Raw genomic sequence first — 576,716 nt, 5'->3', positions numbered from 1 at the left:
TTAGGTTTCTTTACATATTTATTTTTTATTATGGAAAAATATGCATAACTTACCATTTTAGCCACTTTAAAGTGGCATTAAGTACCTTCATGATGTCACACAACCATCATTATCCAGTTCCAGAACTTTTTCATTATCTCAAATGGAAACCCCAAACTACAAATTTTATTTTCAAAGTGACAGACTTGTTTTGTGTGTGAAGATTTGTGAAAGGTAATTGGTATATAAGATCTATTAAATGGTGACAATTTTCCTATTAGGAAAGGACAAAGGATAAAAAAAAAACCCAAACCTAAAATATGAGTCTATCTATAGACACAGTAAAATATAAAGTTACAGAGAATTAACCCACACATTGTCGTTAATTCAAACACAGGACCTGGATACATAAGGAAGTAAGTTCTGGTTGGTCATCTTGATGATCAAATTGGCCAGGAAGTAGAAATCAATCTGTTTTTCACTTCAGTTTGACTCCATAGATGTTAATGTCCCGATAGCACACCCTTCTTCGTTCTCCAATGAGAAAACAGCCACTTTCAACTACCAAACTTTGCCAATGAAGCCAAGATAAATTCCCGAAGAGTTTTTTTTTTTTTTAATTGAAGTACAGTTGATTTACAATGTGAGTTTCAGGTGTACAGCAAAGTGATTCAGTTACACATATACATACATATATATTTTTCTTTCTGATTCTTTTCTATTATGTTATTATAAGAAATCGAATATAGTCCCCTGTGCTATACAGTATGTCCTTGTCATTTATTTCATATATAGTAATGTGTGTCTGTTAATCCCCAATCCCTAATTTCTCCCTCTCCGCCCTTTCCCCTTTGGTAACCATAGCTTGTTTTCTATGTCCACAAGTCTGTTTTTCGTTTGTAAATAGAATTTATATCATTTTTTTTTAGATTCCACATATAAGTGATTTCATATGATATTTGTCCCAAAGAGTTTTGAGTGAGCACTATCTCACAGTCACATTCGGCCTGTTGGCGCCAGGTGGAAGGTCCAGTCCTGGGTCTGTGGTTCGCTAGCTGTGGGGGTGCAGAGCCCGCCAACCTGGCCTCCCTTATCTGTAAAACAGCGTGGCTGGACTTTGAGCCCTAAAGCCCCTCGTGACTCCAGCCTCTGCGCAAAAACCTCCAAAGCTTTCACCGCAAAGCTCTCAGTCTGAGGACATCAAATATCTAAACATGCAGTATTTACCCTTCTGATGAAATGGCCGCTGTGGAATTTGACCCTTTTGACAAATCATGGGTGTAAAAGCCAACATCCTGCGCATGTAAAGCCAGTGGGGACAGGTTAGCACGTGGAGAAACAAGCAAGCCAGAGTCACTGACTAACATGGGTTTGAACGGGTGTTTCAATGACATGGAGAAGCTGGTCCTGACCTTTATCTGCAGCACGGTCCTCCCGATGTTGCTGGCAGACTGGCACCGATCCATCCCCACCTGGTCTCCTTGGTAACCAAGGGCACACATCTGTGAAACGTTTGCAGGACATCTGGCCAGGATTAAGTTGTAGACTACCTCAATCAGAGATCAAGCCTATAGCCTTGGACTTTGAAGACTCCCTGCTTATTGAAGAACTGGCAGCCCTGGGGCGGGGATGTGGAGCGCCCGGCACTGCTGGCAGTCAGGTTGGCACAGTGGTTGAGAATGTAGGCTCTGGAACATTTAGTCTTGGGACTAAACACCTGTCTCTCGCTAAAGGTAGAAACTTGAGCAAGTTTTAGTTTGCATCTCTGGGCTTCAATTTCCTTGCTTGTAAAATGTGTCTACAAAAAGTACCTTCCTTATGTGGTTGCTATCAGGATTAAAGGCATTTAAATACTGAAAGTACCTAGAGTCATATACAGCAAGCACTCAGAGTGAATTAGCCAGCAGCAGTAATAATGTGATGATTATGTAACACCGATAAGAAAGCTCGAGCATTTTTGAGAAGACCATATGCAGCATCACTTTAGGGGACATTCGTAGAAAAGGTGATGGGAAAAGCCTCTGATCTGTTCCTTAACAAGCATGCCAGGCTAGACTAGCAGCGCAGGGATCTGAACAGCAGGAAAAGATTGTGAAGGTTGAGATGGATAGCTTTGGCATCAGAGAGATCTGAGTTGGGATCCTAGCTCTGCAGATCAATAGCTGTTTGAACTCCAGTTACAATCTGTCTGAGCCTTACCTTCCTCAAATGCACAGCAGGGATAACAGGAGGACCTATCCCACAGGGTTGTGTTAATGGTTAATGGATAATGTATAAAAGTGCTCAGCCCACTGCCCGGAACATAGCAAGTGGTCAGTGAGTATCAATGATTATTACTAAGTCCTTTCCTGCCCTCTTTGGCCCAGTGTTCTCCCGTATCCCTGAGTTTATACACTTATTTATTTATTTCATCAGTCAAACATTTGCCAGTATTAGCTTTGTGTCTTTTACGAAATCGGACACCAAGAATTCAAAAAAGATTATGAGATGAGGTTCATGCTCCTAAATATCTAAATAGCACAAATATCCCCCTACGTATCCTGATGTCATAGTCGAGCCTGGAAATGAGCCACGGACCCCACAGAGAACCACCTCGGAGCACCCCAGCCACAGGTTTGAGATTAGAGAAGGGTCAGTGAGACAGGGAGTGGCCAGGGGGCTGGTCAGGACTAAAGGAGGTGCCTGGAAGATGGTCTTTCTGGCTGAGGAGAGGCAGGATGGTCTAGTGGTGAGGGGTTCAGGCCCTCGTCTCAGACGGCCTACGTTCACAATCCCAGATCTGCCACCATGAGCTCATATGACCTTGGTTAAGTCACTTAACTTAAGGCTGGAACCTGGGACCTTTTACTGCAGCGATTGTACCTGGACAAATATCTCCTCAAACAACAGAATATAAAGAAACTACAAGGGACTAAAAATAACTGCATACATGTACAGCTGGGGCAAGTTATGAACAACAAGCTACAAAAAGGCCACAAACCAACGGCCCCTTCTGCAGTGCTGAGAGGAAAGACAGGGTCCTGTACGTGATCCCTGCACACAGCACCACCAAGGGGGTGGGCAGACCACCTAAGCCACCCCTCCGGCCCCACCCACTCATCTGCCCCCACCCTCATTCCATTTAAAGAACCAGCTTGCTGATTCAGCAATTCCACTGCTGGGCATATATCCAGGAGAAATTCTAATTCAAAAAGATACATGCACCCCAATGTTCATAGTAGCACTAGTTATACTAGCCAAGACACGGAAGCAACCTAAATATCCATTGAGAGATAACTAGATAAAGAAGATGTGGTATATATATATACAAGGGACTACTACTCAGACATAAAAAATAATAAACTAATGCCATTTGCAGCAACATGGATGGACCTGGAGATTATCATAGGAAAGTAAGCCAGAAAGAGAAAGAAAAATAACATATGATATCACTCATTTGTGGAACCTTAAAAAAGGACACAAATGAACTTATTTACAAAACAGAAACAGACTCACAGACATAGAAAACAAACTTACGGTTACCAGAGGGGAAACGGGATGGGGAGGGAAAAATTGAGAGTTTGGGAGAGTTTGAAGATACACACTACTATATATAAAATAGATAAACAACAAGGTCCCACTATATAACACAGGGAACTATATTCAATACCTTGCAATGGCCTATAATGAAAAATACTATGGAAAGGAAGTCAAACCAACAAAGCAGATGTAGAAATTCCTTCCCAGGTCTGAGCCAGGCACATGGCATTTTTTGTTGCCGGGCCCTGAAGTGGCCTTAGAATCCTTCTCAATCCCGCACTCCAGGATCTGCACTGTGGATCAGATGAGAAACCTATTTGCCACATAGAAGAACAGAATAGATCTGGAAGAGCCACTGAAGTTCTAAAAGAACCTCACAGAGCCAGAGAGGTTCAGGAAGCATGACCTGAATTTTCTCAAGTCCTCAGTTGTCTTAGGGGGAAAAGTTATTCACCTGAAAATTCCACTGCTAAAAAGTTGAGGCTAATGTTTACTCAAGGAAAAGGACCCGAGTTCAAGGTCGGATGGCTTTTTTGTTTGTTTTTAATCTGAGGCTGAAATTTCACCATTACTACTCGTAAACCCTTGTTGGCTACCCCAAATTCAGACTCCAGAATGGTGCTGAAAGCTTAGTAAGAAATGCCCAGAATTGGGTCTTGGCATTGAACATTTAACAGCTGAACAGAATCACACCAGCTGCTTGCTTAGCTTTCTCTAATGAAAGCACACTTTAGTTAAGGAGAAATGTTAAAGGGTACCCAACTTTGGTTGAAATATACATGAACTAGCCTGGAACATCATTCTGATCCAGCCAGAACTTTGATTAAAACCTGAAACATTTTCTGTCTCAAATTTTTGAGCACTTGGCTGATGTGTAATGCCCAAATGGGGTTAATCTCCACATTCCGTTAAAGAGGAACAACTATTTCTCAGGTAGGTTTTTTCTTTTCTGGCTGCAATATCTTTGTAATATCCTTCCGGGGGCTCCTGTGGGCTTAAATATATGATGTTCAAAAAATAATATGTAAATGAATTTCTATCTATTTCACCAAGGGAGTTTTTTTCTCCATTTGTAATCTTTTTTGATGATTTTATTCTTCTTGCAGGAAACAGAAGTAGAGGTGCATTCAGACCATATGCGTAACTCTGGGATCAGCTCTCTGTGATGAAACTGGAAGCAAATCCCAGATGAGCCCCAGCTGTTTCAGAAGAACACTGCAAAGCCCGGCGTTCCTGACCGAGTTGTCACACACAGAGCAGAACTATGGATGAGGACCGTACAACACCTGTTGCCTGGGTAACCACCCATCCACTGAGCCAGCCTTGAGTCATAAATGGCGTGGGAGAAGGTCTGCCAGGAGAGAGGGCAGTGTAAACTCTTCCCATCCTTCCTCACCTCCACATATAGCCTAAGGCTGCCATACGAGGTTAAGAGAAATCTCCTAGATACCTAAATTCCTAAAAGACCCATCTTTCCCCAACCTCTATTCAAAGATTCTTGGATGCCCATTAGTCTCATTACAAAAGCTCCCCAGATTCTTATCCGTGTTTAGCACATTACCAATGCTAAGCAACACTGCTCAACATGTAAGTCTCTGACTGGTACTACATTGTTCACACACCAGCACCTGGCTCCCAGCTCGCATTTCGAGTAGCACTAGACCACAGCACTAACTCCTTAGGACCACTGTGGCAGCCAACCAGGGCTCACACACTTACCTGCAGGAGTGGGAAAACCTACTACTGGTTCTTCTTTCATGTATTCCATCATCTGAGATGCTGCCTACAAATTTAGAGAGAAAAATGAATAAAATATGCCTTCACTAAGTAACTCATTCCAGTTCTCTAAAAACACTCCTAGGTATATTTCCTAAAGAATTAAAAACAGGTATTCAAATAAAAACTTGTACACAAATGTTTAAAACAGCACTAGTCACCATAGTCAAAAGGTGGAAACAACCCAAATGTCCATTGATGGATGAATGGATATACCAAATGTGGTATATCCACACAGTGGAATATTATTCATCCATGAAAAGGAATGAGGTACTGACATATATTATGACATCAATAAATCTTGAAAACTTTATACTGAGTGAAAATCCAGGCACAAAAAGTCACATAGTATATTATTTCATTTACATGAAATACCCAGAAAGGTAAATACATAAAGATACAAAGAGGATTAATAGTTTCCAGGGACTGGGAAGGAGGGAGAAGTGTGAGGAGGCTGCTTCCTGGGTACAGGGTTTCCTCTGAGGATGATAAAATGTTCTGGAACTGCATAGAAGTGATGGTTGTACAACATTGTAAATCTATTTAAGGCCACTGAACTTAAAAATGGTTAATTCTAAGCTATGGGACTTTTACCTCAACAAAAAAAGAATAGTATAAGAAAATATATAAAAAAGAAAAGCAGAAAGAAAAAATATTCCCCAGAGTTGCACCACCCCAAACCAAATGCTCTTCACATTTTGTTCCAGTTTATGTTCCATAGTAAAAATTTATTCTGCACTTACAGTTTATATTTTGTTCTCAAACTCAATGCTATTTCCAAAGTATTACCTATGGTCCATATGTTTCATGAACTTAAACTGGTGGGTAGTTTTTTGATGCTTATTTTTTTTAATTGCTTCTTAATACTGTTATACTAATTTATAGTGATGCCTGCAATATGTGAAAATATTGATTCCCATACATCCTTGCCAATATTAACTAGTCTCCTAAAAAAAAAAAGAAGAAGAAGAGACTAGTGCACGGCTGTTTTAATACTATTTCATTTGATTGTTATAAAGGTTGTCACCTGAAACTTCTTTTTTTCTGTTTTGAAATGATAAGTGTTTAGTAGAGACTTCTCTACACTTTGTCTTTGTTAGAGTAGATAGTAGCTATTTATTATTGTTTAGGGGAGAATCCAATGGTAAATGCTTTAATAGACTAGATAAGACTAGACCCAGTTGTCCCTGAAGGAGGAAGTAAAGAGTTGGAAGGCTGATAAGATCAAATTACCTGGAACACAGCACTCAGCAGAGATAGAAAGTATGAAAGATAAGAATATAGAAGATAAAAATGTCCAATCCTGACAAAAACCAGATAGGCTGTATCCGAGAAGGATTTGACCTTGCCCAGTTGAAGGAGGTAAGGCTGTTGTCTTCCGGAATGATGCTGGAATGGCCACTATTCCAGCCCCGGTAGCTGCCAACAGAGCAGCAGAAAGAGCACAGCCTGGTGTTGGGCTAGAACCTAAGATACAGGTGCTCAGTCTTATACAGGGTTACCTTGTTACACCTGCAGGTGTGGAGTAGGGGACTGTGACCACAGGAGCTTTAGAGGTCACTTAGTCTTCCTTCTCCAGGAATTCATAGATATTAAAGTCCAAACCCAAAACATAATAGCAAAATAAGTGTTTTTTAAATTTAATCTGTAACATTATCATGTTGAGATGCTGCTCATATGGCCATAGGGCAGAAAGCCACCAAGGTCACACTAAACAATGGAACCTTGTTAAGGAGTCAGAGGGGATGAGACATAGGACCATGGTATCGCTGACTGGCTTCAGATCCTCGCCCTTAGCCTTCCTGCTCCTCCACTCTGCCTTCTTGCTAAGCACTCCTTTCCTCTGGAAGGCAAAGAATGACTGAAGAAACAGGGAAATTTTAGGATCACAGTCAATATTGCCTGAGATGAATCTGGTCTCTGCTGCTCTTTAGTAAATCCAGGGGAGACTCTCAGAAATTAACAAAGGCTACTGAGGGTGGTAGTCTGTCAACATGCAGGGTGTCCCCCTCTCTTTCCCATTTTAGAGTAAAATAACAGGGAGAATGTGTTCAACTTCAGCGTGCACAAGGGGAAACTGACTGAACTGTGACAAAATTTGTTGAAATGATGAATGCCTGACCTTCTGGTGAGAAGCAGCTACATTCTCTGCAGTCACGTGTCAGTCCTTCAGAATCTAATCGTGCTGCGTGGCTGTGGTTTTCACCCTCTATCACTCAGAGCGTCATGTCCTACAAACCAACCCTGTACTTCAACCAAAGCAACTCTGCTCATATTCATTTATATATTGTTGTATTCAGATATGGCTCGAAAACAAGAGTCCTAATTTTAAAGTTAGCTTGTAATTCCACTTAAGTGCTGCAAAAGTGATAGAAAATGATCTGGGACCACAGATAGAGCAATGAACACTGCTTCACGGAGGAGGCACTGGGCTTGAAGAATATGTCGTAATTTCTCAGGTGGGAAAGGCACTTAGGCTTGGGAACAGCATGCCCCCAGCCACAGAGCTATGAAAAGGTATTTAGAAAATGAAGTACAAAGCATATCTACTATGCCACCTCACACACACACACATGCACACACATGCTTGTATATATATGTACATGTGTACCATAATTCAAAGGTAAGTTTATTTCCTACTGGTAGACTGAAATTTACAAATGACCTAAACTTACACAAAACTCTGTATCAAGAAGGGATAGAAAATATTTGAAGATAGGTTCTTATTGAGGAGAAATTTCAGGAGTAAAAATTGCTTTAAAAAATTGTTTATATTTCAACTTATATATAGGGGTTTTAATATACAAAATTGTGCCAGGTAGAAACAGTCACTAAATCAATAAAGCCTACCAGAATATAACAGTTTGTGTTCAGCCTAGACTGGTTTGGGTTTCTTCTCAGGTATTTGTTCCCTCCCTAGCTTTCCAGTCTCACTTCTGGCCAATCTCCCTCTGCCCCGCACACCACCTTGTAACTTTATTCCTTGACAGTAGAACACTGAACAGATTCACCTCCACACTTCCTGCTTATGTGCCTTTGCTCACGCCACACTCCTTGCCCAGAAGATCTCACTCTTTGCCCCCACCCCACTCTGAGTAACTCCTACTCATCCTTTACTCTTCGACTCAGATAGCACCTCTTCCAGGAAGACTTCCCTGAAGGTGAGTGCTTGGTTTAGGTCTTGAAGGTCCTTTAAAATCCTTGTTTGTAAATTCACGACTTTGCATTTTTCTGCATTATCTTTCGATGTGCAGTGAAGTTTTATAATTTTCTTCTTTCTTAATTTTGACACAGGGGTAAGAATGAGATTCAAAAAGTTTGTATCATTTCTGAGACTCAGTGGAGCAGCTGGAATTCTCTGTTGTCATTATTTTGCCTGAAGCAGATTTGAAAGAGTGTAGCAAATGGGCATTTGTTTTTCTTGGGTATTCCAGGAAACACTGAGGCGGGCTTTGGAAAACAAAACTCTAACTGTGGCAGGTGGTGTTATTTCAGAGAAGAAATTAGGCATTAATAAGGTTGGTAACACTAGACCCAGATGAGTATCTCCTCTCTGTGTTGGGAAGCAGCTGGAAGGATGCCAGGGTGTTGCATGGACACATTCTAAACTCTCCAAGAAACACAGAATTGCATCCCAGGAGGCCCTTTAAGGTAAGTTGAGGTTTGTCAGCCATAAAGCTTCTAACTGAAAGTAAAAACCCCACATAAACATTGTTTCTCTCTAAGGAAGGGGCCAGAAAGAGGGAGCACCACAGTCTTAACAGAGTAAGGAAATTAACCTGGCAGTGGGGCTGCCATAGGTGATGAGAGTTTTTTGAGGCACTGCGACTATGATTTGGGACAGGAACTTTTCAACTGCCAACTGCCCTGCTTAAATGACATGAATGTGTAGGATCAAGGCTCTGCTGGATAGGATATTAATGTGAGAATAAAAGTAAGCTACAGAAAACTGTATGTAATGTCATCCTAACTCTATTTAAAAATAGGAACACACGCAGTTTACAAAAAACAGTTGTGAGGTATGTCACCAACCTTTCAACAGTGATTATTGATGGGTATTGAGACTACAGGTAATTGGTTTTGCTTGCTTGCATTTTTGGGTTTGTTTTTTTGTTTGTTTGTTTTGTATTTTACTCAGTTTCTATACTAAGCACATACTACTTTTTCTTTCTTTTTTCTTTTTTTCTTTTTCAGTTTTATTACGTAGAATTGTTAGAATTTGACAGCACATATAGAATCTATTGCATATAAATACATATACATAATATACTGCATGTATTTTTTAAATTCACATATATGGACTGTTCATTGTTTCTAAGAATGTTTAGAGCTTTAGCTTTTTAAACTTACATACTTAGTCAAAGGAAGAATGCCAACCACAAAATAAGAATTAATTCAAAAAGATACATACACCCTGCTATTAACAGCAACATTACTTATAACTGCCAAGATATGGAAGCATCCTAAGTGCACATCAATAGATGAGTGGATAAAGCAGATGCAGCGTACACATGTAATGGAATACAACTCACCCATAATAAAGAAGGTTATTTTGCCATTTGTGGCCCTTCATTCACTTTTTTTTTTTCACTTCAAAAACCAGAATTTTATAACTGGCATATAAGCATTTCCATTGCATCAAAAACAACAAAATATCTAGAAATAAACTTGGCCAAGGTGGTTACCTATGCTCTGAAAACTGTAAAACATTGGTGAAGGAAATTCAAGATGATACAAAGAAATGGAAAGATATCTTAGAGCACATATTACTTTTATAATAGGAAAGCAGTAAACTTCATTAAGTAATAGTAAATAAATAATAGTAAATTAAAATATGAGGCTGTGTGTGGAGAAAGAGGGCACTGGCTGGACCTGAGAACCAGACCAGTAGAGCCGTGAACTTGCAGAGTGAAGGTGTGGCTAAGGTCATTTCTTATTTCTTGCCAATTTGACAAATAAAAGAGATAATAATTCAGCGTTGTTAATTTTTATTACTTTGATAGCAGTGTGGTCGAACACTTCTCTTTTGGAAAAAAACACTGAGAAAGCACTCAGCATCTACCGTACAGTATGGGACCATCTAAGGGGACACCCACAGTGTTCTCTGTACACACAAAATTTGCATTTCTACCCTCAGTGAACTTTCCTTCAAAACTGTGGATGAGTTTCCAATGAATGCATAAATAAGGTTTTTGGAATTCTGCGTTCCCCCAGGGCATCATCAGCCTGACCCAGGACCTCTGAACTCAGAGTGAGTGGTAGGTGAGGTGGGTGGGCTTTGGAGAAAAACTGACAATCCAAAGGGGGAAGCGGTCCACTGGCTACACTTTCCATATACGACTGGCATCCTGCGAACCTCCATGCCAGCCTTCATGTTCCACCACTGGGCTAGGGCTGACCATCTGCCATCCGGAGCCACCTGGTGACAACAGTGCCCAATTATCAGAAGCAGGATCAGCCACTGACGAAGAGTCAGGGCTTGATTAGAAAGTGGTAAGCAAGAAGGAGATGAATCAGGCCTCAACAGCTGTTTCAGTGGCTTCCACTCTCCGTGCAAACCCACTGAGGGTTTTTTCAGGAAGCCAAAAGAGTATTTCAGTTCTTTAAAGACACACTGATGTGTCAACTCTGGGGATTCCCCCAGGAAGTCCTCACTGCACTCTGAGCCATGACTTGCTGACTTCCATGCCAATGGGAAGAGTTAATGTTAATATCTGTTAGGCTCTTCCTACACTTACAGACCATTGAGAAAATGCTCCAGGGCTTCAGAGCGCCGTTGTCATAATCAGCGTTGTCAGCATATCCCTGTCATCATGACTCAGTTCAAGTAAATTGACTGTGCAGTCTTCACAGAATTTTACAGCTATCCTTAGCTGAACCAATCCTGAACAAAATCTTCCTAGTCAGACCATGGGATTGAATGAGGTTTTAGGACACAGAAAGGAATTGGCATGAGCCTGGTGGGAGGCTTAGCAGAGGGCAGGAAGTGAAAACTGTGAACACTTATAAACAATTAGACAACAATCAATGGCAACTATTATATATATATAAAACAGACAATGATATCAACATAATTTTATTAATGACTAATTTTTAAATTAATTTTATTTTAAAAATGATCATGTAGTGAAATCAGCATGTGTGTGTATAGGGCTGTGCATTTTAGATATATGCAGGGATTCACGTAACCACCACCAGCACAGTCAGGATACAGAACAAATCTATCACTTCAGCAAACTCCTTCCTGCTGCCCCTTTGCAGTCACACCCTCCCTGACCCCATTCCCTGGACACTGGTCAGTTCTGTATCACTATAGTTTTGTCTTTTAGACTGTCATATAAATGGAATCATATGGTACCTAACATCCTGAGATTTTCTTTCACTCACATAATGCCTCTGAGATTCATCCAAGTCACATATTAATAGTTGGCTCCTTTTTATGGCTGACAAGTTTTCCATCGCACACATATACCACAGTTTGGGCATCATTTGTTAAAAGACATTTGGGTTGTTTCCAGGTTTTGGTAATTAACAATAGAGCTTATCTAAATATTGTGAATAGATTTTTGTATGAACACAAATTTTCATTTTTCTAAGGTAAGTGCCCAGGAGTGAGATTTCTGGGTCATTTGGTAAGTCTATATTTAGATTTACAGGAAATTCCCAGAGTGGCTGGGACTATTCTGCATTCCTGTCGACTATGAATGAGAGTTCCAGTTGCTCTGCATCCTTATCATCACTTGGTACTGTCAGTACTTTTTATTTTAACCATTCTACTGGGCATGTAGTGATAATGCACTGTGACCTCAACTTGCATTCTCCTGATGGTTATTGATGTTGAACATCTTTTCTTACGCTTCTTTTCCATCCTTGTATCCTCTCTGGTGAAGTGTCTGTTCATCTTTGGCCTGTGTTTTAATTGGTTGGTTTGTTTCTTACTGTTGAATTTTGAGGATTCTTACATATTCTGGAGATAAGTTATTTGTAGAATATTTAATTTGTCAATGTTTTCTCTCATTTTTAGCTCCTCTTTTCATTCTCTTAACAGTATATTTCATAGACAGAAAGTTCTTAATTTTGATGAATGCTAACTTGTGATTGTATTCTTTCATGGATCATGCTTTTGTGTCATGCCCAAGAACTAACTCTAAGTTATAAATATTTTCCCCTGTGTTTTTTTCTAAAAGTTTACAGCTTCAGCTCTATGATCCCTTTTGAATTAGGTTCTGTATAAGGTGTGAAATTAGTTCAAGTTTCTTTCCTTTTTTTTTTTTTTTTTTTTGCCTATGGGTGTCCAGTTGTTCCAACACAATTTGTTAAAAAGACAATCCTTTCTCCATTGAAGTGCTTTTGCACCTTTGTTAGAAATCAGTTGGCTAAGAAAGAGAAAGAAAAATACCATATGATATCACTTATATGTCAAATCTAAAAAAAAGACAAATGAACTTATTTGCAAAACAGAAACAGACTCACAGACATAGAGAACAAACTTATGGTTACCAGAAGGGGGAGAGGGGTGGGAGAGGATAAACTGGGAGTTTGAGATTTGCAGATACTAATATATATAAAATAAACAACAGGTTCTTACTGTATAGTACAGGGAACTATATTCAATATCTTGTAGTAACTTATGGTGAAAAAGAATATAAAAATGAATATATGTATGTTCATGTATGACTGAAGCATTGTGCTGTACATTTGAAATAGACACAACATTGTAAGCTGCCTATACTTCAATTATATATACATATATGTATATATATATGTATATATATATGTATATATATATATATATATATATATGAAAAAAAGGAAAAAAAATCAATTGGTTATATTTGTGTGGGTCTATTTCTGGGTTCTCTGTTCTGTTCCAATGACCTATGTGTCTGTATCCCTTCAGCAGTACCTCCACTGTCTTGATATCTGTAACCTTATGGTAAGTCTTAAAATTGAGTAGGTATGAAGACCTAAATACCATTTAGGTTTAGACTTACTCCAAAGAAGACATACAGATGGCCAACAGGCACGTGAAAAGATGCTCAGCATCACTAAGTGTTAGAGAAATAAAAATCAAACTACAATAAGGTATCACCTGACATCACTCAGAATGGACATTATTAAAACTTCCGCAAATAATAAATGTTGGAGAGGATGTGGAGAAAAAGGAACCCTCTTACACTGTTGGTAGGAATGTAGTTTGGTGCAGCTACTATTGAGAACAGTATGGAGGTGCCTTAAAAAACTAAAAATAGAGTTACCATATGATCCAGCAAATCTCACTTCTGGGCATATATCCAGATAAAACTATAATTCAAAAACATACATTCATCCCCAATATTCATAGCAGCACTATTTACAATAGCCAAGACACGGAAGCAACCTAAATGTCCACTGACAGATGAATGGATAAAGAAGATGTGATACACACACACACACACACACTGACACACACAGAGGAATATTACTCAGCCATAAAAAGGAATAAAATAATGCCATTTGCAGCAACATGGATGGACCTAGAGATTATCATATTAAGTGAAGTCAGACAGAGAAAGACAAATATCATATGATACCACTTTTATATGGAATCTTAAAAAAAAAGGATACAAATGAACTTACTTACAAACTGGAAATAGACTCACAGACATACAAAACAAACTATGGTTACCAGAGGGGAAAAGAGGAGGGGGGAGAGGAATAAATTAGGAGTTTGGGATTAACTTATATACACTACTATATATAAAATAGATAAACAACAAGGTCCTACTGTATAGCATAGGGAACTATATTTAATACCATGTAACAACCTATAATGGAAAAGAATCTGAAAAAGAATATATATACATATACATACATATAATTGAATCACTTTGCTGTATACCTGAAACTAACACAACATTGTAAATCAACTATACTTCACTAAAAAACATCAAGTAGGTGTAATTCCTCCAACTTTTATTCTTCTTTCTCAAAATTTCAACAATCAGTTTTCAGTGAGCTGTTGCTGTGAATCCAATGCCATGCCAAGTACCTTATGTGAATTATCTCATTTAATCTTCACAAAAAACCTTTGAGGATCATCTGTGTCAGTTCAAGTCTGCCAAGAAACAGATGTCAAGGTGGATTTAAAAGTAAGAAAGATTTATTGGGGGAAATTTCTATAGACGATGAAGAGGAAAGGAAGCAGGCATAACAGGGAAAGCCTTCAGATCATGATGCTGTGAAAGGTCTGGCACAGTGAAAGGAGGGGATAAGGAAGGAGGCTTAAGCAGGAAGAGACTCAGACTGTAGCACAGCTTTGAGAGAATCTCAGCCAGGCTTACGGGGGAAAATCTAGAACCAAACTTTCCCACTAGACAAACCCTGTGTTAGGCAGGAATCACCAGGGCTTTTGTACGTCACTGTGCTCATGTAATAGGGAAGAACAAATCTGACTCTATATTGGACCTGTTTCTTTTACTTTAACCTTTGTATTCTAGTGCTTTTCCTACAAGTCAAAAATATTGCCTATAGGCTGAAATATACAGGATAACCCATTCTCAAGGCTCTGACCTTTAAAGGTATAATACTTTTCCATTCATATGGAGTTAAAAAGTTGCAGAACAGAAGGTAACATGTCTTGTTGCAGGTTTACAGGAACCGGCCTATTCACAGCTGCAGAACAAAGGATTCCAGCAACAAGAACTTTGCAACAACCAACCCCCCCCTTCCCCTTTTAGTATAAAAGAAAGCTGAATTCTAACTCAGCTAAGATGGGACACCAGTCTTCTTGGTCTGTTGGCTTTCTGAATAAAGTTGCTATTCTTTGCCTCAACAACTTGTTTCTCGATTTATTGGCCTGTGGTCAGTAGGAGCTTGGACTTGGTTAACACTCAGCTATTGGCTGGAAGCAGCTTGGGGAAGGGTTGGTCTCTCTGTGAGTGCTGTAGAGGAATTAAATCCAGAATGATCTGATTCTCACTCTTATTTTCCAACTGCAAGTTTCATCTCATGGTTAAATTTAATTGTAATATTATAAAAATGTATAATAATTTGAGTCCCCCTCCCCTTGCTCAAAAATAAAGATCTCAAGATTGAAATTTTATAGCATTTTCTGCTCTGGCAAGACCCAAATATTAATAGACCTTAATACAGTGCATTTCTGATGGTATTTAGATCCGTTTCCCTGGACACAGACAGGGAACTGGACTTGGAATCTATTTCTTGCCCTGGCTCCTTATTAACTGCTGTTTCTTTCCTTAATATTGTTGTTCCTTCCTCTTTTTCCTTCTTATCCCTCTGTATATGTTTCTTCAAAGATCACAGGCATCATCCATCACATTCTCCTCTCTGGTCAAGAGGCCAGCTGCCTTCTGCTTTAGTAAAAACCACATTAAAAATCTCTTTAATCACTGTTCTCATTTAACATTTGTAATAAAGTGCTAAAAATGACGAGGCCTCTATACAATGCCTATGACTGGTGAAACTGTCACTGCAGTTTGATACCTTAGGGCACGGCACCCCTTTTGAACATTCTAGAGCATCTCCATTTGTACAAGATATTTTTAGTGTGACTTAAACATGGATATTAACCAGAAGCTGGCATATCAAGACCTTTTCTCCACAGATTTTTCCACCCATCTTTCTATTCTTTAAGGAAAGAAACAGTTACAAATGTAAAAGGTACTCTTTTTAGGAACAGCAACGATAACATCAGGGATATCCCTCCCATTTTACAGATGAGAAAAGCGTGGTCCAGAAAGGTAAAGTGACAGCCAAAGCAGAAGTGTGATGAAAATCTCATTTTATGACTCAAATCACATGCTTTCTTCACTATACACGAAAGTCTTTATATAGCATCAAAGTTTGTAAACATGAAAGACATACAAACCTTTAAAAAGTAAATAGTTGACAGAAGATTTTGAGTGTTTGTGAACACGGAACATGCTATGCATCACGTGTTTACGTAGGAGCCCAACCACTCACGCTAATGAGAGATTGACCTCAAAGAGTTTCAGAGACAGTTGGAATGAATGAATGAATGAGTGAGAGCCTGCCCCAATTCCAGGCAAAGCAGCCACTGCCAGCATCAGGGTCTGGGGGTAACCATGGAGCTCCACCTGCTCCAGAGTGTGTCTTCCTGTGTCATGATGTCACATTTCCCTCCCACTTGCCCTGAAAGCCTTCCTAGGCAGCCTCTGCTAAGAGTCAGGCAGTGGAGGCGGTGTTTTCCCCAGCCCTGGACAAAGTGCACTTTCATGATCTGGGAGGAAATGGAAATGATGGGCCAGCCTTTCCAGGTTGCACATCTATGCCCATCCAAGTCATCCAGACAATCCCCCTTCTATCCTCCTTCCTGCCACCAGCATCCCTATCACTTAACTCACCACGCTGTCTACATGTTTGTCTCCTTCATCACTGAGCAATATACTTTCAGAAGCACACTTGTTCATCTTTATATCCTACAGTGCCCACCGCATTTCCTGGTATAGTTGATGCTCCTTAAGCAATTGTCCAAACGAAGGAATGAGAAGGATATGCTCAGCATTAGGACTAAGTTTTCTAGCATTTTGGTGAGGAGGAAGAGGATGAAGATAATGATACCAGTTAACAGTTATCAGCACTGATTACATGCTAGGCACTCTGCTACATTTTCTATACACACCATCTTACTTAATTCTCACTTTGACCCATAAAGTAGGAATTTCTATTAGTCACATACCCATCCTAGGGAATTGGGGCTTACGGGGATAAAGTAATTTGCCTAGGACCACACAATGAGTATGGGGCAGAATTATGTCTGTTGGACTCCAGGGAGCATAGTCTTAACTTCTGTGTTAATCTGCTGGCCATACTTTCTAATCCAGAAAATGAATGCATGGTCCAGAGCATGGTCTTTCAAAGAGGACAGGAAAGATACCTTGAAAAATCTGGGAATCAAGCCATCTTAGGTGTGGGGGAAAAAATTTAAGTAGAAGGCAGGATCCTATCATCAAGGAGCTTACAGCTAGAATGAGAAGAAATCAACATACATAATTAATGAGAGAGTGACCCAGACACATGAAACTGATTGTCCAGATGTCCACTCACTTATTATGTGTATCCTATATGCCCCATACTATGTTAAGTGTTTTACATCTATTTTTAAAATAATCCTTCCAATGACTTTTAGAGAGTACATATTATCCTCAATCACAGATGAAGAAATTTTAATTAGGGGAAGTTTGTGCTAGACCACAGAGCTAAGGATAAGTGTTGGATTTGGGTTTCCAAGCCAGGTCACAGGACTGCAGAACCAAGAGGACAAACCCCATCCTCCAGGCGCTCTGAAGAGCCGGAGTGGTAGAGATCTGGCAGTGATGCCAGACAAGTAGAGTGTTTCAAAACATACGGTAACAGAGGAGAACAAATCTGACTCTATATTGGATCTCTTCCTTTAGTTTTGACCACTGTGCCTTGTTTTCTAGGCTCAGTCTTGCTAGCTCTGCACCTTTTGTAAGACAATGTTGCCTTTAGCCTGAAATATACAGGAGAGCCTATTTTTGGGGCTCTGACCTTTAAGGATGTTAGCTCTTCTGCACTTATGTACAGATGGCGAGTTGCAAAATAGAGAGTAACTTGTTTTGTTGGAGGTTTACAGGGACACCATGGCCTGACCCACATGGTCAGCTGCAAGAACAAAGAATTCCTGCAACAAGAAGTTTGCAACAACCAACCACACCCCGTCCCCTATTTTGTTTGGGTTTGTTTGTTTGTTTTTAAAAGCAGCCTGTATTCTCACTGGAGTAGGATGGTTCTCCAAGACACTAGTCTGCCATTCTCTCGGTCTGCTGGCTTTCCGAATAAAGTTGCTATTCTTTACCCCAACACCTCGTCTCCTGATTTACTGGCCTGTTGTGTGGCGAACAGAACGAGTTTGGACTCGGTAAAAATACTGCTAAATGGAGACATCCTTATGGAAATAATGAGGATTCTTAGCAAATAACTGGTAGATACACTATAAACCAATTCTTTCAGATTAGTTAATAACTCAGTCAGAAACTTATGCGCATGGGACACAGAACAGGTAGATGTTATCTTCTGCCTGAAGATGGTAGGTCTGCAGGAGGACCACGTGATGCATCCTGAATAGAGGGGGTGATGGGACACGAAGGGATGGACGTACCAGAGCCAAGGACGCTGTCTGAAGAGAAGCAGGTCTGCAAGGCGGGTAAGGGAATGATGAAGAGCAAGCCCACAATCTCACCAGGGGCTGGCCGTGTTTAAGGAAGTGGAAGAATTATGTCTTAGAGACATTCTTGGAGGTTATTCTGCTTCTTGTGTTATTCTGCTTATATAAGCAGAATATTTTCTAGTAAAATTACTAACATTTTGGAGCACTTAATATATGTGCTAGTGTTCTAAGGAAGTTTTACATGATTTTTAATTAAGTTTTGCATGAGTTATATCATTAAATACTCACAACTAGCTATTAGGCCATTGGGTCTCAAAAAATATAGTTTGGATAAATGAGTACTCTATATATTAAACTGTGGCTTGCTTTTATTTAACTTAACAATATGTTTGGAGCTCTTTCCAGGTGAAGATATTGTGATCTGCTATATTCTTTTAAATGGACCCACATCACTCTGTAGTATTGATGTGCCATGATTTATGTAAACATTCCCCTATTCTGGGTGTTTAGGACATTTCTGCTCTCTTTACACAAACAATAATCCAATGAATATCTTTGTTCATACAACCTTGTATACATTTGCCAATGTTTCTGAAGGGTGGATACCAAAAGTAAAGTTGCCAGAGTTCTTTTATAAAAATGAAAAAGCCAAGCTTTATTAACTGTTAAGTTGATGAAACAACTCTAATTTCCGACTTAAACTGGCTTTTGAAACATTTTTTCCTGTTTTAATATAAAGTTGAAAAACATCTCTCTTTTTAAAGATAGGAGGTATAAATTATAGGTCTTCTATTTTAGATAATAGGCCAAAAAGCTCTGTGTAATGAAAAAAGAGCTATAAAATTCTATTCTGTTCTTCAGTATGAGGCAAATAAAACATTTTCAGAGTAATGAATATAATTTTGGGTGTTTTGATGTCAAGTTCAGGCTTTACATCCTATAGTAATGCCCTCCATTACTCAGATTTTCAAGTGTTTTTTTTAAATGACTTTTTTTTATTGAATTATAGTCAGTTTCCAATGTTGTGTCAATTTCTGTGTACAGCACAATTCTTCAGTCATACATGAATATACACATATTCATTTTTATATTCTTTTTCACCGTGATCAAGTGTTTTTTGTATATTTGTTTTTTTATACACGGAACACCAAAATATAGGGAGAAATGTACTAGTGAATATTCAAGTACTTTTTTAAACCTTATTTTGCATCTGTATGTACTTTGATTCCCGAATGCCTGAATTTGTCATTCGGGATTAAAATGCAGTTGGTAGGGGTGGGAGAGTGGGAGGTACAAACTACTGGGTGTAAAACAGGATCAAGGATGTATTGTACAAAATGTGGAATATAGCTAATAATTTGTAATAACTACAAATGGAACGTAACCTTTAAAAATTATATAAAAATTTTTTAAAAACACAGATGAGGGGAAAAAAAAAGAATGCAGTTGGTGGCAAGAGTCTGTAGGAGGTGAAAAAAAAAAAAAAAGCCAAACTAAAATGTTATCTGTGGGGTCCTCCTCTTGTAAAGATGGCTCTTAGACCCTGAAAGAATTACAGATAAGCAACTCAAATGTGCACTGACAGATGAATGGATAAACAAAATACAGTATATACACATACAATGGAATATTATTCAAGGAGGGGAAATTCTGACACATGATACAACATGGATAAACGTGGGAGACATTACATGAAGTGAAATAAGCCAGTCACAAAAAGATAAATTCTGTATTCCACTTACATGAGGTATCCAGAGTCGTCTGATCATAGATTCAGAATATAGACTGGGGGTTGCTGGTGGGGAGGGGGAAATGGAGAGCTGTTGTTGAATGGGTATAGAATTTCAGTTCTGCAAGATGAAAAAGTTCTGGAGATCTCTTTCACAGCAATGTGAATATACTCAACACTACTGAACTGTGTGCATACTTAAAAATTGTTATGATGGCAAATTTTATGTTGTGTGTGTTTTATCACAGCTCAAAAATATTACAGATGATCTAACCCAAATAGCAAAGAATCCGCTAGACTTTGAGGAACCTACCCTCTAGTGCTCACATTTAAAGCTGCATTTTCAAACTTAGTTGTATTGTTTGGAGTAGCTTAGACCACCAACAAGTTGATGTCGAAATGTAAAATGGCTATAACATAATAGAAGATCGTCTCTCTAACAGTGCATGGCAGGTGGTAAATAAATATTTGTTAAATGAATGAATGAATAATTGTGGCTTATAAGATGTGTATACAAGCCACAGATAGTATGAATCTTAGTTTAGATCTGAAAGAAATGTGACTTTATTCTTCCACAGTTAAAATTAAAATATATTAAATCTTCCTTCTGCTGGGTGAGGTGGCTGGAACTAAATCTGAGACAGCTCCTCACCACCCCATAGTGGGCAGAATAATGGCCCCCAAAGAAGTCCACTTCCTAATCCCCAGAACCTATGAATATGGGACCTTAGCAAAAGGGACTTTGTGGATATGATTAAATTAAAGATCTTGAGATGGGAAGATTATCCTGGATTATCTGGGTGGCCCAACATAATCACCAAGGATTCTCATAATTGAAAGAGGGAGGCTGGAGATTCAGAGTGAGACAGAGACTTGTGGATGCTCCTCTGATAGCTTTGAAGAAATAGGAAGGGCCATGAACCAGGGAATGTAGGAGGCTTCTAGAAGTTGGAGAAGGCAAGGAAGCATCCTCACCCCTAGAGCCTCCAGAAGGAACCCTGCCAAGATGGCATCTTGATTTTAGCCCAATGAAACCCATTTCAGACTCTGATCTCCCAAACTGTAAAATCATAAATGCGTGTTGTTTTAAGCCACTATGCTTGTGGTCATTTGTTAAGGAGCCATAGGAAACTAATACACACTGTCACCATTTTGCTGGTAGTGGGAGCTAAATTCTGGATGAAGGAGGCAGCAGTGATACAGACAGGTCATCACAGAGCACAAAGATTCTGAGTAGAAGCCAACTGGATTCAAAACAGCTCAGTCACCTGTTTGTTTTGTAACCTTAGTGAAGTTCTGTAACCTCTCATGAGTGGCTACTTCCTCATCTGTAAATTAATGTTCTCATCTCTAAACTGGGAGTAAGATCAGCACCTACCTCACTGGGTTATTGTGAGGAATACGTGTGTTTATTTAAGTAAAGGGCCTAGAACAGGACCTAGCACGCAGTGAACACTGTATCACTATTAGCTGTTGTTGTGCTTCCTTACTGCTATCATCTGGTCTTAGACTTTGATTAGTCCCCACTGGTTCCTGCCAGTGAGTCCTCACCCTAGACCCAGGTCTGCCTGTATTTCAGTTAATTCTGCTCCAGGACGCTCCCTACATTCTGGAAGCATGACGCTGATTCCCATACCATTTTTTTAAAATTGAAGTGTAGTCAGTTACAAGAAATAGATATTGAGCCCTCACCCAGACTCCCTGGAATCCTTTTTACCTGCCAGTTGGTGTGCTCGTTCCCCTAGCTTCTGTCTGGGTTTTGGCTGAAGGCTCACCTCTGCAACTTTGTCCAGAAGATCGCCCTTGGGCAATGGGAGCCACTGTGCCCAAGGTTAGGATGCCCTCATCCAAGGTCAGGAACCCAGGGGAAGGGTGCAAAAGTCTTGCTCTCTTGTCTCCAGTCAGGACAGACTCTGCAGTACGACTATTCTCCAAAGCTTGAGAGGGTCTGAGGGAAGCCACATCCTTCCCCTCCCCTATCCTGCCCTCGCCACCCTACAGACGCCTCCTGAGAGAACGCCTGGGATAATCATGCACGTGGAGCTCCATCTTTGACTCTTCTCCTAAGGAACTTAACCTAAAATAATTTCTCAAGACACTTAGTTGGGGTTGTTCAGGGCAGATGATAGGTGACCTGGGAGATGATAAGAAGAAGCTATGGGATCTCAGAGGAAGGAGAGATTTGGGCCAGGGAAGTAGGGAAGGCTTCATAAATGGCCTGGGCCAACATTCATGCTGCACGCACCTAGTCAAAAAAGCATTCTTTCATGAAGTAAGCCAGCAAGAGAAAGAAAAATACCACATGATATCACTCATTTACATGTGGAATCTAAAAACAAAACAAAACAAAACAAAAAACCCCAAACAACAACAAAAAGGGACACAAACTTATTTACATAACAGAGACAGACTCATAGACATAGAAAGCAAATTTATGGTTACTAGAGGGGAAAGAGGGGTGGCGGAGGGATAAATTGAGAGTTCAGGATTTGCAGATACTAACTACTGTAAGTAAAATAGATAAACAACAGCAAATACTAACTACTATAAGTAAAATAGGTAAATAACAAGGTCCTACTGTATAGCACAGGGAACTATATTCAGTACCTCGTAATGGCTTATAATGAAAAAGGATATGAAAAATAATGAAAAAGGATATGAAAAGAAATATATGCATATATAAATGAATCACTATGCTGTACACTAGCAATTAACACAACATTGTAAATCAACTATACTTCCATTTAAAAAAAAGACACAAAAGCATACTTTTAGACTAGGCTTTGTTCTATCAGCCACCTTCAGATGTCATTGTGTCCCATGCACACAGAATGTGTAATGCTATTTTCAACTCAACCTTAGTTGTCACAAAGTCATTTTTTTTTCTCAAAGGCAATAACGCTTCTACCCCTTAAGGCCTCCTTATGTCCTCAACATTCAATGTAAAACTTAGAAGCTCAAATCTTTGTTGCACCTAGAAACCAAATAAAAAATTTCTGAGACAGGTAAAATTATGTTTGTAGTTTCTCCTGAACAGATTTTTTTTTAAAAAAGGAAAACTAAAAGACTAAATAAAACACTGAATTTTGAGATATCTCAGCAGTTCATACTATGATCTTTTTGTTTTAGGTGATATACTGCTTAATACATGAGCATTTATTGCCAGAGTGTCTCAGTACTTCATGAGTTTCCTTCATTACAGTTTCTGTGCTTCATATGTTTATGTTCCTCCCTGACTTCCCCCACCATCCAAGACAACTCCTGCCCCCATTTAAACTTCTCTCCCACATCATCCATACGAATGCTTCCCCTACACATTTAAAAAAAATTTTTTTAAACAAAAGAATGATAGCAATTGGCAAGCTATTCTGAGAATTATAAGAATAGCATATGGATTCACTGCAAAGGACCCTGACTATGTGTTCCATTGGAGGTGCAGATAGCAGATCTAAAGGACCGTGTCTTCCCCAGCACATAGAAATGTTCAGTAAAAGGGACAACCAACAAGGACCAGTCATTGGCCACTGAATAGGACAAGAAAAATGGTAATTAGTGACTCTCCACCACCCATTGGCTTCTTCATCCCCTTCCTTCTTATCCGTTGCCTTCTCTTTTCTGGACAGTTTCCAGGAACCAAACGTGAACCAAACTGAACTGTGGGAACTGCCCCTAAGCTGATTCACTTTGGAAACACAGCCCCTCCAGCCCTGCTGGGTGACCAGCCTGGAGAGACTGGCCTGCCAGGGCAGCTGAAAGAGAGCAAGGCCCCCTGGACCAGAGGTGCTTATGTATGAAAGGGGGACCTGGAAGGGACTCCTTACCTGCCCCTCTCTGTCCATTTCTCACTTGGAATCACACTGGCTTGGATGTTTTGACACTTCCACGTGGAGAGTCTGCAATATAATTCTTTGATTTTTGCTTTCTGAGGATATAAAGTTGAAACTTGGAAAGATGCTTTTACTCCTTCCTCTCATTTCTCTCTTAAAAATATACATTAATGTATGCTTTTGTATGGTCTCTTTTATAATTCTCTGCTTTACCCTTTTTAGTTCTAAACCAAGCAGGGAGATAGACCAGAATCCAGATGCCTTCTAAATGATTTCCAGGACAAATGAGGAATCATGCTAATAAACATGGCATGCAGTAGTTAATCATACTGAAGCGTTTTTATTTCTAACAAAAGCCTTGTAAAATGTGTTGGTCATTTCCATCTAATAGAGTAACCAAAACAGCCAAAAAATAGAGAGATTTGTTCAAAATGCATCCCATTAGGGCAGAGGCAAAGCAAGAAACCAAGAGCTCTTTGATCAGAACCCAAAAAGGCTTGTATAGCTTCTAATTTAATGGCAGGGGGTGGCGGGGGGCTGTTGTGAGTTCATGTCTTTGAACACAAAATGAAAACAGAAATATAATTTCTAGCTCATTTACTAATCCTCAGAGAATGCAGCCTTCAGTTTTCGAGTTTTAAAGTCTGCTTCAGCGTTTGAATGGTTTAAGCACCAGCCTCAATCAAGGCTTCATATAGACTGCTATTAACAGCATGACTCTATGAGATTTTTCTAACCAAAAAGATATTAAATGTTTATATATCTTCCCCCTTTCCCCACCCTAAATGTGCATTACTGTTTCCTATTGGCCATAAAAGCAATAAAGCCATCATCAACATTTTCCGTCTAAAACTGATACGTGCCTTTATGACTCACTTCTTGGGTACCTATCTGGAGAGCACTAAAGATGTATAGGAGAACCATAACTCAAACCCTGCCCTTAAAAAAAGTATCCTCCAGCCTATGACAAAGGATCCGCAGTGGGAATGTTAAAGGCAAGCAAACTGAGAGGCACCAAGAAGAAAATTTCACCAGGGAGGAAGAGCATCAGGATATAGTAGAAAGAAATGAAATAATGTATGGCCTTTCTCAGAATGATCAGGTTAGGGTAGGTTTCCTGGCTTACTTTCATCTTAATTCTTCACAAATATGAAGCCACTCATCACTTTTATTACTAGATAAGGTATCTATCCAAGAGTGTGATCTTCTGTTTGAATTGTAAGAAGGGCTTTCTTACTGTTCTCTTTTAAGCATGTAATTGGCGGAAATGGAACCACAGCCTATTTAATTATTTCCACTCCTTGTTTCCGTTATTTAAAGAAGTTCAAAAACCTGAGAATTAGATTTAAGTTCATTTTGCAATTCATTTTCTGGTTTTTGTTGCTGTTGTTATTGTTTAAAACAATTACAGTTTCTAACTCCATTCATACATTTACTCCCTCCCCTAGAAGGGCAAAAATAGAGTTTGACTTAAATAAAATCAAATGAATGCGCACATACACATAGAAAACAAACCATGGTTACCAGGGGTGGAAGGGGGTGGGAAGGGATAAATTGGGAGTTTGAGACATGCAGATACCAACTACTATATATAAAATAGATACAGAACAAGTTTATACTGTATAGCACCAAGAATTATATTCAGTATCTTGTAGTCACCTATAATGAAAAAGAATATGAAAAGGAATATATGTATGTATATGGATGACTGAAACATTATGCTGTACACCAGAAATTGACATAAGATTGTGAACTGACTATACTTCAATAAAAAAAATCAAACGAATGCAATATTTTTCAATTAAAAGAAAGAACCACCAATATCTTCTATGCTATTAATGACCCCTGCCATCACCACATCAATGCTCTGATATGGTCCAAGAGAGAGGCAAATGTTTTATATAGGCCAGTAAAAGTTTTTATGGACAAGAATTCAAAACCTTTATCTGCAATGCTAATTTAAACTAATTTGAATTTATGATCTTTGGAGACATTTGTGATCTGTACAAATTATCATTACAATAAGTTATTTTCCGGTAGGGGTCAATATAAAGAAAATGAACATGATTCTATGACGAAGCAGAGGAGAAACTTTCTGACAAAACCAGTCAAGGGCTGGAGTGAGAAATCTTTTCCCAGAGATGTCTTAAAATGAGTCAGATACTAATTTGTCCTGAGTGATTTAGTTGAAGCGTCTCTGGAGGCTGAGTGATGAATTATATAACTCTGAAGGCTTTTCCCATTCCTGCAATCTGATGAGAAATCTGGGCACTACATTAGATTTGTGTTCTTTCAAATGGGTGACATGGCCCTCTCCCCTTTGTCTCCAGTGAGAAGGATATCCATTGAGAGATTTTCTTCTTAGGCTTTCTGTCACTTTTCCCAATGAAGACCGATAAAATGATCTTTTAAAGGGAAAAAAAAACCAGTGAAATTGGATCCCTACTTCATACCAAGCTTAAAAATCAATTCTATATGGATTAAAGATTTACATGTCAAATACAAGACATTGAAAACTTTCAGAGTTCTACAGGTGATTATCTTTCTGACCACAGATCTTTTAAATACATCCGAATGTGCTGGCCTGAATATAAAAGTTTGAGAAATTCAACTACCTGAAAACAAAGAACTGTTCAACAGAAGAGATCTTTCAAAAGTGAAAAGATAAGCCTCAGACAAGGAGAAGGTGTCTGGAACACATATAATAGACAATATTGTTACTCAGGTATAGACAGGACTTTTGCAAGTTAATAAGAAAAAGACAAATAATTCAATAGAAAAACAGGCAAAAGAAATGAAGAGGCATTTCACAGAAGAGGTAACATACACAGCCAGTGCAAATCAAGACTATAAGATACCATTTTATACCCATCCAATTGGCAAAACTTAAGAAATCTGACAATACCAAATATTGAAAAGGGTATGAATCAACAGGATCACTTGTACGTTGTAAACAGGCATGTAGATTGCTACATCCATTTTGGAAAACAGTTTGGCATTATCTTGTAAAGTCATGTCTCATGACTCAGCAATTCTGCTACTAGGCTTAAACTTGTATATTACCCAAACACTCATATTTTGGGGAATAGAAAAAAAAGGGGTGTTTACACTAGAGAATAGGTCAATGATTCGTGGCACATTCACTCAATAGAATGAGTGAACTCTTAACTACCCACAACAGCATGGATGAATTTTAGTGACATAATATTGAGTGAGAAAAGCAAGTCTGAGATGTAAAATAAGCAAAATTAAACATCATTATTATTTAACCGTATATTTAAAAATGATAACATTTAGGATAATAGTTGTTTTTGGAGTTGAGGAAGATAGTACATGGGTAAGTTTAATTTAGGGATAGTTGTAGATCTTAGCTTGGACGGCAGGTTCTTAGGTTTTCATTAAATAATTAAATAAATAACTGAAAAGAAAAGATTGGTATGCCCAGACCAAAGACAGCAGTGTTTGTGAATCAAGGAATATGATTAACCAGATTTTGTATATATAAGGTCTCCATAAGCTTCCAAAAGACAGAAAAATAAAACTAGTGTTTGTGCTTTTATATTTCAACTATTATGAAGACTCTTACAAAGCTCAATTCATAGATTCTGTACTATGTAACAGTATTTTTACCCATCTCTCCTGACTAGCTCTTCTTGGTGTTTCCTTTCTGAGTTACAGATGAAGAAATGGGCAAAATAGAAAATGCTTAAATATTTTTCTCAAAAATCAGCAGGGAGCTTAGAAAAATAACTTCCTAGGCTTTGATCTCTATACCCAACAACATACCAGTTCAGTTCCCCTAACTAGCAGCAATGACTTCACAGTTCTTTGAGTTTTTCAGTTTTGCCTATGGGGTTACTTTTTCTTCTTAATCAATCTTGTAAGGGGTTAATACTTTCATTAATCTTTTCAAAGAACTGATTTTTTTCCTTGTTAGTTTTCTTTATGGTTTGTCTATTTTCTATATTGTTAATCCTGACTTTGCTATTTTTCTTTTTTCTACCCATTTGAATTTATTTTTCTTTTAATTTCTCATTTTAAGAAATTCAGGGAGTTGATTTGACATTGTTCCTTGTTTCTAATTTAAGTATTTAAAGTTACACATTTCTCTTGAAACATGGCTTTAGTTATATTTTACAGACTTTAATATAATATTTTCTTTCAGTTAAAGACATGTTTCTAATAAACCTTATGATTTCTTCCTTGATCCATTGGTTATTTAAAATTATGTGGTTTAATTTCCAAATATTTGAGCCCTTTCTGAGTATCTTATTGTTATTACTTTTTAATTTGTTATCAGCTTCTACTGTAGCCAGAGAACATATTCTGCCTGATTTAAATTACTTCTGAACTTTATGGAAGACTTATTTTGTGTCATAGGTTATGGTGCACCTTGGTGAATGTTCCATGTGTACTTGAAAAGAATGTGTATTCTGCAGTTGGATACAGTGTTCTGTAAAAGTCGATAAGGTTAAGTTGACTGGTAGTTTTGTTCATATCTTCTACATTCTTACTGATTGTTTAAAATCTATTTATTTTATCCATTACTGATTAAAGAGTGTTAAAATACAAAGCTACGTTGTCTCCCTTTACTTCTGTCAGTTTCCCTTCACATCTTTTGAAGCCCTGGTACTACCGCATACATATTCAGGATTAGATTATTATATTTTCCTGATGAATTGACAGTTTAACATTATGAAAAGTCTCTCTCTTTTTTTTAAACCTTTTCTAGTATTTTTTGTCTTGAAGTCCACTTTGTCTGATATTAATTTGGTTTCTTAGGTTTACTGTCTACCGGGTATATTTTTTTCTATTCTCTTCATTACAACCTATTCAAGTCTTTATATATAAAAGTGCATTTCTTATAAACTGCCTAGAGTTCAGTCTTACTTTTTTATCCAGGCTGATTTCAGCTTTTAATGATATGTGTAGTCCATCTGAATTTAATAAATAAGTATTGCTATAATTGGTTTAAGTCTACCATCTTGCCGATTTTATTTTATCGGCCTTATGTGAAATAAAATGACCAAACATCCTGGTAAATACCTTAGCCCCAGGTACACCATCAAAGGTGGCTACCCTCAGATCACAATATGGACCTTCACCTTACCAATATCTAATTCTAATTAATATTCTACCACTTTATATAAAAAGTAAGAACCTTACTATAATTCTAGTTACTACTCCCCTCCACTCTTTTTTGCTGTTTCTCTCATGGATTTTCCTAACACTAACACATTATAAACTCTAAACTAAAACTGTAATTACTTTTACTCTAAACAATCGAGTATCTTTTAAATAAATTAAAAGAAAAAAGATTTTTAAAATGTGTACAATTGACCCTTGAAAAACATGGATTTGAACAGTGTGGGTCCACTTCTACATGTATTTTTTTCAGTAAGTGCTGTACATGATCCATGGTTAGTTGAATCCCTGGATGCAGAACCACAGCTAAAGAGGTCTGAGTATGGACTTGAGCATCCAGATTTTGGTATATTTTCCTGGGTCCTGAAACCAATGCCCCAGGGATACTGAGGGATGACTGTCCATATCTTTACCATCCCTGGTGTTCTTTCATTCCTGCCTGTAGATTTAGTTTCTGTTTGCTATCATTCCTTTCAACATGAAGAATTTCCCTTAATATTTCTTATAGTGCATATCTGCTGGCAATAAATCCCATCAGCTTTTGCTTATCCGATAATGTCTATTTCATCTTCATTTTTCAAAGATATTTTTACTAGATAAGGAATTCTGGGTTGACAGTTATTTTTTCCCCTTCTAGCACTTTAAAGATAATTTTTTACTGTCTTCTAGTCACCAAAGTTGCAGAACTCAGTCAAAATTCCTATTGTTATTCCCCTGTGCCTACTGTGTCTTTTATTTTTGACTTTTCAAAGACTTTCTCTTTATCTTTGTTTTCCATCAGCTTGGCTATGATGTGTCTAGGTGTGGTTTTCTCTGTATTTATCTCACACACTATTTGTTGAGCTTCTTGAATACAATTTTGGAAAAAATCCAGCCACTGTTTCTTCCTATGTTTTTTTCTGCCCAATTCTGTCTCTGTCTCTGTCTCTCTTCCTCTCCCTCCCTCTTCTCTCCCCCACTTTTCTACCCTCCCCTCCTGTCTTCTCTCATCTCTTCTCCTTTTCTATCCTTTTCTCTTCTCAGACACTAATATATATGTTAGATCACTTGCTGAAGCTCTGTCTAATTTTCACTTTTCTGTTATCTTACTTTTCCATTCTAGAATTTTCATTTGACTCTTTTTTATAATTTCCATTTATGTACTAATAGTCCTTATTTGTTTATTCTTTATGTCTATCTTTTCCTTCAAGTCCCTGAAATATTTATAGTAGTTATTTTGAAGTCCTTATTGGCTAAATCTAACATCTTGGCCACTTCAGGGTCAATTTTTATTGACTGCCTTTTTTTTTTTTTTTAAGTACTGGTCACATTTTTCTATTTCTTTCCATGTCTAGTAATTATTGAAGGTGTTCTGGATATTGTGAGTGATCCACTGTTGGGAGCCTGGAATGTCCTGCCTTCCTTCAGAGAATGTTGAGTTTTGTTCTGGTGGGGAGTTACAATACTTGTAGATCATTTTAATGTCAGGATTCATTTTATGCTCTTGGAGTGGGTCTATTTTGATTTTTACCTTTAGTCCTTGGGAATGGCTAGAACTAACTCTTAAGATGGTCTTTCTCTTGTTTTAACTGAATGCAGTGATGCTTCTGTATTCTGACTGGTTCAGGACTTCACATCTACCAGCACTGTGCAATCTCTGGTATCACTATTCTGCTCTTAGCTTCACAACAGCTGTCTTCTGCTAGGCTGCTAGCCCTCTCCCAGAAGCCAAGATGAATCTCCATACAGAGCTCTGAGGTCACCCTTTGCTTAGCTACTTCCTTTCCAGAACGCTGCTCACAAATGTCAGCCTTCTGCAACCCCAATCTCTCATCTCTCTTCCTCGGCTCAGCAAGATTGCTACTTGGGCTTTCCATTCCTGAGCTATAGTCCAGAAATTTTCCCCAGGCAGAAAACTAGGGTAGCCATGGGGTGTCCTTTTGTGTATTTCCCTTTCTCAAGAATCAGAGTCCCACAGTTCCTGTTACACAATGCTTTAAAACAGCTACCTCATATATTTCATCCAATTTTACAGTTGTTTATGAAAACAGGGAGCAAACTCTGTAACAGTTACTCCATGCTGGCCAGAAGAAGAGAATTATTTGATTCTTATAAGTTTTCATTTTGTTTTTATAAAATCTTTGAATTTTTTACAGCATTGCAAAGGAAATTGAATTATGACTTATGTTCACAGTTCAGAGATCTAATTTCTCATGTTTTGCAAAGCTGTCACATCCCAACTGTTATAAATTTTTTCCTCTCAGATGTCGGAATATTTCTCTGGGACACTTGTTACCTGTCCTTCCATCTCACTCCCAGTGTTTCCCTTTTCATGTCAAACTTTTGCTCACCACCCCAAAGTTTCTTATCATTGACATCTTCTGGAATATTCACCTGAAAACTGAAATTCCAAAACTCCTTAATGCCTTTAAAAATTCAACATTCAGTCATCATTTATGCTTTATAAAAATGATTCTTGAATCTGTTTATATTTTCTTTTAAGCTATATTTGGGGAAAAGATCTCCAATATGTAATTTTGCTCACATTTATGCACATTTAAAAATTTTTTTAAAACAAAATGTTATAGCAAAAACAAAAAGAAAATTCCAAGAGTTCACAGTAAGTTCTCTCTCATTTGTCCTAAAACTATTTCTTCCAAGAACTAGGTGATGCTTTTAATTTTAAATCCAGGATTTGATGAACAAGTTTAACCACTCTCCAAGATAACTCTCCTTACTGTATAAGCATCAGTCACTTTCCTGTTCTTCTTAATCTTGTCTGAACTCGACTATTTCATTTAGTCTCTCCTCATTAGCCAGCTCCTAAATCTGTAGGCATTTTTTCTCTAGGACCTTCCAGTGTCCTTTTATGTCTCTTTCTGAAGCACGGTAGCCCCAGCTGCATCTGGTACTCCGGGAGAGCATCCACAATGAATCTGGACAAGTTAAAAACAAACATCACCCAGCAAGGAGGTGCTGGGTTCACATTTTGTGTCCCCTTTTGCTTGATACACATAAGAATATCCAAATTGTGTTCTCTGATGACAATACAAGTCATTTGGCACTTGGTATTAAAAAGATACATTACAAAATCTATAAATAGGAAAACTAAAAAATACATTAAAAAACAAAACTGAAGACTCCACCAGTGAAATATTTATAAATTTTGCCTAAGCTGTTAAAAATCTAGCAGGTAACTAATGTGTCCAATTCCTGACCAAGAAGAATTTATGGAAGAAATTTCAGAAGACAAAAAAATTCCAGACATATCCTGCCTCCAGAACGCACTAGCTGGGTCAATTTGAGCAAATGATGGAAACTCCCTGAGCCACAGTTTGTAATCTGTAATATGCAGACATTCTCTGGTTTATATGAGGTTTTCCTTGAAATGTTCACCTTGCAAAGAACTCTCGCTTTTTAAACCTTCTCTGTTCTTACTAAACGGGCTTCAAAACCTAGGTCTGTGTGACTCCATAACCCATTCTAGCCACTCTGTCATAATTTCAGTGTATTTCATTTTAGAAAATGTATTAGTAGAGTATTAGTAGTGTATTTCATCTTAGAAAATATAAAATGAAAGATAGCTTAGAAGAATCCACCGAAGTGCTAGTCGTGAATGCCTCCCCCCCACCATGGGTACCTTTGATTCTCCTAAGGGTAATCCTGAAGAGAAATGAATGGGTCGTGGAGTATTTATAGGGGGGAAGACATTGTCCGCTCCATGTCAGTATGTAAGTCTTTCTGATCTCCTCTACAAAGGCCACTGGGGCAAATCTTCCAGCCTCTGAGGCTGTTACAGGGAAGAGAGAGGCTTCCTCCAGGTGCCCTGGCACGGAGGTGAGGAAACTGACAGCAGCCTGCCCATCAGGGCAGGGACACCTGAGCAGGACGGCTTTGCCTTCCCCCACCTATGGGTCCCCATCAGAAGGATACTCTCAGATCAACTTGAACTGAGACCAAACCAGGCAACAGAGAAACATAACACCTGCACCTAAAGGTACGCAGCAGCCTGAGAGAGGAAAAATCATTAGATCACACACCCGAGGAAATAAAACTGCTAGAAGAGACATGAAAAGGAAGTTTCAAAATGCACTTAAAGTACCTAAATGCATCTACAAATACTAATATTAATTAATTAATACTAAAACGTATAATTTCCTAATAAAAAATTCAGAAGGTGAATTAAAGGAGAAAAATGGTCACTGCCATTAAGATCTAAATTAATGGTCTTGGAATTCATGAACAAGAGCAAGCAAAAAGTCAAGAAAATGGAAATTACGTCAGAAAAGCTAAGAGGTTTGGCGAATATATTCAGGACATTTAACAGACAAATTATGGGAGCGACAGACAAATAACAGTAGTTCCAGAAAGAGGAGAAAAATAGAAAGAAATAAAATAATGAAATAAATAATACTAAAACCAAACTAAAACAAACCAAAAAACTCCCACAAGCAAACAAACAGGAAGCTTTTTACTTGAGTAGGAAGACCTGAGTTGGAAACTAAAAGGTACACTGAAGAGACATCACAAGGAAGTAGTCATATCCTGGTAGATCTCCTCAGCTGTGAGGCTAATTGGGAAATCACACAAGCACCGAAACAGAGGGAACAAATAACCTACAGGGGAAAATTCATAGCCTTAAGTGCTTTTACTATTAAAGAAAGACATGCATAAAAGAATTTAGGATTCCATTTAAGAAATTATACACAGATCAAGTTTACAAACAAAAGAAAGGAATAAGAGAAAATTAACAAAGATAAAAGGGAAAGCAAACAAACACACAAAAAAGTAAGGCTAAATCAACGTAAAAGCTGCTTTAAAAAAAAAAAAAGATTGATCATAGAACAGATAAATGTCTGGAGCCTAAGGAGAGAGAAGAGATAAGGTAAGGAATGAGGCAAGAATGCAGGAGAAATGTTAAGAATCATAAGGGAATGGTTATCTCCCTAAAAGCAAATACATGGCAACAAATTTGAAACTCTAGAGGATAACAGTGACTTTCTGGCAAAATACTAATGTCTGAAAATGACCCTAGAATGAACAGTAAACTTGAATAGATCAGAAATAGTGGTAAGAAAGCTGCCATTTAAATAGGCACCCAGACCAAGTGGGTTCCTAGAGTGGGTACTAGTAATCTCTAAAGAACTGATCCTTTCAGCGTCACCCAGATTAGTCCAGGCCAGAGAGGAAATACAGAAAGTGCCCCAATTCATTATATGTAGTCTGTATAACTTTGATGCCACAGCTGATCTAGTAGGAAAAAATGAAAAAATGATACATCTATACCAGTTTCAAATAAGATGCCAAAAATTCTGAACAAAATACAGATGGTTCCCAACTTCCGATGGTTCAACTTAATGATTTTTCGACTTCATAATGGTGCGAAAGCTGTACACATTCAGTAAAAATCGTACTTTGAATTTTGATTTTTTCCCAGGCTAGTGATATGTGACATGACTCTTCCATGGTGCTGGGCAGGGGCAGTGAGCTGCAGCTCCCAGTCCATCACTCCATCAGGAGGGTAAACAACCGACACACTTAAAACCATTCAGCACTCAGACAACCATTATGTTTTCCACTTTCAGTACAGCACTCAACAGGTGACATGAGACACTCAACACTTTATATAAAATATGCTCTGTGTTAGATGATTCTGCCTAACTGCGGGCTAATGTTAAGTGTCTGAGCACATTGAAGGTAGACTAGGCTAAACTGTGATGTCCAATAGGTTAAGTGGATGAAATACATCTGTGACATAGGATATTTTCAATTTACGCTGGTTTTATCGGCACATAACCCCATCATAAGTTAAGGAAGATCTGTATTAGCAAATATTAGTGAGTTCTCAAAAACTGCTGGGCTAAGATCAAACAAGATTTGTTAAAGGAATGTGGAAGTGGCTTCCTAATAAAAAATCACTCTCAGGGAACATCAGCACAATCTAGTACATCCACCAACTAAGAGACAAAACTCAAAGAATCAAATCAATAAATCTTAGAAGGGCTTTCATAAAATTCAACAACCACTTCTAATAAAAACTCAAAATAAGTAATAAAACTTTTTGATCTACTAAAGACCACCCCAAACCAACCACAACTGTCATTCTAAATGATAAAACAAAATACACTAAATTGTTTTCATTAAAATCAGGAGTTAGATTGGGATGCCTTGTTATCACCATTATTGTTTATAACACTTCTGTTGTTAAATAACCAGCATAGACATTAGAAATTAAAACCACATTTTCGCTGACTATATAATTGTATACTTAGAAATCCAAGGGACTCTAGTAAAAAAAAAATGTACTAGGTTAGTTAAAGAATTTTATAAGATGGTAGTATATAAAATAAATATTAAAAGGTAAGGCAGTTTCCCTCTAGCAATAGCTCTCCAGATGAAAATGGGTGAAATCCTATTTATAATAGTGACAAAATAGAGGTAAGTATCGGGACTATATATAAAAAGAAGTTCACAGGAGCTATAGGAAGCTATAAAACCTTCTAAAACACATTTAAAAATCTGAACAAAGTTGAATATAACATTCTCTGGTTTGAGATTACTTAATATCATAAAAAATGTTAATTGTCCCTAAACCAATATACATAAATCTAGTTCAATTCCAAATGAAATTCTAAACTGGTTTGTTTTAATTGCCTAAAATATTCTTAGAATTTATATGGATGAAAGAAATACCCAAAGATATCCAAGGAAAGTATTTAAGAAAAACAACAACAGTGTGTGATTAGGGAAAGTTGGGAGATTGGCTTTGGAAATATGACAGGGTACTATCTCATCAAGGAAATCAAATGCATATGGTATGACATAGAAATAGACAAATAGATCAGTGGATAGACTAAAGAATTGGATATAGATTGTAGTATATATAAAACTATATGCAAGATGGATTGATACCATAGTTGTAGATGGATATATTAAGAGCAATCATACAAGAGCTCTTATAAGAAAAAAACATGTTACCATGTAGGGAAATGGGAAAAGGATATGAACAGATAATTCACAGAAGACCAACTCCAAATAACAAATACATTAAAAGATGCTCTAAAGCACTGGTACTCAGGAAAATGCACATACCACTAGCAATGAGCTGTCACTTCATACTTATCAAACCAGCCAAGCAGAAAGCTAACACCTATTCCTGGCTGCAGCATGGAGAAAGGAAAAGGGTGCTCTCAAACAGCACTGGTGGAAGTGTGAGAACTTTTCATTGTTGTAAAACTGTCAAACATCTCATAAAATTAAAAATATTTGTACTCTTCAATTCAGCAATCCCACTCTTGGGAATCTAGCCTACAGAAAGAGAAGCACGATGAATTAAGGAAATATATAAAAGGTATTGCCTGTAAGATTGTAGGCAACAACTGGAAACAGAATGAATGCCTATTACAGGGAAACAGCTGGATGGAGTATGAAATACTCACACCAAAGGGAAATATGCAGCCATTCAAAAGGAATGAAAGTTCTGTCGAGTGACTTGGAAGAATTTCTACAAGATGAAGATAGTGTTTAATTGGATCCTGTTTTGTAAAACAAATTAGAACAAAATAAACAAAAAAAACCCTCACGTGTGTGTATTGTATGTGTGTGCATTGATATAAGTGTGATATGAGTAGAGATGGAAAAGGAGACATTCAGACTTGTGCTATTCACATAGATCACCTTGGGGTGTTGGGGTGTGGCTGAGGTGAGTGGGTGGTGGGCACAGCGGCTTTTACTGGTTGCAACACTGGAATGAAATCTGCAGAGAACTTCCCTTTGTTACTGATAGCTACACAACAAAGAGCAAGAAGTAGACATACTGAGTTCTGAATCTGTGATAAATTGTATTTTTTCCTTCCCAGAAGCATTTTCCTTATTTCTATCTGAATTCAAGAGAGTGATTTTGTTTGCTCAATTCAATTCTCTTTCCTTCTACTTCATACTGGATTTTTATATTCTTTCTCCAGGTCTTTATTAGGGTTTAGACTTGTTATGGTGCATATTTTTTAAAGGCAGCATGATGGGTACTCTTGTTTCCTATGCCCTTCCTGATGCTATTCAGTGTTTTGTTTGTACTTTTAACTGCAACAGAACATGTTTCCATGAGCAAATTTTACTAATACTCAAATATTCTATCCCAGGTTATAATTCATAGGTGAGAATTAATTGTCTTAATGGCTTCTTATTCAGTTGAGGAGGATCAGGAAAGGCTACCTGGAGGAGGTGTGCGACACACAGTAGGCATTCAAATATTTGCCAGTGAGGACACTTCTAAACTGACCCTGAAGGGGCAAGTAGGAAATAGTCAGAAAAATGGGAGAACAGATAAGTTATTCCAAGCAGAGGAAATTTTAATAATGACAACTGGCATTTATTGGAAATTCACTATGTATAAAGTAACCTGATAACTACTTTGATGTATTAGCTCAAAGATTCCACACTATAGCCCTAGTGTTTCCAATTTACAGACAAGGAAACTGAGGCTTAGATTCAGTGGCCTGCTAAGGTGTCAAGGCCTCTTAAAACATAGTAAGTGGTGGAACTGGGATTCAAACCCCAGTCTGTCTGTTGCCAAAGCCTGAGCGACACTGTATAGCCTCCCCTAATAGCAAGTGTAAGAGGCTGCATTCTGTCTCCTTAATGTATTGGGTTACTTAACAACTCACCCCAGCATGACCATACTACCTGCCTCACATTTCACTACCTCAAGAATTTAGTAACATTTCACACCTGGATGTTTGTGCCTTTTAGATCTTTTCGAAAAACGTTCAATGAAGCAATTTCTTAGCATTAACCTGCAGGTAGTCCCAGTCTTAATGCTATTCTATTTAGAGAAACATCTATGTATTCTATTCTGGTTTTAGAATTTTAAAGATCTCTAACTGTACTGAGAGTGGAAAATAGTTTTCCCAAGAGAATTCAATAATTTAAATATCTTTTTTCAATTATTTTTCTGAAAAACTAAATTATAGTAGTTTATCTTCATTAAAACTGTTCTTTTTGAGGGGGGGGGAATTAGACTTATTTATTTATTTTTAGAGGAGGTGCTGGGGATTGAACCCAGGACCTCGTAGCTTGCTAAGCATATGCCCTACCACTGAGCTATATCTACGTCCTAAGCCTATTCTTTGCTCATGTAAGCCTGTCAAGCACTGAATGGCAAGGTAGTCAAAACCCTGCCTCGTTTTCAGCTCTGTCTTTGTCTGGGATCATTTGTTTACTAGGAACAGCAAGCCTCTTGAACTAGCAAGGAAAAGATGAGGAATTTACCTTAAGAATACCAGAGTATCTCATAGATCCTAAAGGAATCAAGTTGATTTGGGTCTCCAAAGGGGCCAGGAAAGGAACCGGGAAAAAAAAAAAAGTCTACAGAAAGTAGTAACAAGAGTAGTACCACCTTACATAAAATCAGCCAAGATTAGATATTCCTGTCCAGCTGGACATATACAAATGCAATGCAAATAATTTGAAGATGCCTTTATGGAGCCTTCCTAGAGTCACATATCCAAGTATGACTCTTAGGAAAATGTTTGATGCCCAAGAATGATGTACTCTATAAATAATGTTTTCTTCTAAGTTTTCATATCTGATTTTAGGGTGGAATCTGACATGGACCTTAGTCACAGACTTGTGACTTCAGGACACCTCTTAGTTTGGAATGCATTAACTCTAACACATTTTAGGAAAATTCATGTGCCTACCCCATGAGTACCTGGTATGTGGCAGGTGATGGATGTATGTTTATCAAATGAATCAGTGTCCAGTTTTGCCAGTCCTTCAAAAACCATACCACTCTGAATGGACAACCAAAAGAGTGTTTTGCCTCCTATTTTATTCAGAGGATAATTTATGTATTATACAACTTTGACTTTCCTGCCTGTGTCCTGCTGCCCAAAATGTGATAATTTTGTTCAACATTACTACTAAGGCAAATTATGAAACTCAAATCAGCCAACTTCCCTGGCACAGGGCTGACGGAGGGGAACAGAGAGAACAGTGGAAAGACTGAGGCTAAGAACAGATTTTTTTGGATTGCCTGTAGTTTTTCACCATGGTCTCCGCTCACTCGCCATTATTAGCACGGGTATTTAATAGCTGCCTGGCAGGATCGCCTTTTATTCTCAGGTTCTATCATCTTACAAGTGAGATTAGTCAGGGCTGATCCTACTAAATGGATGTTTAGCCTAGACCCCTGGGAACATTCCAGGGGATGGTGAGTGGAAAAGCAACCAAGAACAACCAAGTGGCATCTTTCTCCCTCTGCAGGTTCCTGCTCTGACAGCTCACCCTGGAACATAGCACCTGCTTGTCCACAGTTATAATATGATATCATTAGATACCGTAGTGACAGAGTCCAATGTGTCAGCTTAGGTTAAAAAGTATGTCTCTAGTAGCTTTCATGTCTATTATTTCATTTTGTCTGGTTCTCATTATCTCCTATTTTTTACATTTCTGGATCTACAGTCTGTGCATTTGTTATATTGTCTTCCAAAATTCTCGAGGTAGGGTGTTGTTTTTTTTTTTCCCCAGCAATTAGTGAAGCTGTTTGGAAAGCAATTGGTTCTGCTGTTTGCTATGACCCTCAAAGCACCGTCCTCAAATGAAGGACCTGAAAACATATATCGCAGAGAAGCTTTTGGCTCTACTCACAAGCTACACTTAGTGTATGAGATACATTCCACAAAATTCTACCAAATTCTGGTCCTCATCAGTTAAAAAAATGTAATTAGCAGAACACACAAATAGGCAGCTATAGATTAAGTATTTGTGTCCCCCTCAAAATGCCTATGCTGAAATCCTAGTCTCCAAGGTGACAGTGTTTGGTGACAGGGTCTTCTGGAAGGTGCTTATGTCATGAGAGCACAGCCCTCCTGGATAGGACTAACCCCCTTACAAGAGGCACCAGAGAACCTTCTCACTCCTTCTGCCACACAAGGACATGGTGAAAAGACAGCCTTCTGTGAACCAGGAAGCCTGCTCTCACCAGACCCTGAATCTGCTGGTGCCTTGATTTTGGACTTCTCAGCCTCCAGAACTGTGAGAAATAAATTTTTGTTGTTTATAAGCCACCCAGTCTATATTTTTCTTATAGCAGCCCAAACAGACTAAGACCCAGGTCTTGGTCATTTCCAAGTTTAGACACGTTTCCAGCCCTGGGGGACATCCCCTACTCGCACTTGACGTGGGTAACTTTTTTGTAGTTGGCTCTGGTGTAAGTGCTTTCACTATTTGTGATTTTCACCATCAGATTATCCTTTTGGCCACACCTGTTCATACATTCGAGCTCAAGATCTTGAATATTTATTTGTTATCATATGCCTGCTATTGTGTGACTCTCAAAATAGTACGATCGCCTTGTTACATATACTCTCAATGCTACATGACCATTTATAAAAAATAATACCAAGTCACAGAGAGTCCCATAAACGGCAAGAGTTTTAGGGTATGTCTTCAGGTGCACTGGGAGATTCCTTCAACAGATGCATCTGTTAATTCATTTTTATCACTGCCTTCCCAAGCTGAATCAAAGAGCAACCGCCATGCTTGTCAGTTGGATGTCCCAGTAAACAGCAGCAACCGTGAGAGCCATCGGAGAAGTGCATTTTCCTCTTTCATTGGAATTCTAATTTATCTGATAGGTTCTCAATTGTTGGGGAAAAAAGGGGTGTGGCCTTGTCCAAAGCCTGGAGAGCAGACTAGGTTTCTTTTCTGGGTAGAGTGACTTTTTATGGCTCGGTGCATTTCTCTTGTATTGCTCTCTGTCCTTTGGGTACTCCTTTCAGAAGTCTCCCCATCTCAAGAAATTCTCCAACCCACAAATAGATCCTTCTGAACTCACAGGTTGGGGAACCCATAGACCCAGGTTCAAGTCTCAGTCCTTAAAAGCTGGGAACTTAGAGTGTGTGGTTGGACCCTCTTCTGCACCAGGGGTCTGCTAAGGATAACTTCATCCAGGTTATAGGATGACAGTGGCCCTTGGACTGGCAGCCTTGCAGAAGTAGGAATGGCCATGTTCAGCCATATTCAACCCACAAAGAATCCATCTTTAAAATACTGTCAGTTCATTCTCCCCAAAACCAAGCCCGACCCACATTGACCCCCAGGTGCCAGCTCAGTTTCTCTGGAGTCAGAAGCATCCGCTGTTACAACTTCCAGCCTCCTGATCTTTTTCTTCTTTTCTTTCTTTTTTGCCCACTCTTTCAGCTTTCCATATTACCTTTTGGCTGCCAACACCTTAGATTTGCCTGTTGGGAGCTTGGTAGTTGGGACTGAAAACCAAAGAGCTGGATGTCTCAGGCTTTGTGTTCCCTAAAGTTCTCTCCAGTTATCTAAATCTTTTTCTCTGAGATTTCTTGCAGTGAAAGGTTATTAAGAGACTGTAATTTTCACCTAGTGTATGGCTATATTGTAGTCTAATACTAAGTTCAAAAATTTTCATAGTTTAGTATCTATATCTACATCTATGTTTCATAAAAGCTCACAACTCTTCTGCAGCATAGATTGAGTTTTAGATAAAAATTTATCCGAGAAATATTTATGTGTACTTTTATGTACCAGGAATGATAATACAGCAGTGAACGAGACAGAAAATGTCTCTGGTCTCCTGGAGTGGGCATTCTAGGAGCAGACTGGCTCCGTAACTCATTTAGTCTGTAAGTCAGAGAGAAAAATAGTGCTAGAAACCGGAAGGGAGTATGCATTTGCCATGTCCTGTAGCATACTCTAGACACGGAATTGAAAAAAAGGATTTCACAACAAAATATTTCAGATCAATTACTTCCATTCAGGAAATACAGGCTCATTATTTTCTTCAAACTAGAAATTACTTTATCCCTCTTTTCTTTGAAGTTCTCTTAAATCTCTTGTTATTCAGGGTCTCTATCCAATTTCTCACCAAATTGCCCTATTTGTAGCTTCCAAACGTTAACACCGTGTGCTGAAATAGAGCCTATAAAATGCCTTAGGGGCTTAAACTGTGTGTGAGGCAGAAATGGTATTTAAGCCCTTAATGAAATTATGAGCTTTGAAAGTGTTGCATTTTGGGTTTATGGGAATCTTTCTCCACGTCTTTTTTTTTTAAGGGGGAGGGGTAGGGAGGGTGGGAAATACTCAACATACGTTAATTATATTTATTGTCTTCTCTTTTAAAATATAATTTTCATGAACTAGCGATTTACGAACATTGCACACTGCCCAAAAGCATCTGGAAACTTCGCGTGTGTTTTCCAACTCTCAAAGCAGTTTCTGGCTACTGGTCTAATTCTCTCAGGCAGAAAAGCTAAATATGTCTCTCGTTATCTCACCAATCTTTTTCCAGAAAAGTTAAACTGAAGGGAAGAGAAAATACAGAAGAAAAGAGCACGGAGGAGGAGAAAGGGAAAGGGGAGAAAGAGGAGGGGAAAAGGGAGCCAGAAAACGAAGGAGCACCGGAGCGGAGCACAGACTGCGGACCAGCAGACCCAGAGCAGCCACCGCGCGGAGCCGCCGGCGGCCACTGGTCCCCGCAGCTGCCAATCGGGGCGTAATCCTGTAGGAATTTCTACTGGGTTTAGCTGGGAGTCACACTGCCGCCTCCTCTCCCCGAGACGCGCGGAGGAGCCCGAAGGAGCAGGCTCGGGAGGGAGGGGGGAGGGAGCAGGAGGAGAAGAGGGGGAGGGGGAGGAGGAGGAGGAGGACCCTGGGAGGGAGGCGGCGGCGCTGGAGGAGGAGGGGCGCAGCCGCGGAGCCACTAGCCCCGCTCCGACGCGCTCCTCTCCAGATACTCCGGGAGCTCCAGCCGCGCGGATCGCGCGCCCCCACTGCTCTGCCCCCAAACTTCAGCTGCAGCTACATTCAAGCCATCTAATTTATTCCTCAGAAATCAGAAACTGAGCCGCGACACGGGGAACGAGTCCGCGGAGGAGTAAAACAACAGCAGAGCACGAACTGCTCCAGAGAGCTGCCTCCCCGGAGCAAGAACTCGGCGGCGGGAGTGTAAGAACCAACAAGTGAGAAGGCGCCGCGTACCGGGGCGCAGCGGTGGGCGGCGGGAGCAGACGCAGGTGGAGGAAGCGAGCGCGCCCGAGCGCCGAGCCCAAGCCCCCAAGCCCGAGCCGCGGTCGCTGCGGCTGCTCTGCTCCGGATCTTTCTGCGCGGGCTGCGCGGGGTGCTGGGCAAGAGGCTTCGTTTCTCCTTCACTGCAAGCGGCGGCTGGGAACAGCCGGTCCCCGGGGAATATGCGGCGCGCTTGGATCCTGCTCACCTTGGGCTTGGTGGCCTGCGTGTCGGCGGAGTCGGTGAGTGGGTCAGGCGGGGGACGCGCGCGCCGTTTACGGTGTCGAGGCCGAGCCGAGTCTGCAGAGCCCGGGGGAAATCGGGGAGCGCCACCTTGGGGATGCCCCCCACCCCTAGACGTGGCGCTCGGCTTCCGAGGACCTGCTGGGACAAATGAGCTCGCTCCTCCACCCCTCTCCCCTTACCTTCCCTCAGAAAAGAGCCGCTCGCCAGAGTTGCCCCGCGGTCTCCCGGGATGAGAGCGGGAGTATCTCAGTTTTGTCGAACCGCAGAGGCCCCTGAAGTCATTCCCAACTTCTTCACCCTCGGAGGGTCTTGCTGCGTGGCCGGGAAGGACCAATGGCAAACGGTGGCTGGGGAGAGGAAGTCCGGATAGGGCTGCGAGGGAACTGGTCCCCTCCGCGCCCTCCCCCAGACCCAGGCACGACCTGGAAACTTTGGGGTCCTTCCTCCGCACACCATCCCCCTGCGCCAGCTTTCCTACTCTATTGAATGCATAGTCTGGGGAGATGGGGTCCACCTTTAAGAAACCCGCGAGTGTTGGGAGAGGAAAGTTAGCAGAAGTTCTTTTGTTTGATGGTCCCGGTGGCTGGGGCGAGGGAGCAGGCACTACGTGGAAACGCTACCCGCGGAGGCTCAGTCCTTGGTCCCGCGGCGGTTGCGCGGTACGCGCCCCAAAATGCCAGGGTGTGGGCCGCTGGGATCCAGGTCTTGCGGCGACCCGTCCTCCTGGGGCCGGGGGCGGCTTGCGAGCCCTTAGGGGCAGGAGGACATTTCAGCGTGGACTGCACTCGAGTTTAGCAGCAGTAGCAGGGTGAGGCGGGGTGCCTGTGACACTGTGCTCGGCCTCGGGTCGCCAGGCTGCTCGGAGACAGAGGCTTCCAGCCCGCCACGCTCGCCCTCGCGGGCCTTAGCGGGGGTGCATCGAGGCCCGGAGGAGTCTCTTCTCCGGCTCGGCCGGCTGCGGACACCCAGCCTCCCTCCGTGGCCTCGGCGGTGGGAACTTGGTTTCTCGTCCTTTGAGTCGCGTTTCGGGAGTTGGAGCTTGTTTCCCTATGACGCCCAATGAGCGCCCTCTAAAGGGAACTGCCTCCTGCGCTTCCACTTGTCCGTGGCGGCCCCTACCCGGGGCGCCCGGAGCTGGAAGCCCCAGCACCCCAATTCCATCTGCAGCCTCAGTGCGGTCTGGGGCCTCGGTCAGAGAGTGCAGCTGTTTCTGTTCCTTCTAGTGCCTCTTACATCCTCCCTATGCCACCTAATATAATTTGTCCATTTCTAATAAACTGAACTATCTCTTCGAAGACAAATAATGTCATCTTTGGAAGTGGCTTTGTGAGTTTTTTCCCTTTCGCCTTTGGTGTGCTATTTCTCTCTTCTCCCCCCCGCCCCCCTTTTTTGAGTTGATGCGATTTGGGATTGGGAAACCTCTTCGGCACTGAGCAGCAGATGGGCATTTTTCATCGGCATCGAAGCCCCTGTGTGGGCTAGCAGGTCCCCAAACGTTTACACGAGATAGGAGAGCATGTAGGATTGCAGACTGAACAGAGTAGATGAAAATTTGGGTGCTCTGGCTGTAAAATAGAACTCTGAGCCTTATCGGCATTTCTCTTTGGCAAACGGTCATTCTGTCTGTTGGGACTGGTAATCTTCCAGCCAGTTATGAACTTTGGCTCTTTGGACATAAAAGGGAGAGATTCTCTGTTTGTTTCCGAAAAACATTATTGCTCATCTTGTTGCAAAACAGGGCAAAGGGAGAATTCTATCTAAAGATTTACAGGAGAAACCTGCCAAAAAATATGTACAGGGCTAAGGAGGTCCCTTTTTGCTGAGTCCCGTTCAGGGATTTGCTAGGAAGTGTTACTGTTTGCAGATTCTAGAGAAAAACTGTCTCCTTGGGTTTTTTTTCTTAAATCTGACAGTACTTAAGGAAGCTTTTTGGCTGAACTATACCTGTCGTCCCTACTGACATCTTTCTTCCCAGCTCTGTGTCTTTGGGGTTGTAATATCTCTTATTTCCAATCAGAATTGGAGTGAGCTGTTTCACTGTGGTAGATACGGTTTTCAGTAATTGGAATATCATTCAAAAGAGTGATTAGCTATTTTTAAAAAGTCAACTTGAGACTGTAGCAGAGTCTTTGTTAGGCACTGAGTCAGTTTTCCTCAATAGAAGCTGTTTCAAAGCCCGGGATGGCCAATAATAGTCCATTTAAATTACATTTCAGCCTCTGTTTCATATATAGCAGCATAAATGTTGGCAAAGTTGAAAGACTTACTTTTTCAACATTTAGCCATTATAGTCCATTATTTCCAGTACTCCACATTTTAATTTGAAAACTGCAACTGTTTCCTGGGAATTAGAAGTAGTGAGCATCTGAGCTTAAAGCCTCTCTTTTTTAAAAGGGAAAAAGGAAAAAGGAAAAATGTCCACAGTTAGTGAGTTCTTAAATTTTATACTAGGCTCAAGGGGGAAAAAGAGGTTCTCAGCAACTAAGGCTTAGAGCTGTCTGTAAAAAGGGACTGGTGGCCCTTCCTTTATGGACGCTGGAGACAGCAGGGAGAGCCTGGTCATGGCGATGCGTTCAGGCTTCCCACCAGCCCTGCGAAGGGAGAGACTGACCGAGTGTGGCAGTAGTGATATGCTGCTGTTTTTCTATCAATTTTTTACATGACTGTTTATCTTTAGAAGTAATACATTGCAGACTGCTATAAACACGTAATTTGAACTGGAAATATGTTTAAGGAAAGGAAGCTTTTTGAACTAGTGGAATTTTATACACTTGCCTAGATGCACGTAAATCAAAAGGAACTGTCAAATCATTTGGACCCACGCATTACCTCTCAGTGTATTATGAAAGGCAGGCATTGGAAAGTTTGCATTCGAGGGAAAGATAAAATGGGAACCATATAACCTCTTGCAGTTCTTCAAAATATATATGTATTTTGGCTGTTCTAGTAATGAAGTTAAATTACGTTTGCTAGGGCATCTTACAGAAACGAGGGCTCTTTCTCTGTTAGTTGCTGTTAGTTGGATATTAGAGTAGGTAGCTGTCATTTAAGAAGGAAAGATCTTATTAAGATTAAGCTTGCAGAAGATGGGTGTCCAGAAGGAATTTGAGTACACCGTCTGACTCCTACTTCTGGGATCTGGAACATATAGCTTTGAGGGTGCTTGTCGTTTGAAGGACTGTGTAATACAATTATACACATGGCACCTTGAATAATCATTAGTTTGGGAAGGATTTCAAAAGATTATCTAGTTTTTTTTTCCCCCTGGGCAGAACTAGTTCTCAAGTTTCCAGAAGACCTGACTGCCAGGCTTCAGGGGGCCTGGAGTCTTCCAGGTTGGCAAAGCCCCAGGCTGACCCAGCCACACAGAGCCTGGCCAGCTCTGTCATTAAGGTTTATAGGGAGTCCGGTTAAGCCACTGTGCTGTAGGCATGTCAACTGGCGGTGATCTTAGATCATGTGAGGAATGTCATCTGAGTTTAGATTCTCATGAGATTGTCTCTCCTCCATTTGCCAAAAATCAAACTAAAAGATCTTGCCCATCATTTTCTTCCCAAGACAGAAGACCTGCTATTCATGCCACTGTTGATGGTACATTCCTGTATTTCAAAAATCACCTAATTCTTTCATGCACCAGAAGCCAAAGTAAAGTTGTAGAGAAAAAAGCAAGTCATGAAGAAGAGCTTTTGCTGAAAACAAGCCACTCTTTGTCAGTCACCTCTGCTGGTGCCATCATCCTAATTCTAGACTTTTGGATTTGAATCTTGAAGAAGGCCTTGGCCCATTTGTCTTTGTTGACTTCTTGGACCAGTTGGCCTCTAAGTGCACCCGCATGTTGTTCATTTCACGATCTTTATTTAGCATGGACAAAGTGCTCAGGATAAAGGCGTGAGCAAACCCGGCAGCCCCTCTGTCTTCTTGGAGCTCACATTCTGGCCATCCAGGCAGCATTCCCTTTCAGATTTTTCTTTATTGGGGCCTTGCCAGCTTGTGGTCCATGTCGACAGCCTTGTTGTCTTTCCTGGCCCAGGTGCTCACGTGCTGTTTGATTTAGCCTGTACCACTTTGTGTTTCCTTGTTATCATAGTGTGGAGTCTAAATACCTTTGTCGGATTGATCTGATGCCCCATAATATTGCATAATATCCCCCACCCACGCCCCCCTGTCACTCTCCATCATGTCTCTCTGCCCTCGCCCACTGGTCTCACTGTTCTGAATGCTCCCCGGACATAGCCACCTCTTCAGTGTTTCTCCTTTTAAATATTCCCTTTAAATTCAGTGGATCTAGCCGTTGTTTCTCTCTTCCTGTGAATACTAAGGGTATCAGAATCACTGGAAGTATGTAAAAATACAGATTTCAGGGCCTCCTACACAATCAGAAGCCAGAAAGGGGCAGAGTGATCTGTGTTTTTATGAAGCATCTCAGATGATGCTAATGAATTAGCCACATTCGGGAACCACTGGTTTAATTACATACTTTATTACATGCTATTTTGTTTTAGTCCTGGGGCTCCTGACATTAAGAAGCTATGTGACCCTGGGGACCAGAGTAGAGACGAAGGGCGTGGGCCAGGGGAGTGGACAAGTCTGAGTTCAGATGCTGGTCCTCTGCCACTAACTCCATGTAAGGACTTAGACAAGATACTAAAACTTTGAGTAACTTGAAAAAACACTTAACGTGTGTATACAAATTGCACCCTTAGAATATGGTGCCTTTATAACATGACCGTTCGAGGATTAAATGAGGGAGCATAGGAATGGTACTTGAGGCAAAGAAAATACTAAGTGTTTTTTTTTTCCTTTTTCTTTCTTTGGCTTTGTTTTCTTGAATGTGAAGTGAGAGGGTCATATATGATGTTCCTAAGACCTCTTTGCCCTCTGACATTCTAGAGTTTGGCACTGCTGAGGGCAGGGCCCTTGTTTCCACACCTTTGATCTCTGCGGTAAACACCTGTTGATGCCCCATATTCAAGGACAGGTGCATGTATTTAAGTGCAGGTGCTCATGGCCTGGGCAGTCGGGGTCAGTCTGTCCTGCTGAAGCTTGGCGTTGCTCTGGCCACTGAAGGCAGTGTGGTCTGGGGTCAAATGAATCCACCAGCCTGGGGGTGGACCTGGGGCTAGTTTGCAAGTTTTGACTCTCTAGACCTCAGTTTCTCCAACATTGTAGGGTTGGCCTGAGGAATAAACAAGACACTGAAGTCCAGCACCTCACATCACTGTACATTCCTGCTTCCTCCCATGTCCTTCGGCTGGGTTGAGATTCTAGCCCGTCGGAAGGAGAGCGTTCCCGCGGCACGGCATGCTTGAGGGCCCCTGGGCATCTAGAATGAGGGGCATGGGAGGTGAGGGATTGTTGGGGAGCTGTGGGCAGCGGTAGGAAGTATTTTTATTTTTTAAGGGTAGAAGTGCATGGGATTTCTCCTTTTAGCAATTTGAGCTGTGGGTCCCACTATTAAAAATCTCCATTGTGTTTGACATGTGTGTTTCTAGGGCAGCACTAGTTTTAGCAAGAAGGCTGGAGGGATGACTGCCTCCGAATGGAAAAGGACACTGTTGAAATAGACTGTGTGCATCTGTTTTTCTCAGATATCTCAAAGAATTGGTAGAACTGGGAGAAGGGGAGAAGCCTTAAGTTCATTGGAGGTTTCCCATTTGAATCAGCAGAGTGAGGCCAACTGGTATACCAATCAGTGGTGTGCGAGCCAGTTCATGGTTTTGGACCCCAAGCTATAGGAAAATGTTATTAAAGACATGTTTTCACATTTCTTTCCTCTGCTGTTGAATCTCTTTTGTGAAAAATGTCACAAAGATGCAGTAAATGTGCCCTTTACACAGCATTTTGATGTTTACTTTCTTAGAGTTACACAGGTATATTAAATACAAACAGTACTGATGTTTGAGGAGTATGTGCAATTACAAGACTTTGGTCTCATGGTAAGAATGACATATGGAACAAGATACTCATTTATTAAAGGGAAGTTATTTTTTTTTCAGGTTCTTCCCCCTAAAGGAGTAAAAGTTAAGTATGTATTTTTATATGATTTATTGTTAAACATAAAGATGATAAGAATAAATATACCACATTGACGGCAAAAGTGAGGTTTTGCAGACATGTAATTAACAATCTTAATCCCCGTGGGACCTCAGATTCCCAAACTAAAATGATTAAGTGAACTGGAAGACCTGTCTTGAATATTTATTTATTTTTAATATGCTTCAGGGTATGATTGGAGCAATGTTAAGATTAACCTAATCAATAAGTGATTATTAAGTTCCTGCCAAATACTTAACTATTTTATTGCTGGAGCAAGGAATGTATTCGCATTACACAAGGGTAAGTCACTTCCACTAGCTGATGGTAATCAGTTAACATTGCTCTGAATATTCGTGATCTAATGTCTAGTGTTTTTCCATGTTTTTCTGGTACAAGCCAATTAGCATCAAGAGCAGTCGATGTGACGGAACTCACTTTCATTCTAGATAGAAGACAGCGTGACTTGTTGATGTAATATGGAGGGCTTTTCGAGGCATAAGTCACTGAGGTCTCAGGCTCCTCGTTGGGTTTCTGGCCTTGACCTCTGTTTCCAGAGAGGGGCCTTTAGCTGGTGCCTTCCCTTGGGTGCCTTTCTACAGCGCTGGAGCCCAGGGTCAGTGCTGTGGGGAACACGGCAGAATCTAAATGAGCAGGCAGTGTGGTGGAGTGGCTCAGAGCCTGGGCACTGGTGGTAGGACTTGTCTGGGTTAGAGTCCACTGACTGTGTAATCTTGGGCAAGTTTCTTAACCTCTCTGTGCTCAGTTTTCTCATCTGTTAAATGGAATATCCTAAACTGGATTCTTAGGATTATGTGAGACAGAAGAGGTAGGTGCTTTTAACACAGCAGCACATCCACACTCTATGTCACATGTTACTGTTACTCTCATTCCTGGTTTCCTGTCTCCCTTAAAGGTGGGGGGGGGGGTTGGGACGGGGGCTTGGCACACTACTTGGGCTCATCTGATAAGCTCCAGCCCAGAGGGTGGCCCAGAACATACATGTTTGAGCCTGCTTTTTCATAGCGGGGTTCTTTCTTTGACTCAAAGTCATCCCTTCAAAGGGTTGGAATCAGCTTCTTCCAAACTCCTGTGAATGTTGGTATTTTGACCTCTTCCTGTGAGTCACAAATGTTCTTAATGACATCTGGAATGGTGAATCCTTTCCGGAAAGTTTTCAATTTACTTTGCCCAAATTCATCAGAGGAATCACTATCAATGGCAGGCAGAGCCTTACAGAATGTATTTCTTAAATAGTTAAGAATTGAAATTTGAAATGCCTCCTTGATCCAGGGCTGCAGAATGGATGTTGTGTTGGCAGGCGTGAACACAGCATTACTCTCACTGTGCATCTTCACCAGAGTTCTTTGGTAGCCAGGTTCATGGTTAATGAGCAGTAATATTTTGGAAGGAGTCTTTTTTTCTGAGCAGTTGGTGTCAACAGTGGACTTAGGATGCTCAGTAAACCATGTTATAAACAGATGTGCTGTAATCCAGGCCTTATTGTTCCATTTTTAGAGCACAGTGTAGACTTGGCATAAGTGGTCATTTAAACTTCATCCAACCTCAAGTCACCAACTACATTAGCCCCTAACGAGAGAGGTAGCCTATCCTTTGAAGCCTTGAAGCCAGGCACGGACTTCTCTTGTCTAGCTACGCAAGTCCTAGATGACTTCTTCTTCCAAGGAAAGGCTGTTTCATCTGCACTGATGTTCAGCACAGCCACCTTCATGAATGACCTGAGCCGGATCTTCTGGATGACTTGCTGCAGCTTCTCCATCAGCGCTTGCTGCTTCACCTTGTATTTTATGTCATGGAGACGGCTTCTTTCCTTAAACCTTATGAACCAGCCTCTGCCAGCTTCAGCCTTTTCTTCTACAGCTTCCTCACCTCCCTCAGCCGTCATAGGATTGAAGGGAGTCAGTGCCTTGCTCTGGATTAACTTTTGGCTTAAGCGAATATTGTCTGGTTTGATCTTCTATCCAGACCGCTAAACTTTCCCCGTATCAGTGATGAGGCTGTTTTGCTTTCCTATCATTCTAGTGTTCATCTGAGTAGCACTTTAATTTCCTTTAAGAACTTTTCCTTTGCATTCATTCACAACTTGGGCAATTGGCACAAGAGGCCTAGTTTTTAACCTACCTCAGCTTTTGACATGCCTTCCTCACTAAGCTTAATAAGCATTTCTAGCTTATGATTTCAAGTCAGAGAAGGGCAACAGTTCCTTTCACTTGAATACTCAGAGGCTGAGGGGGGGTTATTAATTGGCCTGATTCCAATCTTGTATCTCAGGGAGAAGGAAAGAGACAGGAAATGGCTGGTCAGCGGAGCAGTAAGAATACACACGACGCTTATTAAGTTCCTTGTCTTATATGGGTGATGTTCATCCCCAGAACACTTAGAATAGTAACGTCAAAGATCACAGATCACCAAAACACATATAATAATGATGAAAAAGTTTTAAATATTTTGCAAATTACCAAAGTAGAACACAGAGACAGGAAGTGAGCAAATGTTGGTGGTAAAATGGTGCTGATAGACTTGTGTGATGCAGGGTTGCCCCAAACCTTCAATTTGTAAAATATGCTGTATCTTTGAGGCATGATAAAATGAGGTCTGCCTGTACTCAGCCATTTCTGTAAATGTGGGTGATGTGAGAGAATACATCATTGATTATTTCTGGCCCAGGAAAGTTTTCTTCAGGAGTTTTATCTTTATAAATCTTTCCAAAGGAAATAATCATAGCTGGGTAAATGCATTTATAGAAGCCAACTTACAATAGTTTTTAAAAAAGTAGAAATAAGTGTACAATTGTAGAAGAAAGGTTAAATAAAATATTTTAATTATACATTAAATATGTTACAGCCATTAAAATGTATTTGAAGAATGTTTATAACTTGGACACTGTTTATAATAGACAAAAAAGTCAGATTTAAAACAATGTATAATAAAACCTTGGTTATGTTAAATAAGTATATATATCTACACACACATATATATATTTATACTATGTATGTATGTATCCACAAACCTCTACATGTGATGAAATTTGCAGAGAACTAAACACACACACACACACACACACACACACACAAATACAAATGAGTACAGGTAAAAGTGAGGAACTCTGAATAAGACTGGTGGTTTGTATCAATGTCAGTATCCTTGTTGTGATATTTACTGTAGTTTTATAAAGTGTTACCATTGGGGAAAACTGGGTAAAAGTTTCCAAGACATGTCTCTGTATTATTTCTTAACAACTGCATGTGAATCTACAGTTAACTCAATAAAAAAGTCAATTAAAAAAATGGTGCCAACCTAGATCGTTTTGCAAACAGGTTCTGCTGCTCCTTCAAGGAACAGAAAATGTATCCTATGTCAAAACCAGACAAGGAAGAGCACAGGAAAACAAATCGATAGTCCAGTTTCACTTGTGATCACAGATGCCGAAATTTTGAGTAGAATATTGTCAAACTGAATATGGCAGCCTATTAAAAGAAATAATGGTAAGTCCAAGTAGGGTTTATCCAAGGAATGCTTCAACATCAGAAAAGCAATGCAGTCAGTAACAGTTTAAGGGAGATAACACTATGATCATCTCAACAGATGCAGAAAAGCATCTGATAAAAGTTTATCAAAATGTTAACATAAATGTCTGATACTGGTTAACTGAAGGCTTACTGTTCGGGTTAGTCCATCTGTGCTGAAGGCTCAATTTGTTTGACATGTTTAGGAACCAAAAGGCCACTGTTTACTGGGTTGTTAGGCAACTGTCTCTGCTGGCATGGATGACAGGTGTGTGACAGCACAGTCAAGTGTGGGCCATAACATACATAGATCCTAGTTTGTGTGAAGTTGTGCTTCTAGCATCATCAGGTTTCACTTGTGTGCTCTCCCAGATCAAGATAACACAGCAAAACGACATCCTATGGAATGGGAGAAAACTTTTGCAAACAATGAAACAGACAAAGGCTTGATCTCCAGAATATATAAGCAGCTCATAAGACATAATAAGAAAAAAACAAACAACCCAATCTAGAAATGGGCAGAAGACCTAAACAAGCAATTCTCCAAGGAAGAAATACAAATGGCCAACAGGCACATGAAAAAATGCTCAATATCACTATCAGAGAAATGCAAATCAAAACTACAATGAGGTATCACCTCACACCAGCCAGAATGGCCATCATTCAAAAGTCCACAAATGACAAATGCTGGAGAGGCTGTGGAGGAAAGGGAACCCTCTTACACTGCTGGTGGGAATGTAGTTTGGTGCAGCCACTGTGGAAAAAAGTATGGAGATTCCTCAAAAGACTAGGAATAGACTTACCGTATGACCCAGGAATCCCACTCCTGGGCATATATCCAGAAGGAACCCTACTTCAAAATGACTCCTGCACCCCAACGTTATTAGCAGCACTATTTACAATAGCCAAGACATGGAAACAGCCTAAATGTCCCATCAACAGATGACTGGATAAAGATATGGTCTATTTATACAGTGGAATACTATTCAGCCATAAAACAACAACATAACGCCATTTGCAGCAACATGGATGTCCCTGGAGAATGTCATTCTAAGTAAAGTAAGCCAGAAAGAAAAAGAAAAATGCCATATGAGATCACTCATATGTGGAATCTAAAAATAAATAAATTAATTTAAAAAGAACATAAATACAAAACAGAAACAGACTCATAGACATAGAATACACACTTGTGGTTGCCAGAGGGGCGGGGGTGGGAAGGGACAGACTGGGAGTTCAAAATTTGTAGATACTGACAGGCATATGCAGAATAGATAAACAAAATTATACTGTATAGCACAGGGAAATATATACAAGATCTTGTGGTAGCTCACAGCGAAAAAAAAAATGTGACAGTGAATATATGTATGTTCATGTATAACTGAAAAATTGTGGTATACACTGGAATTTGACACATGGTAAAATGACTATAACTCAATAAAAATGTTTTTAAAAAAGTAAACATAAAAAAAAGATAACACAGCAGATGATTTCGAAGGTTTTAGAATCAGATATGTTGTGCTTCAGTTTCTGCTATTACCATCTAAAATCACATCACCTTGGGGAAGTTTCCTATCATCCCTGAGCTTGTTTCTTAAGTGTAAAATTGGGAATTACAATATTTTGCTTTTGGGTTAATTTTGAAGATTAGCCTCAATAATGACTGAAAACTTCAAACAAAAACCCTGACCCGTAGTAGGTGTTAAAACACATTTGATTCTCTTTCCTTCCAGCTTTAAGTTTTATGTTTCTGGAATATATTATATATGCATAAATATATATGTTTCTTGTTTCTCGCTTGCCTTCTGACCTTTGGCACCAATGGACATTTATTTTCACACGTTTATGACCAGGTGCTTTTTCACCAGGCAGAACATGATGCTGAATTATGTTTTTTCTTTCCTGCATCATCTGTTTGCTGGATTACATTCAGGTAAAGCTCAAAATAGACTTGCATACAGGTTGGAAATTTAGTTAAGGCTTGAAAATCTAACATCGTACTTGGGATTATGATTGTAAAATGCTTAAAGGAGGTCAACGTTGGAATCTTACGTTGTAAACGCTGATTTATCTGTTAGGTTTACTGATGAATTAAAGACTTCATTTGTATCTCACTTCTGAACTCGTTTAGATGAGAGTGGTATTTTGATTATGTTTGAGTTGATTAGATTTTGTAATTGTCCTGATCAGTTAGTGAATGAAATTTTATATTTGGTCAGTCAGTCAGTTAATAGTTAAGTTACTGCACATCAACTCTTTGCTTGTCTTGCAAGTTAATAAGAAATGACATGATACCTACCTTTCAAGCAACTGTTACCTGCCTTTTGATTATTTAGGGTAATTGCAGATGGGTTGGGCCCACATTCCACATATGCATTGTATGGAGAATATGCATCGGTTTGCTTTTATCTGACTCTAGCTAGACATGTCTAGCAGTCAGAACTGCCTGTGAACTACAGCTGAGAAGGACAAGAAGACCCTCTTACAGAAGTCACTGCTTTCCCAGAAAAACAAAAAACCTTCCCTGGAGAGGCACAGTGTGTTAGAGAGAAACCAGAATCAGACCCTGGGTTTTCATACTTTAATCCTTTCCCTCACCAAGGAGCGACTTCTGAATATTAAAATGTACAAAAGACAAAAAGAGCGAGAAATTATTTTGAACCCAAGTAATCTATTGATATTTCTGTCGGGGGAGAAAGAAATCTTACATTTCATCCAGTTTCATTGGATATAAGCTTTGGACTCTTAAAGGTGAGAGCTGGACTTTGTGTTTTGTGTTCAGTTAAGATCAAAGAGTATTAGCTGAAGAATGAAAGAGATATAAAAGTACTGGGATGATTTTCATTGTGCTCTTTTGGATTCTGCTTTTTCAGTATGTAACAGTGGACTTTTGAGCTGGAGTTGACTCGTCCCAGATCACATAGTTAGTTAGAGGTAGAAGTTGGGCCCAGGCCATCTGATTTGTTACTGTTTTTTCCTTACCATAAAACATTTCCTTTCTGGCTCCTTCTCCCTCATTCCCTACATTAACAATTAGCACCACTTCTGGCACATGCTTGATGAATAAATGAAGTTCCAAATGGAATATATATTATATGTTACAATACTCTGCATCAGTGTGGTTTGTGTGTTTTGGGCAAAATGAATGATTTAAAGTGATGTTTCAATCATTTCTCAATTTTCAGCAAAAAACAAGTGTTCCTGCTAACTCTTTCATTGTCTGTGAATCTTTTGGCTAATTAGGAGAGGCAGGGCTGAAAGCACTGGGATTTGGAAGACCCAGAGAGATCAGGGGCTGAAGGCAAGTTGATTTGTAAATCTTAGGGAGATTGTGGAAACTTGTAGGAAGAAGAGGAGATAAGAATCAAAACCAGAAGCAAAATCCTCACAAATTAATACCACATTTTATGTGGGGAGCAAACTGCTGTTGTAGGTTGAGGGAGGAAGAGCATTCCTTGGATTTTTATACTAAAATTATATCAGTGCCTTCAGGGAAAAGAGTCTGTGGCATTTAGGGCCCAGGGAGAAGTGCTTTTTGCCAGTGTTGGATGTAGGTTTATCTTTTCTCCTAACATTTTTCTCTTGAGTCCTAATTTTATAAATCTTTGTGTAATAACGTGTATCTGACTTACAGTTTTTCAGAAAAGTCTGGGGGATGATATTTTTGAGAAACGGATTTGATTAAAAGACCATAACGTGAGAAATTACTACACTGATCACCTCCTCTGTACTTAGAACGATGTTGGGTTCTTCCCATTCCTGACCTATAATTGTCTCACAACCCCTCGGTGGTATCACTTGCCACGGCTGTCTTAGGTGACCGAGCAGAAGTCAGATCTTGAGTTTTTCTAGCTTTCTATAGCCCTGGCTTGATACTGTAATCTTTCAAGAGAGCAGTGACTGTTTAAATGTATAATTCACCTTTTAATGCAGTCTGCTGGATGTGGCCCCCCCAGCAGTGACAGTCAGACCCTTCATTTGCCTTGGTTGACCTAACATTCGAGGTCACCCATGGCCTGATTTCTTTATCAACATTTAGCATCTTACCTTGAAGTCTTCTCTCCGCGGGCTTCGGTCTGGTGATGGGAGGACTGAGGAGTAGAGTGAACGGGAATCTCTGCTGGTATCTGGCTGTGTGGCTTTGTGCAGTTTGCTTAGTCTCTCTGTGCCTCAGTGTCTCCTCTGAGAACATGAGTCACCATGGCCAGCTCATCGAGTTGCCCTGAGGATGAATGAGTTACAGCACGTCAAGCATTTAGGAGAATGCGGGGCGTGGGGCCGGAGCTAGTCTCAATATTGACGCTGATTGAAATGGATGGCTAATTAGATATGCTCATCAAAGAAGAAAGGATCCTCTTTTGAGGTTTTAAACCTGAGAGAGAAGAATGATGGTGCCCCTGACCAGATAGGAAAGACTGAAAGAGAGGCTGGAGTTTTTTCTTTTCTTATTTTTTTTGTGACTCGTGTTTCGGTGAAAAGAAGAGGCGTTTTCCTTTCCTAGCTCTTAGTTCTCATCTGGATAGGGACGAGGATGTTCTAGATCAGTGGTTCTCAGCCTTTCCCGCACATTAAATTCACCCAGGGAGCTTTTACAAGCTCTCTGTGCCTGGGCCCCACCCAGGACCAATTAAATCTGAATCCATGGGAGTGGAGCTCAGCCAACTGTGAAGGCTCCCCAGGTGATTCTCACGTCCAGAAGATTTGGGAACCACTGCTCGGGTGATGCTTCTTCTGGGTCTCCTCCAGCTTGCAAGTCTGGCAGGTTAGGTTTTGTCTTCTCAAACCATGCTCTCTACTGCACGTGTGACCAAATTGCAGGGAACGCAGTGGCTTCCCGGGTCGGGTCTGTTCCCCTCACGGTCTTAGCTGCGGAGAATCAGGAAATGCTCTCTCCCTGCAGCTTTTCCTTTTCCTACTCTTCTCGTCAGCATCTTTTGCTGCTGTTTCCTACTCTTCGGATACTTACGTTGGTGGATTAGGACACGTTTGAGGGCTCTTCAGATGAGAGATTATACATGACTAAATTGAGTTTATCTGAGGATGTCGTAAAAAATTTGAAATATCTCCCTTTCCTTTTGAAAACTTTCCTTAATGGAACAAAGGATGCTTGTCCTCTGGGCCTGGTTGCAGAAAAGCATGTTTGGTCAGCTTATTAGATTTGCCTGAGTTCATGCTTTGAATGGGGAGATGGTGTGTTTTACTGATTGGAAATGTATTCTCGGACTTGTCTGAATGTGCTGGTCGTGTATAAGCCGTGCACACGTGTCTTAATGATGGCCCTAATTGTAACTGCACTTCAGTTCAGTTGCTTGGGCCTGGTTCAAGTCGCATTAATTTCACGGAACTCTACTGTTTCCGGTTGAAGTCGGGAAGAGCGAGTGCTTTAGGCTAGTCCTGTGAATAAGACATCTGAGTTGTCTTTAGTTCTTGCTCAAGTGAAAAAGCAGCAGCCCATTATCTAATCTATTCATGGTTTACTTTGTTCAGATATCTAATTTGGGAGCATGTTTGCCCTCAGTCAACTCTGAGACACAATTTTCCATCCCCTGAATAAAAGGGGATATCTTTAATTGACTCGGGAAAAAAACCTTTTTTCAGAATTCTAGAGTTCTCAAAGCTTTTAAAAATGGCTCTGCAGGATAGCATTAAAATGCTGACCCTTTAGAAACTGCCACTCAAAGTGTATCTGTCCTACAATAGAGTTGGAGAAAGTATCATTCTGAGTGAGCTGTTAAAGTGAGCTGTTGGTAGGATTCATAGGCTTTTAACTCCAGGGCGCCTGTAATAGCCAGAAGGAAATTCAACATTCAACATTATTCTTTTGGTGACAGTAGGGTTAAATGTGTCTTTACAAAGTATTAAGCATGCACTGAGACTCATCTTAGAAATTAAGGAAGTGGAAATGTGAATTTTGCTCCCCTCCCCCAGTGTATTTATGATAGATGTTCCAGAGCATTGATAGAATAAAACTGGCAAATAAAGCTGTTTGTTCTCAGTGGAAATTGAGGTCTGTGCAGGAGTCATTATGTCTAGTATTTGGTCAGTGCTTCTCAGAGCGTGGACAGATGAGCAGCATCTGTGTCACCTAGGAACTTGTTAGAGATGTGAGTCTGGGGGCTGGGTGTAGCTCCGTGGTGGATGGGTGCTAAGCATGCAGGAGGTCGGGTTCAATCCCCAGTACCTCCATTAAAAAAAAAGAAAAAAAAAGAAATGCAGGTTTTGGACGTAACTCCAGACCAACAAACTGATCAGAAATCTGGGGGTGGGACCCGGCAATCAGAGTGTTTGGAAGCCTGCCAGGTGGATCCTGTGGTATGCTGGTGTTTGAGAACTACTGAGAAGTGGTCCTCACCCCTGAGGGTCCATGTACCATGGAAGGAGGGCCCCTGGCTGTGGGGCGCAGGTATCAGTGCTTTTTTTAAGCTGCCTTGGTGATTCTGCCGTGCTGCCGCCGGGCTTGCAGACCGCTGCCTGGGGGCATTCCTGCTCCAGATGTGCGCCCTGGATCACCTGGGAGGGAGCTCATAGAAATGCAGAATCCCAAACCCCACCTGAGACTGCTGACTTCTGATTTGCATTTTAACAAGACTGCTGGTTACTCAGAAGTTGGCAAAACCCTATAGAAACAGTGAGTTTTCTTTTTTAGAAGTCAGTCCCTAGAATGCCCTTAATTTACAGTTTTGTGAGGCAGCAGTGTAGCTGTTCTGGCTTGTGCCTGGTGTTGACTCAGGGAAGCAGGCATTGATTGGGAACAAAAGGATGGCTCAGTAGCTTCTGCTTTGATCCTAGGATCAGCAGATGTAACCATAGCCCATGAGCCCTCATCATTTGATAGCCATTAAGACAGTTCCAGGTGCAAGTAGCAGAAGTCCCCCCAACTCAGACTGGCACAAGCAATGAAAAGGAACTTTTGGGCCAAGATAATGGAGAAATCCAGGAGGAGTTCTGTCATCAGGCTGGGCTATCTCAACAGGCATAAGTATCGGCCTCAGGTTTTACATCTCTCAGTGCAACTTTCCTTTCTTAGATTTACTCCCAGGACTTACACTAATTAAGGTAACAGATCAGCTGTTGCTAAAAGGAGATTCCTCAAATATAGTGGCTTAAAATAGATGTTTTATTTCCCTTTGACATAATAGTCCAAAGACAGAACTAGTGGGATGGCTCTACCGTGCTCACATGCAGCTCTTATCTGTGGCTCAAAGGGGGCTGCTCCATCTTTACTGTCCCCCAGCCAGGGGAAGAGTCAAGGGGAGAACAAGCCCGTTCCTGTTAATGCCCCGGCCAGGAAATGCACACTTCGCTTCCACTTAACATCCCCTTGGGCAGAATGGAGTCATATGATTGCACAGGGTGCAGTGCAGGCTGGGAAGTGTACTTTCTACATATGCCTAGTAAAAATCTGGGGAGGTCGTATTACTAAAGAAGGGAAGATTCTAGATAATGGTGACAACCGGGAGAGACCTCCCCTTGTGGCGGCAAGATGTGGTCTGGCAACTCCAGGCTCACAAACAGCCTGTCTTCTCAGCAGTTATGGTAGAAAGAGCTGCTTTTTCCAAATTATTCTAGTAAGAATCTGAGAATAGCTGGTCATTGACTCTTGATTGGCTTGACCTGAGTGCCTCTGGTCAGTCCCTTCACCTATGCTCCGGCTCTTAATGCAGTAACTTCTCTCTCTTTCAAGCCTGATCTTCACCTTGCCTGATTTTGCTAGGGTAAGTTGTTACACTTACACTCTTGAGGATGTATCTTGGAAGTGGGTACATATCTTAGAAGTAGATTTGTATTTTGGAAGTGGGTGCGTATCTTAGAAGGGAGGCCATATATTGGAAGGAGAGGTCATATGTTGGAAGAGGAGGGGGTCATATCTTGGAAATGGATTCAGGCATTGCCCTTTATCCAGGTGAAAACTTCTGTGTACACCTGTTTAGTGACAAATTAATTAGCAGGCTTAGTAGAGAGTGAGCACTCTTTTAACCGGCTTTTGTTCCTAAACAAGACTGGGAAGTGGAGAACTTGAGGATGCTAAAGCCAGGGATGGGGGAGTAATTACTGTCAACTTAGTTGAATATGAAGTATTTGAATATTACTGGCATATTAGATAAAAGGCATTTAAGAACAGACTTACTTGATGAGTTTATAAACATAGGCGACTGTAGCAGTGTACCTTTTGATGTCTTATTTTAATGGTTGGTAAATGTACATAAAGGAAAAGGTGTATTTGTTTATCTGTGGCCGATCAGTAAATGCTTTGTTTTTAAACACTCTAAATGAAATGGTTTGCATCTTTAACTGCTGAAGATTGTATAGAGGCCGTTAGTACATCAAACAGTGATGAGTGTTATAAACTGCGCTTGTGTTTACCTCATTCTCAAGGTTTTGTTTCCTTACACATACATGTTTTTATACCTTACTCACTGCACAGAAGCTTTCAGGTAATTTCCAAAACCGCATACTTTTCCACAAACTTTAGAAGAAATGATATAAATGGTTGAATTATATGCAGCCGGAGCATTCTAAAAGCATGCTATGTGATGCGTAAAGAACACCTTTTAACAGAGTTAAATGATAGGAAAAAATGCATCATATTCAAAATAACATGCTATTTACAAGCCTCTCAACTGAATACTTACTGTCTTTTTTAATAAAAATGTGGATTGCAGGCACAGCTGATGTAAATGAATTAAAATTTCATTTGCCCAGAACTTTGTGTATTACGTTAATAAGATTTACCCAAAACACTGTTGTCGGTTTAATAAATATTAAGAGCGTTTGTGAGACGCCTCCTTGTGCTTGCTGTTCCTCTCCTTGGGCATTAACTACATGAGCCTTTGTTGTTTTGTGCCTTGAGGTGTAAATAGAGACAGGAAACCCAGAAGATTCAGTCAAATTCCATACCATAAACTATTTGCAGATGTGTTTAGTATACACTCAGGAGAGCCTTTTAGTCTATTTAATATAAAACTACTTTCTTTTAGCATCTCCATGTGCAAGAGGTTGTATTTACTTTGCTGGAAATTTTAAAAAACAATAATAAAAACATTTTCCGAAAGTACCATCATCTAACAAGCATCAGGAAGATACGATGTAATGACTTTCATCTGACCCTTTGCCTCCTTGGATCTTTTGGGCAATTAGGAATGAAAGAATTGGTAGCTTCCAAGGAGACAGATTCTGATTGAACAGAATGAAGCCCTTTCTTAAAAGGCAGGCAGAGATGGACTAGACCACTTCAGAAGTAGTGAGGGCCCCAGCCTGGAGGTAAGTAAGTGCGTGTTTGGATGGCCATTGGTTTGGGATCTTTAGAGGAGATTCCACCTTTATAGCTTCCATCTAACCTTAGATTCTACTGTGCTTATAATATTTTGAAGTTAAATGCTGAGCCAAGCAACTTGAAATATATTTTATTTCCTTTCCTGATAACTTGGTCTTAGACTGGGTACCATTTGTTGCCCATATTGAAAGATTATGGAGTTCTAGAACCAACTTTGTTAAACTTGATGGAAAGACCTCTATTTGCCAAATTTGGGGACAGTGTAACTATTGAAATTTGACATTGCCTCAGACTTCAAGTGACTCTGACAGGTCCTTAAATCAGGTAGAATAGCCAGCTTGACTGTGATGTGAGCCAGAGAGGTGTGCACCCGGGAGACAAGGACAACTCAAATCACAGCAAGGGGCCTTGAAGGGGAAGGACTTGAGGGGAAAGGAAGAGGCTTCAAAGGAGGAGAGGCAGTCTCCCAGCCAGCATGGAGAGAATCAGGGAGAGGGGCCACTGTCTCCATCTGTCAAGCATTTGGGAGCTCATCTTAGCCTCCCAAGCCTTCACTCCTCCATCCCTTGGTGACATGCACCAAGGACCTCTCAGACTGGATGAGATAGTCATGGGGTATCACCATCACTTTGACCTGTGGGTCATAGCACAAAGCTTTCCTTATGAGGCTTAAGCAACCACTATGAAAACATCACTGAAACTAATGAGGTTGGGAGCCATTTCTCTACCTCTTTACTATTGTCCAAATAACACTCCCTTTGTGTTTCCTTCTTTATTCTGCATGAAGCAAGAGAATGCTGGACAGGTAGCCAGAAGACTTGGGTTCTTACCAGCTGGCCTTCCTCTGCTGGTAACCAGCAGTGGCCACTGGCAAATCCTTCAACTTCTTTTGTCTCATTTTCTTCATTTGTAAAACCCATTGATCTCTGCTATGGTTCTATAATGGCTGTACTTTTTTTTTTTTAAGGAAATAATTTTTTTTTCCTCCTTTCTATCTACTGCCTTGGAATAAAGTTTTAAAAATTTCAGTTTTAACACTGTGTTCTATTCTCTTCTCCTTTCTCGGCCAAGTAAGTTGGTTACAGTTGTCATTTAGAATGCCATAATCTTTCATGACTAACCATTTCCTCCTAGAGATGCCACTCCAACTAGCTGCTGTAGCTCAGATTTCTTCCTCCCAGAGAGGAGGATGGAGGTTGTGAGTATGGGAAGTAGAGGTTGGAGTAGGGGGTGAAGTTCTCACAGTAGGGAGAAGGCTGTCCACCTGTTAGAGACAGGAAACAACTGGGGTGTGCAAGCCAGCTGTCCTTGTTCTATGGATGACAATTCCCAGCAGATTTTCCCCCTCATTTTAGTCTGCGACTATTACACACTAGATATATAGTTTTCTTGTCCTGGAATCTAATACTTCTATTAAAAGCTGTGCACTCCAGAAAGATCAGATGGCTCAAGTACTGTATTCTGGGGGTCTCCAGGATTTGATGAACTTCCTCTTCCAGAGGTGAACATTTCACCCAGAGTGATCTATCTACAAACTTTCAGATTTGAATATCTCCCAAATGCTTGTGAAATTGATGGCCAGAATTATCCCAAGGCAGGTGAAAAATGCTGCCCAACTGTGATCATGACACGCCCACTGACTTACAGCTCATTAGCCTCAGGACCACCCGAAGGAGCCTTTCCAGATGGATGGGTCTCCTTGCCCAAAGTGCTGTCCTCACACTGCCTGTGTTAGAATCATCTTGGGAGACGGAAGGGGTGGTTTGTCAAAAATGCACTTTCTTGGTTCCCACCCTCGACTCTGCATGTTAATGTCTAAACACAATGAAGTTATGGAATAATTGCTTTAGGCTGAAAAACTGGAAAAGTTGGAATGACCTTCTGTGGACCCCACCTCTATGCTAATAACCTTCTTGGTGTTTTTAGTTCTGGTCTAAAATGTAAAATTTGACACAGCTCAGGATCAAAACATACCATGTGTTATCTGGAAATTATTTCTTTATTAAAAAATAGTTTATTTCGGCACGCAGTAGGAAAACTGGCAAAGTCTTTCTTTTATGCTCTTTTATGCCATTGATGTACATATATACATAAAATTTAACAGCCTAAGAAATAACTCACATACCACAAAGAGTCACCCATTTAATGTATAGAGTTTAATGGTTTTTAGTATTTTCTCAGTTGTGCATCAGTCACCACAACTGAGATTTGATTTTAGAAAACAATTTGATTCTAGAACATTTTCATGACCCCCAAAGGAAGCCCTCTGCCCATCAGCAGTCATTTCTCATTCTGTCCAAATTCTGTGTAACTGCTAATCTACCTTCTGTCTTTATAGATTGTCTCTATAGATTTATTTTTTCTAGACATTTTGTGTAAGTGAAATCATTTAATACATGGTCTTTTGTGGCCAATTTCTTTCACTTGGCATGATGTTTTCAAGGTTCATCCATACTGGTGCAGGTTTCCATTGTATGGATGTGCCAAATTTTCTTCATCCATTGGTCAATTGGCTGTATACCTAGGAGTGGAATTGCTGGATCAAATGGTAACTTTGTGTTTAACATTTTGGGGAACTGCCAAGCTGGTTTTCAAAGTGCCTGAAATAGTTTACATTCCCACCAGCAGTGCACAGGGGCTCTCTCCCTCCTTGCAAACACTTGTTATTTTCTGTTGTTTTGATCATAGTCATTCTGGTGGGTGTGAAATGGTACCTCATTGTGGTTTTGCATCTACCTAATGACTAATGATGCTGAGCATCCTTTTGTGTTCCTGTTAGCCATTTGTATTTCCTCTTTGGAGTAAAGTCTATTTAAGTCCTTTGCCCATTTGAAAATTGTTATTTGTCTTATTATTATTGAGTTTTGAGAGTTCTTTAAATGTTCTTAATGCAAGTCCCTTGTCAGATATTCAGTTTGTCAGTATATTTTTCCCATTCTGTGGACTGTCTTTTCTTTCTCTTGGTAGTGACCTTAGAAGCACAGTTTTTAATTTTTATGAAATCCTATTTATCTAATTTTTCTCTTGGTGTCATATGTAAGAAACCATTTCCTAAGTGAAGGTTGGAGGGCTTTATTCCTATGTGTTCTAATGTTCTTTGTTTTTAACACCTACATTTAGGTTTGTGATTCATTTTGAGTTAAATATTAATTTTTGCATGTGTTATGGAGTAGGGGTACAACTTTTTAAATTTTTCTGTATGTGGTTTCTTGTTGTTCCAACACATTTTGTTAAAAAGACTGTTCTTTTCCCCCACTGAATTCTCTTGGCACCCATGTTGAAAATCAGGTGGCCATAAATGTAAGGATTTTATTTCTGAACTCTTGATTTTACTGCATTTATTGTATGATCTATATACAGTACTACATGTACATAAATATGTGTGTGTGTAGAAGGGAGTCTTCAAACAAACTTAGTTGTGATTGATGTCTTTCCTTTGGCATTAATTTAGATGGTTAGGAAGTGGGATGAATTAAAAAGTCAGAATTTAAGACATTAACTGTATCAGAAGACTTGGCCATGCCGGGGGTAAGGAGGGTGGGTGGGTAACAGAGAAGCAGCGTTGTTGGATTGTTGTTAGATTTTTATTCTTGTTTTTCTTCCTCCTAACATGGAATGCATTTCTGAATGTTTGGAGTGGAACACATTTTAGCTCTCTGGTCCTTGGCTTAGCCCTGCCAGTAGAAAACTTGGTTAAGTGACCTTCATGGACTCTGACTGCCCTCCACACTGCACACAGATTCTCTGGGCCTGGGTTTCTTTAGCTGTGAAATAAAGGAGTTGGCTAGATTCTAATGCTTACCCTGTCTGCCCCCCCAGTCAGCTTAAAATTCTGTGATTTGTGTACCTGGCCACCCCTAAAGAGATGGTATGATTTATCTTAGTTGTCTCTGCATATAACTGAAAGAATAAAAACATAGCCTACTAATTTTCTCACATTATGTTGGTGGTTCTGGTGAGAAGAGGCAGGGCAGCAAATAAATGGTGGGATGGAAGCGACCCAGTCTCTTAGTTTAATGGTATAAAAAGCCTAGTCCTGTGTTCTTTGTGATGTTTCTTGGTTATTTTAATTTTTAATGATAAAATGCATGACAAAAAAGATTTTGTTGTGACACTGTGTGCTTCTGCTTTGTGGATATAGAGAGACTGCCTTACCTTGAGAGCAGTTAACTTACAGATAAATAGCTGGAACTTCTTTCAGAAATGTCTTATTTTTATTCTTGGGTTAGTGGGAATTTTAGAAATATAGGCTTTTAATTGTTCACAGCTGGTGCGTGAATATAGCGGTAATAATAATTAGGAATAAAATGGTTCACCTCTGAAGTTGTTAGTTTTAATCCACTAATTGTTTTTGATCTGAAGTCTGGCAGAGTCTAAGAGTGGAGCACTTGGAAGAGGTCCATGCTAGTTTTCGGTCAGGGAGTGTGCGTGTCCGCCTTGTCTTGCTAATTTGTTACAGTGACTTCAGTGGTTTGATTTTAATGTCTTCCACCTAAAAGCACACACACAAAACCAGCCCACCCTCAACAAAAATCCATCCAGACATTCTCACTGCAGAGCCCTGAAGTAGAGGGAGCCATGAGCCTGTATCAGGCGTATCTGGGGAGCTTGCTGCCCCTCTGCAGTGGGACCCCGCCCGATGGAGATGACAGCCTTGTTAGGAGAGGAGGTGAGCTGGACTTAAGCTCCTGTGAATGGAGGCTGAACGCCAGTGCGGCACTTCTTCCTTACTTCCCTGGGATAAAAAGAACTCTTCCAGTTCCCTAGGTGGTAGACCCAGATCATAAAGCTGAGTTTATACATTCTTTATCCCTCTCACTTTGCTTTTTGTAAAGTCTTCAGAGTCCAAAGTATTAAGACAATTTATTGGTGGAATTTACTCTCCATGGTTTCCTAATGGTCCATCATAGAGAAATTTTTCTAAATGATAAATATTTATTAGAGAATAAGTATTTTAAAACGTGTATTTTGGAATAGTGATTTGGATGGAATGAGTAGTCCAGGAAACTTTAAAGCAACAACAAAATAGATTTCATATGAGAACATGTAGTTACATCAATTTGTCAAAAGATAACCCTTTTACCTTGGATAACTTGGGGAGAAAAAAACCTTTAAATTTACACTTCATATGGGAAAGGAATGTAAATGCTAATTTATGTTATTTTTAGAAGTGGTAATGTCACATTAATTATATGAGCAAATTGATAGCTTCTCATAATTTATGCTGGCCACTAATTTGGCTGAGGCAGTCAACAGTTGTTATCTGGAACTATCCTTTTTTTTTCTTAATTAAAAAAATTTTTTTTTAGTTGAAGTATAGTCAGTTTACAATGTGTCAATTTCTGATGTACAGCATAATGTTTCAGTCATACATATACATACATATATTCCTTTTCATATTCTTTTTCATTACAGGTCACTAGAAAATACTGAATATAGTTCCCTGTGCTGTACAGTAGGACCTGTTGCTTACTTACTTTATATAGTGTTGGAACTGACTCTCATAACACATCCTCTTCACTTTTCTCACAGGACTTCCTGGAACAAGACGACTTTTGCCAGGTAGAGTTGATAAAAGAATCTTGCCAAGAAAACTTGGTAATGACAACTTTTTTACTTTTGAATGAGTACACATTGTTAAAAAAAAAAAAAAACCTCTTGAAACTACAAATAGGACTTTTTACAAACTTAAGATGTGAGTCACATTGTATTTCCAGGAAAACAAGGTGGAATTGTTTTTACTTTTGAGGGCTGTGAAAGTGATGTAGAGAGAGGTTGTGACTTGGTGGAAACGCTAGATCAGTGTTAGGAATTAGTGTGAGATCCATCAGTGCAGCGTTTTTCTAAGTGGATGATTTTAGTTCTGCTCACTTTTGCTATTTCATGAAATCTGGTCTGTCGTAGTGTATAGAGGGACAGCAGTAGTCCCTTCAGTAAGGAGGCCCACGTCCCTGCCCCTCGAAGACTCTTCCCACCCCAAGCTGTTTATATGGGATCAGCATGTGGACGCTGTGCATGCTTATGTTTTTTAAGTGTTTGCTTCTGGAGAGCCAGCTTGAAAAAGGAAAACAGGAAAATCCATTGGCATTTTGAGAGTTGAATCCACAGAAGATGTTGTTTGCAATGTGCCGAAAACATAAGGTCCAAACAGCCGGAACAGGCTTGGTGCCAGGCAATTTCACTGTGAGAGAAAGAGGAGGTCTGAAGCCGTCCTTTTAGGATTATCTCCAACCCAGCAGCTGCTGTCTGAGTTTGATTATGCACATCCTGCTCTGGGAGACCTGCATTAACCCGCCGGCCCCTGGGGAATGTCAGGGCTCCCTTTTAAACAAAAGACTCTTCCCCTGGACACCCAAGGGCAAAAGCCAAAACAATATGGAGGTTAAAAGAAGGTGGAGCTTTTTGAAGATTGGATTGGAGAGAACAATCCAGGAAGGAAACTGATGGCAGAATTTCGGAACTGCAAGAGCCTTCTAAGACCCTTTAATTTTGCAGATGAAGGAGCGGAGGCCTGGGGAAGTTATGTGACTCGCCCGAGGAGAACCAGTCAGAACTGAACTCCGGGTCTCCTGGTCCCCAGGTTACAGCTGTTTTGTACGGTACCACATTCTTAATGACATGAATCTCACGTTAGTGTGAATGATCCATTTTGTATTTTTGAAAATTGAGCTGAAAGAGAAGAAACTTTTAAAAAGCATTTGGAATGAGGAGTTAACCAGGCATATGCAGAGTTTCCTTTAAGGCAGTAGCGTTTCACCAGTGGGGAAATCTTCATAAGTGCACCAGGAAATAGATTATTCCAGCAAATTCTGTGTGTTACTCCTTTTTTAAAAAAAAAATCACCCTTTTTAATTTTTTGGGGAGGAAGTAATTAGGTTATTTATGTATTTATTGGTGGCACTGGGGATTGAACCCACAACCTTGTGCATGCTGGTGTGCACTCTACCACTGAGCTGTGCCCTGCCTCCGTATATGATTCTTAAAGGCAAAACAGGCAGATTGGAGAGGTGTTGGGAGGCACAGCTTGAGTCTAGGAAGACTGCTCTGCAAACTAGCAAGCGTGTTTATGTAATGAACTCTTTTGTTCAGCGATGGTGGTGCTGGAGCAGGGCTGCAGCCTCTGAGGATTTATGGCCTCCAGTCTGGAGAAGGTAGGTGGGCTCACATTATCTGTATTGAAGAATGTGTGTGGGGTCCTTGAGCCCAAGGCAGTCCAGGTAACAAAGGGCTTTGTCAAAGAGGATGGCTGTCTAGAGTTCTTGGAAAGTAATGTCTTGTGGTTTGTTTCACATCTGTGTTGGGAAGTGAGAATTTGCCCTGCGCTGTGGTTGTAACAAGGTCCCCAGTTTTCTTCCTTTTAAAGATTGGGAAGCTAATTTCTGGTAGAAAATAATACATTAAATCCAGGGATATCGCTAAAACGTGGATGGATGCTTTCTCTTCTTGCCCAATGAAAGGACTGAGCTGTTAAGAGTTCTGACTGGTAGAATGGAATTATGTTTGATTCAGCAAGAGAGAAAAACCAGGATGACTTTATTCACTCACGTGCCAAGTGGATTTGGAATCTTTATACTTTTTTTTAATAGTGGGCTTTTTCATAAACTATTCAATTTTCAAGGTTATGTTGACTGTGAGCTGAGTATCCTTTTCTGCATCCCACCATCCTTTCTGCAAAACTTAGAAAATACCACAGTTAAGATACTCACTTGAGATACAGTTGGAATGTCTTTGTTTGCATTTATTCTCTTTCTAGGATTTTGGTGACGTCTGTAGCTGAAAATTAAGAGGTGACGGGAGGTCTGGAGCACGTCCTAAACAGGCAAACGTGAGAACCTTCTTTTAAAGCTAAGCCTTGGGAATATCTCTTATTTAGTGGCCTAATTAGGACATGCCTGTGTCTGTTTATTGACTGACCAGCTTTTGAAGTACAACTGTTGCATGAAAGTGAAATTTTCAAGTAGTTACCTGATTTTTTTTTCCCCCTCTGCCTGGAGAAAAGTTGGGGCACAGGGTGAAGCTATGTATTATTTTCGTTGTTCTTCACCAAAGACACCGTTTTGGGTCCTTTGGAAAGAGAAGGTTATCAAAAGGTCATTAATCTTCCCTCTGTTGTTTCCCTTAATTGATAGCAGCAGCTCTTTGTCCCTTTGGGAAACACTCTCTTAATGCTATTTTTATGCTGTAATGATATCAAAGGAGGAAACTAAAGTGATTTTCTCTGTAGGCAGTTATTCCAGTGTATGATATGTTATGAAACTTTTTGGAGAGCTGTTTAGATGACTAAGATAGGGAAAGTAACTTAAGGATCTCTGATCTCTGATTTGAGATAGTTATTAAGCTAATTGGATATTTAGAGCAAAATGAGCAGTTTCAGGATGTGGAGGGTAAGATAAGTCCTGTGTATGTACGGCTTTTGAATTGTCACCTCGACCAGAAGTAACGTCCCCCTGGTGGCAGCTTTCTCTGGGAAGGGGAGATACATATGTCAGTTTCTGGATTAGTTTCACACAAATGAAGTGAATTTCCCACCTGCTGCTCTTTGCCTGGGGTTAGAATTTTTCCCTTTCACTGCTTGTCACTCGGCCTTTGAATGGAAATGTGTCCTCCCTTTCAGAGCCAGGAGAGTCTGTGTAATTCATCAGGAAAAATTTCTCCAGGGACTTATTAATTCAGTTGGACCGTAGTCAGTGGCTCACCCTACAGTGATAAACCTCTGAATTTGAAATCTCTTTAAAAATTGTATTTTTCTATTCTTCAAAAAATGTATACAATGGATTTCTCAGCAGCTAAAAATCCCACATTGTATAGCACTGTCATTCTCTGTAATCTCTTTCATAGAAGATTTGATGGTGTTTTGCTGCTGAAGCTGAACCGCATTAACATGAAGTTCAGGCTTTGGAAGTGTGGAAGTCGTTCAGGAATAATGACTGGGAGAGCCTTTAGATCTCCTTGAAGAAGGAAGATGAATGTATGGTGAATACACATGAATACCCCGTGTTTGAAAATGTTACTTATTAATTTGGGTTGGGGGTTAAGCCAGCCCCTGGTGCATTGGGCCTCTTCCAGGAGTGGCGCTTGGAGTCCTGGGTGCTATTAGAGAGGAGCCTTTCATTCTCAGCATTCTAGGGGAGATTTACATCTGTAAGCTGGATAAAAATATAGGTGGCAAGGTGATTAGTTTAATTGGCCCACTCTTATAATTATTCTGTAGGAGGTGTCGGTGGGATGGCTATTATAGCCCAAAATGCCTGGTAGGAAGGGGAGGAGGCTCATTGAGAGCAGCAGCAACACTATAAAACATTGGTTTATATGTGCATTTAATAACCAGTGACGCTGGCACTGTAAGAAGGATGGAGGAATTCAGAATCCACCCTAAAAAAGAGGTGGGCTTTTTTTTCAAGGCTAACTGTGGGGAAGTCTGCTAATGATTTCTCTTCCCTTAAAATAGCCCACAGGGAAACAGGATTTGATGAATGTTGCCTTGCTCCAAGTGTTTGTAACTTTCAGCTGGTCATTTATTCTGAAGGTGTTGCAACAGACAGGGTGGCCACAAGGGTGGTGGTTTAGCTTCTTTCAGAAAAAGCCCAGTCGAGGGTCATGTTGTAAAGTGGAGCGTTTTTCTTTCACATAAAAGGGCAGGGACTGTTAGACAGATAGCCAGCCAAGAAGTAGGGAGCAGGCTTTTCAGAACGTGCTGCGTTGGGAAAGTATGTGTGGAATGTCGTGGTTCAGGAACCAGGGGCCCCGATGTGAATCCAGGTACCCGCCTCGTGCTGTTTTCCCGGAGGCAGAAACTGTAGCCAGATGAACCAAAAATAAAATTGACGGCTTTATTGGGTATTCTTTTCATGAAATTCAGCTTTCTGATGTGCACATATATCACTCTGGGGATGTCATTATACACGGCTGACCTTTTGTTTGGGGGAGCTGCTGCAGCTGGCTGGCTGTGCCGCTCCGCTCTGCTCGGCTTTGATTACGGCCCACATCTGTTGAGCATGTGAGAGATATATATATATATATATATTTTTTTTTTTTTTCTTCTGAAGCACAACTGGCTAAAAAGATTTAATGGAAACCAGTCAGAACTTATTTCAGTTAGACATTCCAGTTTGGGATCTCAGCTCTTTCGGTATCAGATGTAGAAGATAAAGCTTCCTCGAAGTTGCTGTTGGAGGCAGCATCAGCAAGTCTCCTTGGAGGAAACTAATTTGAAAGGACAGCTACACCCCAGTGTTCACAGCAGCACTATTTACAATAGCCAAGACATGGAAACAACCTCAGTGTCCATCAACAGATGACTGGATAAAGAAGTTGCGGTATATTTATACAATGGAATACTACTCAGCCATAAAAAGAATCAAATAATGCCATCTGCAGCAACATAGGTGGACCTGGATATCATCATTCTAAGTGAAGTAAACCAGAAAGAGAAAGAAAAATGCCATGTGATATCACTCATATGTGAAATCTAAAAAAAAGACACAAATGAACTTATTTACAAACACCTCACCCCCATCAAGGGGAGAGGATTAAACAGTGAGCAAAAAATGAAAAAGGCCTTTCCCTTTTCATTTTGAGAATTAAGGGCCATCATAAATACTTGGGATCCATTGCAAAGACAAAGGGCCAATCCACGGAACCCCAGATTGGGTTTTGTACTGACCATGTATGTGGCCATGGTCAGGGCACCTGATTTCTCTTGTCTCTGTTGGACCATCCATAAAATAGAAACAGTGGTACTGCTTCAAGGAAGGCTTGAAAGGCACTCCCAGGGCTCCTGGATCTGCAGGGAGCTGGGTCTGGCCACTGGCCTGGAGGGGCAGAGGTAGGTTTCCTCTGGAAAGTGATGGTGCCATACAACAGTCTTCCTGGTGACTGGGTGACTCCAGTTCCTAATTCTTGGCTCTGTTTTGGGATGTCAGAGTCCTGTTCTTCATTCTGTACAACTCCTGCTGATTTTTAGCACTGACCTATCCAGGGTTTATTTCAACAGCTGACTTGGTGTCTGATCCATAGTAGGTGCTCAGTTAACACTGGTTGAGCAAATGCACCCCATGGGGAAGAGGGACTTCGTGCCTGTTGACAGGTGGGGAGAGATCATGCCTGGGGACAGGTTTACGAGCTTCACTGTATCTGTCCCTGGAGTGTTTGTACCCTCTGTAGCAATAGAGGCACTGCTGCCATGTCATAAATATCGTGAAGAATCATTCTTTGTTTTCCACTGCCCTTGTCCTTGTCACTGCTTGTCTAGGCACTCCAGGAGATTCCCAGCTGTTCTCCTGCCTCTGTTGGACACTTTGATGCTAATCTAGCCGTCCACTCTTACTGTTCTCTTTATCCTTCTAAAACCGAAATCTGATCACGGCAGTCTCCTTGCTACTTAAAGACCTTCAGTGGCTCCCTGTTGCCTCCAGTAGAGTGCACACTCCTTGCTCCTGGGGCACAAAGCCCTCTGGCCTGGCCCTGGTGCCTCTGCTTTGTCAGATCTCGGGCCTCCTTGGGCAGACCTAAAGCCTACTGGGGGAGAGGGGTGGGGCTCTGATCTACTGTCTGGGGTTAGATCTGCTGGGTTTTAAAACTCCCTGGTTTTAAAACCTGTTGTGAATTGTGTCTCCAAATGAGCTGAGAATCATCATATTTGGGACACATCAGTAGGCTATACGTTAAAAAAAAAGGTATTGAATGTTTGGAACAGGAGTATAATAATTCATGTTCAGTGACTGGAGAAAATTGAGATGTTAAGGGAGCATTGCATATAGTCTTCAGAAATCAATTCAATAAGAAGTGTTTTTCACCGATCCTTTAGTTTTCCTGGAAGAATAATGTATATGTATAGGAACATACATATACATAGGTATTTTAATTTGGAAAAGGAATGAGACAGAGACTTGTACTAATGGAGATTACAACTTATTAGAAAGCTATAATAATAAAAGAGGATAACATGGGTGCAAAAATATACAAATACTCAAAATAGCACCCCTCAAAATTTTCCAGGGTGTACAATAACAATTCTATGATAAGTCCTTGGGGGAAGATACAGATTATCTGGTTAAAGGAGGTTGTAAAATTGGATACTTAAAAACAAACAAACAAACAAACCCCACACACAGTCTGTTTAGATTCTTGCCTCAGGTCATCACCAAAATATCATTCATGTGGACTCGGTTATATATTTTTAAAACACTAAACCGAAAAAAAAAAAATTGGAGGATACTTGATCTCTGAATGAGGATGTCTTTTTAAGCCTGAAAGCAAGAAACTTAGTGATTGCCCAACTCGAGTACATAAAATAATTCCTTTTAGCAAGGAATTATAAATGACTAATAATGAATCACTAGTGTCGAAAATGTAAACCAAAACAAGTGTTCATTGTTCTATCATCATATTAGGAAAGATTTAGAAAGTACGAATATGCATAGACACCCTTTCTAGAAAGAAATGTGATTTAAAATAAATTCTAAATAAAATATTTTTAAATTGTTTGCATTTACATACACTGGGGGACTATTTCTATCTAAAAAGCTAGTGTAAGTTATTTAAAAATGAAAATCTCGAAGTTTTATAACTTTGGTTTTTCATCTTAGTTTTGTTGTTACTGTTGTTTTAAACATCCTTTAGCCTTTGGGTTGTCCAAAAGAGAGGCACCTATAATTTGCTACTTTTAATCATGTACTTCTCCATATAAAATGTGCAGAGAGATAAACCAATTCAGAAAACGTGCCTTATAAAGGAGATTTATGGTCCTTGGTATCCTAGAAGACCATGATGAGGCATCCTGTGTGAAAGACAAGTCGTCTTAGACGCCAGTTTCTGAAATGTTCAAATTGTAATTCATAGGGTGACTTTGAACAAGCTGCTTGACCTCTCTGGGTCTCAATATCCTCATCTGTAAAATGGGAGAGTTGGGTTAGCTCACCATTTCCCAACTAGGATGCCGTGGCACAGCTGTGCCAAGATTCTCATGTCCCTGAGCCCTCGGGGCAGCTGGACAGAGCCCGCAGTGAAGCCACAGATCCGTCATCTCCAGCCAAGAGCAGCCATTTCTCCCAGTAAGTTATGCAGATACCACCCTAAGTCATAGTGAGTTGTTCTACTTTTAAATTCAACAGGTGAAAGCTAGGTGGAGGGGAGCATTTCAGGTATCATAATGAACCACTCATCCTTTCCAGTCAGTATTCAATAGCATGTTAAAAAATGAATGGAGGAAAATGTTATCAGTAATTATTTGTGGTGGCAGACTTAGGGCTAATTTTTGTTCTCTTATTTATAATATTCTCTATCTTTCAAATCTGCTGTTAGGAATGGGTTAAGTTTAAAATAAGAATGGTAATTAAAAACAAATTCTCCCTGTAGCCGTCCTTATATTCCAAAGCTCCGTCAGTATAGGTGGCCGCCGTGGCTGTCGGTGTTTCTGATGAAAATAAAACACCGAACCTGGAACGGTTTTCTCTTTATGTAAATATCCTGGGGCACTTGTATCCCAGGATTTCTTGCTCAGTGCTTATTTGCAAGGCTGGTTTAAAGTGTTTGAAGTAACCTTTGAGCAGAAGGCTTGTCTGCTGAGGGAGTTCGAAGCCTTTTCCTTACTCAAGGGTAGCTTACCCCGAAAGTCTTCTTCCTCCCCCAGATGCTTTCTTTCCTCCCTTTTCCCTTCCCTGTGATCCTGGAATTACGGAATAATTCTTTCTTTGTTCTTCTTGATCGCCGGCTTGTATAGGTTGGATGTCCCTTGTGTCCGCTTAGCTGAGCGATGGAGATTCTGTTTTTAACTTGTCCTTTATTTGGCAGCCCTGTAGCTCCTTACTCATAATTGTCTTTCCTCTCCCACCTCCCTCCGGCTTATTTACCTTTTTCTGGTAATGCGTTGCCTGGAACTTTCCAACGTGTTAGTTTAAACTAGTTTGGGGAAGGTGGGCTTTTTTTTTTCCCCCTTTGTTGATTTTGCTTTACTTTGAGGATAAACACTGTAGACATCAAAGGTGTTTAAACCTTGTTTTCTCTTGATTTAAGTAGGTATTTTGATTGGCTCCAAACATTTTAATTCTATGAAAAGTGTGATTGTTTTGTCTAAAGAATGGAGGTGATGGGCACATGGGTAATTCAAAGTGCCATGATAATTCTTCAGTAGAATTTTAGAATGATCAGTAGTGAGGCTACCATGGTGTATAGTAATTACTTATAAAAGTTAGAATATACTATACTATTGTTGGTATTGAAGCTATGCTGACTGTAGATTACTTTCTTTTATGTGATGCTTTGGGGTCTTACAGTGTGCCTTGACATTCTGAGCAGAGATAATCAACTAAGATATTACATAATAGAAATTTCTAATTGGTAGAATGCTAGTAAAGAACACTGTAATTACCTGTATAATTTTTACAGTACTGTTGATTTCTTACAGTGATGCCATTGCAGTGTGAGCCATTGTAACAGATTTGTTAAATACTTCCTCTTAATACAGCTCCATGCTCGGCACTGCAGGTGACAGAATCACGTGGTAGTTGGCCACGGGCAGTAGCTCAGACTTAAAATTATAGTTACAAGATGTCAGAGCTAATGGGGACCCCGAGGCCATCTAGTCCAGTGCTTCCCAGCCGTTTTCACATCATGGCACACATCGAAAAGGTTTGCACAGCTCACTGCAGGGAAACAAATGGCTGCTTTTGGCTGGAGGTGATGGTTTTGGAGCCTCCATTGTGGGCGCTGTCCAGCTACCCTGAGGGCCAAGGGGCATCAGAATCTTGGCACTGCTGTGCCGGTGAATCTTAGTTGGGAAATTAACCCAACCCTCGCATTTTACAAATGGACATCTGTGATTACACATCGACACCCGGAGAGGTCTGGTGGCTTGTTCAAGGTCACACAATGAATTAGTGATGTCATAGTAGACAGAACTTGAGCATTTCAATCACTGGAGTCTGAGTCGACTTCTTTTATGTAGAATGCCTCTTTATGGTCTTTCCGAGGTTGTTAAAGACCATGAAGACCTTTTGTAAGCTTGTTTCCCCCAAGTTTACTATCTCTTTGCCGTATTTTATATGGCAAAGTATATGATTAAGAGTAGTAAATTATACATTTGTTTCTTTTGGACAATCCAAAGAATAAAAGATTGTTTTTAAAAAAACCAACAAAATTAAGGTTATGAAACGAAAAAAAGTCCAGTATATGTAAAAACCACCAAACCATTGTATGTATGTATGTGTGTATTTGTTTATTGGCAGCACTTGGGACTGAACCCAGGACTTCGTGCATGCTAAGCAAGCATGCGCTCTACCACTGAGCTATACCCTCCCCCGGCCAAATCATTTTAAAATATTTTATTTGTACAAATCAAAAATGTACTCGATGTATAAAACTTGTAAGTTTGGGAGTTACCTTGCTTTTGAAATTCAAGAGATAAAAGTAAGATGGAAAAGAAAATTTAAAATGTAAGTTTCATCATGAACCACCATCCCTTACATTTACCAGCTGCTGACTATTTAAGCTCCATACTAGGTAACTGTGGTTGTCTGTTGTAGTTTTATGATTCACTTCTGGTGACTTCTGAGTTCTCCTTCCACCGCATGGTATGACTCAGTGATTCTAGGGTAACTGGCTCAGTTCAGCCTCACATACATTCATGTGTGTGCCAGTCAGGTGAGTCCTGGAACGTGGCGTCTCATGTTCAGTTCCTTGACTGAACTGCAAACTCTGTGCCAATTTAGGACAGTTTATGGTGTGCTAGGGTTGTGCCATCAGATTGAGTTGTTCCATCAGTATCTCAACATGTATAGTCTAGACTCGCATCACCTACCATTAACAGCTGTATGACCTTGAAGTTCCTTCCTTAATCTCTCTCTGTGTCTCCTTTTTCTCATCTGTACAGCGGGGGGATCATAGTCCCTGCCTGCTGGGCTTGTTGCACAGATTAAATACGTTTATAAATGCAAAGACTTAAGAAAAACACCTGGCACGTAGTAAACCCACAATAAATGTTAGCTGTTTTTATTACTATTATTTGCCACCATGTATTGTCATTGAGTAGAGGGCAGGCAGGACCTTCAGATGGAGCTAAGAGTGCCCCTACTTCTGTCAGTCTCAGACTTACACCTTTTATAAAAATAGTAGTCACCTAACTGAGTGCTTGGGGCACCAGCAGTGAGACTCTCGCCAGGTACCCCCAGCTGCCTGCTCTTTGAGGGGTCTTTTTGTTGGGCATTCTTCTTTGTGGAAAAATAAAAAGGAAGCCTACCTCCCGAGACGTGAGTGAAGTATATTTTTCCCTGTAGTTAACATTAAATTCTGGTCATTCTTTTGCAGAATGTTGTGTAATAAGAAGGAGGGATAAAGACTCCAAGTTTTGGTTTTCCTAAGGCTGCAAGTAACTGATATCTGGATGGAATCGGGGCTTTTTCGGTCATGCGCTCCTCCAGAGAGTGTAAGGGAAGGAGCTGGAGCTTTGAATTCCGACAGGCTGGTGTTGGCTTTTGGCCCACGTATGGCAGTGAATCCTGGGCTGGGGTTTTCTGTCTTGAACAGTCCTCCAGTGGGGAGCCACCTCCTACAGGTGTTGCCAGCCACTGGGATGTGGTATAAGAGACTTAGCGAGGCGCCTGGAACATAGACTGTTTGCATGAACGTGACCTCTCTTTTCTGATTTTATTGTTGCCCAAGTGTGGTGCTTTTTTTTAAACTGCATCTTTGGGCAGGCTTGTGTGGTAGCCCATATGAGGCTGTTCATGCCAGTGGCCTTTTCATGGTGAGTTTCAATGAGTGGTTCTCAAGCTCCTTGTCCTCGCCCATCTTCCCCCACGGACTTTTTTAGCATCATTCTTAGTTATTCCAACTCCTTAGTTTTGTCACCCGGGTTTTCAGTTCTCTCATCACAACCTCTAGCCTCACGATGCTCCTTGCTGTCTCAGTGTAAGTGTTCAGTATCCCCTCACTCATAGGATTCCCAGATAAAATACAGGGTGCTCAGTTAAAATGTCATTTTAGATAAACAGCCAAGTTTCTTTTTTTTTTTTTTTTTAGCATAAGTATGTCCCATGCACTACTTGGGGTATAATTATACTGAAAAGTATTCATTATTTGAAATTCACATTTAACTGAGCATCCCTTATTTTTAAGTCTGGCAACTCTGAGTATCTGTACCAGTCATGCTGTTGTAACTCACTCCCAGAGTGGTGTATTTTGGCCTTAAGGATACCAAGAGGAATAAGAGAGGCTTCCCAGGGACTTCCTGAGGCCTTGTATTGACTGCCTTGAGAAGAAAATGCCTGCAAGTTAATAGGAGAGGCTGATAGTCAGTAGGGAATTCCGTGATGTCAGGACATGAGATTTATATCTACTTTGATTTGGGAGATTGACACGATATAAAAAGATGGTCATTCAGCAGTTAAGTGTTACATTCGGCAGTTTTATGAAACGTAGAAGTGGCTTTTTCATGCTGCTTAAAGGCGTGATATTGACCGGGAAAACCCAAGCAGGAATAATTTGTGTTTGTCAACTAGGAACATTTACGGAAATGTCCAGGGGGAATACCGAAGTAATTGGATGACATGGGCTTGCCCAGCAAGGAATATAATTTATGGGTGAGAAATGTGAAGATAGAATGGCTTATCCCAACTTCTCTTTCTCTTCTTTTTGTTTCTTTTAATTTCCCTCCTTAGAGACAGTACTAAGACTGCCACTGTGGACAGGAATCATCACATGAGGGTTGGTTGTGGCCCGAATGCTCCCAAGGACAGGTTCCACAGATGCTCCCAGATATTTCTTTTCTGGCTGGGGGTGGTCATCCTCTTTACTGAGTGTCTTGTGTGTGCCTGGCAGGGCTGTAGGTGCTGGGGTACCAGCAGTGAGTGACAGGGGCACAGTCCCAGTTCCGTGGAGCTTGTGTTCCATCATTGTGGGCGCTTTGAGAAATACAAAGATGTCCCAGGTCTGGAGGAAATCCCGGACTCCAGGCGCCTAGTTAGGATTGGTTCCTGTGCACTTTCCCTCTGTTCAATTAGAGAAGGAGTCTGCTGTTGGCCAGAACACTGGAAACCTGTCTGCCTTGTCGTCTGGAAAGTTCATCAAACCTCAAGTCCCTCACTGAGGGCTTTTACACCAGAATCTCCAGTAGCCCACCCAAGCTGACAGTGGCAGGCTGTAATACAATGGCTGGTCAACAGTCGATCAATTTATCTTCATAAAATGATGAAGGAACCCTTCGCCTTATGTCCAATAGCAGGCCTCCTAATACTGGTGTGTTATCAGTGCCTCTGTAGGAGTCTACTGCTATGAAAAATGGTGGAGCTTGGTTAATTCTAAGACATTTTGATACATTTTAGGGGAGTTAAAAAGACTGCACTGTGATAACAAGATTTTTCTTCCTCACCAGAAGAATTTACAAATGGTACAGAGTAAGAAAGAAGGCTCATGGTTCTGGAAGTTCAAAAAAAATTTTTTTTTTTTGGATAAGAGAGGAAATAAGCCTGATTTTAAACCTCTTGGAATTTAACTCTTGTTTGTATTCTTGGGCTTTCTTGGGCTGCTTGAGGTTCCCCAGCCTGAAGTTTATGGGCCTTCTAGTGTCCAATGTCACAAAATTCTCAGAAAATTCTGAAAACAATATACTTACGGAATAAATGCCTACAGTGGAGTACTCTGCAGGGCTAGCTGGGTTCTCTGTTGGGGAAATAACAAATCAAGTGGTAAGGGGGTGGTTATCATGTCAAAAAAACTGCACAGAAATCAGTAGTTTTAGATGTTCAGGGAAGTTACATTAATAACATTTTTTCTGAAAGATTTTTGCTTTGGGATATTTTGTTTATTTTGTACTAGTTTCAAATGCTGTTTTAATGAGCCCCATATTTTGTAGTGGGCCTATAACCTAGCCGTGAATTTTAAGGATAACGTGGGGAGGAAAAGTTCATCCTCCCACTCTTAAGGGGTTAATGAACTTAAAAATATCTGTCAGTTTTGTCTTAAAAATCTTTTTATTTACAAGTGACCCCTGACTTCAGGCCTAGTTGGTTCCCAAGAGTTCAGTCTTGAGGCAAGACCATAATACTAGCTCTCAGTTCCAGGAGGCTGTGTTAAATGTAAAGCTTATCTTGTATATTGGGCTTCCATCCCTGGAAGTCTGTTTTATAAGATTAAAAATAGCAAAATGGATATGAACATACATCAGAAATACAAATCCATTACAAAAAATCATATATTAAAAATTTCAAGTGAAAGATACTAAAGATAATAAAAAGGTTTTCTGTAAATAGATGTTACTCTGGGGGAATTTTTCTGCTTAGGTTGAATTGATTGAAACTTGTTAGTTGAATTTCCCTTAAGCAGATATAGATATTTTTTCCGTTGCTTCAAGGACCTGAAAATTGTGTTCTATAATAGGCTTCTGTTGGGCATGAAAATTGTAGAAATGCCGCTAAGTTTCTTAATTGATGAGAGTTGAAGGGGGGGGGGCGGTTGCCATGGCAACTTCTGCAGCCACTCATGCTGAGATAGAACGAAATATTAAGAATTCATTCATGTCTTTAGAATGTGAGAGCAATTGCTAAAGGAATTCATTCGCCCTGGGTACAGCTAGAACCGACAGCTAGCTGGATGTGTGCTGACCTGAGCCATACTGGTTCACTGACCAAGGCATTGACTTTGAACATCGTCCTTCGTGGGTCTGACTGCCATCAGATTTGTGATCCCTATGAGCATCTTATAAGGGGAGAGGCAGTTTCAAGTTGGACTCTCTTTGAGGTTTGCTCCCCAAACATCATTAAGGTGTTCTCCTTTAATCTGTGTGTGTTTGTGTCTCAAGAAAGTAAGCAAAATATAAATTTTGGCTACGAGAACAAATTTCTGCTGGAGTCATTTTCTGGTTTTCCTTTTAAATAAGAAAACAAAGCAGGGCCTGGCATGACTTGTAATAACCAGCACTGACCATAGAATTTCAGGTTGGAGTACCTGCAGAAACAACGTTAAAGGAAGATCTTTTATCTCCCATGTTTTCAAAGATGAAACACATCTGCATGTGAATGAGATGATACAAAAGTGTTTTCCTCGGATGTCTTGGGGTGCTTCTTTTTTCTGACTGATCATCTCATCTAGGTTTTGTGCTTTGTAGGGTTGCGTGTGTGGTAAATAACTTAAGGATCCATGTGAGTTCAACGCTCACTTTCTGGTTGAATTTGTATTTTTAAAAAATTACTGAATTATGTTAAGAAAGGAAGAGAAACAACAGTCTTGCATTGGTACTCACAGTCAGGTAAACACCAGTCTATAAATGAACAAGTGTTAAGTGTGGTAGATAATGGCCTCGCGCTCTACCACAGGGGTCAAAGGGACACATGAGGAATGGTCTCTACTCCCTTTAAGTTGCCTGACCATTTGTTAATGATTAAGAAGCATATCTTCACAATTATAAATAATTGCTGTTGCTGTTAATTGCAGGATGTGTGTATCTTTTTGAATTAATTCTTATGTGGTTGGCTTTATTTTTTGGGTAACTATGAAAATTTAAAAAGCTAAAGCTCTAAACGTTCTTAGAAACAATGAACAGTACGTATATGTAAATTAAAAAATACGTGTGCATTAAAAAAAAAAGAAATGAGCTATCAAGCCTGAAAGACATGGAAGAAACTTAAAAGACATATTATTAAATGAAAGAAGCCAGTCTGAAAAGGCTGCAAACTGCACGATTCCAACCAAATGACATTCTGCAAAAGGCACAGCTACAGAAACAATAAAAAGATCGTGGTTTCCAGGGGTTTGGGGAGAGGGAGGGAGGGAGGAATGAATAGATGAGGCACAGGGGATTTTTAGGGCAGTGAAATTATTCTGTATGATACTATAGTGGTGGCTGCATGCCATTATGCATTTGTCAAAACCCATAGAATGTACAACGACAGGAGTGAACCCTCATGTGAACTGTGGACTTTGGTTGATGATCATGTGTCCATGTTGGTTCATCGATTGTACCAAACATGCCACACTGATGAGGGATGTTGAGGGTAGGGGAGTATCTTTGTGTGGGGAGGGCTCTGTGCAAACTCTCCGTATTTTCTGCTCAATTCTGCTGTGAACCTGCTTTAAAAAAATAAAGTCTATTAATAAAAAAAGAAACAACAACAAAACAAAAAAAGAAAGCTCAAAGATAAGACTTTTGCCACAATTAATTTTTCTTTGACTATGTGTTGAGAAGGGCAGAACAAAGTTACAAGAAATACGAACATCTATGGCTCTTTGAAATCAAGTGGTTAAAAATTGTTTAATGTAATTTGCACAGCATATGGAATATGGTAAATACATGAGATTTTTGTTTGCTTTTCATTTTTATAATGAATAAAATGTAAGTTCAGAAGATAAAATTAAATTAAATTAAAAAAAAAATGACATGAGTTTAGATTTTCGCCACCAGTGCATTCTACTCCCATTTCTTCATTCATCCAGTTTGCTTGTGTTAGATAATCATTTCTGGATCGAGAGACAGTTTAACCGTTTCCTACCCTTTAGGACATCATATGAGAGGGGTGAGCCAGAAGCAGTTCTTACCAGTTAATGTGGTTGGGAGAATGGGGCCATACTGACAGGAAGAATTGGCAGAAGAGATGCTTTTAAAACAAGTCATTACAGTTAGCTTCACTGAGATAATTAGATCAACTTTCCAAGAAGTTCCAAGGAGTAGGAAGAAAAAGTGTCACATTCATCATGAGGAGCATCTGTGATGATGCATTTCTGCTGTCTGTTCAGAATCTCAGGGTGGCGGAAGGAGGGAGAAGGGAGGCCCCTACAGGAGCAGCAGTAAAGGCCTTGAAGACTCAGCACCATGTGCACAGTAGCTTTCAGCCGGTCTCTCATGCTCACCTGCCCTCTGTGGGAGGTCACCCTTATGGAGACAGTGGCTTCCCCGAGGCCCCTCCCTGCACACTGATTTTTTGAAACTTATGTGGTTTGTGGAAGTCAGGATTTGAAAAGATTTAGCAATTATTTATTCATGCTATAGTGGCTTTTTCTTCCCAGATGAAGAGGTTACTCTCTTGGCCTTCAGGAAAATAGGTTTTACTCTTGCCTTGAAACAGAGGCGTTAGAATACAAGCTGATAAAAGCAAGGCGGTTTACCAGAAGAACCTCAGTTCACACAGGCCAAGTGAGTTCTCGGGTCCCTCGTGCTCCTGGAGTGGGAGGAAACAGAAGGGTGCTTTGGGGAAGCATTTTCTTATCTGTTTTTTTTTTTAAATTGCCAGATTATCTCTATTTCTCTAAGAAATTTTGAATAGTCCAGTCTAAGAGAGACTTGAAACTTCACATTTGAGGAGGCTGAGTTCCAGTCTCTCAGGTATAGCTCCTTCAACTCAAAAGGTTAATTTAGTATAGAAAAACAGTATGTGTTATATACATACATTGAGTTATTATTCAGCCCTAAAAAGAGAGGCAATTCTAACACCTGCTACGTGGATGAACCTTGAGGATATTATACTGAGTGAAATAAACCATTCACAAAAGACAAGTATGGTATGATTCCACTTTTTTGAGGGAGGTAGTTTTTAATTAATTAATTAATTTTAATGGTGGTCCTGGGGATTGAACCCAGGACCTCATGCATGTTAAGCAAGTGCTCCACCACTGAGCCATACCCTCCCGCCTTGATTCCACTTTTATATGAGGCTTTGAGAGCAGTCAAATTCATAGAGACAGAGAGTTGAAGGGTGGTTGCTAGGGACTGAGGGAAGGAGGACTGGGGAGTTCAATGGATTCAGGGTTTCAGTTTTGCAAGATGTAGAGAGTTCTGGAGGGGATAGTGGTGATGATTGTAGAACATGTTGAACTATACACTTGAAAATGGTGAAGATGATGAATTTTATGTTCTGAATATTTTACTATGATTAAAAAAAAGGCATTATTGAATATGTTTTTGGATGCCAGATATACCCCAGTGACTGATACAAAGCCCCCATGTTTGGGGGAGCTCACAGGTCAGTGAGAGGTGAGGGTGTGATGCTGCTGGGCTGGGAAGCGCAAGATCACGTCTCGATTAGGGATGCTCTAGTCCTCAACTCAGGGTACCTGAACCAAGCCATGAAAAGAGGCCAGACGTGGTTCTCTGTAATTCCCACTTCTGCGCGGCTTCCCCTCAACACATGTCCTGCTGCCTCGTTGCTACATCCCCAAAGCCAGTGCCTTGGTTTCCTCTCACTGATTTGCTTTCTGCCCTGCTCCCAAGTCCAGCTCTGTTCTTCCTCCTCCGCCTGCATTTTCAGGTCCCCTATTTGATGTGTGAGTGTCTCCTATTTTATAGCCCTTGTCATTGTCCTTCTTGGACTATAGATTCAGGGAGGATGTGGGCTATGCACTTTGACCTTTGCAGCACCCAGCACAGTAAACTACACTTAATGAATGTTTTGGATGAGGATGAGCCTCTGAAGTTGGAAGCTGACATTGCTAGTGCCAATTTAATTGAAGGTTATTAATGCCTCTGTAGCAGTGAAGGATAGTCTTCTGTTTATACCGGCGAACAAACAAGCCCTCCAGCTTTTTCCAGTGGTTCCCAAAGAATTTGCAGTCAGGTGCACAGTGACCTGGACTTTGCATCGCAGAGGGAGAGAGAGAAGGGTCAGCAGGGCAGCTTCTCTTTCTTGTGCATGGTTCAAAGATGGAACTCAGCACTGGGATAGCTCCTAATATTTACATACTAGTTCAGCCTATTAAACATGAGATTTTCCTTCTCTTCCCCTTCCTGAGGGGACTTTTCCTTCTATCTAGAATAATAGCTGTAGATGGGGTTACCCTATGTCCACCCAGGGTGTTTCATACCTGTTTCTCTGGCTTAATTATTAATAGTTCCCCCTTTCACTCTCCAGAATGCTCTGGTTGGCTGATAAATTTTATTGCTTCTGTGGCTAAAAGGAGGAACATGTAGAATCAGTTATTAGGGAAAGGTGGGGAGAAAAAGGAAGGGAAATTGAGGCTGCAAGAGATTCAGGAGGAGAGGGATTTGAGAGATAACTGTGTAGTTTGACGTGTGACATATTCTTTGGATGGAAAAAATTATTTGGCTCTTAAATTAGCTAGTGTAATATGTTAGAATATGAAAGTCTTGCGGGCTGCATGGGATCAAAGGGAGATTTATTTTAATTAGTCGCACTATAGAATCCTTTAGTGCAGGTTAATAGGTTAATTTGTTTACTTCGAGCTTCAAACATTTTTTTTCTGGCTGATGACAAAAGAATTCACTGTAATGTACAAATGTGTGTATGTATCTTGCATTTGTGTCTTTAACTATGAAAATTAATTCCAGTCTGTTAAAATTCTGTTTTACATGTGTATATATTTAAACTTTATAATTGTGTAGTGGATATTCATTATTGATTGACCTTAGCTATTTTAAAAAGCCATGATTTTTTTTAATAGCCAATCTTTTTTTAATAGCTAATGGAGGAATTTAGGTAGGACTGTATTAATGTCTTTATATTTATTAAGAGAATGTCATCTAATCTGAACAAAATAATTTTTTTTTTTAAACTCAAGTATCGTTTAGGAATTTTTTTAGGTTGCAAGTTTCAATTTAAATAAGTTTGAGCTGGTTTTCTGTTTAAGGAAATGTCTCTGTTTAAGTAAACAGGCAGTCTAGTCCTAGGGTGCTTCCAGGGTTGGTTTTCCAGCAGCCCAGCAATTTCAACACCATCCTGTTTATTTCCATTTCTCTGCTCTGGCATCCCTGGCATCTGCTTCAGCCTGAGCTGAGCGCTCCCCTTGCTGTGGGCAGTTGGCATGTTGTGAGAGGTATTTTTTTTTAAAAAAATCATGTCAATGTATACTTAAAAATAAAGTTTAAACATTTTCAAAACTTATCCAGTAGTATTGCCTTATACTTTGAAAGAGCTTTATAATTTGACAGAGGATCTTCACATCCATCTTGTTGGACCAGCAGCCTTAAACAGGGTGGAGAAATTATCATTTGTATTTTGCATGTGAAGAAACTGAATGTGAGCGACACACTCAAGGTGTCGTAGCTGACAGAATGAACTTGGACTCAAACCTTAGTCTTCTGACCTCACGTCCGTTGCTCCAGCCATGATGCGCCCTCTTCCTTCTTGCCCACTTCATGGCAGAACATAGCTTTTCCTCCAATTTCTTTTCCATTTAGGCTTCATTTGAGGTTGTGCCACACTATTGTGCCACACTATTGTTAGGAAAGAAATAACCTGGAAGCCTTTGGGCTAATTGAACAAGGTGTACCCATCAGCAGAGTGACTTTACTAAATGCTATTTGCAGCAACATGAATGGACCTGGAGATGATCATGCTAAGTGAAGTAAGCTGGAAAGAGAAAGAAAAATACCATATGATATCACTCATACGTGGAATAATGAAGTGATCTACAAAACAGAAACAGACTCACAGACATAGTAAACAAACTTATGGCTACCAGGGAGAAAGGATAAATTGGGAGTTTGAGATTTATAAATATTAACTACTATATGTAAAATAGATAAAAACAAATTTCTTCTTTTATAGCACAGGGAACTATATTCAACATCATGTCGTAACCTATAATGAAAAAGAATATGAAAAGGAATATATGTATGTATGTGTATGACTAAAACATTATGCTGTACGCCAGAAATTGACACGTTGCAACTGACTATACTTTAATAAAAAATAAATAAAATAAAATAAAGTAATCTTCAACCTACAGGTGTGTCCAAGAGAGGCCAAGGAGCCTCCGTTCAGTTTTCCTCTTGACAGCTCGGCCTCAGTTGCCATCGCATCCCATCCCATCCTGAGCGTAAGGCATTTCCCATCTTTGTCCTTTCCCTCTTGCTCTTCCTGCTTTCAGTCCTCTCAATTCTGTCCTCAGCAGCCAAGTGATGCGCTGCCTTCTCAGTGCTGTTTGCTCTCCTTGTTCCAGTAATCGCTCCTTCTCTCCAGAGCTCCTGAGGTCCCTTGAATTCCTCAGACAGCACTCATCACACCCTGCTTCGCACTGCAGCTGTTTGTCTTTATTATATTCCTTCCTGCAAGACTGTGTGGAGCTCCTCAAGGACAGTAACCATTTCTCATTCAGCTGGGCGTCCCCGCAGCACAGAACACAGCGCCACATCCCTCGGAAGCTTTGCAGTTAATTTTTTTGAATAAGTGAATGAGTTTAGAGATGGTCATGCCCGCTCCTAAGCTTTCAGGATTGAAGGTTTTTTAAAACGTGTGCGTATTCTAGGGAACCTTATTATCGGTGTAATTATCACCTGGTCTGTGCATAATTTCACAAAGCGATTGTCTGTTTGTATGCAGCAGGTTGTCATGGACAGTTTTAAGGCTGCACGATTCTTTATGGGCCTATCATTTAATTAAATTGCATAGGGGTTTTTGAGAATGCTCCTTGAGGAAGGGGCAGAGGAGGCGGGGCGGAGCTGAGGTCTTTTTCAGAAGCTGGGTGAGCCGGCTCTTCGCGCCATCGGTAGATCCTGTTAGGCTAAGCCCTGGCACAGCTGTCGCCACTCTACCCCAGCTTTTCCCTGGTAGCTGGCCCTCCCTGCATTAGCTGAGAGAACAGGTTTAAAGACTTTAACTCTTCGCTGCCTGGTCGTCAGGTCCAGAAGTATTTTAGAGGCGTTTTGAAAAAGAGAAATTCAATAAAAAGGATTTGGGTGGTTTTGAGAGTTCTCCCTGTTTTATGTCAATTTTTTTTTTTTAATGTTCACACATTTCCATTTCACCCCATGTTTTTCCAATTCTTCAGCCCTGGGACTGGCCTAGTAACTGGCAGTTTTAAGAACTAGGTAATTCTGATGTGTGATGTCAGAGAAAAACCCACCTTGCGAGAGAGAACAGAATAGATGAGTGTGGGGGAAGGAGGGGCTTTGAGACAGACCTTTTAAGACGCGTAAGATTTAGGTAGGTGGAGAATATTTCCATGTAGAGGTAAAAAATAGAACAACGTCTAAGGTGAGAATGAGCACGTAGTATTAGGAGGGTCTTAACCAGGCTTCAAATAGATTATTTCTGAGCGGAAGTTCACAGACTAGGGGTGTTGAGTGAGCTTTGTAAATACGCACGTTCCTGCATCCTGCTCTGAAATTCTGTCAGTTTGGGGGTGTCCTGAGGTTCAGGGAGTGGCCTGGGCCTCTGCATTTCTGACAAGCATTCACCTGACCTTGGACTCCCTGGAGTGATGGGACCCCTGCTTTTTGAAGGATAAGCTGACAGGGTAGCCGGGACTATGTTTTGGCAGCCCTTCCGTTTTTGGATGAAGTTTTGGGATGTAAGGTGGGGAGACTAGAGCTCTGGCTGGGGGACCGGTTGTAGGGCTGCTGAGTAATCCTGGTGAGGTGACATGAGCAGTGAGGGGACCGGGAGAGGGGGGACTGGGAATTACAGGGCAGAACTTTTCCTCGGAAGAAGGTTATTCGCTGAAAAAGGAGTTTGCTCCTCTGTAGACTGCTCAGAAATTGGAAAGAAATTTTCCATTTACATTATCTGTTGACATTTTTTTAGAAAGGTAAGCCTTTTAATCCATCTGTTGACGGGCCTGGTGTTGGTCCCTCACAGATGTCCAGAATAGCCTGAGATCCGAGATTGGTCCAGTCTTGGGGTTTGACTTGGAATCCATGAATCCTGCACGCGCCTCAGGACTTCGTGAATCAACTTCCAGAAACTGTAGAGTTTTGTGGGGACACATGGTTTTGGGTGGGAGGGTCCACAGTCTCCCGCAGGGCCTCCCAGGACCCCTTCCTGGGATTCCAGGTGAGATAATTTAGTCCTTGGCTGATTGGCTGGCTTGCTCTCTCTCTCTTCTCTCCTCTAAAATCAGAAACAAATTCCTGTCCCTGACACAAATGAGCCAGAAGAACGCAGGCAGCTCCGGTCCACAGGATGGAGGAGGCACGGGCTTTCCCACGGAAGGCCCCCCTGCGCTGCTGTGTGGTGGGGACGCGGTGGTAATAAGCCGAAGCAGGGAGTGGGGAGCTGTTTGAAGAATGTGAGAGATGAATTTTCCCGTTCCTCGCGGAGCAATTTCACTGGTCTCAGCCGAGGTACCAAGAAAGGGCTATTTTAACGGCAAGGAGGTGAATCACTAGTTAACTGCTGTCAGGTTTGGCGTCGAGGAAGAAAGCTGATGTGTGAAGGAGGCCCACGTGTGAATGGCTTTCTCAAGTGTTTCATTAAAAGATTCGTCAGCATGGTTAGGCCTCTAAGGGTCTAGACTCTCTCGCCTCTGATTCCTTTGTGGAATTAAAAAAATGCTTTTGGGAAGAGAGTTTCAACAAGCCTTTTGTTTGTATTTCCATATATTGATTAATGGGCCCGGGAGAACATCCCGCTGTGCGGTCCCTCCGCTGATGGTAACCCGCACAATGAGCAAAGCTTTTCCCAACTGGCACTTGCCACGCAGCCTGCAGGCTGCTATATTGGGTGTGACCATTTTTTAAAAAGCCACAGCGCTAGAATGAAAACAGAGCCATTTCTAAATGGCCTATTGATTTGCAAAACCTTTTTGTGTCAGATTGAATGGCCTCATATCTGGGTTGAGGGGAAAATGCAAGCTATTTTCAGTTTATTATTGTGTCTCAAAAGTTTGAGTTGACGTTCAGGCAGGGCAGCTCCCCTCCTCTTGAAAGGTCCACTCACATCCATGCCTTGGATGTACATGCAAAAATGTGGTTCATCAGCTTATCCTGTAAAGGACTTCTACAGCTCCACTTACAGAATGAGTCACAGTCAGTAAATATGGATCAAGAAGGCCTAATCATGGCTCAGGCTCACCCATAAACTTGGGGACCACCTCCCCACCAATGCTCTCCACCCGCTATCTATAGAAGAAGCCACCAGCAGTTGTTAGGGTTGGTGTTCATTTGCCTCATCACAGTCTTCAATCTTGAGGTGAGTCTGGGCTCTTCCTAAGAGTTGCACATGGTCATAAATGGTGTCACAGGTGAACCTGGGTTTTTCTTTCTTTCTTTTTTTTTTTGCCTGCTGATACAGGATATCAAAGTGGCTCTTATGCAAAAGTGTGGGGTCGGGATTTAAAGGATGCTTTCTTTGTCTTGATATCTGGCCTGACTTGGGTGGGTCCTGGTTTTTATGCAAACTTTTAATGCAGCTTTTGTAGTTGTTTATTACTAACAACAAAACAACAATAATAATCAGACAGGGAGTTGAGACGTCTACTATTTGTCTTTCTCCGAACATGGAGGGTCAAGGAGGAAGAAAGTTCTAAGGGTCACAGAGGCTTTCTGCTGCAGACAGACCTGTGATGTGATCTGCCTTGTTAGAGGGATTCTTCTCGCCTCCAGGCAGCTTTCCTGCAGGGAGCGAGCTGCCCTCCCTCCTTTCACTGGTTTTTAACCTGTATTTCCCCCCATCATTTCAGTGCTTCCTTTTTTCCCCTTCTAGAAGTGACAGGAAAATTCATGAAAGGTGAGGAGCTCTTGCACGTAGCTGTGACCAGAAACGGACTGATGAAATTCCTGGGTGAGGCTTCTGTTTAAACTGCTGATTTTAACGTGTAGGATCTGCTTTGTAATGACCATGAAACAAGGAATTTGCAGCTTTGAGCGCACTCACTTCACTGCCTTGATGTCTATATTGGTGGCAGGTAGGACCAAAAGCTCTAACCCCCAACACTGGAGCATCCTAGACAACAGTGTGTACATGGGGTAGGTTTTTGTGGAATATTTTGTGTTGTGTAAAATTCCTTATCACTGTTCTAGCAAATTGAACTCAGATGTGCCTGTGCACCTTTTATCTCTTGGATCACAAATTTTATCTGTCAGAAACATCTTGGGTAGTCTGAGGATAGGAATCCAAAAATTGAGTGTTTACCAGAACATTCTTGTACTGAAATTGAGATCCTTAGTTCTTCTGAAAAACTTAGGAAAGTGTGTTATTTAAAAACAATTTGGTGTATTTGTAAACTTGCCTTCTGTTTTCCTCCTTTGCATTCATTTGCCTCCCAACCAGAGAGGGGCTTTGACAGGGGGGAGAAAACAATCTTTTTTCCCTCCAGTGTTTACCTGTTTTTCCTGCTCTGGAATCACCACCTCCCTGAACAGCTCGGTGGCTTGAGGTGCTCCTGCAGGGTGCGGGGCAAGTCCTTGTGAATGGCAAACATCTGTACAAAACCCTGAAAATGGGACTGAAGTCTTTATCTCTGAGAGCTGTCCAGCAGCTGCTGTGCACTGAGCAGCCTTCTTAGAAATGCGTGGCTTATGAGCTACTGGGAATGAGGAAGTTCATTCTTAAGAACAGTAAGGCTGGGAAGCGGTAATACAGCTGGTAGGTGGGACCAGTGGCCCACTGAGTCGGCCCATGGGAGCCAGTAACTTGGAGGATGTTTATTAATCGGCCCGTTATTTCTCCTCTTTTGGAGAGTGTCTCCATCAGGCTGTTACCTTGATGCCTCCCATCGGGGAGGATATGATTTTAAAAGCTCTCCTATCAATAGGAGAATTTTTTCTCTTCTGAGGGCTGTAGTAATAGCTCCCGTGTGCGCACCCTGAAATGCCTTTGTGTAGGGATTCAGTAAGTACTTATTATTGTGTTTGATTTTTTTAAAATTTAATGAGGATTGCTTAAAACCAATAAAACCTATTTCCTTAGGTTGAATGAACCAAGAGCCTAGAAATGGCTGTGGTGTAGTGAATGTGAGTATTAGGCCTTGAGCTAGAAGAATAGAGTTAGAAGAACCTTTCTGATTCATTGGTCTTGATATCCAGCTCACTCTTGAGACTTAGCTCTCTTTTAGGTTTGAAATTTTGCACTTGGGCTTTTGGAGTTTCCCTGGGAGAGGGTAGTACTTCCAAATACAGGCAGCAGAGATAGGCTGGGACCTCTGTGCTCACATGAAAATTTGAACCCCCAAAGCTTGTCAAAGCGCTCATTTACAAGTGTGCATAATATGAAATATAAAAATTAAAATAAAAGTGGAAGGTCGGATGGTTGCCCCCGCCTCACTCTAGGATTTTGGATAGAATATAGTGGTAATTTAAGCACTTGATGGAGAATGCCAACGGTCATTCCCAGAGATAGACAAATTCTACTGGGAAAGAAAGCTTAATGGCCGACAGTACTATCGTTATTAACACAGTGCTTGTGTCTACAGTGCTTGTGAGGAAGGCGTTTTTGATACTCCCCATTAAGTATGTATGACACCTCCACTGACTTGGGCTGGTACCCACCCAACACGCAGACCCCCAGAACGCTGACCCCCTCTTCTCTAGGCACGTTTTATTAAAAAAATTTTTAAATGTTCTGTTTGAGTATATTACAGCGATTCTTAATTAAACTGGCCAAACGTAACAGACCAGTGTCCTGTGATTATTCCTCGTCAGTGTCTGCAGCCCCCAGGAGCCTCCTGTGTAGGTCTCACCCCTGGGGTGACTGGAATCAAATCCCTTCCATTGATGGGTGCCCTGATCATGTTTCTAGTCCTAATACTGTCAGCTCTTAGTTCCTACCCACGGTGTCTGTGATCATCTGTCTGGCGAGGTCCCCAGGGGCGCACAGACCATAAGGTACCACTGAGGAGGACTTGGAACTTGCCTCCGGTTCAGCCAGTGATCAGCATGCTCGCCCAAGTCCCCACCGGTGAGCAGGGCTGCTGGAATAGTAGGTGACTGTCCCTGGGGAGCTCCTGCTTAGTGCTAACCTGTCCCCCAGGTGAGGGTTTCTTTGGCCCACGCCTAGCGCAGGCAGGTGGTGTGGATGCAGGGAAGACACCTGTCGTCCTTGCTGTGGGCTGCATCACACATCCTCCTACAAGCCCCAGGAAATGCACGTCTCACACACTCAATGGCATTAAGAGAAAAACCTGCCTGTGGTTATAATTTTCCTAATCAAACCCATCTCTTCTTCATGGGACAGCAGAAAACCAACCACTTCGTCAATAAATAACTTCTAGTAACTAATGCTGTGCATTGCTTACTTACTTGCCAAGCAGCTGTCGTAAGTGGTCTGTGTGTGTCGGGTCATGGAATCTTCACTGCCATCTTGTGAGACAGGTATGCTGTTATCCGTTCCAGTTTACAGGTGAGTTAACCAGAGAGACTCGGGCAGTTAAGTCCCTTGCCCAATGTCACTGGGCTGGTGGAACCAGGAATTAATCCCACCTATCTAGCTCCAAGGCTCTGCCCTTAACCTTTTGTACCGCTCATCGCCAAGTGCAAGCTAGTTTCAGGGTGGTTGATTGGGATTCTGATGGACTTTTTAGGTGATTGAGTTTGACTGTTCATGAGAGCAGGCAGGTTGTTTTTGGACTCTATGGAGGACAGATACCAAGAAAGAGACCAGGAACAGAAAGAGTTCTTGATGAGCTCAGGGCTCTGGGACGCCTCTCCTTCCTCTCTGATTCCACCTCCCACACACTTGGATGCCAGTTCCTCTTGTATCGTTTCCTTTTTCTTGGAATAGGTTCTCCAAGAATCTCCATCTTCCTTCCAATCTTTTCTTCTCTTCCTCCTTCCTTTTTCTTGAACAAGCTCAGCCTGTGCTCACTCTTGGGGGGCAGGGCGCGAGCCCCATGAGTTACAGACCTGACTGGCAGTGCGAGGTGCCAGTTCTCACTGCCTCCCAGGAGGGCTTGCTGTCTCCTGACTGGGGGAAAGCAGCAAACGACAGCATCCTTCAACAGAAGCTGCGGCCCATTGGTGTGTATCTGGCTTGCTGCTGATCTGACGGTGGTCTCCTGCCAGACCTGGCCAGAACCCCTGCTTCACCCAGACCTTGTTCAAGTTAGTGTCTCAGCCTCCAGGTGAAATGAGGAATGAAATACAGATTCTAGTATCTAATATAAAACTCGAACTTGTTTTCACTCTGAGTTCCACCTTGGGACTCTGTTCTATCCAGAGGCCTCAAGGAACTTTCCCTCTTTTGTTTTGATATATTAAAGTTCTTGAATTGTATTTCATGTTATTGATCTTGGCAAATGTGGGTTTCAGAAGTGAGAGAGAAGTAAATGCTACCCAGTCGTTACCGTGCATTTGTTTGAATTCTGTCCAACATCTAAAAGAAGAGAATTCTATCCAGCCTCAGATTTTGGACATACAAGCAGCTTGCACTTTGCCTTTTAAAAAACGGGTTGATTCATTCAGTACATTTGGTGTTTGCTGTACCTAAGAGTATACCCTGGTTCAGTGTCATTGTAAAGTCCCACATTTTACGAGGACAAAATTGTCTCATAGCCCCACTTACAGGCCATCTTCCTTTGCTTTCAAGACTGAAAAGGACAAAGGAGTTTTTAGGTTTTTGTCACTAACTGTTAACGTATAATTAAAAGTATTTTTATACTGTTTTGAAGCCTCTCTGTTTTGTTTTGTGGTTCTTTTGTTCTTCAGAAGGGATACTTTACAATCGTTCAGTGTATTCAGTCGACTTTTCCTGGCTTGTGGTCTCCCCTCCCCCACCCCACGTGGGCAGACTCTGAATGATGAGATTCCCATGGAGTCCTGAAGCTTCTTGCCTTTGTGAGGGGGCAGTGCTGCTCCAGTCCATGAAGCCTGGAAGAGCGTTCTGGCGCTGAGTGAACAGGACCTGTAGGTATTTCAGGAATTCCGGAGTAGCTGCTTTATAATCAGGCCGATGAAAAGAAAGCAGTTTTAGGCTTGGGGTTAATGTGTAATACAAGTTTCAAATGTTAAAAATGACGCAAAAATCTGACACTCTTAAAAAATGCTCTTTTTTCATTGAAGGAGAGATTGCTGCTAAAAGACATAAAATAAATTTCATTTGATAAATATTTGTAAGAAAAACGTATCTTGTGAGGCATACTTTTAAATAGACTCAACCCTTGTGACCAATATTAATTTCAGAAAACACTGATTACAGGCATTCAGTCCTGATACCGAGTCTGTAAGTTTTCTGTCCACATAGGTTATATGAGAATGGGTTTTTATTGTTTTATTCTTTTTACTTTTAAAAATAATTTTTTGACCATCCCTACAGCAGTTGTAACTGTAAATGACCTCGAAGTTACGCTATTTAATATGTAAATAGTCTAAAGAGTTTGTGTGTGTGTGTGTGTGTGTCTGCTGAGTCATTACTCTTGCTGAAGTGTGAAAGCTTTAATACCTTCCTTTTAGGAAGAGTTAAGGATAATAGAAAGTTGTAGCGATAACCTTATACCAACATCGGTTTTAGAGCATCTTACTTTTTTTTTTCTTGCTTGCTTGCTTTTTGGCAGCAAGAACTTCATGCACTAAAAATGGAGTAGATGACAGAGCCATTTATCCATCGTAAAGAACCACATGTGTGTTCTTTTCTTTATACTTTAATTACTCTACTGTAGAATCTTGCCTTCAGACCATGAGAGACACTTGCATTTCAACTTCTTTTTGTTTGATTGTATATAAAGATTGGTTAGCTCTCTGTCTAGTTTGGCTTCAAGCTCTCTATGTAATAAGATAATTGATTGATGACATACAATTTTGGATTTATACCAAAGATTTTTTTTCTAAGGAGTGGTGATTATTTAAGATATGTTTCTGGGATGTGGAAATGTAATAGATGAATATCCAGACATCCAGCTTTCCATCCCTGAGGGGTCATAGTGCAGGTTAACGTCTGAATTTTCATAGGATCTTGTGTTTTGTGAATATCATTCCCTTTAGAGAAGCCCGAATCTGAGAGTATTACTCTTAAAGTAATTATATCTTTGTGCACACGTTTCCTAATTTGTGATTTTTCAAAGGAGAAGGTAGGTTTTATGAAAATCATGGTTCATATTCCAGCATTTAATTAAAATAATCTATAATCTTATAATGCTGTCAATTTGCCACACACTTCACAAAGCAGTTTCACATCCTCCACCTAATTCATTCCTTACATGGTCTCTGAGATGGGTCTTAGTATCTCGGGCTGACACACTGGGTAGGACAGAGGTCAGTGCCGACCTGTTTTTTGGTTGTTTGGTTTTTTTTCCCCCAGTTTTTTAATTGAAGTATAGTTGATTTACAGTGTTGTGTTAGTTTCTGGTGTACAGCAAAACATGGTCCTACTGTATAGCGCAGGGCGCCCAGCTGTTTCTTCTGATCTGGAACTTGCGACTGGGAGCCACTTGTCTGATTTGGGATCCAGTCCACTTTCTACTCTGCCAAATGCAGCTTTTTTTGTGTGTTTTCGCTTGCCTCTTATTTTATGTTAAAATAAAGACACGTCCTTAACTGGATGCTGCAGGTCTGGCCTCTGCCTACCTCTCTGCCCCGTCTTGCCTGTGCCGCCATCACTCAGCAGTGTGGGCAGCTTTCTGCGTCTCCTGTGGGCCCACCTCCTCCCTCCGGGGGCTTTTGCATAAGCTGCTACTTCTGCGTGGAATGGTCCCCCTTCCTTTCCTTCCTGATTCCCTTAGTGAAGGCCGAACCTCCTTCAGGCTTCCGGGCAAGTCTTTTTAGACATCCCTCTCCCCCAGAAGAAACCCCACGCTCTCACAGCTCTCCTCACCTCTCCTTGGAAGCACTTACTTCTACAGTTTATCTTCATGGCTCTTGATTGTCTCTAAATGGACCAAGCTCCTGGGGGTGGGGACTTGGCCCCTTGTCCACCCTGTGTTATAAATGAGGGAGGAAGCCCTCCACTAGGTGGTGGCGTTTTTAAGGATCATCACAAACGGCTGCAGAAGTGTCCCCTGGAGAGGCATGTAACATTAAAGGAGTTACTGCACTCACAGGTCCTAGAAGAGGGGGGCACGGCGTGCGGTGCAGGGGCCGCGTCTCACGGGGACCTGCAGGCAGGCAGCATACTCAGCCGGGCAGGTGGGGCTGGGGAGAGGACCCTCGGGCTAGTGCCTTTACTGGGCTCAGGGTGGAGTCCACAAGCACGGGATGTGAGTTCACTGGTGTGACTGAATGACACTAGCTCACGGTTGGTGGAGGGCAAGAGGGGAACTTGCAGGACCAGCTTTATTGCACTGGTGCCACTGGTCGCCTGGACGAAGTGTTGATTTCCTGTTGGTGGGAATGTTGAGGCATAAGGAAAATGAGAATTTTGAAAAATTTACTACACACACATATTCTCAGTTCTTAGCATGGGGCTCAGCGTGTAAGAGGTTTCACATACCTGGATGGGTGGACGGGTGGATGATACAGGCTTTGTTTTGTCTTCTTTCTTAGAATCATGGGGAGCTCACGGGATTCAGTCAGCATCCATTCAGAGTAGCTGGTATGGCCCTTGGCCAGATTTGAACAAATTAGGAATCCTTTGTTTTGTTTAGTTCCAACTCCAATCAGTTACCTAATATTTACTGAGTATGAGACAGGGTGTGAAGTACTGTGGCCCTGTTGTCTTCTTTATGTCTCCATCTTAGCATTTTTTCACGTTTACAGAGCAGTGAGAATGATTCAAGCAGCTGATGGAAGCCTCCAGGTAAAAGTACGCAGATGATAAATACTAGTATTTATTGGAGGAAGCTGCGTAAGCATTTAAACACAAATGTATATCACATTTAATAAATATAACTTATTAAATTTTTATTTAATAAGGTAGGCTAGATTAAAATTGTTCCCCTTTAGTATGACATACTTCACCGTCTTGGAAGTTTTCAGAAAATGAGGCCACTTCTCAGTTACTCCTGACAAAACTTAACTCTTCAAATTTAATAGCATTTTCTACACTAACATCCTTCCTTTGTCCATCTCTCAGACTCACTTTATGGACCCTACAAGTTGAGGCAAACATGCAGATCCACATGCTTAGCTTCTTTGCCTGCTGCAGAGGTTTTGAGAGAGTGTAAATTTTCTCTTGGTTTAAGAATAGTATATTTCCAGCTTGAGCTATAATAAATTGTGAAACTTCATGAAAACTCGACCTCTCCACTTCCTCTTGAGCTTGATTGTTAAAATGTAGTCCATTTGGAGTGAATTCTCAGAATATCACATGTACACATTTATTCAAATGTGATTAAGTGACATACTTGGAAGTCAAACTTGAATTAGAAAATTTATGGCTTGGCTGATTTTTGTCATGTAAGTTCAGATTTCCCACCCTTATGTTCCCCTCTTTGGGGCTGATCATTTGAGAAGTGAACTACATATAAACCAGCTTTAAGAAATGTTACTACTTTTAAAAGAAAAAGAAACTAAACATGGAAATTACTCCTCCTCTTTGGCTACACTGCTGCTCCCACCCTGTGCACACACACTTCTAACCAATTTTAGGATTGTATCCATTGAATGTTTTGTCATGTGCCGGTCACTTGCTGTCTTTATATAAAGATGGTGCCGTTTCTTGCTAAACAGTATTTCTGTCTCTGATACTTGCCCCAGACCCAAGCACACAATAGCTGTGTTGTGTAGTAAGAAGGTTCTAGAATGCCAGGCTGGGATTTCTGTTTTAAGGAGACACGTAAGTACAAGAGAAACGTACGTACGTTAAACTTATCCTGAAGATAGATGTCAGGGCGTGTCTAAACCATGTCTACACTCAGTGTACTTTGTAAATAAAGCCCATAATTGGAGCACATGAGCAGTTAGAGCAGTTCTAATTGCATGAAACCCGTCTGAGAGAAGGATCCATTCTGTTCTTGGCGGTTGAGGAGATTTTAAGTGTAGGGTAGAGCTGTGTGTCATTTAGAAACGGTTTGCGAGGGTTCAGACAGGCCGCTTTTCTGGTGGGTGAGGTGGGGTGAGAGGGAAATAGCTGGAGTCCCCCTGGTTCTTGGGAAGGAGGAGGATTTGTGATTCAGGCTCACGGTTTGGGTAACTGGGAATGATGCTCAAGCAGAAGAGATGGCTGGTGGTGGCTTTGTGGCAGGAAACTGACGGACCTTCCTTGGTAAGGGCGTTGCCTGTGTTGGTTGTTGTCTTCAGTTACATCCTTGACATGTAATGGAGAAAACCTTTTCAAAGCAAGTATAAAAATAACAATGTCGAATTTCTGAATTTTACCACTCGAGATGGGCTTAGGGTTCTAATGCTGACTTGGGTTCTGACACCGAGTGGGTGCTCTGAAATATTTATTGAATGAGGGAATGAATGTGATTTTTTTTTTAAATGGGAAAAGTCCATATAAATCAAATATCCACTTTTGAAGCCCTCCCATAAATGACGTGAAATTCAATTCTTACTGTGTAATAAACTAAGGGATGCATATTAGTAAAGCACCTCAACAGGAAACTCTTGAGTCATACATTATCTTAAAAGTCACGTGTAAAAGTAATTTCCAGATGATTTCACGGACTGCTAGTGGAGGAACTGGTTTGTTTGTAGACTGTTTTTGCATGACTTCACTGGAATTGGGGAGTAAATGTACTCACAGTAAATTAATGACTAGGTCATCTGCCTCATGCTCGGTTCTGGCCCAGGTGCTTGTGGTGCGAGGTCTCCCCAGAGAATAACGGTGGAGACAAGGTTGTCGTGTTTGGCACAAGGGCCAGTGGGGACTAGGTGGGATGCAGTGCCCTGAGAGAGGAGAGTCAAGGCTGAATGGCCGAGAAGGACGTGAAGTTTCAGGTGGGGCTTGGAAGATTTAGGAGTCTGAAGGCTAGAGGGGAGAAAGGAAGGGACTGCTGGAGAAGCTCCACTCACCTGGAGATGCAGTTGAGTGTGAGACAGTGAGGGGGATGACCAACCTTGAGGCTGTTGTAAAAGGCGGGAAATGAGGTGTGGTGTGGGGCCAAGCAGAGGATTTGGGATTTAATAAGACAGGTGACATTAAGAGACCATTGAAAATTTCTGGAAAGAGGAGTGGAAGAGTGAAACTGTGGTTTAAAGATAGATTTGCTGTATTCATGAGCACTTCTTTTGACATTAGTATAATTTGCTGTTTCTGTACCCCTTATGGCCAATAATGATTTAGTGATTAAAGCTTTCTGCGTATTAGCTTTTTGTCCCAATTTTCATACCTCTCTCAGTCAGAATGCACATAAGTAGTTCAGTCCTCACTCTACAGGAGGGGAGATGGATGAAACTCGAGTTCTTCAGCCAAATACTAACCGAGTTGGAATTAATCCAGGAACAACAGTAAGCCAACTTTCCTTTTCCAGTTACCACTGAACTTCCTAATGTGAAATGAATTGTAAATTCTTGGGGAAACAAAACCCTTTGTGAGTTTTTGAGTTGTATCAATTTTGATCTTAAAGACGAGAAAATATTGAAAATTGATTCCCTGTGTTAGTTTTCAATTGATTTTTTTAACAGCTTTGTTGAGATATGTTTCCCATACTGTATAGTTCATCCATCTAAAAAGGGCACAACTCAGTGGCTTTTAGTATATTCGGAGTTGTGCAACCATCCCAACATGCTAATTTTAGAACTTTTTCATCAGGCCCCTGAAAAAAAACCCTGTATCAATCAGCAGTCACTTCCCTGCCCCCCCTGCAGTTCTCACCTCTTCTCCCCCGGCTCACATCTAGACAACCACTAATCAAGTTTCTGTCTCTATAGTTCAGTTTATTTTTTAAAATGAGTATTCTGTAGAATGTTACCGCGAATTTTGACATCAGACTACCTAGGTTCAAACCCCAGCTTAGTAGTACTGTGACCTTGAGAAAATTTTTTAACCTTGTCTGTTTCCATACTTTGAAAACATGAATAATATCCCCATCACAGCTTTTCGTGAAGATTAAAGGATGTTTATATATAAGTGTTATAACAGTGATGTATGAGTCCATTGTCCCACAGCAGGTGTGTAACTGAATTACTAAAGAGTCTCAAATATCGATCCTTTAAAATAGTTTGTGGAACATAATAGGAGGCGTAATAAATGTTTGGGTATGAAAGGACAGAGTTTATGTTTTTAAGGCTATGGGTTTGTTGTGTATGTGACTTTAGGGTTTGACTTTTAAAATGGAAGAAGTTTTTCTGGATTTTCCTTGCAGAACCTAGTAGAGTGGTACTTATCCTATTTTTGGATCACAAACTCCTTTGAGAATTTGATGAAAGCTATACACATATACTTGATTTTATTTTTTGAAAAATCAGGAGGTTGATGGATCCCTTTAAACAACCCATTTACTCCCTACAGACTAGATTAAGAACCTGCAGTCTTTTAAAAGAGAGAGAAAATAGCTCTTCAAAGCTGGTGTGAACAGCCTCGCACATGGGCAGGAAAACACAGCCATCAGCTTGCAGTGTGTTTAGCCTCCAGTTTTAATATCTGTGTAAAAGTGCTCCCAGTGTATGTTGAACCAAGCAAGGTGGATTTTCTTCTGGGTACAGAAACGCACATACATCTCACATAGAGAAGAAATGAAGAGAAGTGTCCCTGAAAGACAGAGCTGGTGAGGGGAGATAAAAAAACAATGAGAGCTTCTGTCAGATTGTAAACAGTACCCCCGCATGCCCCGTCCCCTTCCCCGGCCTGCACATTTTAGAACCCTTGTATAAACAAGCAAGCATTAGATTCCCGAAGGACCACAGGGAGGTGGGAGTTTACAGCAGCCCTACGGTGCAGGTGAGCAGGATGGCCTTGACTGACTTTATTCTCCAGATAGTTGCTATTCACGGGCAGCTTGATACCTCGCCTCTGTTGTTTATTTCATTGTGGTTCACTGGCCCCATGGTGCGACATCCTTCAATCGATTTAACAAAGGTCTTACTGTATGGAAAAAGTAAATTTCTTCCTTATCATATCTATGTTCCCAGTTCCTCCCCTTGATTTGGCATGTTTATTATTGTGGGAAAATATCTGGGTACCAGTGGTAAAAGGGTCCAACTAAGAACAAAGTCCAGAGGGGTGGGACAGGGTAAAAAGATCAATTTAACTCCTAAGGCGGCCGTCAGTGGCTCATCTGTGCATTGGAGTTCACATACAACAGTTCTAGAATTGAGTTTTGAACTTTTAAAAAAAGTGCACTTTAAGCTCTTACTCTGTGCCAGCTGACAGGCCCTTTGCCTTTAAAAACACTGTTGAATTGACGGTTAGACTTCTGTTTCCTCTCTACATATTGGATGAGGACACTTGTCATCTTTACTCATGGGCCGCCGATGGCCACACTCTGTCATTACAGACCAGCAGGCTTTGCAACCAGTCAACTGCCAATTACCAAACTACAGGCCTGTGCTCGGAAAGCTCACCCCACATCTTGGTTGTTCCTTCTGTTGCCGGGCGTAGACATGGGTCTTGTAGCTTGGTGGCTTGGTAATTACACCCTTTTGAAGACTCAGGTGTCCCCATCTGTCCTGGTGAGGTTTTACATCTTAGTCTTATTTTTAAATGTAGGAATCTATCCTTGTCCCGTTCAGCATGGGAGTGCAAGCCACCCGTACTGCCAGAGGGCAGGAAAAAGACGGATTGGAAGGCATCGTGGCCTACAGACTATTAGAGGCACTTCTGTGCCTTTTTAAAATTACTTGTTTCATTTATTCACTTTTTAAAATTGAAGTATAGTCAGGTTACAATATGTCAGTTTCTGGTGTACAGCATAATGTTTCAGTCATACATATGCATATAGATTCCTTTTTAGATTCTTTTTCATTATAGGTTACTACAAGATATTGAATACAGTTCCCTGTGCTGTACAGAAGAAACTTGTTGTTTATCTATTTTATATATATTAGTTAGTATCTGCAAATCTTGAACTCCTACTTTATCCCTTCCCACCTGCTTTTTCCCCTGGTAACTATAAGTGTGTTTTCTGTCTGTGAGTCTGTTTCTGTTTTGTAAATAAGCTTATTTGTCTTTTTTTTTTTTTTTTTTTTTAGATACCACATGTAAGTGATATCATACGGTATTTTCTTTCTCTTTCTTGTTTACTTCACTTAGAATGACAATCTCCAGTTCCATCCATGTTGCAGCAAATGGCATTTTATTCTTTTTTATGGCTGAGTAGTATTCCATTGCATACATACATACATTCTTTATCCAGTCATCTGTTGATGGGCATTTAGGTTGCTTCCATGTCTTGGCTATTGTAAATAATGCTGCTATGAACATTGGGGTGTGGTGTCTTTTTGAATTAGAATCCCTCTGGATATATGTCCAGGAGTGGGATTGCTGGATCATAGGAATCTCCATACTATTTTTTCATCATGGTTGTACCAAACTCACTTTGATGCTTTTAATTTCACAAGGGCAGGTCCAAGGGTGAATGCAGTTTGCAGGGGTCATTTGGAGCTCCTGAGAAGCTCGTCAGTATCTAATAGACTTTTCACTGCTCTTCTCAGTATAGTTGCATCTGCTGCTCTAGCCTATAGTCCTGTGAATGTAGCTGTTGACGTCGGTTGCCTGTGGCCTGGCCTCACACTGAGAGGTAAAGGACCTCTCATTTAATGGGGCTTCTTGTGTGAAGGGTTCTAAAGGGAAAGCTGAAAGAGTGCTCTCTGATGTGTGAATGTACCTAAGATGTTTCCCTTGCATACCTCTGGACTTCTGATAACCCAACCTGAAATAAAACTTCCCAAAGAAATGCCTAAAAGTTCTAGATTTTTTTTTGGCAGTTCAGCTTACAAGTTTTATTATTTCTCCGTAGGTAAGTGATGAGGTCAGCCCTGCTGGTGCTCTGGGAAAGCTCCTTGCCCATCGTTTTGGGAGCTGAACTTGGTGATCCTTTAGAAAACTGACTTGTCTTCTGTTGCATCTTGGTCATTCTCTGTACATTTTCCACTCTCCTTCATAAACTTTGATAAGTTAGCAAGCAATAGGGTATTTTTTTCTGCTCGAGTGCATTTGTTTATCCTTTTAAAATTGTATACTGAGGGAAGGAAAGTAGTTTTTTAGGAAAACTATGGTGCATTAAACATGTACGTTAAAGGCATAAAATATATCAAGTATTTTAGTTACAGTTTATTATGAATGAATGTTATATGAATGAATTATTATATGAATGAATAGTACACATTAATATGCTAAGCTCTTATTTGTGAAGTTTGTTTTAGAAATGAGATTTCTGTTTTGTATTAGTGTGATTAAGTGAGTATGTTTGCTGTTCGTAAATGATCAATTTTCTAAAAATTCTCAGAATTTTTTTCCTAGAGGTGAAAGTTTTATTAGAGATGTTCTTTTTTATTTTACAGGTGAGTGCAGTAAGGTCCTAATAAATCACACTGACCACTGAAACCACCCTGGTCTGATTTAATCTTTTATTCAGAAGATACCTCAGGGTCCTATGGGATCATCGTACTGAAAAGAATCTTTCTTGTTCTCTGTGCTGAAGAAGTGAATTTAGCTTGAGTCTTAGTTTAATAGGGTTTTGCATTAACAGAGTTTAACATACATAAATCCTAATACTGCATTTACGTTGTCTATTAGGGCAGGGACAAGGTGGGCCCTGGGGGCGGTGGGGGGACAGAACCGAGCATCTGTGACACCTGCAGCAGCTGCTAATACATGTGCAGGGTTGAGTGTCGCCGTGTGGCTGTGTCTCCATTTTCCCTGATGCAGTCATCTCCACATCACACAAAGACTGGGGAAAACTGCATCCCCTTCCACAAGCCCTAGGCCTCATAGCTAACTGCTGGGGAGAAATTGGAGACATTTGGAATGTGATGGTGTTTCCCCTGCTGGTGGGAGGTGACGGGCGTGGGGTGGATAATTGAGGACTCAGTGGCCCAGAAGTTGTGGAGTTGAAGTTCTGCAACCAGTTGAAGCACCTGAATTGTTACCCCATGGACAACTCGTACAGTGAGTGAAGAATGCCGTGGCCCTGCCACCCCAAAGACCTGGGCTTAAGTCTTCCTTCTTCCCTGTCCCCTTTGTCACTTAGTAGCTGTGTAATCTTGGGTAGGACCCTACACTTGCATCCTTTTTTCCCCCCAAATTAAAGGTCTCACATATTTATTACCAAGCCAGTCCACTAGTGCAGAAACATTGAAACAAAGAGAAAAATCATTCTTCCAATAAAACACAGCCAGCTGTCCAGATAGTAGCCATGTTTTCATAGTGATACGGTAAGATGAAAATGACCTCAACAGAGCATAAATATCTGCTTACTCCTGTATGACTCCTTAGAGACCCAGCATAGTTCTTCTCCAGTGTCTCCTCTTGGAGCTGGACCTGATTTTATCAGGACTTTTCATCCAAATCCACTGGGGAATTGGGACAATTCTGCTTTTGTTTCTTGGTCAGGAATGGCTTGATCCTGAAAGTCTGTGAGAAAACATGGTGAGGAACGAGCCTACCGTACACGCAAGGATGGCAGAGAAGAAGAGAGAGCATCCTTTGATGACGGTGATGCCCGCTGCCTGGCCCACCTCATTTGGACGTAGGGGGCATCTCACTGTAGGATGTGAGAACGTGGCATAGATAGAAAGCAGCGAAATGAAATGTCTGGTGTGTTAACATGATCATTATCATGGTTATACTGTTTATTATATTGGCCAACTTTGTCATGGGTTTTTTATTTAGATGATTCCCTTAAATACGGAATTTTAGTTTAAAAAGTACATCTCACATAAGAACGTTAGAGTTGACTTGGGTAAATTAATGAACTTAAACACTTATACTCTCTCACGGCCTTTCATTATTTCTTGATTATTTAAGCGTGTCTAACTCGTCCTAGTGCTGTGGAGTCATAAAACCGTTAATGCTATTACAGGTTTGGAAGCAAAGGCTACAGCTAAGTTATATTAGAATGATAAGGAATGTTGTGAAAGGGTTTTCAGTCATTCTACTCACAGCATTTCTGGGCAAGTAATGAAATGTAAGCCAGCAGAGATTTTAATTGGGCATATTTTTCTTGTCTAAAGAAGCTTTTATAATAACTATTGTCCTTACTAGTTTATGTGAAGGATAACTAATGAGTATATATACTATATTAGAAAATATTTTTCCTGACCTTGCTTTCTCTGAGATGTTAGTGTCTTTTTTTTTTTTTTTAAGTCACTCTGACCTCACAGTTTGCCAAGCATGGGCATTATTTCTGTACTTTAATCCCACTGTAAGCATTTCTGTTTGGGGAGGGGGGGCACGTGTGTATGTCCAAGTCTATCTTTTTATTTCCTAAAGCTTACACAGTGAAAAATTTTCAGTGAGATCTCATGGCTATGACAGTTTCTATCAAATGTCATCAAAGTCTGCCTCAAGAATCCGGGTAGCAAAAAGATAGGGAAGAATTTCTCATTTCTCAATTGCAGTTTGAAGAGAAAATGGTGTCTTCTTCTGAAAGCCTGACGTTCTGGCATGTTCTGCCATCTTTAATCTGATTGAGTGTTCCCAAGGATAATTTAGTTGTCATAGATCTTTTTTTCCTAAACTTATTTTTGCCATAAAAGCCTCATTACCCAACTATATTCTGAGAAGTAGAGTGGGACTAACATCTCTTGAGTACCTACTGCGTGCCAGGCACTGTTAGATACTTTCTGTCATTCTCCTGTAGTAGCAGTATAATCTTCACTTTCTAGAAGCAAAAACTCCTATAAATGGTTGCTGTCACTCATTCCTAGGTCCACTACACACTGAATGTCCATATTTTTCCCACTGTTTCCTTTTAAAGGCATAATTGCCAACTCTTTAAGATGCCAGTAAAGCTTATTCTGAACTTAAAGGGGACTTGTCTCAGTTTCCTTTGCTTTGTCTTAAAGTTATACGAGGTAGGGGCCAGGTAAACCCTCTGTCTGCAGCAAAGCCTGTGGATTTTAACTCTCCTCTTAAGTTCTTAATTACTTTTGGCATATGTTTTGGTGAAGGAATACGTCTTGTGGGGGTGGAAAATGAAATGGTAACTATAATGAATAAAATTGTTGGCTAGTGCAATGAGTTGGTTTAAACAGAAGGGGAAAGTAACTAGAATGAATTTGATTTTCATAATATACCCTTAAAACATAATCAAAACTTGTCGAAGATACTAAACAATTGTCCAGTTGCTAAAATGGTTGGATTAGTACTTGGTGATAAGAGTCCTGAAGCTCTGTCTGTATCAGCTAGACAGGCAAGGTGGCTGGAGGGGCAATGTCTGAGGGTCAGAGAGGTTCAATGACTTGCCTGAGGGAAAACCTGGAGGTGGAACCCTTACTTGGTGTTCTTGATTCGTAGGTGGGAAATAAATAACACAGAGATTGAGTTAGAGCCATCTTTTCTTGTAGCTGCAAGTTTGTGGAATGTTAACTGGTTTGATACTGTAAATTGAGCATGGGTCTGCTGAAGCCAAGAGCTGGTTGGTGTAGCCCTGGTCGAGGACCAGATCTCAGGTCGCCATTTTGGAACATTGGGTCTTGACTCGTAAGGGAAAGTAGGGGAAAAGTGCATTCATTCAATAAGCATTTACTAAACGTTTTCTGTGTTTAGAAGGGAAGCAGGTGACAAGGGAAACTCTTCATTTGTTGGGGTAGGCAGGCATAAGTCAGAGTGTAATAAAAGTAAGAGTCATGAGGAATAATGAAAAGTCGTTATATGACCAGGGAAGGGTGAGACGTTACGTGTAGCTGATGCTTGGGTAGGAATGATAGAATGTTCTTTCATCCTCACTTCCCTTTCTTCCTTCTAATTATCTCAGCCTTGATATCCTTTCTTCCATGAAGCCCTTTGCCTGACCCCCATCCCAGGACTGGGTTAGATTCCCTTGCTGTGGGGTCCTAGAGTACAGTGTACTGCCCATAGCAGTACCCCTAGCTCATAACTGACTCTTACCCATCTCTCTTCCTTGACTGCAAGCTCCCATGAGAGAAAGGGCCATGTAGGTACAGTGCCCTGCACTTAGTAGGTGCTTTAATATTTGCTAAATGAAACTATAAAGATTGGAATCCAATTGTGGATGGCTCTGTGATAATAATAATTATAGATATTAATCAAATGCTTATTATGGGCCAGGCACTGTTAAAAGGGCTTGAGATGTATTAACTCATTTAATTGTTCGACATCCCACAAAGTAGGTACTGTTATGATTCCATTTTATAGATGAGACACAGAAAGTTGAATCTGTTTTCAAAGATTGCTCGGCTTATAAGTACAGAGCCTGGCTTAACCCTAGTCATTTGGATCTGGAGCCTCGGTCTCACCTACTCGGCTCCCTGCCTGCCTGCCCTGCTGGGGAGTTTAGACCAGCTCTTGGAGGCAGAGGGGGCTGTCAGTGCTGTAAGCAAGGGAGTGTGTGAGCATGTGTGCCCTGTGTAAAGTAGTCCTGGCACTGCTGTGGAAATGGGCTGTACAATGAAGAGGGATGCCTGGAGCAGGGTGGTCACCCCTGACACGGCACTGGCAAGACATAGCAGTGTGATGTACTGACTTAACAAATACACAGAGCACTTACTATATGCCAGGCACTATTCAAAGGGCTTTACAAATATTAACTGCTTTAATGTTCATGGCAACCCTGTGAGGTAGGCACTACTATTATCCCCACTTTATAGATGAGAAACCTGAGGTTCAGAGAGGCCCCACAGCTGGTAAGTGGCAGTCAGGCAAGACTGGGTCCAGGCTCTTAACCACTATCCATGCTGCCTCTGAGTCTTCCTATAAACGAGAACATTCAGTTACTGGTAGTCTCCACTGACACCTCCATTCCAGATAGTAGAAGATCTTGGTAATTTTGGAGACAGGTGCTTCCATTTGTAAAAGCATCTGCTCTAAAGACGTTTGTCTAGAAATATTTATATGATTATATTCTGTTTAATATACGCTTGGCTTAGAGCAGAAAACAAAACAAAAAAACAGAAGGCACAGGCACTGCCTCGAGGAACTTATATTCTGCTGAAGGGAGACAAGTTATCCACTAAGGTAGCCACTCGCCACGTGTCCACTGAGCACTTGAAACTTGTCCTCTCCGCACTGAAGTGCTGTAAGTGTGAAATACACACAGCAGTTCAGCAACTCAGTATGAAAAGAAAGTGACAGAGATATCTTAGTTTTTACATTGATTATATCTTAAAAATAAATGGTTTATATATTGGATTAAATAAAATAGATTTAACAAATGACAAGTGAAATAAGCTAGGCAGAAAAGGACAAATATTTTGTGTTCCATTTATATGAGGGATAATCCAATTCCTAGAAACAGAAAGTAAAATGGTGGTTACCAGGGGCTGGAAGGGGCAGGAAATGGGGAATTACTGTTCGGTGGGTACAGAGTTTCAGTTTGGGGTGATGAAACAGGCCTGGAGATGGATGGTAGTGATAGTTACTCAACAGTATGAATGTACTTAATGCCACCGAACTTTACACCCTAAAATGGTTACAGTGGTGAAATTTATGTCATATCTGTTTTAACCACAGTTTAAAAAAATGCAAACAAAGGAGTTTACCTTGGAAAATTTGACTACTAAAAATTTAAAATTACATGTGTGCTTCATATTGTATTCTTATTGGACCGTGCTGGGATAAAGAGTGATGGGTAAGGCAGTCAGGAAAGGCATTTTTTGGGGAGATCTTCAAAAAGAGAAATGAGTTCTGCAATGGGAAGGAAGTGACCACACAGAAGCACAAGGGAAGACAAGGAGCTGGTGCAAAGGTCCTGGGGTGGGAATAAACCTGAATTACTGGGGAGGTGGGGTGAGGTGAGGACGGAAGTGGGGGTTCCAGATCATACAGCATCTTATAGGCCACGGTAAAGAGTTCAGACACTACTTCTGTTCAACCCGAGAACAGAAACAAAGCAGTAAGAAATGCAAATTCTGTCGAGACAAAACCGTACAAAACTGACAAAACTGCTGATGCTTCTGATGTACAAAATGGCAGTTTCGTCTCATTGGACCTAACATGGGGATTTGTTTCACCAGTGATACGCCCTTTCTGCTGTAAAGAACACACTTCTTTGTTTCTGATTCCTTGCTCTTTGGTGGGCGCCTCAGGACAGCACCCGTCCTCTTGGCTTGCGGAGCATGACGCCTGACAGAAGATCTGTGTTGAAATGAAGAAAACCTAGCCGGTCGCACACTGACACTGTCACCAATAATGAAATCCTGAAGGCACTGTCTCGAACGTTTCCTGTTTTATAAACCTTTGTCTTTGTCAGCTGGGTGGCTTTTGGAAGCTGGAGGGAGAAATAATAGTGTCATTAGCGCCTTTGGATCTCTTGTCTGTATCGAGTGACCAGGGGCTTTTATTATTATCGCACAGGTAGACTTTTCCTTCTGGAGAGGTCTTGGCTCAGGACAAGTAAATTGAAGGGTTGGCTTTCCCCGTCAGGGAGAGTGGTTAGGAAGACAAGCTGGGATGGTTTATCCTTATATTAAAGCCCATCGGTGCCGGCTCAGGTCGGCTTGTGGCCGTGCTCTGCTTCCCGAGTCACCTTGGTGGCCTTGTGTGCTATTACCCCTCTCCCGGGGCCGGGGGCCTGGGACAGTGAGAGGCCACCCCACAGGAGGTGCTGCGGAGCAAACCTTTTTCTTAATAGTCTTTGATTCCAGAGCCCCTGGTGGAAAATGTTTGTTCTTATTAAAGGGGAAGATGGTTAATACCTAAAATCTTCCATTTCATGAAAACATTTTCTGGGCTTTGAAACATCTCTGGCCACCTGCTGGGGCCCAGGGAGTCCAGCCAGCGATAATGATTACCGCCTTGTGCTCCCGTCTTTTGTGGAGGCGGGCTGCGTCCTATTTGAAGTCCCCGACGAAACGGTTGTAGTGGCCCCTCAGGTGTGAGGGGAAGAGGTGAGTGCGGTGTCCTGAGGCTGTGCTGGGCTCCCCAGGGATGACTAGACATCACTTCTGGTGGCCTAGGTGCTGTGCAAGCTAATTTTCTAAAAACCATAGAGGCGTGTTATGTCATTGATACCTGAGCCACAAAACAGAAACCAGTCTCACAGTTTCTAGCAGATCTCTGGGTTCTGCACACACTGTGATCTCCGTGGGGTCACCACTGTGGCATCCTTGTTTACTGTCAAATGGTCAGTAGAAGTCATTAACCACATTCATTCACCACTTTCTCACCACATAAGGAACTATATTTTGATGTGAAGTGGAGTTGGGTTTAGGTTAGTTATAGGGACTTGAATTTATTTTTCAGTCCTGATCAGCTGCATTTGATTTGTTTTATATCAAGGTTAACCAGACCACTGTGAGCCCCTGGCTTCAATATGACACAGAGTAGGAAAGCTGTGTGACTTCTCCAGAGGTGGTGTGAGTTTGAGGATCAGTCACGTGACCTGCCTAAAAGCACAAATGCATCCCCACCATCTACACCAATATAATTGATCGTGCACTGGGTTTTTATTTTACAGTTTACATTAGCTGTTTCACACGTTGCCTCTCTTCTTAATCTCCCTGTGGAGCCCGGGAGCCTGGCATTATTATTTTCTCATCTTACAGGTAAGGAACCTCAGTCTCCGGGTTTCCGTCCAGGTGCACAGACTTCAGGTCGGATTCTCTTCTGCACCTTCTAACTCCCACGTGGCCTGACTTTCTGGCAAGTGGCCAGACTGTAAGAATCCAGTCATTCAACATAAGGGGAGGAAACGACCATGTATCAAGCATCATTTCTGATTCTGTCTCTAGTAACTCCCACGGGCATGTCCTGCTTGCTCCTTCTCCAGACTCATCGTATCTCAAACACAGCTTACTGTCTGAGCTGCATGCCTGCTTCTTCCTGTATTTCCGAGTCGGTGAAGGACTCTACCCCTCATTCAAGGGCCCAAATCAGGACCCTGGGTGTTAGGATTGATATGTGGGTGATGGTGGACACATCATGTGATCGCTAAGGCTCAAGGCTCTGCTGTAAAATGGCGATCATACCTGCCTTACTGAGTGTTGGGAGTATTTTGGAGTCTCATGCATTTAAATTTGGCACACAAATGCTCTGTAAGGACAGCGGCTACAGCTGTCATTAAAAAAAAAATCATTATATCCTCTTACCCCTCAGTCAGTTGGCAGGTTCTGCCCACACCAGTGCCATTGACTGGGGAGGAGGGTGTAGCTCAAGTGGTAGAGCGCATGCTTGGCATGCACAAGGTCCCGCGTTCAATCCCCAGTACCTCCTCTAAAAATAAGTAAATAAACCTAATTACCTCCCTCCCCCTGCCAAAAACCAAAACAAAACAAAACAGAAAAACCCTAAAAACACCATTGACTTGTCCTCTCTAGTTTCTCCACCTTAGACTTCTTACATAATTACTGCCATAACCTGACTCATCCCCGGGACTCCAGTCCAGCCCCTCTTATCTACCATCTACACTACATCCAGCCTGATAGTTCCAAAAATACAAATTTAAACTTTGGAAGTGCCTCATTTGCTTACAGAACAGCTATTAATTCCTTAGTTTTTCCCCAAAGGCCCTTCATGATCACAGCCTCATCTCACACTATCATCCCAGTTCCTGGATACTGATGGTTCCCTCCATCGTGCAGAACTGGGGCTCCTCTGAATAATTCCCCATCCTGTCTTGGTCCCATAAATGCTAACATTCTGTGTCCTCAGTTTCCCCTGCTGTCTCCCTGCCCCTCACACCTTCTTCCCTCCCTCCCTCTGCCTGGCTGGTGTCAATTCACTTTTTGCTTCGTGGTCTAAGCACCCTGCATGTAGTAGGTGCTCAAGAAGTGAATGGATGAACTCTTGGCTTCAGTGGATGCGGTGGGCCATTTTGGCCCAGGGTCCTCTCAAGTCTCTGGCATCTCGCTGGGGGTTTGGCAAGGCCGGACATAGACTGGGTCTTTGGAGGGAAGACCCTGGGTTGGTAGCTGAGCCGCCAGGAGACCTGGAGTCTGCACGCGGGAACTTGGGGTGAAGAGAAATGAGGTCATTGGGTCACTGTCGCCAGAATTCGTCCACTTCATCACAGCAAGAAGCCTGCCTGCGGTTCGCCTACATACAGCAGTAGCTGTCCCATCAGGTATTTAGATATAAACTCTGGATGGAGTTGCCATTTGACTCTTCAGAATTTAAACCGTAATTGTTCCTAAATATTCCCTGCAGAAGCAGCCGTCTGCCCCCAGCCCTCCCCAGCCACAACCAGCTGAGAGTGATTATCCGTGGTTACCAGGTGCACAGTCTCCATTAGCCGAGAAGTCACAGCCAGGCCTGCTATCCCTGCAGGCGGTGGGGTCCTGGCTTTTGTGGTCGGAATCACACCTGTCCAGTGTCATCTAACAGCTTTCTGTGGAGGGTTGGGTGCACTCATCCCGTTTTACTGTTTTGTGAGAAAGACATTTAACACTTCCCTTCATATGTTATGCTCTGGAAAACTCAGGAAGCATGGAAAAACTTACTACATTACATGCATGTTCGAAACAACTAGAAATCTAAGCCTCTGTCCTTCATGAGAACTGGGGGGTGTGCTTTGCCCCCAAAGATGCAAAGCCTGCTAAGTATGTTCCCTGAGCGAGAGTGGATGTCTCTTTGAGTTTTGTGCCTGAAAAAGAACCACACGATCCATGTGCTGTGGACCTTGGACATGCAGCCCTGTCTGAGAGAGAAGGCTGTGACCAGGGAGGAGGCTTTGTTCTCTGGGATGCAGGTCGCTCTCTTTGTGTTGGTTTGGTTTAGCCAACTTTTTACTGACGTGTAACACTATCAGAAAAGGACACAGATCAGAAGCAGACAGCTTGAATTTTCAAGTTGCCCTTTTAATGTATTACACATAATATGAATAGCTTAGGATTTGGTGCCCACCACTTTCTTGTTTAATTAAATGAAGGGGTCTGTGAGGATGGAGGTGGGAGTCAAGTTCTGAGTGCTGGTCTCTTGGCACAGCTGTTGAATAACCGTCCCGTTAGTCATGGGCTCAGGGAGGCAAAGTTCTGTTTTCCCGCTGGTGATATCTGAACCACTCACAGCCTGTAATTCTTGCCTCCGATCCTGTTTCTTTAAGCACTTTGAATACACGAATGAACTCCGCTAAAGCCCCCAGATATAAAAATGGCCCCTTCCTGTCTCCACGTGTCTGATACTTGTTTGTCCAAGAAAAGGACACCAAAGAGTGTATCTGCACGTGTTGTTCGGATAAGGAGTTCCTTACCTAGATTGAATTTCTCCCCCTTACGAAGATGCTTCTCTTACCCCTATGTCTCCCCTTTTTCTGCCTTTAGAAGTGACAATTCTTTAGGGCTTTAGTCATCTCTCAAGTTCATGGCCTTCTCTTCTTCTAGAAGATTGTCTAATCACCTCCTTTCGTCCCATGCAGTCTCTTGTGGGTCCATTTAGTTGAAGCCAACTTGACACGGGCTCGTACCATTTTCCGTGAAGTTCAGTTTTCTCTTCCACCTGCTGATGAAAACACTTTCTTGTCCCATTAGTGATGAACTGTTCCCTGTGATCAGCCTTGGTGTCACTTGAAATGTTTTCAACTGGAATTATTTACCCCCTCACCCTGAAACTTTTTAATTATGAAAATTCTCATATACAGAAAAGGTGAATCTCCTCTACCTAAATTCAATAATTGGTAGTATTTTACCGTATTTCCTTTATTCTCTTTATGTGCAGATTTTAGGGGGTTGTACTACTGATAGTAAAATTTGGCCATCAGGCTACTTCACCCCTGAATTCTTCAGCATTCACCACTTATGAGGAAGGGCAGTATTTTATATAAACGCAGTCTTACCCAAGAGAATTAATTATAACTTATAATATTTTCTTGTATCCACATTCAGATTTCCCCAGTTGTCCTGAGACATTGTCCTAAGAATGTCTTTTATAGTTGTTGTTTTTGTTTTTGAAAACCAGGGTATTACAAGAGTTTTTATCACTTGTAGTTTATTAACGCATCAGAGAACATCCAGATGATTGTGACAGTTAAGTGGATGGAACAATGTTGCAACTCATCAGTTAATCATGTAGGAAGTTCCCCAGGAGAAGACTGCGTGTGCTTGTTGGCTGTTGGCAGCTTCCTCACTTATTTGGTTCAGCGGTATAGACAAAAAGGAATGAATAAACATGGGTGCAGGATACCCAGCACCACGGGAAAAGGCCCCTTGCCACTTCTAGCAGTCCAGGACGTCTCATTTATTTCAGGAAGCTAATTGAGTCTGCCACTGTGTGAGGCAGCCACATACAGACGTTGTTAACACCCAGAACGCATCTCCCTTGTGCTGGTTTGCCAAAAACATGTGTTGTTGCTCTAGAAGGGAGCGTAGCTCAGGACAGAAGGCCTCAGGAATTCTCCAGAGATTTGGACTTCATGATAATGAAGAGACTTTGTTTCAGGGAGGTACACTTTAAGATTTACGGAATAACTGAACAGATAGTATATAGTTTTATATATCCCCGAGGCCCCTGTTTTCCTTATTATTGCATACTGACTACAATGAATGAACCAATATTGGCACATTATAAGTAGCTCTAGCCCACAGTTTACCATAGGTTCACAATTTGTGTTGTACATTCTGTGAGTTTTGACAAACGCATAATGTCCTGTATCCACCATTACTGTTTTGCACAGAATAGTTTGATTGCTCTGAAAATCCCCTGTGTTCCACCTGTTCATCCCGCCTTACCCCTCAACACGTGATCTTTTAACTGTCTCCACGGTTTGGCTCTTCCAGAATGTCATATAGTTGACATCATACAGTGTGTAGCCTTTTCAGACTGGCTTCTTTCACGTAGTGGAGTAGGCATTTAAGTTTCCTCCATGTCTTTTCATGGCTTGATAGCTCATTTTATCTTATCGCTGAATAATATTTGGCTGTACTATACTTTGTTTATCCATTCACAAAGCTCACTGTTTTATTTTTAAACAGATCGTAGAACATTCCGGCACATAGTAGGTTTTTGGTAAATAAGTAGTTATGAAGTGACCTAGGTTGAGGGAACCCTTACTCTTTGTGACAGGTGTGTAGTGCCGTGGGAGTGTTGTGATGGAAAAGGCAATAATGTTGTTAGGCACTGATCTCTGCTAATAGGCAGTTATTGTTTAAGGAAAGGGCATTTAACACCAGAGCGGCTTTGACCAGAAGCTACAGCTAGCTTTGATATTCCCAGCCTTCCCAGCTTAAAAATGCCCCTTAGCGCTGCGCTGTCCAGTACAGTAGCCACTGGCCACATGTGGCTATTTTTGTTTAAATTGATTAAAAGTAAATAAAATAAAAACTTCTCTGTTGCACTAGCCACGATTCAACTGCTCACTAGCTGTCTGTGGCTAGTGGCTACCAATTTGGACAAGGCACAGATGGAGCATTTTCCTCATCTCAGAGAATTTTCTCAGACAGCCCTGACCTAGAGCATCCAAATAGAAGGATGGGTGGAACTGAGCCGACCAAGCTGATTCTCGTCTCTCTTCAACGCTTTGCTGTTTTGTGCTGCAGTGATTTACAATGGGAGAGAGGAAGGCCAGAGATTTGTTTGCTGGAGAAAAGTTGCTTAAAATAACTTACTGGGGATAAAGAGGCTGCCCGGGCCGGTGAAGCTGTGAAATCTTCCTTGTGTGACCGCCCCAGGAGGCCGAGCTCCACAAAGGTTTCGGCCCTTGATCAACTAGTGTTAAGGAGTTTTACAGAACTCCGAGTGCTTGCTTATTTAGTTTGCTGAAAAAGCAGGGGGCCTCCTCTAATTTGAGGGGTTGGGGTGGGTGTGGAGAGGGAGTTAAACTTCTCAACTAATAAATTTGCAAATTGTACACCAGTCCCTTAGGAAACTCCTGTGGTCGTTGGGTGCCAGGAATGTGAAACCTGAACGAATATCAGATATTTTGAGACAGAAATTGGAGCTCGCCCCCCTTGAAGTTGAAATTACTCTTATTTGGGAGCAAAGCACGTTAAGTTTTCTTAGTTTTTTGCTTTTTTTTTTTTGCCAGCTTTTTGGATTTGATCAGATCTAATTTCACTCACGTGGTAAGTGCCATGCTGACACAAAGGATTATGGGCTGTCAGCCTACCTGGATCTCAGTTCTGTGTTCCTTTTATGTGGGGGGCATTTTAATCAAGTCTTCATGTTTTTCCCTTCAAAATAGAAGTACAGATAACAGACATTACATAAAATTATGCTTTTCCTTAATGTCTCATCTGGAAATTGGCTGTTGGTGCTGGTGAGGGTTTTTAGTGTAATTTTTAACTGAAAACACCAAATTGTTCCGTTTGCACATTGTAACTTTAAATACTGACTTTTCATCTTTTGACGTGCTCGAACTTCTGAGAGGCCTAATGTGGAAAGGCGAATTTGACAGAGTAATGTGTCTACCATGTTGCCTGTGAAAAGACTTAAAATATTCTGGCATTTGGAAGTCCAGTCGGGATGTGACCACTTGGAATCATGACCATCTATAAACACAGGCTTAGTATTGAGATAGTTTTCTCTAAGAATAGGCACAGAGAAAATAGTATATTATCTCGCAAATGAAGAATGGGGAAATGCCAGACCTCAAATGAGGACAGATTTCCCTTTCATCTTTCAGCTAGTGTCACCTGCTAAACCGCTCTTAGGAGAGTTGCTGAGATTCAGTCAGTATTTAATAATTATTGCATTTGTTCAACTGACGTTTCTTTAAAAGCAGACGTGTTGGCCCTTGAATAAAAGGCGGGGTCATGGATGGATTTCTTATATTTACTGTGGTTTTCATTTAACTTTAAAACGTATATTTTAATTTAGACACTGTTCCATGTTAGCGGAGTCTCAAGAAATTGATTATGGTTTCTTTGCATGGGATTGTGTTCTGAAAAGCCATGCAAGGGAAAAGAATCAATATTGGGGCTTTCTGAGTGGCAGCATTTTCCGGAGGCCCCCCAAGCACAATTGATTACAGCTGTTTTTGTAAAGGATTTGAAAAGGACAGTCTGTATGAAAAACCTCTTTTGGTATGAGCTTGAACAGTTCCAGGCGGGTTTCCATGGGGGCTGCGCCGCAGTGTGACCACTTGACGGCCTTGTGGCCTCATCGGCGGGCCAGGGCAGCCTGGCAGGGAAAGGCTATTAGGTGAGGGGTGTTGGCTTGCATGCCAAAGAGGTTACCCTGGTAGCTGCAGTCATTCAGCTGAAATTCCTCAGCCTTCAAAGAAGGAGGGGCCGGCGGGGAGAGGCAAGTGATTTTTCTGCCAGCGGTACGTAAGGATAAGCATCCGAAAGAGAGGTGAAAGTACCTCTGTGTTCCAGAGCATCAGCCAAAGGCAGGTATGTCCCATCCAAGTTAGGAATGATAGAAACTGACAGCCCCCCCACCTTCCGCATCCTCAGCTGTTGCCTCGAAGCCCGTGAGGCGTGGACGTGTCTTCCTCCAGCCTCTTAACCCATGAGCACCGGAGCAAGTTCTTCTCTGGCTGCTCGCTGATCTGGTACCAATTAAATAAACTCCACGCCGTGGGCAGAGGCACCGGAGGGCGGCGTGGGTGCCTAGGTAGCTGAATCTATTCGAAACCGGTCCCATCTCAAAAGGTGTGTGACAGGACCGAAGTGAGAAACCATGAATGTGGGCTGGGCTCCCAGAGCTTGAATTCTCAGTAGGACCCTGCACTCCCTAGGAAATAAACATGCAATAGGTAGGTAGCCCAGATGGCTGTCATCTGAAAAGGCGAGGCTTTTTACATAGATCTTGCCTTTGGTTGCTTTACAGAAGGTATTTGCAGGCATGGAGTGGTCCATTAATTTAGAAAGAAGTAAAGATCCTGGGGAATGTGGAAATTTTACGGAAAAAGTGTTAGATTTAGTATCATCAATTTTTACTTAGCATCCTTGGGTGCCAAATCACCACAGAGACCTTTGGTATGACTTGCTTCGAAACTGATGGAATCAGCTGGTAAGCTGCTTTTATTACTAGATTTGCTTGGAGAAAAAAAAATGCTTTGAGATGATTTCTGATATGTTTTTGACTCCTAACTATTTGCTTTTCATTATCTCCCATATTTTTAGAAAACTAAATGCTATGTCTCTTATGAAATGATGCTTATGAATATGTGTTCCAACTGAGACTTTTAATTATCACCCATGAATTACCACGAATTAGCCTCGTCTGAGAGCAAAAAAAACACAAATAATGATAGGCTCTTTTAAAATATATTCTCAAAAGTGCTTAAATATTATTTTTAATTGAGCATGTAATTTTACCATTTTGCAGGCTTCTTTCCCCCTTCATCTTCCACACCCTCGTGTCACAAGACCAAGAGCATACGATTCCATCAGCAGTGTCAGAATGTCTTTGTATACAGATTGTGGTGTAGGTAGATCAGAAAGACAGAAGGCGGCGTTGGGGTGGAATAGGTTACCTTTCGCGTTTTTGAAGGCTTTGCCCTCTTGTTAGTTTGAACAGCCAATAGTGTTTTATCGTTGTTGGAAAAAAAATATGACTATCCACACATCTCCTTTCCTCTTCCTTTGGCAAGACTTGTAAATGTTACCTTCAGATATATAACTCGTAAACAACACCTGAGCGCACCAGTGGGAGTGCTTTGTAAAAGGTGTTCGCTTTAGAGGTGGCCGGGTCCCGTGACTATAAACACACTCCTCGTGAAGCAGGTGCTTCTGTCTAGGAGCTCGTGCCCCCACCTTCAGTGCTGTGGTGCAGCCTGGGGGAGGCTCTGTTTCCTGGGGAACTGTATACAGGGTCCACGGTGGATTTCATGATGGACTCTTATGCCTTTACATCTTTTCCTGGTTCCCCTATCAAAGAAATAATTTCTTTTTCTAAAGTATTTCTTATTTATTTTATTTTATTTTTTAACAGAGGTACTGAGGATGGAACCCAGGACTCGTGCATGCTAAATAAGCATGTGCTCTACCACTAAGCTATTCCCTCCTACACCAAGGAAATAATTTTTTTAAAAGCTGCTTGGCCCTCTTTGTTTACTTGGTTGAAAAGTTTGTTCAGGAACAGTTCCTTTATATAATAGAAAGAAATACGGGGCCAGGGGCGATGAGCCTTAGGCAGAATCAGGGTGTTTTTCTGGCAGATAGCAAGAATGTGAATAATCCTTTGACACACAGTGCAGCCGCCACTGTGACTTGGCACTTGGTATTAAAAGCCCACCATTCAGAACAGCTTGACTCCAGTTTTGAAATCCATGGTCTCATCACCTTTGGGTGTATTCCTTTCTACTGTCTAGCTTTATTACTTTTATTTAGATAAGTGCTGACACGTTTTCAATCTTCCAGTGTTAGGAACTAGCTGCAAATGTCATTTTCTTCATTGAAAAAGTCTCCTAGATCAGGTAGTCACTGTGTCAACCCGAAGGCTTTCTGGAATCAGCAAAAAGAGAGGCAGAACACAAGATTACAGACAGACGAAATACGTGTAACAGAATGGATCCTGCAAACCAGGAGAGGCTCGCTGGCACATCAGTCCTGGGGAGTGTCCAGGGCCCAGCGCTCCCGGGTCAGGTACTGGCCACAGGTGAGGACTAAGCTGGAACGGAGCTTGCTGACTGGGGAACCAGCAAGCTCACCATGACATGGAGTGTCTTCCCTGTTTTAAATAACCCAGGTGTAGAGTAGCTAATGAGATGGGTAATTAGACCCAGGAAATTTTAGAACCTAGAATCTTGTTATTAAATATCCATTTTACTACGCCTTTTGCCTTTGTGCCCTTAGATAAGATGGATCAGGAGTGGCCCAAGCACTGTAGTGTGATTCAGTGGCACTTTTCTGAAGTGTGAAGATTTTTTAATGTTTGTTGCATACATACCCATGTACTTCCCTAATGCTTCCTTTAGATTCTTTACACACACACAGACACACATACACATGTATGTAACTGTCTGTTTGAATGCATTAATTGTTAAATAATTAATGTTTGTTTGCAGGAGTTCATTTGTACTTTTGATGTTTGAAAGCTGGTCCCTGGTCATTTCCATTGGTCTCGTGCTTTCTGGGCCTTTAGCAGCATATATATGTTGGAAAAATAGAACAGTAATATCAATTACGAACGAAAATTGTTTATGCACCACCACCCTCACCGATTAACTCTCTTCGTTTATCCATTGCCCTTTCAATGATTGGCCAAAGGATTTGAAATGTTAAGTTATAGTTATAATATTAGAAAATGTTAAAACAATATATGCTTTTTAAATACAGTATATTGTCTAAACATTTTTCCTTGTTCTGTGGTATATGACTTTTAATGGCTATGTTGAGAAAATTAATGTATCATGTGTCATTGGCATCGCTGCTCCTCTATAGCTGGCATTTAGGTTGATTGTCTCAGTGATTTTGCCTTAATACAGTAGTAAGCACCCCACCTTCTCCTTTTTAGGATATTTCCTGAAGATACTTCCTGAGAGTAGAAATACTTGATCAAGTGGTATGGAAGCTTTCATACCTTCTTAAAGCACATTACTCATGTGCTTCCCAGAGGGTTTGTGCCCATTTCTGTTAGTTGGCATCTTTTAAATATTCAGAGCGTCTCTTTACAGGCCAGTAGTAAAGGGTCCCCTGTTCCTAGGAACATTCAGGCTCAGCTACAGGCTTGGTGGGGAAATCCACCCACCAAGTGCTGCTCACCGCAGAGAGCAGGTTCACTCTGGGGCACCAGCGAGCTGGAAGGGCGTGGCCTGCCCCTTGGACACAAGGTCTTTCCCATCTTCCCGCCCCGCAGACTTCCTGTGGCACTCCGTCAGCCCCCGAACAGGGTGGAGAATGTATGTGGTTGTGCCTTGGGGCCTAAAATTGTAGCAGTTGAAAAACCCTTAGAGTGAATTATTAAATCTAAACCAGAGCTTGTTGGCTTCCTGTGCTTGAGTTGGAGTCTGTTCCATTATGGTAGTTTTCACAAAACACTTCTGAATGAGAAGTAAATTCCAAATCTCCTTCTTCTCCCCCTCTCCTGCCAAACTCCACCAGGAAACAGAAACTCGTTATTTCAGTTAGAGTGTATTAATACTGACCCTCTCCAGCACTTGGGACTTTTCAGGTTAGGCCCACCCAGCTTCTATTTTTACTCTAGTCTAAACTGTGGTCATATGGATGGCAAAATAAATACTGGAATATTCTGGTTTGGGAGGGGGAGAGGCAGCAGAGCTTGTAATAACACGGCTGCAAACCTCTTGCTTCCTTCTGTTTGATATTCCAAAAAAGGAAGAAAGCACATCTTGGAGCACATCTGTAAGTCATGAACGCTTTCCTTGTGCGTCTCACACATCCTCGACGTAATCCCGCTCCCCGTCCCAGGCGTTGCTTTGATAAGCGCAGTGCTTCATGGAGCCCTGTTTTTGGGGTCAACAAATTTACTTCAAAACAAAGGTGGCTTCCCTTGTCTTCCCGGATCAAGACTCCAAACCCTTTACCACACGCAGGAGTAAGAATTTTTGGTGTGTTCTGCATTGATCCCCCACAATTTCTGCCCCTCACCCCCTACCTCCCGGTTGACTTCCTTGTCGCTAAGGAGGAAGACTGGTTTTTGTTTAGTATTAGCAGTAAACCAGTCTCAGGAAGAGTGTTTCTTTCTTTTTTTTTTTTAAATATTGATTGAATTTTATAATACAAAGGTTTTGAAATTCAAAAGTGACAAAAGGGCCTAAACGGGAAATTCTCTCCAGATGAGACATTTTGCATTTAATTAATTATCCGTAATTTCTCTAGGTTACAAAGCACCAAGTATGTCAAGAATTTAGGTGCAAGGTTTAGATTTCTTTCTGCTTGGTTTATTTAGTTAAGGGTTCTTCTTCATGAAATGATGGATTATAGAAACTGAGGGCTTTGGAACAGGGAGAGTTTGTAGAGTGGTATGTCAGTGATGTGATCATTGGTGGGTGGGCATATTCTCAGTGAATCTGTGTGATGAGGGCTATTCCCTGTACCAAGTTCTCGATTAAAGAGAAATGTGACCGGGGACCTGTATCCTATCTGTTCTGTGTGTCATAATGTTTGGGGGCAGAGGAGGGGCCCATCATTCTGCTAAATAAGCTTCTCGGTCATCATATCTGAGATGCTGGTTTAAATTTACCCAGCAAACCCCTTACTGAGCCAGGTACCGGTCTTGTAGACTCATGGTAGGAAGAAAAATAATTTTGAAACACTGGCTACACCTACAGTGAAGCACCTTCTCTGAAAATGCTGTTGAATCTGTTGAATCATAAATGTAAATTCAGATGAGCCAAGTAATTCTTTGGCAAGATTTTTTTGCTGTTTTTCTTAACAGGCTGATTATTGTGCTGAGCATTTTATTAGCAAAAGATTTTATTTGAGCTTTGTTGGCTAGGAAATCTAACTGCTTTGAACCACATTCAGTTCTTTTTTTAAACAAAGGGGAGAATTTCTACTGTTAAGTACACTAACTCAGTGTTACTTTTTAAAACGCTTTCCAGCCATTTAAATGTTCCCCAGAGACTTAGTGTCGTGCCCGGCTCATGGGAGGCCTTCTCAGTGAGCTGGCAGCTTCTTCTAAGGTCATCCTTATCTTTCTGGTAGTCCTCCTCACGGCGTACGGCTGAATTCCAGACTGCCTTTTTTAAAAAGAGACCTAGTGAGAGTACCTTCATTTAATTTTCCCTGATGTGAAGTAACCAGGTAATTTATTTAAAATACATGGTTATTTGCTTTCACCAAATGGCTTAAAGCTTGGGTTCAGCCTTTCAGAAAAAACGGGTCCTCTCCTGCTCTTTGTTGAACCTTTACCACATGAGCAGTAGGGGAGGCAGAAAATACCAGGCCTGGTCCCGGTTCTGGGACCTTTTCAAGGAATCCACATCCTCAGTGGTGAGGTAAGAGTCCCGCCCTGTGTGTAGCGTCCAGCGGGCAAACCCACCGTGACCAGCAGGTTCCAAATGAGGGGTTCAGACGTGAAGGATTGTAAACTGATACTGTAGGAACTCTGTCGTCCACTGTGCCTTGGTTTGTTTCGTAGAACTAGTTGAATTTTTCCAGTTGCCCATGATTTGACTTTTTAAAAATTTGTTTTTTAATACGTCATTTTTATGGGCAGCCTAGTCATCTTTTTGCCTCACTTCGCACCAAAATGTGATTCTGCCTTCCTAGAACCTGATTTTTTTTCTTTTCAGGATTGGATTTTTTTTCCAAATACGCACCAGTAAATAATTTAAACTAATTCCCCACTTTATGGAAGGTATGCTGAAGTGTTTCTTAAAGTTAGAGACTTAAGATTTTTATGTAATTAAGGACTAGTCTAGGTGTTTGAAGCAGGGCTGAGCTAAAGATCTTAAGGATTTCTTAAGTAGGGATTTAAGAATTTGCTTGACCTCGCCTTTGACCTCAGCTTTGTAGGTATTATCTACAGGATAGTAGAGTAGGCCTAGGACATAGGGCATTGTTTAGGGACCAGGTAATTTTCTGTAAACAAACCCTTAAAATAAGTGCTTGGTAAATACAGTTCTGTTTGCTTGTAAACATATAGTGCAGCCACGTCTCATATGTTCAAGGACAACAGTATCTTTTCCCAGCAATAAACATAAGTTTCTTACCTTTTATTGTATCTTTGGCTTGGATGGGACGCCTGATAGAGATGAAGGTATTACTAAAAATGAATGATTGACACTTGATGTACATGGCCCCGGACAGCCTTCCTATGGACAATTTACAGGACGTTAGACAGAGAAGAAGTTGCTAAGCTAGACCTCTAATTCTTGACACAGATTTTTCCCCCCATCTATGATGCCAAGAAGGCTAGTTCTGAAAGATGTTAAAGTGATTTTCTAGGGGGAGAATTTCCATGGCCAAAGTTTGAAAGTGCTGGATGAAGCAGAGTTCAACATAACTGTTTATTACAGTTCTTCTAGGGGCCTTTATTATGATGACATGTGAATCACAAGGAGGGGAGGGAGAGGGGGGCACAGCACGGCCAACACTCTCAATGCGCACAGACTTCGCAGCCTGGACTTGGACGTGAATCCCTGCTCCCCACTTCTGAGCTGTAGGTCTTTGGACAAGCCTCAGTTCCTTGGTCTGCACTGGAGATTGTTGAGGTGATTAAATGGGCCAGTGCTTATAAAACCCTTAGCACAAAATGCCTAGCACGTAATAAACACTTAACAGTTAGCGGCAGCTAATCCTTCTGAACCCCAGGCTGACCGGCTCCGATCGCATCATGTCGTGGGGCATTGCAGTGCAATAGAGCGAGCCCAGAACCAGGTGCCAGATGTTCTGGGCTCCAGTTTGGCCACCAGTTAGACTGAATGGTTTTAAGTGACTTGGCCACTATGGTGTTGTGTGTCTCCCGTTTGAAACAAATAGGTGGTCTTGATGCTTATAACATCCAGTCAAGCTCTAAGACACGTTCCTTTGGGCTCTACCTAAGTCAGAATTGGCAAGTTCATCTTAAGGGCAAGTAAGTCATCCTCTGTGAGACCTTGTGGGAGAAAATTTTAACTATTATTTCATTTACCATGGTGTGTTAGCTAGTCATAAAATACTTTATAGTTATTATTAAGTCACCTCTGGAAAGATAAGCTGAAGTTACAACCAGCTTGGTGTTTCATAGTCACCATAGAAGTTAATATGCGTCTGAATCGAAATCAGGATGAGACTTTATCCTAAAACTAAGAGGCATCTTGTAGGTGTTGGTTTTCTATGATGTGATACAGAATGTCATATCAGGCCACATGCATCTTTAATTTTTATGTCCAAAGGCTAATTTTCTGACAGCTGGGACCGAGGGTGTGTGGTGTCCATAAATAGCTTGTTATCAACCTAAGCTTAAACTGTAACTTTAACACCTACTGCTTTGCGCTTTAATTATCTGGACCACTGTCTATCGGTCTCACTGGTTTAAGGCATTTAGAGGACATTCATATAGTAGATAAGGCAGTGTACCTTTCAAAGAAGACCTTGAGTTTCTAAATAACAGATTTCCAGCCTGGCAGTTTGAAACATGGTATTTGTCGGATGTTGGGGTTACCTCCACAAGAAAAATCCGACAAGTAGGTTTGTTCAGTGGCTCTCCCACAAATCTTCTCTGTGGAGAAAATAGGCAGGTTTGTGATATTTCTTACTAAAACCGAGGTTAGTGCACTTACGGTCCTCCAGGCACTGAATCAGCATTTTCTCTGTTCATGCTTATTAAAAACACCATAAAAGTTTGGGCTGAATCATTTTGTCAGAATACTAGTTTTCATCATCCTCAATATGCGAGGCCTCGATCACCACTGCTTTTCTCAGTTTTCTCTCCTTAGAGGAGTTTATTTCCCCCTTAAGGGTTCTGCATAAAGGAAATTGGTGTCACCAGGTCTCTTGGTGGAGTTTTTCTGTCACGGAGCCTGTGATTTGTAGAGGAAGTGGCAGCAGCTGACACTGGAAATGCAGGTGAGGCCATGTGGGTAAAAAGGTGTCTTTCAAGACACAGGAGTTTTTCTTCCATCCTATAGGTGATAGGGAGCCAATAAAGGGTTTTTAGGAGGGGAGTGATGTGGTCATATTTAAGAATGGTCCCTCTGGGATGGGGAGGGTATCACGCAGTGGTGGAGCGCGTGCTTCGCATGCATGAGGTCCTGGGCTCAATCCCCTGTACCTCTATTAAAATAAATAAGTAAATAAATAAACCAAATTACCTCCCCCCAAGAGAAAAACAAAACAAACAAAAAATAAACAGTAAAGAAAAAAAAAAAAAAAGAATAGTCCCTCTGCAAACAGTGGATTCAAAGACAGAGGCTTGCAGGGTGGCCAAGGGAAGGGGCCTCTGTACTGGCCCAGGCCCCAGATGACCAGGTGGCTGCTGTTTGGGGGATACGGAGGAAGGGGTGGAGTTGAGGAGGTGAGCACGTGTCCTGCCTGCCCTCTCGGCATTGTGGGAGTGCAAGCCTCGGTCAGGGTGCCTTCTCCCCCGGGAAGAGCTGCCCCCTCTCTGGAGGCAGTTCCGTGCTCCGCTTCTGTGGCCGAGCGTGGCATAAAGCAGGAAGCTCCATTTGGGTCTGCAGTACGTTCTCCCCGACGTGGTACCGAGTTGCTCTCCTCAGCTTCCCTTTGCTCTCCTGTACGCACATCTTGCATTAGCCAAGGGGGAAGAGGTCTGAAAGATCAGCTTTGTTTTTCTTCCAGCTTGTACTCTGAGCCCTGTTAGCCAACAGCATTGGCACTGCCTCACAGAAATGGCCAGTCCCAAATTAAACAGCCTCGTTAGGAAACCCTGCCATCGGGCTGCAGCTCTGCCCTCCTGGGCTGTGCCTCTGCCCACCGCCCACCCTCGTCCACCCCCGGGTGACTTTAGTCCAGTGTCTCTGTCCGTCCCATCGAGCGTGAGAGTGCTCAGTGTGTCTGGGGGGCTTCTGCGTAGTGAGGCCAGTCACAGTTAGCTAGGTGAGAGGCAGTGCTCTTGAGTCACCCCTTTTCTTGGCTTTGGAGAGATGCACGTCTCGCCTCGAGGGAGGTTAGTGCATAATTCATTTCCCTCTCCAGGCAATCTTTTCAGCACAGAGTGCGGAGTCTTCACAAAAGGAACTGTCATGTTTGCAAGGGTGTTTTTTTGTTTAAAAGGAGAGACAAATGGAGGTGTTCTTTGCACATTATCTGCTGCAGAGTGACAAGGAGCCTGCATGTATTAAATTGGACTCTATGGAAGGATATTGGTCATTCCTCTTAGGTGCCTGTTGCCCCTGACGTCAGCACAGGAGATAACTTCTAGTGTGATGTCAAAATTATTTGCACCACACTGGAGGGTGGAGGGACAAACACTTTTAGCTGCCCTTGAGCGCATTAAACATCCCATCAGCCTCAGGACCACCCTGAGGCCCTGCAGAGCCCAAGTGGTCCAGACCAAGCCAGCTTTTCTAGACGCATCCTAACCCTCCACCCCAAGTCTTGTAGTAATTCAGGCCTGACAGCTTCTTTCCTCCTCAGGAGCTGGTTGTCCTGGAGAAGTCAGTTGCTTATCGAGCTACCTGATGCGGTTGAACTACGAGGTGGGCAGAATTCTTTGGGAGACAATTTTGGCCCATCTGCCTTTTAGTGTGACAGATGTGTCAGTCACCTAATGAACAGAAATTCAGTTTACAAATAGGGATTAAGTATGTTCGTGTGGCCCATGCCACCAAATACTTCTTTGACAGAGCCAAAAGGACAATGACAGTCATTCATTGTTGAGAAAAGGCAAACAGGTTTCAGCTTTGAAGACTCGAGGTTGCTTAAGAAGGTGCAATGCAAGTGTATGGAGGTTTGGGGCCAGTGATCTCCTGGGCTTTGTCTCAAGGTATTTTTAAATCTCCTCTTTGATTTCATCGTCAACCCATTGGTTTTTTAGTAGCGTGTTGTTTAGTCTCCATGCAGTCATTTTTTCCCCTAGTTTTTCTTTCTGTGGTTGATTTCTAGTTTCATGCCACTGTGGTTCGGAAAGATGTTTGAAATAATTTCTATCTTCTTAACTTTGTTGAGGCTTGTTTTGTGTCTGAGTATGTTGTCTATCCTAGAGAATGTTCCATGAGCACTTGAAAAGAATGTATGTTCTGTTTTTTTGGGTATGTAATGTCCTAAAAATACCAACCTAGTCTAACTGTTCAATTGAGTCATTTAGTATCTCCGGTGCCTTACTGATTTTCTGTCTGGAAGAACTGTCCAGTGACGTTAGTGGGGTGTGACAAGTCTCCTACTATTATTGCGGTCCCATCAATTTCTCCCTTTATGTCTGTTAGCATTTGTTTTATGTATTGAGGTGCTCCTCTATTGGGTGCATGTATGTTAGTGAGTGTACCATCCTCTGCTTATATTGCTCCTTTCCTCGGCTTTGGATTGAAAGATTGTAACTGTAGGAATCCTGGAGATCTTGTGCAATGTGTTAACTCTGAAACCTGAGTCAAAGGCCAGTTTGTTTTCTGTAATCTCAATCGGCAAATATTTATTGAGTACCCATGTACTCAGAGGGGCAGGGAGCACACACAGGTCACTGAAGACCTGCCTTCTCCAAGTATACTCTGTTGAGGGGCAAGCGAAAATACACAAAGCCATGAAAAATCACAGTGAGAGTTTGTCCTAAACTGTTCATAGGCTGCAAAATCCAAAATAGTAGTTTGTAACAAAGGGACAGGACTAGAAAAATCAGATCATGTTTTGTAGACAGGATTTGAGAGGGTCCCCCAGGTGAAGTTCACAGGACAAAGTTTAAATTACTAACAGAACAGCAAACAAACAACCCAAGCAGTGTTTACTGAGCACCTGCTATATGCCAGATGCGGTGACTGCGGGGAGTTGGGGGTGCATGAAAGATGGATGAGGCACAGTCCTTGCCCTCAGAGGAGCTGAGAGTCTACTAGGGGTCAGTTGAGTTGATGGGTGGACCGTGGAACGCAGGGCTCCTGAAACAGTCAGTACACAAGCTTTGGGAATTACAGCCTGGAACGGTGAGAGCCTTGGAAACCCGGATCATGCAGGATGGCCTCAGATTGAAGAAGAGTTAAGCCCTGAGTGTTCTAGCAGAAACATTCCAGCACGCTCTTGGCTCAGGGTAGTCCCTCAGTGCCTGCAGGCCAGACCACCGGGAAACCAGTCCCTAAGGTTTCAGTTCTCAGAATGGGCTGATGTGGTCACTCAGACAAAGTGGGCTCCCCTACTTTTCCGTTGTTTGGCCCTGAAGCCTGGAGAATAAAGGCTGAGGTTCGGGCTGGCCCCATTGTCCTTTAAGGAAGGTAACAGCCCCCATGACAGCTGGAACAGAAGGCTTTAAGAGGAAATCTAATAAGAGCCATTGTAGTAAGGGAAACTTTTTTTTTTTTATGATTCCTATTAGGAACAAAAATTTAATTTGATTTTAAAAAAAGTAGGGCAATGATGAGTGTTGCCTGTTTCCAAACACAAATGTTTTCAAGCTGCTGTATTTGTTTCTGGGCTTTCGTGAGATGCTGATGGTAAAATATCAATTTACTAAAACCATTTAAGAAGAACTGTACATGTTCTCTGCCTCCAGTTCATGCGTGCTGCTCTCTTGGCAGGATTAGGTTGAATTTTAACACCGAAACTCTTACTGAAGCGCTAAGAAGCTGTAGAGCTGTTAATTTAGTAGACGATCCCTCTCCATATTCAGCGTGTGAGTTGCTGTCGTTACCAAGTGCCAGGAGTGTAAAAAGAATGTGCCCCTGTGGGTTTATCTGCATTTGTCATTAAAGCTCTGCTGAGCCAGTGAGCCCTAGACGCACGGCTTGTGGTGGGCTGTCACCCTGGTCCCTGAGCCTCGTAGGCACTGCTCCCCACGGGTGTCATCTGGGCTGTGGTGGGGAGCCCTGGATAGCCTGCCTGTCCTCCCCGGGAGCTGCCAGTGGGGGCCAGGTAGCGGCGATGCTCTGAGCGTGGCCAGGCCTGCAGCCATCCAGGGGGCCTTGGAGGATCCCTGGTGGTGCTTTTGCCTAAGCACACTAACACATCTCCAAGAATGTCTTAAATACTTAGAGCGTTTTGTAGCTTTTCTAGTAAGGGAGCCTCTCAGCGACTGTGACAACAAGAATGCGTGAGATGGTCACTGGGGAACTCAGACAGGTTTAGTGGAGCGCAGTGAAAGGAGTCTGGGAGAGACACTGCGGTCCCTGAGCCATCTTCACACCACTGAGTTAGGCTACACAGGCCCCCCTTGGAGGCCTTCGTCTGTGGTCAGCCCTTGACATGATGCAGTTTGTCAGGGGGTCCTGAGGAAGGGAAGGGCCAGAAATGTGGGTTGAGGGGGAAGGTAGTCACCGAGGTGTAAACCTGAAGAGTAAGTTCAATAAGCTCATTTCCTAATCGCACACCATCCTGAACCCCTTCTCTTTCCTTTCTCAGCGGGCAGAGCTGACATCCGATAAAGACATGTACCTTGACAACAGCTCCATTGAAGAAGCTTCCGGAGTGTATCCTATTGATGACGACGACTATGCGTCTGCGTCAGGCTCGGGTAAGGCTGGCTACATCCACGCTCACCTCTGTTTTCATGCTTGTACATGCTCGTGCGCGCACACACACACACACACACACTACTGGAACTTACTTCTTAGAAACAGCAGGTAGGATGCGCAGTGGTTAAGAGCATGCTCTGTGGAGTCCAGGAGCCTGGCTGTGAAATCTAGCTCTCCACCACTTAAGCTGTGAGATCTTGGGAGCATGTTTAACTTGGCTGAACCTCAGTTTCCTCATTTATAAGATGGACAGTAATGACAGTGCCTACCACACGGGCTTGTCAGGAGGATAAAAGGGGTTGATGCATATGTAGCTCTCAGAGTTTGCTGCTTGGCATGTAGTCAGTTGTCCCATCAACATTAGCTTTTATTTTATTATTAAGGCTTTCAGAGTGATGTCATGGAAACCACCCTTAGTGAAATCCCTCAAACACTAGTTTCATAAAACCGTCAACCCTGCATTAAAGATGATAAGTGAGACTAAGGAGAGTGATACTTTCTTGTTCCTAGTGTATTGCTCTAAAGTAGGAGGGAGAAAGTAGCAGCCAAGTAAAATGATTGCTCAGTGATATACTCAGCTCCCATGGTGTATCAGTTATCTGTTGCCTCAGTGGTGCCTCGTAACAAATCACCCCACAAGATAGTGGCTAAAAGCAACGATTGTTTATTTAGCTCATTATTCTGCATGGTGGCAGTTAGGCTGGGCTAACTGGGCTCCATCACGTGTCAGTGGTCAGCTGCAGGTTGGATTTGCCACTTTGTTGTTCTTGTTGACTCTCTCATAACCTTGGGGCAACTGGGCAGACCTGGCTCTGGTCCCTTCAGTCTCTCATCCTCCAAAAGGTCAGCTGTTTATCTTCAGGGAAGAAGCAGAGATCCCAAGAGAGCAAGCAGGAGTGTGCAAAGCCTCTTAATGCCTAGGCAATTTCACTCCCACATTTGATTGGTCAAAGCCAGTCAGAAGGCCAGCCCAGACTCCACCTCTTAGGAGCTGCAGGGTCACATGGCAGAGGAAGTGGAGACTGGGGGGAATAAAGGACTTGTCCATTTTTGTGGTCTACCATGCCTGGTAAATATCTCACCTGTGCCAGGATTGGCCCCCAAGGAGCTGAAAGAGGGAGAGTTTGTGCATGTGCTAATGGTCAGGGCAGGAACTCAAGGCCAACAGCATGCTGGGAAAGTCTCATCCAGGGTTCTTCCTTGACTTGAGTTTTCATTGTCCGTTGAATAGACATTAGAAGTGATGCTGAATGGAGATGTCTCACCATCAGATTGGCCTGGGCTTCAGAATGACCCAGAACCAAGTAAAATTAGTTGTGTCCCTGGTGGAGATAAAGCTATCTGAGTGAGTGTTTTAGGTTGGAAAACAGCAAGTCTGAGAAAGAAAGAGAGGTGGTGGCTGACCTAGTAACAGTGAGCTTACAGTGCAGTCCTAGTGTAAAAATAGCCCTGGTTATTCTGGGGAGGGCGATAGATATCACACACACAGGATGAGTGTGAAAAGTTGTTCTCTGTAGCCCACAACTCTATTAATATCGTTCACTCCTGGCACCTCAATTTTTTTTCTTCAGCACCTCCAAAGTGATTTGTAACTGTCTTCTTCAGCATGTCCCAGGAAATAATACATGTGGACACTTTTGGGTCCCCATCTCACAGATCTTAGGATCTACGAGGTGTTAGAGATTTATAGAGTTTGTCATTTTGCTGGTGTCTGCCAAGATTGTCCTTAAGCTTAATATAAAGAATGTAGGTTCAGTCTCGCTCCTCTGGCAGCCCCCACACCCCACACCCAGGTGAAAGGGGTTTGAAGTGGCTCATCTGAAATCCTGAACCACTCATCAGACAGATCGAGCTGAGACCACATTGCTTTTGCCTTGGCTTCAGCCTTGGGCAGGTCATTGCGGCAAAGAAGTGGATCATCCTAAATTTTGGAAACCTCCTGGCACTGCACTGGGGATGTGGATTTTCAGCTTAAAGGTAGTAGAAGTTGTAACTAAAAATGGAAAGAGAGGTGGGGGATGGATAAATTAGGAGTTTGGGATTAGCAGATACAAACTACTATATATAAAATGGATAAGCAACAAGGGTCCTACTGTACAGCACAGAGAACTATATTCAATATCCTGTAATAAACCATAATTGAAAAGACTATGAAAGAATACATATATATTTATAAGTGAATCACTTTACCGTGTACCAGAAGCTAACGCAAAGTTGTACATCAACTATACTTCAATAAAAATTTTTAAAAGAAGAAACTCAGGATTATAACAACAAAAAAATTGTAAAGCCCTGGCTGTGTGTCAGGCACTGTTCCCAGCCTTTTAACGTCTCTGTGAGGATAGATTCTATTGTCTCCATGTTCCACGTGGGAAAACCTGAGGCTCAGGGAGATCCAGTAACTTGCCTTAGATCTCACGGTTGGAAAGTAATGGAGCTGGGCCAGGGGCCGGGGAGCTGGGCTTGAGAGTGTGTTCTTTTTCAGTTCTCTGCTCTACTGCCTCCTCGTGTCAAAAAAAGCTCCAGCCTAGAATGAGGAGACCTGACTAGTTGATGCCCAGCCCCAGCTGGTACCAGGGATCCTCCCGGGCTTTGGCCAGTGTTCCCCCTGTACCGTGCTATATTCATGGACTCAGGGTGGGCACTGGTGGATGTGAAAACTTCAGCCATTCACTTAAGCACTTCATGGGCATTCACTATGTACCAGACCCTATGGCATATTCTTGGAACATAGAGATGAAAGATTAGGTCCCTGTCCTCAAGGAACCAATAGTCTGATGGGAAAAATGTAGAAATGAGAAAAAAAAAAATCATTGTTACACCATGTCGTGGCCAATATAACAGAGGAAGATGTGTACAACAGAAACTTAAGAGTTAAGTGTAGAGTTCTGGTTAAAGATGGCAGATTGAACACACATGCCTTCCAATGCTCAGCTAAACTGACAGGAGAGAAATTGGGCCTACACTCACAAGGACACACAAGACAGTACAGGAGGCAAAGGGCACAATGTTTTGAAAGCTGGGAAGCAGATGGGCTGGTAGTAACAGACTTGGCAGATGTGAGAAAGCTGAGTTAGCCAGTGGTGGGGGTGGGGAGAGCCAGGAAGCATCCCTGTGGGGCCCCAGAATTGATGGCATTAGATGGAGGCTGAGAGTGATACTAAACTCAGGATGATTGGTTGAAAGTCCGCTTAAGAAACAAGGAGATTCTCTTAATTCCTTCCCACCATAATGCAGCAAAGGGACGGATGCTCCGACCTCAGAAGGAAACTGGAGGCTTATTACCTGGGAAGGTAGAACAGAGGGTCTTTGGACTAGGCATGTACCAGCACAGATGGGGCTGGGGGTACCACCTGGAAAACAGGGAGAAAAAGTTCTTAGATGAAAAGCTGCTTAATGCAGAGATATTCCCACCTGTCTCCTCCCAGCCAGTTCCCGGAACACCGACAGTCTGGCCTTCACCCTCTCTAGGGAATTGGATCAACTCGGAGGAAACAGCTCCGAGGCACTGGCACCGGCAGCTCTCCAACAAAACGCACAACTCTGACTGGTGGTGCCCATGTTTGACAAGCCTCTCCCATGTGCCCAGAGCTTCTAGTAGCTTCTCAGCCTTTGCTTCTTAAGTGTGAGAAGACAACCAAGGCTCTCCAGACATTTATGGGTAGTAACTCCTGAAAGACAGAGACCTCCCCACACCCCGAAATTGGAAGAGAACAGAAACTCACAGGGGGAGAACTTAGAGAAAAACTTAATACATTTGGAGAGATAAGAAGATGCTTTAGTAGTGAAACAACAAGAGGATCCTATAAAAAAGGAACATTCTGAGAGTTTCAAGAGTCCCTGGAGAGTTGGACCTGCCATGTTAGAAATGAAAAACTCGTTAGGACTTGAGATAATTCAGGAATAGTTATTCATTCATTCAACAGGTGTTTAATACTGACCCCCTGCATGGGGCACAGACACCGTTCTAGGTGCTAGGAACACTTCAGGAAATAAAATCTAATGATGATTTCTCTGATGGTGGAATAATCTTATTTATTCCTCACTGTATTTCTGTTTCCCAGTTTCACTTGTGAAAGTGTATTTTTTTTAACATGTTCTTTTTATAAGTAAGAGAAAAAAAATTTTTTTTAAAGGAGAAACTCAGTGAACTGTGGTAACAGAGAAAGAAACAGTTGGACAATGGACAGAGAGGGGATGACGTTGATTCTGGCAGGAGAGAGTGTAAGCGGGAGTTTCCCAGGTGGAAACGGGCTCTGGGCTGAGGCATCTCAGGCAGAGAGGATGGTGAGAGGTAGAAATCAGGGATGAGGGAGATGTGATCAGGAGGGCTCCCAGGTTTCTGGCTGGGACAAGAGCATCAATCTTTTTCATAAAGAGAATATATAGAGTACATGAGCCACCTGAGGTGGGTCACTCATCTGTCTCCAGTGTAAGAAGTGCCAGCTTGACATCAAGCAACCTAAGTGTCCATCGATAGATAATTGAATAAAGAAGATGTGGTGTATATGTGTGTGTGTGTGTGTGTATATATACACACACACACACACACACAATGGTATATTACTCAGTCATAAGAGAGGATAAAATAATGCCACTTGCAGCAACATAGATGGACTTGGAGATTATCATTCTAAGTAAAGTAAGTCAGACAGAGAAAGACAAATAACATATGATATCACTTACATGTGGAACCTAAAAAATGGTACAAATGAACTTATTTGCAAAACAGAAATAGACTCACAGACATAGAAAACAAACTTACCAAAGGGGAAAGGATAAATTGGGAATTTGGGATTTGCAGATCCAAATAGATAAACAAATAGATAAACAACAAGGTCCTACTGTGTATAGCACAGGGGACTATATTCAACAGCTTATAATAAACTATAATGGAAAAGAATATGAAAAAGAAAATATGTCTGTATCTGTAACTGAATCACTATGCTGAACACCAGAAACTAACACAACATTGTAAATCAACTATACTTCAATAAAAAAAAAAATTTTAAAGCGTCAGCTTGAGGGAATTTTCTACTTTACAAAATCTCTTCTCTCACAACAAATTCTCTACACCTAGTTTGATGATTCGTATTTGGAACTATTGTGAACCAAGAGAGTCTTGAAAGCCCTTAATTGAAAATTTTTCATTTATCCTTGAATTTTTTTTGTAAGAAGCAAAACAAGCATATTAAGTATAAAAACATTGACGGAAAATCAGGCAGGCTGATAGAAAAGAACAGTGCATTTCTGGAGCCATCATTATTAATGACTTATATTCATGTAACATTTTATGTGCACAGAATGCTTTCAAATATGTTATCTTGTTTGCACCCCTGAAAGTTAGTTGTTATCCCCATTTTAACAGGTGAAGAAACTAAGACTCAAGTATTATTTGCCCCACGTCACAGAGATAATAAATGCCAGAATCAGTGCTAAGTTTGTTTAGTGCCAGACCCAACATTGATTTCAAACGTCCCTTACCATTTTTTCGCTATATAATGAGAGTACAAACCAGAGACAGTCAGTATACTAAAATATTTTAAAATGAGCCACAGTTAGTCTTTGCACTGTTCCCAGTGTGTGACCTCTGACTCTCTGAACTGCTTGTTACAGCGACACGATTCTGGGCGGATTTTGAGGGTATTCATCATTTGTTCCTGTCTGAGGAAGCAGGTTAGCTGGAGTTACAGACTTTGAGGGCTTTTTCTTTTTTTTTTTTTAAGTTGTTACAAATTTGACAGATGATCAACTTAAAAAGAATGCTATATTTGAATATAATTGTAAGAAATTTTCAAATATTATTCTGGCCCAAAGACAAAAAAAGAAAAAGTATAGTGCCCCAGCTGGCAGTCAGTGGTCAGTCCTGTGGGCGTTGGGACTCTGTGAGACACTCAGGGTGCAAACCAGATGCAGACCCTTGGCCACATGGAGCTTCAGTCCCATAGGGGAAACTTCAGTCAACAGTTTCACAAATGAGTCGTTACAACTGATGATAAATGCAATTAGGGTAAGAAAGGTGGCGCTTAAAAAAAAAAAACATTTAACCGAGACTAATAGGAAGGGAGACCTTCTCTAAGGAATGACATTTGTGCTGAAGTCTGGAGACGAGTTAGGAATTCACTAGGTAAGGGCTTCTGGCCGAAGAACAGGGGACCACGGCTGGAGGTCAGGGGACAGCAGGGAGAATGATGCTGGAGGAAGCTGGCAGGGTCGGCCAGGGCTGGACCACATGGGGCTAGGCTGAGGCATTTTATGTTCATCTTGAGAGCAGCGGTGTGTCATTGTAATGGTTTTAAACAGGAGGGTGATGGGGTCACAGCCAGTTTGTGGACAGTGGACTGAAAGGGAGCTACTACAAAGAAGGTGGATACAGAGCTTTGTGGGAAGATGACAGTGGCTTGGATGAGGGTGGTCGCCCTGGAACTATAGAAAGGTGTTAGAGTGAGGACATAATAAGAAGGTGAAATCCACAGACCTGGGTGATGGGTTTGCTGTAGTCGTTGGAAGAGGGAGTGAGGGTGTGATTTAGAGGAATAGAGGGTTCCATCCACTGCAAGACAACCTGGGGAGAAGACAGGTTTGTAGCGGGATGGGGAGGGAGAGGATGAGTTCTGTTTGAACAGGATAGAGATGTACCTTTGAATCATTCAAGTGAAAATGTCAAGTAGGCCAGCGGATATGTGGGTCTGATTTCAGAGGAGTGGCATAAGCTAGTGATGTCAACTTGGGTTTCGTTTGTATTTCGTTGGTGGTTGAAGCTGTGGGTAAGGGAGAAGCTGTAGAGTAAGAAGCAGCCTAGGGCTCAGCCTTAAGGAACTCTTCATGTTTCGTGCCCAGGTAGAAAAGAATGAGCCTGCAGAGGAGACTTACGAATAGCCGGAGAGGTGAGAGGAAAGCCAGAAAGTCAAAGTTATAGAAACCCAAAGAGAGTGTATTAAGAAGGAGGTGAGAGTTGACAGGTGTCCAGTGGTGCGAGGAGGTTCGATTCAGATGAGGACCACTCTGGAAAATGCCACTGGATATGGAATTGGAGAACAGGGATATTAACAAGACAGTACCAGTAGTGTGATGACAGGGGACATCTGACCAGAGCGGGGAGAGCAGGGAGTGGAGTAGATGGTGGGGAAAGGAGCTGGGGAGTACGTACACTGCCAGCCATCAGAAAAGTCTGGCTCTAAAAGGGGGAGAGAGGGCAGCAGCTTGCTCAGATCAAGGGTCAGCGTGTGAGAGTCTTCCTTTTTTGTTATGTTCTAAAATGTAAAATGTAGCATATTTCAGCATAAAAAGGAAGACACCTCAAGAGTATGAGAGATTGAACATGCCAGTAAAAGGCTACTTGAGAATGTTCGAGATAATAATAGTATAGAAAAAAGGCCAGGCTACCCACAGATCCACTTTGAAATCACTTGTTCGTTTCTGTGAGGACGGCAGGAAGATTTGTGCTGAGTTATTGAGGAGCAGGTGTTTGGAAAGAGCGTGGCTGTCTGTCATTGTCAACCTCAGACAACATTGTCTAACCATGTAGAAGTCTGTGTCGTCATTCACATGCTCAGCTCACCTTTGCTCATTTTCCCAGGAGCTGATGAGGATGGAGAGAGTCCAGAGCTGACCACATTGCGACCACTTCCAAAGATACCGTTCACTAGTGCTGCTCCGAGAGTGGAAACCACGACGCTGAACAAGCTCCAGAACAAGATCCCTGCTCAGACGAAGGTGTGTTTTGTTTTGCCTTGTGTTGTCAGGTTATTGTAAAGTGCCTTTTTTAAAATTGTACAGCATGTTCCTTTTAAGAGGCACCATTCTAAATTGTGTAAGGACAAATGGTCTTTTCATCATTGGCCCAGTCACCCATGTGGCAGCTGGTTTACCACATGGTTCTTTTGTTTGTTTGTTTGCGGAGAAGGTAATTTGATTGATTGATTGACTGTTTATTTATTTATTTTTTAATGGAGGTACTGGGGATTGAACCCAGGACCTCGTGCATTCTAAGCATGCACTCTGCAACTGAGCTCTACCCGCCACCCCTTACCACATGTTTATTTGACCACTTGTCATGACTGAGTCTCTTGATGTTAGCAACCATTAGGACTCTGTAGCTTGAGACAAAAAACTCAGTTTTGGCATTTCGTGGTAGAGTTTCTCCTAGGCAAAACCTAATTTGACATAGAGCTCTCTTGTCAGTTGATAACAGTGGATTGGAAATTGATTTAAGATTTTAAAAGTTGGCTTTAAGGAAGTAATTATGTCAGATTGAAATAAAGAAGGTAGACTTTTGGCAGATAAGCTCAGAAATTGAAGACCCCAAAACATTTTGATGTACTCTTGGTATCATTTGTGTTCGATGTAGTAATAATAAAAATGCATCCATTTGTGGGAGATCTGTTGCGTGCTACTCATTGTGTCAAGCACTATTCTAGGTACTTCTGATAATATTAATAATGAATAATATTAATGGTGATTAAATTGTCTACTTTTAGTTACATGCCTAAATTAAACATTGCCTCTAGGATACCGTTAATGTAGACTCTGCTTTTGAATAGGTCTCACAGTGGCATTAATGTCACTGTTACAGATATTCTGTCTAGTTTGTTAATTTATGTGACAAAAATAAAAGCACAGTTGTTTGTTCAAGCAGAGCATCACTTATAATCTTTCACGTCCTTTCCATTTCCATGACATCCAAACAACCAGCCATGGATGTGACAGGTCTTGAATGGGCTTCACTGCATCCCTGTGCAGCCTTTCCTTGTGCCTTTCACTTGGCAGGTGTGTACAGGAGTTAAGGTATCAGATTAGTTCTTTGCTGTAGCAGTGGTTCTTATTAGTGAAACCCCTGCTTTCGTACAATAATAGAACTTTTCTGTTTAAAGAGTGAGTGTTCCATCCAGAGCGCCCAGAAGCTTGTGCACTGACGGGCCATTCCTGTGAGTACGTGGTGGCCCTAGTTCTGGGGCGACCTCCTGTCCCCACAGCTACAGACCCCTGAAGTAGAAGCTCCTTCCTGGCTGCTGGGCATCAGAAGCTGATCAGAGGCCGTGGAAATGTCACCTCTCGGGTGATTTTAGGGACTTGGAACACCTGAGGGGGAATCATGGGATTTGTCATAATAATGGGACACAGGTGCTGGAGGTGACCTCAGCTCAGTCTCTGATATGACAGTGGCTACTTCCATTCGCCTCATTCACCACCAGAACTCGCTTATCTTTTCCCTCTGGTCACAAACCTGGGTCTCAACCTACCTGAGTTTCCTCTTCCTTTTCTTAACCCTTCCCTAACTGCTAACAAGCAGGGAAAAAGTTCCTAGGTTTGAACCCGGATAGTTCATTCTCTGACCTGTTGAGTTGTCTGTCCGAAATGCCGCCAGGCACCCAGTTAGTGAAGGGCTTTCCGTGAGGAGAGTGGCGGGAACTTGGGCAGAATGCTGCCAGTGGGCTCTTCTCTGCTTTGCCGTGGTACCTGAAAGCCAGGGAGACCTTTCCTGTTTTCTCCTCCTGCAGCCATGGGGAGAAGAGTGAAACCTGGGCTGCACATTGTACAGCAGTGGAATGATCATTTCCCTGCAGCCTCTGCTTTTTGTAAGTCATGGTGGGTTGAGGTTTAAGGCACTGCAGGGTTTCCTGCCACCTGGGAAAGTAAGACAGACATTCTTCATCACGCTTTCCTATGTGCCGTCTTCAGTGGGAGCCTCCCGCTCTGTCCACTGACCTCACATACTCTGGAGTTCGGATGGAGCCCAGCTAGTGATCCTTCTTTAGAAATACTGATGACCTTAAGGCATCCCAAGAAGGTGAGGTCTTTTGTGTTATTTAACCTTCTGAACTTAAGTGGCAGGTGGTCATTTTGGATGAATCCTGGCCTTCAGAAGCAGTCTGTCACTTCACTGGGCCACAGCTTACTGTCCTCATGAAGATGTTTGCCTCTTCTCAGGGAGAGAGGTAGCGCTAAGGAGGGTTTTGTCTGCAGTGATAGGCCAGTGGAGTTGGCAGTGTTTCTCATCAGTAGTATTGGCCAGCAAGAACTTCCTCCTGATAGAGAATAGCCACCACATTTGAACTGAGCGTCTCTAATTCAGTGGTTCTCAAACCATAGAATTGTCTGGAAAGCTTTAAATAAGTAGCAATAAAAATCAATGCCAGTTTCTCCACCCCAGAACAACTGAAATAGAATATCTAGTGGTGGACCTGTACACACACACACACACACACACATCTTAACTTTTCAAGTGATTTCAGATTTCACTGTAATCTTAGGTCATTCATACAAGATGCCCGGCGTTGGTGCTGAAGGTTAGAAAGCCAACAGATGATACATGTGTTACACTATGACTCAGAGATGATTTATGGTAGACGATAAAGTGTTCGGGGGTTTTAGAGAGGTGAAAGATAGAGAGGGCTTCATTAGGACAAATGAACAATGAAAGAAGTGAAAATTCTGGACTGGAGTTGGGAGAACGGCAGGAACCAAGGCATAGATTTTCAGAACCAGTTCTGGTAAATAAGTAGCGGTAGAGATGGCTTTGCAGGGCTTCCTGCTGAAGATTAAGCAGTGACCTGGGGGGATCACCCAGGAAGCCACCTGGCACTTGCAGTTATGGGGTTGCTGCAAGAACTTGGGCATGATGTGATAAGGACCTTGACAAGGCTGTGGAGATGAGAATCTACGAAGACACTGAATTTGAGAGAATGGTGAAAGGAAGATTGTCGGTACCATTAATGGAAATGGAAAAAAGGGTCGATCTGATTTGATGGTACAGCTAAGGGTGAGGGTCCTGCAGGCTGCTGGGTAGGTGGGGATGATGCTGCCTGGAGGTGAGGTGGTGTGAATTACCATCTTAGATTTGTGCTTTATTTACAATTGCAGAATACTCAAGAATCTGAGCGTGCCCTTCATTGGATAGATACAGAAAGTGAGGTCCAGGAAAGTGATATGGCTTGATCAGGATCACACAGGAGCTACTTGCAAAACCCAGGCCCCCCGAAGCTCTAATCCAGGGTTTACTGGAGGTGTAAGAGTGAATAAATAGAGGGGAACATCACAGATGGAGCCTGGGGACTGCTCCCCACAGCGTGGCAGCAGGAGGAGCCCTGGGAGAACACATGGAGAGAACGCCTACAGAGAGGGTGTCATCCCAGTGCCCTGTGTAGCAGAGACGTGATGAAGGAGGGAGAACTGTGGCCATGCTGTTGGGTTGGAGTAGCCAGAGTGGGTTGTCAGAAGGATGATGATAAAGTTAGAGATGTTTTGAAATGTCAGCTGAACCAACCTAACCATGTCATTAGGATTATTATGAACTCACTAACTATCCGTCTTGCCTATACACGTGACGGGTGTTATCTAAAACCATGAACAACGTGGGTCCGTCGTAGGACTCACCCATTGGTATATACGTCACCCAAAGAGATGATTCCAGTTATTTCCTGAACTTGGTGTTTGAAAAAAGCAAACTTTCGAGTGTGCTTATCTATTATTTCTTCTTTCCAGTACATTAAAAAAATTTTTTTGGTTATCTTTCTTTTTTTTCCCCATACCAGTCACCTGAAGAGATTGATAAGGAAAAAGTTCACCTCTCTGACTCAGAAAGGAAAATGGAGCCCGCTGAAGAGGATACAAACGTGTACACTGAGAAGCACTCAGACAATCTGTTTAAACGAACAGAAGTCCTGGCAGGTGAGGAGGCCAGTGGGGGTCAGATGGGAGGGTCCTTAACTAGGCCTGTGTTTGTCCAAGTGATATTCAGAGGTGTAGGTGAAGCTCGCTGAATGCTGCCTACCTACTGACAGCGGTCTTGAGGGCCTGTCTCCTTCCAGAACAAGAGATAAGAGTTAGGCAATGTTGTCTTTATTTTCCACCAGCTCCCTCAGCCTCCCCCTTGGCCAGCCACGTGGGTGGGGTTGGGGGAGGCAGGAAGAAGTTAAGGTCTGATCTGAATTGGTCCAGAACAGCTGGGCCTGGGGGCAGAGGGTGGCAGAATGTGAAGATCAGTCAGTCTTGAGCCAAGTCATCCTGTTTTCAAAATAACCATCAGAGAAGGAAAAGTTCTTTACTGGGCGGATAGTAGATACAGTGCCCAAGGCATTAAGAATGTTGTCTCTAATTTTAATTTATCTGGTGAAAGTATGAACATTTGATTTTAAAGGGGAAGATTTGCAAGATTTAAGAATACTTAATCCCGAAAACCATAGTCCCAAATCCTAAACTAGAAAGGAAATTTGCATGCTTTCATATTTACCTTTACAGAATTTAAGTCAGTTGTATCATGTCTTGAGCTTTCATTGGAAAAGCAATTAGAAGATGAGCCTACAACATGTGAATACTGAATTTCAGACTCAAGAATTTCAAAGTATGGAATTAGTTAGGTCACAGCCAGGTTTTTCGTACTGAGGCTTTTGAGTGATATTATTAATACTAATCAAAGAAAATATTGGGTCTCCTGAGGAATGTCAGATTTGCATAATCACCTGGTTGCTTCACTGAGTCCAGTTTTTCAGAGCTTGGGGGTTTTCAAATTAAGCTTTTTGTGAAAGCTTAAATTGGTTGGACTGGACAAAAGCTAGTTTCTGCCACCCTTGAATCTCTTCAGAAAGTGACCTTCCTTTCGGTGTGTTTCAGCTGTCATTGCTGGTGGAGTTATTGGCTTTCTCTTTGCCATCTTCCTCATCCTGCTGCTGGTGTATCGCATGAGAAAGAAGGATGAAGGAAGTTATGACCTCGGAGAACGCAAGCCATCCAGTGCTGCTTATCAGAAGGCGCCTACTAAGGAGTTTTATGCGTGAAAACTCGTCTTAGTGTCTCTATTTATGAGATCACTGAACTTTCAAAAATAAAGCTTTTGCATAGAATAATGAAGATCTCTGTTTTTTGGTTCTTTTTTTTTTTTCATTAAAGGGCCAGAATGGCCTTTTTATGATAAAAGCCCATTGTATTTAAAACTTTTCATGTATTTCTTTAGAACAACATAAAATTAAAACTTAACATCTGCAGTGTTCTGTGAATAGCAGTGGCAAAATATAAATGTTACAAAAACCCTTAATGTTCATGGAATCGGTTTAAACTTTCATGCGCAAATATGAAGATTGTTTTTATCCTATGGTTCGAAGATGAAAGCTGTTTAATTTGTGTTAGCATGTCTCCGATTGACCTTACCAAGTTGGTCTTACTTTGTTAATTTATCTGTTTCCCTCTCCTCTGCTCTTCCCTCTTGTCCTCTTGAAAACAAAACAAAACTCTATGCCTTTTGTAGCTGTTACGGTGCAATTTGTCTTTGGATAATTCAGATTATGGTAATTTAGTGTATATGTGATTTTCAAATATGTAAACTTTAACCTCCACTTTGTATAAATTTTTAAGTGTCAGACTATCCATTTTACACTTGCTTTGTTTTTCGTCACCTGTAGCTTCAGGCAGATTTGCAATAGCAAATTAACGTGTAAAATTGGATTATCACCACAAAACTGTTTAGTCCTATCTATCTAATCAGGTCTTCTTTTGGGAGGATTTGATGTGAGTTACTGACAAGCCTCAGCAAACCCAAAGATGCTAACAGTATTTTGAGAAGTTGCTGCAGATTCCTTTGGCCACTGTATTTGTTAATTTCTTGCAATTTGAAGGTACGAGTAGGGGTTTAAGGAAAAAAATCAGTTTTTGTTCTTAAAAATGCATTTAAGTTGTAAACGTCTTTTTAAGCCTTTGAAGTGCCTATGATTCTATGTAACTCGTCGCAGACTGGTGTTAATGAGTATATATAACAGTTAAAAAAAGTTGGTATTTTATAAGCACAGACAATTCTAATGGTAACTTTTGTAGTCTTACGAATAGACGTAAATTGTAATTTGGGAACATAAAAACTACTGAATAAATCATGTGGCCTAATGTTGAAAATGTCACTGTTATAAATTTTGTACATTTTCGATCAAATGTATCTCTCCCCTCTGCTAACGACTGTCTGTGCTCAAGGATGATGTGGGTTTGATTTCTGAGTGTTCCACGGTGTCTGTAAATCGAAACCAAAGAGCTCGTTGACGAGGCTGTTTATTACCAGATCGGCTTCTGAACTGGCCAGAGGAAATCTGAATGTATCATCCTGTGTGTGTTTGGATGTAGATGTTGGAAGGCTGCCAGGGAGGGGATTGTGGATTTTGCAACCTTTATAGGATAGCTGATGGCAATATTGAGATGGAGGCCTGCTTTTGCAAATAACTTTTAGGAATATAAATTCCAAAGAACGAAAGGGGGCTTTCCTGACATCAGTACCTATGGCTTAGTCCTCCAGATTGTTTTACTTTTCAGACTGTGCTCTCAGTCTCTCCTGAAACTCAGCCGAAAAGCTAATAGATGGAATACCATCTTCCACACTGCAGAGGATGAGGAGGACAGGGAGGGTCTGTGCATTGAAGGGAGAGCGTCACTGCTTACGAACGAAATTGCCAGGGAGCAGTGATGCCTGAGGGTGAGGTGGAAATAATGAGGGTACCCTGTCTGGGGACATCCTTCTAACCGAACATTTCCTTTTTTCTCTTTGACCACTAATTTTAAACTGTGAGCCACCAAAGTAGGAAGAAGACAGCACAGACAGCAACCTTTCCAACACACGATTTACTCTTACTGAAGTCTGTCTACTTCATTCAGAGAACATTCCCTGGGATTGCCACATGACTCATTAAAAAAATTTTTTTTTTATACATCACTCGGAACAGCGTTTACTTAAATTTTTAATGGCCTTAATTCTCAGATTTTTGTCCCGTCACTTAGAGCCATCCATCCATTTTGGAGTGGTTACAAGGGAGTGGTGGTACCTTCTGAAACTGCACAACGTCCCTCAGGGACGGAGGTTAAGAATGTAGGGGGTATAGCTCTGACTGTGCGAAGCGTAGTGAAACTCGGTTCGTAGAATAACAACTGCTTGGAATAGCCATGCCAGGAAAAGGAGATTTCTGGCAAATATTTTGTCACTGCTGTAAAGCAAAATATTTGTTAAAGTGCCAAAATAAAGTCTGTCATGCTGAAAGTGAAAAATCATTGTATAGACTGACATCCAGTTTTCTTCAACTGTACATTTTCTGCTTAGTTTTTTTTTTTAATTTTTAAGATGCAATAAATAGAACTATAGAAAATGTCAGTAATGATGACCAAATTCAGGAAAATTTTGGTAAATTATAAATATTGAAGCCAATGTGAAAATTTCCTGTTTCCTTAACCACCTCTAAATGATTTCCTGTGTGTGACTATGGCTTTGTTTCAGAGACTTGTGATCGGCAGACGGTCTCATTTTCAGCAGGTGGGGGGACTGATGTGAGCACGTTCTTATTTCATAAAAAGTTCCATCTGCAGGTACCTAGTACCGGAACTTCAGGATTAGGACCTGGTTAATCAAATTGAATTTAGATTGGACAAGATTGCAGACATTGCCATCTATTAATATTAAAAGTTGACAGTTTCAGATCAAATGTTTAGTGAATTGATGTTTTGGTAATGCGTTTTTTTGTTTTTGTTTTTGCAAGTTGGACAAAATGCTCTTACTTATTGAGGATATAGTCTGTTTGTATAGGGTCTGGGAGATTGAACTAAATAAGTAAAACATAATTAATTTACTCTGGTTGCCCGAAGGAAACCAAATGTCCTACAAAGGGTGCGAGTTCCTAAAAGACACAATAATGTCATAGTTTTAGGAGTTTATTTCCTCAATATCTCAGACATTTTGAAACCTGAAAGAAAATCTTTTAAGTGAGGAGCAAAAATATAAAATCTAAAAATACTGCAGGGTTAATTTCATAATCAGGATCTTCTTCTATAAAAAGTTTTTGGGTTTTTTTGTTGTTGTTTTAGGGAGGAGATAATTAGGTTTGTTTATTTACTTTAATGGAGGTACTGGGGATTGGACCCTGGGCATCATGCATGCTAAGCACATGATCTACCACTGAACTATACCCTCCCCACTAATCAGGACCTTCTTTACAGCTCTGTTATAATTATATAATGGGGTGGTAGAAAAAATGTTTTAAAATATATTTGTTTTAAAAAGGCAATGACCTTAAGCAACACCATCTCTAACTTGAGTTTTTAAGTTCTAAGCCTCTGGCCGACAACAGTGAGACCCTAAGGGGTTTCCGATGAAAATTAATCAAGCTAGCTGATGAATGGAGTAGTCTGAATTGAGTACTCGCCGAGGGTTCTTTTCAGTGCTCATATTTTATGACAGTAGTGAAATTGGAGATTTGGCCATTTCTGGGGAATTAGATTTAGCTGGCATAGAAAACTTTCAAAAGGATAGGACAACTATGTGTCATTTGGAATTGGTAAAATAGTATCAAAATGAATTTTGTTCTGCTCTGTTTCCTAACTCTGGGTGACTTCACTCATGATTTATGGTTCTAAGATTTCACTCCTTTTGTTTATCTGCTGCATATAGTTTTTAGCAGGGCTTTTTCCGACCAAGAAATCGTGGTGGCTTTGGGAAACTTGATTTCCTGTGAATTAACTGGAAGAGTATAACCAAAGCAACTGTCCCAACCCATAAATAGCAGAGTGAAGCTTTAGGCTCTGATGCTCCGGCTGTTCTGAGTGCAAGACTCATCCATTCCAGCTGCCTTGGCAATACAGCGTACAGGCCACAAATGCTTCTATGTGCAAGGCATCGGAGCTTTAATGAACAGATACTTGCCTACTGACTTGCACTGAGCCCTCTTCTAAAAGCTGGGGGGATGGTGGTGAGCTAGGTAGACTGAGACTCTGCTCTTGTGGGGTTTGGAGGGTTTGTTTGTAGGGCAAACAAAATTAATAAATAAAACAACAAGTATAAATCGTATACCAACAGTTGGTGGTATTTTCACAATGGACGTGATGCAGGTTGATGTAATGGACTGAGGGGCCCAGACAGGCCAGGTACGCAGCAGCAGCAGCAATCAAAGTCTCAGCAACTTAAAACAGGAGACACTGATTTCTTGCTCACGCTGCGTGTCCATGGGCTTGCAGAGAGTTCTGCTCTAAACAACTGTCATCCTCAGTCCAGGTCTCAGGTCAAGGAAGAAGCACTGCTAGTCACTGTGGCAGAAGAAAACTCGTGGTGAAGCACACAGTGGCTCCTAAGGCTTCTACCCAGTAGTGACCTATGTCACATCTGCCTATGTTTCATTGGCCAAAGCAAGTCACGTGGCCATAACTAATTACCAAGGGGCAGAGGAGTGCAATCCTGCTTTGTGCCCCTAAGGAGAGATGGCATATTTGTGAACAGTTGTAATTACTACCACCTGGACGGGAGAGGCCTCTGAGAGGGTGAGACCCAAAAGATACGGGGCCAGTTGTGCTAAAATCAGGACAAGCATTCCAGACTGCGGGAAGCCTCAAAGAGGGAAGGGACTTGGCTTGCTGGAGGAACAGTGAGAAGGCCAGTGGCTGCTGAGTGAGTGGATGCTGGTAGAAGAGGTGGAGTAAGAGGGCTGGGAAGTATAACTGCCTCCTAACTAGTCTTCCTTCTTCCATTTTTGTCCCCTTATATTTTATCCCCCATGAAGAAGCAAGGCTGATCTCCTTACTATATAAATTATTTAGGTCCCTCCCTTCGGCAGCTCCTATGGCACTGAGAATAAAGTCCTGACTCCTTCCATGTGCCCTCCAGATCTTCAGGAACTGACCTCTGGGCAATGCCTTGTAAGGAGACACAGTGTGGGTCCCATTGCCAGTCAGGAGGTCATGATTCTTACGCACAGAAGTGATGGTCGCTTGGCCTCAGGTGGTAAGAGTGGAGACACAGAAGGCTGGGCAGGGATGGTTTGGGAGACAGAATCAAAGGGTTTTCTTAAAAGGTTGGAAGGAATAGGGAGTAAGGAAAGAAAGGAATCAAAGATCATCCATATTTTGGCCTGGGTTGGGCGATTCACATTCTGAGAAGGGGAATAATCAGGGGTAGCTGGCTGGTAAAACGAGTTCCTTCTGGACTGTGTTAAATTAGAACTATTAGACACCCAAGTGGAGGTGTCAGGTGAACAACTGAATGTAAGAATCTGGAGGTCAGAGAGAAGGTCTGAGCTGAAGCAGTTAATTTAGGAGTTGTATCCATCATTTAGTGTGGGTGCTTTGACTCAGTTCCTTCTCTTCCCTGCTCTGCCCTGTATGGAAGTTGGGGGTCCAGGGGTGACCCATACAAACTGCATTTCCCAAGCTTCCTTGATGACTGGCTTCTGGGAAACTCTGGCTGGTGGAAGGTTCTGGCCAAAGACTAAAAGGTCAGGAGGAAGGGCAAAAGCCAGAGTACTTTCCGTCTGCCTGCTTTGGGCAGCGTTTCCAGATTCATGAATTTTCTCTACGGTTTGAGTTCCCACTGGGACAACTCCCCTCCGAGTTCCCCACTCCCACTGTCCCTAAACTCTCAAAAACCCCACCTTGCCCCTTTGTCTCTCCAGCCTCAGGGAGAGTAGCGGCTTCCTGCAGTTGCTCCTTTCTGAGTTATCTCACCCTCTCGGTTTGCTGGACAGTTTTAGCATCTTTGTAGCTAATTCCCTGGATTAAGTTCCCTCCATCGCGTTCCTCGGCATGGGTTCTGTTTTCCTTCCTGGACCCCGACTGATGACCTAGGAGTGAACAGCATGGCGATGGTATAAAGGCCATGGGATGAGATGAGATCATCTAGAGGGGCACACAGACAGAGAAGGAGGGGGGCCCTGGGCCTGCCTACTAGCACGGTCTCTCTTTTTAGATGAAACACTCCCAGATTCACTCTTCAGCCCTGGTCCCAGGACTGGATTCTCATTTTGGCAGATGCTAAGCAGGGAATACAATTTTTAATTGCAAGGGGAAAAAAAAGCCCCATAACGCATGATAGCTCATTTTTGAGCAAATTAAAAAGCACGTTAAAGTATCTGATTCTACTAGGTCTTTAATAACATACACTATGAACTGTTTTTAAAATTGAAAAAAGGAAGTGGGCAGAAGAGTAAGAACTACTCGAATATTCAGGAAATATGTCTATCATCTGTGTTTACAATAGGAAAATATCAGAAACAAAACAGTAATTCTGCTTGTAGCCTTGTCCTGGGATCACTGAAAGCAGGATTTTGTCTCCTTAATTACATTCCACCTAGGTAAATACCAGAGTAAGCTGGCATTTCCTGTGTCCAGACTGAGAAAGCAGTAAAGATGGTACAAAATGTAGATGAATGTGGCTCCACATCAGACCCAGAATTTGGGGATTATGAAAAATTTCCTTTTTTGATAACCCCATACCTTGGTCCCTTTTCTTTCTTTCTTTTTTTTTTCTTCTTCAGTATTTGTTACTCTTTTTTTTCATTTAGTTCACTTTTTTACATGTAAAATAAAGATGATAATGTACACTGCATTGGCTTGTTGTGGGAATTCAGTGAGGCACATCCAATGAGGTGATGTACTTAGCATGGCATCTGGCATCTGGTAGAACCTCAATACAAGATCATTTATTCATTTCTCCACCAGCTGTTTTCCGGGCACTCACTCTGTACCAGATACACAGTTCCAGGCCCTGGGAATACAGGCACCAACAAAACAAAGGCCCTGCTCTCAAACAACTTACATTCTAGTGGGAAGAGACAGACCATAAATATATCAACAAGAAGGTGACATTTGAGCAGAAGTGCAGGTGGTGAGGGACTGAGCCATAGTGGATGGGGTAGGGGGCCTGGGGAGCTGGGGAACATTCCAGGCAGAAGGAGCAGTAAGTGCCAAGGCCTTGAGTATGGCCAAGGAGCAAGTGAGCCAGGGACTAGAGTGATGGGCAGTCAGTGAAGGATCCACGGGTTGGGTGGCATATGGATGGCCATGTAGCTGTTGTAATGACCTTGGAAAGCCATTGCAGGATTTTGAGCCAAGGAGTGATACTATCTCCCCTATGCTTACAATTCGTTCTCAAACCTTAGCAGGCATCAGAATCGCCAGGAGCTCTTGTTAAAACAGATTTCTGTACCCTACCTCCAAAGTTTCTGATTCTACAGGTCAGTAGAACCCAAGAATCTGCATTTCCAACAACTTTTCCAAGTGCAGCTACTGCTACTAGTCCAAGGACCCCACTTGGAGGATCACTGCTTCAAAGAGATTGCTTTGATGATTGTGTTGAGAATAGACTGATTGTGGGTGGTGGATGTAGGCAAAAGTACCAGGAGGAAGACTAGTGAGGCTGTTGCAGTCCTCAGGGAGAGAGACAACCATAGTGGATGGAAGTGTCGAGAAGTGAGGGATTCTGGAGAGCCAAGGTAGCCACAGAGTCTGGAAATCCAGGTGAATGCATAATAAATGGTTTATTCACATTATATTATCATGTCTGATCACATAAGATTCACATTTCCAGATTCTATGGCTGGCTACCCCATATTTTGAAGGTGTAGCCAACAGAAATTGCTAACAAACCCTGGGGTGATACGCTTTTCCCAGACGGCCGCAACTCCAGACTCTTCCCTTCTTCTTAGGGTATCAGGAACCACTGTCATTATCCATTCCCCCATCAACCCCACTCCTTTCTCTTCACTCCTGTAACCTTCAACATACACCTTGTTCCAGCCTTGTGTTATACATTCCTGCTTTTGCCTTTAGTTCTAAGTGTGTTGTGGACCTAGATGAGGTTTGGTTCATTTTGTGGCTTCCCACCCACCCTGAGTGCCTAGCCCAGTTCCTAGCACCGGATGATGGATGCATGCACGTCTCATTAGCTCTCTTACCAGCTCTTACTCAATTCCTCCCTAAAATTTACTAAGGCCCCATACGTCTGGGACATTCAGCCAAACAAAACAAAACAATCTATATCATACCAAAAATCTAAACAGACTTCAAGCAAGTAGTTGTTCACAGATACCTGTGAACACCCTGGGCTTGAATGTCACCTACTTAAAACACAGGATGTGCTCCTGATGGGCTAATAGTTTCCTTGCAGATACATTTGATCATTTTGTAGATAAATATTTAGTATTTATACAGGGAGCTGATTAGTGTTTTCTGCCTTTGTTCTTTCAATATTTCCGTTATTGTGCCACATAATCACCATGCTGGATCCATGCTGTCCTGAGATCAAAAACTACCCGTTTTATGACCCTCTCTCCCATTTATGGGAAGGAGGCTGGGCTGTAAACACGGTATGAAAAAAAAATCATATATGCCATCTTGATTGCTAAAATCTGTTCAAATTTCCATTCATAAATGTAGAACCAGGCTTCTGCAGCCATCTGGTTTCTTGCAACAATCTGAAAAGAAGAAAAGCCCCAGGCCGATGTGCAGGTGAGGGAAGAGCTTCTGCCTGGCTTGGCCAGCTTTTCTGAGTCTTTGCTTTGCTTGCTCTTCCCTCCCCAGCAGAGCAAGGCCTGACATTCGTTCCTTTGAGGAGGGATTTCAGCCCCTCTGTGGCAGCTCCCTGTCATCCTGGGAGAAGGGATTTGGAAATGACCAGTCTTCTTTTTCTCCCCATCCAAGTTCTTTTGAGTTTATTTAATCATGCTAACCCTATCTTCTGGAGAATTTGTAAAAAAAAAAACTGTATTTTTCATTTTATTGCTGCCTTCCAGTGCTTTCTCTGTCTCCTTGTCTCTGACTCTGTCTGTCTGTCTCTGTTCCACACACACACAGACACACACACACACACACGCTAAGAGTGGAGTGCCCATTTTATGAACAAGAAGACAGGAACTGAGCAGTTTCTGCTGACTTGCTTCACGTTGCCTGTCGGTCTCGGCAGGTGCTGGAGATCCGGAACCCACCGCCGGCCTGGATCACAGGCAGCTCTGTAGCTTGCTGGGCCCCTGGGCCTCGCGCTGGGCATTTCTCCGACGATGACTTTGGTATGGTTAACGGATATGATTTGGCAGCTGCAGGGCCCAGATGCCACGCTAGGCAACAGTCCTTTTTATTTTGCTCTTGGCATTGTCATCAATGTCTAAGGGACCAGGCTGCTTCTAAAGCTGTTTGGCTTGATTCCAACAGTGCTGTTGCAGCCACTGTGAAATGCCTTCAAAAGCTGATGTGATTTTTCAGGGGCCTGTGGGGCTACAGGACTCTCTCAAATGCAACCGAGCCTGGGACTCACTTTTAGCTTTATGTAATTACTTTTTTCTAGTTTACCTTGAGAAAGTCCACAGCAAACCACATGCAGAAGTCTGTTTCACATTCTAATGTCTCTCTCTGAAAACCTGAGCAGCACGAGCGAGGATCCACCCATCCTGAAGCCTCGTTTAATAGTCCTGTGCGTAAGCTGGTGGTTTGTGGGATCATCCTGATGGGTTCCACGTACTCATTTTCATTCTATGCTGACATCGCTTTTATATATAACTCATGACTGACCTCACTGTGTGCCCAGGAATGAATCATTTCCCCATTCTGACAACTTCTTGAGATGCCACGAGAGTGGACAGTGTCAGAGATTTGCTCCCCTACGCTTGCTGGTGTGTGGATCGTTGGGGTGTGAGGAAGGGCCAGGCTGGCACTACTGACACACGAATACTCAACTTGCAAGTTACCCACAATTCTGAACAGTGGTTGTCGCCCCATCGGAGGAGCCCCAGCCGCTGATGTCACCACTGATTTCACCAGGCCCTCGCTCACTGTCGCGGAAGCCTCGAGCATTTCCGCCTCCCCTCTTTGCTCTCCGAATCACTGCCGTGTCCCTTTCTTCCACTCCATGGACTCCTGGGGAATCAAGATTGAGATGTATCCAGAGACAAGGCCGTAAGCCTTTGCTCACAGCTTAGTGTCAGGGCTTAAAAGGGTCTGGGGCAAAGGACTCTGGAGGAAGTTCCTCCAGTGACGAGACTCCAGACCCACTCCTTCATTGCTGGCTGGATAAGACAGTGTTCAGTAGCAATTCCACAAATACCACGGGTTTCTTTCCTGAGGATATTCTGTGAGAGAGAGAGCGAGCCAGGGAGAGATTTCTATTGTTCTTTCCCAAAGGATGTGGCAAGAGAGGTGCCAGTTTGCTAATAACTAGCAGGAAACTGATTAGTTTGCAAGGGGTTCCATAACAAAGTACCACAGACTGGGTGGCTTAACCAACAAAATTCTATTTTCTCACTGTTCTGGAGGCTGGGAGTTCAAGGTCAAGGTGTCCACAGGGCTGGCTTCTTCTGAGGCCCCTTTCCTTGGCTTAGAGACGGCTGTCTGCTCCCTGCGTCTTCACCTTGACTTCTCTGTGTATCTGTGTCCTACGGGCTTTTTCCAAGAAGGATACCAGTCACATTGGACTAGCCACCCTCCTGACTTCCTTTTAACTTATTTACCTCTTTAAAGATTCTATCTCCAAATACAGTCACATTCTGAGGCACTGCGGATTAAGACTCCAATATAAGAATTTTGAGGGGACACAACTGAGTCCATAGTAAGGACATGCCCCCATAAGGCTGAAAGCCTTATATAAGGCTACAAGTGGCCGGAGGGCCTTATGCAATACAGGTTTTTAAGGCTTCCTTATTTGAATGACTAACCTCTTTATAAAAGCTTATTCTTTGTTATCCTTTCCCATCCAAAATTCCTTTAACAAATCTGGGGAAAAAAGGTCTGAATATTTTGGTGGGCTACAGAGGAAGTTTTGACCTTTGGGTTCCCTGAATAACATAAATTAAAGCCAAGGGCAGCAACATCAAAAGAAGGCGGACACGTATTAAGGGGGTGACCTGGTGGGTTTCTACAGGGCCCATGGAATGCGAAGGGTATAGCCCAGAGACTTTGGAGGGACAACATTCAGAGTGAGACTGAAATAGAAAGCCAGGCTCAATGTACCATGAAGTATCAATCCAAAGAGATCCAGGTACCATACCACAGGACAGAAAATAGAGATAAAGAACCAGAGCAAGGGGTTTCAGAGTGGAAATTACAAAGTGGAAACTGGAGCAATTTTCTGAACCATTGGGACATGACGAGGAGCTGTCCACAGGTCCCCAGCAGTCTCAGCCAGGGGTGCTGCAGGGCCTGTTGGGGTAACCCAATCAAGTCATCCACTCTGTAAATCATGATTCTCTTGAAGCAAATGGCAAAAACAGTAACTAACATCAGCTTAAATAAAAAGGAAATTTAATAGTGCATGTAGCTGAAAGGGGCAAATCTGGCCTCAGGAAAACCTGGTTCTTGGGGTTTAAATGGTATCAGTACCTTCTATCTAGTGTCTGCTCAACTCTGCCTCCCTCTTTGGTTTGGTTACATTTTCTCACCACATATGACCTTTCTAGGGCCAGAAAAGATGTTTTTAAATAGGGCAACTTCATCTGTCCAGAAGAATCCACCCTTCACTTCCAGTGTCTAGATCAGTTTGAGTTGTATACCCATTTATAAACCATTCACATGGTTAGGACAATGGCATTCTCTCAGTGGCCAGTCTGAGTGTGGTGGGAGTTGGACACACTGTGCTAGAATCATTCAGAAAGAGAGAGCAGCGGATCCCCAGAAGGGCAGCAAAGTGCTGTTACCAGAGGAAGGGAGAATGGATGCATGGTAGGTGGGCCAAACCGTGCACCCATTGCAGGCACCTATACCAACACCAGGGGCGGGCGGACACCTTTTACATTCCCGGGGCATCTCTTGTCCTTTGTGCGCTGGGTTATCCCTAACTTGCCTGAGAAGGACCTCAGAAGGCTTGGTCTGACTCCTTGAGTTTCTTACTATGGCACTGGCCTCTTTCTGAGTCAGGCCCTATCTTTATTTGCTAAACCAATGTCCACTCTGATCCACTTTTGCTTGTCATTCTAGTGTCCCCTAAGAGATCAGTAAGAATTATCCTGAGTCTAGCACATGGAGTAGGCAAAATGCATCCAGGTTTGGCCAAGTAAATAAATGAATCTTCAGGGGTCTGGTGAGATGTCTCCTGCCAGAGAGGCCCAGTGACTGTTTCTGCCTGTCAAATAAGGGAGACAATGCCAGCTTGTTTCTGACTGCATTTCCTTTATTTTTTCTATCTATCTATCTTTTTTATTTTTATAATAATTTTTAATAATTAGTTTTGTAAGTATTTTTATTTTTGAACATTATAATTTAAGATGGTCCTCTGGATTACCTTAATGGGATATAAATAAATGGAATTCAATCTTCTAGATCCTAATGTGTCTAGATACTAATGTACTAGGTACTATGCTAAAAAAATACTTACTTACTTGTCCTTAGTGAGTGAGACATAGTTCCTGCTCTCATGAAACTTAGTCTAGTGAGTAACAGTCAAATGTGACAGAGACTGAGAATTACCTCCCTGTCTATTCCATCTTTCTTCCTATTTGTAACAGAATCCTCAAAATTTCTGGTTGTGCACATGGCTGCCGTGTGCCGCGTTAGTAACTACTTTCCCCAGCACCTTTGTAACTAAATGTTGCTGTGAAATTATGTGTTGCCAGTCAGATGTGAGCAGAGGTAATGCATGCAGCTCCCCAGTCATCTTGATTAAAGGCTCTCCTTTCTCTCACTTTTGTCTCCCTTCCTGCGGACTGGAATGTGCACATATGTGCTGGGGTCCAGCTTCAACCATGGGATAAGAACTATATCCTAACGGCCTGTCTCAAGTGGGGTTCCTGTAAGAGAAATAAGCCTGACAGGAAATGTTTTAAGAAATTTTTATCTCCATTATTCGAAGGATGGTACAAAGCTATACTAGTCTAGATACATAAGAGAAAAGTTAACTCATTATCAATGATGGATGCTTTAAAGCATTAAAGCTTAATTCTCTCAATTGGAAAAGGCTGCTTAAGGATACTGAAGTAAGAAAATAAAAGAAACCTGCATTCCTGGATGTCCACATGGACCACAGCCTCCAACCCATTTTGACAGCCTGCCCATCTCTGTACAATATAAGAGAATTTGAGCTGCTATGTTTTGTGGTGTCTTTTACACAGCAGCTTAGCCTTTTGTCTATCTAATTTATACCAATAGGAGAAAGCACATTGCTGTGGGACTCAAGAGAACTGGGTTCAAAGAGTTGTATGATGCTGGGCCAGTTGGTCTCAATCTGAGAAGATGAGTAAGAACACTTTGGATATTGTCTTTGGCACAATGCTTCAACCAAGGGAGGCCATCTGGACAGACAGTAGCTACAGACTCAGGGAGAACAACTTTAATGCAATACCAGGAGGTGCTTTTTCCACTTGCCACCTGCCCAGAACCCTGTCCTAGAACTTTCTGGGGTACATACCCCTTATTCACAAACCCCAAATTTAAACTGCCAAGCAATGAAGTGGATATGTAAAAGAATTGCCAGAATAAACACTTTATGTGGCTGGCTTACTTCTGGGAGACACATCTTTCCCCAAAGACAAAAAGCTGTGGTTGCCAGCACAGTGGGTGCTAATAGTCATCTTAAGGGAATACCGTATTCTGGGTTCTACTGGGTTTTTGTTTCTCTCCAATATGTTGGCTTTGCAGCACCAAAGTCCAACCATTGATCTTCCTTCTTTATAGTTCTTATCTTATTGGTGCCTAAGGTGCAAAGCCCAGGGACACTGTCACATGTAAGTCTTGTAATCACTTACAAAATGGGGGAGGTATCAATCTAGATTTTATGGATGAGAAAACTGATGCCTGGAGAATTTTAAAAAACTCATGGAAGCCCCACAGAGCTATTAAGTGATAGTCTGTTTGGTTACTATTATACCATGCAGCCTCTAATTATTGAATAAAAATGGCCTGTATGGGAGATTGAACTGTTGACCCCAAATTTTCACCTCTCCCTGTATCTATATTCTTTACAAGTGACTTGATAGTTCCTCTCATCAGAGGCAGGGTACTTCCCTGACTCTTGACTTTGGACTTAGCTATATGACTTGCTTTGGCCAGTGAAATATGGGTGGACATCACTAGGTTCCTGTTCTGAGCCTAGATCTTAAGAGACTTCACAGTTCCTGCCTTCCCTCTGGGGTTTCATTGCCATGGGAAGAAGATGCCCTGAATGGCCAACTGCACAAAGGAGGGTGAGGAGAAGTCTCCAAAGGCAGTGCTTCACCTTCATCCCAGGCCCCACCATGAACACACATGGAGCAGATCTGAGATCAACCCACAGCAAGGAACTGAGCCCAGACAGACTTGCAGATTGAAGCAGAGCACCCAGCTCAGCCCCGCCTAGAATAGGCCTGGCCAACCTGAAGACATGATGGCAAGAATAAATGAGTATTGCTCTAAGACACAGAGATGGTTTGTTATACATCAATAGCTGACTGAGACAATCTCTTAGAACACTTTTTATCCACTATGGAAATATGGTGCTGTCCTGAAATTGGGATGAGAGATACAATCATTCTGCTTATAAAAGCTCCCTGTAGCTTTAATGATAAAGGCCACACACTAACTGATCTGCAAACAGTCTTGGATCTGATCTTTTCCTAATTGTCCACTTCATTTCCTCCTCGACACACTCATTATGTTGGGTCCCCACATGGGTCACCGTGTTTCCCACCTCCATGTCTTTGTGTAGTCAGCAGCCTTCGCCTAGAATGTCTTGACTCTTCTGCCTAATTAATTCTAATCACTCTTTAGGATGAAGTAAAAACATCACCTCTCCCAAGAAGCTTTCTCTGCCCTCCAGGATGATTTACATGCCCCCTCACTTGTGCTTACCTTTAGTCTAGCCCTTATCACATTGTACTAAAACCACCTTTTTACATGCTTGTCTCTTCCATCTGCCTTTAATCGCCTTGAGAGCAGAGATTGTTTAATTTGTCTTTTATTCCTATAGACCCTGCCTCGACTTTAGGTTATAATCATTTATTCCTGTACAAGGTCCAGCACAGCCTAACCAGAGTTCTGACCTTTGCATAGCAAACATGCTTAGGTTGAGAATTTTACCTTCTTGGAAGCTCTTCGCTAATGATTAAGGAGGGTCATCAGCTTTTTCTGCTCTCCTGTGTCTTGATGAAAGCCTCTTTGCATGCCACTGAACGAGCGCCCTGGGCTTTCACACTTCTCTTTTGATTATACATTAATTACTCTCAACCACTGTCTATTGCCTTAATACAGTCACTCAGTCCTGGTGTTCTTATAATTTCTTCCCTATTTCTTTAATACATCACACCCTCTTTTTTGTGCTAAAATGTAAGGAAGTACTCAGTGAATAAAGAAACCAGCAACAAAGGAAATTCTGGAAGAGGGCTAACAGCTGCAGGCTGATTGTCTGCCAGCAGTACTCCCAGAGGTTGGGGAAATGAGGGCGCAGAGGCCTGAAACACCATGGGATGCTGGAGGACTATGAGCAACTTAGAACTGGAGCTGGAGCTGGAACTGCATAGCTAAGAGTTAGTAGTAGAGTCAGAACCCGTGTCTTTCGAGAGTTAGCGTAGTTATTGTTCTGCTGTAATAAGCAATCTCTGTGAAATCAAATAAAGAAGCTGGATTCCTTGCTGACACGGGGGAAAAAGCCATGTGTTCTCCTTTTCTGCTTCCCAAACCCCTTCTCACAGGAACAGGACAGAGAGGTACAGAATAGGGGCCCTGGCAGGATTCTCATAGCTCAGGCTCTATTTCAACATTTGGGGGACCTTTCAGCTCCAGTCACTGATGCTTCCTTGGTGCCCCCTCCTCCTTCATACCCGCAGGTTCAAGGGATCCTGTATAGCCAGCCCTTCAGGGAGACAAGAACGGTACCCATGACTACTGGGTGCTCCCTTTATCACCTCTTTCCTAAGAGGCCGAGGATGCAAGGAAGCTCTATCTTCCATTTCTAGGATTGTCACCACCCACCCTCCAACAGAGACAGGATCTTGTAGTATTTTAGAAGATCCTAAACTATCACTATGTTTTAAAGGTATAGTAATATCTCATAAACAATGAGACCAAGAAAGAAAAACCCAACTGGATTTGGTCCTGCAATTCTGGGAAAACTAAATTGTTAATCATATAATTGCAGAATAGCACATTCAAAATAAATATCAGACAATTCCTTTGAAATTATGGTGTTGGAAAACAGGGCCGCCACCTGGTATATTCTACATTTATTTGGTTTGGGGGAGTGTAATTTGGCTTCAATTCACTATAATTAGGAACAGTATTATAATGGAGTTTAGCTCAACTCATACACTGGGTTTTGACTTACGTGACACATGTTACCATTTTGGGTTTCTTACACAAGTCGAATGCTTTATTCTGAGCATGGTCTCCACCATAGTGCTGTTCCCTGCCGGGAGTGGAGGAATGGGTGGTGATTAAGATTCTGAAAGTATAATCAATTCCCTTATACTTAATTTTACCTCTCTGTTCTTACATGGCTCTGCAAGTCAACTTTACTCTCACGGTTATCCTGGCCAGCATAGTCTTATTAGTAGGACTTACAGCACAAATATTTGTTGAGTGCCTACTATGTGTCAGACAGCATTCTAAGTGCTGGGAATACATTAGGTAAAAAAAGTAGAACTCCCTACCCTTGAGGAATTTTCAAACAGTATACAATAAACATAATAAATAAGTACTATTACATAGTATATTGGAAAATGATAAGTGCTATGGGAAAAAAAGGTAGAGCAGGGAGAGAGTGATTGGGGCTCCGGGAAGGGGCTGGTTGCAGTATTAAATAGGTGGTCACGGTTGGCCTCACGGGTTAAATGGTGATAAATAATATCTACTCTGTAGGGCTGTTTATCAAGTTGTGAAGCTCTTAAAACAGACAAATAAATGCTATGAAAGCGCTTGTTTAATTAAATAAATAAAAACATCTTTGGTAAGATAACTGAACATAATGGGGTAGTATGGGGTCTAACAGGAGATGCAGATGTAAACACATAATTATAACATAACATGAAGTATGCACAAAAGATAGTGGTAACACAATGAGGATAAACTTGGTTTCCAGTGGTTATTATGAGCAGAGCCAAGGGCATAAAGGACGTTCCAGTTGGAGAGAGCAGCACTAAGAGATGTGGAGATACACAAATGTCACTGTACTCAGATGCTTAAAGCTTAAAGCCAGACATCAATAAAAACCAAAGGGGGAAAATGTTGTGGTAGAGCTACAAGCAAGGAGTCATTCATTTCAACTCCAAAGCAAATGGAGGGGCCTTATGGAGAAGGGCCCAGCATCATGGTTGACTGCACGGGCTGTGGAGTCAGGCTGGCTCAGTTCAGAGCGCTACCTCTGCACCTCACTAGTTCTATGATTTGACCTCTCTAATCCCCAGTGTCCTCATCTGTAATGTGGGTAATAATACCATCTCTTAGAGTTAGTAAGAAATCACAGTTAATGCATGTAAAGTCTTAGCATAAAGCACTCAATAAATGTTAAACTACTGTATTATTATTATTGTTATTATTATCACATTACAAGTTGAACCTTGAGGGAGAACTTTGATTGGCACTAAAGGAATAATGAGAAAATGCCCAAAAGTCAAAAAGAATCTGACACATTTAAAGAACAGCAAATCAGTGCCACTTAAAATATGGTCATCATACGTGTCAGTATATGAACTGTTTTTACTGGTCCATGATGAGAGAAATAAAGAAATTGAGAGTAAACATTTAGAAATTAAAAGAAAACAAAAACAAATTGACAGTAATTTTATACTTGTGTACTTGTATACCTGTAGTGAAAACTGGGGCTTGTAGTTTATGTCTTTTTTTACTTTTCTAGCAAATTTTTAATTGCAGCTTTAAAAAATGACAATCCATGACTTTTTTGGAAATAATAAAACTTGTCCTTTACCCCAAACGATTTGAGAAAAAAAAAATTTGGTGGAGTTGGGTTTAGAGTACTGTAGAGATGATTCCAGAAAGATGGGCCAGGATCACATTGCGAGGAACTACTTTGAATGTCTCAGAGTTCATACTTTATTTGGTAGGCAACAGGGTTACTAAAGGTTTAGAGAGATGCTTAACTGAGGGTTAAGTGTGTGTAAGTAAATGGACATACACGTTTTGTACTTCTTAAAAAATTCCCAGTAGGCATGGTTTTTTGTTTGTTTTTTTAAATTAAAAGATTTTTTTTTTTTTGGTTAAAAGGAGAGATCCTAATTGCTCTGTGTTTCACAAAGATAACTGTTTGTATTTGACAAGAGTGTAGTTAAGTAAAGGAATTCAAATTATCAAAACAGAAAAAGTTGAAAATACGTGAGCACACACTTAGTGACCAGCAATGCAAGTGATTTGTTGAGATAAGCTACCCAGGGTCATCAGCCGAGTCTCCCTTCTTGGGCACCTTCACACAATTAACCAGAAACCAAAGAGACAGGACTCTTTCTGATCTCCCAGTTTGTGCTGTCTGCTCCACATTCCCGCATCATCGTCTCTCCAACAATCTTGCAAGATGGGAAAACGATGGCGTAACAATCGCTTACTGGTGGGCGGCATTTGACAGCTCTCAAGGCCGGGGTTTCCAGAAGGGTTGGCCAGGCTCGGAGGCAGAGCCAAACCTTCCACGTTTTCCCTTCAGCTTCACACCCCCACCTCCACCCCCTGCACAGCCGCTTAGCTCATTAACGCACGGGACACCACGCCCAGCCCTTCGCCGGACCTGAGGCTACAGCTCCCGAACCCACCCGTGACTCCCGCCCTGTCCCCAACCCCCCACCACCCCAGCCCAGAGGCCCAGGCCGTGAGGACCCGCGAGGGTCTGAGGGCGACGCTCGGGCCCTTTAGCCGCTAAATAAAGAAGCAAGGCTGCGGGGCCCAGGACAAAGGGTGTGACACTTATTTTCTAACAAGAGCCAGAAGTGAGAAGGTGAGGTGCCAGCCGGCCGGCCCGCGGCCCTCGGGGTCGCCCGAGTCGCAGCGAGGCCCGCGGGCGTTGCGGAGGCGGCGCCCGGGTCCCCGGCCCGGCCCTCCCGTCCGCGCCCGGAGCCCCGCGTCCCGGGCCACAGCGCCCCGCCTTCCCGGCCGCGGCGCAGGGGGGCAGGGCCGCGGTTCCTCCGCGACGCGCAGGGCCAGGGCCGCGTCGGGGGTGTGGCGCTGCCACCTGAAGGCCTGGGCCTCGAGCCTGCCCTAGGCGCTGTCGCCGCCGCCGCCGCCGCCGCCGCGCTGCTCGACCAGGTGCGTTCGCCATGCCCGCGGGCGGCCGGGCCTGGCTCCTCCCGGCGGCCGGGCTGAGGCGGGGTGGGGTGAGGTGGCGGGGTGGACTTCCCAAGTCGCTCATTCGTGGGAGTGACTGACGGACGGGATGGGGAGGCCACCGGGAGACAGGCTGGGCCTGCGGCTTCCGCGACTCGGGCCCAGAAATGAGGAAGCCGAGTGCGGGCGCCCAGATGGAGGAGGATGCTGTGCGCGGCCCGCGGCGAGCGGGGCGCCAAGGTTCATTGGCCAAGGTCGCCTCCTCTTACCTCTCGTCTCCGGCGCGGGGGGAGGGGTGCCTGAGCCGCCGTCGCCCGCATCTGGAGCCCATTCCTCGTTCCCCTGAGCCTCCAGGGTACTTTATCAGGGCTCATTTGTGGTTCTTTTCTCTTTCTATCTCGTACTTCAGTTTTGGTATGCACGTCTAGGCTCCACACAGGCTCTTAGGCTCCATAAGGGCACAGCCCCCGTATGTCGGGTACTCACTGGTGCTCAGGAAGCAATGAATGAACGAGTGAGTTCCTATGAACTGGTGAGTTAATGAATCGGTGAATGAGTTCACATAAAGCAGAGCCGAAAGGAGGAATACGCGAATGGGTATCAGTACACACGACGTGGACGCAGTGGAGGCACAGGCTTAGAACTCTTCTGATAATTTTCCAAAAGCTGTGTAAATGTTGCACTCTTGTAAGTGGAGTCAGTCAGATTGTGGCTACTTGAAAGGAGTTCTGTGCTGTTTTTAAAGAAAATAATCACCAGAAGCACCGCCTCAGATTTCCACTTGAGGTAGATTTTCGTGTATGTGTTGCTTAAAACAAAGGAGGCTTTTTCTTGTCTGTGTTTTCTACTTTGGGCTTTGGAGAATCATTGTCACCATAATAATATTTAATGTATTCCTGAAAGATAAAGGTGAATCTGATTTTAGTAACTTGTTTGTAAAACCAGACATTTCTTTGAATTCAGGATTTTGAGGAATCTTGTTTGTTTTCCTGAGACGGGTGCTGGCTGGTTTGTGGGTGGCTGATGAAGGCTGAATATAGTTCAGAGAGGAAAAGAGAGACGTTTATCTGTGTGCAGACACTTTGGAAGTTACACTGGTTGAGACTGCTTTAATTTGATTGGCTACCGCATCAGTTCTAGGTTTCCAGACCTGGGTTTCGGAAAGGCTGGATGACTTTAGACTTGTCACTTGATCTCTTTAGGTCTCAGTTTCTTAATCTCCAAGATGCAGGAGGTTAGGTAGGACCCCGTCCTGAGTTAGTCTTCCAGGGTTCTCTTTTATCAGGTAAAAGATGAAGTTGCAGGTGACTTCATGAAGTCTGCTCACTCCCGCTGCTCTGCTCGGGATTCCATAGAATCTTGGCGCCACTATCTTCTCTGCAAATCACATCTAGTTCCTCTTCCTCCAAAAGGACCTGGGGGCTTGAGATGAGAATTATAGACTCTGGTTTGGTGGGGAGAAAGGAGGGCAAGATTACTTTGTGCATTGCCACAGGCCCCCGGCCCTGGGTCTAACTTGTTTCTAATGCAATCAGCCTGACAGTGCCATATATTTTCATTATATCTAGGGAGTTGTATCTCTATTTATTTGCCTGCATTTGAGATTAGTTATCATAGATCACAATGTTTTGGAACTGGAAGGACCTTAGAGAGTTTTTTAAAGGCACTTAAAAAGTCATTTTATATAGATATTAAAATATTTTTTGCATGCCACATTTAACAAACACAAAGTCCCAGACGTTTTAAATAAAATAAAATTAATGTTACCTACTTCAGCTATTTCAACTCTGTTGGGAGAAGTGAAGCCAAACGTCGTGCTTGGTGAAAAAGACCAACTTTCTCTGACTCTTTTTCTCAAAGATCCACTTACGGGGTCATGTGTGGCTCAGGCATGGAATGTAACTGCTGACATTTATAAGGCACTGACCGCACCTAGAACTGTTATTTTTAACCTTTTTACTTACATTGCCCCATTTAATCCTCACTGTGGACCTAAGAGTTAGGTACAATTGTAATCCCTATTCAATCTTCCTAAATAGAAACCGTGCTTGGAAAATGGGTAAGTCAGGTGTTCAAAACATAGGCAGTTGGAGGCAGGGTTTCTCCCAGAAATAGAGACAATCTCTGCTAGGAAAAACGGTGTCATGTTGGATAATGTGGTCTCTTTGTGTGTTCCAGGATATATATTAAATTCTGGGCACTGTGTGTTAGTGAATTAAGAATGGGAGCCCAGGAATGATTTAAGACTGAATTACAGAGAATTGATTGTTATATCATTTTGAAAATTACTAAATTCCATTGGTACTCTGGTAAACTCTAATATTTTGACCTAGATGCTCATGCATCCTAATTTTAAACATGTTCAGATATATCTATCCAGGGAGTATAAAAAGGGTGACCTCAAGACCTATTGTCAGTGAGTAGCACTTAAGGGCTTTGAACTGTGAGTCCCAGGCACTGCCGTCTCTTGGGCTAGCTTTGGGTCCTTGGGACGCTGCTGCTTCCCAGCCTCCTCCTTTATAAGAACGGCAACTCAATGCAGACGAAATACGATGCCGACCTCACTGTAATCTAGGGGCAGAAATGCACGTTGAGTTTCCAAAACCCTGATAATTAATTGACAAGAGGAAAAGAGAGGCCCAAAAAGTAACTAGAAAATTATTTTGTGTCTTCTTTGTCCGTCACGTTTAGTCTCATAGAAGGCAGAGACCAGTTGGGGCTGCCTGAGAAACTGAGAGCCAGTGCCAGTTTGATTTAGCTCAGGAGGCTGAAACGCTCTGCCCTGAAGGCTGGTGTGGTGGAACAGACCTTCCCATTGCTCACAATATTATGAAAAAAACATTAAAGCAACAATTTTTATTACTTGCCCTGCAGCTAGAGCTTTAAAATGTACTTTGTTCTCCCCCTGCCCTCCCTCAACCACTTAGGTTTTAAAAACAAACAACCCATTCATGTGTTTGCTACATCAGATTATTAGTCCTTTTTTTTTTTTTTTTTATTCTGGGCTCTGTTTCTTTAAAGCAGCAAAGGAGGACTGGTGAGCTTCTAGGTCTATGGAATTTTTCTTCAGTTCTTACTTTGTTCAGCATATATTCATTTCAGTAACCATTTATTGAGTGCATACTACGTGCCAGATAGAGATGAGTGAGATACTGAGTTTGGGTAGGAAAGGGATCCATCCACATATGGTTGCAGCACCAGGTGATGTGCAGTAGTGTCCGCTCATTCTCCCAGGAAAGAGGTGCAGTTAGAGCTTAGCAAGACTTCACAGAGGAGGTAAATTTGGAACGGGATTCTGAAGCTTAAGGGCTAAGAGGAGAGGGAGAGAAGGATGCTCTAAGCACAGAGAACTACATGGGCAAAGAAAAGGACGCAAGTATGAGCATAGTGTCCCCAGGGAGAGATGGGGGTTCAGCATGGCTGTGGTAGAGAAGTCTTGTGATGCTGGGGCCAGAGAAAGAAGGTCCTTGAATGGTGTGTTATTTAGACTTAATCAGAGCTTAGATAATCTTTTTAAAGAGTTTTTAAGCTGAATTTTTAAGCAGAGGAGTGCTATGATTGGATTTCCTTTAGAAAATAGCTCCAGCAATAATTTTTCGGAGGACCCAGAGAGGGGAAAGCCAGGAGGCCAGAGGGAAATAAGGATGCTGTTGCTATAGTCCAGATGAAATAGCACCGGTTTGAGAGAGACTCGGAAAATAGGGAAGGCAGGATTTAATGACTAGTTGGATATGGGAAATCAGGTTGAAAATAATTCTGAGGTTTTGATTGCTTAACTGGTTATGATGATGCCACTGATGAGGATAATAAATGTAAGATGAGGAAGAGGTTTTGAGAGAATGACAGTGAGTAGAGGGAACTGGAACATCCAGGGGCGATCCCTAGTGTGCAGCCTTGACGGTAGCTGTACTGTGATGTCACAGCCAAGACCTGCCAAACTTTACAACAGGCCCTCGGTCTAAAAAGATAAATCACTTTAAAAAGAAGGGAAAAAATCACATTAGACTTTCTAATGATCCTTATATTTCAGATGAGTTTCTTAGAACTCTAATTCTTATGTAAGTTCTAGTGGAGAGAAAAAAGTTAGATACTCAAACAGTGAGGGATTATTACAAACCATCTAGAGAAACCAGAGTAGATAAACGCAGACAGGAGTGGTTGAAAGGAACACAGATAAGCAAATGGCAGGAGGGTAGCAGAGAGGACTGATTGCCGCAGACACGGGTAAAGGCAGATCTGGAATAGAGAGAAGGCATTTGAGCTGGTTCTTCAAAATAACGTACTTCTTAAGTGGCAAGAATATCACAAGCTTTGGTTTCTCATCTTATGCAGCTTGTTAGGAAAAAACAAACAGGAGATTGTTCATAGATGCTGTGCAGGGGGTTTGATCTTATTTTGCAAAGTGTTGGGAGACTTTGAACTAAGGGAAGAATAACAGATAGGATAAGATCAAGTGGAAAGGATAATGGTTAGGAGGAATTTTCAGAGTATTTAATGAATTCTGTGAGAAATAGTAGCTAACAAAGAAAAAGGTGGATCGATGTAGTGTTGTCTTAGTGTTGCGGCATTAGATTTGCTTGGAAAAAAGAATATATTATCATAGCACTTCAAATATAAGAAGAATTTTTACATTTGATTGTTACATTAGTGCCTGGTCGCACCCAGATATAGGTGCGCACCTATATCTGGGTGCGGCCAGGCACTATTATCTTTTCTTTATAAACTAAAAATTTGGATATTAAGGAGGCTGCAGTTCGCCTCAGATCCCTAGGTGGCAAGGACTCCAGGGCTTCTGACTTTCTGCCCTCTGCTCTGTCCATTGTATCAGAGCCTTGCGTTGCCTTGGAACCTTGGCCTTTTATAGGGTGTCCCCTCCACCTCCCACCATGTCACATCGTGTAAAAGTAAGAGTAAAGTAGATAATATCTGAAGGCCAACAAAACCAAGATCTCTGGAGACAGGGGCAGTGATGGAAAGGATCCTTAGTGCCAGCTCTGCTACGTGCAGTAGGGGTGGTCATGAAAGAGATTATGTGTGGCAATTGGATCATCCTTAAAATGCAATAGGAGAGTCCACCATATAAAACAGTCTTATGATTATGTCTTCCAAGAGGCAAATAACCCCTTTATAAGTGAACAATTAATCATGCCTTAATATATTATCTGGATAAGTCCAGACTTTCAAATATGGAGTTTGCTTAAGGCAAGATAACATCTGCAGTAAGCTACATCTACATTGATTATATTATAGGTAAAGCCTTTTCCAACTTGAGTATCAAACATGAAAACGGAAATCTGGAGCTGGAATCTCCTAATTATTTGGGGCCATTTAAAACATATTGAACTGTAATGATTTGTAGTTAAATCCATCTAGCTAACTTTACTGGATGTTGGGTGGGGTGAAGAAGCCCAGCTGGGAAATGGAGAGACAGGCTCATCACTGGCACTGCCCCTGGTCTGATGGTGGGACCCACAAGAGACAGGCATGAGTGTAATAAATCCATCAACATAGTGGGCCAGGGTAGGGAAACCAGAAACCTTTATGGGCCTTGAGTTCCACATCCTTATTAAAATGAAACCAAGTATAATTCAAAGCAAAGAGCGCTATGCTAGGTCTAGGGTTGTTTTATGTGGATAAAGGATAAAATCTATAAGGAAGACAGAATCGTTGTGACCTTTTATGGGCTAGGCATTTAAAAATACTTATCTTTAAAATATATAAAGGAAATGGTCAGAAGTATGAGACAATGACCAAAACAATATGTAGGAGGCTTTAAGATCTTTTGTTTACATGGCATATCAAGTAGACAAAAGACAAATGGTAACGTGCAGAAGACAAATGGTTGGATTTGAATAATATAATTAATGAGGTTGAAGAATATAATTCATAAGGGTGAATAGGGAAGTAGAAAGGTTCAATCCCATGATTGATTAAATGTTTATCAAATAATTATTTATGTTCTATATGAATGTATATGTGTGATGTATATTATATATGTATATATGGTCTCTTATTCACAGAAAATTCATTTCTTCTTCAGAACATTTATGAAAGATTGTAAAAATAGATTAATTGAAGAATTCAGTGAATTCCAGAGTCTTGCTGGTCTTGTGCTTCAGTCCTCTGGTTTAGTGTCTGTTTTCAGTTAACTTTGTAATAGACTGAAATGATAGAAAGAAAACATCCCCTTTCTTGATGCTGTCAAGTGGCTCATGTAATTAATCTTCCACCTTCTTATGTATGTGTCCTTTTTGTTCCCAGGACATCATTTTGAGATTCTTTTACCATTATCGAAATACTTTGGATCCATGTTACCTATAACTAACTGTGCTGTATTACAAAGTTTGCTATCTGAGACATCTGACTGTTCTTTCATTGGGTTTTTCTTTTCATTAACATTTCTGAGCTAAAGCTTGCAGAAAACTGGGGGCCATAGGAAGACTAGGGAATGAATGGAAAGTCACAAACCCCAATTAACTTTTTGAGAAGCAGAAGGCACGTCATGGAAATCAGCACTGTTCTGACTCCATTGCACTACCTATTCAGTCTAAATTTTAGAGGTTACCACTTAAGCTAATCACTCACTAGCAGCCTATATTCTCTATAGTTTAACAGTTAAGAACGTGGGCTTTGAAGTTAGTTTCCTGGGTTCAAATCTCAGCTCTGTCACCAACACCTGTATGATCTTGGACCAATTACATATCCTCTGTATGCCTCAGTTTCTCTATCTGTAAAAAGGGGAAAATAACTATAACTGCCTGTGGAGGTAGAATAATGTCCTCCCCTAAAGGTGCCCATGCCCTAATCCTCAGAACCTGTGAATATGATAGGTTACGTGGCAAAGGAGAATTAAGGTTGCAGATGGAATTAAGATCGCTCACTATCTGACCTTAAATCCATATCCTGGATTATGTGGATGGGCCCAAGTAACAGTGGAAGAGGGGGACAGAAGAGGAGTCAGAGTTAGGGAGATGTGACTGTGGAAGAATGGCGAGGGAGATGCAACGTTGCCGGCTTTGAAGATGGAGGAAGGAGGCCATGAGACAAGGGATGGGTGGCCATGAGAAGCTGGAAAAGGCAAAGATCCTTCCCTAGGGCCTTCGGAAAGACTGCAGCCCTGCCAGCACTTTGATTTTACCTGGTGGCTCTAGTTCTGGATTTCTGACTACAGAACTGTAAGATAATAAATTTATATTGTTTAAGCCACTAAGTTTGTGATAATTTGTTGTGGCAGCAATAGGAAACTAATGCATTGTCCTATAGGTTTGTTGTAGGGTTAATAAATGTAAACACTTAGGGCAGACCTGCTCAGTCAGTAGTAGCCACTAGCATAGTTATTTTTTTCATTGGTACTTTTGTTTCCCTCTTGTCTTTGCCCCTTTGTCATAGTTGTCTTGTGATTACCCAAAATTGTTGGAACCCACCCAACCTGCCCCAAGACTGTGGCCTTAGGAGTCTCTCACTCTCATGGCAGCCCATACTCTGTCTCCAGAAGTTTGTCAAAATACCATTTAGATATTCCTAGAGTTTATGGGTCCAGTCGTTTCTGCTCCAGGTAAGCAGATCTGGCCTGGGACTCTCTAGATTTGCCTCTCTTTCCATATTTTAGGGTGTTGGTTTGCCTTGCATCCTCACTTTTCTGCCGGGTCCAAGAAAAGTTGTTGATTTTCAGTTGGTTCTGTTTTATTTGTTGTTGTAAGGATGGGAGTGATGACGGATGGAGGGCAGTGCTGTCATTACTTATGGCTATAGTGAGCTCTTCTTTTCTCAAGAGATCTCCATCTCTACACTTGACCACTGATTTCTGTTCTCTGGGTTTCATCTCATCAGTTTCATACCCAAATATGCTTTCTGTGTGTTCTATTTCGGTTAATGGCATCTCAGTCTATGAGATAGCAGGTAATGTGATGTATCTGAAATATAGGGTGCAAAACAGGCTCAGAATCCGAGGTCATCCTTAACCCTTCCTTTTTTTCTCATCCTCAAAACTTAGTGGGTCACCAAATGCTGTTGTGTCCACCTGTGACAGCACCTGAATATTTCTGTTTTTATCCTCCCATCCTTCCTATCACGGCTCTAGTCATGCCCCCGCTTACTGTCTCTTGCCTTGATCAGGCAGAATCTCTTAAATCACTTCATCCTCCAGACTGCCTCAAGAGTTGGATCATAGGCTAGGTCACATTACTTCCCTTCTCAGAAGACCTACATTTTGAGAAATTGTCTCTGGAATAAAGTCTAAACTCTTAATATGGTGTTTAATGTTCCTGAAGATTTGGCATGAAAATGTATTTCTCAGTGCTTTCCTGGTGTGTTCGCTTGCTGTATTATTTTGTTAGGGCTACTGTAACAAAATACCACCGAGTTGGTGGCTTAAACAGTAGAAACTTATTTTTTCACAGTTCTAGAGGCTGGAAGTCCAAGATCAAGGTGCCAGCAGGTTTGATTTCTTTTGAAGCTTCTCTCCTTGGCTTGCAGATGACCCCTGCTGTTTCGTCACATGATCATTTTTTTTTTTTGTCTGTTCACGTGCATCCCTGGTGTCTCTGTGTGTCCAAATGTCCTCTTCTTATAAGAACATCAGTCAGACTGTATTCGGGCCCATCCTAAAGCCCTCATTTTAACTTAACTACCTTTTTAAAGGCCCTATCTCCAAATACAGTCACATTCTGAGGCACTGGGTGTGAGAGCTTAAGCATGTAAATTGGGGTTGGGACACAGTTCAGCTCATGACACCTACTACGTCCCTCCATGTATCCTGTGTGTGTGTCAGATCACATCATGAGTGCACATCATGACATGGGAAGATTTGAAAAATGCTGATTCCAGGGCCCCACCTAACTCTGTGGGTTCTGAAACCCCTTCTGAAATGCAACTGGAATTCATTCATTGTACGCATGTGTGTGTTTAAATTTCTCCCTAGTGCTTTATAATACCACAGCTTTTTATGCCCTAGACTTTTTACCATTTCTGGGGAACATGTTATAAATGTTCACATCTTTGCTCATAGTTGTTCTTTAACTAGAAATACTCTTCCCACCATACAGCTATGAAAATTCATCTGTCCTGCCAGGCTGATCTGAAATACCATCTTCTCTGTTGTTTCTTCCTTGTTCTCTCCTGTGATAATCCTGCAATAGTTTATCATTACAGTTGACCCTTGAACACTTTGGAGGTTAGGGCCCCCAACCCCTATGCAGTTGAAAATCCAAGTGTAACTTTACAGTCAGCACCCCACTCTCCATATCCTTGGTTCTGCATGCTCAGATTCAACCAACCTTCAATCATGTAGTACTGTAATATTTACTGAAAAAAATCCACGTGTAAGTGGACACACGCAGTTCAAACCTGTGTTGTTCAAGTGTCAACTGTACTTTATTGTAAGTACCTAAGAGTTTCTTTCCTTTTGTTTTGTATCATGGTCATTTGCCTTCTTCTTTTATCAGTTTCCTGAGGCTAAGGGTGAGATATTCTTTATTTCTGTATATCTGAAACAGCTACAGTTGCTCTGCACATAATTTTTAATCAGTCAATGTCTGTAGTATGAATAAATGAATGAATTCAATAAATTCTAATAATTTTCATATGACTTTTTATATAATGGAGACCATTGGATTAAAAAATAACCTTATCAAATGTAAAAGTTGTGGCAAATTTTATTCTTGAATTAAATTTTTTAGCATTGTATATAAACAGTGTTCTTCATGTGTATTTCCAATCTAGGACCTTAAACTTTAAAAAATTTTTCTTAAAGACAGTATTAGATAATAGGAACAGGATATAATGAAAACATCACAACAGTTTGCAATAAAGGCATCTTTTTTTGCCTTGCATTTTCAAGGTGGAGTATGGATGGTCCAGTTCTTAAAGATGAATGGATTCCCCAATGTCCACTTGTGGTGTGTCCTTGTTTATCCTCCAGTCAAGAACTGCTTCCTTATAGCTGGCATGTTAAAATGGACTTGTCTATTAGCTGAGCTAATAAGCTGTGTTTCCCTGAGTCAATGAATAACAGAAACAGTTCTCAAAATGATTGCATCAACTAAGACCCTGTTTCTGGGCAGTGATCTGGAGTCTGGCATTTCCTTTGTGTTAGTTTTCCCCAAACTACTAAAACTCCTAGAGCTGGAGTAATCACCTCTTAAATAGTTCCTCCAAAGCCTTTTCTGAACCATGGCAGGCAGCAGCAGAGACTGGCAGGGGAAGGACTGATAGCTACTCATGAGAGGAAGAAGGACTCTGCTTTGAAAACACAGATGAGCCTTTGGATGTGGAAATTTACAAGGCTCAGAGAGCCCCGAAACATCTTTAGAAGCTGAGCCCAGCAGAATAATGGGAGGCTGTGTGCTGGCTTGGCATTGGAGCCTGTCTGGCACAAACTACGCTGTAAACAACTCTTCAAACATTTGCATCTGCATACATGACATTGGATTCTCAAAATGTCCAATTAAACACTTGTCAATGGAAGAAATGTTTGCTTCCTCAGCTGACCTGGTGACAGCCTGGCCTTTCTGATGGGGAAGGAGTTTCAGCTGATACTGTTGTAGGCTCTTCCTTTCAGGACCCAGTCTTGTCCTTCTTGTTCAGACAAAATTCTTCTTGAAAGCCGTGGAGACTGTGCCAAGCTATGGACCATGGGATTAGGTTAGGTAACTAGAGAGAAATACTGAGGCTGTGAGTGTTTTAGAAACCCAAGAAACCCTACTCAGTTCTTTAGTTTCTTTTGCACAGTTCTAAGCTCTCTGTGCTTGAAAACTTATAAAAGTGATAGTAGCTGAGAAAGTGAGAAAGGGCATTGCTGATACATATATATGTGTATATATATATATCTTTAACTATAAATCTCTTCAGGACTAAATTCATATTTTCAACACTTCAACAAATATATATTGGCCGAGTGTTAAACGTGTGTATATGTGTGTGTAGTGTATGCGTGTCTTGATCCTTGCTGATAGACATAGAAATGCTCAGTTACAGGTCACTGTGATTGGTGTAGCAGTGAAAGTTTTGGACACATGATGTAGAAGTACAAAGGAAGAGAGGAGGGAAATAGGGAGAAGAATCAAATTTAGGTTATTTTTTTAGCAAAATTGGCATGTATGCGGAAGTAGAAAGCTCTGTGACCTTGAGCAAATTTTCCAATTCTACTAGCTTCAGTTTCCTAGTTTGTAAAATAGGGAATATAATATCAAGAACATCAAAGGTTATTGTCAGGGTTACAGAAAGTGATCTGTGTAAACTGCTTACAGTGGCACCTGCCACACTGTCAATGTTAGCTAATAATGAAATATTAATAACTTTTCGGACAGAGGAGATTTAAGCATTCCTTCATGGTGATGGGAAGGAGCGAGGGAGACAGAGAAAAATTCGATAGTTAGTGTGTGGCTGAACCACACTGACTCCATTTTGTCAGCTCCATCCTGGGCCCGCAGTCCTACCGCCACCCCTATTCGCATGACTGAGCTTTAGCATAACTCGCAAGGAGTTCGCCCAAGCCAGATACGTTCCCCATCAGCTTTTACTCTTGCCTTCATCTGATGTGAAAAGTGAAAGAGTGCATAAGGCTGACACAGATGGTTAATGGTCCTGAGACCCCTGGGGGACAGAAAATCCCTGGGCCCCGTCTTTGGTGTGGTTATGCTTCTCACTTAGTAGTCAGATTCTGTTTTTAGCTTTGGCCCCTTTAAATCCCCCTGTACCCCTTTCCGCAGCGCGAAGTGCAGCTGCGAACGCCTCTGGATCATCCGTCCTCCTGATCCTTCCTGCCTGTGTGTAAGTTTCTCACAGTAAACTTCATAATTGCACTTTATGGAATTGCCTGCTTCATTTTTCGGTCTCAAAGTACCTTCTTGGTTTGGAGAATATAATTCAATATCTCCATCTTCCAATAACTGGTACGATATGGACAGAGAATTTAGCTTTGGAAAGGAGGGTGGGCAATTCTTTCACTGGGACATGAGCTGAGAAGAACGGTACAGATAAAGAGATAGAAGAGTTTTGATTTGAGGATGAAGAAAGCCAAGTCATCTCATAGTTGTAATATTGTATTCTTGGTTATGTAGAAGAGGAGAGCTTTTGCTGAGCATGAGGGGAATAGGGGTTGAATCTGGGGCTTAAGGAGAGTGGAAAAACTGTTTGGCAGCTGCTATGGGAATTTGATAGGGGTCAGCTGGAGATAAATATAAGGGTTGCTGAGCAATGCAAGGGACCCAGCTGAGATCAGACAGCCTTAGTTTACAGTGGAGAAATTTGGCATGGTTAGGTCAATGTTGAGGATGGTATTATGGTACAAGTACAGAGAAAAATCAAAATTAATTTTGAAGAATTAGCAACTAAGTGAGGAGGAAAGGCAAAGGCATTGTACAGTGTTAATGAAAGCATTGTTGGAATCATTAATCACCAAGTGAAGCTGTGAACCAAGATTAATGTGAAATGGTGAGTTGAGTGGATAAAAGGACAGTCACACTGGAGGTGAGGAAGTGTCTTAGTTCTGGCTGCTGTTAACAAAGTGTCATAGACTGGAAGGCTTATACACAACAGAAATTTACTTCTCACCGTCTGGAGGCTAGAAGTCCGAGATCAGGGTGCCAGCCTGGACAGGTTCTGGTGGGGATCCTCTTCTGGGTTGCAGACTGCCATCTTCTCACTGTGTCCTCACATGGCAAAAAAAGAGGATGCAAGAGCTCTCTGGTGTCCATTTTATAAGGGCACTAATCCCATTCATGAGGACCCTACCCTCAAGACCTAATTACCTCCCAAAGGCCCCAACCTCCTATACCATCACAGTATGGTTAGGATTTCAACATATACATTTTGGGGGGACACATTTAGTCTATTGCAGGAGGCTCTTCACTTAGACAGCCAGCATCAGTCTAGCTGCTACTCTGTGCCAGACGTGTGCTGAGTGCTGGAGATACAAGGATGAAGAAAGCATGATTCACTTTAAAAGCTCAAAAGCATTTACTGAGCTCCTCCAATATACTGGGCAGATCACCCATATGACATGATCTTTCCCTTGAGAAGCTTTAAGACTAGTGACATAATCTGCATAATTTCGATTCAGGTTGTGGTAAACTTTGAAGGAGATAAGTGGAGGGCAGTAGGAAATCACAGAAGAGGACATTCAACACAGCCTGTGAGAAGAAAAGCCAGGTCGGGAAAAGCACCCTTGAAAAGGTTGTGCCTGAGTTGCCTCAAGATGATTGAAAGAGTGTGAGGGTGAAAAAGAGCAGAAAGGGAGAGGAAACAGCAGAGTGAGGGGATTGATTTGGCAAGTGCAGGTAAGAAATAGGTGGTCCTTTTCTCATTGTATATTTTTGGCTCCTTTGTTCTAAATCATTCTTCAGTTTGTTAATGTGGTGTATCATGTTGATTGATTTACAGATATTGAAAAATCCTTGCATCCCTGGGATAAATCCCTTTTAATGTATTGTTGTAGTCAGTTTGCTAGTATTTTTTTTTGAGGATTTTTGCATCTATATTCATAAGTGATATTGGCCTGTAATTTTCTCTATCTCTCTTTTTTTTTTTTGGTGATATCTTTGTTTGGTTTTGGAATCAGGGTGATGGTGGTCTCATAGAATGAATTTGGAAGTGTCCCTTCCTCTGCAGTTTACTGAAATAGTTTCAGAATGATAGGCATTAACTCTTCTCTTTTTTCTTCTGTCAACTAAATCTTAACCATCATTTAAAGCCTGACTGAAGTCCTGCCTCTTTTAAGAAGTCTTCTTTAATTATTCAGATCACCCATGTTCTCTTTTTTTTAATACTTCATTTTCACTACTGATTATTTACACTTCAATTTTTGCTTATCTTTTGGTTTTCACAATACATGTTATACTTCCAAGGGTGAAAATCCTACCTTTCACTACTTTTGTACCATGCATAATTCTGATCATATAGTTTTAAATAAATAGTTGATAATTGATTAATTATTAATTGGGGAAAAGTACTAATCTACAATAATTGCACTTTGGATAAGCTTTGTGAGCTTCTCTTTTCCCCATAGAAAGAAATAATAGTGGATTGATTAGACTGACAGATGCAGAAACAATTTAGTCCGATTTAACAAATCCTTATTGAGTTCTGGAGCATATGGCAAGTGCTGAAAAGTGTTCATTTGATCACTTATTCAGTCAACAAATATTTATTGAGTATCCACTATTTGCCCCACACTGTGTGAGTTATTGTAATTCATGTATACTATTAGACATTCAAACATTGAGAATCCAAACATGAATCTGACATGGTCTTCATCCTCAATTTTCTTTGCTTAAATGATCAATGATGACATCATTTAATGATTATAAAGCATTATGGAAAAGTAAATAATATGCTGCAGACACACAAAGAAAGGAGCAATTCATTCTGACTTGGATAGTTCAGGAAAGGATTCACAGAGGAGATAACATTCAGGAAAAAAATGAAGTGGGTGAGGAGGTAGCTTTGACACCCATGTTTGCTTTGTGAAAATTTTGTACTTTACACAGTATGTTGTTAAAAATTAACATGCTGGAGAGTTTCCACTTCTGGGAAGAGGGAGTAGATGTACTATTTCCTATTTATCTCACTAAGTACAACTAAAAACAATTAAAAACTTCTCTCTCTCTCTCTATCTGTCTATATAGCTATCTATCTATCTATCTAAAACATAAGAAGACTCTGAAAGATGGAAAGAATGCAGACCAGCTAGGGGCATTGGGACCTGGGTTCCATGGGTTTTCTTTTTGTGTCATATATCTCAGACTTGGAACTGAAAAAGCTGGCAACTTGGAAATGCCAATGAGTACAGATGAAAAAAAAATCCCCTACAAAAGCCTGCTCTCTCTAGTCAAAGTACCAGGAAAGGGATAGTCTAGCAAGACAGAAACTTAGAAAGTAACCACTCTACTACAGTCAAACATTAAAGAAAAAATATAGCCCCACTGTGATCCATGCCAACAAAGACTGAGTGGGTAGCTTAGACTTCTACCCTCATAAAACTGTTATAACATATCCCAACATGCCTGCCAGATAGTATCAAAGAAGACCAAGCAGGGAGGCTGGACTTCCACACCTAATGGCCATTAATGAGCCTCCCTATCCCCAACTCCACCTGTGGAGTACGTAGAGACCGTGTAGGGAGCTGGGACTATGCCATTTGGCAGTAATGTACCCCTCCCCTTCCCTGCTGGCATGGTGATAGAGGAGATCTCCTGGAGAGTCAGGACTTCCACCATTGTCAGTAGTTACGAGGTCATCTCACTACATTGTCAGTGGAGACCATGTAGGGTATCTGAAACTCCCACCTTCATTCAGAATTTATAAGGAGACCCCCCTCCCCCTTTGAGTGTCAGTGGAGAACATGGACTGCTACCTCCACTGGCAGTGCTGAGGCAGTAGCATCTGCTACCTCCTTCTCCTACTGCAGTGGTACCAGAGAAAACCAGCTAAAATAGATTTAAATAAGATCCAGAGTCTTATAATACAACAATGTCTGTGTTCCAACTGAAAATCACTTGTCATAACAACAACAACAACAACAACAACAACAACAACACCCAGAGAGGTCTCAAATTGAATGAAAAAGGAAAATTGATAGATGCCAACACCAAGATGACAGAGATTTTAGAATTATCTGACAAAGACTTTAAAACAGCCTGATAAGAGTGGTTTAATGAGCAATTACAAACATGCTTGAAACAAATCAAAAAGTACTGAAATGAAAGCCTCAGAAAGAAATAGAAGGTCTCAACCAAGAAATAGAAGATACAAAGAAAAATCTAATGGAAAGTTTATATCTGAAAAATAGTATAAGCAAAATAAAAATATCAGTGAATGAACTCAGTAGCAGAATGGAGGTGACAGAAGAAAGAATCAGTAAACTGTAGAAATAGAGCAATAGAAATTGCCCAGTCTAATGAACAGAGAAAAAAATAGACTGGAAAAAAAAGTGAACAGAGCCTCAGGGAGCAGTTGTACTATAAGAAAGATCTAACATTCATGTCATCAGTGTCTCAGAAGGAGAGGAAAGAGAAATCAGGACTGAAAAAACTCTCAAAGAAATAATGGCTGCAAACTTCCCAAATTTGATAAGAGACATAAACCTAGAGATTCAAGAAGCTGCACTGGCTTCCAACAGGGTAAACTCAAAGATTTCTCTGCCAACACAAAGTGTAATCAAACTTCTGAAAGCTAAAGACAAAGGGAAAAAAAATCTTGAAAGCAGCCAGAGCAAAATGATACCTTACCTATGGTGAAAAACAATTAGAATGAGAATGGATTTCTCATCAGAAACCACGGAGGTCAGAAGATGGTGACACAATATTTTTTAGGTGCTGAAAGAAAATAACTGTCAACCTGGACTTTACATCTAGCAAACATATCCTTTAGGAATAAAGGCAAAATCAAGACATTCTCGGGTAAAAGAAAACAACCTTAAGTAGACCTACCCTAAAAGAATGACTAAAAGAAGTTCTCTGAACAGAAAGGAAATGATAAAAGAAGGAACATTAGGAACATCAGGAAGGAAAGAAAGAACATAGTAAACAAATATATCAGTAAATACAATTGGCTTTCAGTTTCCTCTTGAGTTTTCTTAATTGTGTTTGTGGTTGTGGTGAAAAGTATAACACTCTCTAAATGTGATTCTAAATGTATGTAGAGATAATATTTAAGAAAATTATATTATAAACATGGAAGGTTAAGGAGACATAATGTGAGGTAAGATTTCTATACTTCAAACTGGTAAAATTATGGTAGCTGTAGACTGACATTACATACGTAATGTAATACCTAGAGGAATCACTAAAAAAGCTATGCAAAGAGATTTACTTGAAAACACTATAGATAAGTCAAAATGGAATTCTAAAAAATGTTCAAGTAACCCATAGGCAGGCAGGAAAGAAGCTAGAGAAACAAAAAGCAGAAAGGAAAAATAGAAAACAAAAAATAAAGCAGCAGACTTAAACTTTAGCATATCAATAATTACATTAAATGTAAATGGTGTAAGTACATCAATTAAAAACAAATTGGCAGAATGGATTAAAAAACATGTTTCAACTGTATGCTATCTACAAGAAACTCATTCCAAATAGAACAATATAGGCAGACTAAAAATAAAAGGATTGAATAACATAAATGGTTGGTTCTCATTATTTGTGGTAGCTAACAAAGTCACTGTGAATGCTGAATTAACAAATATTGAACTGCTGCTCCTAAGGGAAATGCAGGGTTAGGTTCCTGTGAACCTCTGTTCACATTTTTCAACTAATCAATACATGTTCTTGTTTTATGTGTGTTTTTATTTAAAGACACCTTATGGGTATACATTTTTGATTCATTAACTTTGAACTCACTGCCAATAGCACTGTGACTCATGTCTGATCAAAGCTTATCTAACACCCATGTTTTCTTTGTAAGGCACATCATAACTTCTTGCACTTAGGAAGAGTAGACAGCACTTCAGGACTATGCTTGAGGGTATTTTAGCAATGAAATTACTAATGAAAAGGACAGAAATGAGAAAAATGTGGTGCTAAATTGATTGAGAAAAGAACATTAAATGTTTCAGAAGTAAATGTTTCAGGTTAAGAGATGAAATAAGCAGTCAGAGATTGCTTTGTTTGACTTTAGCTGGAAATAAGCATGCCAGGCAACTCAATTTTTTTGCTGCTCTGTGCATGTCCATGAATGACTCCAAAAGCACTACACATATTGCTTTTGGGGTTACAAATAAATTTTAACCAGTGGGTCAGTTAGCAAATACAGAATTCACAAATAATGAGAACTAACTGGATCATGCAAAGATTGATCAAAGAAAAGCAGAATCAGCTTAAGTAAACTCCAGGGCAAAGAAAATCACCAGAGACAGAGAGAGACATTGTATAATGATAACAGAGTTAATCCTAAGAAGGTATAGCAATTCTAAATGTGTAGGCACTAACAAACAGCTGCAAAACCCGTGAAACAAGAACTGATAGAAATGAAAGGAGAAATAGACAAATTTAAAGTTATATTTGGAGATTTCAATACCCACCTCTCAACAATTGATAGAACAACTAGGCAGAAAATCAGCAAGGATATACCAGAATTCAACAATACCTATACCAACCCAAAGATCTAATAGATATTATAGAACATTGCACTCAACAAGAGCAGAATACATTTTCTTTTCAAGTGCTCATGGAACATTATATACTAAGGCAGACCATATGTTAGGCCATAAAACAAACCTCAACAAATTTAAAAAACTGAACTCATACAGAGTATGTTCTTTGATCGCAATGCCATTAAATTAGAAATGAATAGCAGAAAGATTACAGGAAAATCTAGAAACACTTGGAAACTAAACAAAACACTTCTAAATAATGCATGGGTCAAAGAAGTCTCAGGGAAATTTTAAAAATTAAAGAGAATAAAAATGAAAATGTAATATGTCAAATTGCAACACAGCTTATGCAGTTCTAAGAAGAAGATGTATAGCACTAAATGCATACAGTAGAAAAGAGAAAGTCTAATCTCAATCTAAGCTCCTACCCCAAGAGCCTAAAATCAAAATAAACCCAAAGCAAGCAGAAAAAAGGAAATAGCAAAGAGCAGAAATCAATGCCACTGAAAGCAGAAAAACAGTGGAGAAAATTAATGGAACAGAGTTGATTCTTTGAAAAGATTAATAAAATTGACAGTTCTCTAGCAAGACTGACAAAGAATAAAAAGAGAGAAAGAGAGAAGACACAAATACCCAATATTAGGAATGAAGTAGGAAATCACCAACTGCAGACACCAAGAAGTTAACAAGGGACTACACACTATAAGCAACTTTACATATGTAAATTTGATAGTGCAGATGTAACAGACCAATTCCTTGAAAAACATAGACTGTTACAATTTACTCAATATGAAACAAACCATTTGAATAGCCCTATAGTTATAAAGGAAATTGAATTGATAATTTTAAAACTCCCAAGAAAGAAATCTCTAGCCCTAGATGGTTTCAGTAGAGAATTCTGGACCAAATGTTTAAAGAAGAATTAACACCAGTTTTGTATAACCTAATCCTGAAAACAGAAAAGAGGGAACATTTCCCAAGTCACTTTATGAAGCTAGTATTACTTTGATATCAAATGGCAAAAACAGTACAGAAAAGAGAGCTACAGACCAATGTCCCTTATGAATATAGACACAAAAATCCTTAACAAAATATTAGCAAATAAAATTCAAAAACACGGAAAAAGAACTGTATATCATGACCAAGGGAGATTTATCTGATAAATGCAATGTAATCCCCTATATTAAGAGACTAAGGAAGAATAATCACATGATTATATCATTTGATGCAGAAAAAGCATTTGACAAAATTCAATATCCATTCATAATTAAAACTCACAGAATGATAGGAGTAGAAGGGAGTTTCCTCAATTTGATGAAGAACACCTATGAGAAACCTTCAGCTAACATTTTACTTAATGGTGAAAAACTGAATGCTTTTCCTGAGATCCGAGTAAAGTGGGAAGACTCATTCTACTTGACTTCAAGCCTTATACAGGTACAGTAATCAAGTCTGAATGGTATTGGTGGATGAATAGAGACATAGATGAATGGAGCAGAACAAAGGACTTAGAAATAGACTCATGTAAATATGTCTAACTGATTTTCCACAAAGGTACCAAAGCAATGCAATGAAGGAAAAGTAGCCCTTTCCACAATGGTGCTGGAGCATTTGGACACCATTAGCAAAATATGAACCTTGACCTAAATCTCACACCTTATATGAAAATTAAGTCAAAATGGATCATGGACTGAAATGAAAAACATAAAACTATAAAACTTTTAGGAAAAAACATAGAAGAATATCTTCAGGATCTAGATGATGCTTGACAAAGAGTTCTTAGACTTGACACCAAGAGCATGATCCTTATGAAGAAAAAGTGGCAAATTACACTAAATTTAAATGAAAAACTTTTGCCCTATGGAAGACCCTGTTAAAGGGGTGAAAAGACAAGATTTGGATTGATATTAAATTTTTCCAAGTTACATATCTGACAAAGGACTATGATCTAGAATACACACACACACACACACACACACACTTACACACACACTTTTAAACCTTAGCAGTTAGAAAGCAGGCAGTCTGACTAGAACTTGGACAAAACAAGAGGAAACATTTTACTGAATTAGATATACAGATGGCAAATAAACACCTGGAAAAATGTACATCATTGTCCATTAGGGAGATGCAAATTAAAACCACAATGAACTAGCACCATACCTATCACAAAGGCTAAAATAAAAAATAATGGCAACACTAACTGGCAAGGATGCAGAGAAAACTGATCACTAATACATTGTTGGTGAGAATGTAAAATGTCACAGCCACTCTGGGAAGTAGTTTAGCAGTATCTTTAAAAACTAAACATGTAGCTACCAAGCAATCCAGCAGTTGTACTCCTGAGCATTTATTCCAGAGAAATGAACATTTATTTTGAGATGAAGCCTATACACTTATGTTCATAGCAGACTTACTTGTAATAGCCAAAACCTGGAAACAACCCAGATGTTCTTTAATGGATGAATGGTTAAATATGCTGTGGTACACCCATACAATGGAATATTACTCAGAAATGAAAAGGAACAGACTATTAATACAGGCGGTGACCTGGATGAGAAAAGGCAATCCTAAAATTATATGCTATGTGATTTTACTTCTATTAACATATTCTTAAAATGACAAATTATAGAAATGGAGAAGAAACTTGTGGTTGCTGGGATCTAAGGAGCAGGAAATGGTAGCAGTCTGAGGGTGGGAGGAAGAGTGGGTGTAGCTGTAAAAGCATGAACACAAGGGATGCTTGTGTTGAAGGAAATATTCTATATCTTGACTGTGTCAATGACAGTATCCTGTTTCTGATATTGCACTATAGGTTTGTAAGATGTTACGTTGGGGAAAATTCAGTAAAGGATACATGAAATCTCTCTGTACTCTTTCTTATAACTGTGTGAATCTACAATGATCTCAAAGTAAAGTGTAATTAAAAATCTAAGTAAACTTTAGTGTAGTATCCTTCCCTGTGGTTGCTAATCTTAAATCTTTTGTCAACCAATAATATACTGGTCTATAAACATTTATTCTGAATTCCTGTGTTGCACTCAGCATTCTGGTGGCTTGGACTATTAGGAATACAATTATGGAAGCAGAGGATTTATAGTGTATACAAACTAAAGTGTGAGTGTGTGTGTGTGTGTGTATGAAAACTGTGTGCGAGTATGTCTAAGGGAGTGGACATAACTCTATTTTTTTCAATATTTCTAATGTTTCATTGTAAATTGTAAGAGCTATAACGTAAAGTGGCATTTGTAATCCTATTCAGTTCTTAACTTGCCAAGGAGAATATTCTCTCTCCGGATATGTAGCTTCACTACAGTACTAAGCATTGTATTGTCAAATCCATGTGAATTATGCAAAACAAAAGAAAAGCAAATGGCCTAGCTAAGATTTGGCAGCTGCAACAAGGATCCTATCAATGTGACGTTTGTTGTAATGGATTACGTTTAAAAGAATTCTTTCAAGTAACTCTAGTGGTTGAAATGAATGAAGAATCATATGAAGAATCTGCAACTCACTTCCAAAAACTGAGGAAAAAATAGAAAATAAGATACTTGGCAACTTTTCCTTGGTTTGTATTTATGGAGTATATAAATTTAGCATTTTATACTCTTTCCTAATTATCAGTTAGTTTGCCTGATCTAGTTAAGTTTTAACTAGAGTGGTAATTCACTGCTATGGTATTCAGGGATCTAGCAAAAAATAAAAGGTTCTATCAGATCTTATAGTTTAGAAGAATTCTTACAGATTTAGGTTTAATAGATGAAGACTTCTCTGCTTTTATAGAACCAGATAATTATCTTTCTGTGTAATATCTAACATCAGCTTACTATATAGCTTCATGGATATCTGATACCATGTGTGAAAGCTGCTATATTATAGATCACAAAGCAGGTAGTTAACAAACACTTAGTGCCTGGATAGGGCTGCACCACTGTACCACCCCTAGACCATGTGAATGATGTCCTCTGGGGTCGTGCAGTATACAGTGAACCCAGTTCTATGCTGCAGCCCTGGCACCCACCATGTGGCTGATACCATTCTAGGTACCAGGAATACAGCATTGAACTGAACAGATGAAAATCCCTGCCCTCATGGAGTTTCCATTCTAGACTGGAAATATGGACTATGGTAAAGTTAATTTTATAGTATGTTTGTGAGTGACATGTTCTGTGCAGAAAAATAAAGCAAGGGACAAGGAAAAGGTCCGCTTGAGCAGGGGAAATCACTAGAATTTCGAATCTGGTGGTCAAGGGAAGATTAACCAAAAAGTGAATTTTGAGCGTTGCCTTGAAGGTACTATTTTCCTTCTGATTAAGAGTGTTCCAAATAGAGGGAACAGTGAGTACAGAGGTTCTGAGATGGGAACCTTGCACGTTAGCAAGGACGGCAGAGTGACTGGAACAGAGGGAGGGAGTAGTGATGAGGTCTGAAAGTAGCAGGGGCCTGGTGGGCCATCCCAGGGACTTCGCTTCTTATTCTGAGCGAGATGGGGAGCAATTTGATGGCTTTAAGCAGGGGAACGTCCTATTTGACAGATAGCTCTGGTGTGAGTACCACATTGCCTTGCTAGTTAGGAAGCCACTCAAATATCATACTGAAGCAATTTACCAATAAAATGCGAAGTTAGGGCTGTAACTGGGGAAAGGGTGGTTAGATTGAAAAAAAAGCACCCCCGCCCCCAAACCACACACATGCAACACCTGGGGAGACTTTTCTATTACTTTTAAGAAAGTGAAGGTGGAGAGTGGGAATATAGTCTTGTAATAAAAACTGTCTTGTATCTAAAATAATTGTTGGACTAGAAACAATGAAACTGACCGTAGGAGATCTATTTTAGTAGGTAACGCAATAGTGTATCAACCATTATCATGGTATCTTCAAATTTTCTACATCACAAAATACCCATTACAGCTTGGATTCTTTCCACTGGAAAAACCAACTGGAAACAGAAAAGTTTCTGAAGAGGAAAGTCTAAGATGTAGAAGGAACTAAAATGCATGGATTTTATGAACTTTTTGCCCTATCCTTAATGATACTGTGCTTAAAACACTTTTGTGGGTTTGAGATAGTTTAATAAACGCACTCATTTACATTCTCATTAAAGTCAGATCTACACGATTGAATAGTATTGTTTTGTAGTCTCTCACGTGTAAGACTTCATGACCTAAGTAAAGTTTTATATAACCCTGAATTAGTGGTACTAAGGATATATGTTTCCTTAAGAAATGTTTGCGAAGACTTTAGTATAATGAAAAGCTACCTAACTCAGTTGGCTAAGAATTATTGCATTTTTCCAGATAAAGGTCTGTCAGCACATCCATGACAGGCACATATTTTCGGGTTGAACTTGGCATAGCAGTTCTAAAGAAGAAAGAGACTCAAAATCTTTCTTTCCTTTTGTTTGAAGAAGGAGACATTCCCTTTGTACCCTAATGCAGCTACATCGCACAAAACTTTTTGGGAATCTTGATTTTTATTTTGTTTTTAGTAAAATAAGAAGTGCCTTTGAAAAACAGTTTATCTTTGGATGTAAAGGAAGGAAAAACACCTTTTGATGTTTGGCAACAGATTTGCTTAAGAACAGAAATGAGTTAAAGGGCTTTTAAAAAAGAGCCAGTATTATCCATTTTTTTTTCTCCTAGAGATCATAATCACACTGAAAATTGAAACAGTGATATCCTCAAGGGTAGAATTTATCTCACCTGTCCCTGGAACAAGAATACCCACAAAGATGACACCCTCTTTAGAAGAATAGACACTAAGTGCACATTTGTTGAGAATTTAAGAAAATACATGACAGATAAAAGAAAGCATATAAAAAAGACTCAGTTTTTATAGTTCTTGAGGCAAAATATGCAAGTGGAACAGCACTCAAAAAGGGTATAGTTAAGTGTCAGTTTCCCCTTCCTCCTGCTCTAAGCTCCCGGGTGACTCTCCGCAGAGGCACCCTTGTTTTTCAGCATCTTGTGAATCCTTCAGGAGAGAGCATATTCTCTTTTTTGGTAGTTAAATGGTAGCTTATATACACTTTTTTTGTTGGTGTGCCTTGCTTTGTTTTTCTGACATTTCATCTTGGAAGCTGTTCAATATTTATTTATAGAGAGTACTTCATTCTTTTTAATAGGTTCATGTTTTACCTTACAGATGTACCACAATTTATTTAGTTTGCTATAGGCAGGCATTTAGTCTTTTCCAAACTATTGCTGTCACAAACTATATAACAATGAATATCCTTGTGTATAGATCATTTTGTTTGAGTATATCTGTAGGATAATTTCTAGAAGAGGAATTTTTGTGTTAAAAGTACATGCTTTCTATAGAAACCGTACACTCCCAGCAGCAATACGTAACTCTGCTTGTTTCCCCGTTTCCTTGTCACGACAGTGCGTACCAAACCTTAGCATGTTTAGCACTGTGATGGAGGGAAGTGGTGTCCTGTTTTGGTTTGCATGTCGTTATGAATGATGTTGAGCATCTTTTTGTAAGTTTAAGAGCCATTTGTGTTTCCTGTGAATTGTCTGTTCGTATCTTTTGTCTCTTTTTAAAAGCATTATTGGTCTTTTCCTTACCGATTTGTGAGAGTTCTTAATGAATTTATGGAATTAGCCCAATGTTTTATGATTTGTAAATACTTTTCTTGGTTTCTTATTCACTTGTCCTTTTGACTTTTTGATTTTTTAATTATGTTTTAATTTCTCTTTTTATTAATCAAATTTATCAATCTTCTATGGATTCTGAATTCTGTGACATAATTAGAAAATCACCACTCGGATTATTTTTTAATCCTCTTATTTTCTTATAATACTTTAATGCTTTTTATGCTTAAATATTTGATCTATCTGGGATTTATTTTGACGCAAGGTGTGAAGTAGGGATCCAAAGTAGTCTTTTCCTGTTTAGCTACCAGGCTTTTTGTTTTTATATCACTTATTGGGTAGTTTATTTTTTTCCATGAGGTTCATATGCATTTATCACATTTAAAATTTCTAACTATTTGAATCTATTTCCAGACTTTCTGTTATGTTTCATTAATCTTTCTGTCTATTCATAAACTCAGTGGCTCACCATTCTAAGTATTACAGCTTTATATCAGGTTTAACGTCTTGCAGTGCTAATCCATGATCATTTGTCTTTTTCAGAATATTTTTGGTTATTCTTGTTAATTTTTCCTGTGAAATTAAGAATCAATTTATCTAGTTTCAAACAGTGCAAAATGTGTATGTGAGTTTGTGTGTGATAACCTCAAGTTTATAGAATAATTTAGGGAGAACTGATGTCTTTAATGCACTGAATTTTCTTATCCATAAACACACGTCACCCTTCCACTTCAGTTCCCTTCAGTAACACTTAAAAGTTTTATTTGTATGGATTTGTATCTATATCTTGTTATACATTTTTCTAGCTATGTTATAACTTTCTGTTGCTATTTTAAATGCAGTTCTTCCTTTAAAATTCCTATTGTTAGAGTGGCCGGTAGCTAGATATGAGCAGAGAAAGGGGGACATGGGTAAATGGCAAAAAACCATACATCTTGTGAACAACGGGGGTCTTTGGACAGACCAAGAAAAACAGGATCCTCCAGACTTATAAAAACAAAAACATACCTTCTGGGTTGATAAGTGTCCTGGAGGCAGAAGAGTGGGACAGGACAGGAATCCCCACCATCGGAATGTAACATTTTGATCATTATGACGTCTGTCCAAATGTAACCTTTTGCTTATGAAACCCCCATCCGAATGTAACCTTTTGTTCAGTATGACCTCATCCAACTTCCTGATCAAGACTCGGCTAAGGATGAAGAATCCCTCCTCCCCACCTGGGAAGGTTGAGCTGGGATGATGATCAGGAAAGACGACCCCAAACCCCTCCCCGCCAATAAATACTCTGCCCACTCATTTTTACACCCACATAATGTGCTTGCCAAGGAAACCTGGGGCAGCCACTCATATGAGCCTACCCGCTCTCCCCTTGACAGTGTATCCATCCTTCAATAAATCCTCACTTTATTTTGTTAACCTCCGTGTCTTGTCTCTGAATTCTTTATGTGACAAGACAAGAACCTCTCGCCCACAACACAATCAGTGTTAGTGTATATGAAGAGTAGTTATGTCACTATATTATGTTTATATTTATCTAATTTAGTGAATTCTCTTATTGATTGTATAGTTTTTCAGTTGGTTCTCTTGTGTTGTCCAGGTAACTAATCATATAATTTGAAAATAATGATAATTTTATCTTATCCTTTAAAATTTTGTACCTAATTATTTTTTAATCATCTATTGTTATCCAGGACCTCCAAAAAAGTAATAGTAGTGGTCATGGTAGACATCCTTGTCTTTGACTTGACGTTAATAGGATTACCAATAGTGTTTTCATTAAGCACGTTATGTTGGCTTTTGAGATGCAAGAGAGGTTTTTTATCATGTTACACAAGAATCCATTTTTTCTTAATGTATTATGCAGTAAGAATTTTTGTCAAAAAGGATGTTGAATTTTAGCAAAGGCTTTTCTTCCCTCTCTCCCTTCCTTTCTCTCTTTCTTTTTGAAGATTTATTTGGATTTCTTCAACAATTCATGACTCAGGCAGAATCTCATCTAGCAAACTAGAAGAGTGCTCCCAGGAAGGGTGGGGCAAGAGAAAAAAAAGTAAAAGAAAAAGAAAGGATTATTTTTTAGATCAAGACATCTTCTTTTGTGAGGTAAGGGACTGGCATGGGTTTTGTCAAGCAGATTGCCTTTTCTTCCTGTGGTGCTGTGTGGTGGGGATAGGGAAGGGCACATGTGACAGATTACCTCATTGGTTCTCATAGGAAGCTTCCAGACCTGTCAATTAAGATTACATTTCTGGGGAAGGTTGAAACTATGACTAAGTCAAGTAGTAAGTCTCAATTTTTTTCTGACATGGGCACAGGTAACACCATTTTGGGCCTGTGGTTTCCTCTTTAATAATTCTCCCCTTTTAAACTGAAAAAAAAATATGTATATGTATGTATATGTATTAACTGTACACCTGAAACTAATGTTATAAATCAACTACACTTCAATTAAAAAAATAAGAATAATTTAAAAAATAAATAATTCCCCACTTTTGATCAGACTCTCAGTTTAATTGAGAGATGTGATGAAAAATTAAGGCATTAGCATCACTCTCAGCTACCACTCTGCAACTCTGTTGATCCTTGGTGTAGCATGATATTTCTGCTTAATCCCCATGACATCCATAGATCACAGTTCCAGGTTCACAAATTTTAAGTTGGTTATTCTCTTTGTTCTCTTCCCAATGTTCCATTCTTAGGGAGTTCATTGCCCGGTGGTTAGTGGCTGTGAACATACATTTAAAGCTTTCCAGAGAATACAGTGCTCCAGGGGGGTTATTATGGTTGTAAAAAGCAGGATAATTCCCTATGTTTCTAGTGCACTTGGGAGTCATGGTCCCCAAGAACCAAACCAATCAAAGGAAAACGCCATTGAAAGAGTCATCTTTTTAAGCCAACTGACTTAGTTTTGTAACAAATTTCCCCAGAAGTGCCATTCTAGGTACAGCAGGTGGTGTTGGCCACAGCACAGACACTTCCTTGCTTAGCTGAAAGATAATCAAGGGCTATCATATTATCACAAATAATCTTGGCCAGAGAGTCTCAAGGATTTTGCCAGGCAACCAGTGTCTTAGCAACGGAATCTGCAATGTAAGGAAAAGTTCCTGATCACATTCTTACTTGTATTTACTCCTAACCAGGGAGGTAGGGCCCTGCCAAGGTTAGTGAACCCTGAATCATGAAAGGCATCCTGATAGATCCTTTCTAGAACAGTAAGGGACCCAGTTAGATAACCTAAGAAGTATTGCCAAACTGTGCACCAGCTTAAGGAGAATGATCACCACCATAGATGAAGATACATCCTTCTGGGGCACAATTGCACATTCAAACCTGGGTCAGATAGATTTTCTCTAGCCTGAAATAAAGAGTTGTCCTAAATTCCAGAGGCTTCCTCTCCTCCCCTTCCGATCCCTACCTCTCACTCCCCCAGCAATGCCCTGGGAAATACAGATGATGGCACTATCTTTCAAGGTCAATGCCAGAGAAAAGGAAAGAAAAAGAGGAAAATTTATGTTTAGTTAAAGTATGAAACCTTGACCCGGCGTCTCGGGTAGAATCAGTCTACCTCGATGTCAGCCACTTCTTTTCCTCGTCAGTTTGATTCAGCGGTCTCCAGCCTTTGTACAGGACCAGGTGTCAGATGGAGCCTTCTTTACCTGTGAGACGTAGACCCAAGGCTCAGTACCTTGTAGTTTTGCAGCAGTGTCAGTGGTCAGGACCACTTGGTAAGGTCCCCTTTCAATGGGACTCTAGGGCTGCTTTGGTTCAATGACCCTCTGAATCAGTGAGAAAAGAGTGAACTCAAAACGGTTCTCCAGGCCACGTGCCTATGTTTCACGTTGTCCCCAGTGCTGTCAGAAGGCCACGTCAGATCCTGTCAGTGCTACCAATTCTGCTTGACTACACTGGCCTTTCTTGTTTTGGAGCTCCTGCCCAGTATCTGACTCAAGCCACTCTGCCTATTTGCTACCATTTAAGTGAACCTCGGCCCCTCAGCAAAAGCTTTCTCATAGTCTATGGAGGTGGTCATTTAACTTTCGTTCTTGTTATTAATGGAGGTGGTCATTTAATTTTCTTTTTTATTATTAATATGGAAACTTAATATGAATCCATTTTAATTATAGAATTATTCTTTTGCTGTGGGGATAAACTCCACTTGGCAATGTTATGTTATACTTTAATGTGATCTTGGCTTCTGTTTGCAAATATTCGTCTAGAATCTTTCACCCATATTCATAAGTGAATTTGGGCTGTAGCTTTCTTTCTTCTACACTACCTTTATTGGGGTTTTATATCTTCAAAATATAATTTTGAGGCTTTTTCTTCTTTGTGTATGCTTGGAAACATTTTTAATGGCATTAGGGTTATTTGTTTCTTAAGAATTTGTCAGGATTCCCCTTGTGAAACCAACTGTGTTGAACTATTTTAGTAGGAGTAAATGGTTGACAATTTGTCCTACTTTTTTGTGGGCACTGGTCTGTTAAATTTTCATTCCCATCTAGGGTGAGATTTCTTATGAAATAATCTATTTCATTTTAGTTCTCAAATTTACTCACATTGAGCAAAGTGATGGTTTAGGATTCTTTTAATTTCTTCTGTTTTGTGATTTTTCTCATCATTGTTTCTTTCCTCCTAATGAAGAAAATTAAGCAAGTTGAAAATTTTCCTTGTATTTCCCACCCCCTCTTCGCCGAGGAATTAGCTCTTGGATTCACTTATTAATTCTACCATGTTCTGTTTTTCTAATTCATTAATTGCAACTCTTATTTTTATTAATTTTTTTCCTTCTGTCTTCCCTTTCTTTCCTTTTATTTTAACTTCTTGAGTTGAGTGCTTAAATTATCTCTTTCATTCTTCCTTGTTTCTTAATATTTTTAGCTATATTCTCTAGATAATACAGTTATCCTGTTCTTCTATACAGTGTTTTAAATTTATATAGTTCTTTCTTTATCATCATCTTCTAGATATCCTGCATCTTCAGTTTTGATTTCACCTTTGATGCAAAAGTTAACAGAATTTTAAAATGTCTGATAGTAGAGGTTTTTATTTTTACATTATAGTTTTGTTATTTTAAACTTTTACTGCATTATGATCACAGATGTCTACATCATTTCTCCTTTCTTGGGAACTTGCTCAAGTTCCAAATAGTCAGTTTTGTGAATGTACCATGGGAACTTGGAAAGAAGGTGTATTCTTTATTTTCAGAGTATATCACTTAGGAATACCTTATTTTATTTATGTTTTCTGTATGCTGAGATATATTTTGTCTGCTTGTTCTGTCATGTACTGAAAGAAAAGAATTAAAGTTTCCTTTAACTTTAGGAAAAGAAAAGTTTTTGCTGAGATTTTATTTCCTAGTATAAAACATATTTTTTGTAGATTTTTCCTTAAGGATAGCAATGCCATATTGTTAGGTACTTAGATATTCACAACAATTAATCTACATTTTGGATTGTACCCCTTAACACTATAAAGTGTCTTTCTTTTTTTCATTTAATGCATTTTACTCTGGACTCAAACTCATCTGATATTAATAACCTGAACCTTGTATTCCTTTATTTGCTATTGCCTATTAGAGCCTTTGTCCTTCCTTTTATTTTGAGTCTTTCTTACTGACTCTAAGGCTCTTCTCCTATAAGCAGCAGATAATTGGATTTTGCTCTGAGATTCAGTCTAAGAGCCTTTTTTTTTTCTTTTAATAGTTGTGTTTAGGCCATGTGCATTTATGGAGATAGATGTTTGCTTTTAGTTCTGTCATCTTTTTTTTTAATTTTTAAATTCACAACATTAACTGTATTTCTGCTTTGTTGGGTGTGTGTGTATTTTCTGATAATTTGGAAGATTTGTACTTCTGTTCTAGTGGTTACCCTTACAAGCATATCTTTACATAGTTCCCTTTCTTCTTGCTATGAACGTTGATGAATTTGGAAATTTCCACTTCTTTCCACTACTTCCACCCTAAAATTGATGGTATTATATTTCTTTGTATATATCTCTTTACATTTAAATATAATTCTACATTTAAGTATTTTTTTTATCTTTCTTTTTTCCTTTGTGGGGAGGTAGTTAGGTATGTATGTAAGTATGTATGTATGTATTTATTTATTTATTTTAATGGAAGTACTGGGGATTGAACCCAGGACCTCGTGCATGCTAGGCACATGCTCTATCACTGAGCTATATCCTTCCACCTACATTTAAGTACATTTAATAATTTAAAACAATTCTAATGCTTGATTTGTCAGCTTAAAATGATTATCTTTTGACTTCTAGTATATCAGTTAGAATGTTTTCATCAATGAGTAACTAAAAACCCACCTAATGGTTGCTTAATCAATAAAGACATTTGTTACCTCAATAGTAAACGCCCAGAGGTAGGATAGCTCTAGTATCTCAGCTGTGTCATTAGGACCCAGGTTTTTTCATCTTTCCACTTTGCAGTCCTCAGCATGCAGGCTTTATCTTTGTGGTTCTCTCTTTTTGGCTCCATTTATAGACATGGAGTAGCTATGATGCTGTGGTAAGGGACAGAAGAAAGTGCTGTTTTTGCTTCTCACGTTTCTTCGTAAGAGCAAAGATACAAATGTCTCCTCAGGCTCACTGGCTAGAATTGACTCACACGTTCATGCTAAAGCCAGTTATTGTTAAGGCAAATAGATTTACCAGGTCTGGCTTAGATCATTCCCTGGAACTGGAAAGAGCCTCCTCCTAGCTCTGTCGACAAAGAAGCCAGGGAGGATAGATCAGTGTAGGTGGGACCTGCACACTGGTGTCTGCCACCCCTGCCTCTGTGAGAAAACCGGAAGGATATTACCGCCAGCTTTCTTGCCCCTTTGCTCCTTATCTTTTGTTGATTATACATTGCTACATACTACACCTTATAACATATTCACTCTGTCCTGTAACCATAATGTCTGTATTTATTTTGGTCTTAGTTATAGTGAATTCAGTACTATTAGTCATTTTTGCCAGAGGTTTTCCATTTATTTCTTGACTGGCTGAAGTTAACATAGGAGCAGTTTCTTCTAGGGGTGGTGAAGAGGAGGGACATGCTCAGAAAATGTTTCCCAGCTGTCATTATACTTCAGCAGCAGTTTTATTGGATTCAAAATACTTGGTCTTAATGTATTTCCTTGAGAATTTTTCTCTAGAAGGGAAATAAATATGGACTGACTCCTGTTTCATTGTGTTGATTATGCTCTTTGGGGACACTAGTTATGCACATGTTTGATTCCATTTTTTGAGTTCCACAGATCCCAGTTTTGCTGTAATCATTTCAAAACTTTTATTTTTGTTATAATTAGTTTTAACTTGGTCATTTACATTTCATTCTGATCACTTTTTCTCATTTGTGTCCTTCATGAGCCTTATTGTGTTTTCAGCAGTCTGTAGTTTCTTTGGGCTGTTTCTAACATAATCTTCATTTTTTTGATGGTTTTATTTTTCTCTTCTATTTATGAACTCCACCAAAGCATAATTCATCTTTCTGTTGCCTTGGTTCATTTAACTTGAGCTCTTATATATTTACATTAAGTTTTTGTTTTATAGAGGCATTTGCTTATTTTTGGTTTTGTGACATTATATTTGGCCACTATTTTTATCCAATCTGTGGCAGTATTTTTTTGTCACTTTTTTTTTTCTGTTCTTTTTTCCCCCCCTCAATTTGTGGCTTTTATGTAATTTTCCCTTCTATTTTAGTAGTCATCTTTAAATGAGGCATGTTCTTTCTGGATCAGCTATTTGTATAAAGTTTACAGGGGAGAGGACCAATACCGTATCCCAGGCTAACAGCAGTTGTCCTTGTGACATGGGGTTTTATGGGTGAGTATAGTTTTTTAGCTTTTACTTTCTTCCCTAGTCCTTTATCTACAGCTTTCTGAAAATATGGCTTGCACATTTGACTTGTTATTTATTCCCAGCTACCTGCTTTTTTTTGTGTTGAGTTTGGTGCAGGAAATCTGCTGCACCTCATGTACCTACTGTCATTATTCCAAACAAGGGGTTGTTCGTTTTTTCTATCAGGGTGTGACACTTTGGAGAACCGTCCTCTGCCGGTTTGTCTGAGCTCTGTAGCCACAGCTGCTCTCTCTCTCTCTCTTTTTTGTTTTTTTTTGATGGAAGTCCTGGGTATTGAACCTAGAACCTCACACATGCTAAGCATGTGCTCTACCACTGAGCTATGCCCGCCCTCCTCAGCTGCTGTCTTTTGTCATCTTCCTGCAGCCCTGCTGAGCTGTGACCCAAGGCTTACAGACACAATGCAGGGAGAATGGTGTGTGCCTGGCTCTTCTGGAGGCTAGAGCTGTTGACTTGTTCAGACTCTCACAGTCTCTCCTGATAATGGCATAAATTAGGAAAAGCTGCCCTACAGTATCCTTCCCACATATCTTTTAAGAACCACATTACGACTTCCTGTTCTCATGACATAAAATATGACTACATCTGTGGTGTTTTATGAAACACAAAATAAAATGTCCTGCTAGCATCTGACACCCCAAATCCTGGAGGTAACCATAATTGCCTTAGGAACATAAACTTTCCCAAGGCAAGAGCCATGTGTAAGACATCTTTATATATCTAAAATGCTAGCACAGTGTCTATTTTGTATGTAACAACCTCTTGAGGAATATTTTTCTAGTGGCAGGATAAAGCTATAGAAGCTGGTTGTATTCGTTTCCTAGAGCTGCTAAACTACCACCAAGTTGTGACTCAGAAGAACAGGAATTTATTCCTTCTCAGTTCTGGAGGACAGAAGTCCCAAACCAAGGTGTTAGCAGGGCTGGGCTCCCTTTTGAGACTCCAGAGGAGAATCCTTCTGCATCTTCCAGCTTCTGGTGGCTCCTGGCAGCCCTTAGCTTGTGGCTTCATAACTCCTCGTCTCTACATCCATCTTCACATGGCCTTATTCTTTGTGTTCTGCCCTTCTCTTCTGTCTCTTATAAGGACACTTGTCATTAAATCTAAGGCTCACCACGTAATCCTAGATATCTCATCTCAGGATCCTTAATTTTATCTCTGCAAAGGCCCTTTTTCCAAGTGAGGAACCACTGATAGCTTCTGGGTGTTAAGATATGTACATAACTTTCTGGAGATCACCATTCAGTCCACTTTCTTTTTGTGTCACCTCCCTTCATACATTCAACAGACATTTACAGAGCACTGCCTTCGTGACTAACACTGTTCTAGGGGTTTATGTTCTGAATGTTGACTGTTACTACTAGTATTATTAGTATTACAACTAATAATTACTGGTATTCCACAAGATGTTTATAATTTGATGAATCAAGAACTGCATTTGAACAATAAGTTAAAAAATAAGCTAAAAAAAGTGGAGTCATCTTGGTAACTGGTATAAGAATTTCTTTGCTAGAAAAAATGTATTTTTTGAGATGCTGCTTTGGTAAGCTTAGGTAGCAGTTAGACTCCAAGGCCTGGCTGGTCCTCAAGTTTCTGCAAGAAGGAATTTAAAAGGCAGGAGTTTCAAGAGGATTGCTGATCATGGTATGAGAGGTGCCTTTAGGGAGAGGAAAGCCAAATGGGAATTTTTCACGTGAAATTCTGTGTTTTTTCTTTTACAATGTGACCCTTCTTCATTACTCTATAAATATCAGTAAAACCATAAAAATCACAATAAAAATTTGTTGAGTGGATTTCCTTTGCAAACCAGTGAAGGAGCTGGGATTTATAAAAACACAATTTCATGTGAGTAAATGCAAGACAGTGATGCTAATAGCAAGTCCTGTAATTTTGGAGAAGAGCAAGGTCTCTGTGGTTGGAGTTTTCTCTGGGAAATGGATCTTGAGCTGCATCTGAAAGGCTGGGTGCAGTGTGACTGAGAAAGAGCATTTCAGCAGTGACTATGGCATTGGTAAAAGCAGGAATGTATCTAGGATGAGCTTGAAGAAACAATTGAATGGTCTGGTCTGGCTGGACTCCTTCAGGCTTTCAGTAGAAGTGCAAGATGGCAGACTTGACTGTAAGTTTTTTTAGGACTATCCTGGCTAAAGTTGTTGTTCTTAATAAAGGGTGAGCCTGCTGTAGCCTGTGTGTTTTTACCCTGCTTCACAGTTTGGTACGTCATTCATTCTGTAGTGAGACTTGGCCTTGATAAGGTTAAAAAAAGTGGATTGAAGGAAGGAAAGGGACAGAGAAGAGTCTGTTAAGAATACAGAGAAGGGGCCACCAGAGGTGGGAGAACCAGGATAGATTGGTGTCACTGGGGCTAAAGTATGGGGACAGTTTTGGGAAGCATGACTTGACCCATTAAACCACATAGCTCAGAGACGTCAAGGCAACGGGCTTTTTGGCAGCTTGGAGTTCCTGGTGTTTAATCACACATCTCAGCACTTTGGGCGTGTGGCTGGATGGAGGGCGTTGACAGTCACGGTGGAGAGAATTAGAGGGAGGAGGCTGGTGAGGAAATGGAGCCATACTGAGAAGCGTGGCAGTGAATGGAAGGAAGAGAATGAATGGCAAGTCCAGCAGGCAGTCCAGTCAAGTACCTCTGTTTCCAGGCAGGGAAGATTTGTACACACCAGCTGAGACAGTGGAAGGAAACCGTTCAGAGACAGGGACTAGAGATGTAAGAGTGAGCAGGGCCATGAAATTGGCCCAGGTGGACGGGATCTGGACAAGCAGGGCTGAATTTACTTGTCAGGAAGAGGGACATTCTCCTTCTGGGTGCCTCCTTCAGGGTGGTTCTGTGAGCGAGAATGCCGGAGCAGGAGAGAGCAGAGCCTTGACCCCCAGAACCAGCAAAGTGTGGGGTCCGGGTTTTCTGGGCTCAGCTGAATTAAACCTCAGGAGAGGTTTAATCTTTTGGGAGATATGAATTCTAGCAGAAAATAGAGGCCACAGACCATATTACAGAAAAATATGGGTTGAATTTATTTTTTATTAAAGTTTTGATGCAAGAATAATTGTTTTAAAAAAAAGCATTTGCAGAGGTAGCAGGCAGAGGAGGAGTTCCATGACCAACAAATGAACACGTCTAGGGGCTGGGATGGCACAAATGAGTGAGGAGGGCTGGTAATGAACTGGAGTGCTCCTGCCCAGGCTACAGGGGAAGCCACTGCTGAGCCGCTCAGCTGTCACTGTGTGGGATGCACAGCCAGGATTGCCCATCCTGGGAGATCTGCAGTTTACACGAAATTTCCTGATGAATTGGCAGTTGTTTCAAATTTTTAAAAATGCTATGCGGTTCAAACAAAATTGCCTGTTGGCATTTTTGGCCCCTGGCCACCCATTTGTCACCCCTGTTAAATAAGGGCTGAGGAAGCCTTTTGTGTGGCCACTTTGGCCTTTTGATGGCTGGCTTTTTTTTGGGACTACCACTTTGGATGTATGGAAGGGGCAGTTCTCTTCATCAGTTTCAGTCTGAGTGATGTTCTTCTGGCTCCAATGACAAATTGGCAATATTAAAATAGAGTTTTCACTGAAATACTAGACTTTCAACATCTTTTGAAATGCTCTATAACCACAGCTTCATATTTGTACTCCACTAAGTTCAATCAAAATTTAAAAGGCATGGTACTTATGGGGCAGTTGGACAGAACACTTATGTTGCAATGTATTGAGCGAGACTTTCCCTATTAACTTGGAATTGGTAACTAGGGCCCAAGTATCAGGCACCCCCTATTTTAAAGTGAGATGCAAATAACTAGGGTCAGACACTTCCCCCAGAGCCTGATAAGAGGTGGTCAAACCACTCTTACTGTTCTGAACTATCACCTCATACATCCTCCATCCCTTCCCAACTGATAGAATAAGACAGGGGTCAGAGAGGAGAAAGAAGAAGACATAGTTAAGGTTGTGAGTTGCTGACCAAAGTCCAGATGTTCTAGTGTTTCCCTTCCTTCCCCGTGGGGCCTTCCTGCTTACCTCAGAGCCCTGTGAAAGGGAGACTACTGGGCGAGAGCCTGGGATATCACAGGAGCGGGACTTCCCACTCCTGGCTAGATGCCGGATGAGGTGGGCAGCAGAGGCCCTGCTTCATGCTGTCGTTAGCACGGAGTGACGCGAGGTGTGGGGAAGGAAGGAGAGAAACTGACACGGGTCCCTGAAGAGTAGGGGCATACGTGAGCTTGAAGATTGGTGGCTGCTTCTTGCCTGGCTCTGGTAGTCTGCCAAAGCTGATAGAGAAGGGACCCTCGGGTAAGGTGTCTAAGAAGACAGAGGAAACCCCCTACCTACCTGGAAGGTCCGCAAGAGGATTTTCATGGTTTCTGTGGCTCCACAGAAGAAGCACAGAATGCAGAATGGGAGGCACCAGTTTTGAGATGATCAGGTGGCCTCTGGTCAGGGGTTGGGGCAGATAGTTGGGGGCCTGGATCGCTGGCAGAGACAACATGGAAACACAGTCGCCCTGCTCTCTGAGAGGATTCTCAGTCATGGACAGAGATAAGGTGAAGCAGAGGCTCTCTCCAAGTAAACCATGTGTACCTTCTGAGTCAAAGCTGCCAAATTAGTGAAGACCGCGAGCAGCATTGAGAACCAGCTAGAGTGGACACTCTAACTTAGATAGACTCAAACAGCTGCCGAGCTCTCACAGGTAGCCGGCCTGTTAAGGCAAGCCCTGCCACCTCCCAGATTTCACTCTGTGCTCCAGAGCACTGGCAGACTGAAGTCTGGAGGATGGAGAAGGCAGGAGGTACCCTGGACACTGAGCCCGCCTCCTCTCTGCCTGGAAGGTGGGGAGAGGACACAGCCCAGGGGCCCCGCTCCCTCCAAGCCCTGACCTGAAGTGGGGCTGGCCCTGGGGAGATGGAAGGAGAAGAGCTTTAAACTGGATGTGAAACAGGAATGTAAAAAATAAATAGATTTGAGTCTTAAAAACTGAAATGAGACTCTTCCTGTAAGTGAAAGCGGTTGGAAAGTTGTGGAATCTGCCCAGATGCTGATAAGGGACAGTAAGGAATGGTCCACTGTAGCACAACTAGCAGGAGGGACTGGGGCAGTGAAACCATTTCAAGTTTGTATTCCACTGCGTGCAGAGCATACAATTACCTGCTATGTACAATATAGTAGAAAGGGTATAGATACTAATGTCAGCTGACTTGGGTTTGGGTCCTTGCTCAGCCACTTACTTTCCACATGATTTTGGCAAATTACTTTCTGCACAGTTTCCTTAGCTATAAAATGGGGGTGGGCTGTAATATCAACCTCCCAGGGACCTGGGGGAAGATTAAATGAAATAAGTTTTAGTCAGTGTCTAGTCTGACGCCCAGAGCATAGATCCTTGAAAGGGGAGTGATTATTACTAATGAGACAGATGTGATAAATCAGGGACTAAATGGCTGACGTAGCTGTCACGTGTAGTTTGCAGTAGCTGAACTTGTCAGATCTATTAAGTATTTGATGGTTTCTAAACCCCAAACTATCCTTTTCAATGAGGACAGTAGATTTCAAAGCATTTTTTCTGCTTAATTTGGAAGTTTAAACGTATCTAACTAGAATCTAATAGTATGAAAACTGTGAAAAAGGGCCTCTGTCCTGAACAGAAGGATGAGGAAGCTCCAAAGGGGAGATCAGAGGCAGGGCTCCTGCCAGCCTCCAAATGTGCCACACACGTTTCACCGGGAAGGCGCTCTGAATGACATACCCTCGGCCTTGTGAGCGCGTTCCTTGGCAACCTTGGCAGGAGAGGGTTTTCATGTTGCCAGCTGAAGCCCTGCCGCTCGGGGCTGGCCTGAGTGTCTTTGCTCCCGACCCCTTCCCCATCCCCAACCCCAGGAGCTTTTGCTTGTGCGATGGCCAGTGTATGTCTTCCCTTCCACTCATTGGCTCTGGTCCAAACTTCCTCTCCACATCCTCCAGCTCAGACATGCACGTGGGGGGTTCGCTTTGAGAAGGCCCCTACTTTGTTGCTGTCAGTTTCTCCTCTGACTCTGCATCTCTCTCTTCACTTTGCCTGGAGCCTCGCTTCTTTGGTGGCCCACTGTAAACTGAAGTCATACTGGCGACATGGTGGCGCTCTAGCAACGGCAGGCGTGGAAGGGGGCAGTCGCCGAGCTGCGGGGTCAACAGGGAGGTTCCTCCTGCCTGCAGGCGTCAGTTCATCCTCGGCAGCCAGTGCTCGGTGTACGTGGGGAGGGGTGTTCATTCCAGAAGCTGTCCAGTCTGCACGTGACGGAAGTGCCATCTGATTTCTGGAATGGAGCTACTTGCCTGTAGAACAGACTTTGAGGGAAGGCACGCTGTGTGGGCCTCCCAGGGCATGAGGCACGGGCAGGAAGGAAGCCACGAGGAAGAAGAAAAGGGTGAGGAGGAAAAGGGAGAAGAGGGAGAAAGGCGACTGGAAGCTGCAGCTGTTGTGTGCCCGTCTGTACCCATCTCAGACTTTTACTCAAAATGTAAGACAGTGTCCCCATGCTCTGTGTTTATGTGTTTATTTTGATAGCTGACACATAATTACTGCTTACTATGTGCCGGGCACTGCATCAAACACTTCATTTGTATTAACTCTTAATCTTCACACAAACACACGGGGCAGGTAGTATTATTATCTTTATTTCAGAGAAGGGGAAATAGCCATAGAGTAAGTTTTTTAAGATCACACAGTAAGTGGCAGCCAGGTTTCAAAACCAGGAATTATATGTTCTTCTTTGTCTTTTTTTCCTCTCGTCTGTCTCTTTCCCTTTTCTCTCCTTTTCTTCCCTTCCCTTTCCTCTTCTCTTCCCTCTCCTCCCCTCCCCTTCCCTTCTCGATTCACTCATACTGTAAACAACTGTATTTTTGCAGTCTGTTTCATGCCACATTTTCCACATTTTTGTGCTTTTTCGGGAGTGATCACACTGTTTAAAATGGCCCTGAAGTATAGTGCTGAAGTGCTGCCTAGTGCTCCTAAGCGCAGGAAGGCTGTGATGCGCCTTACATAGAAAGCACATGTGTCAGATGAGCTTGGCTCAGGCGTGAGTTATGGTGCTATTGGCTGTAACTTCAATGTTAATGAATCAGTAGATGTTAAATATGGTCTTTTTACAAGAAACACACATAAAACAAGGTTAAGTACTGAAAAGCTGATAAAAATGTTGTAACCAGAGGTTCACAGGAACCTAATCCTATATTTCCCAGGGAGCCATGGTTCAGGATTCTGTGACTCAGTGTTTGTCGTGACTTTATGGAACACAACTACCATGAATAATGAGACTCAGTTATGTACCTTTTCCTGGCAAAGGTGACAGGAAAGATCTCCTGGCCATCTAAGTTTAGCTAGACATACAGCCACCTTTCTAAGCAATGTGGTCAGTTTTGCTAAATACTGCCACCACATAGGTTTTGTTTCTTCACTTCATGAAGTCCCATTCACAACATCTTACATGGTGCCTGGCAAGTAGTTGGTGCTCAGTAAATGCTTATCACTGGATGAGTGAATAAATGAGTAAGTGAATGCTTCCTACCTACAAGATAGCCTAGCCTCATGGTCTACATCTGAAGAAGTACTTGAATGGACCTGGGAATGAATATTTCCTTTCTTTTTAAGTAAGCCGTGAAACCTGTAAGTTGCCTTCTAGTTGGCTATGTACTACTTGGCTGTTGGGATTTTCTGAATGGAATTTTACAGTTTGCCATATAGATTACTTATTTCCCTTAGTCCTGTCTGATAAGATTAAGGTCCATCTGTTGTGGATGAGAGTGTACTTCGACTTACTGAGAGCAGTTTGATAAACAAAGAGATTATCGGCCACTTGTGTGGATACCCTGTAGTTTGTTTGGCTATAGTGGGGTTAAGAGGTCGAGAATCAAGATTTAGAGAAATGGATTATGTAAGGGATTCAGATCCATGGAGAACTTTATAAATGCCTGGGGACCTATGGAAGTGAGTATTTTTGTTTCATTTATTTAATCTATTCAACAGGTATTTTGAATAAGTATTTTGGTGAAGTAATTTGTAATATAAGAGTGTGACTCCTCTTAGATGGCAACTGTTCTGTGGCATTGAAAAACAGTCCTATTTAAAAGCAATGTATTTCATAATTTATTCCATAAGTATTCGGTGAGCACCTGTTATGTCCAGGCACTCGGGATAGAGCAGTAGACAAAGCCTCTGCCCTTTAAGGCTTACATTCCTCTTGGAGAAGCAGACCTCAAACAATCTGTCTGGAGCAGCTCTTCCCCCTTTGGCCCTGTTCCCAGCCCAGCTGCGCTCTATCACATCACCTGTCTTACTGTCCTCATATTATTATCTCATATTATGTTGCTTTTGGTGAGGGAGGGGGCATCTATCTGCTTATCGTCTGTCTCTCTTCATGTAAGTATGTAGCTCCAAGACCGCAGAGGCTTTATCTTTTCAGTTGCTGAATCTTTATCACCTAGAATAGTGTTTGGCCTAATAGTAGGTACTTAATAAATGTTTGAACACTGCCCTCCTCCTCCTTATTTCGTTATAATTGTGGTAATGCTATGAAGTATATTCCTAGAGATTTTGACTTAGTACAGGGAATCAGAAATGTGTCTTTAAGAAAATACTGATTGAGAAACAGGCTCACAGACATAGAAAACAAACTTATGGTTACCAAAGGGGAAAGGGGAAGGAGGGATAAATTAGGAGTTTGGGATTTGCGGATAGAAGCTACTATATATAAAACAGGTGAACAACAAGGTCCTATTGTATAGCACAGGGAATTATCTTCAATATCTTGTAATAGCCTATAATGAAAAGAAAAAAGAAGAAAAAAGGATATATATATATATATATATATATATATATATATATATATATATATATGTATATATATATGTATGTATAACTGAATCACTTTCTGTACACCTGAAACTAACAATGTTGCAAATCAGCTATACTTTAATAAAAAGATAAATAAATAGAAAAGAAAATACTGATTGAATTGAACTCTGAAGAAGTAAGAATTAACTGGGGCAGGGCAAGGGGTCAGGACAAAGCATGGCATGTTGGAGTGTGTAAGCATGTCTGGAGTGCAAGAGGAGGAGAATGCACAAGAAGAGCCTGCAGAGGTGGGAGTGGGCAGGACACCCAGGGATTAAGAGGCTGTGTGGGGATTTGAAGTTTTATCCTAAGAGCAGTGGGAAGCAAATGGAAGAACTGTGAACAGGAAATCAATCTTGTTGCTCTACAGATTGGAGGGAGACAACTGAGGGTGACCTTTTGTGGTTTTGAAGATGAGACATTCAGTTTTGGAAATCTTGAATCCAAAGTACCAGTAGAACATCCAGTTGGAAATGTCAAATAGACAATTGGATATACATATTATTGGGTTCAAAGAAGAGGTCTGAGATGAATATATACATCTGAGTGACAGCACTGTAGATGGTATTTGGAGTCAAGTGTGTTGATGAATTGGATAGGAAGAGAGTATAGAGTTAAGAAAAAAAGAGGGTTTCATTAAGTCTCAGCCTTGAGGAACTGCGACTTTTAAAGACTTCACAAAGAAGGATGAACAGGGAAGAATCTTAAAAGCAGAGGGGGCTGAATTATTTATGCCAATGTCTACGTCTGCTGTAAACAGTTTTGTTGTCAGTTGCCCAAAGATAGTTGCATCCACCTTGAGCCTATCTCTCTAATACAATTCAACTTAATTGACCATATTTTAATCATTTATTTTCATGTCTATTCCTTTTGTTGTCTTTGAGAGCAGGGTCTTTGTCTTTTAAAACCATACTTGATATCCTAGCATTTAGAACACGTCTGCTTGCTTAGTAGGCCAGGAGTATGTCTGTGTTTGAGTGGGAATAAAGATCCTCCTTAGGATGAGTAAGAACAGAAAGCAGAGTTCTGCTTACATAGCTTCTCTATGTGGCGACCATAGACACTTAATTTTAAGAATTTTGTCTGTAACTGTGAAATGGTGACCTTCAGGTATCAGCAAGCATATGGGAAACTTCCTGGGGGCAGAGGAGTCCAAATTCTTCATCTGTGGTGTGTTTGCATGAATTTGCTCCTACCCTAAGACCTATGTTTGCAGAAGCTGCTGCAGCAGACTTTGGTATCCCCCTCACCAGACTGGGGCTGCGCCTGCTCAGGACACCAGGAGGCTTTTTCTCTCTCTACCGTCTCCTTCTTGACTGCCTACTGCCACGTCCCCTAACTTTATATGAATACTTTTTCTTTTGCCCAAAGAATCCCAGGGGGCATGTTTCACAACTATTGGCATTATTTTGCTCAGGATTTAATAATATTTTTGTATGGTTAGTGACTCTCTTCTCCGTGTTTCATTCTGAAATACATTACTTAATTGCATATAATTTTTACCTTTGGTAATGAGGTTTCTGCATGCTCTTTGGTAATGGATCTAATGATAGTATGATCAGTGAGGGAAGGTCAGTGGGTTGTCCTCTCCACCCATCCTCCCTCATTCCGGCGGGGGTGCCTGTGCTAGCATCACTCACCATACCCATGTTTGGGGGTTCTTCTTCCTGGGCTGAGTAGCTGTAACACTGAAAGCTGGCTGTCTGCTAGTGCTGCAGTCCTTGTTGCCCAGAATCTGCTTTAATTCACGATCTTTGCTGCCCGAGTTTTCTTTTTTTTCAAGACTTACTGTTTGTTCTTGACCTGTGGAATTTTATACTTACTTGACCTGTGGAATTTTTCTCAAGTCCCTGGTTTTGAACCAGTGACTCTGTTCTTTAAGCCAGCTATGTGTTTTTCAGCCTCTGTTATCTTTTGTGCTGCTTGTTATGCTTCTCATCCCCAAAGCGACTTGGATGACTGGGCATTTTGTTAGCTTTGGGAAAGAGCGTCAGCATGACTTGCATGTGACTGAAGAAGAGGGGGCTTAGCTTCTGAGCGCTGGGGGTCAGTGCATGGAGGGTACCGGGGTGGCCAGTCTAGGTGAAATGGCGGCTGAGCTGGAGAGGGATTTTCAACAAAATAAATTTCACTCATTTCAAATCAGGGTGAATATGAATTTCTGTCTACATGAGTGAAGGCCAATTTTTAAAACATTTGAAGGCATATATTTAGGATGACAGCTTAATGTTAAAATAGGAAGTTATGATTCATAAGCAGTAGTATAATTTTGAATAACATGACCTTATTCACTGACACTAACTGCTTTACATCTTCAGGCTTCATTATATTAGGACTGCGAATAAAACTCAGAAAAGTTATGGAGGAGGAAACAATTTTGATTTTTTAAATTCCGTAGTCATTGCTTATATCCCTTTTACATTTTTGCAATTTTTAAATTGCAGTAATGATCCTGCTGTTCAATTTGCACATTTCTTACAACTATAATCTTCTGAAATGGCCACAAATATAGAAGAAAACTGAAATAAAACCTTAGAGCTTCATGAAAAATACCTTCTATAAAGCCCACGGTTTGACTCAGTGAAACCAGAAGGGCATGTCCTTTTTTTCATAATAGGCCCAGGACTTATTTGATTTAGTTATATGTCTGGCATTTTATTTATTTTCTCCTGGAAACATGTAGTTTTTCCTTTTGATCTAGGAAACAAAAGGAGGCTTATGGCTTTAAGGAGAGCCCTGCCTAAAGTTATAGGCCTCAAAGCGTAACTGAAGGGAGACGTTGAGGAGATCAGTGCTGTTCACTAGAAATTTCTGTGATGATGTAAGGGTTTGTCTGCACTGTCCAATACAGTGGCCACTAGCCACGTGGCTGTTGAGCACTGGAAATGTGGCTTTTGTGATAGAGGAACTGAATTTTAATTTAAATTTAATTTAATTAACCCAATCTCACGTGGATAGTAGCAGCTATGTTGGATAGCACAGTTCTAGGTCACTGCATTAGTTTCCTACTGCTGCGATTTAAACACTATTGTAAAGTTAGTGTTAAACAACCTGACTTATTATCTTACAGTTCTGTAGGTTAGAAGTCTGGCCTAGGTCTCACTGGGCTAAAATCAAGGTGCAGGCAAGGCTGCTTTCTTTTCTGGACGCTCTAGGGGAGAACCCATTTCCTTGCTCTCTCCAGCTTTCAGCAGCTGGCCGCATCCCTTGCTTCATGGCTCCTCTCCTCCATTTTAATGCAGTGTCATATTTCTCTGTCCCTTTCTTCCACAGTCATATCTCTCTCTGCCCCTCTTCTTCTCTCTTTTCCACTTTTAAGGACCCTTGTGATTACACTGGGGTTTCCTGGATAGTCCAGGATAATCTCCCTGTTTTAAAGTCAGATGGTTAGCAACCCTGATTCCCCTTGGCTGTGTACCCTAACATATTCACAGGTTTAGGGATTAAGAGTTGGACCTCATTAGGGGAGCAGTGTTCTATGGAACACAGCATCCTGTAAATATGGAGCTGTTTACTGAGAGGGCAGACTAAGCCCTGTACACCCTTTGCACATTATTTGTTGAGCCTGTACCTGCTTCTCCTTCACCACAGTGCAGGGTTCTCATGATGATTTGAGAACAATAGAAATTTAACTTTAAAAGGGAACCAGTATGATACCCAGTCCAATCTCTCTCTCACACAGTATTACTCTCTTCTATTGAATCTGTAGTTCATTTAGCTTCTGTCAGTGGTTTCCTATGCATAGTACTCCCTACTTGGCAACAAAATCAGTTGCCCTGTTGTATAATTTTGTTTTGTCATATTATCACCCGGCCCTTTATCATCTTCACACGGTAGCCCTCTGCTTTTGACTCTTGGAACAACGTACCCCTGCTTTTCCTGTGGTGTTACTATGTCAAGAAAAGGCACTACCACCCACACAGTTGCCTGAGCAAAATTTTTTGGAGTTCTCTCTCTCTGTTCACCACTACTGGATATCCTAATATATACAGCTCCTAAAATAACTCTAATCTGTCCACCTCTTTCATTTTAGTAATTGTACTTGTCACTGCTAGAATTTAAATTTTTAAAAATTGTTTCCATTTCTCTGCTTAGATTCTCACTTTTTAATGAAGTCCATATTTTTCTTGAATTCTCTGAGTATATTTTATTTTAATTTATTGAACATATTTATAATAATTATTTAAAAGTTTTTGATAAATCAAACACCTGGGGCCATCTTAGGTTCAGTTTCTATTGATAACCCTTTTTTAAAAACATTTTTAATTGAGTTATAGTTATTTTACAATGTTGTGTCAAATTCCAGTGTAGAGCAAAATTTTTCAATTATACATGAACATACACATATTCATTGTCACATTTTTTTTTGCTGTGAGCTACCACAAGATCTTGTATGTATTTCCCTGTGCTATACAGTATAATCTTGTTTGTCTATTCTGCATATGCCTGTCAGTATCTACAAATTTTGAAATCCCAGTCTGTCCCTTCCCACCCTCCTACCCCTTGGCAACCACAAGTTTGTATTCTATGTCTGTGAGTCTGTTTCTGTTTTGTATACCCTTTTCTTAACTGTGGACCACATTTCTCTTTTTCTTTGCAGATCTAGCAGGTTTTCATCATATGCTAGACATTGCAGGTGATATATTTTAGATATTATGTGATCTGTTATCATCCTCTGAAAATATCTTCCTCTGAAGAATATTTTTTCTTTTTAGAAGGCATTTGAAGTTTTTTAGAAGTCACTGGATCACCTTGAACTTGGATAAGCTTGGGTCATGCTTTGCTAGCACGGATCTGTGGAGAACGCTATGTGTTGCCCACGCCCCCTCCTCTGACTTACTGAGACTTGACTTACATACTCTTTCCTCCGAAGATTTTGTTAAGCCTTAGTTTTAGGCTTTTCTTGGGAAGGTCTAGAGTAGTCTATACCCTAGGCTGTGTTTCTCAATCTTTTAAAAATTATTGCCCACCAAGGAGACTTTTTAGACATTTTCACTCCCTCCCCCGAGTCATTGACACCCCCCAACTCCTTTTGTGAAGTTTGGATACCACAGATATAAGTATATATCTATTTATGTGCTGTACAATGTCTAAGATGTTTTTCACTCCCCCTTTCTCCCCAGAACTAATTTTCACCCTTTGATGATATCCCCCTTTTGAGCATCCATGTTCTAGGTTGTGGTCCCTATTCCTCAGGTGAGGAGTTTCTGGTATTTCTGCTGGATGCCCAGGGAATTTATGAGGTGTTAATGACATTTTTCCTCCCTGGCTGTGCCAGAATGCCAACATCTTCCACCAGCGCTCAAACTCTAGTTTCTCTGTTTCTTTTTCAGCCGTGTAGCAGCCACTCTCTGGGCAGCTTCCCGGAGTCTCACCTTGTATGTAGACAGTCCGGCCCTCAGCCAAGGACTTGCAGGTGCACCCACATGGGCTTCCAGGGCCCCTCATTGTACACCTTCCTCCTCTCTAGTGTCCCTTCTTGCAGATTCCGACTCGGTAGCTGACTTTGCTGTTTTTTGTAATTTGTTCTTAGGCAAAGAGCTGGGAGAATGGGGTCACCTTGTGAGTTTTTCTTCTCTTAGAGATTGCACTTTTGCACTTTTTCCTTTCCAGTGTCTGAAAACAGTTGCCCTTTGGGTTCAGTTTTATGGTTCTATGGCAATGAGAGGAGGGTGGGTCCTGTACCAATAATTCCAGGCTCTCTGACTTCTACTGGAAGCAGAAATCCCGCCTCCACTTCTTTCAGTCCTCTTCCATAGCTAGTACAGGTGATAATCATCCTCCTAGGATTAAATCATTAGCCTTTTAACTGGCCTCTTGGTCTCCTTCCTTTCAGCCTCCATACAACCTCCAAAGGGAACTTTCCTAAAACATCAATCTCTTAATTTCACTGTTGGAAACCCTTCTTAGGAATTCTAGTACCCTTAGGATAAAGTTCAAACTCTAAAATGACTCCTGGTCCTCCCTCTTTGATTTGTTCCCTGTCTCCCTCTCCAGCTTTGGGTTTTGTTGCCTTATCTTGAACCCTTGTTTGTGTCACACTGATCTTTTCCAGTTGTCAAGTGTGCAGTGGAGTTACTTGCCTTTGCACATTTATTTTCCTGTGTCCGGACTGCCTACATCCCTGATTTCCCACCTTACTTGGCTAACTCCTGATCTTCCTTTAGGTTGCAGCACAGACGTATCTTTTTCTGAATGGCCCGTACGGGTTCCTGCTATCTGAAAGTAGAGCATTCCTATGAAACCTATGAAACTGAAATGATGTAAAGCGAAAAGGCAATTACCTTATGGCATATCAGCTAACGGATGCACAAAATAAATTGAGGTAAAGCACAGATGCTCACAGACACAGTTCAAAGTTATGGCAGCTTGCTGCCGGCATGTTGAGTGTAGTTCCCGGGAGGGGAGCATGGCGATATTAGCTGCTCGGAGCGCACTGCCTCTGTAACATTTCCTGCCAAACAAACGCTAAGCAGTGTTTTTGCTTTTTGCCTTTTCTCATAACAGTGAAAAATCCTCCTTGAATTTCTTTTGGCTAGCAAAAACAGGTACTAATGTAGGTGTCTTGTAAAAGTGAAGTGGCATAAAGTGAACTTTCAAAAAGTGGGAGATACCTGTATCAAGACAGAGCCCCTTTTTTATGCTTCAGACACTACCTTAGTGTAATTATTTCATGGTTCTCCTATTTTTTCTCTTTACTCCAATAGGAAATATGACGTACACAGGCAGGGATCTGATCTGTTGTCCAGTGCTGTAGCCACAATACTTATTAAAATGCCTGGTGTGTAAATAGGCATTCTAGTAATATTTATCAATTAAATGAATATACAGATCATATTTATTCCCTTTTCCATTTCATTGCTCTTTAGAATAGCTATTACGGTTCCTTAGTCTTTACTTCCCCAGGCTATATATCTGGAGATCATAAAGGAAAGGCTCATATGTTGACAGACTACAGCCAGATCTGGCTTGCTGTCTGTTTTTGTAATGAAGTTATATTGAAACACAGCCCTGCCCATTCTTTACAGATTGTCTATATCCATTTTTTAAAGTGAAAAAAAAAAATCCATTTTCTTTTAAAACTAGGATCTTCTGAATTTTACAAATCGATTTCATTTAAAATATTCAGTTGACACAATTGTCCAAGAATATGTCAATCATGTAAATTAAATGAAATGCAGCCATGTTTTAAACGGCCTGAATGATCTTGACACAAGGGGATTATTTTATGAACCCTTATGTGTAAGTCCCTGGCTTATGATTTTTTGACTTTACAATGGTGTGAAAGCAGTATGCATTTGGTAGAAACCATGCATTGAATTTTGATCTTTGCCTGGGTAATCGATGTGCAGACAATATTTTCTGGTGACACTGGGCAGCAGTAGCGAGCGAGGCTCTCAGTCAGCCATGCAGCCATAAGGGTAAACAACCCATATAATGACAACCATTCTGTTCTTCACCTTTAGTACAGTATTGAGTACATTACATGGGATACTCAACACTTTAGTATAAAATAGCCATTGTGTTAGATGATTTTGCCCAACTCTAGGCTACTGTAAGTGTTCTGAGCACATTTAAGGTAGACAAGTCTAAGCTATGATGTTTGGCAGATTAAGTGTATTAAATACATTTTTAAATTATGATGTTTTCAACTTACAATGAGTTTATTGGTATGTAACCCCATAGTAAGTTGAGGAAAATCTATAGACTGAAAATTTATCCCATTAATTGAGTGTTATTATTTAGAGTGGTGGCTTTTAAGCTCTCCTCCCTCCATTCTGTTTGTTTTAAGCAGTGAAAACTTTCCAGTAAATGAAATCTTAGGAGGAAGCCCAATTTATAAAACACATAAAGGGAGCTGCTGTGGCTTAAGAGTGCGAGGTCTGGATCCTTGTCTACTCGGTCTCTCTTTCATTACTCCATTTCTCCCTTCCTGTATGGTCATCTTTGTAGTATCCTTGAGGAATGAAAACCCCTGCTTGTGGCATCTACAGGACAGGATTTTGAATTGGTCTGGTTAGCAGTTCCTGCATCTGACATTGGTATAAAAACTCTATCAGTGTCTCTTTGGATTTGGTCTCACTGCTGTGTTCTGTGGTGCTGCCGTCTTGGTTCTTCTAGCTGCTTGAATCCTGGCAGTTCTTTTAATCTCCTAACTTTCTGGCTTCCAGATCCCTAGCTTGCAGCTAAATGTTGTAAAAAGGTAACTCACAGACTCACTGACTTCCAGGCATCTGATCTTTTCTCACCTTTGGCAGCTGAGGGATCCTTGAACCAGGGGTGAGACATTCAAATGCTTATTTGATCCAGGATGGGAATGCTAATGAGTGACCCAGGGTTAGTGTGACACCCTTGCAGGAGAAGTGGGGCTATGGTGACCTGATGATGGGGGTGGGTTAGCGACTTCTTATGGGGCTGCTCCCAGACTGCTGATTTTTCCAGGAAAAATAGAAATCCAGGTTTTTATGGGAAATCTCCTGACTTTTTAATGTCACCAGTTGATTTGATATTTGGAAAAACACTGTGTGGGCCAAACAAAATACATCTGACCTGGATGCAGCCCACAAATCACTCATTTGTAACCTTTGCCTCAAAGTTTGGCTTATCTGCCTTTTGCTTTGGCTATTGCCTAGTCTCAGCCCCTGTCTGGCTGTTCCTACCAGGGTGTCACCTCCCCCTTTGGGGTGACACTTCACTGAAATGGCTGTCAGATTAACCTTGACTTCTAAGCCATCTGATGTGGAGAAGCGGCAGGACTGCCAACGTCTGATTACTTCGCCTTACTACCTGCCTTAAGTGCTTCTACCAAGTGCTGGTGCTTGGGAGGCCTGACTTGTTTTGATCATTTTAGTAGAAGAGAAATGTTATATGGAAGGATTTTTTTTTTTTAATTAGAAAAAAGTAAAAGAGGACAGCATTTTGTTATTTAGTGACTCCTAAACCTGTCTGCACTTTAGGGTTTCTCTGCTTGATTGGGCTCTAATATGAATCAGGTGGCTCCAATTTAATGCGAAGTTGGATTTTTTTCCCCGCTTTTATCCTGACAGATTGGTGGGCTAAAGAGCCGTCAGTTTTTTTTGTTGTTGTTGTTGTTTTTTTTTTAGTTTAGAGAAGGAAGGTGTTTAACCTTCAACCATCTCAAATTTTCACTGCCTTTTGATTTGTGGATTTTAGGCTTTTAAGCATTTTGGGCGTAGCCTCCTTGAAACAGAAACCCCTTGCTTTCCTTGGGATTATTTGACACATTCTAAGGGTGGATGTGGTCAGTATCATGTTGGGAAACCCAAATAGCACTTCATAAATCACAGAGTTTTCTCTCTTCTTGAGTCAGTATCAGGCATCTTTTCTGAGCTAGCCCGCTGGTATTCCGGGTGAGGGATTATGGATGTGGTCCCTGAGACTGAGCTAGTGGAGTTCATTAGAGCAAGGTTCCAACGAGCACAGGGTGATGTGTCTGATCCCCACACGGGTCTGTTAACTTAACCCAAGGAGGAACTCCTGGCTCAGCCAGTCTGGCAAATATATGGTTTCAGGCTCAAGGAGGATTGGATTAGAGAGTGAGCAAATCCCTCCTCACCAGGGGAAAAAGGAACTCAAAGCACGTGTCCTGTTGGATGTATTATGCTATGTGAGTAAGGAGCCAGCATCTAGATTACCTCCATATAGGGAGAACGTTTCCATTACATGAAATCTCCCAGCAGATGTAATACCAGTCACACAAATTTAAATAACCGACAGAAACCAGTGGCTTCCAAGAAATCTGGGAGGAGACAGGAGTCTTACAGCTGATGGAGCTGGGGTGGACCTCCACGGAGACTGTGCTGAAGAGCTCTGTGTACTTCCTCGTTAGGTATGAAGCCACGCACGTGCTCTGTGAGGCAATGCTTTTCTCACGCAGGAGGGGTCAGAGGGCAGAGAGCTCTGTGCTGGGCCTTGCATTGTAGACACTTACCCTTTGGCTGCCTACATAGCCTATGTATTCATACCTCCTGGCTTTACATTTCCTGAGCGTTTTCCTATGGAAATCTTCATTAGAGGTAGGACAGTATTTTCTAGCTGTATCTATTTTTCAAGGGTGAGAATTTTAAAAATTATTTTTTATTATGAAACATTTCAAATAAAGTAGTTAGTATGTAATAATGAATCTCCATATACATATCATCTGGATTTAGTAATTGTCAACATTTTGCCAGATTTGCTTCATCATTTTTGTTTTATTGCTAGTGTTGTGTCATCCCTACATATTTTTCTAAAATTATGACTATTTCCTACGGTACCACATACTGTTCTCTCTTATTAAAATGAGCTGAAATTCCTTAATATCATCTAATATTTGGTCTATATGCAAATTTCCCATTTGTCTCCAAAGTGTCTTTTGCAACTGCTGTGTTCAGTTCAGGATCTAACCAAAGACAATGCATTTCATTTCGTTCTTGTGTCTCGTAAACTTCTTGAGCTTAGAACAATCCTTCCTTAACCTTGCATTTGTCTGGGTGTGTGTGTTTGTGTGAACATGTGACATTAACTTGTTGAAGAGACAAACCAGTTGGCTTATACCATGTCTCCTCTCTTAAATTTGTCTGATTTTTCAGGATGGGTTTTGATGCTGTGTTGTTGAAAATGGCCTTGGGTCTGGAAATTGGCAGCAGCTGGGTGACCCTGTACAAAGAGGGCCTCCAATAATGAGGAGGATAAACACAAAGGCAGTAGGAAGATTCCATGTTTCTATGTCTTGCTCCCTGCCAGAGCTGACAGAATTATGTGAACACACAGGACCATAATCCTTTCAGAAAGAATCAGCTAATTTTTTTTTCTCTTTGCTAGGCCATTGCACAGACCTTGAGGATACAATGATCCTATTGGACATGTATTTTGAATAATGTATCCTGAATAAGACAAGTTAAAACCAAGAAATAGGAAAATGAAAGGAAATTAAAGCTATGAGAAGGCCACAGAAAATCCCCAGTGGCCTGACAGCTGGAATTTGGCCCCCTTTGAGGTCTGCTTATCTCTGTTGGGGGTAGCGAGAACCCAAACTTGGAACAGATGACTGCAGAGGACCAAGTGCCTTGGGAGAAGCTGATGACAGACACTAGGAGATTAGACTTGGGAAGAAGAACACAGCCAAAAAGGAAGCTTAATACAGGGAGGCAAACAGTGAGAGGGTCCAGCTCATCTCTGTTCTTCCTCCAAGACTTGTGGTTGTTAGTGGGCCTGTAAATACTTTTCTGATCTTAAAGGTATCTGGGAAGACTACTCAATCCCTGGAGCAGGGGTCTGAAACATGAGTGGTGTCCCCTGGAAGCTTTAACATCTACTGATGCTTAGGTCTCATCCTTAGAAATTCTGATGCCTTTTGGCTCAGATGTGACCATGGCAACAGGATTTTTAAAGACTCCTCAGGTGATTCTAACGTGCATCTACGTTTGAGACCTACTGCCATAGAGCAATAAACTGTATATACATTAACCTTTAAAAAAAAGATACATTCAGTCCTCTCCCTCACCACCATTAAGCTTTATGGAATTCCAATGCCTAAAAGAGATAAAAGTAGAAGTTCTTTATTTACGGTGGTTTTGGAACCTTGCTCACCAGGCGCCATTTGCCACTTCCATTACTCATTTTTCTCCCAAACTCCCATTTCCTCCCTATAGCAGCATCTTCATAGACCTAAGTGCCATAGAAGGAAACTATTTGAAAAAACCACCGGTCTAAACTTTACTTGATTTTAACCACCTAGGTCTGGATTTGAACCCTGGCTCTTATTAACTGTGTGACTTTGGACAACTATACCTGAACTCTCTGACCCTCAATTCCTTTGTCTCTTAATTAGAGGTAATACCTAACCCACAAGTTGTTAATGAAATGGAGGTTGGATGTAAGCTAGTGTATTCTCAACAGAGGTTCGGTCCTTGAATAGTTCAGGCTTTCCTTGAGGCCACCATAAGCTTTCTGGTCTGTTCAGGCATGGGATCAATGTTTTGGTTTAATCTGGGAATCTTCAATTACTTTTGTATTGTACTTGTGTTGTAGGATGAACACAGATTCCCTCTACTTATGAAGGGTGCAATTGTTGATTGACTTTTAGCATTATAGGAACAGATGGGGTGGGGGAAGAGTTGTTCCTTGTGGAGTGATGAACAAGAGCCTGCTTCCATGAAATGCCTCAGGAAATGCTCTGTAACTCAGATGGACTGAGAAAATAGATGGAGAGGGAACCAGGCACAAGTCCATTTTCACGAGAATGAAAGCAATATGAGGGTCCATAAATGGTGATGGTGGACAGGCTGTGGGTTGATGTGGGAAGTTCTCTGTAGACCAGAGGTGCAGGTTCATGGATGGGGAGGATTTTTTGATTAAAAACATTTTTTTTTTTAAAGCACAATGGAATTTTAAGCAGGCATGTAAAAACACACACATTCTTTCCCATTTTGGTATTCCAATATGGTGAAACAAAACTTTCAGATAATACAGACACCTCACTTTTTCCCTTATGAGTATTTACAGTGTTGCTAAGAAGTGTAATGGACTGATATAAATTTAACTTCCTGCTCCTCTTTCTTCCTTCCCTGTAGTGAAAGTAGTGAAATGGCTAGAGGTGTTCAGGGAGATGACAAAAGAGAAGTCAGAGGCTTGGGGAATTACAGTTAGATGACCTCTAATTGAATAATGTTGAGTAGAATACACAAATCAAAAGTGTCTAAAATCTGTTAAAAGAAAAACTTCGCTGGGTTTGGCCCTGTCTCAATGACATTGAACTGGTGTTTCAAGCCTCAACATGGTCATAGGTGGTATTTCCTGTTTATCTTTCACAAAGCTAGCAACAATTTCCACATCGTGTTCTGTGCACACCCCCAACTTCTACAGAATGAAAAAAAAAGCTTTTTAGTTTACTTGGCATTCACAGTGAAGAACCTTCAGAGAAGCTTTCCTTGCTTTCTGGTGTCTGGATAAATGGAGGAATAGCAGCCCAGGGTAGGTGTTTGAGCCAACTAGGATATTTGGTGGGCTCAATGTGGATTACCTTTACTCTTTAAAAAATTTTTTTTGAAGTATCTTTTTCACATACTATATTTATCCAAAATATGTGTGTTTGGTTGCTATCCTGCATTCATGTAGTAGCTGGAGTGGGATGTTGTATCCTGGAACAGATGCTTGAATTAGGTGGCCAGTAAAGTCTGGTTCAGTTTCCATCACCTCACTGACACTGTGCCAAAGCTTAACAAGTGTATGCCTTTCAGAACTCTCCCTACTTTTTGAAAGTAGCTGCAGTGTGAACTTGTCCTTTCTTCACTCAGCCTCCTTAACTCACTGCAGTGTTATATGATGTGTGCAGGTGGTGGCTTAATAAAATGCTATTTGATGATGTCTTGATGAAAGTCGACTTGACCTGTTGAGATAGGAGAAAAACAAGTCATGTATTTTACAGAGTGAAAAACATGAGTACAGCATAAGGTTTGTTAATTTGGAATGCTGGAGCCAAGAAATAAGAAAGTTGAGAGATTCCTTTTAATAACAGCACAACTCCTCCCATTAAAAACTTTAAAAATAAAGTTGTACCTAATTTTAAATACAAACAGTGTTTTAAAAATGAAATATTATTTTATAGATAGCTTTTAGCAAGTAGCCAGAATTCACTGGGGGAAAAACGATCTGTCCTCTGTGTTTTACTTTGTTGGTACATTCTGCCTTATGAAGCCCAAGAGCTCATAAGAATAAAAAAAAAATTAGTTAATTTCTGTCAGCAGTCTTATCAGGCTGCTCCTGACCCCAGGCTCTGCTTCTGTCCACCTTATTTTCTTTATCCTCCCTGCCATTCCACCAGTAACCACCTCCCCCTCCTTTTAAAGCTCAGCCAAAAGCAAATCTCTTCCAGATGCTTCTGTTGACCTGTGGTTCTCCCTGTACCTGCACCTCTCAAAGTATCCAGGAGTGGCAGCTGAAGTAGACAAAAAAGGATTTTACTTTTTCATATAGTCTTTTTAAAACGTGTAAAAGCAATTTCACAAGTACTGGCTTCCTGCCGCCTGTCACTGAGGTGTGTAGGAAATGTCTCATTATGGCCTTTTGATATGTGAAGAAACTGAGGCATAGGAGGTTGTGAATTGCTAAGAAGTCAGCTGCAGAGTTTTAGCATCTTTCCGCACCACAGCTCTAACAGACGAATGTTGTGTTCCAAAAGATTTCCCACCAGTTCACTCTTGAAGTTTTAAGTTATATGACATGGCTGATACCAGGGGCTTGGGGTAATTGCAGTTGGCAGCATTCACTGTTGGAATGGGCCAACCAAATGCTACCCAACGCACAGAAAGAAGAATGGCTATTAAAAAGCCCACTCGAATGTGAACACACTTTGAGAAGGGCCTACTACTGAGGTGACTGTGCTGTCACCTGCACATGGGAGACCAGGACACACCCTCCCCCAGATTCTTGCTTTTAGAATTTGACCGTGTGTCTCTTACAGGTTGGCTATTCTGATTTCACCTAGTTGGCCTGCACTGACTTTGAGTTGTCTGGGGCAGTCACAGTTGTGCAGTGCAAAGATTACTGAAAATTGGAGACCTAGAGTTTGAATTCTGGAACTTCCTGAGATTAGATTCATCACTTTTACTGTCCTGGCCTCAGCTTTCTCATCTGACAGTCAAGGGGCTTGCACCAGATCAGTGATTCTGCGAACATGGTCTTTGGATCATATGTATAAGAATCACTAGGGAAGCCTGTTAGAAGTCCAGATTCCTGGACTCCACCCAGGCCAAAGAATTGGAACCTCTGGGGATGGGACCCAGGTGTCTACCTTTTAAAAGGTGACCAAATGTGTGCACTAAAGTTTGAGCACCTTTGGATGAGGTTCCTTTTACCCCTGACGTCCTGTGATTTTCTGAGTGAGAAAGACAAAGAAAGACAGCAAATATGCATTTAATTTTGGCAGAGATTTCTTTTTTTTTTTTTTTAACATTTTTTATTGATTTATGATCATTTTTCAATGTTGTGTCAAATTCGTGTTCAGCACAATTTTTCAGTCATTCATGGACATATACACACTCATTGTCACATTTTTTTCTCTGTGAGTTATCATAACATTTTGTGTATATTTCCCTGTGCTATACAGTGTAATCTTGTTTATCTATTCTACAATTTTGAAATCCCAGTCTATCCCTTCCCACCCTCCACCCCCCTGGTAACCACAAGTCTGTATTGGCAGAGATTTCTTTACTCTTTTTTTGTATGTGTATGTATAATACTTTTTTTTTTTTTTTTAGCATACAGAAGCTGAACACATTTAATGTATGCAACTTGGTGGTTTGGGAGATAAATAGACAGGTGTGAGACCATCACCACAGTCAATGCCATAAACATATCCTCCAAAAGTTTCCTCTTCCTTCCTTCCTTCCTTGTGATAAGAACACTTAACATTAGATCTACACTCTCAACACATTTTTAAGTATAGAGTACAGTGCTGTTAACTGTAGGCACCATGCTGTGCAGTAGGTCTGTAGGACTTACTCATCTTGCTTAACTGAAACTTTGTATTCTTTAACCAACATCGCCCCATTTCCCCCTGCTCCCAGCCTCGTAATCACCATTCTACTCTCTGCTTCTGAGTTTGACGTTTTATTAGATTCCTCATATAAGTAGGATCATGTAGTATTCGTTCTTCTATGCCTGTCTTATTTCCCTTATGTAATGGCCTCCAAGTTTATTTATATTGTCACAAATGGCAGGATTTCATTTTTTAAATGCTGAATAATATTACATTGAATGTAAATGCTATATTTTATAATCTATTCATCTTTCTATGGACATGTAGGTTGCTTCCATGTCTTGGCTATTGTGAAAAATGCTGCAATGAACATGGGAATGCAAATATCTTTTTGAGATCTTGATTGTAATCCTTTCAGATAAATACTCAGAAGTGGAGTTGCTGGATCACATGGTAGTTCTATTTTTAGTTTTTTGAGGAAACTACATACTGTTTTCCATTGTGGCTGCACCAATCTACCTTCCCACCAACTGTGTACAAGGGTTCCCTTTTCTACACATCCTTGATAACATTTGTTATCTTTGTCTTTTTAATAATAGCCATCCTAACAGGTGTGAGTGGTATCTCCTTTTGGTTTTGATTTCCATTTCCCTGACGATTGGCAGTGCCGAGCACTTTTTCATGTACCTGTTGGGCCATAACTTGTTGCTCTTCTTTCATGTCCAAGATTCTAGTTTTTTTCGATTTTTCCAGAAATCAACGAGTTAGTATGTGATGACAATATATTGTTTTCATTATTTATGTCTCTCTCTCCCAGCTTGTTATCTGCTTTGGTCCTGTTTTTTTTCCTGCATTACTACAATAAGCTTCAATCTCTTTTCATGCAAGTCCGTCCTTTCTGCAAACCTTTATCAGAGGTTTTTTTGGTCTATAAAATAGCAAACACAAAGAAATCCCTCACACAATTGATATGTTATTTCTTTGTGTTATAAAACATTAAATTTCTCAGCATGGCTTACTAGTTTTATCTTGCAAACTTCCACTCAAACATCCATCCATCCATCTATCCATTTATCTAGGAATACTTTGGTTCTCAAACTAGTGTAGGTAAGCGATTACCTAGAGTCAGTCATCTTATTCTTGTTTTTTTTTTTTTTTAATAATATGAAGTGGTTTTGTATCTCACTCCATCATTGGATCCAATGACAATCATATTCACAGAAAATATGCTAAAACATTAAACCATAAGCATTTACTAATAAAAAAGCAAGCACTGGATTTAGTTTGGCTATTTGAGTTTTTATTGAATATTTTTGTGTATTTTTACTATTTGCTACTTCTTTCTATTAGAAAATTGAAAACAAGTACAAAAGAATAGATGAGGGAAATTAAGAGGTATAGACTTCCAGTTACAAAATAAATGAATCATGGAGATGAAATGTACAGCATTGGGGGGAGAATACAGTCAATAATAATGTAATATCTTTGTATTAGTGGTAACTAGTGGTAACTAGACTTATCATGGTGATCATTTTGTAATGTATAGAAATATTGAATCACTATGTTGTGCACCAGGAACTAACATTGTGTTGAGGTCAATTATACTTCAACAAACAACAAACAAACTCATAGAAAAAGAGATCAGATCTGAGGTTACTGGAGGTAGTGAGTAGGAAGAGAAGGAATTGGATGAAGGTAGGCAAAGGTACAAATATCCGGTTGTAAGACAAGTAAGTGCTAGGGTTGTAATGTACATGATTAACATAATTAGTGCTGCTGTAAGCTACATGTGAAAGTGGTAACAGAATAAATCTTAAGAGTTCTCATCACAAGGAAAAAATTTTTTTCTTTTCTTTTATGTCTGTATTAGATGATGGGTTTTCACTAAAGTTATTGTGGTAATCATTTCATGACATGCGTAAGTCAAATCGTGCTGTACACCTTAAACTTAAACAGTGCAGGAGGAGAGAAGCAAGATGGCGGAGTAGAAGGACGCTCGTAGCTCACCCTCTCCCACAAATACACGAAAACTCACATCTACGGACCTACTCAGCCAACCAGAGCACCTGCCGAACTCCGACAGAACATCGCCCTCTTCGAAAGACAAAGATGCCAAAAATCTGGTAGGAGGAAAGGAAAAAAGAAAGAAGAAAAAGCAAAACAGTGTGGGACCGATCCCGCAGGGAGGGAGCAGCAAAGGAGGACTGGCACTCGTTCACTGGGTCCCCCTCCTCCATCGGAGAGGCCAGAGGGACTGAAGGGGAGCCTCCGAGGCTCAGATCTGCCCTGAGTAACCCTTGACCAACAGAACTGAGTTAAACGGGCACAAAGGGTCCCCATGACACCCAGCCCAAGACGCGAGCCGGTAGCTGGGGCCGGGACAGGCCGCCTGAGCTGGGCAGAGGACTGGGGTGGCTGCACTGAGGCAGCCCCGGGGAACTGCAGGGTGCTGCGCACTGTGGCTGGGAGGGGACACAGAGCAGAACAACCTGGGTCCCCATAAATTGTGAAACAAGCAAACCAACATGGCCAGTGTGCCCTAGGGGGGAGGGGTGTCGTAGCCTTTGTCTCCTCAGACCTGCACCGCCATTACTGGTGCATCTGGGGAGAAGAGAGGTGGGGTGCAGCCACAGCTGCCATCTCCTCCTGTGTGCAGCGCCTGGGCAGGGTAGGGCCGAGACCTGAACCCGCACCCGGGGGCTCTGCAACCTCCTAGGCAGGACTGAGACTTGTTTACAGCTGGAGGCAGATAGGATCTGAGGACCCTGGCACCTCAGAGAACTTGTGCCGCCAAGACAAACAAGGAGCTGAGATTTGGCATGGAGCAGGGGCAGGGCCATTCCACAGTCATCCCCGAGCCCGCCTTCAGAGCATCCACCTGAGGCGGAGAGGGCAGCTGCACAGAGCAGCGGAGCGACCGGCGCCAAGAGAGGGTGGGCGGCCAACCCCCTTCGTGGCAGGAATGCAGCACCTGACCACGGTTCTGGGAGGGGGCGCGATCTGCCCACCTACCTCCCCCCTGAGCGCAGCATCTGACTGCGGCATCGGGAGGGAGGAGTGACCCGCCTGCCCACCAGGTAAGAGCTCAGCTCCTGACCAGTGTTAGGAAGGGGCGCAATCTGCTAGCCAACAGCCACTGGGAGCAGCACAGATGAGGGCGCCAACAGAGGGCCTCTGGAAACAGCAAGCTGAGTTCACGAAACAGGGCGAAGACACTAAGACCTCTCGATAAAATCATTAAGAGCGCACCGTCTCCAGGAGAACTAGATAACTGATACTCCTTAAGCCACAGTGCCAGAGAGATATGAGCAATATGAAGAAGCAGAGGAACCACTCCCAATTAAAAGATCAAGAGAAATCCCCTGAAAGCACGATCAAGGAAATAGACATTGATGGCCTACTAGATCAAGATTTCAAAAAAGGAGTGATCAAAGTACTGAAGGAACTAAAAGAAATAGTGTTTAGAGATATAAAATATGTCAAAACTGAAATAGAAGCTATAAAGAAGAACCAAGTAGAATTAGTAAACTCATTTGCTGAGATGAGAGCTGACCTAAAGGCTGTACAAAGCAGGCCAGATAATGCAGAGGAACGAATAAGTGACCTAGAAGAAGGACAACAGAAAGCACCCAATCAGAACAGCTGAGAGAAAAACAAATAAAAAACAATGAAAACAATATAAGGGACCTATGGGATAATATAAAGCACGCCAATCTTCACATAATAGGGGTTCCAGAAGGGGAAGAAAGAACAAAGGTGATTGAAAAGGTATTTGAAGAAATCATGACTGAAAACTTCCCAAACCTAAAGAAAGAATCAGATATCCAAGTACAGGAGGCTCAGAGGGTCCCAAACAGGAAGAACCCAAACAGACCCACACCATGACATACTATAATCAAGATGGCCAGAGTCAAGGATAAAGAAATGATCCTAAAGGCAGCAAGAGAAAAACAAAGCGTGAGTTACAAGGGAACCCCCATAAGGCTCTCAGCTGATTTCTCTACACAAACACTACAGGCCAGAAAGGAGTGTCAAGATATAGTCAAAGTCCTGAATGAAAAAAAGATGCAGCCTAGGATACTCTATCCAGCAAGACTATGCTTTAGAATTGAAGGAGAGATGAAGAACTTCACAGACAAGCAAAAACTACAAGAGTTTAGCAACACTAAACCCACGCTAAAAGAAATATACATAGGTCTACTCTAAATAGAAAAGAAGCAGGATGCTACAAAAATGAGAAACTTATAACAGGAAAGGAGATAACTGCCATGAATTACAAAAAGAATAAACACAAAATTGTAAAAGAGGACATCTAAACCATTAAGAGTGGGAGAGGGAAGCAAGGAAAGCCACTGTGGAAAACAGTATGGAGATTCCTCAAAAGACTAGGAATAGACTTACCATAGGACCCAGGAATCCCGCTCCTGGGCATATATCCAGAAGGAACCCTACTTCAAAATGACATCTGCACCCCAATGTTCATAGCAGCACTATTTACAATAGCCAAGACACGGAAGCAGCCTAGATGTCTATCAACAGATGACTTAATAAAGAAGATGAGGTATATTTATACGATGGAATACTATTCAGCCATAAAAACTGACAACATAACGCCATTTGCAGCAACATGGATGCTCCTAGAGAATGTCATTCTAAGTGAAGTAAGCCAGAAAGAGAAAGAAAAATACCATATGAGATCACTTATATGAGGAATCTAAAAACAAACAAACAAGCAAAACATAAATACAAAACAGAAACAGACTCATAGACATAGAATACAAACTTGTGGTTGCCAAGGGGGCGGGGGGTGGGAAGGGACAGACTGGGATTTTAAAATGCAGAATAGATAAACAAGATTATACTGTATAGCACAGGGAAAAATATACAAGATCTTGTGGTAGCTCATAGTGGAAAAAAAATGTGACAATGAATATATACATGTTGATGTTTGACTGAAAAATTGTGCTCTACACTAGAATTTGACATAACATTGTAAAATAACTATTATTCAATAAAAATGTAAAAAAAAGTATAAAAAAACTTATACAGTGCTATATGTCAATTATATTTCAATAAAACTGGAAGAACAAAAAGGACCGAAGAAAATTTTGTGCTGGAATAATTTAAAATTAAGAATATCCTTTGTATTACTTCAGAAAAAAGGTTTGTTGCAATGGATTGTCATTCTATGGCTTAAAAAATGAACCACCTTGATTCAGTTTGTGCAGCACCAGGGTTCCTGTGAAGTAGCAGTGCCTCTGTCCTCGTGGTTCCCTCTTTCTGGAATGCCTTTCTGGAGCTTCTCTTCTTGAAGAAATCCTACTCATTGTTCAAGACTCTGGATTTGTCACCTCTGTGAAGCCTTCTCCGAACCCTATAGATTGAATCAACTACTCTCGCCTACACATTTTCCATGTTACTTGGGATATTTGTCTATAATTTTTTATAATTCATATTGAACATAATAATAATAACAACACTAATTATTCTCATTCTTATTCAGTTTCTGCTTCTGTTTCTGTTTATGTCTCTCTTGCTAGGTTCTGTTTCATTCTGCTTTATACCTAAGTTCCTCTATAAGGTCTGGCACAAAGTGATGTTCAATAATTGATGTTAAATACAAGTTGGTTTTTTTTTTTTTTTAACCAAGATACTTGTTCTTCAAGAAATTTAACCTTCTAATCCTATTCTGTAGCACCTGGAACACAAAATTTTATATGTACCCACTTAGCAGTAATAGACTGGCCAAGTGATCTGGCTTTTCTCCTTTCTCTGGGAAATAGTTCAACTCTGACAAAGGGCAGTCAAGAAAAATTCATATATTGAGTATGATGTGATGATAGCTGTTTGAAAAACTTGGAACTACCTTAGCAATTTAGTAGACTTGTGTCTGTCTCAAATCTGGGTTTGAACTAGTGTCTTAGTATCTCAGTCAGTAAGGATCAGAACTCAGAAATTCATAATCTTTCATTCTGATCTGAAAATTGCTGAAATTACTTGTCAGTAAACAACACAGACAGAACTTTTAGGACTAGGAGGAAGAAGAAGGAAGCCTACAGCTTGGAAGGGGCCCTCTGTTGCCAGCATGGAACTCAGGAAAGAGGCTTAATCCAGGTCTGATAAAGAACTTGAGAATGAGGAAAATATAAGCACACAGTAGTCAAGACAGTGTTTGAATACTGCGGGGTCGGTTCAGGTGTGAGGGAACAGGCACTTTACTGTGTTGGTGAGGATAGAAGTGCAAAACAGCCTTTCTGGTGTGCGGTTTTGCAGTGTGCATTACAAATGTTAAAGGTGTTCACACTTAATTTTCCTACCAATTGCACTTCTAAGAATTTTTCTCAATGGAATAATCTGAGATGTGTACCAAGATGTTTGTATGAGGATATTTATTTGGAACCAATCTAAAGGCCCCCAAATAGGGAACTTATCAAACAAATTGATTCATCTATACATGGGAATTCAAATAATGATGCAGAGTTATGTTTATTGAAAAGGAAAGCAGTACATGATGTATCAAATTAAAAAAAGCTATCCATGGAACCTTAGATAGATCATGATTCATTTTTGTAAAACATGTATGTTTATGTATATGTGGACCAAACAATTATTGGGAGTTATAGTCTGAGCAATTTTTTCTTTTTAAAAAAATTTTTTTGTTTGTTTTATTTTATTTAGTTTATTTGGGGGGTAATTAGGTTTGTTTACTTCTTTATTTTCAGAGAAGGGACTGGGGATTGAACCCAGGACCTCATGCATGCTAAGCATGTGCTCTACCATTTGAGCTATACCCTCCTATCCCCAGCAATTTTTATTTTGATTTACCTCGTTACAGATTTTCTACAGAGAAGATACAATGCTTGAGTTATAAAAAGATAATAATTTCTTTCAAAATTGTTACCTATAGAAAGGATAACTCCTTCAGATTGGTATTCTCCAGATTGAATGAATATTCCTTGGAATGGAATAAATGTATCATATGTACTAGTAAATTAAATGACTGAGTGAATAGGCAAACAGCTTTACTCCCAACCTGACAGTATTAGGTAATATCGGGGAGACTTTTCTGAATTTTATTCATTCGTCTTCCACTGGAATTGCTTCTGTGGGACAACTGCTTTTAGTTTTTCTTGAGATCTTTTTTCTTTTTTCTCCCCTGGTTTTTGCTTTTCAGACACCAGTGTATGTGGTTACATGCCTTCTTTGGTGTGAGGTTGTGCTCCTTTCTTATTCTGAGTGTTGCTGGTGTACTTCTGGCTGGTCGTTAATTATTTTTTCTTTCATTTCATTAAAGATTTTAAGATCAGGTTTCATGATCCCATGTCATCTTATCATTTTATCCTGAGTTTTTCCAGTGTTACTAGGGCTAGAAAATTCTTCCTCTCTAAAACTTGGTAAGTAATTTTCTATTTTTCTTCAAAAATTTATTTTCATTTAATTCTAAAACTTAACTTGAAATTTATGTTTTATGGTTTGAAGTGAGACCATACGCTGATTTTGTTTTTTCTTCCAAAATACTTAGCCAGTTTTATACAAATCACTTATAGAGTAGTCCATTTTTTTCCATATGGGCTTGTGATGTGTACTTTGTCGTATATTAAGTTATAATAGTTATTAGTCTATTTCAAGCCTGTTTGTTTGCTGCATTGATCTATTGATTCTTAACCAGTATTATGCTATTTTAACTACAGAAAAGTTAAAATGCAATTTAATACCTAGTTTGGTACATTTGCACTGATTTTACTTTTTCTTTTTTCTTTTAATAACTGTCTTTACGCACAATGTTTGCCATACACAATGCTTGGCGTTATATCAAAAATATAAACTTATTTGGGAATAACTGACATTTTCCATTATTTAGTCTACCCCTCAAAGCATGCTTGTTTAATATTCTTCTCTGTTTCATCTCTCAAGATTTTACTTAAGTAGTTTATAGTTTGTAGCTATTGCGAATTAGACCTTCCCCTCATTACATTTTCTAACTGGTTATTGCTAGTAGATTGAATCTTGAATACAATATATATATTTTATAATTAGCCAACTTGTTGAGTGTTATCATTAGCTTTAATAGTTTTTTTGGTTCTCTTATATTTTCTAGAAAAACAATCATATCTTGTGCAAATACTTGTAATTTCTAAACTCTTCAAATATTTATGTATCTTTTTTCTTTTCTTGAATGTTAGTAGTGATCCTGGACATCCTTACCTTCTTCCTGATTTTAATGAGAGCAGTTTTCGTAATTTGCTGTTAAGAGGGATTGGAAATTGGTCCAAGAGAGATTAGGAAATATACTTTGCTTCCTAGCTCACTAGGGAAAAACAGTGTCGAATTTTATCATGTGATATTTGTTCTTTTGATAATTATGTGCTCTTTCTCATTTGACCAGTGTTGTGATGTGTTATATTAATGTATTTTCTAATATTAAATAATCCTTCCATTCCTGAGGTAATCCCTACTTGATTGTGCTGGTTTATTATTTTAATATACTTTGACTTAATTTCACTGATTCCTCATTTAGGATTTTCACAACTGTATCCATGAATGAATCTTGTCTGGAATACCATTTCTTAAAGTGTTTTCTCAAAAAGGAGTATTATATGGAAAAAAATGGTTCCATGGTCAAACACATTTGAGAAAACCGGATTAAGATATTTAAATGAATATCTTTGTTTCTGGTCTCTTAGAGACTTCAATATGCTAATACATGCTGTAAATTTCTGAGAGAGTGTTTTCCAGACTAATCCACAACAGACTTTCCTTCTCAGAAAGTAACACATATTTCCACAGAACCCTCTTTGGAATATACTAGTCTTTGTCATATTTTGGCGTTAGAGTTGTGTTAACCTCGTAAAGTGGATTGGGATAACTTTTCATAATTTTATATGCTCTCAAATAGATTATACAATATGGATGTTAATCAGTTTCTTGAAAACTTTAAAGGCCTTACCCACAGGATTGTCTGGGCCTACAAACAGTTTTGCAAATTATCTCTTGATAACATTTGCAATGTCTTCTATGGATATTCAACTTTCCTATTCCATTGAATCAATTTTATTAATTCATATTTCTAGAAAATTGTTCATGTTATAGAAATTTCTAAATTTGTTGAAATGTAACTATGTAGAATTCTCTTTAATTCTGAAGACATGTTTACTTATATATCTGTTGGTAAATAAAATGAAAGAAATGATCTATGTCAAATGCTTAAAACACAGTGCATGACACTATGTAAATGGTGAACTCGTTTATTTTCTAGGTCCTTTCTAAGTTTATTTCTTTCTTTTCAATTTAGATTTGTCAAAATTTTGTCAATTTAAAAGCTTTTTTCCCAAATAATCACCCTTTTTACTTCACCTATTACCCATCTATTTACTCATCTATTTATTGTTTTAAAATTCATTAGTTTTCTGCTTAGATTGTTATTTTATTCTTCTTGCATTTCTTGCAGTTTTTTTCTTTTTTTCTAGCTTCTTGAGTTGTTGTTGATTGAATAGTTCATTTAAACAGAATTCATGGTTATTAATCAAAATATTTGTCTATTAATTTGTTTTGAAAATAGTTGTATATTTTGTGGTCCTTTATGCATGTGGCGCAACATTCGTATTTTACAAAAGGACTGAGAAAATCGAGTCTCCTTCCTTCCCCTGCCCTCATCGACTGCTCGTCAAGAACCAGCCACAGTTCCCAGGTCCTCGAGTTTCCTTCCAGAGCTACTCTCAGTGGCTTTGTCAGGAATGCATACCTTTATACTTAGTTTTTATTTTCATTAGGTTTAAATAGGCTATACTTTTAATTTCATGTTTGATACAATAATAGGAGCATGGCTTTAAAACTCTTTTTCATGGGATATTATTTTGTTATTCATTTCTATTTTTATTGCATTGTAATTAGACAATGTAGTCTATAATTTATAATGCTTGGATTCATCATATGATCAATTAAATTGTCAATTTTTATAAGTATTTTATAGATATTTTAAAGTATTATCTTTAAAGGCAAAAGTATATAATTATTAATTCAAAACAATTTTTGCTTATTGTGGTTTACTTGATTTATTATTATAGAGAGTAGTAAATTATTCTCCTTTTCAAACTGAACTTTTGTCAATTTTTGTTTATATTCCTGATACTATTTGTGTTTTACATTTTATACCATAATATTTTGGACATAAAGCTTAACGATTCTTATATGTTTATTCTAGATTGTAAATTTTACTTCTTTTAAAAAAATCCTAAAAGTGTAACACCTATACCTGGAAATAAGAATTCAAACAGTAGAGAAGGACATGAAATGAAAAGTAAAATATTTTTTTAGATTCTCCACCTGCAGTGTCACACTTGAATGATAATTACTTATGAATATTTTAAAACTATTTTTATTTCTTCTATGTCCATAATTTTAAATAATATGTTTATATTTTTCATTCTGAATTGATAAAATGTGGATATTATGTATTGATTCTTCAATACAGAAGATTACAATTTCAATTATTTGTACGACCTTTACCTCTGCTTCTCAAATCTCTCCTAATTTTAATTTTTTAAATAACCTTTATAATTTAAAAAAATAGTTAAACTCTAGCTTCTTGATTCATCAGTTTTAAACATTTTTGACTCTGTTATTTAAGACAGGGAAATGAATTTTCCATTATAAAATCCTTTCTGCCTCTTTTTCTCTACCATCTAGCTATGTTATCACTTTTATTTGGGGAAGAGGTAGAGCATTTTGTTCTCTAATTATAATAAATCTTCCATATTTTGTCAGTAAGTTGACTCTGAAAGTTAAAAGTTGATAGATGGTATTTTACTGTAATAGTTATGTAAATATTCACTGTGTATTTGGTAGGAATATTGTATTCGTAGAGAAGACAGTGCAGTTCAACATCTATGCCCCTTGAAGGGGAAGTTCCAAAGGTCAAGGCTAATTGGATTCTTTCTCTTCTCATATTCCAGTTTTACTCATTCTTACACCATAATTTAACTTGTTTCATATGTGGACCATTCTTGGAAAATTGTTTTGATTTTCCTTTTTGGAATTTTTTTTTTTTTTGAGTAAAGGTAGATTTATTCAGAAAGATACATTGAAAGGCAAGAGAAAGGCCACGAGCTGTGGGGGTTGGGTGCTCAGATTAAAAGTAGGTACACACTCCACAGACAGAGTGCGGGCCGTCTCCGAAGAGGGAGAGAGAGGAGCAGCCCTTTTTGGAATTTCTAATTGCCTTTTTTCTTAACAAAAGAAACACAAGCCTTTCTACCAGAATCTTGCAACTGTTAGTCATAGTATTTGTTGAATGCTTTAGTATGTGTTGACATGTTTTTGGGTCTATTATCCTGGGATTTTGCTTCATTTCAATTCTGGATTAGTTCCACTATTCCTTACATTCTGTATATTCTCTCTTTATTTTATTTTTTTTTCCCACTGAAGTTCATATACAAGTGTTTTTTTTTTTTTCCCTCCAGTAAAGGTAGATCAAGATAAATTTTCTAGGTCATTGCTTTTCTGAAAATGTCTTTGTTTTGACCTAATGCTTGACTGATATTTTGCTAGGTATAGAATTCTAGATTTAAAATAACTTATTCTTAGTAATTTGAAAGTATTGCTTATTTTTCTTTTCCTTTTTTAAAAAATTCTTTCTGGAAGATTCTGAGATTTTCTTTATAACAATAGTATTCTGAATTTTGTCAAAAGTAATTAAGAATTGCTGTTGTATTTATGCTGGTGAACATTCCTGGACTCTTTTAACCTAATTACTGATATCTTCAGATTTGAAAATTTTTATTCTGTCATTTCTTCAGTTATTTTCTGCTTTTATTTTCTTTCTTTCTTTCTTTCTCTCTCTCTTTTTTTTACTGTCATTTCAGTCGGTTTTTAGGAGGGAGAAGAGTTATTTATGAGCAATTAGTCTGCTTTCTGATACGGAAATAAATCTGTATATAAATTTTTTTGACATTAAGTGATCTTTTTTCTAGTTAATAATTTTTACCTCAAATTCCTTTCTGTTTTGTATCTACAATGCCATCTTCCTCTTCTTTTTTTCTACTCTCACCTAGTATAGCTTTATTCAACCTTTATTCAAAATGAAGTTTATACTTCATTTTCTTTTAGGTTTGTCATTTGTAAGCAGCATTGAGTTGGATTAATGCTCACTACCAGTCCTTTAATACTGTGCCTTCTCTATTAAGCAGTTGTTAATTTTGATTAGCTCCTGCAGGCAGAATGTCTTTAAGTAGCATTCTCAGGTGGATATGTCATAATATTCGCTGAACACATTCACATCTCCAAATATTGCTCTACGGTTTTGGGACATGACAGTAACTTGACTGGGTGTCATTCTTTAGGCACAGCTTTTTTCTCTGACATCTGTGTGTAAATTGATACCATTTTGTTCTTTATGCTTAGACTAACCTTTTGTGTCTCCCCCACCCCCTCAACCAATCCCTCCCTATTTCCCTTTGTAACAATTGTTTTGTTGCATGGCGCTCTCTCTCTCTCTCTTTCTCTCTCTCTGTGTGTGTGTATGTGTGTATTTTCACAATGAAATTCAGAAATTTATCTAGGTATGATTTTCTCAGTGATTTTGGTTCAAACCAGAACACTTTTCATTTTTGCTTTTAATATTATTTTTTCCCTCCAGCATACCTACACTAAGTTGGATAGATCTGTGTTCACCATACTTAACATCTTCCTTCCTATAGTTTTTGTTTCTCTGTATTCTGGGAGAACTTTTCAAGCTCGTTCTCTGTTTTTGCTACAAGGTCTGTGAAGCAGCAGTTTCAGCATCACCAGGAGCTTGTTGGGAATGCAGAATTTGGGCCCCTCTCCGGAACTGCTGAAGGACAATTTATACTTTAACAAGACCCTTAAGTGATTCATGTGCACTTGAAAGTTTGAGAAGTGTTGTTCTATCACAAATTCTATTTTCTGCAATGTCATTTTATTCATCATTGTTGTTAATATGTTTTTAAACTCCTGACTGCATTTTGGGTTTCCTTATATCTTCATATTTTAGCCAATACTTTGGGCAGTTTGTTCTCTAATTATTGTGCTCTGATCTTGTTTTACAGAGATGGTGACCTTTTACATCTTTATAAAGATGACAAAGTAAGATTTAATTTTTCTCTTGTAGGAAACTGTGTTTAGTTTCTTTTTCTTTGAGGTTTTAGGGTATTATTCATTTTTTTGTTGTTGTTGGAGACTTTTTGTTTTTCATAAGCCCATTGTGGCTCTTATTCTTCTTTTTAATTTTTGGACTGTGTGAAATTTAGCCAGGCTTTCTTTTTTAATAAAAAGAATAGATGAATTATTTTTCACTCCACTTACTGTTCACATTGTTCTGCTCAGATTTCATGTAAACATTTAATTTGATGTTTTCTTTATGTCTTATTTTTATGTCTAGCAGATATTCATCTATTAAGGATTTAGATGGATTATAGTTAATATCCTCTTAATACAACCCTTGCATTTTTTAGACTATAAAGTTACATGTGATTTGCAGCTATTTAAATAGTGTACAACGCTACTCTTTCACATGCCCTCCCAGAATGTGAACTCTTCCTGTCTTTACTCATATTAATAAAGCTTTTTCTAAAAAACTGTGCTTCCACCTATATTCATTATCTTGCAAAGTTAGGCGAGCTGAGATCTCTTAGCAAAAGCAGTGCCGGCAGAGCTGATAGGACAGGAAGACTGGTTTGGGTCGGAGTCCAGGACTGCAGGGAAGAGAGTTCCCATAAAACTGGATGCTCTTGCCCGTCATATTTCTGACCACTGCAGAGCCCCTGTGTTCTGAAATTTAGTGCTGACTCTAGAGGTAATCAAGATGTTTTCCTGTGTTCTTTGGGACCCTTCTTTCTGTCTGATTGTGAAGATACAGCATGTGATGTATGGTCTAAGGGTGTACTTTCTAACCCATTCCCACTGATGCTGTGTTAAATGGAACTTATATACCCATAGTGAATGACTACTCCTTCTGACTTTTGGTTTCTGTACTTTGTCAGTCATTGTATGTATGTACGTGGTTTTATAACGAGAAGTGAGGAGAAGCCCTGTCACGCACACCTGGCCTGCTGCTATGCTAAGAAGTCCAACCATTAGCCTGTTACTGAATTTTGATGAGTTAGGCATCTCAGGTGACTTTTGGCTTTCTTTTTAATTATTACTATTAGCTTTTCATGTTTTGTATTTATTTTTGTGTTTTTAATTCATCCCCAGGGGCTGAATTCTCCCTCACTTAACTCATCTTGGGTTACGTTTTTTACCCTAGAACACTTGAACCCAGCCTTTTAACCCTTGAACTCCAGTGGGCCTTCTTATTGCTCCCACATCCTGGCTTATCACTTGCATTGATGATTATCTCAGGTACTGTATCACCGATTAGACAGTGAGCCCCTTCCTCGAAGGTGAGAGTGCAGACTTAACTCTGTATTTCCCATACGGTACATGTTCAATACATACATAAGCTTCATGAAGGGGTGATAGATGAACTCTGATTCCTCTTTCTTCCACCAAAGCTAAAGCCTGGAGAAAGGACAAGATTTGAGTAATATTTTCTAAGGAGAATACAAACCCAGACACCTGCTGTGGAGGCCTTCTCCCCTTGCTTCCTGGTCTCCCGGTGGGGGGAACAGTGTGCTGCCGGGTCCTGCCTCCTGCACCAAGCCAGCAGGTGCGCTGCTCCAGGGCCCTGCAGGGTGGCCTGGCTCACCTTGCTCCAGCCCTGCCCTACCTTTCATCTGCCTTCAGGGGGCTCAACTTATTCTCCTGTCTCCGTTCTCCCTTTCCCTTAAACTTCCAGTGAGAGAAAAATAGATTTTAGTATTAGAAAAATGGGCTGTTGAATTCCAAAGTCAGAAATAGACCACATAAATATGTATGAAGCATCAAAACCCTTCTTTGAAGTGTGATTTCCTGACTAATGGATGGTTCTGGGTTGATTTTTTTTTATTTTTCCCACTCAGTTAAGCCTTATTCAGACCAACTTGCTTTTTGCATGAACTTAAGTACCTTATGATTAGCATCCATCAGCACTTCTATAACATTTTGTACTATAGTAATAATTATAATAATAATTTCCAAAATTTCTATACCATATTTTCACAGTGCTTTATGCTCATTATTTTATTTGGTACTCTCAAACAATGCTGTGGAGAATGTTTGGAGTCTGTTTCATCCCTATTTTATAGACGAGGAGACTGAGGTGCAGAACAGTTAAGTGACTTGCCATAGTCACACCGTGAGGAAGGTGGCAGGGTGCTATGGTGGAGCCCTTTCTCTGGCCAGTGTGACAGGTGAGTAACGGAGATGAGCGGCCCGGCCGCTGTGTGAGGCCCTTGACATTCGTGTTGTCATTTGACACTTCAGGACCCTGCAGAGCAGGCCACTGCGGCTACCCCCCATCCCCAATTACACACAAGGGCAGTTTAGAGAGGTTAGGTAGCTTGGTCAAGGTCACACAGCTAGTACTGATAGGCTGCAGTTTGAACCCACGTTTCTCTGATTTCATAATCAAGCTCTCAGACGTTTGGCTCCCTCTTAACTTTTCTGGACGGAGCCTCAGAAGATGTCCCCTACAGCCTAGCTTTTAAAAGGCTGTTGCATTTCTTACGATTTCCTGGGCTGTGACTCCAAACCACATCCTCCTCCCTATGGCTCCTACGCGTCTGGGGTCTGTCGTCAGGGGTGGAACTGGGAGCTGCATGGATAAGAAGGGCAGAGAAGGTGAAGAGAACTAACCTTTCCTGAGCACCGATTTTATGCCAGTGGCTGTTAGAAACCTGTGTCACAAGGACTCGGAGAGTCTGAGGTTACTGTTCACACACCCTGAAGCAGGAAACACAGGTGCAGAGGGGTGACGATGTTTGTGCACGCTTGTAAGTGGAGTCGGGATTTTTGCCCAGGGCTGTTAATGGCGGTGCTCTCAGGGCTAATGAGGGGGAGTGATATTTCTCAGGGGCCAAAGGAGAACTTTAACCAACAGAGATGAATTTAGCCCCTGCTGCTTATAAGGCATTCTAATCGAATTCTAGAGCCCGCTAAAGTATGTTATGAAGGAACTCAAAACATCCAAAGAGAAGAAAAACTGGCGAGTTTTAGGCTATACTGCTTAGCTTATATCATGATGCCAGCAGGCCTTTGACTGAAATACATAGGAACTGGGACTTAACCAGCAAAAACACATTAGTAAACATCATAATGACACGCACATTTAGGAAAATGATGTTTTTAATTTTAAGTGCTATGCAGCCTCGCCTTATATAGGCAATGCTGGGAAGTTGTGGTATACCAGGAAATGATTTACATTTTAGCCTGAGGGTGAAAATATGGAACTTGTAATTATGTCAGAGAGAGGCAAAATCTTTGAACAAGAAAAACTAAAGCTGTAAAACGTCTCAGGATGTGTGTTGATTAAACTGTTGTGTGGGGGAGCTTTTTGCCTGCAACTTCGTAGGGAATAAGCAGCTGTTAAGGACTTTCAGGTAAAAACTTCCCTTCTGACTCTTAAGTGCTCTCTTGCCAGAGCGGCAAAGTCCTGAGTGACAAGCATTTTCTCTTTCCTTCTAAGGCCTTCTTGGTCTGAGGTGGTTTTGAGCAAGGAAGGCTGGCCACGATGGGGTTTTGGCTCATGGGAAGAAGGCTGCAGGTCTGCCTGGTGTGCACAAGCTGGCCTGAAATCGGTGATGCCATCATGTGCAGACAACCTGTCTTATAGGCGAGATGCCTGCAGGTGGGATTCACCTCCTCTGGGGACCAGGGCTCCCTGTGCTGTCGGCCCAGCACCTCTTATTTCCTCTCCTGGCGGCTCTCTATTCTCTAACGGGGAGCTCCCTCTGTAGGGTCTGTAGAGGGAGTGGGGAAGTGATTGCCCTACCCCAGAGAACCAAAGTGGTGGGTGACGATGGAGAAGGTGGAGGGTTTTTCTGTTTTCTTCGCTCTTACTTAACCCAAGAGAGGTAGACTCCAGCAGTATTTAGAAGAACCAGCTCTACAGTCACAAATCTGAGTGCAAATTGTGACTCTGTCCCTCATTTACTGTGTGACCTTGACCTCATCATTTATCCTATCTAGGTCTCCTTTTCCACGTATAACAGTGCATTATTGATACCTTGCTCACAGACTTGTGAGAATTAAATGAGATAGAGATATTTAGTCCTTAGGGCTTGATAAGGATTAGATACTATTATAACAATTACCTCTACTAATAGCACCAAACCTATTCAGGGCTCAGTCTCTTTACTCTTTGTGTGACATTAATGTACTCATACACACTCTGCTATGCTACCCCTCTTCTGAATTCGGCACAGTGAACTAGCTTACTTAGGCCTTTAAACAAACAGAGTTTCTTAGCTGCAGCCACCCCCCAGCCCTCACCCCGTGTGCCACTTGCCTGATAGCAGGGAAGGCGTTTGTATGTCTGAGGAGGGGGCTCACACGGATATTTGCCCGGTAGCTCACTATCACGTGCTGGTGTGGTTTTATAGGAAGTATATCCTGGATGTTTATAATACATTATTTTTAGCTAGAGTTTATTTTTCTAGAGAAATAATTTCATTTTTTAGAATGGACAATTATTTTGTACAACTGGTTCAGGTCCACAGAAAGCCCAGGTTCTTATCTTTTATATTTGGTTTTAAGATACTGTGTGTGAGGTGTCCCTGAAAGATCATGGGCTTGGGGGTCGGAACTGGGTTCCGATTCCAGCTGTGATATGTACTAGCTACAAGGGACTTAGTTTCCTCAAGTGTGAATATAAATAATATCAACCTCATAGGATTAAAAGAGAAAAAGTAAGAAAGTATATCACATTACATAACACATAAATAGCGTTTCAGTAAAAGTTAGTGGTTACTGTTTTGGGCAGACCCTAACATCCTATTAATAAAATCCAGTGGCTTCCACTTTTTGTTCTGTGGGCTCTGTGTTCTGCAGAGATGTCTCCGAGGCTACAGGAAAGGTGATGGAGGGACTAAGGAAACGACCCAGGAGCCTTGCCCCTTCCACAGCAGCTCTGCTTCCATCTGTTCTACATGTATAGGTGCTCTGCATAAGATCTGTTAAAGGAAAAAAATGCTTAAAAAGTGATTGAAGTCCAAGTTACCAACTTTTCCTTTATGAATCATACTTTTCATGCTGTATCTTAGAAATCTTTGTACAATCCGAGGTCACAAATATTTTCTTATGGAAATTTTTATCATTTTAAGTTTTAAACTTAGGTCTGTGATCCATTTTGGGTTAGTTTTTGTAAATGGTAAGAGTTACGGTGTTTGCTAGGGCTGCATAACAAAGCACTACAGACTGGGTGGCTTAAACAATGGATTTATTTTCTCATAATTTTCTCAAGAAGTCCAGGGTTAGGGTATCAGCAGGGTTGGTTTTGTCCTGAGGCCTCTCTCCTTGGCTTGTGGATGGCTGCCTTTTCTCTGTGTCTTCGTATGGTCTTCCCTCTGTGTGTATCTGTATCTTAACTTCCTCTTCTAATAAGGACACCAGTCGTGTTGGACTAGGGTCCACTCAGACGACCTCACTTTAACTTAATTAACTCTCTGAAGACTCTGTGTCTAAATAACAGTCACGTGCTGAAGTACTGGGAGTTAGTATGAATTTGGGCGGGGGGATAATTGAATCCATAATATACAGATTGAAATAGGGGTATTTTGTTTGTTTTGTTTTTCTTTTTCTTTGGGTGTGTATAGATACCCAACTGTTTTAGCACCATTTGCTGAAAAGAACCTCCGTTCTCTACTGAGATTCCTTTGTGCCTTTGTTGATAAGTGACTGTCCATATAAATGTGACTTGCTCTCTGTATTCTCTCTTCTGTTCCATTAACATATTTGTCTCTCTTTACTTCAATACCATACTATCTTGATTACTTTAGCTTTATAATAAGTTTTGGGGAAAAATTGATAACTTGCACTTTTTTAAAATGGAAAACTTCTGCTCTTCAAAAGACACTACTAAGAAAATAAAAAGACAAATTACAGGTGGGGAGAATATATCTATTTGGAAGTCATAGATCTGATACAGGACTTATATCTAGAATATATAAAGAACTCTGAGATCTAAATAATAAGAAAATAACATAACAAAAAAATACAGGCAAAAGATTTGAATAGATACCTCACCACAAACGGTATATGGATGGCAAATAAGTACATGAAAATATACTCAACATTATCAGTCCCTAGAGCTATATAAATAAAACCATAATGCAACACCTCTATACACCTGTTAAGAAAATAAAAAAAGACTGGCCATATCAAGTGTGGCAAAGAGAAGGAGGAACTGGAACTCTCAGATACTATTAGTAGGAATGTAAAATGGCACAACTACTTTGGGAAATAATTTGGCAATTTTAAAAAATATTAAACATACATATATGGTCCAACCATTGAATTACTAGGGTATATATTCATACAAAGACTTGTACACAAATGTTTATAGCAGTTTTATTTGTCATAGCCCCAGACTGGAGACAACCCAAATATCCATCAATAGGTGAATGGATAAATTAATCGAAGTACATCCATACAATGGAATCCTACTCAGCAATAAAAAGGAACAAACTATTTATACATGTTACAACATGGATGGATCTCAAAATAATTATGCTGGGTCATAGAAGCCAGACATAAGAAGAATATATAATACATGCTTCCATTTACATAAAATTCTACTAAATGCAAAATGCATAGTAACAGAAAGCAGATCATTGGTTTCCTTGGGCCAGGGTAAAAGGGTTCAAGGTGGGGTGGGAGGGAGGGATTATCAATGGGCGTGAAGAAGCTTTTGGGAGTGATGAATATGTTCATTATTTTAATTGTGGTGATGGTCTCATGAACTTAAACATATGTCCAAACTTACCAAATGGTCCAACGAATTTAAACATATGTCAACACTTATCAAATTATCAAATTATCAAATTATATATTTTAAATATGTGCAGCTTATTGTGTATTAATTATACTACAATAAAGCTGCTTTAAAAAGTGGCTGAAAACATTTGGACTAATGGTAAAAAGACTCAAAGAATAAGGTGAAAATTAGAAGAGTATTAGCCATCAGCTTTCAGGCCTACTAGAATTTCGAGCATCCCAACGGCATTCAAATGACTCTTTTTCTTGTATACTTTAGGAAATTCCAATTTAGGCAGTTGGGGGACTGAGAAGAGTCTCCTTACAGTGTTGGTAGCCCTAAAATACAGCATGGAACCACGTAAATGCCGAGACAAATTGAGAAAGGTTGAGCTTTTTTCATAGAGTTCACTACCTTTGAATTAAATGCATGTTCAGCTTTGGTTCTAGTTGCCAGAGGCTACTTTTTTTTTAAGTCCACAATTTGCTATCCCCACTGAGTATGGAATTCAGTAAAACCAGCCTTTGCACATGCCTTTATTAAAGACTGAACCTCGAAGTGTTTGGAATAAGAGAGAAAAGTAACTAGAAGCAGATTTGCTTCAGTCTGGACTTAGCCGTTTGGCTGACCTCTTTTTGCTGGTTTTCTGGGTTGATTAGACTTTGCTAATTGATGGGGCTTCAGGGGCAATAGCCTAGGCAGAGCCACCCTGCTCTGGACTTGGACTTGGTACAAACATTCCTGGTGGTCAAGTCATGTATTTTCCACTTTGGAAACAGGCCTTGGAACAGGATTACTGGAAGAGCAGCATGGGTTCTATAGTGCAGAAACCATGATGACTTCCAAAGACATGAGCTAAGGTAATTTGGCTCTCCTTATGTTCCCATCCGAAAAGAAAGAACCCACCAAATTCAGAGCACCTTAAACATTTCGAAGTTGTAACAATGAGTGTGAGTAATCGGTGTCCGTGGGACTCCAAGAGTGAAAGCAGGGCTCACCAATGTTTTCTCACTACTCTACAGAAAAGATCCTGGAAAAAACCTACAGTCAGACATAAACATTTCCACCTAACATTCATTTTCAACCAGGGAGTAGCATGTGGCACAATACTGTGCAGTCGCTTGCGTTTAAACACCCTTCTTCACAAGCCCATGACCGCGTCCCACATAACAGCATCAGTACCATTGAGACTATACAGTAGGAGCTTGAAAGTAGGACGTTTTAATCTCCGTAAATTCTCTTTTTCACTTTGCTAATAAGCACCTGACAAAAATAAAATTCCGAGCTGTATTATTCAGAGACAGCATGTAATGGGGGCTCTCATTTCTGGCCCAGCTCCCGTCAAGCACACATAGATCAGGCATTGTATTAGCACTGAGGGACACTGAATGGACAGCCAGTGCCTTCAGTGAGCCTTCAGCCTAGAGATGGAGATTGAGAAACCGGCAATTATCATGCAGAGTGATATGTACCGTGGAGAAAGTACTTGGAACAGAGTAGTCCTGGGACCTATAGAAGGATCACCCAACTCTAACGATCAGGTCAGGCAAGGCTTTTCAAAAATTGAGTCAGAATTACTTCTTCAAAGAGGCAGATGAAAAGCTCCTGCCTCTTAGTCCCCACCTGACAATGAGCAAATCATGTGAGCAAATCACTGATGTTCTCTGAGCCTCTGGTTTGGAAGTAATTATTACTTCCTTGGTGGTTGCTTATGAGAATTAAACCAGATGATGTATATGAAAGCACGTAGCCCAGTCACTTGCTAGGGCCAAGGTCAATACTGGTTTTCTTCCTTCCTTTGTCCTCCCCTCCTGCCTCCACCAAGTGAGGAAGTTGACGTCCTAGCAGACTACGGAGAGGTGATACCTGGAGGATTTCCAGCCATCGTCTCTGTCACTTGGTGTTTATCTTCCTGCTTCCGGTTCATTAGGATCTTTTTCCTCTGATGCTGGTCTGGACCATGCCCATGGACGCGCGAGGGCTTTCCTGTCCTGCCTGTGACACTTCACTAGGGGAAGTGGCCAGCCTGTGAGCGGGTGGTGGTGGCAGAGGGGAGATGGAAAACAACTGTAGCACCGAGGGCTGTGCTGAACAGAACACCAGCGTGGCCCTGTGTGTGGGTGGCGGGCAGACAGCAGCCATCATCTGTGCTGAGCTTGAGAGAAGATGGCCTTAGTGAGAGAGGGGAGAGAAGAGGCCTGGATGCCATGTCTCAGGGGAGGACAAGCAGAGAGGAAAACTGTCTTCAAGTATAACTCGAGTTTACTCTGTATCTATGTATTTTGCAAGTAGTACTTCATTCCTTCTCTTGGCCAGGCCTTAATTGCTATAAAAGTGAATGGTGCAACTGCATTTGGGGGACATTCTGACTGGTAAGCAGGCATTTCTGTCTGGGAAACAATGCCAAGAACCCCACATCGTTCTTGGGCATCTTTACTTCCGCTGCTCTGCGTTTTTGCTTGTTTCTTTGTCTGTGCACTCTTCCCATCTGAAGATGACTCCTTTTTCCAAACCCAAATCACCTTCTCGTATTGCAAATCCACCTAACCTTCAGACTTGTTTTTCTGCACAGCTGTCACAACAAACTTCCCCTCATCTGCTACTAAACGTATCAGACACTGTTGTGCAGGCTGCGAGTTGCCAACTCATTACCCGGGGGCTTTCCAATAGAATCTGATGTTATCCAAAACTTCTCATCTGTTTCAAAGGGTACAATTTCCTGCATCCTCTGGAGGGAAATCAAACGCATTGCATTTAGGAAATAGGCTGATCCTTCACAGATTTAGTAGACCTCTAGGCAATTATGGGGTGATTATTCCCAACTCAGTGTTTCCTCACCTCATTTCCCATAACAATGCCTTGAGTGACCTGACGATGGGCTTTTCATCTTATGAGTCAGATATCGGGAAATAAATCACCAAAATTGATACAAGCTGTGGTACCTCTGGTTTTCTCTGTCCTCCTCCCTAGTGGTTTTTGTCTCTCCCCAGAGGCAGCCAGTTCTCTTTTCCCTTTTTCTTCTGCAGTTTCTATCTGGGATCCATGAATCTTTTTCTTTAAGTCTGTCTTCACCATCCTTTATGTCATACATACACCCAGTCTCCCGATCATTGTGATTATCTGTTATTTTTTAAATTTTTTTTTGCGGGGGAGGTAATTAGGTTTATTTGCAACGAAGGTACCTGGCACTTAACCCAGGGCTTTGTGTATGCTAAGCTTGCACTCTACCACTGAGCTATACCCTCCCCCTGTGATTATCTTTTAAAAAATTACTTTTTGGGTTTAGAAGTTGCCCGTTAAGAAAAACCAGTCAGCTGGTTTCCAATGCCTCTTTATGGTTCTTTTCTCTTCCCTTCTTAGCTCTGGACTGGGATATATTTTTCCCTCACTGTCTTTGTTCCACACTCCAAACTCATCTGTCTCTAAGTGTCTCCCTAATTCCTTTTTTATTTTTTAAAATTACCTTTCCAATTTCCTGCTGTCAGACATCTGCTGTAGCACCTTGCTTTCTCCACTTCCGAGCAGACTTGTTTCACGAACGCTCTTTCTCCCCAGGATGATTTTGCTGGCTGGGGCGCTGATGCAGTGCTGCAAGGGTTTTATTTTACATTGACTGATTAAGCACTTTGAATAATTGTTTTTGCTCCATTACTGTGAATCTATTTGGCTTAACTCTTTCTTTTGCCACCTCTGATTAATGTCTGACCATTGGGACAGAGAGGGATCAGCGCATTCATTTCCCCTGGACACCACTGAGAAGTGCTCTTTTTCTTGTGCGGGAGCCTGAAGCAACAGATGCTGGGAACTCCCGCTGCGGGAGTGGGGAGCACGCACTGTTGTCAAGTGAGTGCGTGTGTGCTCTCAGCCTGCGTTGGCTGATGGTGCTGTGTGGAGACAGCAGAGAGCAAATGTTAGCATTTGGGGAAGAGTGTACCTGCAGATCAGATTTTAAAACTGAATGGTGAGTCTCTGTTGAGTTAACAGTGTATCACTGGATGGTATTTTCTTTTGAAGCTCATGAAACTTAACAGCTGTTTCGTGAAGCAGCATTTTCCTACATGTCTGTTTGACAGGTTTAATAGCAAATTTTGCAGTAAGCAACTTGCTGAACAGGCCTCCCTGGCTTGGGCTGTAATAAGAACTGTGCTTGCAACCAGGTTCAGTGAGGGTCTTTCTGCTTTTGTGTTTATGAAATGGGGGAGTCTGGCTAAAGTGAGGGAAACTGAAAGGCATGTTCCAAAGGAAATTACTAATACCTCCACCAGAGTGTTCCTTGGAACTGTTTATTAACCAGTTCAGGGGAAGAAGATACATGGCGGAAACATGCTGTTTAGCCATAAAAACACATTAGTACAGTCAACTTACTGTAACCCTATATTGGCAAATGGTAATTAAATCTATATATCTCTAGTTTTATAGTTTTCTGCAGCTGAATCTCTGGAAGACTTCTGCACTTTGTCTGATTCAGGGAAGGCCATATTGTCTCCCTGGACGCTGGAAGAGGCTGCTGTGCCTCGTAATAGCTTTTCAATATCACCAGATTGAAGACAAATGCTTCACTTGTTTTACTGACAGAAATAAAGCACTTCCTAGTATTACTCTTACGTTGGGGGTCCAAGTTCTAGAAAACTAAGACTTAACAAGACTACAATCCCATGTCCTTTTATCCCTTTTTCAGTTCTCTCAGATCATAGGACCTCAGAATTGCTTATGTCTAGGGATAACCACTTTGTATTTGGCCCCAAAGGGTATAAAATGCATTCTTCATGATTTATCCCTGTTTTTACTGACTGTATGTGCTTGGTATGTCTGCTGACTGCAGATGTGTGCATGTGTGGCAGAATCACAGATCATGGACCCCTGTTCTCAAGGGCATCCACCTTCATGGGCAGCCCAGCATCCTTAGTTAACAAAGGGACCAAGAGCTGTCTCATGTGCTCTTTGAGTTTCAGTACAGATTTTGCAAGCCAAGAATACAAAGTTTGTCCTAGAGTTCATGGTTGTTTTCATTTATTGGACTCTTAATCATGTTGTTTCACTTAAGTAGCATGTAAGGGAGCTTTATATTTACTCCTTCCAGTCCCATCATGATGTAGGTCAAAAGTCAGTTCACATTCGGCTGTATGACAAAGATGCCTACTTTTGAACGATAGGAATTTAGGCTTCGTTGTTTTATACACTTAAGAAACTTGAAAAAGATAAAGAAATCTGGAAAAGGAATTAGTGAAGTCAGTACAATTAATTTTCTTAAAATTACTCAAAAACTCTCACTGGTAAACAGTAAACTGTCAGGGACACAAAATGAGTCAGCCCTCTGGCTCATGCCGGTGGTGTGAGGAGGGATAAGAGAGAAAAGGTCACTTGACATTTGTAGAGTGGGGCCATGAGTATTCAGTGTGGCCAGTGAGAGGAGAAGGGTCTACCGGTAGACCTTTTTCAGCAGGTTGTCACTCCCACCCCTCCCAGCTCAGAGCTCCTCGGGCTCCCTCCGCAAACCAGACTGCCAGTCAGCGTACCGTTTGCCCTGCTCTCGTTCCCTCACTAAGCTGCTGCTACTGTACTAACTTCCAGGAGAAAGAGGACTAGCATGCACTGGTTTCTTTGCCCAGCTGTTAGGATTTATCACTCTTCCTTCGATCCTCCTCCCCTGGTTTTACAATGCCCGACCTTGTTCAGGATAACATGTGCAGTGGCAGAGACGTTTAATGAAGCCTGCTTATTGTGCTCTTGGGAAAAATAGTGGTGAAGGTATTGGATGAATGGTGAAGCAGGAGAATCCTAGTCCAAGATGGTAAGAGGGGGGACCTGGGACACTCTTCTCTTTATCGTGGAGTCTGATTCTAACAAGGAGGATCTGTTCTGGTTCACTCCTGTGTGTTTATTTCAGAAATATAATGCACTTTAAAAAAGAGTCCAGTCAGTAGGGCTTTTTCTTTTTTCTTTTTAACTTCTTACTTTGAAATAATTATAGACTTACAGGATGTTTCAAAAATAACACAGAGAAATCCTATGGTATCCTTTGCCCAGCTTCCCCCAATGGTAACATCTATATGACTATAGTATATCAAAACTAGGAGGTTGTCAGTCTACAGACTTTATTCATATTTCACCAGTTTTTACTAAATGTTTTGAATCCTGTGGTTTTCTTTTCTTCTTTTTTTTAGGAGGGAGGTAGTTAGGTTTACTTATTTATTTTTAGAGGAGGTCCTGGGGATTGAACCCAGGACCTTGTACATGCTAAGCATGTGCTCTACCACTTGAGCTACACCCTCCCCACTGTGGTGGTGGTGTTGTTTTTAATAGCAAATAGAGTTGAAGGAGCAGTGGGATAAATGTTCTTCCCTGGTCTCTTCCTTTCTTTCTGTCTTGCCCTCTTGTCCCCTATCATGTGAAAGAAGATATTAGAAAGTGTATATTAACAGATACAATCTAAGCACTTACTCTGAAAAACAGTAAACTAGGTGCCAAGGAGGAATGAGTGCGTATAAAAAGAAATCTCCCTGTATCTGGCAATTATGTGCTTATTCAGAAAGTTTCAGCTCAAGACAGTAAATATTTACTAAGCACATGAAATGTATTCAGCACTTTCCTGTGAATTATAAAAAGAGAAGAGCTGCTCTTCAGCCCGGAATGTACATTCACTCCTCCTCCCCAACCCAAATGCCTGTTAGCTCTGAGAGTCTCCAAACTAATCAGGTGTCACCTCTTTTATTTCCTTCCTGTGTTCATTGAGTGCCTCCTAAATGCCAGATGAATGCTAGATGCTAGAGATTTAAAAGATAGATTCTGTGCAGTCCTTGCCCACACTGAGTCCACAGTTTAGTGGGAGAGATGGACATTCTGAATATAAACATTTTGAAGAAAGATAACCACTGCAGGAAATAGAATGTATGAGAGAAAAAGAGGTTGGAAACAGATCAGTTAGAAGGCTCCTGTGGTCGTTCAAGTGGACGTAATGGCCAGAAACCAAAGAGGGGACAAAGATTGAGAGGGGAAAGATGGATTTGAGGGCTTTTTGGGCGTTAAGTTTGATAGCACTTAGTGATTAAGGGCTGAAGGGATTAAAAGAGAGGGAGATGTCCTGAACAGTGTGGATGATGAGGTGGTAGAAATGCTGTGCATCGAAGTGGGAGTTCAGAGAGAAGAGCAGCCTCTGGAGGAAAGTCATGAGAAGGGTTTGGGCAGTTGAGTTAGAGGTGCCTGTGGGCAACGAAACTAAGAAAGCTTGACATGTAGATGAGCTCACGCTGTAGATGGTAAATGAAGCCTCGGAGTGAGCGACCTTGAACATTTAGTGGGAGAAGAAGGTCAAAGAGAGAGCCCTAATAATAAATAATAATAAACTTTAAAGAATTGATGGAGAAAAAGAGTGCCTACAAAAGAGATTGGGAAGGAGAGCAGAGATACAGGAAGAAGAGTGGAAAAGGAGAGGCTGTCCGCAATGTTAAGTGTTTCAGATGTTAAGTGTGACAGGAATTGAAATGTTTTTATTTGATTAGGAACAAGAGAATCCTTTATGACCTTTGTGAGTTCAGTTTCAGTTGGCTGGTAGGAGGAGACAAAATGGTATAAAGTGATTTATTCAAGTGCTAATATGGAGTGTAAAGAAAAGTGTGATTGATATTAAATATTGAAGAAAATCTGTAATAGAATGTTAGAGCTGGACTGCAAGCATTTGTTTTACACATAAAGAGAGACTTCAAATCGATTGTTCAAGGTCACACATCTAAAGAAGAATAGCCAGGATCAAGTCCCAGGAGTCCAAGGAGTCTCTTGACTCCTTTTATTAAAGAAAGTTGTGATTATGCTGTAGTTTAAAGGAGCAAACTAATGTCTATTGCAGAAAAAGCAGTCATTAAAGTGATGAATCAGAGTCGTGTGCTTCTGTTGTGAAATATAACTACTTGTTTGATGAATTTATTCATTTATTCTATGAATATTTATTGACGGGTATTGTGCTATTTGCTTAGTATACAAAACAAATAAAACACGTTTCTTTCAGAGAACATTCTTGGTGAGTTTTATAAAAGTAAAATATTACCACTATTAAATGATGCATAGTCCAACAGGGTGACGTATACTAAGACACGTAGCATACAGTGTGCTCTTATAAAGGCAGAACGTGGTTCTGCTTTGGGAGCTGGAGACTGATGAGCTGGATCTTGCGCCGTGATCTTGACTTCTTAAAATGGAGAAAGGTTGAAAGAACATTTTGGCAGTGGGAACACATCAGCAAAATCAGAGAAGTGTAAAGCATGCTCTGTAATTTCAAGGAATGGTAAATGCCCATTTGGGCTGCAACATTAGGGTGGGGGAACCAGAGGGAACAATTGTGAGGAAAGCCACATCCAGAACACGGAACAGGAAACAAAGGGCAGCAGATGCTTTAAGTCAATTGTTCAGTTTGGATCCTAGATAAATCTGGTGGCAACAGTGAACATAGATTGGAAAGGGACCTGAGTTTAAGGCAGAGACATGTGTAAGGAAGTGTTTCAAATGAAGGATAATGAGATTCTGAGCTAGGGAAGTGATTCTAAGTGTGGAGAGGAGAGAAATGAGTCAAGAAAGAATCTGAAGGTGGAATTACAAGCAGGACTTACCAACTGTTCACCTGTCTCCCTGAGAGAATCCAATAACACACTGCAGTTTCTAACTTACTGACTAGGGTGAGGAACAAGAGAGGTTTATAAGGGAAGACTCTGAGTTTGGTGTTGGATATTTAGAATTTAGGTGCAGTGGGAAGTCTAGGTAGACCATATGGCCACATCCTAAGCCTTGCTTATGGTATTAATTAGTATAAATAATATATTAATTAATAAATAATATATAATTAATCCATATAAATGGATCCCCAAGAAGCCCTAAAAGTATTATAGCAGTTGAAAATGTATTCACAGTTATAAGGAACAGAAAATCCAACTAACAGTGGCTGTGACAAATCGAGTTTATTTTTCTCGCTTAACAGACGAGTTGGTGGTTCTGGTATTGGTTTAGCTGCTCAGTGATGTCAGGACCCATACTCTTGGACTTGCCCTCATGGTTACAAAGTAGCTGATGGAGCTCTAGAATTGTGGTCATTTCCTTATCAGCTGCTTCTGTTTGGGTATCTTTGAGTAGATCTGGGTCATAAGGCCTCTTCTGGCTGGAAGGTAGACCGAAAGAGTTAGGAAGAGAATTGTTGAATTCACTGAAATCACTAACTCTCCATCCTATTAGATGCAATGCCTCACATCAGAGATAATCTGCTTCTGCAAATTTTCAAATAAATCAGTGTGCTATCCTAATTGTAATATAAAGGAGACATTAAAGGAAAGTAATTTATAATAAAGTACTTCAAAATGTACATTCCCAGGCATGACTGCACTGGATGACATAATGAAGTAGTGAGATGTTTGCATGGTCAATATGACAGCAACAAATGCAGACAGGCCCAAGGGTGTGGTGATGCTGTTTCCAGTACCAGAAGCAGCCTAGTCATTAGCATTTCGCTGAAACGATGTGAGGTGGGAAGCCCCATAAAAAGACCAGCAGGACCCCTAGGCAGGGCCACTACTCTCCTGCCAGCACCACCCAGTTTCCTGGCCCAGAGGCTCTATCTCACTTTTTGCCTCTGAAATGGCTTACTTACCCCTAAAATTCTATTGGTTCCCTGAGCTCACTCCTGCTTGGTTATTTCCTTCACTCGTGATTGGTTATTTCCTTCACTCCTGATTGGTCCATTTCCCTAACTTCTGATTGGTCCATTTGTAGTACTTCATTTGCATGGAGCTCACTCCTGATTGGTTATTTATCTCCCTCCTGATTGGTCATTTCTCTCCCTCCTGATTGGTCCATTTCTACAAAGCTTGTTCCTAATTAGTCAACTTTTGTTATACCTTATTTGCATATGATGTTGCAAAGTGTAAACTGACAGCCTATAAAAGCCTGTGTAAACCTGCAGACGGGGTCCAGAGGTTGGAGTGTTAACTCCTCTGGGCCTGCTGGTATAATAAACCTGAGTTCTCCAACTCTGCCAGTGCTGCTTGGTCTCTCACCTGAATCTAGGTTGCTGTCACAACTGAGCTGTAACACGTTTTTCTGCAACAGATGAACAGCTTCTGGCAAAGTTCTGAACAAAACACAGCATAGTCCTCCCTTGATATACATGGTAGTTGCTTCTTGGAAGAGTCAACTTGCATTAAAACTGCACAAAAACTGTTTTTATATACACACACACACACACACACACACACACACACACACACACACACACACACAATAGAGTTGGGGGTCAAGGCTCAGAGAATAGGTTTTTTACATTAAAAAGAATCCGTGTGGAATATAGGAGAGTTCTTGGCAGACAGGATTGTCCCCCACATAACTGTGTCTGGTGTCTCTGGCCCTGCCAACTCATTAGTGGTAGGATCCCTACACCCTCATGACAATCAAAAATGCTCCCCTGACTACATATTCAAAAAACTCCTAGGGCTATGACCATCCATATTAAGAAAACTGGCCTAGATTAATGGGACTGGGCACTTTGCACTCCAAACAAAACTGACGTTTGGTTAGCAAGAAAAGGGAGGGATGGATATTAAATAAGTAATTATCAGTGCCTGCTAACAGTAGGATCCAAGTCTTGCTTATTTTTATATCATCTCCAAATTCTTGCACTGTTTCTGGAATATTGTAAGTTCTCAATGAACTTTCTTGAATGGCTGAATGAATGATTGGAATATAAGCTATGGAAAGTTCTACTAAGGCCCATGATTGTTTGAACTTTGAAATTAACAAAGGAAAGAATCTTCCTTTAGGTGGTTGAAGGGCTAATTACTGTAAATCTAGGAGGGTTAGCAGGAGTCCAGAAGTGAACTTCGGTGGGCCAGGGTCTGTGCTAGGATTCGGCATTTCTGGTCATTGTATCTGCTACACGCCCTAGGCTGAAGACGAAGAGTTAAGTTTATATCCCCGAATCCTGTTCAGCAATGGAAGGTTTAGGGGAGATATTTAAAGCTTTCATGTAAGTAGTATATTCAGTCTTTAGAAGAAAAAATGACAATAAAAAAATCAATAAAAGTCTCAGTGCCTAAATCTTACTCACTCTGTGTTTTAGCACATTCTCTTTTTTTCATTGTGTCCTTTTCCACTTAGTCTATTCATCCTGGCATTTCTATCACAGCCTGAGACATTTTCAAACAATAATATTTTAGGAAAAATATTTAGAAGTAGAAGCAAAAGGTTTTGTTTAGTTTTCTCAAAATGTAAACCTATTATTAGAATTTAATTCACAGTAGAAGAAAAGTTGGTTTTGCTCAAGTTTCCTTCCAAATTTAAGTGGAAAAGAATGAAAGTGGCATTTCAGTTTTATCTCTTTTTGTGAGAAAGATAATCTGTAACTATGGATTGTGAAGACAATATATGAAAAGCAGTCTTTTTTCAAATGGCTCTCTAAAGTTTCCTTTGAATATATAACTTTCTGAATTCAAAGGCATGATACAACATAAGTTTTAAAAATAGTTGTTCAAGATTTTGAAGAGTATAACAGTTAATATTTCATAGTTTGAATTCTAGTGAAGGAACAATGACCTCAACCTTTAGTGTATAAAAATGAAGAATATTTAAAAAAATGTTTTGCAGTTTAAATTTAGATATTTCAGGCATCCTATAATTAATTGCTCGACAGTGTGCTACTTTTTTTTTTTTTTTTGGTCAATTGGATTATTAGCATTTTGGAAATCTTGAATGAATAAAGCCTTGAGTGTCTTTGTAAATGAACTGTTTGACTGATGCGTCTTTTGTAAGTATGGGTTACTTTTCCTTCTGTGAAAATGCTAGGGAATAACGATATAGGTAATAAGTAGTGGCTTGTTTGGGGATTTTAAGGGACCTCACATACTTTCCGTGTCCTGATGTGGAATCTGGGTGGATTCTTCGTGCTAAGGAGACGGGTGATATTGAAGATCAGGAAGAAAACTACCTCTCCGTCCCTCCTCTGTTCCTTCCTTCTTTCCTTTTCTGGCTGCAGGACGAATGGGAGCTGTTCATTATGTCCCCTGTTACAGCGCCCTGGGCGGGGGTGTTTCTGTTTCATATACGTCGAAGCGTCACACAGTAGACCTTTTTAGTCAGACCTTGGGGAATAATTCCTATGACCGCAGCATCTTCCACCGTTTCCCCCTGCTTGTCACCCAGCTCCTTGCCGTCTTCTCTGCGGCGCGTGTTTTGTGAGGCCCCTCTGTCTCTGGACGGTTGGTTTCTTCCGCTGGGTTGCGTGTTCCTCATTGCCGCCCCCACCTCCCTCACATGCCCCTGGGGGCACGCCTGCCAATCCCCTCCTCCACTCTGTTTCACAGCACCTGGTAACTGCCTCAGGTGCAGGGGTTCACGTTGTTTGTCTCTCCATTATACTTGGTAGTTCTTTGAAGGTGTGGATATTACCGTATACATTTGTGTCTTCGGTGCTTAGTAAGTGAGGTGCTTAATAAATTTTTGTTAAATGACTGGAGAAATGAAGTTATGACCCCAAACAAAACACCATTTACAATTATAAAGGGGAAATGTTTGAGATGAGTAATACTGTTTGTCTTTGTGGATCACCATAAAATTATTTGTTCCCTTTGCACACTATAGAAGAATTCTCTTATGGCTTGACTTGCTTAATATCATTTGACTGAAATGACTGCAGAGGGACATTTCTACTTCTGAGCTAGGGCAGATTAACAGGTTTTCAGATCAGCAAACCCTCCTGGTGATCCCATAGGAAACTTTACTTAGGTCAGTGTGGTGCCAAGGTTTTGTGTTTGATGTAAGAATTCAGCTCCAGTGACTGTATCATTCACGATTTTATCTAGTCCTCTCTTTTTCTTAGGTAAACTATTTACATGTTTATCACCTACTGTGTAAAACTGTACATGTTGATTTTTCTAAAATTAGCTCTGAGCTACTAGGGCTATCCTATCCCCTGGTACTAGTGTGAAAAGATTTGGTGAGTAAATCTGTATTTATGTTATCCAAACCCTTCTCATCTTATACACCAAAATATTTCTCCTTTTGGCCTATGTCTTTTCACACTGAGGAGGGTGAATGTTTTAGTTCTTTCATGCAGATAAACTGGTGGTGATCACGGTTCTCATTTGGATTGACTTCAGGTCTAGAATGAAGTTTTTTGTTGTATGGTGACCCTAACCCTGTGAATTAGGAGAGAATTTCTTCAAATTGTCCTTGATTATTGGCTTTTTGTTTTTAGTGTTACTTTGTCTGTATATTTCACTATTATAATATTTATTATAATCCTCTGTTTCTTGATAGGAATATACAAATTGTGTGTCAGATTGTAGTCTCTGTGTTTTTAAATTACATATTATATCTTAAGTTTTTTTCTTAAGTGATACAGCAGTATCTTGTTCCATTTTTGTTACCTCTCCAAATGTAGACTGTTAGTAATAATTATTATTTTCTACTAGTTATTAATGAAAACATCTTAGTTGGGCTAGGGTACCTTTCTAAAAACAATAATAATAAAAGATTCTTGTAGTGCTCTGTTAGAGAGGTATATAATTATGCATTCTAGCCAAGAATTACATCAGTTATTTTCAGATTATGTTCCAGGGAAAACCAGGTTTAGAGTCAACTAACATATATTTAGTGTTTACTTATGTCAAGTGTTCTAGGTAATTTCTCATGTAATTCATTGTTTTGTGCCTTCAATCTTAGTAAACTTTATACTCAAGAGAAAAACTGATCCGTCAAAAGGTAACAAGCCATCCCATTTTAAATTAGCCTACTTTTAAAAATAAGCATTTATTGCATTTGTGGGATTTGAAGGAACAGTGTAGTTAAGGTACTTAGAACAATACTCCCAGATACCAGTTTTGGTTTTAAAGTAATTATATCATTTTTTAGTGTCAAAATTAATTTAACTGACCATGTTAAGAACCGTTAAGTATTATTATCAAAATGGTGCGTTGTATGTTAATTCAGCTGACATATAAGCAGAAAGGTGTAAAAATGATAGACTCAGGCACTGTTATTTCCTGAATTTCTCTTTTAACCAGGATGTGACCTGCAGATAATGTTCTGGTGGCCCTCTGCGAGGGGTACCCTTCACTCTTTTCTGCCTGTGGGGCCATTGCTTGAGACTGTCTTGAAATGTCATGTATCCTCTGTAGCTTTTCATGATGTCCTTTGTTCTTCTCTTTGTTCCAGTGCTACTCTATGCAGAGTCTATCAGCACATATATTTATTGTAGGTATTTGCCTCTCAGGCTGCATTTGGATATCCTTCATTGAATTTCTACCATACGCAAATGCACATAGTTTCCTATAAGAAAACCATCCTTAATCCTTCAGGAAGTATGCGTTACTTGGTCCGCTTACCTGGTTGATTGTAGTTGCTGGTTTGTCTGCTGCCTGGGTATCATTGCAAGACAGGCCTTGATTAACCTTCTACCGAACAAGGGTATGGACTAGGGATCCCTAAGATCTCCCGTATCCCCACAGTTGTCATTATAGGATTCTAATCCATCACAAGAAATATATTGTGAAATCGTTAACTAGTGTTTGCATAATGCTTAGAGAATTTTTAATGAGAAGTAGGTACTTGAGGTTAGTGTTAATTAATAGATGGCTTATTAACCTTTCTTTTTCTTTTTTCACCCCAACAACACACTGGAAAAATGTACTTTCAAGAGTAAATTGAAATCTGGTGAAATATTTTGATTGCTTCATAGAATTTAGCTTTCAAAAACAAGCATCAGTATAGTTACTGTAGAAACGAAAACCCTATGCATATAAATAGAGTTGACCCTTGAACAAGGAGGGGTATTGGTTCCAAGACCCCCTGCAGATGCTACAGTCTCATAGTTGGCCCTCCATATCCGTGGTTCCATAGCCATGGATTCAGCTAACCGCGGACCTTATAGTGCTGTAGGATTTATGGGGAAAAAATCTGCATAGAAGTGGACCTGGGCAGTTCAAACCCATATTGTTCAAGGGTCAGCTGTAGTTACAATAAAACAGAAAGCAGCAGCGATGTATAGTTTTCATAATTTTTCAAAATATTTAAAATACTGCCAGTTTTTATTCCTATGCTTTCTTTGTGAAGAAGGGAAGACATGTATTGCTCCTAGTCGGGGAAAGCTAAGACCTAGAGAGATTAAAGGCTTATTCATTCCTCCATAGAAAGATATTGAGTGCATATAGGCACAGTGATGAGTAATTTATCCTACTTGACTTTGAGAGCAGGAGAGACAGATTTATAAACAAATACATTAGTTGATAATATAGTTAATTATGGTAGAAGCACAGAAAGTGGTGCACGTAACTCTGCGGTGTTGTGTGGTGAGGCTCCACAGAAGAGGCGATTTTTAACGCATTCTCATTAAAGAAGGAATGGAGACCTTTGCCAGAAGGGGAGTAGGATGAAGAGAAGGGCCCTGCAATAAAAGAGAATGAACAAATGTAGAGACCTAGAGTTAGGAAAGGGCCTGGGTATTTGAAGAACAGGGTCAAGTTCAATGCAGCTAGAACATTACTGTCCAATATAAATGTAAATATGTAAGTTAAAAATTTCTAGTAGCCACATTAAAAAATAAAAAGAAATAGGTGAGTTTAATAATAATATATTTTATTTAATCCAATATGTCTGAAATATTTATGTTGTTGTTTTCATACTTAAGTGTGAAGCATTTGATTTTAAAGATCAAAGCAGGTATATATTTTATAAGTACAAAACATCTCAGTTAAGACTAGCCACATTTCAATGCTCAGTTTCTAGAAACTTAGGGGTGTATGTTTGTATGCACATGAGAGAGAGAAAATGAGAGTAAGAAATGTGTGCTCTATAGAGGGGGAGGTGGAGAGATGAGGTCGAAATGTTTGTTGGAACCATATTTTGAAAGACCTTAAATGCTGCCTGAATTTGGAATTTATCCTTATAATGTAGTAGTTTATATCTGTGCTTTTAAAATTATTTGTAGTGAAAGGCCAGTTTTCTAAATTTAGGGTTTGTTGCAGACTGAGAATTTTGCATAAATATAACAGCAGTGAATTAGAAACATAAAATAAGAGGTCTACAAAGAGAAGCACCATTTTTTTGTCATTAGATTTGACAAATGTACAGTTATTCTGTCAGTTACTTATAAAGGTATCTAAGCCAGTGCTATGCAGTAGAACTTTCTATGATGACAGAAGTGTTCTGTCTGTGCTGTGCAAGACAGTAGCCATTAGCCACATGTGGCTATTAAGCATTTGAAATGCAGCTAATATGACTGAGAAACTGCATATTTATTTTAATTTCAATTGAAATAACCACAGTAGACTATTGGCACAGCACTGGCTATGTTTACTCTTAATCTTTGTATTCATCTTTGTATTTATCTTTTGTGAACTAGTGAAAAGCAGTGTGGACTGCCATTGGTACACAAACCATACTCTGAGAAGCACTGTTTACGGGTGGCCTCGAGAGCTGGAAAGCCTTTGGTGTCCTTGGCAAGTTACTTAATCTCTCATTACCCCAGGATCCTCAATTCTAAAACCGAGGAAACGATCTCATAGAGTTGCTGTGAGGATTAAATGTGGAGGGGATGGGATTAGGGAGAGCACCAATAACAGATGATGTCTGAAAGAGCCTCAGAGAATGAGTTCAATAGGCAAAGAGGAGAGAGCCTATGATGTAGAAGGAACTCTGAAACCCATTTGGAGCGTACCCTATTTAGAGGAAGGGGTAGCAACTAACTGCCCAAGCCCTGTCACTGCTACCACTATTTCTTCCTCTCTTTCCTAGTTATCTTCTTATTTTAATCTTTTAGCATATATTAAACTGGATTGCTAAGTAACATGTGATTCTGTGGTTTTAATAAATGCTACCTTATCAATAAGGCAATCAATCATTGCCTCTTTAATTCTTCATTCCTGATGCCTGAATTTAATGATGCAAATTGAGCAACAGTTGAGAAGGGAAGGGGAATCCTGTTTGAAAAGCAGTCCCTGGGTTATGGGCAGATAGCTGTGAAATTTTTTTCCCCTAAAGCATATTTCTTACTTACATATATTATTTTAGGAAGAGAACCAACTGGAAAAAATGAAGTTCCTTCTCTTCATATTCGTTGGTGTCGTTCACCTTTTATCCTTGAACTCTGGGAAAGCTATATATAAGAATGATATCTGTCAGAGGACTTTTCAAGAAATAAAAGAAGAAATTGCCTGTTATGGAGATGTTGCTAAAGCAATCATCAACCTTGCTGTTTATGGTAAAGCCCAGAACAGATCCTATGAGCGATTGGCACTTCTGGTTGATACTGTTGGACCCAGACCAAGTGGCTCCAAGAGCCTAGAAAAAGCCATCCAAATCATGCACCAAAACCTGCAGGAAGATGGGCTGGAGAATGTCCACCTGGAGCCTGTCAAAATACCCCACTGGGAAAGGGGAGAAGAATCTGCTGTGATGCTGGAGCCGAGAATTCACAAGATGGCTATTTTGGGCCTTGGCAGCAGCATTGGGACACCCCCAGAAGGTAATGTTTGTCTTTTCAAGTCAATTTGCTATGTTCTTTATAAAACTAATGCCATGTGACATAACTGATTATAGGGTGCATGATTCACATTATAATTTGGGTGATAAAAAGGAAGATATAATCATTTCCCATTCCATTGGCTTAATGAGTTCTTTACTCTTATATTCCTTTTTCTTCCTTTTTTCCTCTCTCTTTTCTGAAAGAAGGCTGTACAGTGTCACTTCTTGAAATGAAGAATCTACAGCTATTGGTCCATGAGACTTCTGAGCCCTGTCACTTAATAATTTCTGTCTAGTATAACATTAGTATCATCCTGTAGAAAATAGAGATATATGTGTACATAGGAAACAAAAACTATGACTTCTTCCAAGGGGCCTCAATGTACAGAATTTCTTAGAATTAATAGGGAACAAAGCCTTGTACACTGAATTGATTTAAGTTAATTATTTTTATAGAACCTGAGGCCTCTAATGCAAGGAGTTATCCAGGGTGGAGTTGTTTCTACTTATCAGCACTCTGGCTCAGCTTCATCAGATGGTGTAAGTGCTTACTTAGATCAGAGATTTACAACCGGTCAACAGTGAGCTGTGAGTCGGTGCTGGACTATTCATGAACTCTTTTCCCTTGGCAAAGGAACTACAGTTGACCCTTGAACAAGAAAAGGGATGGGGCACCAACCCTCCATACAGCTGAAAATCTGCATAGAACTTATAGTCAATCCTCCATATATACAGTTTGGTTCTTCTATACCTGTAAGCTTCTGTATCTGCAGATTCAACCAACTGTGGACTGTGTAGTACTGTTGTATTTACTATTAAAAAAACCCACATGTAAGTGGACCTGCGCAGTTAACCTGCATTGTTCAAGGGTCAACTGTAGTTTATAAAAAATACCAGTGACCCTCTCTAAAAAGTTTATAGAAATTTTTGACCTTCTCTGATGCCAAGATAAACACCCAGCAGAGGAGAAGATAGTAAGCTTTTGAGAAACATCTTTATTGAGATATAATTCATGTACCCTAATGTTCACCCATTTAAAACATACAATTCTGAAGTTTTTAACATAGTCACAGAATTGTGCAACTACCACCAAAATCTACATTTCATCACCCCAAAAAGAAATTTTATACTTTTTAGCAGTTACTCTCCATCCCTTTCCTGCCACCCTCCTAAGCCTTAGGCAACCACTTATTTGCTTTCTGTCTTTATGGATTTACCTATCCTGGATATTTCATGTGAATTAAATGATAATACACTGTGTTATGGTCTGTGACTGGCTTCTTTCATGTAGCATAATGTTTTTTAGGTTCATCCATGTTGTAGCATGTATCAGTACTTAATTTGTTTTGATTGTTGAATAACTTTCCGTTTTATGGATATACCACATTTTATTTATCCATTAATCAGTTGTTGGACATTATTTACCTATCTGTTGGCTATTATGAATATTGTTGCTATAAACATTTATGCATAAATTTTTGTATATACATGTATTTTCATTTCTTTTGGGTATATACCAAAGAGTAGATTGCTTGATTATACAATAATCCTGTATTTAACTTTTGGAGGAACTGCCAAACTGTTTCCAAAGTGACTGAGCCATTTTACATTTTCACTGATAAATTCTAAGTTTTACACATACTTGTCAACAGTTGTTACAGGTCTTTTTGGTTATAGCTGTCTTAGTGGGTATGAAGTGATACTCATTTTGGTTTTCATTTCCATTTCTCTAATGACTAAAGATGTTTAGCACACTTTCATGTTCTTATTTGCTGTTTGTATATCTTCCTTGGAGAAATACATATTCAAATTCTTCGCCCAATTTTTAATTGTGGTATTTGAATTTTTATTCTTTAATTGTAAAAGCTCTTCATGTGTTCTGGATGTAAGTCTCTTATCCTTGTGATTTAATATTTGATATAGAAAAGTCTTTAATTTTGATTTAGCACAGTTTATCTAATTTTTTTCTGTTGTTTGTGCTTTTTATGTTATATATCTAAAAATCATTGCCTAAACCAATTTCACAAAGATTTATTCCTGTATTTTCTTCTGAGAGTTTGATAATTTTAACTCTTAAATTTAGGTCTGTAAGATAATTTTAGTTGTGAGGTAGGAGTCCAACTTTGTTCTTTTGCTGTGATCATTTAGCAGTCTCAGCATCATCTGTTGAAAAGACTATTCTTTCCCCACTGAGTTAGGTGTATTTCGTTAATTGATTTTCAGATGTTAAACCAACTTTGCATTCCTGGGATAAATCCCACTTGGATATAGTGGATAATCTTTTTATATGTTACTGTTACTGAGTTCAGTTTGCTAGTATATTGTTGAACAATTTTACATGCATATTCATAAGGGTTATTGGTCTGTAGTTCGTGTGTGTGTGTGTGTGTGTGTGTGTGTCTTTGTCTTTGTCTGGTTTGATATCAGGGTAATTCTGTCCTAAAAGAATAAATTGAAAAGTATTATCCTGAATTCTATTTTTTGGAAGAGTTTGTGAAAGATTGGTATTAAATTTTTGTTGAATTCAACAGTGAAGCCATCTGGTTCTGGAAATTTCTTTGTGGGAAGATTGTTCATTATTACTTCAATATTTTTCCTTCTTATAGATCTCTTCAGATTTTCAATTTTTTGAGTCAGTTTTAGTAGTTTGTGTCTTTCTAGGGACTTACTTTTATATAGATTATGGAATGTTTTTGGCATACAGTTATTGATAGTATTCACTTATAGTTGTTTTTATTTTTGTGAGGCTAGGGATCCAAATTACTGTTCAGTGTCATTTGCTTTCTGCCTGAAGAACTCTTGTTAGTTCTTTGTTGTTTGTTTGTTTTTCAAAGCGAGTCTGCTAGCAGAAAATACTTTTAAGCTTTCATCCATCTTTATTTCTTCAATTAATCTTCATTTGTGAAACACAGTTTTACTGGATATAAGATTTTTGATTCACAGTTTTTTTTTTATTTCAACACTTTGAATTTGTCATTCCATTGTCCCCTGACCTCCATGGTCTCTGATGAGAAGGCAGCTGTTAACATTATTGGAATTCCCTTGTACAGGCATACCTTGGAAATAGTGTGGTTCAGTTCCAGACCATTGCAATAAAGTGAATATTGCAATAAAGTGAGTCACATGAATTTTTTTGGTTTCCCAGTGCCTATAAAAGTTATATTTACAGTATAATGTAGTCTGTTAAATGTGCAATATCAGTATGTCTAAAAAAACAATGTACATACCTTAATCAAAAAATAATGCTGTTGGAAAAATGATGCCAAAAGACATGCTTGACTCAAGATTGCCACAAGCCTTCAATTTGTAAAAAATGCAGTATCAGCAAAGCACAATAAAAAAGGAATGCCTGTTATGTGACAAGTCATTTTGCTCTTACTGATTTCAAGATTTTTTTAATCTTTATTTTTGGTTTTCAACATTTTGATTTTCATGTATCTAGATGGGGATCTCTTTGCTTTTATCTTGCTTAAAGGTTGTTGAGCTTTAAGTGTAGATAAATGTTTTTCATCAGTTTGGGAAGTTTCACCTATGTTTTTCTATGAATATATTTTCTACCCCTTTTTTGCTCTCTTCTCCTTCTGATACTTCCATTATGAGTATGTTGGTGCACTTAATGGTGTCCCACAGTTCTCTGAGGCTCTGCTCATTTTCCTCCCCCTCTTTCCCCTCTCTGTTCTTCAGATTGCATAATCTGTATCAATCTATCATTAAGTTCATTAATTTTTTCTTCTGTTTGCTTAAATATAGTACTTAGCCCTTCTATTGATTTTTTTTTTTCAGTTATTTTACTTTTCAACTCCAGAATCTCCACTTGGTCTTTTCTATAATTTCTCTTTATCAGTATTCTCTATTTGATGAGACGCTGTCATCATACCTTCCTTTAATTCTTTAAGTATGGTTTCCTTTGTTCCTTGAACATGTTTATAATAGCTGCTTCAAAGTCTTTGTCTGATATGTCCTACAGCTGGGCCCCCTCAGGGCAGTTTCTATTGCCTGCTTTTTTTTCCCCCTGTGTATTGGTCATGCTTTTCTATTTCTTTTCATGTCTTATATTTTGTTGTTGTTGTTGAAAACTGACTTTAAATAATATGTTCTAGCAACTCTGAATGCTGATTCTTCTCCCTTCTCCACGGCCCCCTGGAAGTTGAGGTGGTTTTTGTTTTGTCCTTTGTGTGTTTAATGACTTGGGTGTGCGAACTTTGTGAAGTCTTTTTCTCCCACAGTGTACAGATCCTGATGGCCCTATTCTTAGTGCTTTTGTTTTTCCTGTTTTTCCGTTAGTCTGGCCTTCTAGGTGTCACCCCGAAATATGCACAAGCCATTTATTGGTCAAAGGCTGTGCTTAGGTGCCCTTAGTCGGTTGTATTTTTACCCTTTACTGTTGGATGTTTATGTGCTTGAGGGTTGTTATTTAAACTTAATGAATTTATGTTTTTGCCCCAAATTCAGCCAGGGCCTCGTAGCTCGGAAGTACCCCCTCCGATCAGTTTTGGGAGGGCACGGTCTTGGGCATGTACATAGTCTTCCAGCCTGCTGGGTTGCATGTGATTTTATTATTAGGCCTAGCTTAATAATATTTCCCCCTATGGCAGAATGGCTTATTTTTCAGCCAGTGTTTGGTTAGAGGCTGTGCTTAAGCCTTTTGTGCCAGTGAGGCTTCTGCCCTTTGTTGACTGATCTGGATGCAGCTTGTCAAATGTTTTCAGTCTGACCATTGTCCAGTTTTGATTGTTCCTGAGTAGGAACATGTGCATGGTTTTTTCAACACCCAGGGTTTATTGTGGTCCAAGGAGAGCTTTTCTTAATTGCTTTTTTCCCTCTGGTTCTTTTTGTGAAACTTCTGATTGTTCTGCCATTTTGCTTATTTCTAGCACTACCATGAAGCATCCCCTTACTTGCCCTCAACCAAGCTCTCCATTGTTTTCAACAGTACCCTCAGGCATGGAATTCTCAGTGTTCTGCTCCAAATAAAGTCACTGTCCTGGGGAGGAGCTGCAAAGCTCTTCATCCTCCTGGCTTGATGCTTCCCTGGGAGTTCTCGGGAGCTAGACACAGTGTTTGTGGCCTGTTCCTCCCAGAGTGATATCCCTAGCAGGTGCTAGAAGGGGAAGGTGGCAGCTTCTGTTCTTCTCAGCTTGCTTTTCCCAGCATGAGACTTCTTCCTATGAATGAGCTAAGACAGCAGTTTCAGGATTCCAGTTTTCTCATAGCTATACCTGGGGTGGGGTTTCTACCATACAAATAGGATCTGGGTAGAGGAATGGGGACTCAGTCCTCTTGGAGTGGAGTGGCCATAATAAAGTTTTTGTAACATGGAGTTAGGTATGGGAGAAGGAAGCAGGTCATGGCCCAAATCCTACAGACTCTCATTATTCTAACTTAGTTTAGTATAATTTCTTGAATGAGTGTTTCTCCATTTGCTGTGTGCCCTTAGGACAATTTTGAGAGACTTTAAATGATTTTTAAAAATAATTTTCCCAGTTTAATGTTTCATAGCGGGGAAGATCTGCCAAGTTTCTCACTCCTCCATTCTGGAAGTACCAGTGGTATGGCTAGTTTTGATCCCTTTGAGGCTGCATGAATCAGTGGTAGAGTCCTCTGAGGTATTAGGGACCCCTCAGCTTGGGTTCTATATTATCAACCAGGAGTTTTGTTTAATTGCCTCTTGTTATCAGTGTTAGACACTATATATATATGTGTGCGTGTGCGCATGCCTGTGTGTGTGTATGTGTGTGTATTTTTTTTCCTTTTTAAGCCCTCCTAACTGTCTTACAAGGTCTACCTTTTTTTTTTTTAATAGATAAGAAAACCAGACTATAAGAGGTTAGGTAATTTGCCCAGGGTTACACAACTCGTAAGAGGCCAAGTTCAGGCACGAACAATTGTCAAACTCCAGAGTATGTGCTTTTAGTCACTAGACTATATTGCCTCACATACAAATATTTTAATGTAATTTTCACTTGTAAGATTTCCCTTTTTAGCCATTTGGCTGAAGCAGATCTGTCTCAAAAGCTGCTGATACCCGTACTGTGATGGCAGAATATACTGGTGTTATTTTGGTCATTTTTTCTCATTCCTGTTTCTTTCTTATCCTCTTTTCTTGTTCTGTAGCTGGGCCTGCTCTTCCCTGGCTATCTGCCTGGCAAAACTGAGCCAAGTTACTGATGGCTCCTGGGGCCTTCAAAACCCAGGGGGAGTGAACTTCACTCACTGGAATCTATTGTGATGTTCCAAGACTCACTCTCACCCCATTCCTCATTCCATGGGGCTCAAAGTAGATAAACAGTTGTCTGGCAACTGGACTATTTTAGGCTCTGAGGAGACTGGAGAGAGGCTGGATCAGGTGTGGAAACATCCCCACAGGAGACAGTGTGAGGTCTGCAGAAAGGAACCTCTAGGTACAGGTTATGTGGGGCAGAGCTCATCTCCCAGGAAGCCCGTGTTGTGTCCTTGGGTTAACCACCTACTAGTTGTGTGACTTTGGGCCAGTCATTTAATCTCTGCGGGCCTCAGTTTTGTCACCTGTAAAATGAGAAATGGCTGAAATATGAATCTGTAGGGTCTCGTCCAGATTAGGAAGACTGATTTTTTCTGAGACTCCACAAGGGATCAGCAAAGCTAGAGGTCATGAGAGCAGGGTTCTCCTCGCCAGATGCCATGGGGCGGATTCCTTATATAACCAGAGGTAATTTTTTTTAACTTTCCAGTTCTAGACTTGAGTATTGCAGTGTGTATTCGTTTGTTTCTGTGTCAGGGTTTGGGCTCTGTGAGCTGTCTATGGAGAGCTGGAAGAAGACTTCCTGTCTGCATTTCCAAGAACTGGATGTCCTGCAAGCCCCACGAACTCAGCCTCTTGTCTCTCCTGTGTCTCCCATCTTGGTTAATGACATTGCCATCCACGCAGGTGCTCATGCTCAGAGCCTCCCAATTCTGGCAATATCTGATATGGTATCCTGCTTTCATGTTTCGTCTCCTGCCAGGAAATGCCCTGATTTAAGGACTCAGTTCAAATGTCTCCTCTTCTACAGAGATTTTTTTTCTATGCTTGCTCATCCCCAAAGGAGTATTGACGACTTCCTCCTTTTTCTGCTTTTCCTGAACCCTGTACTTGCTTATATCATAAGCATTTCCGTAGTAGATAGTAAGCCTCTTATAATCAGAGATCCCAGTTTCAGTGGTCCCAGCTGGGAGTAATATAGCTCCCCAGGGGAAATTTGGCAATGTCCGGATACATTTCTGATGATCATGACTAAGACGGGGTGCTACTTGCCTTGAGTGGGCAGGGGTCAGGAATACTGCCAAACATCCCACATGTACAGAATAGGCCTCACTTTTCCCCACGTCAAGTAATTATCCATTCCAAAATGCCAACAGTACTGAAGTTGAGAAACTCTGCCCTGGTTCTTAGTGCAGTGTCTCATACACGGAAAAGTTTGAGAAATCTTTGTTGAGTTGAATGAGTCTTTCCATTTATCTCATCCCAACATTCAGTTGGTCACCAAGACTGCAGTGTCACATATGACTCAGTTTGTGCATCCTCACTGTCAAGTCACAGTTCAGGACCTACCATCTCCTGCCTAAGGTGTTAGAAATGCCTCCTAACTGATCTGCCTGACTCCAGTCTTGTTTTCATCAATTTCCATGCTGCTGCTTCAACTGTCTTTGTAAAATATGGATCTTATTATGTCACTCCCTTACTTCAGGTCTTTTCATTGTTTGGAGTACAGTTCAAATTCTTATGACCTTCAAAAAGCGACCCAGGCTGTGTTTCCAGGCTTCTATTTAGTCTCTCCCTAGCCACACACCTTACATTCCAGCCTCATGGGCCTCACTGCTCTTGCCTCGACCTGTTCATATCTCCTCGGCTTAAAAACTGCTTCCTGGAGCTCTGCTAGCCGAACCCTAGTCCCAGCCCACCCCACCCCAGCCCAACCTAGCCCTTCTCTGCTTGGAGAATTCCTACTTATTTTTAAAGACTCATTTAAAATGGATCTTTTCTCTGAAGTCTTTCTTGAACCCAAACCTAAATAAATGTAATTGTTCTTTCAGCTCCACTCTCATACCACTTTGTTTGCCTGTATGATACAATGACCACAGTATGCTATAGTTGAATATTCACACGGTTATCTCTTCTGAGAAACTGTGACCTCTTCCAGAGTAAAAGCTACATCTTACTTATCTTTGTATCTCCTTTAGCACAACACCTAGTGATGTAATAGATGCATATTAAATAGCTATAGATATGATGAGTAGATCTGTGATAAATATGACATATTTAAAAAGGATATTTAAAAACTTATTCATGCTCAGACAAGTTTCCTTTAGCCCTATGTGATTTCCATAGGTCTTTTATGTCCCTATAATATCCAAATAATAGTAATAACAATTTGGTTTGCCTCTGAAGTGAAGGCACGTAGGAAAAAGGATGATAAATGAACATCAATCCAATCATGATGAGGTTGTTTACAGTCTGTTCTTTGGGAAAACTGGAGCAAAATGGATCAGAAAGCCTGGAAAGCTACAGCTTGAGCTTATTCCAAAATCCCACTGTATTCGCCTTATGGGAACCTAAAACAGGCTTCCTGCATACTCTTAGCACATCCACCAAAGGAAGACATTCTACAGCCAGTGCTTTTGATTCATTTCTTAGTGAGGTGCTAACTAATTTTCGCACAAGGTCCCATCATCAGATAATTAGTTATTTGCACCTGTCGTCTTCTGCTCCTTTGGTCTCGTCAGGGAAACTGCATTTTCACTGTTTTTTTTTTTTCAGGGTTTAATCCTTGTCTGATAGCTAATTACAGTATGAAAGAAGTGCTCTAGAGAGCCTGTATCCATAGATAACACTTGGGGTTTGGAAGTATGGGATCCGTTGAAGGATCTGATCGCAGAGGTTGCAGATTCCCTCTCTCAGCATCAAGTCAGGATTGGGAATGAGGAGGAAGAGGGCAGAGAAACTCACATTGACTGAGAGCTCTTCTATTATCTGCTAGTCATTGTGCAGATTCTTTTACTTACATTGTCTTTTGAGATAGGTATTGTTCACACTTTAAGGTGGCAGGTGCCAGGAGGTTTAGCATTTTGTCCAAGGTAACACGGCTTATAATATGTGGCAGGCCTTGTTTCAAGTCACACCTACCCAGTAGCCTTCCATCTTCACCTGGCCTCATGGTGGATCTTTCTGCCCACATCTTGCAGATGTATCTATTTTTCCCTTAGCTGTTTCCTCAGAAATAGGGCTGCTACATCTATCTCCTGTGTCTTCACACTCTGGCACAAACACAACTTAAAAAGCACAAACCACAAGATGAAAACATTACTGAATTTGATTGCATCAGAATTAAGAATTTCTGTTCGATGAAGGATACCAGAACAAAGCTGTTAGGCAGATGGAAAAATGGGAGAAGATATTAACACTGTTTAAAATTGTTATGAGATTAATATATAGGCTATGAACTACTGGAAATCAATGAGAAAAAGGCAGTAACCGAAACAGAAAAATGGACAAAGGCTCTGAATAAGCAGTTTAAAGAAGAGGAAGCCCGAAAGCTGACGAGTGTATAAATAGATCTGACCTCAGTAATCAGAACAATGCAAGTTTTAAAAATAATGAGATGGTTTTACAGCAGAGATGCAGAATGCCTTCGTGGTGCTGTGGTGACAGAGGAGCCCTTACGCACTGATTGGTGAGCATGAAGCACGGTGCCACCATTCTGGAGAGCAAACTGATAAGATTTAGCCAACTTAAATATACTTTCATACCCAATGAACCAGGAATTCACTTCCTTATTATGTTTCCCAAAGAAATTATCACATAGGTCCCTAAGGATACATATACAAGGATGATTATTATAGCCTTATTTGTGAGGGTAGGGTCCATCTGGAGGTCCATCACTGGGACAGTAGACACGTAAAATGTGGTAGATGCCCTCTCAGGGTATGTTATACAGAAGTTGGAAGCAACAGACTAATATTCATATATATTCATATATATATATATATATGGCAACATGAATGGATCTTACATATATAAAGCTGGGTAAGAAAAAGTAAAAAATAGAATGACATACATAGTACAGTTACATACATATAAATACAGCTTTGCATGTACACAGAATAATATTTCACATTTTACAAGGAAACATGTAAGCAAAAAATATCTTGGAATGTTTGCCTTCCCAAGACATGGGTTGGAAGTAAGAATGAGCAATGGATAATAAGCAATGAGGATAAAAGAGAATAAATAAATTTTAAAACAAGCAAATAAAACAGAGATATTTGCCTTGAATAGGCAAATGATGATGATATACTATGAATTAAGGAATATAATCAACCTAGCATTCTGTATGTGATATTAAAACAAAAATCCATTTGCCTATCCATGTGTCATGAGGTTAACGTAGGTATTTGTGTAATTTGTCATTTTCTTCAAGAGGAAAGGAAGCCACTTTTACTTTTTAAACATTATCCAGTTCCCTCTTCACCCGTAATCTTATGACATTCACTTAGATTTATGTTTATACAATGTAAATCTTTACTTTTTTACTTACGTGTTTTTAGTTTTCATGTAACATTATCTTCATCATTGTTCTCTTCTAAGTTTCAAAGCTTCTGGAGGCAGGGATGATGTCTCTTTTTGTTTGCTTTGTGTAGCATTTAGTATAGTCAGATCTTTAAATCACATTAGTGATAATCCTAATGTTTAATTTTATGGAAGGTCTCCCAGGGTGAGGTTTTCTTTTGAGATTCTAAAAGTATGGATAATGTTCCCTGGAGATGTGATGATGAAGTAATGTGGGTGGATAGTACCCAGGTATCCTTTCTCATAAACACACTTCTCCAGCTCAAACTTCATCCCCTCCTTCCCTTTGGCAAATCTCTGACTCCTTTTTTCTAGTGGAAAATATCATTGGTTAATTAAAATAGGTTTTTGATAACTGATGTTGTGGGTGAATCTAAGAAATGTGTTCAATAATCAAAAGGCTACAGTTAGTATTGAACTTAATCACACAGAACTGGGAAATTTAGATATTTCTTCTCAATAGTTGTGATCCTCTTTGTCTTTATTTCTCTTTCTCTTTGTATCTCTCTTTGTCATTTGCTCTGCCTCTCCCTGTGTGTTTCTTTCTCTGTACCGCTCTTTACTAACCATCTTTACCTTTTTCTCTATTAACTCCCTTCATTTCATGCTTCCTTTCCTTCTTTGTTTTGGACGCTGTCTTTTTGTTTTTTGTCTTTTTTTGTTTTCTACTTCCTGGTTTCTGGTTCATAGCCTCACCAGCCGAGTAGTCCAAGGCTGATGTATTTGCAGCTAGGTCAGGTTATTGCTCTAGACTTAACTGGAACTTCTTTTTCTTAGTATGTTAATGTCCCCTTTGACAGACTCATTGCATTGTTAGAATTATAGTCACTTGAAACAAGTAGGTGAGTACATGTTTTGTACTCTTATAGCAGTAAAGAAAAAAATTTGTGGTGCATTTCACATTGAAAATGGCACTGAAAGACTCAGGGCCATTTTGATGGCTGTTTGGAAAGTGCATCAATAATATCAATTAGCTGAAGGCACTTTGATTTTTCCAGGGGCACTCAATGGGCCAAGGCCTTGGACTCTTTACATTCTTGATTTTCTTTGTCTTGAAAAAATTGCATGTAATTTTCCATGAACTTTCAGAACTTTATATCATCAAATTGAATCATTTTTCTGAGGCAACATTAAGACTTGTCTTCTTTAGAAGAAGATGGCTTAGGGGTTTTAGATCAACTACTGGTAAATGCATTGGATCCTCAATGTGACAAAGTGGGTGATAAATAAACCACTGGGACCAGATAACATCCGCCTAGCATTTTTGAAGAAAGGTGAGGGTGAAACTGTCAAAACTTGGTTAAATTGTATTTAATCTTTGTTAGTTGCCACTGAGCCCCCAAGAATTATTATATTTTCCTTGTGACCACCTTCCACAGGAATTTTTCCAAGAAGACCTTGAGAAGTACATTTTGTTGGTGATCATGTCTTTATTTTATTCCATACACATGATAAAGTCAGTATAGAGCCCTTAGGAAAGGTAATATAGATGACAGAAGATGATGTCGGAATAGTGGTGGAAACTAAGATACGGCCAGATCAGATTTATAAGCCGTGGGAACTGGTACACATTTATAAATAGGGGAATTTTTGGATAAACATTTTTCAGAAAACATTCTCTTGACTCTGTGACACATAGATGGGACGGGAGAAAGATAACAGAGAGTTCAGATCTGAGGGACTAATAGTTTAGATAAATAGCTCCAGAAATGGAGACATGAATATTATTAAATAGAGATCAATGAATAGATTTTGGGTATGAGAGATGAAGAATGGGAGGAATCAAAGAGTACAAAGCTTTCAGGTCTGAGTTAATAGAAAAACCATAATGATATCACAAAGAGAAAGAAGAGGGCTGGGAAAGGAAGTTGACTGAAGACAGTGAATGATAGGGTTAGTTTTTAATACAATGACCTTTTGAGGTTGATTCCATAGAAAGCACTCATGTCCTCTTATAGGATGTCCCCAAATGCCGCAAAATGATAACAATGGACCAGGGTGGTCACTTATCCCATCTAAGTGGCATTTCTTATTTTCTTAGTTAAATGCTACAGACTATTGAATTCTCTGTTCTTACTGCCGTAACAATGATTCACATTTACTTTTCTGTCAAATCAATGTACTGTCAACTTGATTCAGACAAAAGCTGCCTATAATCTCTGTCTCTTCAGCTCCTGAGGTAGCACCTCTCATATGACAGGTGCTCAGTAATTGGTTATTGCATTGGTACCCACTGTATGCCCAGCACAGGTTAGGTGGCCATGATCACAGATGAGTCAAACAAGGAGAGAGCACTGGTGTAGGTAAGACGGGAGCAGAGAGAAGAGGGGAATTAGTTGCATGTGTGGGTTGAACACACCTTCAGGGAGACATGACATTGAAGGATGAAGGATTCAGTGGGGCTAAATAGGAAGCAAAGATATTCTTAGGGCACGAAAGAAGAAGAGCAAAGGCATGAGTGTGTGAATGTGTCTGATGTATTTATCTAATGCCTGGAGGAGCAGGTTTGCGGAGAGAAGTAAGCAGGTGGTGATAGGACTGGAAAGGCACAAAGGTAGACTGTAAAAACCTTGCTCAGGTCATCTTATGTATTGTTAACCTTTCTTAGGACAGAAATTATTTCTAGGGTGAGGAAAGAAGGGAAGGGAGACTAGATGGTAACCTAATTTGGTATCTCTTGGTAAAGCATAGAGAACTAGCAGTGAAGAGTTTTGAGTTTTAATCTTTGCTACTATATCATGTGACGAGGACAAAGTTATAAAACTTCTCTGAACTATTTGGGGTCAGTTTCTTTGATATTTATAAATGTTATTAGTAACAGTTGCATAATTTACATTTGATATGAGAATTCCTGAGAGTTCTTTTTTAGTAAGATATCTAGCTTTTCATTTTTTAAAAAAATGTAATAAACCAAACAACAGCTCATACTCTGATCATACAGGATCAGTGAAATAATTTCCAGCCTCACCTTCACAGGCAACTGTTAATCTCATTGACTGCTAAATAAATTCACCTCCTCCTTTATGCCACCATTTTGCAATCTATCTCTGTCAGTCTTAGTATGATCCAAATGCCTTTAAAGCTAATGTGGCTTTTAGTAACAGAATGATTTGCAAAATGTGTGTTTTTTTTAAATTCAGCTGCCATATTGTGCTGCTCTTGAACCTTACCTTTCAAGTGGATTTTCTCTCCTTAATTTGGGGGAATTTACCACAAAACATTCAGGACGTTGTGAGAAGACTCTTGGTTGTCTCTCTCAGTTCATGGAAAAGCACATTTGTCCTCAGACTGCACTTATGCATCATTTTCATCCTGAAGAGCGTTTACTAAGCACTCGTCTGTGATTGCTGCAGGCGATATACCTGGTCTGAACAAAAACTAAATAGCTAATGATGTGCAAGCAAGAAGTATAAGTTCCATACCGTATTTTAAAACAGTATGTTCCTGATTTTAAAAATAATGCATTTCTTTTCAAATGTAGAAATTTGAAAAATAAAAGCACAGTGGGAATATAAAATCACATGGAATCCTATCGCCCAAAAGCAAGAGCTATGAGCATTTTGGTCTATATACATACTGTTTGTTTTTTTCCATTTGAATATTTACATATATTTAAAATATGTTGTGAACATTTCTCCTCTCTTTAATGACAGTATAGTATAATTGTTTAGAACCTGCCTTTAAGGTTGTCTCCTGATTCAATTGCTAATTGGCAGTGGGACCTTTATCAAATTATTTAACCTTCCAAAGTCTCTGTTGTGTTTTCTGCAAAATGGGGATAATAATAGAGTTTACCTCATAGAGTTAGAGTCAGGACAAAGTGAGATAATGCATATAAAGCATTCAGTGCCTGGCACGTAGCATTTTGTTATTTGAATCCTTCATTATTGGATAGATCATATTTATAGGGTTTTTTTTCTATATGTAATATTTGCTAAGCTACATGACACAGCTGATACCATCAGATTCCTTGCTGTGCAGTTATTGATTGGTGTTTCTAGTTCACTTACAAAAAAGAACTGCTAAGCCAGACTCTCACCCCATTGTGGGTTGCCCCATGTGGGAGTTTTCCATGGATTTCTGAAATTTGGGACTCCTCTCAGTTGTCCCCCTCATATGACTTTGGTTGCACCACATGACCTCACTAGGTTGGCACGGGGTTTATTTCCATCGTGATGATACTCTCTCGTATGCCCTCCACAATAGGATTTGGTAGGAATGAAACCTGGCTGGACGGGGCTGGTAACAGAGATGCACTTGACCCTCCACATGGGTCTATATGCTGGATCTGAGTCACAGCTGGCAATGGGGCCAGTCGTAGGATTTTATATGCGTGACCACCAGAGCCCTTTCAAGCAGGGTTCTGAAGTCTGGGGATGGGACCAAGCTGGGATTTAGAGTGGGGAGTCAGATATCACCAGCACGAGGCAGGACAGACGAGGGGATGAGCCTAGCACAGCTTTAATGAATTCTGCTGCTATTTTAGCTGGAGATACTGGCTCAGCAGTGTGTTTGTCTTCTCGTATCTTGGTGATGTCTTAGAGCCTCACACTACTCCTCCCCCTCTCAAGTTATATATTTATTGAATGTATAATAACCATGAGATACTATTTAAGTTTAATAAAATGTTAGAAGTTTGACTCTAGCAAAATGCTATGGAGCGGCAGAAGCTCTGAGCGCTCCTGGAGTATGTGTTGCAAAAATGGATGAACTAGAATTGCATGTATCAGCTTGAATTAGTTTAACAAACTATTGAACTTTCAAAAGTGAGTTGATGAATTATAGGTACGTGTCACACGATTTATATGAAGTTAGAGAACAGACAAATAATGCTATGCCTATAGATTTATATGTAGAGAAGGTGTAAACCCACGCATAGTTTGAATACCACATCTAGATAATAAGCGTTATCTCTGGAGGGAAAAAGAGAATGAGACTTAACTTTCTACAGTGGTGCTGGTCTTTCTCTTTATTCTGGCCATATATTAATTTCCTCTGCCCCCTATTCCCCATTTTAATAAAACATAAAATTTGTTAGCCATATAAAAAGTAGAGATTGTATAGAACATATTTCAACCTCTTTGCATCTTAATATTTTGTCATCTTTGCTTCAGTTCTTTTTTTCCTGAATTAAATATCTATAGAATACAGATCTGTGATGTTTTCTCTCTCCCATCTCATTCTCTTTTTTCACACTGAAGCAATTGCCAACTAGTCTGTAAAATTTTTGAAGACATGGCTCTTGTCTTATTTATCTTTGGGTCCTCTATAATACTTAACAGAAAGCAATGCACCCAGAAATGTTAAAATGACAAACCAAGTAGAGCTTACCATAGGAGTATAGAAAAATGTTATCCCATTTTCTTTAAGAAGGCTGGATTTCAGAAGGGAGGTTATAGCTCAGTGGTAGAGCGTGTGCTTAGCATGCGCAAGGTCCTGGGTTCAATCGCCAGAACCTCCATTAAAAAGAAATAAAGAAATAAACCTAATTACCTTCCCTTCCCCCCAAAAAATTTAAAAAAAAAAAAGAAAAAAAGAAGGCTGATTTCCAAATAAAGTTGTAATTGCATCTCATTTTTAGAGTCTGTTTGAATAACTTTGGGTTACTGCAGAAATCATCCAGATTTAAGCTAATAAAAAACGCCCTGGATCTTTGTATATCTTCATTTGGAATTTTGTAAAACTAATGGATTTCACTGTATCTAAGATCTATTTTCCACAGGTCTTAAAATTTGAACTGCAATATGTTATCTGTATGGCATTCTTTCTGGCATTTCATAGACATTTATTTTAAACAATAATATTTCACCTTGATTATAGAAAGAATGGTGACTATGCCTAATTTGTAGGTAATACATAGATCAAGCATGAGGCCCTTGACCTACTCTAATTGGATAGATACATCATTATTTTTAGTTTTCACTAATCTTATGGATATTGCTTGGAACAAAATAAGGAGAAAACCTCATTAGATGTATAAATTTTGGGGTATTTTAAGAATCCATCAAAATAATATTGTAGATAATATGACTGTTTTCAGATACAGGATAAAAATAAATGAAATTGACAAGAAAATGTAAGAGATGCTAAAATGTTTTACTGGTACAGTATGTTGTGCAGATATTTAAATTTATGAGATAGAATTGTAATAGAAAGCAAAAAATTATCTATATTATTGTCATTTTTTAATAAGTGAAGTTCTAGTTCAAGGTGATTTAAACCTATGATCTAATCTCGGTAAGCAATTTAAAATAATTTGCTGACTTGTTGGCTTAACTTTTCAAATATGCCAAAGGCCACTAACTTCTTGCAGCGTTTATAGATATTTATCCAAATGTGTTTCTGGTTAGGATGTGAAAATATTTGGGGAATAAATCCAATATTTGTGCTTATTTACTTTACGTAAATCGGAGTTTCCCATGAGTGACTGTATAAATTGGGGGAAGAGGAAAGAAGGAGGAACTTGAATATAAACCAAATATTTGTTTATGGGCTTTATTTAGAAATTTACATAGTGATTCTGATAGTTGGGATATTAACCCAATAATTCCTTTTCTTTGGAGATGATTATTTTCGTATATGACTATATATTCTTATGAGGCAATTCTCTTTGGAATACTCAAAGAGAAATATTACATTTTTACCAAATGGGTTATTTTCAATATTCTAATATAACAATACAGTTGTCCCTTGGTATCCGTGAATGATTGGTTCCAGGAACCTCAGCGGATATAAAAATCTGGATTCCATTACATAAAATGACACAGTATTTGCATATAACCTACATACATCCTCTCATATACTTTAAATTAGCTCTAGATTACTTATAATATCCAATACAATGTAAACGCTATGTAAATTTGTTGCCAGCACGTGGCAAATTCAAGCTTTGCTTTTTGGAAATTTCTGGCACTTTTTTCCAAATATTTTTGATCTGAGGTTGGTTCAGTCCACAGGTGCAGAACCTCTGGATATGGAGGGCTGACTGTATTTGGTTTTAGGAGCAATACTTTATTCCAGTATGGCTTTTTTATAGGTATTTGCCTGTTCACACCCTTCCTCCACCTCCAGAAAAAAAAGCAGCAGCATAACTTTTCAGAGCTTTGTGTGCTTTCACGATGATTTGGCATCCTTACTGGGTTATATGCCATAGCAAATATGTTTCCCAGCTATTCATCTTTAATTACATTTTAATTTACATTAATTTTTAAAAGGATTAAGAGTACCTTCAAAAATGATGTGCCTATTCACACAGCATGTATTAATTTATAGCTGCTTATTGAAAAAAATGTGGTTAGTCCATGTCTCTTGCCTCATGCATAATGAAGAACCTCTCTTTGAAAGTAATTGCTGTAAAATATTGCTTGAGGGATCGAAATGTTAGCGTGATTTGGAGGTAGTATCTTTGCTCTTAGACTGTTTTGAACATCTCAGGTGCAAACATAAAACTGGAATAGTACTGATGAGGTTGAGGAAGGAGTAGGTGGTGAGAAGAGATCCTCAGGTAATGGAGTCTCTGAGAATAGGAATGGGTCTTGATCTTTTGTAAAATCCTGAATTGCTGGTGCAGCACCAGTCACATAAGAGAAAGGGATGGTGTTGCTGCTAGACTGGCGGAGAGACAAGAGGCTGATCCAAGAAAATGCCGAGTCCTTGTCAAGGTTTTCTTCTCAAGTTGAGCAGATACCTGGTTTTCTGGCCATACGTTATTGCTTCTCTTTATAAAAAAGAAACAACACACCTGTTTTCAAGAAAGCTAAAATGTCTGTCATTTAGGTTGACAGTGATTTGGGTCCTCACTCAGAGTGAGAGGCTTCCTCTGTGATTATTTTGGTACTGTGTTTGGTACTGGGGGTTAGGTTAGAAAGATGTAGTTATAAAATAAACTGATTTCATTTTGTTCATCCCCTACTCAGAAACCTCCCATGTTCCCCTCTTCCCCATAGTGACAACAGGAAGATGTCCAAACACTTCAGGGTTGGTGCCAAGTGGAGGCCTTCTAGAATTTGGCTCCAATCTAAACATAACTTTTACTAGTTTACAACTTGAACTTCAGTTGTAGCTCAGATATTCATCTGACTTGAGAGATATTTTAGGCATCTCTGGTGGGAAGGAGAGAATAAGCTAAGGCTGGAAGGTGGCAAGACTTGGGGGCTCTCTCAGAGATTAGCACCCAGCTCACTAAGGTCAGAGGGACATGGAGAACTCGGGTGCTGCCCACACTGATAACCTTTCCACGGTGAGAGAACAGTGCTTGTCCAGGTGACTGTGTTCAGGTAACATGACATTTTTTGATGCCAGGCTGTCATTTTACTCATAGATCAGGAATTATTTTGTGAGCTGATCTATCAGTTTCCAGAAGGAGGAGCCAACCCCAAAAGACAGGTAGGAATTAGGTGAGGAACTCAGGTCACCAGTAATGTCTTATATTTATTTTTTATTTTCTTTAGGTCTTAGCCAAGTATTAAGCACTTCTCAAATGAATAACACATTTTGGTTATTATTCTGTCTACTTACCTAAATCAGGGATGAGACCATCAATAAACCCAATTTCATTTAAGTTAGTTTTTAACTTTTTTTTTCAATAGACAGAAAATCAATCTATTTGTTTCCTTAAGTTCCAACCCCCACTCCCCCAGCCCTTCTATCTCTAACATCAAAAAAGGTAGATTGAAATAGCAGTCCTTCTGGTGATTAAATCCTCATCCAGTTAATCAGTCATGTTTGTATCTACACGACTACATCTACTACTGGACGTATGAAATGTCTTAGAGGCCATCTCTACTAAGATTTTTAGCATGTTATCTTACACAGCATTTGCATTTGCTAGCTGCTACATAGATTATAATCTGCAGACATAGAATAATTATTGATGAATGGTCCTTAAATATTTAACTTTATATTTTACCTCTTTGTTTAACCTATTTTGAGAGTGTTCATAGGCTCTCTCTGCAAGAAGGCTTACTTGCTGGTCACTTCAGTAAAGATTCAATTACAATAAAAATACTGAGCAGTTATATAGTTCTTACAATGTGCCAGGCACTGTTCTAAATGTTTTACTTTAATTAACTCTTGATTCTCTCAGCAGCTCTATGATGTAGATACTTTAAATATCTGTATTAAATACAGGGTATTTAATTTATTTATTTATGATTATATTTTACTCATTTGTATTCTACTTTATTACCAAAAGAATTTGGGGAGACTTGCAAAAGTACACTGAAAAAATAAATGAAGAAAGAAAGTAGAGAAAACAGGTGTAATGCCAGGATTAATATAGAAAAAAAAAGTCATAAAATTTGTGCAGTTGCCAGGGATGACCATAATTTAGCTACAAACTGCCTGGCAAACAAAGCAAAGAGTGAAACGTAATCAGACCCAAGATTCATAGTGTCTGTAATAGGAAAACAAGCCATTTGTTCAGGAAAAGTGCAAATTTCCTAGTAGAAAGCGTTTGTGGGCCATCATAAAGAAAAGGCCATGTGATATAGTAATTGTCAAAAGTCCATTTCTACCATAAGTGTAACATATGGGGACATTGTTCCTTTTCTCCATGTCCATTTTCACTCTCTCCTTCAGTAATAGAATCTTTTAATATTGCTGGAAACATGACTGCCTAGAAAAAAAAAGACCTCATTTTCCAACTTCTATATAGCTAGGTGTGACCATGTTACTTAATAGGAGAGGTGTGTCCTTATCTTCCCTTTACTCTGTCCTGGCCACTCTGAGGCAAATGGAAAGTGCCATCTTGCCATGAGGTAGAGCTGGAAAGGAACATCTGGACAGGAGTCTGTGTTCCTCACCCGTAGAGCATAGTAGCCTAGAATTTTACATGACATACAGAGAAACTTCTGTCTTGCTTAGGCCCCTATTATTTTGGGTTTTCTGCCATTCCTAGCTAACTGAAGAATGAGGGGGCAGAAACTGCCTTTGGATTTGGTGATCAGGAAAGACCTCTCTGAAGAGACATTCAAACTGAGAACGGAAGGATTATGCTGTTACTAAGAAGAGTACTTCTTCTAGAAGCCCCAAAAAGTACTGTTGGGATTTTGATAAGAGATGGTGTTGAATTTCAAAAACTTTTAAAGATTTTTATTTCTCATGTATTTGATCTCACTTTAACTTATTTTCCTATATGTTAGCAGGTAGAGGGCAGTTTGACGTTTTTTTAGGATCATTCATTGAATAAGTTATCATTTCCCCATTGATTTGGAATGCTGTCATTATCATATACCAAGTTTTCATAACTGAGTTTATCTATTTCTAGATCCTATTATTTTCCATTTATTTATTTTTCTTTCCATGTAGTAATACTGCATTTCTTTCATTATTTAAGCTCAGTTATAAGTTTTACTATCTGGTAGTGCCCTCTGTGTGTTTTGTCATTGTTTTTGTTGTTGTTGAGATATCCCTAGCTGTTTTTGGCCTCCATCTCCATTGATTTGTTTTCTCGAATACATTTACAGTTTTCTAAAGTTAACTTCTGTTGCCTGATTTTAGCAGCAGAGCTGATTTCTCTAATATTTTCTCTGAAGAATTTTTCAGATTATCTATAGATGATAGTGTCATTCTCAAATAAGGACAACTTGTTTCTTCCTTTTTAATCCTTAAGTATTTGATACCTTTTTCTTGTCTTGCTTCATTGGTTAAGACTTCCAGTATATTACTGAGTAGAAGCTGTGTTAGTGAGCAACTTTTTTTGTTGTTGTTGTTCTGATTTAATGCTTGAAACATACACTTTCAAGGCCATTGCCAATTTGGGTGAAATCCTGTATGATCTTGAGAAAGAGAAGATGTGTTATTACTGCTCCCACTTAAAACTTCTGAATTATTTCCAACTACTCATTGATAAGTACCCAGGTTCCTTAAAGTGGCCTTCAAGGTCCTGCCTAAACTGGTTCTCCCTCCCTCTCCATCTTCGTCTTGCACCACTCTACTGCTCCACCCTGCTCTTCCTTCAGGTCCTTGGCCCTCATTTCACTTCAGAGCTTTTGTGTATGTTACTTAATCAGCCTGGAATATTTTGTTTCTCCCCTTCCACTCCTGCTCCATTTAGTTAATATCTCCTCATCCCCCAGTTTCTTAACTCAGTGTTTCCTTTCCTTAGAAGATTTTCAAGATCCTGTCAGACCAGATCAAGTCAAGGATTCCAATTTTAGAAATGATGCATTTCACTTACTAAATTGTAACTATATATTAATATGTTTGCTGTTTTTGATGGGTACCAGTCCTCCCCATTAGAATGCAATCTTTGTTAGTGAAATCACTGTATCCTTGACTGTATCTTTAGCACTTTGGAATGGCCTGACATTTTGGAAGGGCTCAAATACATTTCTTGAATAAATAAATAAATTATAGGTAAAAATTTCTTTTAAAATGGAAATACATTTCTCCTACTTTAATGTCAATTATTTTAGTTGAGTTCAGTTTGATGCAACTATTAAACAGGTATTTGGCTGGGAATAGAAGGATGGGTTATTTGTGAGCAGGTAGGAGTAGGGGAGAGGAAGCAGGGAATGAGTGACTTTGGGTATCTGGAAGGCAACACAAGATCTCTGAATATTTGAAAAGTTAAATTAATGACACTTACTCATTTGTGAGCCTTTAGAACATCTTGCCCTTCCTTTCCACTTTCTAAATTCAGGGATTTGTGAAATAAGTTAGGATGTCAGGCTCCTTTGAAGATTAATGCTACCTGAGGACGGAGTCCTAGCAAACATACAAGTACATGCTGACTTTAGGAGGGAAGCTGTGTGGGATGGGGTGAGAAGAGCATGGATTTGGAGTCTGACTTGGATTCAAATTCAAGTGCTTCCACTTTCTAGTTTGATAAGATATTTGAACTTTCCTGGAGTGTCCTGAAGCTTATTATTTTCTCACCTATTAAATGTGGTTAATGCTTTTGTGCTTAAATCTCTCCTACTTAAACTGTATGGTGATGGCTTTGAATTGAAATTGTAATGGGATTGACACTGATAGTTGAATTTATGTTCTTCCAGCCAATGGACTTTAATAAATGGCATCCAGGAAATTTTCCATGCAATTCATATGGTTCTGATATTTCCATCATGTCTCTAGAAACTTCTTTTAGAGGCAAATTGCTGTGTCCAACTGAGTCATGAAACTAAGCCAGGTATTATTGAGGGCAGAAATTCCGTTCGGTTGCAGTATTTTGCCCCCAAGTTTTACTTCTCTAAGAAGAGTATAGGACAGGTAACACTTCAAAACATAGCTAAATAAAAAGCCTGTTTTGGAATGCCAAGCTGTCACAGAGTTATTCCATCTCTCTGATGTAACACTATAGTAACATTGTTTTGTACTTGATACAAACATAAGCACACCAGTTTCTATCGTTTTTGCCTTTGGTTTTTGAAGATGGAATTTAGAGGGCAAACGCATTTAGATATGAAATATTGAAATCCACTGAAACTGTATAGAATTATTTAACAGTACAGCAGGGCTGCTTGTTCCTTTAGAAGTAACATCAGGTGGGTTAGCTAACTGAGCTGCCAAGACTGTATTTTAATGATCTCTAGGGTTTATCTCCTGTTTAAAATTCTTTGTCATTTAGTCTGCGTGTGTTAAATCACTGACACTTGCTAAATTCTCCTTCAGATTTGTTTGTTTTCTACTGTTTGGTGTAGATCATCTGATCACTTTGATGTGTGATAGGAGGAAGACAGAAGTTATCTAATTTTTAACCAGTCTTCCCTAAGGCAGTAAATATATTTATTCTATATCTTATCTGTTATCAGCTGCAGATAGCTGCAGAAATTCCTGATAGAAGCTTTAAATTCAGGTGCCTACTTAGTCAGCTCTTACTCAGTAATGCAGGGGTAACACACAACCCCTAAAGCTCTATGGCTTGCAGTCACTAAGATACACACACACACACACACACACACACACACACACACACACGCACACGGGGAGAGAGAGAGAGTTGTTAGTGCTGTCGGTTACTTTTTTCACAGCCTGAAGGAAAACCTCCCATCTGGGACATGCCATTCTTGTGGTTGAAAGTATAGGACTCTTAAGAGACAGTCAGAACTTGCAATGACTGTTAAAAGTTCTTGCTCATCTGGGACCACACACCCTGCTCATTCACATGCCATTGGCCAGAGCGAGTCTCATGTCAGTATGCTCCAAGAGGGACACTGCCGTTTACAAGGCAACTGCTGAGCCCGTGCTAGTCTTTTATACAGAAAGGTAGAGAAAATACCAGAATATAATATGGATATAATTTTAGATAGGACCACTGGCATCTTTTTCTATCATGCCCTATTCTTCTGATGCTACTCAACTCAAAAAAGTCCCTTCCCGGCTCCTCTCACCCATCTCTCCATCACCCTTTCTGTACCCTTTGCTGCCAAGTAGACCCATGAAACCTACTCACCTTCTCTGCCCAGCCTGACGTGGGATCTTTATGATATACCGAGTGCCTAAATTATTGCTTTAGCCAAAACTAACAAGAAGTTTCACAACCTCTGGAGCTGTCTGACCTGATAAAGAGTAGCTCCGCTCTGGGCCAAGTGGGCTCCATGTTTGCTGAAACTATACCTACTATTTTTGTTTTATTCCTGGTAATCAGCTTAAAGTGAAATTTTAAATAAATTACATAATCATTGCCTGGATTTATTTAATATGTGTCCAGAGTACTTGCATACCTTACTCTTACTGTCTTATAATGCTTCATAACACACAGGGCAGCTTTTACGTCTATCTTCTCACCCAGTGTTCCCAAGATCCTGGCGGCATCAACACTGTTGTGATTCCGATTTTACAGGCTGGGGAAAGTTAAGCAACTTATTCAGGCTCAAAGGCTAGTGAGCTTTCCAGCCAGTGCGCAGTGATGGGCTCTTCTCGTTGCTGATAAATACCCTGTTTTAAGTGTATCTTGAAGAATGCATAGTGTGATATAATCACTTTTGTTTGTAAAGAAGTTTTAAAGTAAGATGCTTGTTTTACCGATAGGATTCATCTTTAAAATTTTTAAAACATCTTCTTCATTTTGAATGATCTGATCACTAAATTTCAGTTTATATACAACTTTCCCCAGGAAAACAATTATTGTATATATTGGGCAGTATAGTTAGTGGAGTGCAAAACTCCATAAGGTCAGTTTCCCTATCACAGTAAATAGTGTCCCCTCCATACTGTTGCTCAAAGTGGTTTACTGTTTTTTTTTTTTAATTGAAGTATAGTTGATTTACAATGTTGTGTTAGTTTCAGGTATACAGCAAATTGATTCAGATATATATAAATTTTTTTTTCAGTTTCTTTTCCATTATAGGTTATAAGATATTGAATGTATTCCCCTGTGCTATACAGTAAGTCAGTCCTTGTTGTTTATCTATTTTACATATAGTAGTGTTAACCCATTAATCCCATTGTATCCCTACTCCCCATTTCCCCTTTGGTAACCATAAGTTTTTTTCCTATATCTGTGCGTCTGTTTCTGTTTTGTAAATAAGTTAATTTGTATCTTTTTTTTAGATTCCACAAATAAGTGATATCATATGATATTTGTCTTTCTTTGACTTACTTCACTTAGTATGATAATCACTAGGTCCATCCATGTTGCTGCAAATGGCATTATTTCATTCTTTTTATGGCTCAGTAGTATTTCATTGTATATATATATATACACCACATCTTCTTTACCAGTCATCTGTCGATGGACATTTTGATTGCTTCCATGTCTTGTCTATTGTAAATGGTGCTGCTGTGAACATTGGGGTGCATGTGTCTTTTCGAATTAGAGTCTTCTCTGATATGTGCCCAGGAGTGAGATTGCTGGATTATATGGTAACTCTATTTTTAGTTTTTTAAGGACCCTCCATACTGTCTTCCATAGTGGCTGCACCAGTTTACATCCCTGCCAACAGTGGAGGAGGGTTCTTTTTTCTCCACACCGTCTCCAGCATTTATTACTTGTAGACTTTCTGATGATGGCTGTTCTGTCACTCTTCTTTATCTCTGCTGCCCTACCCTCATGCAAGCTGATATCACCTCCCGGCCAGAATGTGGCAGTAGTCCCCTAAATAGCCCTCCTCCTTTTCTTACCTCGTCCAAGCCTTCCATCACAGTAAGCGTAGTGATACTCTCAAACTGTAAATCTGAATTTACCTGACTTCTCCTTCCCCACCCAGACTCCTTAATACAGTTACAAGGCCCCCCCATGATGTCACTCTACAGTCCACGAGCCTCCTCTCCTGCCGTTCTCTCCCTCACTCTCTGCTTACTTTAATCTCAATGCTCTCTTCCCTCCTCCTCCCCCCAACCTCCCTTCCCATGTCCCCTAGTCCCATCAGCACTCATTTCTCAGATCTTTCTCAGCAAAGCTGGCCAGGACCCCCAGGCCATGATAACTAGTCTTGTTTTAGTCTGCAGAAACTCACCTTGGTGTTCCTCACTGTCACTAAGGCCTGCAGATTTTACTCCTGAAATACCACTGGAAGCTGACTGAGGTGCATAGTACCTTCCAGCTGCTGACCTTAACAGATGTGTTAGATGACAATGGTTTTTGCAAAAGCCCTCTCTCACCCACACCAACCTCCATTACATGGAAATACACAGGGTTAAGGAGAAAACAACCACTTCAAACGTGTTTCAAACGAACCATGTTTCAAAGCAATTGTGTTTTTTCTAACACAATACACCTCATGTGCTAGAGTATAAATGCTCCCTGTGATAATTGCTTAAAATTAATCAAGGTACCCAAAAGTCTGACTGCCTTTCCCCCTGTGCAAGCAGTTTGGATTCTAAGTGATCAGATTGCTAATGATTGGTCTGTCCTCTGTGCTTGTGGCTGCTGTGTGTTGCTGAGTTGGGTCCCATGTTACATGTTGAATCAAGCATAATGGTCCTATGGTAGGCCCTGCTCCATTAGACAATGAAATGTGTAAATTCTGTATTTTAGAGGTCAAGGGAGACAAGCTGCCTTGCTTGCAGCTCGCCCTCAGGTGTTGGTCTGGCAAGACGGCTACTCCGTTGGGCAAACGGCTGCCCCTCCGGAGGAGATGATAATTTACTGTGTCTGTGGATTGTGATCAAGCCAGGTCTGGGCTCGCTCGCAAGGCAGACAGACCAGGTTTGATTGGCGCCAGCTCTCCCGAGCCAGTTTGGGGACCGTGGGTCCCAAGCCTCCAGCTACCATTCTTGCCTCTTGCTCTTCTGACTTTCATGCCAGCTAATAGCTGAGTTTAACTATTTTTTTCTTGAAAATTGTTTCAAGGACACTGTTTTGCTTGCCTTCTTGGAATTCACAGAATGACAGAGATCCATAAATATCTTGGTTAAAAATTAGAAGATTTTTGGAGTATCCCACTGTCTGTCTTGGGGCCTGGCAGGAAGCCTTCTATTCACTGTAAATGAATAGATGCTTCATCTATTTCTGTCCTCCCTTCTCTGTGCTTTACCTGAGAATGCCCTTTGCTTTATTTGCAGTCTATTGCAATTTTCTAAGGCATACTTAAAGTTTTACCTTATTGGAAATTTGCTTGATTTCCCCCCATCAGAATTGATGCTGATTTGTTTTTATTTTGTGAAATTTTACCTTGTACTTTAATTTAGCACTTGTGGCGTTCTGCACTCCTTATACTTTTTAAATTTTAGTATTTTATGTGTTCTGAGAAAATTTTATTTACAAAATCAGATGGGGGCCATCCTGACCCTTGTGTGCCAACCCCTGCTCTACCTCCAAGAAATTCTTAATGTACACTTAAAAAAAAAAGTAGTGCTCTTTTAAAAGTTATTGTTTACCTATTTTTTCTCCTCTAGATTATACAATTTTTAGGGATAGCAGTGAAAGGTACTCAAATTTGTATTGTGCCCAATTCTCAGCACAAAGCCCGCCCAGTCAGAAGGCTGTAAATTTGTTGAATAAATTTGAATCTTTAAGGCTTGTTCTTCCATGAAAAGGATGTTGCACAATCATAATAATCTCCATAAACAGATGGACACTCAGAAAGGACTGCCTGAGTCTCTTTTATCTGCCTTGCCATGAATTTGCAATTTCCTTACCGCTTCAGACCAAAACACTGAGTTTCTGGGAACAACTCTTATCCCTTCTGCATAACTGAGTGCAGGGAAAGCTAGCCATTCCACTGGACCTAGTTATTTTGTATAATGCACTTGGTATAAGATTATGTGACAAGAGTTAAGATGCTAGGCTTTCTCTTAGGTGGGGCTGGAATATTCCTGTTGGAAGGGGGTTTAAGTCTTCTGAAATCAGAATCAATTTCCTAAGACATACGACACTGAATTGAGCTCCAGAGACATGTTTTTATGTCTGTAGTCTTTTCCTTTTAATAGTAGAAAACATTATGAAATTCTCACTTCACTGTCTTCCTATTCTTAACTGTTCTTGGGAGGAATCGGGTCAGAAGAGACTGTGAGATTAGAGTCTCAAATTCTGTATAGAATAAATGATCTGAGCCAACACCACAGCAGTCAGCATCTGTTGTCTATGCAAGAAGACCACAGCAGTAATTATGTACAGGGAAAGCCATTTAAAAAATAAATTGATTGATTTTGAAAATTAGGTGTCGAGAGTAAGAAAGAACCTGAGGATTTTTATACTATTCTGTGATACAATCAGCTATAGCCAAGAGAGTCGCTTTATGAGTAATTTTAGTTTCAGTCTTACATTTTCTTCAGAATCAACTACCATAATCCTTTTCGTTACTGTAACAGAGTCTGATGACTCTTGTCCTAGAGTGAAGCACCCTCCTCAACTCCCTCACTTATAGATTGGGACCTAGTGTGATAACAGCGCTCCGATTGATGAGCAAGATCCTGGGTAGACTAAGAAGTAACTGATAATTCAGGCAAGCTTTTATATACTTCTTTATTTTTCCTTCTTATTCCTCTTGAAAAGAAAATATTGAGCTTTTCTTTCTAATGTATTTTACATTTATGAAAAATATAACAATGCAGTTAATAGGAGGGGCGTGACCCCTGGATTCAGACACCCAAGGAGTCAACTCTCAGTTTCATTTGTTTATGTTTTTATTAAGGTACAGTCAGTTTACAGTGTTGTGTCCATTCTGGTGTACAGCCCAATGCTTCAGTCACACATGGATATACATACATTCAAACTCTCAGTTTCAATGCCCAGTAGTTATGTAAACTTATTTCTGTGCTCTTCAGCGTCCTCCTAATAACTACTTTGCAGAGTTGCTGTGAACATCAGTATAAACAAAAGCTACCCAAATACAGATGTTATTATTATCATCAATTACGCTGACCTACAGAAATACACAAGTTCCTTCGAAGTATGCCTTTTGGAGAGTGATCAGGGATGGGGGATTATTATACTTTTATTTTGGGGGTTTCTTTTTATTCATTTAGTATATGCATGTGTGCATGTGTGTATTTGTACTTATGAGTGTGTGTGAGTGAATTTCACATCTTACATGTCAGGCACTATTTCAGGCACTTTGGTAACATTAATAAATAAAACAGACAAGAATTTCTACCCCCCTTGGAGATTACATTACTATAGTGGATGCAGCTAGAAGCTGATAAATGCTATGGAAAAATTAAGCAAGAAAAGAGGGATGGTGATTGGGAGTGGGTTACAATTATCAATAGGCAGGTCAGGGTATATGACACTGGGTTTGTGTTCTTTGGAATTCTCATGGACTAGCTTTTAGAACAGGAGCATGGGAAGAAAGGAGATGAGAGGACAGAAAAGAAGAGGAGCCTGCTGACTTGCAGGAGAGCAGAAGCATGTCGATTATGTAACATGTTCAAAACACAAACTTATATGGAAGAATGAGGTCTTCCAGATGGCCTGATTTTATTGTATTCAGTTTGAGCAAAACTCTTTTTTAAATATTTTGTACACACCCTGCCTTCCCAAACAATGGATACCGAATACAGTCCACCTGGTTGGTGGCTGCTGCAGCAGGTTCTCGCCATGACCGCCACGTCTGTTACTGAACTGTCGTGAAGCAAGGCCCTCGGCCCGCAGAGATGCTCTGGGCTATTTGCCTGTATAATTGGCTGAGCCTGCAGTGATTGTGAGTTCTGCATGATAGCCACTACATACATATAGCTATTTAAAGTTAAATTCCAAACCTACCTCTTCTTTTTGATTTGTTGTTTCTCATAGTTCATAGGTTTAAGTGCTAGATTCAGAATTTTATATAAAGTAAGGGTAACTAGGCTGTAAGAACAGAAGAGCTTTTCTCATGTTCAAGTACCTGAGTTTTCATACTTGGGATTTGTATTTCTATTCTGACTGCCTTTTTTGCTTGGTTATTGTTGTTCAGCTGTGCTCAGAGTGGGTGGTCAGAGAGTCAGACTGCTGAGTTATTGTGGGAGAAGTGCTATCAAACTTTAAAGGTAAAATTGCACTTTTATGGAAATGCTTTAGACCTTCCTTATTCGGAGCCATGCCATTCAAGGGTTGTGTATTGACTGGCTGCCTACACATACACCGAGTACAGTGTCAGGCCCAGGATTGGGTATTGTTCCAAAAAAAAGTGAACATGGCCACAGACCCTGAAGGTGGGAGAGAGAATCATAAATAGGCAGTTTTATTGTCTAGTGCCCAGGTTTGCCTAGGACACTTTGAAAGTGCAGAGGAGAGTGGTGCATGAACAGCCTTCCTGGAGGTGGGGGGAGGGGGTTGAGGCCAGAGGCCTGGGAGTACTTCTTAAATGGCATCCTAAGGGGTAAATAGGTGTCACATGACGAAGTTGGGAAAATGGGGTCATTAGGACATGATGTACCGTAGTGTGTGAACAAAGATACTGAAGAGTGAACCAGCATGGCAGGAGTGGGGACCTGGAAGTTTAGTACTGATGGAACTTAAAAGGGAGCCTGTGTCCGTAGAGCTAGACAGGCTTTGAGTGGTATGTTGAAGTGATGGGTTATCAGCCAAGGAGGAAGAGGGGCAGGGGGATGGTGACATAGGCTGATCTGACTTTTCAGCAGTTCAGGTTGTTCACAGGTTGTTCTGTTCCAGAGGAATCAGAGATGACTCTGAGTTTTCAGGAAAACAGATTAATTTGAACTCTTCTTCCAAGCTCATCATGACAGGCTTTGACCTCTAGCTGCTGCTAGTGTTTTGCATTGGCAACTGTGGTGTCCAGGTTAGTTTCTGGCTCTTTAGGACTTCATCACTGGCATTTGTTAAGAGAACTTGAACCACAGACCATGGTGAAGCATTACCCTTGTATGACTTTAATTTTGCAGTGGCCAATGAAAACTTATAGAAATTTGGCTTCATTTCTAGTGGCTCCAATCCAGATGCCAAAATTACCCCATTGCTGGGATATCCCCTGGGTGGACCATTGAATCTGTTATTCATTAGGAACAGCTGAAAACCATCAACAAAATTCCTGTGCTATGCCAACAATAACGCCAGTCAAATTTCAAGGTAACTCCAGGTTTCAGAAAGCTATGAATCTCAAAATCTGTCTAGCTGAACCCTTATTTGTATTTTTACACATATTTATCATGTGAGAAAGCTAGTGGCTTCCTTACTTTCCATGATTGTACATTGCTCTTTTTAGATCATAAATTAAATTCTGAGTTCTGAATGTTGGCGGAGACATGCTTATAGATCGGTTATCAGTCACTTTAAAGTAAAAAGACAAATTCAGTCCGGACAGTGGAACCAGAAGTCGGAGAGGAGCCCGCCCAAAGGGTTCATTATGATGGGGTCCAAATTGAAAACAAGAATTCTCTCCTACCTACAGTGCATTTTAAAAGGATTTTCCAAGTAACAATTACTATTTTAATGACGTCTGTTAAGCTTCCAAAGAACCCAGTTCTCTAGTTTGCCAGATTAAAAAGTATGTGAAATATATGTTTATACTTCAGTTTTTACTGATGTGTTTCACGACTGTGTGGCTAAAGCCACAAAACAGTAGGTGCCTGCCGCTTTCTTTTAGGTGGTAATATTTAGCTGCTGCATCTGGTCTTTGCTGCTAAATATTTTTTTTTTTTTTTTTGTCCCTCTAACTGCTCCATCAAATTGAATCTTCAGTGGTTTGGCAGTTTTTGAATGACTTCTTGGAAGCTGTGAAACCCTGTCCCCTGATCAGGATGATCTGGGCGAGTCTTGTGGCAGGAGGAAAGATGGCCGTCTTTCTACATGAGACAATAGGATTGTAGGGCAATTATACAACATCTTTAAAATTTTAATCTGAAGACTAGTTCTGTGTTCGGTGATGAACAAGTACTGTAAATCCAGAAGCTTGGGAAGTTTCCACATTCTTCAAAAGTGGTACAAAGGAAGAAAGAAAACAAGCTGACTTTTTTGGCTCTTGGGAGAGGCTACATCAACCATTTGTTATAAGTTGGATTACGAACATCATTGGCTTCTAAGAACATTCTTCATAAACTGTCACTCTTTGTACGATGTCAACGGAGGTATTTTAGCGACAGATCAAAATAGTTTTATGAAAAGATAAATATATTTTTCACTGATCCCAGGGGAAGCTTTCTAAAATGCATTTTTAAAAGAAATAATTAGTGTCATTCTGTGAAACTCATAACTTCTTAGGGTGGAAAAGAAGCAAAAAGGAAAAAAAAAGGACACCTTTTCAAGCAATTTGTGATTTAATACCAGCTGGTCAAGTGAGTTGAAAAACCTTATGAGTTGTAGGTTATGTTATTTTGAATGCCTTTTCTCTTTCTTGGGAAACTAGCTAACCCCTACAATCTTTCTCCCATGGCAAATGGCTCTGAAACTTTGATCTCTGCAAACCAGTTTGCCAGATGTAGTGGATAGAGCATGTGCGACCTTTTGTGTGTCAGGTCACCCTGGCCGATCGGAAACCATACGTTAATCTTGTATGACTTTTATTTCCAGGCATTACAGCAGAAGTTCTGGTGGTGACCTCTTTCAATGAACTGCAGAGAAGGGCCCCAGAAGCAAGAGGGAAGATCGTCGTTTATAATCAACCTTATACCAACTACTCGAGGACTGTGCAGTATCGTGTCCAGGGGGCTGTGGAAGCTGCCAAAGTGGGGGCTTTGGCATCCCTCATTCGATCGGTAGCTTCCTTCTCCATCTACAGGTTAGTCATTATGTTCCTTTGAAATGCTTTCCAAAAGCAGCATCTTCCATGAAAGAGAAGCCCTTATGAATAAAAACAAACCAGTCAAATGAAAATACTGATTGTTCATGGAATGTTCCCCGCATTCCGCATTTGGTCATTTGTTTGTAATATCTTCTCTGGCCTTTTCAAGATTCCAAGCATCGTTTGCGCATTCCTTTAAAAAGCTTTCCACATCCATGATGATCCCAAACATTCCTTATATAACCAATATATTTTATGTATTTTCATTGGAGGGAGACGTGAATTCACGTCTGCGTTTCATCAAAGATGTCTAATGACTTCAGAGGGAGCCAGGCTTTTTTTCCATTGTTGCTAGAGAAGAGAAATAAAAATAAAGTGGGTAACATGCTGGGGGCCATCTGTGGTGTAGTGGAGAGAGTTGAGGAAGCAGAGGACCTTGGTGATAGACCTGTCTGCTTCTGAAGAACTGCGAGGCCTTGGGGATGTTCTTTTCTATTGATGTATAGTTGATTTACAATATTATATTAATTTCACATGTACAGCAAAGTGACTCAGTATTTTTATGGATAATACTCCATTTTAAGTCATTACAAGATAATGGATATAATCCCCTGTGCTACACAATGTTTTCTTGTTGCGTTATTTATTTTATGCACAGTAGCTTGTTAATCCCATGCCACCTTGGGAATGTTCTTAAACCTCCCTGGGCCTCACCATTCTCCTCTATTAATCAGTAATGATGAACAATAGTACATTTACAAAATTATTTTAAGATTAAATGAAGAAAACTTACGAAAGCTACTTGATGATCTGTAAAGGTCTATATAAGTATTTGGTGGTATTTTTTGAGGGCAACGTGAGTATTTGCTTTTACTTTGTAGTTCTGATTGAGGATATTGCAAAGTGCTTTATTCGCCCTCAGTCCTAGGAGGAAATTTGGCATTGCAGTGGATAAAAGGTCTGAAAATTGACCTGAAGATATTGGGCCTAGTTTAATAGCTATGTATGGTAGTGTCACATATCAGGGATGAAATATTTGAGAAATACCTGTAAAAGAAGCACCAGTTTACTGTTGTAGCCTGGTCTGAGATTAAAAAAAAAACTTGCAAAAACTTGCAAATAGGGTTCATTTGGGTCTCAAGACCAGATCTTTAATACCTTTTGTAAAGGAAGGTTTCTTTGTTCTGCACAATTGCTCTCTGGCACTGGAGACACAGCTTCTTAACCTTAATTAATTAACACCCTATACCCTTGAAAATAAAATAACCGAGGAGACTTCAGCGAACAGGAAACCCAGAAAGGAGTTGTCCAAAAGTGCTGAGAAAAGGAAAGGGACATTTTCCTTTTACAGGAATAAGATATCTTCCCAGGGGAGGAAGATGGGGCATGCTAAACCGCTTGTTAGAAGTTTTATGAGAGAAAACCTAGTTACGTTGATGTCATAGTGCTAGTAATAATATTCTTTGTAGAGTCTTTAAAGGTTTGGCGACTTGTGAAATAATGATTGGACCATATTCTTTTGGATGCTTAATCTTCCCAGGAGGGAAATCCTGAATGGCTAGCTTACTTCCCAGAACACCTCAACCACCCCTTAGAATAACATACTCAACAAGTCGTGGCCATCCACCGTGACTTCAGTGCTCATGAGACCTCAGTTGTGAAGCTAGTCTGTTGCTTTGTGAAACTGGGTGATTGCCAGAAACATTTATTTAAGAACTACTACTCATAAGACTAATAAATTCCCAGATGACTTAATGCACAGCAATCTGCCAGGGTTCATTAGCAATTTTTTTTCCTGGTGTAATGAAGACATCTGGAACCCAGGCTGTAACCTAGGAGCACTAGAAGAATTTTGTCCAGCAAAGGATTTAGAAATCTGTTGTTAGCCTCTAAGATTTGATGTTGGCAACCGGTAGTATGTATTTAAAAGGCATTTTTCCTAATATTTCTAGATCCAGACTGATTATAATTTTTTCATTGATTTATAGCCAGTCATACTTCAGTAGACTCTTAACTTTTGTAACTCCATATTTTCAACAATTATAAATACAAAATAACTCTTCCCTTTACGTAGTACTTTAGAACCTTTCACATATGTCACCTTGTCACCTTATTTATTCTGACAACAATCCAATGGACCAAGCAGAGGGACATGATTTACAGATAGAGAAAGAAAAGTTCAGAGAATTCAGCATATTAATATGCTTAAGTCTTGCATCTTGAAAAAATGAAAACCAAAACAAAACGAACTCTGTCTCTCTGTCCACTTCAGGCCAATTGTTTTTTCAGAGCCCATTTTCCATAAAGAGTATTCTGTATTCCTATCTCGAATTCTTCATCTCTTACTCGCTCTGCAGACCATTTTAACCTGGCTTTTCCCAGGACTGAAATGGAGCTTGTTAAGGTCACAAATAGCTGCCTAGTTGTCAAATATAATGGGCATTTTTCAGGCCATCATCTTACTTCATCTCTCTGAAGCATTTCTCATTCTTGACTGCTTTTTCAATATCTCTTCTCTTTGTTTTCTTTGACTTATTTCTCATATTCTCTCTTGGTCTCTCCAGCTCCTACTCTTTCCCTCTTTGCCTCTTCTTTCCCTATTTCTCTGGCTTCTCACTCTGAATATTCTTTATGAGCAATTTCATCATGCTTATGGCTTCAGCCAGCACCTAGACTGTGGCCCTTCCAAACCCCGCTCTCCCGTCCATACCACTGCCTGAGCTCTAAGCCCATTAAACCACCTGCTGATTCTTCTTTTGGATGTTCCATAGCTACTCAGTTCTTTTTTTTTCACCCAAAATTGAATCTATTCTTTCACCTCTTTTTCCTGAATTTTCTACCTCCGTGAAGATAATGCCATCTATTCTGCCTTCTAAGTTAGATGGTCCTTGCTTACTTTTCTTTCTTCCCTTATCCATCTTTTCTAGTAGTTACTGCATCTTCTAGGTTCTATTCTTTATCAGTCATTTCAGCAAATACGTATTGAGCAGCTCCATTTCCCAACATCACTCCACATTCTACTACTCAGGAATCACCAAGACTTTCCCAATGTACCCCATTTCCTCAAAGTTTCATGACTTTGCATGCACTTTCTCCTCTGCAACCTTCGAGTCCCTTCCTCACTATCTCACACTGTCCTTCAGGATTCATCTTAAGTGTTTCTTCTTCTGGGGAGCTCTCTCTGATATCCAACACCAGCCCAGGTGCACCGCCTCTTTATGGTATCCCATGTCATCCTGTGCATACTCTGTATCATAATATCTTGGAGGTGGTTCATGCTTTGGTAGGGTAGACTAGCGGTTGTGACAAACAACTCAGTTAACACAATAGAAATCTCGTTCTTGCTCACATAATATTTCCAGGAAGATGTTCAGCAGGTGGCCTCCTGCTCCTTTCCATCTTTTGGCTCCATCACCTCTAAAAAATCAGTGTCCTCTGCAGGGTCCTCTGCATCCAGCTGGCAAATAAGGAAATGGAGAGATAAAGCTGATAATCAAGGGGGAGGTTTTCCATGGCCAGGCCTGGATATGGTGGACCTCCTTCTGCTTATTCCACTGTCCAGAATACAGTTATGTGGAGGCTGGGAAATTTGGTCTAGCTTCATGGTCACTGTGAAAGGAAAATGAGCTTGGTGAACAACTGTCCTGTCTGCTCCAATTGCCTGTGACTCCACACTGGACTGTAAGTTCCAGGAACACATGGACTCTACTTTTTACCTCTGTATCCCCATCATCTAGTATAATATTTAGTACAGAATGGTTGCTCAGGAAGTGTCTTTTGAAGGAATCAGAAAGTGTCTGAGGTTATATAATCAATCGTGGTAGGGTTCTTACAACAAGCCAGGTGACCCAGTGCCTAGTGTGCTCAGGCCAAACTGTGTAACCATTACATAGTCAACTCAAAAACAACTTGAATTTTTAGGCCACTTTGTATTTGGAGGGAAATATCCAGATGCCAATGTGGCAGGTTATATATTTTTTCTGCCACAATATTCATGTGTTTTGAGTTCCCTTAGCTCTAGGCAGTGGGTGATACTGGCTGCTGTCTAGGAACGGCGTAGAGGTCGGCAACACTTGAGAACAGAATATCAACTGTAATTTGCTGCTGCTTGACTTCAAAATTAGAAAATCTCCTAAAGGTCAGGAAGTGTGTTTTCACCAAAGTGACGACACCTGTCTGTGCAGTTTGTCAGTATTTTCCAGCCGTTTTGGAAGCACAGCAGTCCATGGTCACACGACAGATGTCCTCAAAGGGAAGCCCATTACTTGTTGCCGGCATTATCTCTGGGTTCTTTGTTGTTATTTCTCTGTATTCTCATTATTCCCATTGACTTCAATGAGAAGATGTTTCCTTCACTGATGCTTTTATAAAGATTTTTCTTTTGTTCAATATTGAGTATCAACTGGGGACATCTAATGGGAACTCCCATGAGACCCTTTTTCAGTTTTTCTGTGTGTAAGATATGTTTTGCCTTTGTCATCCGAGGATATTTATAGGATAAATTTAATTAGTAAGAGATTTAAATTCTACAGAGGAAAGCCGCTCTATGGAACCACTTCCTTATATTGTTTCTCAAATTAATCACATTTTTGAAGTAAATTTTTATTGAAAGCTTACCAGTTGCTCAGAAGTTGCCAGGCACTAGAGTTGCTAAGGGGAATTAGACATGTTTTTGGTTCTTCAGAAATATTCTATCTGGCTAAAAGAGAGGAAGATAAGCTTAAAATATACATAGTTAGCATAATAAATTTTATATTTAGTGCTAAATTCATGATTGGGGAAAGGAACAAAGAAAGGACATTGGCATTTATTAAGCACCTACTTTGTACTAGGCTTCAATGAAGGCTTAAATAGTCTTTGTTTCAATTAATTCTTTATGCAACTCAGTAGAAACAGATATTGTTATTGCTCTTTTATTGAGGGAGAAACAGGTTCAGAATGGTTGAGTGGCCAGTCAAGTTACACAGCTAATGAAAGAACTAGGATTCATACTCAGAGAGTCTCTGGCTCTAAATCCCATACATTTTAGATTCACCAAGCAACTTGGAGCGCTAACGCTATAGGAGTCTAGACGCGGTAGCAGAAATCTGATGTGGCTGGCTTCACGGAGGATGTGGGTTTTGGGTGAATTCAATGAAAAGGTTGAACCTGAACAGAAGTGGGGTGGAAAGACATTCTATCCACGATCAAGGCAAGAGAGTGGGAGTGCATGATGCATTGGGCGCTACACAAGTAGAGCAGCTCAGCTGGAGCCAGGTTTCCTAGATCAGAGAAATGTAATTTTGAGGGGAGGGGAAGAGACCAGCTTTACGTAGAATCCAAAGTACCAGATCAGGGAGTTTTAAGTTTAATGTGGAGGAAATGGAGGATCGTTGATTGTGTTGGAGCTGGGGGCTGATGCTTTAGAGCACTGTCTCTGTAAGTATGGTTCCTGAGACAGCCCCAGCCTCAGAGTTTGTTGACATGCAAATTGTCAGGCCAACCTGAGACCTGTTAAATTACATTGCACTTGGGTGGGGTTTGTGGCTTAGGCAGCCCTCCAGGTGATTCTCCTGTATGTGTGGGAACTACCGTTTCAGAAAGATCAGTCTGGTGACTGAACATGACAAGCTTTGAGAAGGTGAAATGGGACACGGCTCTAACAATGTGATGTGAAATAGTGAGGGTGTAGACAATGGCAGTGGGAATACAGAGGAGGCGACAGCAGGAGGGTGTTGGGCTGCACCCCACAAGGCCGAGAGCCTCGTAATTGCCCAGCAGCGAGACTGAAGAAAGAGCCCGGAGACAGTGACAGAGACACGACCTGCTTATTGAACAGGGGACCTTACAAGCTGAAGCAAAGTCCTGGAGTGACACTCTACTGTGTACGGCAGACAGCAGGTAGGACGTGGCAGCAGTGTTCGCTACCTGGGGGAGGAGGAGGCTCCCAGTTGTCGGTGGACCTGACATCAGGTTGGCTCATCGGTTATCAGGGAAACCAGCTGCTGGGGCAGGAGGAAAGCCCACAGGCAGTTACTGATTAGGCCCTATGATTAAGAGGATTGAATAGTTATGTGAGTAGGTGTAGGTGAAGCAGGGACTGGTTGAGCAGGGGATGTGCAGAGAGCGAGAGGGCAGCCATCTTGAGTGGCCTGACCACACAGAGGGGTAGTATGAAAAAATTATCAAAACCTGGGGACTGGTTGCATTTAAGGGAGGCAGGAGGGGGAGTCAAAGTTTACAGTAAGGCAAGGATCAAAAACCAAGGGATGAATCTGCATTCAGTCTAGCCCAATATTTAAAAATCATGAGTTTTACATAAAAATAGGGGTTTGTGGTTTTTAGAGAAAAAACTGTATCTGGTGGCAACATCTTGTATTTTCTACAAGGCAAACCTCAGCCTCATGGGTTAGCCACCAAGTCCTTTGTGTTGACGAGACGTGCCCTCTCCAGTCTGCCAGTCTCCCGGTCTCCATCCGCCCAGCCTGGGCGCCAGGGAGTGACGAGAAAGAACTACGGGGTCGGGCGGGAGGGCCGATATTGAGGCAGCCCGACCAGTTTGTTTTTCAGATGTTTGGAGTTTGAGGTGGCTTTGAGATAGTCCCATTAATCTGTCTTTTACATTTTGTTTAAAACAAAACAAAACAAAACAGTTAAGCATTCCCATTTCTCTGTTATCCACTTTTTAGATTACCCAAGGCAATTTAAAACCCTAGACTGGCTTCCTTGCAGAGCAGTACACCCTGGGGCTTCTGCCTCCTGCTTTCTCAACAAACGAGCTCAAGAATGCGAAGTAATTTTTATATTAGCCCGAACAAAATATAATTCAGAAAGCAACTCTACTGAGGCCAGATTGTCTGTTGTACTCCTGTTGCCAGATACACATTTTTTTCCAGTTATTTTCTCCAGTGCCCCAGATAATTGAACACAGGCTGTAAGTTTTAATCAGCTAAGGAAGCGAAAGACTCTCCTTTCCTTTTGCTGTGAAAATTGCATCACCACACTGGATAAGAATTCATCGAGGTGGGAATGAGCTGTTGATAGGACTTGGCTTTGTAAATACTACAGGTTTATGTTTCATATCACTTGGCCTTTGTGTACTGTATTGACAGAGTGTAGTGAAGAGGAGGAGGGAGAGAAGCAATCCAGTTTGAAGATGACTAAGATCTGATTAAACATTCAGCTGGAGAGAGAGATGAGTGAATCCAGGTGATGTTTATGGAGTGTCAGAGAGGGAGACTGTTAGACCATCTGGTGAGAGGGCTGTGAAAAAGTACATAAATCAGTCCCTATAATGATACTTAATTAATACAGAGTCGAAAAACGGTGTAATTGAAGCGATGGTCGGGCTACATCGTAGAGTTAAATAGCTTCAAAGAGGGCTCTGATTAAAACCATTACAATTTATAAAACATTCTTCATCTTAAGAAAGCCTCTTGATGAGATTTAACATGAACATTTTTGTAATCAGAGGACCAGTTTAAAACATTCAGAGCAGAGGTGAAATGTCTTGAGAGGTCTATTTTGGATGATTTTTAAAAGCCAGTTTATTCTCAGAGAGTACAAAAGCTGGTCCCCCTCCCTTTGTTTTTTTAACGGGAGAAAAATTAATGCTGCTACTTTACACTTAGACTGTCTTAGATTTTTGATGTCCTGGTGGTTTGGTTCTTCGGCATGACCTTAGCTTAATTAGTTATCAAGCTTGATATAAATTGTTTTGAAATACTTTTGCAGTTTGAGGGGCATGTGTGCCTGCTGGTGATTACAAAAAGGTAAATATCACTGTGACTCAAAATGGTGCAACTGAGCCAGCCCCAATTTGTAGGTTCTTTTCCTTCCTTATTTTGTTTTTGCTTAATTCACTCTGAGGCTCATAACAGATGCACAGTAATCAAGCAGAATGCCCATTCTCATCATTTATGCAGGTGGAGGGCCACTGTGCTCCCAAGGGGGGAACCAGAGAAGACCCACACTGAACACCGTGTTTTTTTCTTCATCTCTCTCTGATATTTGAAAGGCAGATTCTTTGTTTAGAAGGTCTTTGTTAGAAATTCTAAAGTGTCCTTTAACCACTGAATGCTTATTATTGCTTCAGGTAGCGTGCCAGGCACACCACCTCATGATGGATAGACTTGGGCTCTGTCCTCTAGAGCCCCAGTTCCGGAGTCACAGTGCCTGTGTCTTTGGCTGCTTGCCAGATGTGTGACCATGGCAAACTGTGTAAACTCTCTGTGTCTCAGTTTCATCTGTAAAATGGGTTTAATACTGTACCTTCTTCCCAGTGTTCTGTGGGGATTAAATGAGATATTATTAGTGCCTGACACACAGTAAGTTTTGCATTCATGTAAAGTACTATTATTACATAGTCTTGCTAACTAATGACTGGATATACTTATTGAATTAAAGAGAAAGGAAAAGAGGGAATCATGGAGTGAAGGAGAGAGGGGAGGAGAGAGGAAGAGAAGGAAGGAAGAAGGGAAGGAGGGAAGAGAGAGAAAGAAGAACTAAATTTATTTAGTATCACTACTTTAATTGCCACTGTCTGGCTGGGAGACAGCCCCTGACATCATGTAGCCATTTTGATCTCCGTCTGTTTAGTCTGACCAACCTCTTTTGGGGGGTGTGTCCTTACTAGTCTGTTTCTCGGTCTTGTATCTCGTTCAGTGTATCTTATTCATCTCAGTGTCCCCATGGCTGTGCACAATGCCTGGCACACAGTATTGCTGGAATGAATGAATAAAAAGAGTTAGACGCAGCCTATCAGTTTTGCTAACATATGAATTCAAGGTATCACCATTTCACATGCATGGAAGTTGAATAATAATATAGATGAGGAGGCTAACCTTTTGAATTGCTACTTATCAAAAAGAATCTCTGGAATCTGAGAGGAGACCATATAGTTATGTAAATTTTGGTGAAGAATTGCAAACTGCTATTACTACGGTGCTTTGTGAGGCTGCTATAATTAATGGTCTGTTTGCATTCCTAGTATGGACTGTCATTTTTCATCTGCTTATAACCTTGATATAAAAATTTATTCTTGGCTGCTATTTTTGCATTCATAATTTTTAAATATTTATAAATGTTCACTTTCTATTTTCCAGCTTTCTGATTATCGAAAGCACAAGCTTAAGAGTCACATCACCATGGCATGTTTTTCCGAATCTCTAGTGGTGAAAAGAAATTAATGCATTTTGAATTCAGGTTTCAGGTTATGACAATGTTGTTTGCTTATGCATGCCCTTTGAAAAAATGTCTAGTGTAGCATATGAACGGAAATAATCCCAAGTAGCCTCAAGTCAGCCTCTTGTTGTTGCAGGTGCTTTTGCTCTTTCTCTCGTTGAGGCTAAAGTCCTCTTGCATCAGATGACCCTTTGGCTTCTTTAGTCCTCTGGGAAAAAATGCCAACCAGAGTTACCAGGAAGATTGGAGGTTAACGAAGGTAACGATACAGAGAGTAGGATTTGGATTCAGACAGACCTAGATTCAGATACAGCTTAGCCACTTAGAGGTTGTGTGACTTTACATATATTGTTTAATGTCACACCTGTTTCCTCATCTGTAACATGGGAAGAACACTGTTTATCTGACAGAGTTGTCGAGAGAATGATATGGGATTAAGCATTTGATGTGGAAGCTGACACATGGGACGCGATCACTGAATTATAACTGGCATCTGGCCTTGATCATGGTTGTTATCATCAACAGATAATGACAGGACTGAGCAGGCGGGTTGGTATGAACTGAATTATCTTCAAAAGCAGCAGTTCCAGAACGCTCCGCATTGTGGGCTCCAGGGACCTTGGTTCTGTTCATCTCCTGATTTCTGGAACCCATTCTGGTGGTCTGCCTCAGTCTTTGGCTCAAAACTCTACTCTGTCTTTTTACCCTTTTCAACCTCATTTTGAATGCCTGATACTGTCCTTGCATGTAGTGCCAAAGATATAGTGACTCAGACCAGTGATCAGTGGCCAACTGACCAGAATGCAGTAAAGGTTCTATTTGAAACATCATCCAAGCTATTTTCCACCTCAGGGCCCTTGCACTCACCAGCCCCTCTGTCTGGAATGTGATTTCCCCAGCTTTTTGTTTGGCTGACTCCCTTTCAATCTTCAGAGCTCAAGTGAAAGACTGCAAGGCCTCTCCCTCAAATTCTTCTACCTCGCACCTTCTCTGTATGCTCAGAGTCCTGTAACATTTGGTAGCTTCTGTCTTTCTATCTACTTGTTCAGTATGTATTTCTTCATGAGAATATAAATTCCATGAGGACTGGCTATGTCTTTCTTCTACACCATTACACTGTCAGTACTCAGTGTGTGTCAGCCACTCAAGAGATATTTGTTGAATGAATAACTGTTTAAAAAAATCATCTAAGATCAAAAGAATAGAGAACCAACTGTAAATGCATATATACCAGCTCATGTCTATTTTCTGAAGCTACATTCTAAAGCATCACTTCATGGATTTTTAAAAGTGTATGTATTAAAATTTATTACTATCATTATTCTTTTTGATAAAGCACCGAAAATCTCAAAGCATTTAATAAAATGTCAAAGCTAGTATTTTATGATAAGCTTGAGTGTTTGAAGCATTGAAAGAAATTTACTTTTTTTTTTTTTCCTATCCAAAGGAACCCTAACTATCCCAGGTAAGTCAGCTAATTAGCAGGGTGTAAACAATACCGTTTCCTCTGAACTTTCTCATTAACGACACGAGCTTTGGAGTAATAACCCTGGAAGTTATTTTTAGAGTTTACCATTACCAATGTGTACCATATGTGAATGAAGATCCCTCACCCATACATCATTGCTGTTAATTGCTGAAATAAATGAGCAAAAATCTCAGACCCAGCAATTGCTTCTGTTTCTCCAGACTCTTTTTCTTTTTCTTTTCTTTTTTGCGGTGTTGTGCTGGTGTTGAGCAGTGTGTTCTCAAAGAGCCCTTTCCAGGAGAAATAAGTGTCTCGGTGTGGCTTTGCAGAGGCCTACAAGGGTGTTTCTTTGGGAGGAGTCTACCTAGTTTCTGTGGTGCAGGGCAGAAACCTGTAAATTATCCACCCACTCCAACCTCCCCACGTCATCAGCGGTTGTGAAGAATTTTTTGAGTGTCTATCTTCTGTATCTCTACCACTCACTCCACGCTTTCATTGCCAGGTATCCATTGCAGGATTCGTTCTTAGCACAATATGATCTCTGGCCCTGCCCCTATGCATTATGACACCAGCAGTCCTGGGAGCCATTCCTGTACCAGGATGGAATCTGTGACTATGAATCCCATAAATACATCCTCGTAAAGCTAAACTAACATAACCCCAAATCAGCTTCCTCAAAATGCCTGGATTCATTCCGATGTTATCCAATATGATGGGAGGTGTGAAGAAACGGAGTCAGAGTGGATTAAAGGCATTGGCACCTGGAGAGTGCATGGACCAGTGCTGGGCGCCTGGTAAGGCTTCTACAGATACAGCTGGTAACGCCATCGTCATCCTCATCTTCCTTCTCCTCTTCATTTCTATACACACTTTACTGACCTTTTCAGTTTTTAGTGGTTTGGCACTTGGAATTCTTTATAAGCAGCTTCTTCCTATTTCTACTCCCTTCCCCTTTTAAAACCTCAATTTCATGTTGGAGCTGGATGGGCCCTGAGAGAATGAGATGAGGAACTTGGGGCTGACGGCCCCTCAGCTGGTTAATGGCAGGGCAGGGTCAACGTGTCTTTTAGCTCCTGATACCATGTTTCTTTTCTCTCGAGTCTCATGGGTAGATCTCTGTCTGCTATACCCAGCCTCCTAGGATTAAGAGTCCATTAATTTAGGCATGCATTGATTTAATCTTTGTGGGATTCCACCCCTCACCCCAACTGATATTTTTAAGAGTTAGAATGCTCAGTGTACTTCTAAAATGCCACCTAATAGGGTTGCTTTTCTCATTTTGAAAGAACTTTGAGCACAGTGCACTGTATCATGAACACTCCCACAGAAAATGGAAACTCACCTTGTGAAGAGGTAAGCTCTCCATGGACTTTGTATATTCCTTTCCTCAGCAGGGGAAGAGTCTGTATGTCAGCCGCCTGGCCTTCCTCTGGGGCTTGGTTTTTAATCTCCAGGGAGGCGAGGCCGACAAAATGTCATCTCTCCTCCTGCTAAGGAAAGAAGCTGTGAAATAGATCTTCATTGCGTACGTGCTCCACGTTGCTCAGCACCAGCTGTGTCCATAACGCCATGGTGAATTTAAAATACTGCTCCATGAGAATAGTTTTTAAGAGGGACTCTGATGCTCATAAGTACCCCTAATAGACATTGTGAAATTACACCAATTTTTACCTTTAACTGGATTTATTCCTCTGAGAAAACTGAAGTTTACGATGTCTGCCCAAATACTGCCTGTTACTGATGCGGGTTTTTCTGCTACAAGTTCTAGGAGTCCCTTAATTCAAAGAGGGGCAGAGAAAAGAGCTAACAAAGAGTCAACAGCTTTTAAGTATCGGGTGCTTTCAAGGTAGATATGTCTCATCTCAACCGAACCCTTCCTTACGAGAGCCTTGGAGGTTTAGATTCATTTTACATTTGAGTAACTTGATCAAGATTGTATCCTAAGACATTTTGAAAAAGGTTTTTTTGATCATCTGTTTGCCAACCTCAGAACTGGCCATCTTGTTGTAACTAAACTGGAAATAGAGAAAATAAGATATAGTTGAGGATTTTTGTAAGAGCACTTTGGTAAATGTTGCAAAAGAGACCAAGCAATGTGTTCCAATTGGGAAGACCAGGTCGAGAGAATGAAAGGAGGAAAATTGCCAATACATGGGCGAACACCAGCACTAGTGACAGTGAAGAGGTCTCTGAAGTCCTGGGCTCTTCTGCTTTGGAAGGTGGATTTTGAAAGACATCTTTGGTCATATTTCTGTGAGGCTCATTTGTTTCCTCCTCTCCCTGGTGTTCCTTTCCTCCTTCCCTTTATTCAGTACCTTCTTGTGGCAAATAATTTCCTAAATTAGATTTCCTGTTACCTTCCAACCTGAAAGGCAGAGGCACAGACAGTCCCCTCCTGGCAACTGTGTCTAATATCTCCCCTTCCAGAGATTTGCCCTGTGGCGGCTTCAGTCCGTTATCATCACTCCTTTTGCCCATATTGGCAGCACTTCAAGACCTAGGAGGAAAAAGCAGATCTGCAGATATGCAAACCTCAAAATCAAGACTTAATGAAATCACTCCTCCACTTGCCCTTGCCTTTTACTGAGTCCTGTTCCAGCAGGGATGGAAAGAAAGCATTGGTCATGCTGTCAAAAGCAGATCAGATTTCTCCACTGCTATTTCTTCTTTTCTTAACTAAAACCAAAACACCTCACACAACAGTCAGACCAAAAAAAAAAAAAAAAAAGAAAGAAAGAAAAAGAAATGACACTGGATGAGAGTGAAGGTAGTTTGTACTGGTTTCATAGTTCATGTGTTCAATCATATTTGTCTCAGCAAATATGATTGGAAGTGGTACTTCTTCTTTTCCCCACCTCTGCCATAAGATTTATAGATGAAGATAAAAATGCACTGGTCCTCCAAGAAAGAGCTTCTGCTCTGCCCATATCCCATCTTCCTGCCCTCGTCCTTGCTCCTGCTCCCTCTCTCCCTCTCTCCGCCTTCTCCTTCAATTCAGGGCTTAGAGAAATCTTTCACTCTTCTTTTGACAGATGTCAGATAGACAGTATGAGCTCATTTAAGCTGAACTGTCTGGGGGAAAGTAAATTTGTCGAGGAGGACAGCAATTTGGATGACAAGGGCCAGGACACACCAGATGGCAAGACTGGAGGAACTTTTATCAGGCTCCCAGCTCACGTTCCAGGTGGCCTCTCTGTCTGTCTTCCCTATTCTTATTTGTTCACGGTTGACCCAAATGGAAACCTTGAAATACAAATGAAGTTCTTCCTGGAAGCTGGCAAGAGAAGGAGTTGATAGTGACTCAGCCTAGCAAGCCTACCTCGCCCCATTATCTACACTTCTCATTACTGATGCTTCCCAGACCCGTTTGAGCACGTATTTGAAGGAGCCGCAATTCTGAACCCCGCTAATTGTTTAATAAACATGTCTGTTATCTAAGCTGCCAAAATTTTGACATTTTGGACCATCCCCAACCCTGGCTACATTTGGCACTTCTTGCCAAGATACGAACAGAAGTGTTCTTAAATATTCTTCCCCCATTTGCCTCCCAGTCTGACAGATTTTTTTTGGCTCTCATTTTCCAGAAAGGGAACTTATGGCCATAAATGTCATGGGAAGGTATTTAGTGGAAGGTGAGATTTTTTTGGTCCATGTCAAACATCTTAAAATTCAAGGCCAGGCTCCTTGTGGCAAGCTCTGATCTATGAATCATTACGTTCTTAACATACCCTGAGAACAGGAAGAGAGAGATCAGTCTTTATAGACACAGGCGGAATTTCTCCTCTGAACGCTGGTAATTCATGTGGCGTTTGCTGTTTGCTTATGTTTGCAGTGAAATTCCTTTCCTTAACCTTGCACTGTGCTGTAACTGGTCACTTAACCAGATCTTTTGAGAGAGCAACACAAGTTGATGTTTTAAGTACACAAACAAAGCAGATGTTTTTAAGCTGGGCATCATTTTTTTTTTTTTTTTTTGTGGACGATATTTGGTTCACATGAGACTCTTATTTTTTCCAGCCTGTGAGCTTTGGCTCTGAATTTACATGTTTTGGAGGTTTGATTTTGTTGCTAATTCAGTGGAGAAATTTACTAAAGGAAAGGGCTTATTATGAGTGAAGAAATAAAGTACCAAATTGTATAGACAACCCACACTTTTCTTTATTATTTAATTTTGTACTAAATAATACATGTACTTGGTATTAGAAATCCTATAGTTGGAGCAAAGCCAATTGATGGCCATTTCATATTTATCTGGAGGTTGAAGTTTCATTAACAACTTACAATGAAAATCAGAGAAAGAGGCCTCTGAGCAACCCCATATATCTGTCCCAACCCCCATGTGGCAAGATAGTACATTGTACTTCTGCTCTTCTCTCCAAGAGCTTTTGGGACTTCAGCACGTTATTATATGATTAAAGACTTTATTTTTTTAAGAGCCATTTTAGGTTTACAACAAAATTGAGAGGGAGGTACAGAGATTCCCCGTATACCCACTGCCCCCATTTATGCATAACCTCCCCTATGAACAACATTATTCCCCAGAATGGTAAAAATTTTCACCCAGTGTTAACCTACGTTAAGGCATTGTTATCACCCAAAGAAAGTCCAGCGTTCACTTTTGGTATTGTGCATTCTATGGGTTTGGACAAATACACAGTGACGGGTATCCATCATTACAATATCATACAGAATATTTTCACTGCCCTAAAAATCCTCTGTACTCTGCCTGTTCATCTCTCCCTGCCCCTACCCCTGGCAAGCACTGATCTCTTTAGTGACTCCATAGCTTTGCCTTTTCCAGAATGTATGTAGTTGGAATCATCCACTATATAGCCTTTTCAGATTGGCTTCTTTCTTTTAGAAATATGCACTTAAGATTCCCCCAGGTCTTTCCATGGCTTGCTAGCTTATCCCTTTTTAGTGTTAAGTAGTATTTCATTGTCTGGATGTCCCGTAGTTTGTTTATCCATTCACCTATTGAAAGACATCTTGGTTACTTCCAAGTTTTGGCAGTTATGAATAAAGCTGCTATAAATATCTTCTGTAGGTTTTGTGTGGATGTGAGTTTTCAGCTCTTTGGGGTAAATACCTTGGAGCATGACTGCTGGGTTGTGGGGTAAGTATATTTAGTTTTATAAAAAACTACCAAAATGCCTTCCAGAATGGTCATACCATTTGGCATTCCTATCCTTGTCAGCATTCGGTGTTTTCAGTGTTTTAGATTTTGGCCATTCTTATAGGTTTGTAGTGGTATCTTGTTTTAATTTTCATTTCCCTGATAACATATGGTGAGGAGCATCTTTTCATATATTTCTATGCCATCTGTATATCTGAAGTGTCTGTTAAAGTCTTTGGCCCAGTTTTAAATCAAGTTGTTTGTTTATTTTATTGCTGAATGTTAGAAATTCTTTGTGTATTTTGGATAACAGTCCTTCATCAGATGTGTCTTTTTCTACCAGTCTGTGTCTTGCCTTCTAATTCTTTTGATGTTATCTTTCACAGGGCAAAATTTTTAATTTTAATGAAGTCAAGTTTATTTCTTTTATGGCTCATGTCTTTGGTGTATCTGAAAAGCATCACTATAATGAAAGACATGTAGGATTTCTCCTGTGTTAGATCTAGGAATTTTATAGCTTTGCACTTTGTATGTAAGTCTTTGGTTCATTTTGAGTTAATTTTTGTGAAGAGTATAAGGTCTGTGTCTAGATTCACTGTTTTGCATGTGGATGTCCAGTTGTTCTAGGTCCTTTTGTTGAAGAGACTGTCTTTACTCCACTGCATTGCCTTTGCTCCTTTGTCAAAGATCAGTTGAGTATATTTATGTGAGGCTATTTCTGGGCTCTCTATTGTTCCATTGGTCCACTTGTCTGTCCTTTCACTAATACCACACTGATTGCTGAGCTTTGCAGTATGTCTCGAAGTTGGGTAGTGTCAATCGTTCAACTTTGTTCTCCTTCAATATTGTATTGGCTATTCTTAGCACTTTATTTTTGGCAAGTTTAGATTTCTGGGTTTTAAGGACATACCAGATTAGCAGACATAGGAATGAAGAGGACATTTTTGACATTGAGGGAAGAGACAGGAGAACTGAAGTGTAGCCACAAAGCTGGACTGCCATACCTACCATGGTGGAGATTCATAAGGACAACATTGAGTCACCCAGAAAAGTTGTATTGTGTTTTCTTTTTAAGAAACAGGGTAGGGGAACTGAAGACCCGGTAAAAGTGTTGTAACAGGAAGGAAAGAAGGGAGAAGGATCTGGGTTCTCCAGAGGAACAGAACTCTAGTAGGATCAATCAATTGATCGATCGATTGATCTATCGATCGATCTATCTATCTGGCCTCTATCTAACCTTACTTAGTATGAGAGATTGGCTCATACAATTGTGGAGGCTGATAAGACCCCAGTCTGCAAGCTGAAGACCCAGGAGAGCTGACGGTATAGTTCTACTGAGTCCGAAAGACTGAGAACCAGGAGAGCCAATGACGTAGTTCCAACCTAAAGGTTGGCAGGCTCGAGACATGCGAGGCTGAAAGCAGGAGAAAATTGATGTCTCAGTTCAAAGGCAGTCAGATGAGAGGAATTCTCTCTCACCTCGGGAGAGTCAGGCTTTTTATTTCATTAAAGCCTTCAACTGATTGGGTGAAACCCACTCAGATTAATCTTACCCGAAAACACTCTCACAGAAATACCCAGAATGATGTTTGACAAACTATCCAGCAGTTCATGGGCCAGTCAAGTTGACACACAAAGTTAATCACCTCAACCATCTTTCCCATCAGTCACAGTAAGATATCTTCCTGTCTCTAGACATCAGGTAGCTGCTGAAAAGGTCCAGGAACAGGGGACTGATGGCTCATGTCATGGGCTCAAGGATCCAGGGCAAAGTCAATAAACCCAGCTCTGATAGGAGAAGGCTTGGTTCTGGGAGATAGGTAGATTAACTTCTAAATTATGTCATTCATTCATTCGTTATTTTTTCATTTCAACTTCAATTCATATATAACTTCCTCAGGGAGCTGTCCCTAGACACTGTCTAAAGTAGTCCTTTCAGCTGCTCTCATTTATTCATTCACAAAAATTTATTGAAGGCCTACCCTGGTAAAGGCATTGGGGAATCCAACAATGACTGTGAATAACAGAAAGGGCCCTGCCCTTGTGCATCTCAAACATTAATGGGGCCAGATGGAAACAACTGAACAAATAAAGAATGTAATTTCTGATAGCGTTAGATGTGGTAACAAATAAAATAGGGTAATCCAGTAGACTGCTGACTTAGTCCAGTGGTGATTACACTCGCTATACTGGCCAGGAAAGACCTTTCTAGAAGATCACATTCAGATCACATTGGATCTGAATGATAAGAAGAAACGATCCATTTGGAGACTTAGGGGAAGAGACTCGTGGGCAGAGGTAACAACCTGTGTAACAGAGCAGCAGGGAGTCTCTTCTGGCCTGTTCTAGGCACCGCGCAAGAGCTGATGTGCCTGGAGCAGAGGGAGCAAGGTGGAGAGGGGTAGGAAGTGGCTGGCAGAGAGGCTGGGGCCACATCTTCATGAAGGATCATACAGGCCTTGGTTCGGAGCTTGCATTTTACCCTAATGGAAATGGATTTTAAGTAGAAGAGTGATACAGTCTGATTGATGCTTTAGGAAATCCCTGACCTCTGGGTAGGACATAGATTACAGGGAGCAGGAATGGCAGTTAGAAGACCAGATGTTTAGGAGGCTGTTGCAAGGGTCCAGGCGAGAGATTCTGATACTGGGATTATGGAAGTAGCAGTGGAGGTGGTGGACGTGGTCAGATTTGGCTGTCTAGTAGGCAGAGCCTTCAGGACGTGCTGATGGATTGGATGTGGAAAGTGAGGAAAATAAAAGATTCAACGGTGACTGCTAGGTTTTATTTTCCCAATGGCACTTATTTTTATTTGACATTATCTTGCTTATTTATTTGTATACTTCTTTGCTGTTTGTCTCTTCCCCTCAGACTACAGGTACAGTGAGAGAAGGAACCTTGTTATCTTATCTGACACTAAGAATTTCCTTACCCTCAGGACCTAGAACAGTGCTCGTTGCCTTGAATGTGTGAATATATAAATTTTGATGGAATGTTATGTACGGGCCAGGCCTGTCCTAAAGCTGAACATAGAGGAGAACAAGATGGAAATGAACTCTACAGACATGCAGCCTACATTGTGGTGTAGGAGATGGATAATAAGCATGGAAACCAAGTGGTTTCATGTTTTGATAAGTGCTGTGTTGAAAAAAAAGGATAAATAATGTGGTGAAGGAACCATCTTTTCTTTAGTTTTTCTGTTTTTCTACACGTGTTCACTAAATTGTAACTTGCATGAAAGCAAGGTCTCGGTCTCACACAGCGTAGTGCAGAGCAGCTAATGCATACCCAGGAAACACAAATGGGTTGGTCATGCCTGGAAGCCATGCTCGCTTCCTGGTGTGCCTGTTTTCTCATCTGTGCAATGTGGCCAGCTAAGGAGAGTGGCCAAGCCTCTCCTCTCTCATGTAGGTCGTGCCTAGACCCATGGGCCTCTGCCTGGACAGGCCTGTGATCTAACCGCTCCCCTGGCATGGCTGTTACCAGGCACAGACAGCCCACCTATGGACGTGCCCGGCCACACACAGCCTTGCGGCAAATTTAGCAGAAGATAGTGGTCAGGGTAAGTAGGCAAGAATTAAATCTGTAAGGGGAATAAACTTAGGCCAGTAAACGTGGAGTGCCAGAAAGCAGCGCCCAGAGGGATCTGAGGAGCATCTGCATCTGCATGTTTATTAAAAAACAAAGAGAACAAACACCTCCTCCTCGACTAAAGGAGCGTATTTAGACATCCTCTAATGAAGTCATTTCCTCCATGGCATCTGCTTTGAACAGAAGATTTTCAAAAGAGCTTTGTTTGCCCTTAAGCAATCTTTTCCTTAGATAAGGATGCACAATCAGGGAAATTTTCACTGGGCCCTTGGTCAGCTATCAAAATGAAAAATGAAAAATCTTCCCTAAGAGGAGTAAGTGTGGAATGCTTTGGTAGCACAGAATTTTTCAGCTGTCCATTTACAAGCTACCATATACCTTTTAGCCAGAACATACTTTTTGGTTGTCAGGTAGTCAATAAATATTTGTACATGCTTCCTGTATACTGGTCCTGCACTGGGAACTGTTCCTCAAGCTTTGTCTCCTAATTACATTTCTTGTCCCTGTGTTCCCTGTAACTCAAGATCACTGACCCATTTAGGGCCTTCAGGAGGAAAGGGAAAGCAAGGCTGGGCGGAAAGCAGACGGGGAAGAGATGAGTCATGGCAATGCTTATGCTGTCGCAGTGTGAACTTAGCACAGTGCTAAGCAGATGGCAGATACTCAACTCATAATGCAAAACTGGTGGTTTCAATGAATTTTGCCCTGCAGAGTGAATCTCTGTTTTCTTGCTCAGCACTGCGGTCAGAGGTCTCTTCATTTTGGTTTAGATCATACACAAATGTAGAGCACCGACCATGTGTGGACTCTGTTGGACATGAGTCAGGGTACTGAGATCCACCTGACATAGTGTCTGCTCTCTGGGGCCTCAGCTTTGAGTGCAGAAATGATGCATACGTGAACACTGTATCTCAAGGAAGAATGAAGTTACATTAATAAGAGAACTATGAAGTCTTGTGGGAACAGAGGGGAGGGAGATATTAATACTTCTTGGGGGAACCCAGGCCTTACTAGGGGCTCTTCTGTACACTTTCCCCCAGATTCTAATTTTGAGACTTCCTCTTAGATGATTAGATTTCCCTAGTTTGTGGCAGGCTTCGTCAAGACTGGTACACGTGCCTACAATCGCTTTTATCAGATAATCTTCTACCCACTTTGAGTTTACCCTTTGTTTCCAGTTCCTTGGTCAGCTTCTGAGTTATTTGCAAAGTAGTGTCAAATATCCTGAATGTTACTCTTTTTTTCTACCCAAAGGAAAGTCACTAATGTGAAATTGTATTAATAAAATAAGTATGACTGAAATCTCCACTGCTAGGGTACTGAATAAAAAGAGACTCCCGCTCTTCCTGCTCCTTCTACCAGCTTCGTTCTTTCTAGCCTATCAGGACCCGTAGGTTGCTGGCTCACTTCTTTTCCAGCTGTTGTAAATAGGTAGTTTCATGTTTAGAAATTGTTTTATATCAGTGCATATATCACTACTTCGTTGCTTTTAGTTTTGTTTTTTTCCCTCTTGATTGTCATTTATGTTTTTCTAACTCTTTATATGCCTAATAATTTTTGTTTGAATGCCAGACATTGTTTTTAAAAGCTATAGAGGCTTCATAGGTTTAATTTTCCTCTTTTCGGCAGAGCAAGTTGAGGGACTAATCTTAATCCAACCACCGACTTCTTCCGTTTCTCCCTGTTTCTAAGCATGGCTCACCAAAGCTTTCAGTCCAAAGCCATAGATCTTTGCATTTTGAGCACGGAGAGAATGAAGAATTTCTGGTGTGCTTTTGAGGTATTTTGGCTTAACTCTTTACTTTTATGGCCTGTGCAACTTCAGAATTTGACAAATAACTTGGGGAGGAGACCAACTCTGTGGTCAAGGCCCCTCACACTTCCAGTTTCGCCACTGAAGTCCGAATGGCTGCAAGAAGATCTGCTGGTTTCTGTCCCAGCAGCTGTCCTTTGCCTGTCCTGAGTTTGTCCTCTAGATCCTCCAGAGTGAGCCAGCTCAGGAGTGGCAAATGTCCCCCCTGGGTAGCTGCTTATGACTTAGGTCACTTATGAAATCTTTAATTCCTGGAATTTTACTTTTTCCATCCTCCTTGCTTCAGTAACACTCTAATATCTTTAAACATACGATTCTGTGATTCATTTTCTTATTGTTTTTAGTGGGAAGGTTGGCCTGTTATAAACAACTCGTTGTACCCAGAAGGAGAACTTCTCTCTCCTTGTTTTTAATACTTGCAGGTTTTTTTCTTTGCATGGTGTACTATCTTCTGTAGTTTATTTAGCCATCTCCCTGTTTATAGACATGCTGATTATTTCCAGTTTTTCATTGTTACACTCACAATTAAAGCGTATACATCTTCATGTACTTATTTATGTATACCAATTACTAATACCTAGAATTTCTGGATTGAAAAATATCGATTTTTCATTTTAATAGAGATTGCCAAATTGTTCTCCAAGACAATTTAAATTTGATTCTCTGGCTTCCTTTCAACTAGATCAATACTTTTTAGGGCTGCAGTTCTACTCGAAACATGAGGAATCTATGAACTCTTTCAGAGACACTGAGCATGCTGAGGGCTTACCTCTGTTGTCCCTGCCACTCCAACTACGACGTCTTCTGAGGGCACATTAGATACTTTTACGGTGTGTTAAATGATCATGTAGTTGATTTCAGTAGTTCAACACATTCTCTAAGACACCAAGGGAGTGGTGTCAGCACTGAGGAGACAGTCATTAGAAAAAACACAAATCACCAAGAATCGCATAGTTCCAATACAAGCAATTTCCCGGTTGAAAAGCTAAGTTATTATTGCACTGAGAGGATACTGGCCACTGCTTCAAAGCTGCGGGGCTTCCTCTATATTTGTATCAGTGATTTTTTTCACGTGCTTCCTATAAAGTCAATCCTTTGGATGGTGCACTCAGTGTATTTGAATACCTTTTCAGATTCCCTCATGCTCCTTGACCCAGTAGCAGCTCCTTTTCTGGTCACAGGGAGTGGGGAGGTCACTTTTTCTAGGCATTTGTTGGTACTGAGCAGTGGAAAGGTTGGTGCCAGTAAACATGGGGTGTACAAATGTATCCAGCCTGTGGGGGCCCTTCCAGTCCACAGGGTAGATCTGCTGGGATGGTTACCTAGGGCCTACTTTTCCTCCCGGGTAGAATCAAGGTCTTGGCTGAACAGGTAGGAGGTAGAGAGAATTCTCATGGCTCTGGACACTTAACCTAAAATTCCAAAGGAAAATTCCTCATTCCTTTTTCCCTTTGTAGCAGCTCAGCTGTAGGCAGCACTCCTAGACTCCCTGTTGTCCTGAAATAAGAAGCTATCATGCTTGTTTTCAAAAATAGTAAATGGATTTTTCAATGTGAGCTTCCTGGTAATAAGTGCTGGTTTATTTTGAATTTAAGAAGTTTGAATTTTGATTTAGTGTCACTACAATGACATTTAGTGATGCCATTTTAATTCTTTGGAATACAGTGGGGAAGGGGTCAGAAATAAAGCAGTCTCTTTTCTGGACTTATTCATTTATTCATTCATTAAGCAGCCATTAAATTCCTACTAAGCATTAGACATTGCGCTTTGCATTAGTGATCGACAAATGAATAAGGCTGTAACACTTTTGTTGGTGCTGGGTCATAAAAATTATCTAGATTGAATTCTAAGCCAGCAAGAGCATTTTAGAATATAGAAAATAGACACCAAACAAAAATACCCCATTTAGGAGCAAAATTGTACAGCCAGTTGTCTAAGAAAGTGCTCAGCTTTTTACTAGTAATTTAGAGTCTTATGACTAACATTAAGGAGGAAATTGGGAAGAACAATGAAAGAGGCAAGAAGTTAATGGAATGGGGACAGAGCTGAGAGGACAAAATTTGAACAGAGGGAGGAAAAGCACCAAGGACTGAGGAAGGTTGCTTAGGTCACTAAGCTGACAAGAACTTCTATTTCCCGGTCAGTACATTGTGACCCTGAAGACATAAGGACATGACGAGGATATCACTGGAGTGTGATGAGTTCTTCACATCCATTCTCACTTCCCTTTACTAATTCTGGCATCACTGTTGTTGCAGAGAACATGCTCAACAGTGTACGGAGATACATCTTAAGCAGGTGTGCTTATGCTTAAGAAAATTTGATATGTTTGAATTCAGATTTATTTACTCTAGAGAAAAATGGATGGTTACCCAGAATGCCTGGCACCCAGTGCTACCCACACTGGAGATATACATGACATATTGGTCCAGCACTCTGAGTCTAAGAAGCCTTGAGGGAAGGCAGGCTGGGATGTAGCCAACCAGGCTATAAGACATGATTAAGACTTTAAAGGACAAAGAAAATATTGGGGGCCTTTAGGCAATAAGTACTTCAGGTGTTTGGGTAATTGGGTAGGAAGAAGGCAAAAAAAAAAAAAAATCAGAAGTTTTCATGAAAGGGAGAGTTTTAACTCATTATGGAAGTTGGTTTAAATGTCAGTAAGTGGTAGATCTCAACAGGGATGGAGGACACAGACATTATGGTTGAAGTAACAGCAGAACAAAGCCATAAAGAAAGAGAGCTTGTATCATGACTATTGTGTGACGGGGTGAGAAGCAGAGATGGAGGATGCAGAGAAACAACGTACTCGGGTCACACAGATATTTCTTCAAATCCCTCTGCTCATAATTATGGGACTATGCTCTTGTTACTTAACCTTTCTGAATCTCAGCTTCTTCATCTTTAAAATGGGGACAGTAATAATGATTTGGCAGTTTTTGAGTGTTTGATTTTGTATGTGTGTGTGAAGATTGGTCATAATCTGTATGAACTCTTCTGGCTCTCCATAGATGGAAAATAGGCTGTCTCACTTTTGGGTCATGGTATCAGATAAGACCAGAAAAGTAGTCTGTGATCAAATTTTGGTTGGTCTTAAGGAGGTAGTTTAGGAATATGGACTTTAATTTACATATAGACATTGGAGAGGCATCAAAAACTTGGCTAGGGAGTGATGTAATTGACATTTAGAATTGGAAATTTTGTTCTGATAGCAGTGTTGATGCCAGATTCATTGTCGAGATAAAATGTGAAAGTTTAGAATTGGTTATGGAGAATGGTGTCAGACACTACTAGTCACATCTGAGTAGCTATTCTTTCCCCTTTCAATTTTTAGCTGTGAATATGGCCATCTAAAAATAAGACTTTCTTTCCCAACCTTCCTTGCAGCTAGATGTGGCTGTGACTGCGTTCTGGTCAGAAGCATCACGCAGTAGCATTCCTGAAAGATACACGGCACACGTTCTTTTCTTCCGTTGCGCCTTCTATTCTGCTACTTAGGTAATCGTCCATCTTGGTAGGTCTAGCTGCTCATTTGGATCCTAGGAATATTAGAGTGGTGAACTGGAAGGAGCCTGAGTCCCAGAAGACTTCTTGGAACACAATTGTCTTTTCAGCCCTAGACTAAATTCCACCAGACTTCCACAGAAGAGAAGATTAAACTACCTTATTGAAGCCACTGAGATTTTGAGACTTTGTTACTTGCAATAGAATCTAATCCTTGCCAATTCATAGAGGGAGGGAAAAAATAAATAGGAGTTTAGTTTCTAGGATTTCAAGCCAATGGCAGTTATAGGAATATAAAAGAAGCATGTTTGGAGCAAAGGAAGGATGATACTTTTGGTTTGGGGTCCAATCCAGATGGGGATGTCAGATGATTGGGAACCCATGTTAAGGAGCCTGGAAGAGTGGTCAGAGTTGGAGATACAGCCTTGAAGTGGGAAGCACGCCCCTAAATAGCTCTGGTAATTGAATACATGGAAGGGTATGAAGTTTCCAAGGGAGAAGAGTGTAGAAAGAGTGGAAAATGGGTGCAAAAAACTGAAGGTTGACACTGGGCAAGCTCTCTGTTCATGCGGACGGGGGAAGGCAAACTCTGTTGCCTCTGTGATAGGGAAGTTAGGTAGGAGGAGATGCATATTGATGGTTGACAGTTAAAAGGAAGAAGAACTGAGACTCAATCAGAGAAGTTTATTTATTTTGCACGTGGCAGAAAATGTGGGAGACGAAAGGGAATTCCCAAGTTCCTCATAGTCGAGAATGTACTGATTATATGTGTTTATTTGTTAATGAATAAAATGCTATTTTGTTGAATGTGTCAGGAGGACTTTCATTCCAGCCCATAGAGTTGTTTTCTGCTTTTAATGCTTGGTTACAGCTTTGTTAGGCTCTTCTCAGGTGAGCAGCTACATACCAAAGTGTATCAGGGACAGAACTGCCGAGGTATTCCATGGAGGCTGGATGGTCTTGGCTGGAAAGTTACTTAATGGCTTACAAAGTTGTGAGCAGATGATCGTGCTGCTTAAGCAACAAACCGTGGACACTGAGAACTTATGGATGGTTTTGGTGTTGGCACCGAGTAGAATTAATAACAAATTGTATTTTACACATTATAGTGGTATGCACAATTATTACTGGTCTTCATAATAACAGGCCATATGGGAACTGGCTGTAACTGGTAATAGCCAGTATTACTTTTGCCTGGACATACACCAGACATTTGTGAGGATAGCTGTAAGAAGGCTAATACTGGGAATGTGAGGGGAAAGATGGCTTCCTTCCAAAAGGAAGAGTTGGAGGAGGTGGGCCCCTTACCCCTCCTGCTTCTTAACCAGCCTGTTCTGGACCTGGATGCGTAGGGTGCCTTGCCCCCAGTCAAGCTGACCTAAGGACCTTGTGTGTCTACCTGCACCAGTCTCCTTCCTCCAGGGCCAGCCAGATTCTCTCAGTTGGAGAGGATGGAAGATATCACCCTCTGGGGTTCCCTGATTTCCTGAAAGTTCTTTGAGACTTTATGTATGACTCCACCCAAACCCTTTCTTCCTCTCAGCAGGAGAGATGGAGGCTGCAGACCACAGCAACTTCAAAAATAATGATTGTCTGCACTCATCAGGACTCTAAAAGGCATGTCTGTGTGTGTCAAGGTTACAGGAATCCTGGGACAGGGTTTTGACCTGAGCAGCAGTATGCAAGATAGCTACGTGTTCCATGATTTCAAAGATGAAACAATGCAGAGTGATGGACCATAGGGAACCCAGAGGGCTCGCAGACCATGACAGCAAAACATTGCATTTGCTGCTCCATCACTCAAACCCAGAGGAGTGCCTCACTAGACATTTGTTAAATGCATTTGGGGTAAATATTCTTATTTCAGGAGTATTGAAAACTGCGTCCAGATCTACCTGTCCTCTGTATTTTCAAACATAAGGAAATGAGCACCAGTAGCTAATTGGAGGAACAGGGTGAGGGCTGAGGCATAGCATGGGGAGAGCAGTGCGAGGCAGCACGTGTACCCCAGGAAACACTCATGGTGGGTATTGGCAAAATCTTGGTTCAAATTCTGGTTCCTTTAATTACCAGTTGTGTGATATTGGGCAAATTACTTAAATTTGAGCTGAAGTTTCTCTATTTCTTTAAAATCTGCGTAACAATACCTATCCTATACGATTGTTGTGAAAAGTAAATAAAATTTATGAGGACCTGCTTTTAGTAAATTCTAAGTGACGATGCAAGTGTTAGATGTTATTACTGATACTATAGCAACAGTAATAAGATACTAACAACTGGAGCATTGCCAGGGAGTAGGATCATAGAGGAAGGCATGAGTGCAGTGTTTGTGTGGAATGTATGGGCTTTGGGCCTCTGGATATGGAAAAAGGCAGGTGGCTCCAAAAAGCAGAGCAATAATCGTGGCTGCCACTTTATATTACAGTGGGCCGGCAATTCTGTATATGCTATTCTGAAGACGCACCAACACTCTGAGCTGGATATTACCTCCATTTTACAGATGAGAAATCTGAGGCTGAACCTGCCTATGAAAGCTATTCTAGGTCATACTGTTAGTTAGTGTCAAAGCTGGATTTGACCCTGATCACCATAGTTCATAAGGTGACCCTATCTCTCTAGGAGTCAACATAGAATCAACAGATCCCTGCGTGATGGCTGAGCTCTATCCAGTTTGAATGTTTCAGAAGGCTAGCTCTCTCATTCAGCAAGACTCTGTGAGTCTGTCTGGAATAAAGAGGCAAATGTTGAAAGTCAGCCACCATGGCAAGCTAGCTTTGTCTTGGGGGAAAGGAACAGAGAAGGAGGTCCTGCTAGGTCTGACTTAGCTCTGAGCACACACAGATGATGTGCTGAGATACCCAGGTATCCCTTTCCCTAACAAGTGCATGTGAGAGAGGCCCAGCAGGACCCTTCCTAGCGTCTGTGGTCGATACGCTGCTGTGTGGAAGGTGGCCATTTATTGAATTCCTATTCCACTCAACTTCAGTTCATTTGACTTTGGAGGGGTTACAACATGTACTTGCCTCTTAAGCCGAGCTTTCTCTAGAGCTGCTGTGTGACTGATTCTTTGTTGGACTTAGTTAGAAATTCAGATGATATTGATTTTAAATAGACTCATGGGATTTGAGAACAGTTAGAGAGAGTACAGATGAGAAGGAGAGGTTAATTTTTTCCTAAACTCAAGCTAGCAGTATTAAACTCATCATCCCCTAGTATGGGACATAATCATGGATATAATAATGTAAATTTTTCATTCATTCATCCATCAAACATTTATTAAAAGCCTGCTGTGCATTAGGGTGCGTAGTGAATGCTAGACATGCAGAGATAAGTATATAGACAATGCCTGTCCTAGAGAGTGAAGTGGAGAGCCTGAGGGTGGCATTCAGGTTAACCTGGGAAACAAATGCTCAACAAACTTTTGCAAAAATGTGATTTTTCTTTTCCTTAGAGGACAGAAATTGCATTTGTTTTGTTGATCAATATAGTCTATCTCCATTGCCTTAGTGAAGAATTCGGCTCAACTGGCTTAGCAAAGAATTTGGCCCAAGATGTTTCGTGAAGTGACTTAATATTTCTAAGATTGTATTATTATAATATAACATATTATATTATTAATATTTCTAATTACATGATTAATTGGCCAGAATGAATTAATTTGAACCATGAGTTCTTTTTATTCTCTTTAGTGAGCTAGAAATTTTGGGTTGCCAAAGTCAATCTGGTAGCCAAATGTTAAAATTCGAATAATTAATGATTATGCTTAGTCACAGGGTTGATGAATGATTTATTTTTAATAAAAGCAGAAGACTCATGACAAGCTCAGCAAATCTGTTGGCAATTTTAAGGCATTACACCAGGTTGCTTAGGAAAATTTTCCAGCAAATGAGACATATTAGATTATATAATATTTTTGCAAGACAACTAGGAAAATAACTTTAAAAATTATTTAAAATTTTTTCTCTTTTGCTATTTAACAGCAGAAATTACATGAGAAGGGGGTAGATTATAGGAAATTGATTAGATATTTGATGACTTTTTTAAATGATTCAAAAGAGTAATAGATGTTAATTTCTCACACAAGTTTAATCATAGTTCTAAAAGTAGAAATAATAGTTTCCATTTGACTCCTGGTTTTTTTTAGAGTTGACTTTTCATTTATTTTTGGATGATTTTAGTTACCTCTGCCTTTTAAAATTAAAACTATAAATTGAAGGCTGAATACCTCAACACAGTGTTTATGAAATGGATTAAATCATATGGAATGTTCCAGTGCAATCTGAAACCACTGCAAGTACCAGAGGTTTGATGTTTGAAAGTGTTGTAATCAGTGATGGATTTGGAATTATTGCCAGCTGATTCCTGAATCTTTAGGCCTAGGCCTTAGGAACATTATCCAGATGTTTATAAAATGCCATTTTACTAATGTCCTGTTTATACTTTGATTTGTGGTTAAAAAAAATACATTTGCCTACTTCAAAGTACCAGCTGAAAGTATTTTACATCAACTAAATATTATAGTCGAGCTGCTCTACAGCCCTTCACTCTTACCCTTCTGCCTTAAAGGGACTTATCCCTTATCATCACCTGTTTTCTCCATGACGTTTGACAAGAATGCCTGTTTTGTGGACTTTCGTGTGACAACTAAGTCCTTGGTAATGCTTCTTGTACCTCCCTAGCTCTTCTAGTTTCCCCCAAATGTATTCTCTCTTTGAAAGAAAAGTTTAATTTCACAATTTCTTAAGCCAGATTATTAATGGAAACTATGCAAAATGAATGGAGAGCACCCATTAATTCCTCAAAACTCAGCAGCAGAATCTAATCCTTTGAAAAATCTGTCTGCTTAACTCATCATTATTAATCAGTTTAAGACAACTTAGAAAGAAGAAGGAATATTGGGAGAAAGAAGTAGAAAAAAGAGGAGAATAAGGCAATATTGAAGCTGACATTTTATATTGAGGTTGGGAGTACAAAAACACTTTTACCTTTTCATCTATTTTTGAATCATATCTTGCTGCATAAATTTACATATATACTATTGATGTTAGAGTGTATGCACACCTTTGAAACATGTTTTAACCATTTTCTTGTGTCATTAAATATTTATCAAAATATGATGTTTAATGGCTGCAGAGGGTTTTTTTTTTTTTTTTTTTGGATGACTTTACCATGCTTTATTTGTTTTTATTTTCTATCTTTTTCATGGTGCCCAGTCTCAGTCCCCTGGGGATTTGTATCTACCTTTTGTCTTCCCTGAGTCCCTCTTGGCTCATTATGGTGTTCATTAGTGCTGGTTACCAGATATTTCTGGCTGTTCACCTCATGCACATAAAATAGCACTGTACTTCCTGACCCACTGAGTTCTGGGGGGCCATGTGACTTCATCTAGCCAATGAGATGTGAGGAGAGTATTCAATTGTTGGCGAGAGGGATCTTCCAGGGTGCTTTTCTCTCTGCCACAATGACTGGCAGCATTCCAGAGAGTGCCTTGTTAGCCTGGATCCCAGAGTGAGGGTGAGGCCACAGTGAGCACCCAGACCTGGGCTGGATCAAGATAATATAAGCAGAAAATGAAACTGTTGTTTTGTGAGTTCTGGTCAAAGATGGCAACATAAAAGGCTTCTAAACTCATCTCCTCCCACATACACACCAAATCAACAACTACACATGGAGCAATTACCTCTGAAAGAAATCCCCAAATCCCAAAACTAGCTCAGTGACACCTACATATCAGACAAACAAGAAAATATCCACATTGAAAGAGCTCGGAAAGACTGAGTTAAACTCTCGCTACAAAACCCAACCATGGCACAGTGATATGCAGTCTGGAGGGACTTCACAACTACAGGCTTCTTCCTGAGGAGCAAAGTGTTTGGACCCAACATGTAGTGCCTCCAGTTTTTAAGATGTCCACTTGAGGTGCAGGCCTCCAGAACACCTAGAACTGAAAGCCAATGTGGCTTGCATCCACAAGACCCCAAAACTCTTCTTAACAGGCTTGTGAGGACTCACTTTGGCTATCCAGCTTAAGCTTAGTGCAGAAACAGCAGACAGAAATTCCTGTTGCCCAGTATTTCCCTGAAAGAGTCCTATTTGCATATTTTTAATGCTCTTGCCTGAGGGTCAGGCTTCTAACTTAGCACGCATCTAGAGGCTAACTGCAGTCCTCCCCAGAAACTGGTGAGGTGAGTGGATGCCACCTCCATGTTCTCCATCTGGCCTGCTCCAGGTTGCCAGCGTCTCCCTGGAAGGAGCTTGTGCACGTCTGGCACCTTGGCAGCAGCTGTTGCCCGAAGAACACATCCTTTGGTTGCCTTGTTCTGGTGTCCAGTGGGACTTGTTTTCGCCAGTCCCAAAGAATTGTAGCAAACAAACAAACAGTTCTTAACCAGTGATCCACCAGGACCCAATGCAGAGAGAGCAGACAGAAACACTCATCTACCAGTTTTACCCTGGGAAAAAAAGCCTGTTTGCGTACTTTAACAGCTACTGCGTGAGGGTCTGAATCTTAATCAGCCTGCATCCAGGTGATGACTGAGATCCTCCCTTTGGGACACTGTAAAGTCTTGGCACATACTTAACTTCTGGGAGCCACTATGAACAAAGGTGGCAATTTGGACTTTTTTTTTTTTTTAACAAAGATTTGAGTAACAATCAAGAGCTCAGGCTGGTCTAAATGATAAGGTTCATCTCCTACATGAGACCACTCCCTCAAGATTCGGAAAGGTGGTTGTTTTATATGATGTGCAGACACCTACAATGAGAGCCAAGGAAAATGAAGAAACAGAGGAACAAAATAAACATCGTTGTTCCAAGTAAAAGAACAAGTTAACACCAGAAACAGACCTCAGTGAAATGGAGGTAAGTGATACACCTAATAAGGAGCTGAAAGCAATGGTTGTGAAGATACTCACTGGGGTCTGGAGAACAATGCATGAGTAAGGTGAGATTTTCAACAAAGAGATAGAAAATATAACAAAATAACAAACAGAAATCACAGAGCTGAAGAATGCAATAACGGCACTAAACATTTCTAAGAGGGGTTCAGTAGCAGACAAGGTCAAGCAGAAAAAAGGATCAGTGAACCTGAAGACAGCTCAGTGGAATTTATCCACTCAGAGCAACAAATGAAAAAGAGTGATGATAGCTTAAAGGACTTATGGGGCATTATCCAGAGGGCCAATATGTGCATTATAGTGGTTCCAGAAAGAGAGGAAAGAGAGAAGAGGGCAGAAAGCTTATTTAAACAAATAATGGCTGGAAACTTCCCTAACCTGGGGAAAGAAGCAGACATCCAGATCTCGCAATCCCAGAGAGCTGCTCGGTAGAGGAAGACGTAAAGAGACCCACGCTGGGACACATTATAATCACAGTGTCAAAAGTTAAAGACAAAAAATCTTAAAGGGAGCAGGAGAAAAACAGCTTGTTAGGTACAAGGGAAGCCCCCATAAGACTAAAGGCAAATTTTTCAGCAGAAACTTTTCAGACTGGAAAGGAATAGCATAATATATTCAAAATTTGATAAGAGAAACCTGTCAACCAGGACTATTCTACCCAGCAAGGTTGTCCTTCAGAAGCTTTTGAGTTGTCATTTTAAAAAATAAATACTATTGGAATAAATCATTTAAAACAAATACACTAGGGTATATACATCTAATCCAGCATTATTGTGTAAATACCCTCTAAGTCTGAACACATATTCTAATATAGGTGCCATTGATGCAAATATTTCTGATACTTCTCTTTTGAAACTATTTTTAGAGCCAATTAATTAGCCACACATAAAGCAGTAGTTTCATTATTTTGTGACATTTATTCATTTTGTTCATAATATTATTCCATAATATTTTGGCTATTTCAAAAAAAATCAAAATTTTAAATACCCCCAATCAGAAAGTTAAAATACCGAAAACACCAAAATTTCCCTCCATTTAGACCATTTGGACGGCTGCCAAGTGCTCTCAAGGCAATTTTAGAGGAAAGAGGTCCAAAAATGTTTAGAGCAATGGGCAATTACTGCAATGACTGTGCAGCTAGCCTCCCACAGTGACAGCTCTGGAGGAATAAGAGTCTTTTGTTATGTGAATTGGAGTAGATTTGTTACTGTATCCATTAAGTCCATAACTCTGTAGTCACAATTTGCATGAAACTAATATTTCTCCAAACAAATGTCAGTTCGATGAGAAGAAAGACTGATTCTTTCACAGCACATCTGTTACTGTCTGGTATATGTACTTGTGTATACTTGTGATAGACTCTCTGGAAATGAATACTCTGTTGAAAAGACACTTTTTCCATTGACAAGGTCCTATCATTGAATGAACCCTTTCTTCCATTGAAGGTTTGAACTCTCCAACACTCAGGACCAACAGTATCCCCATCACCTGGGAATTTGTCAGAAATGCATATGCCCTGGTCCCGCTCTGCATCCACTGAATCAGAAATTCTGGATGTTGGGCCCAGCAATTTATGTTTTAACAAGTCCTCTATGTGATTCTAACACAGGTTCATGATCAATAAATAGTAATGTTGCCCGGGGAAAACTGAAAATAAAGTTCAAGGAAGTGATACTATGATGAGAGAAAGTTGGTGTCAGAGGCCACAGGTTAGTAAAATGCAATAATTGTTTTCTGAGCAAATATTTTGGACCAAAGATTGTGCTGTAACACTGGGTACCCCAAAGCAAAAAAGATCATGTCTTCGTTCTCATGGAGCTGATTGTCTAGAAGAGAGAAAATATATAATGGGTATAAAATATGTAAATAAATGCAACGACCTGTGATACTTTAATATAGAAGCATATGCAGTATATGGTCGGCGATAAGTACCATTTATAAGCCACATGTTATCAGTCAGGCCCAGTGCCAGGGCTTTCCATCACAACGTATGATCTCTTTCAGTCTGCCCATCAGAAGGAATATAAAAGATGAAAAGGTGCTGTATGGCTTGGATAGGTTCCCTCAAATCTGGCAGAATACAAACTTGGTCTCAGAGTTCACTATTTCTCACCCAGAGCACTTGAGCTTTTCATGAACTCTGTGTTTGTCAGTTCGCTTCAGAAATGGATATATGAGCACATACTTCAGAACTGAGATGCAGATTAAATAAGGTGATGTATAAAATTGCTCAGTCCTGTGTATGTCTTAATATTCAATAGGTAGTGATTATTGCTGTTGAGCAGTAATCATCATCATCAAAATTATCATCGTCGTTACCAGCGTGGTGTGTGGTAATATAAGACTCCGTACAGTTTGAGAGGGTGGACTTGAGACAGACCGCCAGGGTTCTCAGCTTGGCAGCTTCCAGCTGTGAGACCATGGGCTCAGTATCTCAGGGTGTCAATATCCTCGTCTGTGAAGTAGGGACAGTAAGAGTCCTTACTTCACAGGGTGTAGTGACTGGTAAATGGAATAATGCATGTGAAACACTCAGAATACTGCACCCCCTTAACAAATACTCAGAAACTGCCAGCTATTGTTACCATTTATTTCTTTGGAATGTTCCATGGACTGCTCTGCTAGAGAGTTTAACTTCTCTTTGTGGCATTTGTGACTTTGAGAGAAAAGTTTATGTTTTAGGGGTCCATGGAACAAGAATATCACCTCTCCTTAAGTCTGTAGGGTTCAAAGCTCCAGTGCTTATTTGAGTAAATGTCTGTTCATGGTGCCTAAAATAAGGGGGGCAGGGGGAGGCTGATACCAAAGCAAAGCTTTAAAAAAGGCCGAAGGGAGGAAAATTTTAAATCAAAGGGTAGGACATCCATTTTTATTTTATCAAAATGTATTATTTAAGCAAATTTACTGATAATGATGCACAGATGCTGTTTGCAGACATTATTTTCCTCCTTTGAAATGACTGAGAGCTGATTTCCTATGTGTGCCAGCGGTCTTTTCAGAATTAATTCTGCAGCCCTCTATATCATTGTGGGACAGAGATCTTATATGTGACTTTTCTAAAGATTCAAAGACTGAAAATACATACCTGTTGACTCAGAGGCTGAGAAGATGTACACAAAAGCCAATAAGCAGTTAAAACACTGCCAGATGTACAGGAAGAGTCCTTGAACACAAAATGCGATTGACATCAAGAAAACATTAGCTTTGTAATCCTGAGCCTAGATGGCACATCGATGGACCAGCACTGCAGCAAGATTCAGCTGCAAGCATTTCATGTAATTGATGGAAGAAAAGAAAATTTCGACAGATATTTTTCTATTAATCTGCCACAGGTACTCAAATGCCGGTGACCTAGAATTTCAAGGATTCAAATTGCTGCTGTGAAAGCTTCAGGCTTTGCTTCCAGGTTACTTTGCAGACTGTGGCACAGACTTCTAAGAATTTAATTCCGTTTATTGATGATGCTGCAGTTGATATGTTTTCAGTCTAACAGGATGACTCGTTTCTCAAAGAATCAAGTGACTGTTACCTCAATTTACATCACTCCAAATTCATATTCTATCTTTATCATGCACATACTTTTATTTAACTTAGCATTATTTTATCTACATGTTTCCGTGTATTGCTTTTGGCCATTTCTTTATTATACAGGTCTTTCATTTTCCTGCTGCCTTCTCCTGAAGTTCCTCTGCTGAACTGTTTCTAAATTTTCACATTTATACACAGAGATGCAGGGAACATCTTAGTATAAATTGGGTTGGGTTTTTTGTTTTTGTTTTTTGTATAATATTGCCAAGAAATTTGTTCTCCAAAGCAGAATAACTGAACAGAGTAAGAATTTTTATAGTTCTTGCTACATGCTGGGAGATCACACTCTAGAAACATCGAACTAATTTACAGTACCCACAGGATGGGATATACTTTCCCCCACAGTTTACACAATATTGGATTTCATTTTAATTTATGTATGTAATGCTTTTAAAAATACAAGTAACCTAAAATTTACCTTCTTAACCATTTTAAGTGTACAATTCAGTGGTATTAAATACACTCATAATCTTGTACAGTCATCAGAATCACCCATCTCCATAATTCTTTTCATCTTATTAAACTGAAACTCTGTACCCATTAAACAATTACTCACTACTGTCCCCTTCTCCCAGCCCCTGGAAACCACCATTCTACTTTCTGCCTCTGTGATTTTGACTACTCTCAGTACCTCATATAAGTGGAATTATACTGTATTTGTCTTTTTTGACTGCCTTACTTCACTTAGTATAATGCCCTCAATATTCATGTTGTAGCATATGTCAGAATTTCATTCCTTTTTAAAGCTGAGTAATATTCTGTTGTATATATACACCACATTTTGTCTATCTTTGTTTATCCCTTAAGTTGCTAACACATTTTAGCTATTGTGGCTAACAGTGCTATGAACACAGGTGTACAAGTATCTCTTTGAGGCCCTGCTTCTAATTATTTGGGAATATGCCCCAAAGTGGAATTGCCAGATAATATGGTAATTCTATTCTTAATTTTTTGGGAGAACAATCGTACTATTTTTCAAAGAGACTGTACCATTTTACATTCCCACCAACAGCACACAAGTGTTCCAATTTCTCCACATCCTGACCAATGCTTACTATTTTCTGCTTTTTGATGGTAGACATCCTAATGGGTGGGAGGCTGTATTTCACTGTAGTTTTGATGTGCATTTCCATAATAATTAGTGATGTTGAGCATCTTTTTTATGTGCTTATTGGCCATTTGAATATCTTCATTATTGAAATATTTGTTGAAGCCCTTTGCCCATTTTTGAATTGGGTTGTTTGGTTTTTTTGTACTTGAGTTTTCAGAGTTCTCTATTTATTCTGGATATTAATCTCTTATCAAAGATATGATTTGTAAACATTTCTCCCACTCTGTGTATTGTCTTTTTACCTGTTGATATTGTCTTTTGATGCATAAAATTTTCTAATATTCCTGAAGTCTAATTTGTCTTTTTTTGGTTGTTGTTGTTTATACCTTTGGTGTCAGATCCAAGAAATCATTGCCAAATCCAATGTCAAGAAGCTTTTACCCTATGTTTTCTGTTGAGAGTTTTATAGCTTAAATCTTTGATCCATGTTGAGTTAATTTTTGCATATGATGTTAGATAAGGGTCTAACTTTATTCCTTTGCATGTGGATATCCAATTTTCCCAGCATCATTTATTGAAAAGTCTCCCCTTTCCCCAATGAATGGTCTTTACACATGTCTAAAACCCCATATATGCAAGAGTTTATTTCTGGGCTCTCCATTTCATTGGTCTGTATGTTATCTTTATGTAAGCATAACACTGTTTTGATTGTGGTAGCTTTGCAGTAAGTTTTGAAATCAGAAAGCATGAATCCTTCAGCTTTGATCTTTTTTTTTCAAGACTGTTTTGGCTATTCAGGCTCATTGACATGCTGTATAAATTTTAGGATGAGTTTTTCTATTTCTGGAAAAAAATCATTGGAATTTTGATAGGGATTGCATTGAATCTGCTGATTGATTTCAGTAGTATTGACATTGTTGACACATTGTTTTTTTAGTAGCATATTTTTTAGTTTCCAATGTTTGTTCTTTTCCTGTTTTTCTTTCTGTAGTTGATTTTTGCTTTCATATTTTTGTGGTTGGAAAAGATGCTTGATATAGTTTCTATTGTTTTACATTTGTTGAGGCTTGTTTTGTGACCCAGTATGTGGTCTATCCTGGAGAACATTCTTTGCACACTTCAAGACAATGTGCATTCTGTTTTTTGGGGTTAGTGTAGTGTCCTGTAGGTATCAATTAAGTCCAGTGAATCTACTTTGTCATTTATAACCTCTCATGCTTTATTGATTTTTCTGTCTCGACAATCTGTCAGTAGGGTGTTAAAGTCTCCTACTATTATTGTATTATTGTCAATTTCTCCCTTTATGTCTGTTAGTATTTGCTTTATATATTTAGATGCTCCTGTATTGGGTGTATATATGTTAACAAGTGTAATATCCTCTTCTTGTGTTGATCCCTTTATCATTATATAATGACCTTCTTTGACTTCCTTTATGGCTTTTTTTTTTTTAACATTTTTTATTGATTTACAATCATTTTACAATGTTGTGTCAAATTCCAGTGTTCAGCACAATTTTTCAGTCATTCATGGACATATACACACTCATTGTCACATTTTTTTCTCTGTGAGTTATCATAACATTTTGTGTATATTTCCCTGTGCTATACAGTGTAATCTTGTTTATCTATTCTACAATTTTGAAATCACAGTCTATCCCTTCCCACCCTCCACCCCCCTGGCAACCACAAGTCTGTATTCTCTGTCTATGAGTTTATTTCTGTCCTGTATTTATGCTTTGTTTTTGTTTGTTTGTTTGTTTTAGTTTTTGTTTTTTAGATTCCACATATGAGCGATCTCATATGGAATTTTTCTTTCTCTTTCTGGCTTACTCCACTTAGAATGACATTCTCCAGGAGCATCCATGTTGCTGCAAATGGCATTATGTTGTCGGTTTTTATGGCTGAGTAGTATTCCATTGTATAAATATACCACATCTTCTTTATCCAGTCACCTGTTGATGGACATTTAGGCTGTCTCCATGTTTTGGCTATTGTAAATAGTGCTGCTATGAACATTGGGGTGGAGGTGTCATCCTGAAGTAGGGTTCCTTCTGGAGATATGCCCAGGAGTGGGATTACTGGGTCATACGGTAAGTCTATTCCTAGTCTTTTGAGGAATCTCCACACTGTTTTCCATAGTGGCTGCACAAACTGCTTTCCCACCAGCAGTGTAGGAGGGTTCCCCTTTCTTTACAGCCTCTCTAGCATTTGTCATTTGTGGATTTTTGAATGACGGCCATTCTGACTGGTGTGAGGTGATACCTCATTGTAGTTTTGATTTGCATTTCTCTGATAATTAGTGATATTGAGCATTTTTTCATGTGCCTTTTGATCATTTGTATGTCTTCCTTGGAGAACTGCTTGTTTAGGTCTTCTGCCCATTTTTGGATTGGGTTGTTTGTTTTTTTCTTATTGAGTCGTATGAGCTGCTTATATATTCTGGAGATCAAGCCTTTGTCGGTTTCATTTGCAAAAATTTTTCTCCCATTCTGTAGGTTGTCTTCTTGTTTTACTTCTGGTTTCCTTTGCTGTGCAGAAGCTTGTAAGTTTCATTAGGTCCCATTTTTTTATTCTTGCTTTTATTTCTTCTAGGAGAAAATTTTTGAAATGTATGTCAGATAATGTTTTGCCTATGTTTTCTTCTAGGAGGTTTATTGTATCTTGTCTTATGTTTAAGTCTTTGATCCATTCACTAGAAAGGAAATAGAAATAGCAATTAAAAACCTCCCTACAAATAAAAGTCCAGGACTGGACGGCTTCACTGGGGAATTCTACCAAACATACAAAGAAGAACTTATACCAGTCCTTCTCAAACTCTTCCAGACGATTGAAAAGGAGGGAATACTCCCAAACTCATTCTATGAAGCCACCATCACCCTGATACCAAAACCAGGCAAAGACACTACAAAAAAAGAGAATTACAGGCCAATGTCACTGATGAACATAGATGCCAAAATCCTCACCAAAATTTTAGCAAATAGAATCCAACAACACAGAAAAAGGATTATACATCATGACCAAGTGGGGTTCATCCCAGGGACACAAGGCTGGTTCAACATACGCAAATGAATCAATGTAATACATCACGTCAACAAGAGAAAGGACAAAAACCACATGATCATCTCAATCGATGCAGAAAAAGCATTTGATAAAATTCAACACCCATTTATGATAAAAACTCTCACCAAAGTGGGTATAGAGGGAACATATCTCAACATAATAAAAGCTATATATGACAAACCTACAGCCAGCATAGTACTCAACGGTGAAAAACTCAAAAGCTTCCCACTAAAATCTGGGACAAGACAAGGATGCCCACTATCACCACTCCTATTCAACATAGTCCTGGAAGTCCTAGCCACAGCAATCAGGCAAGAGAGAGAAATAAAAGGGATCCAAATTGGAAAATAAGAAGTAAAAGTGTCACTATATGCCGATGACATGTTACTATATATAGAAAACCCTAAAAGGTCCACACAAAAGCTACTAGAGCTGATTGAAGAATTCAGCAAGGTAGCAGGTTACAAGATTAACGTTCAAAAATCAGTTGCATTTCTTTACATTAACGATGAATCAACAGAAAAACAAAGTAAAGAAACAATCCCCTTTAAAATAGCACCCAAAGTAATAAAATACCTAGGAACAAATCTAACCAAGGAGGTGAAAGAATTATACACAGAAAACTATAAACCATTGATGAAGGAAATTAAAGAAGACTTTAAAAAATGGTCACACTGCCCAAGGCAATCTACAGACTTAATGCAATCCCTATCCAATTACCCAGGACATATTTCACAGAACTAGAACAAATCATAATAAAATTTATATGGAACCATCAAAGACCTAGAATTGCCAAAGCATTACTGAAGAGAAAGAAAAAGGCTGGAGGAATAACTCTCCCAGACTTCAGACAATACTATAGAGCTACAGTCATCAAGACAGCATGGTATTGGTACAAAAACAGACATGTAGACCAATGGAACAGAATAGAGAGCCCAGAAATGAACCCACAAACTTTTGGTCAACTAATCTTCGACAAAGGAGGCAAGAATATACAATGGAATAAAGACAGTCTCTTCAGCAAATGGTGTTGGGAAAACTGGACAGCAGCATGAAAATCAATGAAGCTAGAACACTCCCTTACACCATATACAAAAATCAACTCAATATGGCTTTTGTTTTAAAGTCTACTTTTGTCTGTTACAAATATTGCTACCCTTGCTTTCTTGTCATTTCCATTTGCATGAAAGGTCTTTCCATCCTCTCGCTTTCAGTTTGTGTGTGTCTTTTGCCCTGAAGTGAATCCCTTTTGAGGCAACATATTGATGGTTCTTGTTTTTTAATCCAATCAGCCACTCCATGTCTTTTTATTGGAGCATTTAGACCACTACGTTTAAAGTGGTTATTTATAGGTACCCACTTAATTCCATTTTATTCCTTGTTTTCCAGTTGTTTTTGTAGTCCTTCTTTGTTCATTTCTTTTTCTTTTTGCTTTTCCTGTTGTGGTTTGATGATTTTGTTTTGTAGTGTGCTGGAGTTCCTTTCCTTTTTGTTTTTGTACATCTACTGTAGGTTTTTGATTTGTGGTTACCATGTGGTTCATGTATGTTGACTCCTAACTATACTTGCTTTAAACTCATCATCATTTAAGTTCAGACACGTTCTAAATGATCTACAGTTTTTATTCCTCTCCTCTACACTACATTTTGTGTTTTTGATGTCCTGTTTTACATCATTATGCTTATCTCTTTTACTGCTCATTGTAGTTATAGTTGCTTTTACAATCTGGGTACTGGTTTATTTAAGTGATCTTCAGTCCTTAGTATATATTTGCATTTCCTATTAGGATTTTCCCTTTCCTATATATTCTTGCTTCTTTTCCATTTAGAGAAGACCCCTCAACATTTCTTTTAAGATAGATTCAGTATTGTTGAATTTTTTTAGTTTTTGCTTGTCTGAGAAATTTTTTTTTATTTCTCCTCTTCTAAATGATGATCTTGCTGTGTAGAATATCCTGGGTTGAAGATTTTTTCCTTTCAGGACTTTGAATATATCATGCCACTCCTTTCTTGCTTGCAAAGTTTCTGCAGAGAAATAAGCTGATTGCCTTATGAGGGTTCCCTTATAAATGACACTTAGTTTTTCTCTTGCTGCTTTTAAAATTGTCTCTTTATCTTTAACTTCTGCTGTTTTGTTTATGATATGTCTTGGTGTGGGTCTGTTGGGTTCATCTTATTTGGGCCCTCTGTGCTTCCTGTACCTTTATTTCTGTTTCCTTTTTTAGGTTTGGGGAGGTTTTCAGCCATAATTTCTTCAAATACACTTTTGATCCCCTTTTCTCTCTCTTCTCCTTCTGGAACCCCTATTATGTGCAGTTGGCACATTTTATATTATCTCATGGATCTTGTATGTTGCTTTCTTTTCTTTTTTTTTTTTCAATTTGTTTTTCTGCCTGCTGTTCTGATTGGATGATTTCAATTATTCTGTCTTCCAGATCACTTATTTGTTCTTCTGTGTCATTTAGTTGACTATTCATTGCTTCTAGAGTGCTTTTTATCTCAGAAATTGAATTACCTATTTTTGGTTGGGTCATCTTTATAGTTTCTAGTTCCTTGTTACAATAATCTGTGATAATCTTTCTTAATTCAGTAAGCATTTTTATTACTTCCATTTTGAATTCAGTGCCTGGTAGACCGATGATCTCTGTTTCATTGTTTAGGCTTTCAGGTGTTTTCTCTTGCTCTTTTAATTTGGAGTAGTTCCTTTGCCTTTTCATTTTACTTAACTTTCTCTGTCTCTGTGAATTTAGGAGAAAAAGTTATCTATTGTGGTCTTGAAGTGGTGTTTTATGTAGGAGTGTCCCCGTGTAGACTGTGTTTGTCCAGTGTCTTTGGTGTGATGGCTGGTTTTGATGTGAACAGGTGTGCTGGCTGCTATCTCCTTGATAGGGGGTATGGTTGGTGTTGGAGGATCTAAAGCCTGCACAGCATGTGGAGAGGGACTTCCTCTCTGTTCCTTGGCTGTTGCTGTCTTGTCAGGAGCGGGGTCTGCTCCCCAACTGCTGGAGCAGAAGCCTGAGAGTTGGGCTTGAGCAAGCTCTGTTCCCTTTGAGTGTGTGTTTTGCCCCAAAGGAGGGGTGTACTGAAGCACATGGGGCTTGTGCACTCACAGAGACCTGATGCATTGCCTGTGTAGGCATCTGAAGCTCCACTCAGATGCAGCCCAAGGTTGTGCCCCTTCCCCTTTTATGGTCATCTCAGATCTAGTGTGAGGCTGTTGTGTAGAGTGGGTGGGGCCAGAGCTTTCACTGGGAAAGCTGGGACTGGGAGTTGGGGCATTGTGGCTGGCGGAGCTGAAAGGCTGCACTGCTGTCAAAGATCTGGCGGCTTCTGTGGTGCAGGTTGAGTTAGCACCAACATTGCTGCTGCTGCCACACCTGGACCGTGCTCTAGACCACCACCCTCCTCTGCATCTCTAGATCAAGTCTTCTCTTAGGGCCTGTCTGCATCAGATCCAGTGCCAAGACGTGGTGTGGAGGGGGCAGGGCCAGGGTGTTTGTCCCACTTGGATTGGGGAACGTGACGTGGTAGTATCTGCCAGTATGAAGCTCTCACAAGCCAGCACCTGCTCACCCTTTGCGAGTAGAGTCTAGGCTTCTGTAGCCCTTCTGTCTGTCCCTATGGTTCTCCCAGCAGCCAAGGGGGCTTGTCTCCTCCAGGTAGGACCCTAGGACTGGGATGCCCAGATTGTGAGACAGCCTGCTTACTCCCCAGGCTGAGGATCCACTGGTGTGGACATTCTCTTCCTCAAAGGTCCCTCCCAGGGGTGGAGGTTCTGACCCTGTGCATTTTTTCCATCCTACCCAGTTACGTGGGAATCTTTCTTGCAGCATTGGTTGTATAGGAGTTCTGCCAGTTTCCAGTTAGTTTTCTGTGAGTTGTTTCACATGTAGATGTATTTTTGATATGTTTGTAGGGGGAGGTAAGCACCACATCCTCCTACTCTGCCATCTTGGTCCGACTTACCTTTGTGTGATTATCTGATGCTTTGTTTTAAAAATATTTTCTTCATGTCAAGAAAGAAATCAACCATTTCTTTTTTCCCCTAGAGTTTTAATCAAATGTCTTTATCTTGTTTCCCTTTTGATAAAACATGCAGTATAGTTTGTTCAGGCTTTGATAACAAAAATCCCATAGAGTGGGTGGTCTATAAACAACCAACATTTACTTCTCACAGCTTTGCAGACTAGGGAGTCCAAGATCATGGTGCCAGCAGATTTGGTGTCTGGTGAGGGCCTACCTTCTAGATGGCTGTCTTTTCACTGTAGCCTCACATGGTGGAAGGAGTGAAGGATCTTTCTGGGGCCTCTTTTATGAGGACGCCAGTCCCGCTCAGGAGGGCTCTGTGCACATGAACTGATCACTTCCCAAAGGCCCCACCTCCTAATACCATCACCTTGTGGATTAGGATTCCAATGTATACATTTTGAAGGAGCGCAGACATTGTCCACAGCATGTTCTGTGAGCTATATGTTCTGTTCTGTTCTGGTGGGAGGATGGTGGTCTTTGAGGGTAATGAGAGATTGGCATAGTTTCATAGAGTTGATAATAGAAATTTAGGATATTTCTAAATGAGAAGACGGTGATCTGGGTAAAATGATCTTTAAATATTTTCCAGTCCAGTTAATCAGAAATGTTTCCCATTGAGGCTTAAACTAAAAATAATATTTAGTTAGTAATACGGACAGAGGATTTCATTGGTTAAAGTTACCATCTTCATTTACCAAATGGTTTTTATATTGCTCTGTATATTTATCATTATCATCTTTATTGAAGAAATTATCTATTGTAACATTTTGTTATTCCATGGTAGGTTTTCATTTTACTTAATACATAAGGACATCTAAAAATTATTAAGATTGGAGGAGAAAATAAAAAAAAAATTTAAGATGCTGAAATAAGTGTATGTTAGCAGAAAATTGTAACTTACACAGAAGAACAAAATCAGAAAGGAAGAAACAGAACAAATATATTTTTTGATGTTTACTTTAGGTTACAAAATATTTAACACTAACAAAACTAGTAATTATGCAATACTTTCTAGATGACGAAATATTAAGTATAATTTTTTAAGCTATTTTGAAGTTGCTTTTATGTTTATATCACAGGCAGTTGCCTCCTTCTACCTTTAAATCTTTACATTTTTGTATCTTAGAAGAATAAGCCAAAAGCCCGTCCTCTATGCTGGGGATGTTAATAAACACACGGTTTCATTGCTCTAAGCATTTTGACGATCTTCCTTCTGTCTCACACTCTTGTGGAGTTGGCTGGGTTCCTCTATTTTGGAAGAAGTTACATCTCTCTGATGCTGTGTTTGTAATAGTCTCCTTATGAAATCTGCAGGTGAACCTAAGATATTAAACACGCTTATTGGGTTTTGTTCATGTGGAGTCTGTCCTCAACATGGAATAGAATTCAAGAATTTGACTTTTTCCTCTTTCTCCCTTCTGCCATTTCAACCTAATTACAGAAATTAGGAATGAAATTTAGCCCTACCTCCTCTCTCTTGATCAGGTTTTTTTTTAAGTTTCCTTTTTGTGAAATTTGGTATAAATTAATCTTTTTGCTTTTGTATTATTAAGTACAGTATAAACGCCAGAAACCAATTTACTCTTATTTACTCTTATTGTTGTTAATGATAGTATAAAAGACTGAGATGAATTTACCCTTAACGTACTAGATCTAAAAAAAAAAGGTCAATCGTAGTTTTCCCAAGACAGTTATTTTCCAACTGATTTTTAAAACAAACAAGCCTTCCTAATAAACAGAATAGGTGCTCTTTTAACCTTACTAATAAGGAAGTTTAAAAGAAACTCTCATAGAAACAAAAGACTCCCTCAAAACCTTCAAAAGCTTCCAGTCCTCACAACCATTCCCACCTCTAGACTCTTTTTTTTGGGAAACATTCCAAGACTTCATTGTATTGTGAATAATTTTCACTTGAGTCAATGTATTCTATGCCCCTGTGGAAACCTACAAATTCCTCAGTAAGGATACATAATTGTTCTCTTGTTGGATATGTAACATCACAAGCTGACACTTACTTTCAGTTGATATGAGCTTTGCAAATTTTGAAGTGCTCAGAAACGTAAAGTGCCGGTATCTTTTATAAAGAGCTAGTCAAAAGTGATTAGCATTAGGGAGTTTGACTGATGTGTGGTAATCAGGTGGGAAATGTCAAACTTCTTTGTTTCAACATGGCACTTATTTTATGTAGATAAAAGAAAATATTCAGCTGACTTCAAATTGTATCACTTCATGCAACATACACAAGAAATTTAGAAAAATCTGAAAAACGGATTTAAGACTTCCATTTTACATGTTCATTTTATATTTTGGGTGTACTCTCTTGCATGCACTGAGACCAGCAGGCTTTGTTTTCATATGTCTCATAAACCAGATCTATGGAAGCAAGATTTTTGAATGAAAAAGACACCAGGATTTTCTCCTGAAAGAGAAATCTGAATTCTTAAGATTTTTATTTTGATTTATGTTCGAAGTTTCACTGGGGTAAATTCACAAACCATAATATTTACCCTTTTAGCATACACAATTCGGCAGTCTTTAGTATATTACAGAGTTGTGCAAACACCATCACTATCTAATTTTAGAATATTTTCATCATTCTGAAAAGAAGTCTGTAACTATTACCATTCACTCTATTTTCCTTTCCCTTCTAACAGCCCAAGGCAGCCTAAAATTTATTTTCCACCTCTATGGATTTGTCTATTCTGGACATTTCTTATAAATGAAGTTTTACAATATGTGGTCTTGTGTGACTGGCTCCTTTCACCTAGGATAATGTTTTCAAGGTTGACTCACGTGGTAGCATGTTTCAGAACAGTATTTCTTTATTGTGTGTATGTACCCTATTTGTTTAGTATCCCCTCATCAGCTGATGGACATTAGGGTTGTTTTCAGCTTTGAACTATTCTGAATAATGCTATAAACATCTGTGTGCCAGTTTTTGTGTGAATGTATATTTTCATTTCTCTTGAATATATACCCAGGAGTAGAATTGGGGGTCATATGGTAACTACATGTTTAACTTTTGGAGGAACTGTCAAATTGTTTTCCAGAATGGCTGCACCATTTTACATTCACACCAGCAACACATGGGAGCTCAGATTTTTCCACATTCTCACCAGTACTTGTTTTTACCTGTCTTTTGGATCATAGCCATTGTATGCGAAGCAGCGTTTCATTGTGGTTTTGATTTGCATTTCCCTTGTGGCTAATGATGTTCAGCGTCTTTTCATGTGCTTGTTATCCATTTGAATATCTCATCTGGATCCTCAAATTCTTCACCAATTTTTAAATTGGGTTGCCTTCTTATTGTTGTGCTTTTTACATATTTGCAAGTGTCTTATTAGATACCTGATTTGCAAAAATTTTCTCCCATTCTATGGATTGTTTTTTCACTGTTTGATGGTGCCTTTGGAAGTTCAGGGGTTTAAAGTTTAGTGGTTCAATTTATCTCTTTTTTCATTTGCTGTTTATGATTTCAGCATTGTATGTGAGAAACAATTTCCTCACTGAAGGTTGTGAAGTTTTATAGCTTAACTTTGTACATTTATGTCTGTGGTTCATTCTGAATTATTTGTGTGTGATGTCGGGGTGCAACTTCACTCTTTTTCACGTGGGTGACTGGTCGGCCCCAGTGCCCTTTGTGGAAATGCCTTTTTATCCCCATTGGGTTATCCTGCCCCATTGTTGAAAATGAATTGACCCTTCTTATAAAGTTTATTTCTCGATTGTCAGTCCTATATTATTGATCTATATGTCTGTCCTCATACAAGTACCATTCTTTTGATTACTACAGATTTGTAGTGTATTTTTAAATATGGAAATGTGAGTCTGCCAATTTTCAACTTGTGTTAATTATTTTGAGTCTCTTGCTTTTCCATATGAATTTCAGAATCAGCTTATAAATGTCTTTTAAAAAGGCAGCTGGGATTTTGATAGGGGTTGCACTGAATCTGTAAATCAGTTTGGGGAGTATCACCATCTTAAGAATGTAAAGTCTCCCAATGCATAAACCTGGGGAATCTTTCAATATATTTAGGTTTTCTTTACTTTATTTCAACAATATTTCACAGTTTTCATTGTACAAATCTTGCACCTCTTTTGTTAACTTTATTTGTAGTATTATTTGTTTGTTTTTTAACTTTTCTGCTTCATTTATTTTATTTTTCACATGAACTCTTTTTTTTAATATTTTTTATTGAGTTATAATCATTTTACAATGTTGTGTCAAATTCCAGTGTAGAGCACAATTTATTTGTAGCATTTTATTCTTTTTGTTGCTAATGGAAATGTAGTTGTTTACTTAATTTTCAAACTGTTCATTCCTACTGTATTGCTACTATATTGCATTGTTTATTACTACTGTACAGTTGATTTTTGTATATTGATATTGTATGCTGAAACCTTACTGAACTTGTTAATTAGTTCTAATAGTTTTTTTTTGTTCGGTTTTGTGTGTGTGTGAATTCCTCAGGATTTTCTATATACTTGACCACGTCATCTGGGAACAGAGATAGTTTTACTTCTTTGTTTCCAATCTAGATTTCTTTTATTTCTTTTTCTTGTCTGATTTTCCTGGCTGGAACCTCTAGTACAATGTAGACTAGAACCTGTGTTTCTGATCTCGGGAAAACGTTCAGTCTTCTACCACTGAGTATGCCGTTAGCTGCGGGTTTTCCGTGGATGCCTTTTGTCAGGTTGAGGAAGTTTTATTCCATTCTCAGTCTGTTGAGTGTTTATTATAAAAGAGTATTAGATTTTGCCAGAGGCTCCTTTAGCATCTGTTGAGATGATCATGTGGTTTTTGTCCTTTATTATATTATTATAATACATTACACTGATTTTTTGATGTTAAATCAACCTTGCATTCTTGGAATAAATCCCACTTGGTCATTGTGTAAAGTTCTTTTCATATGTTGCTGTATCTGTTTATATTTTGTTGTTGTTTTGCATTTACATTCATGAGGGAGATTGGTGTGCAGTTTTCTTTCCTTGTGGCGTCTGTGTCTGGCTTTGTTATTAGTAATAGTGGTCTTGCAGAATGAGTTGGAAAGTTTTCCCTCCTCTTGTATTTTTTGGAAGACTTTGTGAAGGATTGGTATTAATTTTTAAATGTTCTTATTTTGATTTTTTATGGCTTCCTTTGTAGTTTACCCTTTGTTATTGTTAAATTGCAGGTGGGGCCTGTAAATCAGATCAGGAAGGTGATGTTTATGCTGATCACCTCCTGTATGTAGGACTTGACAGTGAAAGTGCAGGCATTTTACTTAAACTGTTGAGTCTTCATTCTGCCTACTTCTATTAAACAATGCTGGATACTCCATCACTGGAGAACATGATTAGTGGCAGAAACAAATAGAAGCCTGTTATGTCTTGAATTCAGAATCACAGCTGAAAGATGCCATTTTCCTCGGTGCAACCATGAGCTTATGCCCAGTTCACTGTCTCCACATTAAGAACTCTTACTTGTAACTTATTAGTACCAATTAGTTTAGAAACATTATTTAAAGGAACCTATTAAGAAGTGTTACACTGACCTCCTTTTGAGTCAGAAAGTCTGAGAACAAGGAGAGTTTGTTGAATCCTAGACATCACGTAAGGTAATATGAATAATAAATATTTAGATTGTCTTCCTACATGTCTCGAAATACTTTTGGTCATTAATCACTCTACCAGTTCAGTGGAGAAAATTAACACTGAAGAAATAATAATAACAACTGATGTTTACTAAGTGATTCCTGTGTGCCAAGCACTTTTAAATCCTTTACACGTACTATCTCTTTTATTACTCATAGCAATCTTATGAGGTCAGTGCTCAAATTATTCTCCACCTTTCACATGTGGAAACTCAGAAACAGAGAAGTAATCTAATTTGCTTGGTGTCTGGCAGGTAGAGAGTGGTAGAGCCAGGATTTGACCTTGGTTATGTGACTCTCTGGCCTCCCCTAAACCAGAAGTCAGAGTGGATTAGGCATATTCCAGAACAAGAATTCAGATTCAGGGTTTCTGTTTTAGAAATTTCAGATTTCTAAGTCTTTGTCTCTCTCTTATGAAGAATAAAATTTTCAGTTAGCACTTGAGATATGTCCCATAAAGGATGTACTTAGATGGGCCTAAAAATTTGGGGTTACACAGTCTCTCTCTGCAGGTTATTGCAACAGGCAAGTTAGCATAATAAATATTTAACATTTATTATTATGGGTGCTTAGTACGTTCCAGGAAAAGTGATTTATTTGTATAAATTAACTAAATTTGCAAAACAGCTATGAAATAGGTATGATAATTATCACCTCCAATCATAGATGAAGACGCTGAAGCAAAGATGTGTAACTTGCCCAAGGCCAATTAGCAGCAGATCACAGATATGAACCCAGTCTTGCTTCAGAACCTCTGTTCTTGATCGTTTTGCCATGTCCTTTCTCTAAGTAAGTAGTCACCGGATACACTGTCACAACAATAGTCACACCAAAAAAGCAGCGGTAAGACTGGATCATCGTGTTTACACGCGTGAAGACTGGAGTCGCTTCTACTGGAGAAGAATGTGTTGTGGCTGAAAGGAAGAGAAAGGCTTTTCTCTAAATATAAGACAACCTGAAACAAGTTTGAAAATATCAAAAGGAAAATTCATTTGGAAAGGGAGTCTGTTAGCTTGTGCTTCAACAGAAGACAGGAACAAACTGATGGGATATGGTGTGCACTCAGAAGCTGTGGTCCGCAGGGAGCCATGGTTGGGGAGGGTTTGGAGTTAAAGGTAAAAGGGCACAATTTGAAATTTTAGAAAATGAGTTTGATAAACTCAATTAGCTTGTAGAGAGGTTGAATCAACAGTAGATTAATATAAATTTCAATCACAAGTGTTTCTTAGTCATGTAAGGGGCATCAGGAAATTAGTAGGAAAAGCTTGACCAGTTGGGGTGATATTTCATGCCCCAAATTTTATGCCAAAATTATAATAGTTTTATTTTTCTTGGAGCAGTAAAATCAGGGACCTGGGTTTATTTGGCACTTTTCTTCATGGGAACACAAACATTTCCCCAGACATTGTTCTATAGCTTTCCTGCACAGTGTTCTGCCTCTATGCAGGGCTACATATACAGACCTCTGTGTTTGGGTGGGAAGAGAGGAGCCCTTGAGCCAGTCAGTGTCCGGAGAGCGGGGTGAATCTGGGCCAGTTTTCTTCCTGACACGTGGGTCTTCTGGTCTGCAGCCTCAGTGGACTTTAGTGCTCCCTTTGTCTCCTTGAACATATGTGTTCACCTCTTGGCCATGAAGGCACTGAGTTTGGGGGAATTTGCAATTTTTTTAAAGAATCATTCAAATTATCAAAATAAACTTCCTGTAATGTTTGCAATGATGTTATTATAAAATTGCAGTTTCTAAGTTATTTTTATCAAAGAGAAAAATTACATTCACATCAAAAGCAAGGAAATCAATATTGCCCACCCTTTCCATTCCTCACATGCAAACAAAGATCAGTGAAAGTCAAATGTCAAATATGAGCACTTTTAAAAAATACTTTAGGCCCATTTCTACTTCCAGGGTAACCTGGTGGCTTCTTTTCTCAAGTCCTCACACAGGTATTCAGGAATACCAGGACGGTGTGCCAAAGATCCCAACAGCGTGTATTACAGTGGAAGATGCAGAAATGATGTCAAGAATGGCTTCTCGTGGGAGCAGAATTGTCATTCAGCTGAAGATGGGAGCAAAGAACTACCCAGATGCTGATTCCTTCAACACTGTAGCCGAGGTCATTGGTAGCAAGTACCCAGAGCAGGTGCGTGAAGGCAAGGGATGGGCTGTCTGGGAGTAGGATGTCGAACCAGAGTGCAAGCCTCCTCTGGAACCCTCCCCTCATTGTTACGGTGTCATTTCCCACCAGAGCTTGCAAATGCCCTGAGGAGACACTCTGTTTACTTTATTACTATTTTTTCTAGTGTCTACCCCAGGACTCGGCATGCAGTAGCTTCTCAATACGTGTTTTATTTCAGTAAAATGAAAAGAGGAAGAAACGGAGAAAATGATTGGAAGATTTTCTTAATCTTGATTCTCTTTAAATCTCGATGTTTTCCTGCCCACTTAGAACATTGGTTGTCCACTGGCATCCTGGACATCACCCCTAAGTGCAGCTCTGTGTGGCTGCACTCGGGTCCATCAACTCCTGCATACTTGATCCCTCACCTCAGTTCTTGTCTCTGTTAAAGGAACCTTATTTACCTATCAGTGCAGTTAGAAAACTTCAAATTATTTTTCATTTTCTCCTCTTTATCATTGCCCTACAGTCAGGAACCATATCCTGTTCAGTCTACTTTCAGCATATCAAAAAAAATCTGTTCCTGCCTGGTTTTTACTGTCATTTCTGTCCTGATTCAGGCCCTTGTTATTTCCCTCCTGACTTTTCTTTCTTCTGTTCTCTTTCCACTTCTGCATTTTTGCAGTGCAGCTCAGTTATCTTTTAAAACACTGATCTCGACATGGTCTTTCCATGCTGTCAGGTCCCGTCTCCTGTTCCCTCTAAGGTAAAGGTTATGATAAAGGTAAATGCTGGGGTGAGTGATCAGAGGTGAGCAAAAGATAGAGGAAAAGAGACCAAGAGGGAAGAGAGCTTGGGAGGGTTAAATAGGAGGCAGCATAGTTAAGAGGAAATCGTGTAGTACTATTCATAAATGAGCAGAAAGTTAGAACGAAGAAAGAGGGAAAGGAAATGCATGACAGATATTCAATGCCAGCTAAGACCTGTTTCTCGTTGGCTAGTGAGGCAGTTCAGCTCTCTTAAACTTGGACAAACTTTCCTAAAGTCATTCAACTTTATTTTTAATTATTAATAATGCTGACAGAGACATAAATGTTGGTCTTGTTAGTTTAGGTTAACTAACTTACCCCCGACACATCCTTGCTACCTTGCTCCTTGTTATACTAGAAAACAGTGCTAAATGATGCTGAGCAGATTAGCTGCGGCAGAAATTATCTCTAAAAATGAAGAGGGGATGTTGAAATGACCATTATTCTGCCTGCAGGCTGAGCATCCTGGGAGACTTGAAGGTGGGCTGACAACCCAGGCAATGGCTGATACTCTTCGTTGCTGGCACCCGGCACAGCCCCTTACATCTCAAACATGCACAGCACCTTAATGAAAGTAAAGCAATTAGCATGTAAAGAATCCTTCTGATTTGGCCCAAGATCTGTGGACACCATGTGGTGAATTTCAGCTCTGGAAAAGTGTTTATGCGGCTGATGAAGCATTAACACATTTCAAAACCCTGTTACATAATCCAGACATAAGCCTTGCCTGAATTAACCACAGGCTTTTTAATAATGCCAGCAATACAAATACTTGATTGGATTTCAAAATGTGAAAAGGCAAAAACAGGGGTACGATAGACATAAATCATACCCTCTTCCTAAAAAACCCACAAGACGGCTCCCCCAAGCCCAGAATTCTCTCACTCTTACTTCTTCTGAAACTGCTCCCCTGCGGTTTGGGTGTGTCATGCAGGACTCAGCAGACCTTGAACACTTTCAGAGGCCGCATTTCGTTGGGGGGAAAGCAAGCCTCTGGAAGTTCTGACATTAGGCCTTTGAACTCCTTTCTCTCAGATGGCTTTGTCCCTGGGAAGTCATTGTGTCTGTGGGGCCCAGCACATCCGCGGTTGAGGACGAGTCTGAGAGGGTGGGAGCAAGAGTGGCTTCTGAGCGGACCCTCCCTCGTACCAGAACAGCCGTGTTGTTCTGCTCTCTTTTATTAAGGAGCTAACTTGCACTGGAAAATCCACAGGAAACTTGTGGCCAGCCATGACTAGGTTTTATTTTTTATTAAACTAATAGAGGGTGTCCTACCACTTAGAAGGGTTTTAGACACAGGCAGAGATAGAGAGGCAGGGATCTTAGCAGTTTAGTACCAATTCCCTGACTTCAGATGAGGAAACTGAGTCCCCAAGGGACCTGTCCAGGGAGACACAACAAATGTGTGATAGGACACATCTGGAATGTGACTCCAGATTTCCCAACTCCCATTTCTTTCTACCCCCAAGATACTCCATTGTGCCTGGGCACACCTTAGCTGGATGGATAGCGCCTAAATCTGTGGGACTTGGTTGGTTCAAGTCATGCCATCCCTACCAAGTCATTACTTGTGTCTTTCTCTCGTGTTTTTTCTTCTGGTATCTCTTTTCTAGACACGAAGAACTCTCAAATATCCTGCCCCTTGTTGTCTCACAGTTTTCTGAGAGCACCTGTGAGGTTATTACCTGGGAAACCACCTGTGCTTAGTCCCTTCCTCCTACCCATCCTCTCTCCATCAAGACTTCTTTGGGTTTCATTCCTTTTTAGCTCCTTGTCACTTTGGAAGAGGATCTGGTGAATACATCACTTCTGTGGTGTAAGTGACACTTTATGATGCCTTCTTCATACGCTTTCACCCACACCAATCAGGTAATCAGGTGTTTCTGTTTTAGCAAAGGACCACAGACAAAGCCAAGACAGACCTGCTACCAATCACACCCCCCCCCCAAAAAAAACCCCACAACTTTTTATTTTGAAATAATTGTAAACTCACAGGAAGTTACAAAAATAGCACAGAAAGCTTGAATGTATCCTTTAACCAGCTTCCCCAGTGATAACATCTACATAACTGTGGCACATTAACCCAACGAGGAACTGATGAGAACATACTCCTGAGAGGGTGCTGCTTTCTTGGAAAGCAGGGGCTGCCTTCTGGGCATCCTCTGGGTGGTGCCCAGGCGGGCGGGGCCCTGTCCTGATGTCACCCCGAACAGTCCTTTCCCAGGCTTAGTTTATGATGCTTCCAGGGTCTCCCACTCAAACAAACAAGCAAACACAGAAGGAGGGTTGTGCTCAAACTGACCTAATGAGAGGGGAAATTACCTGAGACCAGGGGTTCAGGGCCCCTGTGGGAGAGAGTCTCCCACCGAGAGCAGAGGCTCTGACACTTAGGGCTGGCCCACTTCTGTAGCTCTTCAGCGATTTTGCAGGCCTTACCCTGAGGTCTTGCTTAGTAAATGCAGTGTTTTTTGAATGTTAACATATTCAAGCATTCTTCTGAGGGAATTGTATGGAAAAGAAAAGTGTTCTGGATTTTTTTTTTTTTAGTTGATAATATCCAAATCCATTTTGATAAAGCCTTGCTGAGGGAAATTATTTTTTCATATAAGTCTTTTCCAACAGAAATTATTTTCATGGATTCAAAGAACAATTTCAGTTCCATACGCCTGCATTATTTCCAATATGGTGCAGCCCTGTGCAGGTTAGTGGGAAACACTGATAAGAGAGCTCTAGTCTGTTAACTGGAGGGTTCACTTTTCTTCTCGTACAGTGTGGGGCAGGGTTTCTCAGTGTCATCGCTAGTGATATTTTGGGCCAAATAATTCTTTGCTGTGGGGGGCTGTCTTGTACCTTGGGGAATATTTAGCAGGATCCCTGGCCTCTCTCCGCAGCCGTGCCCATCAAAAATGTCTCCAGCCATTGCCAAATGTCCCCTGAGGGACAGAGGTCACTGCACATTGAGACTCCCTGGCATGGAGTGATAGGAAGAGCCCAGTGGGTGGGTGTGGCCAGACCTTGGTTCTGGTTTTGTTTCTGCCACAAAAAAGCTGAGTGACCTTGGGCCATGTAATCTTGCTACTATAGAATGGGAGACTTTGTATGGAAAAGTGCAGAGGTTGTTTCCAGCCCTAAAATTCTATTAGTGAAAGAAAATACTTGAGACCATCGTGAGACCAATGGTGCGCACCGTGTGCTCTCAGACAGCGACGGGCGCAGTGGCAGCCCTTTCACTACTTCACAGAGGAGGGCTTTGGAAGGTGTTCTTTTCTTTCTTTCTTTTTTTTTAAGTTCTGTGTTCAAATACAGCTAGGAGCTCTTCACTGGGGTGCAGGTGTCATTTTGAAGTAGGGGTCCTTCTGGATATATGCCCAGGAGAGAAATTACTGGGTCATATGGTAAGTCTATTCCTAGTCTTTTGAGGAATCTCCATCCTGTTTTCCACAGTCGCTGCACCAAACTGCATTCCCACCAGCAGTGTAGGAGGGTTCCCCTTCCTCCACACCCTGTCCAGCATTTGTCATTTGTGGACTTTTGAATGATGGCCATTCTGAGGTGATACCTCATCGTAGTTTTGATTTACATTTCTCTGATAATTTTTGAGCTCTTCTACTGAAAAAGTTAAACAGGCACCTTTTTTTGGAGGCGCTTCTTAAGTCTTTAATGTGCTAATGTGCACTGGAACCCGTAAAGAGGTCATTTTGTAATATTCCCCAAACTTTCTGAGAAGCAGTAGGAAAAAGGCATAAGATCCACTGGGTAACTTATATTTCAGTGTTTTTTTATATTCTGCCCCCCTCCCTGGCTATTCATTCATTAATTCAACACACGTGTATTGACTACCTGGTGTGTGTCAGGCACTGGGGTTACAGCAACAGCCCTGGGCGGGCAGCACAGCACTGTGGTTAGGAACGTGGCCTGTAGAACTCAAATGCTGCCTCTTGCGTTTTGTTGGTGGGTTATTTTGCCTCTCTGTCACTCAGTAAATATTAACCTTCTCTGGAGAGGGGAGAGCTTATGCAGAAGTAAAGAGTTAAGAAATAGGAGAGGCACAGCTGGAGGGGCTGACCACAGAGGCCTGGCGGGCCACTTGAAGGGCCGGGGCTTTGTCCTCTCCACAGCGACAGTGGGGAGTCACTGAAAGGCTGGGTTTGCAGTGGATTTGCATTTGGGTTCACTCTACCCACTGTATATATTCTAGGGGCAAAGACGGAAATTCAACCAGGAGATTAGCTGGACTTGAACTGAGACAGTCAAAATAATGTTGGAAAAGAGGAGAAGGATTCAGGAAATATTTAAGAAATAAAATTGGCAAGATTTGTTAAAATTTAGATAGAAGGAGAAAAAGAAGGGAAAGTGTAGTTTGGGTAACTTGGAGAATTTATTCATTAATGTTACAGGAATTCATTGAGCTCCTACCATATGCTGGTATATTGCTTTGCCCTCATGGCACGTGGGGGTTTCATGGCAATTAAACAAGTAACTGCAGTAGCAGCTGGCAAGTGCCTTAGTGTGGTAGCTACGTGGTACGATGCGGGTAACCGTTCTGGTCAAGGAGGCCAAGGAAGGCTTTCTGGGAGAGATCCAACCTGCTCCTGCAGTGTGAGTGGTTCACTGTGCTAAAGGTCACGGGGTAGAGCTGGGGTGGGGAATGTTCCAAGCAGAAGGAGTTGTATATATGAAAGCCCAAAGAGTAATGTTATTCTTCTTAAAAGGAGTGTGATGTGACCTCCTGTCATTTCCAAATCCATTTGATAATGAACTCTGTTTCCACGGAGCTAAGCTGTAAAATAACCTAAAGAAAAAGGCATGGCCTATTTCATGTATATGTGTTTTTAAAAATAAATTATTGAAAAGCTCAGCAGTCCCTTTGGAAACTGCCTTAACGCTGATGCTGTCAAGACCCTTGTTGGAGGAATAAACAAAACCTGACTGACCTGGTGGACAAACTCATTCCATACATAATTGAATAGTCAGAGCCTGTGCAGCGGATGCGGCTTTCCTTTCATCTGAATATGTAGCCTGATGATTTGTAAAACCTCCTTAATGGGCACAGCCAGTTATTCTGCCTGGGTGGGAGCCTTTTTACTCACTTAAGCAGCTGTTTAAACTTTCATAGGCAAAGTAATTATTAAATCTTTCATGAACATATTGGTTGGAACATTTGTTCACATCTTAACCTTGAGTTGGAAAGTTTTGGGGGCTGGGGTTAAAGAGTTGTAAACTGGCAGATTTCATTCTTTTTTTTTTTTTTTCTGTCTTATTATAAACTTTTTATGGCTCAGAACCAGCCAACCTAAATCATGGAAGGAAAAATACATGTGTGGCAAGCAGGAGACATTTCATTGTTTATTTTTCAAATTTCTGAAATGTGCTCATAGCTATGCATGCCTCCGGGCTCGTAAAGACAGCAAATGGAAGCAGCTCAAGCCAGGCGGGCCGTTCGAGCTAGACAGCCACCCAGGTAGGCAAGGCAAGTCTTGAAGAGTACTCTCTCCTGGACTCCGAAAGTCATCCTAGCGTGCCGGCATGGAACTTGCAAGCAGGAGGATGTCATCTTTCATGGGATTGAACTCCTTTCCTTTACGAGGGACGGAGCCATTTAATAATAATCACAAATATACGATGAATAGTAATACACATTTATGGAGCACTTACTGTGTGACAGGCAGCATTCTAGATGCTTCTCATACATGATCTCCTTTAATCTTCATTATGACCTTGTCAGATAATCAATGCTGTTATCCCCATGTTAGAGGCTCAGAGAGTTCACAGAGTTCACAAAGCATCTGCGTGGCAGACCTGAGTTAAACTCAAGGTTGTCCTTTCCCAGAAGCAGTGCTCTTAACAATTAGCTATCCTATACTTTTTAGCACCTTTCTATTCTGGTTTGTGAAATACTACTATTTACAAAGTTTCCTCTCGTTTTGCCCTAAATTAAAAGAAAGCCAGGACAGCTGTCGACATCATAATGAACAATGACAAATGCTTATTAAATACTTACTATGTGCAGAACTCTATGTTATAAGCTTGGAGATATTCTGAGGCAGAGAGCAGAGGAGAGGCGATAAAGGGGCCCTTGCTCGGTGGCTGATAAGTAAATTAGGTAGTAAATTCTGGAAGCCAGACTCTCCTTTGCTAACACGGGGCTTGCGGTGCTGACTGCATGCTGGCTGATTCAGTACCAGCACAATCATGCAGTGCCGTACAGCTCGCAGTGCGCTCTCACCTGCATGGCTCCACTCCATCCTAACAGCAGGGCTGATTATTACAATTTTCTACTTTAAAGATAAGGAAGCTTCAATTCCAAGTAAATAACTTGACTAAAGTCCAACACACATCTAATAAGTGGGAGATAAGATTCAAAGTTTGATTCCTCTATACCTTACTACAGTCACCACACTGCTGAGATCTCTAGTTTTATATATGGTAAAATATAAAGGATGTCCTAAAAAAACAGCCTAAAAATGAAAGTGTTTAAATAAATAATTATAATGCAATAAGAGCAATCTTGGTAGTTTTAAAATATGCCTGCAAATTCTGTGGTCCCCTTTTAAAAGATGGAGCTGGATTCCATTCCCCGACATATAGGCTGTGCTTAGTGATTGACTTCTAGTGAATAGAATGTGGTGGAAATGATGCTGTGTCATGTCCGAGATTAGAACGTAGAAAGTGATGTGGCTTTCTCTTTGTTCTTTCTCTTGGATCACTCACTCTGCCATGTTGTGATGGTACTCAAGCAGCCCCATAGAGAGGGCCACTTGGTGAAGAGCTGGGGCCTTCTGCTATCAGCCAGTCCAAATTAGCCAGCAAGTAGATCCAGCAAGCTCTAGTCAAGCTTTCAGTTGACTGCGCCCCTGGCCAACATCTTGATCCCAGTGTTACAGGAGACCCTGAGCCAGAACCATCCAGCTAAGTCACTCCCAAACTCTTGTCCCACAAAAACTGTGTGATGTAATAAGTATTAATTGTTTTAAGCCACTATGTTCGGGGAAAGCTAATACAGCAGTCAAGGAGCATAACATACTCGAAGAGAAGTAACTGAGCCTGAGCCATCAGGAAAGCTGGCTACGAAAAGCTGAGAGGGATAAACAGGAATTTAATAGGTGGACAAGGAATATGTTGGGAGGTGTTCTGGGCAAAGAGAAAATGTGGGCAAAAAAGTATAAAAGTGAGCCACAGCAATGCATATTATAGAAACTGCAAGTAAAAGACAAAACTCACAACTCAAAAATCATAGCATTTGAAGTAGGAGAATCTTATTAAGAATTTACTGTATTATGTGATAATGTAGTAACTAATGTTCCTAAAAGTGACACGAGTTTCTGGGAAATTAAATACTATATGTGCTATTTAAGAAGATCGGAAAGAAATTATAACATTGAAATATTTACTTCAAAAATTAAAACAAAAAAGTACTATATAAATCCTTAGTGAATGGGGAGTTCAGACTATCCAAAATAGCCACCTCCCTATGTTGCTACTTCACTACAGTGTCTGGGTCTGTGTTTTGAAAACTTTCAGCTTAAATGCAGGGCCAAGAAATAGCTAATGAGGAACACCTGGATTTTCCCCAGGCTTTCGCTCCACCAGTTCCGCTACAACAATCAGGTAGAAATTAACATTTTATATCCAATTATGTGTTTTGCTTGGCATCATGCTAACCAACGGAACTTTTGTAGAAGAGAATAGCTCGCAGTGCCTTGTGATTCTATGCTATATCTCATTCATTGACTATTTATTGTGTTACCCACTGCGGCGGGCTCATAAACCAAACCGTTGTATTTGTGTTGCAGAAGCCTCTTCGAATCCCAGTTCCAGCTCCACTGGCTTCTAGAGTTAATAGCAGTTCCTGGTAGAAAGACTGTGTTTATTGTTTAAGTTGGATTTTAACATAAAATTAATGCCTCCTTATTTGAAAAATAGAGAAAAATGAAAAGAATTTTTACTCAGAAGCACATTCTTAGACAATTGCTCTTAACATCTTACTGCATTCCCTTCCCTGTATTTCTTCTATGAATATTTTATATAGTTATATTTTATAGGTGGTATCCAATCAAATTTTTGTTTCACATCAGTCAAAATATCCCTTGAAGTAGAAATTTTAGTATCTTTAAGTTATACTAACAAATGGATACTTGATAATTTACTTAACCTATTATATGTTTTGGTTGTACGTGAATCCTTCAGGAAAAATGATGTTGTAACTAAATAAGTATGCAGCTAGGAAATTTGAAGTTGTCTTTTGAACTGTTTAATGGGCTTTGCTAAGATGAGGTAATTTTAAATAATAATCAATGGGAAGCTTAGGAAGAGGTTAGCATGGTTTCTCTCTCTGCCAGAGAGCTGCCTTTGGAAAATTCTAAGATGACTGCATGGCCATGTGCCCAAAGCACCGTCATAGTTATACTGTTAGTTAAATTAAACATGAATGATTGGATGAGGAACATTATTATTCTGTGCACATTCTTGACTCTTAATTTAAGGTTAAACTAACTTAATTTAATGTCATGTGCATTTTTAGCAGCAATTATGGCCAGTTAATGCGTGTTCTTCCTTAGTCATGCCTCATCTCTTTGCAAAATTACAATATTTCGTTCCAAATTTATTCTGCCCAGATTTGTAAGTAGCACTTTCTTCTATTTGCCGTCAGTGTTTATATCAGAAGGCTTTTGAGTTTATACTATAAACCACCATTTGTGTATTTTCATAATAAGCCTCTAAAATGTAGGCCTGGATATGAGAGCACAAGACACAATTCAAAACAGGGTATTGGGCCCAGTCCCTTTTTATCCCCCAGGGGATATTATGTGGACAATAGAGGTGCCATCTTAGTATCTCTGTTCTGGTCTTTCCCCTCTCCGTCTGTCTGGTACCACTCCAACCAGTATTCCTTAAGTATGCTTCTACCATCTATTTAAAAAAATCAGTGGCTCCCTACTTCCTCTAAGATAATAGCCAATGCTTCTTAAATCTGTCACTGAAGGCCTTGAATCTACAAGATATTACACTGGGCATACCTTTCCCACAGGTAATCCGTGTTCTGGAAGCCCAGAAGATTCTGTCCCATGTGTTTTGTGTTACTTCCCTGTCTTTCCCCATACCGATCCCCTTTTCTGTATCCACCTGTTGAAATCTTACTTACTTTTTCTAATTCACTATTTAATCGGATGATTCAGTAACCTTAATTTATTTAACCAATATCTGTTGAGCACCAGTTGCATGCCAAACACTGTTCAGGGGCCAGCTCAAATGCCACCTCCCCCTAAAAGCGTTTCCTACCTGTCTCGGCTACATGCAATGTTTTTCTCTCCAGAACTTCCACTGGTCTTTTTTATGCTTCTCCTGTCATAAATCTATACTTCACTTCTCTGTCTATAGTAGGCTCTCAAAAATGCTTTTTGAATTAAAGAAGAAGGTGAATGAATAGATGAATGAACTAATGAACAAAAGAAAAGTTTTGTCCTCTCTTCCAGGAGAAGCTAATGACTGAAATAAAATGGTTTTACTGGGATAGAAATTTAAGACCGAGTCTATGAAACATGTTCAATAGTTTCCATGCTAGATCCTCCCAACAGAGAAGGGAATGTATGGAATCCCCATCTTCTGATTTTGAGGTCAACGCTTTTTTTCCAGCATGCTACCTACCGTGTTCCACACCTAGAAGCTGAAGTCAAAGGCAGTCTTACCTCTTGTCAGTGCTTTTCATTATAAGACATAGTGTTTTAAGGACATCAGTAAATTGGAAGATTCTACTTTCAGAGTGCCAATAACCTATTTTAGCATTCGAAAAAGGCAACTATATTATCCTGAGTGGTGAGGAAAACATAGGAGATTAAGTAATTTTGAAAAACCATTTATTTTGAACAATGAGTAAGAGCTATTAGGAACCTTGATTAGTTCCTAATAGAAATGAGCCATCAAAACAATAATCATTTTAGCTATCTTGATTGTGGTGGTGGTTTCATTGGTGTGCACTTTATCAAAATTCATCAGATTATACATCTGAAATATGTGTAGTTTACTGTACAGAAATCATTACAATAAAGGTGTTTAAAAAACGCAATAATTATAACCATCAGCATGTGTCAGGTATTCTCATTCTTCCCAAACAAGTCTATGAATCAGATACTTTTCCCCTCTTAATCTTATAAATGGGGACTGGGAAGTTTAAAGAGATTAGGCAACTTGTTCATGCCCACTGGATTAGTAAGTGTAGGGTGGGGGCAGATTAAACCTTGGCCAGTCAGTCTGTGAAGCCCATGAGTTGGAGCTCTGTGCTGGTGCTCAAATCTCTGTGCTCTACTTTATCAACTTATAAGGTTAGAGAATGCCTATTTTTTAATAGAGAGGAGAGAGGAGAGACAGTGATGCTGTACATTGCAAATCCTCTCTGTTACCTCAAATGATTTTTATTTACATAATTGTTTCTGTACTGGCTCTATGAATGAATGCTAAGACTTGGGACATGAATTATTTTGTATTTTTTAGGTTTTGGGAGACTATTGACATCACAGGGGAAATCTCAAAAAATTTTGCTATTTCTAGTGGTTAGAGGTTCTCTTTTAGTTGGTACACCATACTGAAGCAGAGTAGGTGTGACTCTCCTGAAGATGATTCTTCTTTCATAATCTGAAGTTACTTAAAATTCTTTTTTCTTATATTTAGGCCAGAGAAGCAGAAAATAAGTAGGGAATCTCCAATTAAGGAATTAGAACTTGAGAAAGGTGTGTCTGCCCAGGATCCCTTCTTCTGGGAGTGATCCTCTCTCCTCACATTTGTTCTTCTGGTGGACTGTCAACTCCCACTCCTGAGAACTACACACTTGAACAGAGACACAGGGATGGAGGAGGCTGGGGCTGAGTCATCCCTGATGCTGCCCTGCACTGTTCAGGATCTCTGAGGCTCGCTTTCCCATCTGTAGAATGGGGTTCATATGCCTCAATGTGTTGTTTGAAGATTCAGTGAGATACTGCCCATGAAAGCTTTGGCACGGAGTTGTTACTCAATGAATGATTGGTAGTCCTGGGGACAATTCTTTTTTTCATTTTATTTTTTATTGAAGTATAGTCAGTTTACAATGTTATGTCACTTTCTGGTGTACATCATAATATTTCAGTCATGTGTATTCACACATAGATTCGTTTTCATATTCTTTTTCACTATAGGTCACTACAAGATATTGACTATAGTTCCCTGTGCTCTACAGAAAAAATTTCTTTTTTATCCATTTGGGACAATTCTTTTCCCCCTAAATAAAGACTGGCAAAATAGACTCTTTCTGCTGAGGAGACAGCATTTACAGAATTTTTGATGGTGCTTGAGAAGAATATCCAGCCATTCACATGACGAATTAGCAAAAGATTATCAGGGTGATTGTGAGCTGTGGGATGATGCCCTGCTGCTTTGTTACAGGCTGCTGTTAAAACTCACAATTCTTCATTCTTAAAAAAAAAAAAAAATCAATGGTATGAAAGAAACTCAGGCCTCTTAGGGGTGGGGAGTTTGGAGGGAGGCGTGGCGGGAGTAGGAAGGATGGTAGTCTACACAGGAGCAGCCATTCAGCCACCCAGTGGCCAACTCCCTCTTTTAACGTGTAGAGTTATGGTGAGGCTCCAGCACATTAATCAGTTTTTGACTATGGGCGGTGAGAACTTCAAAAGCAAAACAGTGCATATTGGATTTGATAATAAGAATATAGAGAATTATAAATGAGATGTCCAGGAGGCATCTGTGTTAAGGAAACCCAAGATCAAGACTTTGTGTACTCCAGCCGATGAAAGGTTGTGGGCAATTTTAGGGTACTGTGGTGGAAAAAGAAAGGAGCCTGCTGGCTGATGTAAAGTGATGGGGGAGTTTTGATCAAATGTGTATCTTTGATCGTTAATATAGGCACCTGGAGAGGGTATTAGAAGCCACAGGTACAGCTGCATACATACTTAAAGTGACTTTTTGTTATATTAAGTTTGAACAGTTGCCAACTTACCAGCACAAATAGTAGGCTGTTTGGAATTTGGAATGCATTTCCACATAGACAAGAGGCTGAAAATGACTGTTTAATTTATCTTTCTAGCATTAGGTGTACCAGAACAAGGTCAAGTAAGGGAAGGTCAGTATGAGAGACACAGGATGATGGAGGAGGAGACTTTCCTCTATCGTTTAGGGACTCTGGGCCAATTCTTGGCAAAAATATAAGAAAGAAAAAAGAAAAGATGGTATCGTCTTTGATAACCCCTCGATTTGTCCTCTTCTTTCAGTTCCTGGTAACTTTTCTCCCTAACAGAATCTTGTTGCAAAACAACCCAGAGTTATGCTCTCCCAATGATATAACTGGGAAAAATGAGGCTCAGAGGGATCTTGGTAACTTACTCATGTCCATATAACAAGTAAGTGGGAAAAGTCAGTTTCATAATCAAGTATGTCTGGCTCTAACCCTTTTTGCTTGGAATGCCTGAGTTAATAATTTACCACCATTAACAAAATAAAGGATTATAGAAGGGATATGCGACGGAGTTGCGTGTGGGCAAAGGAAAGGTGAGTTTGCTTTTAGATCTGTAGATTTTGAGCTGCCCTGGGATAGCTGTGTCTCCTGCTGTCTGTCTCCTGCTCACAAGAGAAATGTTGGTTTGTTGCTCAGCGGTAGAGTTAGGTATACTGGGAGTGTTTCATTTGCTGCAGAATAGTGGGGGATAAATAGGTGGCTACATTGACAGAGACAGCTAGTTAGTTACATAGATAGGTAGGTAGATGGATAGATGTTTATTGGTGAGTTGGGTGTTTGGAAATTGGGAAGTGTCTGCAGTCACTAGTCAGTATTCCTATTGCTTAGCAACTTTATTTCCTCATGTAGCTATGACAAACAGAACTTTCATATTTATTTTTTGTGCCTAAGGGCTGAAAGTGCTGCCTATGAATGATGCATAAGTGACAATTTTGTGTTATGAGCATTACTCTGACTTGGAATCAGAGAATCTCAAGGTTGGAAAGGAATTTATTATTCCCTCTTGGATTTACTCTATATGCAGACTTCGCTGTACATCTGCATGAGATCCTCACTGACACATCCCAGTCCTTTAGTTAGCTCCCCTGTGTAAAGGATCTCACTTTGGAGGTAACATCTTCCTACCGGTAAACAGATACTCCTAGTTCTATCCACAGAATCCCAGTATCTCTTCCACATGAGAACTCCTCACGTGTTTGGAAACGGCCTCCATGTCTCTCTTGATTTTCTCTTTGCTGAGCTGAGTTTCTCCTCCATCTCTTCAGTGGTTCCCTGGGGGACATCGTCCTTCAGGGATGATGTTGAGCCAGGTTCTGGGAATGCACGCAGCAGATGGCCTCCAGTGTCATCCGCTTCAGGGACTGTTTCACTGGCAGAGAGCCATTGTTCATCCAAGGACACACCCTGTCCTGGTATAGTCCGCATCCAAGGACTGATTCATAGGAGGGTATAAGAGCCCAGTTTTTTCAGTCCAATATGTGACAGTTTTGGCAAGCCATTCTAGTTCTAGGGCTGCCAGTGGGGTCAGTTAAGGCTATTGCTGGTTTGCTTTACAACTTGACTTCTCCATCTTCTCCTTCTTGTGTCCTTCCCCTCCCTTTCTCAGGTTTTCATCCCAAGGGCATCCTGCGTGCCAAGCTCTGGTGCAGTCTTCCTGGGGAACCCAATCTGTGATGTGTGACTTCAAGTCATCCCATGAAGCATTACAATTTGTTTATGGCCCTAGGCACTTCGGTAGGGCTTCTGGAGTAGATGGGTACATAGAGTAATCTCCTATATGATCATAATACATTTGGCTTTGAAGAATATTTTATTTTTATTTTGAAGAATATTTTAAATTAAGTTTAAGTGCTATGAAAACAATGTGTAAACCTAGCATAGTAGAGAGAAAATTTTTTTCAGTGGAGGTGTCTTAGCTTAGGTACCCCCTCAAAAGCAGAGCCTAAGACAGGGATTACATGTGAATAGCTTATTTTGAGGAATTATTCCAAGGAACAGAAGTGGAAGACTGGAAACAGCAAAGGAAGGAAAGCCAACGCAAGGACTCATTTTTGAGCTACTCACCACTATGGGCACCTGGGGTCCACTGTGACCCTCTGAGAAACCAGGTGAAGTTGTCTGCCAGAAGATGAGAGAGGAGAGTATTTATCCATCAGCTCCTGATCCCCATTGGTCAAGCCTTGCCCCATGAGCTGTTAATTCCCTCACACGTCCGGGTTTGTGCTTGCCGCAGAACAGCTGAAAGGGTGCCTGTTGCCTTCCTAGGAGGCAGACCCAGAGAGCCCTGGGCAGAAAGTGAGAGATGCCAGGAGCAGCTGAGGCACAATGCTGTCGGGTTATGCCTGTGCACAACTGGTTGCTGAAGCAGTTGTGGGTTGAACCAAGAAGATGCGAGACAGGGCAGGAGAGGGGGCCACAGCAGGGTGATAGCCACCAGCAATCATGTTGTGTTCCTGGGAGGTTTTTCATGTGTGGGTTTTATGCAGGACAGAGTGCACTGGACTGGAGTTTCTCCTAACAGGTTTATAGAGCTCTTGCCAAGCTTTTCGCCTCTGATCATAAGAGGCAGGGAAACTTCCTAATGAATTGGAAGTAGTGAAGTAGTTTGCTCATGAATAAAGTACTGAACTTGGCTAGTTAGACTTACTGATGGTAAATTATCAGGAAGAGAAATTACAGGAGCCTTTATATAAAGGTCCACATGCTCCTTGTGCTTTTCTACTGATAGTAAACATTTATTGCTAAGGATTTTGCAATAGTTTGTCTAAGAGTTCCTTTAATGTCTTTGATTTAGCTGCTCTGTGTCCATTACATTTTGGATGTCACAGAGTTGGACTCTGATGGGAGTAAGCCATATAGCAGTTTATTATTAAATTAGGGTGAGGAGTAAGGGAATTGGGACATATTTGGAATCCAAATGAAAGATCATCCTTCATTGTGTGGACTGAGGCACTGTTTTAGCATCATATGCTGCACAGGTAGTTCTGTCCCTTACGGTGAATTAGCCACTAGTGACTGAGCTCTGAGATGGTGAGTCACAGCAATCCTTGTCATTTCATAGCTGGAATTCTTCATTGGCGGCTCCCTAATGAGCTCATCTTTGGGGTGCCAAGTGGCAGAGCTGTGGGCTTTCTTCCCGAGATTTGAGATATGTAGTCAGACAGCCAATTAGCATTTTTATTTACTTTGGGAGAGCTTTGAGTCCCAAGACCTGCATAAGACTGTCCTGGTAGTACCTGCACTGCCTAACAAAACATGTCAAAAATTTCATGCTCATCATCCCAGGAATTTGGCAGTAACAGAACTGAGCAGACCAGGACTGAGAGCCTGGTGACAAAGGAGGCTACACACCCACTAGGCGAGCTCTCCAAGAGGTGGAGGGAGGGATGTCAGTCGAGGCAAAGAGGGATAGACTGGGTTAAGTTCACGAAGCTCTTCTCAGAATCAGGAAGCTGAGTGGAAAGAAGGAGAGCCTAGGGAGTCAGCGTCAGACCATGGAACAGACGTCTGGTGACAGCAGGTGTTTATCATGTGTCGCGTGTTACGTGTCAGGTGCCGTTCTCATTGTTGTGTGTGAGTAACGTTGTCCTCACAATAAGTCTGTGAGGCGGGTGCCGTTATTATTAGCAAACTTATTTAGCAGATGAGATAACTGAGTCACAAGAGGGTCAGAAAACTTGTGCAATGTCACATAGCTCTTAGGTAGTTGAGCCTGGCTTCAGACCCAGGTGGTCTTTTCCCAGAGTTCATGCTCTTCTGAATGTTGCTTATTGCTCACACACCTGCTTCTGAGGCAGAAACGTTTTGTATATTATAAATTTCCTTGATGAAAAGCCAAGACTGGTTCAGAATATGTGGGCGGGGAGGAGATGGGTTTATAAGACACAGATTTTATATGATCCATCTGGGCCAATTGCATCTTGCACTCATGGCCCAGGGAATCACCTAGTCACCTGCCCTGTGAGAGCTGGGCCCTTGCCCTTGTCACTGTGCTGCTTGGCTAGCCAATCCCCTTCTTGGAGTTTCTGGCTCTTGCTGCCACTTAAAGACTGGAGATGAGGCCCCAAGAGCATCCGAAGAAGCTGGATGATACAGTTCAGAAGTGCAGGAGAGCTGACTGCCTATGGGGTGAAATTTGACCAAAGGAAAGCAGGGGATAGACAGAAAGTGGCTAGATAAATACTTTCATCTTCCTCTGCCTCATCAATGGCTTGGAGGCACAGATTTTCCTTCTAGAACATCCAGAAAAGTCCCTTGTTTCAAGTGGATTCATCTCCTGGGGACATGTGTCTCTCTGTGGCTTATCTTGAAGCAATAGTCATACTTCACTTGGCATTGCTTGGCATCCTTCCTAATCCCCCTCTTCTTCTTTATAACTCTTACTGTTCTGGGTTTATTGCCTCCCCTCCTCCCCCTAAAAAAAAAAAAGTATGAAGCCAAACTAAGAAAGGGGGACTGGGTTAAGAAATGGACACAGAAAGAGTAGTGGGCAACGTCTCAGCAGTCCTTCATTTTTCAGTGGCAAAGAGGACATTGATTCTTTGAAAAACATGTTTAGAGTACAGGGGAAGTTGATATTACGACTAACAGGGAAGTGTCAGGACTTAGTGAGTTAATTTTACTGCACTATGAACACGTACAAAGGAGGAGGGGATCTTAGGAGTGAAGAACACGGCCAGGTATTCTCTCTCCGAGTAGGCTGTCAGAGATCACATTTGCTTTACTGCCTGTTACACCCGTCTCCTCCTTCTCTTCATGTTACCAACAGCAAAAACAGCCACCATTTTCTAAATTCTTAAATATATACCTGACGTCTCACTATGTAGTGTAGGATTCCTCATTTATCCTATGAGGTAGAAAACTGAGGCTCAGAGAAGTGACTGTGAAACAGCTAATGAGTGCTAGAGCCAGAATTCAAACCCAGGTCTGCCAAATTCTGACTCCTGTACTCAAAACCGATACCTTCTGCTGTCTGCTACGAAGTTCCTTACCAAAGGAAGTTTTCTGGAGCAGGGCAGAGCCACATGGAGAGAAAATATGGATTGAGAGCATCGTATTCCCTTCATTCTAATTTGCTCCAAAAGCAACTTCTGGTGGTGTTTGGAGGGTCCTTGCCTCCCAGAACAAATGCCTGTTTGGGGTAGCAGACCATTGGTACTTCTCAAGCCAAGAAGACCTCCCATCGTAAAATCGTGAATGGGTCCTCTGGTTCCTTGATCATGCTTTTAAATGTTAGGTTGGCACAAATCCATCCTCCACGTCTGCCTGGCAGAGCTAAACCCTGAATGAGGTGATCTGTGGCTGTCACCCAGCCCCAGCAGCCAGCGAACTTCCTCCTCAGTACCTTCCTTGACAGGTGTCCTTAAGGAAACTGATTTTTAAAAAAATTATTCCTTTAAATCTAAAGCTTGCATCTCCCAACTTTTCCTCCTTGATGCATCCCCAAGTTTTGTGTTCTATATAAATAGGACCACATTTGCCGTGGAAGGAAGCCATCGTGCAGGTGATCCACTCAAAGAAGAATATAATTAGCATTTTCGTATTTTCTCATACTGCCTTTTACCCTTCTAGTAATGTTTTTGCTGTTTCTGTTTAGTTTACCTTTGTTTTTGTCCTTTGTTGTTGTTGAAATAATGGAAACAAAGGCCCTTGTTGAAAGTCATGAGGTCTGGGACCTGACTGCAGCTTTGGGTTACCAGCTGGATGTGACTTTCACCTAGTCTCTGGGGAGACTCAGTTTATTCACCTGCAAAATAGGAGAGTTGGGTGAGATTGTTTATTCCCAAACCATGCTGGTGATCAGAATCACCACTGATGCTTTTTTAAAAAGGCATCATCTCAGACCTATTCACGGTTCTAGTAGAAGGAAGAGATAGGAGTGTCAGGAAGGAGCAGAGGCCCAGAACCCATAACTGCAACCATCTCCTGAGGTGGTTCTGACGCACTTTATGCGGTGCTGCAGTAGCACAACTCCAGGGGTGCTGTTGCTTATACCAACTCCATGGGACCTGTTTGCATGGACTAGAATGTGAATGGTGCCTCTTGGAGTTGTGCAGCCCTGTGTGAGCTGATTACCACAGATGGTCATTTCCAAGCATGGATATTCTTTGATTTTATGACAGTAGCGTGGAGTGAGGTGCTGAGTGGACAGTGGCCTAGAAGCCTGTGGTTAAGAATGGAGCCATAGTAGCTATGACAATAGGCTAGGAAAGTGGAAGGCAGCTTACGAACAGCTAATGAACATTGCCTTCCAGGAAGCTGGTTCAGATTATTTCCTACATTACATCTGGCACCCATGTGAGACGAGGGTCTGTGAAGAAAGCAGGGCATCGAAGGTAGCTTGGCCACAAAGATGAACCTTGAGTCAGGGTTCCCCAGACGGGGTTGAGCTGAGGAAGAAGTAAGGCTTCCTCCCCGCAAAGACAAGCTTGTAGTTAACAATTTGTCTTCTTTGGGGTTTCTTGGCTTTGTTTTCCCTTTATATATTGTGAAGTTCCTTTTGAAAAAATGATCTGGCCTTTTATTAACCAAATTAAAAAAAAGATTTGTTTACATTTAAGCTTGTATAGAGATATTATAGGAGCTGTCACAAGCCAGATTATGTTGGTAAAAGATGGGAAAAATAATCAGGGACACTAGTACAAGGTTAAAATTCTGGGGGAAGAAAGTTGGGATTCAGTTTTGATTAACTGTTTTAAATGAATTTTCTTTTTCTGCCACGCTAATAAGATGTTTCTGAGCTGGCTGGAGGTATATCTATTGTCTAGGACACTACTTTGCTTAATTTGCTGGAGAATCAGTTGAGACGCTTGTCAGAAATGCAGATTCCTGCCAGACTTCTAGCCAATTCTGATTCAGTGGCTTTGGAGGGGACACCCGGGCTCTGCATTTCACGTGAGCATCCAGAGATTACATTCTGAGAATGCTGTCCTAGCCGATGAGAGAAAGGACGGCGAACTCTGCCCCGGAGCAGAGCCTTATATTTCTTGGGAATTATATTAACTCCCCTGAGCCTTAGTTTCCCTTCATGTAATATAAATAGTGATCCTAACCACTACTAAAATCACAGGTCTCAGAAAAATATTTCAAAATAAACTGTATAGATAAAAGAGATGGTCCTAATTTCTTAGAAAAGAAATCTATGTGAGTAAAAGCCTATTTCAGGGGTTTATTTCATAAACCCACCTTTTGGCACAGGAATATGCATACAGAAATTACCCAAATCTGATCTAGTTAGGAGCCCTTGAAAGATTTCTAGAATATCTAAACGACAAAACTTCTGTTAGTTATATCTCTATGCCATTAGCAGATAGGATCTGAAAAACAAGTGTAGAAGGGGAAATTGCCAAGGCAGACTGATAGAGGGAGCCCAGTAGATAAGCAAAACAAATGCTGACCAGTGAATTACATTTATACTATATTCTGTATTTGTAATGTATTTTGATTCTATTTCAGGAATGTATTAGTTAAAATCTAGCTGCTGTAACAAAAAAACCCAACACTATAGTGGCTCAAATGACAAAGAGGCTAATTTACTGCTCGTGCAGTGGGCCTGGTCTGAGTGGTTGATGTCTGCTGAGTAGCTCTGCTCCCATGGTCATTGAGGGAACAGTTTCTTTCCATCTTTCTGCTCTCTTATCACTGAGGGCACCGCCATTATCTATATAGCAGAAGGTGGCTTGTCACTTGGAAAAGGGAAAGAGAATGTGGAACTTCTTAAGGTTCAGACCTGGAAGTGGCCCATATCACTTCCATTCACAAACTGTTGACCAGCTTTCAAACCCTGCCATGTCTAAGTGCAAGGGAGGCTGGGAAATGTAGCCTAGCTAAACAGCAGTGTACCCAGCTATACTTCTGTTATTAGTGGGGAGAACAGAATTGGTAGCCGTCCAGAGGTCTCTGCCACAGGAAAGGTGTGTGGAGCTTTGGAGGTGGAGCCCATCACTACTGTTCTGGCGTCACTGATTGGCCAGAGCTGCTGCTAGGCTGCGGGGTACTGTCTTTCCCTTGGCGTGCTGTTCCCAGCCTGAAACCTCACTCCCAGGAGCCAGCTATGCCCGTGCGCTCTTCTGGGCAATGTGGATGCTGGCATTCCCATTTCTCAGTTTTAGGGTTCTCCTTCTGGATCCTATGCAGGTCATGAGAAAAGACCTGTTGAGTCGAACAGTTAATAGATGGGCTGTTAGTTGGAAAATGTTGGCAAATGCACTGGTTTGAATTATCTTCCATTTGCCTTTCTGACAGTTGTGACATAATGAATCGCGAATGTGACTACTGTCACATGATTGGAGGCTCTGAACAGTAAGAGCATTTTCTTAAGGATCATCCAAGCAGAAAATGAGTTCACAGATTTTCAGCATTTTTACTCATGGTTCCCAAGGCTCCACCTGTCCCTTCACTCTATTCTATACTACCTCCTTACTGAATTTCTCTCTCTCTCTCTCTTCCTCTCTCTCTCTCTCTTTCTGTGTCTCTCTGTTGGGGGTGGGGGAAAATTGGGGAGAGAATGTTCTACCATGACACTATATTTCAGAATTCTTAGTTAGTTCCTCATTACTCTGTGATGTGCAGCACTATTCATAGCAGGAAGTTCTTATAATTAGCTGCCTTGGGAAGCTCTAAAGGTGAAACCACTCTGCTGCTATGCATCTTGCAAGGTTAGTGCCTTAGACTGGAGGTTGGCAGGTGACAGACACTGCTGGGGGGATGGAAGCAGACTGATACGAGTGTGAGCTGCTGCCTGGATGGATGCATTGGTTTAGAGAGTGACCTCCCCACCGTGAGAACTGGATCCCTATATGAGACTGTTATGACTCCAGTGAGATGAAATTAATTCAAAGAAGAATCTGAAGGGAAGTTGAGGGCTGCAAAATTGTTCAGGAAGCTCAGATTACTAAAAGCAAAAACATTCATGTGTGTAAGTGGGGAATGGGAGATGGATTACCTTCCTAACAGCCAGTTGACATGGTCATGAGCGTTGGTCTTACTGGAAAAGTTACGCAGCCGTTTCTCCTTTCACTCTTTACATACACACATACAAACCACATAAACACATACATTTTGGGGAGGGGTGGTTTGTTTCATTTTTGTAGCAGAGTTTAATAGCCTCTTACATCCTCCAGGAGACCTACGCTGCCGGCCGTGTTCCCACAGCATTCTGGAGTTCTTCCCTCTGCCATCAGCCTGCCCCATCCCCCAAGTGAGTTTAGTGATTCCCTTGTGCCTCACCAACTGCTTTTCCATAGCTCGGTGAATGTTCCATCTTGGATTTTATGTTTTGCCACTTGTGATGGCAGTTTGTAATAAAACCAAGATGTGACCTGTTTTGTGTCCAGCAGTGAACGTGTCCAGGAGTCTGTGTCCAGCCTGTGATGTGCAGTGTGCCTTCAATGAGGAGACAGCTGTGATGTGGATGGATTTGTGATGGAAAAAAGGCCCTTAATTTCTCAGCCTCTTTTCCCATGGATGTAAAACTTTGTTATGGTAAACGAAGCCTCCGATATCATATACAATGCTGGCATTCCAGACGGTTTTAATGACCACTCCTTACTGCTTAATACTAAGCACTACCATCTGTTTCTTTCTTAATTATAAATGCAGCAGGAATTCACAGTTACATCAGTAACGGTGGAAATAAATTGGAGTTAGGGGCCTTGTCCTTAACACAAGGCAGCCTTCCTCTAATGCTTTTCTTCTGTTGCAGGCATTGGTCAGAGAGGAGAATTCCTCAGTGGTTTTCCTCTCAATACACTTACCATGAGCGCATCATGCCATAAATTCAATCATTTTCTTTTAGTGAGAGGAAGAGCTGTGTTTTTCTGTCCGTGGAGCTGGGGTGTGTGGGCAGACCGTTCTCACAGGATTGGAAGCCTGTGGCATGACTGTCCTGCTGTTGTTGGCCTGTGTTTTTGTGAGAAGAGAGATGAGTTGTAATAGTCCAGCGACATGAGTCATGTCCCTCCCCCGGAGAAGAGCTGGGAGTGGACATCTGGGAACTTCGATCAGCCCACTGGTAGCCAGTTTGCCTGACCCTGAAAAACAAGGGAACATTTGTAGAGGGAGCTCATCTAGAAACTGAAGAGATACTTAATGTTGCATTACTTAGGCTTTTATTTTTCATTAAGTGGAAATTCACCAAATTTTAGACTCACGGTATTTTAGAATTAAAAGAAATCCTTTGAAGTCGCCTGGAGCAAAGCCATGGTCGCTCTGCCTTTTCTTGTGTGGTGCTCGGCCAGGCTGAGTGTGAGCTTTGGAGCCGGCAGAGCAGGGTTTGAGTTGGACGCCACTGGGTGTGCTCTGTGTTCTCTTCACCGGCATTGCAGGGTCTCCACTCTCTTTGTCTGTACCAGCGGGTTCCATAATGCTTCTTGTGGAGCCAACCATTTGGATTAAGAGAGAACAGGTAAATCCTAGCCCATTGGGCGGCCCGTGATTTTCCTTCCATCCATTCACATTTGTGACGGGTGAAGAAATACTGGTCCCAAGAGGTTTAATGCCTTGCCCAGTGTGGTACGTGTGAGTCATGGCAGACCTGGAAATGGAAGTAATGCTTTCTAAGACCAGCGTGTCCTCAGACTTTTTCTCACTGGGTCATATCTAGACCTGTAACTGCCTTTCTCTCCATTGTCACCCACTGTATTTCTATACAGTGATAACCTCAATAATTATCATGGGCGTGATACTTCTTAATCTGTAAAGTACTTTTTAGAAATTATTCCCATTTAATTTACAGTTGGTGAAGTAGGGTTATAATCGTATCATTGTTCTTATTTTACGGTTGGGGAAACTGATACTCTGAAAGGGCATGTATCTTGTTGGGGTCACACTGAAGCCTGAGTGAGGACTTGAACTCAGGTATGTGTGACTCCACCGTGTGGGCTTCGCTCTGTTCTAAGTGGGCTCTCCCTGTTAGGCCAGCACCTGGAGGAGAGGACTGAGAGGTGGAACGGACAGGAGTCAATGTTATTATCTGTCATTTAGTAGCTGCAGTTAGGATTTTTTAGGATAAGGATGCTGCAAGAAGACCAAAACAGTTTTCTTGAGTTATATTAATGTTTTAGTGACCCACGTGCTTTGTAGCCACCAGACCCTATGGGTAAATGCAGAGTTAGAGCAAAAGGCAACAGGTTTGCGCTCAGAGTTGTTGTGAAACCGCAGCAAACCAAAACAAAACGTACACGTGGCAACAGCCAGAATAGGCTCCTGCTCCAACATGCGAACGAGTGGTGTGCTGCTTCAGAAATGCGGCTCGTAAATGAGGAGACCGTCTGAGGTATTTGTTCCTGCCCAGCTCAGGTTCAGGCCGGTCAGGGTAAAGTTGGTGCACGTCCTCGAACGGGCGTCCGAGAGCTGTGCGGGAGAAGAGCCTGCGGGCCTCGGGCTTGCCTTTTCGTCCCAGGGCCCTGTGCACGTGAGGAGCCCCTTGGCGCTGTCCCAGCCCCCGGGCCATGTGTTCTGTCTGCCCCTCACACTGTGGGTAATGATTCTTGCTGATAACGGCATCCCAGTGAGTGTCGCTTCCCTCCCGCCTCTCCTGTGTCGGGCCCGTGCCCCCCGCCCCGCCCTGCTGTCCCTGAGCCGTCCAGGCCCACTGCGTAACAAGCAGGCTTACTGAAAAGCAGTTCTTTCCGGCAATAAAACTAAATCTTTTAATCTCAGAAACCCTCCTATTGACCCTAAGTAGAAAACCACGCAAATTTGAAACATGTAAATATTGACATTCTGAGGTTTTCCTGTGTAACCTGATTTAGTCTGATTTTCCCATTATTCCTGCTATTTCCGTGGGCATTTTCCTGAATCCAGGTTTATAAAGCAGCCCCCGGGCAGCATTATTCAGAAGGTAATATCAGCCAGGCCTGGAGCCGAGTCCTGGCTCTGCAGCTCGTCTGCCCTGTCATGTAAGCTCTCAGAGCCTCACCTTCCCCATCTGTCAGGAGGCAGTAATGGTCCCCGCCACCTGCTGGTGCTCTGAGCATCAGAGGAACTGCCACATGTGAAGCGCTGTCATTCTGAATCGTTCTGGGGACTCTCCTCCCACCCCGTGCACGTGCCCGAGCTCCTGGGCACTAGAATGCACCTTCTCGTAGAAACAAGAGGCTTCAGAAATGATATTCTTGGGGAAAAGCTACATTACTCTCCCGTAGGAAGAGGACTCTGTATGAAACCCTCTGATTCTACTAAATGCACGGAAGCGTTCAGCAAGGCAGTCAGGCAACCACATGTAGCTCCCGATGGACCTCACACACGGGCCGTTGTCCACACTGCTGGTGCGGCTGGCGGCATTTTAAAAAATGGTTATAACACATATGGTCCCTTGCTTTTTGCCCTGGCTTTCGAAGTCTTGCCGATCCAACTGCAACATCCTTGTGATGTTTCCAAGAGAGCAAATATCTATCTGCTGTCGAGGTGGTGGAGAAGTTAATTCCAAATGAAAGTGAGGGGTGGGGAGCTTTGCCATGACCCTGCTCTTCCGAGGAAAAGGGACCTATGTGGGGTGTCAGAAGAGGAAATCAAGTGAATTGGACTCTCCTCTCTCGGTTCAGGGCTTTGGACCCTCATTATAAGTTTCAAGCTTTATAGGATGATACTTTCCAATTCCTTTTCTAGTCAAGACTCTAGGTTGTGACTTCGGGATGGGAGAGTGAATCGTCTGTATTTTGTAAATGTTCTATTTCCGATCTCTCGGAAAAATCCCTCATCTGTTAAACTTCAGAAAGGCAGTGTAAGGGAAATTGTTTTGGTTGTCTAACTATAAGTTATTATTACTCAGGCTAAAGTCTAGCTGATTGCTGAAAACTTTACCAGAAAACCCCCTGATATTATGGTCATTCGCTTCTCAGCGCTTACTTTGCTGTTTACACACCCCCATGATTACCTTGAACACCACTGAAAAGAAATTGCAAAATAATGCTTCCTAAACACATATTTGGTTTACAAAGTGATTATAAATGGCTTTTAAGGAAAATAATTCTTACTCCTTTTATTGTGTTCAAGCCTCTGTACATAACTGTGCCACGTGTGTTGGGGGACTGTGGTGGTAAGTTGGGGTACAGAGCCAAAACAAATTTAGTTGTTTTCCGATGGACAAACTATATTAGTGCTGCTCATACTTTCATTTTTAAATTGATTTGACAAATATTTATTGAGTGTCTTCAGTGTGTCCTAAGGAAGCTTCACTTCTCTTTGGGTTTGAGGGTTTGGTGTTTCTTCTGATTAGCTTTGTGAAAGGAAACAGCGTCCCAAGGACTTAATAGGTGTAGAAAGGCGACAGTGATTATTCATCACACTTAGATGTGAGCAAAGAAGTAGTTTTCATTCATTCCTTGAGTGCCCCCATCACAGAGCAGTCTGTAGCAGTGGTAGTGAGACTGTGAAAGGCCTAGAGCAAAGCCCGGCACAGGGCTCTGGAATCCTCTTGTGGTGCTTTCAGCAAGTATTGCTGGTAGGAAATGAATAGGTATAAACACTGCGAGGTTATCTGGCGTTTTATCCATCCTTTGAACAGCTCTAGGGAATATAATTGACTTGTGTTCAGAAATCTGAAATACAATTTTTGTAATAGTAATTTTCCCAGCAGCTTTGGCATTTTCTTTTCCATTAAACTACTTAGTTTTCAGTTGAGGGGAACATAGCCCTGGTTATGCTTTGTCACTGGGGGATGATTTATTTGTAAATTATAGTCAGGGATTTTTGGTCAGAATTCCACGAGGCTAGTTTCAAACCGAGTTTGCTGACTCCAGCTAGCCATAAGTGATGCCCACCTCCAGCGCACAGAACAGGAAGTGGCACGCTCGGATGCCAGGAATAAGGCGATCGCCCGGATGGAATAACGCTTGGCAGTTTGGAGGAATTTGTTGATGTAAGCCTGAATCCTAGGTTAGAGACTGACTTGTGGGATGCATTTCTGCCAATTATGGTCCATTGTGCAGTCAGAAATGGGAGGAATTACTGCAGCTGGCTCTTTGGCATTGAAATCACTGATGAAATAATCAGAGGGAAATCTTCTAAGTTATCAGAAAAGATGGACTGTGACACAGGATGCTGGACTTCCTGGGTCATTTGCTTTATCTGCCTCACAGGACCTGAAAGAGAAGAACTGCGGAGCCAGGAATCGCTGAGGGGTCCTTAGCACTGGCTTGCCCAACGATGGATGATGCCTGCAAGGCCCTTTTCATCCTGCCAGTGCAGGAGCCAACATTTTTTAAGAGTTGGGGCCTTAAGAAGGTTCTTTTTCAGTATCCCTCCCTTGTGCAAGGCTCTTCGCATATAGTGGAGGTGGAGAAAAGCTCCCTAATGTGCCTGTAACTTCCTACAGACTTACTCTGGGAAGACGCACGTTGTATACCTAAAAATCTGAGGCTGACGTGCTGAACACTAAAATAACTATAGCTGATCACTGGAAACATGCCTACAACTGAACATACTTTTTCTTTTCCATTCAAGGATTTGTGCATATTCTAAAAAAAAATCACTCTAAGATTTGCAAAGAGGAAATAAGAGAAAACCCACCACCCCTCCACATAGACAAAATGGACTACTCCCCTCACTGATGAATTGTAAATCACCTGAGTTTTCCATACTAATTTCTCCTTGCGTGGTCCTTTCCCAGAGGGCCTCACCGCTGTTTGACTCTGTCGTCCATCACTGTGCTGCCAGTATTGAGGACAGCACTTGATGACTCCTGTCTTGATGGTCCCACATCTCTGCTTTGTAACTTGCCACCTCTGTCCTCTGTTTCAGGATGCTTGGGTCCACATATCTGAGTCCTCAGCCTTCCTTTGGATTTTAAGTTCCCAGAAGGAACAACCGTGGTTCGACAGCTGATGTTTTGACCTACTGAGCATCTGCTTTCTCTTCTTCTGGAAGTACACCTTAGTTACTTGGGGGAACTTACTCCCCGACTTTGCATGCAGGCTAAGTAGCATCACAATTAAGATATTCTGCTCTACTCTGCCTAGAGGTGGTCACATGACTCGGATGAGGCCACCCAGACTCTCTATCTCTGTTCTAAGAATTTGAGGTTTGAGCAGGGTCCTTTTAGAATGGAAAAGTACTAGACCTGATTTCTCTCAAGGGAGTTCTCTGAAGGGAAGGCAGGATATCTTGCTGCCTGTCTTCAAGCTGCCTGCTTCCAGTCCTTTGCGAAGCCTAACTGGTTGCTTTACCTTAGATTCTGTGAACTGCTCCATACCTTTCCAATAAATCCCTCTATTTTGTCCCAGTTGGCCCAAATTGGCTGTTGTTTGCTGACAAAATATCATGATGCATACTATATCTTCTAGTGCCAATTTATATGTCATGATGGTGTGCAGCATGTTGAAAGCATAGTGTAGGTTGTTACCTACCACTCAGAAAGTTCTAGAATTCAAAGGGATCTTCAGTATGAATTAAACTAATTAATATTCTCCCTTATGCTATGTCATTTCTCCCAAGAGTTTTGGAAACTTGTGAGTTGAAAATGGAGAATTAGAGCAGAAATTACAGAAGTTTATGACCATTGTCTTTTTTAAGTAAGCTTTTTATTTCAGAACAGTTTTAAATTCACAGAATTATTGTGAAAATAGTGCAAAGTCCCATAGAGCCCACACCCAGTCTCCCCTGTTAGGAACATCTTACGTTCATCTGATACCTTTGTCCTCATTTATGAGCCGTATTGATGCTGATCCATTATTCGTCTTCAGTTTTCCCCTGATGCCCTTTTTCTGTTCCAGGATGTTACCCAGGAATCCACACTACGTTTAGAAGTCTCATCTCTTAGACTCATCTTGGTGTGACTGTTTCTCAGACTTTCCTTGTTTCTGATGCCCTTTACAGTTTTGAAGAGAACTGATCAGATAATTTTATAGAATGTCCCTCACTTGGAATTTGTTCAGTATTTTTCTTACGATTAGATGGCAATGATGTGTTTTGGGAAGGAAGAGCACAGAAGTGAAGTGTCATTCTCATCACGTCACATCAAGGGTACCTATCAACAACATGACTTACTGCTGTGGATGTTGACCTTGAGGTAGTGTTTGCCAGTTTTCTCCACTTTAAAGTTATGTTTTCCCTTTACAGCCCACACTTGAAGAGTTGGAGAGTTATGCTCTACCTCCTTAAGGGTGGAGTATCTGTATAAATTATTTGTAATTCCTCTGCACAGGAGATTTGACTGTTTTTCTGTATCTGTCTATTTACTTATTTATTCAATCATTTATTTATGCCAGTATGGATGCATGGATATTTATTTGATACTTTAGGCTATAATTCAGCACTACTTTATCTGTTTGCTCACATCGTTGCAGCTTTGGCCACTGGGAGCCCTTTCAGTTGGCTGCTGTGTCCCTTTGACAAACTCCCATTGTTGTGTGTGTGTGTGTGTGTGTGTATGTGTGTGGTGGTGGTGGTGGTGTTTTTAAGCGCTTCCTTGCTTTCTGGCACGGCAAGATTCTCTAGGCTAATCTTGTGTATTTCCTGCCCCAATTCTATAATTGGCCATTTCTCCAAAGAGTACTTTTGATTGGAGAATGGCATTAAAAACAAAGATCTGGCTCTAGGTATGCTTGTTACTAGCAGGATGTCTTTGCTTCTAGGTCCTCTCAGCTGACAGAGCAAGGAGATGTGTGCTCATGTACCAATCCATCATATACATGTATCTATACATATTTCTGTATATAACCATCTGTATCTATATTAAGCTAAAAATGAATTCATACTGCTATGAACATTGGGGTGGAGGTGTCATCCTGAAGTAGGGTTCCTTCTGGAGATATGCCCAGGAGCGGGATGACTGGGTCATACGGTAAGTCTATTCCTAGTCTTTTGAGGAATCTCCATACTTTTTTCCACAGTGGCTGCACCAAACTGCATTCCCACCAGCAGTGTAGGAGGGTTCCCTTTTCTCCACAGCCTCTCCAGCATTTGTCATTTGTGGACTTTTGAATGATGGCCATTTTGGCTGGTGTGAGGTGATACCTCATTGTAGTTTTGATTTGCATTTCTCTGATAATTAGTGATACTGAGCATTTTTTCATGTGCCTATTGATAATTTGTATGTCTTCCTTGGAGAATTGCTTGTTTAGGTCTTCTGCCTATTTTTGGATTGGGTTGTTTGCTTTTCTCTTATTGAGTCGTATGAGCTACTTATATATTCTGGCAATCAAGCCTTTGTCCGTTTCATCATTTGCAAAAATTTTCTCCCATTCCGTAGGTTGTCGTTTTGTTTTACTTATGGTTTCCTTTGCTGTGCAGAAGCTTGTAAATTTCATTAGGTCCCATTTGTTTATTCTTGCTTTTATTTCTATTGCTTGGGTAGACTGCCCTAGGAGAACATTTTTGAGATGTATGTGAGATAACGTTTTGCCTATATTTTCTTCTAGGAGGTTTATTGTATCTTGTCTTATGTTTAAGTCTTTGATCCATTTTGAGTTGATTTTTGTGTATGGTGTAAGGGAGTGTTCTAGCTTCATTGATTTACATGCTGCTGTCCAGTTTTCCCAACGCCATTTGCTGAAGAGACTGTCTTTATTCCATTGTATACTCTTGCCTCCTTTGTTGAAGATTAGTTGACCAAAAGTTTGTGGGTTCATTTCTGGGCTCTCTATTCTGTTCCATTGGTCATATGTCTGTTTTTGTACCAATACCATGCTGTCTTGATGACTGTAGCTCTATAGTATTGTCTGAAGTCTGGGAGAGTTATTCCTCCAGCCTTTTTCTTTTTCTTCAGTAGTGCTTTGGCAATTCTAGGTCTTTGATGGTTCCATATAAATTTTATTATGATTTGTTCTAGTTCTGTGAAATATGTCCTGGGTAATTTGATAGGGATTGCATTAAATAGCAGCACTATTTACAATAGCCAAGACATGGAAACAGCCTAAATGTCCATCAACAGATGACTAAATGAAGAAGATGTGGTATATTTATACAATGGAATACTATTCAGCCATAAAAACTGACAACATGACACCATTTGCAGCAACATGGATATTCCTGGAGAATGTCATTCTAAGTGAAGTAAGCCAGAAAGAGAAAAACAAATACCATATGAGATCGTTCATATGTGGAATCTAAAAAAAAAAAAGAACATAAATACAAGACAGAAACAGACTCATAGACATAGAATACAAACTTGTGGTTGCCAAGGGGGCAGAGGGTGGGAAGGGACAGACTGCAGACTGGGATTTCAAAATTTGTAGATACTGACAGGCATATGTAGAATAGATAAACAAGATTATACTGTATAGCACAGGAAAATATATACAAGATCTTGTGGTAGCTCACAGAGGAAAAAATGTGACAATGAATATATGAATGTTCATATATAACTGAAAAATTGTGCTCTACACTGGAATTTGACACAACATTATAAAATGACTGTAACTCAACAAAAAAAATCTTTAAAAAAATGAATTCATACTGATGTCTCCAACTCTAATCCTTTACCACATTCTAGCCTATCCTCTTGCTTTTCTGTACCCTCTCACCCAACAGTGAGAAACCTGGCTCCCACCACCCACCATCCATTGAACTAATTATTCAGTTCCAGTATACATGTTTTGTAGTTTCAGCAGCGTTAACTCTTACCCCTGTAGGAAACAACATCATGAACTAGAGTACAGTGCTTATAGTGCAATTAATTTTACTTTTAGCCTTATGGATGCCACTCATTTCCAGAGTTACTTAGATGAGCACCTGTTCCTCCACCTTATGTGGTGGGGTTGTTTCACACTATTGTGTATACTATTGTATGTGTATCTATATATATTTAATTGAAATATAATTGACTTTCATTATTATGTTAGCTTCAGGTATGCAACATAGTGATTCCACATTTAAGTACATTATGAGATAACACTGCAGTCAGTCTGGTAACCACCTGTCCTCATCCACAGTTATTACAGTATTATAGACCATATTCCTTATGCTTTATATTACATTCTGGTGATATGTTTATTTTGTAACTAGAAGTGTGTGCCTCTAAATTCCCTTCACCTATTTCGCCTACCCTCCCACCCCCATCCCCTCTGGCAACCACCAGTTTGTTCTCTATACCTAAGAGTCTGTTTTCATTTTGTTTTATTTGTCCATTTTTTTTTTCAGATTCCACATATAAAGTAAGATCATGCCTATTTGTTTTTCTCTGTCTGATTTTTTTCACTTAGGATAATGCCCTGAGGTCCACCCATGTTGTTGTCACAAATGGTAAGATTTCATTTTTTTTTTAATGGCAGTGGTCTAGTGTGTGTGTATGTGTGTGAGTATGATTTTGACTGTGGATTTGTTATGTATGACCTTTATTATGTTGAGGTATGTTTCCTCTATACCCATTTTGTTGAGAGGTTTTATTATAAATGGATGCTGAATTTTGTCAAAGGCTTTTTCTGCATCTGCTGATGATCATACGGTTTTTACTCTTCATTTTGTTAATGTAGTGTATCACATTGATTTGGGGATATTGTACCATCCTTGCATTGATGAGATAAATCCCACTTGATCATAGTGTATGATCCTTTTAATCCTTATTTATTATATCCTTTAAGAAGCCCTAACATGGCACAACTTTAATTCACCCTGTGTAGTTTTGAGTTCAGAGCATTCCTCCCTCTTCAGTGTTTTGGAATAGTTTGAGAAGGCTAGATATTAATTCTTCCTTAAATGTTTTGTAGAATTCTCCTGTGAAGGTATCTGGTCCTGGACTTTTGTTTGTAGGGAGTATTTTGATTACTGATTCAATTTCATTGCCAATCTTGAGAGAAGAATGGATGGACGCATTGAGAACTTCAACAGAGTTAGAAAATATAAAAAAGAACCAATCAGAGATGAAAAATACAATAACTGAAATGAAAGATTACACTACAAGAAATCAACAGTAGATTAGATGATACAGAAGAAGAGATCAGCAATCCGAAAGGCAGATTTAGTGGAAACCACCCAAGCTGAACAGAAAAAAATAATTTAAAGAAATGAAGATAGTTTAAGGGACCTCTGGGACTACTATTCATATTATAGGGGCCTGAGAAGGAAAAGAGAGAAAGAAAGGTGCAAATAATTTATTTGAAGAAATAATAGCTGAAAAATTCCCTAACCTAGGAAATGGAACAGGCATCCAGGTCCAGAAAGCACAAAAAGTCACAAACAAGATGAATCCAAACAAGTCCAAACCAAGACCCATTGTAATTAAAATTTCAGAAATTAATAAGAAAGAGAGAATCTTAAAAGCAGTAAGAGAAAAGCAACTCTCAAGATCAGTGAGCATCTTTATGATTGTTACCTTTAACTCTTTTTTGGGTAGATTGACTGTCTTTGTTTCATTTAGTTCTTTTTCTGAGGTTTTGTCTTATTCCTTTGTTTGGAATAAATTTCTCTGTCTCCTCATTTTGCCTAACTCTCTGTATTTATTTCTTTGTATTAGGTAGGTCCATTATGTCTCCTGACCTGGGAGAAGTGTTCTTATGTAGGAGATGTCCTGTGGGGCCCAGCAGCATGCTTTCTTCTGGCTATGAGAGGTGGATTCTCCTGGGGCTTCCCCTATGTGGGCTGCATGGGCCTGTCTCTTGTGGTGGGGGCAGGTACTGTGGGCCTGCTGGTGGGCAGGGCCAGCTCCTAGCATGGCTGGCCGCGTGGCCCAGCCATGTGTGTTTGCTACAGGTTTGCTGGTGAGCAGGGCAGGCCCCCCCCACTCATAGGCTGGAAAGAACATTTCAAAATGGCACTTGCCCTGCTGGTGTCAGCACAGTAGAATGAGATCCCCCAAAACGGCTACTGCCAGTGTCTCAGTTCCCAAAGGGAGTCCTAGCTGCTTCCTCCCTCTCCAGGAGGGTCTCCAAGACCAGCAAGTGTGTCTGATCCAGGTGCCTCTCAAACTGCTTCCTCTGCACTGGGACTTGGAGGGTGTGAGGTTTTGCATTTGCCCTTTAAGAGCAGAGTCTCGGTTTCCTACAGTCCTCTGGTTCTCCTGAACATAAGCCCTGCTGGTTTGCGAATTCAGATGTTTTGAGAGCTGTCTTCCTGGTTCAGGACCCTGGGCTGGGGAGCCCAAGGTGGGGCTCAGACCCGTTGCTCCCTGGGGAGTGATCTCTGTGGTTGTGATACTCCTCTTGTTTGTGGGTTGCCAGTCTGGGGATTTGTGTTCTGACTAGACTGCGTCTCTGCCCCTCCTACCCATCTCATTGTGGTTTCTTTTTCATATCTTTAGTTGTGGGAAATCTTTTCTGCTGGCCTTCCGGTTGTTCTCACAGAAAGTTGCTCTGTAAGTAGTTGTAATTTTGGTGTGCCCGTGGGAAGAGGTGATTCAGAGTCTTCCTGCTCCGCCATCTTGATCCCCTCCCAGCCACACAATTTTAAAACATCTTTTAAAAATTATGTTTTATATTTATCCAAGGGATAAATACATAGCTAAAGATATCAAATAGTCCTGAAAGGCTTATGATTAAAACTAACAGTTCCCTCCTCTTACTCGCACTCTGTCTTGACCTGTTTCACAAGAGCAACACATTCAACTCTTAGCTGTTCATATCCATACACCTAAATAGCATGCCTTACAGCTATCTATTGAGACAACAGTTTTAAAAATTATTCACTGATATCCTATTATTGTAGATGAAGATTTAGCTTTATTTCGCCTCCTTCCCCTGACCCATTTCTTCATATCATAATTATGTCACAATTTTTAATTAAATAAATATCTAGTGTTTACATTATTTATTTTCTTGATAATTAAAAAAAATCCTGGAACTAATAATTACTTCATTTCTTGTACTTATTGCTGTCTTCCAGCCTAAATTTCCCCCCCATGATCAAATTTATCAAATAATTTTCAGGTATTCTTACCACCCATCCTCACCTCCCAGGACCCTCTGTTTTTTGGGCTACTTCTTTAAGAATAAGTATGCAGAGCCAGGAAGAAGGCTGCTGGCTTCTGGGAACTGGATGGAAGAGCTGAGTTGGGGTCTCACAGCTTCCTGTGCAGGCTTTCACTTAATCGTCCTGTTCCCAGACTGGTGCCTTATCCTGCCTTCCACTGTGCCCGGATCACTAAACCCAAGCCTTTCTGAGCCAACCCCATGAGACTTACCTACTCCTATTTGCTGGCATTGGGAGAGCGTGGGTTGCAGTTGCTTGAGTGGACATGAAGGGAGTGGAGACCTGGGGATATACCTGCTGTTCATAAATACTTCCAAGCGAACTTCCTACTTTCAGTCCTACATCTCAGCCCTGCTTCAAAGGTCTGTGGTGATACCCCTAGTTCCTGCGCCTCCCTTAGGCTGTCTGCCGTGATGCAGCTTGACTCTCTTAGGCATACTGTCTGCGGCACATTCCTCTTGCTTTACTGTGACAAGTCAGTAGAATTCTTATATCCGCTTTGCACCTTCACTTAATGTGGCTCAGTGTTACAGATGTCTTTAAATTTCATCAGAGATGGAGTTTGTGTTGATGTTTCTTGGACTGTTAGTTGTTTTGAGGAGGGGATGATTTTGAATAGAAAAGGGAGCCCCAACTTAAACAAGAAGTCTCATGCTTGATCTGCATTTTCATGACCCACATTAGCCTCAGATCATGTTATCTCTTTGGAAAAAGTACTCCTGAATCCTCCAAGCAAAGCAGATTACTTTGTTCTTGGCTTCCGTGGTGTTCTGACAGTATCTGTTTCAGGGCACATGCCACACTCCATTGCAGTACATCTGTTCATTTTCCCCACCAGCCTGTGAGCCCAGCTAGGGCAGGGACCACGTCTCCCTTGGTGTGTACCAGGAGCCTGCACTGGCCTGACTCTGCTAGGTATACTCAGCACCTGCTTGTTGAATCTCAGAGTAAGTGAACAGCACTGTGTTCCCCTCATTGACTGAACAGGCACTAAAACTTCTGAAATACACTATTGTTGCTCAGGCACCATTTACGAAGTTAAGGGATAATGTTGGGCTGAACTAGAATCCCACATTCCCACGTTTTAACCCAGTTTTATGACCTAAAACTGTGCTGCCTCTGGGAGGTGTTCTTGGGTGACCTGGATAGAACAGCAGGAAATTGAGGATACTATAATTCGGGAGATTTCCGAAAGAACTGGATTTTCTAATTAGATAGAGGCATCTCGCATACTTTGATATCATTTCTCTGCAGATTTGCTGTGATTTTCGTGTGACCTAATCTTTAGAAAGAATCACTTCAGCAACAGAATTAACTTAGAAGTCCAGTTCGGGTTAGATAAGAAAGCCACAAGAGCTAATTAAGAATATGGGCTCTGGAGTTAGACGCAGGCAGGTTTGGTTCTTAGCTCCTTCTCTGACCAAATGGGTATGTCATGAACTTCTCTGAGCCTCAGTTTCTCCACATCAAAGTTGTGGTAATAACAATACATATTGTTTTATGAAGATAAAATGAAGATAGCATAATATCTGGCATGTGAAAGCTTTCAATAAATGTACCTATATTTGTTATTGTCTATCATGACAGTTACTATAATGCTGACAAGCATTTGATGGTTGTCTAAAATAACTTGAAAAAGTTTAGTGAAAAAGAATTGGGGAGTGGGGGTTGGGGATTGGGCATAGAAAATTTAGCAATCTAAGGAAGCCGTGGGACTCCCTTCACTGAGCCCTATTAAATTGAAAGATTGTGTTCTAGCAGCCGAGGAAAAGAGCAGCTATACGAATCATTTCTTATGATCTAAAGTCCATTAGCTACTCCATTTAGCTGTTAATGTTGTGAGGCCATCGGTGTAAATAAATGTGCTATTTGGTAATGGACTTGTTTTCTTAACAATTGTAATATATTGTTCTCTCCAAATGCTGTAATTTAACTCTGGCATTCTGCTAATTAGTCAGCAGATCAGCCTTCAGTGTTGTTTCAAGATCTCATCACATTTTCCTAGTGAAACATCTTTAGTTGGTGTGATGGACTGCATTCTGTTCCCCTCAGAGTATACTGAATCCCTAACACCCAGTACCTCAGAAGGTGACCGTATGTGGAGACAGGGCCTTGAAAGAGGTGATTAAGTTAAAGTGAGGCCCTTTGGGTGAGCCCTAATCTAATATAATTTGTGTCCTTACAAGAAGAAGACATTTGGGTGCACAGAGCGACAGCAGGGTTGGTTGTGCAGAGGACAACCGTGTGAAGAGAGAGGGAGAAGGAGGCCGTCTGCAAGCCAAGGAGATCGGCCTCAGGGGAACCACACCTGCTGGCACCTTGATCTTAAACTTGCAGCCTGTGACAAAGTAACTGTTGAAGAAATGAATTCCTGTTGTTGAAGCCACCTACTCTCTGGTATTTTGTCACGGCAGCCCGAGCAGACTGACACGGTTGGCCCTAAGAAGCAAAATTCACTCTGGAATTTTCTGATTTTATTTTACTCCCTTAATTTATAAAGCACGTATTACACACAGCATTTGAATCTCACCCAGCCCTATAAAGTAAGTGTTACAAGTTTCATTTTACAGATGAAGCACGTAGGGGTTCAGAGAGTCTGTACAAACACAGAGCTGCTCGGAGGGCAGGTGGAATTTGAAGCCAGGCTATTTGATTTAAATCTCCTTCTCTTTATCTCTCCCCTTCACCCTGAGTGTAGAGTGCGCACCTGTTTCTTCCTAGGGTAGTTTATGCCCCTTGATTTGTTATAAAATATTTCTGACAGGTTACCACTGGCAGGTTACCACTGGTAATCGCGGGTTTCTGCCTAGTGCTGGGATGGAGAAACAGAAAGCTTGCCAAATCTGCAGAGTATTTTTGTTTATTACTCAGTTTCCAGAATCTAACGTCTTTCAATTTTCTGTCATAGTTCCACTGAAAGTAAAGTATGGAATATTGATAGACCCATTGTGTGTGTGTGTGTGTGTGTGTTGCTTTGAAGCCATTCCGTGTGGTCAGATCATCACTTTCAGTTGTTCATTCATTGCACAAATGCGTATCAGACACCTGTTATGAGCCCCGAGTCCGGGTATCCATTTTTGAAGTAGGAGTTAACGTGCTCAGCATGGAGAGATGTGGCTGAACAGAAAACTGCTGGCCTGGAGTCAGGGAGGTTTCTCCTCTGTGTGAGATTGCACTGTCACTTTGCTCTGTTGAAAATATACTCTTCCCCCACCGCCAAATTAAACTTTCAAATTTCTCTTTCATTCTCAGAAAGATTTTTATGGAAATTTGAAAAAGCTTGCCACAAAATAATATAGTAAGCAACCTAATATCATTGGTCTTATACAATCTTAGTTTATTGTCATATTTATTCATCATTAAAGTTATAACTGCTCACATATGGAAGTATCTTGGGGGAGAAAGTGAATAGACAGGGAAGGAACATTCAGGTAACAACTATGATTTGGGATTTCTTTTCTATTATTTTTAGGCCACAATTTAATAGAAGTTTGTGGATATTATATTTTTTCACCAAAGATTTTACTTTAAGAAATGGAGAATGCTCCTGTTTACCCCCTAAGAGTAGCAATATTGTTTTAAAATAATTTTTTTTAATTAAACTAAAATTTTAAATTTCAGGGACCTTTCTTATTCTTGTGTGACAACACAGAGTATGTAACTTTAATTCTCTGGCCATTTAATTAGAAAGATCTTTCCTAAGTATGATCAGCATTGGAATTGGTCCAGAGCCCGTATTTATAAAACAGTAACTATGACAACCCATTCTTCCTAACCAGGATCAACCCTTAATACTTTCCCAACTATCTGTTTTACAAGATGACATAAGTGGAGGGTTTGGGGGGGGGGAGAAAAAAACAACTTTGGATGATAATCAAAATGCTTTTTGCAAACAGAGCCTTTAAATCTGTTTGTTCAGCAGCATGTGACTCGGACAGTGGGAGTTCATCAGACAGCAAGGATTAACCCCCTCATTTGTTTCTCTTTTTCCTTTTGGAAAGGGATAGACTGCTGTGAATTCCGTGTACTCGGCCTGAGCTGCCAAACAGGATTGGAAACTGCCTGACTCGTGGCTGAACCATGAAGCAGGGCTAATTCATCGTTCTCCTGTTCTGCATGACCCTATGTAATAGGGTTTGGTTTTGTTTAACAAGAAGTAAAAGTATATTTTTACAACTTTCAAGTCAATGTCTCTCTGAACCTGAAAGTGTTTTGGGTGTTTCACCCTTTGCTGATTAAATAGAACGATGCTACCTATCTATAATAATTTTAACCAAATTCCTCATTCCTTTATTCTACATTCGTGCAATGCAGAAACTCCTCTTAAGCGAATATTTAACACAGATCATAATATACTTGAAAAGCCAGTTCCTTTAGATGAATGCACACGTGGTTGGTGCTGATTAGAACACTATGTTGTGCAGAGGGCTCGTAGTGTTCAAGGTGCAGTCAGAAGAATCGTCTGGTGCTTGGTTGGGTGATGCATCGCATAAGATTAGCTGACCTTCACAATTGAGGTAGGGCCAGGGCTATGCAATTGAGACCACTCCTTAACACTGACCCCTCCCCTCAGTCCATTTCTGTATGTCTCCGTGAGAATAAATTCCCTGCAGGGACAGGGGAGTTGGAAGATCTGCCTCCACCAGAGCAGCTCCGTCTTTCCTTGGGCCAGAAGTAAGTAGAAGGTAGTAGGCTGCAAACTTTTTGCCTCTATCTCTATGAGTCATTATCACTGGATGCTGAAGTCATCTTAGCCCGCACCCAGCTGCAGGGATAAGAACTTCTTAGTTAAGTTCATAGCAGCTCTCTTAGTGGCACAGGGCACACTTAACCAGGTTAACTTTCTGATATTCTTTCTCCCCTTGGCTTCTATATTATCCTCACTTGATTTTTTTTTTATATGTATCATCTCTCTGGAAGTCAGGTTTCTAATCTAGAGTTTTAAAGCAACACATTAAATATTAAACTGAAATTATTCAGATTATGATGCAAAGAAGTATAAGGAAGCAGTGTAAAATGTGAGCTTGAGTCATCAGTGGCTACACAGTTAAACACGTGGTCTGGTTATTCAGAGAGAATACCATTTTAACGCGCTGTCCCCCATGAAGCACCTCTTCCTCATCTCTACACGAGCATAGCTCTTCCATCAGAATCACTCATCTGGATCCTAAAACCTGGCCAATGGGAACAATTCAGTCTCCTTCAACTTCTATTTCTCTTTCCTTCAAATGTTATTGTTCCCCACGGCTCCAGTATTAATTTTATTGTGTTTTCCATTGTCCCCAGTAACACACTCTTGTCTGTCCATTGATCTACCCATTCATCTCTCCACCCATCTTTCTATCTTTCCATCCATCCAACCATCATTTATTGAGTAACTACTATGTGCATGCAAGGTATAGTCTCAGAGCAGCATTATTTCCTGGCCAAACTAGGAAGAAAATGAAAAGTTAGATGCTCTGTTCTTAGTTTGAGTCTTCAAAAGCAGAACTTGTAATAAAGAATTGAGTGCAAATAGTTTATTTGATAGGTGATTCCAGGAAGCCAAAGTGATGTAAAGGGGAGAAGGAAGAGGGGAAAATACAATAAAGGATGCTGCATTAAGACATGGATAACTGCTATGGGCAACTGGGCTCAGTCCTGCTGGGGAGTTTTTGAGAAACTTTGTACAACTCACTTCAGAATTGTCCCACTGAACGATGGGAAAGCTGAGAGGTTTACCCATTGACTCTTATCCTCATTGGTTGAAATGCCTTTGGGGGCATTAAATCCCTGGCATTTTCAGGATTCCCTCCTACCAGGCGATTAGTTCCAGAGAAAGCCCTTGGGCAGGAAAGCAGAGGACAGGGCATGAACAGGTTCTGCTCACCAAGGCTGCAGGTGAACCCAGAGGCTGGCCCAGAGGCTGTGGGGTGAGGTGTCCGCAGCATCTGGTTCAACCTCTAAGGCCACCCAACTGCCTTAAATAGAAGTACATGAGAATTTTCCATTTTCCAGGGAAGTTTACCAGAGTGGACATTTACTCTATTTCATGTGCAGAAACACAGCACTATGTTTAGAATTGGACTTACTCATTTCCTGAATATATATAGCTTCCCTTTTCTCTACAACCTCTTTTCAGCAGATTTATGCAGACAAGAAAAATATTGCAACCGAAAGCACCACTGCAAATTTCCCTGTGCTGACATTAATCATGCCCATTTGATTTATCATCTATCATTTGAGAAGAATATTTTGCAACTCTTGTGCAATGATTTTTTTTTTTTTACGAAGAATGATTACATCCATGTAGCATAACTCTTCTAATGGCTAATGCAGTTTGTTTTATCACCCATTCACTCTCTAATTATGGTGTGTTAGTAAGCAGACGCTATACATGGGAAGTTCGGAGAGAAATATTTGATTCAGAGAAAGGGGGATGGATATAAAACCAGACCAGATACAATGACTGATTATTGCATGCTTGGTCTGGTGGGCTTAATTTACCAGGTAGCATTGAATTAATTAAAAAATAAAGGAACTTCTGTGGTTATTAATACTTTCAAGTATCAGAGTTTGAATGTCATCTTTGGGTCCATTAGAAGAATTCTTAGGAATCCTTTAAAATTGAATTAACCTTGTTATTTTTTTTTTTTAACACAGCCACCCATTTCTATACTGCACATCGCTGGGCTGAGGATGAAAGTAATTGTGAGTGACTAACATAGGGGAAATATTTACTGAATGCATGAGAGAAATCCATTTGAATTTTTATTTAAGAACAAATGCCCATGAACTCTAACAAAACTAGTAAATTAACCTTCTTTTGGCATTCATTTGTGGATACTCTATAACATGTGTTTATCAAACACATACCAAGATATACGAGAAATGCCCCTCTCTTTCTCTCCATTTATTCACATCTTGTCCAACCTTTAAGGCCCAGACATAGTTTCTCCATCTTTAGTGAATCTTCTCCAATTTCTTCCAATTCAGTGCTTCTTATACTTGGAAGCAGTTGGGGAGCTGTTAAAAATCTTTTTCCCCCAGGCTACCCCGACCCCAGATTATTTAAATCAGAGCCTCTGGGGTTTGGATTCAGGCCTCTACATTTTTCAAAGCTCAGATGGTTACACTGTGCAGCCAAGATGGAGAACCACCACCCCACCTGGATGTGTGTGCTCCCTTCTCTGAAGACCCAGAAAACTTTGATTATACCTCTTAAAGACAGTTGTAATTGGCCTTGTATGCTGGATCAAAGTACTTTGAGGATGAGCTGATCCAACCACCCTTCCAATTCTTGTTCACCTCTGACTATGTTCTGGTTGCCCAGCTTGAACATCCCCAGTGACTTGGAATTCAGTCCCCAGTGCAGGCTAATCCATCTTTGGGCAGCTCTGAACTGTTCAGATCCAATCTGTCTCTTTGTAGCTTCAAACTGTTCTTCCTGTTCCTACCACTTTAGGGGGAAAAAACCATCCCCTCAAAGTTTTTGAAATGTTTGAACAATCCATTCATTCAAAAAAATTTGTTTAAGTAATGCCTACTATGTATTGGGCACTGGGCTACCTCATTGGAAGTAAAAGTACAGATTCCTAGAAGGATTTAAAAATCAGTCTTCATTTCTATAAATAAGTGTTGTTTTTTTTTTTAATATGCCACATTTCTTACATCAAAGATTATCCAGGCTAGAACAGCAAGAGATCAGATGGGCTCAAGCAACAAAATGAGAAATTAATGTAGCAGAGTTATGGCTATAAAACTTTGGGAACAGTTTTCTGAAGAAGGCTCTGGAAACTTTAAATACGTCATACTCTCATGTGACTCCCCTTAAATACTGCCTTGAAGGCAGAGGGCAATGTCCTAGGTTACTTCTCAGAGTTTCTTCTCAGGCATTCTTTGTCTCTAAATGAGACGATCTCTAAATGGAGTCAGACTGAATGATTAAGATGCTTGACTTCCTGATAATTTGGGTGGGGATAAAAGTTTGCTTCCCCTTCTGTTCTTCCACACGATACCAGTAGCCAACTGGGGCCTCCCAGGAGAATCTTGGTCCACAGTGCTTGGTTGTGCCAGGTCCCTAACACTGAAGGTTTTGCTGGAAAGCACAGCACATTGAAGGCGGATCTGGGTCACATTGGCCTTATATAGGTTTCCAAGGTTTTTAAAGGTGCGGAAGGCAGGGCTGCTGAGCCGTGAAGCTCTGGGGACTCCATTTCTATTGTTGTGCCCAGGGATTTGCATTTATAGACGTCAGGAGCGTGGTGTCCCTGCAGAGGGCCATGAGGTGGCGCTGGCCGAGGGCACAGTGGGGGTGAGGACTTAGGAAAGAACGGGTGCTGGGCGAGCGGTGAGACTCTAGACCTGCCGTCAGAGGGAGAGTCAGGGGCCCAGGGGGCTCCTTCCTGGGAACTAGAACATGGTTCCTCTTCTCAACCTAGAAACACATCGGAGAGGCATTTTATACTCCAGAAAGCAAGCTAACAGATGTTTCCACCACCATCCTTTCTTGCCTGTTAGATCCCAGGTCCTCCTTTCCTTCAAATAAACACAGCCCTGAGATCATCTGAATTCCTTCTAATCTCTGTTTCTCAGTGCAGCGAAATTTGCACTCAGTGATGAATTCTGGCTTATTCCTCCGTCCTCCTGAGCTTTATCCCAGGATATACATCATGCTAGGAGGTAGTTGTGCCCTCTGCAGCCGCGTCAACCTTGAAACAGACACAGGCACTGAACGTATGCAGGGCGTCCCAGCGAGTCCCTTACAGTTCACCACTGCGGTTTACAGCCAGCTAATTAGTCTGTTCATTCTGTGGGTGGAGCATACCTCTCTCTTACTCTCAGGCAGGATTTTCTAGTATCATAAGACAGGGAGTGAGGGAGAAGAGGGACAGGGGCTCTTTCAGTTCCAAACCCTGGGGCATTTATGCACTAAGAACCTTCCTCCTTGGTGCTTTTGAAAAGAACGTAAACCAAAGCAATTAAATTAAATGGAGTCAACATTGGCATGGCAGCATAAATCAGTTGTCAGGAAATTCAATATTCAGGGCCTAATGTTGTTTTCTGATGAGCTGTCGAGTATCTGCCTACTTTGAATTAAGAATAAGCCCCACATTGGGCCTTGGTGTGAGAGAAGGTTGCGCGAGAAGGAGAGGGGTGCTGGCCTTGCGCGGAGCAGCGAAGCACCGCCTTGTGATTTGTGGGTGACGCGCGTTTATCAGATGTTTATCCTTTGGCCAGCTACAGGCCTCTTAATCAGCATCTCCTGACTCTGGTATTCTGAACAGGGAAACGTGGTTAAGCAGTTTACCTCTGTGCTCCACAGTCCCCGAGCAGAAAGCAAACAGCCTTGTGTTTAGACTGCACCCAGCCAGGCTGTGTTCTGAAGAGCCGCCAGACTGTCCACATCACTGACTCTCTGGTGGAAGGCAGAGGTCTCTTCACTTGGTTCAGGGACCGAAAGCTGCTTGCAAGATGGGCTTCTGAATTTCAGACCCCGACAAAGGGAAATTATACTCCAGATCTGAGAGCGGTGAATCAGAAGAAACAATTTGCTTGGGTTTGGGTCTGATTTTGAGGAGTCCAGGGCCTGAAGGCTTTCTGCTGAATCTGAAAACAAACAAAATCTAAACTCTTCAATCCAGGTCGCTTTTAAGGAATTATAAATTATTTCAAAGCCTGTATTTTTCTTACACTTTATTCCCAGTGAAAAGATGCCGTCCCCTTCCCAGCTCATTTTGGGGCATGACTTTTTATGTGTCTGTGTCTATATACATAGACACAGACACATACATACATACACACACACATATATATACACACACATATATACACACACACACACATATATACACACATACATACACACACATGCATACACACATCTATATACATACACACACATACACACAGATATACACACATGTACAAACACATATACACACATATATACACACATATACATACACACATACACACACATATATACACACATATACATACACACATACATACACATATATATACACATACACACACATATACACACACATATATATACACACACACATACACACATACACATACACACACATATGTATTTTTTTTTATTGAAGTATAATCAGTTTACACTGTTGTGTCAATTTCTGGTGTACAGCATAATGTTTCAGTCATACATGAATGTACATATATTCATTTTCATATTCTTTTTCACCATTAAGTTACTACAAAGTATTGCATATAGTTTTCTGTGCTGTACAGTATAAACTTGTTGTTTATCTATTTTATACATATTAGTATCTGCACATCTTGAATTGTTAATGAGCATTTTTATTAGAGCGTGTGAAGGGTTATGAATGACAGATGATCATTCTAATCTACATGAGTGATAGTTTACAATCCCAGGTGCTTGCTTCCTTTCTTTCTATTTGTTGGGGAGGGGCAGGGGACTAAAACTTTCTAGAGAGAACCTTTCCAAGGCAAAGAAATAAAATGTGTAACATTTATTTTGTTCTTCTGAGGAAGGCTTTACTGAAGTGACCCATTATATTGGTTAGAAGGAATGTTGGAAGATAGGACGTTTTGCTCGGCTTGAACATTGCGTGTTATGCTGTAACGAAGTTATGCTCGTGGTGGGGGGGTACAGCTCAGTGGCAGAGCACGTCCTTAGCATGCATGAGGTTCTGGGTTCAATCCCCAGTACCTCCATTAAAATAAATAAATAAATAAATAAGTAAACAAATAAAAACCTAATTACCCCCAAAAAATAATTGTTAAAAATTAAATGAAAGAAGCTATGCGTATGACAATTTTGACTTGCTTTATATGAGGAAACAAAAATGCTCATCTTTCTAGGCTTGTTTGAATGCTCCCCCAGATGCCAATTTTTCTCTTCCAATCCTGGAGAACCAGAATGCAGGCCTCTCTCAGGTTATTCTCTTTGGCTTAACTTCAGAAATCCAGTCCTACAGTTCTCTTCAGCATGGTTTCTCCCCAGTGCTGACCAGCTCTCTGAAACATGCTCAGTTTTTCCTCCATCTGTCTTTACTCTGTAGAGTTTGGATTGAAAATATACTTTCACCTTCTTCTCTTATTTTCAGGAGTGTGTGTGTAAGCACACAAATGAGTTCCATTCAGATATAATTGCTCGCGCTTGCTTCTACCGGAAAGCATCCACTGAAAAATATGGGTGGAGAATTCACTGAAGTCTGTGTCTCAGAGGCAAGAATTTATCTTTACAAATTGCCGTGCTTTGAAAACAGCCTTTTCTGTGTGCTGAGAACTTGAGGAGAGCTGCGTTCAGGTCAGCAGGTGCATCAAGAAACACCTCCAAGCTGGAGGGGTCAAAAACCAAGAGGGGAGAAGCTTATCCTTTCTGAACTTCTTTGTTACAAGATCAAGAGGAAGATAAAGGTTTCCTGAAACATTTTCACAAACTATAGGGGTTTCTATGACAACAGAAATGAACAGGGAAAATACAGTGTTATCCTGTCTCCTTAAGATCCCCAGCTTCACATGAGCCCAAGATCAGGGAATCAAATACATAGAAAGTGAGAGCAAAGAGGGACAGGCATTTCTTTTAGCCCAGCAGATGGCTGGCAAATTGGAACTCCTTAGATCTTCACTAGATGAAGAATGAAAAGAACTGTTACATTTTTTAAATATATAGAGAGTGATTTTTTGGAAATAGTGAAATGTGAATCCTGTTCACTTGTGCAGAGTTTGTTTGGAATAGAGAATATCTCACTTGCTGGCATTGAAGTCCACAGAATGGCTCTTTCAGAGGTTTGATTCTTTGTCTAGCTTTCTAAAGTATAAGTTGAACCCCTACGAGCACAATTACCAAAAAATTCAATCTCTACTGGTGAGAAACGGTATTCTTTGGAGATTTTTCGTTTTAACTGTATTTTACTGGAGGCATAACTTGCATGCACACATTTCCCAGAGGTGAGATGCAAAACCTTAATTGCTCCTGGTTCCTAGTGATAACTTTTCAGGTCTGCAGGATGCATAGGACAATGCCAGCTCCCTTGCCAGGACCAACAGCAGACTGTCACTTGACTGCCTGGCCAAAGGGAAGGAATAAAGATCATTATAGCTGACTGGAATCCAAGATAAGGAAAGAGTTCTGGTGGGCAATTAGAACATCACACAGATCTGTATCTCCTTGGACTTGTGGCTGTCATCTCTGCTGGGAGGAGGGAGGTGTTTGTCTCACAGAGAGACATTCACATGGCAAGACTGACATCAATGTGCTAAGTATTGTAACCACCCTTTGCATCAGTTCCCTGGGTGGTGGTCCCCAAGCAGTGCTGAACGTCATCCACGGCAGAGAGATGATAGGAAAACCAAGAGTGCTCCTCCCTGTTTCTGTCGGCAGCCGTGTGTACACCGAAGGCCGCACTGCCCTTCACCAGACACACATGCAGTCTTCTGGCCTGGCTCCTCGTCCTCCCTACAAGGGATTTGTTGAAGCAAAGATCACGTTGCTGGCTAGGAGGTGGCTGACGTTCACTTGCGGAGTGTTCACAAGCGTGCAGCGATGCTGGTCTGGCCTTTCTACCTTAGAACCATGCTAGGTTAAAGCACGAAACAGGTAAAACAACTTCGTTTCCAGCTTCCTTTCTTTTTTACGTCTCTGTAGCTTTTCTCTTGTGCCACAAAGGATCAGTCTGTCTCCTGCTTATCTAAAGAAGTTTTGGCAAACGTGAAGTTTGAGTCTTATACTTTTTTGGTAGCCAGGAGAGGTTTCCACACAGTTTCCACAGCATCATGGTTTATTTGTTCGTTTTTATTACAGTCCCACTCTCTCTTTGCTCCTATTTTATTTACCAGCTTGTGATCACCTCGGCGGGGTGAAGCTGGGTCTTCAGAGAAGGAGTAGACAAGCAGGAGGAGTGCGTAGGAGGCTGCCACCAGCTTCTGCACTCCCTCCTTTTCCTCGGCTGGACTCCCTAAGCGCCTGCAGCTCTCCCGCAGCTTTGCATCACGAGCCCTGGGGCTAACCTTTAGGCCTGCTGCGCTCCCCTCTCCCCTGAGCCCACACACTCCATTTCTCCCAGCCCCAGAGAGAGTTCTGTGAGCAAAATGGCTCCAAACCGAAGGTGGCTCATTTGGTAGGGAGGAGAGAAGAGGCCCCAGATTGCATCTTGGCTGGTGAAGGTCTCAGACCTTGCTTTAGTGGACTGTGGTCTTCCTGGTGCTAGTTAGTCCTCTTGTCTTGAGTGATGGATCTCTGTGGACTCTTCTTCTTCTAGTCAACCAGTAACTTCCCCGGAGAGGGAACTTGAGATTTTAATTAAAAAAAATTTCAAACTTGCTAAAAAACCACCACCAAAAAAAAAAAAAAAAAAAAATCAGAAAAAGACAAGCAACCCTTGGATACAGAGGGCTGACTATGCTGTCTTGGTCCAGTTCCCCCTTTGGTCCTGCTTTTCAAAAGAACCGTTGTTGATTTGATAAAGTAATCGTCTGTGCTTTGACACCAGTGTGCACAAATCACCTGATGAGAAGCCTCTTCCAGGTGAGAGAGTTCATTTGCGATACCAGGTTCTGTTTGCTCACCATTGTCTTTCCACCATCTAGGAGAGTGCTTGGTTCTAAACAGATATGCGGTAAATACCTGTGGGATGGATGTCTGCTTGGGGTGAAAGGAGATGTCCATGGAGTAAGGGTCTAGAGCTGCGATCTGAGCTCACATAAGAAGGTATTAAGGCCCTTCTGAAAATGTTTACGCCACTCTTCAGCAACCGCTGACTTCTTGCTGATTGATTTGTTCTTTAAAAATGGCCACAGTAGATTAAAGGGATGATTTTTGTCAACTCTCTCAGATTGTTGACTCCTTCTACATGGCTCAGAGAGGACACTGGATGTTTGCAAAAAGCCACCGAAAGCTCTAGCCTTGGGGAGCTGGTGATTTGAAAGGTCTGGCAGATGTTAGGCTCTTTTGCCATCTGTCTCGCGGAAGTAGCTTTGCTTTGGCCTTGCGTAGGCCTCACTCAGCAAGGTCATGAAGACCAGATTTGGTGGGATGATGCCAAGTGTGTAGCCCCGGTCACAGGGAGATAATTTCCCCCTCATGCTGCTGTTCGTGGCAGCCCTGGGCCGGTTCTCACTTAGCCTGGAAGTGGCTGTGCCCTCCTGTAATGAATGGTGGGAGGGGCTGGGGTGAAATGAAAAGTGGTTCTGTACCATCAGCAAAGGTTTCTTGTGAACTTCTGTCAATGTTATCTATTCAACAATTATTGCCTGAATAAGCAATTGACAAGACACTGTCCCTTCCTCCAAGTTGCTTTTAATTCAGTGGAAGAGACAGAAAGCTGGGGTTTTCAGGGCAGTGGCTAAAAGCTAAAACAGAGAGAGGAAGCACAGGGTGGTGGAGAAGCTCTTATGAGGGTCATGGACCTCATCTAGGGTGTGGTGGTCAGCAGTGGCTTCCTGGAGGAAGTGACCTTATCTGTAAGATGAGATTAATATCCACATTGCGCCGTGGGGAGAATTTAAGATAATATCTTTAAATTGCTGATCTTTGCTAAGTACCAGGGACAATAATGTGACATTGGTGGTGCTGATGATGACAGAGGGGAAAAAATGGCTTCACAGCGAGACAGCACTACTGTCAAACCTCGCCCTTCCTGTTCTTAACTGCCAGCTCGGACAAGTCACGCAGCCTTACTGTGCCTCATCTGTGAAGTGGGACTGGTGATGTGCACCTGCAGGATGGCTGTGATGATTACAAAAAGTGTTCACAAGCAACCTAACACCATGCCTGGTACACAGGAGGCATCCAGGAAGAAGTTGGGTCGGGGGTGGCGGTGGAGGGTAGAAATGAACACTCAGTGAAAAGGCAACAAGAGCAGGAGGAGAAGGCAGCAGTTAGCAGGTGTCACTGGCGGCTGTGGGGGCAAGAGCTCTGAGTGTGGAGGCTGGGGACCTACGTTCTCAACCAACTTCTGTCCGTGGGGAGCGAGGTGCCCTTGGGCCTGTCCCCTCTGGCATCTTCTGGGGTCCCCATCATTGCATAGAGGCCCATCCCACAAACCAGGTACTTCTAAAGTGAGAGGAGCACACAACCAGTGACCTAGGATTAAGGACCACAGAGAGATCACTGCGAGTTGCAGTCACATCGGAGGCTTTGTGGAGGAGAAGAGCCTCGGGCTGGCTGCCGAAGGCCAGGTGGGCTTTAGACAGGAAGCACGACGTGAGGAGGGCATTCGAGGCAGGGGCTCGATGGGGCCCAAAGGGCCCAATGACACTTCAGCTGCAGTACGGCAGACCCTCCCTGCATCCCTGCATCTAGGGCAGCCTTACTCCTGGACGAGAATGGGTAACACACAGGTCTTGACTTTGGCTCAGAAGTTTCTTTCCTTGATAGTCAGGACTGGTTCTGGCAAAACTGTCATGTCATTGAAGTTCACCTGCACCATCGCTCATTTTCTTGTCAGCAACCCACCTTCCTCGTCTGTGCGTTCCCGTCAGCTCAGCTAAACCAGCCCCCACTCCCACCTCACTTTGCAAGCCTGCAAAATATGCCTTTTATAGCAGCCTTTCTCTGGTTCTTCTCCCCGCTCTTGAAAGTATGTCTCTAATCATGGTACGTCAAGGCTGACGGGGAGCTTAGACTCCATCATCATCCACCCTCATTGTTTCGATGAAGGGCCGTGCCCGAGGTTCTGTGTTTAGGGCAGAGCCAGATCCTTGTGATCTCCGGTTCTGTTCTTTTCCTTCCACTGTGCAGCCTGTTCTTCTCCGCTGTGTGTCCTGATTGGAACATCCATACCTCTGTATGGGACAGAACTCTTGGAGTTTTGAGTTTCAGAAACTTGGTGGATCGAGTTTACTAAGATGGCAGTGTCTTGGCTCGTGTGATTTAAGAGGTTTTGGTAGGGCTGAGTCCAGGTTCCTAGATGTCAGGCGTTCACCTCTCCTTCCCAGGGCTTTGTCTGCTTTTTTTGGGGTATGTTTCATTCTCAGGCAAACTGGGAAATGGTGTCCCAAAGGCCTTAATAGCACCAGGTTTATATTCTACCATTTTAGCATCCTAAGAAAAATGGAGGAATTTTTTCTGGCAAAAGTCGAAAGCAGAACTTGCATTAGTTGGACTCGAGTCACTTGCCTACTTTTGTTGTGGAGGAGGAGGGGAAGGTGGTAGCTCTGTGACTGTTCAGGACTAGGGAGGGTGCTCAGTGCCAGAGCCAGGGGTCATGGTCAGTCTCACCCAGACCGTGGACTGAGAGTGAGGAAGAGCTGGTTCCCAGGACAGAACCAGGTTTCTATTTTCAAAAGGAAAGGAAATGGTTGTTGAGCTAGTGTGTGTGTGTGTGAACCCAGCCACACAACCAACCACAAGCTGATAACAGTTTAAGGTTGTGTATCCCTGGTAGCGTTTGCCTTCTTGTGAAGGACTGTCAATGTTTTAATGTGTCTAACATGGGAATTTTGTATACAAAGAGAAGATGGAGATTTGGGGTTTTAGGATTTTTCAGAATCCCCAAATTATAGTTCAGAGTAACTGTCTACTCTGTCCACTCACAGATCTTTTCCTGATGGTGGCCCAGGAAGTCAGCCTCAGATGAAAAGGTCTCCACTGGTTCACGTGGTTAACCACATGCAGATAATTGAAATGAAATGAAAGTTGACACTAACTGTTCATACCAATTTATTCCACCTCTTTTCTTACCATGAATTGCTTACCTCACTCATGAGCATGGCCAGTGTCTAATGAGCCCAAATCAAGTAGTGAACATCAGAGTGAAAATTATAATTTTGTGTGTTGATTTTATTTTTTCTCTCCTTTTCATGGCTTTTTTGTGTACTTCTCATGTTCTTGGAGAAAACTCTGGGCCTGTCTGTTAAGAATGAAGTGCTTGCGTTCCCCTGTCCTAATGCAGTATGGTGATGGGTGCCATGGGTGTTAGAAGGATGGTGATGGGTGCCATGGGTGTTAGAAGGATGGTGACGGGTGCCATGGGTATTAGAAGGAGGTAAGGAGCTGAGGGGCAGTCAGAAGGTAGCAGTGTTCCATGTGGTGGGACTAATGCAGTATTTCTGGACTGAATTGAGTGGAATTTTGCCTAAGGCCTTTTAGAAATCATTTTCAAGTCTGTTTTAATTCCTAATGTTCTTTTTATTTGATTTCTGACTCATTTGCTTAATGGTTTCATTTGTGTTTAAAAAGGAAACACCAAACCTTCGTTATTTACTTTTCCTGATGCTTTTCAAATACCTCAGAATTCTGTAAAGTCATCAGAGAGACAGAAGGGGCCAAACTTAAATATCACTTTCATTTATTTGGCAAAGAATTCTTGAGGTAATTCAGCACAGAGGAACCCGTGCGGGTCTCTGATAGCTGTACCTAATGCTAATTAACTCACTCACAAAATCTCTTGCCTGACAACAATTAGTAGAAATGTGTAGAAATACCTAAATACTCCAAAGATCTCAAAGAGACCTTTGGAAAAATATTTGGAACATTTGGAAACAGAAGTTTGAAAAGCAAAATATTCCCACATATATACCTTGGGGTGGGGGGTAAGGAAGGGACTGTGGTCTGTGTTTCGTCTCACCATTCTGTCAGTGGCCCCAGCACAGGGACTGGTGGAAGGGAGGTCTCAGTAAGTAGGCGATAAAACAATGACTTCTTCTTTACGGGAGTTCTTGAATATCCATGGCTTTAAAAGTCATTGGAGTAGGCAAGACCCAGTGATCCACGCTGTATTGTCACGTCTGTAGATCTAGCAGCATGTGGTTCCTTCCCTCCTTCCCTTCCTTCCTTCCTTGGCTCCCTTTCTCCCTCTCTTCCTTTCTTCCCCTTCCAGCATTTGCTAAGCCCCTCTCTGTGTCAGTGTCCCTTATGATACCGAAGGGACTAAGACTCAGCCCCGTCCGCTTTAGTGAGAGGTACGCACAGGCAAGTGAGCAACTTCACTGTAGTATAAGCAGCATTGTGACAGAGGAGGTACACGGTGTCTCTGGACCATTTAAGGAGGAGAGCGCTTAACCCAAACTCAGGGAATCAGGAGAGGCTTCTCAGAGGAAGTGAATTTTGAAGGATAATTTGAGTTAACCAGACTTGGTTTCCATGGCTGAGTGGGCCAGAGCAGGGAGCCTGGGTCTAGGTTTAATCTCCCTATTGAAGCAAGGCAGGGGTTGGTGGCCATGCCCGGGCTCAGGTGCCCAGATGGCATCCAGTCTAGTAGTCATAGGCTGGTAGCCGAAGGGTTTAACCATGGAGTTCGTACTCCAGTGAAGCATCCAGACCCTGGGTACCAAGAGGGGAGACGGCAGAACTAGAAGTCCGTCAGGCCTCGGAGGGACAAAATTCTCCTGCTTAGAGGCCGTGGCATAGCTCAGCCTGCAGAGGGCCTGGGGCCTCAGCCTTGGGCACGTGGTGCAGGCCCGGGACCAGGCGCACCGCCCATTTGTCACTGGCACCTGTAGTTGCCGGGGCCACCATCACCCACCTCTAGGAAGGCTCTGTGGAGCTATAGTAGGAGGGGTTTATCCTTTCCTGTTTACTACTCAACTCTGTAGAAGCTAGCCCTGCTTCCAAGAAAACCTTTAAGTCTGAGGTTCACTGGATTAGGTGCCCGCATTTCTCATCGGCGCCTAGTGTGCGGCTGGCACTGTGTGGGGCCCGGGGACGCAGACGTGAAAGGACCTGGCTTGGTCCTTTAACTAAACTGCCCAGCTTTGCATCGAAAAAGTATTTTTTCTGGACCTTATAAAATTTGTTTTGCTCAAAGACATGAATACTCGCCTCCTAGAAATAAGCTATGCAATACAAAACCATGAAGTGTTTCCTTTTCCCTCTAATTCTAGCTTCTTTCACTGCTGTTAACACTGATGACCTTTCTTGTGCGTATTGCTAGTCCTTTTTCTATACTTGCGTATCTATACATAATTGTATCAGTTGGGGTCCCAGCAGGAAACAGATGGTACAATCTAATTAGGATAATTTAAGTTTAATAAAGGGACTATTTACAAGGAGTGAGGATGATGGAGGGAACCCACAAGAGGTAATGTTTACTACCCCTAGCCCTGAAAGGGTGCAGAGAGGGAGTTTCATGGATACCTGGACACAGGGAGGGGGTGGCAGAAAGGACCCTCTGAGGGCGCTGAGACCTTTGGTGGAGGGATACAGCCATTCCTACAGGGAGGGAGCTGGAAATAAGCACACCAACCTCCGTCTTTTCCCTCCCTCCACTCTCCTGCTGAAGCTCCCCAGTGACTGAACCCTATGGGAAGCCAGTGGGCAGGAAAATGGATTGATATGGTTCATCTAGGTCAGCCTCCTGTCCAGAGGGTAGGATGGAGGGTGGATTGGAGGGGCAAACAGAAGGTATTCAGGACAATGTATGCTTATTACATAGTTTCATGAGCTTCTAGTGTCTTTGATAACTTATTATAGAGATGAGAGTGTACTATGGCACTGTTCTGTGTCTTGCTTTTTTGTTAACTTAAACAATTTGTCTTGAGTTCTTTTCCTGTCAGAGCAAATGAATCTAATTAACTTACTTTAATGGCTGTCTAGTGTTTCATCATATGATATATCAGAATTTTAAATATGTTGTATATGTAATAGTTGATACGTACTGTAGAATATGTACCCTCTATGAGACTTATGAAGCCTAATAATGAAACAATCATCTGTAAATTCATTTCTCAACCTAAGACCACTGGTCCCATGGACTCTGCCTTGGGCTCCACTTCTAGGCAGTCTCTCTGTGTCCCTTCCCCCGCAAATGCTAGTCTGGACTTTTTGTGTTAATCCCATTATGTTTTTTAAAATACTTTTCTTATATATGTCTCTCTAGACAATAAATTATATAGTTTTGCTTTTTAAAAGCTTTATAAAACTATTTTAATTTTATGCAGTCTTCCATAATTCGCTTTTAAAAATGTATATATAGCACACATTTTGCTGTGTGCAGCTGTGCTTCATTTATTTTCACATTTTATAATACTCCTTTGTGTGACTACGCCACAACTTACCTCCCCATTCAATTGTTGATGGACATTTGGGTTGATTCCAGTTTTTGCTTTTTCAAACAGTGAGGCGTAGGAACATTTTTTTGTCCATGTCTCGTGGCACATACGTGCAAGAGTTGCTCTGGGGCATATGCCTAGGAGAGGAATTCCTGGGTCAAAGGGGTTACACATATTCAGCTCTGCTAGGTAATGCCAGATTGTTCTCCGTGGGATTGTGCCAATTTACTTTCCCACCAGAAGTACGTAAGAGTTCTGGTTGTTCCCTGTCCTCCGCAATGCGTGGCGCTTTCAGATGTCTTAATTTTTACCACTGATATTCTTTTCAGGGATGCCAAGTAAAAGTTTAATGGGCGTCTGACCCTGTTACCATGATGCACATTTTTAACCTGGCTGTCCTCTGACATGAAGTCTGCTTTTTCTCTGTACAAGTTGTTTTCCCTTTCCTGCCCTGTTTGAGTTGCCTCACGGTTCCCTGACTGTCACACAGTTGAATATGTTCAAAAGTAGTTAATACATGGAAAACAAATGTGCCAAATGGGTCTTTAAATTCTTCCCAACTCTAACGTGAATATGATTCTGATAGGGCTGCTCGTGAAAATCGTGGTTCATCAGCTGAAGGTTAGGGTAGGTCCTGTACAGAGGAGTTAGCTCCCCAGGAGGAAAGAAAACCAACAGTTCCCCGTGGCCCCTTTTTACCGAACTCCAGACCACCTTGGCTTTTTACAGCAAACTAGATTATGTGCTCTTTGAAAGGAACTGTGTCTCCCTCCGTCTCTCTCTCCCTCCCTTCTATCTTTCTTTCCTTCAGTATTCATTTACTGACTAGCTAAAAATCTAGTGGAAAAGACAGACTAACATTCCCCGAGTAGTTTGCAAATGGAGTGATGGGAGTGGACAAGTGGCTTCAGGAGTACAAAGGAGGAAGCTTGAGCCCGGTATGTCTGGAGTTCAACTCCGTTCCTGGGATGAGGTAGGCTTTACTGAGCATTTGCTGAATGAATGAATGAATACTACTAGTGAGTTTTCAATTCTTCCGTCTTTGTAGTTTAAGGAGAGCTACGTGAAGTTGAATTCCCATCAACTAGTCCATTTTTAATTACTGGAGTTAGTCTTCTTTGGTAATTTAATACTCAGAGTACCTTATATGATCTCTTGATTGATTCCGTTGGGGGTTGTAAAAGATTCTTTGCACGTATGTTACTTTTAAACAAAACACCTTTGCATTCTTGCAAGCACTCCGTCTTCTTTCCCCAGACCTTGGGAACTGGCGTGAGCTCCTTAAAACGTGCCAGTGTGCTTTCTCCCCTTTTCATACAAGTAAGAGCTTGTAATCACCCAGTGTTTCTCTGACCTAGAAAAGCTGAGAAACTCACATTAATGAAAACACAGGGACTTACAAAATTGCTCTCAGCCCTCTCCCATAGGGGTATGTCTGGCGCTTGGTAATAAGCTGGATGGAATGTGGGTAGTGGATGGAGTGTGGGGCAGCCACTGCTGCAGAGGGGCGTATGTAACTTTGAGATCAGGAAACATATTCAGTGGGGTAGCGGAGAATTGCTTTTAACGAGCTGCTGGGATTGGCTGAACTCGTGCTGGCCTTGCACTCTTACTGTTACAACCTTGATACCTTGCTCATTTGTAAACTTTATTTGCATTCCAGAGCTCAGCTGAATTTGCCTGGGTCCCTAGTTTCTTTCATCTTTCGTCCTCCTGGCTTGCGTGTTAATCAGCTTCAGACTTTCAGCTGCCTGTATTCTGCCCCAGTTCACACTCTGTAAAGAGTTCGTTCTCTGTAGGCTCCTGTCCAGAGCGTGGAGGTGGACCTTAACACTGGACAAGGTGGTTGCTATTAGTAGTAATGAGTTGCTATTGACCATCAGCATGAGGTTGAGTAGATGGAGTGATTGAGATGTTCGGGACTGAGAGTTTCCAGGCCAGCACGCGGTGGGACCCTGGAGAATTTGCCAAGCCACTCCAGGACCCCCATTCCACTCCTGCCAGAGGTGATGTTTTCCTTTCCCTACTAAGGACATCACCAGCATAACTGAGAACCATGATTCTAAAATCATTGGTGTGCAAGCGTGCAGTTTTCTCCTGTGCCTCTCATAGCAGTGGGTGAGCACAGTTTCACATCTGTCAGTTGTCCTCCTCTCATGCCTATGAATCAAATGTAACCATTTTTAATTTTTTAAATATACAAATGCAAGAAAACTGGACCGATAAACAAAAGAATAAGGCAGGTAACATGAAGGAGGAAGATGTTTAGCCACTCAAGCTACTACTGAAATACTGGAGTTCTTCTCATGGTGCTAGATGTGCCAGAATGCTTGATTATCCTTCTCCTTCTCCTTTTAATTTTCTCTAGAGAAGATAAGTTGCAATGTCTAGATAACCAAGAGAGGTATACACTGATTTATAATTTAGAGAAGCAATTTGGCTACTCTTATTAGCAGAACCTGAAATAGCATTGTCTTTCCAAAGACTGCCCAACTTGATTTCACAAGTAAACCACAAAAAGCAATTATTTCATACATTTTCTATATTCCATTCCCTTCTTTCATCCCTCTAATGGGGGAGCTGAGTATTTTTTGTTTTTGTTTGTTTTTTTCTCTAAACCTTTCTGTCTTAACCTAAACGTCTAGGTTGTTTTTTTAAATGGAAATTAGATAATATGGCCAGAAGCCACGTTAAGGAAGGAATCCTACAAAGGCAGCATTCTTGGAGCCGAGTTCTCAGGGTGGCAAGCTCTGCCCATTTGCCCCCTTTGGTCCCAGTATGACTTGTAAAGCTGGGTTCTCTGGGGCCGGGATACAATACAGGGATGAAGCAAGTGACAGGGACCTTGGGGTGTAAGAGAGGTACGCCAGAGCTCAGCCAACCCACAGTCCTCTAGTTTGCACAAAAGAACTATCACCAATAGCACAGATTTGCGGCTCAGTCCCATAATCTGAGTTGAATTTTCTGGACTAGTTCTCAAAATTTAGCATGCACAGGAATCGTCTGGATGATTAATAAAAATGTAGATTCCCGGGACCCATGCTTAGGTTCAGATTCAGTAGGTCTGGGATGTACATTCATTCTACATGTGTTCAGATGTCACGTGATTCTGATGCTGCTGGTCCGAGGATGACACTTATAAAAACGCCAGCCTAGTGCCTCTGATCCTGTCTCTTCCCTTCGGCTCTTTGCCTTTGCTTTCGGAAGTGACTTTGAATACGGGCCTTTTAAAGTCACCACTTGGAGCTGGAACCAGGAATTCCTGTGATGCACTTTTCTCTCACCTGGTTGAACTGTATTGGAGAGGGCATCAAGTATATTACTTACTGGAAATTTGCTTTCTGGACGTCTCCCACCAGACCCACGTACTGTCCCATGGTTTGAATGATTGAAAACTGAAGTCTTTGATTGAAAGCTACTAGCCTTCCTGATCTACCCAAATTCTCTTCCTTTGGAAAGCCCTCTAGTACGCCAATGTAAAATAAGAGATATTTCTAGGCTGGAATTTTAGATAGGAGAACTGAAGGACCTTGAAGTAAATTATAAAAAAATTGAAAGTTTCCCTTTTATTGTGGTTGGACCTATTTTTATAGACCTATACAAACCACTGAAATAATACAAATAATACAAATAATTTATAATTGACTACCGTGGGCCAGGCTTTGTCCTACATGATTTGCTCATATTTAGCTAATCCTCATAATTACTAGCACTTTAAGTATTATTGTCATTCTCCTTTAATAGGTAAGAAACAAGGCACAAGAAAGTTAAGGAACTTGTCCAACTAGAGAATAACAGTCTGACCTTCTTGGCTTGTGTAAATTAAAATGAAACAAGTGTCGACTGAAATAAATGCGCAGCCTAAAAGTTGAGAGTTATGTTTTATTTGGCCAGAGGACTCCAGCCAGGATGACAGCCTCTCAGATGGCTCTGAGGGGCTGCTCCGAAGAGGTAGGGGAGGAGCCAGGATACATAGGAGCTTTACAACAAAGACCGGGTAGTTGGAACAATAAAAGATTACTTGTTATCTTAAAAAAACCAGGCATCTCAAGTTAAAGAATTTAGTGCTTTTCTAGGTATGGGAGGAAGCAAACATTTGGGCTCATTGAATTCATTCCTTTGACAAGTACCTAGTTACCTAGGGCCAGCACCCTATCCTTTCTTATTCTGAGTCCCCTCAGGGTGCACCACTGTGAGTGGCTGCAGAGGCCGGGCTGCAGGCTTGTCTTCCCTGAGGGGTGGGGCAGCCGCGGATGACTTGATGCCTTCAGCAGTCTTTATTTACTGAGATGGTCTGCAGTATTTTTTGTTCACACAAGGAAACTAGGAATCTGAAGAAACTTTCTTTTTCAAAAAAGGAAGGAAATAAATACACAAAGGGCATTACAGGGCTACAGCACAACCAGTCGTGAGACATGTAGCCTTTTTTTTTTTTTAATCTTTTCAGAAATGTATCCAGGCACAGTAGCTGCAGCCTTTCATGCATATTGGGGTTAATTCCAGGACCTTTATTATCACTCAGGATTTGACAATGTAATAGTTATTGGTGTCACTAAACCTTTTAGGCTAGGAGGTTTTATACATTAGTAGCTATTAAAGATCTTATTGCCCAAATTACTGTCACAATTATGGAAGCCCTAATTTAACCCCCATTAATTATAATATGTTTCTAGCGTGGTCAGGAAGTTTTTTTCCAGTTCTGGAAATAAAGTATATTGAAGGCTGACTTCAGTCTCTCTGTAGTTACACAGTCCTTCTGCTGGTTCTCGTGAAATCCCTTTTGAGGATTTTTTTAAAAGTCTTTTGGAAAGAAGAGGTGGGACGGCAGGTGATTGACATTGCTAAGTACGGAATTCTAGAGTCTCGTCTATGATCAAGACATCCCCTGGCCCCACCGGTCAAGAGTGCTAAGGCCGTCTCATCAACTTTCATACCCATTTTTGTGCCCTATGATTCTTGCTTAAAGAGCCCAGGTCTCCAGGCCTCACTACAAAGGCAGTGAGGCAGTTCTTGGAGTTCCCAGTGGTACCTGCCTTTTTCTTGGTGCCAAGTTTGTTCCTGACCACCTGTTTCTGTTTCCTTGTTAGTATATCCAGAGATAAAGGAGTTTGAATATAAAATCAGTGATAGTGAGGTAGAGTCCTATGCTTTATCATTTCTTTCTGAGGAGTGGTTTTGTTAAAAAAAAAAAAAAAGACTGGTGCAAAATTCCTTCTTTTAGAAGTGTGGAGTTTTTCATATGTCAGCCAGCTGTAACCTTTTGAAGGTTTAATGAAATCAGCAAATATAATCCAACATACGAGAGTGGATATGAATCAAGTCTATTATTGTTGAACAAGTGGCATTAATTTCCAGCGCACATGTGGACCTGAGTTTTAAAATATTTGTTTGAAAAATGTCAAGCTGCTCATTGTTTTAGAATATTGAGCAGCTTGCCAGTATGCTCTTTTTAAACAGTTGTACTTCTGAAAGGTTACAGTGTGCCTGTATTTACTCTTCAACTTAAAAACTTCTTCCAGTGGCACTGGGTAGTGGGGAAACACCTCAAATTCCTCTTTTTAATGATTTAATGCATTGCATTTCCTAGAGGGTATAAAAATTCTCTTTGACTCCTGGCAGTAGCCTTAGGCTAGGGGTAGGGGACTCGCTTTATAGCCCAGAGCTTATCATTTTGTCACTGAGTGGAGAAGCTCTCTTCATTGCCCCCAGAGGTTATCAAATTAGACTGCTTAAAGCTGATGGAGAAGCTAGTATTTCCTGGGTCTACTGTCAGCCCCCTAGGAAGGCAAAGGCTCCAGGGAGAACTAACACTCCAACTTGAGTACTCCAAGGTGCTGGAGATTAGAGGCTGAACAAGGCGGCCATGGGCCCTGCCCTCCTGGTGGTCACGGCGCAGTTCAGCAGGGGTCCCTGTGGGCAAGAGTGCAGAGGTCTGCAAAGTGGGCACAAGGAGGTCCTTGAGGATGTTAGGAAACAGCATAAAGCTTAGGTTTATCTCGTTGTAAATGTCTGTTGTTGAGGAGGCTTCACAATGCACCTTGCTGGTGTTGTGAAGCATAGTTTTTACAATATACTTAACTATTTTGTGCACACATACGCAGATCTGCTTCAGGACTGTCTGTTCTGTTCCACTGGTGTTAGCTGGTATCTTTGAGACTGACAACTACACTTTAAGAATCGAATCTATCTGATCAGGAAACTGATTTAATTGGAACACTCTATTCCATAAATGATTTGATTTAGCATTTTTTTCCCTAGAGATGAAAGAGTGCCCAGCAGCCTGGATTTTTTTTTTTTTTTTTTGCACTTATATCCAGTTTTGCACCTCCTTTCAAGTTAGATTCGAAATTGGAAGAACTTACATTTCTGAAAGATAAGGCGCTGTCATGGTGCAATATTGCATTTCTTACTAAAACAGGACACAGCCCTCCTCATTAACGTGTTCACTTGTCCCCGTTTCATCCTACTTGCACTGTGTGAATTCTCCTTTAACCCGGTCCTCTTCTTGAGGAAGTTCTCCACCCTGTTAGTTTGCTTTCAGATTCTCCTGAGTTTGCCCTCTGGCCATCACTCCTAACACTGAATTGCAGTCAGCCGCAGTGGCTTCCAGGGGACTAGCCTGGAGCAGTGGCTGCTCATTTCATGCACTGCAGAGCCCTGGAGGCAGGCTGACTCGTAGATGCCACCAGGACCACAGACCACTCCCAGCAGGGCTGCTTTCAATGACATTGCCTTTCCAATTGACTGTGAAAAGATAGCTATCTGCTTACATCTTCTGGTTGCCCAACTCCTCTTCTATTTGATTTTCTCTTCAGTGCCCATTCCTTCCCCAGTTTTTCCTGGTAGATAGATTTTTTTTTTTTCCAAAAATGACCCTTCCCTTTTGGTTCACTTCCACAGGACTTCTATGACTATTAGACACTTGTATTATAGTGGTTTGATAAATGCTTGCATGGATAAAACATTTTGGAAATGGTGGGTAAAATAAGGTCAAACAGGTTTTTCTAGAGTAGTGTAATATTTTCTAAATATATTTAGACAGAGAGATGGATAGATAATTGGGTAAACACAGAAAAGATGGGATATGCCCAGATTAACTTGGGATACAGTGATTTACTGCACAGATACAAGGACGTGTGGGTGGCAGGTATATAATTTGCCTTTTAGCTTTAGGTAATTAATAGTCCCTATGCTTTTAAGACTGCATTATAGAATAAACTTGAAGATAAACCAAGATGAACCCCATAGGGTGTAGGACACCCCATCCTTCCCCTGCCCCTCTCTCTGTGTTCTCCTAGCTTATCACAATCCGGCACAACTCACCCTTCTTGAGTAGGTTTTGGAGCCAAACCAGGTCAAAGGTAAGCTTCTCTCATGTCTGATTATCTGTGTTACTTTGGCTTAGGAGCTGATTTTGATATAATTATTTGTAACCGTGGATGTGGAGCTGGTTTCTCGACATACACAGCATGTGCCTGACAACTCTATGCAGAAAGCATTCCTGAGGCTGCTTTCCTAAGGGGAGGCCTGTGGCAGGGCAGGCACTGAGTGCTTCAGGGCTCCTGTCTGGTACAGAAGGGGAACACGGTCCTATACTTTCATTTTATTATTGTTGCCTTTTTTTTTTTTTTTTTGAGATTGTTGAATATTTCACGGATACTGCAATAGTGTATATATAAAATACAAATGAATGAACTGTGGTGCGAGGGTACAGTGCTGTTACACTGTATAGATGTAGGTAGTGGAGCAGGAGTAAATGAATTAGTGGCTCATTTTCTGCTCAACATAATTCTTTAATCTTTAGGCAGCAACCTGGAGTTGATCATTCCAAATACTATGTCTCCTTGGACAAATCTGCAGAATCCTCCATGTGTGTAATCAGAATTATTATGGATTTTATTTTTTTCATAGAGAATCACTAACTTATATTTCACATTTTGGACCAAAGCTTTATTATCTCTTTGTTTTCTAATTTTATCTATTAAAATTGAAGTTTTACATCATTTTTAATAATTTGTCTAATAATTTTGCATTATATTCATAAATAAGATTGGTCTGTAATTTACTTTATTGTACGTTCCTTGTCTTGTTTTGGTATCAGTGTAAGACCTTGATAAATGAGTTGGCTGAATCTGAGGATGTTCTATTCCTTTTAATTGGGTAAAACTCACCTGTAAAACCTCTTGAGTCTGGTAGCTTTTGTGTGTGTGAGAAGGAAAGAGAGTACTTTCTGGTTCTTGATTGAATTTCTTATTGATATTTCCAGGTTTTCTATTTCTTCTTGAGTCAATTTTGGTGATTTTTCATTTTCTAGAAAATTAGTCCTTTGATCACCCTAAGTATAATTTTTTAAATTTTTATATAATCTTTCCATACGTTAATTAATCTGGAATAGAGTTTTTATTCCAGTTGTTGATTTTGTTGATATTTTTAGCACTATATTCCTTCCTGTGTTTTGGAATTTGAGTTTGCTGACTCATTTTGAGCAGGATGTTTCAAAATTCAGTTTGTATTATTGTCTGTATTGTTTTCTCTCCCTCTGGATTCAGTTCTCTCCCTCTCTCTCTCTCTCTCTCCCTCGGTTTTGTGACTGCCTTCACCTGGCCTGTGACATTGCCTGTCCAGGACCAGGTTTTATCGCGTTGTGTCAGCCACCCTCGCCGGCGGTGATAATGAGGATCACATACTTCCTTACAAAGCCAGCTGGGTGGCTCATTCAATGCCTGGTCTTTGTCCATTTCTCCTCCACAAGTTCAAATGTTTTATGAGGTTTACCTCTTGGCATGTTTCTTTTGTTTTCAGCCTCCTCTCGTGAGCTTACCCTCTTGCTTGCTTTCACACAGTTAGCCTGGCTGAGGCCCCCCTGTCTCCAGTGAAGCAATTTTAGATCCTGTCTGCCTGTAGGAACGGAATGCCCAGCAGTCATTGCTGACTTTGACATCTGGAGCCCTGCAGGTCCCTTGGCTTCAGACCCACTCACCGCCTTGTGATTCTAACCCATTTCTAGTCCACAGAGATGTTTATCTGGTTTTTGGAGTCAAACTACAACCTTTTGATTTTCTGTTTTTATATTTCACCTGTAATTGCCACACTTTTGGAACAGGGGAGGCTCATGAAGATGTGAATGTGCTGTACCAGGTTGACCATAAGTCTCATGATTAACTTTTAAGCATTACTTTATTTCTGGTCCTAATTTCTTATCCATAGCTCTGCATGGTTGTAACCTTCGAAGAACACATTAAAGGTTAATCTTTTTTTAAATGTACTCATTGTTTATACTCACCATTGAGAGAAAGGGAGTTACACTATACATTATACATAATTGAGAGTAACCTTTTTTAATGGATTTATGTGACTAAATTATAAAGGTCAAATTAATTAACTGGAAATTTGTTCTCATTGTATATTGATCACAAAAACTAGTCTCATTCTCTGTAAGGGACTGAACTAATGATTCTGAATCACGTTTTATTACTAAATAGAAACAAGTCAACTGTTGATTTGTTGATTCTCTAGCATATTTCAAATCTTACGGGAAATACAGACAAGGGTTAAGTGCCACTGGGAGGGCAGAGTGTTTCTCAGCTGAGGGGCGGGGCTGGAAGGCAACTCCTCCCCTCTCCCCAGCATCAAATCAGGGATGGGAGGCTTTTTATTCTCAAGCTCTGCACACTCTTTCCCTTCTCAGCACCCCCCACCAGGGAAGGGTAGTATTCTTTGACACCCCAACTGCTTGAGAATCACCACCAGAGAGAGCCATTTTTACTAAGAACAGACGTCATATCAACAGGACATTCTGACAATAATTAAACGTGTAATTAAATGTTAAGATGCGTGATTAGGAAACTAGATAGATGGAGGGTGCACTGGGTGCCAGGCAGTGCGTTTGGCGCTTTCCTTGCACTTGCCGTTAGATCAACACTGTGGACAGTTGTCAATGTCCATCTTTAGATACATGGAAGTGGGGGCCCAGAGAGCCCAAGCGGTGTGCTGAAAGCTCCTCGTGAGTGAGACGTGGACCGCAAACGCCCTCCTGTCTGCCTCTAGAGCCCGTGGTCTTAGCCACTCTCGCGGGAAGAGGGACAGAGACGAGGTTAAAGCATGCGGTGCCCCACTGCAGTTTACTGAAGGAACATATGGAGATTAAAATTCATAAATTGTTACAGAGTTGAAAGAGAAGAAAAGGTGATTCTCCTTTGACAGGCCATTTAGATTTTTCTTTGATCTTTAAATAATGCTACCCTTAAGTTTATCTACAATAGCATGAAAAAACTGATACCTGCCCTTTGTCATCCGCTCCCCATTCTTGGTGATTTTTATACTTCCCTACAGAGATTATGCTCAAAAAGCATATGTCAGGATATGCTTTTTGCTGCCGGCGTAAGCTTCTCATTTCTACATGAAATATGCCAGACTTCTGATGCTTCCTCCCAGGCTGTATTCTGGACTCTCTCCCTATATTCTAGGCCCTCCTGAGGGAGAGAGCTATTGTGTGGCCAGTCTTGCCAGCTCTGTAAATGCAGTTGACAGCAGAATCATTCATTAGATTGGCCATTGCCAGGACAAAACTCACCTCAGGTTCCTGGGAAGCTCCAGTTCAGACACTTGGATTCATTTTCACCCAGTGCCACGCGGTTACCTAGTAACTGCAGAGTTATTTAGAGAGGGCTGCGTCTTTGTGATTGCTTGAGCTGTAACTTTTTTTTCCCCCTTTGCAACCTATTATTGAAATGAAAATGTAACTTAGCTATTTCATGGCATATGGATGTTTTCAAATGGAAAAGGTTCATGCTGTTTTAAATTAGGCTCACCCAACAACATTTTTAGAATATTTGTCATATTTTTAGATAACATGTGCTTGTGATTGATACTCCCTCTAATTCAAGCTGGCAGCGCGAGGTCCCCTGAACCTGCGCCTGCTGAAACGGTCTGCGCGAAATGCACTTATGTGCTCCAGCTTCCCGAGCAGTCTTTCCTGGAGAGAATTGTTTGCAGTGTTTGAGGTCATCTTAAAATAATTACAGTGTGATCAATAATGGCAACTATTTAAGGTGTTCGTTGCTCTGTGCCAGAGTCTGTGACAGTGATGAACATGTTATTTCATCTCACTTAATTCTCACAATAACACTTTAAAGGCTTGTATTATTATTCCTACTTTAAGATAGGGAAACAAGGTTTAGAGAGGTTAAATAACTCACCCATGTCAAGCTGATGGGGATAAATTGTTGAAAAAACTCATTAGACTATGTGTAAAGGCAAAAAGTAGCAGGTTAAGTTTTAGCATAGTCAAGTAAAAGGCAATGCATTAGAGAAAAGCAACCAAAAGTGAGGCTCTGCACCATTTGTTACAAAGCAGGCACAGGGATACGATGGAAATAACCCTTGGTTCTGGGTCGGAAGCTCTGGGTTCTGTTTTCAGGCCCTGCCACTTGGGCAAGTCACTTTACTTCCCTGTGCAATAGCAGAGTGTTGGCTGTAATCTCCTAAGGTTATTCTTGCTTCAATAGAGTGTGAATGTAGAAGCCTGAACAGTCATTGTAGGTTTCTTACTTTATGTAATTCTAGGCAATCAAAGAGACCAGGTAAAATTCTGGGGACTATCAGAAGGTTGTTATTTCTCTATAAAACACACCAAAAATTGTGGCCTCTGTATATTACAAGTTTGGTTGCTACATCCCCAAAATCTAGTGGAATTGGAGAAAGTTCAGAAGGAACCATCAAAATGGTACGATGAGACTATTATAATGAGTGTAGCTGTGTTCCCCCTGCAAAGAAAAAAAAATAGCTCATTTAGCAATGTCTACAAGTCATGGTTTTTATGTGTTACGTACTTGAGAAGGTAATCTTAGGGCAGATGAGTGGATATACTGTGTAGGGATGAGACACTTGTGCAATTTTCTACCCATGGGTGTAAAACATAAAAATAACTTTGAGAACATTTAATCAAATGAAGAGATGGCAGCCCATCATGGATTACTGAGGGAAACTGCAAGAGGTGGCACTCACCCCAGAGGTGGCGCTCACCCCAAAGGTGACACTGGGAGTGACCATATATATTATTATGCCCTCCCACAGCACACCCCGAGGTTCCAGCGGGAGTTGATGCAGCAGGAAGGCAAATTCTAAGTCATAAAAAGTTCTTTTTAGTACGGCATATTTCCTGAATAATAACTGTTACTAGAATTATAATTTAAAATTTTTATTTTGGGTCCAGTCAAAGAAAAAATATGAGACTAGAAACTTAGAGTAGAAAAATATATTAGTATCATAGGAATTGCTGAATAATGGCCAAGATAAGCCCATTTTTCCTTTTAGAAGCATAGAGTCTTGGAGCTGACATAGCCTCTGGAGATGGCCTAGCTCAGCGTCAGGTATCCAGTCTTTACCTGACAGGTGTTCCTTCTCCTTCTGCTGGAACACTGCCAGGACGGGGCAGCTTACTCCTCTTTGGAATACTGTTCCCTTGTTGGAACGCTCAGATTTATTCTCCTACTGAGCTGAAATCTGTCTGCAGTGCCTTCCACTCCCTTGTCTGCTTGTACCTGCAGGCGAGTTTGCTCCTCCTGTAGACGTGGCGCTTAGCCCTCTGAAGCCTTCTCTTCTTCTGGGTAGCATATTCGGTTGCTCTCAAACAGTGCTTTGTCCAGACACTGTGACACCCTGGCCGTTCTTCTCTGAACACAGTCCATTTTCCAGAAGATCTCCTCAGATATCTGGGCTGAAGAAAAGAAGGAAAATTGTTTGATTAATTAGAATAGAGTATTACTTCATATAATCAGAACCCCACATGTTTTATCACCAAACTCTAACATTTTATTAAGTTTTTTCCACAGCTTGGAGACACTGTCAGCTCAATATGCTTAGCCCACCTGAATTTTCTGGTTGCCCCAAATGAACTGCTGTCAGCCCACCCGCCTCAGAGTGCAGTGTGCACCTTCATATTTGTCCTGCTGCGTCATCTCATTGGCTCTGAACTGTTTTTCTGCTTCAGGAAACTTTTGGATCTTGATGATTTGATCCAACTTACTAATGATTCACTTTACATTTTTTACATCTTAAAATTCATAAGCATGTCTTTAAGGTATTGATGGAAATATTGAACAAGATTGTACCAGTTCAGTTAAGCAAGTGCTCACATGAATTTTGTGAGAAACTTGAATTGTCTTGATGCTTGTATTTCTTTTAATCTTGTTCTAATTTTATAGCTTATTAAAATATACTGTTTGTGCTAATAAATACAAGTTAAATTAATAAATACCTGTTTTTACTAGCATTTTTGTTTCTTCAGAAAATGGACAATTGAGGGGGAAAGAGTCCATCTTTCTTCCTTCTTTCCTTCCTTCCTTTCTTTCCCCAAAGTATATATGATTAACTATTCAAACCACAGGGCTACAGCCAATGTTTAACTGATGAGAGTATAATCTCATGACAAGTCAAAATACTTACGGGACCATGGATACCCTCCTAAGTGTTGCAATTAAAAAAATGTGGGCCCACAATGTTACAGTAATGTCACAATATCCATTGATGGAGAAAGTGACGTTCTTTTATCATGATGGTCTTTTATTTTAATTAATTGCATTTGGAGAGAGGAAAGCTAAACTATTTTTTATCCTCTTGTGGCCTCTGTTAAGTTCTGATAATTACCTTGTATTTTCATGTTCTTTTTTCGATAGGCACTCCTCCTAGACTCTCAGTCCCTAGGTTCTGTTTTTATTCCTTTCTGTCTAGTAAGTCTGCTTTTATCAAACATTAGGGCATTCAAGCTGTTCCTACTCTCCTGATCCTTGAAGTTCACTTTAAAGAGGGCAGAGGGCAAGTTTTCTGTGCTGTGCAAAGCGTGGCCGTGCTTCATGTTAGCTTTGGACTTAGAAGAAATCACTTCCAGACGATTCCTTTTGAGTTGTGATGCACAAACATTATAAGGTTAATTTGCTTTTTAGCTATTAGTGGTTTTTGACTCTTGTGAGACGAAAATTGTCACTTATCTTCTTCATGTAGATGTGTTATTTGCCTGTGAATATTGAAGTTAAGCTTCAATTTATAGTATTTGACATAGAAAGAGAGCGTTTTTCATTGGGTAAGTAAATGCAATATGTACTTCCCCTGGCTCTCACAGCACTTATATTAGATACAGGACTAGTTAAGATTTCAGTTGTTTTTTTTTTTCTAGGACATGCAAATTCCAATTTAAAAAAATGATAGAATCAGAATTAATGGGCAAAATAGCATTCTTTTGCACAGGGATGCAAAAATATAAAACATGCAATAGTTGCAACATCTTCCTCCTAAAACAAAATACACCAGTGGAAATGTGGCTTGTTCCTAGAGTGTGCACACAGACATTATGGGCTGAAGTGACCTGGCTGATAGTAGGTGAGGTCAAGTATGATGCCAGGGCTACAGACCGGGACGTACTGGGCTTGAACAGCAAGCCTGTGGCTTGTGCAGACTTGGAGCCTCTCAAAGTAAACTTGGCTCCTTGACACTCTGTCCTGAAGCTAAAAATTAGGTCATTGAAAAGTCCTCTGTTAGGGTATCTATAATATTATTTGACTGTCTTTTGTTTAAGCTATAATTTATGCATCGCAATTAAAGTTGTCTTCAAGGGCTGACATGATAGGAAGTCATGCAGGTACTCCAGAGCTCACTGGCAAGTCTAGGGGCTTGGGACGGTTGACTTCTGACTCCTCATTGGACTGTGGTCCAGGGACATGGCAGGCAGGAGCCAACAGAATAACTTGGATGTTTGAGGTAGAAATACTTTGGGTAACTTCTATGTAAATGACAGAGGCTATCGTGGCTGGGTAATAGTTCTCAAAGTCTCCTTTCCACCTCCGAGCTTACCTAGTTTTAGCAGCATCCATGATGGCGCCAAGCTCATGCATGTCAGGACACAGAGAAACATTTCCTCTTGACTTTGTCATGTGAACTCAGCGACCTGGCACAAGCTGGGTTCACACCTGACCTGGGCTTCCTTCCCTTTCCTCCCTCTGCCTTCCTCAGGGCTTCTTTGCCGTCCTCTTCTGTTCTAGTCTGTTTTCTGCTTTACCTCCTTTGTGCTAGTCCTCATTTTGCTTCCTTCTCTCCCTCTCTGCCTCCCTTCCTTTCCTAATCATCACAATTAAAGCAACTAAAAATCCCCATCCTCAGACTAAATTTCTTTCTACTAAGGAGAAACGATACAGAAGTAGGTCTAGATGCAAATCCGTGCGGATCTGGCTTTCTCTTTCTAGGGACGGGTGGTAGGGGAGGAACTGTGGGGTCTTCTGTGGACTGTGCTTCTCCAAGTGACAACACCCACTTGAATAGGTAAACCCTAGTCTGTTTAGTTTTTCCTTGTGGCTCATCAAATAGGTCTCAAACTGGAGGTTACAGAGTATTTTATAGACTGAGGCTTCAACCGATCTTGCAGACTGAATTCTGGAGAGGACATTCAGAAAATCACAGAAGGTTAAGTGAGTGAGAAAGTTTCCACAATCAATGGACAAACAAGCATCAAAAGCAGAACTCTAAGCTACACAGGCTTCTGAGATTTCAGAAACCATTAGGGGGCCAGAGGGAATCCCTTAGCTTATAAATCTAAATGGCAAAAAAAAAAGTTTAAAAAGTTTCTTTTGGTAAGAAGCACCTTAGCCCTGATTTTCTATAATGAAACACCGATTATAATGATGATACCTCGATTAACTTGTTGAAACTGAACCATGAAGGAATCTGTGGGAGACCGAAGTACCAAATCCCTCTGTCCTTTTTTTGTTTTAAATCCCACACACCGTGCCCAGCAAATACCTGGAATATAGTGGTAAGTGAATGTTTGTAAGAAAAGAGAAGTTCTAGCTGTGCACTGTTCCACAGTTGGATTCCATCCTGGGAAAGCAGATGACGATTGAGATAGAAATTGCTTAACCTCTCTCTCTGTCTCCCTCTCCTCCCCCGAGAAAGTTCAAATACGGTGTTGTAATTCAGCTTGTCTACTCCTCCCATCCTCTCAAGTGAAACGACTCATTATGTGGTTGCTTCGGCCAAAGGAGAAGGAATCCAGGAGCATAGTTTTCACTTAAAAGAATATCATCTCCGGTTGCAACCTGCTGTGACCTAGGTAAAATCCCTATTACCTCCGTTTAATCAGAACGATTTCCTTCCATATATATTCTCTGCTGTGACCCAACCACAAACCAATGTTGAATCAATTTCAGCCATGTCTTCCAAATACGCTGCAACCACATTTTATAAATCTACCGAAGGCTTGGTTTTTGTGAGTCGCAGATAAATTAGGCGCTTCTTGTTTTGTCCTCCAATATCAGTCCAGTAATGTGCTCAGAGAATTCAGCCAGGAATAGGCATGATCTTCCTTTTAATGAAGCCAATCTGAGTGCCCTGCACAAGTAAGGGGGCCCTCTAGGAGTGGAAGCAGCTCCTTTCAGAAGCAGCTTTGTGATGCGTGAGCATTTGGACAGATGGCCCATTTTCTCGTGAAGGAAAATGTATCGTACAAGCTATCAGCCCCCAACAGCTTCACTAAAAAGGGTTGAGGATGAGAAACCAATTCTAGAGGAGCTCAGCTGTTTGCCATGTTGTCTCGGAACACACCTTGTCTGTCAGGAGCCCAGCTCTATTCAGTAGACCACCTAGTCTGCTCACTGCGGAGGATATTTGTTCAAACATCATCCCCGTTGCCTGTTCTAGACAATAGCATAATACGTTCAGCAACTGCCCCCTGAAAGCCAAGACGTTGTCTCGGACAGGGGTTATGAAACAGATTTCTTGAGAAGTGCCTGCCCACCTATGTTTAGATTCTAAATTGTGGGAAGATCTTGGCAGCCGGAGTATCTAGGAGATGCTCAGGGAAAAGTCTACTGAGGTTATGGAGACTTTTCAAAGGACAATTTCCCCCTTTAAAGTGGTCTGAATAGAAGAAGGATTCTTGAAAACTATCATAGAATATTTAGGCTACATAGACCCTTGAAAGATTTTATTTATCCATTCTCTGTTCACTTTCCTTCTAAGACCTAAGAATGTATCCTATTTTAGAAACCCTCCAAGGAGTGGAATTTTCCATAACCTATCCCCTGCCATTTTTTAACTTCTACAAAAGCCTTCCATCAGAAAATTCTTGATCGTTTATATGACCCTAAATGCTCACTGCTACAGCCCAAGCCTGGCTCCTTTGCTTTATCTTCTGCTGTTCCTATCTGCCACAGAGGGGCCTGTCACAGCTGAAGGCCATTATTAGATCACTTCTTGGCTTCTCTGAGGCTAAATAGTGAGAGGTTTCTCCTCCTTCTTTTTGTAGGTCGTATTTTCCAACTATTTAATGAATTTTGTTGTTGAGAACTTGATTGGGGATTTCCTATGTCTGAGAATGCATTAGGCCTTGAGATTTGTAGCCCTAATACTCCTCCCTGCTATCTCTTAAAAGACACCGAATACAATGAAAGACTAAGAGAATGAAGCAGCTGCAAACAAAACGTCACATCACATCACATCACATCACAAAAGCAAGAAATAAAACCACTGGCTAGTTGTCTTTCTGGATTTTGATTGAGCAAGACATTTATGTAATGGAGCATGCTCCAGTGTTCAGTGAGCATCTTGTTTATTGATGCTTGATCAACAAGAACTTGGTCAGGTTTAGATAAATACCTATACAACTAACAGTTTAAAATGCAGACTGAAAAACTAGGCATGCCAAGAAGGTAAGTACGAGCCAACAGTGGCCCTTTATTAGTACAGTTGGCCCTCTGAGTTTGCAGGTTCTGCATCTGTAGAGTCAACCAACCGCAAATCGAAAATATTCAGAAAAAAAATTCCAGAATGTTCCAAAAAGCCAAACTTGAATTTGCTGCAAGCTGGGAGATATTTGCATAGCATTTACATTGTATTAGGTATGATAAGTAATCTAGAAATAATTTAAAGTATGTGAGTCCCATTTTATATAAGGAACTTGAGCATCCATGGATTTTGGCATTTGCTGGGGGCCGTGGCACCAGATACCCTGAAGATACCGAGGGAGGGATGACTGTCTGCTACGAATCTGTAACTTCTAGTTACAGACCACTGAGCCGTTATTGCAATAGTTTTCAATATGCTGCTAGGCATAATTATTTTCAATTTTACAGTTATCTTTGAATCGCTAGTTGGTTTTTAGGAAGGGATACAATCTCTCATGTTTCAGTAAGAGAACTGTGATTGTATGTAAATGTAGATATTTTCCATATTTTTTCCTTGCTTTGCAAAAGTTGAAATAGAATGAGATAAATCTGACCTTTATTGTTTGTTTGAACTCACTTAAAAGACTACCTGAGCCCCATGCCTTTCAAAGGTATGTCTTTCATAACTCTTGCTGTTGTTTAAGATAGTGCACATGCATAAAACTTTATTTAGCGTGTATGTACCGTCCAAAGAACAAGAATGACAGGGTTGCATGTGTTCTCACTCGGGTTCAGAGACTGGACGCTACAGTGCCTTAGGAGCTGGCTCTGTGGCCCCTCCTCTGATGACTTCCACCCCTCTGCCCTAACCCCATCTGATAGAAACACTATCCTGATTCTGGTTTACTGTTACTTTGCTTTTTCTTCATGATTTTACCACCTTTGTATGCATTGCTAAAGACTGTGTTACTTAGCTCACTGAATTTTGAAATTTATGTTATAGGATAATACTCTTCTATTTCTTTTCTGATTCATTTTATTTTTGCTTTTTCTTATTTCTGTTTTGATATTCATTTATACACATTTATATATAGATAGATGTAGGTAATTTTAACTACTTTATAATATTCCATTGTATGACTATATCATAATTTGTTTATCCATTTTACTGTTGGTGGACATTTGGGTTGGTTCTAGTTTGAGGCCTCATGATTGTTTCTGTGTGACCATTTTGGTACACGTCTCCAGGAACTCGACTGCCACAATTCCTCTAACTTGCACCTAACGTGAAATTGTTGGATTGTGACATGTATTCCACCTAAAGGGTATGCCCAGTTGTTTTCCTAAATGATTTAAACAGGTTCCTGCTCCTCCCAGCAGTGGATGAGAATTCCTTTTCCTCAGCAACCTTGCCAGAACTCGTATTGTCAGTTTTAAAACTTTCTATGAGTTGGATGGGTGTGAAGCAGGTATCTTAGTGAGGATTTGATTTACGTTTCCCTAGTCAGTAATGCTGGTCATCTTTCAAATGCTTGATGGCCATTCATCATTTCTTTTCTGTGAAATGCCCATTTATGTCTTTTCTCCATTTGCCTTGTAGGTTTCTTGTCTTTTTCTTGTTGATTAGTAGGAATTCTTTCTATGTTTTGAATGTAAACTATTTTTTTTGTTGTTATATATACAATAAATATCTTCTCCCAATTTATAGCAACTCCTCTCATTCTGTGATTTCTCTTGATAAACATAAAGGCCTCATGTTCAAATAGTTAAATTTATACATCTTTTCTTCATGCTTTGTGCATTTTATGCATCTTTATGCTTTGCATTTTTTATGTCTTAAGACATCTTCTCCTTCCCTCCAAAGACATAAAGATGTTTTTCTTTTTTGTCCTACAAAAGTTTTAATTTTTTACTTCTTTTAAGCATTTAGTACATCTAGAAATAATTCTATTGCATTTTTCATTTTGAGCATTTCCATTTGCCTTGTCTTGCCGAGTCAGCTCTCTGATGAGGTGCCTCATCTTTTCCACTAGGTCTTTACGATGTTAATCATATTTAAGTCTTTGTCTGATGATTTAAATATCTGAGCTATATCTGGGTCTGGGTCTGTTAAATACAGTATTTCCTGATAATAATTCTTTTCTTTCTTGTTTATTTTATACCTCATAATTTTTTATTGGGTGCTGGGTGTCATCTGTAAGAGAACAGTAGGGCTTCAGGTGAACAATGTGTTTAAAAATGAGACTGGGTCTTCCTCTGTCAAGCCATTGGTATGAGAGTGGCTGAGTCCACCTGTTGGGAGTTGAACTGGCTCTGCATTTTGTCGCTTCTGTTCTTTCTTTTGGTGCTTGCGGACTGCAGGCGGCTGCTGCTCGGCTTCACCCTCAGCTTTCAGCAGACCCTGTGTGTCTGCACCGCAGAAGGGGTCTCTCTCTATGCCCTTGCCCCTCCCTTGGCTATAAACTGTCACTGCTCTGCTTGCTTCTCACTGGAGGCTCCTGGTGGGGATGAGGTGTTTTCTTGGTGCTTCTGCCCCTCAGTCTTAGCCAGGCTCTCTGGGCCAGAGCTCAAGAGTGGGACTTTCTCAACAGTTCTGCCCTTCCCCCACGTGGAAGCCGAGCTCCGCCATGAGTCATGGGAATGTCCCCAGCCCTTCCCCAGGGGCAGCTCACTCCATCAGTGCAGAATTCTGGGCATGAGCAGGTCTGCTGCCCTCCCCAGAGACAGGTGTCCGTGCAGGGTGGATGTGCGATTTTCTGCCCTCTTTCCTGTAGCTGTTGGCCTTTGCCACGGACTGGCCTGCAGGACAGCTCTACCCCAGGGGGAATGGCCTTGGCTTCATATGAGAGAGGGGTCCCGGAAGCAGGTGTGTTTGCTGCCTGCCTCCCAAAAGCACCTGCTCATCACCTGCCCTCATGCACCACTGAGATGGACACTCTCAGGGCTCTGCCCCGCTCTCTGTATTTCTTGTGAGCACCTGATGGTAACTTGTGGACAGGATGTGGAAAATGGGTACCTAGAACCCATATGTGAGAGGTTCCTAGGGTTCTAAACTCTCATGTGAGCCCACATTCACCCTTTAGGAATTTGTGAACATTTTAGTTGTCTTCATTCCTACTTTGCCGACTGTTGCCTCTCCCTCCTGTCACTGCTGAAGGCAGATGGTTTGTGTGTCCACCTCTCCCTGGATCAGCTTGTTATCCTCTGCAGTTCAGTTCCTCTGGTTGAATTACAACCTCAGGTCTGTGATGGGTCTAAACAAAGTTATGATTTTACAGATGACCCGGATTTCTCTTGTTGCAGGGTGGGGACTGAATGCTCCTGTGGTTATCTGCGGTGTAGGAGGAGGCCAGCTGAGTTTTCCTCTCCCTGTCACCACCACTCTCTATTCCCTTTCTTTGCCTTGTTTCTCTTTATAATACTGAAAACTATCAGTATATTATGTTTATTTGTTGCCCATCTCCCTCACCAGAATGTAAATTCCATTAAGGTAGAATATTCGCTTGTTTTGTCCATTTCTGCGTTTCCAGCACATAACATAGAAACGCCATAAAAATTGTTGAGTAGATGCATGCGTGAATGCCAGAGGTCATGACATTTTCTCCAGTATCTTGCATTAGCGTCTTTTCATAAGAATTTACTTCCTCTGAAGCTGTTCTCTCTTCCCTTGTTCTGCCATATTTTAAATATATCCCATTTCAATTATGTTCTTATTCATCTTTTCATCGGGCAGATCTGTTTGCACTCAGTATCTCCATATGCATCAATAACAAAGATGGTGGTGGGGGAGCTTGTCCTCGGGGCTGCTCTGTCTACCCTTGATTTAGGGTATCTTGGCTCAGACCCACAGCTGGCCTGCAGGTGGTTGTGTGCAGTGCCAGTCTAATTCTGCATCCTCGCAGGCTGTCATCCAGTGCGTTTCTGCCCTACTGCAGTGAGTCCCCCTGGCCCCCCACCCAACCCAAGGCCCGAGTCTTTGGTGGTCAAGGCTAACGTGTGCCTCACGAATGCAAACTCTGTATTTCACAGCATCACAGATCCCATTCTGCCTTCCTATTTGTTTGTTGTGGCTGCTATTGGCCCTTGCTGTTGTTTTAATAACTTTTACTCTTTCCTGCATTTGGAAAAGATGGTGGTGAGAAGGAAGTTGGAGGGCGGGGAGTTGGTCAGAGCTCTGCCTGCCTCAGGGAGCAGCACACGAGGCGGGTAGAGGAGGGGGTGCCCCACTTCTCTGTTGGTATTACATCTGGTAACAGAGCCAGTGAAGGGACGGTGCATTTTCCTGTCTTTTACAAGGCGGTTCTTTTTTCTGTGTATCTGAGTTGTCTGTTTTTGTTTTGTTTGCTTACATCCGATCCAGATGTGTTACAATTCCTGCTCATTCCTGCCTGCCCCTGGTACAAGACATAATGACTTTGATATGTTTTGCTGAGTTGTCCTTTGTGGGGCTGCATGCCAGACGCCGTGTTGAACGAGAACTTGCGCACTACCGTTTTCGAGGTGTAGGTTGAAGCTCTTATGATTAGGGAGATTCAAGTTCATTAAAAATGCTACTGAATTAGAAGTAACTTTTTGTCATCACCTAGTTTTTAAATCAATTAATATTTAAATTACAACTACTATCTCATGGTGACCCCCAATATATTTTGTTTTTGTAAAAAAAAATTAAAAGAAACTTTAATAGCCAAATGGTTTGTAATCATTCTTCTGTATCACTGTGCCAAAGACCATATCCTGTGGAATGTCTTTTAGTTTCCTATCATTCAGAACCATTTTTCCCATCTTTTAACTATTAGTTTAAGTAATAATTCTGGTTTGGAGAATGGAGGTATTTCAGAAAACATTAAGAAGTATGATTGTAAAAAAATCTATGTTATTCTGAGGGAAATCTAAAGGTTAAAACAATAGCTGCCTTGATTTAGTTACCCATGTGTTATCTGAGAAAAAGTTGATTGAAACAGATTTTGACACTTTTTATTCACTGGAACTTTAACTTCATTGGGAAAATGGTCCTGAGGGCGGTGAGAATGTTGACTAATTGGTTTGTTCATCCCACATGGGATTACACCACTTTCTGAATCAGAATTTCCTGCTATTGCAACACGTTTTTTTCTTTATTATTATTTTTTTCCTTAGAAACAATCCATTTGGGTTCATTACATGGCCATTTGTTAGTCTGAAGCATAGTACTTGTTTGTGACTACAGTGAAGTCATATGGGCCCGGTCTGTCTGTAAATACAGAGTCAATGGGAGATCTTGCAGCTGCTCAGGGAAGGAGGCAGCAGTGCAAGGGGCCACCCTGATATTTTAAACCAAAAATCCTGCTTTCCCAAAGTCCCGGGGCATTTTCATATTAATCATCAAGAAGATTTATTCCAGTTTGCTTTGTTTACTACATGCCATACATAGACACTAATCTGTTGATCTTGGTCTCTAAAAAAACCTTTTTATTGATGTGTAATGTTCTCAGAGAACATGCACAAATCCTAAGCATATGACGAGGTGCACTTGTACAGACTGTGTAACCAATACTGAGATCAGGCAGCAGAACGTGACTGGCACCGGGGCCGCTCAGCTCCTGCCCTGTTCCTGCCACTACCCCTCCACGCCATGGGGATCCACTCTCCTGTTGTGCTTGATTTTATATCTTATATAAATGGAATTATACACGATATATTATTGTGTGTCTGGCTTCTTTCACTCTTCAGCATGTTTATGAGATTCATACATTTACTGTGCATTGTGTTTGTTCATTCCCACTGCTGTGCGGTGTTCCATCGATCAGTACAACACACTATTCATTCTGCTGTTGACAAGCATTTGAATAGTTCTCTTTTGGGGGGGGAAGCTATTATGAATACTCTATGAACGTTCTAGTATATCTCTTCTGATGGGAGCATCCATACACACGCACTCCTGTTGGAGTACAGCTGGGAGTGGGATTGCTGGGCCCCAGGGTGTGCGTGTTCAGATTTAGTAGATAAGTCAGTTTTCCAGAGCGGCTGTAAGTATGCTCACACCGGCAGTTTACGAGTTCCCATTGCTCCACCTTCTCACCGATAGTTTCTGTCTTTCTCATTTTAGCTGTTCTGTTGGATATGTGTTGAATGTGGTTTAATTTATATTTCTTCGGTAATGATGAACCTGAGCAATTTTTAATATGATTATTAGTCATTTATACATCTGTTTCTGAGAATTGTCTGTTCAAGTCTTTTGCCCATTTTTCTACCATTTGACTCTCTTTTGGTTACTGTCTCATAGGAGTTCTTTGTATAATCTGAATGTGGGAACTTGGCTGAATATGTGTATTGTAAATACTTTCTCCTGCCTTTTCACGCCTGTAATAGAGTCTTTTGATGAGCAAATATGCCTAATATTTTAAAAGTCCAATTTATTATTTTTTCTTTCTTGGTTTGTACTTTGCATATCCAGTTTAAGAAGCCTGTGCCTACTCTAAGTTGGCAAAGCTGTTGTATGCTTTCCTCTAACACCTTTATTTAAATTTGTAATTCATCTGCCCTGATACTCATATACTGCATGGTCTAGAGATCAAGATACATGTTTTCCATGTGAATATCCTATTAACCCAGCATCATTTTACTTAGTTTTTGACTTGTTTAAAATTTGTCCATAAAATTTAGTTTCACTGAAATATCTTTTATATTTTCCTAGAAAGAATTACTAATGATTCTTGAAAAAATTTAAACCTATGGTGATTTAAAATTTGTAACATACTCTATAGATTTATTTAACACATAAATTGAGATATTTCTTAAAAGTTCTTCTGTTTAATTAGACTCTAGTTTGTAACTCCAGCATACTTATTTATTCAACACCAGAGAAATTATAATGCACAAAGCACAATAATTTTTAAAAAAAATAAATTATTGTTCTTGCTTTCTCATTTGAATTTAATTCAACACATGTTTATTATTTGTCTGCTAGAATATGAGACAGTTGAGAATATGGTTGAAGTTTTGAGCTCCATTTTTATATCATTTAGGTTTTAAGCCATGTGATAAAGTTGTCAAACATCTGTCAGTAATAAACCGTTTTTCTTTAGTATTCAAAATTATATCACTAAAGAGAAGTACAAGGTGAGAAGTTTTATTCCTATTCAGATGACCCTACACCCTTTACATAATGCCTCTATACCAAGTTTTCCACTAGTAATGCCACAGATCTTTTAAGAAGTAAAAGAAGAAAAGAAAACATGAAAGCTTCACTTCCATATTTGGAATGCGTATAAATGCTTCTGCTTTGATGTCACTTCTGCTTCGTTTTATTTTTTTTCTCTTTTTATTATTTGTTCTAGGTTGTACTGGTCAGCGGACATCTGGACAGCTGGGACGTTGGGCAGGGTGCCATGGATGATGGAGGCGGGGCCTTTATATCCTGGGAAGCACTCTCACTTATTAAAGATCTCGGTAAATATTTAGAAAGTCGTTAACCAATGTGTGAGGGTGTCAGTGGTGATGTGTTTAACTCAACACACAATATGCGCAGCAGATTAGTTACTGTGGTGTGTTCAAAGATCCTCCTGAGGTCTGTATGTTTTTTGTCAGTTGATTCCCAGAAAAGAACTAATTTGTCCTCTTAAAGAAAGAAATTTTATTCAAGTGTCTGCCAGACATCCCAAGTATCAAATTTGATCAGCCACTGGGGAAAATGAACAAGCAAATAAAACTAATAAGTGCAACCACATCAGCTAGAGACTACGTAAGGAAACCATGACCAAGTGCAAAAAACATCAGCAGCTCCTCCGTTTCCTTTTCCTTGTTTATCTTTCAAGGTATCATTGCGCTGTTAGGACAGCTTTACTGCAGTGGCCTCTCCATGACAGAAGGCGAGGAGAGCAAGGTAGGCCTGGAGGAATGACTCCTTTGGCCACAATAAGGAAACTAGGATGAAAAACTGGACTTTTCAGATTGACCCAGACATGGGGAAGATGGACAGGCATGGAAAGGAATGGCTAATGGTGAAAGTAGTTTATTCTGATGATCCTGTTTGCAGACAAAAAACATATATTTCCCCTTTGTGTGCTGGTTAAAAGCTGGCTTTTGAGTAAAGTTAGAAATAAATGAAACTAGTCTGAAAAGAGAGTTCCATGTCTGAATCATACCAGTGGTGGTTTGAAAATGCCTCATCAGCAGAATATTTTACATTGTAAATGTGGAGTAACCTTCCCTTTGGTGAAGGCTTTCCATTGCTTACTTAAGTACATATGTATTCAAATTCATACTTTTCTTTTGGCTTTAATGAACCCTTCTTATTCTAAATCAGCCCTTTAAATAATTGTTTATCTGATCAGTAGACTGCTGAAGTTGGCTTGGTTGGGGGAAATCTTTAGTGTATCATTTTGATTTATGTCATACTTGTGTTTTTAATGTGGAGAAATGGAAATGTGGTTGTGCAGTTTTAAGTTCTAAACAGGCCAGTGTCTCTCAACATTGGCATTATTGTCATTTGGGGCCAGATAATTCTTTGCTGTGAGGTCTGTCCCGTGCACTGTAGGATGTTTAGCACTGCCCCTGGCCTCTACCTACTAGAAGCCAGTAGTACCCACCCCCGACCAAGTTGTGACAACCAAAATTGTCAAATGTCCCCTGGCAGGTTGTGGGGGGAGAGGGTGGCATGTAAAATTGCGCCACTAAAATTAGCTAATAAAAAAACCCTAGGAGACGTGAATACAGGGTCAATTTTTAAAAATAAAAAACCAATTGGAAACCTTGCATTGTATATACTTACACTTTTAACATCATTACTGTTCTGAGCACCTACTATGAGAAAGCACTTCGTAGAAGCTGAGCATACCGAGAGGTTTAAAGCATGCTCTCTGTTCTTAAGACCCTTAGAATGTAGTTGTACACATACACATGCACCTGCACATAGTTATCAGTAAAGACGTATCAAGTCTGCTCTTGGAACTGGGTAAGATTTGAGAGAGAGAAAAACACTCATTCCTTCAGAAAAGATCAGGGAGACGTTTTGTATGTGAATTCTCTCCTCCTCTCCCTTTAAAAAAAAGATTCCTTTGTCTATCTGTTCTCTCTGTCCTTGACTTTATTCCAGAATGAAGTGGGTTCTAGAGATGAGACAGGCAAATAGCAAACATTTTCCTCTTTATAGAGTATGGATATTTATTTTGGAAGTTAATTTTATTTCAGTGTGTTCCTACCAGCTTGATTGGAGGCAGAGTGATAGTGTGAAAGGAGAATTGGACCCACGACAATCAGATTTTTAGGTCACTCTGTGCCACAAACTACTTTGCTGGCCTCAGGCAGGTCATTTGAACTCTCTGGACTTTATTTTCTTCATCTCTGTTCAACTGTTAGCTTCCAGAGTATTTTATCTGCTCTAGATTGGTATAAAAATTGTGTCTTCTCTAGGCTTTGAATCTTACATCTTTAGTACTCAGCAGGGGACCCTAAATCACTGTTAATTGAGTTGAGTTCAATTGCATGAATAAATGTCAAACACCATGCAAAGGTGAATTGAGTATCTCTTTCCAGCTCTGAAAGTACACTGACTTTGGCTGCTTTTGGTAGCTAGCACTGTCTCCTTCAATTCAGGATTTATCTCTCCTATAGGCTTCTAAAGACCTATGTAAATATATGAATAAAACTCCAAAATAAAGAGTAATATTTCTTTCAAGTAAGTGTTAAGAGATTGCATGGCATACTATTAAAAAAAAAAACCCTCTGGAGCCAGACTGCCTGGGTTCAAATCTTAGTTCTGCAGCTTAACAGCATGTGGCCTTAAGCAAGTTACTTTGCCTTTCGGTGCTTGTTTTCTCATCTGTGAAATGAAGGTGATAAGAATGTCTATCTCATACGGTTGCTTTGAAAATTAAACAATCTATTCACAAAGTGTACTTAAAACAGTGCCTGACCCAAGTCAAATACTCAGTAAATTTTAACTTTTATTATTTAATAAGCATGACTCTGACAGTACCGTATTTTTTTTTTTTTTGTAAGGGAGGATTATATATTTATTTTTTTACCTCCATCTGCTTAGTGATCGCTTTGCCTCCTAATTTAACACGTTAGTTGTATGGATGTAACTCTAGGGCCAGCTGCTACGGTATCCCTGCATAGCCTGTCCCTTTACTGTTGAAGTCACCATCCCGTGTGTGAAATCCTTCACTCTTTTTTCACTTGCATACTACATTTCCCAGAGTCTAAATTTCTCCAGGTCACTTCCTGCTTCCGCTTCCTGCTTTAGGTGGCTGCTCAGAATCCACCCTATGCCTCATTATCTTCTAATTGCACCTGTTGAGTCTTATTCTTTAATTTTAAAATTAAAATTAGATTATGGATCTCTGTTTGTAGATTGCCTATGTGTTTTAATAGGAAGAACTAGGTCCAACATATGGCATATGAGTTCTAGATGAAACTTACTGATACACTTGAATAAGAAAATAGGACTTTGGGCTAGAGGCCAAGAAATGGGTTCATAATTATATTCCTGAATTACATTGAACCCACACTATTTAGTTGGTGAAATATGAAAGCTCTATGGCAATTTCTTTTTCCAAGAAAAGTGAGACTCCTTTTGGCTGCTGTCCCTTGAACAATATGTCATGCAGAATGCATGTCACAGTCTCTCTGTGGGGCTTGTTAATTTGAAGTGTTGGTCCACTGGGACTTTCTGATATTTAGGAATATTGTTTTAAGGTTCATCTTTCATGTCTTTTCTCCTTTATTCACCTCTTTCACTACTCTTATAGAGTCACTCTTTTGCTCAAGCAATCAGCTAAAGCCATATTCAGTTAATCTAACAGAAGAGATATTTGTGCTTTGCAAATATAATCAGTCATTCCTGAGAAACTGTCAACAGAAGGCTATTTGCTGTGAAATGCTATTGAATACTTTTTGTGTTTGTCGTTTACTGGACTTGAAACTGTTTATTTGAAATGTCATTTCCTGGAATGTTCTGGTGTCAGTGGACAAAGCCTATGGCCAAAGATGTTATGCTTCAAAATGTTCATTTGACACTTGAACAATAAACCACCATCTATCCCAAAAGTCTTCCAACTTTACCATTTTCCGTAAAGTTAGAATTTTAAGTTTTCAGGCCTAAACAATGGGGAAAAGTTAGAATTAACAGTATTTCCTGGTTATTGAAATGTCAGATATATTGAAACATCTTTTTAGAGAAATTTAAATGTGAGCAACTTGACTGATTTTTTTATAGAGCTTGAAAGTCTGTGAGTTAGAAAAATATTTTATTTATATCTTTCTTCACTCACTCATTCAACAAGTATTTACCAGGTACTGATTGCGCGCCAGTGTGCCAGATACCTTGTAACAAAGAGGAGTGAGACATGGCCCTTGAGGTCTCTGAAGTGGGGGAGACATTTCATTCAAAAATTGCAATGAAACTGTTCTAAGCTCTTTAACTGAAGTGTGTGCAAATTACTTGGGCACCTGGTGAAGGGAGGGACCAGCCTGGCTTATCTGGGTCAGGGCACCTTTGCAAAGGTGATATTTGAGCTTTATAAAGAGAAATAGAAATTCCTGAAGCAAAAGGACCACAATAAAGAATTCCCAGAAAATTATAGAGCTTCCAGTCGTGCGCATCATTAAAAATGAGAAAACTGTTGACAGTAACAGTCTTGGGATTGTGGGGAGAAGAGTGGGTTTGCAGAATTGTCGGAAATCCTCTTTTTACCTGATGTACTTACGTAACGGTAGATTTCTGTGTAATAAGCATGTGTTACTCTAGTAATTAAGGAAACAAGACCTCAAAAGCCAAAAGAAAAAAGGGGAAAAAAAAGCAAAAAAAGATTCTTGGTATTGCCATTTCCGTAAACACTCTGCTAACAGGAACTACAGAGCAGAGGTAAGAAGCAAGAAGAGTCATGCAGGAGTCAGCACACCTTCCAGGCCGAGAGGTACTCCGGGGAACACAGCCAAAGGCGTGCTAAATAAGGCTTTGGTGCAGTTAGAGCTTTATGTAGCCATTTCTAACGCAGTGGGTTCCCTCTGGACATGGGGATCCATCCAGGAAGAGGAGTTTCTTCTCCCAGGCCCTAGTCAAGCCTCCCCTGGAGAAGTCTCAGGAAGTCCAGTCCAGAATAACTGAGTGAGGGAAATGACAAGCTTCCAAGAAGTGGACACCTAAAGGGTGGAACTAGAGATAGCCTGGAGCCAACCTGGGACTCGCCCAGACCTAGAAAGGAGATCTCATTAGAAAGGAAGCCAACCTGGGACTCGCCCAGACCTAGAAAGGAGATCTCATTAGAAAGGACCTCCCTCTATGGTCAGATAAGTTTGGGAAACACCATCTTGGTGATTTCTTTATTGTCAAAAAACATTAGTTGGGAGAGTCTTCCATGAATAGAGTGTGTTTTTGGAAACATTGCTCTGGGGCATTACTGAGGTCAGCAGAACTGAAGAAGAATCCAAGAGTGCTTGCTGAGGGACACATCATGGAACTAAGTACAAACAGCCTTGGCTTTATTTTCATTCTAGATTTTCCAGGCTGTCTTTGGGATCTCTGGTTTCTTAATTGGCATGGTAGAGATTATTCTTACATTACTTCTTTTTTTTTTCTCCCTTAAGAGAGGCACTGAGGATTGAACCCAGGACCTCATGCATGCCAAGCACGCACTCCACCACTGAGCTATATCCTCCCCCGTTCGATTACTTCTTGAAGAGCATTTGTACCCACCCAAGTGCAAACTTTACCTAACGAATAACTTCATATCTGCACTATCTGAGCAAATTTTATTAAAATGAATGTAGTATTATTGGAAATGTTTGACAGATGCTAAGAGCTTTCTCTGCCAGGTTTTTCTCTAGTTCCAAACGCATCAGAATTTGGTAGGATTTATTTTTTCTAGGAATTTTTATCTTAAAACATTCCACAGTCTCTTCCCTGCTCCCATTTTGAATGCTCTTCCTCCACAATTATTTTGTGAACACAAGAAGGCAGGCTTAACAGCCCTGGGAAAGATTTCCTATTAAAGTCAACTCAAGACCTTTAGGAAATAATGTGTCTGCTTCTGGAATTGTCCAAGAAATTAACTTGTCTTAGAAAAAAATATTTTCCCCAACATTAAATTACATTTTTATTAATTTGAATTTTAATTTGTAGATAGTTGTTTGCCTTTTTTTCTGAACAAATTTTGGTCTTGACTTTCCATGGTTGTGTTTAGTGATGCAAATACCTCAAACAATGGAAAAATGAGAAACTAAGAATTTGCTTGCTTTTTCTCCTTTTTTCTTGCTTCTAAAAGTAGGCTTATAGTCAGGGGGCATTTGTAGTCTTTAGAGGATGATCTTATTTTTTTTTTAATTCAGATATGTTATTTCCTTTAGTGGCAAGTTATGCAGTGTCTGGCTTTACCTTAAGACCTGTGGCAGATGCGATTTTTTAGCTAGGAACTGCTGAGAACTTTTCCTGAGATTTGAACACATTTATAAGTTTTACTAAAACACTTTGAATCTTTATATCTCATTCAGCTAACATAGACATGTCCACTGGCATGTGTAAAAAGACAAAGCTGTGTGTAGATTGAGCTTCCAGATATGTCATGCGATAGATAAAGCAGGACTTGCTAAAAATGAATCACTTAGAATGTGTTCTGCCTTTCAGTTTGGACGTGGTAGAGGAGATTCTGCAGTCATTTTACGGCCTTAGACTGTGTGAATATCACTGTTAATATTTGACCGTTTAGTTAATATATGCCATTTCTTGTGGAATCTGAAAAAGTGACACAAATGAACTTATTTACGAAACAGAAACAGACTCACAGACTGAAAACAAACTTATGGTTACCAGAGGGGAAAGGAGCGAGTGGAGGGATAAATTGGGAGTTCAAGATTTGCAGATACTAACTGCCATATATAAAATAGATAAACAGCAAGGTCCTACTGTACAGCACAGTGAACTATATTCAATACCTTGTAATAACCTATAATGAAAAAGAATATGAAAAGGAATATGTAATATGTATAACTGAATCACTACACTGTACATCAGAAATTGACACGACATTGTAAACTGCCTATACTTCAGTTAAAAAAAAAAAGTTCTAAGGAGAAAAGAAAAATATATAGACCACTTCTGTGTGAAAGTAGACGAGACCGAGGCCCAGTGGCATACAGCATCATGACTAATCTCTTCCTGTCGGACAGAATCTGGAGAGGTGGCAGACGGATGCTGTGAGGGGGAGGGTCTCAGGGGGCCCCTCTGCCCATAGCATGCTCAGCTTCCTCCCCACATCTGCTTTGATTTGGCCTGTGTGCCTTAGAAGGTTAAGAAATATGGTGTTGGTAAAGAGAGCAGAAGCTCAAAGTATTGCTATTATTTATCCTGGAGAATAAAGACTGTGGAAAGTCTTAATAATGGTATCCTTAGTTCCCCAGTGGATTTCCTCCCACCCAAGAATGGGATCCATGTAAGTCCAGGATGGGACTGTCTGGAAAATGTAGGCTACCTCATTAAAACAGTATCATCACAGTGTTAGGCAAATCGGCTTACAAGGAGATCTCCTATTTCAATAACAAATACTGAACACCCACTTCATGTCAGACAAATAAAAGGGGTAGGACACAGATCCTTCCATCAAGAAGCTCACAGTCAGGCATCAGTAGTTTCAAGTGCACAGAGACATTTGAGCTGAGCTTTGAATGGGTGGGAGGTAGGAGAAGAAAGAACAACATCAGAGCTCATGAAAGTACGTGGTTTGAGGAGTAGAGGATGTTTCTGTCAATCTAGAGCAATAGGTGAGTGAGAAGTGGTGGGAAATTAGCAAATGAGGGTCTGTTTGTTAAAGGCACTGGACACAAAGCTGAACTTTGGAGTTGGTGCTGTAGGCAGTAGAAGCCGCTGAAGATTTTAAGAATGGGGTTATAAAGAGACTGGTAGGCTATCCTTTTAACTTGTAAAGAAATGGGATAGAATAGAATGGAGACACAGGAAAACAGAGTGGGGAGATCTCGGCTATACAGAGCCTGGGAAACCACAGCTTTGAAGTTACCAAGCAAATTTTATTTGCCATGTGGCTGACAAGCCAGCTTCTACCTCTCTTTGCTAAATATACCAGAGAGGAAGTGACGGGGTTTCCAGGGATGCTGTGTTCTTCGCCTACACACTTCATGCTAATGCTGCATTTTGCAAAAGCTGTGGTCTACTCAGCTTAGACTGAATCCTGTTCCAGTAAATGTGCCTAAAAACAGAGGTCTGCAAACAAAGAAACGGGAAAATATGTTATGAACATCTGATTGGACCTTTATGGTTAACTGGATTTTAGAAATGGTCCTGGGAGATAAGGGTTTAGTTTAGTTCATTTTTAGGCACCACCAACCCCTGTTGAACATCCTCAAGTCAAGCTCTAGTTGTGGAGAGTTTCTACTGGGTGTGTGACAGAAATGACAAGCTAAATAAAATATTGAAAGAAGTTAACTATTATATGATTACTTACCTGCAGTCCTGCTAGTGCCCTGCTTGTGCTGGATGAGCATCATGGATGAAATGATGCTCAGCCCGTGTTCCTGCTGGACACCAGCATCTCCTAACTGTACCATGTGACCCGGATCTCATGGACTTTTTACCCCACAAAATCCTCCTTCCTTAACCCCTAGATAAGTCAAAATCCTTAGGCCAATGAGAGGCAGCATGGATAGTAGAATAAGCTTATAGTCCCTGCTAGAGTATCTTCTGTGCTACTAAGTAGCTGTACTATGTCGGCAAATTATTTAACCTTTTACATCTCAGTTTCCTCTTCTTTACAATGGAAACAGTTTATCTTGAATTGTTGATAGGATGATGTGAAATAATTTGGGCAGTATCTGGTCCCCTACTAGACCACCAGTAATAATAACTATTATTTTTAGATGCTAATTGTCAAAACAACAAAGGCGGACATTCCAGCAGAGGGTACAATCTCAGGGCCGATTTTGTCTCTGAAGTCTTGCTGTCTGTATCCCTTTGTGCAGTTGGGCTTGGTCAGAGCCGTCCCTAAAGCAGAGAAGCCCTCATAATAAAAGAACAGTAGCTGGTTCCAACGAGTCAGATTCATGAACCGTCACCCCAGTATAGCCACCATCCATGAGTACATGTAAGGCTGGCTCTCTCCTTGTTACTGTAGAGAAGGCCACTTCATAGATGCTTCATGAATGTGATGTGGAATTAACACTCGCAGGACATCGGAATGGAGGGACCTTCATCTTTTTCTGTCCCCCTTTCTCTCTCTGCCAATATCCTCAACCTAGTAACAGTGTATTTACAATTTATAATATCTCTGAAGAAAAAAATAGTAAAAAGAGGAAATAGCTGTTGAGGGCAATGTAATTTACTACAAAGTAAATTGTTTAAAATATAGAAAAAAAAATCAAGGCAGAGAAAACAGGGTATCAAATCTAGGACTTGCTTTTACATGTTACCCTTGTAACTGAGTTCTCAAGAAATCTTTCTATTTTTAAATATCGTCAAAACCCCATAATTTCCAGGCATCCTTAGAAGATCCTCATGCATAGAAAACTGAGGACAATGACCACTGACGCTTGTATTATTGTTCTTTCTCTGTAATGATGGCATGTTTTAAAAGAAATATACTTAAAGTATAATTGAAACTATTCTCAGAGTTATTGCTTTGATTGATGTGTATAGGAAGATGTAAGTCAGGAAGTGTTTCAAAGGCTGTATTTCTGTGCTCATCTCCATTGGTCATATATCCACTTAGCCATCCCATATTCACTTGTTTCAGGCAGCACGTTAAAACAAGGAAAGTTTTATGAAGTGCTTCATACTGGAATTACTCTTTTCTGAAAGGGAGAAGTGTGAATTCATCTTTTATACTTGAATAATTTTAGATGAAATCATTAGAACGTCATTTTTGGCCACAAATGGAGAGTTAGAGGAATTTTTGAATTTGTTACTTTTCTGGAACTTTATGTTGCAAAAACAGAGGTTAAACTTATAAAGCAGATTTTTTGATAAACGTTCACAACATATATCAAAAGAGCTCCATATGTTTTCATTTAATATAATAAGCAGACATTAATTAAATAATATATCAGCAAACATTAAGTGAACCCCTGGGAGGAAGGGGGAGTGAAACAGTATTTATGGAATATCTCCTATGGGCCAGTTACTTTATATGACTTCTTTTAATCCTCAAAAGAGCCCTCTGAGGTGTGTCTTGTTACCTCTGGCAGGTCACTTACGTATCTGGCCCTTACTTCCTTTATCAGTAAAATGATGACAGTATGCTTGCCCAACTGTTACATGGATCAAACATAGTGTAATCAACTGAGTATCTATCAGACTTGCAATGATGAAAAATCCATGACACATGATGTTGAGGAAAACTGACATGGCGAGGCTGCCGCCGGTGGTCTCATCTCACTGACTTGGAATTCAAGGGGAGCACTTTGGTGGAGAAGGGACATAAGCTAACCTTAAAGCAGTAACAGTAAGAAAAAACTTCATGAATGTCCTACAACATTTTATAACCATGGCATCATTTTACTAATTACAAATGTACAACATTTCACTTTTTCTTTTTTTAAAGAATTGACAGTAGCTGACTGCCCTTGCTTTAGGACTTAAATGAAGGAGGATCAAGTAAGATTTCTCACCCTGGTCTTAGATTGATGTGAAGATGGGAGTAGACACTTCCTGATTTGAGGATGAAATAATAATGTCATTTAGCTTTCTAGAGCACTCCGTGCCAAGCTCTGAGCTACGTGCTGGATATGCAGTTCTCACTGCATCCAGAAGGTGGAAATTACTATTACTCCTTTTACAGAGGGAGGACCTAAAGCTGATGCTTCTTACAACTTACAAAAGTAGAGAATCTTGTATTTGTTTTTCTTAATGTTTCTCTTTAATTTTTTTCTTTGTCCTCCCTCCCCTTTTAAACAAATAATTCAAATATTTGGAAGATTTCATAGAATAATAAACATTAACAATCCTTCACCCAGATCTCATAAATGTTAACAATTTCAAATATTTGTTTTCGGTCCTCAGTTTAAAAGAAGTTAAAAATTAGCAATGTAGTTCAAACCTGTTTTTAGCTCTCCACATTCCAGTCCCTTCTCTTGCAGTCATAACGGTGTTCTGATGTAACATTTTTCTGTAAGTGTGTTTATTTAAAAACAATGTCATATAGTTTTTGTGATGTTGACCATACATAGATGGTATTATTTTCTTCCATGTATGTGTTTATTTGGTTTTATTTATTTCTTCTGTCTTCTTGAGGTGAACGTTTAGTCCATTAATGTTCAGTCTTTCATATTTTCTAATGTACACACGTAAGGCCACACATCTGCCACTAAGCACTGGTTTAGCTGCTTTCCACAAGTTTTGAAATAGTGCATTAATGGCTGTCCAATCTAAATATGTTGAAATTTTCATTATGATTTCTTCTTTGACTCTTTAATTACAACAGCTTTCTTTAAGTTTCCAAAAATATGGAGTTATTATTGAGTTATTCAATTCCAATTTTATTGCAAAGTAGTTGTTAAACATGGTTTATATAATACCAATCCTTTGGTATTTGTTGAGACAAAATTTTGGTTTATTACAAGGTCAATTTTTTTTAAATGTATTCTTTGACTTGCAAACAATATTTAGCCGCCTTTCCCTGGGAATAGCATTCTACATATTCATTCATTAGAGCAAATTTATTAATTGCACTGTTTAAAACTACTGTGTCATTACTAGTTTTTTATCTGGTTGCTCTCTGAGTTTTGAGAGCAGTATATTGAAACCTCCCACCGAGATTGTGATTTTATAATTTCTCCTTGAATTTCTATCAGCTTAGCTTTATATAGTTTGAAGCCTTGTTGCTTTAAATGGTTGCGTCTAAAGACCTTTATCCTTAATAATATTTTTTCCCTGTGAGTCTATTTTATCTCATATTAATATCATGGAACTAACTCTTTTGGTTTCTCTTTCTTTTTCTATTCCTTTACTTCTGACTTATCTAGGTTGTTGTGTTTTAGTTGATTCTGTTGTAAATAGCATACAGTTAGATTTTTAAATATTCAGTTATCAGTTGATAGGGATGTTCTGCTGGTCTTTATTGTGATTTCCTATATTTTAGTAATTTTCTAACTTTTTTTCTATTAAAATCACTATTTTTGTTTTTTCTCCTTTTTTTGTTTTTGCTTTCTACTGGATTCATTGTTTTTCCTTACCCTGTTTTTCTGTTTTTCCCATCACTATTTGGAAATTTATACATTTTATTCCTATTCTTTTAGTGGTTATTATTAAAATGGTATGTGTATATTTATTTTAATTAAACAATATAGCAATCATAAATGCTCTGACATATGCACTCCCATCTTATGTGTCAGCACATACATTATTGCTGACTAATGTTTTAGTTATGCCTTGTTTCCAAACCCTCCCCAGATTTATTATTTGGTTATTATTAGTTTTTTTGGCTTTGCTGCTAACTGGCTATGTTCCTTTTTGTGTTAAGTGTGCTATGCCTCAGTTTCTTCATATGAGTAATGGGATTATAATAGCATCTTATTATAGGCCTGTAATGATAATTAAATTAGTTAGTTCAGTGTCTGGCCCCAAATCACTGCTCCGTGAATTCTGGCTGTTATTATCATTTATAGTCAGTAGAAATAATATTAGATTGCCACCATGTTTGCTAACATTTTTATTAATTATTATTCCTTTCTCCTGGCTCGGTTATCTTCTTCCTGAAGTAGAACCCACAGGAGTTCTTTTTTTCATCTTGTGAAGCTGAACATCTTGACCCATTAAACACTAACTCCCACTTCTCCCCTCCCTCAACTCCTTTCAACCATTCTACTGCTGTGTCTTCCATTGAGTTTCTAACTTAGATTGCATATGGGTTAAGTCATAGATTGTTACATAAAGGTTTTCATTGTGGTCTTATCTTCACTGAGTCCTTTTTTCCCTGTCAGAGTGGGTATGGTGGTGCCTGCACAGCAAATCCCCTCTGCTTGGGCTGGATCTCCCTGGGTTTCTGAGGTCTTAGACCAGTTGCCAGTTACAGTCTCAGCCTGGGGTTTTGAAAACCCTAGGTTACTGCTGCGTCAGCTTTTACTTCCTGTTCTTAAGTTCCCTTATCGTTTCTGGGACCTGAGGATTTCTGTGTCTTTCTCTTTTTCTTCCTCTTTCCCTCCCTCCTTTCTTTCCTCCCTTCCTTCTCTCTTCCCCCTCCCTCCCTTGTCTTTCTGTGAGTTATGCTGTGCATTAAACAATAGTTTTTAAAGTGCATACTTTCTAAGCATTTATACATATTTCTATGAGAAAGGATCCCTTCTGCATTGCTTCAAGCAGCCAGAAGTCCTCCTAGTCCTTTTCTAAGAAAGCAAAACACTTTTCGTTCAGCCTAGTGCTTGGCGTCTGGAGAAGAGAACTGGGAATGAGGACAGTGACCTGTCTGTGACACTTACTGTCATGGAATAATGAGAAAGGGCCGAGGAGAAAAGCGGGCTTGGCCAAGGCCAGTAGTCCCCAGTTTTACCATCCCGTCTCCTTTGTATTCCCATCTTTACTTGCATGGTTTGCAAGATTTTGAAAATAAACTTGTTAAGTAATAATGATTTTTCTTCAAATGTTGTTAATTACAATTTTTATAACAACCCCACTTTTATCATGAGATGACCAGTATTACTGTTATTAAGGTGATATTCTTCCAACCAAGAGCAAAGAAATTAAGTTGTCAGTTTAATTTACTCAGGGAACCATTTCACACACAAAAGGTATAATTTTTCCCTTTATGTTTTTAGAAGTTGACTTGTAGGTCCCTCTCGTGACCCTGGGTTTGGAAACACTGGCCCCAAGGGGCTGATTAAAGCCCGAGAAAGAGAGAAGCCTTTCTTGCCCACCTCCTGCTCTCTCAAGGCTTGGTCTCTGCAGTCACTGCTAATCCCCTCCTCCACCCAACTCACAGCATGTACAGAGGCTGGAGGTGCAGCTCCTCCGTGGGCTCAGCACAGGTGTTTATTAGTTTTTAGAGGATGGTATTTAGACTAACAGGAAGATTATCACACAAAATCATCTCATTGTCACCCTTGACAAATGACCCCAGTTTTCATATCAGATTATGAAGTCCTGGGCCGTCCAAGCAAATGTGTTCTTACCAGCGATTCTGCTTGCTTTCGTGAATGCAACTGACATTATCAGCCCTCACAAAGATTTTCACTATGAGTTTTTGTTTATTTATTCTTTCAGAATAGTGCCTTGAAGAATTTATTCTGATTTTTCTTGGCAATTGTTAAGCAGGTCTCCTCCATCCCCCATCTCCCAACTCCCAGTGCCGAGCATTGAGGCAGAGGCAAACCCCTCATTCCAAATCTAGGCTTGTTCAGAAGTCGGCCTGTCACTGGAGGAGAGCAGGCGAAGCGCGAGTCACTGCAGAGCCTGAGGAGACGGCGGGAGGAGCAGCCGCTTCTGTGCTGCTCTGTGTAGTTAGAGCATATTTTTAGAATGGACTTGCTAGAGGGATGAACAATACCTTTCTGTTATCCCAACTTTTGAATCACACTTCTAGCCTTGTAATTTAGCTGATTCACTTCTATGTACTACTTTCTTTTCATGATGAAGAAAGGTCATTAAGCGAGGGATGGCGTATGAGTGAGTACATGTAGGGTTATACATTTAAATCTGAGGAATATGGATAAAGAGAGTGGAATGGAGAATGATGTTGGTCACCACTGGTCAGTGGCCTGGAAGGAGTGGACATAGGTCCCTGAGTGGGCACAGGGAGGAGTCGCCTGGGAAGTGGATCCATGTGCATCCTTCAAACCCTCCCACAGGGGCTGCTGCCTGCTGTGTGCATCCAGGGGTATTTTATGCAGCATCTACTGCAGATCCCTAAATACGCCATATTGTTTCACCTCTCCCCCTTCACGCCGTCTCTGTAAGTTACACGTGCTCATTATTTCCGTTGTCAGATTTGAGCTCCTGAGGCATCAGTTGTTATCTTTCCACGTCCAGCAGCCAACACAAGATAACATCAATAATACTGTGTGTCAAATTTAGCTGAACTGTCCTCACTTAAATACTTCTGGCCAGGAAAGTGGGAGGGCCAGAGAGAAGCTTGCTGTGGGGAGTGGAGGAGTCAATCCACAGAGGCCCCTGGTCTCTTACAGAAACACAGGACTGGAAAGGAAGCCAAGGAAGGGAAGGAGAACACTGAGCGGCAGTGCAGCCTGGCACAGGGGGCACGGTGGCCTGGAGGAGTGACATTTGGGGTGCATGTCATAAAGTCGGATGGGAGGTCCACAGCTACGTCTAGCTGACCTGGTCACTGTCATTATACTGTCTCTGGATTTTCGCCCTTAATCACTTAGCCTTTGTGTAATCATTCAATCGTTTTTATTGTGTCCTTTCTTAAACTCCGTCTTAAACATCACGTTAATATTAACTCAGAAAACGTCTTTTAACCTAGGTAGTCGCCCAGGTGAGCTACTTTCAGTCCCTTTTGATATACACATGTTTAAAGTGACAGTTACTTTCTCTTATGGAGGAAGATAGATTTGATTTGATAATTTTTCCAAGTGGGGAGATTAGTTGTGGTCACAGTGGCAAATTTTTCATAATTCTCCAAGTGCTGTAAAAAGTAACTGAACGGCATGACGTGAATTCCCAAGATGGGAGTTGTCCTGTCATTGTGAATCGCTGTGATCATCTTTGAGGTAATATTTCTTTCCACACTGTCTGTCAGCAACTATGTAGAGTTTGTTTTAGACTCAAAAATGTGTGAGATGAGTTGATCTACATCCAAGAGGTTCAAGCATTTTTTGTTGTTGTTTTTGGATCTGATCGCTGTTCACTAGTTCAGTTGTGGGGTTGTTTTGTTATGTTTAGCTGTCCTGAAATTTTATGTTCAGATGCAGTTCTACATACTTTTTCCCCTCTTTCATTTACTGAAGGATGGCTAGAGAAGAGAAACAATCTTTTATCTTTCCTCAGTGATTTAACTTCATTACTGTCAATTTTTAAAATAAATTATATACCTACTACTCTACAAAAGTCTTATTTCTAAAACTTTTCATATATATATATTACTTGAGACTGATCAGCATGTCCCCTGTCTACTGTATACACATCCAGGGTTTTTGTTTTCTTTTCAAATCTTTCAGACTGAGAGAAAAATGTGCTATTTATGAATAGATGATTTAATTTCAATAAATGCCTTTTTATTTCTCTTTCCCTGTGATTTACTGCTTGAAACCGTGAGAAACAGCCAAGTACACATGCTGTTTTCCAGCTTTGACAAAACCTTGATTGCTGACCTCACAAACTCAGGAAGATTTATCTCATGTGATTCAATGGTGGAAGTAACAGTATTAGCAGTTACAATCTTACAAGACTCCGTCAAGAAAAGGAAACTTTGGTCATCCTGCTTCTTGTTAAGAACAGCTGGCAATTTAAAAAAGCAGATATTTGCTAAGAGGGAGGAGATAAAAATGATCAAACAGAAATGCCTCCTTCTTCAGCTGAGTGTAAACTGAGGACGCTGCATGGGAGACGTGAAGTCAGAGTCTTAGGAGCTTTCCTTGATGAGTGTGTGTATGCGTGCTTATCTTTATTTGGTCTTCAAAGATGGATTTTCTTATGTATTTATTCTCTTTGAGAGAGGGAAATACATCTAGATCCAGATAGCTTTTTTTTTCTTTTTTCCAAAATCCTTGTTTTATATAGAGCCTGTTTAAAATGTTATGTTTGCCCTGGCTGTGTTGAGACTAAGACAAGATTATCTGCTGTGTGAAGTCCATCTGTGAGAGACAGGCTCCCGCTGTGCCTTCTGCGCAGCCGTCCCGCTCGGCTGCCAGGAAGCAGAGGTGATGCCCGTCTTTCCGAGCGCTGCCCAGAGAAGGCAGGTCCTCTGCAGGCCCCTGTTCTGAGGCACTAAGTGAAAACTGCCACTGCGGCCATTGAATACCTTGTTTGTGACAAGCATCTTCAAGAATAAATGACTGAAGAAAGAAATGCATGTGACCAGTTTTGCAGCACACATGAAGCACGTGTTACTTTGAAAGCATGTGCAGCAGAAGAGAAAAGAAAGAAACACGTGAGCTGGACTTCCGCATACCCCACCACCCTGGACAGTCAGCTCCAGAATCAGCTGATATCCATCCATTCAGTCTTTTCTCATTCTAGTTCATGTTCAACCATGTTCAGTTTTCAGCAGACTGGAAACAGGGAGCCCTTTAGAGGCAGGCAACTGGGCAGTGTAGCAATACAGAAAGGGTCCTGGACACAGATATCAAGGCCCAGGTGCGAGGCCTGACTGCTCCACTTACTGTTTTAAGAAGCAATGTACAAAACTTCTTACCAAACCCAGCTTCAGTCTTCTTGTCTGTTCTGGGCATTCGTCACACACGCAGTGATTTCTTAGCATCCCCTTCGCTGCTGCATTATCAGCTGCACGAGGGCAGGGTCTGTATGTGTTCTGTTTACCAGAACTTGGTCAGTACTGGGGCAGGTACTATAGTCATTGGTTGGTTGATGAAGTGACAGGGGAAAGTTTAAAGCAATTATAACCTGTTATTATGATTCTTGTTACCTTTGATGGTCTTGTTCTGCCTCTGTAGAGAGTAGCAGTTTTCAGTTTGGGTTCTCATTTTCCACTCTCTACGACTGAGAGGGAGCAGAGGCAAAAGACCCACAGCGAATCAACAGGCCAACCACTGACCCTTGGTCATAAGTGAGTAACTTGGAAAGTTCATGATATTTCTTTGTAGATTCTTCCCTAGTCTCAGTATCTGGCACACAAAGCAGAGGCGTTTGACCTTGACTCGGGTCTGCTCTGTGTCCCTTGATGTGATCATCGGCGGCAAGGTGACCTTCTCTGCTTATCATCACTGGCCGCTTTGCTTCTGCAGTTTTCTTCTTTGGTCGTTGATGCCTGAGTATTTTTAGTGGCAAAGCTAAGCTTTTCATAGTACTGTACTAAACGTGGCTTCTGCCTGAGGACGTGCACGTGTCTCAAGGAGATCTAGATTGTCCCTCCTGCAGGTAGGCTCTGAGGCATGGCGGAAGGAGGGCCTTTGGCTTCAGACAGGTCTGCATTTGAAAGCTTCATGTAGCTGATAGTCAGGCGAGAAAGAGAAATGTTACATAAATAATGCCATGTGTGAAGAATGCCTGGGCGTAAGGTTGGTATTATCATTCCCACTTTGTAGATGAGAAAACTGAGGCTGAGAGAGATAAGAAGCTTTGCTCAAAGTTTTTGAGACAGTATGTGATGCATGAGGCCTCCTTATCATAAAATAAGGGTAACAGCAGTGCCTGTTACCAGAGATATTGTGATGAATCAGTAAGGAAATATATCTGAAATGATTGAGCATAGAACCTGGCCCAGAATAAGTATTCAATAAAGGTGAGTTTTCACTCACTTTCTTTCCCATAGATTAACCTGAATGAAAAGCGGCAGAATTAGACTTCAGTCCTGTGATGGCTCACCTGAAGTGCCTCCTCTCAATTCATATTTATCTTTCAGATTGCTTGTTGTACCCACATTTCCTGTTAACACAAATTGGAGGGAGTAACATGACCTTCATTTGTTGACAGAGACATGAATAGGCAGAACACAGTGATGAATGTCTCACTTCAAGCAGGGACTGAATGTTGCCTGTAGTAGGGGTAGGCTAGCGCTGCCACCTACATTGACCATACATCATCCCTGGAAATTAACTCACCTTCACTGTAGTCACTGAGATGGAAACACGTGCCTGGCCATTGAACATCACTTTCAAATGGAAAGGATGAAGGTTAGCACAGTATATATGATGCATCTACATCTATAATCGTGCTAATACAAATGTTTTCAAATATTGTGTTGCGTGAGTTGGTTTGCATTTGTATTATTTGTTTCTTGAATAAGAGATGAACAAAAGCTTACAGCTTTCTATGAAAATATATTGATTACTAAATTCAAGCATCAATGTCCTGTTTGGCATCCACTCTTGTTCACTTTAGTACAACCTTATGCATCATCAGGCATGTTGGTATAAGAAAATAATGATGTGAGCCCTGGTCTTTATAGGTCCAACAGGTACAGTCCTATATCTTTAAAAATTTCAAAAGCATTATTACTCACTAAAAATATAGATCATTTTAATTCAAAGAAATGGTAGATATATGTGTAAATAGGTTACATAACAACAAAGTTTTGTTCTCTTCATTTACGACATTAATACCAGTTTAGTCTTTACTATTGAATCTATTGATTCAAATAATCTCTCTCAGTAGGTATATGAGCTAAGCAATAAGCATGTATGTAAAATTTTGTATAAGATAATATTCTTGTATATAACACAGCAAAACCAATGTTTACACATTTAGGTGTGAAAACAAGTGATTAGTGCCTCTTCATGAAGTTCATAGATTTAGGTGCTACAATTGTGCATTATTTCATAGTGTATCAATTAGAAGAACAAAAACTACTTGAGATATTTCAAGCAGGAAGGGATTTAATTTAGGGGATTAGAGCCTATGACAGAAAGAGTTAATGCTTGCTGTTGTATTGTTCTCTTATCCTCTCTTACTGTGGTGTTGGGAACTTATGATGGTCCTGGCTCAAGGACTGAGGAGGAGAGTGAATTAATTTCCCAGCACTAAAATGGTTAAGAGCCTGTATGCCTCTTCCAACCCTTACTGTCCCTGAGAGCAACCCTGGAAGCTATATAAAAAGATGGAAATAGATGGAAGGATCCTGGTTGCCTGAGTCTCTCATCAACCTGTATTTGGACTTTGCATGAGCGAAAAGTCAAGTTTTGCTGGACTAACACATAGAGATTTGAAAATTTTGTCTGTCTTCTGAGGCTGGTAGGATTGATTATCTTGCAAATGAAGGGATTTATAAAAATGGTGAAAGGCCTGGGAGAAGGAAGATCAGGAAGGTGGCTGCTAGTATTCAGAAAATCTTGAAGCACAGAAATGACAGAAAACTTTCAACAATGATTTCAGCTGTCCCCGGCACCAAAGTGGGTGCTTGTAGGAAGATACTTGGAAGTTGTTGCAAAAACTATCTGTCAAGTCCCAAGTGACTATTCACCTCAAAGGAGCAATAGTGGTTTCTATTTATCTTTTGTCTTTGAAATCTCACATGAATGAAGCTCATTGTTTTCATCTTACCTCATAACCCTGGTGGTATAGATTCCTGGAAATGTGGTTCCTGGGCACCCAATCCAGTAATACTAGGGAGAGTAAGGAAGGAGAAAATGGTGTTGAGTTGCCAAAAATCAATCTGGCATACATCGTAGCCTAATTATTAGAGTGATAGTATGCCTCAATTTGTCTGGAATAGTCCCAATCTATTCCTGTTGACCCAGAGTAATTATTGACAGTGCCCTCTTCATTCTCAAAACTTCCCCAGGTTGGACAGTAAAGTATATGGCCATCTACCTATTATTAACATATTGAAAATATTTTATTTGTTTCCTCAGCAGACACTTACGAAGGATATATTAAGTGCTAATCATTGTGCTAAGTCCTGGGGACATTGATAAACAAAGGCTCAGATGATCCTGGCTTTCATGTATTTTGGAGTCTGTTTTAGGCACAAACATGGCAATGCTATAAGGATGGAGCAGAGCAGACATATTTGAAAGAGGCTGAGGAATTAAACTGTACAATCTTGATAACTAATCAGCATAGTGGTTAAGACTCATAGGCTCTTGAATCAGACTGCATTTGCAAACCAACTCCACTACTTATTATCTCTGTTAACTTGGGAAGTTACCAACTAATCTCTGCCTCAATTTACTAATCTGTAAAATGGGATTAATAATAATTGTGAAAAACAAGTGAGATAACTTATAAAGCTTATAAGAATGCTTGTCATACAGTAAACACTTAGTAAATATTTGCTATGATCATAATAATGAAGAAGAAGGAGGAGGAGATTTCCTTCTGTAATAGCTGCATATGATAGAAGTATCGAAGAAACTCAAATTTCTGACTTTGATGTCTTGATGGATTGTTGTGCAAAATAGTGCAAAGAACAAGTTCTTAGTTTCCTTGATCTTTTATAATGTCTTTTTAGTCTCTATTTCATTTATTTTTGCTCTAATCTTTGCTATTTCCTTCCTTATACTAACTTTGGGATTCATTTGTTCATTTTCTAGTTCTTTAAGTTGTAAGTTAGCTTGTTTATTTGGGACTTCCACCTCGGGGTATTTATCCAAAGACAATGAAAACACTAACTTGAAAATACATACGCACCTCATGTTCATCACTGCATTATTTACAGCAGCCAAGATACGAAAACAGCCCATGTTCACTGATGGATAAATGAGTAAACTTTGAGATACAGACACACACACACACACACACACACACACACACACACACACACATACACAGAGTGGAAGATTATCCAGCCATAAAATAGAATGAAATCTTTTCAACAGCATGGATGGACCTTGAGGCCATTCTGCTAAGTAATATAAGTCAGACAGAGAAAGATAAATACCAGATGACTTTTTTTTGTATATATATATTTTTACTGAAGTATAGTCAGTTTGCAGTGTTGTGTTAATTTCAGGTTTACAGCATAATGCTTCAGTCATATGTGAACATACATACGTTCGTTTTCATATTCTTTTTCACCATAGGTTACTACAAGATATTTAATGTAGTTCCCTGTGCTATACCATATGACTTCTTTTATATGTGGAATATAAAAATAAATAAATAAATGGGGAAAAAAATCCCAAGCTCTAAAAAAAAAATAGTAAATGCAGGAGAAGCTGACTTATGTGGAGGAAATAATGCAAAATACAGTTTGAATATATATTACTGAAAGAGTAAATACAAGAAAAGCCAATTTAAGTGAGGGGCAACAGTTTGATTTTGTGGAGTTTGAGGGATCTATGGGGTATACAAGTGACAATGCCTGATAGGCAGCTGAATGTCTAAATTTTGGCTCAACTAGAGTTCTGAGCTGAAATCTGGATTTGTGAGTCTTTTAGGGTCTTAGATGGTGGTTGGAACCAAGGAAATGTGGGAGATCTAATAGAAGATTCAGAGTGAGAATAGAGAGGGCCATTACCAGATATCTAGGGTAGGTCAGTATTTGAAGGGCCGAGGATAAGAAGTCCTTGAAAAAGATAAGAAGGAATAGAGCAGATGCGTAGAGGAGAACCAGCGAGAGGTGTGGAGGAAGAACAGGGTGGGCAACAGCGTTAAGTGCCAAACACAAATCAAGAAGATAAGAACAGAAATGAGTTCCATAGATCTGGAAAGTGGGGGCTGTCGGTGCTTTTAGGAAATATAAATTCAGTGCAGTAGGGAAAGCAGAAGTCTGATCACAAACAGCAGAAGTGAGAATGGGAAGAGGATGTGGAGATGATGAAGCATTCATCTCCTCTCCAGGGCACTTGACTGTGAAGGGAAACGGAGGGTCAGCTGGTGGCTGGAGGCTCTTCAAAAGCAGAGCCTACAGAATCATTTGGTCCCAGAGTTGCACAAAGGATTTGCAGACCAGGAAAGGTTTTAAATTACATGAGCTTCAAAGTTCGTTCTATTTCAAAGTGTTCATTATTCCATAATTCTCGACTTGATAAGTTCCCAGGTTCAGCTTTTATTTTCACAGAGTGATACCTGTAGACAAGGCATAAAGTCTGTCTAATCTAACAAATAAGTTAGAATTTAATTTGGTCTTATGAGTTTTTAGGTATATCCATATCCATACCTAATGTATGTATGAATGGAGTTATTAATTTTTAGTATTATACATTTAATTCCTTTACAATCTATTCTTTAATTAGTTCCTCTTTTCAACTAGTTGCTTATGCTTATTTGCAGTTTATCTTTTTGACCATCATTTTTTCATGTCTATGTTTCCAGCTTTTCACAAAGAATCATAATTAACTCATTAGGTCATAACACTGGATGAGATTTACTGAAAAGAATGATAATTCTTTTCAAAGACTTTAGCATTTGCCCCAGAGCCTCGGTTGGTTTATTGACTAAGGAAAGCACTTAGTTTGCTACTTGTGGAATAAGGTAGACTGAGCGTCTGGAAATGTTCTACCAGGAGGAGCCACGGGCCTTGTTTTTTAAAGGTCTCAGGTCTCCCATCACTCACCTCGAGTCTTGCTAGGGCATAAGAGCATCAGAATTTATGACTGTGTCATGATTCAGGACTGCTGCCTTTTGTCCGAGATCTTCTGTTTGGAAAGTCTCTTCAAATGTTTTCTTACTCTCAAGGGGAAAGTTTCTCCCAGAGATACCTCAGTTTTGATCAAGAGCATTCACAAATCCCCTTTTGGTTTTTTCTCTACCAGTTAAGTTCCTCTTAAACTCATAAATGTGGTTCCACTGGCTTATTAGAAAACTCGTGGTGGCTAGAACAGTCAGAGCTGCTCATGTGGACAGACCCTAGAGAACTAAGAAGAGGTTATTTTCCTCTGAAGAGTTCAAAACATCTAATTTAATTTTCCTCTGGTTTTGACCAACCTCATATTTTTTGCTGAGTTTATAGTATAACATAGCTTATCCATTTCAGTTAGGGATTGGTCTCTGTGGTTCCCATTTAATTAGAAATTTCCAAATTGTTGCTATCATTTCATTTGTTTTCATGCAGGTGTGTAAAGCCTTTTCTAAATTATGATATTAAAATATTTTATTTCTTTAACTCCAAATCTCATTAGTTGAAAGATAAACCTTTGCTGTAAGAGATTTTTAGAGAGGGGAAAAAAACTTCTCAATGAATGTACACATTGATCATAAGACTATTCTGATTTCAAAAACATTAAATGTAAAAAAAATGCTCTTGTAATTGAAGAGATGTGATATAAATGATCATTTCTCTTGACTGAGACTTTCCATTTGCGGAATTCGTCATTACTTAGTATTCATCCATCTATTCTTCACGCATCTGTTCAACCCACAGTTATTAAGAACAGTGGTAAGTCTTAAGCTTTGGCTAAGCAATGGACCATGAATACTACCTAAGGGTAGTTAGTGTTTTGAATTTGTAAAGCAGGTCATTTAATTTATCATACGTCTTAAGCTACTGTATTTCTTTAAAGGATTCAACACTTTTCTCTCAATATTTTAAACTCTAACTTGAGAAAAATGGAAATTATGTAGTGGCTTTCTCACATAATCTTTATCACCTTCATTCTTCTGCTTACACTAACCCCTAGTCTTACATTCCCTTACCCTGTCTAGCAACCTGAGTTTATATCCATCATAGCATGCCTTACTACCCCAGTCATCATAGGGTGGCATGATTATGGTGGAAAAGACTTGGAAATAAGAAGTAAGTATGTTTAAAATCTTCAAAAAAAAAATGGAATGAATAGCATTCATTAAAAAAAAAAAAAACAAGAGTTTATGAAATAACAACTAAATGGTAATGAAATTAAAATATCCAGATACAAAACAGAACCAGTTATAATTATTGGAAATAAAAAGGCATAGTCATTTAGATTTTTAAAAAAAACTCAATGAAAGGAATAGTCAAAGGGAGAATGCTGTCAAAGAGAGAGTCTATATATTGGAACATGTAAATTAGAAAATTACCACATTGCGTAAAAGAAAGAAAAGATAATTGAAAATATTAAAGATTTTGAAACACAACTTTATACATCAGTAAATACTCCCAGTAGGAGAGAACAGAGAGAAAATTTGTATTTTTGAGAATTAAGGCAAGATGTGAATATTCATATTCACAGAAGTTCAAAGAATGCCAAGCAATATTACATTTAAAAAGCTTCTTATGTTTCCATTATAGTGAAGCTGAAGAATTTCAAGGGCAAAATATTTGCTTATTTGAATAAGGAGATGTGAAATAACACTGATGTTCTTCCTGATTACTAAAGGTTTATCCTTACACTCTCTTGTGATAAAGCTTTCTTCTGTGCTTATTTAGTTGCTTGCTTGCTGTCATGTAGTCATTTTATTGTCCTCCGGCTCATTTTAGTTAGCTACTGTTCTTTGCTGTGTGTATTGGACAATCCAAAAACTATATTTATTATGAAATTTTCTATAGATAATAAATAAGAATAGTCTATGGAAGAAAGGATTTGCTTTAAAGCAGCTCGTAATCATACGAAAATAACAATAGCTTATATTTATAGAAAGTTCACTATTTACAAGGATTTTTATACGGTGTTCTCATATTATATTCACAATATCTGCATGCGGCTAGTACTACTGTATCATCCTCATTTCCCAGGTGAGGGCCCCGAGGCTTAGTTAGAGAAGCTGTCACCTGCCCTAGGAGGTGCGGCTTTAGCTAGTATGGTCAGTGGTGCATCATGGATGTTAACTAAGTCAGTCTAATTCTAAATCTGGATTCTTTGATGAAAAAGAGAAGCCTTTAAGAAAGCTGCTGGCAGTCTCTCTCAGCAGCCTGTCTCCTGCGGGGTTGTATTCTAGAACACTGCCATTGGTGGAATTCTGATCCCTGGAAAAGTGATGTGTTGTTGTAGACTTGCACTTTTTCAGATCCACATGTGGCCTGGATCATCCAGGCTACGCAGTCACAAGCACTGGCTCAGCCAGTCTGGTTTCCCCTGTGATGTATTTCTGGGGAACCAGAAACCCTTTTGGCCCCTGAGGCATAGAACTGACTTGCCTTTTGTAGAGTCCTAAGAACTTCCTGTTGCCGGAACTTGAAAGCCTCCCCAAGCTTCCCAGTAGATTCTAACAAAGGCATTTCCTTTCTACTCTCATCTTTCTCTTGAAAGCAGGTGCTTGTTCTACTTTTGAGTTTAATAAGGTTTGGGTGAGAAAACAAGTTGAGTTTTCTACTGAGGTTGCAGGAGAGGCATCCACAGAAGGCCGGCCAAACTGGGGTCATTGATGAGGCCACAGCTGCCTGGTCTCGCAGGTGATAGGCCTGACTGAGATTCCCTACTCTGCGAGTTAAAAGCTCTATGATGGTGGATGCCTCAGTGAAATTCTCTTTTCTTAGCTATTTCATCAATTAAATAATATAATAACATACATTGAATTTTTGGAAAGATCAACTGAGAAGAACTGATATTAAAATCTTTTGAACCACCTCAAAGCAATGTGTACAGTTTAGCTGTTATTAAGCTGAAGTGTTTGTTTTATTTTTTTTAACATTTTTTATTGATTTATAATCATTTTATAATGTTGTGTCAAATTCCAGTGTAGAGCACAATCTTTCAGTTATACATGAACATATATATATTCATTGTCACATTTTTTTCTCTGTGAGCTACCATAAGATCTTGTATATATTTCTCTGTGCTATACAGTATAATCTTATTTATTTATTCTACAATTTTGGAATCCCAGAGATAGACTGAAGTGTTTGTTCTAGATGAATAATATTGATCTGCAATTCTTTGACTTTACTTCCTAGGACTCTTCACCTTATGTATCTTATGCACAACTCTATCCTCCTCTTGAAGCCCGTGAGCCTTGGTCCCTTCCTCAGCTGTAACCAGCTTTGCTGCACTTTGAGACCCCATAACTAGATTCCCACTGTTGGGTTACCTCTGTTTCATTCCTCTGGTGACCTGGTGCTACCTAACTCAATCTGCAGTCACCTGCAACTGAATCTGATGACTAAAGGACTTGGTAAGGACCTGAGATAAGCCTGGGTACATATTGACAACCTCTGCTTGGAAGGAGCCTTTAAAATTGCACTGTTCCTCACTATGTCAAACAAAGGGGAGAGGAAATAATTCTCATAGTTGGGGGAACATTTATGGAGCACATACCTTAACCCTTATCCTTCTGCTGGATCATACTGTAAGTTATTTTGTTGATGATCATTAGCACTATTATCTAGGACACATGCACCTGTCTTTATTACTCAGCCTGAGGAAGGAATTTTGGTGTGTGTGTGTAGCAATATTGAGTTTATAATGTTAGAGATGCAATTACATTTTGGATTTAACTCTCCTGATATCTTTTTTCTTTAATTCTCCCAATTCATTTTTATTATGTAATATCCAAAGCAATCTTTTGAACTGTTGGCAGGAAGACTGAGGATAAAGAAGGACAGATAGTAAAATCACAGAATTTAATTCAAAATACATGAAGGAATTCCAATGTAATGATAGCCAATAGTGTCCTTAATACTTAAAGCATTCAAATCAATAAGAAAGAAGCCCCAGGCTTAAAATAAATAAATGAGCAGAGGACCAAAATATATCATTTGTGAAAAAGCTTAACCTGTTTAATCTCAGTAGCAATCAAATACATGTAATTCAAAACAATGAAATAACATTTAAAAATGCCTTTTAAATTAGTGATTAAGAAAAAAACTAGAATACTGGTAAGAACATAACAAAAAGGCATTTTTTACTATTTATAGGAATATAATTTGATATTTGGAAAGCAATTTGGCAGTATATATCAAGAGCTAAAATTACCATTTGACTTACTCGACTTCTCATACTCTATCTTCAAAAAAATTCAAACATTTGAAAAGCTTTATGTTCAAAGCTAGTCATTATAATATATATCACATTGAAAGTTGGAAATAAATGAAAAGTATAACAACTGAAGAATAATTTTGCTTCATCCTTATAATGAAATATTTTGAAATAAGTAGAACTTTAGACAGACTGTGAAATAACACAGATAAACATCTAGGTTGTAATGTAAAATGAAAAATGTACTTGTGTAATGGATCAACTGAAAACAATTTAAAAGCATGGTAAAAAGAATTGAGGGAAAATACCAAACTGTTAACAAAGATTCTCTCTTGTTAATAGGGTTGTGACTATTTTTTTCTATATTTTCTTTCCAAAATTTCCATGATTAATTTGATTTTTTCTATTTCAAGAGAAAAGGGGAATTTGTTTTAAAAAGTATGTGTATGTTAACCAAAACCATTTCTGTGGTGCTGGGAAATGACCCCCACAAACGTGGTTTGAAAGGGAAGGCTTGTAGATTTTTTTCCTCCAGCAGCTGAGCAATTATGATCATTTCATATAGATTGATTTAAAACCCGTTTGAATAACCAGCAAAGACAACTTCTCCTAAGCTAATACTAAAAAGAAGGTGGTGAGAAAAGTTTTATTTTAGCTTAGATTCTAAACTGCGTTAAGCAACTTTTTGATGGGCTTTGACGTGTTAACTGCATATAAATGGTACTAATTACAAATGAACCTTATCTCTTCATTGAAGAGGTTATCAACTTAGTGGGGTAAAATCTCCATGTGTGAGTAAATTGAGTTGTGCCTGGCTTTTTGGTCCGAATATTAAATCTCAGTTTGTAATCCTTCAGGGCTAACCTCTCCACTCCAGAAGTATTTATTCCCAAGTGCACACACTGCTGCCCTGAATTAAAATTTTAAAAATATTTAAATTTAAATTAAAAATTTTTAAATTGTGTATATTACACACTCCATAAAATGTGCCGACAATAACCACCCACATGCCAGGTACCCTCCTCAGTTAAGAAGCCTGAATATTTTCCCCAAAAATGTACAGTGAGGGAGGCAAGGTCTAAACAAGCCCGATGGTGCCCTGACAGAGGCCTTTGCTTTCAGGCAGCTGGGTCTGTCATCTGGCCTGAAGTCCTTGTATCTGTGTTTTTTTGAGAGTTTATTTGAAGTTGTCAGAATTTCAGTAAAAGTAAGGAAGCAGTTTTGAAACCAAGAAAACTTACAGGTTGTGTATGGGATAGGTAGAAGATTGAACAGGAATGAAAGAATTAAAAATGGAGTTGCCTTTTCTGAATCTCTTCCTGTGTACAAGTCCTGCTGCTCCTTAGATTTACCCAAACCTGACCCCAAAAAGGGGTCAGGAGCTTGAATCCAGCAGATACCCTCGTAGGGGTCTGTTACTCTACTACACCTGTTATAGTCAGTGAATAGGACGGCTGGGAGCTGCCCTGTGTACAGAGACCTGCAGGGGAATGAAACTTATGCAAAACACATTTTGTTGCCTTCTCCATATTTGTCCTATTTGAAAAATTCCAGCTCTGATTTCTTCGACCAAATTGCAATTCAGCCAAATGTAGCTGCTTCTACCCTATATGAGTTGCTTATAATTATGTCTCTCCCTTTCTTAGAACCCGTAGGAAATATACAAGAAAAAGTAATTAAAACGAAAGACTTACTCAAATGTAAATATAGTGGCTGGGTCCCTGATGGGTGATGCCAACAACCTCGCTGGCAGCCCGGGAGGACACAGGTGCGCAGGGAACCGACTTACCTGGTCACAGAGCGGCAGGGCCTGGAAACTGACAAGCTCTGCAGGGAGCCTTTTGTTAGCTGACTCCTGTGGCAGGTTGCTGGCTCGTGCTCCTGCATGGGATAGTTGAAACTTGTCTTTCAACTAAATAGAGTACATGGGGGCAGAGATTCCTTTTTCGCTTGGCAACCTAAATATATTTAAAAAAAAAAAAAAAGCCACTACAAAATAGCAGGAAGGCATGGAAAAGCTTTATGAAGAAACATGAAAGGAAACCAGAGGAGAGTGTATTCAGCCTTGGTCATTAAAAAGCACACTCCTGCTCCCACTCCTGCTTCCCCTACACCCCGGCCCGACAAAGTTTGTTTGTTTGAAGAGTTTCTTCTGTAGAACACCAGACGCACCCCGAGTACGCTGATGTCTGTAACAGCTGGTTCTGAAATGAGAGGGGCCTCTATTAAGAGAGACACAATCTTCTATTTCATTTGGAGTTTTACACAACAGGTTTCTGTGTGGCTTCATTTTTGGCATCCGACTGTTTGGACAGAAGCTGTGTGGGGTTTTTTCAGCCAGATCTTTGAAAGCTAGTGTCTTCCCACGATGCCCCTGGCTGCTGATGAAAGCAGGCCCACCCTGCATAAATGCCGCAGGTCCTGCCTAGAATAAAATGGCACACGAGTGCCACTCAGAACTTGCTTGCCTCCTGACACGTATTTATTTTCCTTAGAGAGGCTGTTTGCAAAGCTGACAGTGTCTGTAGCCTGGTAACGGAAGATAATGATTCGCATACCAAAATGGGAGTAATCAGGGGGTTATTTGACACTGTCCTTAGAAAAATCCTTTACTTGCTCAAAAGCCAAAGTGAAGAACACTTTCTAAAATGACAAATGGGTGTAAATTTTCAAAGTGGATTGTGTTTTCTCAGGCAGCCAGGATACAGTTATGCTTTACAGTGTAAGGTGATGTAACTCTTGAAATAAACTTTATTTTGGGCAATGGCATGCATTTTCTAGATGGGAGGAGAAATTGTTATTACTTATAATAAAGAACAGGCTGTTTTTCTAATTTAAGAAACTCAGGGAGTGGAAGCAAGCTTTAATACTGTAAAGAAGTAGGTGGCAAAACACTGGGATAAGTCTTGTTTGTTTAACATTTAATGCCCACAGTCCGTTAGGTACAGAGAGACTCACTTTGGTGCCGTTATTTAATGCTGGAACAGTAAAATAGTCTGGCTTAGATTAGGCAGTTGACTCAAAGTACTCCAGGTTCAAGGCTCAGAAATGAATAAATCAACATTGTTATCACACAGAGCATTTGAATGGATACGTAGCTGGATGGTTGGGGCAGTGACCCATCCTCTCTCCTTAGGTCCTTGTGAAGTCTAAGCCTTGAGGCTTAGACATCTCTGTTTTTTAAAAAACCTCTCTAATGCCAGTTGTCCTGTGAAGAATTTAAAGACAAAATTATTTGCACAGGACAATTTGATGCTTTATGCCATTGACTCTCCAGTACACAGAAGTAGACTTGAGCAACATGGTGGTGAGTCAGGCCAAGGAGAGCTGGGAAGCTGGGATGGCTAGCCCAGTAGACTCTAATTATGTGTTGCTTGATGCCTGGACATTTTAGACGGTCTGCTTATATAAATGTGTACAAACGTACCTTCATCTTGTAGCCAGAGTGGGCCCAGTGCCAAGAAAATAGCTCTTCCCGGGTCTGGGTTCCTCACTTTTCAGTTTTGCGCCTGGCTGAGTGCGTACTTTTCCTTTTGGAGTCTTGTGAGTGTCTATCTGATGATGTCATCTTCATCCGGTGCCTCTGCCGCTGCTCCCCGCGGGACTGATCCCCACGTGTCAGCCCCGCCCACTGGGCTCACTGAGGGGCCCACGGGCAGGCTTAAAGCATGGGCTTTGGGATCAGAAGGGCCGTGCACATGACCATGAGTGAGTTGCTTCATTCGCCTCCTTAAGCCTCAGTTTCCTGCTCTGTAAAATAACAACACTTGCATCCTTGTATTACTGTGAGGAAAACTAAAGGAACTAAAGCACATAAAGTGCTTAGCCTACTGCCTTAGCACATAGTAGGCACTCAGTAGGTAGGTGCTAGCTTTCCTTTTACTTTAGCTCATTAACAAACATCTCTATTCCCTAGTTAGGGCTCTCCTGTCCATATTAGGGTGAGCATGACGCCATGGAAGTCCATCTGGTTTGTATTTCAGGTGTACAACATAGTAATCTGATATTTGTATAGAATACAGTCCATGCAACGTTATTATAAAATAATGACTATATTCCCCGTGCTGTACATTACATCCTTGTAACTGACTGACTTCTTCACATGCTGACCTGGTTGGCTCTGAGGTCTGGGCTGTGGCCCTGGCTTTGGATCCCAGCTGGTCCTATGCACAACATCTCTTTACTGTCCCTGGGGGAGGCCTCCCAGTCACCGGGTACTGGCAGCCTCGGCACGGCCAGCCACTCGGGCCCCTGCAGATCAGCTCCTGGGCATTTGCTGTGCGTCTGCACAGGCCCGGTGCTAACCTCCAGCAACCATGGCACGTCTTCTGAGGCTTCAGAGAGCCAGGACAGAGGGACACCTTCACTTCTGGATTCTTGGATTCGCTGACAAATGCCATCATTCGTCCTTCTTGATCCAGACACTTTCCACCTCATCTCCTCCATGTCACATCTGACTTTTTCTTATCATAGAGGATGGGTGCAGGGTCTTAGGAGTGAGTATGGCTTGCTGACAGCTGCCCCAACCAGATGGTGTTGGCAGGAGGGGCAGGGAGAGACAGAGTAAGGTGTCCACATCTTGAGTTTGTGACAGTGCCGTTTACAGTCATGAGTTTTTATTTAAGGAATTAATTATCTACTGGGAAAATTTTTTTCTTTATTCTGTATATTCTTTAAAAAGAAACACAGATTACCGTCTGATTTTCATCTTTTGAAATAGGCCTTAAGACTATATCATATCTGTATCACTATATCCTAGTCATTTCGCTCTCTAAATTTTCTTAATTCTCAACTAATTTTCTTTCTTTTGTTCTTTTGTTCATTTATCCACCTATCTGCTCATCCACCCATTAAACCCGGTGAGACATTGAGCCCTATAAACTATAACAGAAGGTGACAGCTTTTCTCAGAGCACTGTGGGCGGCGTGTAGTGGGAGAGTAGGGCCATGGTGCCTCGAGGTCTGCAGCGCACAGCGTGACTTGTATGCTGCCGTGATTTCTGCAGGCAACAGGCTGCTGGTGTTCGATTTGTTGTTATGCTTTGTGACCATCTCTGTACCACTTCTTTCCTTCCCCACGCTTTCCGTTTATCTCAATCCTTGTTTTTCCAAGGAGGGTTGCACTGGAACTTGAAGAGAGGCTAGAAGCTGGGGACCTCGTGGAAGTCAGCAGGAGGACTTGAAAACAGGCCCTGTCCCCCACGGTGGTGATGCAACACTGATGACGCTGGACCTGGCCGACCCAGTGAAACATGCACCAGGGAGCAGCCCGGTTACTTCCACGTTGTACTGACGTTCGGGCCCCTGTGGTCTACCTATGCCTTTAGCGTTTGTCCTCAATTATTTTTGTGTTAAGTTTGTCAGGGAATGTTCTCAACGTAAGGGAGCCTGATTCAGGGTGGTCTAGTTGACAAGACATGGACACTGGGTTCCTAACCAGCCTCCAGCACTCAGCAGCTCTGTGACATAGTGCAAGTCACTTATGTTCTTTTAGCCTTTGTTTCTTATCTGCAACTTGGGGTAACACCCCCCAGGTGTAATAATACTCCCAGGTACTAGAGGATTATTGTGAAAATTAAGTGAGATAATGTCTGGAAAGAACTTAGCACGGCGTCTGGCACAGTAGTTAATACCCAGTAAGCCCTCCTCTGCTCCCCTCTTTTCCCCAGCCTCGCCTCCCCACCGGCTGGCCAGCCGTCTCTAACGCAGCCACAGTGGAGCTGTAAATACCTTCACTCTGATGGAATCACTCTCCCCCAGTCGGCTTCTTGATCACCGTTCTGCCCTCCCTTCGGCTCTTCCTTATCTCAGTTATGACTCACCCTCTGGAATTACCTCCATCTTCAAAGACAGTGGAACCTTGATGTTTACAAAATCATTTTTTCTGAGAAGAACTTAAAGCCCCTATAATATTCTTATGAGTTTTTGTTTCCCAATAGGCTTAATTGTTGACAACAAATATTAATATATTTACATTTGGAGCTTATTTTTCATGATAACCTTAACAGTAATATTTTCTGATTTTTGAGAAGCCCTCTGATTTTTGTGTGCAGAGAATGTATTTTGTTGATTTGTCTAACTGGATGCTAGGCTTATAATTTTTTAGATTTAGTTTGAATATTTCTGGAGATCAGGTCCCCAAAATGGCAGTGAGTCTTCAGGAACCCATATGGAAGATAAGTTACTCTTTTTCTCTGTCTCTTACTTCTTTTGAGTTGGTCATGATTTTCAGACCCAATAGTTCAAGACATTTGTTATTCCTGTTGTTACAAATCTGGATATTGAAGCTTTGTTCAGATTCTGTTTGTCTTAGTGTCTGACTGTTTATCTCCATCAGCCTAGAAAATGTCCTTCTTTGCTTTGGTCCCATTTCTCACCTCTACTGACCAAACATGTTTACCCAACCAACCGCCTATAGGCCATATTCTTGCCACTCTGTCTCTTGAAATGGGACAGTGTTAGATGGAATTTGAAGGTGCTAGTGTAGATCTCTGAGGACAGAGACAGTAGCTTTGTTAGAGTATATTCTTTAGTGTGAGGGTTTCACCTAAAAAAAAGACAGAAGGTAGAGGTTGCACAGGACTGATCAGATCTTTCCATGAAGCTTATCACCTGGGAAGGCAGTAGCCCAGAGTGGCTAAGAGCAAGGATTAGGCATCAGACAGTCCCTGATTAGGATCCTAGCTCTGTCATATACCAACATTGTAGTATTGGGCAAGTGACTTAATTTCTGTATTTCTCAGTTTCACTGTTTGTAAAAGGGGAAGGTACTATTACTTGTTTTGCAGAATTGAATGAAGTCATGTTTCTGAAATTATATGATATAGTGTCTGGTATGGTACCAAGTGCCCGTAAATCATGACCCCCTCCCCCCGTCTTGTGCTGAGTGTTGGACATCCCTAAATTGCATTAGTGATGCTGTAAATGCCTTTACTACTCTGTCATTGCTCTCCTCCAATTCTTGTCCTTATTACCTTTCTGCCCTACCTCCCAGTTCTACCCTTGAACCTAGTTCAAGTCTCTCACTGGTGTAACCTCATTTTCCATCCAGAGCAATGATAACTTAATTTTTAAAAATTCAGTTTTCTTTAGATAAGTTCAAAGCATCTGCAACAAGGATGATGGTGATGGCAGTGACGATAAGCATAATGTGGGAGTTTCGCACTTGCTTTGTCTTCTAGATTGTAAATTTCAAAGAGCATGACTGTCTTCAGCCCTAAATCCCTCACTCCTGGACCAGCAATAGTTGTTGAACGAATTAGTCTGATATTTCAAGCTGCTTTGACTATGCCATTTAATCTTGATTTCTGCAGTTAGTCCCAATGAGTATTTGCTGATTTGTAGGTTCACTTCCCTTATTACAGAATGTTAGTTTCTTCTTTTATGGAATAGAATTTTTAAACATATGCTTGTACGTCCAAAGATGGGCCATGATGATGTGTTTTAATGAGTATTAAGTATGCACATTAAATATAAATAAGTTAGAACAAGACAGGAAATAATGTTCTTGAAATGTTGTGTCTACCGAGGGAAAAAGAAATTTAGTAGGTTGATTTTAAGGTTTGAGGACAGGGGGTCCTGGGAAAAGTTCTGAGAATGGAGGCATCACATTCCTTCCCACACTAAGCACATAACTCTGCATGGGTTTGGTTTCATTTCAGAAGCGAAGTGTTCACAGACTCTGAAATGCCCTGTAGGCTTGGCGCTCAGAGGGCAGCAGTTAAACTTGGGGAGCCTTTCTAAGATGACAGTCCCCTGAAATCTAAAGTAAATTTTTACAAGTGCCTATAAATAGCCTAACAGACTGTATAAAATTTCTCTCTTACCCTAATGGCTTTTATATATGATGTGACATCATGACCCAGAAAAGCAAGAGGTCCATAAGGTCAGATAATCCATTATCTTGGCAGTGCGAGGTTCATAAATTTTGAAGCATTGATTTCATGCAGACGCCCTGAGTTTTCTCTAAGTTTTCTTTTATCTGGAGAATACAAATGTGTTCACACTTCCCATAACTGAGGAATGAAAATGTTTGAGATAAACAACACCTCCTAGAAGGCCAAAACCCTCTCTTGAGAAGATGACTGTCTCACGTCCCTGCGGGCAGAGTTCAGTATTTGCAGAGTCATCAATGGTAATATTCTAGATCTAACAGAGATGCAAAGGTTCCAGGCTATTTCCATGTTCCAAACCTGCCCAAGCCCAGCCTTATCTCCAGGCTTTACTTTCCCTTAGACAAATGTAATTGATAACTGATTTAATGTTTAAAAAGATCCTCTGTCCAAAAGTTCTTTTTACAGATCTAATCTATACCTGTCTTGTTTCAGCTTAAAATAGTTTCCATTAGATGTGCTAATCCACTCCATTGCCAAAAGGGTGGAACAGAAGATAGCAGCTTTGAAGTTCAGAGGAAGCAGAGAGTAGAGCAGGCAGAAATGGAACTGGGTCTTGAAAGATGGTTGGGATAGGGTAGATCAAGAAAGAAAGGGAGGGCAAAGAGAATGGGATAAATGGTGTGAGGAAAGCACAGAGGCAGGAAAAAAATGAAGAGGCCAGTTTAGCTGGAAGTGAGGCTTTGGGAAAGGGAGGAGCCGAGGCAAGTCTGGAGGAGCGGATTGAAACCAGTCTGCATAGGGCCTCAGACACCACACTGAACAGGAAACCAGTGGCCTCAAAAGCCAGGCGCTAAGTAGGGCCATCATTTGGGTACTGGAAAATATTTATTCTTTATCTAAAAAAGGAAATGTTAATTTTTCACTAGTATTTGTTACGTGTATTGATAATATTGTATATGCGTCATTTATTCATAAATAGACACATGCACTGATGCATCATGCTCAGATGTTTTACTGGTAGAGATGCATGTTCAGAAAAGTTTGGAGGCAGACTACTGCTATACATGATGAGTGATTACAGAGTTTTCACTTAGCCAGTGACGTGTCCAAAGCAGAATTTTAAGAAGTAAATCTGGCAGCCGTTCCACAGAGAGGCTCCGAGGAAGCAGTGAGCTGGCGACTGTAGCAACTCAGAGGGCTTAAACAGTGGTAGCCACGGAGGGAATGGAAAGATGTACCAGAGACATTTTGATGATCTTGCTCCTTTCATGGTGAGGTTTTCCCTCAGCATTCCCTTAGCGATCACTTTGGGAGCCAAGGACGGAGCAATGCTTGAGAAGATGAGTTTTTTATTCAAAACTGATTGCACGAATGTATCGATATGACCAATACAGTCATTGTCTGAAAACTGAAACTTAAATGAAACCAAGAATAAAAATTGTGATTTAATTATTGGTCAAAACCAAGTATAGATAACTGTATAAATAATTTTATACATAAAAAAAATCTTTAAAAATGTAAATAACAGCCTCTCGAACATAACCTTAAGAAGGAGACCTTGCAAGAATTAACAAGAGCAGCTTAGTGGTGGTGCCTTCATTAGAAAACATCTATGCTCCATATCTGCTGTTTGGTGTTGAAAAGGGGTCCCGGAAATTTTCTCATCTCAGTTGTTGGTTGGAGATGCGTTATTTCTTGATAATCCCTGACTCAAGAACAAACACATTTGTTCTTCCTCGCACAGCACAATCTTCACAAGAAATACAATTTAAAGAACCATGTTGGTGAATGCGAATTTGTGAGCAAAGTCGTGGTATTTGTACTTGATTTGCCATCATTTTCTTTAAAATTGCACTATTTGCTTACTTTCCCCTTTTGATGTTTTTGGAAGGTGGAACTCTTAGCAGAAGTATGATTCAGAGTTCAAATCTATCATTAACCAGGCTTCTCAATTTCTCCTTGCAGATACAAACACTATAAATAATGATAGGGAAAAAGAAATAGTATGTTTTAAAATGCCAGCTAGATCAGGCCTGTGATCCCTACATGATAGTAGCATTATCTTAGAAATATATTGATGAAGGAGCCCTACTATCAGGCATTTTAAATAAGAAAAACAAATTCACGTATTTTAATGCTAGTCAGGCATCTGATATAAACTTAACATTTGTCTCAATCGAATTTAACTAGACTACAGATTGAATGTGCGTGTGTGTGTGTGTGTATAATTATTTTGGCTGAAAATGAGTAGACTGTAGTATAGAAAACAGATATAACATACTGACACAAAAATCAAGGAGATAAGATGAAACGTTCCACGTTAAGTAGAAGTGAATATTCTCATACACAGCTGGTGGGACTATAACTTGGTAACCTTTCTTTAGGGCATTGGTGACATGTTTCAAGAATCTTAAAAATGTTTATGCTATTGAGACTCACCATTTGTAATTCTATTTCTATTTTCAAGAACTTGTCCTAAGGAGAAAAACCTTAAATAGTCAGCAATAAGAGACTAGCTAAAATAAGAATCACTTTCTTGAAGAGTATTGATTATAATAGATGAAAGTCATATATGCTATGATTTTTAAGTGGAAAAAGTAGTATAAAATTATATATAAAAATCACTCTATGTATACAAATGCATGCATACAAAAATAAGGAAATACGCTTATAGGTTGTTTTCTTTTCTAATTTTTATTGTTTTTCATTTTAAAAGGATACATATTATTTTATAATCAGAAAAAATATATCAAAGCAAAAAAAATTAAAGAGAGTTGTCAGAGCTTAAAATACAAATACCTATAATTTTATTTATTTATTTATTTAGTTGAAATATAATCGGTTTACAATGTGTCATTTTCTGGTGTACAGCATAATGTTTCAGTCATACATACACACATATATATTCCTTTTCATATTCTTTTTCATTATAGATTACTGCAAGATATTGAATATATTTCCCCGTGCTATACAGTAGAAACTTGTTTATCTGTTTTATATATAGTAGTTAGTATCTGCAAATCCTGAACTCCCAATTTATCCCTTCCCACCCTCTTTCTCCCTGGTAACCATAAGCTTGTTTTCTATGTCTGTGAGTCTGTCTGTGTTTTGTAAATAAGTTCATTTGTGTCTTTTTTTTTAGATTCCACATATAAGTGATATCATATGGTATTTTTCTTTCTCTTCCTGGCTTAGTTCACTTAGAAAGACGATCTCCAAGTCCATCCATGTTGCTGCAAATGGCATTATTTTATTCTTTTTTATGGCTGAGTAATATTCCATTGGCAAATACCTATACTTTAATACAATTAACTGATGGAAATATTTCTGTGACCATAATATATTTATTTAATGATTTGATCAACAAACTATTGAGGTAATAATTTTGTCTACATCCATCTGTGTTACAAAGGTAGGTAAAAGTCACAGCAAGTGAAGTAAATGTGGAAGTTGAAGCACATTAATTAACTAGGCTACTGGGGTGGTTTCATCTGTGTTATTTGGGCTTTGATTTCACAAAAAGAGCAGATCTTAACTTTCTGAACTGAGGAGTCACTACTATGCTTAAGATTAAATGAAAAGGCAGTAGCTATATTTATACTTACATAAATATATTCACTCATTAATTTATTCATTCAGTAAGTCAATAAACATTCATGCAATACTTGTTATATGTCAGTTACTGGACCAGAATTATGAAAAAGAGAAACAAGTAAGACTCAGAAAACTAATAGCCTAGTGAGGAGATCAACATTTAAGTCTGGCTGACAATGAAAATGGAGGTATGTATGAAGTTCTGAAAGAACACTGAGAAAGGAACAGCCAACTTTTCCCTAGAGTTAGGGGAGCTTTCCCAGATAAAGGAATGTTAGTAAAGGGCTTTGTTGAATGAATAGGAGTTTGCCAGACTTGAAGGGGCATTCTAGAGAGGAATCTACAAAGAGCCAAAAATCTGAGATAGTGTGGCATCTCCGTTCAGGGACTGGTAGGACACATGATGTGTCTGGAGCTTAGGATGAGAGGTGGAAGCAGGGTAAGAGTGGAAAACTGGGTTAGGGCCAGAAATGGCCTTCACACCCTGGTAGTCACAGTGTTTCTACTTCAGCAATGATTAGTAGTGATTTTCCTGGCTAATAGAATCATCATCATTATAATGAGATGGAACTGTTCCCTCTGAATTATGGAAATTATAACTGTTATGACCTGCTCCACAAACACAGGTTATAAATATGATCACATCTCTTCAATCTCCGTCTCAGTTAATCATCATCCCAGCCTCCACAGGCCTTATTAGCAGGAAGCCTATTATCTGCTCTTGAGATCCCTGGGACTTTATTCAGGATGAATGGGCCAGTCCTCCTCCAGAAACCTGTGGCTGGATCCTGACTACTGCTCCTTCTGGCTGCCACACAGCATTGTTTGCACCCCTAAGTCACAATGCTGCCCATTTTGGGGAACAAGGTTATAGCTCCCTTGTTTGTATTCCCATCCATAGCTACTATTCTCTAAACCATAAGCTCTGCTAGGTGGCTGGATCTGGAGGAGCTTCTGGACTTGGCCACATGCTAGACTAAAATTAGCCCTTCCCCTGGTTCTTAGGCTGCTATGTTTGAGCCCAGATCAATAGCCCAGACGCCTCTCTTCATCAAAGTCACTTTGTTTTAGCGGTTTCCAGGACCTTCCCTGCCCCAGGACCTTAGTCGCTGTCACCCTGACCCAGCACTTCTCTGATCCCCAGCCCCCCGTCCAGGGAAGCAGCAGTGAGGACACTGGACTTTCCTCCCAGAAGGCCCTGGGCTCCTTTTACACTCTGATTTATCTCCTGCCCAGTGTCCAGATTGTTCCTCCAGATGTCTCAAGAGGTAGCAGCTAGCGAGACGGAGTTTTAAAAAGTTTGTGGCCCTGCCCCAGTGTGCCCCCAAAGTGCCTGATTGCTTTATATTTACACAACTAAGAAAGATACCAAGTGATTCTTCCAAAAACAAAAATCTTCGTCCAAGTGATTTTCTGCCTACAAAGAGAAGTAGCTGCAATTTACTTCATTAAAATAATTACTCTTTGTGTAACCTCGCCCCTTATTTAAAAAATCAGTGATAATGCACTTACATATTATATGATGAATTATGTAACTTGTCCAAGGTGGAAATAGGCCTCACCACAAAACCCATGTACTTAACCACGATGATTACTGCCTCATGTCACTCAACTTACATGCTAAGATGTCATTATTTATTCTGTAACTCAGACACTACACTTACACTAGTCAGGTTTACTGCAGTAATGGAAATCTCTGAAAGTAGGCACTCTCTTGAATTGTTGATAAAAGAGAGCTGGACGACTAGTGTATTTATGAACTAGTGCATTTATGTGGAAAATAAGTATGTTTACTGTAAGAGAAGATTGTGTTTTCTCTGCAGAGATAGGTCTCAGAAGGGAGAACGGTACTTACACGTATACTGGTGGGATTGAAATGGGGTAAACACCCATTTAGGTTCATGCACTTTGTTAACAAATAGTGTTCTTTAGAATTCATGATCTGGGAAACCTACCTACAAGGCTGGATTAATCTGAGTTTATTTTATTTTGGCCCACTCTTCCTGCAAGTGTAGGACAGCCAGTTGACCTTTTTAATTGATCGGATTAAAGATAGTAACCTCTCAGTCTTCTTATCTTTAAATTTGATAATAATGAAAAATAAACTCCAACCAGGTTGTTTTCACCTTTTCTCATAGGCACTGTTTTCCCAATAGCATTATTATTCTCGTCAAGAAAATGAAAGTGAAATGTATGTATGTCATATTTCATAAACAAAGGCCAAATTCTGCAGTATTATCAGTAGTTTATGTTCTTCTAGAGGAAAACTAATGCTGTAAAATGTTTGTTGTACTATCTGGAGTTCTTAACAGAAATTCCAGGAGGTCAAGAGATCGCCGGGCGGTTGCATCACGTGTGTGGGGGAACTAATTGTCTGTCCTCTGACAGAACCGCAGTGAGACCTGACTCCTGGCCGGCCAGGCCCAGGGGGCTCCCGCTCATCGCCAGTTCTAGGACTTACTTCATGTGCTTGCCGCAGGCTGGTGCTGTCTGCAGCCGAGCCGGAGCCAGAATTATTGAGCTACTCACTCACCCCAGTGTCCCTGCAAGATGAGATCCTCACATTTGACCTCGTATCGCTCTGTTGTGTGGCTCTCATTGTTACTGCTTTATGATTATTGTTGTTGTTATTTTTGTTATTTTATATACTTGAAATTCTAAGCTTTTAAAACCGATATGGATTTGATATACATAATAAATTCTATTATTTACGAATGATAATTATAGATATCCTTATATCAACCTTATTCAATCTTCAGATTTATTAAGCTTTTTGACTTTATCCAGAAACTACAAATTCTGATTGGCCCTCACTTTTAATTTTGGGGGGATTTAATTAGGTTTATTTATTTAATTAGTTGTTTTAATGGAGGTGCTGGGGATTGAACCCTGGACCTCCTGCATGCTAGGCATACACTCTGACTCGAGCTATACCCTCCCCTGCGGCCCTCAGTTTTAAAGTGAGGACATGATTTCTATTTATTTGGATTTGAATATGCTCTGTGTTGGAACGAGGGCGTATTGCATGCTGAAAGGCGTTACGTGTTTTTCTGCGAGTTAGATGAAATCTGTGTTCTTCCCTTGGCTGGATGTGCATATGTGTAAACAGAGATGTCCCACGGCTCCGAGGAAAGAGCAAGGAGGACTTTGCCTCTCCTGGTCCTCGCACAGGTGCTCCCTGTAGAGCATCGGCACAGGCTGAAGAGCTGCGTGGAGCGATGTAGAGAGAAGCCAACGATTCTTGACAGCCTGCTGTGTACTGCGGACTGTGCTTCGTATATAATTTGCCTGCTCTCATTTGATTTTCTTAACAATCCCAGGAGGCAATTACCCTTTTCCTTATTGTGAAGATGAAGAAACTGAGGCCCAGAGAGATTGGGTAAATAATCTAAAGTCACAGGACCAGAAGTGTCAGAGCAGAGAATCAAACAACATTTATTCACATTCCACGGCCAGCACCTTTCTGCGCTCCACGCTGTCCATCGTGGACTCAGGTGGCCTGGGGGTCCGAACTCCACACTAGGTTCAGGGTCTAGTACTGAGTGAAGTTCCATGCGTTTCTCTAAGTTTCAGGGTTTATCAGAAGGTCAGAAAGGAAAAAAGACTTTGGAGCTCAGTCGGGTATTTGTTTAACCACTGGCCTCCTCACCCCTTCCGGTGAGTGTGGATCGGGTGGAGGCTGAGGCTCCCCGGGGCTGGGAGGTGGCCGTGTGTCCCCTCGGGGCCGGCCGCTCACCCATGGCCATGCTGTTGTTTGGAGGCCTTAGCATTCCTCCCTTCAAACCGATTACTTTTTTGCTGTCTTAATGCAACATCACTGGCCATCTGGCTGATTTGAAACGTGGAGGAGACTAATCCTGTGCGGCAATGATCTGCAAGTGGAACGGCAAATCTCTGGGGGTATTCAGGGCATTTGCTTTTAAAAATCGATTTTTCTCTAACTTGTGCTAACTGTCCCTTGATCCTTCTTTAGAAAGTTCCACCGTTTTGATCTGTTTTCCTGGTAGATGCAGAGATATGTAAACAGAAATGTTTTTTTCCCTTTCTTACGGATTTTTAAAAATGTTCAGAATTCTCATTTGCTGTACTTTATCCTTTTTTGTTTTTTCTGCGTTCCAAGCAAAATGTCATTTGATTTAAATTGACGTCAAGCCCATTTCTGGAGGAGCCAGTGATTGTGATCTTTAGATACACTGATTAGCTTTCTTTCTCCAACAACAGTTTAAGCTTGTGCTAACTGTGTGAGTAGATACTTTGACTCTGTGGAGCAGGTGGTGGGCACGTCAGGATTTTTCCTGAGGATTTGAACAGGCGCTCGAATGACTTCAGAAGATGGTCCTGAGTATTTAGATGCCCCTTCTCTCTGGGGGTAAAAGTGTGTGCTCTGTGCCTGGCTGTGTAGTTTCATAGTTCATTCACTGAATGTCTGTCACGTGCCAGACACGTACTGTTTTACATACATCATCACATCTCATTTCATCCTCACAACCATCCTGTGCAATTGTTATATGTCATGAGCATGTAATTTTCCCTCCACTCTTCAGACAAGGAAGCTGAAGTTCGGGTAGATCAATTTCCCAGTGGTTACACAGCTAGTATCTATTGATAGCAGGGCTCACCAGATCTGTCTGATTTTTTCAACTATCACACTTAGTCTGGAAATGAGCTAGCAGGAAAGGTTTGGGAGATGAGGCTGGGGCAGTGGTAGAGGGGTTTGAACTCTAAGTGAGGCACCACACTTTGGATTCATTTATTCATTCAGTACCTATTTATTGGGCACCTAACATGTGCCAAACAGTCTAGGCTCTGGAGACAACGCATTGAATGAAAAGCTTACATCCCTGCCTTCTAGAAGCTTACATTATGGCTCTAGGTGGCTTTGAGCAGAGAAATGACATGACCTGGTGTAAGTTTTACAAGGGTCCTGCTGGCTGCAGTGCAGACCATCACCTGCAGAGACTGCCACAGGGAGACCAATTAGAAGTGACTGCAATAGTCCAGGCAAAGGGGGTGGGGCTTGGACCAGAGTGGGAGCAGAGGTGAAAGGTCGGATTCTAGATGGGCTTAGAAGAAAACACCAGTGGGAATGGTTGAACAATTGGATGTGGAAATTGCCTGTCTAGGCTTCAGTTGAAACTCAGGTCAGTCTGCATCCCAAACCTGTGCTCTTTTAATGAGTTAAAATGCTCAAGTGTAAAGTAGCCCCACAATATTCAATTTAGTGAAAAACATAGCTCCTTTTCTGCGCCTCAGCACCGGACTTATGAAAGGAGAGGACTTGTTGGTGTCCGGAGGAGGCAGGCGGAGCTGCATTTTCCAGGAGCACTTATCATCCAGGCTGCAGTCGATCAGCCTGCTCCCTTGAAGAGGGCCACGTGCCTGGGTGGTAACACCTGTGTGGTTACCCTTGACATTTGTAGTGCGTCCATCTCCAAGCCATTCACAGTCCTTCCTTATTGTTCTCGCCTGTGGTGGGGCAAGAGGACAGACCTTCTTAATAAGATTTAAGCCCAGTTTCTTGTTTTTCTGCCTTTGTTATTTCTCAGAAATAACATCATCAGGTCCAAATCAGAAACAAGTCAAAAAGTGGAACTTACAGTGTACTGATCACTGTAATTAACTTTTACTGAGCCGACATAGTCAATCAAAAATAAGTTCTAGATATGTCAGACCTGCCAGTAACTTTAATAACTGCGGGATACAAATTTATATTTCCCAGGTCAATAAAATCACCACCAAGCTGTTGGTGCAGTAATGAGATGAATACAGTGTCATCTGCATTCAATTCATTTTCATTGACCTTAAGCGAATGACCTTTTATTTCCAAAAAGGAGAGGAACATGACCATGGGTAAACATAAACATGGTATCTGCTCCACAGTCATTGCATTACTAAGGACAGTGTGGGCAGCTGGCTATACTTGGGGATTTAGACCAAGAAGCAAACTCCTACACACCTTGTCTTGACGTAGAGACAAATGATTGGGTTTCAGTTAGTCACTGGAAGGCCTCATGATCTGCCTAGAGTCTTCTCCACTACATCTTCTGGATGCAATCTAATGTGCCAATGAACTTGGCCATCCATTGGGTTCTGCTGGGCAGGTTGTCCAGTTAAGAATACGATAGAGGCTCTCACTTCCTGGCCTGCAGACAGCAGTTATCACGATCCCTTTCTTCCCTAACCTACCCTGGGGAGCAGCCCCGAGGGTGCTCCTCTGCTGGGTCAGCCACGCCTGGACCAGGCAGCCACACCAGCAGCAGATGAATGTACATGCCTCTGCTTCTCTCCTGCCTCCAGAACTCAGATGAGGGGCCCTACCATTTTTTTGAAAATTCAAAATCAACTGAAAAGTCATTGTTTTATTTTATTATTTTTCTCAGGGCTGCGTCCAAAGAGGACTCTGCGTTTGGTGCTTTGGACTGCAGAGGAGCAAGGGGGAATTGGTGCCTTCCAGTATTACCAGTTACACAAGGTAAGAAAGCAGCCATGGACCCCTGGGCATTTGCACATGTAACATAACTGTAAAGACACCAAAAGCACTGATGCTTTTGGTTTAAAAACTTCCTCTGTTCTCCTGAAGAGACTCTGTGATAGGCTGATCCTGGCAAACACCCCTCGCAGAAGCCTTCTTCATCCATAAAGGAGAATGAGCTGGGGGTGAGCTGGGGGTGCCATGGTGAAACTGAGGGCTTTTCTATTTCTGCATTAGTCTGTGGCCTTAGAAAAATTCCAACTGCCACATGACTGTTTTCTTAAACTCTTCTAGTTCTGCTATACTCATGTATGCCAGAGAAAGAGTAGTAGGTTAGCATTCCTTGTTCCTACTGAGCCCCACCCCCGTACCTCAATGTCCCAAATCCTGTGAGCACTGGCGTTTGATACCTTGAGTCAGCCAGGAGCATTGGTTACGGCGGTGGGAATGGCAGCAGCCAGAGGTCTCAGACCCGGGACTGTGAGGACAGTGTGGTTTGACACTGACTAAAATAAGGCAAGAGTGAAGCTTGAGGTAGAAAGTGGCAGTGGAAGGTCATCGGTAGAAATACAAGACCACATTTAAGATGGGGGACAGGGACTCCCGAGGCAAAGAAACAAAAGCAAAAATAAACAAATGGAATGTAATCAAACTTAAAAGCTTTTGTACAGAAAAATGAAAAGACAACCTATGGAATGGAAGAAGATATTTGCAAACAGTGTGACCATCAAGGGGGTGATATCCAAAATACACAAACAGCTTGTACAACTCAAATTCAAAAAACCGAACAACCCAATCAAAAAATGCGCAGAAGACCTAAATAGACATTTCTCCAAAGAAGACAAACAGATGGCCAAGAGGCACATGAAAAGATGCTCAGAATCTCTAATTATCAGGAAAATGCAAATCAAAACCACAACGAGGTATCTCCTCACACTGGTCAGAATAGCTATCATCAAAAAGTCTGCAAATAATGAGTGCTGGAGAGGGTATGAAGAAAAGGGAACCCTCCTACACTATTGGTGGGAATGTAAAATAGTGCAGCCACCATGGAAAACAGTATGGAGTTTCCTTAAAAAACAAAAAATAGACTTACCATATGATCCAGCAATTCCACTCCTGGGAGTATGTCTGGAAAAGATGAAAACTCTACTTCAAAAAGATGCTTGTACCCCAATATTCATAGCAGCACTATTTACAATAGCCAAGACATGGAACCAACCCAAGTGCCCATCAACAGACAATTGGTTTAAGAAGATATGATACACACATACACATATACAACTGGAATACTACTCAGCTATAAAAAGAATGAAATATTGCCATTTGCATCAACATAGACAGACCTAGAGAATATCAAACTAAGTGAAATAAGTCAGACAGAGAAAGACAAATATTATATGGTATCATTTATATGTGGAATCTAAAAAATAATTCAAATGAATGTGTATACAAAACAGAAACAGACTCGCAGACATAGAAAACAAACTTAAGATTACCAAAAGGGAGAATGATGGGGAGGAAGGATAAATTAGGAGTATGGGATTAGACAAAAACTACTCTACATAAAATAGCTAAGCAACAAGGATTTACCATATACAGGGAACTATATTCAGTATCTTATAATAACCTATAATGGAAAATAATCTGAATATATATAACTGAATCACTTTTTTTATACCTGAAACTAACACAATATTGTAAATCAACAAAACGTCATTTTAAAAAGAGATGAGGGACAGGGAAATTAATGTCAAGAACAACCTTTGAGAGAGGGAAGAGAGGGCAAAGTGTGTAAGCCCAGACATACTCCGGATCAAATCAAATGTTAGTTCAAAGAGGCTTCTCAAGTCCAGGGGTGTGCTGCTGAGCGGCACAGCATGGGCACAGCCGCAGGGGCGGGTCCACTGCTGCTGGGTTCTTTCTCTGCACCTCCAGATTAGAAGGAACTCATCTTGTAAACCCAAATAATCAAAATCAGAGAGAGGTTTGTTGTTTTCCGAGATGCGTTTATATACTTCTTGACCATTTGACAAAGTCAGTCTCTGCTACCCTATTTCAGTTATTTAGAGCTTAAGAATAAGAAGTTTAGGGTCATGAATTTATCACTGACTATAGTTACTTTCTGTACAAAGGAAGACAATGCCTTATGCCCAACTCTTTCCCCACTTTAGTTCTTATGGCCTCAAGTGTTCCTAGGGAATCAGATTATCCCGGATTATACCCTTTGGTTGGTGGGTCAGTAGCATCACCTTGCACAGGTTGTGGTGGACAAGAGCATCAGATAAGAGTTGTTCTAGATTCAGCAGCATTCAGTTAATATCCTCTGAGCACCTGCTGTTCCACGCACTTACTAGACACTAGGGTCACTGTCATTGAGAAGATTCACCCTGACCTTGCTGAGACCACAATCTAAAGGACACTGACCACTGAGCTTCAATCCTAACATGTAAACTGTTCTGACAAAGGTTAAACCATTGATGGAAGGGACAGGAAGTTCACCTAACCTGGCTTCGGGGAGTGGTCAGATTAGACTACATGAGAGAAATGACATCTAAACAGAGACCTGCAGAAGCCAGATAAGGCAGAGGAGTTGGCAGAGAGGAGGTGAGTCCATGGTAGTGGGACCTCCATGCACCAAGGCTGGAGGTGAAGAGGGCACAGTGCACTGAGAGGCAATCAGAGTGGCTGGTGTGATGAATGCAAGATGCACCATGGTAGGAGCAGAGAGGGAACAACAGCCTGGACAAGAAGGTACAAGCCATGTTTACAAGTCTGCACTTTATCCGGGGGGCAAGAGAGTAATTGAATTATTTTTCAGGAGGAGCTTTTGGAATCTATAAGTCTTGGACCCTGTAAAAAACAAATAAAAAAAAACTGAAGAACCTGTTTTGAAGTTTATTCATTCTCTATAATATACTCTACTTCAGGTCAAAAATATGGGCTTAAACTGCAATGGCTTTGGCTTGAAATCTCCTCAACCACTGAAATTCATTAGCTCTGGAAAAAGAAGTTTATTTCACTGAAGGTTTTGAGTTTTGCCATAGCCTACTAATACATGGGTGAAATTAGAAATTTCTTGATTTTAAACTTCTAAGAGGTTGGCAGACATGTGCGTGCATGTGTGAGTATATATATATGTGTGTGTATATATATATATGAATGTATACTCACAGGACATGCAGTGACATTAACAGAGCTGGTTTATCTTGAAAATATCCATGTAGCCTTCACACAAATGTGTCAGTGTGCTGGTGGCTGGTCTGAATTGCATTTTTAGGAATGGAAAGAAGACATTCCAGAAGGAAAACATAAGCCTCTTTATCCCATCTTTAAAAAGACCTTCTGCATGTTGTACGTGACACAGCCAATTTTGGAGGACTCGTTTTATATTCTTGTGATTAACATATTGATATAAGCATTGTCAAGAGCGTGATCATTTCTGGGTGGCTGAGATTAACTTTACAGTAAATACAATAAGCAAGTCACAAGCCAGGGAGGACAAATCAGAGTGTCCTTAGCCTTCCCTACAGCATTAGTTACTGCCAGAAAATAGTCAAACAATGTCCAGTTCACTCCAGTCCCAGCAAAGAGGTCCTTTCTTCTAAATGAGGTTGTGATTGCTGCTGAAACAAAGCCCTAAAATTTCAGTGGCTTAACATAATAGAAATATATTTCTTATTCACTTAGCATCCAATCTACAGGAGGGCTCTGCTCCACGTAGTCACTCAGGGATCCAGGTTGATAGACTCTTCAGCGGTATGGCTCTTAATATTGCCTTAAAAATCATTATCCAACTGGAAGTCAGGGGGAGGGAGGGGGTTTTTATGGGACAGTTCTAGAAGCAGACATGGAGAGGCGGAGAGAGGGTTTACATTTGCTTAACTGAAGCCTGAAAAGACCTTCATTTTACCATTAACCATTAATGGTTCCAAGAGAAAACAACATTTACTTGATAAAAGTTTTAATTTCATTTTAAACAGAGTCCTATGTCTTATAAAGCACAAGCAAGGAAATACATTCTTCCTCCTCTGACAAATACTCCCCAAACACCTGAGGTTCACACATAGAATTGCTACCACCTTTGAGCTTTTCAGGTCTTGCATTTCATTTTCTCCCTTCAAATAAAAAACTAAATGCTCCACTGGTCAACAGGAGAACTGGCTCTCGTCTTCTTTCTGCTACTAATTAGATTAGAGACATCAACAGTGAGGTCCCTCAGCCTCTCGGAAACTCAGTTTCCTCATCTCAGCTTACTAAAATTTATCATCCCCTCAGCCTCACAGTGCAAAGAGAATCCCAGGTGATAACTATGCTTTGCTCAATTGAGAACATAAGTTGTGATATTATTTACAATTAAAATGTACAGTGAGGCATGCCACTCCCAGTCCTAGTATCACCGTGAGAAAACCAAGGCAGTGCTATCTTCGGCAGTGCAGCCACAGATCAGCAAACTACTGTGACCGAACACTTGCCCTACAAGAGACACTCCAGCCTGAAAGAAGTTCAGTCCGTCATCTCTGTCACGTTCGCTCCTCCTTCTCTGTTCAGTATTTCTACCAATGGCAGCAGCATCCCGGCACCTCCAGGTGTCAAAATGTCACTGACACCTTTTCGTCCTTCCCCGGCCTTGCTCCCCACATCTACCCAGAAGTAGAGCGTTGCCGGCTGTGCACTCTGTCACTTCAGGCGCGCCCTTCGTTTCCACGCCCTCTCTTTCCTCTAGTGCAGGTTCACCATCATACGTTATCATGTTAATCTTCCTGAAGCCCAGCTTTCAAATATACCCTCTGCCCCCAGACCTTCAGTTGTTCCCCAGTGCCAGCAGAATCCTGTCCAAACTCCTTAGCTTCTTGGCCCTGGGGTCCTCCCTGCTGTGGTTTCCCACCATTCACCTCCGTGTCCTACAGTCTGACAAAAAATAAGTGGTTCTTTACACAGAACCAGTCTTTCTTTGAACCATTTATCATCCAGTTCCTTGGCCTTGAATTGCCTTCTTCCCATCTCTGCGTGTTCTTCAAGGATGAACTCAAATACCCTCTTTTGTGTGAAACATCCTCAGACCAACTCTCCAATCCCTGATTGAATGTAATCACACTGTCCTTGAAACCAATATATGTAACCACCTGATCTAGACATTTCTAAGGATGTGGAATACTTTCTGATCTGTAGGAAGGAAAGAAGGTAGGAAGGAAAGTAGAAAGAGAGGGAGGGAAAGAGGGACGGAAGAAAGAGAGGGAAAAAAAGGAAAAAGAGATCCTAGTCCTGGCCGTAGGACCTTGCATTCTACTTAAAATCAACTTAAACTCACACATAAAGAAGTCAGTATAACAAACAATATATAATGAGGTTCTGAATTATTTACAAAAATTGTCTTACTTTTACGAAGGACTCTGACAGGTGCAGAGTGGTGTAAAGGCTTAACACAGTAAATGCCAAGGAGTTAGAAAAGGGACTAGTGGCTATGACGTGTTAGTCATGAGGAGGGCTCGGGACCTCATCCCTGAGGAGTGGGTGGATTTGAGTGAGTCGTCAGGACGCGGGGAGAAGGGAAAGCTGCCCGACTTCGTGTCCACAGGAACTGAGTCCTGATGTGGCCTTCGCGTCTGTGTGGGTGGTAACAAACAGGAACAGAACTCGTAGGTGGGGAGGACCTATTTTGGTGATCATAAAGATAAAACATTTGAACTTTTAAAATAACTCTGCTAACATTTTTATGATACAGCTATGGTTATTTGTGGCCGGCATCAAGGATCAGTAAGTTACGGCCTATGGGCCAGATTTACCTGTTTGTGCACAGATCTCAAGACAAGAGTGTTTTTACATGTTTTAACTGACTTTGGGACAAAGATTGTATGTGACCTGCAAACTTCAAAATATTAAGTATCTGACCCTTTATAGAAAAAGTTTGTTGATCCTTAATCTGTATGATAAAAATCATAAAACATTTCACAGTGTTATTTCTGTACAATAATCTCATTATGACCTTGTATGACCTGAATGATAATTTTATAAATTTTGTTTGGAGCCAGTTAAGTGTTTTGCAGGAGGATATTATTATAATAACATAAATGTACATGTACTCTCCTTTTTTCTATGCATTCTTATTTAGTGCAGTCTAACAATAAAGTTAGCTACACTTACATAGCATTAGTTATGGAGAAAAACAGTATGTAGAAAATTATTATTTCTTCTTTTTGTTGCTCTGAATGTATTCTTTCTTCCTGATCATAGAATCTTTTCGACAGTGAAATTTCTATAAAGGTTATTTTAATGGACACATATAGTGAAACTTTTGTGGGAATAAAATTAACATGAATATTCATTACCCTTTTCTTAGTAAATGTATCTTTGTTTATAATTTACTTTGATATACTCATAGAAAATATAAAATTAAAATGATTTAAAATTATATGATAAAACTTATTGCCTAATTTTCAAAATTGTATTCAGATTAATAGCTACCTTAACTTCATAATTATGCTTTCATACGAAGTATTAGTTAAATTATTCTACTAATTACTAGCCTTACTAAATTGTTGTGAAATATGTGAGACTGTTTGTGGTTTGTGTATAAATTTTGAAACTAAAGTAGAATTTTATTAAGATATCTGAAACATAACTTTTTAAGAAAACAAACTTTGGCTCAAAAAGGTCTATGAGCATTTTGGTGGGCGTTACTATGTAAAATAGTTCAAACAGGAAATACTGAGGTTTTCACTATATTTTGGAGTCAGCTAGAATAGAAATTGTTACTGGTGTCCATCCAGCATGCCTGTAACAATTCATGGCAGTCCCATAAAGTCCCATAAAGGATGTGTACATATATTTCTTCTATTAAAAAAATGCTACTTCACATATTTTGATAAGTTGTAAAATTTTCACTCCTAGCGTTAAAGATCTTTCCACTGTCTCTGTCCTCACATTAGCACATGAACTTGAGAATCACCTGTATGTTTACGTTTATTGATTTGTTATTTAGAAGTGACACATTTTTCATGCTAACAGTGTTTCATTGAGGTATAATTAGCATTCCATAATAAAATGCACAGATCTTAAGTAAACAGCTCAATATATATTTGGCAAATGTTTCCCCCCATGGAGCCATCCCCCAGATCAAGATACAGAGCATTCTTGTCATCCTAGGAAGTTCCCCTTTCAGATCAACCTCTGATTCTTGTCCCCACAGATTGGTTATGCCTGTCTTGAACTTCGGTCATGCAGTACATACTCCCAAGTCTGGCTTCCTGCACCAAATAGACAAGGAAGGTTTTGCGATTCACCCATGTTGTGGCAGGAACAGTAGTTTGTCCCTTTCTGTTGCAGAGTAGTTTTCTGTTATGTGAATGGTATGTACCGCCGCTTCTTATCCATTCTCCTGTCGGTCATTTGGTTTTAGCTGTTACAAACAAGGCTGATATGAACATTTTTGTACAAATCTTTTGGTGGATACATGCATCTCTTTTCTTTCCTACGAGTAGAACTGCTGGGTCATAGGACAGGTGAATGTCTAACTTTGTTAGTAGTTATCCCTCCAAACCGTTGGGGGGCCGTACCATTCATCATTCCCACTGGCATCGTGTGCGAGTCCTGGTGGCTCCCCGTCCTTCCCAGTGCATGGTAGCACTGTTAGACTTCTTATGTCTGACCATTCTTGTGGGTGTAATATTTTTTATATTTTTCAAGGTACAGCTCTGAAGAGTCCCAAGTAAAGTTCCACTTCTAATGGTCATCATTCTTTCACCCTTTCCTGCTTCCTTGCCTGAAGGCTACCACCTTCATTCTGTGTTCTGCATTATGACTTAAGGACATCAAAGGCCTTTTTACCCAGCATGAGGTTTGTGGGGCTGTTAATGGTTGGAATGACCTGATTTCAATTTGGAGGAATGTGTTGGAAGAGCAGGACATAGAAATGCCATCCTGCTCTTAACCACAGCTGGTTCCCCGGCACACGGACTTCACATGGGGGCTGGAGCAGTCAGAACTCAACTGGAACCAAAATGGAGACTGAGGCAAGGATGATCCCCAAAAGGGTTTGAGGATGGAGCTTCCTCTTATGCCCTGAAAAGAGGTTATTCTAGAAAGTCAGAATAGAATCAAAAAGATGTCAGAAAATGCTTTGTGTTTTCCTTTGTTGATGAAATTATTATTTTTTAAAAAAATATGAACTTCGTTTTTGGTTGAATTCAGCTTGCATTCACTGGGAAGGAAACGTCACCACATAGAGAAGGATATTATCATGCTTTCATGATTTTTAAGAGTTTACTTATAGGAGTGGAACTTAACTTTCGAATTAAAAAATATTGTAGATGATTTTATTGAATTTTCAAATCAATGAGTGAAATGATTGTTGTCCAGATGCCATTTCCCTAATCTGCTTTTCATGGGAACAATGTTACTTTCTTCTCTGCTCTTGCAAGGAGAGCAGGATGTCATTTCTCATGTCCTGAAACATACAAAGGAGGAACAACACCCTAGAATAGTTTCAACTAGATTGCTGACATTTAAAATCTTTTCCATTTCAAGCAAAAATATGGTCTGGCATAATTATAATCAGTAAGGTAATCTGGCCTTGAAAAAGCCTCATTACACAAAGTAATCAAATAAAATAGATTGATACGTTCTATTCTGGCATGAAAAATATTTTAACCTTTTCCTGATTTATTGCACAAACTACTGGCAATTGAATTACTGGGATTATGAACACTGCCGTGTCTGGTAGTCATTAATATGGGCAATATTTTAAACAGGCTTTATTAAATGAGGAATTGGATGTATGATCCTTCTAAATACATTAGTTTATCCTAACTCTAGCCAAGTCTAAAAGAGAAAAAGTTAAAATGAATATGTATAATATTTTCTCAGAATTTCTTGTGTTGCCATGCTGAGGAACAAAATTTCCTCTTTACTTATGTAAATATACAAAAATGCTGGCTTCCTTTAGTAGTGAAGTTCTTGCCAACTCCCCAACCCACACTAGGTTCGTGTTTCACTCCAGAACAAAGGGAGAGTTAGAAATGCCTGTGAGAATTCTTATCTGGGCAAATGGGTTTACTTGGACATTTTTATTTCACCAACCCTATTGCCTCCACGTTGATTTAGCCAGGGTGATGCAGGGAACAGGTCTGTGCTCATCTGCGGCTCCGGTTATAAAAATAATAGACCTGCTATACTCATCCAGCATGAGTGTGTCTGGGCTGTGTCTCCAGAACGGCCTTTCTTGTATCGTTAATGCTCCGTGCAGTGGAGACGCACTAACCGGAGGTCACTGTTTCAGTCATGACTGCTGGGCTCTTTTGCGTCCTGTGTTATTCTTTCAGGGCCTAGATACTTGCGTCAATCTGTCAAGCACATCACAAAATTGGTCTAAATTTCACTCATCTCAGTGTGTTCTTGGTCTGGAGCTTCGTCTAGTTCCAGCATTCATATAACTTCAGCAGCACACCTGGGAGCTCTTTGGGGTCTTATTAGAATTTGTGGATTTTATTTTTTTTAAAAAGGAAAGGGCTGTCTTTTGCATTTGTTTGCTTGCTCCTATGGAGAATTCCATTATGACTGTGGGACTTCAGAATATTCTGTGTGGTATTTATATGTAGATGTCATGTCAGAGGTGTCAGAACATCCCCTTTGATGTTAGGACAGCTGCGCGACGCCACCTTGAGAATGAACACTAGTGGGCTTCACTCACAGCCTTCCTTTGTCTCTTTAACGGGGCTCTTCTTCACTAGTTTTTTTTTTTTATTATTTTTCCCATGAAAGAGAAAAGAAGTAAAGTAAGCAGAGTCTCTGTGACGGGAATGGAATCCTTCCATGTTCCTGAGACGGCAAGACCTTGCCTGTAGTCGTGGGGCAGTGTTTACGATCTGTATTATGTATAAACACTTCATGGGTTCAGGTCGCAATGATGTTTGGCTTGAGTGTTGCTTGTTGCCCAGTACATGTAAAGAAGTCCATCCCGACTTTGACTTCTCTGCTACCATTACTAACCCACGTAAGGCAACTGCCTTTCAAAGTTGGTTCTGAGAACATTGTGCCAAAACACTGAGGTCTCTTGTGAATTACTGTGGCTGGCTGCTTATCTCGTGCATTCTCCATTCATGAAACCATGAGGGACTTCAGTTTGTATGCAGCCTGTTTTACCAGCTTACTGGAGGTCACATGCTGGGCACAAACAGTTTCTGCCTCACTGCCTCCCTGTTGCTAACCAGGTCATGGTCTGACCCAGAAGGACCCAGAGCATTTTTAGTGCATGGACTTCCTAAGCAAATCAAGTTGGCACACCAGGACGCACACATGTGAACTGAAGTGTCATGCCGAGGTTCACAAGTGACCCCTGTGGGTCAGAGCCTTTGGGACTAAATTGTCCCATCACATGCACTTGGGCCATACTGAGTCACAGAGTTAGCAAACCACTTTTGAATCACCAGCCCTGTTTTAATTTACCTGAGACTGTCTTCTTCCCTTTGTCTTCCAGAGCAAAGGTTGGCAGACATTTTTTAAGTTCCAAATAGTAAATGTTTTAGTCTTTCAGGCCGTATGATCTCTACACAGCTCTATCATTGTAGTGCCAAACCAGTCAGAGACAAATGAGCAGGGCTGTTTTCCAGTAAAACAGAAGGAGGAGGAGGAGAAGGGGGAGGGAGGAAGGGGAGGGGCAAGAGATGAAGAGGGAAGGGGAGGAGATGAAGGAGGAGGAGAGGAAGGAGGAGGGGGAGGAGGTAAAGGGGGAAGGAGGAAGGGAAGCCGTGGTGGTAGAGGAGGAGGTCAGATTTGGCGTGCTGGCCATAGTATGCTGACTCCTGTTATTGGGAAGAAGTTTAGAGAACTTTTTTCTGAAGCCTTTTTCGATCTTATAATCACATCTTTTGGTGGAAGAGATTTGTAGCACATAATGATATTCTAACATTTAGGGTGTCTTATCGCTAACATTTAGCTGCGTCTTGGTAGATTTTAATCTGACTGTTACTTGTATGCTTAGCACTCAAGAGGTGGCAGGTTTTTCCCCTTAGATATTTGGCCAACAGAGCCCACCATTACCAGGTCAGTCTGCTGCCTTAGAGCCCAGTGAGCCCCACAAACACAGTAATCTGATTGGAGGAATTTCCCAGTGTTTCCTAAAGCAAGAGCCGAACACTTTATTAAGGTAACTAAATATAATAACATTTGAAAAAATATTTTAAACAGCAATTTAAAAAAAAAAAAGCCTATACATATAGAAGGATCTTTTAAAGAAATGAACACCCTAATACATCTTGGCAACTTTCTGCTTTTACAATTGTCACTCACTGTGTAACCAAATCCTAATTTTATGCATAGATTCACCAGCACTATTTCTTTTGTAAAATCTGAGTTATTGTCTGGGAGAGAGGGTCTTCCCAGGAGTCCCCAAGAACATGACGTCTTTTGGTAATCAGTAGTCTTTCTGGAAGTCTGTCCCTTCCTTCAGGTTGCTGTGGTTTTTGTGTACTTCTGCTAGAACCATCAAAGAATGGTCCGGGGATGATGACTTAGCAGTGAATGGGCAGAGTCAAGCTGGCAGGGCTACCAGCAAGGTCTTTGGTAGAAAACAGATACTGTGTGGTGAGTTTCCTTTGTCTTCTGAGAAGCAGTGTCCAGAAGCCACAATAGGTAGTATTAAAACTGTGCTACTCTCAGGGCTGAAGATCAAACAGGGAACTGAGAAACAGAATCACGGGGCACAGCTGTGAGTGCAACCTGAGTATTTCCCACAATCCTTTGTCTTTCTCGCTGGAGCTCATCCTAATAGGTCATTTCTATAAGTATTAACTCAAGTCTTGTGTTGTTGTAAAGATGCCACTTGTCCCCTGATGGAGTAGGGCTTGATCTGACGTTCTAACTTCCTTATCAATTAGGGCATATCTGCAATTCCTTCTGCCTCATCTATTGGTGTAAAAAATGTAAAGGGACAATTTTTTCCTAACCAAAAGGTTAGAACTTTTATTCCTTATTTTCTTTCAGAAGATAACACTCTTGCATGCTCTCATCTAATGCTTGTCCTGCATGTACAACTATTCATTGTAGAAGCTGAGGTTACCCCTAGCAACCAACAGTTTGTCTAAACTGCTTTGGCTTCAGCGTTCTCTTAAAGGAGAGTTCTCTGAATCAATTTCTAAAGAGCTTTCATACCCCACACATTAAAACATATATAAATAACAATTCAAATTTTAAGAGCTTAACAAGACCTTTCAACAACGGTTCATAACATGAGTTATTTTGAGATTAGATGGAATTTTCATTACTAGTTAAAACAGGAGTGAAATTTCTTTTTATGGATTTCTCTAGTTTCATTTAATAAAACTTATCCAATGAGATGCATCACCCCATGGAATCAGAGGCAGTGCTATGTTAAATACTTGTAGATGTGTTTCAGGAAACTCTCCAGGTATTAACTAAGGCCTGGGAGAATGTATAGCACGCAACCTTCCCCCATCACTGGCATAACTGGATAGTATTTTCCCCTCCAAAGCTCTGGGAAATACTTTATTATGCCCCACAGAGCCAAATGGGAGACAATGAAGTCTTGTAATTTTGGTAATGTTTTGTAATTTGAATTAGGAAAGGTCAAAGAGAAGAGAATGTAATAGAAGACTGAAGGAAATGTGCTTTGTGAAAATTGTACATTTTTTTCCAGGTAAGGGAAAATACTTCATTCCTTTTAATAGATCTGGAAGTCCAATACTAGAGATTTTTTTTACATAGACTGATAGAGAGAAAAGAAATAATCAAGAATTTTCAAAGATCTCACTTCCTGAACAAATATGTACTATGTTCTTACTATTTACAAGATGTTATTGAAATCATCTGTATGATCATTTATAAATCACAGTACTTTTGCATAGACACTGTTCATAGTAATGGCCCTGGTAGTTGCCAGGCCATATACTGCTTTCCTTATTTCATGTACGAAAAGAAAAAATAGGCTCCTGAGGTTAAAAAGGTACCCAAGGTTACACAGTGTGGAGGTGAGGTACAGAGCCTGAACTTGAGCCTAGCTTTTCTGTCTCCAGACTTCAGCCATAAGTCAGGTCATACTTCTATGACCATGTATGTCTCAGCTGTTTATCTTATATATAGGATTTACCCATATTTATGTATTCATCTATCCACTTATCATAGTCTGAAGTACATACACACCAATATATTCAGGCATGTTGGCTATAGTAACACATGAATGGGTGAATGGAGGAGTTACTTATTGGAATGACTTGGATGAATGGAGAAGTCACTACATACACTTGGAGTGTGAGACCAAGGGATGTTATATAATCATGCAGACATTAGCTGTCACCAATAATTCTCAATGCTTTATATTTGCACTTTCCCTGGAGAGTATAAAAATAAATATATATTTTTTGTTTCTGAAGTTAACTGTCTAAATCTTGCTACAATGATCTAAATTTCCAAAAACATTTTCACTGTAATTTTCTTTTAGTTTGGAGCATTTTCTAAGTAAAGTTTTAGCTGGACAATAGAGAAAATCCAAAAAACATCCAAAGAGAATTTGTAGTGATATGAAACTCCTCACACGAATAAATGTTAAGATCATTCTACTATTTAAAAGATTGTCTTCAGATAAGAGGCTCTCCAGGGTACCACTTTAGGACATCTCTTATTGCCTCTAATCTTAGAAGAAAGGATAAACTAGAACAAAACTCTGATCCTTGAAAGACGGAAAGAGTATAATGAATTTAACTGTTTACATCTTTTTTACACATGTAGAGCTTAGACACCTAGGAAAATACATCGGGACCCTCCACAAATCGAATCAAGCTCCTTTCTTCCAGGATAGCTGTGCCTGAAACACTAAGTACAGGGGATACACCAGGATGGATCCCTGTTTGTGCTATTTTTAAAGATTTACAAGGACAGAGATTTCACTATGCCAACATTTGTGAACATTATCACACAATAAGCATATCACAGGCCATGTCCACTTAGCGATGTCTTAATTTAAGGACACAACATAGAATACTAGAGCAGCAGTTATAAAAGAAGGTAGCCATGAGGTCTGCAAAAGTCAGTGTGCCTTAACCCTACCTACCTTACTGGTTTCTGTGTAAAGCACTAAGGAAGGGAAGGTGAATTGGGGGGTGGAGGATGAATTGTGAATTGCAAAAGAGAAATTTAAACATTATTTGCAAATGAAACTTAAAGAATGATTTAACATTTGTTCTGTTTTGTTTTTAAGAATGTGGACTCTATTCTTTCCTTGGTTGGGAGATAAAATAATTTGTACCTTAAATATGTTCTTTTCTTTTATATATATATATTTTCTTTTTTATATATATATTTTATTATTGTATTATTTAATTATTTTATTTTGGCTGGGGGGAGGTAATTAGATTTATTTATTTTTAGAGAAGGTACGGGGATTGAGCCCAGGATCTCCTGCATGCTAAGCATATGCTCTACCACTTGAGCTATACCCTCCGCACAACAAGCTGTTTTCTGAATGTGCCGGAAAATTGTATCCGCCGGAATGGATTGGTGTTTACGCTTCTCCATGAAACGTGGCTGTGATCAAGAGCTGCCTCTCGTGGGCAGTTCAGCCTGCCAATGTCTAATACATCAGAAAGGGAGAGGAAAAGGAACATGAGGACATATTCAAGAGTGTAACACAGAGTTGGAACCTAATGCACTAAGCCTGTTGGCTTCCACAAGAGTTCCGCAGGAGGACTGACCGCCGATGTGATTTTTATCTTCGCATCTTTCAGGCAATGACCTTGACATGCAATACTGTAGCCATGGCTTCCATTGAAAGGCTCTATTTAAAACATCTTTTTCTGAATTACCAAGACAAGAATGGAGCAAACGAAGATGGAAAAAAATAATGACTTTGTCTACAAAGCTTCTCCCTTCAGTTCTCTAAAACTGTTAATACCTAATTAATGACATTCCTATTGTACAAAAATATTGAGAATGCAAATATAATTTCCCAGCTAATTATTTCATTTTATGGAAGTGACACATATGAAGTACATAGTCTTCATAAGAGCCAGCCATTGTGGACTTTCAAGTGGAATGAAGTGCACTTTTCTTGTGACTATTCTGATTAAGTGAAAAATGCCTTCTGTATTTATGTGTATAATACTACCTTCTTTTAGAAGATATTTACCATTAAAGTAGGGTAGTGAGATTTAGGTGAGTAAATTATTACTGACATGGAAACCCAAGGAATATCAAAGGATGTGACCACTAGCAGCTCCAAGAGTCTGGACCATTCCTCTTTTGTTAAACATGGCTCCAGCAGTTGATGTACAGATAGTAGTGGAAGGAACGTCCTTTCACTTTGAAAAACCTTCATACCTCTTCCACTCAAACAACAGAATGTCAAATACCATATTCTCAAGTATTATATTAAACTATAAAATACTGGTGGTTCCTGAGGGAGGGGAGAGGAGACTGAAGAGGGTCTCCATGTGATTGGTTGGAAGAGATTCAATGCTTCATTCCACTTTTTTTGAAACTTTTTTTTAAATCTGTTTTTATATATAGTGGCTAACATTTGTAAATCTCAAACTCCCAAATTTATCCCTTCCCACCTCCTTTCCCTGGTAACCATAAGATTGTTTACTATGTCTGCGAGTCTGTTTCTGTTTTGTAGATGAATTCATATTGTCTTTTTTTTCTTTTTTCTTTTTCAGATTCTACATATGAATGATATCATACGGTATTTTTCTTTCTCTTTCTGACTTACTTCACTTATAATGATGATCTCTAGGTCCATCCATGTTGCTGCAAATGGCATTATTTTATTCTTTTTTATAGCTGAGTAGTATCCCAGTGTATAAATATACCACAACTTCTTTATCCAGTCATCTATCGATGGACATTTAGGTTGCTTCCATGTCTTGGCTATTGTATATAGTGCTGCTATGAGCATTGGGGTGTGTGTATCTTTTCCAATTAGTGTTCTCTCTGGATATATACCCAGAAGTGAGATTGCTGGATCACATGGTAAATCTATTTTTAGTTTTTTGAGGTTTTCCACAATGGCTGCACTAAACTACATTCCCATCAACAATGTAGGAGGGTTCCCTTTTCTCCACACCTTCTCCAGCATTTATCATTCATGGCCTTATGAGTGATGGTGATTCTGACTGGTGTGAGGTGTACCTCTTTATAGTTCTGATTTGCATTTTTCTGATAATTAGTGATATTGAGCATTTTTCCTGTGCTTTTTGGCCACTTGTATGTCTTCATTGGAGAATTGCTTGTTTAGGTCTTCTGCCCATTTTTGGATTGGGTTGTTTATTTTTTTCTTCTTAAGTTGCATGAGCCGTTTGTATATTCAGGAAATTAAGCCTTTGTCAGTCACATCATTTGCAAATATTTTCTCCCATTCTGTAGGTTGTCATTTTGTTTTGCTTCTGGTTTCCTTTGCTGTGCAAAAGCTTGTAAGTTTAATTAAGTCCCATTTGTTTATTTTTGCTCTTATTTCTATTGCTTGGGTAGACTGCCCTAGGAGGACATGGCTAATTGCTCCATTTCTTTGATTTAAGGATTAACAATTGTAAGGACTGCAATTAGAACTAATAAAGCTTTTCAATAAAAATAAAACTACATCAAATGTACAGTTTTTAAAAACTAACAACAGCCTACAACACCTCACACTTTTGTAGTTAGAATCAAAGTCTACCCAAGTCTAAAGATATGAATACTTCTGGGTCCTCAGCAGTGAGGCCTCGAGTCAGGATGAGAGGCCACTTGGTGTAACCTGTGTGCCTTATTTTGACAGAGGGCTAAACAGGTACCTTTAGGACTGACAGTCTGATTATGTGGTATATTGAATATAGGCTTTCCTCTGGTTTTCCCATTTGGCTAAGTTTTTTTTTTTTTAATTATTATTTCTAAAAGCCTTTGGAAATTTGAAGGAAGCTTTTGATAAATTGTTCAGTGCCCGAGTAGAGGCCTCCATGATGCATGTTTGGTGACACCAGTCTTGACTAATCTTTAGCACTCTGGGATCTAGTTTGGAGACCTGGCGATTTCTACTGCCTTTAATTGTTTTGCCTCACACATGAAAATCGATCTTCTGTGTACAGAAAAACTTATGAAGAATTTTAATCAGTTATCAGGGGCTCAAACAATGTAGTGATCTGTGTTGATACTAATGCAAATAGCTTAACCCAAGTGTAAAATGAATTCCCAGGGACACTTTGTGTGTGATGACCTTTGTATGTGGACAAACATTGACAACTAATATATGGCACAATTTGTCTCTTTGCCTGGATTTTGGCAAGGATCTTATGGAATATATCAATAACAAGGTGCATTCCAATTTCTAAAATGCTAAAATAGGAGGAAAATGTGATTTTTTTAAGTTAAATTTTAAGGTTATATGTGACTTTGTGTTAACACATACAAAGTAACAGAAGGTGTACAGCTCATAAGATGATTTATTCACTAGTTTTGCAAATGAATAATATACCTATACATATATATATTATATATATATAAAGTTAAAAATTAAAAACTGAAAGAAGATTAAAAATGTGATTCTTATAATCAAGGAAATTTGGTGTTTATCTGTTGGATTTTACAGTGGCAAAAATACTTCCTAAAATCAGAAAAATAGTATTTAAGCAGCTTATTGGTTCCTGATTTACCTGAGATAGTCCACTTCCCACCCGCTGTCCCACCATAATCATTGGCCTTTCATTCTCAAAGGTGTCATTGGCTTGGGTGGTCATTTATATGGCTGTTCTACGTATTGAGCACCCTTGTTGGCAACACTAACATAACAAGTCTCTAGAGAACTGAATAGTTTGATATACAATATACCTTTGAAAACATATAATAAATTCACTCATATAATCCTCAGAAAAACCCTGTCAGACTGGTCCTTCCTCTGTGGAAGAGGATATGAAGCTTAGTGAGACTAAATGTCCTGCCAAGTCCGTTCAGCTCTCATGTGACAGAACCAGGATCCCAATCCAGATGTCCAGAGCAAACGCATTCTCGTGGGTTTAACAGCAATAATAACAGTAGGAATGATTATCATCAACACCATCATCATCACCTTAAAAATAAAGCTACCACCTGCCCAACAGAGGTTCATAACCATTGTTTGTTCCATGGACCACTTTGGCTTTTGGCGAAAGCAATGACATCTTCTCAAATAATATATTTGAATACATAAAATAAAATGCATATTATTACAAGGATATGAATTATCTTAAAACACAGTTATCAAAACCTTAAACTCAATATATTATATTGTTATTATTTAAAATGCATAAAATAGTAAGATCTTGTAGTATTATCTAATTATACTGTAATTTCAAAGTAGCAATGAACATAAGGATTATTCTGAGATTTCTGCAACAACTCTAATGTGTTATGAAAATATCTGTGATTTCTCTTGGTGACAAAGTAACAGGTTCTGCTAACACTTCTATGGTTTGTTACTTACATTCATAATGGAAGGAAATTCTGAATTTCAGTTAGAGAGTATTGAAAATAAACGTGTCATTTTCTTCATTCAAATTCACAGACCACCTCCAAATTCATGAACCCCCAGGTACGTCAGATTCAGAACTCCTGCCTTGGAATAAACCTGCAAAATAACTATCATTATCTGCATCTTACAAATGAATAAACTGAGGCTCAGAGTATTTAACTTGCCTAATGTTTTTCACGTAATGGCCAAGAAGACTGCCAAGTGATATTAGCATCTGTACATCACCTCCCAAACTCTCCAGTGGCAATCGCCATTTAAGTGAGAATTGTAGCGTCCACCCATCTCTGAGCCTGACGCCTCCTTTGGAATCGTTACCCTAATCACTTGCACCTCCTTCCAACACCAGTGATAGCCTTGATGAGGACTGCAGATATCCAAAGGGAGATTGGGGGTGAGGTCTGTGTGCCTGACTAACTGTTTTATTCAGCCTGCCTCAAGCATGTCTAGTGTTCAGTCTCCCCTAAGTGGTCCTGGGGGGCTTTTCAGAGTGACCATTATTTCCGACGTGTTTGATGCTAATTTCTAAACACAGCTATTTTCCTCTGCTGCCTTTATGCGATCACTGCTGCTGCTTAATACTATCCTCAGATGAGGGAGATTGTTTTTCTACACCTCCCTCAGCTCAATATAGGCACCTGCTTGGGTATTTTTCTTGTCTATAATCACTGTAATTCCTTAATCTCTTTTTATCTAAACTATACCTATTAAATTATCTTAACTTTTCTCAGAGCTAAATTGCCTCATCTGTTTATTATTTTTCCTTCATTTTGTCTGAATGCTTTAAAACTTACAAAGTATGCGAAGCAATTGTTAAAGCTCTAAGTGGTCCCAGGGTGCCCTGATTAGTTTCTGTAATTGAGTCTTCCTGACTACACTGTGTGTTATTAGCTTCATACTAACTAGCATAACTAATGCTAGCATAACAAACCTTAGGGTTTCTTTTAAAAATTATTTAATATTTTAAAAATCCTGTGAATGTGCCCACTTGGCAGTTGAGTTGTTAATGGCTCATCCTCTTCTCCTGTGAATGGTGGCCATTTTATTTTGGCAAATCTTGCCTCTTGAGGTTTCTCATCTTTGGCAGTGAAATGATGATGGCATGGGGTCTGCTCAGGATGTCTTCAGCCTGTTTTCACCTGAGAAGATTACTTTTGCCACACAGCTTCGAGAATTAAGAGTATCTTATTCCATTATTGAAAGAATCTTAGAAGCTTCACTTGTGTTTGGGAAATTGAAGGGGCCATTTTTTTTTTTAATCATTGTCACTTTATATAGCCTTCTAGGAAGGATTTATTTTTAGCATTTATAATGGATGTTGTAAAAACTTGTATATTTGAAGAGCTTTGTAAAATATACATTAAAGATTCAGCTTTCTACTTTAGTTGTTGAACCCTTTGCTTTCTTAAGAAAATTTAAAAAACAGATCCTGAGAGACTGATGTTGCCTTCACACCAACACTAGCAACGGCATCATCTCTGTCATCTTCGCCAGCACCACTGTCATCCAAAACAGCACCTAGCGACGTGCTTGCAGGGTTACATATACATGTACATATATGTGTTTAAACACAAAAATAGATGTGTTTAATCTTTCAGCACATGTTTATTGAGTGCCTTCTAAGTTCCAGGCACTGTCTTAAACTCTGCCCTCATCTTACTTCCATTCTAATGTATCAAGACTGATGATGTGGATAAAATAAACAAAATGGTATGAGGACAGCTGAGGAGGAAACCGAGACAGGGGACAGAGATGTATGTGGGGAGGGAACGTTCAAATTTTTGTTGGGGGGACAAAAAGGGACTTTGCTGCGGTGGTAACGTTTGAGGCAAGATCTGAAGAAGACAGAGAAGTGAGCTACGTGGGTATCTCTAGGGAAGGTGCTGATGGAGAGTGTATGTGGCATTTGGGGAACAGTGAGGAAGCCAACGTACTGAAAGTGGTACAGGGAAGAGAAAGCAGCGGGACGTGAGGTCACCAGCGTAAAGGAGCCCAGATCATGTCTCGCGGGTTCTCTGAGTGAGATTAGAGCTCTCAGAGGCCTTTGAGCAGACAACTAAACTGATCTGAATTGACAGTCTAAAATGATTGCTCTGGAAACTGGTTTTAGAACAGGCTTAAGGGGAACTGGAACTAAACAAGGCTGAATAATCCACGTGAGAGATGATGGTAACTTGGACCTGGATGGTAGCAGTGGATGGGCTGAGAAGTTGTCAGTCTCCAGGTATATTTTAAGAAAAGAGCCAGCAGGATCTGATGGTGGATTGTATATAGAGTGAGAGAGAAAGAGAGGAGTCAAGTGCAACCCTGCAGTTTGAAGCCTGAGCATCTCAAATGAGAGGAGTTGGGTAGAGGCATAAGGTGGAGATCAGGAGGTCAGCTTTGGACATGTTAAGTTTGAGATACCAGACATCCACCTGGAGAGGTCAAGTACATGGCTTGGTAAAAGACTAGAGTTCAGTGGAGAGATCTAAGAAGCTATATAAGTGGACAACATTATTTGGCTGCTTGGAATGGTATCATTCATTCATTTATTCATTTGACAAATATTATCCAGTGCCTCTTGGCTAGACCCTGGGGGTACACTAATGCGCTAAAAAGAACTCTGTTCTCATTGGAGAACTTTCAGTCAAGGGGCAAACATCATCCTCTTCTATCAATCTCTCTCCCAGTTTTTTTCAGCATCGCCCCCTCTTCTTTGTACATGTCTCTTTCATAAAACTCATCATATTTAATTTAACAGCCAGTTATCATCTTTGCTCTTAAGCTCTGTCCTTTTGTAAAGAACTGGTACTATTTAGTCATGTTTATACACATATTCCGTCATAGGTAAGTTGATAGTATGGTCTGTTATTAAACCATGAAGCATATACTGTGAAGAAAGGAGGCACCATTAATAATCACACCAAGGCAAAGGATGTGAATTGGGACTACCCAGGGCAAACAGGGACATATGGTCATCGTATTTGGTTTCTGTCTCAATAACTATTAAATAAATACAGTTTACGCCCCAAAGAAACATCTTTACCGAAATGACTTAATATTTTGCTTTTAGCTTTAATTAAGGATCAGTATTTAAGAAATAGTGTTAAGAAAGGTGTTTTTTACCTCTTTGGTAAAACTGTTGTTGGAGACTCTATCCGTTACTTTGTTCTGTGTTCCTCACAGAAAGAGCCATGTCGTAATTCCTCTCAGAATTGACTGCTGGAAAAATCGCTGCTTTTTTTGAGGAGCTGGTGGTATCCTCTCTTTTCCTGGATAATGAGAGTTTCATAATGCATCAGTCTTCCCACTTCCCTTGGCAGCACGAGCTAGAGCTAAGCTACATCCTCAGGCTGCTGTTGGGGTATCATGTCAAATTTTCCCAGTTGTGACTTTCTTTCTCCTCAAGCATTTCTTGAGCACCCACTATGTAGCTCAGACATGCAGAAATAAAATTAAAAACTGAGGTAGACAGCAAGCTTCCCTGTAAGCTTTGTTACATCTGTCTATCAAACAGCCTGGATATTGTGTTGTTTTTATTCCTAAAAGAAAAAAAAATGTGAATACGGTCATAGTTCCTATATAATATAAACAAAATTCTTATTTCTTTTACCCTATGCTTATGCCATATTTTCAGCTTTCTGCCTCACTGTCATTACCATAGTGACATTTATAGAAGGATCATGTGTTTTCCATAAGTTTAAAGGCTATCCATGGACCTTAGCCAGCTCCAGAGGAGAATTTACTGAGATCTAGAGTGCTTTGAATGACATTGTGAGAAGGATCTCCTGAAAACACAGGTTTAATCTCACGAGAAACCCCCTGTGCACACACAGAGAACGATAGGGCTGGAACGGGATCTCCGGAAGCCGTTTATTCTGTTCCTGTCTCTAGGCAGCATGGTGGCTAAGCCACAATGGGTGTCTGCAATTTTAGGACTAATGTAACCTACCCGAGACTGCCCATGCCCCCGAGCTGCAGCCGGTTTAGCTGTCAAATAAAGATAACTTAAGGCATGCCACCTTGTCATCATCCCTTTCCTGGCTCTCCTTTGGGTCCCCAAGGCTATTCAAAACTGAATGCTGGAGACTGTCAGACATACAAGTCTGGACCTCAGGGTAGACTTGACCAGAAAGTAAAACCTATTCTTGGTTTTGCATGGCAGGGAGAAAGCGCTTTATCTATCATCCAGTCTTGATAGGTGTTTGAGATAAAGCCCTGTGAAGCACCACCCCCCACAGCTCCACCCCTTGAAACGGGAATTTCAGGATCACTGGCAGCGCTGGAAAAGATGATTGTGGCAACGCAGCACATGGTACCATAGGATGATTTCCTTGTGGGAACTTGTTTTGGGCTTACCGCCTGACCAAACAGCATCACCACCATCATCTGTAAAATATTAACATTTCCAGGAGCAGGAAAGTGGTACTGAGATGGATTGCCCAGTGTCAGGGTGGGGTTTACTTCTTTGAAGACTGAACGAAGGAGGCGACATGATTAATTCAAATAGGAGTCTCCTTTTCTCTTCATTTGATTTGGGGATTGCAATGTCACTTTAGGTCAAAACCTAAGACAGTTTACCTAGGTTATGAGAAAATAGAAGTGTTAAAACAAAAAATAAGCCAAATTTGAGAGGAAGGAGATGTTGAACTTGGGTCTGTATTTGTGAAGAAGTATTGTTTGGAATTTTATAAAAGCAAAGAACACAAACATCACCCTTGTGTTTATATTAGGACGTAAGCATTTGAAAACATGCAATATGTATTTTAAACACTGTTCTTTTGAATTTTGCATTGCACCCAAAGAATGCTAATGGTTACCAAACTGTTCTTTGGCAGAGTTAGCTGACTCTTAAAAAAAAGAAAAAGAAGTGTGATAAGATGTGATTCTAGCATAAGACAAAGTTATAAATCCTCAGCCCTGAGCAGATATTAATTAATCCAATGATCCTAACCTAGGTTGGTGGAGAACATTTCTCTACATTGCATTATGTCCATTATTACATGGCAATGAATGACTGTTTTCATGGCCCCTATTATATGGACGCTTCTCTTAATTAAGAGAACGGGGTAGGGGTTTACAGATAATATCTGAGCTCATCACTGAGCTTCTCAGCCTCCTCTGTGTGTTTGTCTCCATTGGTGCTGGTTTTCTCAGCAACAAAGCATCCAAGCTCTAGTAGTAGGTTTCTTGCTGCACCCCGTAACCTGGAGGGCGGGTACCTTGTTGCGTGTGCTAACGCGGGCTGAGGGAAAGCAGCACGGCTCTGCTCTGCTGTACCAGCTATAATCAGCTTTTCAGATCTACACTGAGGACGTCCCCAATGACTCACGGCATAGTAAGGAACACGGATGTTTGTGACAACACATTCCTGAGAAGGGGCAGTTCCAACGGCCCTGTGACCCGGCTTATTCATTCCGGTTTCTTTGTGCAGAGACATTTTGTTTTCCCAGCTCTTTGGCCATGTGCTAACGATTAGACAGTGACTCCATAAATGAGGAGAAAAAGCAGTGTCATGGACGGTGGGTGGTTTGTTTTCTTAGTTCTTTATTGGAAACATATGGAGATGTTTATATATAAATAGAAAACAATAGAATACTGCCATCATGCTAGCAGCAGCTAATAGAATTCTACATGAATAGAAATCAAACATGTCTCTACCTATGCCAGGATTCTGGTTTACTGACATCTGCACATCCTGTCTAATTTGGGTTGAAAAGATGTTTTATTATTTTAGGCTTTTTATTCCTCGTTCGAAGGAAATGGTGGAGCAGGATTTTTGTTCTGGTTTTTGTTTCTATTTTCATTCTTCTTTTTGCTTAATCAAATTACTTGATTAGCTGGGACAATAAATTCTGTCCAAGCAGACCTTGTATCGTGATCATGCTAAAAACTTTTTAACTATACACTTGTTTCACTATATTCTTTGCGTTTTTGAATTGAAAGTGAGGACTTGTGGCCCGACAGTTGGAAATAAACTTCAGCAGACAGGGCAGTGGAGGGGTTGAGAGCACAGGCTTGTAGAGGCAGAGCTCTGGGTTTGAACTCTGGCTGTTCCACTGACTAGCTAGGTAAGCTTGGGAAAGTTAGTTAACCTGACTAAACCATGGTTGCTTCGTCTGTGAAATGAGAAATATAATAGCACTCATAGAGTGATTGTGAGCATTACATGGGAAAATCTATAAAGCATTTCACAGTGCCTGGCATGTCGGACGCACTACAAAAATGCTACCTGTCATCATTATGAGCAGCTAACAGAATGGTTTATGTGGAGACCACCCTTGAAAATCTGAGAGGTACTGATGTTTAGCGGTAAGACCAGTAACAGCAAGTATTTATCAAGTGCTAATCGTGCACCAGGCTTTACGATACACTCTTTCTTACAACTCCATGAACTGGGTACCATTATAATCCCCATTTTACAGAGGAAGAAACTGAGAGTTTACACAGACTGCCCAAAGTCACAGAGCCCATGACTGGTTAATCTGAGGATCAAACCAATCTGAATAATCCCAAAGCTGATACTTTTTATCTCTCTGCTAAATGGGCTGCCACATAGTGTAGAGAACCTTTGGAAGCTCCTTTATTTACATTGTTCTTGATGTTCCTGTCAACATCCTGGCATTGCACAGTGCCGTTCACAAACTGTGGGGTGCCCTGTCCACGGGATATCTGTTCATTTGCAGTTGAAGAGGGTCAAGAAGCCCTTAATGCATATTTTGTTAGGCGCCCTGACAAGTTCAGCTCATGCAGTAACTTTCACTTTGGTCTACAAAGGTCTTTTCTTTGAAGATGCTCAAAGCTTCATACGTGCAGGCTCATTGGTCAAGCTTGGAAGAGAATATTTGTCCCAAGCCACAGATGGAGAAGCCAACGGCCAAGGCAGCATGACTTGGGGACAGAGCAAGAGGCCAGTCACTCCCCTGGGCAGCACAGCATGTCAGTTGCTGAGTCCAGAATAGAGAGCGTCCAGAGCTGTGTCCACCGCACCAGGCTGACGGCCAAACTACTACCTAGCTCCACTGTTAACTAAATGTGACACAAGTAGGAGCAAATTGTCCAATTTTCTGTTGAAGGAGGGGGCCTGCCAGAAATACAGGAACCCTCACATTCATTACCCAACTCTGTCTTTATGTGCAGATATATTATTTCTTTTCCCATCTTCACAGGGGAGGGAGAGAATTTGGTGTGGGGGTGCAGCAGGGCACATAAGGGGACAGGGTTAGGACTGCCAAATTCACGTCAACTTGCTGACCTGGCACCAGTGTGCTAGTTAAACGAGCCCTGAATGTAAGACATTAATGCAAATATTTTGAATATTATTAATTAATATAATTAATTAACGCTATTGATGCTACAGTTGTGCAGCTGTCACATCTGAACGCCGAGGTGGTGCTTTTTATCATAAATGCCTTGAGTCTTTCCCTGAAAATCATCATGAAGACAGAAATTCCTTAGAAGTAAGAGCGGAAATTTGAACAGACTTCTGCTTTGTTAACCGTCTCATCAGCAGCAGCAACAACAAAATGGTACCCCAGGGCCACTGAGTTCAGTCCTATGAATGTTGGCAACACCCTCCTTTAGAACCTACCTCTGTTCTTGCCCTTGTAACAGCAGTACACTTCCATGGCACTAGTTAGGAAATTGTTGTAAAAACATATCTGTTTTAGAGGGAGAAAAAAGTATGCAACCCTCAAAATGTTGTTGTAAGTGAAAAATCATTCCAATTCAGAACACACATTACTTACTGCTCCATCCTGTGATAGTGATGACAGTGTGGAGTTTGGGAAAGCATAGGATTTCAGACCCAGCTCTACTGTTTGCCAGCTGTGTGATCTTGAGCAAATCACTTGACCTCTCTGATCCTCAGTACCTTTCCTATAAAACAGCATCAACCATAAAACTGCTCTGTCTACTTTACGGGTTATGGAAGAAGATCAAAGAAGGTTGCAAATATGAAAGCTCTCTGAAAGCCCTGTAAAAATGTTATTATTGATTTTCACTAGGTAAGTAATGAGGGTGAGAGCTTAGGAATAACTCAACCGAGGTACTATTTGTTCAGTCTTGAAGAAGTGAATGGCTCCTGGGAAATAGATGGCCGCGACAGTTTGAAGGACCTTAGACTTGCAAATCTTAGGGCTGGGCGGCAATTTAGCTGTGCACCCTGGTGACAGCCTCTTATATTCTAAGCTCTTGCTGTGACAATATTGGCTGCATGAAATCACTGTAGGCTTTCTCACCAGAGTTTATTGGGAAGAGGTCTACACACTAGGGCCTGGCCGAGGTGCCGGGCACAGAGTGCGGCAGTTGTACGCCAGGGAGAACAGCATTTCACGTGTTGTCCTATTACCTCCCTCCCTGGGGATCCAGCAGATGGAACAACAACAAAATCGGAAACCCAAGACAGACCTGTCAGTTTGACGCCTTTAAGCCTTCGCAGAATTCACAACCAAAATAAGGTAGAGTATCTATTTAGAGGAAAGAGCTGCAGAGACATAAGTCCACAGGGCAGATCTTCTTTCGTCTGAGCGTGGCTAATACCGTCTAGAGACCCCCACCTTGTAAGGGGAATTGTATCTGGTACCAGATGGGCACTTAAGAAAATCGGTTGAAAGAATATTATTGCTGGTAACAGTAATTAAGTAATTTTAACACAGGGTTTTGTATTTCTCTTCATTAAATTAAAAAAAATCTTTCCAAGTCAATTAGAATTTGGCAAATCCCAGCATGAGTAATTTTGCGTCTCAGAACTGTTAGGTAATATGCAGACCAGACCCCAGGTCGGGCAGAGCCACACGTGTTTTGGCAACAACTGGTGAGAAGATAAAGTATTTGATTATTGTTTTTTTGATAACTCCCAAAGAGAAAGCAAAGAAGCAGCAGATATGAACCAGACACTTCTCTCTTTTGTTTAGGCAAACATTTCCAACTACAGCCTTGTGATGGAGTCTGACCTGGGAACCTTCTTACCCTCTGGGCTGCAGTTCACCGGCAGTGAAAAGGCCAGAGCCATCGTGGAGGAGGTCATGAGCCTTCTGCAGCCCATCAATATCACACAGGTCTTCGGGGCCGGAGAAGGGACAGACATTAACTTCTGGATCGAAGCCGGAGTGCCTGGTAAGAGCAGAGGATGAAGCTGGGGTTCCTTATATACTGCTGGCGATTTAAAATAAAATTTCTATTCTAACATGCCACAGTGGATACTGATAGGTGAGTTAATACATGGAAACCCTTGACTTTATTTTTTATTGAAGTATAGTTGATTTACAGTGCTGTATTAGTCTCAGGTGTACAGCAAAGTGATTCAGTTATACATATATATATATGTATTCTTTTCCATTATAGGTTATTAGAAAATATTGAATATAGTTCCCTATGCTATACAGTAGGTCCTTGTTGTTTATCTATTTTATATATATATCTAAAAATCCCAAACTCCTGATTTATCCCTCCCTGCCCCTTTCCCCTTTGGTATCAATAATTTTGTTTTCTATGTCTGTGATTTTGCTTCTGCTTTGTAAATAAGTTCATTTGTATCGATTTTTTTTTCGATTCCACATATAAGTGATACCATGTGGTATTTGTCTTTCTCTGACTTGCCTGACTTAGTATGATAATCTCTAGATCCACCCACGTTGCTGCATATGGCATTATTTCATTCTTTTCTGTATGACAGAAGTATTCCATTGCATATACACCACATCTTTATCCATCACCTGTTGACGGATGCTTAAGTTGCTTCCATGTCTTGGCAATTGTAAATAGTGCTGCTATGAACATTGAGGTGCATGTATCTTTTCAAGTTAGATTTTCATCTTGGAAACCCTTAGCTTTTGTCTACAAGATATAATCTGATAATTTCCAAAATTGGGGTAATAATACTCTCTGTATTTGTTTACCCATCTATCTTCTCTTTCTAAAATGTAAGTTACTCGCTCCAAGAGATCATGATTTAATGATTCTGGGGCTGGGCCTAGAAATCATTTTTTTAAAATAGGTATTGTAGCACAAGTGACCTCCTGACCAAAATAGAAGAAATAGAGTACAAGGCAATTATTACTACCAACATCTTTCTAGTTTCAGTCCTGTGCTAGGGGATCTTCTCTGACCCAAGTAATTCCCTACCCAAAACCACGATATCTGAAATTTTACCATTAGAGATTTATTCTTTGAGATTGGGTATTTGTTGCTCATAGTTTTTCCTAATGCAAAGACTACTGTAAGAGGCTGGACATAAACAAATTTACCTGATCAGTGATTCATCAGGTTGATATTTTTAAGACAAGTCCTTGGCAGGGATAAAGTTATGTAATAGGAGTAGGCCTGGGATGGTTGCAGGACTAAAAAGGGGAACAGTCTTAAAGAAGACAAACTTACACTGCTTCCCAAATTTGCCCTAGACTGGCCATGGGAAAGGGTTACTGATGATATTAGACCTCTATGACCTGAGGTTGTTCCCTCAGCACTGTTATATCCATAATCAAAAACATTGTTAGAAGATCCATTTGCAAATTATTCTGTATTTGTATCATGCAAACAGGAAGTCCAGCTTTTGAATAGTTTCCAGAACCACTTCTATAGGTACAAAACATTTCACAGGTTTGAAATGAAAGTGTCTCTCTAGATCCATCCCACCCCAGCTTTTTATTTTTTCAGCCTGCAAAATAGCATACTGCATGGATTTAAGATTTTTAAAAAGCTCACTCTTGAGATATTATAGATTATTTAAAACATATTTTAGATTTTAAGGTTTGTAATAATCTTTCACAACAAAAAATAGAAGGAGCTTGTCTTTATTCTAAGGCAAGGAGCTAAATTCTCTGCAACGGCTTGTGTATATTTTAACCCCATTTTGAAATATCTTAAAACAACATTTCCGTTTTCAGTGCTGTGCATCTTCTGGTCAGCCCCGAGACTCTCTGCCTGCATGTCCTTTTTAATCACTATCAAAGCCTAGGGGAAGGGAGTTTGCCCTTTAAGTTGTATAAAATGATTTTGTTGAGTTTTAGATTTTTCTTGACCCTTAAATCTTTTAACAAGAATCTTCCTAAAATTTGAGAAAAGCTAAGTAAATTTGCTGGGAGTTAGATGACAGATTGTGGGTGAATTAGAGTGGAGACTCGGGGAGGTAAGAGGGGAGGTGAGGAGCTGAAACTAAAGACAGAAGTAGAATTTTAAAATGTATACTCCATCCTGCCAGGTATTTTTTGCTTTTGTTGCATCACATAAGTGGTAATCAGCTCTAGCGTCATTCCTTCCATGCAATACTCCGTAAGAGCAGCTCTGTTTGGAATTAACAAGTGGATTTGACTGTCTCCATAAAGATAAAGAGGCCTTTCCTCTTGCCACGGTGGAGTGGAGAATTTATGGTTGCTTAAGAATTAATGTGAGTATAATTTATTACGCTCCTGCTAGTTATCAGACACCCAGTTAGACTTTTTCAAACGCTGTCTGTTTTTACCTGTACAACCATCCTAAGAGGAAGGTGCAATTATTCCTACTCTGCAGATGAAGAGACAGACTTAGAGGGACTAAGTGACCTGCCCAAGTCTACCCTGCTCTTAAGTGCAGAAGTCACCCTGAGAACAGGCCACTTGGGTTTCAAGGCTGGTGGCCCTTTTCCCACAATATGCAACAACATAGGGGCGTCTGGAATGCTGAGATGGTCTTCCAAATCTATGGCAGTGTCTGAAATGTTTATCTTACTCAGCTCTTGCTTATGCAAAGGATTTCAGTTCATTCTTGCTCCAGAATAATTTACCCCTGGGGAAAGGAGTTTGTTATTGTAAATAACTACTTATTTCTTCTCACATTCTTTGTTCCACTCCCCTTTCTGTCTCTGCAGGTCAGGAAGGTTTATATAAACCCGGTCGTTCATTTAGACTGCAACGAATGTTTCCTAGAATTCTTTTTTATTTCCTTTAGAGTATTGTAAGACGGAACCAAACTATTACTACTTTCCCCTATAATTATTGAGCTAACTTTTGATGTTTCAAGTTTGGACACTTCCTAGAAGAAATAATGGGACAGTTTATTACTTTTGTTACCCATTGAAACTATCAGAAACTTTAGAAAAAGATGAAGAATCATAGTTAATCTGAAAAAGAAAAGAAAAATATGCTAGTTTTGTGTACTCTAAATTCTTAAAGATATGGCAAATTACAGTAAGTTAAACCTAAAGATAGGACTCAAAATACTAATTAAGTTATTATTTAAATAACTGCTCCCCTAATTTTGAACAACTAATGAGAAATATTTCCAAACGCCATCCTTCCTTTCTTCTTTCCCTTTTTCTTATTCTTTTTCCATTGAATTAATAAATATTTATTGTGCCCTTCCATGTTTTGGGCCTGTCAAATTTCTGTGGTCTGATGGCTGGGCCACAGTTTTTAATGTTTCATGTATACTCAATATTAAAATACTAATTCAGAGCACAGATGGAATTCAAATTCAACATGATTTTCATTAATTATAGAAGCCAGAGAGAACAATTTATGAAATCGTCTTTAGGAGAGATGACACTCTTTATCTATCTAGGTGATGTCCATGTGGACAGGATAACTCACATAAATATAAGGCTCTGGGGGGAGGAAGTTTAAAAAATAACGTCTAGATGTATTTTCCACATGAACTCCCTGTCCCAGGTCCCATGTCTACCTCCTTCCTATTTTTCTCCTCCAAGTCCTAGATGCTCTTTCGGGTTCACTCCGTATTCATCAGTGTCTGCGAATCCTTCTTTCACAGCCCCTGGTGCTCTGTTGCTTTTCCGAATTTCTAAAACACTTCTGTAGCCTGCAGTCTGGCACTTGAATTACACACTAACATCGTTCTTGGGTTACTAGGAGTTTATATGCATCCTGCTTCCTAGACTCAGTGATCAATTTTTTGAGGTTAACATTTCTATATCTTTGCCTCCTCTGTAGCTCTTAATTTTGGGAAACATTTAAATTCTTGTAAATCTGACAAGAACAAAAAAACGAAAACATAGACATAGTTGTTTTCTCGACAAGCTTTGGATCTCTCAGCTTAAGAGTATGGAAAAATAAAGGATGTTGAGAAAAAAAGACATAAAACAAAAAATACTGGAAGAATGACATAAATTAAGGAGGCTAGAGCAATTAAAATTATTTCTCTTAAAGGAGTAAAGACTGAGAGAAGATGTTGAATAATATCGTCTAACACTTTAATGATTCTCATACATAAAACAGTAAACAGTTGTTCCCTGGCTCTTTCAAAGATAGTACAAGAGCATGATTCAAAGTGGTCCAAGAGGGATTTAGGTTAATCTGTATTCACTCCAGACAGCAAAGAGGCTTTAAATCTTAAATTTTTGCCTAATTCTCTAATTAAAATTTCCAGGTTAGAATGAGAAGAGTCTATTTCATTCTGGACAGGTCACAAGTAAGATATAATTCATGGTTCTCAGATGTCCTTAAATGCATCCTTCTTGAACACTTTTCTTTAGAAACTTCTATAAAATATACACTAATGAAAAAAATTAGATACTCTTTTAACGTGACCTGTGGGAGTGAGCCTGCCCTTATCTCATACCTCCCAATAAGATTTTCTCCTCTGCTTCAGAATCTGAGAGTCAACCTTTTACTGATGATATTGGCAAGTGGTAGACAATGTGCTGGAAAGAATTAATGTGTGTCCTGGCTTCACAACTTTGAACGGCATGTGCTATCTTAGGCATATGATGTAATTTTTCTCAGCCTCATGCATTTATTATTAAGAATTCTTATTACCCATCTGCTGTATGGAACAATAGTAAAGAAGAGAGACAAGATTTGTATTCTCACAATGTATACGGTCTAGTGAGTGAGACTTGCTTATCTCATATGCAAGACAGGCATGGTCACCACTGCACCCCACCCCCCATGCATTCCTCCTCCTCTGTCCCCATCTCACTGACTGGCACCACCTTCCGGAAACCACACAATCATCCAGGACATACAATCGAATACTCCCCAAGTCCTGTTTATTCCAAATCCTTCCAATTTTTAAAACGTATTCCCTTCTGTCTAAGCCACTCATTAGTACTCACCGATTTTCCCATAGCAGCCTCCTACTAACATCTCAGCCTGCGTGCCTCGTTCCCTTTCCTCTGCTTGGCTCACTGCTTCCAAAGTGAACCTTCTAAATGGAAAGTCAGTCTATCAGTTGGGATGCTTTGGGCTGCAACATAACACAGAAGACCATACTTAGACTGGCAGCAAGGGGATTTTCACATTCATTTTGAAAGAGAACTTTGGAGCTGGTGGTTACGGAAAGCTTGATTTAGTCATGAACCACATCAAGGACTTTGGGTCTTGACATCTTCTCACTTTGCCTACCTCAGCGTGTTGCCTTTTGTCTTCAGGCTTGTCCCCTCATTGGCTGCAGTTGTTCCAGGCAACAATTTCTCACACTTCGTGCAAGAGTGGAAGAGAGAATGTCCACAAAGGGCAGCTCTTTTTAACAGTGAGGCAGTCCCAAAGCAGCTTTTTCCTGTTTCACTGGCCAAATGTGTAACACGTGACTGTGGCCAAATCAGGCAGTGATAAAGGAGTGGAATTCCCAAGACCGGCTTAGATTGATTAAATTTTACTTCCTGGGCCTAGGATGGGGCCCAGTCTCCACTGAAAATGTAGGCCCCTGATGTGTGGGGAAAATTGGCGTTCTTTAGAAAGACGATGGGATTTCCACTGGTAAGCAGCTGAGAGTGGCAGCATGCCTGATCATCTCTCCTCCTTGCTTAAAATCCGTTGGTGTCTCCCCGTTGTCTTCAGAGTATCACGTTCTGTCCACCCGGGGCTGGTGTGCAGCCTCCTCTCTCATGGCTGCCCTACGGCTTTGCATCCTTCTCTCGTTCATGCAAGGCTCGCTCCCTGAAGTCCTGGTGCACCCTGTGCTCTCGGCTTCCTCGCCATCGTCCTGCCCGGTTCTGCCTTCAGCAGTGGCCAGTTCCTCCTCACCCGTGGTTCAGCTCCTTGCTCCCCTCTCACAAGCCCTCCTTGATCGCCAGCGGTCTGGGTGAGTGACCGTGGGGATGTGCCCGCAACACCCCGTTCACCTCCCCTCGTGGTGCTTACCCTTTCAGAACTGTCACTGATGATGGATTTCTCGTAATTCCCAGAGCCTGAGAAGAAGTGCCTGGCCATTGACAAAACATGCTGATCAAATGCCGAAGCACTAGGGTCTGGGTTTGTAGGAAGAGGAGAATATGAGAGAGCTGGGAAGCTGTAATAGCAGAACCATAGTTATGATGACTTTAGTGATAGCTTTGCTTCGCTGAGCTGTCCTCTTTTCTTACATATTGTTTTTAAAATCACATTTTAACTTCTTTCATCTTTTTATAGTAGTTCAAACTCTATATTGAAGTACCAAATATGCAGATAACTCAGAATTTCATATGTTTTCCATCTTGCTGCTTTCTGATACCTGATATGGCACTAAGTGGAGCTATATTAAAGTTTGTCATCGCTACACTTCCAAAGGCCGTTCTTCTAAAAGTTTCCAAGGGAGGAGAAGATCAGGATGCAAGTAGGAATGTAGTTTGAAAAGTCAGCCTCTGGACCCGGATCCCTGTTTTCCAGTCCCCAGGTGTAGCAGTGCAGTACAGCAGTTCTCTGTCCCCTGGTGCCCCTAGTTAAAAGATGGCTCCTTTATGGAAAAAACAAAAAACAAAAAACTCCATGCCATTGATGTTTGAGAGACTGATGCCGCTTGGTGACCTCAGCCCCCTGGGAACATGAAAAGGGCACTCCCTGGTTTGTGACTATGGCCCTCATTTAAATAGCCTGGCAGTTTTGTTCCGTCGCCATGCCTGTCTTCAGTGCCTGCTGCAAACCAGGCACTCTAGACACTAAGGACAGAGCATGAAAAGGGCTTAGCAGCTCTCTTCTCTTGTGGAGTTTACATTCTGGTGGGGGATGGGGAGAGGGCAGGGGGAGGAGACAGGCTATAACAAAGGAATCAAGAACGAAGTAAAACGAGAGTGATAAGGGGGTTTCAGAGAATTATAGCAGGTGACTACCTCTCACCTGTAACTCAGGTGGGTCAGAGCCCCTGCTTTACTGTTCGTCAGCTGGTGTGTGTGACACCCACAGCAACGCCACACTACCGGGCATCGCTTCTCAGGACGGCGAATAACGACAGCTAGCAGAATAGGCTTCTTCTGTGCTTCCCTCTTGTAGTAGACCTGCTGCAGCTCGAGAGAAGCTGCCGGGTACCTTGACCAGAGCAGGCCTGGCTCATGCCCTCTAGTATGACTGCCTGTAGCCTAGAAGGAGTGGAGGGCACTTCTACCACCAGGCAGTTAGCCGTGCGCTGCCTTAGGAAGTTGCTTCTGTTGTTGTCTGGTCTGTTATTTGAAGCACACGCTTTCGCTTTAAAGTTAATATACTTTGTATTTTGTCTCCTTAACTGAATTGAAAACCAAGAGAGTATTTTTTGCAGGCTTATATACCCAAGACCCATAATGACCTGGAGCACAATAGGTTTCCAATAAATGTTTACTGAGCAGATGCATTTGATTTGAAGATGAACGCACAGAAGAGTTAAGTGATAGTAAAAGGAAGTTTGGGTCTAGCAGCAAGGTAAACAACACATGCAGAATAGTTGTGGGAACTCATAGGGTGGAAGACAGGAAAGGCCTGGAAGAGGTGAACTTGAGCTGGATACTGGCGTATCTGTAGTGTCAGAATGGACCAAGGGGCAGAGAAGGGCCCTCCTGGTGACAGAAGTTGTGTGAACAAAGGCAAATGTCCCCACTGGGGATGGTGGGGAGGATGGCTTCCCAGGGCAAAGGAATCTTCTTGGAGAGCAGTGGACGGTAAGGACAGTTCCGTATCTCTGAGCCAGATGAAGAAGAGGCATAAACTTCAGGAGGAAACTCTTGTAGTTGATGCAACATCACGGGAAGTCTTCAGTAGAAGATGAGAGCAGGGTTTTAGAAGAGAATACATAAGACTCAGGCCAGGGGACACAGGTCACACTCAAGTAGGAGGATAAGACCTGGAGTGAGAAGGGAGCTTGAGGAAGTAGCAGTTTACAAACAATCCCTTTAGAAAATCAGAGGACAGTGCTAAATTATTGCTCTACTTTCTGCACAGTAGTGACCCAATAAGCCACTAGGACTTAAAATTCTCCATCTACTATTTCCCGTGCCTGCTAATAATGTAGCCTGGAAAACTTTCACTTCCGTTAACTGCCCCTTTCAAGGTCTCAGAGTTAGTTCTTCTGGTTTCCCTTTCCTATGCACTTGACTTCCCATCAGTTTCACTTAATGCTTTACAAATACTCTAACTGACCCCTTACGTAACACTTCATTCAGCAGGTAGCTCTGTTATGTATAAATTATGGAGGATGCAAAAATAAGACATGGAATCTTTTCTCTAGGGGCTCACAATGGAGGACTGACTGTGATTTGGGGTTTACTTAATAATCATGAAGACAAGAAGGAAGACTTCATCATGGGAAACTAAATAAAGCTGCACTGAAATTTTGTAAGAAAATAATCTGACATTACCTGAAAGCCAATAGAGTTTAGGAAGTATGATTTCAAAATATATTTCCTCCTTGTCAGATGTGTGAACTCTGTCTGTCCCTACTTCAAGTGATGAGAGCCTGTAAAATTCAGTAGGGCCTGTCATACTAGGTAATTTTAAATATGGTTGAAAATTTTTTATTACAGAAAATTTCAAACATATGCAAAAGTAAAAAGAATAGTCTAAGGAACTCCTGTATACTCATCGCTCAGGAATTTTTCATCAATGGGCAGTTTTATTTCATTTATACCCCAATCACTCCTCTACACCAAGATTATTTTGAAGGAAATGCCCAACAGAATATACTTTATATCATTTAATTTGTAAGTATTTTAATTTGTAACCCTAAAAGGTAAGGAGATATATATATATATATATATATATATATATATATATATATATATATATATATATATATATTTACAAATATATATATATTTACAAAAATATGTATATAAATATATATATATATATTTACAAAAATAAATATTAAAAAGGTAAGGAGGTGTATATACATAAATATTTTCAGAAGAAGAATAATATTGTAGTCATATTATTCCTCTTAAATATCTTAGAATAATTTCTTGATATCATATCCTATGTATGTCCAGTTTTCAAATGTTTCCAGTTTCCTCTAAGCTGTATTTTCTTCTACAGTTTTCTTGTTTAAAGCAGGATTCCAGTAAGGTTCAAACAATGCAATTGGTTGATGTGGTTGATGTCTCTTAAGTCTCTTCTGATCCGTGGGTTCCACCTTCATCTTTCTTGCCGCTTGTCTGTTGCAGAAACCAAGTAATCAGTCCCATGGGATTTCCTACAGCCTGGTTTTAGGTGATTCCCTTCCCGCGGAATCAGTTAACATGTTCCCACTCTCTCATATTTCCTGTGAATTGGTAGTTAAATCTAGAGGCTTGATCTGATTCAAGTTTGATTTTTTCTTTTTTTTACTTTTTTTTGGAAAAAATACTTCTTAGGTATTGTCGTTTATTTCCACTGTGAGTAATGTCTAGCTTTCTCTTTTTATGATGTTAAGTCATTGAAGATTATTGCCTAGGTCTGTTATTTCATTGCAGGTTGCAAAATGATGATTTTGATTATTAGTTGAAATAATTCTCTAAAAAAAAAAACTTTCCCCCCATTGACTATCTGATTACCCTGAGGTACTTTTGCATAAGAAAAGTAGGATAAATGCTTCAGTCTTTCCCTTTATTTACCTATTTTTACAATTATTGGTTGATCCGCTAGTATCCTCCAAAGATAACTAAATTGGGTTGATTTTTCCCATCTTATTTATTAATGGATCTAAAATATATAGACGTGCTTTATTCTGTTGTAGTAGTTATGCTTATTAATGCTCAAATTATCCTACTTTTGGCCGATGAGAGCCTCTTTCAACTGGTTCCTGAGTCCTTTTGACACACCCTTGTAGTCCCTGACAGTGTCCTAGATTTCTGACATGACGGTGTTCCCGGCTGTCTTGTATATTTCCTATTCCTGATCTGGAATCAACTATCTCTCCAAAGAGCTCCAGTTTCTTCTACGAGGTCATGGAGTTGAGAGGCCACAGTCTGAACACTAAGTATGCTCATTGGTACTGGCCTGGTCATTGCTTCTAAGCCTTTTTAGTGAATAGAACTAGAATTTCTTTTTCTCTAAAGAAAAAAGATAGTACGAATTATATATTTTCATTTTAAGTTCAGGACTTCAAAGCTGTACTTTACCTCAGTGGTGTTATGTCTGTATCTCCTTTTTCCTTTGCCAGAAATCCTGGTTCCTAGTAAACAACATAACCGCTCATTTGCTTCACCCCACAGCATGCACAGTGGTCTCAGAATAACAACACCGCATGATCAACAATGGCGTGATTATTAAAAATAGTTTGTTTACTGCAGGTCATTGTTTGTCTTTGGGATATATATTCCACTAGATACATATAAATTTCTGTTAACCTGCAATGCAATTTACCCTGAACATGATATTTCCATCCTTCATATTTTTGTCTTAAAATTCACAACTACTGATTTCTAAAATGTTTAAATGCTCTTTATAATTTTTCTTTATAAAATGAGAAAGAGGTTACAGGTAGGAATAATTATGAGACTTACTAAAATAATTACCTTGGAGTGTCACAGCTGGATCCTCAAGGTGTATATTGCCTGTTCTTAGTAGATCTGATTCAGACAGTCTTACAATTTCATTCATTCATTGAAGAAGTGTCTAGTAAGTGCTGTATGGCATTCAGGCAAGAGGAATAAAGAGGGAATTTAATATGTGTGGAGTGAATATTGTGTGTCAAGTATTATTTTAGCTGCTTTACATGCATTAGCTTATATAATTTTCTAAGAACATTTTAAAGTATACATTATTAGTCTGTAAACAATTTTCAAATGAGGCAGTTGGGGCTCAGGGAGTTTCCTTTGTCCAAAGTCACAAAGATATTAAGTGGAAAAGCCAAAATTAGCATATTGATTGGCCTGTTTTATTCCAACATATTTATAAAGTACACTCTTCATCCTCAAGGAGTTAATGGAGGGTTTAGACACAGGAAGAAAAAGTGCAACAGGAGTTCAGGCAAGAGAGGAATTAAATTCATGGAGCATCACAAGAGAGGTGGCACTTCACCTGATTGTCAAGAAATAACAGAATTCTGTTGAAAGGAGAGGGAGTGCGTTCCATCTGCAAAGATGGGGATACACACAATTGCATAGTTAAGAAGGCACAATGGGTTCTTGAAATGATGTGTAGTCTGGTTTGGCCAAAGTCTAGTTTAATATAGGGAAACAGAGGTAAAACTGAAAAGGTCCCATGGGACCCCCGTTGGAACCTGAATGCCATTCTTGGGATTTGGGACAGCCAGAGGCTTCTGAGTTCTGAACAGGCATGAGATATCCTGGGGCTCGATCCCAGCCCCTGAGAGGGCTCCATCTAAGCCACGTCATCTCCTCTGGGATTCAAAGCCCAGCTTCAGCGATCCACACGTCTCACGGGTTGGGCTGCATGTCTTCCAGCAGTTTCTCACTAAAATTGCCCTTTGGTGGATGTTTTGCTACTTGACGTTTTGCAAAAGTAAACTGTACAGTGGGAGAGACAGAGTAGTCCCACAGAATACTGCTCTGTGACTGGCGCTGGTTGCGGGAATACTCAGGTATCAACGGTGAGGTCTGACTGCAGTGCAACATACTCACGCTACTTGCTGAAACTTCTTCGAGTCAGAAAAGTCTTAGAGTATTATGACAGCTCATCCATTTCCTATGAGAGCTCTACTAAAAATATGCTTATCAATTTAGCGACTTTAATAAGCATAGGATTATGGAAACAACAGGAAAAAACATCACCGTTCAAGAGACTTTGGTAAAAACTGAGTTCAAATTAGGTAAGAACTTTTTACTATAGATGTGAGTTGTATCTCAGTTGTGTACAATAGACTCCTTAGTTTGGGTAATTTCATTGGCTTGAGATCCTTCCTTTGCTCAGTATGAAGGTTCAAAAATGACCGCTTACCCTGGTGCCTTTGCACATTCCCCTCATGGGGATTTCCAACATCATGAATTAAGTCTTCCTACCATCTCATTTTTATAAGAAAGTGAGAGATTGCATAATTCATGGTAACTAAACTTTCTTTTACAACATGACATTTGCTATCTTAATTGTCCTTCCAGCTCATAATGTGTAAATCAAATATTTGAGATCTGTGAAATCTATTAGTTATGGATCTTTTGCGACCTGAGTGAGCTGTTGCCTATAATAGAACTGGTTATGAAGTATTTTCTTTTTTCCTTTCCTTCCTTCCTTCTTTCCTTCCTTCCTTCCTTCTTTCCTTTCTTCCTTCTTTTCTTTCCTGTTACAGTGGCTGAAATAGTCTCCTGGCAGTTGAGAGAACAGAATCTCATGCAGAGATAGGCATGGCCTTCCTCAATATCCAAAACTATCCAGTTGTGAAAGGTTTAAACCTAAGTGAAAATGTTTGCCAGACACAGCTTTACAAAATCCACAATTTTTGCAGAAATTATTATTAATATTATTGACATCATATTTAAAGAATGAAGGTGCTCACAGATATCATTTCAATATCTTTAGTCAGTGCTGTAGTGCAAAGTGCAAGTAGAGAGGTCAGTGATTCCACGCTCTCTATTCCTAAAAGGTTTTATCTGAGACATCCAGTTATCTGAGATAATTGTAGTCACTGGCATGTTAACTTCAATTGCTTTCATTTTTCATTTTGTGTTAGTGTAGACCCAAGCTAAACCCATATAAACCCAAGATATGTGTGCAAGTTACAGTTGTGGTTTGCACCCTTGACTGAACTTTAAAATCACCTGGGGGGTTTTAAATACAAACATATCAACACTGAGGCCCCACCCCCAAAGATTCAGACTTAACTGGTCTGGCGGCAGGGCCACACTTGCACAATTTCATAGAGTGCCATTTACCAAGAACATATTTATCTCGGGGCCCTAGCCTCCTGGAGCAAAGTTCAGTGTGTTCCATGTGACAGGTGCCCTGCTGTGCTTGTGCAAACTTGGAGGCCTGGAGAGAGGGCCTGAGCACACCTGGTTTCAGAAGCTCCCCAGGCAATTCTAGTGCAGCCAGAATTGAGAACCATTTTGAGGTGAAACATAGCTTAGATGTTAAGAGCATGGATTTAGGAGCGTGTAAAAATGGATTCCAAATCTTGTTCTACCACTCTGTAGCTGTGGTGACCTTAGGAAAGTCATTTCACCTCTTGCAACTTCAATTTCTTCATAAATTAAATGGTGATAATGATGCCTGCCTCACGAGATTATATTGAAGCAAAAATAAAGAAAATCCAAGTGAAATGCTTAGCACAAAGTTAACTCTCAAGAAGCCACTGTTATTATTTCAGTTATGAAAGCATGATTTCTGTATTAGTACAGACTCCTTCAGGACAAAGGGCAGGAATCCCACTCAGGTGGCACAGCAAAGATGGAAGAGCAAAGATGGAAGAGAACTGAAGCAAACCGCAAGGAGAGCAGGGCTGCGCTTGGCCTCACAGACGCCGGCTTTTGCATGCTGTTAGGATATATATTCTCACTCTCTCCCTCGTGCTCATTTCACCTTCTTTCATGGGACCTTCATTCTCATAAGCCAGCTGTCCCCTTAGAGGCTGAACTGTAACCTTAGGCAGCTTAAAGTTCAAGATTTACGTCTTTACAGCCTCTTATCAAGCACAGAAGAGCCAAGTAATTCATCACATCCAGCTCAGTTGGGAAAATCACAGTGGCCTAGCCTGGCTCCTCTGTTCCTCCCTGTGGTCAAGATGTGTAGTCCTTAAAGCGGGGAGAAGCGGTCATGAGCACATGAACACAGTAACCGCCTTTACTTTCACTGTTGAGATCTGATTCAAAATATATAACATATGTAAGCCCTCTACCATCTAGGTTCTATTCGCAGATAAGAAAGGACAGCAGGACAGTCCCAGATGCAATAAAGAAATACCCTGGATTTGTGACACCTACTCATTCAGCTCTTCATGACCTAAGATGAGTTTAGGGCAAGAAAAGCATTTATTAGCCTTTCTGGCCCAGCTTACCCGAGACCCTCAGGTGAACAGACAGATGCAGAGCTGCGTAAATTGATGCCACGCTCCCGGCAGTTCTCACAGTCTGTCACCTGAAGGGTCCTCTCCTCCCACGCCCACCCCACATCTCTCCTTACTGTACAAATGGGAAACTGAGCAGAGTTATCTATAGGAACACATTCTACAGCTGCAGTGGGTATTTGTCCAAGAAGAAGGCAACAAGGAACAACATCACGAAAGTCTGAATTGTCCTAGCCACTTAGCTGACTCTTGTGGTTGGAGAGGCAGCAAGAGTCAGAGAAGAGGAACAGGACTCATAGCTTAACAGCAGCATGCTTCTGACAAGTCACTTAACTCCCCTGAGCTTCAGTGTCCTGATCTGTGAAATGAGGGCAGTACTAATTCCACAGGACTATTGTGAGAACCGAATGTATTTGATAAGTGATTGTGTATTTGACAGCCAATTACACTCTCCACAGTTGATCTTCAGTAAGTGGTTTCAGGGTTTGGGGGGGTAGTTTTATATTTAAAAAAATTACCGAAGAGGCCTTGCTAGGCACATGCTCTCATGTATTGAGATCCAGTAGAGAGGGTGACTGGGCATGTACTTGGATATTCTAGGAGACACTGCAAAAGATGCACACGTATTACTGGTCTTCACTGACCTTTGGGTCTTCGCACTCTGACTCTGTGGTTCCATAAAGAAGTGACGAAACAGCTGGCATTCACTTCAAATGACCCAGCTACTTTACTGGTATTATTTGGGAGAGCACCTGGTTTGCTTCCTCACAGCGAGGTGAGCACCGCAGAGAAGGAAGCAAAGAATAAAGTCAAATGTTAGCACCATTAGCAGCTCTTCTATGTCAACTGATGCTTCTGGGGATTTTGAGGCCTCTTTACAGTTCCTGTTCAGCCAAAGTAAATTGATTATTGGTTGATAAGAGTTGGTGGAGGATTACATAAGTGCATGTGTAAAAGCCAACTGGCTGGTGGCCAAGGACACAGATGGCACTTCTCCTTGGCTCTCTAAGACAACATCAAGTCCTCAGTTCTGTACTGTGGACTGACTAGGTATTCTCTATTGGCAAGTAGCCTCATCCCAGACTTTCACATAGGACGCATCACAAGATATATGTGGTACGCCATCTTCTGTGACCCCAAAATGGGGGAATTACCTTTCTAGGCCTCTTCTACCCATAACCTAAAGCCTGTATTTCTCCAGAAGTGAAAATTGCTTTTGAGATAAAACAGAGGTGTTTTAAGTGGAGGAGAATGAGATTACCTCTACCTTTTAGGAGCAAGAGATTAAATAGCACAGAATTGCCTTTATCAAGCAAACGTGAATAAAGGTCAGCTATGGATTTTAAATTGTGCAGAAGAGTGGGGCTTCAGCATCCCTGAAATGTAGGGAGCACATTGATGAGACTATCCTGGCCCTGAAAAAATATATTTTCTTAATATTTTTTAACATCTGGTCTTGGTACAATTTCATTTCTATCTCTGCTAACGTAACCACATGAATGCCTGATTTATACAGTTGGAGTATCCCATGGCAACGTGATCTGGTGCTTCTCTCGTTTCTTTCCTGCCCCTCCCCTTCTTTTTTGTTGAGAGAATCACGAATAGGTTTCCTATTTCTCAACTGTTGAATCTGTTTATGAAAATTTGAACTAAACAGTTTTGCAAAATGAAGCAGGATGCCTCATTCATCAAACCTTCGTTTTTCTAAGACTCCCGGCCTGTCAGTCACCAAAAAGCATGTGTTAAGTGGAAATTGTGTTTCCCGTCTGTTGGCACGCCACATCTGTGGACGATTACAGCGGCACATACAATGCCGTTCAGATCATGGCATATGTTTCCCTGTGCCTCGGGTCATAGGCCCTCAGGGACATTTTCAAAGTGTGTGCTTTTTAACTGTCCTGGAACTAAAGAGTTTAATTTTGCCTGATGATGTGTTTATGTATCTTGTAAAGGAACTAGTTTTTCCCTCTTGCTTTCCCTTATTATGAGGGGTGTGTGTGTGTGTGTATGTGTTTGTGTGTGTGTGTGTCTGTACAAAAGGAGAACCATGCCACGTAACAAGCATGAAAATCTTTTTCTCTATACCTACCAATCTTTCTTATAAACGATTGCTTTCATTTTTTTATTCGTTCTTTTGTTAAGTAGCATACTTTTTGGATTCGCTTGGATTTTTGTCAGTTTTTGGAATACTACTTAATTCGGATTTCACTTCTTCATGTTCTTAGTCAAGATGTGGGTCCAATTTTTTTAAAAAATCTGCTCCCTGTAATTATAAGTCACTGGGACCCTCTCTGCAGTTATGCCCCCTTTCTTCTGGGTCTGTAACTGACCTGTGAGCATATGGCTGTTTCCATTCTATAAGCCCTATTATTCAGGATGTATCTAGAACCTAGAAAAGCAGGGCTGAATTCACAAGTCATCTATCTTGGTATTTTATCTCTCTAAGCTTAGCACCTTGTATTGGGCAGTGTCCAAAATATTGACCTTTTTCCCTGCTGTCATTCAAATATTTAGCATTGGGTATGCATGACGATAGTAACACTAATTTTTTTTTTCACCTAAAAGAGAGGTACTGCTTTTGGACATAGTGAGTACCTCTTATTAATATTATGAACAATTAAATGAATTCTAGTAGAAGAGCTACCTGAAAGAGTTATTTAATGGCTGAAAGAAGAACTAAGAGAGAAGGACGTTCAGATGGAGGTTAAAGCCAGTGGTAGTTTCATCCACGGTGGCTAACGGTGTTTCTTAATCTTTAAATATCAAGTGTGTTGTACTGCTTAATTGTCCTGCATATCTAAATGAGTTACCACCACACTGGAGAAAAGTGGGAGTGACCTACAGATTCTTTCGTGCTTATTGAAGATAACAGCTCAAGGAGCTTCTACAGAAGAGAGGAAGCTGTTAGGTCATGGGTACCATGGCCTTCAAATGGGGAAAACAGGATGCGTGCACGCGCCTCTCCTCCAGCATTAAATTTCGCATCAGTTTGCTATTAAACTCAAGGATACATGAAGGAAGCAATTCTAACTGCTTGGCACTTGAAAAACTTGCTCTGCTGTTCAATGGGTTAGAAACATTTTGAAAATTTGATTGCATTTTGAGTCATGCAAATTTATCTGTGATAAATTTTTGCTGTATGCCTAAATAATCTATCATTTAAATGCAACTGTAGAATTCTCAAGAGGGGAGAGGGAGGCTAATATTTACTGAAGATCTATGCGGCATTGCGTTCATTGTTTTATCTACTCCTCTTATATCCACGAGTAGATATTGCTGTTTCTGTTTTACAGATGAAGAAGCAAGCTAAGCCTGCCTAGGTGCCTTTTCCTAGCTGGTATGAGCTGCGGTACAGACCTGAGACCAGCTCTGTTTGACCGCAAAGCCTGTTTTCCTTCTCTGCTATCTTTACATCCAGCCCTGGGATTTTGTTGAAAACAGCGAAGAGTGGCAGTTTCTTAGTTCATATGGGCTTTGCAATCAGCGAAGCCTGGTTCATCAAAGACACACCCAGCCTCACAGGCACAAATCAACCTAAGGCCTGCTTGCTCTGGATTTGAGTCTAAATTATCCCATATATCAAAGAATGCTATATCCTCTCTCCAGTTTCTGCTTTGTAGCCAGTTTAAAATGTCTCAAAACTTGCAATGTCCTGGGGGAGTACCAAGACTATTGTCTTACGTTAATTAAGTATATGCTGTGCTGCCTCGTGTTAATTACATTCCCGGTACCTAAAGTAAGAATCCTTCCGGTTGGCTCTTGAAGTGTGCTCCGTCTCTGGCATGGGAAGAGCCCATCTTGTGACGTTCCTTCACAAAAGGAAAGAAAGCTACCACCTTGACTTGTTTAGAGCTCTTGCAACTGATTCTCAAATGTAAGAGGAGTCTAGTTTCTGCGGAAGTTTTTAATAAACCTCATTATTTGACAATTAGTCAAATGCCTTGAATACGGCACTCCTTCATTATTTACTTTTCCCCTTATGGTTATGTTTTAAGGCTCTTTTGATGCTGTTTGCCCCCCAGGTGGTGGTAAATGACCGTGACTGCTAATAGGCCGGCTTCCACAGGCGCCTGCTAACAGCCGCCTGATAAGTATTCAACAGGGGCATTCTGGGCGGAGGGCTGGGGAATTAGGTAACCTGCCAAGTCCTTCCACAGCTAATACCTATGATAATGGCTGCAAATTACATGGGACAGAAGGAATGGCCTTGCACTGTGAAGAAAACGAAAGGGAGTCAGGACAGCCTGTGGCTCCTGGCTTGGGCAGGCAGCCCCTCTCCTGGGTGCTGGCCGCTGAGGTCGCCGGCTCTCACTTCTGCCTAACGACCTGTCCTTTCTCAGCAAGTCCTCACCACCCCCAAAGTAGCAAGCAGCAGGCTCTTCTCTTTATTTTAATCTTTTGTTACAATGGTAATTAGCATTGCATCTTGAATAGTAAATTAAGAACTCCAGTACAGAATTTTAAATTTAAAAAGCTTTTCCACTAGGAATCCAGTTGCATTAATTTTGTGGACTGGAGGTAAGCTAAATTTTTGGCCAACTTTGTGCATTCATTACTTCATTTGAATCCTCAACATCATAGATGCAAAAGGCTGTCATTAAATTTGAGAACTGACAAGAACTGGGATTTCTCAATATGAGTTTTGAAAGATTAATTTGAAAAGATCTCACTAAAAAACACAAAAGGTTATTGCTAACATGGGATATTTTATATTCATAGTCTGTACCTGGTTTTGAAAAAAATGCCTATTTGCAGTACCTGATTTAAAAAGAAGTTATACATTTAGAGCACTTTATCAGATTTTAAATTGAAATGCTTACAGTTATTATTTTGTTCTGGTGATATGCAAGCAGAGTTTATAAGATAATATTGGAAATCTCTTTTCTCATCAAAAGATATTTGACTTCCAGTTATTAAACATTTTACATCCAAACAGAAGTTAAAAACAAACAAAAAAAAGAGAAAATGAGCTTTTTTCCGCCTATTTTCTTCATAATATGATTTCAAAAGAGAAAGTACTTACTTCCTTGACAATATTTCACACTTTGTGTTTGCCCTAAAAATACTGATGCTGCAGAAGAAATGCTTGTGATGAAAGGAGTGGTAATAAATTTCAGGTAAGTAGAGTTAATTTTCACCAAACTAGTTACTAAGCTGGGAGTGGGGTAAAATGTAAAAATTTCACCTTTGATCCCTGGAATTTTAATTTTATAAATAGCTATATACCTTGATTTATACATCTGTAGGACCTGGTAAACATCTGTGTTCAAGATGACCATTTGGGAAAAGGGAGCTGAAAGGGTCATTGACGTCACTTAGTACCTGTTTTCTGCGTCTGTAGACTGCGTTCAGGGCCCAAATGAGACATCTGTAAGAGAGACACTTTGCACAATTTGTTACCTTATTGTAAAATGTATAATCTAGAATGGCTTTTTAAAAACCAGCATGTGATTTTGCTATGAGTTTTCAAATGGTATACAGTTGTTGACGAACCGAAATTTAATCAGTTTCAACAGCAGAAGAGAGAATGACTGTGATTTAAATGCTAGAGAGGCTGGTGATTGTCCCAGCTCTGCGATCACAGGCCCCTCGCTCCCTTGTGTTGCCTTTATTAGTTCCTGAGAGACTTCTGCATTCAGAACCCAGGGCCTGGTTTTAAAAATGCTACTTTAGGGTAACAGACTGGCTTGCAGCATTATTCTCATTACACTTGATTAATTCCAGCCATGGATAGCTTAACAGAACAGCTTGATTAAAGCTACGACATACACAGAAAAAAAAAAAGATTGCCTGAAGCATAGCTATAAAATATGAAGTCCAAGCTATGCTTGATGTAACTTTCATAGGTGACCCTTCTATTTAAAAAAAAAAAAAAAACAGTGATATATAATATTACACTCCCCAGATACCTAGGCAGCCATTGCTAATAAGGAAATTGCATTGCTTCTGTCCACTCTGTTGTATGTTTGCTTCTTTCCTGGAAGTGCAGGCCTAGAAGCAGTTTTAATGATCCAGAATATATCATAAGTCCCTGCTTCAACCAAGATCAGACCTAAGGCAACAGATTCTGCTAACATCGAAATAGCCGCCAGCTCCTGCTTATTACACAGGGGTCATCCCTGCTCCACCCCACCCTGCAATCCCATGAGCATAAGAACAGCAGTTTTGTTATAAGAGGCTCTGAAAAACCCCTGGCTCCCTTTATGCTGGAGATCTATTTATTTTGTAGTCAATACAAACTAAGAGGGCCCCCCCTGCTGAAATTTTTGGTCGGTGACTCCTGAATTAAACATTTGCCACTTTTCCTTCTCAGCACTATTCCTAATGTGTATTGAACTCAACGTGGGATGGGGTCGGGGTGTTGATCCTTTCCTTAGCTGTGAGTGGCTTTTTGTGAACACTTGCTTTACCCTGGATGAGTAGTGTTCAAACAATGTAATTAAGAATCTCTTGTAAAGTTTGTGAAAAATACAGATTCCTAAGTCCCGTACCCGAAACACTAAGGCAGTGAGTCTGGGGTGGGAACTGGTGTCTTCGTTTTTCTTAAGTTCCCCTGATGATCAAGAGGCAGGGGGTCTGGGAACCACCCTCTGAGGAGGAGGATGGGTTCTGAGTCCTTGCTCACGTGTTCAAACAGCACGTACCTATGGTAGCCACTTAAGAAGTATGTGATCCAGGCAGTGTTTTCCCAGGCTTATTAACGTTCTCAGGTTCAGAACCAAAGAGACACCAGCTGGCTGCTCGACTCAGGCAGCAGTTTGGTGGCTACTGAGCGTGTCCTGGGATGGGAAGGCTGGTGTTCCAGGGCCCTGCTGATGGAGCTTTGGCAGCATCGAGCGACTTATTGCCATGACTCAGTTTTCTCATGTATGAGCGGAGATAATTATCTTTGCCTTCTACCCACCTAATACCCGTGCTCTGACTAATGTTGAGGCACAACTTGTGGAAATAAGCTAATTTCCACCTGGTGGTGTAGTTATATTAGTAAGAGATTTCCAGAAAGCAAACGTCCATGGAAGACCCAGCATTTTCCTTACGTTTCATAGTAAGTTCTTTCAGTTCTAGATGATGGTCTGTAAACCTGTTTCCTCGGGGACTTTGCCCGTGACTTTCAACTTTAACTTCATCCCGTCTCAGTTCATTTCCATAAAGATGTTGAGATGCCAGGTTACATGTCACGTTTCTAAACCACCCTCTGACCGGTGCCCTTGGAAATCTTACATTTCCCACGCTCAGAACCTAGGAGGTCAACCGTATTTGACTCACCAAAATAACAAAAGCTGCTGAGCCAGCCTGAGACATGGGATGGGATACAAAGTCAGGTTAACCCACAGAGGCTTCCCAATCATGAGTCAGCGTGTGTGGGCGCCTTTATACAGAACTTGATGCAAGAGACAAGGAACTGAGTGAGGGCAAGTTCTCAAGTGGTTCTTTGGAATTGGAAGTTTTGAAAGGAAGCATCCTTGGCCACCCGCACTAGAGAAACCTCTCTCATTGCTTTTCCCACTTCATGCTTCCCAGTCACTGTGAACATTTCACATCAGGGCAGTTTACAGCGAGAGTCCCTGTAACCTGCTTCATCCAAGGCCAGGGGGATGCCTGTGATTGAGCGAGGCAGGTTTATTACTCGTTGCAGTGAGGCAGGACACATCCATGAGGAACCATGAGACATCTCAGCCAAAGGATGTTTGAAAGGACTTGGGGGATTTGGGTTTTGGTTAGAAGAGGGTTTGGGGAAGGTCCAAGGAAGCAGGGATTTGCTCTAGATTGGGTGCTCTCTGGAAGGGGGACAATTCAGTGACTGGGTATCTTAAATCTCATGTATAGGATGGGCCAACCAAATGGAGATTAACGTAATGAGTAAAGAAGCAGCAGTCACTCATGTTGCTTAGAAAAGGGGATGTTTAGTATCTTGTGGTTTGCATAGTGACTTTGTTTTAGTCTGGGCTTAACACAGAGCTATGAAGTAGCTTGTGACTCGCTTCATCAGTCACCACATGCCCTCATCTGACACTGGTGTTCGGTGAGGTTCTTCATGCGTCCAGCAGGGGAACAAGGTGGCCTGGCTTCTGTAACAGCCCTACTGCCACCTCCTGTCAGTGTCACACCAGTGCCTGCATGGCAGGGGTTGCTCCCCTCTTTTTCCGATCAGCTGTCTTTGTAGTACAAAATCAGCTTTAGAGAAGTATGATTGTCTCGTCATGAACATTTCAGATTCTCCCCGTAGGTGCTGTTTTTTTATCTTAATTCATCTTTAGCTCTGCCATGTTTTGCTTACGATTAGTTCATCTGATCTCAAGTTGCTTGTCCCCAGCATTTAAGAACTTATATATTAGGGACATTTTAGGGAGAATGAGAAGAGTGAAGAGAGCGCCTCCCCAGGAAGCAGTAGGTCAGTAGGGAAATTACAAAGAGGAGCAAGAGGATATAAAACTGTTGGCAAAGTCTATCAAGTGTGGACTAGATGGGTGGACGGACGGATGGATATCAAACGTCAGGCCCTTCTGAACTCCTTGTCTCCCACATAAGCTGCTGTTATCGTGAATACCTCTAGAACCAATAACCAACAAGGCACATGACTCCTACCATTGTCTTGTTTCTTTGTTTATGTGTGTACGTACGTCCACCTGTACTATACATAATACTGGTATTGACACATAATACTAAATTGTGAGCTGCGAAAATTATGGGGGAAAGCAGCTAATGTTCTAAGGGTTTTCTTGCTTCATAACTAAGGGGACAATAGGTAAGATGAACACTGTGTGCCACATTTAGTTTTAACTCACATTACCTTTGAAATCTGTCAGAGATCTCTTGTCAGCTGTGGTTACCCTCAGAATCATAAGGATTGAAACCTATGAAATGTTCATTTTTATATAAACATAGAAAAGAGTCAGGGGTATGGGGGACATATTCCTTTTCCAACAGGCACTTCTGCAGAAACATTTGGGAGGGAGGGATCCTTCCTCAAGATGTGTGGGGAGGAGCCCGGGTGCCACACGAGCGGCCTAGGGAACTGTGGTGGCTGAACCCTCACTCCATGCTTGTTACCCAGGGCCAAGGGCAGTGGCCCCTCTTCCTTTCTGGATTCTTCATGAGGACTAAGCCTGCTGAGAGATTAAGCCGCCAATCCGAACACGGAATTCTTTAAGGGACACTTTTGGTGATCTCCTTGCCTTCTACTTTAAAGCCTTGTCGTGGCCGACACCTCGAGCCCCTGGCACCACAAGGTGTGAGGCCTCACAAAGGCGGGGAATGCCCTTGGTAAGTCCCCCCTTCTACTGGGGGGCATAGGTGAGAGCCTCCTTGCTCCTTTTTTCTTTTCTTTTTTTTCTTGTTACAGATTGAGCATTCTGAAAAGAACAAAATTCTTCTCTGATAACTCTTATAAAACACTTTCGTGCTTGGCTCTCCAAGGATTAAGAATTGGACACATAATTCTCCATTCATTTCTCAAGTGTCAAGAGAGAATTGCGTTTAAAGGCTCCAATTCCCTTGCAGGTTACCCTGTCTATCTAGATGAATTGGTATTCAACACAGCTTTAGGAAAATCTCAGATGATTTGCAGCTTGCAAGTTGTTCAGACTCATAATGAAATCTCCAGCTGAGGAAGTCACTAAACAGTTCATGAGCAGAGCTTTTTCTCCAGACGTCTGGGCATCTTGGACCAATTCCTTCCTGTGCCTTCTTTGCCTCAACTATACTGGGCAACCAAAGGCTGCTTGAGAAAGTCGCATACACACTAACCTGGTGCCACTGCAAATTCATGACCTCCAACCTCAGCTGGGTCCTCGATGAGGCCTCATACTCCTGGTCCTCAATCACTTCCTCTCCCAAACGGTCTCCGCTGACATTCTCCCGTGCTCCGTTTTCCATCCATCCCCACTTTCCCTTTAGGCTGCAGTAGGGTATATGTCTCTCTTCCTGTCCAGGGCCATGTTCTGGGTCCTGTGCCCTTCCAGACCCTCAAGCACCTCAAACTGGCAGCGATGGTTTCTGTCCTATAGCTTCACTCCTTTCGCTTCTGTGAAAGGTTTGCCTTCAGAATATGAAATATTCTCAAGTCTGTAGCACTAAATATTTTATATTAAAAACTTTGGCACTGGTTACAACAGCCAAGACATGGAAGCAACCTAAGTGTCTGTTGACAGATGACTAGATAAAGAAGATGTGGTGTGTATATATATATATATATATATATATATATACAATACAACCATATATATATATATACACACAATACAACCATATATATATATATATACAATGGAAATTACTCAGGCATAAAAAATAATAAAATAATGCCATTTGTAGCAACATGGGACCTAGAGATTATCATACTAAGTGAAGTAAGTCAGACAGGGAAAGACAAATATCATATGATAGCACTTACATGATCTAAAACAATTTTTTTAATCCAAAAAAATTAAATATAAAAAAATACAAATAAACTTATTTATAAACCAGAAATAGATTCACATAGAAAACTAATTTATGGTTACTAAAGGTAGGGAAAGAGGGAAGAGGAATAAATCAGGAGTTTGGGATTAACAGACACACACTATTATGTATAAAACAGATAAACAACAAGGACCTACTGTACAGCACAGGGAACTATATTCAATACCTTGTAATAACCTATAATGGAAAAGAATCTGAAAAAGAACAGAGATACATATATATGTATAACTAAATCACTTTGCTGTACACTTGAAACATTGTAAATCAACTATACTTCAATTAAAAATAAATAATAAATCAGAAATAAAAATGTGAACACTTTTACATGACTCCATGACCCTTCAGCTCTTTTTCTGTTCTTTCCACCCAAGCTTGTCTCCCCTACTCTTCCCTTTCTGCACTGCGGTCTGAATTCCACCCCGTCAGTCCACCAAGAAATTTCCCAGGGCTCAAAGGTTCTTCTTTTGGCCAAATTGTGCTCATTTTAGTCCTTTCTTTACTTGATTTTTCTGAATCCTTGGGTCGAGCACCACCCACATCTGGGAACTCTTTACTTCCTTAGCTTCTGTGTACTTCTCTCCCCTGGTTTCGCACTTCCCTCTTCCCCATTCCTTTTCAAGTTCCTCTTGTCCTGGTCTCTTAACTGTTAGTAAGTCTAAGATATCATCCTTCAACTCTTCTTTCCATATTCAGCTCAGTGTTTCTAGAATATAACTCTGTAGATGCCCAAACCTGTATCTCCAGGTGTTAAAATTCATGTAGTCAGCATTACCACTTGGAGGTCCTACAGGTGCTTAAATTCAACATGTCAAAAGCTGAATTTTTATCTCCCTCACACTCCAACCCGTCTCCAGGACTAGCAGAGTATCATCCGAGTCACGCAGACCTGCGGACTTTGCGCTGACTTAGACCTCTTCCTCACTCAGCCATCTCCGTTCAGGCGATCCCAAGACATGTCAGTTCTACCTTCTAAATGTAGCCTCTTCTCTATTCATTGTGCTTTAAGGCATTCCCATTTCTCATTACTGCATTGTTTCTACTTGTTTTCCTAAAATGTGACTTCCTGTTGCTTTCTAGGAAAACTCTTGAGCAAGGCATATAAGGTCCTTCATGACCTGACACCTGCCAAATTCTCTAGCCTGGTCTCTTACCAGCTTTCCACATGCGCCTTCTCTCTGACCCTCTGACTGTCACATCCTACTAGATGGTCCTTAAAAACTCTAAATAATGTCACAATACCTCCTTTTATATACAGCTCCTTCTCCATTGTAACATTCTTCCTTTCTAACCCTCCTGGCTAATTTCTACATATCTTTTAAGGTTCAGTTGAGATGACTTCTTAACACACTCATTCAGGAAATGTTAGCAATTATTATAGTTGCTGTTTTTGTTATTATGCTTCTGTTTAGTGTGTAAGGCTGTTTGCCACCCCTCCTCTGTATTCTCATAGTAAACCTATAACACAGCATTAATCATACTGTTTGTTACACGTACATTGTAATCGGCTACTTGCTTTTCTCACCACCTAGTTCTGAACTTTAACCATTTCACTTTACTCGTACATTCTACTTTACCTTACTCACTTCCATTACCTACCTGGGCCCTAAAGGCATTTGGATTTGCTATCCCTGTTTAAAACAACAAAGATCATCAACAATTTTCTAGGGAAATTATTGTGGTGGTGGTGGTGATCGCATTTATTGAGTTCTTACTGTATGCTAGGCACTTCCTAAATGTTTTACTAATCTTAATGAGTGAGAAAACTAAAGATGGGAAATGTAAGTACCTTAGCCGAGTGACACATCTTGTAAGTAGTGAAATCGGGGTTTGAACACGTGGAGTAGCAGTCCAGAGCACAAAAAGATGGGGAAAATATCTTCCATGTCCTGGTACTAACCTTATTTTATTCCATCCTATTACTCTATAAGAGAGAGATCATACAAAGTCAATTCAAATTGTTTATTATATATCTACTTTGTGATTGAATTAAATCTTTGAATAAAATATAGTTTAAAAAATGTTTCTCAAGTTTCCCAACTAGAAAGGTAAATAAGATATGAACACACCATGATAACCAGGCAAAGTCTCATCAATAGTAAAACTTATAAGTGATACAGATATTGAAAAATGAGAAGTTTAAGTGTGGTTGAGGAAAACTCAGGGAAGTCGTTTCGGTGGAAGGGGCTTTGGATCTGTGCCTGAGAAGCTGAGTCCTCGTGGGTGAAGATGGCCGAGCCGGGGGGAGCGGATGGGATCTGAAAGACAGATGTAGGGAGTAGAACTACAGCTTCTTGTTACTTTGCTTCCTGGCAAAGGGGGGAAATGAAAGTAAGAGACTTTGGCAGAGTTTTCCTCACTACAGGGAGGGGAATAAGACAATGTCGTCACTCAGGGCCCAGAATCCATTGGCTGCCACCATGCAGGCATCTATGGGGGTGAGGAAGGGTGCCCCAGAAGCTTAAACTAACACGTGCTTCCCTCCCAGAACTCATTCTACTCCCATATTATGTTAGTTGGTGTCATCTATCTGCACCCAGTTCCCTGGACAATGAGTTGAGTTGGGTTTTTCTTTTTAGAATGGTAGCTTAACAACCCAGGAGAGAACTGAGCTATCCTGAGGCCTTGTATTTGAACCCTATGGCTGGCTCTAGTCTTGAGAAAGCTGCAGTTCCCTTTCAAACACAACCTGTAGTGTTGTGTGTCTCCTGCCCAGAGAGCAGCCTGGTGAGCTTGGCTCTTCTACTCTGTGGAGTTCTCAGGAGATTGCAAGGACTTTTACTCAGTGAATCTGATTCCCTTTTATTTAGTAGAAAACTTTTTTTGTATATATTTTCTTAGGAAAAATAGTTAGTGATCGTAGGCAACCTGAAGCCAGTAGTGGCCAACCCTGACATGACCACTTGGTGAACATGTCAACCTCAGACTCACTCCTTGTGTGTAAGTACACCAAGAATCATTTTGAAATGCCTTGCTTGCTATTTATTTGATGTCTTGCATATGGGAAATGTTTAAGAAATTTGTGATTCCGTATACACATATGCAAACATGTACGTGATTGTGACCTCCATTTTTCTAGCCCTGTGCTCTGTCAAGAATCAGAGGATTCAAGGTCCCTATAACTAACATAGAATTCAGTGGCTTTGTATTAGTCAGGGTGGTAATGCTGGCAGCTGCAACAAACAGCCCCATCTCAGTGACTTAACAGTGAAACATTTCATTCTCGTCTGTGTCACAATCCAGTGGGGACCAGTGTTTGGAAGGAGATATTGTGCCCCACACAGTTATTCAGGCACTCAGACTCCTCCCATCTACTGGCCTTGCTGTGCCCTAAGGCCTCACACCCTTGAAGTCCTCCACTGAAACCTTGGTGTATATTCAGAAAGAGAGGAAGGAAAAGAGAGCATGGCGGATTACAAGAGGGGTTTTGGGAGCCAGGCCTGGAAGTAACACATATCACCTCTGCCCACATCTCATTGCCCAGAGCAAGTTACATCGCCCTGTCTGGGTCCAGAGAAGCTAGGAAATGTCACCTTCAGCCTTTATCCTCTTCATTATTCTGGTTATTCTGCATATTTTGAAAGTTTCAAGGTCTCCCTGCCCCACTCTCGGATATCAGTTGGGCCTCATAATAGGTTGGTGAAGAGCGCTGGAAATACACACACAACACAGGCTTCTCAACTTTGCACTCCCTGCTTTTTCCTTGATCCGGGCTTTCTGCAGCTGTTTCCAATTTAGTTCAGTTTCAGAAGCATTAATGGAGGTCCTACCATGAGCCAGTCATTGTCCTAGGTCCTGGGGAGTCAATCACAAACCGGGCAGTCTCTGCTCTCAAGATGCTCCGTCTATTGGGGGCCAGTCTTACCATGTCTTGTCCCAGCGTCAACTCCAAAAGGCTCTCTCCAGAGCCTTTCTCCATCTCAGACGGCTTCTAGGTGCTTCAGAGAGAAGGCGTATTCCCCTCTCCACGTCAGCTCTAGACAACAACTCTGCAGAAAGCCCGCTTGTTCCTCCAGGGACACTCTCTGTCTCAAAAGGTTCAGAAACCTTTTATAAACATCCCTGGGATTAATTTTGAGAGATAAGTCTAGCTAGTATAGCCTTGTGCCATACCCCTGCTTATTGCTAAGGTTCTCTTTAGAGTGTGTTCTGAGGTGTGACACAAACTCCCTGTGTTCCCTGGCACAAGGTGAGCTCTCACACTCATCCAGTGGACCTGGCTGTCCCAGGGGTGCATCACATGCTTCTGGAGGAAGTTTGACCTTAGATAGCCAGAAGAATAGGCCGTAGTCCTAAGTTCCCCTTCTCATGTCCTCCCTTAAGGAAAAGAGGACAATTATTGCAAATCAGATCCCACAAACAGCCACTGGTATCTCATGATTCCTTGAGAGAGAGATGTGTGTGTGTGTGTGTGTGTGTGTGTGTGTATACAAAATTCAGAAGGAAAGTTTGTGTAGAAGACTGCCTTATGTTGTTAAATATAAGTTTAATTTAACACAGTAACCAAGCATCTTTTTAAACCAAGTTTTAAAAACATTCAAGATGCCAAATTTTCCAAAATGAATTCTCTGGAAGAAGTCCTAAAACTCCGTCTCTGATCACTTCCTATCAGACTTAGGAGGGAAAAGTGGTGGGGTTTTTTTTTTTTTGTTTGCTTGTTTTTGTTTTGTTTTGTTTTGTTTTGTTTTGTTTTGTTTTGATGGGTTCAACTCCACCCTTGTTCATTTTGGTTATAATACAAACAAGGAGAAAGGGAGTTACCATGGGGCAGTGGGGAAGCGGGCTTCAGTCGGGTCAGAGGATCACATGGCGATGTACTAGAAACCTGGCAGGTGAGGCATGGGAGTCTGCACTCCGTCACACCATTTGGATTTCCAACCTAGCTCTACCATTTATCTCATTTAATATCTCTATTTGGGAATAATACTATAATACTATAAAAATCAAGAATATTCAGTAGGTGAAAAGCTATTTAAAAGACGACATTTTTTCTGTTACTATTGATGAAAACTATGTTCTGGGTTGCGTTTTTGATTGTGCGGTTTTCTTAGAGTGGGAAAAATCGTTCCTAGAATGGCCCTAGGATGTGTGCCTGGGAAGAAATAGGTAAAAAGATGAAATCTAGTGATGGCTTATTGAATAATTTCAAAAATAGGACAAGTGAGAAATTTCTTTTAAGATTCCTAAGTATGTTTTAGAAGTGATTGTAATGTTAGATCTGTGCAATTATTTTAAATTGTTATTAATTGTAAAACTTCATTTCACAAAGTGATGTGTGGGAAGTAAAGATCCAGTCACTCACTGAGTCAGTGAAGGAACTTGATTAGAATAATACTCAACTGCACTTGCATTGTTGCAGAATGTGGGACAAAGCTCATTGTTGTTAATGATTCTTAGTATGCGTAACATTCCTTATCTTTGGAGAACTTGACAAACATTGATTTAAACTTCTTTTCAAATATATTCTCAAATTAAAGTCATTGTTTCTGAGAATGCCTAGAGGCAAAAAGTAAGATTCACTGGTTGTCAATTAAAGGAACTATCGAAGAAGCAGAAGTGAAAACTACTTACTCACAGAGTAGGAATGGTTCCAGAGATGATGGCACTGTCTTAAAACAAATTTGGGCGGTATGCTCTGCCCACAGCTGATTGTGTGGCAGGTTTTGGCAAGTGCACAGCACGCCTACAACTTTCTTATTCTTACTTCAAAGCAGACATCACTAATCAATCACACATTCTTTCCAGCTGTGTCTTGGTTTGGCCATAAATTCTCTTTGCCATAATGACTCTCATATAACACTTTCAATATGTAAAATTTCTATATCAACTAACAAACTATTTAAAAATATGTTATTTCCACTACACTGATGAATATATTTTCATAAGAACCTGGAAAGCCAGGTTCAGATTTAAAATTCTCAGACTCTGGAGTTCCACGCCATAACTTGGTGGCACAGGGAAAGAGCCTGTAGCCCAGATCCCTTCCCTTCTAAACCCCAGCTCCATCCCATACCATGAGGGGCTTGGTGTGCTTGGGTGGGAACACCCCAGCCTGCATGTCCAAGCTTTGCCCACACTCTCACAAAGACCATCTCTTAAATATCACTTGAGCTGAGGAGTGTGTACATTAGCAGCAGGGTCTACCCTAGGGAAGATGAATTGGATAAGAGGGCTATGAACACCCTGTAAAGGGCTAAGGACCATGTGGGGTGTGAGATACCCAGAGTCTGGTTTAGGAAGCAGGAAGCATCAGCTCTGGGTGAGCATTTCTTGGCCCAACAGACTCCTCACCCTGTAGGGAAACGGGTGGCTGGAGAAGGACCAGAACATGGCCTTTTAAGGAACAGAGCCAAGGGCAGGGACCTTCTCATTGGTTGTCTGAGCTGGTGGGGAAATGGAGCAGAGAAAAATGATTTTTAAGATAGAGAAATAATGTGTTTATTTGCTCATGAGGACAGTCTAGTAGAGAGGGGTGACTAGACGATGTGGAAGAGAAAACAATGACCAAAGCAATTCTCCGAGTGGGCAGAAGGAAAGAGGAGCCAATGCCAAAATGTAGACACTGGCTTTGGGTATCAGCTTGAATTGTTCGTTTGTGGTAACAAGGGGAAGACAGAGCATGTGGGTGTGATGCTGGTGAGGAAGTCGATGTGGTGCTGGGAGCGTGTGGAAGGTCCCCTCTCTTTAATCAGCGCTCGTCTCTGGAAGAACCCTGGTTAGGAATTCCTTGCCCGAGTGCTGTTTCAGGTCAGAGTTGACTTTGTTGTTGTTAATTTAATTTCTATTTAAGGACCCACTAACTATTCACTGTTTTTTTTGGTTTTCTTTTTTAGTATACTAAACACTTATATTCCAACCTTGCACAGCTCCTTCACTTGCATAAATTCTGCTTGAGGAACTTGGGGCACAGAGAGGCAGTATTTCGTCAGGAGACACACAGTCAGTAAGTAGTAGAAACAGTTCTGCCGCCGTTTTTTTCTGACTCATGATAGACCCCAAAGCTCCCAGTGGCCTTTATTTCTTGAAGTGGGAGTCTGGGAGTCCCTAAATAAGAATTTTGATTTTTAAGTGTTTGAAGGAATTATTCCAATAAAAAAAATCAATAGAAGAACTGGAAAGATAAATAAGAACAAAAAACTCCTTTCTTCTCATAAATTTTATTTTTTAAGTGTCAAAACTTGTGATTTACTTTCAGACACTGAAACTTATGACATTTTGTGCCCTTTGTCTAATGCAATCACTTTCTGAATAGTCAAGTGATTTCAGCAATGACATTTATGTACCCAAATCCTACCCTGATTAGAAAGAAAGCTGTGGGGAGGGGCACTGAAGTAAGGCTCCTCTTTTGTAAAATGAGAATAAAAACCACTTTTGTGTTATTCATAGAGACTTGGTAAAGATCAGCTTTAAACCTGAAGCAGTTTCAACTTCACAGAATAAAAGGAGTTAAATATAGCCAAAAGCATAGGATTTAAAACAGTATTTTGTAACCAAAGTTCAGGTCAACTTCCGCTTCACCTAGGGAGAGGAACTTGTAAATGGGGGAACTCCAACACGTTTTCTCAAGGACTTCAGCCCTTGGCTCACTCTCCCTTTCCACGTCTTCTGCGATCATCCTAGTGACTCCTGACTAGCATGCTCAATGTCATCCCCATTCATCGCATCCAGCAGCATACGATGGATACATTGGAACTCACCATCGTTCAGAACTGCTCTCCTTCAAACATCCTGACTCATAAACCCCTTTCACTGATCAACACTGCCTTATACTTACCAAATTTCCTATGCCTCCTGGACTTGCTCCTCTTCCTCCTGACAGCCAGACCTTGACCCTTCTGCAATCTCCACTGGCCCTGCCCTAGCTCATCCCCACCCTCTAGCCATGACCCATCTCCCATGTGTTCTCAGTAGCCACCCTGTATGCTGTCATTCTCCATGCCTTGCCAGTCGCCAGCCTGGCCAGTTATCTCCATGATCAGTCCGTGCTGTGTAACTCTCAGAACTGTCCATTCATCTCAGGAAAACCCCCTTTCCAGTTCTCTACAGCGCCCAGGTCTGAACTTTTTCTGTGCTACTCAACCTCAGCCCTACCTCTTCGCCACTTGCAGTGAAAGTCTCTCCTCCTGCTGTATTGAGACACTAGAGGACATCCGTCATGAGCTGTCATGCTCCCCGCCTTCCACAGCTTCACTCAGTCCTCCACCTTCTCTCCTGACAGAGAGGTAGCAGGTGTGAACCATCCATGGCTTACCAGAGCCATGTTCTATGAATGGTCTCCCCTCTTCAGTGTCTCTTCCACGGTGATTCAGCCCTTTGGGCTACACATGCTACAATCAAATCTAAAATTTAAAAAATTCAGTTTTTTAATGCCTTCAAATTATTATGCTATTTCCCTTCTCTTTCTTGGTGACTCTCATGGCACATAGACAGTGCTTCTGCTCCTCCCACCCCACCCACTGTTATGACCTCAGCCCACCTTTCTGGCCTTACCTCCCGTGGCCGACATAACCCTTCCTGAGACCCACAACACACTTTCCCAGCTCCCTACCTGTTATCTCCCCGCTTCCCCCCTCTCTGGATTGCCTTTCCCCCAGCCACGCTTTGACGGTTGCACTCTGAAGCCTTCTCAAGACAGCGTTTCCATGAACCATGCAGTCCTTTACCAGCGCCTGTTTTGTTTTATTTTTTACCGAGATATAATTGATGAACAGTAAAATGCACCCGGTTTGATAATCACGTCCCCCTGGGTGACCACCACCCAGATCAATATTAACATTTCCATCACCCCAGACAGGGTCCTCATTTTCCTTTCCAGGACCCTCCAACCTCACCCCACCTCTAGAGACAACTGATACTCTGATTTCTGTCACCGGAGGTGAATTTTGCCTGTGCTTGAACTTCAAATAAATGGAATAAACACAGAGGATTGTGTTCTGTTTCATTAGCATGACATCATGTTTTGAGATTCACCCATGTTCTTGCATTTATCAGTACTTCATTCTATGTGATTGCTGAGGACTTTCTATCCACAATTTGTTTATCCATGTTCCTGTTAAATATACAGGTAGCTTCTTTTTTTTTCCAGTATTTTTTTGTATTTATGCATAAATCTACTGTGTACATTCTTATACAAATGTTTTTTGTAGATACATGATTTTTCTCCCCCCTGGGAAAATAAATATGTAGGGCTGGAACTGCTGGGTCTGAGGACATGTTTAACTTTGTCAGAAACTGCCAAACTGTTTTCCCTAGCGGCTTCATCACTCCCCATTCTTCACATTCCCGCCAGCAGTGAATGAGCGTTCCGGTTGCTCCACATCCATCTCTCACTTTTGTGCCGTTCGTGCTTGTCCTTCACACGTTGCCCTGCATGATTAGAGCATTTTATCTCCCTCTCCACCTGAGCTTCTTAAGGACTGCAGTTGTGCCTCAGTTGTCTTTGCACACCCCGGTCCAGCCTTCCTGAGAGCTGGCTCTCTCTGCATCTGCCCAAACCAGAATAAAATGGAACCCTGAGAAGGAGGCAGGGACTCGGAATTCTGTGCAGGCAACCGAGTGGCCCAACAAAATCAGTGTGATCTGACTCTCCCGGCAGAGTGTTACAGTGCTGCTGCTTGAATGCAGGGCTCCCGTGGCCATTTGTTACAGTCTCCAGGAAAGGCTTTTTATCAGATTCATAGCAGCAAGTGATACAAATTATTGGATTTCTTTTCCAACATAAAAAATAGCTATTTGCAGCCTTTTGAAGCCAGGTAAATGAGCTATTGATCTTACCTGTGGAACACTGCAGGATATTTTTGTCCTGTCTTAACACCCAATAGTCTACGATGGGAGTCCACCTCTCCAGCCAGGCTACTCTAATCGTTATTCCCTGGGCGTGCCTTGTTCATATCCTCCTCCATGCCTTTTCCCACAGTGTGAGGAAAATTCTTACCTGGATTGCCCTCTCTTTTTCCCTCCTAAAAGCTAAGTCTTCAAGACCTGGAACAAATGCCGGTATCTCTATGATGCTTTCCCAGCTGCTTCATCCTCCAGTAACTCTCCTCTCCTGTGAATTATTACCATCTCCCCAGGGGGTGGTGCTAGCCCCCACCCTAGCTTCCAGGGCTGCTAGATGAACAGGGGAATCCCAGGGCCCCTGCGTGACAAGTGTACCCTAGATGTCAGTGGCCACGTTCCAGAGGGCCAGCTGCTATGCAGAACCTCTTTTTTTTTTTTTTTGACATTTCTTGCTCAAAATGAGCCACCCCACTTCTAGCCAGCACTGTCTGCCTCCTGCTATCATCTTGAAACGATAAATGGCTTCAGACCATGTTTCATCACTCACCAGGCAGTCGAGAGCTTGAGCTGCATTCAAGAGCCCATGTTAAAGCATTCAGGCCTCTGGGTGTGTGGGAAGGCGGTGAGTAATAGGGCCCTGCCTCGTACCGTCAGCACAGGCTGCTCACTTTCCAAGGGAGACAGAGAAACAGTGGGCTTACACTTGGCAGATGTCTTGAACAAGACCAGAGAGGGGCCTAACAACCCTCCAGGTTTTCTTCGCTTGGCTCCCTCTCACTCTCCCGCAAAACAAACCAGCACCTTGTCTGTTCCGTCATAGACTCTGGGCAGCCATCCCAGCTGTCTTCCCGAGGGACAGCCTGGAAAGAAAAGTCTTTTCTTTCAATTCCTATTGTCTTTATTGGACCCTAGAAAAATTCTTCATTTTTAATACTGGAAAATGTGAGCAGGAGTACCCAGGAATGTGACCTTCCCATGTCTCCCCACTTGGCCCTTCTGGTCATCTTGTCACCTGGTTATACTACTTCCCTTTCTCCTTGCTGCTTAGTCCCTAAAAAGTACGCTTATTCATTTAAAAATACTTAACACCATTTTAATTGTTTTTCACGTTTTTCACTAGACACTGTGTTAGGAGTTAAGTCCAACAATAGCCAGGACAGAAACAGCGCCTACTTCTGCAGCTTGTATGTCCTAGGAGACATGGATACACAAGGACAGAAAAGGGTCCTGACTGCCATCTTACTGAAAGTACAAGGCACTGTCAGGACACTCGAAAGGAGCACTAAGTCCAGGCTCAGGAGGTCTGGGAAGGCTTCAAAGAGGAGGTGACATTTAAGCCAGTCAGAGTTACCCCAAAGCCAGCTGAAAGATGTGAGTGTGGGAGTGGGGTGCTTCACATAAAGGCCACGTGTGGGAACATGTAGGAACTGTGAGAGCAGGACACAGTGAGGAACTGAAAGAGGTTCTGTGTGGAAAGCAGAATGCAGGAGAGAGGGTGAAAGATGAAGCCAAGAAGGTAAGCAGGGACATTATCATAACAGGCCTTTCACGTGAGTTCTGATAAGGAGGAGCAACTTCTCATAGCCAACGGGAGCCATTCACAGGCTCAAGGAGAAGAGAGAGAGCGCCCCTGTCGTGTTCAGAAAGGTCACTCTGGCAGCAGCTTTGACAGCACAGATTGGAAGGGCAGAGTCGGAACAGGCGGGGAGGCCAGACCAGGGATGACGGCGGCTCAACAGGAGGGGTGGCAGGTGACCGGAGAAGATGGGTGGACTGGTGGCATCACAGCCTGGTGGTGTGATGTGAGAGCTGAGGGAGAGGAAAGGGTGAAGGAGGAGGCCAGGGTTCAGGCTTGGATTAGGGTGGTGCGTTCACAGACGAAGGGAACACAGGAGCTTCAGGCTAGGGATGTCCTTGAGGTAGTTTGATATGTGTCTGAGCCTCAGGAGAGGCCGGGGCTGGGGGGTGGAAGTCTTCAGTACTCGATGGTCATACTCCAGCGAGAATGGGTTAGATGGCCCAGGACAAGGGAGGGCTGAGGACACTAAGGAGTGGGCAGATGGAGAGGAATCTACTGGGAAGACTGAAAAGGGGCATCCAGGGAGGCGGTAAGCCAGGAGTGGGGATCACCTGAGAGAACGCAAGGGAAGGAGGGGCCGTCAGCCAGGTCTCGTGTCCCAGAAGGACACTGCTCCACCCAGAAAGGCGTAGTTGGCAAATGCAGTTTTGGGGAATACCGGGGATAAAGGAGATTGAAGAGTGAGTGGGAAATGAGGAAATAAAGATGGTAACAAAGGAACTCCCTCCAGAGGTCTGGCTATGAAAGGAGGAGATGGAGCAGTGGCTAGATGGGGTGTGGGGTGGAAGAATGGGTGTTTTGGGGGGTTTTTGTTTTTGTTTTTAATTGAAGTAGAGTTGAGTTATGATGTTATGTTAATTTCTGGTGTTCAACATAGTGATTCAGTTATACATATATATATATATGTTCTTTTTCATGTTTGTTTTCATTATAAGTTATTATAAGCTATTGAATACAGTTCCCTGTGCTGTACAGTAGCACTTATTGTTATCTGTTCTGTATGTAGTAGTTTGTATCTGCAAATCCCAAACTCCTAATTTATCCCTCCCACCCCCTTTCCCCTTGGGTAACCATAAGTTTGTTTTCTAGATCAGTGAGTCTGCTTCTGTTTTGTAAATAAGTTCATTTGTGTCACTTTTTTAGGTCCTACATGTAAATGATATCATGTTTGTCTTTCTCTGTCTGACTTACTTCACTTAGTATGATAATCTCTAGATCCATCCGTGTTGCTGCAATGACATTATTTCATTCTTTTTTATGGCCGAGTAATATTCCATCGTGTCAATTTCTGGTGCACACCACAATGTCCCAGTCATACATATACATACATTCATTTTCATATTCTTTTTCATAAAGGTTATTACAAGATATTGAATATAGTTCCCTGTGCTATACAGAAGGAACTTTTTTTTTTTGTCCAGTTGTTTTTTTAAGATGGAAGAAACATAAGCAGGACTTTAATGTATTTTGGAGTGAGGTAGGAAGGTGAATGCATGAAATCTGTGGTGAGAAGCAATTATAGGAAAGAAAGCAAATAACAGACAGGAGAAAATAGGCACCAGGTTCACCTGATAATGACAGAATTCTATGAAAGCAGACTGAGTCCCCAATTTGCAAAAGGCTTGGTAGAAGCAGCATAGTGTCAATTCCTGGAACAAACACCTGGATGCATCCCCAGCTGAGTGGGGCTGGGCAAGCTATCTAATCTCTCTACCCGAAGTCGGGATGAGCATACCCACCTCTGGATTCTCATGCAGTGCAATGAGATAACATGTAGGTGCTTAGAACGCTGCCTGGTACACACAGGCAAGTGCTCGATAAACATTAGCTGTGATCATCTAAGGAAGCCTAACGTTCCAGGGAAAGAACCCTCCTAGTGGCTTCTCACCTGGGCTGCCGATGATTCTGAAATCATCTTCTAGACTGTAGGAAGTCAGATCTGTCCTGAAGAGCTGGGCCCCCTCCCACCGGAGTTTGTGTGTCTCGGCTCCATCCGGAGGGGCAGCAGAAGCATCCGTCGTGAAAGCGGTGCGTGCGCAGCCCAGAAATCTCCTGTGGGTCTCTCTCCTGTTTCTTTCCAAAGCCTTTCCTCTGGTTTTCAAATGAGATTCCCCTGTTCACGAGGGGGTGCCAGATGCTGGGGATTTCATAACACTCCCAACCCCAGGCACCAGATTTGTGTAATTGCAGTGGTGCGGATTTGAATTGTCTTTTTGAAGAGACCGCGTGCTGTTTGTCTGTCAAATCACCTGCATGTTGGTGGAGCTGAAATTATAGGAGATGAAGAATGTGAGAGCATGTTACAAAAGAGCTGGCATATGGCTGGTGAGCCGCAAGGGTTGGTTTCCTTCCTGGAAGGTCCTGAGACTGTGTTCTTGTAAGGCAGCATGACTGGGTGGAAGTCATATGGGGTTTGTCCTCAAATTTTGGCTCTACTGTGGAGCAGCTGTGCGAACTCGGGTTATTTACATCTTCTTGAGCCTTTCTTCCTCATCTGTGAGTGAGGCCGGCTAATACCCACCGCACCAGGGATCAAGTGAGTCAGCATATATGGAAGGACCTGGCATACAGTGGGTAGTCTGTGTTTTCTCTTCTCCCTTCTCCGTGTCCCTGTTTTGACTGCTAGGTAACCATGTTTACTATCACAGATCTGATCTCTTCACATCAAGTCACCATATCAAGTATTTAGTCACACCTCCTCCCGGGGCGAGGAACGCACTGCAGGGAGGTTACACCGTCACTAGATGCCACTGTCTTGTTGGACGCCGACAGATCTTTGTGTGGCTGCGATGCGGACACTGTTGCCAGCCGTCAGTGCTGGAGTGGTGCTCTCCTGCAGGCTCCAGTGAAATGTGCGCAGGCATCTCTTTTCCCTGGTTGAACGTTTTGCAATCTCCTTTAAAAACAACGCCATCCTCTTGTTTCCTCTCTCTGACCTGCCTCTTCCCCTCCCTCCGAGCCTCCTAAACCCCATCTCATTTTCCCTGTATTGTTTGCTTAATGCGCACTTTAATGAGAGTAGCATTTCCATTTTGAAAGGCACAGAGCACAAGACAGAAACTGGATTTCTTCCTGGACAGTTTCCATCCCTTCTTCTTCTTGTTTACAGCTTTCTCTTTCCTTTTTTCGTCCTGCAACACAACTGAAATTTGCTGAACCAGAAAGGGGAGGAAGGAGGTGTGAAAGGAGAGGTGATCTGCCTTCTCATTGCTTCGGGAAGAGCTTATTAGCGACCTGCTCACTGGAAGAGGCCAAGTGCTCTAAAGAAACTCCAGGTGCCTCTTCTGTTTCCACAGAAGCCCAGGGCCCTGAGTATACAGTGCATGACAGAGTCTAATCACCGAGATAATTACTGCTACCTGGACTGCCCAACTGTTGTGTTTTGTAATCAAAAGCAATACTGGCAGGTGTGAGGCTGAGGCTGCTGAAAACTCGGGGAAGCTACTGAAAGCTTATCAGCCTGAAGCACCTTTATTCGAGCCAGTGGGCCTGTGTGGCTTAGATTTTGTGTTAGCAGGACGTGCGGGGATCTGGAGACCGCAGCAGAGCACTTGGACTGCCGGGCAGACACCAGCCCCCCCTGGAGGAATACTCTCGGCTGACTCGGGTACTCATGTTTCTGAAACTGGACTCATAGCAATTTCAAAAAGCTCTGTGCCGGTTTTGAATTTGTTCTCTTTAAATAGTGGATCAGTACCTGACTTAGACAGCCTTCATTTGGCATTCAGTGAGGAGAAATTGATTTTCCTCCTGGCCTGGACAGGCTGTCTATATTTGATGAGTACAGTGTGTGCAAAGCTGGATAGAGGTGTGTGTTCCTACCCCTTGCCACCTGCTTCGTATTCATTCTGGCACAGAGCTACAAATTGGCTTTCTCTTCCCCATCTCAGCCGGCTCTCGGTAATTTATGTCTTTACCTCTCTGCCATAGCATGCTAAGGAAATGGAGTTTCCACTTTCAAAATCAACTTTACTGAAAATGAAGCAACATGGTAATAATTGGTTTTTAAAATGCTTAAAGGAATCCCAAGTGGAAAACAAGAAACAAGTCGCAGAAGAGGCAGAGAAATTAGGTCGGAAAGACAAGGACAGTTAAAAGGAGAGAGGCAAATAAAGAAAAGTGGGAGACGTTGACAGGAGATAAATTGGACAGGGAGAGAGGGTCAAGGAAGCAGCAGAAGGGAAGACAGGAGACAGGAAAAGAAATGATGTTGCACTTGAGTAATGAATGGACTCAACGAAGGAAATAGAAAAAGTGAAGGCCAAAGTAAGGATTAAGGAGAAAAATGTCAGAGACAGTCAGCTCTCTAGAACCACAGGTTCTTGGTGGCCTGAGAGGACGTGGAACCACGGTAGTCCCATCCCCTGTGAACTGAGGTGGCTGAGGGCTGTAGGACAGTCTGATGGTCAGGGAGACTGGTCCGTGCAGATGCTAACTCAGACTCCGAAATAAGGCCCAGCCAGCCTCACTGCTGGGTTTGGCCAGCCTGTAATGGCAACAGAATTCACTGATGTATATTTCAACTGACCTGTATAGCCAAGTTCTTAAATAAACAGTCACCAGATGTAACTGGAAATTAGAATAAGGCTTTCAGAGGTGGGCGTTTCTATAGGAAAAGCCTGAAAACCCTTCAACATTGCTTTTTCCAAAGCTTTCAGTCACCTGTGGTTTTCAACCCCAGCTAGTTGGGTAGCAACTGTTCCATTGCTGGACTGCGTGGATCCTTCTAGTATTTACCTTTCACATCCTCCAGGGCAGGGAGAGTGGCTGACACCTGTGGTGCCGGCAAAGCCCCTTGGCAGGAATGTTAACTCCACTGGTAACAAAGGGACCTTTGAGAGACTGGGACTATAGTGGGACCACCTGAAACCCCAAAGCTGGGAAATCCAGAACAGGTCTTCTCAGCCAGCCCAAGTGTGCAAAACCAGAGCTGTCAGAAGAAGGTAGCAATGGCAGGAGGCCTAGGAGAAATCTCAGGAAGGTGTCATTTGTCCTATGGCTTCAGATCCAGAGTTTGGAAACTTGGCACCATCTCCCGGGCTTTGCTGCGTATCCTGTGCTGGCAACTGGATGTTCTGTGGAGTCTGGGAATTGATGATCACCAGTAGATTGTGGGTGGTTTTCCCTGTGCAGCAGATGCCTTCTGTTATAGTTGGAGCTAAAAGCCCTTTGTGTGTGTGTTTCTTAGAGTAAGTAACAGATTACCCGATTTTCACCAATGAGTGGGAAATGTAGCAGTAATAAAATCCAGGCTGATTTATATTTGTCAGTGGGCTATTCTTTCACAAACATGCTTTGATAGTATACTTAGTTTTCATATTGTTAGATGTTTCTAGAAAATCATGAGGCCGTCTCATGCTCAAGTGTTGCTGATTCTCCAGACAGCCATCCTGTTCTTGTCCTTAGTCCCTTTCCAGATGAGAACATTACCTCCAGTCATACAGAGTTATGGTTAATGGTCAATTCATTCAATGCATATTAATTAGCAATCAAAGGGACCGTTTGCCTGGGATTTTTCTGGATTTAGCACTGAAAGTCTTGCATTCCAGGAAACCTCTCAGTCCCAGGCAAAGCAGGGCAACTAGTCACCTTATCGTCTACCATGTTCTAACAGAGCTAGAAGACACCCTAGAAATCACCGTGATTCCTGCTCAGTAATTCCTTTCCAAGTGCTGGTTAAAACCAAGGAGTCCTCTTTGTCGATTTATTTTCCTTCTGAGTCACACGTTCCCTGGATTGGAGGAGATAACTAAGTACTATGATTGAACATGTAATCGTCAGCAATAAAATTAAATGAAAGGTACTGCAGTGAGCCAGTAAGAATTTTATAACCCAGATTAGAATTTAAATATTAGGTAGTCAAAGACATAAAGTGCATCACAAATCATTATTCAGTATCTGGATACAGTTTGGCACATCAAAGAGATCATTTCTAAAATGGTGTCATTTCAGGGAGTTTAAAGAATGAAATACAATGTACATACCTAGTTATACCTTCTTTTTCTGGAAAATGTCCACAATAATGGGAAGGGATGAAGGAACAGCCCGGAAGCCAACAGATGGCAGTTGTAGTCCAGGCTCAGTCACTAACACACCATTGACCCCAGACAAGTCATTCCGCTTCCCCAGATCCAGGCATTTTCTCATCTGAAAATGAAAGTGTAGGTAAGAATTTCTTACGGAACAGCTAGCAGGGGGGAAATATTTGAAGCCAGGAGACTCGTGTTGCAGTCTCCACACTGCATTTACTACCATGTGGCCTTGGATGGGTGAGCTAGCCTCTTAGTCTTCTCATATATGGAATGGAAAGTCATTCATTCATAGCTCACCTAGCAGGGTTCTTGAGAAGACCAAGTGATGATGTAAGAAAATTGTACATATGTCACATTCCATTGTCATGTAGTGTCCCTTAGAGCCCAAGGTAGCATTTAACATGGTCATGATTCAATGCAAGGGCTGGTAGACTTTTATATGTGGGCCAAGTCCAGCCCCTCACCTGCTTTGTGTGACACCTATATCTACATCTATTTCTAGATAGAGTCAGTCATCGTAACCGGTCATGCTCATTCATTTACATTTATACACTATGATTGCTTTCATGATACAACAGCAGGGTTGAATAGTTGTGTTGCCACAGAATAGTTGTGTGGCCCACCAAAGCTGAAATAATTTAGCTTCCAACCCTTTACAGAACTACTTTGCTAACCCTGATCTAGCAGAAATATTTCAAGATTGGTGTTCCAGGGTCCAGGATTCTCTTGGGCACTGTGTCACTGTATGATATCAAGCAAATGATTTACTCTCTGGTTCTCTGGTTCTCATACTTTAAAAAGAGGGGAATGCAAATCCAGCCCCTTCTTTCCTCAGAAATGTCGTTCGGGTAGATAAGAAAACAAAAGCATTGATTTTTCTTCTGAAAGAAAGATGATTTAAATTCAAAGTATTCTTCATAGAGTGGATGCTGTTAGGTGATTCAGAAATGATGACTGATGCGTTATTATTCTGTTCTCTCATGTTCATCAGTGGGGGATTACTTAGATCAGTGATAGCATACAGACCCCTGCACTGTGGTACTACATCAAAAGCCACAGTAAGGCACCAGAGTGTAATTTAATCACAGTATCCAGTCAAGAGAGTGAGTTTTAATTGCTTCTTTATCCCTTTATCCTCTGAAGACTATCATTAAACATTTACAAGACATGAACTTCAAAACATGCCAACGTCTCAGCTGGGGTCACCTGAGAGTTGGCCGTTTTAATCCAGGACTGAGAGAGAGAGCCCTTCAGGCACATGAGGAAGGACTACTCCCAAGACAGAACAGCAGTGATGGTAACACGTGGCTGGACTGCAGAGCAAATACCAGAGGTATTTGTCTGTGTTGAAACTTTAATTCGTATTTGATTGCTGGACACTTGACTGATCCCCAGTCTGGTTAAGCGCATGCACAAGTGACATAACAAACCTTTGCCCAACACATGGAAATATTATGACCTCCTCTTTCCCAAGAAATCCAACAAAGCACCAGGAAGGATCTCCCTAAAGGAGCAGCTCTTACTATGTCTCAAAGCAGCCATCTAAGGAGGCCAAGCCTGGTCTTTGAAAGTAACATGGGCTCAGGTACAGCCGGTTATCAGATCCTACACACAGAACTCCAGATTTATGGCATAGATAAATTAGTGGGCAATCATTTGCTCTATAAAAGGAGTCTTGACTTTACAAGCAGATTCACTGCCTTTCACAGATCTGCTGCCAGTAGTGCAGTTCTAATAAAATCTCATTGTTAGAAAGGCAGCACACACATGCCTTTGCATTGCTAACCTAGATGGAAATACGAAGAGCAGAGCCCACTTACAGTCCCCTTGGATCTTAACGTGGCTTGTGTCAAGGTCCTTTGTTCTCAGGCCAGGAGCTTAATGTTACTTGTTAGTTATGATTGGCTAGGAGAGATGGCAGGCTGTGATTCTTCAATTTTTTTTTGAAATATAGTCAGTTTATACTACTTCAGTTATTTCTGGTGTACAGCATCATGTTCATGATTCTTTAATATAACAACAGTGAAACAATATTATGTGATTTCATTGACTAACTTACTCTGATTATCTGCATGAGATTTCAGAAAAGTGAAGGATCAGTCATATAGGAATAAGCTACCTAGCCTTTTGATGACAGGTCGTAATACTATTAGCAATAGCTACTGTGTTGAGCATTTCATGTGCCAAGCAGCATTCTAACTCATTGGCTCATTGAAGCTCAATCAAGTCTGAAAGCTAGGTACAATTATTACCATTCCTATATTACAGAGGGAAAATTAAGGTGCAGAGAAGTAAAATATCCTTCCCTGTGTCCCAAGCCAATACATGCAGTCAGGATTCAAACTCAGTCAGGTTGGCTTTATAGTTTGTGCTATTAACCACTGTGCTATGTTGACAAGTAAAGTGACTGTCAGGTGCTAAAACGTAGGAGCAAGAGCACCATATGACATGTTTTCTACCTTCAAGAAGCTAATAAGTTTGTCTGCCTCAAACCATAAGAGAGAAACTAATATTGGACTTGTCCGTTGCCATTAAAAAAAAAAGAAAGAAAACTAGATAAAATATATCAAACGACTATTTCATCCATTGAACAACAGAACAGTGAGTACTGTGATCCCTGAGGTAAAGAAAAAAAAAGATGACCCCTATGATTGCCCTAGTTTTCTGCGTAAAGGCACATTTTGAGTCATGCAGCATGGAGGGAAAAACCAAGCATACAGTAGTTTCCCTAAATTGCAGGGACAGAGATGAAAGTTCAGGGAGTCTGAGGTAGCTATGTTTTGTAGGACAGAGTACCAGAGGAGGAGCTAAACAGAAAAAGAGCTCTAGAACGCTGCATGAATTCTGTGAGTTCTATGCTGCATGCTATGCTCAGCATGTGCAGGGTAAAATTTCATACAACTCAGCAAAGAACAGCTATCAGGGAGTGGGAGGCTGAACAGTTCCCAGAGACCACAGGGCTAGGAAAATTTTGAATTTTGATCAGCCAAAATGGATCAAACTTGTTGAATATGCAGTACATTCAACAGAAGAACAAAGAATAAATGAAAGAAACACAAAACAGATAGCTAGATGGTAGACTGAAATTCAAGCATGTCAATAATTACATTAATCATAAATGAACTAAATCCTCTAATTAAAAGACAGAGATTGTCAAACTGAACAAAAAAATTAGACTCAATTATATGCTATTAGCAAAAAGCACACTTGAAATATAAAGACACAAGTAGGTTAGAAGTAAGTGGATGGATAAAAATTATGCAGCAGATTCTGAACACGTGAAGACTACAATAACTACTCTCCATAAAAGCAGATGTCAAAATAAAGAATATTATTATAGAGGAGAAGGGACGTTTTATCATGATAAAATAGTCTATTCATCAATAAGGCATGTAAATCTTAATAAGGCATGCAAATGCACTCAATTACAGAGCATCAAAAATTCATGAAGGAAAAACTGACAGAATTGAAAGAATAGACAAATCCATAGTTGTGGTTGGAGATTTCAACACTCATTTTTCCAGTAATTGTTTGGAACAAGTGGATAGGAAATAAGTATGGATATGGAAGACTCAAACACACAGTCAACCACCATGATCAAACTGATATTATAGAATACGAATTCAGCAATGGCAGAATGCACACTCTTCTTTCTAGAGAATCCAAAAATAGATCCATACATATATGGTCACATAATTTTTACAAAAGTGCAAGATTATTTAATGAGGAATGAATAGTCTTTAAGACAAATAATAATGAAACAAAAAGATATCCTTATACAGAAAAAAAAAAAAGAATCTTAACCCTTACCTCACACCATACACAAAAATTAACTCAAAATGGATCATTAACCTAAATATAGAATCTAAAACTACAAAAATTCTAGAATAAATTACAGGAGAAAAACTTTTGACCTCAGGTGAAGCAAAGATTTCTTAGATTACAAAAAGCATTAATGATAAAAAGATTTGATAAATTAGACTTCATCAAAATTAAAAGCTTATGCTCTTTGGAAGACATCATGAAAAAGTGTAAGATAAACCACATATGAGAAAATACTCATAATACATATGTCTGACAAAGGACTTATAACTCTTAGAACTCAAAAAGAAACAAAACTCACCAAACATGGGCGAGATATTTAAACAAACACTACAGTCCCAAAGAAGATACATGAATGCCCAATAATTACAGAATGATACATTCCTACACACTCCATGTCCCCCCCCAAAAAGAACAAACTATGCAACAATATAGATGAATTCCAAGATCATTATGCTGAATGAAAAAAGCCAAACACAAAAGATTGTGTTCTGTATAATTCCATTCATGTGACGTTCTAGGAAAGGCAAATCTAATCTGCAGTACCCGGAAGCCAGTCACTGGTCGCCCGATGCTGAAGGCAGGAAGAAATGAACCAAAAGGGAGCACGAGGGAACTTGTAGGAGTGTTGGGAATGTCCTACAGCTTGACCGCTGTGGTGGTCACACAGGTGTGTACAGTGTCAACACTTGAAGAATGTACACTTTAAATAGGTATATTTTATAGGATGTAAGTTGTGTGTAAAAAGAAATTAATCATTTTGTTGCATAAACAGTATTAGCACTTACTGTTACCTGACTCTTTCCCAAAGTTACACAGTACTTTGAATTCCTCCAGTTAATCTGAGAACTAGGAGATTAGCGCGGGTTGTCTTGGTCTGATTGAGCATCACCGTCGGAATTCACCTTTACGTCCCTTGAGCTCTTGCAGAACTTTGGACCTTGTGCTTTAGCTCTTGGTGTGCATGTCTTAGCTCCCCTAGTTGGGCCTCATTGAGGGCAAGGGCTTCGTACAACTGCTCTTTACTTAAACTTTCCCCACAGCTCATTTGATGAATGTAGTTAATGTTGGAAGAGTGTATTTCTGGAGAACAGTTGGAATGAGCTACTCTGGAAAGTCCTGAGTTTCCTGTCAATAGAGGTGTTTAAGAGAAGACCGAACGACTATATATTAGGAATGTTATAAAGTGCTTCAAACCTTAGATGATGGTTGGACTGGGGAAGTTTTCTCCAGGCTCTGATTTATGTGGAAAGAAAGTTTCCAAGGGGACAAGGCATTTCTCCACAGAGAGAAGAGATTCTAAAAATTAAGGGGGACAGTAGCCATCCTGTCTGACCAGGTAGAGTGGGGTTCACCCTAAACCAGCAGGGTGGGATTCTGTGTCTTTTACCGAGCTTGGGAGGTTGAATTAGAAGCAAGGGAATTACATAATTTTGGAAATGTACAAGCCAGATATTCTATTATGAAATCTAACAGAAGGAATTTCAAAAAACACAAGTTCATGTGAGAAGTTCCCTGGAAAGACAAGATGCTGGTGGTGTGGGCACAGGTCATCCTAGGATGGCAGATTCACAGAATTGCCCTTTCACTCCACTCAGTGAGGCCAAGACTCCCCACTCCCGTGCACCTTCATCCTTAAGCTGAAGGAATGAATTCAGCACAAGGTAGAAAGTTCTGCAGATCCTCTCACCAGACTCCTTTACTTACAATTGTCATTATAACCTTTAAGTCTAAGTTTACTCATCCATAAAATAAAAAGAAGAAGAATTATAGAATCGTCTATATTTGACAAGAGGATGCACATCAGATGCTTAGTTAAGGCCATTACACATAAAAAGTACTTAGCAAATCCTGGCTATGAAAATGGTTATGATTTGTTATCTTTTTCATCATGAGACAGTATGTCATCGTACACAGCCAGTACTCCAGGGGCAGTGAATAGGACTGCTATCTCCAGTCTCTGTGCCAGGCCCTGAGTGAGACCTCCTGATGAACAGCCTTTGCTGCGTTAAAATCAGAAACTTGGGGAGAACGAGACTTTCTCCTTTTTGAGTTTCATCTGCAGAGTCCCAAGCAATTTGGGATGAGATATTTTATTTTCCAGTCAACCTCATTTCTACGGAGATGCATTCTACTATACTGAAAGTTCTATGAAGTTCCGTGAGAGCAGACACCTGTAAGTGATGCCCATCATTGTTTGCCCAGGGCCTAGCAGGGTACCTGGCACTTCGTAGGAGCTCAGTAGATATCAGATGAATGAATATGAGCTCCTTTCCAAAAGTCATGTTTGACAGAACCCCTAAGTGGCCGCCTTGCTATGCAGCAATGAAGTCAAAGTTCGTACGTTGTAAATGTAACTGTGATCATACCGAGCAGTCATTTAACCTGTTTACAGCAACAGGAAGATTATTTCTCAGCTGCGTCATGTTAGCCAAGAAATAATTCATGCTTCATGTTCCATGTCCTCCCTCGTGAGATCTTCTTAGCTGTTTAATTAGTTAGCCAAGGACAGCATACTTGCTTTTCCACCTTTTGTCAAGAATTCTAAAGGCTAAATTCAGAAAAATGACTTATGAGGTGAAACAGCAGATCTCCTGGTATTATTTATAAACTGCATCCTGGAAACTATTTCAGGGTCTGTAGCAGCAAATCTCAAGCACCATTTACCTTACCCCATAATTCTGGAGTTTGAGTATAAATGATGGAACAGCTAATGACATGTTGCCCCACACAGTAGCATTCATTAGCTTCCTTGATCATCAGCAGCCATTTTTTTTTAAAGAACACACAGAAATGTATAAATTGCAGTTTATCTCATCACAGAAGCATTTAATCAAATGTACTGTAATTATATTGTGGGCGGCTACTGAAAATAATCACTGTTTCTTTATTACAAGGATTGTCCTAAAAATTACATTGATGAGGGTGAACCATAATAGCATTGGGAATTTAGCTACATTTAAATGTTAAATTTACATCTCAGCCTTTAAGATGCCCTGTAAACTGATTGCTATGGGCCAGGATCTTTTCATGAGCATTGGCATTTAACGGACATTCCTGGAGCTGATGTTTTACTTTGCGTGAAACGCGTGTTTGCATCAAAAGCGCACTCATCTCCCAGTCTCCTTCGCATACACTTGTTTCTTTCGGAATCCACAAAACTTTTCACGTTCAGCTCATTTTTTCCACTTATTGTATAGCAATCTTTAGAAGGTTATATTTTAAAAGGTTTTATGTTAAAAAAAAAAAGTTGCATCCCTTAGCAGATAGTCAATTAATGGACCGCCAAATGGGAACCTGCCAAGTGACCAGAAAAGAAAAAGGCTATTTGCATAAATAAAATGAAAGCATATTAGAATAACTGAGCCAACGTTCACCAAACTTCCCACCAGCGTCAGTCTCTGACTTTGCTCCATCTTCAAGGGTTATGGTTCGAGGCCAGAACTACTCATGTTTCTGTTCTCCTTGCGGTTCTGTCCCCAAAGCTGAGGTGGAGGAAATTTGACTAATACTTTGCAACTTTAGCCAAGTTGTTTGTGATCTTTTTGCAACCAGCTGACTTATGCGAAAACATGGACACACTTGTTTTGGATAAATCCATGCTATCTGGCACATAAAGAAATAATAAAGAACTGAAAGGAATCTGGAGGCACTCATTGCCAGATCAATTTTCTTCATTGGCCTGAGCTGCCTCTAAATTGATTCCCATGTTACCATCCTCATTTTTCTGGATATGATTACATGTTATTCATTAGTATTTAACTTGCATTATATTTTTAACGCTGCATCTTTTCAGATGGGATTTGCTTTTAGTAGTCAACCTTTCTTTTATATGTTTCCTGTTTTCTGTGGTACAACTTCCCAACTTCCTGTGATCATCACACTGTCGTATCCAGAAATGAAAAAGCCCATGTTGGCTCAGACTCTTGACCCATCTAGCCTGCTGTTCGACTGCTGACGGTGGCCCCCAAAGCCATTTTGTGGAGGACTTGGCAGCCCACCCCTAAAGTTTGGGATGCATGTACTCTGAAATACTGATTTTTCTTTGTAACCCAGTATGACTTAATCAGCTGTGAATTTATGCTAGAGCCCTTTAAAGGGACAATTTTAGCATGTTGTACCTATTGGGGGGATGGATAAGGGAGAGCCACAGTGTAACTGGAAGGGCCATTGCAGGTTCTCAAGACTGATTCCTACTACAAATAATAACAGCAGTCCTCAGCCTTATAGAGAAATACCTGTTGCTTCTGTTCTGTGTCTCCTAGCCAGATAGCTCCCTATCCAACAAAACGTTCCCTTCACTCCAACAGCAACTCAGTCTTTTTAATTGCCAGTATAGTTTTATCAGAGTTTCTTTGGGTACAATACTCCCCTTCTCCTTGCTTACAACTTTTTTTTTTAACGTTTTTAAAGATTGTAAAGATTGTAAACAAACAAGCCTTTTATAAAAGCTGTGATCTCTTTTCCCCTATAGACTATGTGCTTAAGTGCTTAATAATAAACGTTTTTAAAAATTAATTGTATAAATTCATCAGCCTGACCATGTGGAAGTGAGAATCCCTAGTCAGAGGTCATAGTCTCCCTTGCAGCCTCTCTCATGGATGGACAACTTCCTGTCCACCGCTGGCCTCCAATACCGTAATCATGTAACGGTGGTTCACTCCAGCTCCACCACGTCACCCAGGCATTCCTGCGATGCTCCTGCCAACCAGCCTTCCAGAGTTACTCGTGTTCAGGAGAAGCAGGTCTAGAAGAGCGTGTCCACGTTCTACTTCCAACTGTCTCATTCCGTCGTTCCCGCTTGCCAACAGAGTGGGAGGTGGCAAGCAGAAAAAAAGGTTCATACCTACCAACATCTGCCTGCCACTGAACAGCGCGTTTGGATGTAACCTTTATGTGTCTATAGCCAGAAATCAAAAATCTGTCAATTTGAACATGATTATAGAAAACCATGATGATTTTTAGGCTCTCATTATAAACTCCACACTGGAAACAATCTTAGAGTCTTCAAGTCTGAAGACCCATATGCACTGAATGTTCTCACAGTGCGCTCTGCCAGACAATTCTTACTGATGCTTTCTCAGCGTCTTTCCCCAGGTGTGGAGAGAGCTGCAGAAAGGCATTTGCAGAGAGTCACACTGGTTCACATAGGTGGGAGCTTTATTGACATCCGGCCATGAAAGAAGAGTGGGCAGTAATTTCTGTACGGACAAAGGGAGAATAATAAATTGGGAACGACACATAAACATGAGTCAGATTCAGAATTACCCCTTTGAAGAAGTGTCGACGTTAGGTTGAGTTACAAAAAAAGGTAGAAGGAGAAATCAGTACAGGTGTCTCTTTCTGTCTATATCTGGAAGCTACGACCACATGTGCACACACACAAAATTATAAGCTCAAAGATATCACATATGAATGTGACTGTACTTTTAAGGTTTATAGGTGGGTGGGTGGTATTAAATTACAATTTTCTGAAAGACAAAATCATGACTTTCATATGGAAGGTGTGAGGCAGATCACAAGATAAATTAGGGCAGTAAGAGGTGGGTAGGTGCTGAAGACAAGTCCAATTTTATATACACACAGACACACACTTGTAGTTTTCTCTGTATGGATGGAGAGATACATACACATATAGACATATACACGTGCATTTCTATTTCTGTGTGTGTGCGTCTATGTGTGAAAGCTGTTTTTATTTTCCCCTAGTCCTCCTCATACCGGGCAACCATCCACTACCGTACAGAGAGGAGGCAGAAAGCCAGACTTATGCTGGTGACCAGTATGCTCAGTGCTCTTAGGGTAATAATCACGGATAAAATCATAAATAGGGACCATGAGTCACTGAACTTTAGAGAAGAAACATGAATGTGGTTACTCCTTTAAATTTGTAGGTAGGTGGTATTAAATGATAATTTTCTAAAAGGTAAAACCATGATTCTCATGCAAATAAAAAATGAACACATGGCAAATATTGTATTCAAATCATTAATACGGGAATCAGTAAGATATTAACACCAATTCAAAGAGCATTTGAGAAACTGAGTTGATGCAAGTTAATCAACGCTAACCTAAGATTGCTATGTTAGATAAAAACTGGGTAACTGGTTAAGAGGCCAGATCGAGGCCTCTTAGAGGCCAATAAACTGTAACCTTTGGAAACAACTGTTCTATGGGACAGAAATAATTTCCATCTCTTCCAGGCTAAATAGCTGCGAGTTATCACATAGCATCACTAAGTCCGGGACCTTTAATCAATGGGAAGCGGTGAGTCAAACTAAGTGCGTCGTCCGAGATAGTCTTTGCGTGGACTTGCCCCTGAGTGGCATGGACAGGCTGTGCCCCCACCTCTTTGCCTTATTTTCAGGCTGTGGGTAATTCCCGTGACAGTGGTGGAAAGCAGAGGCACACACTGAGTGGTCCATAATAGAGAGTTCGGAGCTCAGCTTCTGCATGAAATGTCCTATGGTTTTGGTAACAAGAATCTTCCTGTCACTCCCCAAGGCAGCAGTTGAGAGGAGAATCCCCAGAAAATGGGATTTACTTCACAGAAATGGCTGTGGAGAGGCAGAACGAAGCCAGTATCTACCTCTGCCTTTGCCCCGTTAGACGTTTAATAATTCATTCGTTTATCCATTCAGTGAGTCAGCACACAGTTACTGAGCGTCTACTACCTGCCAGGTATTCGGGACCAGAGTGAAAAAGACAAAATCCCTGCTCTTACCTTCTAGTGGGCAAGACAGGCAGCAAATAAATCGTCACAAGAGTAATATAGTTTTAGGGAATAGACAGTGCTATGAAAAAGGGAGGGGAAGAAGCAGGTGGGGAGTAACAAATGGTCAGAGGGGAGGGTGGGTTTACACAGGGTGGTTGGGAGCCCCTAGGAGGGCTGGCGGGGTGTGGCCCGGCGAGAGCGGGGCCTTGGTGTCAGGAGGGGCTCTGCTGGTCGTCTTCCGACAGAGGGTCTAGACTGCCTGAGCCTACTGTGCGAACACAGCCAAGTGTTCACTCGATTTTATGGCCTGGGATGCCTCCAGCTTGAATCTCCTTCTTCTTGTCATGAAGCAACATAGGGATGGGGGACCAGAGCAGCCAGTGGAGCAAATCATTCACAGTTTCCAACTGGGGGAAAAGCTGTTACAGATGTCCTGGCATAGGGCTGTGAGAGAAGGCATAGAAAACGGTTAGGAGCATGGTTTTCAGATCAGAGACCCCTGGATTCGAATCCTGTCTCTACTGCTTACTACCGTGTAACTTTAGACAAGTTGCTTAAATCGATTTTCCATCTATTAATGGCAATCACTCCCTCACGGGGTCACTTGGGAAATTCAATGAAATAATCTCCAAAAAGCCCTCCGTGCACAGGAGGTGCTCGACAAAAAGTAGCATTCCTGCTGAACTCTCACGTTGGGAGGGCCTGTGGTGCCATCTTCACGCGGTGGTAGCTCACTAGCCTTACTACTGCCACACGGCCCTTCAGCCTTATGGAAAGATGAAACATTATCACAGGTTTAGGTCCCGGTGAACCCGAGGGCCTCCAGATATGCTGGTGTTGACCCGTGTTCTGTGATCAAAATTATCCCAGCCACGAATCCAAGTTTTCCAAAGAGATGGAAGGTGCAAGGTCTTAGGAGCACACCTGAAACTTTTTAGCACAGGCTTGGAAATTCCTGGATAAGGTGAGAATTTAGAAACTAAAACTGTAATACTTTTCATGGAGTTTTGATCTGGGACGTTTTCCCTTTGCTGTACTGTTCTGTCTTGTCCTTTCCTTTTTTTGCTGTTTTTTCCTTTACCTCTTAAAAGTTACTTTCTCTTCTGGAGAGCTGTGGGTTAGGGAGCCATTAATTAGCTGCGTCTCACTCTAATTTTCAGTGAGACTTAATACAGTAGAGATAAAACTGCCCCTTTGGAAAAGAGAGAATAAATGTCTGCAAATTCTACGAATTGATTTTCTAATTGTTTTGGTAATAATGTTTTTTTTTCCTTTGATAATGTTGCTGAAAGAAATAGCAGTTTTAATTAAACTTTAAATGTACTTTATATTTTGTAGATTCTAGGGGGACGAAGTTTTCTTGCAGAGACTAAGTTAAGACCATAACGTTCTTCTCTAACCCCATAATTATTATGATCAGGGGAATGTCTGTAATACATTACACTGTAATTAAATTGCATACCCCAGACTGTTCAAGATCTGTTTATAAAGGGGAAATGGATTTTCCACAGCTGCTTGCCTGTGAGTGCCTCCTTCATGCAGCATTGCAGTAGCTCGTGTATGTGCTGAAATAACAGACTTGAATTTAAACTTTTAAGGTTTTCAGAAACTTCTTATAACATAAATTGCCTAATTTGTGTACATGAAAACCCACTGATTACATATGAATGAGAGTCAGCCTACAATAAAGGAGGCTAAGAGAATCTTTGTGTATTTCCCCACCCATCTCTTTGGGAATTAGCAGGTATTCGTTTAATCTTGCTGGATATCCTGCACAGACCACGCTCAGTACTGGGAGGGCTCTGTGAAGTTTGGAATCTGCTGTGAACAGAAGGGAGCAGGGCAGGTATTTCTCACAATATTCATTGGACCATCTTCACCCAGTCACACAGCTGGAGAATATTTTGTGAGATGAACGTTAACAAAAAGGGATTCAGAGAGGAGAGAGGAGAAGCGCGGAAAGGAGGAGGAGAAGAGAAAATAATCCAAACCTGGGTCAAGATGGGGTCACATACAAGAGACCCCACCACCCCCGTCCAGCTGTTCGGTCTTTAAGAGCAATCATCAGAACCTTGATTTATTAAATCAGAACCTTAAATCCTTCAAGTTGTATTTAATGGATGGTGCTGCTATGGCTATGCTGGGTCATCCTAATGGATACATAATATCTATAATAAGGTATTAACTGGTGCCTACTAGTCCTCACTGGCATCTTGAACTTAGGGTATCATCAGCCCTTACTCATTCACAAGTGAGGAAACAGGCTGAGTGACCTTACGTGCTTTGCCCAAATTCACCCAGTTATTAAGCAGAACAGTTTGAACTTGAACCCAGTCTTAACTGACTCTAACCTCTATGTATCTCCCTTTCTAGGTCCAATTTCTCCTTGACTGACAAACTCAAGGATATGTCTTCATATCCTTAAATCCCAAACCTCCCTGAGAAATAATTTCCTAAAGGTGAGCCGTCCTAATAATGCTGAAGTTTGTTTCCACGAGGTGAGTCTCCGCCTTCAGAGTGGGCTCTGTCCCACCAGCTTCCCTACTCCAGGATGCATTTGATGATGCCCTGTTCAGAGCTCATCTACCTGTCAAAAGATACTTTGCCATTTAACCCTAAGGATAGTTAACATCCCCCCCCGCCTCCCCTTCCCCGGTGATGTCAGGTGCTCTCAGAAATGGAAATGCAGGCTCTCCCTCGTGCTGGTCTCCTAGCTCAGTAGCTGTCGCTGAGCAAACGTCTCCTTGGAGCTGCAGAGACGAAGCTGCGAGGCCACCGACAGGCCCGCTCTCCTCTCTCCTGTGCTCATCAGCGCTCTCGCTGGTGGTGCCTCGCCTTCTGGAGTTGTTTTAGTTTTGTAAAATGTTCATGGGAACTTCGATGGTCTCGGAGGAAATGCTTTCCTTAAGTCGCTAGTTCTACAGGGAGGCAGCCAAATTCCCAGCCATCTGGCAGTCAGTTTCTGTTCAGTCTGAGACAGAAAGGGAGTTTCAGAGGCCTGAAGAGGGCATGCCCAAATATGTCTTGCTTCTATTTTTCAACGTGGAATTTGGAGCCGTGTCTGTCAGCTATCATGACATGTCTGTAGGAAACTCTAAATGGGAGACAACAGCCCCAAGCAAGCCACACGCTGTCTTTTGGAATTAAATGTCCTTTCCTGTTTCTTAAAGTCCAAAATTCTGATTCATCTTCCATCTACCCTCGGTGACTTCCGTTCTTTGAACTTCTTGATTTTGTCCTTAACTTGGACATGAATTTGACACCCACCTGATGCTGTCTGGGATTCAGAAAGTGCATGGTCCTCACCAGTTCTAAAATGTCACAGTTTCTGTTAAAAAATGCTTCTAGCTCCTGCCAAAGGAAATGCATACATTGGTCTCTCCTGGGTGTGCTATGAGCCCCAGGCATAAAGAGCCTTCTGGTTTGCAAATGGACTGCTGGCCTTTTCACTGGGAAGTTTAGTTGTCTTCATCCACATGATTTCCAGGGAATTTCAGGGGCTAGCGTATCATCATCTGGCCCTGGTCCTTGTCACCTGTCCCCCAGACTGCACCTCCTCCCCAGCCGTCTCCTCAGCACCATGGGTGTTTACACAACTCTGCCTCCATATTTTTCTGGAGTGTCTCCCTCAGGGCCATCTCCAGTCTCCCACCTTCCTGCCCACTGGCCCCCAGAGGCTCCCCATTTATGAACTACATTCAGTCTATTTCAGCCTTACATTTGGGACCTTTCAAAGATAATGTTGGTAGCCAGCTTTATCTGCAGGAAACCCCATACCTTTGAAAATTAAAAAACACATTTTAACTCATGAGTCAAAGAAAAATCAAACTAGGAATTGGTAAAAATTTAGAACTAAGTCATCATAAAAATTCTTATCAGACTAGTGGGATCTCGATAGCTACGGCAGAAATAGGGGGAAGACTGTAGCCTCACTGCTTATGTCAGTGACAAGGGAAGTCTACGAAGTAATAAACTGAACATTCAACTCAAGAAGTTAAAAAAGCAAAAGTGAATTAACCCAAAGAAAGAATGAGGGAAATAACAAAAATGAGTAAAAATTAATGAAAGAAAAACCATTCTACATTAGAGAGAGTCCCCAAAAACCAAAATTGTCTCTCTCTCTCTTTTCTTTCTTTTTTTTTTTTTTTTTTGAAAGAGTAATACAAACTACTGGCAAAACTGATGAACAAAAAAAGAGAGAAGACTCCGATAACCAGTATCAGGAATGAAAAAGAGTGCTCCCTGCAGATGCTGCAGACGCTGCAGACTTAAACAGAGGTAAAGACAGGACATTACTGACAACTTTATGCTGATTATTTTGAATATTTGGCAAAGTTTACACATTCCTAGAAAAATGTCATTTCCAAAAGAAATGCAAGAAGAAATACAAAACCTGAATAGCCCAATAACCAGGATATAAATTGAATCATCCATTAAAATTCTAATCATTGAAGAAAGTATCTGACTTAGATGGTTTCACAGGGAGTTCTACAAAATGACCAGGAAATGAATCACTCCTCTCTTACACAAACTATTCCAGAGTGTAGAAAAAGAAGGAACACTTGCCATTTTATGAATCAGATGTATATTCTTGAAACTAAAAATGGACAGCCACAAACCAAAAATGCAAATTTTTTTAAATGTGTAATTTACAGTTACCAAAAAAAAAAAAAAAAGGTATAAGCCATGTAGAAAAGAAAACTAACAAAAGGCACACCAAACAAGCTGTATTACAAAACTTTAAAGACATTACAGAAGACAAAAGTAGAAACATATCAACACAGCATTTTCATGGACAAGGACACAATATCCTAATACAAAGATGTTATTTCTCTCCAAACTGATATGTAGATTAACACAATTAACATCAAACTCCAAAAATACTTTGGTTCAGTTTTAAAATGATTATAAGCTTTATTTGAAAGAGCAAACAGTCAAGAAGCGAAGACATTCCTGAAGGAGAAAAAAAGGGAAGGTGAGGGAACTCAGGCTGCCAGATAACAAGGATTAGAAAGCAGTTGTAATTAAGATACCATCGTACTGTCACAGGGATAGACAAACAGACCACTGGAACAGAACCAGAAAGCCCCCCAACAAACCCATAAATATAAGAAAACTTGACATATGGCAAAATCAATACTGCAGATCAGTGGGGGAAAGAGGATGTTCTAGTCAATAAATTTTGCTGGAACAACTGAAAAATAAAAATGGAAGCCTAACCTACACAGAAACCAATTCTAACTCTAAATGGACAAAGAATTTAAAAATCAAAAGCAAAACTTTAGAAGTTTTTGAATAGGACACCAGGGAATATCTCTATGTTATTAGGGTAAGGAAGGATTTCTTAAACAAGATATAGAAAGTGAAAATCATAAAGGAAACTATTCATAAATTCAACTGCCTTAAAGTAAGAACATCTCTTCTTCAAAATGCATGATAAAGAGGGAAAAGAACCACAAACTGGGAAATGATTTATATAAACTTACTACCAACAAAAGTTAGTGTCTAAAATATATGAAGAGTTCCTACAAACCAATAAGAAAAGAAAAACAAATCAGTTGAAAAACGGAATCAGTTATACTTCAATAAAAGGAAAAAAGAAAAAGAAAAATGGGCAAAAAGCAAGCACAGGCATTTTACAAAAGAGAACATAAATGACCAAAACAGTGAATATGTGAAAGCATGCTCAATCTCAGTAATTTAAAAAAAAACTAAAGTTAAACAAGCCATATGAGATAATATTTCACACCCACCAGGTTAGCAAAAATTAGCTGGATGATACCAAGTGCTAGAGAGGGTATGAAGCAAGAGAAAGGCTCATATACTGACAATGGACGTGAAAAGGACAGCACATTGGAATTGCATAATAAACTTAAACAAGTGCATGCCCTATAGCCCAGCAATTCCGCTCCTACGTTTAGACCCTGGAGAATGTTGAGATATATATGCACCATATGTGTATGGTAAACTAAAGAAAAGCAAGGAGTAGTTAGCACACAAGCAGAACAAGATAGCGGATACCTCTGGAGGGAGGAATGGATCCACGGAGCGTGAGAAGGAGCTCATACAATGAGCTTCAAAAGTACTGGTGATGTCTTTCTTACATTGAGTTATGAACATATGTGAACTTTTATATTGTCACCCTTTATAATATATATTTATGTATATTACACATAATCTTATGTACGTATTTCATAGTAAAACAGTAAGTAAATAAATAAATTAGGTCAGAGGCTAAAGAGCTGCTGTTGGAACCCACAAAACGGAACCAGTAGGTTCTGAAGGGTGACTAAGAATTGTGAAGATTCCCGAGGCTCTGATCCATGGCTCAAACTAGAGAGAAGCTTCACTAGTGAGAAGAAAAGCTTTCCAGTGGGGCAGAGACTCCTACTGGTGCCCTTGGAGGTTGCTGGGAAATATTATGGGAAATAAATGAATGATTTGAGAAGAAAAATGTGAGCAAAGGGATATTGACTTTCTTTTGTATCCAGGAAGTACGTGATTTGCACTCTGCTGATACCTATATATATATATATACATATACTGTATTTTTATAAATAAAGAGGACACTTTTATCACTTGCTTTTCAAATAAAGTTTCTTTTCCTTCACTGAGCAGGAAGCCCAGAGGTAGGTGGTGGAGAGCTTGCTCATGGGCTTGCAATATTTTCTGAATCTGGGTTCCTTCTGTCCTTTCCTTCTGCCATTTTTAGTGTGTGGGCTGTTTGCCTCATGCAGTCCCAAACTTCTCATCTCCTTTTAATTCAGCACGAGGGCATTTTCCTGACTCTTGTCATCAAAGTAAAGGCTTTCCTAGAACTCTCCCACAGCCTGTCACTCATATCCTAGTAACCAGAATGGTGTCACCTGGCCATTTCTTGCAGCAAAAGAGACTGGGAGCATCATTATTTTGCTGTTGCAGCCTGTGTGATAGGAGCAGGCAGGAATGAAGCAGGGAGGGGGCAGCGGTTTCCAAAGTACCTCACTAAGAATTCTTCCCCTTTCCTCCCCAGGAGCCAGTCTGCTCGATGACCTCTATAAATACTTCTCCTTCCATCACTCGCACGGAGACACCATGACTGTCATGGATCCAAAGCAGATGAATCTTGCTGCCGCTGTCTGGGCTGTCGTCTCTTACGTCATTGCGGACTTGGAAGAGATGCTGCCCAGGTCTTAGTAGGAACAAGGGCGAAGGCCCTTTTGTCCTTTCTGACGAGGAATCCTGGGCCTGCAGTTTCAGGAGCCCTCTCTTCACCTAACAACTTCATCTGGTCATTTACAAAGCACAACACTGTTTCATATTTTTCTGATATCATCTTTCTTGATACTTTCCAAATTCTCTGTTTCTAGTATAAGGAGTGATCTCCATCCCTACATAGAATCAACATACGGTTGGGATCACAGTTGAGGCATTTCTTTATGCCACATATAAGAATATTGTTTCTACTTTGAGAGTAAATACTGGATAAATCTTTGGAATCCCTCTGGCTTTTATGCATGTATTTTTGAACATTAAATCAAATACAGTAATGCCAATTTTTTTTGGTTTTATGTTATTCATTGAAGGAGTAGAGGAATACACAATTGTAGTATGGTTTTAATTGAATGTATGGATGCATCTGGCTTTCTAATTTGTACCTTTTTATATTATTAGAATTTTTTAAAATGAGATATGGAATTTTAATTAACAGAAAAAATATATGACACCATTTGGGGAAAAAAAATCAAGTATCTATAATCCAATTGCCTTATTAAAACTCTATCACCGGACACATGATAAGACTATTTTACATTTATGTTTTATATAGTTCACATGATATTTCTGTGAAGTTGGGGCTTATTCACATTTTGCCAATAACAAGATTGAGGCTCAGAGAGGCTCCTATAGAGCAAAATTTTGATCCCCATCCACTCTGGGCCCCCTACTGCTGCCTTACTGGAGGAGGATGGAGGAGTTGGGTTGGGGGACGGGGTGAACATGTGGGTGGCGGAGTGTGCTGGTGAGGTCAGTTGTCAGTAGCACGAATAGAATAGGAATTATGGAGAACTACGTGGGAGTTGGAAAAATAGAGGGTGGAAGAAGAATGAAGAAAGGGAGAGGTCTAGAGGGTTTTTTCTCATGGCAGTTCTACTTGTACGTCCTAATAACTGAGATCTACCAGGCTGCCATGGAGCCTGGCACGCGCTATTGAGTAACTATAGCTGTAGGCATTTTAAAGTGCAATTCTCTTATTTTCCATCAATTGTAAAAGGCACTGTTCATCTGCTAAGAAACAGTGTCTTATTTGAGTGGTGGCCTATTTCCTGTGTGCATAGCAGCTTTCCAATTTGACTTTAGGGTCAAGTTGCTTTTCTGATTCATTTGGCTGAGTAGACTGAAGTGCGAATTGAAAAGAGAAACCCATTTAAATATTGTATAATGTGAAAAGGGTGAATTCTGTAATAGGAAAAGGAGAGGATTAGCGGGTAAAGGAGGTCGATTGCTGATTTTGTCCTTGACATTATTAAGATGTGGTTTTGAGGGTTCTGGTGTGTCTGTGAATGATTTGGAGTTGAAGTTCCCCAGAGTGTTCCCAACTTCCTCAAACTAATTACACTAATGATATCAAGAGTGTTTTGAAAAGCCTCCCGCGTCCACCCTGCACACATTTCGTTGCCACGCAGGCCTATTTGCTCAGTATGCTCCCCTCATAATAACTTCGGATGCCTCCCCTTTACCTTGAGTAAATATCAAACAGATCTTGATATCTATATCTGTCTCATGAAATATACATCCTCGCTAACTGTGCCCAAATGATTAATTTACTGCTATGTGATGATTAGCATAAAAACCTCATCACGACACGAGACAGAAATGTTATCAACTAATTGCCCTTTGAAGTGAGGGATGTTTTTGCATAGAAATTAATGATGCATGCTTACTTCTTAATTCTCTGTTAAACCAGAAAACCCAGGACTGTTTTCTGTTCAGAACAGAAAGAAATTACCTTTGAAGTTTTGGGGGTTTTTGGTTTTTTTTTTCTTCTCTCTCCCTTAGATGATCCCCAGTTCAGCAGAGAAATGGTTGGGAAGCAATGGTTAATGGAGTTCTGTACACAAAGTGAGACAGGTGAACTTAGCTGTCACCAAATCAGGTCTTCCAACCAATCAATTACACAACTTCAGGCAAAAGCCTTTTCCCTGGACATTAGAGCCTCCCCGTGGCCCTAACACTTGACAGATCAACACACATATATATGCAGCGTATCCTAAGTGTGTGCAAGTCCTTTGGAGAATCTGACGTTCTTATTGTCATCGGTGGTCATTCCAGGTCTGCTCAAGCAGCCGCACAACTACCTGTGTGTTTGATGGTACTTCAGTAGGCCTTGTTCTATTTTCCATCTTTAAAGAACATTTTGCTGTGCCTTAGATCTTGATAATAAAGTCATGCCCTAACCCAATGAGTCCTCTTAATTCTGAGTACCGACCAGTCTATCCCAGATTGTAATGGAACATGAATTTTCCCCAAGCTCTGCCTTGCCATTCAAATCATCATCACCATTATCACTGATACCCACCCAGGGCCAGTTACACTGCTAGGAAATTTATATACATTTTCTCATTTAATCCTCACCCAACACAACGAGGTCAGTCCTATTTTAATCTCCATTTTAGAGATGTGAAAACCTCTCATGTGGCTCATAAATTACTTCTCCATGGTCACAGAACTGATCAAATGTGGCTGCAATCTAGAAAATTCAAACCTGAATATGCTCCTCGGACAAACATAAATCCTCTGGACAGCGACCCCTCTAGCCTTCACTGTGTGGCTGGATTCAGTCTAATTGGTTCATTTTCATTTCGAGGACTAGAAAGTGGGGCTTGAAAAATGCCATGCTGTGGCCCGGGTAGGAGGGGCTTAGTGCTTCTGGAAGACCCCACATATCACAAACACACACCAACACGTTTGCTGAGGGATATACGGGCGCTCCTGTCACCAGCGATCTGATGCTCAGAGCCGGCGCAGCAAGACTCAGGGTCCAGGCTCCCACCCCCAAGAAACGCTGCCCCGCAGGCCCTGCCTTTGGGGGACGCTGGATCTGAACGTGGTCACACGGACTCTGCCTCAGAGCATGAGGAAGGTTTGAGGAGCAAAAGGACTCAAGAAGAGAAGACCAATTCACTCACTTGTCAAATCCTCCCTCTCCGAGAGTAAGAAGGCAACCGTTCTTGGCATAACAAGGTGTTGCTTCCCAGAAGCGTTGAGCACCTATTTTTCTTGATTCTCATCATGTTCCAACGTGTGGTTCTGAAGGTGCTGGTGAACAGGGTGGTGTTCACAGTAGTTGTGGTGGCATATTGCATTATTTATTATCTTCAATAGTAAATTATTTCTACTCCTCATAAATTTGAGTCTCTGTTGGCTTAGGCATGACACTTTCGATGTCTAATGTCCATGGTTTAAATTGGCAACTAGGTGGGCGTTTCATGCTACGGTTGCAAATAGTTTTACATTTGTAAAATTAATAACATTCGACACTTTTATATCTAAATAGAAAATGTTTATTTAAATTTTTTAAATGTGATATTCATTCATTATAACTTATATTTCTCTTTAATTCAACAGTTGTTTATTATTTTTAATTGTGAGAGGATACACATAACATGAAATCCGTCATCTTAACCATTTTTAACTGTACAGTTTAGCGGCATTCAAGCATATACACATTGTTCTGCAATCATCACCGACATCCACCTCCAGAACTCTTTTCATCTTGTAAAACTAAAGCTCTGTCCCCATTAACCAACCCCATTACCCTCCCTCCCCACAGCCCTGGCAGCCACCCCTCTACTTTCTGTCTTCATGAATCTGGCTACTCGAGGTATCCTGCACAAGTGAAATCGTAGTATTTGTCCTGTGACTGGCGTTGCAGTTAGCGTGACGTTTCATCCATGTTGTCAGATGTGTCAGAATTTCCTTCCCCGAATACGTCATTGTATTTTATATCACATCGTGTTTATCCATTCATCATCGATGTTGATGCACTCTTGTGCTATTTCCGCTTCTTGACTATTGTGAATAACGCTTCTGTGAATGTGGGTGTACAAATATCTCTCCCACACCCTGCTTAAATTCAGCGGTGGAATTGCTGGTTCATATGGCAATTCTATTTTTCACTCTTTTGAGGAACTATTATACTGTTTCCCATAATGGCTGCACCATTTTCCACTCCCGCCAACAGTGCACAAGGGTTCCGATTTCTCCACATCCTCACCAACACTTGGTACTTCCCTTTTCTTTCCCTGTATTTGTTGGGTTTGGGGGAGCGGGGTATTTGGATTTTTTCTTTGTAGTTATCCTAATAGGTGTGAGGTGCTATCTTGTGGCTTTGATTTGCATTTCCCTAATGATTAGTGCTGTTGAGTGTCTTTTCATGACTTCTTGGTCATTTACATATGTCTTTTGGGGGGTAATATCTACCCAAGTCCTTTCCCCACTTTTTAATCTGGTTGTTTTTTTGTTATTGAGTGGTAGAAGTTCTTTATATAGTCTGGATATTAGCTCCTTATCAGAGATGAGATTTGCAAATATTTTCTCCCATTCTGTGGGTCACCACTTCACTCTGTTGATTGTATCCTTTGATGCAGAGAATTTAAAAATTTTGTTGTAGTCCTGTTTATTTTTACTTTTGTTGCCTGTTCCTATGGAGTCTTATCCAAGAAACCACTGCCAAATCCAGTGTCATGAAGCATTTCCCCTATGTTTTCTTCAGAAAATTTTGTAGTTTTAGCCCTTACATTTAGGTCTCTGATCCATTTAAAATTTTTTGTATATGGTATGAGGTGTGTCCAAATTCATTCTTTTGAGTGCAAATACCCAGTTTTTCCAACAATATTTATTGAAAAGACTGTCTTTTCCCCATTGAATGGTCTTGGCATTCAATTCTTAAAAATCATTTGACCATAAAAAATTATTTCTAGGCTCTTCATTCTATTCCATTGATCTATATGTCTGTCTTTATCACAGTACCACACTATTTTGATTTACTGGAACCTTGTAATAGGTTTTAAAATCAGTAAGTTCAAGACTTTCAACTTTGTTCTTTTTTAAGATTGGTCTGATTATTTGGGGTCCTTTAAGAGTCCATATGAATTTTAGGATGTATCTTCCTATTTATGCAAAAAAACACTACTGGGATTTTGACAGAGATTGCATTGAATCTGTAGACCATTTTGAGTAATACTGACATCTTAACAGTATTCAGTCTTCTGATCCACAAATGAGGGTTGTTGTCTCAGCTTGAGCTGCGATCACACAGTTCCATAGACTGGGTGGCTTGAACAACAGACATTTATTTCTCCCAGTTCTGGACGCTGGGAAGTCCAGGATCAAGGTGACATCAGATTCAGTTCTTGGTGAAGACCCTCTTCCTGGCTTATACACAGTCACTTTCATGATGCGTACTCACATGGTCTCCTCGGCGTGCGCTCGTGGACAGACCTCAGGTCTCTTCCTCTTTTAATAAATCTGCTAATCCCATCATGAGGTCCCCGTCCTTGTGGACTAATCGAACCCAAATTACTCCCCAAAGGCCCCAACTCCCAAATACCTTCCGTTGGAGATTAGGGCTTCAAAATATGGATTTGGGGGGAACACAAACATTCAATGTATAGCAAATGTTTTTACATCTATTTGTGTCTTCAATTTCTTTCAGCAACATTTTGTAGTTTTCAGGACACAAGTTTTTCATTCCTTTGGTTGAGTTTATTCTTGAGTAATTTCATTCTTTTTGATGCTATTGTGAATGGAATTTTTTTTTAATTTCCTTTTCAAATGGTTTATTGTAAGTGTATAGAAATGCAGGTGATTTTTATATGTTGATTTTGTATCCTGCAACTTTGCTGAATTCATTTATTAATTCTAACAGTTTGTGAAATCTTTAGAGTTTTCTACATCTAGGATCGTGTCATCTGTGAACAAAGATAATTTTACTTCTTCCTTTCCAATTTGAATGCCTTTTATTTCTTTTTCTTGGCTAGTTGCCCTGGCTTCATTAGTTAATTTTAAATATTTTAGGAAAAAAAAACTTTTTTGAAGACATATACAGAATGTTTTAAATTGTTTACATTTACTTTATTTACATTTTAATTAAATGTATCCAAATTTTCTAGACTCTGAATACAAATGCGTTTTATTTTTTAGTCCTTTATAGAACATTATTTTCAGTGGAATACAAATTATGTGAAAATCTGGATTATAAGAACATAGTTCATGATTTTGCTGAATGGAAGACAGGAGAAATAAAGTTTATGGAACACAGATATAATAAACTGTGAATTACGTATGTCTTTATTACTCACCCAGACGTGACTGGCTCAATAACAGAACACCCAGGCATGGACAATAATAATTAAATTCAACCATCTCTCTGACTTTTAGTCATTATGTACGCATATTTTTCAAAACGGGATGCTAGAACACATTTAGTTTAACAGTTTGTTCATTTTTGTTTCTAACTTTTAAATATTTAGGCCCGTCTAAAAGCTTCTGTCTCACAATCAAGAAGCCCAAGAGTAGCCAGCCCAGGCCGGTCTGCTGCTCCACGCGCTCCTTGGCCAGAGCCCCACAGCGTGTGTTAGGGACAGACCTGGCCTTGACAATGTGAATGTAATACAGCAGACTTCTCACGTTCAGAAGTGACTCTTCTGTGATAAGCCCCTCCCTGCACTGCAGCCGGGGGGATACTGTACATTACAAATCTGATGCACTCCCCTGCTTGGAGCCCTTCAGTGGTTTCTCTTTGCACTTGGGAGGAGGTTCTTAATACGGCGGCCGGGTGTTCTAGCCCCGCCTTCCTTCCTCATCTCTTTATACTGCTCTTCCTCTCTTCACTCTAGCCACAGTGGCTTTTATTCCAGTCCTTCCGGCATATCCCCTCCTGCCCCAAGACCTCTGCACGTGTGGCTCCTTCTCCCTACGGTGTTCTCCTCGCCCCTTTCCTGCCTGTCCCATTGGACTCATCTGTAAAGTCCCTTCTTCCAAGAAGCCTCCTTTGGACTTTGGACAGGAATAGATCTTTGGATTTTGAATCTTTGGACTAGACAGATCCCAATAATAATAAAAATAAACATTTATTTTGATGGTCATGTATAAAATAAGTATTTGCTATGCAAGAGATAGACAGGTAAGCACTTCACATGTATTAATTCTTATTCCTCCAAAAACCCTCCCTTCCATTTTCACAATTAAAGAAGTCAAGTCTTAGACAAGTTAAGTCACTTGCCCACAGTCACATTATTAATACAAGTTGAGGCAAGATTTTATTCAAGGCTGTCTAGTCCCAGAGCTTCCATATTTAATCCCAAAGCCACATTGGTCTTCTCTGTAATGAATCCCTCATTCATGATTTGTTCACTCACTGCATGTGTTTATGAGGTTTCTGCCGGGTGCCAGGCACAAAGAGGCACTGGGGTATAGTGGTGAGCAGCAAGACAGATAAGGTTCCTGGGCTCAAGGAAATCTGTTCTAGTGGAGGAGAGAGACCATAAAAAGTAAAAATAAACAAATAAATAAACAAGATCATTCCTATGGTGGAACTGAACAGGTTCTGTGACAGAGTAAGTGAGGAAAGCCTTCTGTTGTTGGAAGGGCTGATGAGGGGCACCTGAGCTGAGTCCTGAAGGATGATGGGGCAGTTGGCTAAGCATTCTTCAAAACCCATTCAACTTTTTTTATGGCATCAGACCCCCAAATCTCAGCTAGATTATATCCTCCAGCCTACCTTACAATTAGATGTAGCCATGTGACTAACTTCTGGCTAATGGGTTATAACCGGAAGTGGCATGAGAAACTTCCAGGAAGTCTCCTTAAAGGGAGCTCGGGGTGGGCATGCCCTTCTCCTGCCATCCTCTTTCCTGTTGGGAGACTGAAGCACCAACAGCAGATGTGGAACGTGAAGTGACGTGAACCTGGGGGTGGAAGCACACACAGCAGAGCAGCAAACAGGAAGGACGGCGGGTCCCTGGCATGGTGGAGGGCCCTGCCAGCCTGGGACTGACTCCTCCTCCCGCAGATGCGCTGTCCTGGAGTTGTACTTCCTACTGAAGTGTGACTGGACTTGCTTATGATTCTGAAGATGTAGTACTGCTACTTGGGAAGTGTAGACTACAAGGTTCATGCAAAAGCTTTTAACCACCGCAGCAACTGACTAAACATCCTTGGGAAGTCGTCACAGACCCCTTGGCTGCCTCTGACTCCCAGTCACAGGAAATGGCCAGCTTTCTTTTCTCTCTGGCATGCCTTGGGAAGGCGTTCGGCAGGCCGGAAGGGCCACTCACTTGATCAGATGGCACCTGCCCAGCTGACAGAGATAAAAACTCCCACCATGCAGATCTCTGAGAAATGCCTCTGTGGCATATTAACGATGTCACAAACATATGTAGAAGCTCAGATAAAGCTTTTGATGTCCCTGATCCTTGCACTTCCAAATGGTGGCTGAACAAACAGAAGTCAGGCTTCTTTGAAAGCCTTCAAAGAGGTGAAATTGCCTAAATCAGTTTGTTGCCTATTTTCTGACTTCCAGAGGTTGGGGGAGGTTTCATGTTCACTCATCCTTCCTGAGACACTGTCACATTCTCTTCTAGGTACTTTTGTTCCAGGAAACTTAAATCCATCATTTATCTGTGATTGATTTACAAATTTGAATTCCCAATAAAGCCTTGACCAACTTTTCCAAAAACTGAAAGTGATTATTTTCGAAACAGTTGCATAAACATTCTATTAGGAAATGGCAAATAGAACTTTACTAGCATGAAGATAAACGAGTAAGGGCAGGAACTGATTCTTTTACCAATGCAGTCAAAGTTCATGAAATCAGAAATGTGTAATTACCCCAGAAAATTCTATGTGAAATCCAGTGTGCTGAGGTTGGGACATTGCTGTTTGTGTGTACTGGGGCTTGATCATGGCATTAAGAGGGATATATAATTTTGTACTTGTTTTTCAAGAATTTTTAACTCAGTAATCAGCACTTACGGTGACTCTCACTGTGAGGAAGACACCATGGAAGTTATGTGTGGAGAGGAGCTAAGAGAATGAGCTTTGGAGTCTTCACTGTCATTAGGACCCTCTTAATCAGGATTCAGTAGGTAAGTGACAGACATACAGTTAAACTAACTTCAGCCAAAAAAAAAAAAAAGTTTGGAGAGGGGATTATGGAATGGAAAAATACTGAGGTATCATGTGAACTCAAGGTCTTAGGATAGTGAGGCTTCAGGAATTGAACCAGAGACTGATTCTTGCTCAGCAATGCTTCCCAACCTTTTCCACTTCATAAATATTCCATAAAATGATGCTATTTCTCTGATCCATAGGGATAAAATAAAGGATGCTCCACATAATTGGAAGTAACTTACTCCTTGGCATACTGATCATCTCCCCAGATAAAGCCCTTTCTTTAGTCTCTCCATCCCAAGCTTTTAGGAAACAATCATGGCCAACATTTATTGAGTCCTGTCATGTGACAGGCACTGTGCAAAGCATTTCATTCACTCATTAAATCTTCACACAGTCCAATAGGTTGGGTATTATATTTTCCCATTTTACAGACAAGAAAACCCAGGCACTTAGAGGCTAAGCCACATGCCCAAAGTCACGTGGCTAGTGGTGGAGGCAGGGTTTGAATCTACTTTGGCTCCCATTTGCCCTGAACCCTCAGCTATTGTGCCTCTATTGGGCACGAAAGCTGTCTGTAAAAGGAAGTGAACTGATTGGCCAAGCTTGAGTTAGGTGTCCATCCCTGGACCAATCAACAATGAGAAGGGGGAGGAAGTAATTGCTATTTCTACTACGGGGAAGGAGGGAGGAATAGGCAAACCCTAGGAAAGGAGTGCCTCACAGACGCTCCCAAGGTGTCATTTATATATGTTCTTATGTAATATATATTGTTGTTTTGTGTGCATGCATTTTTCATTTACATAATAGACACTGGGCTACAGGTTCCATTCTTTGTCTTCCTTTTGGCACTCAGTCTTGTGTTCATAAGATGTATCCATGTTGCCAGCCCATGGCTTCTGACCCCAGCATAGACTCTATGATGTGCCTGCACCATTTTACCTTCCCTCCCACCCATGTTGTATCCTGTCATGGACTAGTGGGTTCTATGGGTCACTTCTCTCCCAACTTGGGAGCCCCCTCATCTGGAAAGGCCCCCTCTGCCTTTGTGCTCCCACAGTCCTCCGTGCTTGCCTCTACCAGGACAGAGGCCACAGAGCAGCTTGCTTAAAAGTGTGGGACTGGAGCCAGGCTACTTAGACTCAGAATCCTGGCTCTTCCACTGATGGCTAAGTCATGTTGCCTCCCAGTGCCTCCACTTCCTTGTCTACAAAATGTCAACCACAACTACTCATGGGATTGTTGTGAAGATTAATTAAGAAAAATCTATGAAAAGTGCTAAGAACAGTGCCTGTTACAAATTAAGTGCTATCTGTACTTATCTTAATAACATTTGTTGCATGTATTGAAATGGTCTGTTTACTTGTCTGTCTCCACCACCGGATTATGAAATCCCTGAGTCCAGGGGCCTTGGCTTTTCTGTCTCTGTGTCCCAGAGGCCCACACACTGTGTGAACCCAGGGCATGCTCGCTGAGTGAAACTCTCTCTTACTCAACATTTGATTTGACGTAGCTGCAGGATTTGTATCTTGAAACCAACTGGGTTGAGCAGAAGCTAGATGGAACAGACTGGAGATGTGGCTTCAGAAGAGAGAACTTTCCTGGAATTTTAATGCTGTGCAATGAAAATAGAGCATCAGCTGCCACACACAGGCAGGAAGGTCAGCAGGTCACCCATGACCGGCACCCGGAGGACACCCTTACCCTGCTGCTGTGTGAACTTGCCTGGAGCATGGTCATGGGCCAGCACTTTCTGGCTTCGTGTGTGTTCACCTCAGTGTCCTCATCTGTAAAATAGGACCAATAGCGTTTACTTCATAGTGTGGTCCTGAGGACTATATGCGGGAACTGTCATCAGCTGCTTAGAACAGTGTCTGGCATGGCCTCAACTGGCAGTAAATGGTAGCTCTTCTTAGTGTGATTACCACCAAATTAATCACGCTTACAAATGGAGTTGGAAGATGCCACACTAATTTTCTCTCTTTTTTCAGGATCTCGGAATTTTTGTTTGTTCATTTGTATGTTGGTTTTTGTTTTTCCTTATTTATTGGGACTTCTGGTGGGAATTACCTGTTAGCAGGTTGTCCTTTGGAAGATTCTAGGTGTCTTCCCTTAGCTTCAATAAATGTGCCCTGAACTCACAGGCGGGTGGTACAGCTTCTCTATCTTTGAAGGTTTCTTGAGAACAGTATCACTCTCAGGTTGGAAGTTCTCTGAAATCTCAGCTTCCAGCAACCCACAGTCAGATGTTCCCGGGAATATGAGAGGGCGCCATTTACAATCACAGAACGGACTTAAATGGGAATGAACTTGACTATTTTTGTTGTTTAAAAAAAAAAAAGAGTAAATGGGACGAACAACAAGAAAATCAAACACAGGTCCAGTGGAACTATCCTTGTTGCCAAAACACTCAAGGATAGAGTTTTGGATGAAGCAGAAAAGGCAGCTTTATCTCTTTGCCAGGCAAAGGAGGTCACAGCGGGCTGATGCCTCTAAGACCGCGAGCCTGCGGGGGAGAGAAGGCAGGAGTTTTATAGTAAGAGTTCAACAGGTAGCGCTCGTTTCCATAGAGATCACACACAGGGTAACAACTTGTTGCAAAGTTGTCCTTGACTTTGTAGATGCAGCCGTCCGCTTTCTTCTGCTGGGTATGATGTTCACCCCTCCTGCTTTGAAAGTCTTCTAATATCCTTGTGCCTCGAACAAAGGTGCTTAGAAAAGGAGTCTGTGGGAAAGTGCTCTAGAGAAAAACTTGTGCAGTTTAAAGTCAGGCTGATAGATGCTTCAGGCATTTTAGGCAGGCTGAGGCCTGAGGCCTCTTGCCGGCAGTGTTTGCACAGGCGGGGACAACAGAACACAGAGAACCCATGAGGGGCTAAAAACAACTGCAGCCATGTGCAGTTGGGGTGAGTCATGAACAACAAGATGTGCAAAATGCCCAACTGCTGTCTCCAAGGTGTTGGGAGCAAAACGAGGGAGGGTGGGCAGATCACCTGAGTTCCCTCCTCTTTTCCAGCCCAATCCTGGTCACCAAAGGATGAGAAAAACTCTCAAATACCATATGGTCACTGATGACAATAGGGTCCTGCTTGGTCACATCCTCAGAGCCATAAAGGCCTTGGCCACGAGCTTTCTAAGCAAATTTTAGGCTGTTGTGCCACAGAGAGACTCTTTTAAAAAATGCTTTGGTTTCATACGCGGAAAGAAGCCCTCAGGGTGGATGACAGGCTGCTCCGCGTTAGAGGCCTCCCTGGGAGAACCACTAGCTATAAAAAGAGAGGTTGGTTATGAGGAGAACTCCACAGCCAAGGCTGAGGGGTTTTAGTGACTCGCAGTGAGGTGCCGATCGGGGGCCGTGTTTGGTGGCCGGTGACCGCAGCCCTCCCGGGCAGAGGCCACTGGGAAGTCTGATACCACGGGAAGTGCTTGGGCCTGTGCGGGACCAGGAGGCCTGATTGTGTCTTTAGCCACAGGGACTGTTGTCCGTGGGGATCACTAGCCAGTGGCAGGGGAACAGGGACAGGAGCCAGAGGAGCTGAGAAGACGTAGCAAAATGACTCATTTTATAAAATTAGGATCTCGGTAAAACTCCAGGCAGACTTTGCCCGGGGCTGAGCCCCTGGTCCTTGGGATCAGTAAGTTGGGGAAACAGCTTTTTACAGATCATACTCTCCGCTGTCATCCATTCCCTGGGTGTCTGCATTCAGCGGTGCCTTAAAACACGCTCAGGTGAGAAGCACTGATTTCCAAGAAACTGCATGAGATCTTTTCTTTTAGAAGCCCTGGAAAACTAAATGTTGTGTGTCATCAAGAAAATTTAATTTTGAGCAAGAAACCCAATTCCCGACCCACCCCGTCCAACGTTCTGAGGACAAATAGGAAGCCCAGATGGGCAACCTTTAGGGGCTCACCTCCAAAAGGAATATTTTGACCAAATGTATACACACTTCAGATTCCACTAGCATTACTGAGCACCTACTGTGTGCCAGACCCTGTGTAGAGTCCGTCTCTGGTTGTGCTCCCACCTCCCAGCCCCCCAGGATGTGTGTACAGTCAATAGTTCCGCAGATGACACATTGGGAGTCAGGCTCACAGACCGTGGATGGCCACCCAGTGGGAGTAGAGCCAGCATCTTTATTCATATCCTTTGACTGACTGTGTTACCGAGTCCAAACTCATTCTGCTCACCACATGACAGGCCAATAAATCGGGAGACAAGGTATTGGGGCAAGGAATAGTGACTTTATTCGGAAAGCCGGCAGATCGAGGAGATAGCAGACTAATATCTTGGAGAGCCATCCTCCACAAGTCTGAATACAATCTCCTTTTATACAAAAAAGGGGGGGCGGGGAGGGTGTGGTTGGTTGTTGCAGACTTCTTGGTGTAGGAATTCTTTGTTCCTGCAGCCGTCCACGTGGGCCAGGTCCTGGTGCTCCTGCAAAACCTCCAGCAAAACAAATGTTATTCTCTGTCCTGCAACTTGTTATCTTTACGTGAGTGCAGAGCTAGCAAGGCTGAGCCTAGGACACAGGGCACAGGCTTAAAGCCAAAGGAACAGATGTAATACGGAGTCAGATTGGTTCTTTCCTATTACAGTTGTCGGTTGTTAGCTACTCTCTGGCCCTCCTCAACAGAGCAACCCTGACGGCGACTTGCAATGGAAGTGAAAAGCATGGCCATAAGCACTCAGAAGTAGCTCAGGGAAGTGTAAAAATAGCTACCTCTGAGTGTGACACCCTGTCATCTCACCCGCCCTGTATATGCTTCTGGACCTTTCTTTTCTATTTGTAAAAAAATATTTCCGACTTTTGTGTCTTGGGGTGGGCAGACACATCTTGTGACAAATAGCCAGCCAATCTGAGGTGGTTGCATGTGATGATGCCTCATTCTTATGACTCTATGTTTTCAATATTTCTATCAAGAAGTAACTATTTTTTCTCCCATAATGCTTTCAAGTCAAACTCTTTCTTAGGAACATCGGCCTCGCTGTGCCAGCACTGGGTGAAACTCTGCTGTTTTGAACTTCTGCTCTCGTGTCCATTTTGCAATGAAGGCAATTACGAGACATCCCCCTGGATGACAGTGTTGTCACAGGTGAACATAAATTAAGGCATTCTACCGTCACTCTAGTTTCTTATCAACATTCAGCCAAAGCATTTTTAATTTTCCACTGTTTTATATTCAGCAATGTTTATAAGGCATTTCCGCTCGAGCTCCGCCAAGGCAGCGTGCCGATGAGGGGCTGACACTGCCGTGGGAGGGAGCAGCGCGCTGTGGCCGGAGCAGGGCTTCCGAGCCAGCTTTCCTGAGTCTGATTTCCAGCTCTTCCGTCACTTTCGCTGTGGGCATTGAGCACGTTACTTCACTCATCTGCATGTTACATTCCCCTCAGTAGAAGTGAGATTAAAATTGCCCCTGCTTCATAGCTACTTCAGTGCTTCAGCGTGAGGCACATTAATTTATGTGAAGTGCTTGTCAAAATGCCTGGAACGTAGTAGCTCTATGTACATGATTACTGTAATCATCTGTCTTATTATTATTCCACAAGAACCATGGGTGGGAGCTAAAGCCTTTGGGAGGCAGCCACCATGAGGCCAGGAATCAAGATTGTGTGTGTTCGGTTCCAGAACTAAAGTACTTGGAGCACGAAAGCATTTAGTGATATATTCAAGACTCTCCTCCCGTAATTCCCCGATCAGACTGAGCCCTGTGATGTGCAGGATTTTGAGAATATTCAGGCCCAGTAAATGAAGAAGCTTGTAGTTTACAAATGTAGGCAAACTATCTTAAGATGCTTAAGTAGAAATAAGTAGCTAGTAAGCAAAAAGTGTGACGGTCATAGGCCGAATTCAGGGGACATTTTACTTATAAAATAAGCAGACAGCAAGGAGGACATGTGCATGTTAAACCCAGGTAGAAACGGATGGAACAACCAAGAAGCACCTAATATTTATGACGCACTTGAGTGCTAAATATTCATAATGTACTAAATACACATGAGATTAAATATCAGGATTTGTTAAGTATACATGAGCATTTAGCATTCATGATCTCCTAATGTGGGAACCTCCTGGTCATATCCTTCAGGTCCCACGTGTCCTCTGCCCAAGAAACTCAACTAGAGCTCGGAGCTGTCCCTCAGGCTGATGCGGAGCTACAGCAGAGGCCCGGCGTACCGCATCTCCTGAGGAGAGCAAGCATGTGACGTTGGCGCAGGACAGCTTCCCTCTGTGGGCCCCTGGGTCAGCGATCCCCAGAACCACCCTCAGATCTGATGATTTGCTGGGACTCATGGAACTCAGAAAAGCACTTCAACTCTTTGTTACGGTTTATTACAGCAGATGGGTACAGCTCAAAATAAGCAAAGGAAGGGAGTGCATAGGCAGGGTCTGGGAGAGACAGGCACAAGCCCCTGGCTGCTCTCTCCGGTTGGAACTGTATGGATGGCACTCCATTCTCCCAACGACGGGCAAGACCAGGTACAAAGTGTCGCCAACTAGGAATTCACCCAACCTTGGTGTCCAGGGTTTTTATTGAGGTTCAGTCACATGGGCATGGATTGAACTGGGGGCCAAAGTCATGTGTGGCCCAAGGCCCCTACTGTAAATCACACTGTTAGCATAACCCATCTGGCAGGGCCCAAGACCCCAGGTAAACAAGGGCACTCTCATCAGGCAGGATATTTCAAGGGCTCAAAGATTATCTCCCAGGAGCTAGTCAAGGGCTAGTCCTTTCTTGGAATGAACAGGGCTTGAACCCCTGCTGAGTTACCCCTTTACTGCACAGCCCTCGTGCTCAAACCTCAACTCTGGTCCTAATAACCCCACTATCAGTGGGGAGAGCGGAAGTGCAGAGAGAGACACTGTGCACCCAGCATTCAGGCAGTGTGGTCCGTCCACCCTACAGGAGCCTATCCTAAGCGCATTAACTCACCCCCTTTCTCCTCTTGCTTCTTGCTGTATGTTTTAAATATATGTAATAATCCTTGCAACTTAAGTACTTCTATTTGTTCTACGAGTCTCTCTGGAGAAGCCCGCCTGACGATGGATTTAGAGGCAACCACCTGACATACTTGCAGATAACTTCCCACACGGCGTATCCTGCCGTCGTCATTACCTGCAGTGGGTGCAGAGAGGTGATGTACTAGTCAGCTTTGGCAGAGATATGCCACGGGTGCAAACAATGCCGACGCTCCCAACACCCATGGTTTGCTGTGAATTAGTAACGACAGTACAATCTATGCAGGTGGGGTAAAGAGGAGAAAGATAAGAAGGTGGATTCCTGAGTGCACTGATGTGGCTGTGATCTCGGTTATTGCCTATAGACACCGCTGACCACAATTTGCCTGTAGCTTGTATTTATTAAATGCTTGCTGCAGTTCAGACACCACTAAACACCCCAGCCAAATTAGCTTATTCTCACAGCCACCTGTGAAGTAGATACCATTTGTCCCTTCACCATTTTCCACGTGAGTAAACAAAGGCACAGGGGAACTTGTGTGAGGTCATGGGCTCCGTCAATGGTGGAGTCAGAATTCAAATGCAGGCAACAGAGTTTACACCCAACCACTCTACTCTGCTGCTTGGGCCCTGAAATCTGTTTGTCTTGGCCTCAGGGTCTAGTAGAGTAGACGGAGCTCTTTCATTGGCGAGTGACAGAAACCCAAGTCAAAATGACCTAAGTGAAAAGGGGTATTTATTCACTCATGAGCCTGAAAATTTCAGGGACCAAAACTGAAGCAACTGAATCCAGATACTCAGCCAGGCAGAGGGGACTTGCCTGCCCACTCGTCATCTCTCTGTTCTGTTTCTTTACTCCTCCCTCATGTAATATATGTAATAATCCTTGGCTGTTGTCAACTCGAAGCTGACATCCCAACAGCTTGCCAATCAACCATGTGACAGTCTATCTCCTGAGAGTCCCAGCCACAGACCAGGGAGGTAGACTGGCTCTGATTTGCCCAATCAATCCAGTCACTGAGGCGGTGCAGTGGCCAGGCCTGGGCGATGTGTGTGCCCTGCTTTTGGGTGCTGGGTCAGTCCCACTGGAACCACATGGATTGAAAATGAATGAGGACATTTCCCTAAAGGAAAATGACGTTGTTGCAAAAAGGAGAAGGAACATCTCTGGGCAGGCAAAAATAACTAATGTCCTCACAGGGTTTGGTAAATGCATGAATGCTGGGTAGATGGATGGATGCAAGAGTGAATGAATGCAAAAATGCAATGCTCAGGGCAAGGGTCTCAATGATGAGAAACTTAACAAGAAAAATACTTTCTTATGTATCCAAACAGTGAGAGCAGTCAAGGCTAGCAATTCCTTCGGTTCTCTTCCACAAAGGAGATATCAGGAGATTTGAGGAAGGTGGTTGGGGGAAGACTACTGAAAAACAGGTACATGAAACAAAGAATGAGAACACGAGGAGGAATTTCTCTAATGGAGACCATTACAGTTTTAATAGGACATCTGCCTCAAACAGTGAGGGTTTCTGGTCGCTGCTTTTGTTGGTATATCTCTTCTTCTTGGTGGAGGGCACCAAGTCGCACATCCCATCTGGAGAGACCGGTCACCGCAACTGGCACAAGCCAGCAGGATCCTCAGGAAACACAAGCTTGCGCCACAGGGCTTCTCGGATTCTCTTTAACTTCCGAACTCAAGCCGTTCCTGTTGGTTGATCCCTAGTTTTCAGCCTTGTTTGTGTCCCTGTAAAGCTGCCATTTCGAAAGTTGATTTTCAGAATGGGATTTGGCAGGGCAAACAGAGCCCCAGTCGGGAGAGTACGTCTACCCTGCAGAGAAGCTTATGAAAAAGGACAGGACACTAGATTCCAGCAGCAGGTTCCGGGAGGGGAAGAAAGGAACCACGCACACGCTCACGGACCTAAGCACCGGGACTGCTTCTGTGCGCAGCGTGGGCTCAGTGAGCCCTCAGCATATTGCAGCCCCAAATCTTTGTCTTATTTTATTTTTCACCATGTGCTCCGTTTCAGGGGAAATGTAATGTGCATCTTTCTAATTTACGTGCACTTCAATTTTGCCCTTAAGATTTATTAACCCATTTCTCATGTATTTACTCATACAGCAGCTCTTACACGACATCCAGTCTACTGTGGGTAAGTAGACGTTTACGTCTTTTGTGTTTAAATCAGGGATTTGGGGGGAGTTTTGTGCCTCCAAGAGCTTTAAGTTTCTTTTTCAATCCAGAAGTTTGTAACTGTCGTGAACATCTAGCTTGCCAGGCTCAAGTCCAAGGCGCCTTTTGAGGTATATCCTGTATCCTTTTAGCTCTGAGAAGGGACAAGCTTGCCTGCCATCTGGAGCCTAATATCCTGACCTTTTTCCCCCGTGTCAGGCCTTGTGTTGCCAATCACAAGCCAATAAGGGTTGACTGCTAGAAAATGTTTGATTAGAGGATGTGATTCGCCCCACAACCTCGAGTTATACCAAAACTGAAATCTGAGGGAAGAGAGAGCAAAGTAGGGTCCCTTATATGACCTGGACTAAACGAGGCATGAAAGCCAGTTTTCTCATGGTACCTGGGCAGGCAGAGGAGCGGAAGTCCTACAGGAGACACAGCATCCCGGGGGAAATGGGGACTCCGCCCACCCTCCTAACTTCATCTAAGAGGAACCTGAGCCCAGCGAGGCTGAGGCACTTGGCCAGAAGTCAGGCCTCCTCCGTCCAGCCTGGGCTGGGTCCGAGGGCTCCAGCCTGAACCAAACACGGTGATGGAAAAGCGACATCTCCCCTGAAGTGTTTATGCCTTTCTTAAACACAGTAAGTTTCCACCCTGGCCATACTTTAGAATCAATGGGGAAAGCTACAAAGCAAAACAAGCAGAACAGAAAAATGAACACCTGGGCCGACTCAGACCAATTAAATCAAGCTCTCAAGGGGTGAGCCCTGGACATCAGTGGTTTGTTGTTGTTGTTTTTAATCTCCATAGGTGATTTTAATTCAGGGATAGCTTGAGAACCAAAGTACTTACCTTTCCTGGGATGGATCTTACCTGAGTGTTGTCAGCTAAACTAAACCAAGAAAACATGTTGATGGTGGGAAGGGAGGGGTCCAGTGATTCATGGGCAGGTGGAGAGAAAGGCTGGTACCCGATGCTGTGGAGTGACTCAGACAAGCTTGGCCCTGGGGGAGCGAGAGGAGCTCTGAACGTGTCTTCTGCCAGGAAAGGCAGCTCTGTCCTCCTGGCGCCCCTCCGGCAGTCTAGAATCCCTGCACAGGTAACTCCAGTCCTGCCTTTCCCAGCACTTTGGGCTGGTGAGGTTTTCTGCAAGATTTTCTGCCTCCTCTTATTTTACTACCGACCTAGCTCCACTCGTTCCAGTTTGGAACAGATGTAATTAATGACAACAAGGGCTTTCTAGCCGACAAAATCAATACGGAAACGGCTGAAATAGTGTCTTGGAGACAGAAGGAAGGAACATCTCCTTACCTGTAATTCACTGGGTGAACAGGCCTTTATATCCATAAACTGCTCCTTTCCACATGCAGATCTGCGAGGTGATTTGATGTATGATCTTAACTGGGCCTCTTTAGGAAAGGACGTCACATCTGAACTCGGCTTCGGGAAATTCTACCCCCATTCACCTTAGTACAGAAAGTCAAACTAACATTTTTTAAGTGAATGCCGGACTGTATTTCTTCTCTCCTCCCCCACCCCCCTCCCCTACTCCCTCCCCTACCATTTCACTTGGACTCAGCTCTCACAGTTCAGGCCTTGATACTGACAACTCATCTGACTATTTAAAATAAATTTTTAAAAAGGAGACAATTTCTCACATGCTGAAAACAGATAACCCGCATTCCCAGACTTGATGATTTTGATGCATAACTTTGAAAGAATGGAGGCAGGACCTAGGGTGGTGAGAAGTCGGGTGGTGGGGCAGACCTTGTGAAGAACTTTGGATTGGTGGGTGGGGTGGGTGAAAATAGGAAATGACATGTGATTTGAATTAATTCTTCATCTTTTTATTTTCTTATGATTATTCTTTAATATTAGGATTCAAATTCTATTCAAGAAGCTCTTTTAAAAAGGAGGAAACTGCCAGGTCCAAGAGGACCGGGTGTCACCGTTCAGGAGAATGTTCAGTTACAGAGAGGAGTCAGGACCTGCCATTTCCCTGTCAAGTCCTCTCCTCCACAAAAGGAGCTGTTTACACTCCACCAAGCATCTTGCCACAGAAGAAATTTCAGGCAAAGTCAAAATTTGACTCATATCATTCCTTTATCCATAAACGACTAAATGATACCCATTTTTTATTATCCGGCTTGATAGGCTTTAAGAATTGAGCCTCTGGGGTGAGTCTAAGCCACCCTTGGTCTCCCTAGCTTCAACCTAGGCTTTGCAACACTTTGTCCTTGAAAGCTCCCAGCTGACCTTGACCAAGTGACCCCCTCCCCCTTGGCTGGACCACTTCCCTGTCTGGTACAGTGAGCCCCACAGGATGAGCCCCGAGCATTTCCACTCTGCCCTCTTCAGGTTCTAAGTCTCCACCTTTCATTTCTGTTTCCAGTTAAGTGACTGATCTGTGAATGATCCAGAAGGAGGCGTCTAAAGAGTGGTTCTCAGGCTCTCCTGCCCTATTATCCAGGAGTGGCGTCACATCTGTTGCTTCCCTGGGTAGAAAACTTAACGCATCCACTACAGATTTTGCTACTTGCCCGTTTCCTCAGCTGGGGTCTGCACCCTGCCTTCCTTATGTGCCTTCCCTTGTAACTACCTTCCCTCCCCACACCAACCGCAGTGATAGATCATTTGCTGGGTAAATATCCACGGAGCACCTCTGCCTACCCGGCCCGGCAAGGCCCCGATGTCTGACCTCCAGGGAAGGAGAGATAGAGACCAAAGGCTGGAATGCAAGACAGAAAGCTCAGAAGAAAAGGAGGTCCCACAGCATAAAGATTCTTCCCCAGGGAAGCAAACCGGACAAGCTCACAGGTAGAGCCTCAGGATAGCTTTGCACGAGAAGGTTCCAGAAGCGCTATCTGGCATGGCTCTAGCTCAGCTTTGGTTTCTCACCCTTGGTAAAACTGGGAGGCTTGTGAAACCAGATTTCAAAGCATCATTCACTCTTTGCCTCTAAGAAACAAGCCTCTGGACTCCACACACAGACACATCTTTGGCGAAGATTGGCCTTTCCGGGGGGATGGGGAGGAAATGCAATGTCAGAGGCTGCTCTGAAGGGGAGGGGGAGGGAAGGAGGGGCGACAGCTTGTGAAATAATAATCAACCACAATAAATAATACTGGACCCTAAACATGTAGCCCACATCTGGAACACAAAATGACTAGTTCCCACACAGACTGTGTCTTTACAAATATTTAAGCTGGAAAGGGAGGAAGCCTCATTTTTATATCTACAGGAAATACCCGAGTTTTGGCTTGGGTGGTGCTGGGTCTTCCAGGGTGAGAAATGATGCCTTGAACAATTATAGTTCCCGCTCCTGCCCTTCAAGCAAGCAGACTGTGTCCCCCTCCATCCTGGAGCTATTGTCACCAATGTGTTGCTGTCTACTCTGTTCACGTCTGCAAACTTCCCCAATCCAAGAAAGAGTGCTTGCAGCTAAACATTGCTCACTGATTCTTCAGAGCACATTCCTTATCCTGTGTTTATACCATCTAATAAAGTAGGGGCCACAGACCACTGGCATCCGATTCCCTGGGGAGCTTGCAAAAATGTAGAGTCCTGGCCCCTGCCCAGAACCTTGGACTTTGAATCTGTGTCTGAAATTATCTGTTTGTTTATGCACTTACTTGATTGTCTGTTTTGTCCACCGCCATATCTTCAGCTCCCAGCAAAGTTTTAGGAACAAGGCCGATGCTCAATAACTGAGTTGGATAAATGAGTGAACCTGCATATCACGTGCTCTTAGTGACGGCGGTTGGTTTAGGAAGCAAGACCAACGTGGCCCAAGCCATTCATTTCAAGACTGGATTCAAGTTCTAGGACTTTTCTTGGGAATGAGGAGCTCTTTTATTGCTGGGATCAACACAAGAACTGTGGGATGATTTTGCCCAAGATTTAAGCTAACAGAGAGGAAAGTGGAGCCAAGAGATTGAGTGAGGGGACAGAGTCCTAATGAAAGTGACCCTCTGGATCCAGCTGTGACCTTGTCTGTGATGAGAGACAGTGCGTTCCTGTCCGCTGAGGCCATGCTGACGTGGGCTTTGTCACTCACAGCTGAGAGAGACCTGCCTGACAAGCCCTGACCTCCAGGCTTCCTTCGTGGTTCAGTGTCAGGACCCATGTGCTCAGTCTGAGATGTGGCTTTTAAGAGCAGAGATTGTGCCTTTTGTTCTTTCTATGTCTCTCCCACTCCTCCTCTCTGCTCCTGGGACTTGAATGCAGGGCAGGGCTTTCTTTGCATCACTATAATTGTTAGGATTGTTGTAAGAAATTTATTTTTGAAAATGACTTAAGAATTTACAAATCCTTTTGTATCTATTATCTCAATTGATCCTCTCGACAGCCCATAAGTCAGCAGTGGAAGTATAATCCTCCTCCAGTTTACAGATGGGAAAACTGCTCCTGTATATATATATATGTATAACCAAATCACTGTGCCATACACCAGAAATTAACACAAACACTGTAAACCAACTATACTTAAATAAAAAAAATTTTTTAACTACATCTGGAGGAGATGGAGGAACCAGCTCTGGCTAACACCACTGCAGGGGCCGACCAGGACTCTGACCCAGGCACTTCGACACAAAGCCTTTGTTTTTCCTCAACGTCTGTCTGCCTCCTTTTCATGAAAAGGTAATAGACCCCAAGTTCAGTGACTTTTCCCTGGTGGATCATGAAATCCAGCTGCAAAGGACACTTCAGATCCCCTGGGTCTTGTCAGAATGACGCCAAGCCCACTGCTGGCCTTTGTCCATGGAGCACATCTCCAGCAGGATGTCCATGGAGCACATCTCCAGCAGGATGACGTTCAGGCTCAGGTACTCACTGGGGCTTCAGGATGCCTCACAATGAGAAGTCAGTTGAGTTCATGTCTGTGGCATCTTCCCAGCTGATTTCCTGGTACACATGGTGTGGATCAGGACCACAAGATTGGGATGATTGCTCTTTCTCTGTGTCACTGAGAAAGGCAATCCTGGGACTCATGCCCAGACAACATCTCAAGGCACAGGAGATGCTTCCTTCTAAAGACCCCACTCCCCTTCACAAACTCCCAGCACTCACTGTTCAGAAGCTGTGCTGACTTAAACCTAGACACACACACACAGTCATAACTTATTTATTAAGCTTTTAAATCTGTGTCTTCTAGGAAATGACTATGGATGTAAGCCAGGAATAAGGCATCAATCAAAAAGCAAATATAAATATGATCCTAATTAAAACTGTAGCAAGATACAAAGATCTGCTTAAAACACCACCCTGTTGAGAAGAATCTGCTTAAAGGCACAAGTCAAATAGATGAACAACCAGTTTCTACTGTATAGCACAATGAGCTATATTCAATATCTTGTAGTAACCTATAATGAAAAAGAATATGAAAAGACATATATATGTATATGCATGACTGAAACATTATGCTGTACACCAGAAATTGACACAACATTGTAAAGTGACTATAATTCAATAAAAAAAGAAAATTTTAAGACACAAGTAAGACTGAAAATTAGCGAAAAAGAGGAGGTACGTAAGGGGGTTAAGAATTCCAGACAGTCCTTCAT

At 40.9% G+C, this 576,716-nt stretch overlaps 2 protein-coding genes across 8 annotated transcripts; both read left to right on the top strand.

The window, feature by feature from the left end:
• Positions 1-42,838: 42,838 nt before the first annotated feature.
• On the top strand, positions 42,839-146,641 carry SDC2 (syndecan 2). The gene is made up of 5 exons (XM_010981915.3): positions 42,839-43,380; positions 131,511-131,622; positions 139,203-139,339; positions 143,158-143,293; positions 144,236-146,641. The coding sequence occupies exons 1-5, from the start codon at positions 43,321-43,323 to the stop codon at positions 144,397-144,399; spliced, it is 609 nt and encodes a 202-aa protein (XP_010980217.1). The 5' UTR covers positions 42,839-43,320; the 3' UTR covers positions 144,400-146,641.
• A 16,795-nt stretch (positions 146,642-163,436) lies between these two features.
• Positions 163,437-555,304, top strand: CPQ (carboxypeptidase Q). 7 transcript variants are annotated; one of them, XR_010377056.1, is made up of 10 exons: positions 163,437-163,543; positions 257,333-257,786; positions 290,203-290,410; positions 341,253-341,460; positions 421,019-421,130; positions 465,834-465,925; positions 493,304-493,505; positions 548,239-548,324; positions 550,022-550,143; positions 552,878-552,953. XR_010377056.1 is itself a non-coding variant. In XM_064476948.1 (8 exons), exons 2-8 carry the CDS (start codon positions 257,354-257,356, stop codon positions 548,253-548,255), a joined length of 1,272 nt encoding a protein of 423 aa, XP_064333018.1. In that variant the 5' UTR covers positions 163,437-163,543; positions 257,333-257,353; the 3' UTR covers positions 548,256-548,538. The 7 variants fall into 7 exon arrangements, 5 of the variants coding, with proteins under 5 accessions (XP_064333018.1, XP_064333017.1, XP_064333019.1 ...); XR_010377057.1 differs by lacking the exon at positions 548,239-548,324; XM_064476948.1 differs by lacking the exons at positions 550,022-550,143; positions 552,878-552,953 and having other exon boundaries at positions 548,239-548,538.
• Positions 555,305-576,716: the final 21,412 nt, after the last annotated feature.

The sequence above is a fragment of the Camelus dromedarius genome, chromosome 20 (assembly GCF_036321535.1).
Source record: "Camelus dromedarius isolate mCamDro1 chromosome 20, mCamDro1.pat, whole genome shotgun sequence".
NCBI classification, from domain to species: Eukaryota; Metazoa; Chordata; class Mammalia; order Artiodactyla; family Camelidae; genus Camelus; species Camelus dromedarius.
This window is presented reverse-complemented; position numbering and strand designations above follow the sequence as displayed.

What these genes read in the sequence shown, in the direction of transcription:
- CPQ (XM_031439365.2), top strand. Translation starts at nt 257,354, where the DNA reads ATGAAGTTCCTTCTCTTCATATTCGTTGGTGTCGTTCACCTTTTATCC. An exon ending in GTAGCAAGTACCCAGAGCAG is followed by an intron (nt 341,461 to 421,018) that starts GTGCGTGAAGGC and finishes TATTTGTTCTAG; the next exon opens with GTTGTACTGGTCAGCGGACA. An exon ending in GATCGAAGCCGGAGTGCCTG is followed by an intron (nt 493,506 to 552,877) that starts GTAAGAGCAGAG and finishes TTTCCTCCCCAG; the next exon opens with GAGCCAGTCTGCTCGATGAC.
- SDC2 (XM_010981915.3), top strand. Translation starts at nt 43,321, where the DNA reads ATGCGGCGCGCTTGGATCCTGCTCACCTTGGGCTTGGTGGCCTGCGTG. An exon ending in CCTGCGTGTCGGCGGAGTCG is followed by an intron (nt 43,381 to 131,510) that starts GTGAGTGGGTCA and finishes TTCCTTTCTCAG; the next exon opens with CGGGCAGAGCTGACATCCGA. An exon ending in TGCGTCTGCGTCAGGCTCGG is followed by an intron (nt 131,623 to 139,202) that starts GTAAGGCTGGCT and finishes TCATTTTCCCAG; the next exon opens with GAGCTGATGAGGATGGAGAG.